At 39.2% G+C, this 516428-nt stretch overlaps 1 protein-coding gene across 2 annotated transcripts; it reads left to right on the forward strand.

Moving 5' to 3' along the window:
- The first annotated feature begins 54426 nt into the window (after positions 1-54426).
- Gpo1 (glycerophosphate oxidase 1) lies at positions 54427-483003 on the forward strand. Of its 2 annotated transcripts, XM_090387948.1 has the most exons (17): positions 54427-54487; positions 85497-85595; positions 95103-95256; positions 108027-108151; positions 141837-141934; positions 164794-164957; positions 198840-199001; positions 227576-227720; positions 260344-260429; positions 317081-317188; positions 348442-348576; positions 366374-366552; positions 409644-409775; positions 433077-433235; positions 450551-450739; positions 472946-473044; positions 482858-483003. In XM_090387948.1, the coding sequence occupies exons 2-17, from the start codon at positions 85506-85508 to the stop codon at positions 482969-482971; spliced, it is 2139 nt and encodes a 712-aa protein (XP_090244074.1). In that variant the 5' UTR covers positions 54427-54487; positions 85497-85505; the 3' UTR covers positions 482972-483003. The 2 variants fall into 2 exon arrangements, with proteins under 2 accessions (XP_090244074.1, XP_090244075.1); XM_090387949.1 differs by lacking the exon at positions 409644-409775.
- Positions 483004-516428: the final 33425 nt, after the last annotated feature.

Raw genomic sequence — 516428 nt, forward strand, 5'->3', positions numbered from 1 at the left:
ACCCCCTGGTCCCTTTCATTCTCTACCACTGTCAGTGTAGTACCACAGAGTTGATACGTTGCTCTGGGGTTGCTGTTTCCCATGTGTAGTACTTTACATTTGTCAATGTAAAGCAATATCCCAGTTTGTCTGAAATGTAAAATAATGAACCAATGTATACTTCCCACCATGAGTTATGGAAGTGAAACTTGGGCACTCACCAAAAGAATGGAAGAGAAGCTGAGAACTACACAGCGAAGAACGGAACGAATCATATTGGGAATCAGACTGTTAGATAAGAAGAGAAACACATGGATTAGGGAGCACACTCAAGTAAAAGACATTCTTATCAAAACTAAAGAACTAAAATGGTCTTGGGCAGGACACATAGCTCGAAGACATGATGACAGATGGACTAAGAAAATAACAGAATGGTACCCAAGAGTAGCTAGAAGAAAACTTGGAAGACAAAGGCGGAGATGGATAGATGAAATTCATGAGTTTGTGGGTAGTAAATGGATGGCCAGTGCTCAAAACAGAAGGAACTGGAAAGTTTCTGGAGAGGCCTTCATCCTGCAGTGGATTGAAAATGGCTGATGATGATGATGATGATTATTAGAATGCAACTTTAACTGTTTTTTTTTTTTAATTATAAGTATTTTTTAACTTTTATTTAACGCATTATTTTGAAATCAATGTGTGGTTTTAATTTTAATTCTTTTTAAAATCAAAGATATTATTTAGTGGTTTTCATTTTTAAACTATTCATAGGTCATAATCAACAAATTATTTGAATGTAATTTCAAGCAACAAGTGCGTGGCATTTTTTGTATTCATGAAATATTCAAAAGTATTCAAACAGATTTTAATGAACGAAGTCTTTTATTTATTGAATACTGTTAACAAAATTAGTTACAAAAGAGGACGCCTCCGTATCCAGGTGGGAAGGAGCAGCAGTGCGTAGCACGCGCTTCTTGATTAGACCGGGGTTCGAGCCTATTACCAGCAAATACGGAGGTTGCGGAAAGGGCAGGGAATGACCACCGCATATCCCCGAAGCAATATGGCCTTAGTTGCTAATTCTCCTAAAAACCAAATAACAAACAAACAAACAATAACAGTTACAAAAGAACCGTTATCCTAAAAAATAGATTACTATTAAATAACAGCCTAATGGGTAACAGAAATATTAAGAATAAATAACAAAAGAATTGTAAAACCTCACCTGGTCCAGAGAAAAGAAAGATCAATGTATTATTTAGTGGTTTTTATTTTTAAATTATTCATGGGCCATAAGCATCAAATTATTTAATGAGAATGTAATTCCAATCAACAACTGTATTTGTCTTTTCATGTTTTTATTGAATGTTATTAATATTATGCGAAATTATAAAGTTTGAAACCCATATCTGAAAATTGTAATTTCCAAGCTGTAATTGTAATGTTCTTATTATTCTGCTTACAATACACATATCTTTACTAATAATTGAAATGTTTACTGTTATTGCAACATAATAATTTTAATTGTGCTTAATCGGAAAATTTATTATTTTTAATTAATGCGGCTTAAAAGACTAACCAATAATCGTGGAAGCCACTAAAAGTTTCATACCTATTAAGAAATATTGTTCAAGGTTTAGGCCAAAATGGTTGTCTTATTTATCGTCCTTCCCGGGTTCCCCTTTCAACTGATGGCGCTTATTGCTCCATTGATAACCTGGAGGATACCTTCGCCTACATCCTCCATATTTCTAGATATACCCTCCTTTCTTGCGTACACTCTGTACTTCCCCGACTCTACCTTTTTTTTTTTTTTTCTTTTGTCTCCGTCCAGGAAGCTCTGGCGACCCTGGCGGAGACAAGCCAAAGAATAATGGGCAGACTGGCTACCTCCTAGTGGTGTGTGCGGGCAACGTGGAGTCCCACTAGGGGCCCTGCGGCCAAATGCCAGGACACACAACAGAACCTAACGCAATATGTCATATACAACACACAACACTTTTCTGGCATTTACAGTAGTTCTGTATTCCTTCACAGCGAACATATGGCGCAAATGTGGGAAACCACAGGTGGCGCCTGACCCTAATACTATGCACACTATGCACACACTATCTATTTAACTGATCAGGCTCGTGGCAGAGAAGAAAAATGCAAGGGATGCATATAAATTATCAGGCGACTCAGAAGCCTATGGCAGATATAAGCTAGTCTGTAATCAGCTGACAAAGGAGGTTAGGCAGGCGAAGGCAGATTACGAGAAATCCTTGGCAAAAGAAGCTAAGAAAAACAGCAAGGATTTCTTTACTTATATAAACTCTAAAATTAGATAGTATGAATCAGAGCTGAAATACTCAATATGTTCTACGTTGATAATAATATTAGTAAATTAATAAGAGGAGTTTACCTCAATATAGTACGTGGAACACTTCCGTATGATACCCTCCAGAAATTAAAACGGAAAAAACGAAAAAATCGACAACTTACCGGTACATTAAAGTAAAATATAAATAATTAAAGTAAAATATAAATAATTGAATAATCAATTTAACACAATTCAAAATCAATTCAAAACAATTAAAATTCAAATTAACGCAATTAAAAGAATCTAACGAAAATATTCAAAACGATTTTCCTTCCTGAAGCTGACAATGCTTTTCGACCGACTGTCGTGATCACAGGAATGAAAATTATCGAATCAGGCTAAACCTGCAACTTAAATAGTGATTGTGTCTTCGCGCATGCGCGTAAAGGTCCACGCATCGGAGATCAAATATGGCCGCCGAACATTAACAGAATTCTCGTGTAATTTAATTTCAACGGTTTCTGCAATTAATAGTCGCGTATAATTACGTTGAACGTTAAGTATTTTGGCCTCGTTAAATAAAAAAGTATGTTTTTCGTTAATGGCATGAAAGGCTAATTCTGACGCTGCTGAACGAGAAGCACGAACTGAGGCTTCGTGTTGATTTACACGGATATTAAGAGAAAACCGCGTCGAACCCTGATAAGACGAGTCGCAATCACCGCAAGAAATATTGTATACCAGATCATTAGTTTGTGTTGCGAACGCCGAAAGAACCGAGCGATTGTTCAGTATAGTGTGTAACTTCCGTATAGGCCTAGCTATAATTTTAAATTCGGTATCTTTAAAGAATCTGTTAAGCTGTTTGTGCCACTGTTCAACATATGGGACAGAAATAAAGTATTTTTTGATATTACTATTGTTGATTGGTGCAGTATTTTGTATCTTATCCTTAGCTTGTACCCTAATTCGATTTATTGTGTTAATGGGATAACCCCTGTTCAAGAATAGTTAATATTTGTATTTCTGAGTCTAAAGCAGAATCCGTCGTTGAATATTTATAGGCATTTAGAAATTGATTAAAGATAATCGATCTTTTGTAGGTGAACGGGTGGTAGCTATTATAATGTAGAAGCATGCCGGTGTTTGTGGGTTTTCGATAGATGCTAAATTGTATTTTGTTCGAGTCCCGGGTAAGCGTGAAATTTAGAAAGTTTAATGACTTAGTATCCGTATCTTCCCTTTCCAATGTAAATTTGAGTCTAGAATGAATATTATTGAACGAATGTAAAATGTTTTGGATAGTACTACTATCGGTAATAACTAGAACATCGTCTAAATACCTCCCATAGTATGTGATACGGGGACGAAAAGGTGTCAAATGTATCTGCTCAATCGTTGAGAGATAGATCTCTGACATTAAGCCACTCAGGCTCAAACCCATTGGTAATCCAAAAATTTGTTTGTACACCTTGTCTCGAAAGGTGATGTAGTTAGCCTCAACTAATAGTTGAGACAAGGTGTACAAACAAATTTTTGGATTACCAATGGGTTTGAGCCTGAGTGGCTTAATGTCACAGATCTATCTCTCAACGATTGAGCAGATACATTTGACACCTTTTCGTCCCCGTATCACATACTATGGGAGGTATTTAGACGATGTTCTAGTTATTACCGATAGTAGTACTATCCAAAACATTTTACATTCGTTCAATAATATTCATTCTAGACTCAAATTTACATTGGAAAGGGAAGATACGGATACTAAGTCATTAAACTTTCTAAATTTCACGCTTACCCGGGACTCGAACAAAATACAATTTAGCATCTATCGAAAACCCACAAACACCGGCATGCTTCTACATTATAATAGCTACCACCCGTTCACCTACAAAAGATCGATTATCTTTAATCAATTTCTAAATGCCTATAAATATTCAACGACAGATTCTGCTTTAGACTCAGAAATACAAATATTAACTATTCTTGAACAGGGGTTATCCCATTAACACAATAAATCGAATTAGGGTACAAGCTAAGGATAAGATACAAAATACTGCACCAATCAACAATAGTAATATCAAAAAATACTTTATTTCTGTCCCATATGTTGAACAGTGGCACAAACAGCTTAACAGATTCTTTAAAGATACCGAATTTAAAATTATAGCTAGGCCTATACGGAAGTTACATACTATACTGAATAATCGCTCGGTTCTTTCCACGTTCGTAACACAAACTAATGATCTGGTATACAACATTTCTTGCGGTGATTGCGACTCGTCTTACCAAGGTTCGACGCGATTTTCTCTTAATATTCGTGTAAATCAACACGAAGCCTCAGTTCGGGCTTCTCGTTCAGCAGCGTCAGAATTAGCCTTTCATGCCATTAACGAAAAACATACTTTTTTATTTAACGAGGCCAAAATACTTAAAGTTCAACGTAAATACGCGACTATTAATTGCAGAAACCGTTGAAATTAAATTACACGAGAATTCTGTTAATGTTCGGCGGCCATATTTGATCTCCGATGCGTGGACCTTTACGCGCATGCGCGAAGACATAATCACTATTTAAGTTGCAGGTTTAACCCGATTCGGTAATTTTCATTCCTGTGATCACGACAGTCGGTCGAAAAGCATTGTCAGCTTCAGGAAGGAAAATCGTTTTGAATATTTTCGTTAGATTCTTTTAATTGCGTTAATTTGAATTTTAATTGTTTTGAATTGATTTTGAATTGTGTTAAATTGATTATTTATATTTTACTTTAATTATTTATATTTTACTTTAATGTACCGGTAAGTTGTCGATTTTTTCGTTTTTTCCGTTTTAATTTCTGGAGGGTATCATACGGAAGTGTTCCACGTACTATATTGAGGTAAACTCCTCTTATTAATTTACTAATAAACTCTAAAAGGAAGGGGATGAATCTGATTGGTCCACTTGACATCGATGGTTCGACTCCTGATGATCCTGCTCAGATAGCAAACAAACTGAATGAGTATTTTGCATCTAAATTCACACATGAGGAATTATTATTATTATTATTATCATCAGTTTATTTCTCTTAGGAGAACATCCGGTTACAGCCACTGGCTAGAGGGTAATCATACATATACAACTATGTTACCAAATATACATCTATGTTACAATTATAAAATACATGGAATACATAATATCTGATTTATAAGTACACTTTATCTGGATTATAGAATATTTGAGTTATCAATTACTCGCAAAGGCTTTTACTACTGTAAACTGGTAAGAACATAATACCGTGACACTTGAAGTATACCTTCTGCTTAAACACACACAAATGGGAGTTTCACCATATTTACATAAACACAAATATTTACAGCCAAACAACGTACAGCATACGAAACAGAAATGACAGCGATACAGCAAAATAAAAATTTGAAAGTTCAGTTTTCCAGCAGTCTTCTTCTTCTGTGGGGATTACAGTTGTGTAGGTAGGTCAATCCTGACACCTATTTCTTGATGAGGTCGGGTTATTAAGGTTTGAAAATGCAGAAGGTTATCAAATTGTAGCAGGGTGCTTAATGATTTTGTAATAATTGAGGGCAAAGTGGAGGAGAAATTGTTGAAGTTAAACATAAGAAAAGCACCTGGGGTGGATGGGATCTAACCAGTTATACTAAAGGAGACGGCAAAGCAACTAAGCAAACCCTTGGCCATAATTATGAGAGCATCCTTGGATAGGGGAGGTCCCGACGGACTGGAGATGTGCAAATGTGTCCCCAATTCACAAAGGTGGATCGAAGGGTGACACGATTACTCGTGTCACCCTACACACCAGTTAGTTTAACTTCTGTTCCGGGTAAAATAATGGAGTCGCTGGTTAAAGATGCATTGCAGGATCATCTAGACAAGACTGCAGCAATAATTCAGACACAGCATGGGTTTGTTAAGGGATAGTCTTGTTTGACAAATTTGATAGGATATTATGATGTGGTTACAAAGGAACTGGATGCAAAAAATAATTTTGATATCATATATTTCGATTTCAGGAAAGCTTTTGACACTGTTGCGCATGGAAGACTATTGTTCAAATTGGAGCAGAATGGTATTAAGGGTAAGTTGCTACAATGCATAAAAGTGGTTAAGTGGTTAAGTGCGAGAAGACAGAGGGTGGTAATCAATGGGTGCTGCTCTTCGTGGACTAATGTTATTAGTGGAGCCCCACAGGGTTCGGTGTTGGGTCCACTGTTGTTTTGTATATTTATCAATGATATTGATGATGGTATATCAGGCTTAATGTCGAAGTTTGCAGATGATACAAAGGTTGGCAGGGTTGTTAATGACAGTAATGGCATTGTGCTAATGCAACAGGATCTAGATAATTTTGGCAGGTGGGCTAAGAAGTGGCAACTGAAGTTTAACCTTGACAAATGGAAAGTACTACATATGGGTAGAAGTAACCCCAGAGAAACGTACCAACTGTGTGGTACTACACTTAAGGTGATAGAAAATGAAAAAGACCTGGGAGTAATTGTGCAGTCAGATATGAAATTTTCTGAACAATGCAGACAGGCTGCCAGGGCAGGTCATGGGGTTTTGTTAATGATATATAGGAATTTTGCTAGCAGGGAAAAAGGAGGTGGTTGTCCCTCTGTATAAGGCAATGGTCAGGCCACGCCTTGAGTACTGTGTTCAGCTCTGGAGGCCTCATTTTAGGAAGGATGTAGATTTGCTTGAGCGTGGGACAACAGAGAAGGGCAACAAGATTATTGAGAGGAATGAAGGGATCCTCTTACCAAGAAAGGCTTAAGTTCTGCAAATTGCACTGGCTGGAGACTAGGCACCTGGGCGGTGATCTGATTGAGGTCTATAAGGCCTTGAATGGGTTGAGCAAGCTGAATTCTGATGGGATCCATCCTTCCACTTGTTCAGATTACAAACCTAAGGGGGCATAAATTCAAATTAAGAAAAAACAGATGTAGAATACATATGCGGAAATTTGCCTTTAGCCAGCGGGTGGTTAATTGCTGGAACAAACTTCCATCTGTCGTTGTGGGAGTTGATAGGTTAAATAAATTTAAGGAGGAACTGGACAGGCATTTGGAGGGAATGGTGTGATTTTTTTTTTTTTTTTTTTTTTTTGTTTTTTTCGGCTGATGCTGCATACGCTCATAACACTTGCTTTCTTGCATCACTTAGCATTATTACTACTACTACTACTTCAACTTCTGTACAATACACACTAATTTTCAGGAAATAACAAAGGAAGGTTTTGGGAGCCCAACCCCAGATATGGGAACAATATTCCATGGCAGGGTGGATTTGCGATTTGTTCAGAGTGAACAGCTTTTAGGAAGAAAAGTAACGCCGAGAGTGAAAGAGAAAACCAAGTTTTTTAGATGCAGATGAAGCAATATTTGTAATGTGCTTGTGCCAAGAGAGATTAGAAGTCAGGGTAATCCCCAAAAGAGATATATCATTTTGCCTAGAAATCGGAGTGTCACCAAAGGTAAGCATAGGAGCAGAAGATTCCTTTTGCGAGATATAAGACAGAACCGAGTTTTAGAAGGATTGAAATCAACTAAGTTGTTTTTGCCCCACTGGAAAAATACATGGAGATCAGCATGTAGAGAATCTGTAGCGGATGTTCGAGAAGTTGAAGCTGATTGAGCAGGATAAGGTTTCTCAAAATGGAAAGTGGAATGTAATGTGCTATCATCAGCAAAACTATGGATAGGATTTTCGTTCAATGAAAGGTCATTAATATACAAGAGGAAAAGAATATAGGGAAAGAACTGAACCTTGGGGGACACCAGCATTAGTAGTGAAGTTAGAAGACTGAAAGCCATCTACCATCACCCTCCGTGAGCGGTCAGAGAGAAAACTGGATAACCAATTACTAAAAACAGTTCGCAAACCATAAGATGGAAGCTTGTTTAGAAGATTTTTATGCCAAACATGATCGAAAGCCCTTGAGATGTCAATAGCAATTGCTTGTGTTTCACCGAACTTTTCCATTGAATTTGTCCATAAATTAGTAACACAGGCCAGAATATCACCTGTGGATCTACACTGACGTAATCCATACTGGCGATGGTTAATCAGACGGAAGGTTTCTAGATAGTTAAAGGGTTGACGGTTAAATGATTTCTCCATCACTTTAGAAAGAGTAGAAGTAATTGGATGGGAGGAATTTGTCACCCTTTTTAGCAACTGGCTGGATATGAGAAAATTTCTTTCTCTTAGAGGAGTAAGTTCAGGAGCGCAGGTTTTGAGAACAAGTGGAGAAATACCATCAGGACTTGGAGCTCCATCGAGAAATACCATCAGGACTTGGAGATCCATCGAGAAATACCATCAGGACTTGGAGCTCCATCGAGAAATACAATCAGGACATAATCTTTATTATGTATTGAGATTGGCGTCAAAAATGTGCTACCAAATTTTGAACAATTGTTTAAAAATATCCAGCTTCAATCATCTCATTAAATGTTAAGTTTTGTCAGGTAAATGTTATGGTGTATTGTACTTAATAAAATTTTCGAATATTTCAATTTTATGTTTACCGTTATATTTATTTATTCACCGAAAAGCTGTGATCCTTTTCAGGTTGTAAATTTTCTAAAATTAGCATTTCAAAGCAAAAGTAAAGTATCTGTTTTTAAAACAGAAGTGAAGTATTTCAAACAGAAACAAAAGTAAAGTATTTAAAAAAACAAACAAAAGTAAGTCATATTTTTATAATTTTAATAAAATCTAAAAAATAAATTACTGACATAGATTTGTTGCACATAAAAGAGCTGGGAATTTGCATTTTTTTATATATAACTTGAAAATAGAAACTTCCTTTTACGGGTAACAAGATATAGAAAATGTGACACAATTTTTTTCTCGAATTATTCTGTGCGCCCCGCGAAACAAATCTAACTTTGAATACGGCCCCCGTATGGGAAAAGGTTGGACACTACTGGTATAGAAGATCCGGCAGGTAAGTTGAACCAGCGAAGATATGCTACAACAATTTTAGATGAAGAACAGTTTGCTGAGTTTCCAAAGATTGAAGCTTATGATGCCCAATAACTGTGAACTATAACATTTTTTCTTCTCTGAATACAGAGAAGAGAAAATTTTATTGTCAGTGATTTTGTTTCTAAACACTGTGTATTTGTTTTTTGTCTTCCTCGTTGTGTGTTGCTCTGGAAATTCTTGCGATTTTATCCCTTTTCTTTAAAATGTTAAGAAATTTATTTGCGATGAACGATCATATTTTCCCTCTAGACTCGATTTTTTCTTTGTCCTGAGCACTGATATAAGGAACAATTTAAGATATTCTTTAAAAAGGAGTTTGTAGTTTAAGGATCATCTGTAGCAAGGACTCCCTCCCACAAAGACACAGGCCATAAAGCATATTCAAAGAGCCTGGGGGTAAGACATCTGAAAGTGTGGATATTATTGGATTTATTTACTTTACTTTAAACTGCCGTTAAAATGGAATAATAAGGAATACCCACAAGAAGTATGGTATATGTGATTTAGCAGCCCCCAAATGCGAAGTTAAGAGCCCTCGTGGGTAGCACAGTTGGTATAATCGCCGTCCTCCACACATACACGCAGTGGAAAAGACCTGAGTTTGAATCCTGTCAATGACGCGAGGAATTTTATGGGTCTTTTTCGTTATGTGGCTAATTTATTGGCCTCAGGCCATGGTATTCGCTCCCGGAAACTCTAGTTTGGTCCATCGACAGAAAATCAACCAGAGAACAGACGGAATTTAAGGGCATACGAGTACATAGGCGCGATACGGCCTTAGTTGCTGATGCACCTGAAAGCTTATAACAACGACAATGAAGTCAAGAAGGGAATTGAGGCAGATTCCCCAATTCTTGTTGGGACATCTTTATCAGTAAGAAGGTATAGCCCATTGGAAGAAGTGATATCCACTCGTATCTGCACGGGTGGCGCACTGGTATCGTCACCGTTCTCCTGACATCGGGTGGGGAAGGCCCGGGTTCGAATGACGGCGATTACGCGAGGAACTTTAATGAGCTTTTTTTTTTTTTTCACTCCGTGGCTGAGTTAGTCGGTCTCAGCCGTAGATAGCAAGTTTTTTCCCCCCCAGATGAATTTAATTATTCGGATGGCCTTAATATAATAGTTTGGTTTTTTGACATCTAGGAGTGAGTGGTCTTTCACATGAGGGAGAGAGCTTTGAAATATGTTAATGTTGCAGTCTCTAATCAGTGCAAGACTAAGGGATTTATTTGCAAAGTAAGTGAAGTGTCAGTGGTTTCAAGAAAGTTGGTTTCAAGAAAAGTTGAAGGAGGACAGTATAGACAACCAACTACAAAATAAGCAAAGCGAATTAAAAATAAAATTAGAAGCTGATTTAAGAAAGAAAAGGCGGAGCAATTCGGATGATTACAAACATAAATAGCGACTCCACCACCTTCTGAAGCACATCTGCAATTGTGACAAAGTGAATAATCGGGAATTTGGGCTGAAACTTCAGGAGAGAACCAGGTTTCTCTAACATCAAGCAGGTCTGGCTGTTATAAATTGAACAAGAATTTCTTGATAATGTTTCATGAAATTCTTGTTCATGACGCTACGAGCACTCGTGTAGAATGCAATAATGGCATCTTTTGATGTAGCATTAACGCATAAGTTGTTTGGGTTAATTTTTGGGCGAAGTGGCAACGATTTTCTCAATACAACTGGCAACCAACAGAAATAGATGTTAACTCTATATTTCACCAAACGCTGAAAACAGCTAGAGATGCGAAATTTGGTTTTCATTTTTTACTTGGGAGCCTATTTGAAAAGTTTCCCGTTAATAATTTTCTGAATTGTTCCGTTATTTTTGGTTTTAATCTGGAAATGCACAGCTTTACTTGGGGGTTTACTTCATAGGTTTAACAAATATAATTTATTTATTACCCTATAAATAAAAAATATATATATTTAATTATTGTAAGTGATGTATGTGGTCCATAATTGTTATAAGAAAGGTGTCTAAAATAAGCTGCAGATAATACAAATTGTTCTCTATTACACTTCTATGACAGTGGTTTTCAACCGGGATGCCGCAACAACATTCCCAGGGTACCATAATTTGGGTTTAAGTTACTTAAACATTATTTTTTGAAAATTTATATATTTATTTCTTTATTATACAGTATCGGAGTAAATACACCATAGTTTACCCATAAACTACGTATGTAGCGTTGAGGACATTGTTTTAATTGTATCTCATAATGTGGTTGCCTTCACAACGAGATAGCTGCTATTGCACTACTTCAAATAAATAACGCTTCTCTAGTAGACGGGACTACTGTTATTTAGTTTCAGCGGTACCACCCAGACGATCGTTTCGAAGCTATTGTGGGGGGTGGAAATGAAAGATGATATTTTATATATTTAGTTATTGTTTTATTGTTCTTATTTTTATTTCGTTTTATTCCCTATTATGTGTTTGTCCACTTTTTTCTTAATTCCCCCACTTACGCATCTGACTTTACTTCCTAGGAGAATTCCAGATTCGAGGGAACTTCTCAATTGTGTATAATTCCCTTCGGAAAGGCTGAGTGTTCAGGAGTAACAACTCAAAAATTAATAAACAACAAAGTTTATTTACATATATATATATATACAACAAAATATACAATTGAATAAAAAAACATGCATTATGCATACAAAGTTAAATATAGGATATCTTGCAAATATTATTCTTATATTAACAATCAATATGCTGTTTTCATCATTATACTCTGTGTTCTCGCCATTCTGTTAGAATAACTGAAGACCAATCTTAATTTTCCTAAAGTCTCTATTTGTTATTAGTCTTTCAGTTGGACCAACAATTCTTCATTAATACGAACACTATATTCAATTATCTGTCCTTAAAACATTCAAAGGTTCTCACTATAAACTTTATTATCCTTCTAACATATTATAATCATTTGAACAACAATTTAATCTAATACTTATCTTTCGTTTCGTTTCTCTTGCATTTTACAATAACCCTTTTGAATTAATTAACTCTGTTAGTATATATATAATTTACTTAAGAGATAATTTATCTATCAATTTACTTCTAGTGCTATCTATGTTTTTCATTAATTAATCACTATACTGTTTCCCTAACAGTCCTTGTTAACTTACAGTACTTACTATTATCCTTTTTCTTTCCTTCCCAGGGAGGTTTCAAACTTCCATTTTTGGCTCACTGAGGATCTCCATCTGCTTTCACCTGAATTTGCTACAGATACTTTTTTTAGGAACTCTTGGCTGCATGGGACTGGAGTTCTTTCTCCACTTTATTCGGGCTACCATCCATTCACTGCTTCCTTCCTTCTGTGGGGGGGGGGTTATTGATTATATTTATATTTAATTTATTATTTCTATTTATATATCCTTTTATAATAAACAACTCCCCTTTAGAATACTCCCCACTTGCGCATCTAACTATTACTTCACAGAAAATTCTAAGTTCAAGGGGAAAGCTCCTTAATGTGTTTAGTTCCCTTTGGATAGGCTTTTACTCAGAACAACAAAAACACACAAATGTTGTATACAAAAAATCAGTTTATTAGACATATTTACATGAGCATAATTAAAACCAAATAATAATTGATTTCATGCATATGACAACATGATTTGGTCTCATCTACATGTGGATATATATATATCATATTCATACATTAGTAAAAATCATTAACAAGCTAATATCAATCCCATTCTATTCTAGAAATACTTAATACTGCATCAATTAAATACCATTATTAAGATATATCAATTCCATTCCATTCCTTTCTACATATACTTAATACAGCCTCAATTAAATACCATCAACAAGAAATATCAATCCCATTCTATCTAGAAATACTTAATACTGCATCAATTAAATACCATTAGTAAAACAATATCCATTCCATTCTATCCCTTTCTACATGTGTAATACTGCATCAGTTAAACAAGAAATATCAATTCCATTCCATTCCTTTCTACATATACTTAGTGCTGCATCAATTAAATACCATTAGTAAAAAATCTCAATTCCATTCTATCCCTTTCTACATATGTTTAATACTACTTCATTTAAATACCATCATAAGAAACAATTACTGATTAACATCAATTCCATTCTATCCCTTTCTACGTTATCATATATCCAACATTCTAAATATCTTATATCTAATAAATTTCCCTCTTTTTAATGTTCTTCCTTCCTGATTCTTCCCTAAACTATCTTTACATTTAGGTATTTCTAAAGTCCTGCTGACCAAATTTACTGGGTTTCTACAGTTCTTGGTGTATGTGAAGGTACTATGTACTACAAACTAGCCACTTACTTGTAGAACTCGGCGGGGCGTCATCTTTCATCCTTCCTATCAGGTACAGCTTATCTTCACTATCTGGGGCGGCGTCTTACTATTCTTAAAGAATTAGGCACTGGTAGTGGTGCTGCCAGGTAGGTTTCGGCTCCATTTTATTGAGCCCGCTTGATGCACCTCTCCTGTCTCGGAATGGCTACTATCATGTCGGTCGGGGTTCCGATTCCATCCGATTCCAGCACTTTGCTTTCCAAGATTTCAGGAATCTTGGTCTTTAATAGCAGATTTGATTTCACCTTTTGCTTGTGAGAGTGTCGTTTATCTTTCACATATTTCTTCCAACTCCTAGACTTTTCCAAAGAGCCAACATTGACTATGTTCCACTCAAAAAGAGCTCTGACTTTCTCAACGACTAACCCATTCTCACTAGCATTGACCAAAATCTAAACTATGTGTCTGACTAAACCATTCTTACTAGCACCGACCAAAATCTAAACTTGTGTCTCACTAAACCATTCTTACTCACACCGCCAAATTCTCAACTTTTTGTCCTTAAACCATTTTCATCCACACCGCCAAAATCTCAACTTTAGTCTCATGCAACTCGTTCACTGCCTATTTTCTTCCTCTTACTGCCGATTTCGCCACGCCCATTTCCCAGTGACTTCTACCAATGTTACATTTACCTTTGGATTCTATCTCATTCCATTTGTTGAAAAACCCCTTATTCCGCCGGCCCAGTAGCACGTGATCAATGCACCCCTATTTCAACCTGGTGGATCTGCGGCCATCCGGTGTGTTCTTTGAAGTAGCCGGTTGTCCAAAAACAACTTTATTCGTCTCATATAACACCTTGTCTCCACAGCGTTCTAAAACCACAAAAAGTGACATTAGTGACCACAGCATCTATTTTTGGAAATTTGTGTGTGCCGTTTAAGAACCGACTTCCGGTCTGCGACTGAAGTAAATTGCCCTGCTATTTTGACCTTGCATAAACATTAACTTGTTTGTTTCGCAACAAACGCCATGCTGTGTTTGCCGTAGTATTCACCGTCTATTCCCTGCTTACAACGGAAGTTATGCTAATGGCTCTGTTTTTCATTACTACTACCCACTAATTTTACAATTCTTACTGAATAATTCTTGTTATTGAAACTGCGGACATTACCATATTATCCTACTAACGGCAAGAATCCAAAAGGAAAACTAACTTCCAAAGTCTAAAAAAAATATTTTATTTTTGTAAGATTTTCAAATCTTACACTTCTCATCGAGCTACTAATTTCGCATTTTCGCTCCTTTCTCTCGAGCTACTGATTCTGCGGATTTCGCTCCCTTGTTCTCCACCTTATTAAAACCAAGGAAAACTATCACAAGGAAAACTCATAGGGCATCTCACACTAACTCCTTCTCCCCTCCACTTTATTAAAACTTATCACAAGGAAAAACTCATAGGGTGCCACCCTCGTTTTTTCGCTCCACCTATTAAGAACTTTTTTTCAGAAGAAAACTTCCCAGGGCACAACCCTGCTCCTTTCCCACCACGACCAAACACTCCACTGTTAACTGACACATATTTCCTACCACAACAGAACCCTCAACTGTCCATGTTACTAACTCATTTTACTTATCTCGACGAAAATCTCGACTGCTGTGTCCGCTGACTATTTCATTTTCCCTAGCACCAACAAAAAAAAAAAAAACTCCACTGAGAATCCCACTAACTCATTTTCCTAAACACCCACAAGATCTCAACTATGGTTCTGTCTATCTCATTTTCCCAAGCACCGACCAGAATCTCAACTTCGTCTCCCTCCTAACTGATTTCCATAAACACCCACACAACTCAACTGGGGGATCTGTGTCTAACTCATCTTCGCAAAACACTCCAAAATTCTCAACTCTGTGTCATCTCTCTCCCTGTTCACTCACTTTTTGTTCATTTCCTTTTCTGTATCGCCTACATATGTCAAATTCGGCCCAGTTTTCTGTTTAACCAATCTTACTCATTTTATCAACTTTCTCTCTCTTCTTATTTGCCCATTTTATTTTCTCAAGCTGATTCCTGGTTGCTCGATTTAACTTCTTATTTTAAGAAATTTGTAAACTTTCTCAGGCTGTCAGTACCTTTGAAGTCATCCGCTAATAGTTACACTGTAGCAGACTAATTTCCCACGATCTAAAAACTTGCCATCACCGACAGACTTCCATCTAATTCCCAGCATTTGTTCCGTTTTTACTGTCCAGTCTTTTGTACAGGTGTCACCGATTAAAGAAATGCCCCGACAACACATGGTCCACCGCGCTATTGTTTACCAGAGTTGACCCTTCTACTAACAGCAGTTGCTACAGGTTTCTATTGTTCTGGTTTGTCTGTGTGAGCTGAGAGTCGAAGTGTCCCTAGGTTGCTAATAGCTTTTCAGTTATCGCTCCCCTTGTATAGACGTTGTCTAATTTAATCCCTTGGCTTGTAAGGTTCGCTCCCCCATATTGCCATATTATAAGTTTTACTTTAAACTAATCTCCCTCCTCCACAAAATATTATATTTGGAAGATTTTACATCTTACACTATGCAGCTTCATCATCAGTGAGTGGGAAGGTACCCAGGCTTCGAAACGATCGTCTGGGTGGTGGCATCCTCAGAAAATAAATAACAGTAGTCTTCTCTACTAGAGAATCGTTATTTGTTTGAAGGAGTGCAATACCAGCTATCTCGTTGTGAAGGCAACCACATTATGAGATACAATTAAAACGATGCCCTCTACGCTACATACGTGGTTCAAGTTTATGGGTTAACTATGGTGTATTTACACCGATACTATATAGTTAATTATCAAAACCCATAAGGATTATGCCCTGTGCATTTCATTTTCAAAATTATTTCTCTATGAAAAGGTGTACGGTATCTATTTAATTTTGTGGTGATCTATAATTGATATTTATTCAGTACAATAAAGAATAAAATTATTATATAATTTGTATTATGAATTGTAATTTTGTTTATAGTTATATTATTGTAATAACTATCATATAACATATATTTTTTTAATATTAGATTGAGTATGGGTGCTACAAAATAAAATAAATTACTTAGGGGTGCCGTTATTAAAATAAGGTCGAAAACCACTGGTCTATCATGATGCTGTCATACAGAACGGTATTTATACTTTTGCTGTCTGGAAGAATGGTCCATTCATCGTTCGAATATACATTAGTAGTTAGAATAACTCTCTAACAAAAGAAGAATAACTCTTTATTGCATACAAAACGCACATGCACTACACAATACCCTTCACGGCTGCAAGCCAGGGGTAATCCCTGACTAGGCTCCTCAATTTAAGTACAGTACGTATTGTATTCGAACCCGTTCCAGTTGAACGCTTCGCTTTGACCTTAATCTCCCCAGTTCAGAGCGTTTATATCGAAGCTCATGAACCACCTTTACATCTTCGGAGGAAAACACTACTTTTGATGTATGCCGCAAAAATTCGCAGTCTTTCCTCCCACCCTAGATGGAAATGTTTGTATATTATGGGAGTCATTTTACAACAGTAAGCCAAATGAAAATCGAGCTGCTGCACTTAGACTTAAAGAACTCACTCAAGCATGGAATATAGACATCAGCAATATATTTCAGGACCTCCTGATCCGCCTTGGACAAATATTTCTGTTAATTACGACAACTATTTTCAACAGTGGGGTAAGAACACCTTTGTCCCCCTCCAATATCGCACAATTACATGAAACTCTCTCTTCTAATTCAGAGGCCCGTAAAATCCATACAGATGGATCAAAAACTGTGACCCAAGTAGGTGCTGCAGCAGTCTTCCCTTCATTCACCATTTCTGTTTCATTACCAACAGAATGCAGTATCTTTACTGCTGAGCTGTATGCTATTAATTTAGCTCTTGATCGGATAACTGAATTTTTAATTACGACTACTTTAATATGCACAGACCCACTCAGTGCTGTCACTGCTGTAATAAGTGGTAACAACCCCTCTCACCCTGTAATAAAACAGATTCGTTCTAAGTTACTTGCCTGTAAGGAATTGAACCAAACTGTAACATTCTGCTGTATCCCAGGACATTCTGGAATAGCCGGCAATGAAAGAGCAGATCATGTAGCCAAACAACCAGAAACCACTATTTCGCAAACTATTCAAGTTCCATAAGCAGATCACAAACACATTATCCGTAAAGCATGTTATAATAGCTGGTCATTAATCTTGAAAGGTTAGGAAATAAACTCTACCGAATAAAACCGGAACAAAAGCTGTGGCCCTCCACCTTCCAGAAAAGCAGACGAGAAGAAACAATTTTAGGAAGGCTCAGGATTGGGCATACTCATCTCATTCACCTCTATCTATTAACTAATGACAGCGCTCCCCAATGTACATCATGTCAAGTACAACTGACCATTCGCCATTTGTTAGTGGACTGTCCCCACTTTCAAAACATCCGCTTAGACACTTTTAAATCAATTACTAATATGCGGACATCAATAAATTTAATGCAGATTCTGGGAGATGATCATAATAAAAAAGAACTGTTTACTTTCCTAAACCGAATAGGAATATATCATGAAATATAGTTATTTCATATTCACCATTAGAAAGACACAATAAACACAATAAATTTAATAAACGGATTTAATAATAATAATAATAATAATATGGCCCAAGTAGCCTATGTGTCGTTAAACCCAACAACAACAACAATTTGACCTTAACGTTCATTTCGTGTGAATATTTGTCATTTCCTCGAGATGCTGGCTATGACTTTCCATGGTTTAGTCAAGGGCAACACAGCGGGCGCAATGACTTGGTGTTATCGTGGGAGGGATCGCGTTGATTTATGGCGTGAGTGGTAACGGTCATCATGAGCTGTCAGCAACTCATCACAGCAGGCGTATTTACATTCCTCGCTCCCCCTCCGGGCTCATTCTCTTCGGACTGCTGAAGTCAGCGGCAGCCATTTGCCCCGCGCTGTAAATAAAGTAACAGCCCAGCCAGGTAGAAAAAGAAACAACATCTGAGTCCTAACTATGGGAGGTCATAAACTTGCAGGGTGTGCTGGAATCTGTATCAAAATACTTTACCCACCTCAAAGCGAGGCATGTCACTGTAGTAGGGGTCTTTCACGTTCTTCCCCGGGATGACCTGCTGCCAGCCCAAGACGATGACGAAATTTTTTTTCTGTCAGAGTACTCCACAAAATACTTGTTATTATTATTATTATTGATATCATTTTATTTCCACATCAGTGGGCACCCCTGGAACAGCCTGGTTCGGCTAGAAGGGTGTACTGTGGGGGAGGTTGAAGGTTAAAACTTTTATTAAATGTATATCTTTATTATTATTATTAATTATAATTTCTGTAATTAATAAATCTCTTTAAACTTTCAGACCTACCTCTCTTAACTTTGTATTTCCCAGTTTATTTTCCCCCTAATTTACCCCCTCCCACATAACACCTGACTTGAATACTGCACAGAAGATCACAGATTCTGGGGGAATAGAAGTTCGTGTATGTCTCCTCTGGACTGGCTGAGTATTCAGAATGACTCATACAACACTTGATAAACATATACAATATTGTTTATTCACAGTATATACATTAAAAGAATATATCGTACATCATCAATTGGGTATAATGTTATTTACTAGCATTATATGTGTGCTAAGATGTACAGATAATCACAACTCACATATCATGTCTCTTCATGTCTTTCTGCCTTTTCTCCTTCTGGTTTAAGATACATCTCATAACATTCTCTTGCCTTCTAACAATTAAACTTCCCAACTGGGATTACAGCAGTGAGCATAACCCCTATATGTGTATTTTCCTAGATTTATAAATCCCCGCTATAATCTTTCTTTAATTATCCCTTCCAAAATAATTACATGAGCACAGAACATAGTCTCAACTTAAAACATACCAGTCTCGAGTACATATATCTAAATCTTCCTTGCTTAATAAACTTATCTTTGTGATGAAGTACATATATCTTATGAACTTTCTCCTTCCCTTTATGCTAAACAATATCAAATCAACTATCAACTAATCTAAAACATTCTCTAGAGTCCTTTCCTTCAACTCAAGGCTTAAAACTATTATCTGCCACTTACATAACAGCTTAGGGGATCACTCTTTACACAACCTTTTTCTCAGGTCAGGGGCGGCCATCATCATCAGCATAGGACATCGTCAGGCTCCTACTGGAATTAATCATCGGCTAGGGAACTGTTGCTCATCTACAGGAATTCTCCTTCGTTCAGGAACTCACTCTTTTCTCCATAAATGGGTTGCTCTGGCCCACTTTGGGCATCTGATCAGTTCGACGATACTGGGGTGCATAATAAAATTATCAAGACTCTCCTTACTGCTTTATCGAGAAGCCAGACTGTATAACTCTTCCTAATCTTTCTATACCGGGACTTTTCGATCCTTATCACTCAGCTCCAGCATATGTGTTTCCATCTTTCATTGGGCATCTCCTTCCTATTTCTACGTTGCGGCTGACCTCTCCAAGAACTTGCCTAACGAATTGTCTTTGCGACAAACTGCTTCAATTCCCACTACCACATTCCAGCGATTCACAAGAACTCCCACCTTCTTCAAAACTTCCTACAACTCCAGAAAACTCTAAAACTCTCTAACTGCCAAAAACTCCCCCAAACTGTCCGCTACTCTCCAGCGATTCTCCCGGCACTTCTTGGGAATTCTTTCCAGCCGCACATCACTCAGGCACACCCACAGGAACTCTCAAACTTCCAAAACCTGCCCAAACTGTCCAAAAAAACTCTGTAACTCCCCTTTTCCTCCTGTTGCATCTTGTTTTGTTTCAGCCATCCCTTCTATTCTGATCCAATCGTAGTTCGTTCTTCATCATCTCTTTATTCTCATTCGCTCTCTCCCACTTCTTCCGTTTTCTTGGCCCTTCCCTTTCCTGGGGAAACATCCGACTTCTCGAAATTCTAGAAGCTTCGATGAACTTCCGGACGTCTAGAAATTTCTAGATATTTCCTTGTGATCATTCCGATGGACTTATCACTTATTAGTCCACTCTGTTTTTTCTCTACCGCTCCTTGAAATCAGTAAGTGCTCAAGGAGTCGGTTTGTTTTATCCAGACGCTAGCCATTTCCACACATTTCCAGGGTCTCCTCCACCCTCTTAGTCTTTAAAATTCTTCCTCTCCACAGGGGAGAGTCGGTTCCCTTGTTCTTTTCTTCCAAAGAGCTGTCCACTTTCTGTTTATACCTACTTGAACTGCCGTTACGGTGCTCCCATTGTACTTTTGTGCCCTGTCCAGCTACCCCCCGTTGTTACACTAATCCTCCCCTACTTAACTGTAGGGTACAGAGCGATCGCAATCTAAGCTGAAAATCATCCTATATAAATAATATTATTTAATATTTTCTTGTTATGTTATAATATTTATTTCCCTAGGATAAGTGTAAGAATTGGGTTCTTACAGTACCTTATGCAAATTCCAGTTGATTACATTGAATGGAATTGCAAGAGATCAAAACAGATTGAAAATACACAACGAAATAAAAATCAATAAATAAAATAATAAAAAATAAAATAAATAAATAACACAACGATGACTCCAGGAAAGCCTTTGCAGGAAATTCTTTTCACATAATGCTTATTGTTCGTGTTTATAGACTTCTTTCAGGATGTCCTGTCTACAGCGCTTCGAGCTGCAGAAGATGAGGCATCAATTCCCAGGGTGTTATACACCGATGAGCCGAAACATTATGACCAGCAGGAGCGGATTAAGGTCGGTTGAGGCCCCGGGCGCAGAAGAAAATATTGGGCCCCTTAAAAAAAGAGAGAGACAGGGAAAATAAAAATACATGTTAACCATTTTTTTAAATAAATAAAAAATATTATGTACTATTAATGTTTTATTTCCAATAAAATTTGAATATAATATATGTATAATATAATAGCATAACAATAATCAAAGTTTTGTAACTAATTTGTTGTTCAACTAATTTGTTGGGGTTTTGCGTGGGCCCTTCAGAAGTCAGGGCCCAGGGCGCGCGCCAGGTGCGCCCGCCGTTAAATCCGCCTCTGATGACCAGCGAGTCGTTATGCCAATCGAAGAAACGGCGGATGAACTACGGCGCGTGCGCGGATCGAGACACGGTATAAAAAACCCTCGATACTGAGCTCCGCTAATCAGTGTCACTCTTGTTCTTCAGATGGGAAAGGCAGCGGACAGACTTTGTCAAACTCGCTTAAGCGGACTTAAGCGAGTTTGACAAAGGCCAAATTGTAAAGGCCAGACAACTGGGTCAGAGCATATCCGAAACGACACGACTGGTAGGATGCTCAAGGTCATCCGTGGTTAGTACCTACCGAAAGTGGTCCGAGGAGGGAAACCCACGAACCAGTGGAGAGGTGTTGGGCGACCACGGTTCATCGATGCTCGAGGTGAGCGAAGGCTCTCCCGCAGGGCCGGCCTTAATCCGATTGGGCCCAATCGGGCCCCGCGCGTGACAGAAAAATTAAAGTTAAATGAAAAAGGGGGGAGGGAAAAAGAGAGATAAATTAATAGGAAAAAAGAGATGGAAAAAGTTTTTTTTCTTTAAAGTTAGAAAGAATTGATTTTGAAATGTCGTGCGGGACTTCTGTGAAACTCGAAACAATGACCTTTTTTTATTATTTTTTATTATTATTATTATTATCTTTATTTTCTCCTAAGAGACACCCGCTTACAGCTATTAACCAGGGGGTGCACATTCATATATACAAATATAATTTATATACATAATTATCTATTTATAATTTATACAAATCAAGTCTTTATAAATTATACAAATTATACAATGTCTAAATTATACATTTTCTAAATCATACATTGTCTAATTAATTATATTATACACATCATTGCCTTATTTTACATGACAGGCAGATAGAAAGAGAGCACAAGCATACTTTACAATTTTACAAGGAATTAGAGAATGTTCACATCTACAAAAGTACAGCACTATTTACAGCGAGTTCACAGAAAGACAAGACGTCCAATATAAAAATAACAGGAGCAAAAACCAGTTCATTTTTCATTTCCTGCATTCTCTTTTGTTTCCCTCAGTCGGCATCTCTCAACATTTATAGGTGGAGTAATGCCTTTTGAAACACTTCGGTCCTGTATCTCTTCTCTGTGCAAAGCCTTTCTGGGTTTGCCTGAAGATCGTTGAACATCTTAATGGTGTTCAAAGGAAAAAATCGCCGAAGGCTTTCCAGCTGTGTGAGCGCGCTACTGATTGGAGGGGATGGTGTTGTTCTATTCGCCCACCTTTGCGTCATGCGGGGCCGAGTCAGCAGGTGGTCAGTTTTCGGCGAGTCGACTCTTCCGGTCAGTAGTTTTGCAAGCGTGAGGACGTTCTTGGTGACAATAATGTGAGACCAAGGCGTGACATCCAAGTTGGCATATAAAATGGTTCTTGAGATTGTAAATGGCTTCGTAGTGATCCTGTTTAACCATCTCAGCATCCAGTACTCTAAACCCAGGAAAGCCTTGATGGTAGCATCTGGGGCAGAAGACCAAATCTGAGATGCGTAGAGAGGGATGGGGATGACGCATCTTAAAATATATTGTTTAACAAGGTCAGGGTTCCTGATACCTACTAGTTCTTGTCTGGAGGTCCATAGCGCTGCGTAAGTTTTCTTCTTTACATGTCCGAAATGGGGTGTGAAGTTTAGGTTTTCGTCCCATTTCAGACCAAGATCAATATGTGTCCTGACTTTTTTGACCACACTGCCATTTACGCGTATTGATATGTGGTTTTTTAATACCTTGTTGGTGAAAACCATTTGGGCTGTCTTGTGTTCATTTAGTCGGAGCCCCATGCAATTAAGGTATTCTTGCAACTCGGCGATTTTGGAGTTTGCTTCGTTGTTGCATTGTAAAGATGTGTTTTGGTCATTCGAGGTGACGAAATATTTCAAGTCGTCTGCATATACGACAAATTGCTTTTGATTTTGGGTCAGGAAGGGATGCAGTGCCGTTGCGAAGAGAGTAGCAGAGAGGACACCACCTTGTGGGACTCCCCTGTTGACTTGGAAGGTCTCTTTGGAAGTTCCATTTATGGCAGTGATGTGTCTCTCCCTCAAAGAACTCGTTATTATAGCTAATACGTGCCCAGTTATATGGAAATATTCCTCCAAGATGATAGTAATAGCCGAGATGGATATTCTGTCGAAAGCGGATGCAACGTCTAAGAAGACAATGTCTAATTGCTGTCTGAAGTTAAGGGCGTGTTGTATTCGGAATAGAGTCTCCATGAGATTGGTGGTAGTAGATCTTTGTGGGATCACTGAATGAAGGTACTCCGGTCTATGCCCGAAGCAGTGATGGTTGATGGTATTTAAAATGGATTTCTCAAATATTTTTTGAAACGAACATCCAATTGCAATAGGCCTGTAGTCTTTGGCGGATTTAGGATTGCTATTTTTGGGAACAGGTTTAACGAAATACGTATTCCATATCTTCGGAAAGTGGTTTTCACTGAAAATTTTGTGGAAAATGTGAAGGAGCAGATCTATGATGTATACACTGCTGATCTTAATCATGAAGAGTGGGAATTTATCAGGCCCAATTGTGGCTTTATTCTTGAGGCTATTCACAGCAGCTTTAATATCATCTCTAGCGATACTGATTTGAGACAGTTCAGCATAGACCTCTGTCTTCAGTTTGCTAATTGCTTCACGGATTTTCTCTGTGTTGACTTCACTTTCAACTTGATTTTCTGCTAGAGGAGTTCCAAAGGTGGCTTGGGTCCATTCTGAGAAGGTGTGCTCGGCCATTATATCCGTACGCCTTTTCTTATTATATATCCTGCTTCCTTTCTTTAAATGTGATCGCACCATGTCATAGTGAGCTTGACGTTTCGATCGAATGAACCGCGCTCTAGCTTCTTTATATCGAATATAATCAGGTGGGTGTTCAGTTTTTTTCCATTTTCTGAAGAGTTTTTGCTTCTTTTTAAAAGCATATTTTACTTGTGGACTAAACCAGGAATTTGCTCGATGGGAAATTTTTATGTGTTTTGATGCGCCCTCAAGAGCAATAAAGTGAAGGGTATCCGAAAGTGCTTCTAAGGCATCGTCTACGGGGAGTTGGAAGAGATTTTGCCAGTTGAAATTCGCGAGCCGTTTCAAAATTACGTCTGGTTTTATATACTTGGTTGAGAAGATAACATCAGCGTTGTTTTCCCTCTTCCAGTTCTCTTTTTGTCTACAAGCTTGACTCCTCAGGTTGACTTGGATTGAGAGAGGGATGTGATCCGAAGCGAAGCGAGTCGTACTGTCAGTTAATGTGATGTCTAGAGCATTATAGTATACCAGGTCAAGGCGCTGTGTGCCTCTTGTGAGGGGCGTTTCAAGTTGTTTCATCGAGAGGGTTTCCATAGTATCATCCAATTCGCTCTTTGCATCTTTGTACTTAGGAAGAGGCATGTTCAAATCTCCCATCACAATAGATTCTACATTTGGGTTCAAGTTTGCAACGAGCCAAGTAAGGAGTTCATTTCTGGCTTCGCTGTCATGGTTGGGTGGAAGGTATATAATACAAATTTGTACATTCTTTGTACCTTCTCTGAAGGTTGCTGAGATGGCTTCAAAATTTTCCGAGTGTGACTCTTGGTTTTTAGTTACAGAGAAATTATTCTTATAGAGTATCATTACTCCTCCTCCTCTTTTGTTTTTTCTTCCTCTTGTAACGCATTTAAAGCCAAAATTCTCGGACAGAGCATCTAGCTGTCTATTATTATGAAGCCAGGTTTCTGTCAGGCAGATGAATTCATATTCGGAGCTTAATAGAAGGTTCTGCAAAGTGTGAAGTTTATTGGCTATGCTGCGCACATTTTGAAGGTAAAGAGAGACTTGCATATTTTCTTTCGAGTCTGATGAGGAATTCCTTAATTGCTACTGAGCAGCCCTGGTTGAGAGCCTCGAAGCACGTTCCCTGAAGCGTTTAACCAGGGTGCCAGTGGGCCAAATGGTTTTGTCTAGTAATCGTGCTTCACAATTAATAGGGCATGAGATAGTGAAGGAGGAATATGCTGGATGTCTTGTTCGTACTTGTCGTACTTCCACGTCAATACCCATTCCCTCTACGCACATTTCTTTAATGACGCTCGGTGTGATACTGGGTTCAATCCGCGAGACAAATAGCTTTCCTCTTGTTTGAACTGAGGTGATGCTGTATCTTTCTGCAAGACAAGGGTGATAATCAGATGGCTGGGATGTTGGAGGATGATCAGTAGAATCGCCATTTGTCCGTATGGCATGTTGTTGCTGATGGGCATTTAGGTGAGGGGGTCCTTTTTAGTGGAATTTTGAGGGGCCGATTTTGTCGGCAGAGAAACAACCTGAGAAAAAGTAGGTTTCTGGTTCATGTTTGGCTCTGATGGAGGGGTTGATTTCTTTTTATTGCGGTCTCGGTTTGCAGAAGAAGTAGAGCTGGGGATAGCGGTCGCTGGACAGTTTTCCGACCTGTGCATTTGTGCATACCTTTTATTGGAGGATTGGTTTTTTGAATTATCAAAATTTTGAGGAGGTGGCTGCTCTTTGCAGGGATCAGCATCTTGCAACTCTGCCCTAAATTTGAGGGTAGTCGTCCGTTGTGATTTAATGTGCGAGTTCTCCATCGGTTTCCCTCTTGCAACTTTCGAGGTGCCAGCTGGGCAAGCCTGTGGGTTTTCGAGTATCGGGATATTTCGTCCGATTGTTCCGTTAATTGCACGTAGTTGAGTTAGGACTGTGTCTAGTTTATCATCAATTAGTTTCTGTTTGGCTATTAAAGTTCTATTCTGTTCATGCAGTTCATGGTTTTCTTCTTTGATTCCTTGCAGAGTTTTGTGGATTGGAAGAAGGAGTTCCTCGAGTAACTCTTTTAGCATTTGAGACTCATGCTTAAAGTAATCCTGACCTGTTTTTCTTTCTTGATCATTCCGAGCCCCACTACAGCCTATTTCTTTAATGTAGTCAAGAGTATCATTTCCATCATCATATGTTTTCTTGTGCGCGCAATCGTCTGGGCATGCGTCACAACCTAAGATATCAATTAATGAGCCACTAAGGTTCCCGTTCAGCTCCGTTACTGCGAGGTTGTCGGAAACCTGTGGGGAAGGTTCCTCAGTTTCTGAGTCATCGTTGTCTATGACGTGAGATTCTGCTGCATTTATTTCTTCCCGTTGTTCTGCCTATTTTTCTCGTTGTGTGACCTGCATTTTGAGCAAAGGAACTTCTTTCGTCTGCTTTGATTTAAGCGCACGATGTCAACTTGAGAACAGCAGCTCCCAATGACGCTGCCACATCGCGAGCATTTAATGGCGTATTTATTTACAACGTTACAAATGCCGCATACTTGCTCCGTCATATCAGATGGTTTCTTTTCCATATTTCTAACGATTGGGACCGTAGAAGCGTTACTTATATGTTTTACTTAAATCTGGAGCGTTGGCCAGATATTTCACTTATTTTTCGATGAAAGGTGCGGTAGTGGGGAGAGCTATACACTCCACACCCAGTTACGGTTTAATTGGAGCCTTTAATGTAAGGAGCGACCTTGAGAGAGGATTAGTGGTGGGGAAAGCTGAGTAGTTGAACTTTCCGCAGACAAGAAAACTTATCTATAGCTGTACCACATATAGCATGCATGAGACCAAAAAACAATAATCATAATTTACCTGACTGTGCATTTCTTCCTTAGTTGGTATATTTAGATAGAGGCACTTCTGAACTTTCGATTAATACTAAATATAGCTAGTACATGACTCATAATTAAACTGAAAATATCAAAAATACGGAGCACGATAATCACACTCATATTTTTACATATTTGTATTTAGAAAAAATTATTAGCATTTTATAAATGAGTAAAAAGGACGCAGACAAAAATAATGTGTTTATTTTTTATTATTGTCTTTTTTTTTTTCAATTCATAATATGTGAAAAGGGAAGTCTGTATAATTTACAAAGTTGTGGAAATTTTGGCCATTATCTAGGGCAGTGGTTCTCAACGGGGGCCGTGCCGTATTTCTGAGGGGCCACAGAGTAAAGGCATAAAATTGAGGGCCATGGAAACTGTTAAGTGGGCCACGAAAAGTTCACTTCTAAAATAAAATTATTACTGATATAAAAAGAAATTAGTGAGGTACTTGCGGAGCTCACTAATGGACAATAATATTACTGTAATATTTTTTGTTAGGAGCATAACTGTATATTGTGAATAAACAAAATATTATATGAGTCATGTATGTGGTCAATAATTGTTATAAAAAAGGTGTCTAAAATAAGCTGCAATTAATGCAAATTGTTATCTATTATAACCTTCTATCACAGTGGGTTTCAACCGGGATGCCGCAACAACGTTCCCGGGGTACACGTAATTTGGGTTTAAGTTACTTAAACATTATTTTTTTCAAAATTTATATACAGTATTTATTTCTTTAAAAATTCTATTATAAATAAATTTTTATAGTTAATAAACCCCTTTTGAAATTTGGAAGACATTTATTTCTCGAGGCAATTGACGAATTTCAAATGAGCAATCAATTTTTTTTTAAATGAAATGTAACAAATTCTATCAACCCAGCGACTGCCTGCCCGAGTGTTGTTTAGCGTTTAGACCGGTGCTTCTCAATGTGGGTGCCACGGCACCCTAAGGCGCCACTTACTCTTTATAGGGGTGCGGCGACGTCAAGTTTAGCATCGGCTTACATCGTTGCCGTCGCTACAAAAGGTCGTTGAATTTGTGTAAATTATAAGTCGAGTCTTCATGAAATAATTTCTGACCTCATCGCTGTGTTTATGTACATTCACCTACATATACGGAACAGCTGAGCCGTCCCTCGCGTACACTGTACAGTATTTGAAACGGCACCACTTTACAAAATATTCTGCCAGTACCCATTGCTGGGGATGCCGGGCATTTTTCATAATGGATTTAGGGTGCCTTCGCATTAAAAAGTTTGAGAACCACTGGTTTAGACCGATGCCCCGCTTACAGAAATACTCTATTAGTAAATAAAAGATAGTCGCGAAATATTCGGCAAAACCAGAGTTTAAATTAAATATAAATATAATCACAATCTGATTTTATTTTAGTGTTCGTAAATTTAATTTACATTTTTGTGGATACTGTATTGATTGTCGTCGTAGGGAAATATGTTTTATTTTTATTTTACAATACACAAATTTGTTGCATAACAGTGTGGCTGCAGACAGTATCGCCCATCGCGCTAATTTCGCTTTCTTTTTCTTTTATTTTTGTTTATCTGAAACGAAAAACTACAAGGACTAGGAATGAGTTATTACTACGCTAACGAGAACACATCCGAATAGGACCTTTGATTCTCGCGTATGGCGTTATGAAAGTGAGCAGTGTATTAACGCCAGACGCGAGAATCAATTAGAGTTTATCCCGTGGTGCTCAGACAGCGGAATAAGAAATGACCAAGCAGAGTGAAGCCTCTTCTTCGGTCACTCTAATTGACGGTCACTCCAAAGCATTAAGTTTCGTTAAGTTTATGGACTTCGGGTTCATTTGCCATTTTCACATCAACGTTCTACCCTTGTCTATTCAATCCAAATCATCCTAAAGTCTTGTCTTTCTGTGGTATGCTGAGGTTTTTTTTTTTTTTTACTTGTTTGACCTCCTGCATTGTTTCTAGTCGGGTTGCCTTTGGTATATTTCTATCATTGTTTTCCTTCTAGAAAATAGATCCTGGGCATATTGACTGAGTGCCTTGTAGTCCTCCTGAGTGTCTAACAGTCTGGGTTCTTGGTTGTCTGAGATATATTGGATTGCCGTTATTAGGCGTAGTCGTAGGTCATCATACAAATCGCACTCAAACATTAAGTGTCTCCATGACTCAGGGTTGCCACAGGGACAGTCCGCGTTATTCATGATGCCAAGTTGGTGAAGTTTAGCTTTAAATGGGCCGTGCCCTGTAAGGAGGAAGGTGGTATTTCGACCAGGGTGAAACCACGCTGGCGCCTTAGGGTACAGCTTGGTGACAGTGGGGAGGAATCTTCTGGTCACTGCACCTTTTTCTGTGTTGCTCCATCTCCTCTGCCAAATCTGGACCAGGTGGTCGGTGATTCTTCTCTTCTCATAGTTGCGGTCATTAGTGATGTCAGTGGTGAGGTCATACATTGTAGCCGATGTGTTTCTGGCAAGATGGTAGAGCAGACCACAGAGGATAGCTTCGAGATCCAGGGGCAGAACTCCTACCAGGACTTGGAGGGCAGCAGTGCTAGTCGTTCTAGTTGCTCTCGATATAGTAAGGAGGATGGTCCTCTGAATGGTTTCGAGGATCCGTTTATTCACTTCTAGTGCCACCCTCGCGTACCAGACAAGTGAGCCATATGTGATGGCAGGGATGAAGAGAGCTTTGTAGTACAGAGACAGGGTAGTACGTCTGAGTCCCCAGTCCCTGCGAGTGACTCTGGCGACGAGGGCCGCGTATTTTCTTATCTTTTGTTTAATATATTCTAGGTGTGGCTTGAAATTTAATTTTCTGTCCAGGATTATTCCTAGGTATTTAATCTGTTCGCACAGCTTAACTGTTTTGTTCTCAATCTTAATTTGTGGTGGTCTCCTTAAGTCTAGCGTACCTTTTAGCAGCACCGATTTTGTCTTGTCGGGTGCTAGTTTGAGTAAGTGTAGCTTCGCCCAATCAAGCAGCTTTTGCAGGGCATCACTTGCTTGCATTTCCAAGGAGGATCTGCTGTCAGCCTCGATGGTCAAGACCAAGTCATCTGCATAGGCCTGGGCCTCCACACCACCCAGATCCATGGCAAGGAACTCGTCTAAGACAAAGTTCCACAGGAGTGGTCCCAGGACAGAACCCTGGGGGCAGCCCCTGCGGACTGGGCGACTGAGGCATTTATATGGTGTGGTAACTTGCACTGCTCTATCAGCCAGGTAATCGAACGCCCCAGCGAAATCCACTGCGATGACGAGGAAGTATTTCCTTTGACAATGGGTGGCTCTAAAGAGCAGGTTCTGTATTGCTTCGATAGTGGATATGTATAAAGCACAGAGTACAGAGTATTTTTTGGGTCTAACGGCACCAGGGATTTACCCCATCTCCGCGTATGTTCTTTGTATCGAGGACAGTACGCTGTCAAGGCCAGAGGTTTAAAAGTGTGTGGATCATGTATTGTGTAATATGTTGTGCCCCTTGTTCCTCTGGTTTGTTAGCCGCCAGGCCCCAGATGGGACTTGTCGTTTACATACTCTGCCAAGTGGAGGCCAGCCAGGTGTTCCCTTATAGTTTGCTCTGGCAGGTCCTACCACCTATTTTCCTGAGATTTCAGTGGCTAGGACCTAAAAAAAAAAAAAAAAAAAGAAAAGAAAAGAAAATAATAATAAAAAAATAAAAAAAATCATTAAAATAATAATTCTTCTTTTCTTTTGGGCACAGATGGTACATTATATGCAACTTAGAGGGGCTATACGGGATAAGCGCTGGAGGTAATAATATTTCCTAATGGGTCGGGCATGAATTTTGGTGTTTTAAATTTGTACGTGTGGGGCAAGCGCTGTTGTAAAGAGAAAGAGATGGGAGGGGAGGTGGAAGACTGGAGGGTTGGAAATTGGAAGTAAGGGGTCTATAGGGAAGATGACCCCTGTTGAAATAGTGGGGCATGCCCATGCCCCACCAGAGGAGAAAGAGGGGTGGCAGGAGGGGGAGGAGACAGCAGGCCGTCCCCTCCCCCCTTGCTAGGGAAAGAGGAGTAAAAAGCAGGCTAGACAGAACCAGGGCACTATATGGCTGTATGGTATCATAAGGTGTAATCTTCAAGGTACAAGTCCAAGTTGCAATCTTCGTCTTTGCATTGGTTCAGTGGTGGTCCAAGTCCAGAAGTCAGGTCCAGTTCGTCACGCTCATGTTTTGTATCTGCCTCAGGTGGTCACTACTTCAGAGTTTCGCAGTCTTTCATAGGTTAGTGATATGTGGCAGGGATCTTTGTCTTTCAAAGAGTTTGCGGGCAAAGACAGTGAAAGCCTGGTAATTATCTTCTTCTTGCAATATTATTTCTTCTCGGTTTTTTAGCAAGGAGTTGATGCGTGTATATAGCTGACATCTGAGGTCCTCGTAGTTGTCACAGTCATGGATAAGATGTTCCCATGTTTCCTCCTGACCGCAGTTACAGCTCAGGTTGTCAGAGATTCCCAGCTCGTGGAGTTTTCCTCTGAAGGAGCCATGTCCTGTAAGAAGGAAGGTGGTGTGCAAGCCAGGGGAAAACCAGGACGGGGAAATAGGATATACCCTGCTGACATCGGGTATACATTTTTTGGTGACTTGCCCTTTTGTGGTAAGATTCCATCTATTTTGCCAGATAGATTGCAGGTGTTCCGTTAACCTCTTATTTTCTGAGGATTTGCTTTTTTGTGGATCTGTTGTGTAACCTAGAGAAGTTGTGGTTCTTCCTTTCGAATGTTGGTGTAGCAGCCCACAGCGCACAATCTCCAGGTCCAAGGGAAGGAAGCCCGCCAGGACCTGGAGCGCATGGGTGCTCACCGTGCAGCAGGCTCTAGTTGTTGTCAAAAGTATGGATCGGTGGATTGACTCCAGCTTTTTCTTGTTGACTGCTGTGTTTGCTTTCTGATACCAGGCACCTGCACCATAGGAAAGGATAGGGATGAAGAGGGCTTTGTATAGAAGAGAGAGGGCCCTCTCTTTAGTCCCCAGTCCCTCCTGGTGATTTTGGTTATCAGGGCCGAGAGCCTTCTTGTTTTCGTTCTGAGATAACAGAGATGAGAAGTAAAGTTCAAGTTTCGGTCTAGTGTTATTCCTAAGTATTTTAGTTCCTGTTTGAGTTTGATGGTCGCTCCATTTATTTTGATTAGTGGAGGTCTACCAGGGTCAAGGGCACCCCTGAGGAGTATTGAGTTTGTTTTTTCGGTTGAGATTGTTAGAAGATTCCTCTTGGCCCAATCCTGTAGCATCTGTGTGGCATGATTGCCTATGGCCTCCAGTTGAGCCCTGCTGTCTGCTTGAAGCATCATAATCAGATCATCAGCGTATGCCTGTGTAATGACATTTGGAACATCCAGGTTTAAAAACTCATCAAGCACCAGGTTCCAGAGGAGCGGCCCCAGGACGGATCCCTGGGGGCAGCCCCTGTAAACCGGTCTGGATACAGAAGTAAAGGGAGTGCTGACAGTGATTCTTCGGTTTTCCAGGTAAGATTTAATGCAGCGAAATAGATTTGATGGGATTTCAGCCTGTCAGAGCCTGGCCAGAACGCTGGGCCACCAGAGGGAGTCAAAGGCTCCAGCGAAGTCAATTGAGATGAGGAGGAAATATTTCCTATTACAGTTTCTGACTGCATCAATGATCCTCTCGAAGGCATCAGTGGTGGAGCATCCTCTCCTGAAACCAAATTGGTTTCTAGACATCAATTGAGCATTCTGGTAACGGTTTTCAATTCTGTGGTAGATGAGTCGCTCAACGAGCTTGCTCAGCATCGACAGCAGAGCGATAGGCCTGTATGAGCCTGGCATGTCATGGGGTTTAGTGGGGTTTTTCAGGATAAGTCTGACTCGGGCTGTCTTCTACGAAGTTGGAAAGAAACCCTCTGTGAGGCATTGATTTGCTAGGTTTAATATAGTATCCGGTATAATTTCCACTGCCTTTTTTAGTATTTCCGGCTCTATTTGATCTTCACCGGGAGTTTTCCTGTTTTGCATTTTGGCTGCAGCTATGTTGAGTTCCGTTATCGTGAAAGGAGGCTCCACTGTCTGGGTGGAGTATTTATCATTCCCCTCGCAGAGAGTTCTCTGTTCATGCGTGTGTGGAATTGTTGAAGTTAGGAGGATATGGTCCAATATATTATTAATAGAAGAGTGCCAGGATCTAGTGTATGTCCCTTGAGGTGTTAAGGTGGCAGCAACGACTTCTCCCCTGGGTAATTTACTGGTGGTGATTTTATATACCAGTCCCCAGGGGTCTGCATTTCCCACTGTGGAGACAAAGTCTTCCCACGAGTGTATAGTATGTAGAGTAGTATGTATATAGTATGCAGAATAGTAATGAAATAATGAAAATAAGCGAATATAAACATACAATCAGGTTTTACCGCCGATTGTAAACTTGTAATTAAAATTTGCATATGAAACCAAACTTGGTGTCATTAGAAAAAGTGTTAAGTTGGGGTTTTGCGGGGCCCTTCAGAAATCGGGGCCCAGGGCGCGTGCCCGGTGCGCCCGCCGTTAAATCCGCCTCTGATTGTAGTACCACAGAACTGATACGTTACTCTGGGGTTACTGCTTCTCATATATAGTACTTTACATTTGTCAATGTTAAACTTAATTTGCCACCTTTCATCAAAACTGCTCACCTTTCCTAGATCCTGTTGCAGCAGAGTACTGTCATTAGTTTAATTAACAGCCCTGCCAACCTTCGTATCGTCTGCAAACTTGGACATTATGCCTGATATACCAGCTTCAATATCATTTATAAATACAGAAAAGAACAATGGACTCAACGCTGAACCCTGAGGGACTCCAATAATAACATCAGGGGTAAAGGGAAGGATTTTTGCTTTCGTAAAGGTGACTACGGTGGTCTGAGACAGTATTTAAATTCTATACCGTGGGAGCAATTGATGATGTTACCAACAGCAAATTCAAAATGGGAAGCATTCAAAGAAATAACCTTGTTTGTTATTTGGTTTTTAGGAGCATTAGCAACTAAGGCCATATTGCTCCGGAATATGCGGTGGTCATTCCCTGACCGTTCAGCATCCTCCGTATTTGGTGGTGATGACGGGCTCGAACCTCAGTCTAATCAAGAAGCGTGTGCTACGCACTGCTGCTCCTTCCCACCTGGCTACGGAGGCGCCAATAATCTTTTAAGCTACTTGGCTTTTCATACCAAGTAAGAAATATTTTTCAACATTTAGGCCTAAATGGATGTCAGATGAACTAAAAGACACGTGGCAGAGAAGAAATGCCTGGGATGCATATCAATTAAACAGGTGACAAAGAAGTTTATGATAGATACAAGTTAGTCTGTAAACAAGTCACAAAGGAAGTTAAGCAGGCAAAGGCAGATTACGAGAAATCTTTGGCAAAGAAAAACAGCAAAGAGTTCTTTACTTACGTAAACTCTAGAAGGAAGGGATGAAACAGATTTGTCCACGTGATATTGATGGTTCAACTGGTGATGATTCTACTCAGGTAACCTAACAAACTAAATGAATATTTTCATTTACATTCACACATGAGGAGTTATTCAGCGAGGGGAATGCCAGAGGTGCATTAAACTCTGGCAGTAAGCTTGATAATCTTGTAATAACTGTGAGTAAAGTGGTTGAGAAATTGACGAAGATAGACATAAGAAAGGCACCTGGGTTGGATGAAATCTATCCAGTTATATTAAAGGAGGCAGCAAAAGAAGTAAGCAAACCCTTAACCATAATTATGAGAGCTTCCTTGGACTCAGGGGAGGTACCATGGACTGGAGTTGTGAAAATGGACCCCAATTCACAAAGGAGGATCAAAGGGCAACACAATTAATTATAGACCTGTTAGTTTAACTTCTGTTCCAGGGAAATTGATGGAGACACTGTTTAGAAAAGCATTGCAGGATTATCTAGACAAGAGTTTAATTATAGCTCGGACACAGCGTGGGTTTGTTAAGAGGAAGTCTTCTCTGACCAATTTGATTGGATTCTATGATCATATGTTACAAAGGAACTGGATGCAAAGAATAATTTTGATATTGGATCTTAGAAAGGCTTTTGAAACTGTTGCACAAGGAAGACTGCTGCACAAATTAGAGCAGTGTTGCATTGGAGGCACATCGCTGCTATGGATAAAGATATGGTTCAGTGGGAGAAGACAGAGAGTGGTAATTAATGGACACTTCTCTTCGTGGACAAAGTGTTGGGTCCATTATTATTTTCTGTATTCATTAATGATATTGATGATGGTATATCAGGCTTAATGTTCAAATTTGCAGACGATACGAAGGACGGCAGAGTTGTTAATGACGCTAATAACAGTATGCTGTTGCAACAGGGTCAATAAAAGTTGAGCAGATATGCTGAGAGGTGGTAACCGAAGTTTAACATTTACAAATCTAGAGTACTGCATATGGGAACAGTAACTCCCAGAGTAACGTATCAACTCTGTGGTACCACACTGACAGTGGTAGAGAATGAAAAGGACCTCGGGGTAATGTGCAGGCAGATATTAAAGTTTCTGAGCAGTGGAAACGGTCTGCAAGGGTAGCTCATGATGTCTAGTCAATTATATACAGGAATTTTTCTAGCAGCGATGAAGAGGTGATTATCCCCTTGTTAAGGTAATGGTCAGGCCACACCTTGAGTACTGTATACAAGTGTGGAGGCCTCATTTTAAAAAGGATGTAGAGCTGTTGGAACGAATACAGAGAAGGGCAACAAATTAGCGAATGGAACAAAGAGTTGCTCTTACGAAGAAAAGCTTAAGTTTTACAAATTACAGTATATGTAGATTAGACACCTGCGAGGTGATCTGATTGAGGTGTATAAATTGTTGAATGGTGAGAACACGCTCAACGCTGATGGGATTCTTCTTCTTGCTCAGAATAATCGCCTCAGAGGGGGAATAATTCAAATTGAGGAAAGACAGTTGTAGGATAGATGTGTGAAGTTTGCCTTTAGCCAGCGGGTGGTTCATTGCTGGAACAAACGTCAATCTGTCGTCTTCAACTTGTAGAAGTTGATAGCTTAAACAGATTCAAGGCATCACTAGACAAACATTTGGAGCGAGTGGATGGGTGAAATGAAAAGGGGGTGTTTTTTTTTCTTTCTGACTGATGCTATATAATCTTGCTTTCTTTCGTCATGTGACCTTGTTAATGGTAATGCTAATGCTAATGGTGCCCAACACAGCAACCCCTAGAACACATACAAGGAAAAGATCAGGAAGCAGTCAGACCTGAAAGACCGTCAAAGATATATGGCCCGTGGAACAAATGATGATCATCTCGATCATCGCATCTACCACCGGCATTGTGCCAATGAACCTCCGTAAGGATCTAGAAGCAATAGGCCTTCCAGAGAACACTTACGTGTAACTGAAGAAACCGCGATCCAGAACGCCTGTAGGAAAATAAGAAAAAAATAAAAGTTACTCGACCAACAGTAACAACAATAATAATTACCAGACACAACTAGCCACTCCATACATCATCATCATCATCATCAGCCATTTTCAATCCACTGCAGGATGAAGGCCTCTCCAGCAACTTTCCAGTTCCTTCTGTTTTGATAACTGGCCATCCATTTACTACTCAAAAACTCATGAATTTCATCTATCCATCTCCGCCTTTGTCTTCCAGGTTTTCTTCTAGCTCCTCTTGGGTACCATTCTGTTATTTTCTTAGTCCATCTGTCATCATGTCTTCGAGCTATGTGTCCTGCCCAAGACCATTTTAGTTCTTTAGTTTTGATAAGAATGTCCTTTACTTGAGTTTGCTGCCTAATCCATGTGTTTCTCTTCTTATCTAACAGTCTGATTCCCAATATAATTCGTTCCATTCTTCGCTGTGTAGTTCTTAGCTTCTCTTCCATTCTTTTGGTGAGTGCCCAAGTTTCACTTCCATAAGTCATGGTGGGGAGTATACATTGATTCATTATTTTACGTTTCAGACAAACTGGGATATTGCTCTTCAGTATGTGACTATATTTCCTGAATGCTATCCATCCAAAATTTATTCTTCTCTTGACTTCCAGCCATTTATCATTATTACAGCTAATAACTTGTCCCAGATAAGTATATGACTCCACCTTTTCAATTACTGCTCCTTCAATCATTATTTTCCTTTCCGTGCCATACTTGTTCATCATTACTTTTGTTTCAGCCATATTCATCTTTAGTCCAAAATCCTTACTAACTGTGCATAACTGATTAAGATTTTCCTCTAATTCTTTGGGATCGTGGCTTATGACCACAATGTCATCTGCAAATCGTAAATGGTTTAGGTACTCTCCGTTCACATTGACTCCTTTCTGCGACCAGTCTAATCTTCTGAAAGCTTCCTCAAGGGCAGCAGTAAACAGCTTCGGAGATATTGTGTCTCCTTGTCGAACTCCTTTCTCGATTTTAAATTTGCTACTGTCTTTGTCTAGTCTAATAAAGGATGTAGCACTCTCATATATTTTCTTCAAAATCATAATATATGGAGTATCTATGCCTTGTCTTTCCAGTGCCCGAAACATTGCCTTATGCTGTATGGAGTCAAATGCCTTTTCATAATCCACAAATGCCAGGCATAATGGTGTTTTATATTCATTTGCTTTCTCCATTAGCTGTGATATTAAGTGAAGGTGATCCATAGTTGAGAATCCTGTCCTAAAGCCAGCTTGCTCTTTCGGTTGATTCTCATCAAGTATTCTTTCTAATCTGTTAGTAATGACCCTTGTGAACAACTTGTAGATGTGGGATAACAAGCTAATTGGTCTATAATTTCCAATTTCTGATTTATCTCCTTTCTTATGCAGCAAAACTATGATTGCATTATTCCACTGCTTAGGTGTCATACCTTTTCTAATGCACTTTGTGAAGAGCCTTGCCAGTTTTTGTGTTATGTCTCTTCCTCCCAATTTTAACAACTCTACAGTAACTTCATCTTCCCCCGAGGCTTTCCGATTCTTCATTTTCTTCAATGCATGTTCTACCTCATCAGGAAGAATATCGGGTATGTCGTATGTGTTGCTACTTTGCAATCCATCTTCCCCACTGCTGGTATCATTCCCTCGCTGCTTGTATAATTCCCTATAGTAGTCTTCTGCTATTTGAATTATGCCTTCTCTGCTATTTATAAGTACGCCATCGCTATTCTTCAGTTTCAGTATCATTTGTCTTTCTGTATTACTGCTCATGGCTGCTGATTTAAATCCTTTGTTTTCCCTTAATGCTTGTTCTACTTTTCTTGTGTTAAATCTTCTTATGTCCTCTCTGAGTCTCTTTCTAATGGCTTTGCATTACTCAGTATACTCAATTTTCTCCCTGTCAGTGTTTTTCTTGCTCTTCATTTGTCGTCTTTGGTTCATCATGACAAGTGTTTCTTGACTAATTTTTTCTTCTTTGGATTTCTGTTTCCCTATAGGTTTCTTGGGCTTTATCACTTTCAGAAAGTTGTAATATTCCTCGTCGATATCTTGGTCCTGAGCAGTCTGCAGAAGCTCAAACTTGTTCTTAAGTTCTAGTACATACTGCTTTTTCTCCTCCTCTGTTATTTCAAAGACCTTTGTATTATTTACTCGAGTCAGTTTTTTCCTTTCCTTTCCTACATCTATATCAAGTGTACATCTTACCATTCTGTGATCACTTCCAACATTTATCTTACTCAGGACGGTAACATCATTCACAATATATCTTCTGTTAGTGAGGATGAAGTCGATTTCATTAGTTGTTAATCCATTTGGACTCTTCCATGTCCACTTTCTGTTCACCCTTTTCTTGAAAAAAGTGTTCATTACTGACATTCCTTGAGATTCTGCAAATTCCACAAGTCTTTCACCTCTTTTATTTTTTTCACCAATTCCAAAATTTCCTATAGTTCCTCTTTCTGCGCTGTTTTGCCTTTTTCCAACCTTAGCATTGAAGTCCCCCATAATAATAGTGTAGTGGGTTTTCTGCTCATCTAGAAGACTCTCAATTTCACTGTACATTTCTTCAACCTCTTCATCATCATGGCTCGATGTTGGTGCATAAATCATTATAATCTTTAGCTTGTACCTCTTAGAAATCTTGAGTATTAGTCTTGACACCCTTGGTGATGTACTTTTGAATTCCAAAATGTTGTTTTTAAAATCTTTATGGACCAGAAACCCAACTCCACCTTCACTCCTTTCACTGTTTCCATTGGTGTACAGCAGATTCTTGTTCTTCTTCTTGTTTCAGCGAAACCGATGATATTCCAATTCACATTTTCTAATTCCTTTTCCAGCTCTAATATCCTGTCTTCACCGATGAGTGATCGTACGTTATAACAGGCCAAGTTCAATTTCCGTGCATGGCAGCCTCGTCGTACCCAGAGATTCTTAGCACCCTCTGCTTCCACTCTGATCCTCTCGCTGCCGTAAGAGGGAGAGTGAAAACTGCTGGAGACTGAGGGCCATTTGTATTGTTGTGCTCTCATTGCTGGAGGGTTTGGTCTTTTCCTCTTCACGCTGACCAGGCGTCTTGCCTGGTCAGCGTGAAGTCCACTCCATACACTTGATGCCAATTACCGTCAGAGGGCGGAAAAATTCCCATAAAGAAGGAAAAGTTTTTTTTATTTTCTTTATAATTATAATTCGGTAATTTCTGACTACAGCAAGTATATTGCAAAATGGCCAGAAACAACTAAACAACATAACAACCAAAAACATAACGCAAAAAAAGAATTTTCCTGAATTTCTGGCCATTTTACAAAAATCTGTATTATCATCTCAGTGTACTATGGTGGATTTGAACTAACAATCCGGAGCCTCCGTGCATCAGCCTAAAAAATAAAGTAAAACATAACTACCCATATCACCTGTCTATCCCCTCTAATATCTTGTCTATTTCTTTTTTTATTGAAACCACTTCTTTATCATTATATGGAACTTCATGCCAGTTATGAATTACCTGCTCGCGGAAGACAACCTTCGGCACATCTATTCTGCAACCAATTTTTCCTCAATTTGAAGTTATATATCCTGATACAGTATGTGTAGTTTTAACAATAGAAAGAATTCAATGAACATTTGTACTTATTCAATTTAACGCCTTAAACATATCAATAAGAGGTCCTTAGTCTCAAGGCACCTCAATTTTCAGAAATGAAATCTTTTGTTGTAAGCACACTTTTTTGCTATTCTGCTCCGCACCCATTCCAACTGATGCTGCATAAGCTTGCTTTCTTGCATCATATGCCTCTACTAATGCTAATGCTAACAATTATTATTATTATTTTAGGGTTACCCGTAATTAAATACATTAACCCGTATTTGTGTCTGTAAATTGCGTATGTTCTATAGTCGATTTGGCTGGTTTGCTGGACGAAAAAACCCCAGTTACTGGGGGAGAAAAACCTTGCTATCTACGCCTGAGACCCACTACCTCAGCCACGGAGTGAAAAAAGCCCATTAAAGTACCTAGCGTCGTCGACGGGATTCGAACCCAGGCCTTTTCCACCCGGTGTCGGGAGGACGGTGACGATACCACTGTGCTACCGCGCAGACTTGCTAATGCTAACAGTTCCACATCCGTCCTAAATTGAGGCTTTCAGACCTGTATGTATACTCAATATGTGGCTATACAAGTGGCAATATAGTCTTAGTCGCTGATGTTCCTAAAATTCTACAAGAGCAGCAACAACAACAACAACAAGATGTGGCCATTTCTTTATACCATATGACAATCGCCTCATATCACTGCTGGGAGAATTCATTGCAAAACCTCATGCACTGCCCTGGTCTGATAATGGAGAATGCATTCTGGACGGATTTGGCTGGGTTTATTTGAACCCTCAAGAATTACCTTTTTAAGTGAAATGAATTTCCAAATAAAAGTCGTATTTGAATCTCTCTGACTCTCACTTACTCGAACCAGTGATTCAGCTAAACTCCTCACTCAGTGATTCATGTACATTCGAAGGCGAATCGAAGATCTTAGTCAATTTTGTGTAATATTTTCGAAATCAGACGAGAGAACGCGATTATTAAAGCTTTGGACATTGTTAGACAAGAAAGACTACCAATCAGAACACTGTGGCATTAGGGCGAGTTATTGCATTAAATAAAGGGTTGGTTGAGTGTCAAAAGGCATGGTTTTAAAAGGGCTCTACCTCTTTTGGGTTAATATAACTTTAGGAGTTCTCCAGGGTTCATTGCTGGGCCATTCCCTTGATATTGTTGAAGGTATATGAAGCTTATTTTCCAAGTTTGCCATATTAAGGTTGGCAGTAATTAATGCTACTGTCAACTTTTGCAAAAGTTTAGAAATAATAGGCAGATGTGCTGAGAATGTTAACCCTAAGATCTTCGTTGCCACTAAGGACACCAGTGGAACTAGGGGTTAAATTAATAAATAAAAGGTGTTGTATATGAACAGTTATACCAAAGTAATTTAAAATTAGGTGATACCACTCTCAAGGCGGTGGAGAACGAAAGTCACCTTAATTGTACAGTACGAAGTGAAGTTTCTTGATGTGCAGAATTACTGGTAGGATACCTGATGAGGCTCTGTCAATAAAATATAGGAATTTTTTTGGCTGCATTTGGAGTACCCCCATGCAGCGCCGTTTCAAGATGGATATCAAAATCTTGAAAGCAGTGCAGAGAACAGCAACCAGATTAGTCAAGGACAAAGAGAACCATTTTAATGAAGGACATCAATTCTGTAAATCGCATTGTTTGGAAATTAGGCACCTGCGAGGAGACATGAGGAAATTATCAAAGTCCTAATTTCCTCAATTTAAATAGATTGGTAATTGACTCTTGATTTTTAAAAAGTCCTTATGTGCTGTAATGTAATAACTAGATCGTATGTATAGCTTAGTTTAATTTTTCAGCACTGACCTCATAGTAATCCGCTTAGTTGGTGGAGAGTTTTACACCATACATAGTGGTTATAAAATTTTAATAGCTTACGGGAATTATGGATTTAAAAACTAAGTTATGGGCTTTAAAAGTTTTGCTAAGAAAGGAAAGTGCACCTTCCATTCTATGGTTGCCTAATTAAAATAAATTAAATTAAATTAATTCTATTTTTCTTAATTTAATTTAATTTAATTTATTTTAATTAGGCAACCATAGAATGGAAGGTGCACTCTTCTTTCTTAGCAAAACTTTAAAGCCCATAACTTAGTTTTTAAATCCATAATCCCCGTAAGCTATTAGAATCTTATAACCACTATGTATGGTGTAAAACTTTCCACCAACTAAGCGGATTACTATGAGGTCAGTGCTGAAAAATTAAGCTAAGCTATATACGATCTAATAGATTGGTAATCTAAATGCTGTTGGATCTTTATTTTTTTTCGAATAATGCACATTGGGGGATATAAATTTAAACTGAGAAAAGATGGTTTCAGGATAGATTTTAGCCAAAGAGAGACAAATTTTTGAACAAACTTCTGTCTGCTGCTGCAAGCATGCCGTTTCAATAAATTTAAGAAAGGTTAGACAAAAATTAGACAAATTGAACAGTTGCGGTATTTTTTTTTTTTTTTTAAATTTTTGACAGATTAGAATTTGCGTTAGTAGAGCCATATAATGAAAGAAAGCAAGCTTATTCAGCGTCAGCAAAAAAAAAAAAAAAAAAAACTCCCATTTCACCCTTCCATTCGTTCCAAATGCCTGTCCAGCTCAGCCTTAGATTTATTTAAGGCTATTAGTACATCTATTCTACAACCATCTTTCCGCAATTTGAAACTGTGCCCTCTCAGGTTCTTAGACTGAGCAAGACGAAGAATCTCACCAGCATTCAGTTTGCCCAACCCATTCAAGGTCTTATACACCTCAATCAGATCACCTCGCAGGTGCTTCAATTTGCAGTACTTAAGCCTTTCTTCGTAAGAGCACTCCTTTGTTCCCCTCACCAATCTTGTTTCCCTTCTTGTTGTACTCGTTCCAGCAATTCTACATCTTTCCTAAAATGAGGTCTCCAGACCTCTACATAGTACTCTACGTGTGGCCTGACCATTGCCTTGTATAACGGGATAATCACCTCCCTGTTCCTGCTAGCAAAATTCCTATGTATCACTGACAAGACTCCATGACCTGCCCTGGTTGCCCGTCTGCACTGCTCAGCGAACTTCATATTTGACTGCACAATTACCCCCAAGTCTTTTTCACTTTCCACGTCCCTAAGTGTAGTACCACACAGTTGGTACGTTTCTCTTCGGCTACCAATATGCAGTACTTTACATTTGTCAATGTATAAAGGGAACACTAGATACCTAAAAAAAAAAAAAAATATATATATATATATATATATATATATAACATAACTGTTTTGGGATATAACTTAAGGATTTAATTTTTGTTTTAAATTTTATTGAATTAAATTGGAATCATGACTCTGACCAGAGCAGCAAAGCAAAAGGCTCAAGCTAATGGGAGTGCTGTGGTTCAGGGGAGAACTGAGGGGGGCAGTTGCCCTCTGAATCACAGTCTATTAAAATGCACTGTTTGCTTGATGTTTGCGGAGCAGTCGGGTACGGGACATGATACTGCCAAGGGGGATGTCTTTGTGTGTGCGCGATGTAAGGAGTGCAAGGAAATCAGGCGACAACTCAGCGTTGTTATGGGCCTTTATGAGACCTTGAAGGACAGGGTGGATGCCCTCGAAGGAAATAAATTGAGGGGCCCATCAAGCTCTCAGCTGCCCACATCAACGCCAGAGCTTGCACTTGGTCATCAGGCAACACAGGGGCAGCCCCCTAGGCAGAATGCGCTGGTCCCACAGGAACTAGTAGTTGTTGGTGACTCTATTGTCAGGGAAACGGGGAACATGCTTTGTAAAAAGGATAGGTGGAATAGGACCAGGGTATGTCTGCCAGGGGCAAAGGTTGATGACGTTGTAGAGCGGATATCATCCTTTAAGGGCACAAAAGGTGATATAGTTGTACACGTTGGCACTAATAATAATATTAAGAGTAGGAGACCGGCGGAATTACTTAGCAAGTACAGGTCACTGTTGAAAAAAAGCCGTGAATTAGGGTTGAACTTGAAAGTGTCTGCAATTCTGCCCAGACACGATAGGAGGGAGTATATGATGAGAGCCTTGTCGATCAATTCGGCCCTGGAGGGATTGTGCAAGGCTCAAGGGGTAGAATTTTTTTCAGCCTGGACTGTACTTGTTAACAGGAGAGATTGCTTCTACAGGGATGGGATACACTTAAATAGAAAGGGTGCAAGAATTTTTGCTGATGCTGTCGAGGCAGTGTTAGGTGGGTCGGAAAACTGCTAGTTGGGGGGGATACAAGGACTAATAGATTAACAGTAGCCACTGGCAGAGGTGGAAGTGATTCTTGCACTGCTTCTATTCAAATGAGCAGAAGTCTGAAAAACAAGATGCAGGATATTTCAGAGACTGCTGGTAGTCATTGCGTTACAAGTAAACACATGGGTTGTGTTAGGATAGCTAAGAATAGAAACAGGTGCATGTATACCTGCGTGTACACCAATGCTAGGAGTTTGGTAAATAAATTTGATGAATTTGAGGTATTGCTCAAAACATCAAAGGCAGATATTGTTGGGATATCAGAGACGTGGTGTCACACAGATATAAGTAATGTGGAACTGGAATTTGGGGAATACAATGTATATAGAAAGGATAGACAGGACAGGAGGGGAGGAGGGGTTATGTTATTAATTAAGAAACACATAAAGTCAAAGGAAGTGAAGCCAGTTGACATCGATGGACAGGGCAGTGTCGAGTCAGTTTGGTGTGACATAAGCATAGGGAAATCAAAATTGAGAGTAGGAGTGTGCTATAGGCCTAACGACTCTGATGAGTATAATAATATATTGTACAGGGAAATAGAGTGGGCCAGTAAATCAGAGAGTCTTATAATGGGGGATTTTAATTTCCCAGATATTGACTGGAATTTGTGGGTTGGTCACTCGCACACTAGCAAGGCTTTTGTGGATTTATTGGATGATTGTTTTCTACATCAGCATGTTCGTGAGGCAACAAGAGGGAGCAATACTCTTGATCTGATTATCAGTAGTGATTCTTCATGCATTAAGAACCTGCAGATAAATGAACCACTAGGTGGCAGTGATCACAGTGTGTTGAAGTGGGATTTACTCAAGGAGGTAACTACCATCAGAGGTAAAGGGAAGGGTTTTTGTTTTCGTAAAGGCGACTATGATGGTCTGAGACAGTATTTAAATTCTATACAGTGGGACCAACTGATGATGTTACCAACAGCAAACTCAAAATGGGAAGCATTCAAGGAACTAATCTTGGAGGCTACCAGGCTTTACATACCAACTAAGAAATATTGTTCAAGGTTTAGGCCTAAATGGTTGTCAGATGGACTAATGAGACATGTGGCAGAGAAGAAAAATGCATGGGATACATACAAATTAATGGGTGACATGGAAGCCTATGATAGATATAAGTTGGTCTGTAACCAAGTCACAAAGGAGATTAGGCAGGCAAAGGCAGACTACGAAAAATACTTGGCAAAGGATGCAAAGAAAAACAGAAAGGAGTTCTTTACATACTTGAACTCGAGAAGGAAAGGGATGAATCAGATTGGTCCACTGGATATTGATGGTTCAACAGTTGAGGATCCTGCTCAGGTGGCTAACAAACTAAACGAGTATTTTGCATCTACATTCACGCATGAGGAGTTATTCAGGAAGGAGAATGATGTAGGTAAAGTAAACATTGGCAGTGAGCTGGATGATTTTGTAATAACTGAGAGGAAAGTGGAGGAGAGATTGTTGAGGATAAACATAAAAAAGGCACCTGGGGTTGATGGGATCTATCCAGTTATATTAAAGGAGGCAGCAAAGGAAGTATGCAAACCCCTAGCCATAATTATGAGAGCTTCTTTGGACTCAGGGGAGGTACCCATAGACTGGAGATATGCAAATGTAACCCCAATTCACAAAGGAGGATCAAAGGCTGACACAAGTAATTATAGACCTGTTAGTTTAACTTCTGTTCCAGGTAAATTAATGGAGGCACTGGTTAAAGAAGCACTGCAGGATCATCTAGACGAGAATTCAGTTATAGCTCAGACGCAGCATGGTTTTGTTAAGGGCAGGTCTTGCCTGACCAATTTGATTGGATACTATGATGTAGTCACAAAAGAACTGGATGCAGGGAATAACTTTGATATTATATATTTGGATCTTAGAAAGGCTTTTGATACTGTTGCACATGGAAGACTGCTGCAAAAATTGGAGCAGTGTGGCATTGGAGGCAAATTCCTGCTATGGATAAGGGGATGGTTGAGTGGCAGAAGACAGAGAGTGGTAATCAATGGACACTGCTCAACGTGGACTAATGTTATTAGTGGAGTTCCTCAGGGTTCAGTGTTGGGTCCGTTGTTGTTTTCGGTGTTTATGAATGATATTGATGATGGGATATCAAGTTTAATGTGTAAGTTTGCAGATGATACAAAGGTTGGCAGGGTCGTTAAGGACACTACTGACGCTATGCTGCTGCAACAGGATCTGGAAAGGTTGAACAGATGGGCTGAGAGGTGGCAAATGAAGTTTAACATTGACAAATGTAAAGTACTACATATGGGTAACAGTAACCCCAGAGCAATGTATCAACTCTGCGGTACTACACTGAAAGTGGTGGAGAATGAAAAGGACCTGGGGGTAATTGTGCAGGCAGATATGAAGTTCTCTGAGCAGTGCAGACGAGCTGCAAGAGTAGCTCATGGTGTCTTGTCAATGATATACAGGAATATTTCTAGCAGGGATAAGGAGGTGATTATTCCCTTGTATAAGGCAATGGTTAGGCCACATCTTGAGTACTGTATACAGGTCTGGAGGCCTCATTTCAAGAAGGATGTAGAGCTGCTGGAACGGGTACAGAGAAGGGCAACAAGATTAGTAAATGGAACAAAGGGTTGCTCTTACGAAGAAAGGCTTAAGTTTTGCAAATTACAGAGTCTGGAGACTAGGCACCGGCGAGGTGATCTGATAGAGGTGTATAAGGCTTTGAATGGTTTGAGCATGCTCAATGCCAATGGGATTCTTCATCTTTCTCAGAATAATCACCTCAGAGGGCATAAATTCAAATTGAGGAAGGACGGATGTCGGATAGATGTGCGGAAATTTGCCTTTGGCCAGCGGGTGGTTGGTTGGTGGAACCGACTTCCATCACTTGTTGTTGAAGTTGATAGCCTAAACAAATTTAAAGCTCAACTGGACAGGTATTTCGAACGAACGGAGGGATGAAATGGGAGAGGGTTTTTTTTTTTTTTTTTGGCTGATGCTGAATAAGCTTGCTTTCTTGCATCATATGCCTCTACTAATGCTAATGCTAATGCTAAAAATGTAAACTTCTCAGCCCATTTTTCCAACTTATCTAGATCCAGTTGGAGTAGCACACCGTCTTTACTGTCGTTAACAATCCTGCCAACCTTTGTATCATCTGCAAACATGGACATTAAACCTGATATACCTTTATCAATATCATTGATAAATAGACAAAACAAATACGGGCCCAACACAGAATCCAGGGGAACACCACTAATAACATTTGTCCATGCAGAGCAGTGCCCATTGATTACCACTCTCTGTCGTCTTCCACTCAACCATCCCTTTATCCATTGTAGCAACTTACCCTTAATGCCATACTTCTCCAATTTGTACAGCAGTCTTCCACGTGCAACAGTATCAAAACCTTTCCTGAAATTCAAGTATATGCTATCAAATTTATTTTTGGCATTCACTTCCTTTGTGGCGACTTCATAGTATCCAATCAAATTAGTCAGACAAGACCTCACTTTAACAAATCCATGTTGTGCCTTAACTATTACTGCAGTCTTGTCTAGATGATCCTGCAATGCTTCTTTAACCAGTGATTCCAATATTTTCCCTACAGATCTGAAACTAACAGATCTGTAGTTACTTTAAACTGTCTAAATTCTGTTTCTAAATTCTGTACAGTGGGATCAACTGACAATGTTACCAACAATAAATTCTAAGTGGGAAGCATTCAAGGAATTAATCGTGGATGCTACTAAAGGTTTCGTACCTATTAAGAAATATTGTCCAAGGTTTAGGCCTAAATGATTATCAAATGAACAAATGAGACTCGTGACAGAGAAATAAATGCATATAAATTATCAAGCGACTCAGAAGCCTATGGCAGATATATGGTAGTCTGTCATCAGGTCACAAAGGAGGTTAGGCAGGCTAAGGCAGATTACGAGAAATCTTTGACAAAAGATGCTAAGAAAAACAGCAAGGATTTCTTTTCTTATATAAACTCTAAAAAGAAGGGGATGAATCTGATTGGTGCACTTGATATCGATGGTTCGACTGTTGATGATCCTGTTGAGATAGCAAAAAAACTGAATGAGTATTTTTTATCTACATTCACACATGAGGAGTTATTAAGGTATGAAAATGGTAGAAGGTTATCAAATTGTAGCAGTGTGCTTAATGTTTTTCTAATAACTGAGAGCAAAGTGGAGGAGAAATTGTTGAAGTTAAACATAAGAAAGGCATCTGGGGAGGATGGGATTTATCCAGTTATATTAAAGGAGGCGGCAAAGCAACTAAGCAAACCCTTAGCCATAATTATGAGGGCATCCTTGGACTCAGGGAAGGTCCCCACGGACTGGAGATGTGCAAATGTATCCCCAATTCAAAAAAGAGGATCGAAGGGTGACACGTGTAATTACACACCAGTTAGTTTAACTTCTGTTCCTGGTAAAATAATGGAGTCACTGGTTAAAGATACATTGCAGGATCATCTAGACAAGACTTCAGTTATAGCTCGGATACAGCATGGGTTTGTTTAGGGGAAGTCATGTCTCACAAATTTGATAGGATATTATGATGTGGTTACAAAGGAACTGGATGCAAAAAATAATTTTGATATCATATATTTGGATTTCAGGAAAGCTTTTGACACTGTTGCACATGGATGACAATATTTATTGTACAAATTACAGCAGAATGGTATTAATGGTAAGTTGCTACAATGGATAAAAGGATGGTTGATTGGTTGAAGACAGAGGGTGGTAATTAATGGGTGCTGCTCTTCGTGATCTAATATTATTAGTGGAGTCCCACAGGGTTCGGTTTTGGGTCCTCTGTTGTTTTGTATAATTATCAATGATATTGATGAAGGTATATCAGGCTTAGTGTCGAAGTTTGCAGATGATACAAAGGTTAGCAGGGTGACAGTAATGGCAGTGTGCTACTGCAACAGGATTTTGATAATTTGGGCAGATGGGCTAAGAAGTGGCAAATGAAGTTTAACCTTGACAAATGCAAAGTACTGCACATGGATACAAATAACCCCAGAGAAACGTACCAACTGTGTGGTACTGCACTTAAAGTGGTAGAAAATGAAAAAGACCTGGGGGTAATTGTGCAGTCAGATATGAAGTTTTCTGAGCAATGCAGACTGGCTGCCAGGGCAGGTCATGGGATTTTGTCAATGATACATAGGAATTCTGCTAGCAGGAGAAGGTGGTGATTGTTCCTCTGTATAAGGCAATGGTCAGGCCACGCCGTGAGTACCGCATACAGGTCTGGAAGCCTCATTTTAAGAAGGATGTAGATTTGCTTGAGCGTGTATAGAGAAGGGCAACAAGATTGGTGAGGGAAATGAAGGGATCCCCTTACCAAGAGAGGCTTAAGCTCTGAAAATTGCAATGGATGTAGACTAGGGACCTGCGCTGTGATCTGATTGACGTGTATAAGGCCTTGAATGGGTTGTGCACGCTGAATTCTGATGGGATCCTTCCAATTGTTCAGATTACGAACCTAAGGGGGCATAAATTCAAATTAAGAAAAGACAGATGTAGAATAGATGTGTGGAAATTTGCCTTTAGCCAGCGGGTGGTTAATTGCTGGAAGAAACTTCCATCTGTCGTTGTGTAAGTTGATAGGTTAAATAAATTTAAGGTGGGACTGGACAGGCATTTGGAGGGAACGGTGTGAATTTTTTTTTTTTTTTTTTGGCTGATGCTGCATAAGCTCGTACACTTGCTTTCTTGCATCATATACCACTACTCAGGGCCGTGCGGTATATTTTCTCAGTATGATGCCATTCTACGAAATGCCGCCCCTTAATGGTTAAATTTTATTTTGATTTCGCTGCTTATGCCACCCCCTTACGGTGAGCACCTTGCCCACAGCTGTGAAATCTACGAGGACTTCAGGAGGATCCTAATAACAAAACTACGCTTCAACTACCAAAATCAAGAACACCTCACCCTACAGAATGAAGAAACTTACCGAGCTCTGACTCAATTTGCAATGGACTTATTTACCAGGCAGAAAGCGCTACCACCACCTTAGTATCCGAATCAATAGGTCATAACAACCATGACTGCCAATTGTTGCTACGCATCATTGAGCCATGGATGCTAACAGCTTGGACCAACTTGCACAAGACTTGACCAGCAGTGCAATAAAAGGCAGGTTCCGCACATACCTTGACAAATTCCTCATCATTGATTTCTGGACAAACTTCTCTCGACCAGATGTGACACATCTCATCAAGATGAGGCCTAGCATCGATCCCTGGACTTGACCATCAATCTTGGACTCCCGATTTTGACCACCCCCACTGTTCGTTCTGATGGACTACTGGACCAGCCTTCAGTTTGGATGCGACACAGACTCACTCACCAAATGGAGTCCCAATGACGGCACCTGAACTAGACCTTACTGAACATGACCCATCCACCATAGCAGCACTCACACTGCTGGATTTCCAGCAAGTTGTCGGCTCCAACTGACTGGCCGTGCTAGCTGTACCTACCCTGAACTTGCGGTGTATATATCTCTCTTTTTTTTTTTTTTGCTTCTTTCTTCTGTTTCCTGCCATCCGTTCTTTTACTCCCCCCCCCCCTATTTTTCTCTTACAGAGTGATTTTTTTTTTTTTTTTTTTTGTGGGGTGGTGGTTTTCGTCCACCCGCCACCCCACTCCTCTCTCTGGTGAGGCACTGGGCATGCCACACTGTCATCAGGGGCCATCTTCCCTATTGGCCCCTTTCTTCTGTTTCCTACCCTCCAGTCTTCTGCCTTCCTCCCATACTTTTCTCTTGCACAACGTTTTTTTTTTTTTTTTTTTATTTAGTTTTTATATATATATATATGTGTGCGTGTGTGTGTATATATATATTTTTATATATACACACACACACGCATGCCCCACAGGTCTAAATCTAAAAACATCAAAATTACTGCCCGACCTATTTGGCCCTAGAACAAGTTATCAGCGAACAACCTACGCTCTGTTAAAATTACAACCGTTGCTCAAGAAACAGCGATCATCTCATTCTCAAATCTGGTCCTAACCACTGAAATCCCAGGAAAGTAGGTGGCAGGACCCGCCAGAGTACTCTAGCTACAGTGATACACCCGGTCAGCCTCCCCGTGGCATGGTGTGGTAACGTCGGGTCCCACTAGGGGCTCGGCGGCTAATAGACCGGAGGAACAAAGGGCACAGCACAATATACAGCACATGACCCCCACACACTTTAAATCCCTGGCCCCGATACAATGTACACCCGCGGAGATGGGAGAAATCCCAGGAGCCGTTAGACACTAACACCTTATACGTTATATATACCCCTTACGGTTCCGACTGACGCGGCCGCTTCTCTGTATCATAGCACGGCACGGCCCTGCCACTACTACTACTACTTGTGTCACCTTTTCAACCCCTTTGTGAATTGGTGATACATTTGCACGCCTCCAGTAGCTGAGTGGGCAGGAGCGGGAGTGCAGTAGCACACTCTCTTTGAGTAGACCGGGGTTCAAGTCCCTGACTGCTGAATACGGTCGATCTGCCAACCCTCACTGGACCAGCGCGGCAGATTATGGTCCATTTTTTTTCCAGCCTGCACAGAAGGAAGGGGATGAATCAGATTGGTCCACTTGATATCGATGGGTCAACTGTTGATGATCCTGCTCAGCGCGGCAGATTATGGTCCATTTTTTTTCCAGCCTGCACAGAAGGAAGGGGATGAATCAGATTGGTCCACTTGATATCGATGGGTCAACTGTTGATGATCCTGCTCAGGTAGCTAACAAACTAAATGAATATTTTGCATCGACATTCACACATGAGGAGTTATTTAGCGAGGGGAAAGCCAGAGGTGTATTCAACTCTGGCAGTAAGCTAGAGAATCTTGTGATAACTGAGAGTAAAGGGGAGGAGAAATTGTTGAAGATAAACACAAGAAAGGCACCCGGGGTGGATGGGATCTATCCAGTTATATTAAAGGAGGCAGTAAGCAAACCCTTAGCCATAATTATGAGAGGTTCCTTCGACTCAGGGGAGGTACCCACAGACTGGAGATGTGCAAATATGACCCCAATTCACAAAGGAGGATCAAAGGCTGACACAAGTAATTATAGACCTGTGAGTTTAACTTCTGTTCCAGGAAAATTAATGGAGGCACTGGTTAAACAAGCACTGCAGGATCATTTAGACAAGACTTCAGCTATAGCTCGGACACAGCATGGTTTTGTTAAGGGGAAGTCTTGCCTGACCAATTTGATTGGATACTATGATGCAGTCACAAAGGAACTGGATGCAGGGAATAACTTTGATATTATATACTTGGATCTTAGAAAGGCTTTTGATACTGTTGCACATGGAAGACTGCTGCACAAATTGGAGCAGTGTGGCATTGGAGGCAAATTGCTGCTGTGGATAAAGGGGTGGCTGAGGGGGAGAAGACAGAGAGTGGTAATCAATGGACACTGCTCGTCGTGGACTAATGTTATTAGTGGAGTCCCTCAGGGCTCAGTGTTGGGTCCATTATTGTTTTCTGTATTCATAAATGATATTGATGAGTATATCAAGCTTAATGTCCAAGTTTGCAGATGATACAAAGGTTGACAGGGTTGTCAAGGACACTACTGACACTATGCTGCTGCAGCAGGATCTGGAAAGGTTGAGCAGATGGGCTGAGAGGTGGCAAATGAAGTTTAACATTGACAAATGTAAAGTACTACACATGGGAAACAGCAACCCCAGAGCAACGTATCAACTCTGTGGTACTACACTGACAGTGGTAGAGAATGAAAGGGACTTGGGGGTGGTTGTGCAGGAAGATATGAAGTTCTCTGAGCAGTGCAGACGGGCTGCAAGAGTAGCTCATGGAGTATTGTCAATGATATACAGGAATTTTTCCAGCAGGGATAAGGAGGTGATTATTCCATTGTATAAGGCAATGGTCAGGCCACACCTAGAGTACTGTATACGGGTCTGGAGGCCTCATTTCAAGAAGGATGCAGAGCTGCTGGAACGAGTACAGAGAAGGGCAACAAGGTTAGTGAATGGAACAAAAGGGTGCTCTTACGAAGAAAGGCTTAAGTTTTACAAATTACGGTGTCTGGAGACTAGGCACCAGCGAGGTGATCTGATAAAGGTGTATAAAGCCTTGAATGGTTTGAGCATGCTCAATGCTGATGGGATTCTTCCTCTCTCTCAGAATAATCACCTGAGAGGGCATAAATTCAAATTGAGGAAAGATAGATGTAGGATAGACGTGCGGAAATTTGCCTTTAGCCAGCGGGTGGTTGGTTGGTGGAACAGACTTCCATCCCTTGTTGTGGAAGTTGATAGCCTAAATAAGTTTAATGCTCAGCTGGACAGGTATTTTGAACGAACAGAGGGGTGAAGTGGAAGTGTTTTTTTTTTTTTTTTTTTGGCTGATGCTGCATAAGCTTGATTACTTGCATCAAATGCCTCTACTAATGCTAATGCTAATTTCCCTCAACATGAATTGTTGAGGAAGCTTCCATCCTGCAGTGGGTTGATAATGGCTGCACTTTATTTATTTATTTATTTGCACACCTCCAATACACGCGGACCTCCACTGAGTCCAAGGACTCTCATACGCCAATGAACGAGGAAAACGGCCTCTATAAGCATGAATCCTTGCCTCATTTACTACTAATTCTAAAACAATTCTAAGAAATCGTTACATTGAATTTTCCGAAGTGTAGGATTGGATGCGTTTAATTTTGTTTCTGAATATTTACACCAGGTGGTTGAAGTTATATTTCTGTTTACAGCTGTCTATGTAATGTGTGGTCACCGGTTAAGTTAATAAATAAGTTATTTTATTTTATTGTTGTTATCGCTTAATAATTTAATTTTACTAAAATAATATAGATATCCCACTTTACATCAGCTGTATAACGAGTGGTGAGTTTTAAACTTTTTTAAAATCAAATTTCAATATGTTCTACTATATAAATAAACGGACAATTTGTTACAAATAGTTTTAGTTTTTGAGAAAGTATTTTAAATGGGCAGATAGTGTGCAAAGGGAAGGTATGTATTAATAATCGGACCCTTGCATTGCTTGGTAACCTTAATTGGTGTGCTGCCAACTTTCCTTGTGTGATGAAACAGCAACTATCACTGAATTAAGAGTTGCTAAAAATATAATCTAATGCACACACATCAAAGGTGGACATACTTTCGAAGAAATTAGCAGTATACCTCCTTTTATGTGTTCTTTTAAATCCTTAAACATTTTTAGTAAACTAATGTTTAAACAAAAAATAGAAAATGTGTAAAAGGAAAATTTACACACGCAAGGAAAACTAATGAATTTCTTTCGGTACAACGATAAGGAAAATGTCTGGAAAATCAGAACTATAACTTAACAGAACTATATTATAATGGAACTATTGCGAGTATGTAAACATGATTTAGTTATAAGATGATACCATAACAAGTTACCCTGAAGTTTCTTGGGCAACACTCAGCAAAATATTTATTTAGTGCTGTTTAAGGCTTGTATTATAATTTTTGTATAGATTATTATTACATGCCCAGACACTAGCTTTTCTATTTATTTTATTTTATTTTATTTATACGAAGCCTTAGATGGAACATTTTAACGGCAGCAAACTGCATACCGCTTTTATAAATTTTCAAGTGCTAGTTTGTCAAAAATGCATTATTGCCATTTTTCAGTTGTTGGAAGCCATTGTAAAGTAGATGGCATGCATTAGTTACTAATTAGCAGGATATACTTATGCTGCGGCTGTTGCATTTGTGGTATTGCTTGTTCAAATTTAGTTTAGAGCAGGTCTCAATGGAATGGAGTACACTGGAATGTTGTTCCACTTCATAATACTCATTGATAATGTTGTGTACATACTTTATTCTTAATATTAAATATTTTGTTAATGAGCATTTCATTTTGTTATATTTTCTATTTCAGCCCTTGATTTTTAGAATAGATTGGTATACCAGTGGTAGAAGGTAATTTTGTTGTTTAAATTCACTTGTAAGGTACACATCAATGCTTAGAAATGAGTGAGTTAATTCATCACATCTTACTAAAATGAGGGTTTAGTGTGCAGGTTTCAGATTCATATGTATTATTAACATGGTAAGTGATGTAGTAGTAGTAGCATGTGATGCAAGAAAGCAAGTGTATGAGCTTATGCAGCATCAGCCAAAAAAAAAAAAAAAAAAATCACACCATTCCCTCCAAATGCCTGTCCAGTTCCTCCTTAAATTTATTTAACCTATCAACGTCCACAACAACAGATGGAAATTTGTTCCAGAAATTAACCACCCGCTGGCTAAATGCAAATTTCCGCACATCTATTCTACATCTGTCTTTTCTTAATTTGAATTTATGCCCCCTTAGGTTCGTAATGTGACCAAGTGGAAGGATCCCATCAGAATTCAGCATGCTCTTGGATAAGAGTAGGATTTTAATTTCATGAAAGGGTAGGATGGTACACGACTCCATCAACTGAGAAGATAGTAACAATAGAGAGAATATAGGCAAAATATGGAATAATTTTCAAGCTGACATAACAGAACTCACATGTGTATGTATGCCTATGCCATTATGAAATTGAAGCCCAGGCAAGAGTATGAAAGGTAGATGAATATGCAACTGGCTAGTTGAATGGAGTGAAAAGATAGTATTGAACACTTAAAGTGATGCAAGGAAACATAAAAGTTATCAGTTGGTCTATAATAGCACCACAGAAATAGTTGGGTTGGCAAAGGCAGGTTATGAGAAATCACTGGCTAAGACAGCAAAGAATGAGGACAAAGAATTTTACATGTATATAAATATGAAGAAGAAAAGAGCTACTTAGTCTAACCCTTTTAGATTGACTGTGGGAAAGTTGCTGATAAGCCAACTGATTGTAGCTGATGAATTGATTGGGTACTTTTTATTGGTCTTTATTATCAATGGACACTGCTCTTCGTGGATTAATGTTATAGTGGAGTACCCCAGGGTTCAGTTTTGGGTGCATTGTTGTTTTCTGTATTTATTAATGATATTGATGAAGGTATATTAGCATTAGCAAGGGCACAATGCAAGAAACCAAGCTTATATAGCATCAGCAAAAAAAAAAAACAAAAAAACATCCCCCTTCTTATTTCACCCATTCACTCGCTCCAAATGTTTGTCCAGTTCTGCCTTGAATCTTATTAAGCTCTCAACTTCTACAATGACAAATGGAAGTTTGTTCCATCTGTCATTGTAGCACAGAAAAAATTCTGTGCCCCTCATTGTGTAGTCAGAGCAAAAGGAAGAATCCCATAAGGGTAGCTCATGGTGTCTTGTCAATGACATACAGGAATATTTTTAGCAGGGAAAAAATGTGATTGATTATTTCCTTGTATAAGACAATGGTCAGGCCACACTTTGATTACTGTATGCAAGTCTGAAGGCCACATTTTAGGAAGGATGTAGAGCTGCTGGAATGAGTACAGAGAAGGGCAACACGATTAATGAATGAAACAAAGGATTGCTGTTATGAAGAAAGGCTTAAGTTTTGCAAATTACAGTATCTGGAGTTTAGGCATCTACGAGGTGATCTAATTGAGGTGTATAAGCCCTTGAATGGTTTGTGCAAGCTCAGTGCTAATGATGTGATACTTCCTCTTGCCCAGATTAATTGCCTGAGGGGACATAAATTCAAATTGAGGAAAGACAGTTGTAGAATAGATGTGCAGAAATTTACCTTTAGACAGTGGGTGGTTGATTGCTGGAACAAACTTCTGTCTGTTGTAGAAGTTAACAGCTTAAATAAATTCAAGGCAAAACTAGACAAACATTTGAATGAATGGAGGGATGAAATGGGAGTTATTTTTTTTTATTTGCTGATGCTGTGTAAGCTTACTTTCTTGCATCATATGCCTGTACTAATGCTAATAAGTATTAAGCTTGCTCAATCTATTCAAAGGCTTAAACACCTCAATCAGATCACTTTGCAGATCCCTAGTCTCTACATGCTGTAGTTTGCAGAACTGAAGACTATCTTGGTAAGAGCACCCTTTTGTTCCACTCACCAATCTCATTTCCCTTCTTTGTACGCATTCCAGAAACTCCTCATTCTTCCTAAAATGAGGCTTTCACACCAGTTTGGTACTCAAGATGTAGCCAGACCATTACCTTATACAATGGGATAATCATTTCCTTATCCTTGTTAGAAAAATTTCTGTATGCCATTGATAAAATCCAATGAGCTGTCCTGCCAGCCTGTTTGCACTGCTCACAGAATTTATATCTGACTGCACAATTATCCCCCTCCCCAAGGCTTTTTCATTTTCAACTTAGCAGAATGTAGTTCTGCACAGTTGGTATGTTAATCTAGGATAACTGCTATATATATATATATTCAGTACCTTGAATTTGTCAATATTAAACTTTAACTGTCATTTCTCAACCTAAATTTTCAAGATGGGCTTGGCACACCTAGGGTCCTGAGCTGGATATCATAATTCTTCTCTTTCTTGGGGATTTCTTTCTACTTTTGTCAATCTCTCTCTGTCTCAGGCTAACTTGAATTTTTTTTTGGCTGGTGCAGCATAAACCTCAGGCTTCATCACACCAAACTGACTCATCATTTATTTGGCCACCCATGTTATCCAGATGCATTGCCTTATATGTTATGTGCTTCTTAACTAAGAACATAAATCATCCAACTCTCCTGTCCTCTGTATCCTTTCTGGGAATATTCATATTCATAATAAATGCACAATCCTATATCAACCGTTATTAAATAAAATAAATAAATAGCATTGTGTTATATTAAAATAATAATGATACAAATAAATGAAATAAATAGAATGATATAATTGCACCGGATAAAACTGATAAAAGGGTAACTGTCTGTACAATAAAATATGAAATTTTAAACTGCAATGAATAAATTACAACAAATAATGTAGACAAAACACAGGATAATAAAACCTATAAAACACCGTAGCTTTCAGAGGCATCTGCCTCCTTTTTCAACGGTGAGGTTTATCATACAGCACATCCTTAAATATCAGCAGGCTCACAGTTCACAGCATGTGTTTCTACAGGAGCATGGGCAGTATTCTCCCCATGTGCACTGGTACTGAAAATGGCTCGGGAGCGTGCCAGGTGACAGTCCAAAACCACTGCCTTGAAGAGGGGATGAATGCGAATTCCCGTCTCTCTATGAATGGTATTGCTCTCAGAGGAGCAAATCCACAAGCTCTTGAGCCACTTGCGGACCCAAAATCTGTGCCTGATCGACGATAACGGCTTTGTCTGGGGAGATTTGATGGTGCTCCTCCCAAAAATGTTCTGCCACAGCAGGCTTCCCATAATCCGTGGTCTTTATCACATTCATATGCTCCCCCAGATGATCTTTAAACCGACGTTTCGTTTCACCTACATAACATTCCCCACAATCCGGGAACCTTATCTCATATATGACTCCACTTGTACATTCACTTGGTATGATGTCCTTGACCTGTGACATGACTGTCTGCAACCTCTGCCCTGGTAGCTGCACACAGCGTGTCTGGGAATCGAGCAGTATCCGAGCTATACATTCAGTTAGGCCTGGATAGTAGGGAATGTATGCGGTGGCAACTGGTGTAAATGGTTCTCTTCGTCCGTGCTCCGCTTCTTGGATATATTTATTTATAATCCTCTGGGAGTAGCCGCATTTTCTGAGATCCACTGTGACACGTTTAATTTCTTCTTTTCTATCCTCGGAGGTGCTGCAATGGGACCCAGCTCTGTTCAACAATACCCTAATAATACTGTTCTTATGATAGTTGGTTTGTGCCGTATTATAATGTGTATATTGGCCCCCGGCACATGGGTTTCCTATACACACTGGTTTTCACCCTAGGGCCTTCCCTGTGTACCAACACATCAAGGAAAGGGAGGGTACCCTCTACTTCCACCTCCGAGGTAAACTGAATAAACGGGGAGAAGCTATTGAGGAAACCAAGCACCTCATCCTCTCTCCTCCCCTCTGAATAATTGTAAACAGATCGTCGACATATCATTTCAATCGGCACATGGGGAGAACTGATCCAGCAAAAATCCTGGCTTCGAGCTCCTTCACATCTAAATTTGCTATGACAGCACTAATAGGGGAACCCATTGCTGCACCGCGAACCTGCTTGTACATACTTGCCCATGTATATACTTGTTTCATGACTCCCAGTAGTCCTTGATATCCCCAGCACCTTTCTTTCCAGGCTGCTGCTCATTCCAATACAGTCCATTCCAGTTATTTGGGACACATCGGGACTACTGCATTTTGGCCCAATTAAGTGGCTGCCCCAATTATCCAAAGTTTTACGTAAATAGTTAAAAATACAATGTAACCCCCCCCCCCTTTACAGTTGGTTCACTGTACAATCAAATCACGTTGCGACGAACTCACCATAGTAAAGTACCGTTCACTATACGATGTGCAGTAAGAGCCGGTCATTGTGATCACGTTTGTGAATTGAATTTTAATTCTATTAAAGAGTGATTCTAATTAGCAAAAATAGGAGGAATATTATCCACAGGCTATAAAAGCAAAGATATATTAAGCACACATTTACCCTTTATTACCTTACCAATTAAAAAATTAAATGATACGTGAAAATCAGAAGAATATATGTGATAATCGGAATAATTCATACTGTAATATGTATATACGAACTAGTTGACATTTCTGTTCACTTACATTTGTGGGTGGGGGTTAAAATTTGAAACAGTAAAAAGATAAGCAATCAATAACAAAGAACACTGCACACACAAATTGCAAGTAACACAATACGCCCAAGTGAGAACGGAGTAACGAGTTACAACGCTTCAAAAATAGGAATGAAGAGAAGATTTTGAAAATTAATTTTTTTATATGATTGAAGATTTCATGGAAGTGTAAATACATTTCGCCATAATAACCCACAGAATTCCAGCTGTCGGTATTATCGCAAATTCAATAAGATCGAGTTTACTGTCCGTTTATGATAGATTTCGCTAACAGAAAAGCCCTATAAACAGGTGACTGCTAACTATTTTATGGTTGTGACCGCCAGAATTTCGATCGAACGACATGGTACCGTCGGAGACAATCATAGGGTAATCTGTAGTGCTGCGGTCTCCTGCCCCAATTAAATGGCATGCTGTCCCATTAAGCGAAGTAAACTCTGGCTATTTTCTCGATTGGTTTCTGTTTTTTAAGATTTGCCCCAAATAAACGGCTGACCTGATTAACCGGAATCCACTGTATAAGCATGGAATAAGCAGAACTTCAACTTATTGCAGGACTCTTCACTAGTGAAAATAAATCCTTACTTGTTCAATCTCAGGTTGTATTTAATGCTCTTAATACATTTGATACATGTGTCTTTGAAAGGAGAGTTGAACTTTGATCAATTAACACCAGCTAGACTGTTGTTCTTGCGACTCTGTACCTCAGGGTTGGTGAACTGAAAAGTTACTTCTGACTAGGATTTCTTACAGTGACTACTTCTATTAGATGGACTTGTATTGTCTGGTGAACTTTTGAAGCCAACTTGGATTTGCTATTAATTGTACATAGTGTATATATTTGTTAATACTGAATCTTGTCGGTGCCCCCGTAGCCAGGTGGGAAGGAGTAGCAGTGCGTAGCACATGCTTCTTGATTATACTGGGTTCTAGCCCATCGCCACCAAATACAGTGGATGCGGAAAGGTCAGGGAATGATCATCGCATATCCCGGAGCAATATGGCCTTAGTTGCTAATACTCCAAAATAACTAATAAGACGAGTATAAGACTGAATCTTGTCCTACTAATGCAGTGTTGTGATGGGGTGAAATTTGGTCCATGATCTTTGGACTCTTTTCTCAAAGAAGGCAGGAATGTCCCTGACAAGCAAGGTCACACATCATAACACCAGAACAGAGCACAATATTTACACACAAAACATGCATATGACCAGATTTGGCGCAAGCCTCACCACAAGAAGTGTAAAGGCGACTAATGGCGGAAACCCTGCAGTCTGCAACAACTACACTTAAATACTTTAAAAAATAACCAGTGAATCACTGCTTATGGATATTTTTAATCGATTATGGGGGATGAAATCGTGAGATGAAAATTGATCTGTGCAAAATGCACAATAAGCAAATAACCAAGAAATACCTTGCAACTTACTTCTGTAGTGTACTCTCCTATGTCGTGGAAGTTTGGTCGACGGCACCATCTTCAGGAAACTATGGGGCCTCGAATTCTGGGTGCTGAAGTGGACCAACTTGTGGTCACACCAGATCTACACAACATCTAAATGTACTCTGCTGCAATCTGCAATATACGCCCATAGTCCACAGAGCCCATGTGCTAAAAATAAAATCATTCCTTCATCTGCGCTCAGCTAAGCAGGATCACATCAACATCTGGAACACGGTTGGTTGGCGTTTGCCAGGCAGACATCTCCATAGTACCCCTTCTGTGTGCTCGAGACTCCAGTGGTTACAGAATTTCAAGAGACACTTCCTTAATGTGACTCTGGACACTCAACTCGCTCAACATCGACCTGTGGACTATAGACAAGGCATATCGCGATGGCATCTTGTCCTATCTTGCTGTTTGTAAAGGACATTTATTTAAGTGCCGATCTTAGTTAGTTAACTGATGTCATTTCATATGAAGTTCTGCTCAACTTGTAGTCCTTTTTCGCTGTAATTACTACTTCATTTTTACATTTTGATTATCATCTTTGCTTTGACCTATTAATTATTATTTAGTTATTATTATTTATTTATTTATTTTTTTTTTTTTATAAAACAAAATCACTTGTATAAACAACAAATTGTAAGATTCTTCTGGCTTTCTGTGTAAGGAATCACTATTGTATAAAATTTACGTTAATAAAGAATCTTATTATTATTATTAGTCTGTGTATCCCAGACTAATCGGAACATTGAAAAGTCACCTTTGCAATGTTCCGATCCACCTAATGTTGCCTCGATAGCATCAGCAAATATTCTTGCTGCCTTTCTATTTAAGTCTCTCTCTATTTAAGTGTATCCTGTCCCTGTAGATGCATTCTCTCCTGCTAACAACCCCAGACCATGCTGTGAAAAATTTTGCCCAATGAGCCTTGCTTATTCTCTTCATGTCCAAATTGATTGAGAAGGCTCTCATCATATACACCCTAAATATCATTGAAATCATCCAAAGATCATTAAGACAAGGTGTAATGGTTTTCTCAAGGGATCTGAGCATAATTTTTTTTTAAGGGTAAAATCTTATTTAACTAACCTGATAAACTATTATGATAGTGTCATTTATGAGTTGGATGCAGGAAATGGCTGCCTCCGTAGCCAGGTGGTCAGGAGCAGCAGTGCGTAGCACACGCTTCTTGATTAGACAGGGGTTTGAGCCCGTGACCACCAAATATGGAGGATGCTGTAAGGTCAGAGAATAAACACCGCATATCCCCAGAGCAATATGGCCTTAATTGCTAATGCTCCTAAAAACCAAATAAACAAACAACAAAGATGCAGGAAATAACTTTGACATTGCCTATTCGAACTTCAGTGAAGCCTTTGAATGTATTCTGCACAAGAGTTTGTGATATAATCTTTTTCATGTTGAGATGACAGGTAAGATTCTTGAGTGAATTATTTGTGTGCTTTGTGACAAGAAAAAAAGAACTGGAACTGACGATTACTCTTTTGAATTCACTGGGGTTAGAGATGAACTTTGGGGTTAGAGATGGCCCTTGGAGATGAGTATTCACATTCCAGATCACTCCTGTTTCTGATTCTCATAAATGACATTCATGAAAGGGTACAGGGCACGAAGTCAAAATTTGCTGATAATGTGAATAATTAGAGTAGCTAATGACAGATTCACTACCTGCAGATCAACTTATATAGGCTTGAGGGGTTATGAATTTTATCTATTATTACAAATTATCACAAATGAATTAGTATTAATAGTAGGAAATGATGAAAGATAAAATGCTTATAGTACATCAGCAAAAAAAAAAAAAAAAAAACTATCTATCTTACCCATCCATCCCTACAAGAATTTTCTTCCTTGAATTTACTCAAAACTACTAACCACTTTCACAACAACAGATGGAAGTTTATTCCAACAAGTGACCACTCCTGGCTGAAGACAAACTTTCACACACATTTGTCCTGCAGCCATCATTCTTCCATTTTGAATTTGTGACCCCCCCCCTTGTATGTATGTGTACTTTCAGCAAGAGAAAGAATTCCATCAACAATGACTCCGTTGAGGGACTTAATCATATCTACTCAGAGGGCACTCAATCAGATCTACTCACCGGTGCTGCTGTTTGCAGAACTGAAGCTTTTCTTGGTAAAAGCATTCTTTTGTTCCTTTCAATTTTGTTGCCCTTCTCTGTACCCGTCCCAGCAGTTCTACATCCTTCCAAAAATGAGGCCTCCAGACCTGTATACAGTACTCAAGATGCAGCCTAACCATGCCCTTGTACAGAGGGATATTCACCTCCTTATTGCTGCTGTAAAGTAGTATTAGTAAAGGCATGTGATGCAAGAAAGCAAGCTTATGTAGCATCAGCCAAAAAAAAAAAAAAAATACAAAAAAACATTTCACATATCCATTTCCTCTAAAAGTTTGTTCAGCTCTTCCTTGAATTTATTTAGGTTATCAACTTCCTCGAAGACAGTTGGAAGTTTGTTCCAACAATTAACTATCTGCTGGCTGAAGCCAAATTTCTGTACATCTATTCTACAACTGTCTTTCTTCAATTTGAGGAAACACGATTGTAGAGTAGATGTGTGAAAAGTTCCTGTATATCATTGACAAAACCAACAAAACCCCATGAGCTGTCCTGGCAGCCTGTTTGCATTTCTCAGAGAACTTTATATATGGCTGCACAATTATCTTCATGTATTTTTCATTAACCACTTAACAAAATGTAGTACCACACTGTTTTTATGTTAATCATGCTCAGGTAGCTGAAAACTGAATGAGTATTTTGCATCTACATTAATGCATGAGAAGTTATTCAAGGTGACGAATGCCAGAAGATAATCAAACTAAAACAGGGTGCTTAATGATTTTGTAATAACTGAGAGCAAAGTTGAGGAGAAATTGTTGAAGAAAATTCACAAAATAAAACTCAATGTAGGGAATAACTTTGATATTATATACTTGGATCCTAGAAAGGCTTTTGATACTGTTGCACATGGAAGACTGCTGCACAAATTGGAGCAGTGTGGCATTGGAGGCAAATTGCTGCTGTGGATAAAGGGGTGGCTGAGGGGGAGAAGACAGAGAGTGGTAATCAATGGACACTGCTCGTCGTGGACTAATGTTATTAGTGGAGTCCCTCAGGGCTCAGTGTTGGGTCCATTATTGTTTTCTGTATTCATAAATGATATTGATGAGTATATCAAGCTTAATGTCCAAGTTTGCAGATGATATAAAGGTTTGCAGGGTTGTCAAGGACACTATGCTGCTGCAACAGGATCTGGAAAGGTTGAGCAGATGGGCTGAGAGGTGGCAAATGAAGTTTAACATTGAGAAATGTAAAGTACTACATATGGGAAACAGCAACCCCAGAGCAACATATCAACTCTGTGGTACTACACTGACAGTAGTAGAGAATGAAAAGGACCTGGGGGTAATTGTGCAGGCAGATAAGAAGTTCTCTGAGCAGTGCAGACGGGCTACAAGAGTAACTCATGGTGTCTTGTCAATGATATACAGGAATTTTTCTAGCAGGGATAAGGAGGTGATTATTCCCTTGTATATATACTTGGATCTTAGAAAGGCTTTTGATACTGTTGCACATGGAAGATTGCTGCACAAATTGGAGCAGTGTGGCATTGGTGGCAAATTGCTGCTATAGATACAGTGCCACACCTAGAGTACTGTATACAGGTCTGGAGGCCTCATTTCAAGAAGGATGTAGAGCTGCTGGAACGAGTACAGAGAAGGGCAACAAGATTAGTGAATGGAACAAAGGGGTGTTCTTACGAAGAAAGGCTTAAGTTTTGCAAATTACAGTGTCTGGAGACTAGGCACCAGTGAGGTGATCTGATAGAGGTGTATAAAGCCTTGAATGGTTTGAGCATGCTCAATGCTGATGGGATTCTTCTTCTTTCTCAGAATAATCACCTGAGAGGACATAAATTCAAATTGAGGAAAGACAGATGTAGGAGAGACGTGCGGAAATTTGCCTTTAGCCAGCGGGTAGTTGGTTGGTGGAACAGACTTCCACCCCTTGTCATGGAAGTTGATAGTCTAAATAAATTTAAGCCTCAGCTGGACAGATATTTCGAGCGAACGGAGGGGTGAAGTGGAAGAGGGTTTTTTTTTTTGTTTTTTTTTTTTGGCTGATGCTGCATAAGCTTGCTTTCTTGCATCATATGCCTCTACTAATGCTAATGCTAAAATGCTAATAAACATAAGAAAGGCACCTGGGGATGGATGAGATCTATCTAGTTATAATAAAGGAGGCGGAAAAGGAACTAAGCAAACCCTTAGCCATAATTACGAGAGCATCCTTGGACTCGGGAGGTCCCCACGGATTGGAGATGTGCAAATATTTCCTTCTCATCTCAATTGACTTCACCCTAGCCTTTGACTCCCTCTGGTGGCCCAGTGTTCTGGCCAAGCTCCGACGTGCTGAAATCCCATCATATCTATTTCACTGCATGAAATCTTACATGAAAACCGAAGAATCACTGTCAGCACTCCCTTTACCTCTGTATCCCGACCGGTTTACAGAGGCTGCCTCCAGGGATCCGTCCTGGGGCCGCTCCTGTGGAACCTGATGCTTGATGAGTTTTTAAATCTGGATGTTCCAAATGTAATTACATAGGCATACGCTGATGATCTGATTATGATGCTTCAAGCAGACAGCAGGGCTCAACTGGAGGCCATAGGCAATCAGGCTACACACATGCTACAGGATTGGGCCAAGAGGAATCTTCTAACGATCTCAACCGAAAAAACAAACTCAATACTCCTCAGGGGTGCTCTTGACTCTGGTAGACCTGCGCTAATCAAAATAAATGGAGCGACCATCAAACTCAAACAGATACTAAAATACTTAGGAATAATACTAGACCGAAACTTGAATTTCACATCTCATCTCTGTTATCTCAGAACGAAAACAAGGAGGCTCTCGGCTCTGATAACCAAAATCACCAGGAGGGACTGGGGACTAAAGAAGAGGGCCCTCTCCCTTCTATACAAAGCTCTCTTCATCCCTATCCTTGCCTATGGTGCAGGCGCCTGGTATCAGAAAGCAAACACAGCAGTCAACAAGAAAAAGCTGGAGTCGATCCACCGATCCATACTATTGACAACAACTAGAGCCTGCTGCACGGTGAGCACCCATGCGCTTCAGGTCCTGGCGGGCTTCCTTCCCCTGGACCTGGAGATTGTGGGCTGCTACACCAACATTCGAAAGGAAGAACCACAACTTATCTAGGTTACACAACAGATCCACAGAAAAGCAAATCCTCAGAAAATAAGAGGTTAACAGAACATCTGCACACCACCTTCCTTCTTACAGGACACGGCTCCTTCAGAGGGAAATTCCACGAGCTGGGAATCTCCGACAACCCGAGCTGTAACTGCGGTCAGGAGGAAACCTGGGAACATCTTATCCATGATTGTGACAACTATGAGGACCTCAGATGTTAGCTTTATACATGCATGAACTCCTTGCTAAAAAACCAAGAAGAAATAATATTGCAAGAAAAAGATAATTACCGGGCTTTCACTGTCTTTGCCCGCAAACTCTTCGAAAGACAAAGATCCCTGCCACATCATAACTAACCTATGAAAACACAGACGTAACTACCTGAGATGACTGCAAAACTCTGAACTAGTGACCACCTGAAGCAGATACAACGCATGAATGTAATAAACTGGACCTGACTTCTGGACTTGGACCTCCACCAGACCAATGCAAAGAAGAAGATTGCAACTTGGGCTCACACCTCGAAGATTGCATCTTATGATGCCATACAGCCACATAGCGACCCGGCTCGGTCTAGCCTGCTTTTTACTCCTCTTTCCCAGAAGGGGGGGAAGGGACGACCTGCTGTCTTCTCCCCCCCGTCACCCCTCTTTCTCCTCTGGTGGGGCATGGGCATGCCCCACTATTTCAACAGGGGTCATCTTCCCTATAGACCCCTTACTTCCAATTTCCAACCCCACCAGTCTTCCACCTCCCCTCCCATCTCTTTCCCCTTACAACAGCGCCTGCCCCACACGTACAAATTTAAAACACCAAAATTCATTCCCGACCTATTAGGAAATCTTATCACCTCCAGCGCTTATCCCTTATAGCCCCTCTAAGCAGCGCATAATGTACCATCTGTGCCCAAAAGAAAAGAATTTTTATTTTAATTATTTTTATTTTTTTATTATTATTATTTTTATTATTATTTTATTTTATTTTTTTATTATTATTATTTTTATTATTATTTTATTTTATTTATTTATTATTATTTTATTTTATTTATTTATTATTTTTTTAATTTTATTTTATTTTTTTTAAGGTCCTATCCACTGAAATCTCAGGAAAATAGGTGGTAGGACCTGCCAGGGCAAACATTAAGGGAACACCTGGCTGGCCTCCACGTGGCGGAGTACGTAAACGACAGGTTCCATCTGGGGCCTGGCGGCTAACAAGCCAGAGGAACAAGGGGCACAACATATTACACAACACATGACCCACACACTTTTAAACCTCTGGCCTTGACAGCGTACTGTCCTCGATACAAATAACATAGCAGAGATGGGTAAATCCCTGGTGCCGTTAGACCCAAAAATACTCTCTCTGTATCTAAGGGTGACATGAGTAATTACAGACCAGTTAGTTTAACTTCTGTTTCGGGGAAATTAATGGAGTCACTGGTTAAAGATCCATTGCAGGATCATCTAGGCAAGACAGCAGTAATAATTCAGATACAGCATGGGTTTGTTAAGGGAAAGTCTTGTCTTATAAATTTGATTAGATACCATGATGTGGTTACAAAGACCATTGAGACAAGATCATTGGAACTGGATGCAAAAAATAATTTTCATATCATATACTTGAATTGCAGGAAAACATCTGACACTTTTTGCACATGGAAGACTACTGTACAAATTGGATCAGTATGGTATTAGGGGTAATTTCCTACAATGGATAAAAGGATGGTTGAATGGGAGAAGACAGAGAGTGGTAATCAATGAATGCTGCTCTTTGTTGACTAACATTATTAGTGGAGTTCCCCCGAGTTCAGTGTTGAGAGCACTGTTTTTTTTATATTTATCAATGATAATGATGAAGGTATATCAGGCTTAATGTTGAAGTTTGCAGATGATACAAAGGTTTGAAGGGTTGTTAATGACAGTATTGGCAGTGTGCTGTAATAGGATCTAGAAAATATGGGAAGTTGGGCAGAGAACTGGCAACTGAAATTTAACATTGACAAATGCAAAGTACTGTACTGCATATGGGTAGAAGTAACCGCAGAGAAATGTACCAACTGTGTGGTACTACACTTAAGGTGGTAGAAAATGAAAAAGATCCGGGAGTAATTGTGCAGTCAGATATGAAGCTTTCTGAGCAATGCAGACAGGCTGTCACAGCAGGCCATGGTGTATTGTCAATGATATACAGAAATTTTGCTAGTTGGGAAAAGGAGTTGATTATCCCTTTGCATAAGGCAATGGTCAGGCAACTTCAGCACACTGTGATCACTGCCACCCAGTGGTTCCTTTATCTGCAGAATCTTAATGCATGCAAAATCACTACTGATAATCAGATCAAGAGTATTACTCCCTCTAGTTGCCTCCTGAACATGTTAATGTAGAACACAGTAATCCAATAAATCCATAAGTCTTGCTAGTGTGTCAGTGACACACTAATCAATCAATCAATCAATCAATCAATCAATCAATCAATCAATCAATCAGTGATTCTTCATGCATTAAGAATCTGCAGATAAATGAACCACTAGGTGGCAGTGATCACAGTGTGCTGAAGTGGGATTTACTGAAAGAGGTAACTACCATTAGGGGTAAAGGGAAGGGTTATTGCTTCCGTAAAGGCGACTACGATGGACTGAGACAGTATTTAAATTCTATACAGTGGGACCAACTGATGATGTTACCAACAGCAAATTCAAAATGGGAAGCATTCAAAGAACTTATCTTGGAAGCTACTAGGCTTTACATACCAACTAAGAAATATTGTTCCAGGTTTAGGCCAAAATGGATGTCAGATGAACTAATGAGGCATATGGCAGAGAAGAAAAATGCATGGGATACTTAAAAATTAACGCATGACACAGAAGCCTATGATAGATACAAGTTGATATGCAACCAAGTTACAAAGGAGGTTAGGCAGGCGAAGGCAGATTACGAGAAATCCTTGGCAAGGGATGCAAAGAAAAACAGCAAAGAGTTCTTTACTTATGTAAACTCTAGAAGGAAGGGGATGAATCCGATTGGTCCACTTGATATTGATGGGTCAACTGTTGATGATCTTGCTCAGGTAGCTAACAAACTAAATGAATATTTTGCATCGACATTCACACATGAGGAGTTATTCAGCAAGGGGAATGCCAGAGGTGTATTCAACTCTAGCAGTAAGCTACAGAAGTCGGTGTCAGGCGTAGATAGCAAGGTTTTTTCTCCAGTAACTGGGGTTTTTTCGTCCAGCAAATCAGACAAATTGACCAGAGAACATACGCAATTTACCGACACAAATACGGGTTTATGTAATCAATTACGGGTAACCCTAAAATAATAATTTGAATTAAAAAAAAAAAAAAAAAAAAAAGAATCTTGAAATAACTGGGAGTAAAGTGGAGGAGAACTGTTGAAGATAAACACAAGAAAGGCACCCGGGGTGGATGGGATCTATCCAGTTATATTAAAGGAGGCAGCAAAGGAAGTAAGCAAACCCTTAGCCATAATTATGAGAGCTTCCTTGGACTCAGGGGAGGTATCCATAGACTGGAAATGTGCAAATGTGACCCCAATTCACAAAGGAGGATCAAAGGCTGACACAAGTAATTATAGACCTGTGACCTTAACTTCTGATCCAGGAAAATTAATGGAGGCACTGGTTAAAGAAGCACTGCAGGATCATTTAGACAAGACGTCAGTTATAGCTCAGACACAGCATGGTTTTGTTAAGGGGAAGTCTTGCCTGACCAACTTGATTGGATACTATGATGCAGTCACAAAAGAACTGGATGCAGGGAATAACTTTGATATTATATATTTGGATCTTAGAGAGGCTTTTGATACTGTTGCACATGGAAGACTGCTACACAAATTGGAGCAGTGTGACATTGGAGGCAAATTGCTGCTATGGATAAAGGGGTGGTTGAGGGGGAGAAGACAGAGAGTGGTAATCAATGGACACTGCTCATCGTGGACTAATGTTATTAGTGGAGTCCCTCAGGGCTCAGTGTTGGGTCCATTATTGTTTTCTGTATTTATAAATGATATTGATGATGGTATATCAAGCTTAATGTCCAAGTTTGCAGATGATACAGAGGTTGGCAGGGTTGTCAAGGACACTACTGACACTATGCTGCTGCAACAGGATCTGGAAAGGTTGAGCAGATGGGCTGAGAGGTGGCAAATGAAGTTTAACATTGACAAATGTAAAGTACTACACATGGGAAACAGCAACCCCAGAGCAACGTATCAACTCTGTGGTACTACACTGACAGTGGTAGAGAATGAAAGGGACTTGGGGGTGATTGTGCAGGCAGATATGAAGTTCTCTGAGCAGTGCAGACGGGCTGCAAGAGTAGCTCATGGAGTATTGTCAATGATATACAGTAATTTTTCCAGCAGGGATAAGGAGGTGATTATTCCATTGTATAAGGCAATGGTCAGGCCACACCTAGAGTACTGTATACAGGTCTGGAGGCCTCATTTCAAGAAGGATGTAGAGCTGCTGGAACGAGTACAGAGAAGGGCAACAAGATTAGTGAATGGAACAAAGGGGTGCTCTTACGAAGAAAGGCTTAAGTTTTGCAAATTACAGTGTCTGGAGACTAGGCACCAGCGAGGTGAACTGATAGAGGTGTAAAAGCCTTGAATAGTTTAAGCATGCTCAATTCTGATGGGATTCTTCCTCTAGCTCAGAAAAATCACCTGAGAGGGCATAAATTCAAATTGAGGAAAGACAGATGTAGGATAGACGTGCGGAAATTTGCCTTTAGCCAGCGGGTGGTTGGTTGGTGGAACAGACTGCCATCCCTTGTGGTGGAGGTTGATAGCCTAAATAAGTTTAAGGCTCAGCTGGACAGGTATTTTGAACGAACAGAGGGGTGAAGTGGAAGTGGGTTTTTTTTTTTTTTTTGGCTGATGCTGCATAAGCTTGCTTTCTTGCATCAAATGCCTATGCTAATGCTAATATCCAGGAAATTTTAAATCTCCCAGTATAAAACTCTGATTTTTTTGGCCTACTTTATTTGTACAGTTTTTTATTATACTCATCAGAATCACTAGTCCTGTAACACACTTCTACTCTCAATTTTGATCTCCCAGTGCTTATGTCACACAAAACTGACTCAACACTGCGCTTGTAAAGTGATGTTGACTGGCTGGACTTGTGTCCTTCGATTTTGTGTTTCTTAACTAATAGCATAACCCCTCCACCCTTCCTATTCTGTCTTTCCTTCCTCTACACATTGTACTCCACAAATTCTAATTCTGCATTCCTAATATCTGTATGACACCACATTTCTGATATCCGAACAATATGTGCCTTTGATGTTTTGACAAACACCTCAAATTCATCAAATTTATTAACTACACTCCTAGCATTGGTCAATACGCAACTATACATGCACCTGTTCCTATTCTTAGCTACCCTAACACAACCCATGTGTTTACTTGTACCGGAATGACTCCCAGCAGTCCCTGAAATACCCGTTTCCATGCTGTTGCTGCTCATTTCAATAGAAGCAGTGCAAGAATCACTTTCACCTCTGCTAACAGCTAATCTATTAGCATTAGTAGAGGCATATGATGCAAGAAAGCAAGTTTATGCAGCATCAGCCAAAAAAAAAAAAAAAAACACTCCTATTTCACCCCTCGGTTCGTTCGAAATACCTGTCCAGCTGAGCCTTAAATTTATTTAGGCTATCAACTTCCACAACAAGGGATGGAAGTCTATTCCACCAACCAAATACCCGCTGGCTAAAGTCAAATTTCCGCACATCTATCCTACTTTTGTCTTTTCTCAATTTGAATTTATTCCCTCTCAGGTGATTATTCTGAGCAAAAGGAAGAATCCCATCAGAATTCAGCATGCTCAAACCATTCAAAGCTTTATACACTTCTATCAGATCACCTCGCTGGCTAGTCTTGGCGCATTATGGCCACAGCTGCCAATGCGCCATAAAAAACCAAACCAATCAATCAATCAATCAACCTCGCTGGTGCCTAGTCTCCAGACACTGTAATTTGCAAAACTTAAGCCTTTCTTCGTAAATAAGGCTTTAGCATTAGCATTAGTAGAGGCATTTGATGCGGCAAGAAAGCATCAGCGAAAAAAAAAAAAAAAAACACTTCCACTTCACCCCTCTGTTCGTTCAAAATACCTGTCCAGCTGAGCCTTAAACTTATTTAGGCTATCAACCTCCATTACAAGGGATGCAAGTCTGTTCCACCAACCAACCACCCGCTGGCTAAACGCAAATTTCCCCACATCTATCCTACATCTGTCTTTCCTCAATTTGAATTTATGCCCTCTCAGGTGATTTTTCTGAGCAAGAGGAAGAATCCCATCAGCATTGAGCATGCTCAAACCATTCAAGGCTTTATACACCTCTATCAGATCACCTCGCTGGTGCCTAGTCTCCAGACACTGTAATTTGCAAAACTTAAGCCTTTCTTCATAAGAGCACCCCTTTGTTCCATTCACTAATCTTGTTGCCCTTCTCTGTACTTGTTCCAGCAGCTCTACATCCTTCTTGAAATGAGGCCTCCAGACCATTGCCTTATACAAGGGAATAATCACCTCCTTATCCCTGCTGGAAAAATTCCTGTATATCATTGACAATACTCCATGAGCTACTCTTGCAGCCCGTCTGCACTGCTCAGAGAACTTCATATCTGCCTGCACAACCACCCCCAAGTCCCTTTCATTCTCTACCACTGTCAGTGTAGTACCACAGAGTTGATACATTGCTCTGGGGTTGCTGTTTCCCATGTGTAGTACTTTACATTTGTCAATGTTAAACTTCATTTGCCACCTCTCAGCCGATCTGCTCAACCTTTCCAGATCCTGTTGCAGTCGCACAGTGTCAGTAGTGTCCTTGACAACCCTGCCAACCTTTGTATTTTCTGCAAACTTGGACATTAAGCTTGATATACCATCATCAATATCATTTATAAATATAGAAAACAATAATGGACGCAACAATGAGCCCTGAGGGACTCCACTAATAACATTAGTCCACGATGAGCAGTGTCCATTGATTACCACTCTCTGTCTTCTCCCCCTCAGCCAACCCTTTATCCATAGCAGCAATTTGCCTCCAATGTCACACTGCTCCAATTTGTGTAGCAGTCTTCCATGTGCAACAGTATCAAAAGCCTTTCTAAGATCCAAGTATATAATATCAAAGCTATTCTCAAAGCTTATGTTCCCTTTATTCCATTGACTAATCTTGTTGCCCTTCTCTGTGCTCATTCCAATAGTTCTACGTAATTCTTGAAATGAGGCCTCCAGACCTGTATATAGCACTCAAGGTGTGGCCTAACCATTGTCTTATACAAGGGAATAATCACCTCCTTATCCCTGCTAGAAAAATTCCTGTATATCATTGACAAGACATCATGAGCTACTCTTGCAGCCCATCTGCACTGCTCAGAAAACCTCATATCTGCCTGCACAATTATCCCCAGGTCCTTTTCATTCTCTATCACTGTCAGTGTAGTACCACAGAAATGATACATTGCTCTGTGGTTACTGTTTCCCATATGTAGTACTTTACATTTGTCAATGTTAAATTTCATTTGCCACATCTCAGCCCATCTGCTCAACCTTTCCAGATCCTGTTGTAGCAGCAGCATACTGTCAGAGTCCTTAACAACCTTGCTGAACTTTGTATCGTCTGCAAACTTGGACATTAAGCTTGATATACCATCATAATTATCATTTATAAATATAAAACACAACAATGGACCCAACACTGAACCCTGAGGGACTCCACTAATAACATTAGTCCACAATGAGCAGTGTCTATTGGTTACCACTCTCTGTCTTCTCTCTCTCAACCATCCCTTATCCATAGCAACAATTTGCCTCCAATGCTACACTGCACCAATTTGTGCAGCAGTCTTCCATGTGCAACAGTATCAAAAGCCTTTCTAAGATCAAAGTAAATGATATCAAATTATTTCCTGCATTCAGTTCCTTTGTGACCACATCATCGTATCCAATCAAATTGGTCAGGCAAGACCTTTCCCTTAACAAAACCTTGCTGTGTCCGAGCTATAACTGAAGTCTTGTCTAGATGATCCCGCAGTGCTTCTTTAACCAGTGCCTCCATTAATTTTCTTGGAACAGAAGTTAAACTCACAGGTCTGTGATTACTTGAGTTGGCCTTTAATCCTCCTTTGTAGTAGTAGTAGTGGCATGTGATGCAAGAAAGCAAATGTATGAGCTTATGCAGCATCAGCCAAAAAAAAAAAAAAAAAAAAAAATCACACCATTCCCTACAAATGCCAGTCCAGTTCCTCCTTAAATTTATTCAACCTATCAACTTCCACAACGACAGATGGAAGTTTGTTCCAGCAATTAACCACCCGCTGGCTAAAGGCAAATTTCCGCACATCTATTCTACATCTGTCCTTTCTTAATTTGAATTTATGCCCCCTTAGGTTCGTAATCTGAACAAGTGGAAGGATCCCATCAGAATTCAGCGTGCTGAACCCATTCGAGGCCTTATACACCTCAATCAGATCACCGCGCGGGTACCTAGTCTTCAGCCACTGCAATTTGCAGAACTTAAGCCTCTCTTGTTAATAGGATCCCATCATTCCCCTCACCAATCTTGTTGCCCTTCTCTGTACACGCTCAAGTAAATCTACATCCTTCCTAAAATGAGTTCTCCAGACCTGTACGCAGTACTCAAGGTGTGGCCTGACCATTGCCTTATACAGAGGGATAATCACATCCTTTTCTCTGCTAGCAAAATTCCTATATATCATTGACAAAACCCCATGACCTGCCCTGGCAGCCTGTCTGCATTGCTCATTAAACTTCATATCTGCCTGCACAATTACTCCCAGGTCTTTTTCATTTTCTACCACCTTAAGTGTAGTACCACACAGTTGGTACGTTTCTGTGGGGTTACTTCTACCCGGCCGACCGGGCTAGCCGAGTGGGTAAAGTACCTGCCTGGCAACCCAAAGGTCGCGGGTTCGATTCCCGCCTCGGGCTTGGATCAAAGTACTGAAAAAACCTTGGGAGGTGCAATATGGCCACAGAAGCCGATGCGCCAACAACTACAAAAAAAAAAAAAAAAAAAACTTCTACCCATATGCAGTACTTTGCATTTGTCAAGGTTAAACTTCAGTTGCCACTTCTTAGACCATCTGCCCAAATTATCTAGATCCTCTTGCAGTAGCACACTGCCATTACTGTCATTAACAACCCTGCCAACCTTTGTATCATCTACAAACTTCGACACTAAGCCTCATATACCTTCATCAATATCATTGTTAAATATTTAGCATTAGCATTTAGCATTAGTACGGCATATGATGCAAGAAAGCAAGCTTATATAGCATCAGCCAAAAAAAAAAAAAAAAAACACAACCTTCTCATTTCACCCATCCATTCACTCCAAATGTTTGTCTAGTTCTACCTTGAACTTATTTAAGCTGCTGACCTCTACTACAACAGATGGAAGTTTGTTCCAACTATCAACCACCCGCTGGCTAAAGGCAAATTTCCGCACATCTATTCTACACAATTGTCTTTCCTCAATTTGAATCAGGTGAGTAATCTGAGCAAGAGGAAGAATCCCATTAGCTCAATCCATTCCAGCCCTTATACACCTCAATTATATCACCTCGCAGGTGCCTGGTCTCCAGAAGCAACAATCTGCAGAACGTAAGCCTTTCTTTGTAACACCAACCCTTTGCCCTTCTCTGTACTCATTCCAACAGCTCTACATCTTTCCTAAAATGAAGCCTCTAGACCTGGATACAGTACTCAAGGTGCGGCCTGTTATCCCAGCTAGCAAAATTCCAGTATATCATTGACAAGACACCATGAGCTACTCTTTCGGCCTTTTTGCACTGCTCAGAAAACTTCATATTTGCCTGCACAATTACCCCCAGGTCCTATTCATTCTCCACCCAGTACCACCTAGTTGATACTTTACCCTGGGATTACTGCTACCCATATGCAGTACTTTACATACATTTGTCAATGTTAAACTTCAGATGTCACCTCTCGGCCCATTTGGTCAACTTTTCCAGATGCTGTTGCAGTAGTGTACTAACGGCACTGCCAACCTTCATATCGTCTGCAAACGTAGACATTAACCCTGATATAGCTTCATCAATATCATTGATAAATACCAAACCCTGGGGGACCCCACTAATAACATTAGTCTAAGAAGAGCGTGTCCATTGATAACCACTCTCTGTCTTCTTCCACTCAAAAATCCTTTTATCCATTGTAGCAACTTGCCCTTAATGCCATACTGCTCCAATTTGTACAGTCGTCTTCCATGTGCCACAGTATCAAAAGCTTTCCTAAAATCCAAGTATATGATATCAAAATTATTCTTTGCATTCAATTCCTTTGTGACCATATCATAGTATCCAATCAAATTTCTGTCTGAACTATAACTGCAGTCTTGTCTAGATGATCCTGCATCACTTCCTTAACCAGTGGCTCGATTATTTTTCCTGGAACAGAAGTTAGACTAACAGGTCTGTAATTACCTACCTGTGTCGCCCTTTGATCCCCCTTTGTGAACTGGGGACACATTTGCACATCTCCAGTCCATGGGGACTCCCCTGAGTCCAAGGAAGCTTTCATAATTATGCTTAAGGGTTTGCTTACTTCCTTTGCTGCCTCTTTTAATATAACTGGATAGGTCGAATCCACCCCAGGTGCCCTCCTTATGTTTAACTTCAAAAATTTCTCCTCCACTTTGCTCTCAGTTATTACAAAATCACTTAGCTCCCTGCTTGAGTTTGATAAACTTCTGGAATTCCCCTCTTTGAATAACTCCTCAGTGTGAATGTAGATGCAAAATACTCATTCAGTTTATCAGCTACCTGAGTATGATCATCAATTGTCAAACCATCTATTTTAAGTGGACCAATCTGATTCATCCCTTTCCTTCTAGAGTTTATATAAGTAAAAAACCCTTTGCTGTCTTTCTTTGCAATCCTTTGCCAAAGATTTCTCGTAATCTGCCTCCGTCTTTCTAATCTTCTTTGTGACTTAATTACAGACTAGCTTATATTGGCAATAGGCTTCTCTGCCACCTGATAATTTTCTCTGATATCCCAACAATATCCACTTTTGATGTCTTGACCAGCACTTCAAATTTATTTACTATTTATTTACTGCTTCGTCAGCATTTTAATCTTTCACTATCGCTGCCTGCAAGTCAATAAGTTCTTCCTTAGATAAGTCCTTCTCTTCTTTCTCTTAACTCCACATCTTTGGCAACAACCTCCAACTGAAGTAGCTCTGCAACCTTTACAATCTTATCTGTAACTTCTTCATGTGATTCATCTTTTTCAAACCCTTTGAAGCTTTTTACCTGCCATGGGCATATTTTCTTCCATGCGCCATTTAAACAACTTTTAGTAATATATGCTCAGGCCTTATTAATGTTTAAGATGGCATGATAACTATTGGAAGATTTCCAAAAGTCTCTTAACATAATTTTTTACCATCTTACTGCAGACAATGCCTGAGCAAATGTTGTGCTTAAATAATGTTTTTTAAATTTGAAATAACACCCCGACCCATCGGTTGGATGAGTGTAGTAGTAGTGTTTGGCGGTAGAAATATGACTCTCACGTTCGAATTGAAATCATCTAGATGTGTAAGATGTCTACAGCATTTAAAGCAATCCTCAAAGAGAGTTATTGTTATCCGTGCTCTCTGGTTCGATCGGAAATGCATGGGTAGGGTGGCTTTATTGATGCCCTTAAACACACGAGGATTTTCAGAATGGTACACAAGCAGTGGTATTAATCTGTAATCTCCCACTGCATTAGCTGCAAGCAAGAGCGTGGCCCTATCTTTTGAAGCCTCGAAACCTGGCATTGTCTTTTTCTCTTTGGCAATGTATGTTCGATCCCTCCTTTTTTTTCCAATACAGAGCAGTCTTGTCAATGTTAAAAATTTGCTGTGTTGAATAGCCGCCTTCATCGATAATTTTTTCCAACACATCACAAAATTTCACTGCAGCTGCGGGATCGGCACCAGCTACTTCACTGCATACTTTTTGGAAACCAGTGTGATGCTTGAACCTATTAAACCACCCGTTGCTTGCCACGAACTTGGCTTGTGGTTCGCCGTACTTATCCTTAATATCTTCTTGTTTGTGCTTGAATGGCCATTGGACTCAGGGGCACTTTCTTCTGAACTGATTTTCCATCCATATAGCTTTATAGCTTTTCGATTAATAGCTTTTCCATCTTCAATATAGTACCTGAATGCTGTTTTGTGATCACTGTTGATCTTAAATGCATCAATCCTTTAACATGTTCTTTTATATGCACACTGTCCCTTAATATAGTATTCACTGTTGAAGCAGTGATACCTAATGACAAACTTTGTCCTGCTTCGTACTTAATCATTTTCATCTTCATTTCTAAATCAATTTTGTTTGTTTTCTAGCACTGCCACCACATACACTCTCTGTTGGTCGCTTTCTCTTCATCATTGTGGGGCCTCCGTGAGCAGGAGCAGCAGTGCCTAGCACACGCTTCTTGATTAGACCTGGGTTTGAGCCCGTGACCACCAAATATGGAGGATGCAGAAAGGTCAGGTAATGACCACCGCATATCCCCGGAGCAATATGGCCTTAGTTACTAATGCTCCTAAAAACCAAATAACAACAACATCTTCATCATTGTAATAAGTAAATAGAAATAAACAGAAGATTCTAAAAATATATTTGTTTTTTATATTACTGAAGATTTCAGTGAAGGGAACTCATTTCACCCTAATACCATAATGTAAAAACACACAAGATTCCAGTTATTGGGATTATCGCAAATGCAATAAGATTGAGTTTACTATCGTTTATGATAGATTGCGCTAAAAGAAAAGCCCAATAAACCGGAAAGTGCAAATTGTTTTTGTTTTTTGGTTGTGACCTCCAGAAACGTGCTTACGGTATACTGATGTTTCTAGATGTGGGCCTACGCATTTTACTAGGATGTCCAGGAATGGGAGAGATTCGTCTACTTATAACTCTAGAGTGAACTGGATGAACACACAGGGAATTGAGATATTCTAGCAATGTTGTTTCATAGCCACGTGGGATGACGGTGAAGATGTCATCAACATATCTGCACCATGTTGTGACAGATACTGGTGGGTTCAGGAATATCTGTTCTTCCAATTCTTCCATGGCGATGTTGGCCACTACAGAACTAACAGGGGTACCCATGGCAGTGCCATGTACCTGCTGATATACGGAATCTTCAAAGGTAAAGATGCTGCTTGACAAGCACATGTTGAGGGCGGTACAGATGTCGTCAGTAGACAGTGATGTGGTGTTTGGAAGATTTGAGTCATTCTCAAGGAGCCTCTTGGTGCTGTGTATGGCATGTTGGACAGGGATTGATGTAAATAGGGACACTACATTAAATGATGCCATAACAGCGTTGTCAGAAATTGAGAGCTCTTTAATAAGGCGAATAAATTCGCCGCTGATAGTGACAATGCGGGTGGTATTTCCTACAAGAGGTGTGAGGAGTCGTGCGATATATTTGGATAGTTCATATGTAGGTGCATTGCAGCAGGACACTAAGGGCCGGAGAGGAACACCTGGCGTATGGATTTTTAGTAACCCATAAAACTGTGGTAGTTGGCACCCGGTGGCATGAAGAAGCTGCCGAGTCGGGGCAGAAATTTTCTTTGCTTTAAACCATGCATAGACAAGTTTATTGACGCATGACTCAAGACGTCCTAAGACTTTAATGGGCAGATCCGTCACAGGTTCATATACGCTGGTGTCTTGCTGGCGGACCAGGGCTTTCTCTCGGTAGGCTCATCGGTCTAATACGACAATGCGCCGTCCCTTGTCAGCGGGAAGCAGATGATGGTGCTGTCCTTTCTTATAGAGGAAAGAGTGGCGTGCTGATGGTGATTAAGGTTTGAGGAGGTGGGCTGTGTGCTTCGGAGGATGGAGGCAGTTTTGAAACGGATTTCATTAGAAGTTTCTTCAGGGATGTTGATAATGCTTGCTTTTACTCCCATAGCCAGTTGTGTGATCGGTGACTTCAACGAAACGACAGCGAACTTTATACTGGCGGTCAAGACGTTGGGCTGTTCGATGGTTAGTTGTTTGCTGCTCAGATTTACAACAAAGGAAGCCACCGATTTTAGAGACACCCGTTTTAGGTTTAGATAAGCGCTGGAGAAAAACTACGCATGTCCATGCAGCAACAATAAACACCAGTTGAATGATTGAATGACCTACCTCGTGCCCTCGCACGCCTCACTGTACGCACGACTGTGTCCGTTAGAATAATTTTATCTCTAAAGTTTCCATTTTCTGTTGAAGAAGAAACACGATTTGTCTAGAAAGCTACAGTATCTATTTATAATTAAAGATATTCAGTATCTATTTATATTAAAGATATTATTTTACTGGCTAAACACCTAATCATCATTTATATCCTATGGATTCCAGTACAACAGGCTCATTTATCCTCATATGTTCTCTTTATGGCCAAAACGTTTACAGTGATTGTGTTCAACTGCAGAAGTCCTTCAATTCGATAGCCCGCAACAGGCAACATTTGCGCTTTGCGCATAGGTGCTAAACCAACCGCATCATCCCTAAAGGATTCCCCTATAAAGCCCCATTTAACAGCACTCGCATGAACCATGCTTGTTTCAACTTTGGCCTACAATCCTTGAAATTGTGGATAACCCATCTCCACTATGAAATCAAGAGAGCTGACTACAATAAATTCAGACTCTTACAGGAACTACAAGGTAGGATCTCACCAATAATATTTAACAACCTTGTTCATACCATCTGTCGCCAAGTTAACTGTATCTGATACTTATCGTTCACGACAACAGCGAAAATTTGTCAATATAGACAGAGAGGCACACTCCTCAAGAAAGAACACCCGTTCAACTAATAGGGCTTCCTTTGTTCTAAATCTGAGCAGCAAACAACTAACCATCGAACAGCTCAACGTCTTGACTGCCATTATGAAGTTCGCCGTCGTTTCGTCAAAGCCACTGATCACAGAACTCTGTATGGGAGTAGAAGCAAGCATTACCAACCTCCCTGAAGAAACTGCTAATGAAATCCGTTTCAAAACTGCCTCCATCCTCCGAAGCACACGGAACCTGTTCGAACCTTAATCACCGTCATCACGCCGCTCTTTCCTCTATAAGAAAGGACAGCACCATCGTTCTGCATCCTGCTGACAAGGGACATCGCACTGCCGTGTTAAACCGATCAGCCCACCGAGAGAAAGCCCTGGTCCTCCTGTAAGAACCTGTGACAGATCTGCCCATTAAAGTCTTACGACGTCTGGAGTCATGCATCAATAAACTTGTCTATGCATGGTTTAATGCAAAGAATTTCAATTTGGGTTACCAAAAATCCATAAGTCAGGTGTTACTCTGTGGCCCATAGTGTCCTCCTACAATGCACCTACATATGAACCATCCAAATATATTGCACGACTCCTCACACCTCTTGTAGGAAATACCACCCACACCGTCACCAACAGCGGCAAATTCATTCGCCTTATTAAAGAGCTCTCAATTTCTGACAACGCTGTTATGGCATCATTTGATGTAGTATCGCCATTTACATCAATCCCTGTCCAACAGGCCGTACACTGTACTAAGAGGCTCCTTGAGAATGACTCAACTCTTCCAAACAGAACACTATCTACTGACGACATCTGTACTGCCCTCAACCTGTGCTTGTCAAGCAGCATCTTTACCTTTGAGGATTCCGTATACCAGCAGGTACATGGCACTGCCATGGGCATCCCTCTGAGTTTCGTAGTGGCCAACATCGCCATGGAAGAATTGGAAGAACAGATATTCCTGAAACCACCAGTATCTATCACAACATGGTGCAGATACGTTGATGACATCTTTACCGTCATCCCACATGGCTCTGAAACAGCATTGCTAGAATATCTCAATTCCTTGTCTGTGTTCATCCAGACAAGGAATTGAGATATTCTAGAGTTAGAAGTAGACAGATTTCTTCCATTCCTGGACGTCCTAGTAAAATGTGTAGGCCCATATCTAGAAACCTCAGTATACCATAAGCCCATGTGGTGCGGACAGTTCACAAACTACAGATCCGGCCATGCTCCTAGTCATCTCAACAGCACTGCCCGCACTCTGTTCTCCAGGGCTTGGAGCCATTCCAGCACAGACGAAGCTAGGCACAACGAGATTTTTAGAATGAGGACAGAGACAGACTTGATCAATTGTGGCTACCCAACACACATATTAGACAAGTGCTTATTGCAAGCACAGGGGTTCACAGTCCACCTGAGACCACCATCAACTCAGGACAATGTATCTACTCCCTACATTCCGTAATAACCAGGCATGTCGGGCTGGATCTCAAAAATCCTCAGAGAATACCGCATAAAATGCGTGCAGTTGCCTGGTAGAAACTTACGTTCTTTAGTTTCCAATGTAAAGACTCCAGTCACCCCTCTCTTACGCAGCAGTGTAATCTACCGCATAGCCAGCAAAGACTGTGACAGCTGGTACATAGGAGAGACTTTGAGACTTCAAGACCACCTTGCAGAACACGACACAGCGATTCGCCTTGCTGAGACCGACCAGTCCACAATCGTGGAATACTTCTGGTCCACCCACTACGACCTCAATCCCAAGCGTGACTATGAAATAATTGACCACTCCTGATACTTTCCCCACCGCCTCTGGTTAGAGTCACTCAATATATTGTGTAATTCGAGAGCCATGAACCGCTGCAAAGGCATGAGACTACACCCCATCTTAGAGACAACTGTTTTAGGTTTAGATAAGTGTTGGAGAAAAACTACGCATGTCCATGCAGCAACAATAAACACCAGTTGAATGATTGAATGGCCTACCTCATGCCCTTGCACGCCTCACTGCACACACAACTGTGTCCGTTAGAATAATTTTATATCTAAAGTTTCCATTTTCTCTTGAAGAGACACGATTTGTCTCGAAAGCTACAGTATCTATTTATATTAAAGATATTATTTTACTGGCTAAACACCTAATCATCATTTGTAAGGTATATCAGGGTTACTTTGTAAGTTTTCCGATGATATGAAGGTTGGCAGATTAGTTATTGAAAGTAATCAGGGTACACTATTGTAACAAGATGTGGAAAGATCAGGCAGATGGGCTGAGAAGTGGCAGTTTGACAATGCAAGGTACTGGATATAGGTATCAGTAATCCCCGAATAACATGCCCACTGTGTGATACCACAGATTGGTGGAGAACAAAAGATCTGGGGGGGGGGGGGTAATTGAGAAGTCAGACATGAAATTCTCTGACAGTGTAGACAAGCTGTGAGGTTTCAATGACAGAAATTTTTAAGCAGAGATAAGGAGGTGATTATCCCATTGTACACGGCAGTGGTTAGGTCATATCTTGGAAACTTTTTACAGGTCTGGAGACCTCATCTTAGGAAGGATGTTAATCTGTTAGAATGGGTGCGAAGAAGAAGAGATTGGTGACGTGAACAAAAAAAATTAGCGCTTACCAGGAAAGAAAGGCTTCAGTTCTGCAAATTGCATGCAACTGGAGGCTAGGTGCCTACAGAGAGAGATTTGAGATATTTTAAGGCTTTAAACGGACTGAGGAAGCTCAAAGCCAATGTCATGCTTCCTCTTGCTCAGATTACATAAAAGGGGATATAAACTGAAAATGAGGCAGAGTGCACAATAGATGTGTGGAAATTTGTCTTCAATATGGGCATATCTGATTTGAACAGACTTCCATCTGACTTGTGTAATTGGGTAGTTTAAATAAATTCGAGGAAAAAGTAGGAAAACTGGTAGATATGATGAATAAGTGATATGGAAAGAACATTATTTGTCACTACTAATGCTAATTAGCATAATTTAGCTAATGAAATGTAAAGCATAAATTATGCTTCGTTTCATTAACTAATTAGTATGCTAAGTAGTTAATTAATTCATAATACCCATTAATTTCAGAATCTCTGAGTTCTGTTTTTAATTCATAATAACTTGGATCTAGCTGAATAGGTAGAATGCTTTGTCCTGTGCAGTTGCTGAGTGTATGCTGTGAAAATGTGTAATATTGAGCATTTTAAATAATGAATTTGCAATTCATGCTGTTAGAATTGCCTGAATTAGAATAAATTTTTGCATCAGTGTTGTGTTCATGTGAATAACGGATATACTGTAGTTAAAAACATTTTGTAAAAATATCCTGCTGTTCCAGATGGATTGGATCCCCTACAAGTAGGAAAAATTAATCATATATGTGGTATTATTTTTACTTACAGGTATAACTTATTTTTCAAATAAGAGTTCATTTTTTAGCAAAAATGTTTAAAAATTTTGGTAGTTCACTACTGCCTGTAATAGTTTCGTTATCAAATCCTGAGAAGATAATAATAACTTAATTTTTGTGTTTAAATTTATAATGACAGATAATTTAATTAATGACTGCTCTCTGAACATCTTCAGATTTCAGTTATGACAACCAGGAAATTGTGGAAAATTCTAGTGGTAGGTGGGAGTGGCTTAGCAGCAGTTTATGGATTGTCACATACTTTCAGCAATCGAGTAAGTAGGAAATACACTTAAATTTTATTAGAAATACATTATGTATTTATTACATTTTAGCATGTTTGGTTATTATTTTATTGTATATCATTAGGCCTGATGTAGCCAAGTGGTCAGGAGCGCAAGTGCATGAGCACACGCTCTTTGAGTGGGCCGGGGTTCAAGCCCGTGACTGCTAAATACAATTAATGTTTGTATTGATTGATTTGTTGTAAACTCCACTGACTTTCTGGTCATGCCAGAGTATAAACAAGAACATTGTTATATTTTATTATAAATATAATAAATTGTATAAATGTAATTTTATTTCTAAAATAAAAAAAATGATAATTGCTTAAAATCATATTGAAAATACTTAATTTTGATGAGTATTAGTTAAAAATGTTATGCAGGTTAGGCTAGGCTAGCCTAGCCTAACTTAACTTAACCATGTTATGCATGGAAAAGACAATATTAGGTATGTTGTCTTTGTCAGGCCTGTCATTTTGCTTATTCATATGCATGTAATAACTTGATTCCTAATGAGTCAATTTTTATAAAATTTGATATTTGCTTCATGTAGAAATTTTTTTGAGCCTCTCAGAATTATTTGGTCCTTGAGGTTGTCACAGACATTCTCTTAAATATGCCAGACAAGCTGTACTTGCTTACCTGGGAGTCTAAAACGCTGATGGAACTGATATTCGGGTGACAGTCAAGTCAAGTGGACCCAATTTTGGCGAAGTCCGGAACGTCTGTGTCAGCCAAATCCTCTGCTTGCACCTTCACGATGGTGGGACTGTTAGTAATCCTGGGTATAACCTCCATGCACAAGAACACGATGGGTGACCACCCAGGTGTGAACCAACGTAAGCAGGGGTCGATGTGTGGTGCACCGGTTGATGAGAGTCAACCGGTGCAATACCAACACTTTGCTTATTGGAAGCTTGAAGTGGTGGAACCCATGTTTAGTCTCCAGAGCTAACTTTCGGTCAACCCTTCCCCGTCTCTTCCATTATGCAGTATGATTGATGACTTTTGAGGTTATGATGAACATCGTGGCGAGATCCAATCTTCCTAACATTTTGAGGGTACAGCTATGAAACAGTGTTCGCAGGCAGGCCGCTAATTAGTACACCGGATCGAACCTATTGGTAACTCTCTAGGAGGCTTCCGGATCAGCTAGTGTTTTTTTTTTTTTTTTTTTTATGAGAACCCAAACACGAGATGTATTATAACCTATAGTACTCAGTACCGTGCTTGGGTTGGAGGTTGAGAAGACGAAAGAAGATATTTGTTGATATTGGACTTGAACTTCTGTAGATTGTAATTTTCACGAAATACGTATGAAGGAAGGTTGTTCCAGAAAACAGCAGTTGAATGAATAAATGAGTAAGATGAAAAGTTGGTTCTGTGGGTTTGAAGTTGGACAGTAAATGGATGTTGGCTGGTGGCGGCACGTGTTCGGACTGTTTTGAAAGAGAGAGCGGGAATTATGGAAGCCAATTCAGAAGAACAGTGCCCATGGAAGTATCTGTAGAAGAGGCATGCAGCAGAAACAGTGCGTCTATGAGAAAGCGAGTGGAGAGACTCTGTTAGAGATGAATCATTAATTAACCTAACTGCCCTCTTCTGAATGGAATCAAGAAGCCTGAGAGAGGTTTTGGGGGCACCACCCCAGATGTGGGAACAATATTCCATGGCAAGGCGGATTTGCGATTTATACAGAGTGAGCAGCTGTTTGGGAGAAAAGTAACGCCGAGAGCGAAAGAGAAAACCAAGTTTTTTAGATGCAGAAGAAGCAATATTTGTAATGTGCTTGTGCCAAGAGAGATTAGAAGTCAGGGTAATCCCCAAAAGAGATATATCATTTTGCCTAGAAATCGGAGTGTCACTAAAGATAAGCATAGGAGCAGAAGAATCCTTTTTGCGAGATATAAGACAAGATTGAGTTTTAGAAGGGTTGAAATCAACTAAGTTGCCTTTGCCCCACTGGAGAATTACCTGAAGATCGGCATTTAAGGAATTGGCAGCAGATGTTCGAGAACTTGAAGCTGATTGAGCTGGACAAGGTTTCTCAAAATGGAAAGTTGAATGCAATGTGCTATCATCGGCAAAACTATGGATAGGATTTCCAGTCAATGGAAGAAGGTCATTGATATACAAGAGGAAAAGAGTGGGGGAAAGAACTGAACCTTGGGGGACACCGGCATTAGTGGAGAAGTTAGAAGACAGAGAGCCATCTACCATCACCCTCAGTGAGCGATCAGAGAGAAAACTGGATAACCAATTACTAAAAACAGTTGGCAAACCATAAGATGGAAGCTTGTTTAGAAGACCTTTATGCCAAACACGATCAAAAGCCTTTGAGATGTCAAGAGCAACTACTTGTGTTTCACTGAACCTTTCCATTGAATTAGCCCATAAATGGGTAACATAAGCCAGAATATCACCAGTGGATCGACACTGACGGAATCCATACTGGCGATCGTTGATCAGACGGAAGGATTCTAGGTAGTTTAAGAGTTGGCGGTTAATTGATTTCTCCATTACTTTAGAAAGAGCAGAAGTAATTGCAATGGGACGATAATTGGATGGGAGGGATTTGTCACCCTTTTTAGGAACTGGCTGGATATGAGCAAATTTCCAAGCAGAAGAAAAAGCACCTTTGGAATAAGAAAGTGAAAAAAGGCGGCAAAGAAAAGGAGTAAGTTCAGGAGCACAGGTTTTGAGAACAAGTGGAGAAATACCATCAGGACCTGGAGCTTTCTTAGCATCAAGGTTCATCAAAATCCTTCTGATATCCTTTTGACGGAAGACCACAGGAGGCATTGAATGCAGCGTGTTAGGAATGGTTGGAGGTGTTTTACCAAGATCATTAATACATGAGCTCAAAGAAAAATGGGATGCTAGCAGGTCAGCTTTATCCTTCGCTGAAGTGACAACAGAACCATCTGGTTTGGACAGAGGTGGGACCAGAGATGGACAAAAGTTTCGGCCAATAGCTTTGGCAAGAGACCAGAATGCTCGGCTACCATTAGGGCAAGAAGCAAGTTTTCTACTCTTAGCCTGTTCAAACTCTAGTTTGGATTGATTAATAACTGCTTTACAATTGTTGCGAGCTTTGGTGTAGGCAGTAAATTAAACTGAAGAATTGGAAACAAGCCAATTACGATATGCAACGTTCTTCTCTTGGACAGCCTTAGCACATTTATTGGAAAACCAAGGTTTAGATAACGGACGAGATTTTAAAGTGGAGTGTGGGATAAAGGATTCCATTCCTGCAAGAATAATTTCACTGACATGATCTGAGCAAACGTTGACATCAGAAGTTTTGAAACAGTAATCCGACCAAGGAAAAGAAGAAAAGAAGTCTCGCAGGTCATCCCATTTTGCATTCTTGTAATGCCAAACAATACGAGGTTGGGAATAGCCATGAGATAAAGGTTCCATTGGAGAAGAGGCAATCACCAAGTTGTGGTCTGAAGTGCCTAAAGGACCTCTCACTTCAACCTTGTACTAAGAAGGGTTGTTTGTGAGAAAAAGATCAAGCGTATTGGCTGTATGATTAGGATTGTCCGGTATTCTTGTAGGTAAATGAACAATCTGTGCTAGGTCATTAGTAATTGCAAAAGCCTCAGCATCTCGACCTGCTGGGTCGGTGTGACTAGAAAACGGAAGCCAGCTGGAGTTGTGAACGTTAAAATCACCAAGGAAAATTACCTCACTGTTAGGAAAGTTGGACTGGAGAAAGTCAAGTTGCAAAGAGAGGAAGTCAAAGAGCTCCAAGTGATTAGTGGAGTTGGGAGAACGGTAGAGACAACAGATGAATTTTACACAATGAGGTAGAGAGATTTTAAGCCAGAGAAGATCAAAGAGAGGAGATTCCAAATTGCCAAGTCTCTGACAGGGAATATCAGAACAGACATATGCACAAGTACCACCTTTGAGGCGAAAGGAATCATACAGCAAATAATTTGGACATCTGAGATGAGCAGTAGTTGAATCAACTGATAACTGAGATTCAGTCAGAAAAAGTACATGGGGTTTGGAAGACTGCAAGTAGTAGTAGTGGTAGTGGCACATGATGCAAGAAAGCAAGTGTAGGAGCTTATGCAGCATCAGCCAAAAAAAAAAAAAAAAAAATCACACCATTCCCTCCAAATGCCTGTCCAGTTCCTCCTTAAATTTATTTAACCTATCAACTTCTACAACGACAGATGGAAGTTTGTTCCAGCATTTAACCACCCGCTGGCTAAAGGCAAATTTCCACACATCTATTCTACATCTGTCCTTTCTTAATTTGAACTTATGTCCCCGTAGGTTGGTAATCTGAACAAGTGGAAGGATCCCATCAGAATTCAGCGTGCTCAACCCATTCAAGGCCTTATAGACCTCAATCAGATCACCGCGCAGGTGCCTAGTCTCCAGCCACTGCAATTTGCAGAACTTAAGCCTCTCTTCGTAAGAGAATCCCTTCATTCCCCTCACCAATCGTGTTGCTCTTCTGTACACGCTCAAGCAAATCTACATCCTTCCTAAAATGAGGCCTCCAGACCTGTACGCAGTACTCAAGGGGTGGCCTGACCATTGCCTTATACAGAGGGACAATCACCTCCTTTTCCCTGCTAGCAAAATTCCTATATATCATTGACAAAACCCCATGACCCGCCCTAGCAGCCTGTCTGCACTGCTCAGAAAACTTCATATCTGACTGCACAATTACTCCCAGGTCTTTTTCATTTTCTACCACCTTAAGTGTAGTACCACACAGTTGGTACGTTTCTCTGGGGTTACTTCTACCCATATGCAGTACTTTGCATTTGTCAAGGTTGAACTTCAGTTGCCACTTCTTAGCCCATCTGCCCAAATTATCTAGATCCTGTTGCAGTAGCACACTGCCATTACTGTCATTAAGAACCCTGCCAACCTTTGTGTCATCTGCAAACTTCGACATTAAGCCTGATATACCTTCATCAATATCATTGATAAATACACAAAACAACAGTGGACCCAACACCGAACCCTGTGGGACTCCACTAATAACATTAGTCCACGAAGAGCAGCACCCATTGATTACCACCCTCTGTCTTCTCCCACTTAACCATCCTTTTATCCATTGTAGCAACTTACCCTTAATACCATTCTGCTCCAATTTGTACAGTAGTCTTCCATGCGCAACAGTGTCAAAAGCTTTCCTGAAATCCAAGTATATGATATCAAAATTATTTTTTGCATCCAGTTCCTTTGTGACCACATCATAATAACCAATCAAATTTGTCAGACAACACTTTCCCTTAACAAACCCATGCTGTGTTTGAATTATTGCTGCAGTTTTGTCTAGATGATCCTGCAATGCATCTTTAACCAGCGACTCCATTATTTTACCCGGAACAGAAGTTAAACTAACTGGTCTGTAATTACTCGTGTCACCCTTCGATCCACCTTTGTGAATTGGGGACACATTTGCACATCTCCAGTCCGTGGGAACCTCCCCTGAGTCCAAGGATGCTCTCATAATTATGGCTAAGGGTTTGCTTAGTTGCTTTGCCGCCTCCTTTAAAATAACTGGATAGATCCCATCCACCCCAGGTGCCTTTCTTATGTTTAACTTCAACAATTTCTCCTCCACTTTGCTCTCAGTTATTACAAAATCATTAAGCACACTGCTACAATTTGATAACCTTCTTCCATTTTCAAATTGTAATAATTCCTCACGTGTGAATGTAGATGCAAAATACTCATTCAGTTTGTTTGCTATCTGAGCAGGATCATCAACAGTCGAACCATCGATGTCAAGTGGACCAATCATATTCAACCCCTTCCTTTTAGAGTTTATATAAGTAAAGAAATCCTTGCTGTTTTTCTTAGCATCTTTTGCCAAAGATTTCTCGTAATCCGCCTTCGCCTGCCGAACCTCCTTTGTGACCTGATTACAGACTAGCTTATAGCTGCCACAGGCTTCTGCGTCACCTGATAATTTATATGCATCCCATGCATTTTTCTTCTCTGTCACGAGTCTCATTAGTTCATTTGATAACCATTTAGGCCTAAACCTTGAACGATATTTCTTAATCGGTATATAAAGTCTAGTAGCTTCCACGATTAATTCTTTGAATGCTTCCCACTTAGAATTTACTGTTTGTAACATCGTCAGTTGATCCCACTGTACAGAATTTAAAAACTGTCTGAGACCACTGTACTCCCCTTTACGGAAGCAAAAACCCTTTCCTTTACCCCTGACGGTAGTTACCTCTTTGAGTAAATCCCACTTCAGCACACTGTGATCACTGCCACCTAGTGGTTCCTTTATCTGCAAATTCTTAATACACGAATGATCACTGCTGATAACCAGATCAAGAGTGTTACTTTCTCTGGTTGCCTCTCGAACATGCTGCTGCAGAAAACAATCATCCAATAACTCCACAAAAGTCTGACTAGTGTGTGAGTGACCAACCCACAAGTTCCAGTCAATATCTGGAAAGTTAAAATCCCCCATTATAAGACATTCTGATTTACTGGCCCACTCTATTTCTCTGTACAATTGTTCATTGTACTCATTCAAGTCATTAGGCCTATAACACACTCCTACTCTTATTTTTCCTTTCGCAGTGCTTATCTCACACCAAACTGACTCAACAGAGCACTGTTCATCTATATTAACTGGGTGCACTTCCTTTGATTTTATGTATTTCTTAATTAACATGCTGGAAATGGACATCGTTGAGATTAGAATTGGGACCACGTATATTTGTGAAATGAATTAGAAAGTCCTTGGGAGGTTTAGATCTTTTCGCAGATAAGCTTGCTCTATTATTTTGACAATTCATGGTGTATTCAATAGTAAGAAAAAGTGGGTTGGACATGCTGTATGAAGTAATGAAATTTTTGGATATGGCGTACATGTGGTAAGAATATACCCAGATCCTTGACATAACGTGGCCTCGACAATGCTCTCCGCATACACACTACTCGGACTCCCTCCAGTCACTATCTGGCAGAGTAGAGGTAGCAAGATTATACACTAGCTGATCCAGAAGCTTCCTAGAGAGTTACCAATAGGTTCAGTCCGGTGTACTAACTAGCGGCCGGCCTGCGAACACCGTTTTAGAGCTGTACCCTCGAAATGTAAGGAATATTGGATCTCGCCACGACATTCATCATAACCTCAAAAATCATCAATCATACTGCATGATGGAAGAGATAGGGAAGGGTTGGCCGGAACTCCGTAGCCGAGTGGGCAGAAGCGGGAGTGCAGTAGCACATGCTCTTTGAGTAGACCGGGGTTCAAGCCCCTGACTGCTGAATACGGTCGATCTGCCAACCCGCACTGGACCAGCGTGGCAGATTATGGTCCATTTCCCTCAACATGAATTGTTGAGGAGGCTTCCATCCTGCAGTGGGTTGATAATGGCTGCACTTTACTTTTTTTTACTTTTGGCCGGAACTTAGCTCTAGAGACTAAACATGGGTTCCACCACTTCAAGCCTCCAATAAGCAAAGTGGTGGTATTTCACTGGTTGATGAGAGTCATCTACCACCTAGTACTGCCTGGTAACATAGAGGGCGGCATTCCTCCATGTGGTGTGGGCGCCACACCTCGACCCCTGCTTACGTTGGTTCACACCTGGGTGGTCACCCACCATGTACTTGTGCATGAAGGTTATACCCAGGATTACTAACAGTCCCACCATCGTGAAGGTGCAAGCAGAGGATTTGGCTGTCATAGACCGTCCGGACTTCGCCGAAATTGGGTCCACTTTGACTTGAGTGTCACCCGAATATCAGTTCCATCAGCGTTTTAGACTCCCAGGTAGCAAGAACAGCTTGTCTGGCATATCTGAGAGAATGTCTGTGACAACCTCAAGGACCAAGTGTATAATCTTTCTACCTCTACTCTGCCTGATAGTGACTGGAGGGAGTCCGAGTAGTGTGTATGCAGAGGGCATTGTCGAGGCCACGTTATGTCAAGGATCTGGGTATATTCTTACCACGTGTACGCATATCCAAAAATTTCATTACTTCATTTTCATTACTCAGCATGTCCCACCCACTTTTTCTTACTATTGAATATACCATGAATTGTCAAACTAATGGAGTAAGCTTATCTGCGAAAAGATCCAAACCTCCCAAACACTTCCTAATTCATTTCACAAATATACGTGGTCTCAATTCTAATCTCAACGATGTCCATTTCCACTTGCAGTCTGCCAAACCCCATGTACTTTTTCTGACAGAATCTCAGTTATCGGTTGATTCAACTACTGCTCATCTCATTTGCCCAATTTATTCGCTTTATGACGTATGCATAAGTACCACGTTTTGCCTCAAAGGTGGTACTTGTGCATATGTCCGTTCCAGTATTCCCTGTCAGAGACTTGGTAATTTGGAATCTCCTCTTTTCAGTCTTCTCTGGCTTAAAATCTCTCTACCTCATTATGTCAAATTCATCTGTTGTCTCTACCGTTCTCCCAACTCCATCAGGCAGGTGAGCAGGAGCAGCAGTGCGTAGCACACGCTTCTTGATTAGACTGGGTTTCGAGCCTGTGACCACCAAATACGGAGGATGCGTAAAGGTCAGGGAATGACCACGGCATATCCCGGGAGCAATATAGCGGTAGTTGCTAATGCTCCTAAAAACCAAATAACAACAACCCAACTCCACTAATCACTTGGAGCTCTTCGACGTCCTCTCTTTGCAACTTGAATTTCTCCAGTCCAACTTTCCTAACAGTAAGGTAATTTTCCTTGGTGATTTTCATGTTTACAACTCCAGCTGGCTTCCATTTTCTAGTCACACCAACCCAGCTGGTCCAAATGCTGGGTCATTTGCAATTACTAATGACTTTGTGCAGATTGTTCATTTAACTACCAGAATACCAGACAATCCTAACTATACAGCCAACACGCTTGATCTTTTTCTCACAAACAACCCTTCTAAGTACACGGTCTAAGTGAGAGGTCCTTTTGGCACCTCAGATCACAACTTGGTGATTATCTCTTCTCTAATGGAGCCTTTATCTCATGGCTATTCCCAACCACATATTGTTTGGCATTACAAGAATGCAAAATGGGATGACTTACAAGATTTCTTTTCTTCTTTTCCTTGGTCGGACTACTGTTTCAAAACTTTTGATGCCAACGTTTGCTCTGGTTGTGTCAGTGAAATTATTTTTGCAGGAATGGAATCCTTTATCCCACACTCCACTTTAAAATCTCGTTCCCTTTAATTTAATATTTTCATAAAGTAATGGTGTCCAATCTTGCACTTGTAGTTCATACTTTTGTTTTTAATATTTTAAAATGGTAATCTCCTTTTGCAGTTTTATTTTTTCTTTCTTTTTTTTTAATAAATCAAGTAGTATTCACACAGAAAAGTGTTTCTTCAAGATTAGTTCATTAGTTAATTAATTAAAACCAATTTATTAAAAAGCAGAAATTTTAAAGAATATATTTGAATCACCTATCAATTCAAGTTGCATGTGTTTAATTTAATTATTCACTGTTATTTTAATATTTCTTTGCTAGAAACCTGTTTTGGCTGCAGAGCTTCAGTTGAAACGTCCATTGCCTACTCGTGAACAGCATTTGCAGTCATTAAAAGGGACAGAAGAATTTGATATACTTATTATTGGGGGTGGAGCTACTGGTGCTGGAATTGCTCTTGATTCTACTACTAGAGGTGAGTGTGATTTATTCTGTAATGGCTTCCTGAATGTTGTTACAAGCAGAATAAATTATTTGTTGATGAGTTTTTTATGATTTTTCATCATGAAAAACAACTAAGAGTAGCAATCTTTTTGATTTGCTACTCTTAGCAATTTCATTTTACCTCCCACCAATTTCATTTTACTTAGTGTCGGAGCGAATTCCTCCCCCACCGCTATTTTAAAATCAGGAACTCTTTTTCTGATATTAAAATAGTCACGGGAATAAACAAACTAACTAAAACAGGTACCATATACTGAAGAGTTGAGAGCTTTCAATCACTAAAAGGAAAGTGTTAGGAGGGGCTAGGCATGTCAATCACTACTACTCTCAACGATCAAGAAATTGGAATGTGTACTATGTTCTAAAGACTAACCGAGATATAAAAAAAAAAAAAAAAAAACAAAAAAAAAAAAAACTGTATGCACGAAAAATGTATTACGTGAAAACATCTTCGAAGAAAATCAGAACCATTTTAAAATCGAAAGATAGAACCCAAGTTATGAATAATTAGTATGAACAATGTAACGTTTTATGCTCACGGCTGCTACTTACTCTACTGAATCAGATTTTGGAAAAGGTTAGCGAAATCCATGCTAATAGCATAATTACCCATTTGATTGTAGCCATTTATACAATTATACTTCCTGCAATTACTACTGCAGGAAGTATTATTATTATCCTTAGCCTGAGGCTTATGCTGCAGCAGCCAAAAAATTTTTTATTTACTCTGAGAGAGAGAGAGAGAGAGAGAGAGAGAGAGAGAGAGAGAGAGAGAGAGAGAGAGAGAGAGAAGTAGAAAGGAATCTCCAAAAAAGAGAAGAATGATGATATCCAGCTCGTAACCCTGGGTGTGCCAAGCCCATAAATACCAGCTGTGATCCTCTGAGGTTAACAAGTATTCATATTTTTGCAATCCAAATATTTGTTACTTTCCATTGTTAGTTGCCGCTATAGATTTTTTCACATCAATAATTTTCTGATTAGTGAAAGGACTGAATGCCACACTACTATAGCCTTTGTGTTCAATGTTGTTGAAGTCAAATTTAGAGCGTTATTGAGAGTATCGAGCAAGCTAACCTAAGTATATAAATACGGAGGTAGCAATGGGTGCACAAGAACAAAGACTATCGAGATTGTAAAAGACAAACAGAAAACCATGCGCTGCATTGGATTTAGCAGTGCCTTCAACCAACAATGTCGCTCTATCTAACAACGATGTAACCAAAGTGAGTACTAATTATATACAACAGAGCAGTTCTCCAATTGTGGAGTAGAGGAGTTAAAATGAAGTTCCTTTTCCTTATACACAGACTACTAATTTCATAAGAATGCACAACATGAGTTTGAAAGGAGATATATGAAAAATTATTTCTGCTCTGTTTGCTACATTTGGGATAGTCTATGGTTTGAAACAAATTGTACGTTTGTACAATTTGTTTCAAATTTTGAAACATTTGTTTCAGTTTTGAAACAATTTGCAATCCAAATTTTGATAGTTTGTTTCAATTTTGATACAAATTGTTGAACAAATGTACACTGAAATTGAAAGACTTCTAGATGAATAGAAAATTTACTGCACCATTATTTTGGGGACTTCAATGCTAAGGTTGGAAAGAGAGAAATTAGCACAGAAATAGAAACTATAGGACATTTTAAAATTGGCGAAAAAAGTGAAAGACTTGTGGAATTTGCAGAATCTTGAGGAGTGTTGGCAATGAACACCTTTTTTTTTTTTTCAAGAAAAGGCTGAAAAGGAACTGGACATGGAATAACCCAAATGGATTAGCAACTAACAGAAGATATATTGTGAATGATGTTACCGTCCTGAAGAAGGTAAATGTTGGAAGTGATCACAGAATAGTCAGATGGATACTTGATATAGATGTAAGAAAAGAAAGAAAAAAAACTGATTCGAGTAAATAATACGAAGGTCTTTGAGATAACAGAAGAGGAGAAAACACAGTATGTACTGGAACTTAAGAACAAGTTTGAGCTTATGCAGACCTTTCGGAACCATAATATCGATGAGGAATACAAGGTTTCTCAGGCTTTATCCCTTTCTGAAAGGGATAAAGCCTGAGAAACCTTTAGGTAAAAAGAAATCTAAAGAAGAAAAAATTAGTCAAGAAACACTTGACTAATTTTTTCGTATGTCTTCTCTCACTCTTTTTTCTAAAAAATATTAAGGGAAAACAAAGCACTTAAATCAGCAGCCATGAGCAGTAATACAGAAAGATAAATGATACTGAAACTGAAGAACATTGATGGTGTACTTATAAATAGCAGAGAAGGCAATTCAGATAACAGACTACTATAAAGTATTATATAAGGAGCAAGAGTATGATGCCAGCAGTGGGGTAGATGGATCACAAATTAGCAACACATATTCGACATACCCGATATCCTTTCTGATGAGGTAAAACTTGCATTGAAGAATCAGAAAGCCCCAGGTAAAGACGAAGTTACTGTAGAGTTGTTAAAATTGGAAGAGTTGTTAAAAGAGGAAACAACATGACCCAGAAACTGGCTATACTTTTCATAAAATACATTAGGAAGGGAGTGACACCTAAGAAGGGGAATAATGCAATCATAATTTTGCTGCATAAGAAAGGAGATAAATTGTAAATTATAGACCAATTAGCTTGTTGACCCACAACAAGTTGTTCACAAACATTATTACTAACAGATTAGAAAGAATACTTGATGACAATCAACCAAAAGAGCAAGCTGGCTTTAGGACAGGATTCTCAACTATGGATCAGTTAATGTAATATCGCAGTTAATGGAGAAAGCAAATGAATATAAAACAACATTATGCTTTGCATTTTTGGATTATGAAAAGGAATTTGACTCAATTCAGCATAAGGCGTTGTTTCAGGCACTGCAAAGACAAGGCATAGATACCCCATATATTATGATATTGAAGAAAATATATGAGAACGCTACCTCCTTTATTAGACTAGAAAAAATAGTAATATATTTAAAATCGAGAAAGGAGTTTGACAAGGAGACAATATCTCCAAAATTGTTTACTGCTACCCTTGAGGAAGCTTTCAGAAGATTAGATTGGTTGCAGAAAGGAGTCAGCGTGAATGGAGAGTATCTAAACCATTTACGATTTACTGATGGCATTGTGATCATAAGCCATGATCCAAAAGAATTATTGTTGTACATGTTGGAACTAATGACATTAAGAGTAAGAGATCTGCAGACTTACAAAAGTACAGGTCAGTGTTGAAAAAAAGTCACGAGTTAGGGTTGAATATGAAAGTGTCTACAATTCTGCCCAGACATGATAGGAGGGAGTATATGGTGAGAGCCTTGTCAATCACTTCGGCCCTGGAGAGATTGTGCAAGGCTCAAGGGGTAGAATTTTTTTCAGCCTGGTCTGTGTTTGTTGACAGGAGAGAGAGTGCTTCTACAGGGAGGGGGTACACTTAAATAGGAAGGGTGCAAAAATATTTGCTGATGCTATCGAGGCAGCGTTAGGTGCGCCGGAAAACTGCTAGCTTGGGGGGGGGGGATACACAGACTAAACGGTTAACAGTGGCCGCAGGCAGAGGCAAAAGTGATTCTTGCACTGCTTCTATTAGAATGAATAGCAGCCTGGAAAGCAACGTAAAGGAAATTTCCAGGACTGCTGGGAGTCATAGTGGAACAAATAAATACAAGGGCTGTATTTATTTTATAAATAACTAAATACATTAGTTAGGGTAACTAAGAGTAGAAACAGGTGCATGTATACTTGCATGTACACCAATGCTAGGAGTATAGTTAATAAATTTGATGAGCTTGAAATGCTAGTCAAGACATCAAAGGCAGATATTGTTGAGATATCAGACACCTGGTGTCACACAGATGTAAGCTGTGCAGAATTGGAATTTGGAGGAGGGGTTATGCTGTTAGTTAAGAAACACATAAAATCAAAGGAAGTGCATCCAGTTCATGTTGGTGGATAATGCAATGTTGAATCTGTTTGGTGTGACAAGCACTGGGAAAGGAAAAATGAAAGTAGGTGTGTGTTATAAGTCTGATGAGTATAATGAGAAATTGTGCAGAGAAATAGTGGGCCAGTAAGTCAAAATATCTTATAATGGGGAATTTTAACTTTCCAGATATTGTCTGGTACTTGTGGTTTGGTCACTTGCACACTAGCAAGACTTATGGATTTATTGGATGACTGTTTTCTACTGCAAAGTGTTCGAGAGGCAACCAGAGGGAGTAATACTCTTGATCTGATTATCAGCAATGATTATTCATGCATTAAGAATTTGCAGGTAAAGGAACCACTTTTTTTTTTATCGTGTGATGTGAGCAATACACGAAGGAAGCAATTTTTATTATGCTTCCTTTGTGTATCGTGGCCGTGAGGGTTCGGCACCATAGTAATATCCAAGCCCAAGGCGGGATTCGAACCCGCGACCTTGTGTTACCTGGCAAGCACTTTACCCATCCGGCTAACCCAGTTGGCAATTAACCACTGAGCGGCAGTGATCACAATGTACTGATGTGAGAATTACGTAAAGATGTAACTACCATCAAGGCTAAAGGGAAGGACTTTTACTTTAGTAAAGGTGACTACAGGGGTCTCAGACAGTTTTTAAATTCTGTATAGTGGGATCAACTGATGATGTTACCAACATTGAATTCTAAATGGGACTTAATTTTGGAGGCTACTAGGTGTTTGATTCCAACTAAGAAATACTGTTCAAGGTTTAGGCTTAAATGAATGTCAGATGAACTAATGAGGCTCATTGCAGAGAAGAAAAATGTATGGGATGCATATAAAGTATCAGGTGACACTGAAGCCTATGACAGATATAAACTAGTCTGTAATCAAGTCAGAAAGGAGGTTAGGCAGGCGAAGGCAGATTACGAGAAATCCTTGGCAAAGGATACAAAGAACAGCAAAGATTGCTTTAATTATGTAAACTCTGGAAGGAAAGGGATGAATCAGATTGGATCACTTAACATAGATGGGTTGACTATTGGCGAATATGCTAAGGTAGCTGATAAACTAAATGAGAAGTTTGCATCGACATTCACACACGAGGAGTTATTCAATGAGGGGAAGGCCACAGGTTTATTAAACTATAACAGGGAGCCAAGTGATTTTGTAATAACTGAGAGCAAAGTGGAGGAGAGATTGATGAAGTTAAACATAGTCTGCTGACGAGGCTAGTGGGAGTGAAACATGTTCAAAGCCGCTAAGTGGATTTTCTTATTTATTGATTTGAAATTATTGTTTTTCTAAAACTTGTGATTTTCTGATTAATCTGGTGTATTTATTCTTTACTCGGCCTTGTAATTGCATAAAAGTATTGGTAAGGGTATCAAATCCACATGTTACAAGTTGCAGCTCTGCTGAACGATACGTTTTTTAGCCATATTTAGCCGCTTTATTGACCATTTGTTACATCAAAATTATTTTCTTTAAGTAGCTTATAGACCTAGTCAGGATCCTTAGTTTATTCTGAGTTGAGACAGCGAGATTTGGAAGTTAATACTTAAGTGTCCGTAGATCCATTCTTAACTTGCCGCCATTGTTATACGACACAACGTGATATCCCGAACTAGATAGCGTAAGCTTAGTATAGTACAGTATATAATATATTGTCAATTAATCAGTAAAATCTATTAATTTTGTTAAACTTCGTTGTCAATTAAATTGTACTTTTAACTAAATACATATAACGACTTACATTACAAACGTAACATAATTAATTAATACATAACTTGATATGGAAGTTATATAAACGGAACTCATAGATAATACTCTATACTGAAAAATATATATAGCGTTATACCTGTTTTGGGATATAAGTTTAGGGTTATAATTTTGTACTAAAATTGAAATTTTATTGAAATTAAATCGAAATCATGACTGAGACCAGAGCAGCAAAGCAAAAGGCTCAAGCTAATGGGAGTGCTGTGGCTCAGGGGAGAACTGAGGTGGGCAGTTGCCCTCTGAATCACAGCCTTTTAAAACGCACTGCTTGCATGATGTTTGTGGACAATCAGGTACAGGACATGATATTGGCATTGGGGATATCTTTGTGTGTGCACGATGCAAGGTGTAACGAAATCAGCCGACAACTCAGCGTTGTTATGAGCCTATATGAGAGCTTGAAGGACAGAGTGGATGCCCTCGAAGGATCTAAATTGAGGGGCCCATCAAGCTCTCAGCTACCCACATCAACTCCAGAGCTTGCACTTGGTCATCATGCAACACAGCGGCAACCCCCAAGGCAGAATTAACCAGTCCCACAGGAACTAGTAGTTGTTGGTGACTATTGTCAGGGAAACGGGGAACATGCTTTGTAAAAAGGATAGGTGGAACAGGACCAGGGTATGTCTGCCAGGGCAACGGTTGATGACGTTGTAGAGCGGATATCATCTTTTAAAGGCACAAAAGATGATATAGTTGTACACGTTGGCACTAATGATATTAAGAGTAGGAGACCGGTAGAATTACTTAACAAGTACAGGTCACTATTGAAAAAAAGCTGTGAATTAGGGTTCAATTTGAAAGTGTCTGCAATTCTGTCCAGACATGATAGGAGGGAGTATATGATGAGAGCCTTGTCGATCAATTTGGCCCTGGAAAGATTGTGCAAGGCTCAAGGGGGGTAGAATTTTTCTCAGCCTGGTCTGTGCTTGTTAAGAGGAGAGAGAGAGAGAGAGAGAGAGAGAGAGAGAGAGAGAGAGAGAGAGAGTCTGCTTCTACAGGGATGGGATGCACTTAAATAGAAAGGATCCAAAAATATTTGCTGATGCTATCGAGGCAGGATGGGTCTGAAAACTGCTAGAATGGGGGGGGGGATAACGGACTAACAGATTAACAGTAGCTGCTGGCAGAGGTGAAAGTGACTCTTGCACTGCTTCTATTGGAATGAGCAGCAGCCTGGAAAACAAGAAGCAGATTTCAGTGACTGCTGGAAGTCATTGTGGTACAAGTAAACACATGGGCTGTGTTAGGGTAGCTAAGTATAGGAGCAGCTGCATGTATATTTGCGTGTACACCAATGCTAGTGGTTTGGTAGATAAATTTGATGAATTTGAGATGTTGGTCAAAACATCAAAGACAGATATTGTTGGGATATCAGAGACATGGTGTCACACAGATATAAGGAATGCAGAAATAGAATTTGTGGAGTACAATATGTACAGGAAGGGTAGACAGGATAGGAAGGGAGAAAGGGTTATGCTATTAGTTAAGAAACACAAAATCCAAGGAAGTGCAGCCAGTTGACATGGCTGGACAGGGCAGTGCAGTGTCGAGTCAGTTTGGTGTTACATAAGCACTGGGAAATAAGGCCTTCATCCTGCAGTGGATTGAAAATGGCTGATGATGATGATGAAGCACTAGAAAAACAAAATTGAGAGTAGGAGTGTGTTATAGGTGTAAAGATTCTGATCAGTATAATAAACAACTTCCACAACGACAGAGAGTCTTGTAATGGGGGATTTTAATTTCCTAGATATTGACTGGAATTAGTGGGTTGGTCACTCTCACACACTAGCAAGACTATTGTGGATTTATTGGATGATCGTTTTCTAGAGCAGCATGTTCAGGAGGCAACTAGTTGCAGTATTACTCTTGATCTGATTATCAGTAGTGATTGTTCATGCATTAAGCATCTACAGATAAAGGAACCACTAGGTTACAGTGATCACAGTGTGCCGAAGTGGGATTTGCCCAAAGAGATAACTACCATCTGGGGTAAAGGAAAGATTTTTGCTTTTGGGCTTAAATGGATGTCAGATGAACTAATGAGACATGTGGCTGAGAAGAAAAATGCATGGGATAAATACACTGTGCTGCCACTTTATTAGGTACCCCACTGCTATGCACACAAATGGTTTGTCCCACAATGTTGAAAGTCACATGACCACAGTTGTGGATATAAATGGAGCAGAAAAACCTTTCTAGTATCAGTTAAGTGTACAAACCTTAGTAAGAATGGGGAAAAGGAGTGATCTAACGGACTTCGAACGTGGCATGGTTGTAGGTACAAGATGTGCTCAACAAAGCTTCTCTGAAGTGTCAGTTCTCCTGAAGTTTTCACGCACCAGTTTCAAGGGTGTATCGAGAATGGTGTAACAAACAGAAAAACATCCTCTTAACAGCACTCCTGTGGAAGAAAATCGCTTGTTGATGAGTGAGGTCAGAGGAGGATGGCTAGAATTGTGCAAGCAAACAGATGGACCACAATGTCGCACATCATGTTAGAATACAACCTTGGTGCGCAAAACAAAATATCGCAATGGACCACTAGTTGCACTTTGTCACGAAGGAGCTACAACAGCCGACGGTGACATCACATACCTTTGTTATCAATGAAGAACAAGAGAGCACATCTCCTGTGGGTACAGCAACACCAGTACTGGACTATCGAGGATTGGAAAACAGTTGCTTAATTTGACGAGTCGAAGTTCCTGGTGGATCATGTTTGATGGAAGGCACATGTTGGGTCCATTGATACCCATAGATTCACATCTAAATGCCATATCGTACCTAAACATTGTTGCTGACCAAATGCATCCGTTCATGTTAACAGTTTATCCTCAGTCAGATAGTTACTTCAGCAGGACAATGCTCTGGTGCACAAATCCCGAATCACTCTGGAATGGTTCCAGGAACATGAAAATGACTTTTCTTTGCTGCAGTGGGCCGCTCAGATCCTATTGAACATCTTTGGGAAGAGCTGGAAAGGGCTGTTTGCTGCAGGCCTACACCTCTGTCAAATTTCAAGGAACTGCGTGACACATTCATGTCTGCATGGTACTCCATTCCTGCCCAACGTTTCAGCATCTTGTTCAATCCATGCCTAGACAAATTCAGGCTGTTCTGAAGGCTAAAGGAGGGCACGCTACTAGGTAGGTGTACCTAATAAAGTGGCAGCACAGTGTATAAATTAATGGGTGACATAGAAGCCTATGACAGATATAAGCTGGTCTGTAACCAAGTCACAAAAGAGGTTAGACAAGCAAAGGCAGATTACAAGAAATCTTTGGCAAAGGATGCAAAGAAAAACAGCAAAGAGTTCTTTACTTATGTAAACTCTAGAAGGAAATTGATGAATCAGTTTGGTCCAATGGATATCGATGGCTCAACTGTTGATAATCCTGCTCAAGTAGCTAACAAACTAAATGAGTATTTTGCAATCTACATTCACATTTCAGGAGTTATTCAGGAAAGGGAATGCCGGAGGTGAATTAAACTCTGGCCGTGAGTTAGATGATTTTGTACTAACTGAGAGGAAAGTGGAGGAAAAAATGAAGATAAACATAAGAAAGGCACCTGGGGTGGAGGGGATCTATCCAGTTATATTAAAGGAGGCAGCAAAGGAAGTAAGCAAACCCTTAGCCATAATTATGTGAGCTTCCTTGGACTCAATGGAGGTACCCATGTACTTGAGATGTGCAAATGTAACTCCAATTCACAAAAGAGGATCAAAGGGCGACACAAGTAATTATAGACCTGTTACTTTAACTTCTGTTCCAGGGAAATTAATGGAGGCACTGGTTAAAGAAGCACTGCAGGACCATCTAGACAAGACTTCAGTTATAGCTCGGACAGGGCATGGTTTTGTTAATTGGAAGTCTTGTCTGACTAGTTTGATTGGATACAATCAAATTGGTGAGACTGATTGGAAAGCAAGAAAGCAAGCTTACGTAGCATCAACCAAAAAAAAAAAAAAAACCCCTTCTCATTTCACCCATCTCCACTCGTGTGCTGCCTTGAATCTATTTAAGCTATCAACTTCTACAACTACAAATGGAATTTTGTTGGAGCAATCAACCACCCACTGGCTAAAGGCAAACTTCCACACATCTATCCTACAACTGTCTTTTCTGAATTTGAATTTATGCACTCTCAGGCGATTATTCATCAAGAGTAAGAATCCATCAGCATTGAGCATGCTCAAACCATTCAAGGCTTTATTATTATTATTATTATTATTATTATTATTATTAGCTATATGGTGCAAGGAAGCCTGAGACTTATGCTGCACCAGCTAAAAAAAAATTCCCGAGTTGCACTGAGAATGAGAGAGAGAGAGAGAGAGAGAGAGAGAGAGAGAGAGAGAGAGAGAGAGAGAATGTCAAAAGTAAAAGGGAATCACCAAGAAAGAGAAGAATGATGATATCCAGCTCACGAACCTGGGTGTGCCAAGCCCATACTCACCAGGTGTAAGCCCCTGGATTTATACACCTCTGTCAGATCACCTTGTGTAGTGCCTAGACTCCAGACACTAATTTGCAAAACTTAAGCCTTTCTTCGTAAGATCAACCCTTCATTCCATTCACTAATCTTGTTGCCCTTCTCTGTACTCGTTCCAACAGCTCGTCATCCTTCTTAAAATGTGTCTTCTCGACCTGTATACAGTACTCAAGGTGTGGCCTGACCATTGCCTTATACAAGGGGATAATCACTTCCTTATCCCTGCTAGAAAAATTCCTGTATATCATTGACAAGACCTCATGAGCTACTCTTGCAGACTGTCTTCACCATCCAGAAAACTTCATATCTACCTGCACCATTACTCCCAGGTCCTTTTCATTCTCTATCACTGTCAGTATAGTACCACACAGTTGGTACGTTTCTCTGGGGTTACTTGTATCCATATGCAGTACTTTGCATTTGTCAAGGTTAAACTTCAGTTGCCACTTCTTAGCCCATCTGCTCAACTTTTCTAGGTCCTGTTGCAGCAGCATACCATCATTAGTGTCATTAACAATTCTGCCAACCTTCGTATCGTCTGCAAACTTGGACATTAAGCCTGAGATGTCATCATCAGTATCATTAATAAATAGAGAAAACAACACTGAGCTCAGTGGGACTCCACTAATAACATTTGTCCATGAAGAGCAGTGTCCATTGATTACCACTCTGTCTTCTCCCACTCAACCATCCCTTTACTCATAGCAGCTATTTGCCTCCAATCTGTCTTTCCTTAATTTCAAATTATAACCCCTCAGGTTTGTAATCTGAGGAAGAATCCCATCAGCATAGAACCTGCTCAATCCATTCAAGGCCTTATACACCACAATCAGATCACCTTGCAGGTACCTAGTCTCTAGATGCTGATTTGCAGAACTTAAGCCTTTCTTCATAACAGCACCCCTTTCTTCCCCTAACCAGTCTTGTTGGCCTTCTCTGTACTCATTCTAGCAACTCTGCATCCTTCCTAAAATGTGGCTTCCAGACCTGTACGCAGTACTCATTGTGTGGCTTGGCCATTGCCTTATAGAAGGAGATAATCACCTCCTTATCCCTGCTAGCAAAATTCCTGTATGTCATTGACACAACCCCCATGACTTGCTCTGGCTGCCTGTCTGCACTTAACTTCATATTTGACTGCAGCATTACCACCAGGTCTCTTTCATTCTCCACTATCCATGAGGGTGACACCACATAGTTGGTCCATTTCACTGGAGTTATTGCTACTCATATGCAATACTTTGCATTGGTCAAGGTTAAACTTCAGTTGCCACTTCTCAGCCCATCTACCTAATATTTCTAGATCCTGTTGTAATATCATTAATAGAGATGCAAAAGGTAATAATAAAATGAGAAATAACTTAAATGGTGAATATATAATAAAGCATGAATTTTTAAGGAAAAAATATATTTATCTTATCAAACGTATGCCAAATTTGTAAAATTCATATTTGACACTTGTTGAATTAGTGAGTATGTCAAAATCATCAAATTTATTAGCTATATTCCCAAGCTGCTTGTTCAGGTCTTTTTTTTTTTAAATTCTATTGACTATTTTAGATATCTCAATGGGTATATATATGTAATATTTAAGAGTGACATCTGGGTATGTATACCTAGATGTCATTTTTCTGTTTATTTTTCTTATTCTTTTGCTAAACTTTAGCATCAGTTAAGTATATATATATTTATATATATATTATTCTTTTGTCTTATCTTTGTGGTTTGTTATTCTTTTGTATTAATTTTGTTAATTACAGGTGTTTTTTACACATAGGTATTTTAGTAAATACATAACTGTTCTTTACGATAGCCTAATCTCGGTTATCTTAATTTACCATGGCCTATACATTTAGGATTTTTCAACTTGTTACGTATTGCTAAAGAAATTGTCATACAATTATTAATGAAAAACTATAGCAATAAGCAAATTATCAATACTACTTTATAATATTATATTAAACATTCTTATACATGTGATGTACGTCATCACATGTACGTCGTAGTAGGGGATTGACGTACATGTGATGTAATACTGAAATGTATAAGAATGTTTAATATAATATTATAAAGTAGTATTGATAATTTGCTTATTGCTATAGTTTTTCATTAATAATTGTATGACAATTTCTTTAGCAATACGTAACAAGTTGAAAAATCCTAAATGTATAGGCCATGGTAAATTAAGATAACCGAGATTAGGCTATCGTAAAGAACAGTTATGTATTTACTAAAATACCTATGTGTAAAAAACACCTGTAATTAACAAAATTAATACAAAAGAATAACAAACCACAAAGATAAGACAAAAGAATAATAATATGTACTCTGTTTGTACCCATGCATTGCTAAAACAGCTACTGGGACAACAGAAAAAGCTAGTAAGAAATTAAATTAAATAAAACTACTATAATTATAAATAAAATACGGCATGAACTATCATATTACAAAAGAATAATATTTATATATATATATATATATATATATATATATATATATTTTTTTTTTTGTAGGATTGAAAACTGCCCTTGTTGAATTAGATGATTTTTCTTCTGGCACAAGTAGTCGAAGTACTAAACTGATTCATGGTGGTGTGCGATATTTGCAAAAAGCAATACTTCATCTAGATAGGGAGCAGGTGGGTGCTTGGAAATTTTTGAGTAAATTAATAACACTTTTTAATATTTTCATTGATAAAACTAAACTCTGTTTGCTCTTACTTTAACCCTGACACAAACAAATATATATATTCAAGTAAAACTCTTGTTGGTTAGTTCCTGAAGTACTACTATATTGTTGAGCAACTGACAGATGAGAGCCTTACTTGGTGGTTATTTGTTAATGCAAGGATTATGGTTAGGATGAGCAGAACTTAATATATGTGATTTTGTGATTACTAAAAGCCAGTTTTATTTTATATAATTATATATAAATATATTTTATAATATATATATAAATATAAAAATATATATATATATATATATATTCTTATAAAATATTATATATATATATAGCAATAAGTTACTAAAGCGTAGAACAGGTATATTATAATATTATATAAACCAATCAGATTAATGCCATCTGAGATAGAACATTACATCCGTCGTTAAGTATATGCAGTAATGAAATAATGTTAATTGTAAGATTGTTAAATGTAAAAATAGAAATGTGGCAGCAGTCCTGAAGTTTGAAGAACCGAAGCAATCCGAGAACAAACCGGACCCAAGGCAACAATGGTTAAACATAAATATAAATTCAATAAAAAACTAAACATAAAATGCCAACATGGGAAAAAATATTTTGCAAGGGACTTTGTCGAGGGCTAAAACCCTACAAAATACCTAACCCAAGCTGGCAGAGCCATCAGTTTCTGTTGTCATCATAAGCCTGTATAACTAGTGCTGAAAGATATCAAAAAGGACAAAATAATATAATAAAATAATTAAATAAAATAGAATTTAAGTAGCTTATTAATATTAATTTATTAATAGTAATTTAACAGAAGACAGGCTGGATGACATTTAGCCCGACCGATAGCTGTAACAAAATAGTATATAAGCAAATTAGTGTATAAGCAAAGCTGAGAACCAAATAAACTGCTAAACATATTAAGCCAAATCAGCTCTAGTTATACAGGCTTATGATGACAACAGAAACTGATGGCTCTGCCAGCTTCGGTTAGGTATTTTGTAGGGGTTTAGCCCTCGACAAAGTCCCTTGCAAAATATTTTTTCCCATGTTGGCATTTTATGTTTAGGTTTTTATTTAATTTATATTTATGTTTAACCATTGTTGCCTCGGGTCTGGTTTGTTCTCGGATTGCTTCGGTTCTTCAAACTTCAGGACTGCTGCCACATTTCTATTTTTACATTTAACAATCTTACAATTAACATTATTTCATTACTGCATATATATATATGTATATAATATTAAAAAAAATATGTTATATGTTAGTTATTACAATAATATAACATTAGCATTAGTAGAGGCATACGATGCAAGAAAGAAAGCTTATGCAGCATCAGCCAAAGGGGGGGGGGGACACTCCCATTTCACCCCTCCATCTGTTCCAAATTGCCTGTCCAGCTCGCCTTAAATTTGTTTAGGCTATTAGCTTCCACAACAAAAGATGGAAGCCTGTTCCACCAATCAATTACCCGCTGGCTAATGGCAAATTTCTGCACATCTATTCTACAACTTATGTTTCCTCAATTTGAAACTGTCCCCCCCCCTCAGGTTCTTAGTCTGAGCAAAAGTAGAATTCCATCAGCATTCAGCTTGCTCAACCCATTCAAGGCCTTATACACCTCAATCAGATCACCTCGCAGGTGCCTACTCTCCAGGCGCTGCAATTTGCAGAACTTAAGCCTTACTTGGTAAGAGCACCCCTTTGTTCCCCTCACCAATCTTCTTGCCCTTCTTTGTACTCGTTCTAGCAACTCTACATCTTTCCTAAAATGAGGCCTCCAGAACGGTACACAGTACTCTAGGTGTGGCCTGACCATTGCCCTGTACAACAGGATAATCACCTCCCTCTCCCTACTAGCAAAATTCCTATATATCATTGACAAGACTCCATTGCCTGCCCTGGCAGCCCATCTGCACTGCTCAGCGAACTTCATATTTGACTGCACAATTACCCCTCCCCCCAAGTCTCTTTCACTTTTCACTTCCCCGAGTGTAGTACCACAGTTGGTACGTTTCTCTTTGGTTATTGCTACCCATATGCAGTACTTTGCATTTGTCAATGTTAAACTTCAGTTGCTACTTCTCAGCCCATTTTCCCAACTTATCTAGATCCAATTGGAGTAGCATACTGTCATTAACAACCCTGCCAACCTTTGTATCATCTGCAAACTTGGACCCTAAACCTGATAACTATAAACAAAATTACAGTTCATAATACTTTTATTTAAATATAAGATTGATATCATACTTTTATTGTAGGAAATCTTGATCCAACACTCACATCAAACTAATCCATTTAATGTAATATAAAATCTTTACTTATTAAAAGTATTAAAATCTTTAAAACCGCAAACATATCCCTATTGAAAGGTTGTTGAATTATATGATATGATATTATATAAAAAAACTAAACTTGTCTTCAATTCACATAGTCTGCCAGCTGCCACCAAAGAAGAGCCAAGTGCACTCAATGTAGATCCACTTACCCCAAACTAAACCCATTAGCATTGATAGACCAGAAAGAGAAGACAATTGTAAAACTGTGTTAAAACTATATTAAATTACAACCATATTAAAATATTCTAAGGTTGAACTTCTTAACACATATTTCGGTCGTAAACCGTGCTCACAAGAAGTAACGAGTTAAAAGCAATATCTACTCTCTTATATTTTAAAATAGGTGCATCGTGACAAGATTATTACCGTTAACCAATGTGAAGCATCCTATTCACACATGCATGTGAGGGTCCCCGAGTCCGAAATAGTATATGGTCTCTGTACATTTATAGAACAACAGTTTAATATCATTTCAAGTGTTTCAGCTATTAACAGTTTTATGTATTCGTTCTGTGAATTAATTACTTTAGCTTCGTTAAACTGAAACGTGGTTCTCCTGAAGATGGCGGGGATCTTCAGTCATAAAAAGAGGTCCTGAGAAAATTGGATGAATGCCCTGTAGTAATCTTCTTCCTGTATGATTAAGTGCTCCTGGTTTTGGAATAGGGAGTGGATCCTTGTGACCAGCTGGCATTGCAGGTTTCATAGATTTCACAGTCGTGTATGAAGTGCTCCCACGAATCCTCTTCCCCACAGGAGCATTGCGGTGTTTCCAAGATTCCAAAGTCGAAGAGTTTTTTTTTTCCTGAAAGAGCCATGTCCAGTCAGGAGATACGTAGTGTGTAGTTCAGGTGAAAACCAGGCCGGAGGATGCAGATATACCAGATTAATCTCAGGGATGATTTTTTTGGTAACTGTGCCTTTTGTCGAGGCTGACCATCTGTCCTGCCAGGTTTGTTTCAGGAAAGTCACGAGTCGTGCCTTTTCCAGGATCTTGTTGCTTGTTGCGTCTATAGTGAAGCCAATGTAATTGGTTGTTCTCCCTTTTGACAGTTGAAAAAGCATCCCACAGCAGACAATTTCTAAGTCCAGGGAAAGAGTACCTGCGAGGACCTGGAGCACATGGGTGCTGATTGTACATGCTCTAGTGATCGTTAACAGAATTGGGCTGTGAATTGTTTCCAGGTTGCATCTATTCACTACCATAGTAGCCTTTTTATACCATGCACCAGCTGCATAGGCTAGTACCGAGACGAAGACGCCCTTTTAAAAGAGAGAGAGAATTTTCCTTTTCAGGCCCCAGTTCCTTCGGATAACCATAGTGATGAGTGCAGAAAATTTTCTTATCTTGGTTCGTAGATAGCAGAGGTACGGTGTATAGAAGATATTTGAGTTCAGTTTTATGTTTGTCCCTCCGACCTTGATTTGTGGGGCCTTTTTAGGTGTATAGAGCCTTTTAGGAGATTTGAGCTTGTCTTCTCTGGCGAGATGTTGAGGAAATTTTGGCTGGCCCATTATTGTAGGGAGAAAATAACTTGGTTTGCCATAGTTTCCATTTAGGAATGCCACACTTCTCCAATTTGTGCAGCAGTCTTCCAAATATATGATATTAAAATTATTTTTTGCATCCAGTTCCTTTGTAACTACATCATAGTATTCAATCAAATTGGTTAGACAAGACTTCACCTTAACAAAACCATGCTTTGTCCGAGCTACAACTGAAGTCTTGTCTAGATGATCCTGCAATGCTTCTTTAACCAGTGCCTCCAATGATTTCCCTGGAACAGAAGTTAAACTAACAGGTTTGTAATTACCTGTGTCTCCCTTTGATCCGCCTTTGTGGATTGGGGTCACATTTGCACATTTCCAGTCCCTGGGTACCTCCCCTGAGTCCAGGGAAGCTCTCATAATTATGGCTACAGGTTTGCTTATTTCCTCTGCTGCCTCCTTTAATATAACTGGATAGATTCCATCCACCCAAGGTGCTTTTCTTATGTTTATCTTCAACAATTTCTCCTCCACTTTACTATCAGTTATTACAGAATTATCTAGGTTACTGCCAGAGTTTAATACAATTCTGGCATTCCCCTCCCTGAATAACTCCTCATGAGTGAATGTAGATGCAAAATATTCATTTAGTTTGTTAGCTACCTGAGCAGGATCATCAACAGTTGAACCATCGATATCAAGTGGACCAATCTGATTCATCCCCTTCGTTCTAGAGTTTACATAAGTAAAGAACACTTTGCTGTTTTTCTTTGCATCCTTTGCCAAAGATTTCTCACAATCTGCCTTTACCTGCCTAACCTATTTTGTCATTTGGTTACAGACCAGTTTATATCTATCATAGGCTTCTGTGTCAACTGTTAATTTATATGTATCCCATGCATTTTTCTTCTCTGCCACATGTCTAATTATTTCATCTAACATCTATTTAGGCCTAAATCTTGAACAGTATTTCTTAGTTGGTATGAAAAGCCTGTTAGCTTCCAAGATTAATTCTTTGAATGCTTTTTATTTTGAATTTGCTGTTGGTAATGTCATCAGTTGGTCCCACCATATAGAATTTAAATACTGTCTTAGACCACCGTAGTCACCTATACGAAAGCAAAAACTCTTTCCTTTACCCCTGATGGTAGTAACTTCTTTGAGTAAATCCCACTTCAGCACACTGTGATCACTGCCACCTAGTGGTTCCTTTATATGCAGATTCTTAATGGATGAAGAATCACTACTGATAATCAGATCAAGAGTAATACTCCAACTAGTTGCCTCCTGAACATGCTGCTCTAGAAAACAATCATCCAATAAATCCACAAATAGTCTTGCTAGTGTGTGGGAGGGACCAACACACTAATTCCAGTCAATCTCTGGGAAATTAAAATCCCCCATTATAAGACACTCTGATTTACTGGCCCACTCTATTTCTCTGCACAATTGCTCATCATACTGTTCAGATTCATTAGACCTATAACACACCTACTCTCATTTTTCCTTTCCCAGTGCTTGTTACACCAAACAGACTCAACATTGCATTGTCCACCAATATCAATTGAATGCACTTCTTAGATTTTGTGTTTCTTAAATAATAGCATAACCCCTCCTTCCTTCCTGGGCTGTCTATCCTTTCTGTACACATTGTACTTGCCAAATTACAATTCTGCCCTGCTTATGTCTGTGTGTCACCATGTCTGTGATATCCCAACAATATCTGCCTTTGATGTCTTGACTAGCACTTCAAGATAATCAAATTTATAAACTATACTCCTAGAATTGGTGTATATGCAAGTATATATGCACCTGTTTCTACTCTTATTTACTTGTTCCACTATGACTCCCAGCAGTCTTGGAAATTCCCATTGCCTTGCTTTCTAGGCTGCTGCTCATTTCAGTAGAAACAAAACAGTGCAAGAATCACTTCCCCCCCTGTTAGTCGGTGTATCCCCCCAGCTAGCAGTTTTCCGACCCACCAAACTCTGCCTCGATAGTATCGGCAAGTATTCTTGCACCCTTTATATTTAACTGTATCCTCTTCCTGTAGAAGCAGTCTCTTCTGTTAACAAGCACAGACCAGGTGAGAAAAATTCTATCCCTTGAGACTTGCACAATCTCTTTAGGGCCCAATTGATCGACAAGGCTCTCGTCATATACTCCCTCTTATCGTGTCTGGGCAGAATTGCAAACACTTTCAAATTCAACCCTAACTCATTCCTTTTTTTCAGCATTGACCTGTACTTGTTAAGTAATTCCGCTGGTCTCCTACTCTTTATATCATTATTATCATTATATCATTATTATTTATATCATACCGTACTAGATAGCGTTAGTTGAACTTCGTTAGCAGTTAAATTGTACGTTTAAATAAATACATATAACAACTTAGATTACAAACGTAATATAATTAATTATATTTGACATAATTAATAACATAACATAATTAATTATAATTAATTAATAAATTAATAGAATCATCACTCAGACCAGAGCAGCAAAGCAAAAGGCTCAAGCTAATGGAAGTGCTGTGGCTCAGAGCAGAACTGAGGGGGGCAGTTGTCCTCTGACTCACAGCCTTATAAAATGCACTGTTTGCTTGATGTTTGCAGAGCAATCGGGTACGGGACATGATACTGCCAAGGGGGATGTCTTTGTGTGTGCGCGATGCAAGGAGTGTATCGATATCAGGCAACAACTCGGCGTTCTTGTGGGCCTATATGAGAGCTTGAAGGACAGGGTGGATGCCCTCGAAGAAACTAAATTGAGGGGCCCATCAAGCTCTCAGCTGCCCACATCAACGCCAGAGCTTGCACTTGGGCATCGCGTGACACAGAGACAACCCCCAAGGCAGAATGCCCTGGTCCCGAAGGAACTAGTAGTTGTTGGTGACTCTATCGTCAGGGAAACGGGGAACATGCTTTGTAAAAAAGATAGGTGGAACAGGACCAGGGTATGTCTGCCAGGGGCAAAGGTTGATAACGTTGTAGAGCGAATATCATCTTTTAAGGGCACAAAAGGTGATATAGTTGTACACGTTGGCACTAATAATATTAAGAGTAGGAGACCGGCAGAATTACTTAACAAGTACAGGTCACTGTTGAACAAAAGCCGAGAATTAGGGTTGAATTTGAAAGTGTCTGCAATTCTGCCCAGACACGATAGGAGGGAGTATATGATGAGAGCCTTGTCGATCAATTCGGCCCTGGAAAGATTGTGCAAGGCTCAAGGGGTAGAATTTTTTTAGCCTGGACTGTACTTGTTAACAGGAGAGATTGCTTCTACAGGGTTGGGATACACTTAAATAGAAAGGGTGCAAGAATATTTGCTGATGCTATCGAGGCAGTGTTAGGTGGGTCGGAAAACTGCTAGCTTGGGGGGAGACAAAGACCAATAGATTGATAGTAGCCACTAGCAGAGGTGAAAGAGATTCTTGCACTGCTTCTATTACAATGAGCAGAAGCCTGAAAAACAAGATGCATGGTATTTCAGAGACTGCTGGGAGCCATTGCGGTACAAGTAAACACATGGGTTGTGTTAGGGTAGCTAAGAATAGAAACAGGTGCAGGTCTACTTGCGTGTACACCAATGCTAGGAGTTTAGTAAATAAATTTGATGAATTTGAGGTATTGCTCAAAACATCAAAGGCAGATATTGTTGGGATATCAGATACGTGGTGTCACACAGATATAAGGGATGCAGAACTGCAATTTGGGGAGTACGTCTACAGAAAGGATAGACAGGATAGGAAGGGGGGGGAGGGGTTATGCTATTAGTTAAGAAACACATAAAAACCAAGGAAGTGAAGCCAGTTGACATCGCCGGACAGTGCAGTGTTGAGTCAGTTTGGTGTGACATAAGCATTGGGAGATCAAAATTGAGAGTAGGAGTGTGCTATAGGCCTAATGACTCTGATGAGTATAATAAGGAACTGTACAGGGAAATAGAGTGGGCCAGTAAATCAGAGAGTCTTATTATGGGAGATTTTAATTTCCCAGATATTGACTGGAATTTGGGGGCTGGTTACTCACACACTAGCAGGGCTTTTGTGGATTTATTGGATGATTATTTTCTACATCAGCATGTTCGGGAGGCAACTAGAGGGAGTAATACTCTTGATTTGATTATCAGCAGTGATTCTTCTTGCATTAAGAATCTGCAGATAAATGAACCGCTAGGTGGCAGTGATCACAGTGTGCTGAAGTGGGATTTACTGAAAGAGGTAACTACCATTAGGGGTAAAGGGAAGGGTTATTGCTTCTGTAAAGGCGACTACGATGGACTGAGACAGTATTTAAATTCTATACAGTGGGACCAACTGATGATGTTACCAACAGCAAATTCAAAATGGGAAGCATTCAAAGAACTTATCTTGGAAGCTACTAGGCTTTACATACCAACTAAGAAATATTGTTCAAGGTTTAGGTCAAAATGGATGTCAGATGAACTAATGAGGCATATGGCAGAGAAGAAAAATGCATGGGATACTTACAAATTAACACATGACACAGAAGCCTATGATAGATACAAGTTGATATACAACCAAGTCACAAAGGAGGTTAGGCAGGCGAAGGCAGATTACGAGAAATCCTTGGCAAGGGATGCGAAGAAAAACAGCAAAGAGTTCTTTACTTATGTAAACTCTAGAAGGAAGGGGATGAATCAGATTGGTCCACTTGATATTGATGGGTCAACTGTTGATGATCCTGCTCAGGTAGCTAACAAACTAAATGAATATTTTGCATCGACATTCACACATGAAGAGTTATTCAGCAAGGGGAATGCCAGAGGTGTATTCAACTCTAGCAGTAAGCTACAGAATCTTGAAATAACTGGGAGTAAAGTGGAGGAGAAACTGTTGAAGATAAACACAAGAAAGGCACCCGGGGTGGATGGGATCTATCCAGTTATATTAAAGGAGGCAGCAAAGGAAGTAAGCAAACCCTTATCCATAATTATGAGAGCTTCCTTGGACTCAGGGGAGGTACCCATAGACTGGAAATGTGCAAATGTGACCCCAATTCACAAAGGAGGATCAAAGGCTGACACAAGTAATTATAGACCTGTGAGCTTAACTTCTGTTCAGGAAAATTAATGGAGGCACTGGTTAAAGAAGCACTGCAGGATCATTTAGACAAGACTTCAGTTATAGCTCAGACACAGCATGGTTTTGTTAAGGGGAAGTCTTGCCTGACCAACTTGATTGGATACTATGATGCAGTCACAAAAGAACTGGATGCAGGGAATAACTTTGATATTATATACTTGGATCTTAGAAAGGCTTTTGATACTGTTGCACATGGAAGACTGCTACACAAATTGGAGCAGTGTGACATTGGAGGCAAATTGCTGCTATGGATAAAGGGGTGGTTGAGGGGGAGAAGACAGAGAGTGGTAATCAATGGACACTGCTCATCGTGGACTAATGTTATTAGTGGAGTCCCTCAGGGCTCAGTGTTGGGTCCATTATTATTGTTTTCTGTATTTATAAATGATATTGATGATGGTATATCAAGCTTAATGTCCAAGTTTGCAGATGATAGAAAGGTTGGCAGGGTTGTCAAGGACACTACTGACACTACGCTGCTGCAACAGGATCTGGAAAGGTTGAGCAGATGGGCTGAGAGGTGGCAAATGAAGTTTAACATTGACAAATGTAAAGTACTACACATGGGAAACAGCAACCCCAGAGCAACGTATCAACTCTGTGGTACTACACTGACAGTGGTAGAGAATGAAAGGGACTTGGGGGTGGTTGTGCAGGCAGATATGAAGTTCTCTGAGCAGTGCAGACGGGCTGCAAGTGTAGCTCATGGAGTATTGTCAATGATATACAGGAATTTTTCCAGCAGGGATAAGGAGGTGATTATTCCATTGTATAAGGCAATGGTCAGGCCACGCCTAGAGTACTGTATACAGGTCTGGAGGCCTCATTTCAAGAAGGATGTAGAGCTGCTGGAACGAGTACAGAGAAGGGCAACAAGATTAGTGAATGGAACGAAGGGGTGCTCTTACGAAGAAAGGCTTAAGTTTTGCAAATTACAGTGTCTGGAGACTAGGCACCAGCGAGGTGATCTGATAGAGGTATATAAAGCCTTGAATGGTTTAAGCATGCCCAATGCTGATGGGATTCTTCCTCTAGCTCAGAAAAATCACCTGAGAGGGCATAAATTCAAATTGAGGAAAGACAGATGTAGGATAGACTTGCGGAAATTTGCCTTTAGCCAGCGGGTGGTTGGTTGGTGGAACAGACTTCCATCCCTTGTGGTGGAGGTTGATAGCCTAAATAAGTTTAAGGCTCAGCTGGACAGGTATTTTGAACGAACAGAGGGGTGAAGTGGAAGTGGGTGTTTTTTTTTTTTTTTTGGCTGATGCTGCATAAGCTTGCTTTCTTGCATCGAATGCCTCTACTAATGCTAATGCTAATTAGTGCCAATGAGTACAACAATATCACCCTTTGTTCCCTTAAAAGATCATATCTGCTCTACAACATCATCAATCTTTGCCCCTGACAGATACACCCTGTCTTGTTCCACCTATCCTTTTTGCACAATATGTTCCCATGTCTGGGATTCAACTAGAGGGAGTAATACTCTTGATCTAATTATCAGTAGTGATTCTTCATGCGTTAAGAATCTGCAGATAAAGGAACCACTAGGTCGCAGTGATCACATTGTGCTGAAGTGGGGTTTACTGATGAGGAGTAAAAGGAAGGGTTTTTGCTTTTGTAAAGGTGACTACGGTGGGCTGAGACGGTATTTAAATTCTATATGGTGGGACCAACTGATGATGTTACCAACAGCAAATTCAAAACGGGAGGCAATTCAAAAAATTAATCATGGAAGCTACTAGGCTTTTCATACTAACTAAGAAATATTTTTCAAGATTTAGGCCTAAATGAATGTTAGATGAACATTTTTGACATGTGGCTAAGAAGAAAAATGTATGGGATACATATAAATTAACAGGTGACATGGAAGCCTATGATAGATATAAGCTGTTCTGTAACCAAGTCACAAAAGAGGTTAGGCAACCAAAGGCAGATTACGAGAAGTCTTTAGCAAAGGATGCAAAGAAAAACAGCAAAGAGTTCTTTACTTATGTAAACTCTAGAAGGAAGGGGATGAATCAGATTGGGCCACTTCATACCGATGGTTCAACTGTTGATGATCCTGCTCAGGTAGCTAACAAACTAAATGCATATTTTGCATTCACACATGAGGAGTTATTCAGGGAGTGAATTCCAGAGGTGTATTAAACTCTGGCAGTATGCTAGATAATCTTGTGATAACTGAGAATAAATTTGAGGAGAAATTGTTGAAGGTAAACATAAAAAAAAAAAAGGCACCTTGTGTGGATGGAATCTATCCATTTATATTAAAGGAGACCTCAAAGGAAGTAAGCAAACCCTTAGTCATAATTATGAGAGCTTCCTTGGACTCATGGGAGGTACCAATGGACTAAGGGTTGCTCTTACCAAGAAAGGCTTAAGTTTTGCAGATTACAGTGTATGGATAGTAGTCACCTGCTAGGTGATCTGATTGAGGTGTATAAAGCTTTGAATGGTTTCAGCATGCTCAATGCTGATGGGATTCTTCTTCTTGCTCAGAATAATCACCTGAGAGGGCATAAATTCAAATTGAGGAAAGACAGTTGTAGGATAGAAGTGCTGAAATTTTGCCTTGAGCTAGCTGGTAGTTGATTGGTGGTACAGATTTCCATCTTTTGTTGTGGAAGTTGATAGCCTAAATAAATTTAAGCCTGGACAGGGATTTGGAACGAACGGAGGGGTGAAATGAGAGCGTTTTTTTTTTAAGCTTGCTTTCTTGCATCATATGCCTCTACTAATGCTAATGGTAAAAGAGTATTTCGAAGATGGCTAAAATTCCAGCTGAGCGAAATCGAGAGAAGTGTACAAGAATAAAAGCTTCATACCCACCCAAAAAGCCTCTAATTTCAACTAAACAACTAGTTCAAAAACACAGAGAATGAAAAAAAATGTAGAATTTAATGAAATCTGCTTCTCAAAGTTTTGATTAACATCAGCCTTCTACATCGACTTCTCATCAAGAAACTGGACCGTCAGCATCGTGATATTATATGCAAAAACTACCTGAACAAATGAATTTCCTGAGGATTTTCAATTGATTCCTAAACTGGCTAGACAGAGTACATTGCAACAACCAGCTTCGACTGCATCATCCAAAAAGAAACAATCCTATTTCAGCTGTATCACCTTTGTAGCTCCAAAGGTTTCACCAGTAGTTGAGCCTGAAATCATTTACAAGAACATCAAACATGACTGCAACTCCTATAAAGAATTTGAATAGTAATTTCTGAAATATGCATTGTGATATCTGCGATCGATTATGGTATGAAAATAATATAAAATTGTGCACTCCATGAAGTTAACCCCACTCTTGCATTTCAGCTTGAATTGCAAGAATGGATGTAGCATTTCTAAGTCCATGTTAAAATTTCTTTTCTCTTCTCTCCATTTGCAGCAGTAATATAAAGATCATTGATATCGGTAACTTGTGATAATGCAACATAAACTAGTTGTTGATCATGACATTTCTCGTATTCATAAACTCCGGAATCAAAAGTACTTCTCCGAGATTTATGGATGGTAATAGCACTAGCTGCTATTAATGGAAAATGAAATCGTTCCTTTATTATTCAATGAAACACTTCTTGGGATTAGTACAGTTTCTCTAGCCATTGCAAACCAACTAGTCTTCGTTCTAGCAAGTTGACCCACAGCAGGTGATTCTGGGCTTAGAGGGGGAACAGGTATCCTGTGTGTTATCAGACACTCAGCCTAAAACACTGATGGATCCAATATCTCTCTATTACAGAAGATTTAGGAGAAGTCCGGTTGGCCTGCCTCCCTAAAATCCACTCATGCACACCTTCTCGATGGTAAGCCCTGTTACGTCACTTAGGTGGCAATGAACGTGTAGAGTGGTTCTCTTCAAGACGCCTGGTCAGCATGAAGAGGAAAAGAGCAAACCCTCCAGCATATGACAGCACAACAATACAAATGGCCCTCAGTCCCCAGCAGCTTTCACTCTCCCTCTTACGGCAGCGAGAGGATCAGAGTGGAAGCAGAGGGTGCTAAGAATCGCTGGGTACGACCAGGCTGCCATGCACGGAAACTGAACTTGGCCTGTTATAATGTACGATCACTCATCGGTGAACACAAGATATTAGAGCTGGAAAAGGAATTAGAAAATGTGAATTGGAATATCATCGGTTTGGCTGAAACAAGAAGAAGAAATGAATCACTTATAAGTTTATCAAGTGGAAATCTGCTGTACACCAATGGAAACAGTGAAAGGAGTGAAGGTAGAGTTGGGTTTCTGGTCCATAAAGATTTTAAAAACAACATTTTGGAATTCAAAAGTATATCACCAAGGGTGTCAAGACTAATACTCAAGATTTCTCAGCGGTACAAGCTAAAGATTATAATGATTTATGCACCAACATCGAGCCATGATGATGAAGAGGTTGAAGAAATGTACACTGAAATTGAGAGTCTTCTAGATGAGCAGAAAACCCACTACACTATTATTATGGGGGACTTCAATGCTAAGGTTGGAAAAAGGCAAAACAGCGCAGAAAGAGGAACTATAGGAAATTTTGGAATTGGTGAAAGAAATAAAAGAGGTGAAAGACTTGTGGAATTTGCAGAATTTCAAGGACTGTCAGTAATGAACCCTTTTCAAGAAAAGGGTGAACAGAAAGTGGACATGGAAGAGTCCAAATGGATTAACAACTAATGAAATTGACTTCATCCTCACTAACAGAAGATATATTGTGAATGATGTTACCGTCCTGAATAAGGTAAATGTTGGAAGTGATCACAGAATGGTAAGATGTACACTTGATATAGATGTAGGAAAGGAAAGGAAAAACTGACTCGAGTAAATAATACAAAGGTCTTTGAGATAACAGAGGAGGAGAAAAAGCAGTATGTACTGGAACTTAAGAACAAGTTTGAGCTTCTGCAGACTGCTCAGGACCAAGATATCGACGAGGAATATTACAACTTTCTGAAAGTGATAAAGCCCAAGAAACCTATAGGAAAAGAAATCCAAAGAAGAAAAAATTAGTCAAGAAACACTTGTCGTGATGAACCGAAGATGACAAATGAAGAGCAAGAAAAACACTGACAGTGAGAAAATTGAGTATACTGAGTTATGCAATGCCATTAGAAAGAGACTCAGAGAGGACATAAGAAGATATAAGATATATTTTGAAGAAATGAACCCCTCGACGTGGGCACCTGTACGTGGTGAGGGGACCTCCCAGTGACGCTGCTGGACTTCCAGACTAGCATCACTGGGATCCAACGCCCACAGCCTAGGTTCCCGGGCTTACATCAATGGAATCCGGCGTGTTTGCCGTGCGCTGCGACCCGTGGAAATTCGGAAAGGGGGATCCTGGTGGTTGAGGGGCCCAGCTTCAATACACCACTTTGGCCCCTGCTTCGACAAGACGGGTGGTCCTGGAAGGCCCGGCTAGGATCAATCGGCTAGTAGGCTCGCCTGCGAGGGTCAACCGTGTCAATGCCACGCCCCTACCCTCATGGTCCGAGGGACAGGATTCAGGCTGGCGGCGGTGCGGGTATAGTGTCTGGGTAGCCCTGGCGTCCCACTCCCGAGCGCATTTATTGCATGCCGGGTAGTGGGCGTCCCTTTGGGTTCCGTGGTGGGTGGGGAGCCCGGGCACTGAACAATTTAAATAACTTCATGAATCCTGATAAACGTATTCCTTCAGGGGCCCCAACCCGGTCCCTATCTGAAAATAACGACGGAGAGGCAGATAGCATTATTGCTACAAAGAGGGCAGCGAACCGAACTACCATCAGGGCCAGTCCCAAGGTTCTTAATAATGCATTCCACCAATGAAACACCGATTGGTAAAATGTCGCCCTTTTTTATACAAAAAGGGTTGGATGGGTTAGCAGGTACACCCAAGTCAGTTAAGAGGCTCCGTTCTGGGGACCTCTTGATTGAAACAAAAAATGACTGGCAGTCTGAACATCTACTCCGAGTAACATCAATCGGAGGTATACCCGTAACAGTGACACCACACAGAACACTAAATTCATCGAGAGGTGTCATTTCGGAGTGGGACCTTCTCGACGTCACCGAGGAGGAAATCTGCTCCGAACTAAAAACCACAGGGAGTTACTGCCGTCAAGAGAATCACTGCGCGAAGGGATGGGAAAATTGTTAAAACCAGGAGTGTTATCCTGACTTTTAACTCTCCCAAACCTCCTGATGAGATCAAAGCTGGATACATCAACTGTCCAGTACGTCCATACATTCCGAACCCTTTACGGTGTTTTTAAATGTCAGAAGTATGGACATTCTCAAATGGCCTGCCGTGGAGTCCTTGCATGCGCCCGGTGCGGTGCAAAGGACCACGAAACAACAGCATGTTCAGCCACCAAACCCACCTGCATTAACTGTGAGGGAGAACATCCGGCCTATTCAAGGGCATGCCAGAGGTGGAAAGAAGAAAAAGAAATCCAACGGCTGAAGGCAGAGCTCAACATATCGTACCCGGAGGCAAGAAAAGCAGTGAAACCTCTTAACATCAAAAACCTACCTACGCCCAGAAGGTAGCAGGGAAATGTTCGATTGGGACTCAGACGGACATGTCCGTCCCCCCAAAAGAATCATTTACTCCCATTGCACGTTATCTTTTAAGCTCCCAAAAACCTGCACAGAAGGACCAATCAGCTGCCACTCCTATATCGGTACCTTCCTAATGCTCCACAAGTAACAAAAGCAAAAGAAAAGAATAAGAAAGGGGAAGTAACACCTAGTACCCAGGAAAACATGGATGTTGAGCAGAAGGAGGTACATGATGAGTCAGTTTTGGAACTCTTCGCGGAGGAAGAAATGGACACAGGACAGCGTCCATACTTCCCCAGGAAGATAAATCCAAGACTGACAAAATTAAGCCCTCAGCACCTCGGAAGCCGCCTGATGGACCCACCAAGTCCAAATAATGGCTAAATTCCTACAGTGGAATTGTCGTGGATTCCGGCAAAATACTGACGACATCAAGGCACTCCTGCAAAAGCACAAACCAGCTTGCTTTTGCATACAGGAGACTTATTTAAAGGCAAAATGATGACCCCACCATGCATAACATTACCATCATTCGTAAGGATAGAATTGTGGATGGTCCTGCCCACGGAGGAGTCGCAATCCTCGTCGGCAACCAGATCCCATTTTCAGCCTTTGCAGCTTACAACTAGCATTGAAGCTGTAGCAATTCACCCTTACAGTGGGGTTCTTATTAACTGTCTGCTCTGTTTATTTGCCACCTGGGATTGATATCCCCCAGAAAGACCTTGATGATCTTATCATGCAATTGCCTTCCCTTGTTTAATTCTTGGGGATTTCAATGGACATAACACTCTGTGGGGTAGTGCTGACATCAATGGAAGGGGACGAGTCATAGAGCATATGCTCACTGACAATGATCTCTCCCTCCTAAATGTGGAACAAACACCTTCTTCCACATGCCTACCCGTACTTTCTCTGCCATTGATCTTTCTATCTGCACCCCTTCTCTCCTTCCTTCACTTGCTTGGGAGGTAGAGGAGAACCCATATGGAAGCGATCACTTCCCCGTGATAATCACATTAACTAGCGGTAGACCGTGTCTTCCATTTAGTTTACCGCGGTGGAAGCTTGATCAGGCTGACTGGAATGCCTTTCAACATCTGGCAAATCTTGACATCGCTACAGTCAGTCAGGTGCCAATCAATGATGCAGTCATGTACGTCACAGAGACAATTGTCCAGGCAGCTGCAATTGCAATCCCAAAATCATCTAGCCGGTTCCCACTATTTCCGAAACCTTGGTGGAATTCCGAATGCACAGCAGCAAAAAAAGCACAAAACAAAGCGTGGGGGATATTCCGCCGATATCCCACCACTGAAAATTTAATATCATTCAAACGTGCACGTGCAAAAGCACGTTATGTACGCCGTCAGAGCCAAAGGAAATCTTGGATTCGTTTTACATCTTCCATAACTCAGGCTGCTAGCTCAAAAGTAGTCTGGGATAAGATCCGGAAAATGAAGGGAAAATATCCACCATGCCCTTCTGTGATCCTCGAGCATAACGGATGTCCAATTGCAGATCGAACTGCAGTAGCAAATACTCTAGGGGAAACATTTGCAAAAATATCTGCAATAACATCTTTTCCCGCAGAGTTTTTGGCCCTGAAAGAGAAAAATGAGAAAAACCCCCTGAACTTCTATTCAAAAGGGCTTGAATCTTATAACAAGCCCTTTTCACAGGAGGAATTAAATGCTGCACTCTTTCTCACGCACGCAAGTGCTGTGGGGCCCGATGACATCCACTATGAAATGGTAAAACACCTCACACCACAATGTAAGGATCACCTGTTAATTCTGTTTAACAGAATTTTTCTTAATAAACAATTTCCGGATTCCTGGCGGAAGGCAATCGTTCTTCCCTTCCCAAAACCAGGAAAGGATCCTAGAAATCCAAGTAACTACCGTCCTATTGCTCTGACAAGCTGTTTGTGCAAGATCCTGGAAAGAATGGTAAATTCTCGCCTGGTATTTAGAAACAAATGGTCTGCTTTCCAGGACACAGTGCGGCTTCCGAAGAAATAGATCTACTCTGGATCATTTAATCCGATTGGAAACGTCCATTCGTGATGCTTTTATTAAATCCGAGCATTTGGTAGCAGTTTTCTTTGATATTGAAAAAGCGTACGACACAGCCTGGCGATTTGGGATTTTAAAAGACCTCTATAACTTTGGTCTTTAGAGGTAATCTTCCTCTTTTTATTAAAAACTTTCTTTCGAATCGCCAGTTTCAAATCCGTTTAGGATCCACCCTCTCTCGAGTTTTCTCTCAGGAAGAGGGAGTCCCACAAGGATCCGTTCTAAGTGTCACGCTTTTCGCAATCAAAATAAACTCTATTGCAGAACAACTTCCACCCACTGTAAACAATGCCCTCTATGTTGATGACTTTGCTATATTTTGTCATTCATGCAATATGAGGGTCATTGAAAGGCAACTGCAGAAAACCATTGACCATCTTACAGCTTGGTCTTTGGCTAATGGGTTCAGATTTTCATCACAGAAGACTGTTTGCATACACTTTTGTCGCAAACGTAATCTTCATCCTGACCCAGAATTAAGGCTAGGGCAAAATAACATCCCAGTTGTAGCAGAATTCAAATTCCTTGGACTTATTTTCGACAAAAAGCTGACATTCTTACAACATATTCGTCAGCTGAGGACAAGATGTGTCAAAGGGCTTAACATCCTTCGTGCCCTTTCGTCAACCTCATGGGGCGCAGATCGTGCTACCCTTCTTCGTCTCTACCGGGCACTTGTCCGTCCCAAACTCGACTATGGGTCTCAGGTCTATGGTTCTGCTAGAGATAGTGCCCTTCGGTGGTTAGATCCAATCCACCATCAAGCCATCCGGACAGCCACTGGAGCATTTCGCACATCTCCTGTCCAAAGCCTTTACGTCGAAGCAAATGAACCATCTCTGTCTCTTCGACGTAAGCAGTTGTCCTTACAGTATGCATTCAAATTAAAATCCCTGCCCGATCATCCCACGTGGCCATCCGTTTTCCAGCCGCGTTGGGAAAATCTCTACAACACCCGTCGGACTGCCAACAAACCATTTGGTATTCGCATTCAAGGGCTGCTGAATGAGCTGAACTTGACGGTAGACAATGTTGCCCAGTCACCAAGGCAATTCTTTCCACCCTGGCATGCTCATTTTCCAACTTGCGACCTCTCCCTTAAGATCTGGGAGAAGGCTACTACACCGCCATCTGTCTACCAGCAACTCTTTGCAGTACATCGACAGCAGTATTCTGACTTTCTGCCAATCTATACAGATGGCTCAAAGTTAGAATGTCATGTGGGATCTGCTGTTGTGTTCCCTCACAAAACAATATCCTATAAGATCCCACAAGAAACTAGCATTTATACTGCAGAGTTGCATGCAATACAAACAGCCCTAGATCACATTAAAAATTGCGACTACCAGAGGTATATGATTTACTGCGATTCATCGAGCGTGTTACAGGCTCTGGTATCGGTGGGTTTTAACCCCCATCCGATCCTGTCCAGGATCCAGCAGATTCTTTTTTCTCTCAAGACATTAGAATTCGATATTCGCTTTTGCTGGATCCCAAGCCACATTGGGATCCGGGGAAATGAATCGGCTGATGCTGCTGCCAAATCAGCCATTTCCCTGGATAATCATTGCCTGTCAGTCCCCTATACAGACTACAGGCAAATAATACGTTCTAAACTGCTTTCCCAATGGCAAGATTCTTGGCACGGACAGACCACAAATAAATTACATCAAATCAAGCCTGTAATTTCGCAATGGCAGTCCAGTCTACACAGGGTCCGAAGAGAGGAAGTTGTTCTTGCTCGGCTCCGCATAGGTCATAGTCATCTAACTCATTCCTACTTGCTGAGGGCGGATGACCCACCTATGTGCGAGATGTGTAATGTTATTTTAACCGTTCGTCATATTTTAATAGACTGTCCTGTTTTTATAGAAGCCCGACGCTTGTATTTTACCGCTTCTAATAATTTGATTGAGCCATTTACACTCAGTCAGATTATAGGTGACAGACACAATACGTCTGACGTCTTTAATTTTTTACAATTTGTTAATTTTTATACAAAGCTCTAAGTTTTATGCTTTTACTATTATACCTTTTTAACACAAATGTTTGACGTGGTAGCCTTGGCTACCAAAATATTTAATAGCATTTTAAAATTTGACTTGGCGCATTATGGCCTTAGCTGCCAATGCGCCATAAAAAACCAAATCAAATCAAATCAAAATCAAATTTTGAAGAAAATGAAGAATCGGAAAGCCCCGGGGGAAGATGGAGTTACTGTAGAGTTGTTAAAATTGGGAGGAAGAGACATAACACAAAAACTGGCAAGGCTCTTCACAAAGTGCATTAGAAAAGGTATGACACCTAAGCAGTGGAATAATGCAATCATAGTTTTGCTGCATAAGAAAGGAGATAAATCAGAAATTGGAAATTATAGACCAATTAGCTTGTTATCCCACATCTACAAGTTGTTTACAAGGGTCATTACTAACAGATTAGAAAGAATACTTGATGAGAATCAACCGAAAGAGCAAGCTGGCTTTAGGACAGGATTCTCAACTATAGATCACCTTCACGTAATATCACAGCTAATGGAGAAAGCAAATTAATATAAAACACCATTATGCCTGGTATTTGTGGATTATGAAAAGGCATTTGACTCCATACAGCATAAGGCAATGTTTCGGGCACTGGAAAGACAAGGCATAGATACCCCATATAAAGTGCTTTAGTGAATGGTGAACATTAAATTCTCCTAATAAACAAAAAGGAGGGGAATCTGTATAAGAAGTTCTTCCAGATCACTGTAAGTAATATTCCTCTTTAATAACAGGTATATTGAAACTACAGTTAATGTGAATCTCAAAAATATTCTTATAGCTACGGCATCTAGTGAGGTCTGCAGGGGAATGTATTTGACAGAAATTATAGAGTTCACTAGAAGAGCTGCACCTCCGTGCACAGTAGTCACATTATTTCTATGTTGTTGGTAGATGGTGTAGTCCTTGATTGTTAGGGTCACCTGTGGAGTAAGGTTGGTTTGTTTGAGAAATGCTTGCCGGACTGTACTGCTTGATTAGATCATGGATATCATCAATATTGTTACATAGACCTCTACAGTTCCATTGCACAATGTGATCCATTATTTTTTTCTAGTGTTTTCTGTTTTTTGAACCAGTCTATTTATATTGGTACAATTGCATTTTATCTTTTTTTGGGAAGGTAGGATGTCCAGTGTCCATATAATCTTCTGCATATAGATTCCAGATATGTTCATCCTGATGTTGTCATCTACATTCGTGTTCAGTATATTCAGCTGAGTCCTCTTTGCTAGATCTGGTGTTTTAATTTTTACAGGTTCCATTGGTGTATGAGTTGCTGATCGGAGTATTGTTAGAATAGTTTATTACAAACTATTCTTTAGAAACTGCTGTGAAGATGACAGTACCGTCCAACCCCAATGTGCAACAGACATGATTGGTGGAACCGAGACTTGTTCTGCTGTTGACTGGTATTTCTTTGTTACTGCTGCATAAGTGCGTTTTTTGTGTATTGAGCATTATTTTATTTGTTTGGCTTCCTGATAGGTGATGACTTTCATTCTACTTTATATTTTTGAATTGCTTTTCCTAATTTCCGCAGTTTGCAGGTTCTAGAGTATTTTGGATGTTGGCCTTTACAGTTTGAATAGTTTGATGTTTCAGCATCACACTCCATTTGAGTATGGGATTTGGACCTGCAGTTAGGACAGATTAATCTCCTCGACCAACCACTTGCAAGTGACCAAATTTTTGGCACTTGTAACATCTTTTTGGATTAGGGGTATAAGGTCTCATTTGACAATTGAGGTAAATTTTGGAGTACCAAATGTAAGTATGATATTTCATGTAGGAACATGATCACCATCTTTTCTGATATGATGCATTTAGCTTGCGTGACTTCTTGTTCATGCAGCTCCAGAACTAGTTCATCCTCTGTTACATTCATCAGGTCCCATTTCTGCAATCATCTTTGCAATTACTCCTCTTGATGTATTTAGCATCAAGAGGAGTAATTGCTTTCTTGATGAACAACAAAGTTTTAAAGTTTAAGCAGGGTGTGTGATTGCTTATGACTCATGGTTTCAATTAATAGTAGTAGTGGAAAATGATACAAGAAAACAAGCTTACATAGCATCAGCCAAAAGAAAAAAAAAACCTACACAATCTACTGATCCATCCCCTCTAAGAATTTGTCTAGTTCTTCCTTGAATTTATTCAGACCACCCACTTCCACAACAACAGATGGAAGCCCAACAATCAACTACATGCTGGCTGAAGGCAAGCTTCTGCATATCTATCCTACAACTATCCATCATCAACTTGAATTTAGCCCCCTCATATGTGTAGTTTCAGAAAGAGGAAGAATGCCATCAACATTTAGCTTACTCAATCCATTCAAGGCCTTAAACACCTCAGTCTGATCCCCTTGCAGGTGCCTAGTCTTCAGACAACATAATTTGCAGAACTTAAGCCTTTCTTGGTAAGAGCACCCTTTTCCCTTCACCAATCTTGTTGCCCTTCTCAAGACCTCTTCCACCAGATCTACATCTTTACTAAACTGAGGTGACCTGTATACAGTACTCAAGATGTGGCCTAACCATGGCCTTGTACAAAGGAATAATCCCTTCTTTATCAGTGCTAGCAAAGTTTCTGTATCTCATTGCCAAAACTCCATGAGCTGTCTTGGCAGACTGTCTGCACTGCTCAGAGAATTTCATATACAACTGCACAGTTACCCCCAGGTATATTTCATTTTCTGCTACCCTGAGTGTAGTACCACACAGTTGATTAGTTACACTGGGTTTACTGCAACCCAATGCTCAGATTCCATTTCTCATCCCGTCGAACTAATATTCCTAGATCTCTTTGCAGTAGCTCACCCTGGTTACTGTTATTAACCACTTTACCAATATTTTTATTATCTGCATACTTAGGCATTAAGCCTGATATACCTTCATCAGTATCATTAATACATGTTGAAAACAACAATGGGCCCAGCACTGAATCCTGGGAGACTCCACTAGTAACATTATTCCATGAAGAGCAGTGGCCATTGTCAACCATTCTCTAGCTTCTCCCACTCAACCATACATTTATCCATAGCAGTAACTTTCCCTTAATGACACATTGCTCCAGTTTGTAAGCAGTTTTTTATGTGCAGCGGTATCAAAGGTCTTCCACAAATCCAAGTATATGATATCAAAATTATTTTTACATCCAGTTCCTTTGTGACCACATCATAATATCCAATTAAATTGTTCAGACAAGGTTTCAGAAGTATAATTGCAGCCTTGTGTAGATTATCTTGCATCATTTCTTTTTACCAGTAACTCCATTATTTTCCCTGGAACAGAAGTTCAACTAACAGGTCTGTAATTACGCATATCATATTTTGATCGCCCTTTATGAACTGAGGATACATTTGCACATTTCCTGTCCATAGGGACCTCTCCTGAATTCAACAATTCTCTCATAATCATGGCAAAAGGTTTGCTTACCTCTTTTGCTGCCTTCCTTAATATAATTGGATAGATTCCATCTACCCCAGGTTTCATTTTTATGTTTAGCTTCAACAATTTCTCTTGCACTTCCCTTTCAGTCATCACAAAATCATTTAGATCCCCTTTAGAGTTTGATAAACCTCTGGCATTCCCTTCCCTAAAGAATTCCTTATTTGTTAATTGTAGATACAAAATACCTGTTCAATTTGTCAAGGTCCTGAACAGGGTCATCAACAGTTAACCCATTGACATCAAGTGGCCCAGTGAGATTCATCCACCTCCTTCTATGTTTATGTAAGCACAGGAGTCATTGCTGCTGTTCTTTAAATTCTTTGCTAGAGACTTCTCATAATCTGCCATTGCTTGCCTAACTTCCTTTGTAACTTGATTACAGACTAATTTATAAATACCATAGACTTCCGTATCACCTGATAATTTATATGCATTCCATGCATTTTAATTTTCTGCAACAGGTCTCAGTAGTTCATCTGACATCCATTTAGGTCTAAGTGTTGAACAGTATTTCATAGTTGGTATGGAACTCTCCTGATTATAAAACAAGGAATCAGATTGATTATATCATTATGCAGCAAAGGTGGCATTCCAGTGTAATCACAGCAAAAACACTTCCTGGAGCAGATTCTGCTACTCCACACATCAGCTACTCCACATCATTCTTGAGCTGAAGCTGAAAAAGATCATAAATAAGGTTTTCCGTAGGCGATTGGATGTAGAAAATATTCCAAACGATTCAATGCTTGAAACACGCAATCGTTTTCAAGCTCTATCAGAACTAGACGACAATATGCTGCTGCCTGAGGAAATGTGCAAAAATACAAAAAGCATTATTAAGGATTCAGCAAATAGACACATTAGAGAAAGGTCAAAGATCAGGAAGCCTTGGATTACAGAAGCCACTTTTAAACTTATTTAACAGAGAAGAACTGCAAACCCCAGGGTGTACAAGGAAACGAAGAGTATCAGGAACTAAGCAAAGTCATCAAGCACTGTTTAAGCCAGGACAAACAGGATTATATCAATTGAAAGTGTAAAAAAATCAAATACCACAACAAACGAAACAACACTAAAAAGATGTATGATGTAATTAAGTCCTTAAGACAAAAGTTCCAACCAAAACTTAATGTAATTAAGGACTCCAAAAGGGAAATTTTAACAAAGGAACACAATTTTGATTTTGAACACAATCAAAGGAAGGTGGAAAGAATACTGTGAGCAGCTCTTCTGAGCACCTGCTGGCACTAATAATCTGCCACCCCTTTTCAAGGGTGTGATCATGAACCAGTTCCATTGAAGGAAGAAGTCGAAAAAGTCAAAAGTATTCTTTGACTTCTTCGACTTCTTCCTTCAGTGGAAGTCACCTGGAATTAATGAAATCCCAGCAGAACTGATTAAAGCTACAGGTGTGAAGGGCGCCGAGATTTTTCATAAAATGATTGTAAAAATTTGGGAAACAGGACAGTGGCCATCAGATCGGAAGAAATTAATTTTCATCCCCTTACCAAAAAAAGATGATCTGAAAATTTTCTCAAATTACAGGACTATTAGCCTAATTTCTCACGTTACCAAGATTATTCTTAAAATCATATTGAACAGAATCTCAAGAAAACTTGAAGAAGAAATGCCAGAAGAGTAAGCAGGTTTCAGAATTGGTAGAGGAACCAGAGATCAGATCTTAAGCCTACGACTGATTATTGAAAAATGCAAAGAATTCACTGTTCCAGTCATTTTGATTGTGTTCAACGTAAGAAACTATGGGAAATGATGACTATTATGGGTTTCCCAATCCACATAATTCAGCTGATTAAGTTACTGTACCAGGAACAGGTAAGAACTATGAGAACAAACATGGGAAACACAGACTTTTTAACAATAGGTAACGGTGTCAGGCAGGGCTGTATTTTGTCACCTCACCTTTTTAATCTTTATATCGAAGATATAATGCATGAAGCTTTGGAAGATTTAGAGACTGGCATCAAAATTGGAGGACTGAAGATAAACAACCTTTGTTATGTAGATGATACTGTTCTAATTTGCAATTCTAAGGATCATCTTAAAGAAACTCTGAGGAGAGTATGTGAAGCAAGTAAGAAAAAAGGATTGTTTCTGAATGTGTGTAAAACTGAAATTATGGTGATTGATGATAATTTCGATTCCAATAAAGTGAAGATTAATGCACAAGATATCGAAGAAGTTGATGAATTTGATTACTTAGGGTCAAGAATAAATAAAAATAGTGACTGCTCAAATGATGTAAAGAGACGACAGGCAATTGCTAAAACATTGGTCACTGCTGTGATAAAATTATGGAGAGATCATGATCTGCCCCTAAAGATGAAACTGAGAATCATTGATTCGTTAATTTTTCCAGTTGCCAATTATGGATGTGAAGGATGGAATCTGAAAAGAGTTGACAGGAAGAAAATTGAGGCATTTGAAAGGTGGTGTTACAGAAGAATACTGCGTATTTCTTACTTGGATCGAAGAACAAATGAATGGGTATTGAATAAAATTGGCAGGCCTAAAAGTCTTCTTCATAGCATCAACAAAAGAAAACTCAAGTTTTTTGGTCATATAGTAAGAAGGGAAAACTTTCTGTTGAAGAATATAATGGAAGGAAAAACCGAGGGGAAGAGGTGCAGAGGAAGACCTGCAACTAGTTGAAAGGATGGGATCAGCGAACTTCTGGGCATGACACTTTGTGATGCTGCTTGTATAGCACACGATTGATGAAGTTGGAAGAATCTCTTGGTGGCCACAACAGTTCCTCAAGGAGCTGTGACTGGAAGATGATATAAAGCCTAGTAGCTTCTGTGATTTCCCTGAATGCTTTCCACTTAGAATTTGTGGTTGGTAACATCATTAGTTGTTCTCACTGTATAGAATTTCAAAACTGTTTGAGACTACTCTGGTTTCCTTTAGGAAAGCAAAAACTCTTCCCTTTACCCTTGATGGTATTTACATCTTTAAGCCAATCCCACATTAATACACATTGATAGCTGCCATCTGGTCGTTCTTTTATTTGCAGATTCTAAATGCATGAAGAGTCACTGCTGATGATCAGATCAATGGTATTGCTCTCTCTTGTTGCTTATCTAACATGCTGCTGTAGAAAACACTCACCCGATAAATCCACAAAAGTATTGCTAGTGTACAAGTGAACAATCCACAAATTCCAGTAAAATCTGGAAAGTTAAAATCCACTATTATATGACATAATTGATTTACTAGCCAACTCTATTTCTTTGTATAGCTGGTTGTTATACTCAACACAGTCATTCAGCCAGCCTATAACACACTCCTACTCTAATTTTTGTTTTCCCAGTGCATATGTCACACAATACTGACTAATCACTGTACTGACCACTTATCTCAAATGTATGCACTGCCTTAGATTTTATGTGCTACTTAGCTACGAGCATAATTATGAGTGCATCTTTGGATTCAGAGAATTCCTATGGAGTGGACATGAGAAAATATATCCCCAAGAAAGGAGACAAGAATAATTACAGAACTGTTAGCTTAACATCTGTTCCAGGAAAAATAATGAAGTCACTGGCTAAAGAGGTTATGCAGGACCATCTACAGAGGAAAGAAATTATAATGCAGTTACAGCATACATCTATTAAGGGGGAGTTTTGTCTGAGAAAAATGATTGGTTACTATGATGCAGTAACAAGGAACTGGATACAAAAAATAATTCTGACAAAATATACTTCGATTTCAGAAGCCTTTTGATACTGTTGGATATAAACACTGTTCAGAAAAAATACCCTTGCATGCAGTAATTTAATAATTTCTTTCTGAGAAGATTAATGTTTTGTAAACCATTATTCAATTTTCTACTGGTTATAGTGAATTCAAAAGTTCCAGTTGAGAATTTTGACTTTTGTGATAAAATTCTTATGTAATAAAGTTATCCGGTTTATTTTCCTACTTCATGCGACCCTTTGAATGAAATTTTCACCACAATTTTCTTTCGTTTCAATTTCACGACTTCTTCTTCCTGGTTCCACACCCCGACAGATTTTTAAAAAGCATTTCATGTGATTTTCTCATTGGTTGCATTCACATCTACAGACACTTTTCTGAATGTTACAGTGAGTGATAATTTGCTTTCCATTAGAAATTTTCTGCAAACTAAACACTGATCCTTCCTATTCATCTGCATTATTTGATCAGTTCCTTATGTTGTGTGAGTGTCATTAGCATTAGCAAAGGCACATTATGCAAGAAAGCAAGCTTATATATATATTTTTTGGATGAAGCTTATAGCATCAGCCAAAAAAAAAAAAAACCCCTTATTTCACCCATCCACTCGCTCCAAATGTTTGTCAAGTTCTGCCTTGAATCTATTTAGGCTATCAACTTCTACAACGATAGATGGAAGTTTGTTCCAGCAATCAACCACCCCCTGGCTAAAGGCAAATTTCTGCATTTCTATCCTACAACCATCTTTCCTCAATTTGAATTTATGCCCTCTCAGGCGATTATTCTGAGCAAGAGTAAGAATCCCATCAGCATTGAGCATGCACAAACCATTCAAGGCTTTATACACCTCAATCAGATCACCTTGCAGGTGCCTAGTCTCCAGAAACTGTAATTTGCAAAATTTAAGCCTTACTTCGTAAGAGCAACCCTTCGTTCCATTCACTAATCTTGTTGCCCTTCTCTGTACTCATTCCAACAGCTCTACATCCTTAAAATGAGGCCTCCAGACCTGTATACAGTACTCAAGGTGTGACCTGACCATTGCCTTATACAAGGGGATAATCACCTCCTTATCCCTGCTAGAAAAATTGCTGTATATCATTGACAAGACACCATGAGCTACTTTTGCAGACCATCTGCACTGCTCAGAAACCTTTATTTCTGCCTGCACAATTACTCCCGGGTCCTTTTCATTCTTTACCACTGTTAGCATAGTACCACACAGTGGTACTACACTGAGAGTGGTAGAGAATGAAAAGGATATGTTATTATTATTAGCCACATAGTACAAGGAAGCCTGAGGCTTATGCTGTACCAGGCAAGAGAGAGAGAGAGAGAGAGTCAAAAATAAAAGGGAATCACCAAGAAAGAGAAGAATGATAATATCCAGCTCAGGACCCTGGGTGCCAAGCCCATACTCACCAGATGTGAGCCCATGGGGTTAAGTTATCCTGGGTATGTAGTACTTTACATTTGGCTATGTTAAACTTCATTTGCCACTTCTCAGCCCATCTGCTCAACTTTTCTAGATACTGTTGCAGCAGTGTACTGTCATTAGTGTCATTAACAACCCTGCCAACCTTTGTATTGTCTGTAAACTTGGACATTAAGTCTGACATACCATCGTCAGTATCATTTATAAATACAGAAAACAAGAATGGACCCAACACTGAATCCTGAGGGACTCCACTAATAACATTAATCCATGAAGAGCAGTGTCCATTGATTACCATTATCTGTCTTCTCCCACTCAACCATCCCTTTATCCATAGCAGCAATTTGCCTCCAGTGCCACACTGCTCCAATTTGTGCAGCAATCTTCCATGTGCAAGAGTATCAAAGGCCTTTCTGAGATCAAATATATGATATCAAAGTTATTCTTTGCATCCAGTTACTTTGTGACTACATCATAGTATCCAATCAGATTGGTCGGACAAGACTTCCCATTAACAAACCCATGCTGGTCCGAGCTATAACTGAAGTCTTGTCTAGATGATCCTGCAATGCTTCTTTAACCAGTGCCTCCATTAATTTCCTGAACAGAAGTTAGACTAACAGGTCTGTAATTACCTGTCTCACTTTGATCCTCCTTTGTGTGTGTGTGTGGGCGCCTCCGTAGCCAGGTGGGAAGGAGCAGCAGTGCGTAGCACACGCTTCTTGATTAGACCGGGGTTCGAGCCCGTCACCACCAAATACGGAGGATGCGGAAAGGTCATTCAGGGAATGACCACCGCATATCCCGGAGCAATATGGCCTTAGTTGCTAATGCTCCTAAAAAAAAAAAACCAAAACCAAATCCTCCTTTGTGGATTGGGGTCACATTTGCACATCTCCAGTCCATGATACCTCCCCCAGTCCAGGGAAGCTCTCATAATTATGGCTATGGGTTTGCTTACTTCCTTTGCCTCCTCCTTTAAAATAACTGGATAGATTCCATCCACCCCAGGTGCCTTTCTTATGATTATCTTCAACAATTTTCCCTCTACTTTACTCTCAGTTATTACAAGATTATCTAGCTTACTACCAGAGTTTCATTCACCTCTGCCATTCCCCTCCCTGAATAATAACTCATGTGTAAATGTAGATGCAAAATATTCATCTGTTAGTTATCTACCTGAGCAGGATCATCAACAGTTGAAACATCGATATCAAGTGGACCAATCTGATTCATCCCCTTCCTTCTAGAGTTTACATAAGTAAAGAACTCTTTGCTGTTTTTGTTTGTATTCTTTGCCAAAGATTTCTCGTAATCTGCCTTTGCCCGCCTAACCTACTTGGTGACTTGGTTATAGACCAGCTTATATCTATTATAGGCTTGTGTGTCACCTGTTAATTTATATGTATCCCATGCATTTTTCTTCTCTGTCACATGTCTAATTAGTTCATCTGACATCGATTTAGGCCTAAATCTTGACCAATATTTCTTAGTTGGTATGAAACGCCTAGTAGCTTCCACAATTAATTCTTTGAATGCCTCCCATTTTGAATTTGCTGTTGATAACGTCATCAGTTGGTCCCAACTTATAGAATTTAAATACTGTCTCAGACCATCGTAGTCACCTTAATGAAAGCAAAAACCCTTCACTTTACCCCTGACTGTAGTTACCTCTTTGAGTAAATCCCACTTCAGCACACTGCGATCATTGCCACCTAGTGGTTCCTTTATCTGCAGATTCTTAATGCATGAAGAATCACTACTGATAATCAAATCTAGAGTATTACTCCCTCTAGTTGCCTCACGAACATGCTGCTGTAGAAAACAATCATCCATTAAATCCCCCAAAGGCTTGCTAGTGTGTGAGTGACCAATGGCAAATTCCTGTCAATATCCGGGATTTTAAAATCCCCCATTATAAAACTCTCTGATTTACTGGCCCACTCTATTTCCCTGTATAGTTTCTTATTATACTCATCAGGGTCACTAGGCCTATAACACACTGCTACTTTCAATTTTGATCTCTCAGTGCTTACGTCACACCAAACTGACTCGACACTGCACTGTGCAGTGAAAGGTCATCCCATTTTGCATTCTGGTAATGCCAAACAATACGAAGTTGGGAATAGACATAAGATAAAGGCTCCATGTTGGGAATAGCTATGAGACAATTACCAAGTTGTGAGCTGAGGTGCCTAAAGAACGACTCACTTCGACTGTGAACTTCGAAGGTTGTTTGTGAGAACAAGATCAAGCATGTTGGCTGTATGGTTAGGATTGTCCAGTATTATTGTAGGTAAATGAACAACCTCTGCAAGGTCATTAGTATTTGCAAAAGCCTCAGCATCCCGGGGGCTCACATCTGGTGAGTATGGGCTTGGCACACCCAGGGTCCTGAGCTGGATATCATCATTCTTCTCTTTCTTGGTGATTCCCTTTTGACACTCTCTCTCTCTCTCTCTCTCTCTCTCTCTCTCTCTCTCTCGGGGTAACTTGGTAATTTTTTTTTTTTTTGGCTGGTGCTGCATAAGCCTCAGGCTTCCTTGCACCAAATAGCTAATAATAATAATAATAATAATAATAATAATAATAATTATGATTTTGAAGAAAATATATGAGAGTGCTACCTCTTTTATTAGACTACCACTTTTATGAGCCTGGGATCACCAAATATGGAGGATGCGTAAAGGTTCAGGGAATGACCACTGCATATTCCCGGAGCAATATGGCCTTAGTTGCTAATGCTCCTAAAAACCAAATAACAAACAAACAAACAAACCTGCATCCACACACACTTCAAGCAATGATCACAAAGCAACTGGAATGACTGGTGAAAGGCCATGATTGGCATACAGTGTTCAATGTTCTAGTCACAGTTCTTTGAATGGTGTTGATGTCATCAAAATAACAGCTGCTCAGTGGTGTCTTGAGCTTCAGGAACAAAAAGAAGTCACAGGCCTAAGTCTAGTGAATACAGTGGTTGCAATAGTATGCAGACTTTTTTGCCAACCAAAAACTCTTGAATAGTGAAAGCCTTGTGACTTGGGATGTTTGCAAGAGGAATCAACTACTGTCTTCTCCATACTGAGGGCAAGCACAACAGATTCTCTGCAGCAAACATTTCGAAACATCCAGATAGCAGGCAGCAGTAACATTGTCCACTGGGTTCGAATTCTTTGTGCATAATTTCCTTGCTATTGTAGAAAGCAAGGGGGAGAGTTTTCCCGACTTCCACTCGGAACTTTGTCTCTTCATTGTGGGGGTCCTACCAAAAACACTACATCTTATCACCTGTAACGATCAAATTCAGGAAGTTGGATTCCTGTCAGTGACCTCAATGAGTTCTCGGCAGTGTTAAACTCATGCATGTTGTTGATCCTCTGTTAATGAATGTGGAACAAACTGTAACTGACCTTCGTTTTCTTCAAATCCTGGATTATTATTTGTCAAATTGTTTCCTTATTAATGTACAGATCTGAAATCATTCAGAGCATTGCATCAGTCATTGGTAATAATTTTCCACACCCTTTCAATCAATTCCGGCATTCAGGCTGTTTTTGTTGGACCTGGATGTTTGTCATTTTCCAGTGATTCTATTCCATGGGTGAAACATTTATGCCACTCGAACATATATGCACAGGACAGACTTTTCATACACTTGCCTCGTAATTTGAAATGTTTGTCGCACATTTGCCCAGACGAATGCAAAATTTGATGTTTGCTCTTTATTTCATTATCCCTCCACAACACAGATGGGAGAGACATGCAGTTCAGCTCACAATTCATTCTGAAGTGTCAGCAATTTCTGCTGACCCTGATTGCAGTACTCAAGAAGCAATCACTCATGTTAGCACCAGCACTCGTCTCATATGTCTGTTTTTTCCAATGCTGCACTGTGTATTTTTCCAATTATCCATACATAATAGGTTTGATTTTGCAGCCAAGAATGCAGAATTAATATTTTTTTTTATACAGAGAACGCCCTGTAAAAAAAGTGATGTTGATCAGTAAAGATGGTAATTTTGTAAACTTATTTTGTAGTAGTATTAGTAGTGGCATGTGATGCAAGAAAGCAAGTGTTATGAGCTTATACAGCATCAGCCAAAAAAAAAAAAAAAAATCACACCATTCCCTCCTTAAATTTATTTAACCTATTAACTTCCACAAGGACAGATGGAAGTTTGTTTCAGCAATTAACTATCCGCTGGCTAAAGGCAAACTTCCGCACATCTATTCTACATCTGTCTTTTCTTAATTTGAATTTATACCACCTTAGGTTCATAATCTGAACAAGTGGAAGGATCCCATCAGAATTCAGCGTGCTCGACCCATTCAAGGCCTTATACACCTCGATCAGATCACTGCACAGGTGCCTAGTCTCCAGCCACTGCAATTTGCAGAACTTAAGCCTCTCTTGGTAAGAGGATCCCTTCATTCCCCTCACCAATCTTGTTGCCCTTCTCTGTACACACTCAAGCAAATCTACATCCTTCCTAAAATGAGGCCTCCAGACCTGTATGCAGTACTCAAGGCGTGGCCTGACCATTGCCTTATACAGAGGGACAATCACCTCCTTTTCCCTGCTAGCAAAATTCCTATATATCATTGACAAAACCCCATGACCTGCCCTGGCAGCCTGTCTGCATTGCTCAGAAAACTTAATATCTGACTGCACAATTACTCCCAGGTCTTTTTCATTTTCTACCACTTTAAGTGTAGTACAACACAGTTGGTACATTTCTCTGGGGTTACTTCTACCCATATGCAGTATTTTGCATTTGTCAAGGTTAAACTTCAGTTGCCACTTCTTAGCCCATCTGCCCAAATTTTCTAGATCCTGTTGCAGTAGCACACTGCCATTACTGTCATTAACAACCCTGCCAACATTTGTATCATCTGCAAACTTTGACACTAAGCCTGATATACCTTCATCAATATCATTGATAAATATACAAAACAACAGTGGACCCATCACCGAACCCTGTGGGACTGCACTAATAACATTAGTCCACGAAGAGCAGCACCCATTGATTACCACCCTCTGTCTTCTCCCACTCAACCATCCTTTCACATGTTCATATTGCATTTTACAATCCTATTAACTGATACTCCTCATTATGTGATCTGTTGTGGTTATCAATCTCTCATGTTGTTTAGAAGAACATGTTTATATCCAATTTTTGCTCGCTCTTTCTATTATGGTGTATGATATCTATTATGATATCCACTTACACCACATTAAAAGGTATTTTTCCACTGAAAAGTATTGTACATTTATCTTTTCATTTGTATATATATTGAATTAATTTTTGGTTGCTCATATTTCAAGGTTTATCATTGCAGGGTGGCATACCAATTGCTGAAAAAATAAAATATTACATATGTAGCTTTCTCTATAGTTTCTTTCATATATGATGTATTTCTCTTTTTTATAGTATCAAATGGTAAAAGAAGCCCTTCACGAACGAGCTAATCTTCTGAATATAGCACCACATCTGTCTTATCCTTTACCAATAATGCTTCCAATCTACAAGTTAGTCACTCATCTCTTTAATAGCTTATTTTTATTGTTAATTTCTAAGTATATATATATATATATATATATATATATATATATATATATGAATATTGTTGAATATGCAGAAATTTTCAAGGATGTAGGATTTCCTTCAGTTGTAATGTTTTAATTGCTGATTAATTTGAATTAATTAATAACATTAATAATTAGAAATTTCTGCCATTTTCAGTAATTAAATTAGGATACTTACAAGGGACAATTCAGAAATAAAGTCTGCTTATTTCTTTTAAGGTTGTTATATACCATAATACTTTGCTGATGTATCCTCCTATTTTTCATAGTCTCTATTTATCTGCACACAGTTCTCATATCCAGGCGCCTCCGTAGCCAGGTGGGCAGGAGCAGCAGTGCATAGCACACGCTTCTTGATTAGACCGGGGTTCGAGTCCGTCACCACTAAATATGGAGGATGCAGAAAGGTCAGGGAATGACCACCGCCATAAATCCGGAGCAATATGGCCTTAGTTGCTAATGCTCTTAAAAACCGAATAACAATAAATGACTCCCAACAGTCCTGTAAATCCCTGTTGCCTTGTTTTCCCTGCTGCTGCTGCTTAATTGCATTTCAATAGAAGTAGTGCATGAATCACTTTCACCTCTGCCAGTGTCTATTGTTAATCTATTAGTCCGTGTTTCCCCCCAAACTAGCAATTTTATGACCTACCTAACTTTGTCTTGTTAGCATCAACAGTGTTGACTGCATATGTAGTTCATTGCAAGTGACTTTCTGTGTTTTGTAACTGCCACACTACTATAAGTTAGGTTTTTTGTTGAGCTTTATTTGCTCTTATATTTTTGAAATCTAAAACTATAAGTTAGAGAAGGATGTGGCCTGTATCTGAAATTTTCACATTGGTTTAGATATTTTTATAGTCTATTTTCATATATATGTACTATTATTACTGTTATATTATAATGTTATTTTAGTTTTATATATTTTAACTTTTCATTTTTAATTTTAATAAATATTTTCAATTTTTTTGAAGACTGCAACAGTTCTTATATGAATTCTCCTAGTTTCTCCAGCTTTTCATAATAAAATATAGTGTGCAACAACATAAATTTATAAATACTAGATTTCAGTAAAGCTTTTGAAACTGTTCCACTTAAATTACTGCTATAATATAAATTGGAACAGTTTGGATTTAGTTTCAGATTACTGCTGTGAATAAAGTTATTATCAACCCTGAGGAACTCCACTAATGTTATTAGTGGAGTTCCTCAGTGTTGGGCCCTTTACTGGCCAAAAGAACTAAGAATGATAGTAAATCATATTGGCCTGAAATTAAGAAATCATAGCCAGTTCAGCCAGAGTTGCAGATGAGTTGAACAGGTATTTTGTATCCGTTTTTACAATTAAAAACCCATTTGAATAAGAGGGAAACAGAAATCATTAGGAAAATTATTGTGGCTGAAAGAGAGCAACCTGTGTGCACTGCTCACAAAACTTCATATCTGACTGCACAACTATCCCCAGTTGTGCAGTCAGATATGAAGTAATGTACCAACTGTGCGGTACTACACTACCTAAGTGTAGTACCGCACAGTTGGTACATTACTCTGAGGTTACTGCTACCCATTTGCAGTACTTTGCATTTGTGAATGTTAAACTTCAGTTGCCACCTCTCAGCCCATATGCCCCACTTTTTCAAGATCCTGTAGCAGCAGCATACCATCATTACTGTCATTAAAAACCCTGCCAACCACTATATCATCTGCAAACCTGGATTTTAAGCCCTATATACCTTCATCAATATCATTGATAAATATAGAAAAGAACAATGGGCCCAACACCGAACCATGCGGACTCCACTAATAACGTTAGTCCATGAAGAGCAGTGTCAATTGATACCACTCTGTATTCTTGCACTAAACCATCACTTTATCCATAGCAACAACTTTCCCTTAATGCAATACTGCTCCAATTTGTACAGCAGTCTTTTATATTAGCATTAGTATGCAGCAGTATCTAAAGCTTTCCTGAAATCCAAGTATATGTTATCAAAATGATTTTTTGCATCCATTTCCTTTGTGATCACGTCATAGTATCCATTTGAATTGGTCAGGCAGGATTTCCCTTTAACAAACCATGCCGTGTCTAAATTATAACTGTAGCCATGTCTAGAGGATCCTACAATGCTTCTTTAACTTGTGACTCCATTATTTTCCCCTTGACGTGGGCACCTGTACGTGGTGAGGGGACCTCCCAGTGACGCTGCTGGACTTCTAGACTAGCATCACTGGGATCCAACGCCCACAGCCTAGGTTCCAGGCTAACATCAATGGAATTCAGCATGTTTGCCGTGCACTGTGACCCATGGAAATTTGGAAAGGGGGATCCCAGTGGTTGAGGAGGCTCAACTTTAATACACCACTTTGGACCCTGCTTCGACAAGATGGGTTGTTCTGGAAGGTCCGACTAGGATCAATCAGCTAGTAGGTTTGCCTGCAAGGGTCAACCGTGTCAATGCCACGCCCCTACCCTCACAGTCCAAGGAACAGGATTCAGACTGGCGGCGGTGTGGGTATGGTGTTTGGGTAGCCCTGGCATCCCACTCCCAAGCACATTTATTGCATGCCGGGTAGTGGGCATCCCTTTGGGCTCTGTGGTGGGTGGGAAGCCCGGGCACCAAACCATTTCAAAACTTCATGAATCCTGATAAACTTACTTCCTTAGGGGGCCCCAACCCAGTCCCTATCTGAAAATATAGACGAAGATACAGATAGCATTATTGCTACAAAGAGGAAGCGAACGTTATCGAGGAGGAAATTTGCCCAGAATTGAAACCACAGGGAGTTATTGTCGTAAAGAGAATTAATGCGCGTAGAAATGGGAAACTTGTTAAAACTAGAAACATAATCCTGACTTAACTCACCTAAGTCTCCTGATGAGATTAAAGCTGGCTACATCAACTGTCCAGTACATCCATAAGTTCCAAACCCTTTACGGTGTTTTAAATGCCAGAAATATGGACATTCTCACTTGACCTGCCATGGAGTCCTTGCATGCACTCGATGTGGTGCAAAGGACCATGAAATAACAGCCTGTTCAGCCACAAAACCCACCTGCATTAACTGCGAGGGAGAACATCCAGCCTACTCACGAGCATGCCAGAGGTGGAAAGAAGAAAAAGAAATCTAATGGCTGAAGGCAGAGCTGAACATATCATACCAGGAGGCAAGGAAAGCAGTGAAACCTCTTAATATCACCAAACCCACCTACACCCAGAAGGTAGCAGGGAGATGTTCCATCGGAACTCAGACAGAAATGACCATTCCTCCAAAAGAGTCATTCACTCCCATCGCATGTTACCTCTTAAGCCCACAAAAACCTGCACAGAAAGACCAATCAGTTGCCACTCCTATATCGGTACCGCCTAATGCTCCACAAGTAACAAAAGTAACTTCCAAAGAAAAGACTAAGAAAGTTAAAGTATTCCCTAGTATCCAAGAAAACATGGACATTGTGGAGAAGGAGATACAAGAAGATTCAGTCTTGGAGCTCTCTGCTGAGGAGGAAATGGACACTGGACAGCATCCATTCTTCCCCAGGAAAGATAAAACCAAGACTGGCAAAAGTAAGCCCTCAGCACCTCGGAAGCCGCCCGATGGATCCACCAAGCCAAAATAATGGTTAAATTCCTACAATGGAACTGTCATGGATTCCGGCGAAACAATGATGACATCAAGGCCATCTTGCAAAAGCATGAGCCAGTTTGTTTTTGCTTACAAGAGACATACCTGAAGGCAAATGAAAACCCTTCCCTTCGTAACGCTACTATCATCCGAAAGGACAGAACAGGGGATGGACCTGCTCATAGAGGTGTTGCTATACTTCTCGGCAACCATATCACATTTCAAACTATTCCACTCTTCACCAACATTGAAGCGGTAGCGTTCGCCTTACTGTTTTTATTAACAGTCTGTTCTGTTTATTTGCCACCTGGTGCTGATATTCCCCAGATAGACCTTGATGATGTCATTGTGCAGCTGCCTACTCCTGTCCTCCTGGGCAATTTAAATGGACATAACACCCTGTGGGGTAGTGCCAACGTTAATGGAAGGGGACGTGTCATAGAGCATATGCTCACTGATAATGACCTTTCCCTTCTAAACGTGGGAACTAACACCTTTTTCCACATGCCTACCCGTACTTTCTCTGCTATTGACCTCTCTATATCACTCACTTGGGAGGTAGAGCAGAACCTTTATGGAAGCGATCACTTCCCCATGATAACAAACTTACCTAAAGGGAGGCCACACCCACCTTTTAGGTTACTGCGATGGAAGATTGATCAGGCTGATTGGAATACCTTTCAATACCTGGTATTTAACATCAGTGCAGTCAGTCAGGAACCTATCAATGATGCAGTGGTGTACATCACAGAAAGCATTGTCCATGCAGCTACAATTCCAAAAACATCAAGCTGGTTTCTGCCATTTCCAAAACCTTGGTGCTGAATGCACAGCAGCAAAAAAGGCATAAAATAAAGCTTGGGATATATTCTGATGATATCCTACCACAGCCAATCTTTTAGCCTTCAAACGTGTACGTGCAAAAGCATGATATGCTCATCGTCAGAGCCAAAAGGAATCGTAGATCCGCTTTACATCTACTATTACCCAGTCTACCAGCAGTAAAGCTGTCTAGGACAAAATCCAAGAAATGAAGGGTAAATGCATCTCACCCTTCATCGGTCCTGGACTGTAATGGATGTGTTATTGCGGACCCAACTGCAATAGCCAATGCACATGGGGAGACCTTTTCTGCCATCTCGTCAACATCTTCTTACTCCCCAGAATTTCTAGTCTGGAAAGACAAACTCAGAAAGCGGCCAATTAACTTTAAATCAAAAAAGTCTTATCCATATAACGGGCTGTTCATCACGGAAGAGTTAAAAATAGTTCTAACTCTTATCAGGCAAGTGCTGCTGGACCAGATCTTATCCATTATGATATGATCAAGCATCTGTCTGCAAAATCCATGGACCAACTGCTCTTTCTATATAACAGAATATTTCAAGAAAAGCAGTTTCCGGATTCCTGGCATAAGGCATTCGTGCTTGCCTTTCCTAAGCCAGGAAAAGATCCTAAAATCCCAATGAACTACCATCCTATTGCTCTGAGGAGGAAATGGACACTGGACAGCATCTGTTCTTCCCCAGGAAAGATAAAGCCAAGATTGACAAAAGTAAGCCCTCAGCACCTCGGAAGCTGCCTGATGGATCCACCAAGCCAAAATAATGGTTAAATTCCTACAATGGAACTGTTGTGGATTCCGGCAAAGCTGTCTGTGCAAAATTATGGAGAGAATGGTCAATGCCCCACCTTATATGGTATTTGGAGGCAAATGGGCTCATCTCCAGATTGCAGTGTGGCTTCCGTAGGAATAGGTCAACTTTAGACTATTTAATCAGGCTTGAAACTTCCATTCGAGATGCTTTTTTAAAATGAGAAAACCTGGTGTCCGTGTTCTTCAATATGGAAAAAGCATATGACACAACTTGGAGATTTGGAATTTTAAAAGATCTCTACAGCATTGGCCTTAGATCATCTCCCAAATTTTATAAAAAACTTTTTATCTCATCATTCTTTCCAAGTCCATGTAGAATCTACTCTCTCTCACTCTCTTTTGCCAAGAGGAGGGAGTACCTCAAGGATCCGTTTTAAGTGTTACGCTTTTTGCCATCAAAGTGAATACCATCACAGAACAACTTCCTCCAACTCTAAATTATGCCTGCTATGTTGACGATTTTAGCATATTCTGTCATTCCTGCAACATGAGGGTAATTGAGAGGAAACTGCAACATGTTGTTGAACTCATGGGCAACGAATAACAGATTCAGGTTCTCTCCACAGAAAACTGTTTGCATGAATTTTTGCAGAAAGTGCAATCTTCACCCCGAACCTGAATTTAGGCTTGGACTTAATGCTATTCCAGTAGCACTTGAGACTAGATTTTTGGAGCTCGTATTTGATAGAAAGTTGACCTTTCTACAACACATTCGTCAACTACGTATGAAGTGCACGAGAGGCTTGAATATCCTACATCCAATCTCCTCACACTCTTCAGGCGCTGACTGATGCACCCTTTTGAGCCTCTATCGGGCACTCCTATTATCTAAGTTAGATTATTAACTTAGATCATAGGAGTGCACGTACTCCGATGGCTGGATCCCATCCACCATCAGGCAATCTGTATCGCTACTGGAGCATTTTGAACATCTCCTGTCCATAGCCTATATGTTGAAGCGAATGAGCCCTCATTATCGCTTTGCAGGAAACAGTTGTCTCTACAGTATGCTTTGAAACTGAAATCCCAGACCATCTGACATGGACACCTGTTTTTGAGCCACATTGGGAAAATCTGTACAACATTCGCCAGACTGCCAGTCAGTCATTTGGTATTCGTATCCAAAGGCTACTCAGTGATTTGAATATCACATTAGACAATGTTGCTCCATCACCAGAGCAACCTTCTCCACCCTGGCATGCTCGTGTCCCAAACTGCAACTTCTCCCTTAACAATTGGAGAAAGGACAGTACTCCATCCATTGTCTACCTGCAGCTGTTTTTAGCACAGTGTTTGTAACATTCTGACTTCTTGCCCGTCTACACAGATGGCTCGAGGTCAGAAATGTCTGTCGGATCTGCAGCTGTCTACCCAGACACCATGGTATCTGAGCATATTTCCCACGAATGCAGTGTATTCACTGCAGAGCTGCATGCAGTTGAGCTAGCCTTAGATTGTATACAACCCACCTACCACAAAAATATATTATATATACCGATTCTCTGAGTTCATTGCAGGCTTTATCATCGATGAGGTTCAACCCTCATCCTGTCCTGACCCAGATACAGCAGAAGCTGCACTTCCTTGCACAATCTGAATTTGATGTTCGTTTCTGCTGGATCCTAGACCACATTGGGATCTCAGGAAATGATTTGGCAGACACTGCAGCCAAATCAGTGAACCTCTTTAGCTCTTGCCTGTTAGTCCCCTATACAGACTACAGGCAAGTAATTCGAAAGAAACTGGTATCCCAATGGCAACACATGGACAGGCTGCAAACAGGTTATATGAGATTAAGCCTGTAATTGAACATTGGCAGTCTAGGCTGCGCACGAACCGAAAAGAGGACATTGTTCTATCTTGGCTCTGCATAGGACATTGTCACTTGAAGGTGATTCTTGCATAACTTCTATTAGAATAAGAAGTGACCTGGGGGGAGGGGTACTGGTGGTTTCAGTGATTGATGGCAGTCATCGTGAAACAGGTGGGTATATGGGATGTGTCAGGGTGAATAGGAATAGGTGCACATATGCTTGTATGCATGTATACCAATGCTAGAATTATAGTAAATAAATTTGATGAATTTGAAGTGTGGGTCAAGACATCAAAGGCTGATATTGTTGGGATATCAGAGAAGTGGTGTCACACTGTTATTAGGAATGCTGAATTGGAATTTGGGGAGTACAATGTGTACAGAAAGGATAGACAGGATAGTCATGTTGTTAATTAAGAAAAACATAAAATCAAAAGAAGTGCATCCAGTTGATATAGATGAACAGTGCACTGTTGAGTCAGTTTTGTGTGGCATAAGCACTGCGAAAGCAAAAAATAAAAGTAGGAGAGTGTGTTATGGGCCTAATGACTTGAATGAGTGCAATGAACAATTGTACAGAGAAATAGAGTGGGCTAGTAAATCAGAATGTCTTATAATGGGGGTTTTTAACTTCCCAGATATTGACTGGAACTTGTGGGTTGGTCACTCACGCACTAGTAAGACTTTTGTGGTTTTTTTGGATGATTGTTTTCTGCAGCAGCATGTTCGACAGGCAACCAAAGAGGGTAAATACTCTTGATCTGGTTATCAGCAGTGATCATTCGTGTAAAGAATTTGCAGATAAAGGAACCACTAGGTAGCAGTGAACACAGTGTACTGATGTGGGATTTACTTAAATATATATTTACAATCAGGGGTGAAGGAAAGGGTTTTTGCTTCCATAAAGGTGAGTACAGTGGTCTCAGACAGTTTTTAAATTCTGTACAGTGGGATCAACTGACGATGTTACCAACAGTAAATTTTAAGTGGGAAGCATTCAAGGAATTAATCGGGGAAGCTACTAAAAGTTTCATACCTATTAAGAAATATTGTTCAAGGTTTAGTCCTAAATGGTTATCAAATGAACTAATGAGACTCGTGACAGAGAAGAAAAATCCATGGGATGCATATAAATTATCAAGTGACTCAGAAGCCTATGGCAGATATAAGCTAGTCTGTAATCAGGTCACAAAGGAGGTTAGGCAGGCAAAGGCAGATTATGAGAAATCTTTGGCAAAGGATGCTAAGAAAAACAGCAAGGATTTCTTTACTTATATAAACTCTAAAAGGAAGGGGATGAATCTGATTAGTTCACTTGATATCAATAGTTCGGCTGTTGATGATCCTGTTCAGATAGCAAACAAACTGAATGAGTATTTTGCGTCTACATTCACACATAAGGAGTTACTAAGGTTTTAAATTGGCAGAAGGTTATCAAATTGTACCAGTGCTTAATGATTATGTAATAACTGAGAGGAAAGTGGAGGAGAAATTGTTGAAGTTAAACATAAGAAAGGCACCTGGGGTGGATGGAATGTATCCAGTTATATTAAAGGAGGCAACAAAGCAACTAAGCAAACCCTTAGCCATAATTATGAGAGCATCCTTGGACTCGGGAGGCCCCCACGGACTGGAGATGTGCAAATGTATCTCCAATTCACAAAGGGGGTAATTGAAGGGTGACACGAGTAATTACAGACCAGTTAGTTTAATTCCTGTTCCGGGTAAAATAATGGAGTCACTGGTTAAAGATGCATTGTAAGATCATCTAGACAAGACTGCAGCAATAATTCAGACACAGCATAGGTTTGTTAAGGGTAATTCTTATCTGACAAATTTGATAGGATATTATGATGTGATTACAAAGGAACTGGATGCAAAAAATAATTTTGATATCATATATTTGGATTTCAGGAAAGCTTTTGACAGTGTTGCGCATGGGGAAGACTATTGTACAAATTGGAACAGAATGGTATTAAGGGTAAGTTGCTACAATGGATAAAAGGATGGCTGAGTGGGAGAAGACAAAGGGTGGTAATCAGTGGGTGCTGCTCTTCGTGGACTAATGTTATTAGTGGAGCTGCACAGGGTTTGTTGTTGGGTCCGCTGTTGTTTTGTTTATTTATCAATGATATTGATGAAGGCTTAGTGTCGAAGTTTGCAGATGATACAAATGTTGGCAGGGTTGTTAATGACAGTAATGGCAGTGTGCTACTGCAACAGGATCTAGAAAATTTGGGCAGATGGGCTAAGAAGTGGCAACTGAAGTTTAACCTTGACAAATGCAAAGTACTGCATGTGGGTAGAAGTAACCCCAGGGAAACTTACCAACTGAGTGGTAAAACACTTAAGGTGGTAGTAAATGAAGAGGACCTGGGAGTAATTGTGCAGTCAGGTATGACGTTTTCTGAGCAATGCAGACAGGCTGCCAGGACAGGTCATGGGTTTTTGTCAATGATATATAGGATTTTTGATAGCAGGGAAAAGGAGGTGACTGTTCCTCTGTATAAGGCAATGGTCAGGCCACACCTTGAGTTCTGTGTACTGGTCTGGAGGCCTCATTTTAGGAAGGATGTAGATTTGCTTGAGCGTGTACAGAGAAGGGCAACAAGATTGATGAGGGGAATGAAGGGATCCTCTTACCAAGAGAGGCTTAAGTTCTGCAAATTGCATTGGCTGGAGACTAGGCACCTGTGCGGTGATCTGATTGAGGTGTATAAGGCCTTGAATGGGTTGAGCATGCTGAATTCTGATCGGATCCTTCCACTTGTTCAGATTACGAACCTAAGGGGGCATAAATTCAAAAGAAAAGACTGATGTAGAATAGATGTGCGGAAATTTGCCTTTAGCCAGAAGGTGGTTAATTGCTGGAACAAACTTCCATCTGTCATTGTGGAAGTTGATAGGTTAAATAAATTTAAGGAGGAACTGGACAGGCATTTGAAGGGAATGGTGTGATATTTATTTTATTTTTTTATTGGCTGATGCTGCATAAGCTCATACACTTGCTTTCTTGCATCATATTCTACTACTACATTGCTATCTGCAGAGGCAGATGATCGTCCTATGTGTAGAAATTGTGACACCATTTTAATAGTCCATCCTATTTTAGTTGAATGTCAGGTTTTTTAAAATGATCGTTTATGTTTTAGCAACATGTCTGAGCCTTATACACTCAGACAGATTTTATCGGACAATGACAATGTGTCAGCTATATTTACGTTTTTACAACTTATTAATCTAAATACCTCTATCTAGAATGCTTTTATTGTTTTATTCTTTATTAACTTTTTATATTGTATACTCTTTCACAATAATATACAATTATATTATTATAGTTTTATATTATAACTTTTTATATTTTAACACCTTTTTGACTTGGCACATTATAGCCTTAGGTGCTAATGCGCCATAAAATCCTAAAACAAACAAACAAAGACTCCATTATTTTACCTGCAACAGAAAAACTAACAGATCTGTAATTACTCATGTCACTCTTTGATAACCCTTTGTGTTCTGTGGATAGATTTGCACATCTGCAATCCACTGGGACCTCTCCTGAATCCAAGGATGCTCTTATAATTATGGCTAAGGGTTTACTTACTTCCTTTGCTGCCTCCCTAAATACAACTGAATAGATCCCATCCACCCCAGGTGCCTTTCTTATGTTTAAGTTCTGCAATTTCCCCTCCACCTACCTGTCAGTTATTGTAAAATCATTTATCCCCCCATTAGAGTTTGATAAACTACTGGCTTCAAATTCCCTAAAGAATTCCTCATGTGTAAATATAGATGCAAAATACACATTCAGTTTGTCAGCTACCTCAGCAGGATCATCAACATTCGAACTATCAATATCAAGTGGACCAATCTGATTCATCCCTTCCTTCTAAACTAAGAAGTATTGTTCAAGGTTTAGGCCTAAATGGATGTCAGATGAACTAATGAGACATGTGGCAGAGAAGAAAAATGCATGGGATACATATAAATTAATTGGTGACACGGAAACCTATGATAGATATAAGCTACTCTGTAACCAAATCACAAAGGAGGTTAGGAAAGCAAAGGCAGATTACGAGAAATCTTTGACAAAGGGTGCAAAGAAAAACAGCAAAGAGTTCTTTACTTATGTAAACTCTAGAAGAAAGGTGTGAATCAGATTGGTCCGCTGGTCGATGGTTCAACTGTTGATGATCCTGCTCAGGTAGCTAACAAACTAAATGAGTATTTTGCATCTATATTCATACATGAGAGTTATTTTATGAGGGTAATGCCAGAAGTTTATCAAACTCCAAGAGCTAAGTGATTTTGTAATAACTGAGAGCAAAGTGGAGGAGAAATTGTTAAAGTTAAACATAAGGAAAGCACTTTCATTGGACGGAATCTATCCAGTTATATTAAAGGAGGCAGCAAAGGAAGTAAGCAAACCCTTAGCCATAATTATGAGAGCTTCCTTGGACTCAGGGAGCTCTAAATGGACTGAAGGTGTGCAAATGTATCACCAATTCACGAAGGGGGTGCAAAAGATGACACAAATTACTATAGACCTGTTAGTTTAACTTGTGTTCCAGGAAAAATAATGGAGTCACTGGTTAAAAAAGCTTTGCAGGATGATCTAGACAAGACTGCAGTAATAGTTAAGACACAGCATGGGGTTGTTAAAGGGAAGTCTTGTCTGACCAATTTGATTGGATACTATGATGTAGTCACAAAGGAATTGAATGTCAAAAATAATTTTGATATCATATAAAAAGCCTCCGTATCCGAGTTGTCAGGAGAGGGAGTGCAGTAGCACACGCTCTTTGATTAGACTGGGGTTCAAGCCCCTGACTGCTGAATACGGTCGAACTGCCAACCCGCACTGGACCACCGTGGCAGATTATGGTCCATTTCCCTCAGCATGAATTGTTGAGGAGACTTCCATCCTGCAGTGGATTGATAATGGCTGCACTTTACCTTTTACTTGGATTTCAGGAAAGTTTTTGATACTGTTGCACCTGGAAGACTGCTGTACAAATTGAAGAGGTATTGCATTAAGGGTAAGTTGCTACATTGGATAAAGAGATGATTGAGTGGTAGACAACAGAGAGTGGTAATCAATGGACACTGCTCTTCATGGATAAATGTTATTAGTGGAGTTCCCCAGGGTTGGGTGCTGGGCTCATCTTTGTTTTGTGTATTCCTCTATGATATTGATGAAGGTATATCAGGATTAATATCCAAGTTTGCAGATCATACAAAGGTTTGCAGGGTTGTTAACGACAGTAAAGACTATACTACTCCAAAATCCGGCATCCCCCTCCCCCCATACTTATCCTTCAACCCATTCACTATGTACTATAGGTTTTGATACCTTTCGTGTTTGGGGTTTTCATAAAAAAAAAAAAAAAAAAAAAAAACTGTATCTAGAAAAGTTGGGCAAATGTGCTGAGAAGTGGCAACTGAAGTTTAACACTGACAAATGCAAAGTTCTGCACATAAGTATCAGTAACTGAAGAGAAATGTATCAACTGTGTTATACTACACTCAAGGAAGTTGAAAGTGAAAAAGACCTGCGGATAATTGTGCAGTCAAATATGAAGTTTGCTGAGCAGTGCAGACGGGCTGCCAGGGCAGGTCATGGAGTCTTGTCAATGATATATAGGAATTTTGCTAGGAGGGATAGGGAGGTGATTAGAGGCTGTATAAGAAGAACTTTTTGGAAGAAGGAATAGTTGTGTTGGAGGATGAAGAAGACACAAGAGGAGCCAAGACACTTTAGAATCTGGAAGCCTATAACATTAAGTCTGCACTCTTTAACTTTGCAGCTGGTGAGATCGGCAAAATGGCGTCCTTACGAAGAAAGACTTCGAATATGTGGGTTGCAGAGTTTGCAAACTAGACACCTTAGAGGAGATTTGATTGAGGTGTTTAAGGAGGTTGATTGAGGTGTCGAATGGGAGAATGAGTGTAGCCTGTGCGGACGTACATTTTTGCCGCTCCTGGAACAGAGAAGTTTTTTCTGATTTATTTTCTGTTTTATTAGCTTAAACTTTGGCAAATGTTTGGAAGAAGTTGTTGTACAATATTGAACGTGATTAGGATTTTGAAAGATTTGAGGAAAATGACTTTTGGTGCACCCTTGTAAATGCTGGCAACTGGGAAACAACTGAAGATGTTCTGAAATGGCTTGAAAATTATGAAGGTGATCCTGGCTACCAAGTCCTCACTATAGAAGAAATTGTTGACGAGGTTCAATAAGGCAAGGCAGGGGAAGAAGAAGAAGACATTGAGGAAAAGAAAATTACACTAGCAAGGTCTACATTGTCTGAAATGAGAAATCTAATGGACATCACCATCCACTACATAGGGACATCTTCTGACCCTGAAATTTTCCCTTACTATGAACAATTTTGGCAGTTCAGGACGATCATTATTAAGAAAATATCAGAGTGGCAAACAACTGAGGCTGGATGCGTTCTTTAAGCAAACTTCATCGACTCCCACTCCTGTTTCACCTCCAACTCCTTTTACATCTCAACTGTCTACAAGCAAACAGATGACACCAGTGCCTCCATTCGTGAACATTTCAGAAGAATCTGAAGCTGAGAATTCCCCTTCACCTCTACCTTCAGATACTGAATAACGATTACTGTACTACCACCACTATGGTCACGGCAAAATACTCTTCAACTACACTGTCAAAAAGGTGAGTAGATATTACATATTCATAATTATAATTTATTAATTTTATATTGTACAGTACTGTATATTGCATTAAAGATTTTTTTTTTTTACATTAAGAACAATAAAAAATGGCTCCCCCAGGTTACATTCGATTTAATGGACCTTCGGCATTAACGGACACCCTTTCTCCCCTATTAGTTCGTTAAATCGAGGGTTTACTGTATTCTATTATTATTTTTTTTAATTATTAATTATGATTTTTCATGGAAAACTTGTTCACAAAAACTGTATTCTGCGGAACACTAGTGTTCCGCAGAATACAGTTTTTGTGAAAAGCTGCTTTAAGGTATCCTCAATAATACTGACAAAAACCATTGCGCACTACCTTTGTTTAAATGTATCAAGTCTCTACAAAACAGATTCCTTCTACCTACAAGTTCTGGCCAAGCTGATAGAATTTTACCCCCAAAAGCCTTGCAGAGTCACCAAATACGGAGGATGTGGAAAGGTCAGGGAATGACCACCGCATATCCCTGAGCAATATGGCCTTAGTTGCTAATGCTCCTAAAAAAAAAAAAAAAAAAACCCAAAGCCTTGCAGAGTCCAAGTCTTGAGTTAATCCACAAAGCTTTCAGCATATAATCCCTCCTGTTGTGCTTGGGCAGAATTGCAGACACATAGACATTGTGACCTAACTCTTAGCATTTCTTCAGCATGGTCCTGTATTTGTCTAATTGTATTTAGAATAACCACTTTGCAACCCAGTCAGCAAAGAGCTACCACTTTTGGTTAGTACAGATATTCCATTTGTGTTTTTGGTAGCATATTTTTTGCTAAAGAACCATGTGAACTGCATCAGGCCAATTGTTGTAGATGGAAACTTATTTCTATTTTGGAGTAAAACTTCCTCCAAACTGACCATGGGTGAATCAACGAAAGCCTCTACTGCTCTAGATGTAACCCTTTCATTAATTCCTAAACATTGTTACAATAAACCAGGGCACCATCCTTGGAGTAATAGGTCATTATGTTAGATTTCCTCTTCCTATAAAAAGACATCTTGACACCCTTTTCAAGAAGATTCCATTGCCAAAGCCACGAACCTAGTAATTGAGCCTTGGTTTTGGAGTGGTCCAAATCATTCAGTTCTGCCTGACTGATTAGATGTGGCTTTGCAGTATCAAGAGTTGTAAAGTCTGGATCTGTACTTTTTCTGGGTTCTGCAACTTCTGCAGACTCCTTTCAGATCCCGAATCAGAGTGAAGTCCATATGTTTCTGGTGGCTTTGTCTCATGCTCTAAGCTTCTGCTCTAAGCTGGCCTTAGAGCAGAAGGTATGTTGGGATTCTGCACTTTATGCATGTTCCCCAGAAAAAAACAGAAATATTAGTCATGCAAAAGTAACAATTTATTTGATCTTGAGGTTCCAGCCTTATCACCAGTTTCTGGAAAGTTCTGGAACTTTCCAGAAACACGTCAACCTTGTTTCCGCATGTAACAATACTTTAGAATGTTTTAGAATCTATCGAGGCAGAGTTAGATGGGTCAGAAAACTGGAAGCTTCGAGGTTACATGGGATAATACATTAACAGTAGCCGGTGGCAGAGGTGAAAGTCATTCTTGCATTGCTTCTATTTAAATGAGCAGCAGCCTGGAAAGGAAGGCAATTGGGATTTCCAGGACTGCTGGGAGTCATAATGGGAAGCATTCAAAGAATTAATCTTGGAAGCTACTAGGCTTTTCATACCAACTAAGAAATATTGTTCAAGATTTAGGCCTAAATGGATGTCAGATGAACTAATTAGACATGTGGCAGAGAAAAAAAATACATGGGATACATATAAATTAACAGGTGACACAGAAGCCTATGATAGATATAAGCTGGTCTGTAACCAAGTCACAAAGGAGGTTAGGCAGATTACGAGAAATATTTGGCAAAGGATGCAAAGAAAAACAGCAAAGAGTTATTTACTTATGTAAACACTCGAAGGAAAGGGATGAATCAGATTGGTCCACTTGATATTGATGGGTCAACTGTTGATGATCCTCCTCAGGTAGATAACAAACTAAATGAATATTTTGCATCTACATTCACACATGAGTTATTCAGGGAGGGGAATGCAAAGAGATGTATTAAATGGGTATTAAAATTGAGACCTCACCGAAAGAAATACATTGAGCTTCTTGAAAGGGTGCAGAGTAACTCGCCTGGTGAGATCGGCAAAATGGCGTCCTTACGAATAAAGACTTCGAATATGTGGGTTGCAGAGTTTGCAAACTAGACACCTTAGAGGAGATTTGATTGAGGTGTTTAAGGAGGTTGATTGAGGTGTCGAATGGGAGAATGAGTGTAGCCTGTGCGGACGTACATTTTTGCCGCACCTGGAACAGAGAAGTTTTTTCTGATTTATTTTCTGTTTTATTAGCTTAAATTGGCATATTAACTTATTTTCTAGAGGCTTTATATTCCTATTTACGATACTTAGTTTAAAGTAACTTAGATAGAGATTTTGTAGGTATTACTTAGTATCGGAAAGGGTATCAAATCCACGTGTTTCCCGTTCGTAAATTGCCGCCATTATTACGCGACAATAGATAGCATAAGCTTAATATAGTATAGTATAGTACATAATATTGTCAATTAATCTTGTTGAACTTCATTGTCAATTAAATTGTACTTTTAACTATATATATATAACGACTTGGGTTATATAACATAAATAATTAGTAAAAAAATAAATAATTAATACTTAACTTGATACGGAAGTTATATAAAGGGATTTTGTAGATAACACTCGATACTGAAACATAAATATAGCATTATAACTGTGTTGGGATATAAGTTTATGGTTTTAATTTTGTACTCAAATTGAAATTTTATTGAAATTAAATCGAAATCATGACTCTGACCAGAGCAGTAAAGCAAAAGGCTCAAGCTAATGGGAGTGCTGTGGCTCAGGGGAGAACTGAGGGGGGGGACAGTTGCCCTCAGAATCACAGCCTATTAAAATGCACTACTTGCTTGATTAGCATTAGCATTAGTAGAGACATATGATGCAAGAAAGCAAGCTTATTCAGCATCAGCCAAAAAAAAAAAAAAAAAAAAACAACTCACCACTCCCATTTCACCCCTCCGTTCGTTCGAAATACCTGTCCAGTTGAGCCTTAAATTTTTTTAGGCTATCAACTTCAACAACAAGTGATGGAAGTCGGTTCCACCAACCAACCACCCGCTGGCCAAAGGCAAATTTCCGCACATCTATCCGACATCCGTCCTTCCTCAATTTGAATTTATGCCCTCTGAGGTGATTATTCTGAGCAAGATGAAGAATCCCATTGGCATTGAGCATGCTCAAACCATACAAAGCCTTATACACCTCTATCAGATCACCTCGCCGGTGCCTAGTCTCCAGACTCTGTAATTTGCAAAACTTAAGCCTTTCTTCGTAAGAGCAACCCTTTATTCCATTCACTAATCTTGTTGCCCTTTTCTGTACCCGTTCTACATCCTTCTTGAAATGAGGCCTCCAGACCTGTATACAGTACTCAAGATGTGGCTTAACCATTGCCTTATACAAGGGAATAATCACCTCCTTATCCCTGCTAGAAAAATTCCTGTATATCATTGACAAGACACCATGAGCTACTCTTGCAGCTCGTCTGCACTGCTCAGAGAACTTCATATCTGCCTGCACAATTACCCCCAGGTCCTTTTCATTCTCCACCACTGTCAGTGTAGTACCGCAGAGTTGATACATTGCTCTGGGGTTACTGTTACCCATATGTAGTACTTTACATTTGTCAATGTTAAACTTCATTTGCCACCTCTCAGCCCATCTGTTCAACCTTTCCAGATCCTGTTGCAGCAGCATAGCGTCAGTAGTGTCCTTAACGACCCTGCCAACCTTTGTATCATCTGCAAACTTAGACATTAAACTTGATATCCCATCATCAATATCATTCATAAACACCGAAAACAACAATGGACCCAACACTGAACCTTGAGGAACTCCACTAATAACATTAGTCCACGTTGAGCAGTGTCCATTGATTACCACTCTCTGTCTTCTGCCACTCAACCATCCCCTTATCCATAGCAGCAATTTGCCTCCAATGCCACACTGCTCCAATTTGTGCAGCAGTCTTCCATGTGCAACAGTATCAAAAGCCTTTCTAAGATCCAAATATATAATATCAAAGTTATTCCCTGCATCCAGTTCTTTTGTGACTACATCATAGTATCCAATCAAATTGGTCAGGCAAGACCTGCCCTTAACAAAACCATGCTGCGTCTGAGCTATAACTGAATTCTTGTCTAGATGATCCTGCAGTGCTTCTTTAACCAGTGCCTCCATTAATTTACCTGGAACAGAAGTTAAACTAACAGGTCTATAATTACTTGTGTCAGCCTTTGATCCTCCTTTGTGAATTGGGGTTACATTTGCACATCTCCAGTCTATGGGTACCTCCCCTGAGTCCAAAGAAGCTCTCATAATTATGGCTAGGGGTTTGCATACTTCCTTTGCTGCCTCCTTTAATATAACTGGATAGATCCCATCCACCCCAGGTGCCTTTTTTATGTTTATCCTCAACAATCTCTCCTCCACTTTCCTCTCAGTTATTACAAAATCATCCAGCTCACTGCCAATGTTTACTTTACCTACATCATTCTCCTTCCTGAATAACTCCTCATGCGTGAATGTAGATGCAAAATACTCGTTTAGATTGTTAGCCACCTGAGCAGGATCCTCAACTGTTGAACCATCAATATCCAGTGGACCAATCTGATTCATCCCTTTCCTTCTCGAGTTCAAGTATGTAAAGAACTCCTTTCTGTTTTTCTTTGCATCCTTTGCCAAGGATTTTTCGTAGTCTGCCTTTGCCTGCCTAATCTCCTTTGTGACTTGGTTACAGACCAACTTATATCTATCATAGGCTTCCATGTCACCCATTAATTTGTATGTATCCCATGCATTTTTCTTCTCTGCCACAAGTCTCATTAGTCCATCTGACAACCATTTAGGCCTAAAACTTGAACAATATTTCTTAGTTGGTATGTAAAGCCTGGTAGCCACCAAGATTAGTTCCTTGAATGCTTCCCATTTTGAGTTTGCTGTTGGTAACATCATCAGTTGGTCCCACTGTATAGAATTTAAATACTGTCTCAGACCATCATAGTCGCCTTTACGAAAACAAAAACCCTTCCCTTTACCTCTGATGGTAGTTACCTCCTTGAGTAAATCCCACTTCAACACACTGTGATCACTGCCACCTAGTGGTTCATTTATCTGCAGGTTCTTAATGCATGAAGAATCACTACTGATAATCAGATCAAGAGTATTGCTCCCTCTTGTTGCCGGACGAACATGCTGATGTAGAAAACAATCATCCAATAAATCCACAAAAGCCTTGCTAGTGTGCGAGTGACCAACCCACAAATTCCAGTCAATATCTGGGAAATTAAAATCCCCCATTATAAGACTCTCTGATTTACTGGCCCACTCTATTTCCCTGTACAATATATTATTATACTCATCAGAGTCATTAGGCCTATAGCACACTCCTACTCTCAATTTTGATTTCCCTATGCTTATGTCACACCAAACTGACTCGACACTGCCCTGTCCATCGATGTCAACTGGCTTCACTTCCTTTGACTTTGTGTTTCTTAATTAATAGCATAACCCCTCCTCCCCTCCTGTCCTGTCTATCCTTTCTATATACATTGTATTCCCCAAATTCCAGTTCCGCATTACTTATAGCTGTGTGACACCACGTCTCTGATATCCCAACAATATCTGCCTTTGATGTTTTGAGCAATACCTCAAATTCATCAAATTTATTTACCAAACTCCTAGCATTGGTGTACACACAGGTATGCATGCACCTGTTTCTATTCTTAGCTACCCTAACACAACCCATGTGTTTACTTGTAACGCAATGACTACCAGCAGTCTCTGAAATATCCTGCATCTTGTTTTTCAGACTTCTGCTCATTTGAATAGAAGCAGTGCAAGAATCACTTCCACCTCTGCCAGTGGCTACTGTTAATCTATTAGTCCTTGTATCCCCCCCAACTAGCAGTTTTCCGACCCACCTAACACTGCCTCGACAGCATCAGCAAAAATTCTTGCACCCTTTCTATTTAAGTGTATCCCATCCCTGTAGAAGCAATCTCTCCTGTTAACAAGTACAGTCCAGGCTGAAAAAAATTCTACCCCTTGAGTCTTGCACAATCCCTCCAGGGCCGAATTGATCGACAAGGCTCTCATCATATACTCCCTCCTATCGTGTCTGGGCAGAATTGCAGACACTTTCAAGTTCAACCCTAATTCACGGCTTTTTTTCAACAGTGACCTCTACTTGCTAAGTAATTCCGCCGGTCTTCTACTCTTAATATCATTAGTGCCAACGTGTACAACTATATCACCCCGTGTACAACGTTGTACACGTCACCAATGTGTACAACTATATCTGCTGAGTATAATAAGAAACTGTACAGGGAAACAGAGTGGGCCAGTAAATCAGAGAGTCTTATAATGGGGGATTTTTTAATTTCCCAGATATTGACTGGAATTTGGGGCCTGGTCACTCACACACTAGCAAGGCTTTTGTGGATTTATCAGCATTAGCATTAGTAGAGGCATTTGATGCAAAAAGCAAGCTTATGCAGCATCAGCCAAAAAAAAAAAAAAAAAAAACCACTTCCACTTCACCCCTCTGTTCGTTCAAAATACCTGTCCAGCTGAGCCTTGAACTTATTTAGCCTATCAACTTCCACGACAAGGGATGGAAGTCTGTTCCACCAGCCAACCACTCGCTGGCTAAAGGCAAATTTCTGCACGTCTATCCTACATCTCTCTTTCCTCAATTTGAATTTATGCCCTCTCAGGTGATTACTCTGAGCGAGAGGAAGAATCCCATCAGCATTGAGCATTCTCAAACCATTCAATGCTTTATACACCTCTATCAGATCACCTCGCTGGTGCCTAGTCTCCAGACACTGTAATTTGCAAAACTTAAGCCTTTCTTCGTAATTGCACCCCTTTGTTCCATGCACTAATCTTGTTGCCCTTCTCTGTACTCATTCCAGCAGCTCTACATCCTTCTTGAAATGAGGCCTCCAGACCTGTATACAATACTCTAGGTGTGGCCTGACCATTGCCTTATACAAGGGAATAATCACCTCCTTATCCCTGATAGAAAAATTTCTATATATCATTGACAATACACCATGAGCTACTCTTGCAGCCCGTCTGCACTGCTCAGAGAACTTCATATCTGCCTGCACAACCACCCCCAGGTCCCTTTCATTCTCTACCACTGTCAGTGTAGTACCACAGATTTGATACGTTGCTCTGGGGTTGCTGTTTCCCATGTGTAGTACTTTACATTTGTCAATGTTAAACTTCATTTGCCACCTCTCAGCCACATCTTTCCTCTTTATTTTATGATTGTTTTCTACATCAGCATGTTCGGGAGGCAACTAGAAGGAGTAATACTCTTGATTTGATTATCAGTAGCGATTCTTCATGCATTAAGAATCTGCAGGTAAATGAACCACTAGGTGGCAGTGATCACAGTGTGCTGAAGTGGGATTTACTCAAAGAGGTAACTGCCATTAGGGGTAAAGGGAAGGATTATTGCTTTCTTAAAGGCGACTACGATGGGCTGAGACGGTATTTAAATTCTATACAGTGGGTGCTACTGTTGATCTTACAAAGAAAGTCTTAGGTTTTGCAAATTACAGTGTCCGGAGACTAGGCACCGGTGAGGTGATTTGATAGAGGTGTATAAAGCTGTGAATGGTTTGAGCATGCTCAAGGCTGATGGGACTCTCCCTCTTGCTTAGAATAATCACCTGAGAGGGCATAAATTCAAATTGAGGAAAGACGGATGTGTGGAAATTTGCCTTTAGCCAGCGGGTATTTGGTTGGTGGAACCGACTTCCATCCCTTGTTGTGGAAGTTGATAGCCTAAATAAATTTAAGGCTCAGCTGGACAGGTATTTCGAACGAACGGAGGAGTGAAATGGGAGTGTGTTTTTTTTTTTTTTTATTCTTCTTCTTCTTGGCTGATGCTGCATAAGATGATGCTTGCTTTCTTGCATCAAATGCCTCTAATAATGATATTGCTAAAATGTTAATGGTAATCCTTGAAAAATGAATGAAGGTGAGATTTTCATAGTGGTAAAGTATTTCAGAATTGGTGTCCATAAATTCAAGTAAGGGGTAAGAGCTTTTAAACTTGTTTGTTGAAATTTTCTTTTAGCCAATGAATTATTGATTACTGGTAGAAGAAGTTCAAACGTGAACAGTATCATCAAAAGATAACGTACATGAGAAGGGACGTGCATTGTTATTCTATTTTCTTATGTACATTGTATATATCTTTTATTTGTTTATATCTTCCTTTATAATTTTATTATTTTTTGATTTATTTATTATGTCATTCTTTTGTTATTTTGTTCATTATTATTATTCCTTTTATTTGTTCATTAATTTTATTTATTTATTATTATTTAATTTTTTTTTTTTTAGCCAGTTCAGCAAAAGCCTGTGGCATCCTTATACTGTATGGCTAATAGTGATACCAATGCTAATACTAGAAAAAAGCTGATTTTCGAAAACTAATTTTTGCTATTAATTTATTAATATAAAAATAAAGAATTATTATTAGTTTTTAATAGTTATAATTCTTAAGTGTATTCTTATATACACTTAATCAAAATCTTATGGTTACGTAAATAAACTCCATTATAAAAAAATTAAGTGTATGTTAAGTGAATGTTCCGTGAGCTGAAAACAATTATTTTTTATATATTATTAATTAGTAATTAATTTCTAAAAAGTAAATTAGTTATTTACTTTTCATTTTTGTTAATCAGAGTATATACAAAACCTTGATTAACTTAAGAAAACACACGGAAAATGTAACGGGAAAATGTAACGTAATGTTTATTTTTTTTTGACATTTAAGAATTATTTTTTGGTTAATGATATATGGTACTACAGTATTATATTTTTATTTTGCTGCCTTTTAGGTGGTGGCAAGTTCCCTATTACTGGGTAGGAATAAAAGCCTATGATTTTGTGGCAGGGAAACAGTGCATCAAGTCAAGTTATTTTTTAACGAAAAAGTCTGCTTTAGAACGGTTTCCCATGTTGAAGAAAGAGAAACTTTGTGGTGCTCTTGTTTACTATGATGGTAACTGTTTCAGTTTTAAAAAATCTAAATGCTATTTTCTACTCCCATTCTGGATTGCAAATAATTTTTGGTAGTTAATTTATTAATAAACTAAATCTTTTAATTAGTCAATACTTATTTTTGGTAATAACTGATTGAGACTTGTTTGGTATACTAGTGAATCATGAAGGACATTTGAAGAGTGATATTAATGCATGAAAGAGCTCTTTCATGACTTTTTATAATCTGCCCATTTCTTAGCTACTGCTACTGCAAGTTTTATAGGTAACATAAAGAGACCACAAAGAGAAATTTTTTTTTTTTAGCTGATGCTATATAAGCTTGCTTTCTTGCATCATTTGCCATTACAAACTTCAACCTCATAAGGTTGAAAACTAGCTGTGCCCAAAATTAGGCGCCTCTATAGCCAGGTGGGAAGGAGCAGCAGTGCGTAGCACAGGCTTCTTGATTAGACCGGGGTTCGAGCCCGTCACCACTAAACACGGAGGATGCGGAAAGGTCAGGGAATGACCACCGCACATCACGGAGCAATATGGCCTTAGTTGCTAATGCTCCTAAAAATAAAAAAAAACCAAACCAAGCCCAAAATTACCAAATTCATTCTTAGTTTTAGGCTGTCAGTATTTTTATAACAGGTCATAGTGTTAATTTCAACAAGGGACCTGTATACATCTCAATATGGACTACCTCATAATGCAAAATAATACTGCACAATATAGTCAGCTATATTCATTATAGCATATCTAGCCTTCCCCCCCATTTCCCATCTCTACTTTTTTCTTACTTTTCTATTTAATTTCATTGTGCCACACCTTCTGTGTTTATTTCACAGCAGGTGTGGCACAATTAGATCCTTAAAATGCTGATTAATTTTCTGAAACCATTTAAAGCAGCTTCAATGCAACTTAAACATGCTTATCCAACATTGCAGCTTGTTTTGCCAATAAGATTTAGCCTGTTGAATCACTTGACAATTTCGTTTTCTGACCATAACAATCTGATTGAACTAAAAAATAAAGCTCGTCAACTTTTAAATGAAAAATGTACAATTCATAAATTACATAGAATCGTATCGTTCCTATGGCCAAATTTCCACCAGTTAAAAGATGTTGTCAGATCAAGAAAAACCAGAAACAATATAAACGTGACGAACATACAAAGAAAGAGAAAATACTAGCCTTTAGTATGTTCCAAGACACTGCTGAAGGGATGATAAGTGAAGGTGACGAAATTGACAAATATATGCATGTTGGTGTCATGGATCACGTTCAACCCAACGACCTATTGGAGTGGTGGAAAAATTACGAAGGTAAATTCAAATATTTGTCCAAAGTGGCTAGGCATGTACTTTGTGTTCCCGCCAGCAATGCAAATTCTGAAAGAAATGTTAGTGCAGCTGGATTAGCAGTGCAAGAGTGTTGAATCAATTTAAGTAGTGGTAATGTTGACTGTTTTATTTCTGCACAACAGTTTGCAATGAATATGATAAATTGAAAATTTATTATTATTTTTTTTATATTTAATATTGATAATTATTTTGGATAATTATTATTGTTATATAATTAATGTAAAGTTAGTGCATTTCCATCATTTCTGTACATAGCCAACTACATAAGTAGTTATAAATTGATTATATATATGATGCCAATTTATAACTACTTATGTAATTGGCTATGTTAGTGCAAATGCACTAACTTGTACATTAGTTAAACTATTTATGTAGCCTGAGGCTTTAGCCCTAAACTATACTGTTATATACAGTGGTACCTTGGATTGCGTGTAACTTCGTCTACGAGTGTTTTGCAAGACGAGCAAAAATTTTTAATAAATTTTAACTTGATAAATGAGTGAGGTCTTGCAATACGAGTACAGTCAGTCCTCCTATAACACATGTTTACACTACACGAATTCGATCATACACGATTTATATAACACAAACTGAATTCGCTTATGCACGATTCGCCTTTGTGTTTACAAGAAATGGCAGTCGAACTCAGAATCACCCCAACCGAATGCAACATGATATGAATGAAGAGAAGATTCTGAAAATGTATTTTTTTTTTTTATATCAGTGAAGGGGGAACACATTTCACCATAATAACGTAAAAACCAACACAATTCCAGCTATCGATATAATCGGAAATGCAATTAGATTGAGTTTACTACCAGTTTATAACAGATTGGTTATTATTGATGGAAGTGCTTATTAATCAAGCAGTGATTGTGCTACACCTGACGGGTTGAAAAGAATCTTAATGCAAAAATTTTTGGTTAAAAGTTAGCATTAGTAGAGGCATTTGATGCAAGAAAGCAAGCTTATGCAGCATCAGCCAAAAAAAAAAAAAAAACCCACTTCACCCCTCTGTTCGTTCAAAATACCTGTCCAGCTGAGCCTTAAATTTATTTAGGCTATCAACCTCCACCACAAGGGATGGAAGCCTGTTCCACCAACCAACCACCCACTGGCTAAAGGCAAATTTCCGCACGTCTATCCTACATCTGTCTTTCCTCAATTTGAATTTATGCCCTCTCAGGTGATTTTTCTGAGCTAGAGGAAGAATCCCATCAGCATTGAGCATGCTTAAACCATTCAAGGCTTTATACACCTCTATCAGATCACCTCCAGACACTGTAATTTGCAAATCGGAAATGCAATTAGATTGAGTTTACTACCAGTTTATAACAGATTCCACTAGCAGGAACGCAACTGGAAATTGTTTTTATTGTTTTATTGTTTCTAGGGGTTCTAGTAACCCCTAGAAATGTGCTTTAGTAAAATGTGAGGTGTTAATAGTGTATCTCTGCCTTTACGGTGTTTATTCAATTGCTACACGCGTGCAGCTTTGTTTATGTGTATCAAGCGTGCCTTCTCATTTTGTAATAGTGCGAGCGATGAATCTGTTTAACAATGCAATGTCATATTTCCGTGAAATCCTCAAGAGGAGGCAAAAGCAAGTATCATTGAAGAGGTTCCTTGTTAAAGTCGCACAAAAAGAAAGCGTCAACAGATAGCCGTGATTCCGTTAGTGACAGTGAAAGTCGTCCTACCATAAATTCGATTGCTTTATGTATATTAAATTTAAATATTAAAAATATGAAAAGGTACAAAGGGTACTAGGAAAGTTTTGCAATATGACGCAACAATGAATCACAGGAAGCTGCTTGTTGCTGCATGTTGAGACATGTTCATACGTGCATAGTAGCCGCTGTGCCAAGTCGATGGGCTCAGTTATTCATTAGTAGTGAGAGTGTAAAGTGCTTGCGATGGCATCGTGGTCACGAAATGAGATAAGGACAGTTTTGCAGTATAATTTCGTGCGTGGTTTAACCATAGACCAGTGCTTAGAAGAAATGACTCTTGCACTAGATGATGATTGTCCACATCGTACAACGATATTCAGGTGGTATAGAGAATTCCAAAGGGGAAATTTCACTCTGGAGGATTCTGAGAGGCCGGGAAGGCCACGAACGTCAGTTACGGAGGAAAACGTTACTGCTGTGAGGAAAATGCTTGACGAAAACAGGCGAGTGACCTACCAACAGATAGAGGATACTTTGGACCTAAATGCACCAGCAATTCGTTCGATTCTGCAAGATCATTTGCACGTGAAGAAACTTTGTTCTCTCTGGGTGCCGCATCAACTGACTGAAGAGCAGATGACACGACGTGTGACTTGGTGCCGGGAGATGTTAAAAAAGTTTGATAAGGGACAATCTCGGTATGTGAACAACATGGTGACGAGACTTGGCTGTACTATGACGATCTGCCGACCAAGGCTCAAAACAAAGTTTGGGTCTTTGATGATGACGACACACCCGTAATTGTCAGAAAATCCCGATCTGTAAAGAAGAAAATGATAGCTGTATTTTTCAAATCGAGTGGAATTGTGGAACGTGTCGTTTTGGACACGCAGAAGACAGTCACAGCTAAGTGGTATACTGAACAATGCCTGCCTAAAGTCATTGGATCTATGAAGAACCTGCGGCCAAAGTCAAGAATGGACACCTGGTACCTCCATCACGATAATGCTCCAGCTCACCGCGCCAAAGCCTGCACCGAATATTTGGCCACGACAGGACTGAAACTTCTCGAGCACCCTCCCTACAGTCCAGACCTTGCTCCCTGCGACTTTGCACTGTTCCTGCATGTGAAAATGAAGCTAAAAGGGAGGCGGTTTTCCAGTGATGAGGACCTTCTACGGGCTTGGGACAACGAGTGTGCTTTACTCCCTAGTGAAACTTGGCAGAACTGGTTTAAAGATTGGTTTCGGAGGATGGAGAGGTGTATTGAATGTAGAGGAAATTACTTTGAAAAAATTAAATAAACAAAGCTGTATTGCAAAACTTTCCTAGTACCCTTTTTATGTATGTATTTTGTATTAATCATTTTTACAGTATATGAATATTTTTGAGTTTTGGAACAAATAATCTGGGTTTCCATGATTTCTTATGAGAAAATTCGCTTTGATATACGAGTGCTTTGGATTACGAGCACGTTTCCGGAACGAATTATGCTCGCAAACCAAGGCACCACTGTAATTATTAATATTGAATTTTGAATCTGAAAGTTTATTTTTTTTTTTATTATTAAGAAAATTCAAAGTAATGCTAACAATTTTATTTATATAAAATGTTACAATCGGGGTGGAACAAAAATTGGTTCAGGGTGAGGTGATATGAATTTTAAAAACAAATTTGGGCTTGGATGAGGCCAAGCTGTATAGACTTCGGGCTCAGCTCAAGCCGGGCCATCTGGACTTCAGGCTGAGCCGGGTATAAATAAAAATTGTACGCCCGTGTAGACCTCTACCACACATATCGACTGGATTTACTGCCTTAGATTTTATATGCTTCTTAACTAAAAGGATAAACCCCCCCTCCCCCGCTCCTAGTCTCTGTCCTTTCTGTGCACATTGTCCTTACCATATTCAAATTCAGAATCCATTATATCTAAGTGACACAATGCTTCTGTTTGGGTTTTCATAAAAAATTATAAAGCCAATTCAGGAGAACAGTGCCCATGGAAGTAGCTATAGAAAAGGCATGCAGCAGAAACAAGACTTCTATGAGACACAGTAGAGAGACATTTCAAGAGATTTTGAATTCTAGACTCATTTTCTTTTGAATGGAATCTAGAAGCTTGAGAGAGGCTATGGGAGCACTGCTCCAGATGTGGATACAATATTTTATGGTAGGACAAATTTGAGATTTGTACAGAGTGAGTAGCTGTTTAGAAGAAAAGTAATGCTGAGAGCAAAAGAGAAAACCCAGTTTTTTTATATGCAGAGGAAGCAATATTTGTGATGTGCTTATCCTAAGAGAGATTATAAGTCAAGGTTAGAGGTGTGATCTTGTATAGAATCTGCATGTCATCAAAGTTAAGTATAGGAGTAGAACAATCTTTTTTGTGTGATATAAGACAGGACTGAGTTTTTTTTTGTTTTTTTTTTAGCATTGAAATTAACTAAATTATTTTTGTCCTATTGGAGAATTTATTCTGAATAAATAAATCCTGAGAATTCTGAATCTAGTCTTTCCTACCACTGAAGTCAGACCAGTTAGTTTGACTTCAGTAGTAAGAAAAATCTTAGAGGCAGTGAATAAAAGTGCAGTCCAGGGACATTTAGATAGAATATTTTTTAGATAGATAGAATTTTTTATTTATTAATTATTATTATTTAGTTATTTATTTTATTTATTTTTTGTTTTAATCATTGTTTTGTTCGGATTTTTTTTTTTTTTTTTTTTGGCTGGTGCAGCATAAGCCATAGGCTTTCTTGCACCATGCGGCCGTTACTAATACTAATATCATTCTGAAGGACACACAACATGGCTTTGATAAAGGTAAATCTTAGTAAGCTGTTTTGACACAATTACTTGTAAGCTGGATTTAGGGAATAATTTTGGCATAGTTTATTTGGATTTTAGCAAAGCATATGACTCAGCCCCTCATGAGAAGTTACTGTATAATCTTGAGCAGGTTGAGATTACTGGTGAGATTCTAAGATAGATTGCTGGGTGGCTCTAGGGCAGAGGGTTGTGATTAATGGATATTCTTCAGATTGGTGTAATGTCAGAAGTGGAGTCCCTCAAGGATCGGTTCTTGGACCACTTTGTTTCTCATTTTCATAAATGACATTGACAAAGGGATAGAACATGTGATGTCAGAATTTGCAGATGACGTAAAGATTGGCGATGACGTAAAGAATCATTAATGATCGGTGCCAGGCTGCACTCGTTCAGGATGTTTTGAACAGACCTCAAAGATTGTCATAGGAATGGCACCTATGGCAGCTACACTTGGAGAATAGTAACCTACAAATAAATTATACAGCTGGTTGGATTGAATTAAAAATAGTGGAGGAGGAAAGGGATCTGGCAGTTACAATACAGGCATTGAAGTTTTGTGAACAATGTAAACAGACATTCAAAAAGCCCATGGTGCCATATCGGTGGTTTATCATATGTTATCCTGTTGAGATCGGGAGGCCATAATCTCAATATATAAGGCAATTGTAAGTCCACATTTCAAATACTGTGTTAAAGTATGGAAATCTCACCTGAAAAACGAATTTGAGCTTCTTGAGAGGGGGGGGAGTCCAAAGACAGGCAACTCGAATGGTCAGATCGGCAGAAAGACAGCCGTATAAGGAAAGACTCAGATTAGACTCAGCAACCAAGTTCCTCAGAGGTGACCTGATTGAGGTTTATAAGGCTCTAAGAATGATTAGTAAAGAGAATGAAGGTGGAATTCTCATTGTTTTTAGCAATTCCAGAAATAGGAGGTTTAGATTAGATTGTAGGAAGTTTTTTTTTTCTTTACCAGAAAGTTGTTGATAGCTGGAACAAGTTGCTCTCATAGGTAGTTGAGGCTGACAGTTTAAATAAATTCAAAGGTCAGCTGGATACTTAAATGTGTGAGGAGGAAGCATATAATTTTTCTTATCTGCTGGATTGTTTTTTTTTTTTTTTTTGCCAATGCAGCAAAATCCTGTGGTTTCCTTGTATTATATGGAAAATACTATCACCATTTATTCTGATATGTTTACTGATATACAATATTCCTAGCATTGGTGTACATACAAGTTTAGCTGCAGATGTCTTTACTCTTAATAACCATAACCATGTGGCCGCACTGGAGCCATTTCTTGCTCAGAATTGCGATTTTATAATGTATGTGGACGATGTGAAATTTTTAATCTCGTCCAAAGACTATGAATCAGCAGATGGTATTTGTCAGGTGGCGAATAGAAAAATCCAAGAATTTGAGAGCTATCTGGACTGTATTGGGCTCAGTATTAATTTACAGAAGTCTGCCCAAATGACTATAACTAACAAGCTGAAGAAAAATGACTTCTCCATCTTTGTGAATAGGTCTAGTGTGGCAAAAGTGCACTCTCACCTGGATCTGAGTCTTAAGTGGGATGACAGATTCACGTTTCCTCAACTCTTTGCATCGCCTCCGTAGCCAGGTGGGCAGGAGCAGCAGTGCATAACACATGCTTCTTGATTATACCGGGGTTTGAACCCGTGACCACTAAATACGGAGGATGCAGAAAGGTCAGGAATGACCACGGCATATCCCCAGAACAATATGGCCTTAGTTGCTAATGCCCCTAAAAAAAAAAAAATAATAACAAAATGAATAAATCAACACTTCGCTCACATGAAGTCAAAAATATATGCTGCATTTTGGGCTACTAAACAGGAACTTGTAGGAATTATGGACCCTTATCTAGCGAACAAGTACATTCTAAAGTGTGTCCTTCCGATTCCAATGTATGCCCCTCAAATTTAGTCCTCAGCTTCTGACTCACATTATAAGTCTGTCCTTGGGATCAAGTACTGGCTCTTGAGATGGCTTAACAGAGTTGCTGGCCACCCTTTTACTATATCAAGGTCCATCCTCTACTCAAACCTCAGCATGGTACCCACAGACTGGAGATGTGCAAATATGACCACAATTCACAAAGGAGGATCAAAGGCTGACACAAGTAATTATAGACCTGTGAGTTTAACTTCTGTTCCAGGAAAATTAATGAAGGCACTAGTTAAAGAAGCACTGCAGGATCATTTAGACAAGACTTCAGTTATAGCTCGGACACAGCATGGTTTTGTTAAGGGGAAGTCTTGCCTTACCAATTTGATTGGATACTATGATGCAGTCACAAAGGAACTGGATGCAGGGAATAACTTTGATATTATATACTTGGATCTTAGAAAGGCTTTTGATACTGTTGCACATGGAAGACTGCTGCACAAATTGGAACAGTGTGACATTGGTGGCAAATTGCTGCTGTGGATAAAGGGGTGGCTGAGGGAGAGAAGCCAGAGAGTGGCAATCAATGGACACTGCTCGTCGTGGACTAATGTTATTAGTAGAGTCCCTCAGGGCTCAGTGTTGGGTCCATTATTGTTTTCTGTATTCATAAATGATATTGATGATGGTATATCAAGCTTAATGTCAAAGTTTGCAGACGATACAAAGGTAGGCAGGGTTGTCAAGGACACTACTGACACTATGCTGCTGCAACAGGATCTGGAAAGGTTGAGCAGATGGGCTGAGAGGTGGCAAATGAAGTTTACATTGACAAATGTAAGGTACTACACATGGGAAACAGCAACCCCAGAGCAACGTATCAACTCTGTGGTACTACACTGACAGTGGTAGAGAATGAAAAGGACCTGGGGGTGGTTGAGCAGGCAGATATGAAGTTCTCTGAGCAGTGCAGACGGGCTGCAAGAGTAGCTCATGGTGTATTGTCAATGATATATAGGAATTTTTCTATCAGGGATAAGGAGGTGATTATTCCCTTGTATAAGGCAATGGTCAGGCCACACCTAGGGTACTGTATACAGGTCTGGCGGCCTCATTTCAAGAAGGATGTAGAGCTGCTGGAACGAGTACAGAGAAGGGCAACAAGATTAGTGAATGGAACAAAGGGGTGCTCTTACGAAGAAAGGCTCAAGTTTTGCAAATTACAGTGTCTGGAGACTAGGCACCAGCGAGGTGATCTGATAGAGGTGTATAAAGCCTTGAATGGTTTGAGCATGCTCAATGCTGATGGGATTCTTCCTTTCGCTCAGAATAATCACATGAGAGGGCATAAAATCAAATTGAGAAAAGACAGATGTAGGATAGACGTGTGCAAATTTGCCTTTAGCCAGCAGGTGATTGGTTGGTGGAACAGACTTTCATCCCTTGTCGTGGAAGTTGATAGCCTAAATAAGTTTAAGGCTCAGCTGGACAGGTATTTTGAACGAACAGAGGGGTGAAGTGGAAGTGGTTTCTTTTTTTTTTTTTTTTTATTTATTTATATATTTTTTTGGCTGATGCTGCATAAGCTTGCTTTCTTGCATCAAATGCCTCTAATAATGCTAATGCATCACACCCTGGAAGCAGCAGACAATGAACAGAAATATACACACTCTCGCACAAATGCTACAGGCAGATTGGATGCACCAGTCCTTGATAGTATTTTAGCTAAACCGCAAGCCACAGCTAGATATTGCGGAGGGGTAAGTCTACCACTTCATCCAATCCTCAACTACCTTAGTAGCCTACAAAGATTCTTCCCGTCAAATACATAAAAAATATTTAACTCTCTGCAGAAGGCCTCTGTAGCCAAGTGGTCAGAAGAGGGAGTGCAGTACCACACGCTCTTTGAGTAGACCGGGGTTCAAGCCCTTGACTGCTGAATACGGTCGATCTACCAACCTGCACTGGACCAGCGTGGCAGATTATGGTCCATTTCCCTCAGCATGAATTGTTGAGGAGGCTTCCATCCTGCAGTGGGTTGATAATTGCTGCAGTTTACCTTTAGATAGATGAAGAAAATCTCTGTCAGGATACAACGTACTGGAAAGAGATCTTCCAGAATTCTTAAAGACTTACCAAAATATGAATCAGCTGTAATGTGACAACATACCAAAGAATTGTGAGTAAAAGAAACTGTGTTTAATGCATTATAAGCAAAACTTTCTTCTTTAAGAAAAATATTAATTTAAGCTATTGACTGGAAACATGCCCTCTTTAGCAATTGTGTAAATACTGTATATAATTTATATATTGAATTACTGACTTGTAAATGTATAATTGCATAATGTATATGCAGAATTATTTATATTCAAATATATACTAAATATAAAATGTATATATAATATTTCAGGATGAGACTAACGTGCTCAGTATATGTAATCCATTCTTCAATTAGGCCTCTGGGGTTGGGAATGTTCATAATGACTGCAACAATGCTACACCAACCATTATAAACTTTTACTGATTTAAATAAAATAAATTAAAATTGTTAATAATAGTAAGATAAAAATAAGTAAAATGAATAGTATAACTAAATTGGATAAAAATGATTAAATAAGATACACTTATTTAATAAGAAGAAAATATGCTTATTTTTTTTAATTGTCTGTACAATAAAATAAAATATATACAATGAAATAAAACAATATAGATCATGGAATAAAAGCAATGAAACACTGAAGCTTTCAGAGGTGTTCGCCTCCTTTAGCAACAGTAAAGCTTAAATATCAGCAAGCTCACAGTTTGCAGCACTTGTTTTTACAGGAGCATAGGCAGTACTCTCCATTTGCATATTGGAACCAGAAATGACATTGGAGTGTGCAAGGTGGAACCGTTCATCGCATCCAAGAACCAAAGCTTCAAAGAGGGGATGAATGCGGACTTCCCTGTGTCTATTAATATTGTTACGCTAAGAGGAGCAAATTTGCCAGATCTTGAGCCATTTGCGGTCCCAAAATCAGTGTGACCAGTCGACGATAACAGCTTCATCAGAAGAGATCTGATGGTTCTCCTCCAAAAAAAGGCTCCGTCACAGCAGACCTCCCATGATCCGCAGTCTTTATCGCACTGCTGTGCGCTTCCCCATGTGGTCTTTAAACCAACGCTTTGTTTTACCAACAGAGCACTCCCTGCAATCCCAGCATTTTATCTCATATATGACCCCCAGTTACACATTCCATGGGTATAGCATCCTTACCCTTTGACACAACTGTACGCAACCTCTGCTGTAATAGCTGCACACAGCATGTCAGGCAGTTGTGCAACACCCAAGTTATACGCTCAGTTAAGCCCAGATAGTAGGGAATGTATATGGTGGCAATGGGTGTAAATGGCTCTCTCTCTCTCTCTCTCTCTCTCTCTCTCTCTCTCTCTCTCTCTCTCTCTCTCTCTCTATGTCTGTGCCCCAATTTTTGGATACATTTACCTATGTCCCTCTGAGGGTAGCCGCATTTCCTGAGATCTGCTGTGACACATTTAATTTCTTCTTTTCTATCCTCGGAGGTGCTGCAATGGAACTCAGCCCTATCCAGCAATGCCCTAACGACACTATTCTTGTGATGGTTGGCTTCTGCCGTATTGTAATGTGTGTATTGGCCCTTGCACATGGGGGTTTCCTATACACACTGGTATTATGAAAACAACAGGAGTTACCTTTATTTTTGATATAGGATGCTTCTTTTCCAACCAACTCTTTTACTCCAACCTGCTAACAATTCTTTGTGAAGGCGATATAAATTTTACAAAAAACATGAAACATCTTCCCCACTGTCAGAACAGTAGTGTTCAGACCCCTCGGTATCAATAGTGAGCACTCAACCCAACTTCTATCTTCAAACACCATAGCTCTGCCAGCAAGGAAAACATTACATAGTTTTAGCATTAAATCAGATCACACACCAACCATAAGAGTAAGTATTTACTGTAACTAAAATATTTACATATTAAAATAAAATAAATAAATATTTACTAAAACTGCTATTATATTAAATTAAATTATATACATATAAAACATTAAAACTGTAATAAAATCCTTGAGATAAAATACACTAAAATAAACCGGATTAAAAGCGATAAAAACGATAAAAATCTCTGTAGCTTTCGGAGGCATCCGCCTCCTTCTTCAGCAGTAACAAAACTTCCTGCAGCACGTCCATATATAACAGGCTCACGGTACCTATACACGTGGTGCAGTCGGCGCATGGTCTGAACTGGAAGCGGAAATAGCTCGGGAACGTGTTAAGCAAAACCGTTCATCCGTACTTAGGATGATAGTTTCAAACAGAGGATGCATACGCATACCTCTGTCCCTATTCATAATATTGTGGTCGGATGAACAGATTCGTAGGCTCTCGAGCCATTTACGGTTCCAGAACCCATGCGCTCGATCCACGATAACGGCATCCTGTGGGGAAATTTGATGCTGCTTCTCCCAAAAATGCTCGGCCACAGCAGACTTATTGTAATCAGCGGTTTTTATAGCATTTGCATGCTCCCCCAGACGATCCTTGAGCCGTCGTTTTGTCTCGCCCACATAACATTCCCCACAATCCGGGCATTTTATCCTGTATACTACTCCACTACTCAGGTCCTTTGCTATTGGGTCTTTTACCTGAGACAACACTGTGTGCAACCTCCGCCCTGGAAGCTGCACACAGCGTGTTTTATAACCCCGCAAAACTCTAGCGAGGTGCTCAGTAACGCCCGGATAGTAAGGAATGTATGCGGTAGCCACAGGAACAAACGGTTCCTGACGGTTAGACTCTATTCCTTTACTAAATCTATCTATGATCCTCTGGGGGTATCCACATTTTCTAAGGTCTGCTGTGACCCGTCTAATTTCACATTCTTTGTCCTCAGAGGTGGTGCAGTGTGACCCTGCTCTATCTAGTAGAGCTTTCACTACACTAATCTTATGCTGCCCAGCTTGTGCAGAGGCCAGTACACCCATTTAGTTCAGCACAAGCTGGGCAGCATAAGATTAGTGTAGTGAAAGCTCTACTAGATAGAGCAGGGTCACACTGCACCACCTCTGAGGACAAAGAATGTGAAATTAGACGGGTCACAGCAGACCTTAGAAAATGCGGATACCCCCAGAGGATCATAGATAGATTTAGTAAAGGAATAGAGTCTAACCGTCAGGAACCGTTTGTTCCTGTGGCTACCGCATACATTCCTTACTATCCGGGCGTTACTGAGCACCTCACTAGAGTTTTGCGGGGTTATAAAACACGCTGTGTGCAGCTTCCAGGGCGGAGGTTGCACACAGTGTTGTCTCAGGTAAAAGACCCAATAGCAAAGGACCTGAGTAGTGGAGTAGTATACAGGATAAAATGCCCGGATTGTGGGGAATGTTATGTGGGCGAGACAAAACGACGGCTCAAGGATCGTCTGGGGGAGCATGCAAATGCTATAAAAACCGCTGATTACAATAAGTCTGCTGTGGCCGAGCATTTTTGGGAGAAGCAGCATCAAATTTCCCCACAGGATGCCGTTATCGTGGATCGAGCGCATGGGTTCTGGAACCGTAAATGGCTCGAGAGCCTACGAATCTGTTCATCCGACCACAATATTATGAATAGGGACAGAGGTATGCGTATGCATCCTCTGTTTGAAACTATCATCCTAAGTACGGATGAACGGTTTTGCTTAACACGTTCCCGAGCTATTTCCGCTTCCAGTTCAGACCATGCGCCGACTGCACCACGTGTATAGGTACCGTGAGCCTGTTATATATGGACGTGCTGCAGGAAGTTTTGTTACTGCTGAAGAAGGAGGCGGATGCCTCCGAAAGCTATGGAGATTTTTATCGTTTTTATCGCTTTTAATCCGGTTTATTTTAGTGTATTTTATCTCAAGGATTTTATTACAGTTTTAATGTTTTATATGTATTTAATTTAATATAATAGCAGTTTTTGTAAATATTTATTTATTTTATTTTAATATGTAAATATTTTAGTTACAGTAAATACTTACTCTTATGGTTGGTGTGTGATCTGATTTAATGCTAAAATATGAATTTTCCCAACCTCAGAGGCCTTTTTCAGGAAAACATTACATAGATTGACATTAAAATTTAATTTTAAAGGTCTAAAAAGCTTAATAAATAAGGAGCGATTATTCTCTTCGTTCTTGCAGATTGACATTAAAATTAAAATTTAGGGGTCTAAAAAGCTTAATAGGCGCCTCCATAGCCATGTGGGAAGGAGCAGCAGTGCCTAGCACGCACTTCTTGATTAGACCGGGGTTCGAGCCCTTTACCACCAAATATGGAGAATGCGGAAAGGTCAGGGAATGACCACCGCATATTCCCGGAGCAATATGGCCTTAGCATTAGCATTAGTAGAGGCATTTGATGCAAGAAAGCAAGCTTATGCAGCATCAGCCAAAAAAAAAAAAAAAAAACCCACTTCACCCCTCTGTTCGTTCAAAATACCTGTCCAGCTGAGCCTTAAACTTATTTAGGCTATCAACCTCCACCACAAGGGATGGCAGTCTGTTCCACCAACCAACCACCCGCTGGCTAAAGACAAATTTCCGCACGTCTATCCTACATCTGTCTTTCCTCAATTTGAATTTATGCCCTCTCAGGTGATATTTCTGAGCTAGAGGAAGAATCCCATCAGCATTGAGCATGCTTAAACCATTCAAGGCTTTATACACCTCTATCAGATCACCTCGCTGGTGCCTAGTCTCCAGACACTGTAATTTGCAAAACCTAAGCCTTTCTTCGTAAGAGCACCCCTTTGTTCCATTCACTAATCTTGTTGCCCTTCTCTGTACTCGTTCCAGCAGCTCTTAGTTGCTAATGCTCCTAAAAACCAAATAACAAACAACAAACAAAAAGCTTAATGAATATTGGGGCGATTATTCTCTTCATTCCTTAAGTCGGACTAGAACTTTTCGAAGCCACATGTTGCTTTGAAGATTTCTTGTCCAACTGAAGGAATGAAGAGAATAATTGTTCCATATTCATTAAGCTTTTTAGACCCCTAAATTTTAATTTTAATGTCAATCTACATAATTTTTTTTTCCTTGCTGGCAGAGGTATGGTGTTTGAAGACAGAAGTTGGGTTGAGCCCTCAATATTGAGACCGCGGGTTCTGAACTTTACTGTTCTGACACTGCGGAAGATGTTTCACATTTTTTGTAAAATTTATATTGCCTTCACAAAAAATTGTTAGTGGGTTGGACTAGGAGAGTTGGTTGGAAAAGAAGCATCCTATATCAAAAATAAAAATAATCCCTGTTGTTTTCATAATATAATAGAATATAGGAATTATCCAGCACTTAATAGCTCTCTATTATAAAATCTATTAAACACACTGGTATTTACTCTAGGGCCTCCCTGTGTGTGAACACATCCAGGAAAGGGGGGTGGGATACCCTCTACTGTTACTTCCAAGGTGAACTCAATAAACGTTGAGAAGCTATTGAGGAAACCAAGCACCTTAACCTTGCACCCCCCCCCTCCAAATAATTGCAAACATATCATTTCCATGCACGCTTGGGGAGAACAGACCCATCAAAAATCTTGGATGCTAGCTCCTCCATAGCTAAATTTGCTGTGACAGCACCAATATAGGTGGTAGATGACTTTCATCAACTGGTGAAATACCACCGCTTTGCTTATTGGAGGCTTGAAGTGGTGAAACCCATGTTTAGTCTCTAGAGCAAAGTTTCCGGCATCACCCTCTCCCCCCCATACTTCTTCAACCCATGCACGGTACTAAGTACTATAGGTTTTGATACCTTTCGTGTTTGGGGTTTTCATAAAAAAAAAAAAAAAATAGGGGAGCCCATCGCTGTGCCATGAACCTGCTTATACATTGTGGTTTGAAATACCATACTGGTACAGGAGAGAGAGAGAGAGAGAGAGACAGCTCCAGCCCGCTACAAATTTCTCCACACTTAAGGGAGTCTTATCTCTTAGGGTATCATCTTTCTCCAATGCCACACGTGCACATTTCACCCCATGGTCGACAGGAATACATGTAAACAAGGATACCACATCAAATTGAGTGATAGAAGACAGAGCAGTAATCAATGGATACTGCCCTCGTGGACTAATGTTATTAGTGGTGTCCCTCTCGGTTCGTGTTGGACCCATTGTTGTTTTGTATATTTATCAAAGATATTGATGGAGGTATATCGGGTTTAATGTCCAAGTTTGCAGATGATACAAAGGTTGGCAGGGTTGTTAATAACAGTAATGAAGTATGCTGCTGCAAGAGGATCTGGAAAAGTTGGGTAGATAGACTGGGAAGTGGCAATTGAAGTTTAACATTGACAAATGCAAAGTTCTGCATATGGATAGCAATAACCCCAGAGAAATGTACCAACTGGGTGGTGTTACACTCAGGGTAGTGGAAAATGAAAGCAACTTGGGGGTAATTAGGCAGTCAGATATGAAGTTCTCTGAGCTGTGCAGACAGGCTGCCAGAGTAGGCAGCCTGTGTAGGTCATAGGGTCTTGTCAATGATATACAGGAATTTTGCGAGCAGGGATAAGGAGGTAATTATTCTTTTGTATAAGGCAGTGGTCAGGCCCTTCCTTTTGTATAGGGAACAATCCCAGTGATGGGATTCTTCCTCTTGCTCAGAATAATCACCTGAGAGGGCATAAATTCAAATTGAGGAAAGACAGATGTAGGATCGATGTGCGGAAATTTGCCTTTAGCCAGCGGGTGGTTGGTAGGTGGAACAGACTTCCATCCCTTGTCGTGGAAGTTGATAGCCTAAATAAGTTTAAGGCTCAGCTGGACAGGTATTTCGAATGAACAGAGGGGTGAAGTGGAAGTGGTTATCTTTTATTTATTTATTTTACTTTATTTTTTTTTTTTGGCTGATGCTGCATAAGCTTGCTTTCTTGCATCAAATGCCTCTATTAATGCTAATGCTATTGTTGTGAAAGTTGATAGCTTAAATAAATTCAAGGCAGAACTAGACAAACATTTGGAATAAATGGATCAGTGAAATGGGAAGGGGGTTTTTTTTTGGCTGATGCTGTGTAAGCTTGCTCTCTTGCATCATGTGCCTCTGCTAATGCAAAAATGACACCATGGTCTCACCCTCTTCTATAACCTGGTCCCTTATAAATCGTACAAAGTCTCTACTATCTCTGGTAATAAAATCGGAACATTCAACAATAGGAGAAATTAGTTTGGCTGAGAACTCGAACAAAGCATGTGTAGGGCTACCAAAAATGACACAGTTGACCTGAGCAAAACTCCCACCTTATGGATCTTTGCTAGGCTGTAGAACCTAGGTAGTTGGCATCCTGTGGCATGCAATGTCCAATAAACATCTTTAAAAATCTTTTCAGACTTCAACCAACCTTGTAAAGTCTTGTTTACCTGCCATTTCAATCCCACTAATGGATTCCTACGAGTAACCCTGTATGTCTTTCTATCATTTAAAAGTTCCAAGGCTTTGTTACAATTCTCCTCTTTGTGAAGGATCACTCAAATTTTAGCCAGAGGAAGGTGCTTAAGGAGCTGAGACATGACAACAGCATCGTGGTTTTGCCTGCGAATAAAGGCAAGTCAATGGTGATCCTTCACAAAGAGAAGTATTGTAACAAAGCCTTGGAACTTTTGAATGATAGAATGACATACCAGGTTACTTGTAGGAATCAGTTGATGCGATTGGAATGACAGGTAAACAAGACTTTAAAAGGTTGGTTGAAGGCTGGGAAGATTTCTAATGATGTTTATTGGACATTGCATGCCACGGGATGCCAACTACCCAGGTTCTACGTCTTACCAAAGACTCATAAGCTAGGGGGTTCCGCTCAGGCCGATTGTGTTGTTTATAGGTAGCCCTACATGTGCTGTTTCCCGATACTTAGCCAGACTGATTTCTCCTATTGTTGAACGTTCCGATTTTACTACCAGAGATAGTAGAGACTTTTATGGTTTGTAAGAGACTAGGTTATAGAAAAGGGTGAGATCATGATGTGGTATCCTTGTTTAAATGTATTCCTATTGCATTGGGGTGAAATGCGCAAGTGTGGCATTGGAGAAAGATGATAACCTAAGCCAGTATTTCTCAACCTTTTCGTTGTTGCGGCACACTTTTAAAGACGCAAAAATTTTGTGCCACACCTCAATTGCTACTATACTCATATATATTATATATATTTGTAATATACTATCACCCAGTTGCTATGTTACACTGGGGTTACTGCTTCCCATATGCAGTACTTTACATTTGTCAATGTTAAACTTCAATTGCCACCACTCAGCCAATCTGCTCAACTTTTCCAGACCTTGTTGCAGTAGTGTACACTCATTACTGGAGTAGTGTACACTCATTACACTAGAGGATTCTTCCTCTAGCTCAGAAAAATCACCTGAGAGGGCATAAATTCAAATTGAGGAAAGACAGATGTAGGATAGACGTGCGGAAATTTGCCTTTAGCCAGCGGGTGGTTGGTTGGTGGAACAGACTTCCATCCCTTGTGGTGGAGGTTGATAGCCTAAATAAGTTTAAGGCTCAGCTGGACAGGTATTTTGAACGAACAGAGGGGTGAAGTGGAAGTGGGTTTTTTTTTTTTTTTTTTTTGTGGCTGATGCTGCATAAGCTTGCTTTCTTGCATCAAATGCCTCTACTAATGCTAATGCTAATACTGTCATTAACAGTCCCGCCAACCTTTGTATCGTCTGCAAATTTAAACATTAATCCTGATATACCTTCATCAATATCATTCATAAATACAAAAAACAACAATGGGCCCCAACGCCGAACCCTGGGGGACTCCGCTCATAACACTAGTTCACAAAGAGCAATATCCATTCATTATCACTCTGTCTTCTTCCACTCAGTCATCCTTTTATCCATTGTAGCAACTTGCCCTTAATGCCATGCCGCTCAAATTTGTCCAGTAGTCTTCAGTGTGCAACAGTATCAAAAGCTTTCCTAAAATCTAAGTACAGTCAAACTTGGTTATAACCAAGCCCAAAAAGTTATAACCAAATCAAACTTTAGCATTAGTAGAGGCATATGATGCAAGAAAGCAAGCTTATGCAGCATCAGTCAAAAAAAAAAATAAATAAATAAAAAAAAAAAAAAAAAAACCCTTCCACTTCACCCCTCCGTTCGTTCAAAATACCTGTCCAGCTGTGCCTTAAATTTATTTAGGTTATCAACTTCCACAACAAGGGATGGAAGTCTGTTCCACCAGTCAACTACCCGCTGACTAAAGGCAAATTTCCGCACATCTATCCTACATCCATCTTTCCTCAATTTGAATTTATGCCCTCTCAGGTGATTATTCTGAGCAAGAGGCAGTATCCCATCAGCATTGAGCATGCTCAAACCATTCAAAGCTTTGTACACCTCTATCAGATCACCTCGCCGGTGCCTAGTCTCGAAACACTGTACTTTTCAAAACTTGGTTATAATGAGCATGAGCTTGGTTATAATGAGATCATGGCTGTAACTAGCAAAAAGCCATAATGATTTTAATTTTTGTGTATTCTTATAGCGTACAACACAGATATACCGAACAAATTTTGGTAACTATGCAGACATTCTTCATTGCTCAGGTTCGATAAAACCCAATTCTTGGAACACAAAAATTAAAAGGTGACTTAGCTTTTATGACTACCTGCATCGTATCGGGATTAGCAGCCGGTTTATGACCTTGTTCTTTCGGTGATGGGGCTATACAATAGTGCATTCTGCTTGTCGCATTACCTTATTTACAGATTGACTTGCATTCGTTGAACCATAAATTTATTTCCAGACTTCTAAGAATTTTGTATGCAGATCACGTTATCGTTTTAAAGTAAAATCAGTTAGAAACAAACCCTTCCTTTGGAAACATATCTACTAACAAAAGAAAGTGTCTCTCGATTCACAAAAAAGTGGAAATTATTTTTGCACCACCAGTTAGAACGTGGTGCGCAAAAAGTTTTCTTTGTCCTCTTCAAGTGTATTGACATTGTGGAAGAATAAAGATGTTTATATATCGGCACTGGAAAAGAACATAACTGAAAAAAAAAAAAAAATTAGAAAGTGCATGGTTATAAACTTTGATGAATCATTGCTTCAATGGTTCAACACACACAAAGAAATGCTGGATTTCCAATAGATGGTCCAATCTTGAAGGCTCAAGTGGAAAAATTTGCTAAACAATTTGGACGCGACGATTTTGTGTGTAATTACAGTTGGCTGGATTGATTTAAAAACTGACATAACATCGTTTATGCAAAAATTAGCTAATACTGTCATTAGCTAATTTTTAATGCAAAATCTCGATCTGCAGATCCAATAATAGCAAAGGAATGGATTGACCATGTTTGGGCAGAAATCAGGAAAGATTTCAATGACGAAGACATCTACAATGCCGACAAAACAGGACTTTTTTTTTATAATTTGACACCTAACAATACATTTAAATTCAAAGATGAAAAATGTGTTGATTCGAAAAAAAATCAAAGGCCCGCTTGACAGTGCTCATATGCGCAAATATGACAGAAACTGATAAAAAAAAAAACTGTTTGTTATTGGAAAATCGTTAAAACCTCAGTGTTTCAAACACGTAAGGAAACTTCCTGTGAATTACACTGCAAACAAGAAAGCTTGGATGACTTCGGATATTTTTCGGCAATAAGTAAATGATTGTAATAAGGAGCTATTCAGAACAAAGAAAAATATTTTTTTGTTAGTTGATAACTGTCCTGCACATCCCCAGATTCAAAATTTGTCCAACATTAAGCTTGTGTTTCTGCCTCGCAATGCAACATCAATTTTACAACCACTGGACATAAGTGTAATCAAGAGTTTGAAAGGATTTGATAAAAGATTTCTAGTTCTACATCTGATCAGTCAAAGAGAAGAGAAACTTAAGAGTCTATATCTATATTGGTTGCTATAAATTTATTGAATGATGCGTGGAACAACGTTACTTCGACAACCATATCAAATTGCTTCAAGAAATAAAAATTAAATTGAAATGAAATTTCAATTGTAGATGAAGAAGATTGTAATGAAGAAAACAACTTACCATTATCTGAACAGTTGCTACTTAACAATGTTGTAGGTTTTAATACAGATAACATCGATGAATTTGTGTGAGTTGATGATAACTTAACTAGTGGTCTTATGATGAAACTAGTACTGTAGATGATGATATGATGAAAATTGAAAGTGAATTAAGATTTTAATTCACTTTCAATTTTAAAATCTTAAATTTTAATTTTGTTTTATATGTTTTATTTGTTCAATCTTAAAATCTTAATTTTGTTTTTTCGATCTATCTTTTTATCAAGTTATTTAGAATTTAAAAAAAAATAGGAGGTAGATTTAACTCATTACTGTTATAAAGTGTTCATTCTTTAACAGCCACAGAGGGTTCCCCATTTCCGCTATCATATAGCAGGTAACGGTTATAACGAGGAAATTGTGTCGGTCCTTTGATGCTTGTTATAACCGAGTTCGACTGTATCTGGTATCAAAGTTATATTTTGCATCCAGTTTTTTTGTGAATGCATCATAGTATTCAATTAAATTTGTCAGACAAGATTTTCCTTAACAAACCCATGCTGTGTCTGAACTATAACTGCAATTATGTGTAGATCCTGCATTGCTTCTTTAATCAGTGACTCCATTATTATCACTGGAACAGAAGTCAAACTAACAGGTCTGTAAATACTCGTGTGACCCTTTGATCTCCCTTTGCAAATTGGGGACACATTTGCACATCTTCCTTGGACTCGGGCACCTCGCCTGTGTCTGAACTATAACGGCAGTTATGTGTAGATGATCCTGCATTGCTTCTTTAATCAGTGACTCCATTATTTAGTAATTATGGCCACATGTTTGCTTACTTCCTCTGCTGCTTCCTTTAATATATATAACTGGATAGATTCCATGCATCCCAGGTGCCTTTTTTTATGTTCAATTTCAATAATTGATCCACCACTTTGCTCTCAGTTATTACAAAATCATTTAGCTCCCTGCCAAAGTTTATAAGCTTCTGGCCTCAACTTCCCTACAGACTTCCTGATTGTGAATGTAGATGCAAAATATTCATTCAGTTTGACAGATACCTCAGTGGACGGTTCATCAACAATTGAACCATCAATGTCAACTGGACCAACCTGATTCATTCCTTTCTTTCTAGAGTTTACATAAGTAAAGAAGTCTTTACTATTTTTCTTTGCATTGTTTGCAAAATTTTCTCATAATCTGCCTTTGCTTGCCTAACAAGTTCATCTGATTAGTTGATATGACATCTAGGACTAAAATTGAACAGTATTTCTTAATTGGTATGAAAAGCCTAGTAACTTCTAAAATTAGTAGATTTCCTCGTGTTCTTCCCATTTAGAATTTGCTGCTGTTGGTAACATCATCAGTTGGTCACACTGTATAGAATTTAAAAACAATCTGAGACTGCTGTAGTCACCTTTATGACAGCAAAAGCCCTTCCCTTTACCCCTGATGTCAAGTACATCTTTAAGTAAATCCCACATTGGTACTCTGTGATCACTGACCTCATGGTTTCTTTATCTGCAGATTCTTAATGCATGAAAAATCACTGCTGATAACCAGATAGAGTATTATTCCCTCCAGTTGCCTCTCAAACTTGCTGCTCTTGAAAACAATTATACAATAAATTCAGAAAAGTCTTGCTAGTATGTGAGTGACCAACCCACAAGTTCCAGTCTATATCTGGTAGGTCGAAATTTCCTATAATAATACAATCTGATTTACTTTCCCAATGTATTTCGCTGTACAGTTGTTCATTGTACTCCTCAGAGTCATTAGGCCTATAATACACTCCCAATCTCATTTTCACTTTCCCAGTGTTTATGTCACACAAAAATGACTCAACACTGCATTGTCCACCCATGTCAACTGGATGCACTTAAATTTTATGTATTTCTTATCTAACAGCATCACCCCTTTTCTCCCTTCTATCCCTTCTGTGTACATTTCTTATCTATGTGTGACACTATGTCTCTGATATCCCAACAACAACATCAAATTTATTTATTATACTATATGCATTGGTGTACATGCATCTGTTCTTATTCTTAGTTACCCTAACACAAATCATGTATTTACTTGTTCCATGATGTCTCCCAGCAGTTTTTGAAATCCCCAATTACTCTTTTTCCAGGCTGCTGCTCATTCAATAGAAGCAGTGCAAGAATCGCTTTCACCTTTGCCTTGGCTAATGTTAATCTATAAGTCTGTGAATCATCCCAAACCAGCATTTTTCGGACCCACCTAACACTGCCTCGATAGCATCAGCAAATATTCTTGCTCCCTTTCTATTTAAGTATATACCCTCCCTGTAGAAACAATCTCTCCTGTAAACAGGCAAAGACCATGCTGAGAAAAATGCTATCTAATGAGCCTTGCACAATCTCTCCAGGGGCGAATTGATTGACAAGGCTCTTGTCATATACTCAGCCCTGGGTGCCAAGCGTTCCGTGGCCAAGTGATTTCTAGTGCATTTCTAAAAGCGATTTCTGCAATGAGCATTTGAGCGAAAAGATTCTGTTTTGTTTCAAAAACCGTTTTCTTGATTTTATTTGTATATCAGAGTAGCACTTTCGCTCTACAAGAAGTAGGCAAAGGCGCAGAAAGGGAATCCACCTTTCTCTTTCTTTTTTCTATAAATACTAATTACTAACTCAGCTGCTTGGTCACCTCATGGCACTGCATCTGCCTCCCCATGACGGGCCGGTAACCTGGGTGGAAAAGATAAACCCCCAGGGCCAAAAGGAGCCATCATGGATTCTACAAATTTTCCACCCTTAGAGCCTTGTGCTTCAAACAGAAGCACACTGTTCAGACATTCCTAATTTTTTGGTGATACACTCTGTCTACCCAGCCTGTGGGTAAGTTATCTCCATTCGTGATTCAAAGGCATCTAGAATCTATTGCAGGATCACCAAAAATGGTAAAGCAACTACAATCTGGAGATCTCCTGATTGAAACAGCCACCACCAAACATTCGGAGTGGCTATTAAAGACAACGACATTTGGTGAGTTGCCAGTATTTGTTGTTACTCCCCACAATACCTTAAATTCATCAAAAGCTGTCATTACAGAATGGGACTTAATTACAGTGTCTGAAGAGGAATTAGTACAAGAACTTAGCAATCAAAAGGTAATCAGTGCTAAAAGAATAATGACAAAAAAAGATGGAAATCTCATTCCAACTCATTCCATCATTTCAACTTTTAGTACTCCTGATTTGCCATCCTCAGTAAAAGCTGGATATTTAAACTGCCAAATTCGTCCATACATCCCAAATCCTCCTCACTGTTTTAAATGCCAGAAATATGGCCATTCACAGCAGGCATGCAGAGCTGACGCCATCTGTCCTATTTGTGGAGCAAAAGGTCATACACAGGCAGATTGTCCAGCCGCAATTCCCATTTGCCTCAACTACAAAGGCAATCACCCCACCTTTTCTAAATCATGTGGAAAACAGGTAGGGAAATCCAAAAATACAAAGTAGAATGTAAAGTCACATATCCTGAGGCACGCAGACAAATAATGTTGACCATGCCAAGTCCATCTTATGCCTCTTGAACCCGAAGTTTTCATACAACTGCAATTCAAACAGATGTGTCAATACCGCCCAACGTCTCGCTAGCTAATTGGGTTAAAGCAATCTTATCAACTACTGGAAAATAAAATTCTAAAACTAAAACCAGCAATGCCACCAACACCCCAATTAGTATCCCAACTGATACTGTGACAGTCTCAAATGACACAGAAAAATTGAAACTTAATAAAGACTGTAAGGAAACTGATTCACCAACCAACACTATGGAAGCGGATATACACCTAAATTATGAAGAACCTATCCTAGAACTCCATGCCAATGACACTATGGATACCAGACGCCCCTTATTCTCAAAAAAAGACTGGAAAAAATGCCCCACATACAAAAAACAGTCAGATGAATCATCCTCAGCCAAACCAAAATAATGCCTAACATCATACAGTGGAATTGTAGAGGACTAAGCAGCCATTCTGATGACTTAAGGGATTTAATCTCTTAGTTTAATCCCATAGGAATATGCCTGCAGGAAACATTCTTGTCACCCCAAGTTTTGCCGAAATTATCAAATTGTATGATATACAGAGGAGATAGAAGCCCAGAGTCTCCTGCCCCTGGAGGAGTAGCCATTCTTGTAAATTCTAACTTACCATCCAGACTGATCCAATTAAGAACTACCCTAGAAGCTGTGGCAGCTTGGATTACAGTTGGTATTTCAGTTAGCATTAGCATTAGTAGAGGCATTTGATGCAAGAAAGCAAGCTTATGCAGCATCAGCCAAAAAAAAAAAAATAAATAAATAAATAAATAAAAAATAACCACTTCCACTTCACCCCTCTGTTCGTTAGAAATACCTGTCCAGCTGAGCCTTAAACTTATTTAGGCTATCAACTTCCACGACAAGGGATGGAAGTCTATTCCAGCAACCAACCACCAGCTGGCTAAAGGCAAATTTCCTCATGCCTATCCTACATCTGTCTTTCCTCGATTTGAATTTATGCCCTCTCAGGTGATTATTCTGAGCAAGAGGAAGAATCCCATCAGCATGCTCAAATCATTCAAGGCTTTGTACACCTCTATCAGATCACCTGGCTGGTGCCTAGTCTCCAGACACTGTAATTTGCAAAACTTAAGCCTTTCTTCGTAAGAGCACCCCTTTGTTCCATTCACTAATCTTGTTTCCCTTCTCTGTACCCGTTCCAGCAGCTCTACATCCTTCTTGAAATGAGGCCTCCAGACCTGTATACAGTACTCTAGGTGTGGCCTGACCATTGCCTTATACAAGGGAATGATCACCTCCTTATCCCTGCTAGAAAAATTCCTATATATCATCGAAGTTTAATATTTACAAATGTAAAGTACTGCATATGGGAAGCAGTAACCCCCAGAGTAACCTATCAACTGTGTGATACTACACTGACAGTGGTAGAGAGTGAAAAGGACCTGGGCGTAATTGTGCAGGCAGATATGAAGTTTTCTAAGCAGTACAGACGGTCTGCAAGAGTAGCTCATAGTGGCTTGTCAATGATGTAGAGGAATTTTTCTAGCAGTGATAAGGAGGTGATTATCCCCCTTGTATAAGGCAATGGTCAGGTCACACCTTCAGTACTGTATACAGTTCTGGAGGCCTCATTTTAAGAAGGATGTAGAGCTGTTGGAATGAGTACAGAGAAGGGCAACGAGATTATGAATGGAATGAAGGGTTGCTCTCATGAAGAAAGGTTTAAGTTTTGCAAATTGCAGTGTCTGGAGAATAGGCACCTGCAAGGTGATCTGATTGAGCTGCATAAAGCCTTGAATGGTTTGAGCATTCTCAATGCTGATGGAATTTTCCCTCTTGCTCAGAATAATCGCCTCAGAGGGCATAAATTCAAATTGAGGAAAGACAGTTGTAGGAAAGATATGCGGAAGTTTGCCTTTAGCCAGCAGGTCGTTCATTGCTGGATCAAACTTCCATGTGTCGTTGAAGAAGTTCATAGCTTATACAGATTCAAGGCAGAACTAGACAAACATTTGTAGTGAGTGGATGGGTGAAATGAGAATGGTCTGTGTTTTTTTTTTTTTTTTGGCTGATGCTATATAAGCTTGCTTTCTTGAATCATGTGCCCTGCTATTACTAAATGCATTAGTAAAGGCCCATGATGCAAGAAAGCCAGCTTATACAGCATCAGTCAAAAAAAAATAAATAAACAATTAAATGAATAACTTTTTCCATTTCACCCAGCAACTATCTCCAAATGTTTGCTAGTTCTGCCTTGAATCTGTTTAAGCTATCTAGTTCGACAACGACAGATGAAAGTTTGTTCCAGCAATCAACCACCAGCTGGCTAAAGATAAACTTCCGCACATCTATCCTACAACTGTCTTTCTTCAATTTCAATTTATATCCTCTCAGGCGATTATTCTGAGCAAGAGGAAGAATCCCATCAGTATTGAGCATGCTCAAACCATTCAAGGCTTTATACACCTCAATCAGATCGCCTCATAGGTGCCTAGTCTCCAGACACTGTAATTTGCAAAACTTAAGCCTTTCTTCATAAGAGCAACCCTTTGTTCCATTCACTAATCTTGTTGCCTTTCTCTGTACTTGTTCCAGCAGCTCTACATCTTTCTTAAAATGAGTTCTCCATACCTGTATAGAGTACTCAAGGTTTGGCCTGACCATAGCCTTATACAACAGGTTAATCACCTTTTTCCTTCAAGAAAAATTCCTGTATATCATTGACAAGACACCATGGGCTACTCTTGCAGCCTGTCTGCACTGCTTAGAAAACTTCATTTCTGACTGCACAATTACAACCCAGATGTTTTTCATTCTCCACTATCATGAGAGTAGTACCACACAGTTGTTACCGTTACTCTGAGGTTACTACTACCCATATATAGTACTTTAAATTTGTCAATGTGGTTCCTTTATCTGCAGATTCTTAATGCATGAAGAATCAGTATTGGTAATCTGATCAAGAGTATTGCTCCCTCTAGTTACCCCCAGAACATGCTGCTATTGAAAACCACCATCCAATAAATCCACAAAAGCCTTGCAAGTATGTGAGTGACCCACCCTCAAATTCCAGTCATTATGTGAGAAATTAAAATCTCCCATTATAAGACAGTCTGAATTACCCATCCACTCTGTTTCTCTGTACTGTTGTTCATTATACTCATCATTAGGCTTATAACACACTCCTGCTCTCAATTTTGCTTTCCCAGTGCTTACGACACACCAGACTTACCCAGCACTACTCTGTCAACTCATGTCGACTGGCTGTACTTTCTTGGATTTTATTTGTTTCTTAACTAATAGCATAACCCCCCTCCCTCTTCCCTTCCTATTCTGTCTATACTTCCTGTACACATTGTACTTCCCAAATTCCATTTCTGATTTCTTTTGTTTGTGTGACACTACAGTTCTGATATCCTAACAATATCTGCCTTTGATGTTTTGACCAACAACTCGAATTCATCAAATTTATTTACCAAACTTCTAGCATTGGTGTACACGCAAGGATACATGCACCTGTTCCTATTCTTAGCTACCCTAACACAGCCCATGTATTTACTTGTTCTGCAATGACTCCCAGGAGTCTCTAAAATCTCCCGCACCTTGTTTTCCAGACTGCTGCTTTTTCCAATAGAAGCAGTGAAAGAATTACTTTCACCTCTGCCAGTGGCTACTCTTAATCTATTAGTCCATGTATCCTCCCAAGCTAGCAGTTTTCCAACCCACCAAACACTGCCTCAATAGCATCAGCAAATATTCTTGTACTCTTTCTGTTTAAGTGTATCCCTGTAGAAGCAGTCTCTCATGTTAACAAGCACAGACCAGGCTGAGAAAAATTCTACCCCTCGAGCCTTGCACAAACTCCAGGACCAAATTGATTGGCAAGGCTCTCATCATATATTCCCTCCTAACGCATCTGGGCAGAATTGCAGACACTTTCTAATTCAACCGTAATTCACGTCTTTTTTTTTTAACATTGATTTGTACTTGTTAAGTAATTCTACCGGTCTCCTACTCTTAATATCATTAGTGCCAACATGTAAAACAATATCACCTTTAGTGGCCTTAAAAGATGATATCTTTTCTACTATATCATCAACCTTTGACTCTGGCAGACATACCCTGGTGTTGTTCCATCTATCCTTTTTGCACAATATATTCCCAGTTTCCCTGACTTTGGAGCAAAGCAAAATTTTTGAGTTTTTGCTGCAGTAGCCTGAGGATGTTAGTCTAAATTTAATTTAAAAACAAAACCAGAGTTCAAAAAATAATACTACGCTAATTTTGCTTATTTAATCACAGTACAAACTTTGCACTCTTATATTATGTTACATGATAAAATCAAATTATTAAAACAAGTTTTAATTTTATGAATTATTGATTTTAAGTCTTTTCTGATACTTATTACACTGCTACAAAATATCATCTATATCACTATTATAACAATGGTCTCAGAATTTGAATATTCTTATTGACACAACATAATGGTGGCAAAAGTTAACTGGCAAAAGCAGTTAAAATTGCCAAATAAGAAAAAAATTCACGTTTTTTTAATCAGAGAATTGCAATTACAGTCTGTTCTGGTTATTTGGGACACATCGGGACTAGTGCATTTTGGCCCGATTAAGCAGTTGCCCCAATTATCCGAAGTTTCCAGGGTTATGCTATTAGTTAAGAAACACATAAAAACCAAGGAAGTGAAGCCAGTCGACATCGCTGGACAGTGCAGTGTTGAGTCAGTTTGGTGTGACATACGCATAGGGAGATCAAAATTGAGAGTAGGAGTGTGCTATAGGCCTAATGACTCTGATGAGTATAATAAGAAACTGTACAGGGAAATAGAGTGGGCCAGTAAATCAGAGAGTCTTATAATGGGAGATTTTAATTTCCCAGATATTGACTGGAATTTTGGGGCTGGTTACTTACACACTAGCAGGGCTTTTGTGGATTTATTGGATGATTGTTTTCTACATCAGCATGTTCGGGAGGCAACTAGAGGGAGTAATACTCTTGATTTGATTATCAGCAGTGATTCTTCATGCATTAAGAATCTGCAGATAAATGAACCACTAGGTGGCAGTGATCATAGTGTGCTGAAGTGGGATTTACTCAAAGAGGTAACTACCATTAGGGGTAAAGGGAAGGGTTATTGCTTCCATAAAGGCGACTACGATGGACTGAGACAGTATTTAAATTCTATACAGTGGGACCAACTGATGATGTTACCAACAGCAAATTCAAAATGGGAAGCATTCAAAGAACTTATCTTGGAAGCTACTAGGCTTTACATACCAACTAAGAAATATTGTTCAAGGTTTAGGCCAAAATGGATGTCAGATGAACTAATGAGGCATATGGCAGAGAAGAAAAATGCATGGGATACTTACAAATTAACACATGACACAGAAGCCTATGATAGATACAAGTTGATATGCAACCAAGTTACAAAGGAGGTTAGGCAGGCGAAGGCAGATTACGAGAAATCCTTGGCAAGGGATGCAAAGAAAAACAGCAAAGAGTTCTTTACATATTTGAACTCGAGAAGGAAAGGGATGAATCAGATTGGTCCACTTGATATTGATGGGTCAACTGTTGATGATCCTGCTCAGGTAGCTAACAAACTAAATGAATATTTTGCATTGACATTCACACATGAGGAGTTATTCAGCAAGGGGAATGCCAGAGGTGCATTCAACTCCAGCAGTAAGCTACAGAATCTTGAAATAACTGGGAGTAAAGTGGAGGAGAAACTGTTGAAGATAAACACAAGAAAGGCACCCGGGCTGGATGGGATCTATCCAGTGATATTAAAGGAGGCAGCAAAGGAAGTAAGCAAACCCTTAGCCATAATTATGAGAGCTTCCTTGGACTCGGGGGAGGTACCCATAGACTGGAAATGTGCAAATGTGACCCCAATTCACAAAGGAGGATCAAAGGCTGACACAAGTAATTATAGACCTGTGAGCTTAACTTCTGTTCCAGGAAAATTAATGGAGGCACTGGTTAAAGAAGCACTGCAGGATCATTTAGACAAGACTTCAGTTATAGCTCAGACACAGCATGGTTTTGTTAAGGGGAAGTCTTGCCTGACCAACTTGATTGGATACTATGATGCAGTCAGAAAAGAACTGGATGCAGGGAATAACTTTGATATTATATACTTGGATCTTAGAAAGTCTTTTGATACCGTTGCACATGGTCGACTGCTACACAAATTGGAGCAGTGTGACATTGGAGGCAAATTGCTGCTATGGATAAAGGGGTGGTTGAGGGGGAGAAAACAGAGAATGGTAATCAATGGACACTGCTCATCGTGGACTAATGTTATTAGTGGAGTCCCTCAGGGCTCAGTGTTGGGTCCATTATTGTTTTCTGTATCAATAAATGATATTGATGATGGCATATCAAGCTTAATGTCCAAGTTTTCAGACGATACAAAGGTTGGCAGGGTTGTCAAGGACACTACTGACACTACGCTGCTGCAACAGGATCTGGAAAGGTTAAGCAGATGGGCTGAGAGGTGGCAAATGAAGTTTAACATTGACAAATGTAAAGTACTACACATGGGAAACAGCAACCCCAGAGCAACGTATCAACTCTGTGGTACTACACTGACAGTTGTAGAGAATGAAAGGGACTTGGGAGTGGTTGTGCAGGCAGATATGAAGTTCTCTGAGCAGTGCAGACGGGCTGCAAGAGTAGCTCATGGAGTATTGTCAATGATATACAGGAATTTTTCCAGCAGGGATAAGGAGGTGATTATTCCATTGTATAAGGCAATGGTCAGGCCACACCTAGAGTACTGTATACAGGTCTGGAGGCCTCATTTCAAGAAGGATGTTGAGCTGCTGGAACGAGTACAGAGAAGGGCAACAAGATTAGTGAATGGAACAAAGGGGTGCTCTTACGAAGAAAGGCTTAAGTGTTGCAAATTACAGTGTCTGGAAACTAGGCACCAGCGAGGTGATCTGATAGAGGTGTATAAAGCCTTGAATGGTTTAAGCATGCTCAATGCTGATGGGATTCTTCCTCTAGCTCAGAAAAATCACCTGAGAGGGCATAAATTCAAATTGAGGAAAGACAGATGTAGGATAGACGTGCGGAAATTTGCCTTTAGCCAGCGGGTGGTTGGTTCGTGGAACAGACTTCCATCCCTTGTGGTGGAGGTTGATAGCCTAAATAAGTTTAAGGCTCAGCTGGACAGGTATTTTGAACGAACAGAGGGGTGAAGTGGAAGTGGGTTTTTTTTTTTTTTTTTTTGGCTGATGCTGCATAAGCTTGCTTTCTTGCTTAAAATGCCTCTGCTAATGCTAATGTTTCACGTAAATAGTTAAAAATACAATAGACCCCCACTTTACATTGGTTCACTATACAATTAAATCAAGTTACAATGGACTCACCACAGTAAAGTACCGTTCACTATATGATGTGTAGTAAGCACCGGTCATTGTGATCATGTTTGTGAATTGAATTTTAATTCTATTAAACAGCGATTCTAATTAGCGAAAACCGGAGGAATATATATCCACAGGCTACAAAAGTAAAGATATATTAAGCACAAATTTACCCTTTATTACCTTACCAATTAAAAAATTAAATGATACGTGAAAATCCGAAGAATATATGTGATAATCGGAATAATTAATACATACCATAATATGTATATACAAACTAGTTGACATTTCTGTTCACTGACATTTGTGGGTGGGTGTTAAAATTTAAAACAGTAAAAAGATAAGCAATCAATAACAAAGAACACGGCACACATAAATTGCAAGTAACACGATATGCGCAAGTCAGGACGGAGTAACAAGTTACAAAGCTTTAAAAATAGGAATAAAGTGAAGATTATGAAAATTAATTTTTTTTATATGATTGAAGTTGTCATGGAAGTGTAAACACATTTCTCTATAATAACCTACAGAATAATCCCAGCTGTTGGTATTATCGCAAATTCAGTAAGATCAAGTTTACTATCCGTTTATGATAGATTGCACTAACAGAAAAGCCCAATAAACAGGTGACTGCCAATTGTTTTTATTGTTTTATGGTTGTGACCGCCAGAAATCCGACCGAACCACGTAGTATGGTCGGAGACAATCGTAGAGTAATCTCCAGTGCTGCGGTCTCCTGCACTGATTAAACGGCATGTTGTCCCAATTAAGTGAAGTAAACCTTGGCTATTTTCTTGATTGGGTTCTGATTTTTAAGATTTGCCCCAAATAAATGGCTGCCCCAATTAATCGGTGGCCCGATTAACCGGAATTCACTGTATTAACTAAGCTGCTAATTTTAAATCAAAACTTAACTCCCAAAAAAAAAAAAAGTTACATTCAACCTGTCCTGGGTCAGTTAATCCGAGTCAGTTAAGAGGGCTTTTACTGAACTGATAAATAGACTCTATAAAATTTACACAAATGAAGTGCTTAAAATTCAAGTATTTAGATAAAAAAAAAATCACATTGTTTCAGTAATTTTCACATTAACTGCAGTGATTAGTTTTTAAATTAGTTGAATGCTTTTTAGGATGGTCCAATTAAGATGGTAATCAGGTTTGCAGTTTAAGGTATCAGGTAATCAGTTTAAAAATAAGATGTAACATTATGTTAGAGCAGCCAATAATATTGTGCCCAACTATTGATTGATTGACAGGTAGTCATTATGATAATTTGAATGATAAGATGGTAACAGATTTTAAGATTTCATGTTAAAGTGATTGATCAACAGGATTCAGGCCATTGAATGTGTAACAGGAAAGTAGTTTATGATAAAATTTTTGTAGACTTCAACCTTTGCTATAATTTTTACTAGTTCTTGAGCTCTCTGCCAAAGAATTGATTTCTCTATTTCACAGTTTATAAGATTACTTTATTCTGAAAGTAAAATCGATAATTATTAATTACTCCCTCTTTCTCTCAGGCGCCTCCATAGCCAGGTGGGCAGGAGCAGCAGTGCGTAGCACACACTTCTTGATTAGACTGGGGTTTGAGCCCATGACCACCGTGTATCACCAGAACAATATGGTTGCTAATGCTCCTAAAAACCAAATAACAAACAAAACATCTCTCACTCACTCACAGAAAGAGAGAGAGATATGAGATAATATATAACACGAAAAGAGAAGATTAATTACAGTGGAATATTCTATCAATGAAATATATGTAGCACAAATGGTTATCAGAATTTAACAAGAAAAATGGGTTGAAAATTATCTTCAAGGGCAAAGCAGCCAAAACGGAAACTAAAGTAGAATTAATATGCCTTTAAAAAACATATTAAAGAAGTGAGTGCTGCATTCATTGTATAAGTTGCCTAGCATGGAATAGTGGGAAGCATGAAAAAATAGAAGGCAACAAAGAATACAGAATTATAATAATGCAAAAATTAGGTTATAATTAAAATACTAAAATTAAAAATTCAAATACTTTGTGTGTGTATATTGTGTCTACTTCAATTATTCTTTGTAATTCATTTGTGTCTCTCAAAGGAAGATTGTCAGTAATGTGTACTTCAGTTTATAATTGATTTATTACAGGTCAACATAATGATTCTCGAATGAATCTTGCCTTAATACTGACAGCAGCCAGACATGGTGCGACAGTTGCAAATCATGTAAAAGTAATTGATGTGTTGAAAAGTGACACTGAAGATAATAGTAAGAAGATCAGTGGTGTTAAAGTAAAAGATATGTTAACAGGTAATTTTTGCTCTTGTTTTATAAAGTCATATTCTGGTATATTCAATATGATTTCATAAATTACGACTGCTCTGTTTTAGCTTTTTTCATAATCTGGCTGCTTCTGATAAATTCAATATATTTATAAATAGATTCAAGTCTGAATACTTTTGCTGCAATGTTCCAGTTCTGAGTTATGGCGATGTCCATATCTGTCTGTATACTGAAGTAGCTTTTTGTTTAGGAACCCCTTGACATGTGGATTATGAAAAGGCATTTGACTCTATACAGCATAAGGCAATGTTTCGGGCACTGGAAAGACAAGGCACAGATACCCTATATATTATGATTTTGAAGAAAATATATGAGAACGCTACCTCCTTTATTAGACTAGACAAAGACAGTAGCAAATTTAGAACTGAGAAAGGAGTTCGACAAGGAGACACTATCTCCGAAGTTGTTTATTGCTTGCTGGGTGGTAGGCATCCCTTTGGGCTCCATGATGGGTGGGGAGTCTGAGCTCTGAAACAAATGAAGTCATCCACAAATCCTTATAATCTAAATCTTTCTTCTGGCCACAATGCAGTCCCTACTAGAAAATTTAGTCATTGATTAGTTAACATCACATCGGCAAAGATGGGGTGAACTCGAAGAAATATGAAACTTTCTTCGAGAGCAAAATGGGAAATATGTTGTGCAAAATGGATGGGTGCAGTAGGACCAGGGTAGGTTTGCCAGAAACAAAAAATAGATGTTATAGAGCACAGATAGCACCTTTTAAGGGCACGTGAAAGGCATTATTGTTGTTGTGCACATTAATGTTATTAAGAGTTGGAGATTTGAGTACTTAACAAGTACAGGGCAATGTTGAGAAAAAGTCACGGGTTAGGATTAAATTTGAAAGTGTCCGCAATCTTCCCCCGACATGTTAAGAGGAAGTGCAACTTAAGAGCCTTGTCAATCAATTCAGCCCTGAAGAGCCTTTTCTAGGCTCATGGGGTAGAATTTTATGTGTGGTCTGTTCTTGTTAACAGGAGAGACTGTTTTTATGTGGATAGGATATGCTTAAATAGAAGGGGAACAAGAATATTTGCTGATGCTATCGAGGCTATGTTAGGAAGGTAATGAAAGTAATGACATCTACAACAGCTACAAGTTGATCTATATACCACAGATAAGGTTAGAGGAGGGCAAGGCAGAGTATGAGAAAGCACTGGCAAAGAGAGCAAAGATGGAGACAAGGACTTTTACATGTAAGTGAATACAAAGGAAAAATCAGATAGGACAGGACCCTTGTGCACTGGATGTGGGAAAATCTTAGATAACCCAGCTGATGTTGCCGATGAATTGAATAGGTATTTTGCATCTGTCTTTACTGAGGAAAGACCATGCAAGTGAGGCTGAGCCATATGAAATTTGTAATTTCAAAATTACAGATGACTGTTTAGAAAAACTTTCGAACATAAAGGCAAGCAAGGCTTCTGAAGTTGATGGTATATACTCTAATTTTTAGGGAGGCTGTCAGGAGAAGTGCCAATGTATCGCCAATACATAAAGGCACTTCTAAGAGTGAAGTTGGTGAATTTGGATTTCAGCAATGCATTTGACTCAGTCCCTCATGACAGGTTATGATATAAGCTGGAACATGTCAGGATTACTCAAAAAATTCTAAGATGGATTGCTGGGTGGCTGCAGGGCAGAAGATAGAAGGGTTGTGATTAATGGATGTTCTTCAGATTGGTGTAATGTTAGGAGTGGGTGCCCCCAAAGATTGGTTCTTGCACCACAGTTGTTTTTGATTTTCTTAAACTATATCGACAAAGGGATAGAAAGTGCGATGTTAAAATTTCCAGATGACGTAAAGATTAGTAGAGTCGTTAATGATCAGTGCCAAGCAACACTCCTTCTGAGTGACTTCAACAGACTTCAGGAGTGGTCAGAAATGTTTGAATGCTACAAAATGCAAGGTCTTACACTTGGGGGATATCAACTCCAAAATAAATTATACACTTCATAGGATTAAATTAAAAACAGTGGAGGAGCAAAGGGATCCAGGAGTTATGGTATGGTAGATATGAAGTTTTTAGAACAGTGTAAATAGGCAATGAGGAAAGCTCATGGTGCCCTATCATTGATTTAACAAATTTTATCCTGTTGGGGAGGTCATAATCCCACTTGTATAAGCAATTGTAAGACCACATTTGGAATTCAGGTGTGGAGACCTCATCTGAAGAAAAGACATTGAGCTTCTCAAAAGGGTCCAAAGATGTGCAACTTGCATGGTGAGATCTGAAAAAGGGCGACTGTATGAGGAAAGACTCCGATTATGTGGGCTTACAGAGCTTGGCAACTGGACTCCTAGAGGGGTGCTGATTGAGGTTTATAAATGTCTGAGTTGGGTAGTAAAATGAATGAAGGTGGAATTTTCACTGTTATAAAAAATTACAGAACTAGGGCCAATCAATTCAAATTATAGGGGAAGAGGTTTAGACTAGACTGTAAGAAGTTTTCTTGCAAATGAGTTGTTGATTGCTGGAAGAATTTTCCTTTGCAAGTAAAATAAAAAAAAAAGTTGAGGCGAACAGTTTGAATAAATTCAAAGGTAAACTGGAAATAGTTAACTTTGTGAGGAGGGAAGCACATAATTTGTATTTTCTTATCTACTATTTTGTAGGGGCAACAGTGCCGCAAATACCCGTGGCTTTCTTGCCACAATTTTCAATCATTATGCAGATGACATTTCACCCAAATCTGTATAACAGAATCTTTTTTGAGGAGCACTTTTAAGATTCCTAGCATAAGGCAATCATCTTTTCCCTTTCCTGTGACAGGAAATGATCCTAATAGCAAGACTAATATCCTATCCTTCTGACTTATTTTACTATTGTTAACTGTACTGTCTAACTGTACTATCAAGATTCTCAAACACTTGAGAATTGCACACACGGATTAGCACTTCATTAAAAATTATTAGATCTTCAAAATTTTTAAAAATAATTAATGCATAATTATACAATTTATTATTACAGTCTTAACTTCAACTGTCCACAAAAAATAAGTTGGACAGTCAGACTTTAAATTGCACCCATGTAAAACTAACTTGGTTCTTTTACAGAACTATGAGATTATCAGATCGGTTTAACTTGGAATTTATGTTAATTTTGATAATTTCAGTTCTCGTCTGTTAAGTAAATGTTTAAAGGAAATGATTTAATGTTTTTAGATTTGTTCTATTGAAGTACAATAGTAAACTTTTTATATATACACACATGAAAAATAACATTGGAAATTACTTTTAATTTAATTTATTTAACTCTGTATATTTGTTTGCATTGTTTCTATAGTTTTTTTTTTTTTTGACTTTTTGTATTTTTATATTTATTGTTCTTTTATTTTTCTCTTTTACCGACTGTAGATTATTTTTGTAAGGTTGAAGTTTTATAATAATGAATAAATAAATAAAATACAAGGGGCATGTGAAGGTTTATTTGGAGGAGTCTGGTAACCTATTACTTTTTGACATAGTCCACTTTGGAGTCAATACACTTTGGCCACCAATGGTTTGATTCTAGCTACAAAGAAAGTTTTCTGTTGAGCCTCCAGGAATGCAACAATGATGTAATTGTCTGTTAAAAAATGGGCGTTAGCCAAGTTTTTTTTTTTTTTTCCAAATTAGGAAATAGATGAAAGTCTGATGGTGCTAGATCTGGTGAATATGGGGATGGTCCAAGATTTCAGATTTGCATTCATTTGCAGTCCAGTATTGTCATTTCAGATTTGTAAATCATGCTAGAATGTGAACTGTACAATAAAGATCTTATCTTATTATTAGATAATCTTCAAAAAGAGCTAAAATTACAATAAACAGCACTAAATAAATCACCAAAAGCAAATTTTTTTTGTCATTATTTTCATAAATTTATATCATACATTATCATTAATAGTGGCATATGATGCAAGAAAGCTTATACAGCATCAGCCAAAAAAAAAAAAAAAAAAAAACCCTTTCCACTTATTCATTTACTCCAAATGTTTGTCCAGTTCTTCCTTGAATTTACTTAAGTTATGAACTTCCACAATGACCGATGGAAGTTTGTTCCAGCAATCAACCACTTGCTGGCTAAAGGAAAATTTATCACTAGTGCACATCTATTCTGCAACTGTCTTTCCTCACTTTGAATTTATGCCCTGTCAGGTGCGGAATCTGAGCAAGAGGAAGAATCCCATTAGCATTGAGCTTGTTAAAACCATTCAAAGCTGCTTATACACCTCAGTCAGATCACCTTGCAGGTGTCTAGTCTCTAGATCAACCTCTTTTTACCCTGGAGAATCCCCTTGAAATAATTTTCAGGTCTCAGTGAACTCCCTGAATCAAAATTATATCTACAGCTCATGGTATGTTAGCATGATCAGTAAGTTGCAGATATAATAATCCAATAATAATTGTCAATGATCTTTTAAGTAGAGAATGATATTTTTCTGTGGATCTTTTTATTTTGTCTATCATATTAGTTACACTCTTTTTGTATGGTTTCCCCTCCCCACAAAAGATATCGACACTAATGCAAGACAGTAGTGCAGATAGAGGAAACTTTAGTTTTTCCTTTTTTTTTTTAATTTTCTACTTGTTTTTTTACCTTATCAATAGACTTTTTACCAATAGACCTAAAAGTCTTATCTCAAATTTCTACCTACGATACAAAATGCTATTGAGGTATGGTATGTGCAAGAGTAGTTTTTCCCCCTATTTAAAACTAAAAATGACTTTTTAGCCAACCTTTCCTGAAAAAAAAGCAGGTAGTTAAGTGTATCTTACCTTTCTTGAAATTAATATTTCTTTCCTTTTCATAAATTTTAAAAACTCAGAAGACAAACATAATAAATTTCTGTTAAATAACTAGATCAAGCCAAAATGGGATTTAATTTTTCTAAAGGTAGGCTCTGTAGATTTAATTTTAAAAAAGTTGTAAATTGATTTTAATTAATGTTATTTACATGAAAATTTATTGACAATGTTGAACAGTAAAGCTACTAAACAGTAGCTGTACTGTTCAACTTTAGCTTTACTGCATCAACTAAACAGTACCTGCAGGCAGAGGCAAAAGTGATTCTTGCACTGCTTCTATTCTAATGAACAACAACCTAGAGAGCAAGTTTCTGGGGATTTCAAAAGCTGCTGGGAGTCATCATGGAACAAGTAAATACATGGGCTGTGTTAGGGTAACTAAGAGTAAGAACAGGTGCATGTATACTTGCATGTACACCAATGCTAGAAGTATAGTTAATAAATTTTATGAATTTGAAGTGTTGATCAAGGCATCAAAGGTAGATATTGTTGGGATATCAGAGACATGGTGTCACACAGGTATAAGCAAAGCAGAATTGGAATATGTATAGTACAATGTGTACAGAAAGGATAGACATGCTAGGAAGGAAGGCAGGGTTATGCTTGCATAAAATCCAAGGAAGTGCATCCAGTTGACATGAGTGGCAGTGAAAGGTTGAGTCAGTTTGGTGTGACATAAACACTGGGAAAGGGAAAATGAGAGTAGGAGTGTGTTATAAGCCTAATGGCTCTGATGACTACAATGAAATTGTGCAGAGAAATAGAGTGGGCCAGTAAATCAATGTCTTGTAATGGGATATTTTAACTTTCCAGATATTCACTGGAACTTGTGGTTTGGTCACTTGCACACTAACAAGACTTTTGTGGATTTATTGGAGGATTGATTTCTACAGCAACATGTTCAAGGGGCAACCAGAGGGAGTAATACACTTGATCGGAATATCAGCAGCGATGATTCATGCATTAAGAATTTGCAGATAAAGGAACCACTAGGTGACAGTGATCACAGTCTATTGATGTGGGATTTACTTAAAGATGTAACTACAATCAAGGGTAAAGGGAAGAGTTTTTGTTTTCGTAAATGTGACTACAGTGGTCTCAGACAATTTTTAAATTCTATACAATCGGATTGAATGATGATGTTAAACCCAGTGAATTCTAAATAGGAAGCGTTCAGGGAATTAACCTTGGAAGTTACTAGACTTTTCATACCAACTAAGATCTGATTATCAGCAGTGATGGTTCGTGCATTGGGAATTTGCAGATAAAGGAACCACCAGGTTAGAGTAATCACAGTCTATTGATGTGGGATTTACTTAAAGATGTAACTACCATCAAGGGTAAAGGGAAGGGTTTTTGTTTTCATAAAGGTGACTACAATGGTCTCGGACAGTTTTTAAATTCTATACAGTGGGTTCAACTGATCATGTTTAGAACAGCAAATTCTAAATGAAGTTATGGCAGAGAAGAACTAATCAACTAATGAGGTTCATGGCAGAGAAGAAAAATGTGTGGGATGTATATAAATTATGAGGTGACACAGAAGCCTATGGCAGATATAAGCTTGTAATCAAGTCACAAAGGAAGTTAGGCAAGCGAAAGCTGATTACGAGAAATCTTTGGCAAAGGATACAAAGAAAAACAACACAGCCTTCTTTACTTATGTGTAAACTCTTGAAGGAAGGGGATGGATCAGATTGGTCTACTTGATGTCGGTGGTTTGACTGTTGATGATCCTGCTCGGATAGCTGACAAACTGAATGAGTATTTTGCATCTACATTCACACATGAGGAATTCTGTAAGGAAGGGGAGGACAGAAGTTTACTAAACTCTAACAGAGATATAAATGATTTTGTAATAACTGAGAGCGAAGTGGAAGAGTTAAATTTTTAAGTGAAACATAAAAAAAAGGCACTTGGGGCAGATGGAACCTAATCAGTTATATTGAAAGAAGCAGCAAGGGAAGTAAGCAAAGCCTTAACCATAATTATAAAAGAATCTTTAGATTCAAGGGAGATCCCAATTGACTGGCAATGTGCAAATGTATCCCCAATTTACAAAGAGGGTTCAAAGGGTGATGCAAATAATTATAGACCTGTTAGTTTAACTTCTGTTCAGGGAAAATAATTAAATCACTGGTTAAAGAAGTGATGCTGGATCACCTAGACAAGACTGAATTAATATTTCAGACAGCATGGGCTTGTTGAGCGGAAGTCTTGTCTGACCAGTTTGATTGGATACTATGATGTGGTAACAAAGGAACTGGATGCAAAAGATAATTTTGATATAGTAGTAGTAGTGGCATGTGATGCAAGAAAGCATGTGTATGAGCTTATGCAGCATCAGCCAAAAAAAAAAAAAAAAAAAAAAAACACATCATTCCCTCCAAATGCCTGTCCAGTTCCTCCTTAAATTTATTCAACCTATCAACTTCCACGACAGATGGAAGTTTGTTCCAGCAATTAACCACCCGCTGGCTAAAGGCAAATTTACGCATATCTATTCTACATCTGTCTTTTCTTAATTTGAATTTATGTCCCCTTAGGTTCGTAATGTGAACAAGTGGAAGGATCCCATCAGAATTCAGCGTGCTCAACCCATTCTAGGCCTTATACACCTCAATCAGATCACCATGCAGGTGCCTAGTCTCCAGCCACTGCAATTTGCAGAAATTAAGCCTCTCTTGGTACCCCTTCATTCCCCTCACCAATCTTGTTGCACTTCTCTGCACACGTTCAAGTAAATCTACATCCTTCCAAAAATCAGGCCTTCACACCTGTATGCAGTACTCAAGACGTGGCCTGACCATTGCCTTATACAGAGGGATAATCACTTCCTTTTCCCTGCTAGCAAAATTCCTATATATCATTGACAAAACCCCATGACCTGCCCTGGCAGCCTGTCTGCATTGCTCAGAAAACTTCATATCTGCCTGCACAATTACTCCCAGGTCTTTTTCATTTTCTACCACCTTAAGTGTAGTACCACACAGTTGGTACGTTTCTCTGGGGTTACTTCTACCCATATGCAGTACTTTGCATTTGTCAAGGTTAAACTTCAGTTGCCACTTCCCAGCCCATCTGCCCAAATTATCTAGATCCTGTTGCAGTAGCACACAGCCATTACTGTCATTAACAACCCTATCATTAACAACCCTGCCAACCTTTGTATCATCTTGCAACTTCGACATTAAGCCTGATATACCTTCATCAATATCATTGATAAATATACAAAACAACAGTGGACCCAACACCGAATCCTGTGGGACTCCACTAATAACATTAGTCCACGAAGAGCAGCACCCATTGATTACCACCCTCTGTCTTCTCCTACTTAACTATCCTTTTATCCATTGTAGCAACTTACCCTTAATACCATTCTGCTCCAATTTGTACAGTAGTCTTCCATGCGCAACAGTGTCAAAATCTTTCCTGAAATCCAAATATATGATATCAAAATTATTTTTTGCATCCAGTTCCTTTGTAACCACATCATAATATCCTATCAAATTTGTCAGCCAAGACTTTCCCTTAACAAACCCATGCTGTGTCTGAATTATTGCTGCAGTCTTGTCTAGATGATCCTGCAATGCATCTTTAACCAGTGACTCCATTATTTTACCCAGAACAGAAGTTAAACTAACTGGTCTGTAATTACTCGTGTCACCCTTCGATTCCCCTTTGTGAATTGGGGATACATTTGCACATCTCCAGTCCGTGGGAACCTCCCCCGAGTCCGAGGATGCTCTCATAATTATGGCTAAGGATTTGCTTAGTTGCTTTGCCGCCTCCTTTAATATAACTGGATTGATCCCATCCACCCCAGGTGCTTTTCTTATGTTTAACTTCAACAATTTCTTCTCCACTTTGCTCTCAGTTATTAGAAAATCATAAATATCCTGCTACAATTTGATAACCTTCTGCCATTTTAAAACCTTAATAATTCCTCATGTGTAAATGTAGATGCAAAATACTCATTCAGTTTGTTTGCTATCTGAGCAGGATCATCAACAGTCGAACCATCGATGTCAAGTGGACCAATCAGATTCATCCCCTTCCTTTTAGAGTTTATATAAGTAAAGAAATCCTTGCTGTTTTTCTTGGCATCTTTTACCAAGGATTCGTAATCTGCCTTTGCCTGCCTAACCTCCTCTGTGACCTGATTACCGACTAGCTTATATCTGCCATAGGCGTCTGAGTCGCTTAATAATTTATATGCATCCCATGCATTTTCTTCCCTGTTACGAGTCTCATTAGTTCATTAGATAACCATTTAGGCCTAAACCTTGAACAATATTTCCTAATAGGTATGAAACTTTTAGTAGCATCCACGATTAATTCCTTGAATGCTTCCCACTTAGAATTTACTGTTGGTAACATCGTCAGTTTATCCCACTGTACAGAATTTAAAAACTTTCTGAGACCACTGTACAGTCTGTCCTCGTATAGCACGATAGTTGCGTTCCTAGAAATCCTCGTGCAATGCAAAATCGTGCAATATAAACAACAGGCCCTATGGGAAAAGTGGGGTTAGGTGCCGACCACCCAAGATTGAACACACATTTGGAACCAAAACATTACCAAACACAATAAATAATCGGGTAATTTTAATCGTTATAAAATACTTACGTATTTTATAACGATTAAAATACGTAATAAAAATAATATTATATTATAATAAAGTATTTTTAGTATTTTTTAATACTAAAAAAGTATTTTTTACGGATAAAATACGTATTTTATTCGTATTAAAAAATTTATTATATTAAATAAAATAGTCGTAATAAAATACTTACGTATTTTATAATACGTAAGTATAAATTATAATACGTAAGTCATAATAAAATATTGCTAATGCTTTTGCTTCTATCGTAAGCAAACTTGCTTTTTGTTTGATTTTTCTATCCAAAGAGATGACAGCCGTTCCATCTCTTCCAATTCTTGTGTCTTAATCTAATGGATTTTAATTACACTTTGAGTTGTTCCCGCTATGAAAGTTGTTTTTATTTTCTCCGCATTCTTTGTAATTCTCGGCGTTGCCTCATTTAGGTCTGTAGCACGTGCAATATCACATGGTCTTTAATTTCGCTCAAAGCGTTTCACAATTTCGTATTTTTTCTCTATCGACAGAAGAGGACTGGCCATAAGCCTTACGGGGGAAACCAAGGTGGGCCGGAGGCGGTGTGATTTTGGCCATAAACCGTAGTATGAGGCCACTACAAATTTTCCCGGGTAAGAATTTTTGACCCAGTCCGCCTCTGTTTATCGATACCATATTGCTTTTCTTTTTCTCTCTGAATCTGTAGTGTTCATCAGGATGCTTCCTTTTCACACCTTTTAAGTATTTTACTCATTTTTAGGGAATAAAGCACAATTACAAACGAGGTGGCACGCTTGATACACAGAAACAAAGCTGCCCGCGTGTAGCAACTGAATAAACAACACCGTAAAGGCCGAGATACACTATTAATTAACACCTCACATTTTACTAAAGCACATTTCTGGGGGTTACTACCATAAAACAATAAAAACAATTTCCAGTTGCGTTTCTGCTAGTGGAATCTGTTATAAACTGGTAGTAAACTCCATCTAATTGCATTTGCGATTATATCGATAGCTGGAATTGTGTTGGTTTTTACGTTATTATGGTGAAATGTGTTTCCCCTTCACTGATATAAAACACATAAATACATTTTCAGAATCTTCTTCGTTCCTATCGTGTTGCGTTCAGTTGGGGTGATTCCGCATTCGACTGCCATTTCTTGTAAACACAAAGGCGAATCGTGTATAAGCGAATTCGGTTCGTGTTATATAAGATAACGTTCCCCTATTTATAAATCGTGCATGATCGAATTCGTGTAATGCAAACACGTGTTATACGAGGACCGACTGTACTCACCTTTACGGAAGCAAAAACCCTTTCCTTTACCCCTGATGGTAATTATGTCTTTAATTAAATCCCACATCAGTACACTGTGATCACTGCCACCTATTGGTTCCTTTATCTGCAAATTCTTAATACACGAATGATCACTGCTGATAACCAGATCAAGAGTATTACTTTCTCTTGTTGCCTCTTGAAGATGCTGCTGCAGAAAACAATCATCCAATAAATCCACAAAAAGTCTGACTAGTATGTGAGTGACCAACCCACAAGTTCCAGTCAATATCTGGGAAGTTAAAGTCCCATATTATAAGACATTCTGATTTACTGGCCCACTCTATTTCTCTGTATAATTGTTCATTGCACTCATTCGAGTCATTAGGCCTATAACACACTCCTACTCTTATTTTTGCTTTCGCAGTGCTTATGTCACACCAAACTGACTCAACAGTGCACTGTTCATCTATATCAACTGGGTGCACTTCTTTTGATTTTATGTTTTTCTTAATTAACAGCATAACACCCCTCCTCCCTTTCTATCCTGTCTATCCTTTCTGTACACATTGTACTCCCTAAATTCTAGTTATGAATTCCTTAAATCTGTGTGACACCACGTCTCTGCTATCCCAACAATATCCGCCTTTGATGTCTTGACCAACACTTCAAATTCATCAAATTTATTTACTATACTTCTAGCATTGGTATACATGCAAGCATACATGCTCCTATTCCTATTCCTAGTTACCCTAACACATCCCATATACCCACCTATTTCAGGATGACTGCCATCCGTCCCTGAAACCCCCAACACCCCCTCGCTCCAGGTAACTATTTATTCTAATAGAAGTTGTGCAAGAATCACCTTCACCTCTGCCTATGGCTGCTGTGAAACTATTAGTCCTTGTATCCCCCCCAAGCTATCAGTTTTCCGACCCATCTAACACTGCCTCGATAGCATCAGCAAATTTTCTTGCACCCTTTCAATTTAAGTGTATCCCATACCTGTAGAAGCAGTCTCTCCTGTTAACAAGTACAGACCAGGCTGAAAAATATTCTACCCCTTGAGCCTTGCACAATCTTTCCAGGGCTGAATTGATCGACAAGGCTCTCATCATATACTCCCTCCAATCGTGTCTGGGCAGAATTGCAGACACTTTCAAATTCAACCCTAATTCTCGGCTTTTGTTCAACAGTGACCTATATTTGTTAAGTAATTCCCGATCTCCTACTCTTAATATCATTAGTGCCCTTAAAAGATGATATCTGCTCTACAACGTCATCAACCTTTGCCCCTGGCAGACATACCCTGGTCCTGTTCCAATTATCCTTTTTACAAAGCATTTTACCCGTTTCCCTGACAATAGAGTTACCAACAACTACTAGTTCCTGTGGGACCAGTGCATTCTGCCTTGGGGGTTGCCGCTGTGTTGCGTGATGACCAAGTTCAAGCTCTGGCGTGGATGTGGGCAGCTGATAGCCTGATGGGCCCCTCGAGGGCATCCACCCTGTTTTTCAAACTCTCATATAGGCCCATAACAACGCTGAGTTGTCGCCTGATTTCCTTACACTCCTTACATTGCGCACACACAAAGACATCCCCCATGGCAATATCATGTTCCGTTCCAGAGAGTTAGGCAAACATTTCACAAGTTGCACATTTTTTTTTAAGGCTGTGATGCGTTGGAGAATCGCCCCCCCCCCTCAGTTTTCCCCCGAGTCACAGCACTCCTGCCTCTTTTTGCCTGTTGCTTTGCTGCTCTAGTTTGGGGCATGTTATTTTAAATTAATTATATCAATAAATTAAGCTAATTAAATGTCAATACGAAGCTATCTAATAGAAACAGTGAAGCATATTACTCTATATAATTATGCGTTAGAGCTACCTAGCTACCTCAGTTAAAAATTTGAATTCCCTACCACTTTATACAAAAAACAATGGCTGCAAGATTCGAACAAAATAATGGTTTTATGTAAATAAAGTAGTAATCCACAAAAACTCTTTATCTAAATTAAAATAAAAATAACCAGCGTAACTATAACTATAAGACTACGTATTAAGTACAATATAAAATAACAATTATGTAAATAAAAAGGCAAACACTTATCGCTTTTTCGGAGCCTGTAACTCACAGTTGTAATTCTTCAAACAGGCCTCTGAAGTTGGGTATATTCATATTGTAGATTTAAATGTTTTTCACCAACCTTGTGTAGAAATAAAACACAACGAAAACGAAAACTGAGATCTTGATAACTATGTGTATTTATAATAAATTATAATTGCCTGTATTTACAATAAATATATTTAATTTTACAACTCAAATATGTGAAATATACATTAAAATTTACTGGGTTAACAACAATAAAATACATTAAAATATACTAAATTAAAAGCGGTAAAACCATAGCTTTCGAAGGCTCCTGCCTTCTTCTTCAGCGGTATTTTCTTTGCTCTGCTGTGCGTCTTTAAATACCAGCAGGTTCACGGTACTCATCATGTGTTTCATTCCCACGTGTTCCGTTCTCTTGTGTTATGGAACAGGAAGTGGCTCGAGAGGGGGTCATACGGAACCGTTCATCCCTTCTGAGGATAGTGGCCTCAAAGAGGGGATGGATCCGCGTTCCTCTATCTCTATTAATGTTCACTGTGGAACAGATCCGCAAACTCTCGAGCCACTTGCGGTCCCAGAACTTATGCGCCCGATCGGTGATGATAGCATCGTCCGGGGAGATCTGGTGCTGCTTCTCCCAAAAATGCTCGGCCACGGCGGACTTACCATATTCCGCATTTCTTATTGCCTTAGTGTGCTCCCCCAGACGATCTTTGAGACGGCGTTTTGTTTCCCCTACATAACACTCCCCACAATCCGGGCATCTAATATTATATACGACCCCACTTGCATTCTCTTTTTGAATGGGGTCCTTTACTTGTGACACGATTGTGTGCAGCCTCCGCCCCGGAAGCTGCACACAACGCGTCTGATAATTTCTTAGTATTCTAGTTATATGATCGGTTAAACCCAGATAGTAGGGAATGTATGCAGTGGATACTGGCGTAAAAGATTCGCCTCTCCTCTGATTTCCTTTAACATATCTTTCTATAATCCTCTGGGGGTAGCCACATTTTGTAAGATCCGTCGTGACGCGTTCATACTCTACCTTCCTATCCTCGGAGGTACTACAGTGTGATTTTGCCCTGTCAACTAATGTTCTAACCACACTGTTCCTATGATGGTTGGTCTGAGCTGAATTGTAGTGCGAATATTGACCTTCACACATCGATTTCCTATAGACCTTAGTCTTTAGCTGTTGGTCTTCTCTACAGACCAACACATCTAGGAACGGCAAGATTCCTCCTTCTTCTGCCTCCGAGGTAAATTGTATGAATGGGGAGAAGCCATTTAAAATATTCAGCACCTGATCTTCACTCCCCTTTCGAATAATTGAAAACGTATCATCTACGTATCTTTTCCAGGGGCGCATAGGGAGAACACTAGCATTAAATATTCTAGCCTCGAGCTCCTCCATAGCTAAATTAGCTATAATTGCGCTAATGGGGGAGCCCATGGCTGTACCGTTAACCTGCTTATACATAGTATTATCAAACACCATAGTGGTGCTTGAGAGGCATAATTCTATACCTTTCTCAATATCCTCTAAATTTAATTGTGTTCTAGTATTTAGGGTGGTATCTCTCCGTAAGGCCATGTGTGCACAACGCACTCCATGGTCAATCGGAATACATGTAAATAGAGATTTCACGTCGAAAGATATCATAATTTCATTCTCTTCTATGCGTTGGCTTCTAATAAAATGCACAAAGTCTTTGCTGTCCTTAATACTAAATTCAGAAAGTCCTACTAATGGAGATAATAGTTTGGCTAAGAAACCAGATAGAGCATATGTCGGACTGCCTATAAATGAGACTATGGGTCTAAGTGGTACACTCATTTTATGAATTTTGGGCAAGCCATAAAATCTTGGTATTTGGCTCCCTGTAGCATGCAGTACCCTATATTGTTCTTTGGAAATTTTGCTAGACTTAAGCCAACTCTGTATCATTCTATTCACTTGTCGTTCCAAGCTAAGCAGTGGACTTTTCTGAATAACCTTATAGGTTGTTTGATCGTTCAATAAATCCAACGCTTTATTTCGATATGTTTCCTTATCAAGAACCACTGTTGCCCTACCTTTGTCTGCGGGTAAGACCACAATGCTATCATCTTGTTTGAGGCTTTTTAGTGCTAATTTTTGCTTCACATTGAGATTAGAGGGGGCATTTTTAGCTTGACTGAGGATGGCTGCTGTTTTAACTCGAATTACATTGGCCATATCTTCGGGAAGTTTATTTATAGCTCTTTCCACGCCCATTGCTATTTCTGCAACGGGTATTCTGGACGGAATCATGGCAAATTTTGGTCCTAAATTTAGAACCTCCAACTGATCTTTAGTTAGTTGTTTACTGCTCATATTCACTATAAAATCCTTGGCAGTACTATCACTATTGCCTCTAAACCTAGTTTGTTCTATAAGTCTGTCAAACTTCCCCATTTGTCTTCGTCTATAGATGTCAGAAATTTGTTTTGTTTTAGTTGCCACCACACTAATCACTTCTGACAAGTGCACCGGAGTCATCTTGTCACTTATCTTACTAAAGCACTGTCTTTTGTCCCTCCTAATGTGGTATAAATTCCTAGGAATTTATACCACATTTAGAGGATATTGAGAAAGGTATAGAAGGTAAATTTAGAGGATATTGAGAAAGGTATAGAATTATGCCTCTCAAGCACCACTATGGTGTTTGATAATACTATGTATAAGCAGGTTAACGGTACAGCCATGGGCTCTCCCATTAGCGCAATTATAGCTAATTTAGCTATGGAGGAGCTCGAGGCTAGAATATTTAATGCTAGTGTTCTCCCTATGCGCCCCCTGGAAAAGATACGTAGATGATACGTTTTCAATTATTCGAAAGGGCAGTGAAGATCAGGTGCTGAATATTTTAAATGGCTTCTCCCCATTCATACAATTTACCTCGGAGGCAGAAGAAGGAGGAATCTTGCCGTTCCTAGATGTGTTGGTCTGTAGAGAAGACCAACAGCTAAAGACTAAGGTCTATAGGAAATCGATGTGTAAAGGTCAATATTCGCACTACAATTCAGCTCAGACCAACCATCATAGGAACAGTGTGGTTAGAACATTAGTTGACAGGGCAAAATCACACTGTAGTACCTCCGAGGATAGGAAGGTAGAGTATGAACGCGTCACGACGGATCTTACAAAATGTGGCTACCCCCAGAGGATTATAGAAAGATATGTTAAAGGAAATCAGAGGATAGGCGAATCTTTTACGCCAGTATCCACTGCATACATTCCCTACTATCCGGGTTTAACCGATCATATAACTAGAATACTAAGAAATTATCAGACGCGTTGTGTGCAGCTTCCGGGGCGGAGGCTGCACACAATCGTGTCACAAGTAAAGGACCCCATTCAAAAAGAGAATGCAAGTGGGGTCGTATATAATATTAGATGCCCGGATTGTGGGGAGTGTTATGTAGGGGAAACAAAACGCCGTCTCAAAGATCGTCTGGGGGAGCACACTAAGGCAATAAGAAATGCGGAATATGGTAAGTCCGCCGTGGCCGAGCATTTTTGGGAGAAGCAGCACCAGATCTCCCCAGACGATGCTATCATCACCGATCGGGCGCATAAGTTCTGGGACCGCAAGTGGCTCGAGAGTTTGCGGATCTGTTCCACAGTGAACATTAATAGAGATAGAGGAACGCGGATCCATCCCCTCTTTGAGGCCACTATCCTCAGAAGGGATGAACGGTTCCGTATGACCCCCTCTCGAGCCACTTCCTGTTCCATAACACAAGAGAATGGAACACGTGGGAATGAAACACATGATGAGTACCGTGAACCTGCTGGTATTTAAAGACGCACAGCAGAGCAAAGAAAATACCGCTGAAGAAGAAGGCAGGAGCCTTCGAAAGCTATGGTTTTACCGCTTTTAATTTAGTATATTTTAATGTATTTTATTGTTGTTAACCCAGTAAATTTTAATGTATATTTCACATATTTGAGTTGTAAAATTAAATATATTTATTGTAAATACAGGCAATTATAATTTATTATAAATACACATAGTTATCAAGATCTCAGTTTTCGTTTTCGTTGTGTTTTATTTCTACACAAGGTTGGTGAAAAACATTTAAATCTACAATATCACAGTTGTAATATTTAAAGAGAGTCAGCACCCTCCTGAAATCCTAATATCATATATTTGGATTTCAGGAAGCTTTTGATACGGTTGTACATGGAAGACTACTGTAGAAATTGGAGCGGTATGGCATTAAGGGCAAGTTGCTGCAATGGATAAGGGGATGGTTGAGTGGGAGATGGCAGATAGTTATAATAAATGGACACTGCTCTACGTGGAAGAATGTTATTAGGTGTGTTCCCCAGGGTTCGGTGCTGGGCCCATTTTGTTTTTTGTATTTATCAATGATATCGATGAAGGTATATCAGGCTTAATGTCCATTTTGCAGATGATACAGAGGCTAGCAGGGTTGTTAATGACAATAAAAACAGTATTCTATTGCAACAGGATATAGAAAAGTTAGGCCGATGGGCTGAGAAGTGGCAACTGAAGTTTAACATTGACAAATGCAAAGTACTGCATATGGGTAGCAATAATCCAAGAGAAATGTACCAACTGGTAGTACTACACTCAAGGAAGTGGAAACTGAAAAAGACCTGGGGGTATTTGTGCAGTCAGATATGAATTTCTCTGAGCAGTGCAGATGGGCTGCCAGAGCATGTCATGGAGTTTTTTCAATGATATATAGGAATTTTGCTAGCAGTGACAAGGAGGTGTTATCCGTTTGTATAAGGTAATGGTCAAGCTACACCTTGAGTACTGGGTACAGATCTGGAGGCTTCGTTTTAGGATGTAGAGTTGCTAGAATGAGTAAAGAAAAGGGCAACAAGATTGGTGAGAGAGGCTTAAGTTCTGCAAGTTGCAGCATCTGGAGACTTCAACTGCGAGGTGATCTGATTGAGGCGTATAAGGACTTGAATGGTTTGATGGGATACTTTAATTTGTTGAGATTTAGAACCTGAGGGGGCATAGATTCAAATTGAGGAATGACTTGTAGAATAGATGTGTGGAAGTCTGCTTCAACCAGTGGGTAGTTTGTTGTTGTGGAAGTTGATAACCTAAATAAATTTAAGGCTGAACTAGACAAACATTTGGTGTGACCGGATGGATGAAATGGGAAGGTTTTTGGTTTTTTTTTTTTTTTTTTTGGCTGATGCTATATATGCTTGCTTTCTTGCATCATATGCCCCAGCTAATAATGGCAGATATCTTAATTAGCTAAAGCCAAGTTAGATATCTGCCAGTAATATCGTACAGTATTTCAGTGGTTAAATTCTATCCACCATCAACCTACTTCTATTGCTACTATGGCATTTTGATTTTCAACCTGTGTAAGCAAATAAACTATATGCGTAAACAAATAAACTGCTCCTATTTCTTTGATAAGGCAGTAGTCACTAAGTTTGCTTTTAAACTTAAATTCCTGCCAGACACATGGACATCCATTTTTGAGCCCTGTTGGATAAATGTATTTAACACCTGACAGACTACCAAGCTTCATTCAACATTCATATCCAATAGCTACTCAGAAAAATATATACAGGGTGTGTCAAAATTATGTATACACACTTTAAAAATATTATACTTAATCAAAAATATATATAGAAATATAATTTTTTTTTGATACTTTGAAGACAAAAAACATTAATTTTTTTGCAACAATAAAACTTTTTAATTGTTTAAAATGGCTTCCATCACAATTAATACATGAGTGGCATCTATCTTGAACAGATCTACATACTGAAGATGCACAAAACAGGTGAATGTTTTCTGCTTCTTGTTGAATTTTCATCCTCGAATGTTTGCAGGTTAGCATTAGGTGGTAGATGACTTTCATCAACCGGTGAAATACCACCACTTTGCTTATTGGAGGCTTGAAGTGGTGAAACCCATGTTTAGTCTCTAGAGCAAAGTTTCCGGTATCCCCCTCCGCCCATACTTCTCCTTCAACCCATGCACGGTACTAAGTACTATAAGTACTATAGGTTTTGATACCTTTCGTGTTTGGGGTTTTCATAAAAAAAAAAAAAAAAAAAAATTAGTTCAGGCATATGATGCAAGAAAGCAAACTTATATAGCATCAGCCAAAAAATCGACGTTGCTCGATGGAGACAAAGGTGAATAATGTCATGTGAAATGAAAATATACGACAAGGATGCTGGCTCTAATTAATCTTGCTTGCGTTTATGCTTACGACTCTTTCTCTCTCTTGCATTCCACTGCTGACTTTGGTGCTTGCTTTTCAATATTAGATTTATGATTTTGTTGAAATCTTTGAGTACGTTGATGTAACTTTTGACATTTTCACAACTTAATTAAATGAAACCCAACTGCACTGCTCGACAAATGCGAAGTAACTGAACGAAGTAGTTACTTTAATGAGTTGTTCAACTCTTGAAAACTAAAAACCCGATTTGAAATCTAGTTATATATCCTTGTAGAGCTCTCAAAGGGCAACAATTTTGTTGCTCAATTGTACAAAACTTGTTGCATACCATTGAGTTTTCTTGGGCGTGTGCATTCTAATTACATCACTGCTATTGAGAGTGAAAGTAACCAAGGCGGCGCAATGGCAAATGACCAAAATGTGAACTTTTTAGTTTTTTCAAAAAAAAAATGATATTAAACATGAAAATGGCTAATTTTTTTTTTTTTTTTTTTTTTTTTTTTTGCGTATTCGTCAATGACATTATATACCTGACAAAATAAGTATAAATTGTTTATACTATTGTTTATTAGTTTTGGAGATATAACAACGGTTAGACGTTTCACTTTTCATGACAGCCTGAGTGCTGTAGGGTACCCCCATCATAGATGTTATTCACGTCAAAAAAAAAAAAAAGCCCTTCCCATTTCACCCATCTGTTAACTCCAAATATTTGTCTAGTTTTGTCTTGAATATATTTAAGCTATCAACTTCTACAAGAACAGATGGAAGTTTGTTGCAGCAATCAACCACCCGCTGGCTAAAGGCAAACTTCCACACATCTATTCTACAACTGTCTCTCCTCAATTTGAATTTGTCCCCTCAGGCAACTAATCTGGGCAAGAAGAATCCCATCAGCATTGAGCTTGCTCAAACCATTCAAGGCTTTATACACCTTAATCAGATCATCCTGCAGTTGCCTAGTCTCTGCAATTTGCAGAACTTAAGCCTTTCTTGGTAAGAGTAACCCTTTATTCCACTCACCAATCTTGTTGCCCTTCTCTGTACTCTTTCCAGCAACTCTACATCCTTCCTAAAATTAGGCCTCCAGACCTGTATACAGTACTCAAGGTGTGGCCTGACCATTACCTTATACAAGGGGATAATCACCTCCTTATCCCTGCTAGAAAAATTCCTGTATATCATTGACAAGACACCATACGCTTCTTTTGCAGACTGTCTGCACTGTTCAGAAAACTTCATATCTGACTGCACAATTACCCCAGGTCTTTTTCATTCTCTGCCACCCTGAAGTAGTAACACACAGTTGATATGCTACTCTGTAGTTATTGCTACCCCCCAGTGACCATTTTTTTCTAGTATCTCCAAGCAAAAAAATGTAAAGAGTTGTGAGATCTGGCAACCTTGGAGGAGATTCAAAAACACTCCTCGACAACCTATCTGTTGATCATGAAATTCATTGTCAAGATAATCTTGTGCAGCTGTATGATAATGTGGAGGTGCACCATCTTGTTGAAAACATACCAATGTATCTGCAAACATGTCTGATTTTTGGTACAGCACAATTGCTCAATGTATCGAGCTAATCTTTTTCCTTTAACAGTGCCATTGAATCAACAGGGACCAGTTATTCAATGTGAAGAGAGCCTCATCCACTCGGTAATATTAGCCCGGTGGAGTGATATCTTTCTGTAGAATTGTGTGTGGATTTTCAGTGCCCCAGTAAACACAGTTGTGATGATTTATATGGCCATTCATTTTAAATGTGGCCTCATCTGACAACACAATTGTATCAAGCATGATTTTTGCTTGATATAATTGTGTTGTATCAAGATTTTTGCCCTTTTTTTTAATGTATTGCTCACAAATTTACAATCTTCAAACTAAATCATCTTCCTGGATTGCATGCATTAATCGAGGTATAAATGACTTAAAGTTTAATTCCTTCATCATTCTAAAAACGCTTGTATGGTTTAAACCTTGTTCTTGTGAACACTGTCTTGTTGATTTTCTTATGGTGCACAAGATTGCATTTCTTACAGCTTCAATGTTTTCATTACTTCTTGATGTCTTCTTCCTGCCACATGCTAAGTTATTGATATTCTCAATGGATCCATGCTCCTCGTATTTATCCTGCAAACAAGTAATTGTTAAATGTGTGGGCACTTTTGTTCCATATTGGGATTTCCAAGCATGCTGAACTTCATTGACATTTTCATATTTCCAATACCATTTTATAATTGCCTTTCTTTTTTAAGCTACAAAATGAGTTTAAGAAAATTAAATTGGTGCATGTTGTTCATTAAATATAAATTTTTTTTTAAGCACACTGTATATCATATTCAGAACTATTCTTGGGATTAGTGTCTGTCTTTTCAGACACTAAGATATCTCACCATATTTCCCCCTGAATGCAGCATATACCCAGTAGAGTTGCACATTATAGGACTAACCTTGGATTGCATACAATCATGCCACTATCAAAAATGTATTATATGTAATAGTTCATTCCAGGACTTATCATTACCTTTTTGAAGCAGAAGCTACATTAATTTTTTTTTATCTTCAGCGGAAGTTTATCTTCAACCAGTGGGTGGTTGATTGTTGGAACAAACTTCCATCTGTTATTATGGAAGTGGGTAGTTTGAATAAATTCAAGGAAGAACTAGATAGACTATTGGAGGGATGGGCAGGTGATGTGGGAAGTTTCTTTTTTTTTTTTTTTTTTTATTATTTAATTTTATATAGTTTTTGCTAATGCTTTATAAGCTTGCTTTCTTGCATCATTTTCCGCTACTAATACTCATATATATATATATATATATATATATATATATATACTATCATTGAATTATATTAAATAAAGTTAAATTATAATGAAATAAATAAATAAATAATTAATTAAGCATTCATTAGAGGCAGCGACATGCAATTCCTCCATATGAAGCTGAAATACATCCAATATGTTAAATTAAATAAAATAAAACATAAGCCAGTAGTATGGCAAAAACTGTAGAGCGAAAATTAATAAAAATAACCCAAATAAACAATCAAACGAAAAGAAAAAATAGATATAAATAGTAGCCCATAAACCCTTATATAATTTCGAACTTTAAATCCAATTAAAACTATACAAAATTTAGACTAATGCCAATTATTTATTAATTTAGCGGTACCCCCCAGAGGTACCAGTTCCAAAAGACGTGAAATATCACCAGAAGAGGGTTAAAGGAACTACCAAACGATAACAAAATCAAAATAGAATAGACTGACCATCATGCCCCATCTCGACAGAGGACCACGAGGCCAATGATGGTCATGGAATCGCTGCATTTCAATTGCTATACAAATCGTCGCCAGGTTTTATGGGCTACTATTTATATCTATTTTTTCTTTTCGTTTGATTGTTTATTTGGATTATTCTTAGGTTAATTTTCGCTCTACAGTTTTTACCATACTACTGGCTTATGTTTTATTTTATTTAATTTAACATATTTTATTTAATTTAACATATTGGACATTCACATTTCTGCAGAAGATCACCTATGTCTGCTAGGAATTACCTTAACTTATAATCTCTTTTGGCATAAGTACCTCAGAAATATTGCTTCCTCTGCATTCAAAAATCGGGGTTTTTTTCTTTTGCTCTCACAATATTTTGTTCTAAACATTGACTCATCTGTACAAATCTGAAATCTACCCAACCGTGGAATATTGTGCCAACATTTGAAGTGGTGCCCCCTAAACCTCTATCAGGCTTCTAAACTCCATTTAAAAGACAAACTTCAGGTTAAGTAACCTTTCTTTTATAAATTTCTGCTGCATGCCTTTTCTGTAGATACTTCCACTGTTCTGAATTCACATCTGTAATTCTCTATCCTCTTCCAAACTAGTCTGAACAGGTCCCACAATTAGTCACATCCATTTATTGCCCAACCCCAAACTCAAAAGGACCAACTTTTTCTCCTCCTATTTTATCCTTTCCACTTGAATGTATTTACTGAAAATTATGATGTCGACAAGTATCTTCTACTTTCTAATCTTCAACCTATATGTGGTGCTGAGTGCTGTGGGTTCTAATATCTTTTTATTAGCATTAGCATTAGTAGAGGCATATGATGCAAGAAAGCAAGCTTATTCAGCATCAGCCAAAAAAAAAAAAAAAAAAACCCCACTCCCATTTCACCCCTCCGTTCGTTCGAAATACCTGTCCAGTTGAGCTTTAAATTTGTTTAGGCTATCAACTTCAACAACAAGTGATGGAAGACGGTTCCACCAACCAACCACCTGCTGGCCAAAGGCAAATTTCCGCACATCTATCCGACATCCGTCCTTCCTCAATTTGAATTTATGCCCTCTGAGGTGATTATTCTGAGCAAGATGAAGAATCCCATTGGCATTGAGCATGCTCAAACCATTCAAAGCCTTATACACCTCTATCAGATCACCTCGCCGGTGCCTAGTCTCCAGACTCTGTAATTTGCAAAACTTAAGCCTTTCTTCGTAAGAGCAACCCTTTGTTCCATTCACTAATCTTGTTGCCCTTCTCTGTACCCATTCCAGCAGCTCTACATCCTTCTTGAAATGAGGCCTCCAGACCTGTATACAGTACTCAAGATGTGGCCTAACCATTGCCTTATACAAGGAAATAATCACCTCCTTATCCCTGCTAGAAAAATTAATGTATATCATTGACAAGACACCATGAACTACTCTTGCAGCTTGTCTGCACTGCTCAGAGAACTTCATATCTGCCTGCACAATTACCCCCAGGTCCTTTTCATTCTCCACCACTGTCAGTGTAGTACCGCAGAGTTGATACGTTGCTCTGGGGTTACTGTTTCCCATATGTAGTACTTTACATTTGTCAATGTTAAACTTCATTTGCCACCTCTCAGCCCATATGTTCATCCTTTCCAGATCTTGTTGCAGCAGCATAGCGTCAGTAGTGTCCTTAACGACCCTGCCAACCTTTGTATCATCTGCAAACTTGGACATTAAACTTGATATCCCATCATCAATATCATTCATAAACACCGAAAACAACAATGGACCCAACACTGAACCCTGAGAAACTCCACTAATAACATTAGTCCACGTTGAGCAGTGTCCATTGATTACCACTCTCTGTCTTCTGCCACTCAACCATCCCCTTATCCACAGCAGCAATTTGCCTCCGATGCCACACTGCTCCAATGTGTGCAGCAGTCTTCCATGTGCAACAGTATCAAAAGCCTTTCTAAGATCCAAATATATAATATCAAAGTTATTCCCTGCATCCAGTTCTTTTGTGACTACATCATAGTATCCAATCAAATTGGTCAGGCAAGACCTGCCCTTAACAAAACCATGCTGCGTCTGAGCTATAACTGAATTCTTGTCTAGATGATCCTGCAGTGCTTCTTTAACCAGTGCCTCCATTAATTTACCTGGAACAGAAGTTAGACTAACAGGTCTATAATTACTTGTGTCAGCCTTTGATCCTCCTTTGTGAATTGGGGTTACATTTGCATATCTCCAGTCTATGGGTATCTCCCGTGAGTCCAAAGAAGCTCTCATAATTATGGCTAGGGGTTTGCATACTTCCTTTGCTGCCTCCTTTAATATAACTGGATAGATCCCATCCACCCCAGGTGCCTTTTTTATGTTTATCCTCAACAATCTCTCCTCCACTTTCCTCTCAGTTATTACAAAATCATCCAGCTCAGTGCCAATGTTTACTTTACCTACATCATTCTCCTTCCTGAATAACTCCTCATGCGTGAATGTAGATGCAAAATACTCGTTTAGATTGTTAGCCACCTGAGCAGGATCCTCAACTGTTGAACCATCAATATCCAGTGGACCAATCTGATTCATCCCTTTCCTTCTCGAGTTCAAATATGTAAAGAACTCTTTTCTGTTTCTCTTTGCATCCTTTGCCAAGGATTTTTCGTAGTCTGCCTTTGCCTGCCTAATCTCCTTTGTGACTTGGTTACAGACCAACTTATATCTATCATAGGCTTCCATGTCACCCATTAATTTGTATGTATCTCATGCATTTTTCTTCTCTGCCACATGTCTCATTAGTTCATCTGACAACCATTTAGGCCTAAACCTTGACAATATTTCTTAGTTGGTATGTAAAGCCTGGTAGCCTCCAAGATTAGTTCCTTGAATGCTTCCCATTTTGAGTTTGCTGTTGGTAACATCATCAGTTGGTCCCACTGTATAGAATTTAAATACTGTCTCAGACCATCATAGTTGCCTTTATGAAAGCAAAAACCCTTCCCTTTACCTCTGATGGTAGTTACCTCCTTGAGTAAATCCCACTTCAACACACTGATCACTGCCACCTAGTGGTTCATTTATCTGCAGATTCTTAATGCATGAAGAATCACTACCGATAATCAGATCAAGAGTATTGCTTCCTCTTGTTGCCTCACGAACATGCTGATGTAGAAAACAATCATCCAATAAATCCACAAAAGCCTTGCTAGTGTGCGAGTGACCAACCCACAAGTTCCAGTCAATATCTGGGAAATTAAAATACCCCATTATAAGACTCTCTGATTTACTGGCCCACTCTATTTCCCTGTACAATATCTTATTATACTCATCAGAGTCATTAGGCCTATAGCACACTCCTACTCTCAATTTTGATTTCCCTATGCTTATGTCACACCAAACTGACTCGACACTGCCCTGTCCATCGATGTCGACTGGCTTCACTTCCTTGGACTTGATGTGTTTCTTAATTAATAGCATAACCCCTCCTCCCCTCCTGTCCTGTCTATCCTTTCTATACACATTGTGTTCCCCAAATTCCAGTTCCGCATTACTTATATCTGTGTGACACCACGTCTCTGATATCCCAACAATATCTGCCTTTGATGTTTTGAGCAATACCTCAAATTCATCAAATTTATTTACCAAACTCCTAGCATTGGTGTACACGCAGGTATACATGCACCTGTTTCTATTCTTAGCTACCCTAACGCAACCCATGTGTTTACTTGTACCGCAATGACTACCAGCAGTCTCTGAAATATCCTGCATCTTGTTTTTCAGGCTTCTGCTCATTTCAAAAGAAGCAGTGCAAGAATCACTTCCACCTCTGCCAGTGGCTACTGTTAATCTATTAGTCCTTGTATCCCCCCCCCAACTAGCAGTTTTCCGACCCACCTAACACTGCCTCGACAGCATCAGCAAAAATTCTTGCACCCTTTCTATTTAAGTGTATCCCATTCCTGTAGAAGCAATCTCTCCTGTTAACAAGTACAGTCCAGGCTGAAAAAAATTCTACCCCTTGAGCCTTGCACAATCCCTCCAGGGCCGAATTGATTGACAAGGCTCTCATCATATACTCCCTCCTATCGTGTCTGGGCAGAATTGCAGACACTTTCAAGTTCAACCCTAATTCACGGCTTTTTTTCAACAGTGACCTGTACTTGCTAAGTAAATCCGCCGGTCTCCTACTCTTAATGTCATTAGTGCCAATGTGTACAACTATATCACCTTTTGTGCCCTTAAAAGATGATATCCGCTCTACAACGTCATCAACCTTTGCCCCTGGCAGACATACCCTGGTCCTATTCCACCTATCCTTTTTTACAAAGCATGTTCCCCGTTTCCCTGACAATAGAGTCACCAACAACTACTAGTTCCTGTGGGACCAGCGCATTCTGCCTAGGGGGCTGCCTCTGTGTTGCCTGATGACCAAGTGCAAGCTCTGGCGTTGATGTGGGCAGCTGAGAGCTTGATGGGCCCTCAATTTATTTCCTTCGAGGGCATCCACCCTGTCCTTCAAGCTCTCATAAAGGCCCATAACAATGCTGAGTTGTCGCCTGATTTCCTTGCACTCCTTAAATCGTGCACACACAAAGACATCCCCCTTGGCAGTATCATGTCCCATACCCGACTGCTCCGCAAACATCAAGCAAACAGTGCATTTTAAAAGACTGTGATTCAGAGGGCAACTGCCCCCCTCAGTTCTCCCCTGAACCACAGCACTCCCATTAGCTTGAGCCTTTTGCTTTGCTGCTCTGGTCTGAGTCATGATTCCGATTTAATTCAATAAAATTTCAAAACAAAATTAAAATCCTTAAGTTATATCCCAAAACAGTTATAACGCTATATTTATTTTTTCGGTATCTAGTGTTTTCTACGAGTTCCCTTTATATAACTTCCGTATCACGTGTACCACTATAGTTATGTATTAATTATTTGTTACGATTAAGTCGTTATATATATATATATATATATATATATATATATATGTAGAGTTAAAAGTACAATTTAATTGACAATAAAGTTTATCAAGATTAATAGATTTACTGATTAATTGACAATATTATATTATGCACTGTACTACACTAAGCTTATGCTATCGTGTAAAAATGGCGGGAATTCACGAACGGTATTTCTACGGACTCGTAAGTATTGATTAGCTTCCAAATCTCGCTATCTCAATTTAGAATAAACTAAGGATCCTGACTAGGTCTATAATCTACTTATAGAAGATAATTTGATATAACAATTGGTTAATAAATCGACTAAATTTGGTTAAAAAAAAAAAAAAAGACCTCTCGTTCAATTTGTGACACGTGGATTTGATACCGTTACCGATACTAAGTAATATCTACAAAATCTCTGTCTAAGTTAAACTTTAAACTAAGTATCTTAACTAGGAATATAAAGCTACTCTAGAAAATAAGTTAATATGACAATTTCAACTAATAAAGCAGAAAATAAATTAGGAAAAACTTCTCTGTTTCAAGAGCTTTAAGGAGCAACGTCTGCACAAGCTAACCTCGCACCCAGACTCGCTGTTTGTTTGGAGTTTTCATAAAAAAAAAATTAATTAAAATAATAGATGATAATAAATAAGAAGCTTGAAATTTTCAACCCATAAGCTTCATAAGAACACCACAGCTCCGTACAGTTCTTTATTTCTGCACTTAGTGGCATCTCCTTATAGGTATCGAATTTAGTGTTTTTATTATTAGCTATTTCCTTCTCTGTCTTCTTAATGGTTACAAAAAGATGAATGCAGATTTTCAGTTTCAGTGGAAGTTTTTATTTATTATTGGAAATTGAATTTTGTAAAAAAAGTGGAAGTAATAACATTACTTCATTTTTTTAAAACTAACAGGCCAGTTTTAAAAAGTGTAGTAAAGCAGCACAGAAATTAAAATTCAGTACATTTTATTTTAATTTATTTAGTTGCTCAGTATATTTGATTTACATTTACCAAATCATTTTTTGCTAACTCATTGAACTAATAATCATCAATATAAGGCAGCATATCGTGTTCATTTAATTTGTCAAAATTTCAGATTTTTTATATGAATCTCCTGTATACTTGTAAACTTGTCTAAACTATATCAATTAAGAGCATTTTTAAAATTATTTACTTAACTTTTACAAAAAAAATATTTCCATAATGCTTTTTTTGGATTCTTGATTAATTTCATATTAGAAATTAAGCTATTAGTTTATTTCAACCTTCTATCTCTAAAATTTTCTTAAACTGTGTTCTTGTTTTTTTTTTCAGGTAATGAATGGGATATTAAAGCTAAATGTGTGATAAATGCAACAGGTCCTTTTACTGATATTATTCGCAAAATGGATGATCCAGATGTGGTAAAGATGTGTCAGCCTAGTGCAGGTGTTCACATTATGCTTCCAGATTACTATAGGTATTATGGATATTAAACAATGTAAATTTCAAACAATTCTTATTAATTTCACAATGTTTCCACTTCCATGAAAACAATATTGCACACTTGTTAACTTTTACAAGTTTCATCTAAAGTTTAAGGAAAACATCGATCTGTTATGGTTTACTGCATACTTTTTTTTTTTTTCTAATTTCAGTTTGGTTTGTTTTTCAAATATTGTGATATGTATTGATACAGACAATTGATAAAGTCATGACTTTGGAAGTAATTTTATATATTGAAATTTGATTTGTTTTATAAGCTGGGAAAATAAATTAAACAAATAAACTCGTTACAGTAGATTGCTATAAAATCAAAATATGCTGTTTTATTTTAGCCAAATTCATGTTTAAAAAGGTTTATATACTGGTCGAGATGCTGAGGCTTTTGTAATTACTAATGACCTTGTACAGATTGTTCATTTACTTACAAGAATACTGGACAATCGTAACCATACAGCCAACACGCTTGATCTTTTTCTCACAAACAACTCTTCTAAGTACACGGTCAAAGTGAGAGGTCCTTTAGTCACCTCAGATCATAACTTGGTGATTGTCTCTTCTCCAGTGGAGCCTTTATCTCGTGTCATTTCCCAACCTCGTATTGTTTGGCATTACAAGAATGCAAAATGGGATGACCTGCGAGATTTCTTTTCTTCTTTTCCTTGTTTGGATTATTGTTTCAAAACTTCTGATGTCAACGTTTTCTCAGATCGTGTCAGTGAAATTATTCTTGGAGGAATGGAATCCTTTATCCCACACTCCACTTTAAAATCTCATCCTTTATTTAAACCTTGATTTTCCAATAAATGTGCTAAGGCTGTTCAAGAGAAGAACATTGCATATCATAATTGACTTGTTTCCAATTCTTCAGTTTCATTTTCTGCCTACACCAAAGCTTGCAACTATAGTAAAGCAGTTATTCATCAGTCCAAACTATATTTTGAACAGGCTATGACTAGAAAACTTGCTTCTTGCCCTAATGGTAGCCGAGTATTCTGGTCTCTTGCCAAAGCTGTTGGTCGCAACTTTTGCCCATCTCTGCTCCCACCTCTGTCCAAACCAGATGGTTCTATTGTCACTACAGCCAAGGATAAAGCTGACCTGCTAGCATCCCATTTTTCTTCCAACTCTTGTCTTAATGATCTTGGTAAAACACCTCCCACCATTCACAACACGCTCCATTCCATGCCTCCTATGGTCTTCCGTCAAAAGGTTGTCAGAAGGATTTTGACGAATCTTGATGCTAAGAAAGCTCCAGGTCCTGATGGTATTTCTCCACTTATTCTCAAAACCTGTGCTCCTGAACTTACTCCTGTTCTTTGCCACCTTTTTTCACTTTTTTATTCCAAAGGTGTTTTTCCTTCTGCTTGAAAATTTGCTCATATCCAGCCAGTTCCTAAAAAGGGTGTCAAATCCCTCCCAATTATCATCCCATTGCAATTACTTCTACTCTTTCTAAAGTAATGGAGAACTCAATTAACCGCCAACTCTTAAACTACCTAGAAACCTTCCATCTGATGAACGATCACCAGTATGGATTCCGTCAGTGTTAATCCACTGGTGATATTCTGGCTTATGTTACTCATTTATGGACTAATTCAGTGGAAAAGTTCTGTGAAACACAAGCAGTTGCTCTTCACATCTCAAAGGCTTTCGATTATGTCTGGCATAAAGGTCTTCTAAACAAGCTTCCATCTTATGGTTTGCCAACTGTTTTTAGTAATTGGTTATCCAGTTTTCTCTCTTATTGTACTGAGAGTGATGATAGATGGCGCTCTGTCTTCTAACTTCTCCGCTAATGCCGGTGTCCCCCAAGATTCAGTTCTTTCCCCCACTCTTTTCCTCTTGTATATTAATGACCTTCTTCCATTGACTGGAAATCCTATCCATAGTTTTGTTGATGATAGCACATTGCATTCCACTTTCCATTTTGAGAAACCTTGTCCTTCTCAATCAGCTTCAACTTCTCGAAAATCTGCTACCAATTCCTTAAATGCTGATCTTCAGGTAATTCTCCAGTGGGGCAAAGACAACTTAGTTGATTTCAACCCTTCTAAAACTCAGTCTTGTCTTATATCTCGCAAAAAGGATTCTTCTGCTCCTATGCTTATCTTTGGTGACTCTCCGATTTCTGGGCAAAATGATATCTCTCTTTTGGGGAATACCATGACTTCTAATCTCTCTTGGCACAAACACATTACAAAATATTTCTTCCTCTGCATCTAAAAAATTAGGTTTTCTCTTTCGCACTCGGCGTTACTTTTCTTCCAAACAACTGTTCACTCTGTACAAATCGCAAATCTGCCCTACCATGGAATATTGTTCCCACATCTGGGGTGGTGCCCGCAAAACCTCTCTTAGGCTTCTTGATTCCGTTCAGAAGAGGGTAGTTAGGTTAATTAACGATTCGTCTCTAACAGAATCTCTCCACTCGCTGTCTCATAGAAATACTGTTTCTGCTCCATGCCTCTTCTGCAGATATTTCCATGGGCATTGTTCTTGTGAATTGGCTTCTATAATTCCTGGTCTCTCTTTCAAAACAGTCCGAACACATGCCTCCACCAGCCAACATCCATTTACTGTCCAACTTCAAACTCAAGGAACCAACTTTTCATCTTCCTCGTTTATTCATTCAACTGCCATTTTCTGGAACAACCTTCCTTCATACGTATTTCCTAAAAATTACAGTCTACAGAAGTTCAAGTTCAATGTCACCAAATATCTTCTTTCGTCTTCTCAACCTCCAACCCAAGCACGGTACTAAGTACTATAGGTTCTAGTACCTCTTGTGTTTAGTGTTTACATAAAAAAAAAAAAAAAAAAACTCTTGCAATAACAATTGTTAATATTAGTATTAATAAATACAGATTGATGCAAGGAAGCTTAGCTTATTCACTGTATGCTTTAAAAAATATATTCAAAGCTTGATCAAACCTTGTATATATTTTTTGAATGATTTCTATCCCTTCCCTTTGATGGTGGCATTAGCAGAAGAACTGGTTATCTAAATTAGAATTAGAAGGGAAAATAATTGAACAATTAATGAAATTTAACGACTTTAAATAGATAGTTCAGGAATAATTCCAGACGAAGTAGAAGAACAAACATTAAAAGTGAGTAGATTATCAGGATGTTTAATAATCCAAACATTAATCAGGATGCTAAAGTTAAAATATATTACTCTATAATAAGTTGCATTTGTCACCCACGATGACAAATGCAACTGAGATAAGAGGTACAACTGCAAAAATAAAATGCCGACAGGGCTAGCCGGGTGAGTAAAGTGCCTGCCTGGCAACCCAAAGGTCGCGGGTTCGAATCCCGCCTCAGTCTTGGATCACAGTACTGCAAAAACCTTGGGAGGTACATTATGGCCACAGAAGCCGATGCGCCAACAACTTACTAAAACAAACAAACAAACAAACAAAGCAAAAATAAAACAAATAGATGAAGCCATAAAAATAAAAATATGAAAGAAAATATTAATAAAATATTAAGAGATAAAGTTAAAAGTGAGAAAATCAGGTAAGAATGTAAAATACAACCTATTAATGAATGGATATACACCGATGAGCCAAAATATTATGACTGGCGAGTCATTATGCATATCAAAGCAACTGCAGGTGAACTACACAATGTGCGTGGGTTAGGACACCATATAAAATACACCAGATACTGAGCTCCATTAATCAGTGTTACGCTTGTTCTTCAGATGGGAAAGGCAGTGGACTTAAGCGAGTTTGACAAAGGCCAAATTGTAATGGCTAGACGACTGGGTCAGAGCACATCCGAAATGGCACAGCTGGTGGGTTGCTCACGGTCAGCCATGGTTGGTATCTACTGAAAGTGGTCCAACGAGGGGAAAACCCACGAACCGCCGGTGAGGTGTTGGACAACCATGGCTCATAAATGCTCGAGGTGAGCGAAGGCTCTTCCAGATGGTACGTGGCAACAGAAGGGCTACTGTGGCACTACTCGCCGGTAATTGGAATACTGGTGATGGGAGTAATGAGTCACAACAAGTACATCGAACCCTACTGAAAATGGTGCTGCGTAGCCACAGACCACTCCAAGTGCTAATGCTAACCACGGTTCACCAGCAACAATGCCTACAATGGGCACGCGAGCATCGAAACTGGACCTTGAGTGATTGGAAGAAGGTCATCTGGTCCGATGAATTAGGTATTGCCCTGGAAGTCTTTCTCATGGCCTTCAAATTCCCTAGATATCAATCTCATTGAGCATCTGTGGTTTGTGCTGGAACAGCAACTCCGATTTGTAACGTCTCAACCACAGACCTTATAGGAGTTAAAGGATCTGCTGGTTACGTGTTAGTACCAGATACCACAAGACACATTTAGAAATCTTGTAGCATTCATGCCTCACTGAGTACGAGCTGTTTTGGCTGCACGTGGAGGACCAACATCATATTAGGTAGGTGGTCATAATGTTATGGCTCATCGGTGTATAACAGAAAAAAAGAATGGAAGAAACATAAAAATAGGATGGATACTGACAGGTAAGCAAAAATATTAAAGAACTGGAGACATATTTCAAACAAAGTAGAGCAAAGCCACGTAGAAGATGGAAGTATGATCTATTCTGACCCAAAAGGCAGCATGCATAATAGGAAAAGAAGAAGCAGCAGCAGTTTTATTCCTTATGTTATATTGTAAACAACATCTTTATGTCAATAACTTATATTCATTTTTTTTTCCAAAATTGAACTTAAACTTTTGCCTATATCATCTCTTTGAACATTCTAGAACACCTTGATCCATAGGCTGTTCAAGATTGTTCCCAGTGGTAAAAATAATGCCTGTTTCCCTGTGCTTAAGTTTCTGATAAGTGGGATGCTTAAAAGCTTCTCAGATAAGCATATTTTCTTGAAGTGCTTCTTTAAGGAAGGTACAAATTTCTAAAAAAAAACTTTCTTTAAACATTCTTTTTATTTTAAATACCTATACGATTAGCTGATTTACCAACAATAAAAATCAGAAATTTGTGAGTTTCAGTTGCATCGTTGCTTTTGTCTACTATGATTTTCTCTTTGGATATTTTGTACCATGGTGATTGATTCATATTGTAGAACTGTCGAGTCAGTTTGGTGTGACATAAGCATTGGGAGATCAAAATTGAGAGTAGGAGTGTGCTATAGGCCTAATGACTCTGATGAGTATAATAAGAAACTGTACAGGGAAATAGAGTGGGCCAGTAAATCAGAGAGTCTTATAATGGGAGATTTTAATTTCCCAGATATTGACTGGAATTTGGGGGCTGGTCACTCACACACTAGCAGGGCTTTTGTGGATTTATTGGATGATTGTTTTCTACATCAGCATGTTCGGGAGGCAACTAGAGGGAGTAATACTCTTGAATTGATTATCAGTAGTGATTCTTCATCCATTAAGAAACTGCAGATAAAGGAACCACTAGGTGGCAGTGATCACAGTGTGCTGAAGTGGGATTTACTCAGAGGTAACTACCATCAGGGTAAAGGGAAGAGTTATTGCTATCATAAAGGCGACTACGATGGTCTGAGAGTGTATTTAAATTCTATATGGTGGGAACAACTGATGATGTTACCAACAGCAAATTAAAAATGGGAAGCATTCAAAGAACTTATCTTGCTAGCTACTGGGCTTTACATACCAACTAAGAAGTATGGTTCAAAGTTCAGGCTTAATGGATGTCAGATGAACTAATGAGACATATGGCAAAGAAGAAAAATGCGTGGGACACATAAATTAACACGTGACACAGAAGCCTATAATAGATATAAGTTGATCTGTAACCAAGTTATAAAGGAGATTAGGCAGGCGAAGGCAGATTACGAGAAATCTTTGGCAAGGGATGCAAAGAAAAACAGCAAAGAGTTCTTTACTTATGTAAACTCTAGAAGAAAGGGGATGAATCAGATTGTTCCACTTGATATCGATGGTTCAACTGTTGATGATCCAGCTCAGGTAGCTAACAAACTAAATGAATATTTTGCATCGACATTCACACATGAGGAGTTATTCAACGAGGGGAATGCCAGGGGTGTATTCAACTCTGGCAGTAAGCTAGATAATCTTGTAATAACTGAGAGTAAAGTGGAGGAGAAGTTGTTGAATATAAACACAAGAAAGGCACCTGGGGGGGGGAGATGGGATCTATCCAGTTATATTAAAGGAGGCAGCAAAGGAAGTAAGCAAACCCTTAGCCATAATTATGAGAGCTTCCTTGGACTCAGGGGAGGTACCCATAGACGGGAGATGTGCAAATGTGACCCCAATTCACAAAGGAGGATCAAAGGCTGACACAAGTAATTATAGACCTGTGAGTTTAACTTCTGTTCCAGGAAAATTAATGGAGGCACTGGTTAAAGAAGCACTTCAGGACCATCTAGACAAGACTTCAGTTATACTCAGACATATCATGGTTTTGTTAAGGGGAAGTCTTGCCTGACCAATTTGATTGGATACTATGCTGCAGTCACAAAAGAACTGGACGCAGGGAATAACTTGGATATTATATACTTGGATCTTAGAAAGGCTTTTGATACTGTTGCACATGGAAGACTGTTACACAAATTGGAGCAGTGTGGCATTGGAGGCAAATTGCTGCTATGGATAAAGGGGTGGTTGAGGGGGAGAAGACAGAGAGTGGTAATCAATAGACACTGCTCATCGTGTACTAATGTTATTAGTGGAGTCCCTCAGGGTTCAGTGTTGAGTCCAATATTGTTTTTTGTATTTATAAATTATATTGATGATGGTATATCAAGCTTAATGTCCAAGTTTGCAGACGATACAAAGGTTGGCAGGGTTGTCAAGGACACTACTGACACTATGGTGCTGCAACAGGATCTGGAAAGGTTGGGCAGATGGGCTGAAAGGTAGCAAATGAAGTTTAACATTGACACATGTAAAGTACTGCATATGGGGAACAGCAACCCCAGAGCAACGTATCAAGTGTGTGGTACTATACTGACAGTGGTAGAGAATGAAAAGGACCTGGGTGTAATTGTGCAGGCAGATATGAAGTTCTCTGAGCAGTGCAGATGGGCTACAAGAGTAACTCATGGTGTCTTGTCAACGATATACAGTGATTTTTCTAGCAGGGATAAGGTGATTATTCCCTTGTATAAGGCAATGGTCAGGCCACTCCTAGAGTACTGTATAAAGGTCTGGAGGACTCATTTCAAGAAGGATGTAGAGCTGCTGGAACGAGTGCACGGAAGGGCAACAAGATTAGTGAATGGAACAAACGGGTGCTCTTACAAAGAAAGGCTAAGTTTTGAAAATTACAATGTCTGGAGACTAGGCACCAGCGAGGTGTATAAAGCCTTGAATGATTTGAGCATGCTGATGGGATTCTTCCTCTTGCTCAGAATAATCACCTGAGAGGGCATAAATTCAAATTGAGGAAAGACAGATGTAGGGTAGACGTGTGGAAATTTGCCTTTAGCCAGCAGGTAGTTGGTTGGTTAGTGGAACAGACTTCCATCCCTTGTTGTGGAAGTTGATTGCCTAAATAAATTTAAGGCTCAGCTGGACAGGTATTTCGAACGAATGGAGGGGTGAAGTGGAAACGGTTTTTTTTTTTTTTTTGTTTTTGGCTGATGCTGCATAAGCTTGCTTTCTTGCATCAAATGCCTCTACTAATGTTAATACTAACTGAAGAGAAACATACCAATTGTATGGTACTACACTCAAGGAAGTGGAAAGTGAAAAAGACCTAGGGTTAATTGTGCAGTCAGATATGAAGTTCTCTGAGCAATGCAGATGGGCTGCCAGAGCAGGTCATAGAGTTTTTTTCAATGATATACAGGAATTTTGCCATCTGGATAAGGAGGTGATTAAGGCAATGGTCAGGCCACACCTTGAGTACTTCGTACAGGTCTGGAAGGCTTATTTTAGGAAATATTTAGAGTTGCTAGGATGAGTTCAGAGAAGGGCAACAAGACTGTTGAGAGGAACAGGAGTGCTCTTACCAAAAGAGGCTTAAGTCCTGCAAATTGCAGCTTCTGGAGACTAGGCACCTGTGAGGGGTTCTGATTGAGGTGTATAAGGCCTTGAGTGGATTGAGCAGGCTCAATGCTGATGGGATTCTTCCTCTTGCTCAGATTACAAACCTGAGGGAGTATAGATTAAAACTGAGTAAAGGCAGTTGTAGAATAGATGTGCAGAAATTTGCATTTAGCCAGTTGGCAGTTGATTGCCGGAAAAAACTTCCATCTGTTTTTGCAGAAGTTGATAGCTTACATAAATTCAAAGCAGATCTAGACAAACATTTGGAATGGATGAATCAGTGAAAAGGGAAGGTTTTTATTTTATTTTTTTTGGCTGATGCTGTATGATCTTGCTTTCTTGCATCTAATGCTAATAGAGACAGGGGAATCAGTATTCATCCCCTCTTCAAAGCTGTGGTTCTTGGACAGGATCAACGGTTCCACCTGGCACGCTCCTGAGCCATTTCCATTTCCGGTACACATATGGAAAATACTGCCCATGCTCTTGTAGTAACACATGCTGTGAACCATGATCCTGCTGATATTTAAGGATGTACAGTATGTTAAACTTTACTGTTGATAAAGAAGACAGACGCCTCTGAGAGCCAATGTTGTGGTTTTATCGCTTTTATTTTGTGATCTACATTGTGTTTTATTTCATTGTATATTCCATATTTTATTTTATTCTGCAGACAGTGTATCTTATTTTATTACTAGTTTAATTTTATCCGGTTTTCATAATACTATTTTATTTTAATAAAAGTTTGTAATGGTTTGTGTAGTGGTTTGTGTCATTGCAGTTTTAATGAAATAAAATCAGTTATTGGCTAGAAACAGTAAAAAGCTATTTTTCACACTTCAGGTACTCAATTAGCCTTACAGGTCCCTCTTCAAAATAACTGCCAGCAAAAATGTTAGCACAATGCTGAATGGTTGAAACATTTTAGTTAAACTTTTATTTCAGTAGTTTTTGAAGTAAACAGCTATTATTTACTGATAATTGGATATGCAAAGAATCTGTCAGATGTCCTGCGAGTGTTTACTATTTTTGCCTTTTGCTTCAATATGTTAGTTTTGGTTTCAGCATACTTAAACAGTACATTTCTGTAAATGAAAACTGTCACAATGGCTGATGTTTTGATGCATCTGCAAATATTAATCTAAATTAAAATTAAAATAATAATAAATTAATCTAAATTAAAAATATTAATCTTTGTTTTATGTTTCAAAAAGGAAGGATTGGTTAATCTGGTGAGTCACTTAAGTGGAGATCAGTTAAGATCACTAGTGCTGTGTATAAAAATTTACTGGGTTCCAACCAGATATCTGTTCAATACCTTAAATTTACATAAGTTTCTAGTTCTAAAGATAAGATGGTAGTATTTCCCCAAAGATAATAACCCATTGACTAAAATAATACACTTTTTAACACGTAACTTTTTCATGCCATCGTTTTTTCTGCTCTATTAAACTGGTTAGTTCATTATTCATTCATCGTAAAATTCACCTTGTGCTCTATTTTCTTGAGTATATTTGCATTGGAGGCTTCTATAAGTATAGCTTTAAAGGTATACCATAATTTTTTATTATTATCAACTGGATAAATAGAGGCCATGTAGCATCTTAAGCTGTCATAATCTTCTTTTTTTTTTTTTTTTTTTTTTTAATTAAAACCTAATCTTTGCCTTTAAAAACTGCTACCACTCTCCTCATTATCCAACACAAAACTCTGTGATCATCCCTGTTAATAATTCTTGTACTGTCAGCCCTGTGATGCCATCTACTACATGAGTGATTAGCATTAGTAAAGGCACATGATGCAAGAAAGCAAGCTTATATAGCATCAGCTAAAAAAAAAAAAAAAAAAAAAAAATATATATATATATATGTAATTTCACCCATCCATTCGCTCCAAATGTCTAGTTCTGCCTTGAATCTATTTAAGCTATGATGATCAGGTCTAGAATATTCTTGTCCCTGGTATTTTTGTGATATGCTGATACAAATAACAGTCATCTCTGTTGATCCTAACATACTGATACAAATAACAATAATCTTTGGTAATTTAAAAATTTTGTTCCTCATGGTGAGTTTCCTTTCCACTTGTTCCAGTCAATTAGGAGAAATTTGAAATCACCCATAATAAGACATTCACATTTGTTTGCCCATTCTTTTTTTGCATATAGAGGTTCTCCTCGCAACCTTCTGTAGATTATTCCCACTCTTGTTATATTTTTACATTCAACTAACTTACACCACACAGATTTTATACTGGCTCGTGCACTTCTGAAGCTTTACCAATTCAGAACAGTGCTCATTGATGTATCTGTAGAAAAGGCATATGCAGAAAAAGAACATTTGGGAGGTAGAGAGTTGTCACCTTTATAGGAATTGGCTGGATATGAGCAAATTTCCAATTAAAAGGAAAAACACTAGTGAAATAAGAAAGTTTAAGAAGGCTACATACATCAGGACCTGGAGCTTTCTTGTCATCAAGGCGCCTCCATAGCCAGGTGGGCAGGAGCAGCAGCAGTGTGTAGCACATGCTTCTTGATTAGACTGGGGTTCGAGCCCGAGACCACCGAATACGGAGGATGCGGAAAGGTCAGAGAATGACCACCGCATATCTCCGGAGCAATATGGCCTTAGTTGCTAATGTTCGTAAAAAAAAATAAATAAATAAATAAATAAATAAATAAATAAAATAACAAAAATAACTTGTCATCAAGATTTTTCAAAATTCTTCTGACATCCTTTTGATGGAAGACCACAGTAGGCATTGATTAGAGCCTACTGGGAATGTTAGGAGGTGGCTTCCAATATTGTAATATAGAGTCAGAAGAAAAGTAGAATGCTAGTAAGTTGGGTTTATCTTTGGCTGCAGAGGCAATAGAACCATTAGATTTTAACAAGGGTGGCAATATAGATGGGAAAAGGTTGTGATACTGATATATTGCTTGGATACTGATATATTGCCTGCTGATTGCAGTGAAGTTTTATACTGCTCTTCTTCAAATAGGCCTCTGGGTTTGTGAATGTTCTGATTCATAATAACAGCAATAATACACCAACTGTATAACTGAAACTATTAAAATAGCAGTAATATAGTACAACAATGGATCAAATTAAAATGATAAAACAAAATAAAATAAAATACATTGATTGTACAATAAAAGCAATAACATAAAATATAAAGAATAGCATTTACAATATATGGAATAAAAGCGATAAAAAAAAAAGCTGTAGCTTTGAGGTGACTGCTTTCTTTATCATCATCAGCCATTTTCAGTCCACTACAGAATGAAGGCCTCTCCAGCAACTTTCCAATTCCTTCTGTTTTGAGCACTAGCCATCCATTTACTGCCCACAAACACATGAATTTCATCTATCCAGCTCCACCTTTCTCTTCCAGGTTTTCTTCTAGCACCTCTTGGATTCTGTTATTTTCTTAGTCCATCTGTCATGTCTTCGAGCTATGTGTCCTGCCCAAGACCATTTTAGTTCTTTAGTTTTGATAATGTCCTTTACTTGAGTTTTCTGCCTAATCCACGTGTTTCTCTTCTTATCTAACAATCTGATTCCCAATATAATCCGTTCCATTCTTCACTGTGTAGTTCTCAGCTTCTTTCCATTCTTTTGGTGAGTGCCCAAATTTCACTTCCATAAGTCATGGTGGGGAGTATACATTGGTTCATTATTTTACGTTTCAGACAAACTGGGATATTGCTCTTCAGTATGTGACTATATTTCCTGAATGCCATCCATCCAAAATTTATTCTTCTCTTGACTTCCAGCCATTTATTATTATTACAGCTAATAACTTGTCCCAGATAAGTATATGACACCACCTTTTCAATTACTGCTCTTTCAATCATTATTTCCCTTTCTGTGGCATACTTGTTCATCATTACTTTTGTTTTAGCCATATTCATCTTTAGTCCAAAATCCTTACTAACTGTGCATAACTGATTAAGATTTTCCTCTAATTCTTTGGGATCGTGGCTTATGACCACAATTTCATCTGCAAATCGTAAATGGTTTAGGTACTCTCCGTTTACATTGACTCCTTTCTGCAACCAGTCTAATCTTCTGAAAGCTTCCTCAAGGGCAGCAGTAAACAGCTTCGGAGATATTGTGTCTCCTTGTTGAACTCCTTTCTCAATTTTAAATTTCCTACTGTCTTTGTCTAGTCTAATAAAGGAGATAGCATTCAAAATCATAATACAGTGGATTCCGGTTATTTGGGCCACCAGTTAATCGGGGCAGCCGTTTATTTGGGGCAAATCTTAAAAAACAGAAACCAATCAAGAAAATAGCCAGGGTTTACTTCGCTTAATTGGGACAGCATGCCATTTAATTGGGACAGGAGACTGCAGAACTGGAGATTACCCTACGATTGTCTCCGACGGTACGACGTGGTTCGGTCGAAATTCTGGAGGTCACAACCATAAAACAATTAGCAGTCATCTGTGTATTGGGCTTTTCTGTTAGTAAAATCAATCATAAACGGACAGTAAACTCGATCTTATTGAATTTGCGGTAATACCGACAGCTGGAATTCTGTGGGTTATTATGGTAAAATGTGTTTACACTTCCATGGAATCTTCAATCATATAAAAAATTAATTTTCAGATCTTCTCTTCATTCCTATTTTTAAAGCTTCGTAATTTGTTACTCCGTTCTCACTTGCGTGTGTTGTGTTACTTGCAATTTGTGTGTGCCGTGTTCTTTGTTATTGATTGCTTATCTTTTTACTGTTTTAAATTTTAAAAGCCACCCACAAATGTCAGTGAACAGAAATGTCAACTAGTTAGTATGTACATATTACAGTACGTATTAATTATTCCGATTATCATATATTCTTCCGATTTTTACGTATTTTTTAATTGGTAAGGTAATAAATGGTAAATTTGTGCTTAATATATCTTTGCTTTTATAGCCTGTGGATAATATTCCTCCTATTTTTGCTAATTAGAATCGCTCTGTAATAGAATTAAAATTCAATTCACAATGACCGGCGCCTTCTGAACATCGTATAGTGAATGGTACTTTACTGTGGTAAGTTCGTCGTAACGTGATTTGATTGTACAGTGAAGTAATTGTAAAGGGGGGGTACATTGTATTTTTAACTATTTACGTGAAACTTCGGATAATTGGGGCAGCCGCTTAATCGGGTCAAAATGCACTAGTCCCAATGTGTCCCAAATAACCGGAATCAACTGTATATGGGGTATCTATGCCTTGTCTTTGCAGTGCCCGAAACATTGCCTTATGCTGTATGGAGTCAAATGCCAGGCATAATGGTGTTTTATATTCATTTGCTTTCTCCATTAGCTGTGATATTACATGAAAGTGATCCATAGTTGAGAATCCTGTCCTAAATCAAGTATTCTTTCTAATCTATTAGTAATGACCCTTGTGAACAACTTGTAGATGTGGGATAACAAGCTAATTGGTCTATAATTTCCAATTTCTGATTTATCTCCTTTCTTATGCAGAAAAACTATGATTGCATTATTTCACTGCTTAGGTGTCACACATTTTCTAATGCATTTTGTGAAGAGCCTTGCTATTTTTTGTGTTATGTCTCTTCCTCCCAATTTTAACAACTCTACAGTAACTTCATCTTCCCCGGGACTTTCTGATTCTTCATTTTCTTCAATGCATGTTCTATCTCATCAGGAAGAATATCGGGTATGTCATATGTGTTGCTACTTTGCAATCCATCTTCCCCACTGCTGGCATCATTCCCCTGCTCCTTGTATAATTCTCTATAGTAGTCTTCTGCTATCTGAATTATGCCTTCTCTGCTGTTTATAAGTACACCATCGCTATTTTTCAGTTTCAATATCATTTGTCTTTCTGTATTACTGCTCATGGCTGCTGATTTAAATCCTTTGTTTTCCCGTAATGCTTGTTCTACTTTTCTTGTGTTAAATCTTCTTATGTCCTCTTCAAGTCTCTTTCTAATGGCTTTGCATTACTCAGTATACTCAATTTTCTCCCTGTCAGTGTTTTTCTTGCTTTTCATCTGTCGTCTTCGGTTCATCATGACAAGTGTTTCATGACTAATTTTTTCTTCTTTGGATTTCTTTTTCCCTATAGGTTTCTTGGGCTTTATCACTTTCAGAAAGTTGTAATATTCCTCGTTGATATCTTGTTCCTGAGCCGTCTGCAGAAGCTCAAACTTGTTCTTAAGTTCCAGTACATACTGCTTTTTCTCCTCCTCTGTTATCTCAAAGACCTTTGTATTATTTACTCGAGTCAGTTATTTCCTTTCCTACATCTATATCAAGTGTACATCTTACCATTCTGTGATCACTTCCAACATTTACCTTATTCAGGACGATAACATCATTCACAATATATCTTCTGTTAGTGAGGATGAAGTCGATTTCATTAGTAGTTAATCCATTTGGACTCTTCCATGTCCACTTTCTGTTCATCCTTTCCTTGAAAAAAGTGTTCATTACTGACAGTCCTTGAGATTCTGCAAATTCCACAAGTCTTTCATCTCTTTCATTTCTTTCACCAATTCCAAAATTTCCTATAGTTCCCCTTTCTGCCCTGTTTTGTCTTTTTCCAACCTTAGCATTGAAGTCACCCATAATAATAGTGTAGTGGGTTTTCTGCTTATCTAGAAGACTCAAGTTCAGTGTACATTTCTTCAACCTCTTCATCTTCGTGGCTCGATGTTGGTGCATAAATCATTATAATCTTTAGCTTGTACCTCTTTATCAACAGTAAGACTTAACTTGTCATGGTATATCCTTAAATAACTGCAGGATCACGGCTCACAGCACGTGTTACTGTAGGAGCATGGTCAGTATCCTCCACATGTGCACTGAAACCAGAAATGGCTGAGGAGTGTGCCAGGCAGAACCGTTCATCTCATCTCAGAATTACAGTTTCAAAGAGGAGATGAATATGGATTCCCCTCTCTTAATGGTATTATGCTCAGAAGAGCAAGTCCACAAACTCTTGAGCCATTTGCGGTTCCAAAATCTGAGTGGACAGTCAAATATAATGGCGTTGCCAGGTGAAATTTGGTGATTCTCCTAAAAATGTTCAGCCACAACAGATTTCCCATAATCTCCTTTCTAATGGATGGTATCCTCCATCCACATTATATATGCATTATAACATGGCACAAGCCAACAATCATAAGAATAGTCTTATTAGGGCCTTGTTGGATAATACTGGGTCCTACTGTAGTGCCTCCGAGGATAGAATGGTAGAGATTAAACATGTCACAACAGATCTCAGGAAATGCGGGTACCCCCAGAAGGTCTTGGATAAATATGTTGGGGAAGCAGACAAAGCAAGCTGTTTGCACCCATTGCCACTGCATTCCTCCCCTACTATCCGGGCTTAACTGAGCAAATCACTCAAGTATTATGTGCTTGTCAGACACGCTGTGTGACTACCAGGGTGAAGATTGTACACAGTCGTGTCAAAGGTTAAAGATCCCATACCCATGGATGGTACAAGTGGGGTCATATATGAGATTAAATGCCCGGATTGTGGGGGGGGGGGAGAATGTTATGTTGGTGAGACAAAAACGGCTTTTTAAAGATCGTTTGGGGGAGCATATTAACACAATAAAGGCCACATATTATGAGAAATCTGCTGTGGCTGAACATTTTTGGGAAGAGAACCACCAAATTTCACCTGGCGATGCCATTATAGTTGACCGTTCGCACTAATTTTGCAACTGCAAATGATGTAAGTTTGTCAATTTGTTCTTGAGCATAATATCATTAATAGAGACAGGCGAATCTATATTCATCCCCTCTTTGAAACCGTAATTCTGGGACAGGATGAACAGTTCTGTCTAGCACACTCCTGAGCCATTTCCAGTTTGTGCACGTGTGGAGTACTGCCATGCTCTGATAGTAACACATACTGTGAGCCATGACCTTGCAATTATTTAAGGATGTACCATGACATTAAGTCTTACTGTTGATAAAGGAGGCAGTCGCCTCTGAAACCTATGGTTGTTTTTATTGCTTTTATTCCATTTTATCGGTATTTAGCATTAGTTGAAGCATCAGCCAAAAAAATTTTATTCCATATAGTGTAATTGCTATTCTTTATATTTTATTTTTATTTCATCTTATTGCTTTTATTGTACAATCAGTTTATTTTATTTTATCATTTTAATTTGATCCATTCTTATACTATATTATTCCTATTTTAATAAAATTTCAGTTATGCGGTTGGTGTTATTATGCAGTTACTATGAATTATTGCAGAAATATGAATCAGAACATTCCCAATCCCCAATGGCCTATTTGAAGAATTTATAATTGTTTATGGCCATTCTGTGTTAGGGTGCATCCAAGAATTTTAAAAACTGTGTTTGTGAAGCCAAACAAAGACAGTATTTGAGGTTTGCTCATCATAGCAAAGCTTTTGGTCTTGCTCCCCGTAGATTTCGTGTCAGTTGCTCTTTGATGATGGTCGTCTATTGCATGCTGCCAAGTTGTACCAGAATAGTATTGAATATCTGGATTGGAAAATTGCATGGTAGTTTTAAATATGTTAGGAGATGCAAAGGTATACTATTTAATAGTTTAAGTAGAAATGTGGCTCCTGCACATTTTTTATTCATTTCCGAGGGTGGTGCTAGCTAAAGTAGCTCGAATCTCAGATGTCTACAGACAAAGACACGTTAATAAGTTTACTCGATTAATGGAGGAGACTGCTGCCTAGTATAACATTAGAAACGAGAATTCTGTTTGCAATTTGAGCAATAAACAGCTAACTAAGGAAAAAGAGGATGTTTCGAACTTGGGTGTAAAGTTTGCATTGGTTGCTCAAAATCCTCCAATAGCAGAAATAGCTATGGGTATTGAAAGAGCGGTGAATAAGTTACTAGCCACCATAGCTAATGAAATCTGTACAGAAACTTCAGTGATTTTGAGCCAGGCTCACGCAGCTCCTTCTAATCTTACCATTATCCAGAGGACGTTGCTTAGGGAGCTAAGACAGGACAACAGCATCGTTGTGTTACTTGCAGACTGTGAGGAAGGTCAACTGTGATCCTCAACAAAGTGGATTACTGCAAAAAAGTGTTGGAACTGTTGAATGATAGGGCAACATATAAGGTTGCCCATTGGAATCCCTTGTTAGGATTGGAACAGCATGTCAACAAAATCCTGAATGTTGGTTGAATGCTGAGAAGATCTCCAAACACATGTATTGGACACTTCATGCAACAAGATGCCAGCTGCCTAGGTTTCATAGCCTACCAAAAATTCATAAGGTGGGGATTCCGCTTAGGCCAATTGTATCATTTGTGGGCAGCCCTATGCTTGCATTAACAATATATCTTGCCAAACTAATATCTCCTATCGTAGGACGTTTGAACTTTACCATCAAAAACAGTGGCAACTTTGTGCAGTTTATACCTGCTCAAGTCATTGAAGAGGGTGAGGTCATGCTGTCATTTGATGTGGTGTCTCTGTTTACATGAATCCCCATTGAGCACGGGGTGAAATGCATGTGCATGACGTTGGAGAGGGATGACACGGGTACAGGATTCCCCTGAACATAGAAGATATTTACAGTGGGGTAGAACTCTCTCTCTCTCTCTCTCTCTCTCTCTCTCTCTCTCTCTCTCTCTCTCTCTCTCTCTCTCTCTCTCTCTCTCTCTCTCTCTCCTGTACCACCATGTTATTTCAAAACACTGTGTATAATCAGGTTCACGGCACATCAATGGGATCTTCGATTAGTGCTGTTATAGCAAACCTAGCCATGGAGCTGCTCGAGTAAGATTTTTGACACGTCTGTTACCCCCATGCACGCATTTAAATGATATGGTGATGGTACATTCGCCATTGTATGGAGGGGAGAAAGAGGATGAGGTTTTCACTTTTCTTAATAGCTTCTCCCCTTTTATTCAGTTTACCTCTTAGGTGGAAATGGATGGCACCCTCCCTTTCCTTGGTGTGTTGGTGTATAGAGATGGCCCCAGAATAAAAACGAGTGTATTTAGAAAACCCATGTCCAGGGACATTGTACTCATTATAACCTGGCACAAGCCAACAATCACAAGAATAGTGTTATTAGGGCCTTGTTGGATAGGGCTGGGTCTCACTGTAGCACATCCAAGGATAGAAAGGAGGAGATTAAATGTGTCACAGCAGACTTCAGGAAATGCCGGTAACCCAGAAGATCATGGACAAAGAGAGCCATTCACACCCATTGCCACCGCATGCATCCCCTAATATCCTGGTTTAGTTGAGCGAATCGCTCGTGCGTTATGTGCTTGTCAAGACACAGTGTGCAGTTACCATGGTGAAGATTGCATACAGTTATGTCAAAGGTAAAAGATCCCATACCCATTGGAAGGAACAACTGGGGTCATATATGAGATTATATGCCGAGATTGTGAGGAGTGTTATGTTCGTGAGACAAAAACGGCTTTTCAAAGATCATATGGGAGCATATTATGGGAAATCTGCTGTGGCTGAACACTTTTGGGTGGAGAACTGCCAAATTTCACCTGGCGATGCAGATATAGTCTACTGTTCACATGGATTTTGGAACCACAGATGGAAGGATGTACCATGACAGGTTAAGTCTAACTGTTGATAAAGGAGGCAGTTACCTCTGCAAGCTATGGTTGTTTTTATCACTTTTATTCCACATAGTGTAATTACTATTCTTTATATTTTATTTTTATTTTATCTTATGTACAATTGGTGTATTCAATTTTATTTTATCATTTTAATTTGATCCATTCTTATTATATTATTCCTATTTTAAGTTTCAGTTATACGGTTGTGTATTAGTGCAGTTATTATGAATTTAAATTGCTCTTGCTGTTTAAAACTTCATTTGTTTGTATCTGGCCATAAAAAAGATATAAAAAAAATTTTTGATTTATTTTATTCACTACTTGCCTTTCGTTAATCACAGAAAATATAAAAATTTGGTTAATTTAGGAAAATAAAAATCAAACATACCCGAAATATAATACAGTGTGTATATTACTTAACTTCTTTTTTTTATATATATTATGGTCCCTAAAACTTTTGGATAGCTTTTTCAATGGTATTCTAAATGTTAAAAGTTTGTAAATGTTTCAAAATTATTAAAGGATAATTTTTAAATTTTTCAATAGATATAACTTTGCACATAACATCCTCTGTAAAATTTGCTTTTCAGATCTCCATATAGCATGGTTTTGATATAGCTTAGTTGATATATATTTTTTTACAAAAACCCCAAACACAAGAGGTATTAGAACCTATAGCACTTATTACCATGCTTAGGTTGGAGGTTGCAAAGACGAAAGATGATATTTGTTGACATTAGACTTGAAATTCTGTAGATTGTAATTTTCAGTTAATATGTATGAAAGAAGGTTGTTCCAGAAAAGGGCAGTTGAATAAATAAATCAGGAAGATGAAAAGTTGGTTCTGTGAGTTTGGAGTTGGACAGTAAATGTATGTTGGCTGGTGGCGGCTCATGTTCAGACTGTTTTGGAAGAGAGAGAGCGGGAATTATAGTAGCCAATTTAGAAGAACAGTGCCCATGGAAGTATCTGTACAAAAGGCATGCAGAAGAAACAGTACGTCTGTGAGTGGAGGGACTCCGTTGGAGATGAGTCATTAATTAATCTAATTGCCCTCTTCTGAATGAAATCTAGACACCTGAGAAAGGTTTTGGGGACACTGCCCCAGATGTGGGAACAATGTTCCATGGTAGGGTGGATTTGCGATTTGTACAGAGTGAACGGCTGTTTGGAAGAAAAGTAACGCCGAGAGCAAAAAAGAAAACAAAGTTTTTTAGATGCAAAGGAAGCGATATTTGTAATGGGCTTGTACAGAGAGAGAGAGAGAGATTAGAAGTCAGGGTAATCCCCAAAAGAGATATATCATCTTGCCTAGAAATCGGAGTGTCAACAAAGATAAGCATAGGAGCAGAAGAATCCTTTTTGCAAGTTATAAGACAAGACTGAGTTTTAGAAGGCTACCATTATGGCAAGAAGCAAGTTTTCTATGCATAGACTGTTCAAAATCTAGTTAGGACAGATTAATAACTGCTTTACAATTGTTGCGAGTTTTGGTAGGCAGAAAATGAAACTGAAGAACTGGAAACAAGCCAATTATGATATGCAACATTGTTCTCTTGAACGGCCTTTGCACATTTATTGGAAAACTAAGGTTTAGGTAAATGACGAGATTTTAAAGTCGAGTGTGAAATACAGGATTCCATTCCTCCAAGAATAATTTCACTGACACAATCTGAGAAAACATTGACATCAGAAGTTTTGAAACAGTAATCTGACCAAGGAAAAGAAGAAAAGAAATCTCGCAGGTCATCCCATTTTGCATTCTTGTAATGCCAAACAACACAAGGTTGGGAATTGCCATGAGATAAAGGCTCCAATGGAAAAGAGACAATCACCAAGTTGTGATCTGAGGTGCCTAAGGACCACTCACTTTGACCGTGTACTTAGAAGGTTGTTTGTGAGAGAAAGATCAAGGTTGTTGGCTGTTTGGTTAGGATTGTCCGGTAATCTTATAGGTAATCTTATATGTTTGGTTAGGATTGTCCGGTAATCTTATAGGTAATCTTATATGTTTGGTTAGGATTGTCCGGTAATCTTATAGGTAAATGAACACTCTGTTCAAGGTCATTAGTAATTGCAAAAGCCTCAGCATCTTGACCAGCTGGGTCGGTGTGACTAGAAAACAGAAGCCAGCTGGAGTTGTGAACATTAAAATCACCAAGGAAAATTACCTCACTGTTAGGAAAGTTGGACTGGAGAAAGTCAAGTTGCAAAGAGAGGAAGTCAAAGAGCTCCAAGATTTCAGCAAAGTCCGGACGGTCTGTGACAGCCAAATCCTTTGCTTGCACCTTCACGATGGTGGGACTGTTAGTAATCCTGGGTATAACCTCCATGCACAAGTACATGGTGGGTGACCACCCAGGTGTGAACCAATGTAAGCAGGGGTTGAGGTGTCGCGCCCACACCACATGGAGGAATGCTGCCCCTCTATGTTACCAGGCAGTACTAGGTGGTAGATGACTCTCATCAACCAGTGAAATACCACCACTTTGCTTATTGGAAGCTTGAAGTGGTGGAACCCATGTTTGGTCTCTACAGATAAGTTCTGGTCAACCCTTCCCTATCTCTTCCATCATACAGTATGATTGATGACTTCTGAGGTTATGATGAACGTCGTGGCGAGATCCAATATTCCTTACATTTCGAGGGTACAATTCTAAAACGGTGTTCGCAGGCCGGCTGATAGTTAGTACACCGGACCGAACCTATTGGTAACTCTCTAGGAGGCTTCTGGATAAGCTAGTGTATAATCTTGTTACCTCTACTCTGCCAGATAGTGACTGGAGGGAGTCCGAGTAGTGTGTATGTGGGGAGCATTTTCGAGGCCACGTTATGGCAAGAATCTCGTTATATTCTTACCACGTGTACACCATATCCAAAAATTTCATTACTTCAAACAGCATATCCCACCCACTTTTTCTTACTATTGAATACACCATGAATTGTCAAACTAATAGAGCAAGCTTATCTGTGAAAAGATCTAAACCTCCCAAGCACTTCCTAATTCATTTCACAAATATACGTGGTCTCAATTCTAATCTCAACGATGTGCATTTCCACTTGCAGTCTGCCAAACCCCATGTGCTTTTTCTGACAGAATCTCAGTTATCGGTTGATTCAAGTACTGCTCATCTCAGATGCCCAAATTATTCTCTATATGATTCCTTTTGCCTCAAACGTGGTACTTGTGCATATGTCCATTCTGATATTCCCAGTCAGAGACTTGGCAATTTTGAATCTCCTTTGGCTTAAAATCTCTCTACCTCATTGTGTCAAATGCATCTGTTGTCTCTACTGTTCTCCCATCTCCACTAATCACTTGAAGCTCTTTGACTTCCTCTCTTTGCAACTTGGCTTTCTCCAGTCCATCTTTCCTAACACTGAGGTAATTTTCCTTGGTGATTTTAATGTTCACAACTCCAGCTGGCTTCGGTTTTCTAGTCACACCGACCCAGCAGGTCGAGATGCTGAGGCTTTTGAAATTACTAATGACCTAGCAGATTGTTCGTTTACCTACAAGAATACCGGACAATCCTAATCATACAGCCAATACGCTTGATCTTTTTCTCACAAACAACTCTTCTAAGTACAAGGTTGAAGTGAGAGGTCCTTTAGGCACTTCAGATCACAACTTGGTGATTGTCTCTTCTCCAATGGAACCTTTATCTCATGGCTATTCCCAACCTCGTGTTGTTTGGCATTACAAGGAAGCAAAATGGGGTGACCTGCGAGACTTCTTTTCCTTGGTCGGATTACTGTTTCAAAACTTCTGATGTCAACGTTTGCTCAGATCGTGTTAGTGAAATTATTCTTGCAGGAATGGAATCCTTTATCCCACACTCCACTTTAAAATCTCATCCTTTATCTAATCCTTGGTTTTCCAATAAATGTGCTTAAGGCTGTTCAAGAGAAGAATGTTGCATATCGTAATTGGCTTGTTTCTAATTCTTCAGCTTCATTTTCTGTCTACACCAAAGCTCGCAACAATTGTAAAGCAATTATTAATCAGTCCAAACTAGAGTTTGAACAGGCTAAGAGTAGAAAACTTGCTTCTTGCCCTATGGTAGCCAAGCATTCTGGTCTCTTGCCAAAGCTATTGGCCGCAACTTTTGCTGCCAATCTCTGCTCCCACCTCTGTCCAAATCAGATGGGTCTGTTGTCAAGGATAAAGCTGACCTTGATAAAGCTTCAGCCAAGGATAAAGCTGACCTGCTAGCATCTCATTTTTCTTCCTGCTCGTGTATTAATGATCTTGGTAAAACACCTCCCACCATTCCCAACACGCTCCATTCAATGCCTCCTGTGGTCTTCCGTCAAAAGGATATCAGAAGTATTTTGATGAATCTTGATGCTAAGGAAGCTCCAGGTCCTGGTGACCTTTCTCCACTTGTTCTCAAAACCTGTGCTCCTGAACTTACTCTTATTCTTTGCAGCCTTTTTTCACTTTCTTATTCCAAAGGTGTTTTTCCTTCTGCTTGGAAATTTGCTCATATCCAGCCAGTTCCTAAAAATGTGACAAATCCCTCCCAATTATCGTCCCATTGCAATTACTTCTACTCTTTCTAAAGTAATGGAGAAATCAATTAACCGCCAACTCTTAAACAACCTTGAAACCTTCCGTCTGATCAACGATCGCCAGTATGGATTCCGTCAATGTCGATCCAACGGTGATATTCTGACTTATGTTACCCATTTATGGACTAATTCAATTGAAAGGTTCGGTGAAACACAAGTAGTTGCTCTTGACATCTCAAAGGCTTTTGATCATGTTTAGCATAAAGGTCTTCTAAACAAGCTTCCATCTTATGGTTTGCCAACTGTTTTTAGTATTTGGTTATCCAGTTTTCTCTGATCACTCACTGAGGGTGATGGTAGATGGCTCTCTGTCTTCTAAATTCTCCAGTAATGCCGGTGTCCCCCAAGGTTCAGTTCTTTCCCCCACTCTTTTCCTCTTGTATATTAATGACCTTCCATTGACTGGAAATCCTATCCATAGTTTTGCCGATGATAGCACATTGCATTCCACTTTCCATTTTGAGAAACCTTGTCCTGCTCAATCAGCTTCAATTTTTCGAAAATTTGCTCCAATTCCTTAAATGCCGATCTTCAGGTAATTCTCCAGTGGGGAAAAGACAACTTAGTTGATTTCAACCCTTCTAAAGCTCAGTCTTGTCTTTTATCTTGCAAAAAGGATTCTTCTGCTCCTATGCTTATCTTTAGTGACACTCCGATTTCTAGGCAAAACGATATATCTCTTTTGGGGATTACCCTGACTTCTAATCTCTCTCTTGACACAAGCACATTATAAATATTGCTTCCTGTGCATCTAAAAAACTTGGTTTTCTCTTTCGCTCTCGTTACTTTTCTTCCAAACAGCTGCTCACTCTGTTTAAATCGCAAATCCCCCCTGCCATGGAATATTGTTCCCACATCTGGGGTGGTGCCCCAAAACTTCTCTCAGGATTCTTGATTCCATTCAGAAGAGGGTAGTTAGGTTAATTAATGATTCATCTCTAACAGAGTCTCTCCACTCGCTTTCTCATAGATGTAATGTTTCTGCTGCATGTCTCTTCTAGAGATACTTCCATGGGCTGGATACTTCTATAGAGATACTTCTTCTGAACTGGCTTCTAGAATTCCTGCTCTCTCTCTTTCAAAACAGTCCGAACACGTGCCGCCACCAGGCAACATCCATATACTGTCCAACTTCAAACCCACATAACCAACTTTTCATCTTCCTCATTTATTCATTCAACTGCCGTTTTCTGGAACAACCTTCCTTCATACATATTTCCTGAAAATTACAGTCTACAGAAGTTCAAGTCCAATGTTAACAAATATCTTTTCTCATCTTAAACTCCAACCCAAGCACGGTACTAAGTACAATAGGTTCTAATACCTCTCGTGTTTGAGGTTCACATAAAAAAAAAAAAAAAAAATGATTAGGTTAGAGAGGAAGTCAAAGAGCTCCAAGTGATTAGTGGAGTTGGGAGAATGGTAGAGGCAACAGATGAATTTGACACAATGAGGTAGAGAGATTTTAAGCCAGAGAAGATCAAAGAGAGGAGATTCCAAATTACCAAGTCTCCGACAGGGAATATCAGAACGGACATATGCACAAGTACCACCTTTGAGGCGAAAGGAATCACACAGCAAATAATTTGGTCATCTGAGATGAGCAGTAATTGAATCAACCGATAACTGAGGTTCTGTCAGAAAAGGTACATGGGGTTTGGAGACTGCAAGTGGAATTGCACATCATTGAGAATAGAATTGAGAAAGTTAAGTAGTGCTTGGGAGGTTTAGATCTTTTCGCAGATAAGCTGGTTCTATTAGTTTGACAATTCATGGTGTATTCAATGATAAGAAAAAGTGGGTGGGACATGCTGTATGAAGTAATGAAATTTTTGGATATGATGTACACATGGTAAGAATATACCCAGATCCTTGACATAACGTGGCTTCGAAAATGACCCTCCGCACACACACACACACTACTCGGAATCCCTCCAATCACTATCTGGCAAAGTAGAGGTAGCAAGATTATACGCTAGCTGATCCGGAATCCTCTTAGAGAGTTATTAATAGGTTTGGTCCACTGTACTAACTAGCGCCCGGCCTGCAAACATCGTTTTTGAGCTGTAGCCTCGAAATGTAAGGAATATTGGATTTTGCCACGATGTTCATCATAACCTCGAAAGTCATCAATCATACTCCATGAATGAAGAGATAGGGAAGGGTTGACCGGAACTTGGCTCTAGAGACTAAACATTGGTTCCACTACTTCAAGCCTCATGATGGTGATGATGATAGGCGTAATGAAAATGATGAGTACTGCGAACAACTGTACAGAGAAATAAATGTGGGCCAGTAAATCGGGTTGTTTTATAGTGTGATATTTTAACTTCCCAGATATAGACTGGAACTTGAGTTGGCCACTCACACACTATCAAGATGATTTTGTATTCATTGAATGGTTGTTTTCTACAGCAGAATATTTAACAGACAACCAGAGGGAGTAATACTCTTGATCTGATTATCAGCAGTGATTCTTCATGCAATAAGAATCTGCAAATAAAAGAACAACAAGGTTGCAGTTATCAAAGTGTACTGATGTGGGATTTACTTAAAAAGATGTAACTACCATCAGGGGTTTATAGGTAAGGGTTTCCGCTTTCGTAAAGGTGACTACAGTGGTCTGATATATTTTTTAAATATATCAGACCACTATGCAGTGAGACCAACTGATGATGTTACCAACAGCAAATTCTAAATGGAAAGCATTCAAGGAATTAATTTTGGAAGCTACTAGGCTTTTCATACCAACCAAGAAATATTGTTCAAGGTTTAGGCCTAAATGGATGTCAGATGAACTAATGAGAGATGTGGCAGAAAATAAAAATGCATGGGACACAAAAATTATCAGGAGACCCAGATGCCTGTGGTAGGTATACGATAATCTGTAATCAAGTCACAAAGTACGTTACGCAGATTACGAGAAATCTTTGGCAAATGATGCAAAGAAAAACATTAAAGACTTCTTTATTTGTGTAGTATCTAGTAGAAAGGGAATGAATCAGATTTGTCTACTTGACATCGATGGTTTGTTTGTTGATGAACCTGTTGAGGTAGTTATCAAACTGAATGAGTATTTTCCTCTCCATTCTCACATGAAGAAGTCTGTCTGGGAAGTAGAAACCAGAAGCTAATCAAACTCTGGCAGGGAGCCAAATGCTTTTGTAATAACTGTGAGAAAAGTGGAGGAGAAATTGTTGAAATAAAATATAAGATAAGCATCTGAGGTGGGTGCGATCTATCCGGTTATGTTAAAGGATGCAGCAAAGCTAGTAAGCAAACCCTTATCCATAATTACGAAAGCTTCCTTGGACCCAGCGGAGGTACTCATGGACTGGAGATGCGAAAATGTTTCCACAATTCACAAAGGGAGATTAGTAGAGGCATTTGATGCAAGAAAGCAAGCTTATGCAGCATCAGCCAAAAAAAAAATAAATAAATAAATAAAAAATGACCACTTCCACTTCACCCCTCTGTTCGTTCGATATACCTGTCCAGCTGAGCCTTAAACTTATTTAGGCTATCAACTTCCACGACAAGGAATGGAAGTCTATTCCAGCAACCAACCACCCGCTGGCTAAAGGCAAATTTCCTCATGTCTTTCCTACATCTGTCTTTTCTCAATTTGAATTTATGCCCTCTCAGGTGATTATTCTGAGCAAGAGGAAGAATCCCATCAGCATGCTCAAATCATTCAAGGCTTTATACACCTCGCTGGTGCCTAGTCTCCAGACACTGTAATTTGCAAAACTTAGCCTTTCTTTGTAAGAGCACCCGTTTGTTCCATTCACTAATCTTGTTGCCCTTCACTGCACTTGTTCAAACAGCCCTACATCCTTCTTGAAATGAGGCCTCCAGACCTTTATACAGTACTCTAGGTGTGGCCTGACCATTGCCTTATACAAGGGAATAATCACCTTATCCCTGCTAGAACAATCACTGTATATCGTTGACGACACCATGAGTTACTCTTGTAGCCCATCTGCACTGCTCAGAGAACTTCATATCTGCCTGCACAATTACACCCAGGTCCTTTTCATTCTCTACCACTGTCAGTATAGTACCACACAGTTGATACGTTGCTCTGGGGTTGCTGTTCCCCATATGTAGTACTTTACATTTGTCAATGTTAAACTTCATTTGCCACCTCTCAGCCCATCTGCCCAACCTTTCCAGATCCTGTTGCAGCACCATAGTGTCAGTAGTGTCCTTGACAACCCTGCCAACCTTTGTATCGTCTGCAAACTTGGACATTAAGCTTGATATACCATCATCAATATCATTTATAAATACAGAAAACAATAATGGACTCAACACTGAACCCTGAGGAACTCCACTAATAACAGTAGTCCATGATGAGCAGTGTCCATTGATTACTACTCTCTGTCTTCTCCCCCTCAACCACCCCTTTATCCATAGCAGCAATTTGCCTCCGATGCCACACTGCTCCAATTTGTGCAGCAGTCTTCCATGTGCAACAGTATCAAAAGGATTTCTTAGATCCAAGTATATAATATCAAAGTTATTCCCTGCATCCAGTTCTTTTGTGACTGCATCATAGTATCCAATGAAATTGGTCAGGTAAGACTTCCCCTTAACAAAACCATGCTGTGTCCGAGCTGTGACTGAAGTCTTGTCTAGATGATCCTGCACTGCTTCTTTAACCAGTGCCTATATTAATTTTCCAGGAACAGAAGTTAAACTAACAGGTCTATAATTATTTGTGTCGCCGTTTCATACTCCTTTGTGAATTGGGGTTACATTTGCACATCTCCAGCCCATGGGTAGTTCCCCTGAGTAAAAAGGAAGCTCTCATAAGTATGGTTAAGGGTTTGCTTACTTCCTTTGCTGCTTCCTTTAATATAACTGGATAGATCCCATCCACTCCAGGTGCCTTTCTTGTATTTCTCTTCAACAATTTCTCCTCCACTTTACTCTCAGTTATTACAAGATTCTCTAGCTTATTGCCAGAGTTGAATACACCTCTGGCATTCTCTTCGCTGAATAATTCTTCATGTGTGAATGTCGATGCAAAATATTCATTCAGTTAGTTAGCTACCTGAGCAGGATCATCAACAGTTGACCCATCGATATCAAGTGGACCAATCTGATTCATCCCCTTCCTTCTAGAGTTTACATAAGTAAAGAACTCTTTGTTGTTTTTCTTTGCATCCCTTGCCAAAGATTTCTCATCTGCCTTCGCCTGCCTAACCTCCTTTGTAAGTTGGTTACAGATCAACTTGTATCTATCATAGGCTTCTGTGTCACGTGTTAATTTGTATGTAACCCATGCATTTTTCTTCTCTGCCATATGTCTCATTAGTTCATCTGACATCCACTTAGGCTTAAACCTTGAACAATATTTCTTAGTTGGTATGTAAAGCCTAGTAGCTTCCAAGATAAGTTTTTGAATGCTTCCCATTTTGAATTTGCTGTTGCTAACATCATCAGTTAGTCCCATTGTATAGAATTTAAATACTGTCTCAGTCCATCATAGTCGCCTTTATGAAAGCAATAACCCTTCCCTTTACCCCTAATGGTAGTTACCTCTTTGAGTAAATCCCACTTCAGCACACTGTGATCACTGCCGCCTAGTGGTTCATTTACCTGCAGATTCTTAATGCATGAAGAATTACTACTGATAATCAAATCAAGAATATTAATCCCTCTAGTTGCCTCCCGAACATGCTGATGTAGAAAACAATCATCCAATAAATCCACAAAAGCCTTGCTAGTGTGTGAGTGACCAGCCCCCAAATTCCAGTCAATATCTGGGAAATTAAAATCCCCCATTATAAGACTCTCTGATTTACTGGCCCACTCTATTTCCCTGTACAGTTTCTTATTATACTCATCAGAGTCATTAGGCCTATAGCACAATCCTACTCTCAATTTTGATCTCCCAATGCTTATATCACACCAAACTGACTCGACACTGCACTGTCTGCCAATGTCGACTGGATTCACTTCCTTGGATTTTATGTATTTCTTAACTAATAGCATAACCCCTTCTCCCTTCCTACCCTGTCTATCCTTTCTGTAGACATTGTACTCCCCAAATTCCAGTTCTGCATTCCTTATATCTGTGTGCACCAAGTCTCAAAAATCCGCACAATATCTGCGTTTGATGTTATGAGCAATACCTCAAATTGATCAAATTTATTTACTAAACTCCTAGCATTGGTGTACACGCAAGTATACATGCACCTGTTCTTTTTCTTAGCTACCCTAACACAACACAACCTATGTGTTTATTTGTACCCCAATGATTCCCAGCAGTCTCTGAACTATCGTGCATCTTATTTTCCAGGCTGCAGCTCATTCCAATAGAAGCAGTGCAAGAATCACTTTCACCTCTGCCAGTGGCTACTGTTAATCTATTAGTCCTTGTATCCCCCCAATCTAGCAGTTTTCCGACCCACCTAACACTGCCTCGATAGCATCAGCAAACATTCTTGCACCCTTTATTTAAGTGTATTCCATCCCTGTAGAAGCAGTCTCTCCTGTTAACAAGTACAGACCAGGCTGAAAAAAATTCTACCCCTTGAGCCTTGCACAATCCTTCCAGGGCCGAATAGATCGACAGGGCTCTCATCATATACTCCCTCCTATCGTGTCTGGGCAGAATTGCAGACACTTTCAAGTTCAACCCTAATTCACAGCTTTTTTTCAAGAGTGACTTGTACTTGTTAAGTAATTCCGCCGGTCTCCTACTCTTAATATCATTAGTGCCAACATGTACAACTATATCACCTTTTGTGCCCTTAAAAGATGATAACCGCTCTACAACGTCATGAACCTTTGCCCCTGGCAGACATACCCTGGTCCTGTTCCACCTATCCTTTTTACAAAGCATGTTTCCCGTTTCCCTGACAATAGAGTCACCAACAACTACTAGTTCCTTTGGGACCAGCGCATTCTGCCTTGGGGGCTGCCGCTGTGTTGCGCGATGACCAAGTGCAAGCTCTGGCATTAGTGTGGGCAGCTGAGAGCCTGATGGGCCCCTCACTTTTAATGCTTCGAGGGCACTCACCCTGTCCTTCAAGCTCTCATATAAACCCATAACAATGCTGAGTTGTCGCCTGATTTCCTTACACTCCTTGCATCGCGCACACAGAAAGACATACCCCATGGCAGTATCATGTCCCGTACCCGACTGCTCCACAAACATCAAGCAATTAGTGCATTTTAATAGGCTGTGATTCAGAGGGCAACTGCCCCCCTCAGTGCTCCCCTGAGCCACAGCGCTCCCATTAGCTTGAGCCTTTTGCTTTGCTGCTCTGGTCAGAGTCATTGTTTCGATTTAATTTCAATAAAATTTCAATTTCAGTACAAAATTAAAATCCTAAACTTATATCTGAACACAGTTATAACTCTATATTTATGTTTCAGTATTGAGTGTTATCTACGAAATGTCTTTATATAACTTCCGTATCAAGTTAAGTATTAATTATTTTTTACTAATTATTTATGTTACGTAACCCAAGTCGTTATATGTATAGTTAAAAGTACAATGTAATTGACAGTGAAGTTCAACAAGATTAATTATCTGATTAATTGACAATATTATGTACTATACTATATTATACTTATGCTATCTATTTCGAGATATTTTGTATCGCGTAGCAATGGTGGCTATTTACGAACGGTAAACACGTGGATTTGATACCCTTCCCGATGCTAAGTAATACCTACAAAATCTCTATCTAAGTTACTTTAATCTAAGTATCTTAAATAAGAATATAAAAGTACTCTAGAAAATAAGTTAATATGCCAATTTAAGCTAATAAAACAGGAAATAAATCAGAAAAAACTTCTCTGTTCCAGGAGCGGTAAAAATGTACGTCTGCACAGGCCATTTTCGTTCTCAAACTCCCAGATCAAAGGGTGACACGAGTAATTACAGACCTGTTTGAATTCTGTTCTAGGGAAAATAATGGAGTCATTGGTTAAAGAAGCAATGCAGGGTCATCTAAACAAGACTGCAGTTATAGTTCAGACACAGCACGGGTCTCTTAACACTAAGTCTTATCTGACAAATTTGATTGGATACTATGATGTGGCCACAAAGGAACTGGATGCAAAAAATAATTTTGATATCATATACTTTAATTTTAGAAAGCTTTTTATAATGTTGCACATGGAGGACTACTGTAGAAATTGGAGCAGTAGGGCATTAAGGCAAGTTGCTACAATAGATAAAAGGATGGTTGAGTGGGAGAAGACAAAGAGTGGTAATCAATGGAAACTGCTCTTCATGGACTAATGTTATTAGTGGAGTTCCCCTGAGTTGAGTGTTTGGCCCTTTGTTGTTTTCGGTATTTGTCAGTGATATTGATGAAGGTGTATCACAGTTAATGCTAAGTTTGCACACAATACAAAGGTTGGTGGGGTTTTTAATAATAGTAATGATAGTACCCTACTGCAACATTATCGGTAAAAGTTGAGGAGATGGGGCTGAGAGGTGGCAACTGAATGTTAACATTGACAAATGTAAAGTACCGCATATGGGTAGCAGTAAGCCCTGATTAATGTATCAGCATAGTAATACTACATTCAGGGTAGTGGAGAATGAAAAGGACTTGGGGATAATTGTGCAGCCAGATATGAAGTTTTCTGAGTAGTGCAGACAGGCTGCAAGAATAGCTCATGGTGTCTTGTCAATGATATACAGGAATTTTGCTAGCAGGAATAAGGAGGTGAATGTCCACTTGTATAAGGCAATGGTCAGGCCACACCTTGAGTACTGCATACAGGTCTTGAGGCTTCATTTTAGAAAGGATGGAGAGCTGCTGAAACAAGAAGAGATGAGAGCAATTAGATTTTTGGGTGGAACAAAGGATTGTTGTTACCAAGAAAGGCTTAAATTCTGCAAATTGCAGTGCCTGGAGACTGGGCACCTGTGAGGTGATCTAATTGAGATGTATAAGGCCTTTAATGGTTTGAGCAAGCTCAATGCTATTGGGATTCTTCCTCTTGCTCAAATTACTCACCTGAGAGGACATAAATTCAAATTGAAGAAAGGCAATTGTAGAATAGATGTGTGGAAATTTTTCAACCACTTGCTTTAGCTGGCAGGTGGTTGATAGTTGGACAAACTTCCATCTGTTGTAGTGGAGGTCAACAACTTAAGTTCAAGGCAGGACTAGACAAACATTTGGAGTCAATGGATGGGTGAAATCTGAAGGTTGTTGTTTTTTAATTTGGCTGATGCTATATAAGCTTGCTTTCCTGCATTATGTGCCTCTATTAATGCTAATGCCGATTTTATATAATGTTTTATTATAATGATGTTATTGGTCTCCACCACTTTTCCCAATGCCTACATTATTATAAGGTGTTATATGTTTGTTTTGAAATTGGTAGTACAGAAACTTGATCTGGCTTAGTTTATTTTACAAGTTAGTCATGTATGACATGTAACAACTTTTTCTTTTCTCTTAGTCCATCAAACATGGGATTATTAGACCCCGCAACAAGTGATGGAAGAGTAATTTTTTTCTTACCTTGGCAGAAGTGCACTATTGCTGGTAAGTATAAAACATTTTTTCTAAAAGTACATGTGTTTATAGTTTTCTATTTCCTAAACTAGTGTAATCCTATTATTAGTATCAACCACATACACTGAAAGTGCAGAATTCGTAGGATACTTAGTTCCTGGGCAATGCAACAGTGTCACCCCTCTTGCTAGTAGACGAATGCACTGCTTGGCAGGTATATAGTTACACTCAGTGCTTTTTTTTTTTTTTTGTAAAAAAAATAGGTACCAGTACTCATTCTTTGCTATCAGGAAAAATTGGAAATTAAAAGGATATGAAAAGTACTTTTTGTCTTTAGCCAGTGGGTAGTTGGTTGTTGGAACGGACTTCCATCCCTTGTTGTGGAAGTTGATAGCCTAAATAAACTTAAGACTCAGCTGGACAGGTATTTCGAACGAACGGAGGGGTGAAATGGAAGTGTTTTTTTTTTTTTTTTTTTGCTGATGCTGCATAAGCTTGCTTTCTTGCATATGTCTCTACTAATGCTAATGCTCTAAAATTTTTTTTTTTTTTCTCTCATATTGTTCTTTAATAGTAACTTTAACTTTAATAGTAATGTTTTTGGAATAAGAACAACAAATTTAGTATATTAATGCAGTTTATTAAGCATAAATTTATTATTCAAGTATATATAAAAAATAAGTAAAATTTGAGTAAAATAAGTAAATAAATCGGTCAACTGCTGGGTGCCGGGCACTCAGGATGAAGGGTCCTTAGTTATGAATGGTTGTTAGTTTAGTATCTCAAATAGAGAACTTTATGGTAACTGAAAAAAGTTTCTAATACCCCAGCTTGGCCAAAAACTGAGGAACTAACGAAAACATTGTCTATTTGAGTCTTTCCATTTGTTGTGAATGACAAGGGTGGTAGAAGCCACTCCGACTTCTTCCTAGAGTGGTGATTAAAGTCTTGGGGAGAAGTGACTGGCATGTTGAGGGCCATGCAACACTCTGCACAGGCACCTCCCCATCACTGCAGCCTCAACACTGGCTCTCTGAGTACCTTGCCTGGACAACTCCAGCTTTAAAAATTGTTAAAGAATACTTTTCGTCGCAAAATTTATAAATGACATTTATAGAATTATTAACTAACTATTTAACAACCTTTTTGTCACAAAGAAGTGACAAAAGTACAGAGAAGCGCACTATTGAAGTGCAATAAAAAATTTGTGTTTTAATTTTAACACAAAAAGTAAATAATAGATTTCAATCGGAATAGTTTTCCCTTGATAAGCATCGAATAATGCTTAGCTAATGTGGTTTTTAAACATTTAGCTCCATTAGCGACCGAAATAGAGGGGGAGGACATGAAAATTACTCAAATTTTCCTGTCTGGCATCACCATTTATAATTTTAAAAATAGTTTAAAATTATATTTTAAACCTACTAGTTGAGTTCTTTCCAATGGTGTATAATAAGCTGTAGGTTGTCGACATTTTGTGCCACCCAACATTTTATCCCCCCATTTCTCACACAAATTTTTCTCAACAACGATCAGTATGGTGTTATGTTAGCCCACATGATGTACAAACCTATGCAAAATTTCAAATCAATAGATTGAGTGGTTCCAGAAATACAATGCTGTGACAGACAGACAGATGGACAGACAGACAGACAGACAGACAATCGAGTGACATTACAAGGATCCTTCATTAGACTACAGACCCTAAAAATAATACGTAAAAATAAATGACATAAGTAAAAATAATTTCACGACGAATTTTAAATGTATATAAAAATATATTAGTCAAAATTAAATATTATCATTATGCACCCCACTGCATATGCTTATTACAAATCGGTTGAACAACATGACTACTCTTGTCGCCGTGCAGCCACTGGGCTTGTCTAGAGAAAATTCACACAGTTACGTTGTGGAGAGCATAGTGTATGTGTCAAATTCTTATTTAGCTTATTTAATATTAATAATTGTACAGTACTTACTGGTAAATTTAATACCCTTTGTTTAAAATGAATACTGCAAAAAGAGTAAAACATATCATTTTCATGAAGAGTGAGAACTAGAATACTTTTTTGTAATTATAAAAGAAAAATGTTGTTTGCTTTGCTATGCTTCGGTGGCTATACCCAAAAAAGGAAATTTAGAAAGGCACTTCAACGCATTCCATGGTAAATACCAACCGGATTTTCCTCCTAATAATAACCTTAGATATTTTAAAAAAACTTAAATCCAAATTATTTGCACAACAAAATATCTTCATGAGACCTAATTTACAATCTAAAGCAGTAGCTGTAGCATCATTTAAAGTGAGTCATCTTCTTGCAAAAAATACAACCCATTTTCTGTTGGTCAGTTGATCAAAGAAGGATTTTTAGAAATAACAGATTCTCTTTTTGAAAATTTTAAGAACAAAAATTAAGTTAAAAGGTCTTCAAGATCTTCAATTATCTCGAAATGCTGTGATGCAAAGCATCGAAAAAATAAGTAAATATGTGAGCGAACAATTGCATGCTCATATTGCTAATTGTGTGTGTCCTTTTCTTCACAACTGGATGAATCTACAAACTGATACAGCTCAATTGCTCATTTTTATTTGTATGGGTTTCGATTATTTTACCACTAGGGAAGAACTGCTGGGCGTGGTTTCATTAAAAGAAAGAACTAGTGGTCTTGATATATTTAACAAATCCAAAATTTTTTTAAAAAATTAAATTATCACTATTTAAGCTCGTATCAATAACAACAGATGGAGCTGAAGCAATGACGGGGCATCTTAACAGATTCATCGCATTTTGCCAAAAGGATGATGAATGCCCAGACTTTTTGAGCTACTATTGTATCATCCATCAACAAGTGTTAGCCAGCTAAGGATTAAACGCTAAAAGTGTTATGGATATAGCTTTCAAAATCGTGAATTCCATCAGAGGACAGTCTCTTCAAAGGAGAATTTTCAAAATGCAACTTGATAAAAATGAACCAGATGTGAGGTGGCTGAGCGGGAGTTAGTTTCTACAGAGATTTCGAAATTTGCTGAATGAAATTTAAAAATATTTAGTGGTTGTGTGATCTGGCTTTTTTTGCCAATTTTACCAGTAAATTAAGTGATTTGTATTTAGAATTACAAGGAAAAATAGAAATGTGGATGACATGGTTAGTAGTATTTCTGCATATAAATATAAATTTTTGGCAATGGCTAAGGATCTCAAAGAAAAAAAAAATTGATCATTTACAAAAATATCCTGTTTTTGAATTTAATAGTGAGAAATATGTTTCTGAAATTGAGAAAGTTGTGGATGATTTTGAAACCAGATTCAGTGATTTTAAAACAATTTGAAGACATTGCTCAATATATTTCTTATCCATTTAATGTCGACTTCAATTCATAAAATAAATTTAAGAAACAAATTGCAAGAAAAAAATCACTGAGTTCTTTTTAATGGAGAAAATATTACTTGAAAATGAAATTATTACATTGCAAAACGATATCTTCCTAAAAGCCAGATAATTAGTATAAGACTTTTGGAAATGTGTTTGCCGAGAAAAGTACCCAAATGTAAAAAAATGCAGTGAACTTCTAAAATTTCTGTTTTGGTTCCACATTATCTATGTGAATCGCCCATTTCGTATTTGAAACAAACAAAGACGAAAATCGCTCTACTCTTAACAGACTTGCATATTATTATTATTATTATTATTATTAGCTATATTGTGCAAGGAAGCCTGAGGCTTATGCTGCACCAGCCAAAAAAAAAAAAAAAAATAGCCGACCGGGCTTAGCCGAGTGGGTAAAGTACCTGCCCGGCAACTCAAAGGTCGCGGGTTCGATTCCCGCCTCGGGCTTGGATCAAAGTACTGCAAAAACCTTGGGAGGTGCAATATGGCCACAGAAGCCGATGCGCCAACAACTACCAAATCAAAAAAAAAAAAAAAAAAAAACCAAAAAAAAATTCCCAAGTTACCCTGAGAGAGAGAGAGAGAGAGAGAGAGAGAGAGAGGGAAGGGAAGGGAATCATCAAGAAAGAGAAGAATGATGACATCCAGCTCAGGACCCTGGGTGTGCCAAGCCCATACTCACCAGATGTGAGCCCCTGGGGTTATATAGAAGATTCTTTACGGTCCGCCTTATCAGAGTATATCCCTGATTTTGAAAGCTTGGCAGATGACATGAAGACAGAAACTTCACATAAATTAAAAACTTAAATATGTATGAATTTAAAATAAGAATTCTGAATTGTATTTAGCTTTAAAATTTATAAACAACATTTTTCAATATATGTTAACCTTTTTAACCACATGTAATGAAATGCTTGGGATAGTAGATCGTGGCACACTTTGAAGGAAAAAAGTAGATCACTTCACAAATTAAGTTGGCCACCCCTGATCTAGACAATACTGCAGTAGTAGTTAAGACATAGCATGGGTTTGTTAAAAGGTGGTCTTGTCTGACTAATTCGATTGGATATTATGATGTACTCACAAAGGAACTGGATGCAAAAAATAATTTTGATATCATATACTTGGATTTCAGGAAAGCTTTTGATACTGTTCCACATGGAAGACTGCTGTACAAATTGGAACGGTATGGCATTATGGGCAAGTTACTGCAATAGATAAAGGGATGGTTAAATGGGAGATGGCAGAGAGTGGTAAGAAATGGACCCTGCTCTATGTGGACTAATGTTATTAGTGATGTCCACAAGGATTTGGTGCTGGGACCATTGTTGTTTTGTTTAGTCATCAGTGATATTGATGAGGGTATATCAGGCTTAATGTCCAAGTTTGCAGATGATACAAAGTTTGGCAGGGTTGTTAATGACAGTAAAGATATGCTGCTGCAACTGGATCTAGATTAGTTGGGCAAATGGTTTAAGAAGTGGCAACTGAAGTTTAAAATTGACAAATGCAAAATACTGCATATGGGTAGCAGTAATCCATGAGAAACATACCAACAACTGTATGGTATTACACTCAGGTAAGTGGAGAGTGAAAATGACGTTCTTTGACAATGCAGATAGACTGCCAGAACAGGTCATGGAGTCTTGTAAAAGATATATAGGAATTTTACTAGTAGGGACAAGCAGGTAATTATCTTCTTGTACAAGGCAGTGGTCATGCCACACCTTGAATATTGTGTACAGGGACCAGGAGGCCATATTTTAGGAAGGATGTAGAGTTGCTAGAATAAGTACAGAGAAGGGCAACAAGAATGGTGAGGGAAGAAAGGGAATGCTCTTACGAAGATAGGCTTAAGTTCTGCAAATTGCAATGTCTGGAGACTAGACACATGGAAGATGATGTGATTGAGGCGTATAAGGCCTTGAATAGGTTGATCAAGCTCAATGCTGATGAGATTCTTCCTCTTGCTCAGATTAAGAACTTGAGGGAGCATAGATTCAAACTGAGGAAAGACAGGTGTTTAATAGATGTGCGAAAATTTGCCTTTAGCCAGCAGATAGTTGATTGCTGGAACAGACTTCTGTCTCTTGTTGTGGAAGTTGATAGCCTTAGCATTAGCATTAGTAAAGGCATTTCATGCAAGAAAGCAAGATTATGCATCATCAGCCAAAAAAAAATAAAAATAAATAAAAAATAACCACTTCCACTTCACCCCTCTGTTCGTTCGAAATACCTGTCCAGCTGAGCCTTAAACTTATTTAGGCTATCAACTTCCACGACAAGGGATGGAAGTCTGTTCCACCAACCAACCACCTGCTAGCTAAAGGCAAATTTCTGCACGTCTATCCTACATCTGTCTTTCCTCAATTTGAATTTATGCCCTCTCAGGCGATTATTCTGAGCAAGAGGAAGAATCCCATCAGCATTGAGCATGCTCAAACCATTCAAGGCTTTATACACCTCTATCAGATCACCTCGCTGGTGCCTAGTCTCCAGACATTGTAATTTGCAAAACTTTAGCCTTTCTTCGTAAGAGCACCCCTTTGTTCCATTCACTAATCTTGTTGCCCTTCTCTGTACTCGTTCCAGCAGCTCTACATCCTTCTTGAAATGAGGCCTCCAGACCTGTATACAGTACTCTAGGTGTGGCCTAACCATTGCCTTATACAAGAGATTAATCGCCTCCTTATCCCCACTAGAAAAATTCCTATATATCATTGACAATACACCATGAGCTACTCTTGCAGCCCGTCTACACTGCTCAGAGAACTTCATATCTGCCTGCACAACCACTCCCAAGTCCCTTTCATTCTCTACAACTGTCAGTGTAGTACCACAGAGTTGATACGTTGCTCTGGGGTTGCTGTTTCCCATGTGTAGTATTTTACATTTGTCAATGTTAAACTTCATTTGCCACCTCTCAGCCCATCTGCTTAACCTTTCCAGATCCTGTTGCAGCAGCGTAGTGTCAGTAGTGTCCTTGACAACCCTGCCAACCTTTGTATCGTCTGAAAACTTGGACATTAAGCTTGGTATACCATCATCAATATCATTTATAAATACAGAAAACAATAATGGACCCAATACTGAACCCTGAGGGACTCCACTAATAACATTAGTCCACGATAAGCAGTGTCCATTGATTACCACTCTCTGTCTTCTTCCCCTCAACCACCCCTTTATCCATAGCAGCAATTTGCCTCCAATGCCACATTGCTCCAATTTGTGCAGCAGACTTCCATGTGCAACAGTATCAAAAGCCTTTCTAAGATCCAAGTATATAATATTAAAGTTATTCCCTGCATCCAGTTCTTTTGTGACTGCAGCATAGTATCCACAAATTGGTCAGGCAAGACTTCCCCTTAACAAAATCATGCTGTGTCCGAGCTATAACTGAAGTCTTGTCTAGATGATCCTGCAGTGCTTCTTTAACCAGTGTCTCCATTAATTTTCCGGGAACAGAAGCTATACTCACAGGTCTATAATTATTTGTGTCAGCCTTTGATCCTCCTTTGTGAATTGGGGTTACATTTGCACATCTCTAGTCCATGGGTACCTCCCCTGAGTCCAAGGAAGCTCTCATAATTATGGCTAAGGGTTTGCTTACTTCCTTTGCTGCCTCTTTTAATATAACTGGATAGATCCCATCCACCCCAGGTGCCTTTCTTGTGTTTATCTTCGACAATTTATCCTCCACTTTACTCTCAGTTATTACACGATTCTCTAGCTTACTGCCAGAGTTGAATACACCTCTGGAAATCCCATCGCTGAATAACTCCTCATGTGTGAATGTCGATGCAAAATATTCATTCAGTTAGTTAGCTACCTGAGCAGGATCATCAACAGTTGACCCATCGATATCAAGTGGACCAATCTGATTCATCCCCTTCCTTCTACAGTTTACATAACTAAAGAACTCTTTGCTGTTTTTCTTTGCATCCCTTGCCAAAGATTTCTCGTAATCTTCCTTCGTCTGCCTAACCTCCTTTGTAACTTGGTTACAGATCAACTTAGATATAAATTGATCTGTAACCAAGGCTTCTGTGTGTCATAGGCTTCTGTGTCACATGTTAATTTATATGTATCCCATGCACTCGTCTTCTCTGCCATATGTCTCACTAGTCCATCTGACATCCATTTAGGCCTGAATCTTGAACAGTATTTCTTAGTTGGTAGGTAAAGCCTAGTAGCTTCCAAGATAAGTTCTTTGAATGCTTCCCATTTTGAGTTTGCTGTTGGTAACATCATCTGTTGGTCCCACTGCATAGAATTTAAATACTGTCTCAGACCATCGTAGTCGCCTTTGCGAAAGCAATAACCCTTCCCTTTACACCTGATGGTAGTTACCTCCTTGAGTAAATCCAATATCAGCACGCTGTGATCACTGCCACCTAGTGGTTCCTGTATCTGCAGATTCTTCATGCATGAAGAATCACTACTGATAATCAAATCAAGAGTATTAATCCCTCTAGTTGCCTCCTGAACATGCTGATTTAGAAAACAATCATCCAATAAATCCACAAAAGCCTTGCTAGTGTGTGTGTGTGACCTACTTAACAAGTACAGGTCGCTGATGAAAAAAAGCCGTGAATTAGGGTTGAATTTGAAAGTGTCTGCAATTCTGCCCAGACACAATAGGAGGGAGTATATGATGAGAGCCCTGTCGATCAATTCGGCTCTGGAAAGATTGTGCAGGGCTCAAAGGGTAGAATTTTTTTCAGCCTGGTCTGTACTTGTTAAGAGAAGAGACTGCTTCTACAGGGATGGGATACATTTAAATAGAAAGTATGCAAGAATGTTTGCTGATGCAATCGAGGCAGTGTTAGGTGGGTCGGAAAACTGCTAGATTGGGGGGATACAAGGACTAATAGATTAACAGTAGCCACTGGCAGAGGTGAAAGTGATTCTTTCACTGCTTCTATTGGAATGAGCAGCAGCCTGGAAAATGAGATGCAGGATATTTCAGAGACTGCTGGGAATCATGGGGGGGCTACAAGTAAACAAATGGGTTGTGTTAGGGTGGCTAAGAGGAAGAGCGGGTGCATATATACTTGCGTGTACACCAATGCTAGGAGTTTAGTAAATAAATTTGATGAATTTGAGGTATTGCTCAAAACATCGAAGGCAGATATTGTTGGGATTTCAGAGATGTGGTGTGACAGAGATATAAGGCATGCAGAACTTTAATTTCGGGAGGACAATGTCTACAGAAAGGATAGACCGGATAGGAAGGGAGGAGAGGTTATGCTATTAGTTAAGAAACACATAAAATCCAAGGAAGTGAAGCCAGTCAACATCGCTGGACAGTGCAGTGTCGAGTCAGTTTGGTGTGACATAAGCATTGGGAGATCAAAATTGAGAGTAGGAGTGTGCTATAGGCCTAATGACACTGATGAGTATAATAAGTACAGAGAAATAGATGTGATGTACAGAGAAATAGAGTGGGCCAGTAAATCAGAGAGTCTTATAATGGGGGATTTTAATTTCCCAGATATTGACTGGAATTTGTGGGCTGGTCACTCACACACTAGCAAGGATTTTGTGGATTTATTGGATGATTGTTTTCTACATCAGCATGTTCGGGAGGCAACTAGAGGGAGTAATATTCTTGATTTGATTATCAGTAGTGATTCTTCATGCATTAAGAATCTGCAGATAAATGAACCACTAGGTGGCAGTGATCACAGTGTTCTGAAGTGGGATTTACTCAAAGAGGTAACTACCATTAGGGTTAAAGGGAAGGGGTATTGCTTTCGTAAAGGAGACTACGATGGACTGAGACTGTTTTTAAATTCTGTACAGTGGGATCAACCGATGATGTTACCAACAGCAAATTCAAAATGGGAAGCATTCAAAGAACTTATCTTGGAAGCTACTAGGCTTTACACACCAAATAAGAAATATTGTTCAAGATTTAGGCCTAAATGGATGTCAAATGAACTAATGAGGCATATGGCAGAGAAGAAAAAGGCATGGAATACATAAAAATTAACATGTGACACAGAAGCCTATGATAGATACAAGTTGATCAGTAACGAAGTTACAAAAGAGGTTAGGCAGGCAAAGGCAGATTACGAGAAATCCTTGGCAAGGGATGCGAAGAAAAACAGCAAAGAGTTCTTTACTTATGTAAACTCTAGAAAGAAGGAGAATGAATCAGATTGGTCCACTTGATACCGATGGGTCAACTGTTGATGATCCTGCTCAGGTAGCTAACAAACTAAATGAATATTATGCATCGACATTCACACGTGAGGAGATATTCAGCAAGGGGAATGCCAGAGGTGTATTCAACTCTGGCAGTAAGATAGAGAATCTTGTAATAACTGAGAGTAAAGTGGAGGAGAAATTGTTGAAGATAAACACAAGAAAGGCACCTGGGGTGGAGGGGATCTATCCAGTTATATTAAAGGAGGCATCAAAGGAAGTAAGCAAACCCTTAGCCATAATTATGAGAGCTTCCTTGGACTCAGGGGAGGTACCTACCCATGGACTGGAGATGTGCAAATGTGACCCCCAATTCACAAAGGAGGATCAAAGGCTGACACAAGTAATTATAGACCTGTGAGTTTAACTTCTGTTCCCGGAAAATTAATGGAGGCACTGGTTAAAGAAGCACTGCAGAATCATCTACAGAAGACTTCAGTTATGGCTCAGACACAGCATGGTTTTGTTAAGGGGAAGTCTTGCCTGACCAATTTGATTGGATACTATGATGCAGTCGCAAAAGAACTGGATGCAGGGAATAACTTTGATATTATATACTTGGATCTTAGAAAGGCTTTTGATACTGTTGCACATGGAAGACTGCTGCATAAATTGGAGCAATGTGGCATTGGAGGCAAATTGCTGCTATGGATAAAGGGGTGGTTGAGGGGGAGAAAACAGAGCGTGGTAATCAATGGACGCTGCTCATCGTGGACTAATGTTATTAGTGGAGTCCCTCAGGGTTCAGTATTGGGTCCTTTATTGTTTTCTGTATTTATAAATGATATTGATGATGGTATATCAAGCTTAATGTCCAAGTTTGCAGACTATACGAAGGTTGGGAGGATTGTCGAGGACACTACTGACACTATACTGCTGCTGCAACAGGATCTGGAAAGGTTGAGCAGATGGGCTGAGAGGTGGCAAATGAAGTTTAACATTGACAAATGTAAAGTACTACACATGGGAAACAGCAACCCCAGAGCAACGTATCAACTCTGTGGTACTACACTGACAGTGGTAGAGAATGAAAGGGACTTGGGGGATGGTTGTGCAGGCAGATATGAAGTTCTCTGAGCAGTGCAGACGGGCTGCAAGGGTAGCTCATGGTGTATTGTCAATGATATGTAGGAATTTTTCTAGCAGCGATATGGAGGTGATTATTCCCTTGTATAAGGCAATGGTCAGGCCACACCTAGAGTACTGTATACAGGCCTGGAGGCCTCATTTCAAGAAGGATGTAGAGCTGCTGGAACGAGTACAGAGAAGGGCAACAAGATTAGTGAATGGAACAAAGGGGTGCTCTTACGAAGAAAGGCTTAAGTTTTGCGAAGTACAGTGTCTGGAGACTAGGCACCAGCCAGGTGATCTGTTAGAGGTGTACAAAGCCTTGAATGGTTTGAGCATGCGCAATGCTGATGGGATTCTTGCTCAGAATAATCAACTGAGATGGTGATATAAATTCAAATTGAGGAAAGACAGATGTAGGATAGATGTGTGGAAATTTGGCTTTAGCCAGCGGATGGTTGGTAGGTGGAAGAGTCTTCCATCCCTTGTTGTGGAAGTTGATAGCCTAAATAAGTTTAAGGCTCAGCTGGACAGGTATTTCGAACGAACAGATGGGTGAAGTGGAAGTGTTTATTTTTTATTTATTTATTTTACTTTATTTTTTTTTTTGGCTGATGCTGCATAAGCTTGCTTTCTTGCATCAAATGCCTCTACTAATGCTAATGTTAACCCACAAATCCCAGTCATTATCTGGGAAATTAAAATCCCCCATTATAAGACTCTGATTTACTGGCCCACTCTATTTCCCTGTACAGTTTCTTATTATACTCATCAGAGTCATTAGGCCTATAGCACACTCCTGCTCTCAATTTTGATCTCCCAATGCTTATGTCACACCAAACTGACTTGACAGTGCACTGTCCAGCGATGTCGGCTGGCTTCACCTCCTTGGATTTTATGTATTTCTTAACTAATAGCATAACCCCTCATCCCTTCCTGTCCTGTCTATCCTTTCTGTAGACATTGTACTCCCCAAATTCCAGTTCTGCATTCCTTATGTCTGTGTGACACCACGTCTCTGGAATCCCAAAAATATCTGCCTTTGATGTTTTGAGCAATACCTCAAATTCATCAAATTTATGTACTAAACTCCTAACATTGGTGTACATGCAAGTATACATGCACCTGTTCTTTTTCGTTGCTACACTAACACAACCCATGTGTTTACTTGTACCCCAATGATTCCCAGCAGTCTCTGAAATATCCTGCATGTTATTTTCCAGGCTGCTGCTCATTCCAATAGAAGCAGTGCCAGAATCACTTTCACCTCTGCCAGTGGCTAGCGTTAATCTATTAGTCCTTGTATCCCTCCCAATCTAGCAGTTTTCCGACCCACCTAACACTGCCTCGATAGCATCAGCAAACATTCTTGCACCCTTTATTTAAGTGTATTCCATCCCTGTAGAAGCAGTCTCTCCTGTTAACAAGTACAGACCAGGCTGAAAAAAAGTCTACCCCTTGAGCCTTGCACAATCGTTCCAGGGCCGAATAGATCAACAGGGCTCTCAACCTATACTCCCTCCTATCTTGTCTGGGCAGAGTTGCAGACACTTTCAAATTCAACCCTAATTCACAGTTTTTTTTCAAGAGTGACTTGTACTTGTTAAGTAATTCCGCTTTTCTCCTACTCTTAATATCATTAGTGCCAACATGTACAACTATATCACCTTTTGTGCCCTTAAAAGATGATATCCGCTATATAGCGTCATGAACCTTTGCCCCTGGCAGACATACCCTGGTCCTGTTCCACCTATCCTTTTTACAAAGCATGTTTCCCGTTTCCCTGACAATAGAGTCACCAACAACTACTAGTTCCTTTGAGACCAGCGCATTCTGCCTTGGGGGCTGCCGATGTGTTGCGCGATGACCAAGTGCAAGCTCTGGCATTAGTGTGGGCAGCTAAGAGCTTATTGGGCCCCTCAATTTTAATGCTTCGAGGGCATCCACCCTGTCCTTCAAGCTCTCATATAAACCCATAACAATGCTGAGTTGTCGCGTGATTTCCTTGCAGTCCTTGCATCGCACACACACACAAAGACATTCCCCATTGCAGTATCATGTCCCGTACCCGACTGCTCCACAAACATCAAGCAAGTAGTGCATTTTAAAAGGCTGTGATTCAGAGGGCAACTGCCCCACCTTAGTTCTCCCCTGAGCCGCAGCTCTCCCATTAGCTTGAGCCTTTTGCTTTGCTGCTCTGGTCTGAGTCATGATTTCGATTTAATTTCAATAAAATTTCAGTTTCAGTACAAAATTAAAACCCTAAACTTGTATCCCAACACAGTTATAACGCTATATTTATGTTTCAGTATCGAGTGTTATCTACGAAATCCCTTTATATAACTTCCATATCAAGTTAAGTATTAATTATTTATTTTTACTAATTTTTTATGTTACGTAACCTAAGTCGTTATATGTATAGTTAAAAGTACAATTTAATTGACAATGAAGTTCAACAAGATTAATAGATTTTACTGATTAATTGACAATATTATGTACTATACTATATTAAGCTTATGCTATCGAGTTAGAGATATTTTGTATTGCGTAACAATGGCGGCAAGTTACGAACGGTAAACACATGGATTCGATACTAAGTAATACCTACAAAATCTCTATCTAAGTTACTTTAAACTAAGTATCGTAAATAGGAATATAAAGCTACTCTAGAAAATAAGTTAATATGCCAATTTAAGCTAAAAAAGCAGAAAATAAATCAAGAAAAAACTTCTCTGTTCCAGGAGCGGCAAAAAGCTAAGCTTGCCTTAGGCTTGCTTTCTTGAATCGTATGCCTTTGCTAATGCTAAAAGTTCAAGGCTTTTGCTGCACCATCCCAAAAATGAAAAGAAATCAACTAATTAATTAAAAATACAGTAATAATAAAATTAACCACATATTTCTCTCTCTCTCTCTCTCTCTCTATTTTATTATTTTTGTATATTTGTATTGTATTATATTATATTACATTAGTGTAGAGTTATGAACATTTTTGGACCCTTGAACGAATACAGCAAGATAAGTGTTTACATCGATTGGACTGTATAGAGTTATAGTTAATGTTAAGATGCCACATAGAAGGATTGAGTAGTCTTCATCTGATTTGCAGGATATACTGGCTATGGATGATGAAGAATTAGAGGAAATGATTTCAGGAACAGCTGAAGAAACTGTGGTATGATTGGAGAGAATTGAAGAGGAGGGAAGAAAGGATAATGGTGATATTGGAAAGGATAGAAGGCCACAGAAAAGGACCGGAGTGGAAAAGGAAATGGATACTATATGTTCAGATCAAATTGAGATAGAGAAAGAATTATGGGATGAATTTTAGGAAATAAGGATGGTTATCATTAGCATTAGTTCAGGCATATGATGCAAGAAAGCAAGCTTATTCAGCATCAGTCAAAAAATAAAAAATAAAAAACCCTACCCATTTCACCCATCCGATTACTCAAAATGTTTCTCTAGTTCAGCGTTAAATTTATTTAAGCTATCAACTTACACAACAACAGATGGAAATCTCCTCCAGCAATCAACTACCTGCTGGCCAAAGGCAAACTTCCACACATCTATTCAACTACAGTCTCTCCCCTGTTTGAATCTATGCCCCCTAAGGTTCTTAATCTGAGCAAGCAGAAGTATCGTGTCAGCATTGGGCCTGCTCAAACCATTCAAGGCCTTATACACCTCAATCAGATCACCTCACACGTGTCTAGTTTCCAGATGTTGTAACTTGCAGGACTTAAGCCTTTCTTCGTAAGCACACCCCCTTTGTTCCCCCAACCAATTTTGTTGCCCTTCTCTGTACTCATTCTAGTAACTAATTCCTTCCTAAAATGAGGCTTCCAAACCTGTATACACTATTCAAGGTGCGGCATGACCATTACCTTATACAAAGGGATAGTAGTAGTAGTAGTGGCATATGATGCACGAAAGCAAGTATATGAGCTTATGCAGCATCAGCCAAAAAAAAAAAAAATCACATCATTTCCTCCAAATGCCTGTCCAGTTTCTCCTTAAATTTATTTAACCTATCAACTTCCACAACAACAGATGGAAGTTTGTTCCAGCAATTAACCACCTGCTGGCTAAACGCAAATTTCCGCACATCTATTCTACATCTGTCTTTTCTTAATTTGAATTTATGCCCCCTTAGGTTCGTAATGTAAACAAGTGGAAGGATCCCATCGGAATTCAGCTTGCTCAACCCATTCAAGGCCTTACACCTCAATCAGATCACCGCGCAGGTGCCTAGTCTCCAGCCACTGCAATTTGCAGAACTTAAGCCTCTCTTGGTAAAAGGATCCCTTCATTCCCCTCACCAATCTTGTTGCCCTTCTCTGTACACGCTCAAGCAAATCTACATCCTTCCTAAAATGAGGCCTCCAAACCGGTACGCAGTACACAAGGCGTGGCCTGACCATTGCCTTATACAGGGGGACAATCACCTCCTTCTCCCTGCTAGCAAAATTCCTATATATCATTGACAAAACCCTATGACCTGGCAGCCTGTCTGCATTGCTCAGAAAACTTCACATCTGACTGCAGAATTACTCCCAGGTCTTTTTCATTTTCTACCACCTTAAGTATAGTATCACATAGTTGGTACGTTTCTCTGGGGTTACTTCTACCCATATGCAGTACTTTGCATTTGTCAAGGTTAAACTTCAGTTGCCACTTCTTAGTCCATCTACCCAAATTATCTAGATCCTGTTGCAGTAGCACACTGCCATTACTGTCATTAACAACCCTGCTAACCTTTGTATAATCTGCAAACTTTGGCACTAAGCCTGATATATCTTCATAAATATCATTGATAAATATACAAAACAACAGTGGACCCAACACCGAACCCTGTGGGTTCGGTGCCGATGCAATAGATTTGCTTAGCGGTGGTCCTTATGCAGTGAAAAATAATAAAACCGAAAACCTAGTACTCGCATGGCCAAACCATACCACTGACAAAACAATAGTTGAACTGAAAATATATAGAAACAAATTAGGCTATATATATATATATATATATATATTATTCTTTTGTCTTATCTTTGTGGTTTGTTATTCTTTTGTATTAATTTTGTTAATTACAGGTGTTTCTTACACATAGGTATTTTAGTAAATACATAACTGTTCTTTACGATAGCCTAATCTCGGTTATCTTAATTTACCATGGCCTATACATTTAGGATTTTTCAACTTGTTACGTATTGCTAAAGAAATTGTCATACAATTATTAATGAAAAACTATAGCAATAAGCAAATTATCAATACTACTTTATAATATTATATTAAACATTCTTATACATTTCAGTATTACATCACATGTACGTCAAACCCCTACTTCATCGGGGGCTTTGAGAGGATTGACAGTCCATTCGATGTAATGCATTTCTTACTTACCCGTTTCTGTTTGTATCTATCACAGCTTTGCTATTTTTTCAGTACTAAATTCTAATTTTTGAACCCTTGTTTATATTATTCCTAATTGTTATTAGTTAAATTCGTTTTTTATAATTAACCAAATTAATTTCCCATCATCTACCCAGCAACTGTGATAGAATACACAAAGCCCAACGGGTAAGTTTTTTAATAAAAATATTGCAATAACTTTACTCACTTGATGTGTTTGAGTGGAGGTCGTAGTGTCGAAAAAGGAAAGTTTCCCATCCTACTTGATGTGTTTCTGTGGAGGTCGTAGAGTCGAAATAAGGAAAATTTCCCACTTTTAACTGGTTTTATGGATGGCCATCCCTATGGCGCTGTTTTTATGGCCCTGTCACGTTAACGTTTCACATATGTGCAGATGGTGTGTTGGCCGAAGTCCCCGATATTAAGGCCAAGGTCTATTATTGTGTTTTGGTGGTTGGTTCAATGAATTTACTTTACTTAACTTAGTTGTGTATTTACATTATTTTTACATTTATTTTATGCCTTACCTCGGACAGTGCCGGTACCCCGCTTTTCTAAGGCGTAAAAGCACTTGTTTGTCCAGAGGTAAAACTATATACATATATACAGCCTCTTACTATGGGAGGGGGGGGGGGTAATTTTGGCAATAGGTCGTAGTGCAGTCAGGCGACGAGCCTCGCCTGGGTGCAATAAACCTAGTAAATAAGGGGTTACTCTTCTGAGTAATTACTATTATATTTTTAGTTGGCTTTTGATAAAAGTATATGGGTCTACATTGGGATGGTGTTTTCTAACATTTGCGTATATGGCAGTTCTTACGTGATATCTACTGTATTTTTTGGGAATTTTGTTTCTATCCAGCGTTATAATGAGTTTTTTAATAGCTATTTTTCCACTTATGTGGAAAAATAGCTATTAAAAATTAAATTTTTAATAGCTATTAATAGCTATTAAAAATAGCTATTAAAAATTAAATTTTTAATAGCTATTTTTCCACTTAAGTGGAAAAATAGCTATTAAAAAACTCATTATAACGCTGGATAGAAACAAAATTCCCAAAAAATACAGTAGATATCACGTAAGAACTGCCATATACGCAAATGTTAGAAAACACCATCCCAATGTAGACCCATATACTTTTATCAAAAGCCAACTAAAAATATAATAGTAATTACTCAGAAGAGTAACCCCTTATTTACTAGGTTTATTGCACCCAGGCGAGGCTCGTCGCCTGACTGCACTACGACCTATTGCCAAAATTAACCCCCCCCCCCTCCCATAGTAAGAGGCTGTATATATGTATATAGTTTTACCTCTGGACAAACAAGTGCTTTTACGCCTTAGAAAAGCGGGTACCGGCACTGTCCGAGGTAAGGCATAAAATAAATGTAAAAATAATGTAAATACACAACTAAGTTAAGTAAAGTAAATTCATTGAACCAACCACCAAAACACAATAATAGACCTTGGCCTTAATATCGGGGACTTCGGCCAACACACCATCTGCACATATGTGAAACGTTAACGCGACAGGGCCATAAAAACAGCGCCATAGGGATGGCCATCCATAAAACCAGTTAAAAGTGGGAAATTTTCCTTATTTCGACTCTACGACCTCCACAGAAACACATCAAGTAGGATGGGAAACTTTCCTTTTTCGACACTACGACCTCCACTTAAACACATCAAGTGAGTAAAGTTATTGCAATATTTTTATTAAAAAACTTACCCGTTGGGCTTTGTGTATTCTATCACAGTTGCTGGGTAGATGATGGGAAATTAATTTGGTTAATTATAAAAAACGAATTTAACTAATAACAATTAGGAATAATATAAACAAGGGTTCAAAAATTAGAATTTAGTACTGAAAAAATAGCAAAGCTGTGATAGATACAAACAGAAATGGGTAAGTAAGAAATGCATTACATCGAATGGACTGTCAATCCTCTCAAAGCCCCCGATGAAGTAGGGGTTTGACGTACATGTGATGTAATACTGAAATGTATAAGAATGTTTAATATAATATTATAAAGTAGTATTGATAATTTGCTTATTGCTATAGTTTTTCATTAATAATTGTATGACAATTTCTTTAGCAATACGTAACAAGTTGAAAAATCCTAAATGTATAGGCCATGGTAAATTAAGATAACCGAGATTAGGTTATCGTAAAGAACAGTTATGTATTTACTAAAATACCTATGTGTAAAAAACACCTGTAATTAACAAAATTAATACAAAAGAATAACAAACCACAAAGATAAGACAAAAGAATAATAATATGTACTCTGTTTGTACCCATGCATTGCTAAAACAGCTACTGGGACAACAGAAAAAGCTAGTAAGAAATTAAATTAAATAAAACTACTATAATTATAAATAAAATACGGCATGAACTATCATATTACAAAAGAATAATATATATATATATATATATATATATAGTGAATAGCTGTTGAGGTGTTGATTGACGTTATGATACATGTGTATCTGCACGAGTGTCTTTAAAAATAAAAGTATAGTAATAAAAAAATAATATTTTGTTAATAAACAATTTATGCACTAGTCTACATGATTCTAAAGAAAAATGGTTCTGTTATCCCATCCATTTCTGGAGGGGTTCAAGCTCCCATGGGATTAAAGTGGAAGTAACCGACCTTTTTTTACCATTAGGGCATATCATTGAACAAGAAAATAAAAATACACTCATAAAAAAGTGTGGGTTATATACTCAAAAATAAGGAAGATTAGTAGAGTAGAATGGGGGGGGGGGGTGAAAGGCAAATCCCTGAATATCCTCTATAAGTGCATCTTTGTGCCCATTGTGACTTATGCATGTGGGACATGGAGACAAAAGGTGACTAAGAGTCATGTAAAAATTAGTCTAATTTCTGCTCAGAGATTTGCCCTTTTGGCTGTGACGCAGTCGTGTAGAACAGTTTCAAGTGATGCATTACAAGTAGTATCAGGAAAAGAACCACTTGATTTGGTTGTGATCAAATGATTAATGGAGTATGCAGTAAAGAAATAAGAGGATAGAAATATTGGGAATTAAATCTTGTATTGAGGAAAATAAGGTATATGGGAAGCAGGATTTAAAGAGAGAGAGAAAACGATTGTTGTAACAAGAAATAGATTGTATTTGGCAAGAAAGGTGGAACCGTTCTGGTAAGTGCCGTGTCACATATGCCTTTCTTCGTGGAGTGATGGTAGTAAGAGAAATGGATGGATTGCTGGGTTTGGATTTCATGGCTACAATGATAGTAACTGGGTGAGGAATGAGGAAAAGGTTGGCGGAACTGGGAGTAGAAAATGATCCGAGATATGTATGTGGACATATCAAAGTTATGGATCATGTATTGGAAAATTGTACAAGGTACACAGAACAGAGAGAAATATTTTTCTCTAAGATTGCCTCTGACTCACATGAGTGAGTCAGAGCCAGTCTGAGAGATTGTTAATTAGATTGTATTAATGGATTGTTAATTAATGGATTGTATATAGGGTAGATATGTACATATGTAAATATAATAACGGTGAAAAAACACCATAGACAACTCTAAAAGGGAAAAAACTACAAAGTAGTGTAAAGGGCATCATTTCAATTGTAAATAGATTTTTAAGAGTTTAATTTGAACTGATGAGTTTCTATTTATATTTTAAGCTATTTTTATATACTTCTTTTTAAATTTATATTTGAGCTATTTTATTTTTATTTACATTTAAGTTATTTTATTTATATTTTTAGCTATTTATATCAGTGCTATTTTGCACTGATGAGTTTTTATTTATATTGGCAATTACTGAGTTGGAAGTTTTATGTGAGTTTACAGTTTGTAAGGAAGAAAGAAGAAAAAAAAGAATTATGAAAGAATTATAAAATTAGAAAATATAAATTTTTAGTTGTGTTTGCTAACAAGAATCACAATCATTTCCAGTTAAATGCTTTTATGTTTGCCATTAAACAAGAGTTTACTGAGAGCTAGTAGAAATCAGCCTCCCCAGGACAGGGGTGGTGACGTGTCCCTGGAACGTGACTTGTCAGGTGGGGGCACAGTAAAGGATCAATTAAGGATAAAATTATAAATTAAAGATTTTAAGTGCGGATGAGCTCAGGTAGCACATTATACAAGTACTGCAGGTGTTAGTGATGATGATGTCTCTTCTCTCTCTCTCTCTCTCTCTCTCTCTCTCTCTCTCTCTCTCTCAACATAGGTATCTGCCCAGCCGACCTTTGAATTTCTCAAAAAAAAACCATCCATGGTGGCAATTTATTCCAGTAATTAACAACTCTCTGGCTAAAAGAAAACTTCCTGCATTGGCTCCTAGTTCTGTTATCATTTATTACAGTGAACAGTTGGCTCATTCATTTTACTTTCATCTCTCATTGCCTTATACGCTCCAATCAGGTCTCCTCTAAGTTATCTAGGTTCAATGCTCTATAGCCCACAGATTCAAAGGCATTCCTCATATGAGAATTTATTACAGTTACACACAGAGCGTACAAATAAAGAAGAAATATATTAGCTTTCGGCTATATGGTAGCCTTCATCAGAATTAAAAAATACACGGATGGCAGTTGGAATGAAGATGTGCACTGCCAGGTGCGTGAGACGCGAGGTTTAATTGTTTGTTGACGTCTGTGGCTGTGACGCATGATGATGTGGCCAGCGCTTGTCCAATGACAGAACTACTGACTCTGTGATCGGGTTGACTTGGCAACCACTGTTCCTGTTCAAGGATTTATCCGAAGATTTTATATTTAACGATTCCAACCAGGTACGTTTTAGGTAATGGTGGGATCTGTCTACCACCACGACATCGCGGTGTGGGTCGATGTCGTGGTGGGTTGTCCAGACATGTTCGGCGATAGCTGAGTGTTCTATATCCGCTAAACGGATCGCTCTTTTGTGCTCCGAGAGACGTTTCTCGAGTCGACGTCCAGTCTCTCCAAAGTAGCAGCTAGTGCAGTCACGGCAAGAGATGCGGTAGACCAAACCGCTCTGCAGAAGGGTGGGGACAGGTATTTTCACGTTGGAAATGAAAGAACGCAGTTTCTTGCCTGGGAGTTGGATGCACTTTATTCCGTGCGTTCTCAGGATTCTACCGATCTGTTGTGACAGGTTGGGGTAGTATGGGATGAATGCCCTCGTGGATGGCTCGTCACTGTTGGTGTTGTAGCTGGTCGTCACGATGTCACGTGTCTGTAGATCACACCTGTCGAGGACGTCAATGGGGTAGCCACACCTCGTAAGGTCTACTTTGACCCTAGTGACCTCTTTGCGTCTTTCATCAGCGGAGCTGGAGTGTGTCCAGGCGCGAGTAAGCAAGGTTCGGGCAGTGGAGAGGAGGTGGCCTCGCGCGTGTGCTGACCGGAAGTTGGTGAACTGGCCAGCACACATGGGCTTACGATAAACTGTAGTCCTCAGGTATGTGCCTTCACGTCGGACAAGTGTGTCTAAATATGGTAAGGAGTTGTTCGACTCCAGCTCAATCGTGAATTTTATGAAGGGCGATAGTGAGTTGAGGTATGATAGAAGTCGCTGACCTGAGTCTCTAGGGATGACCACGAACACATCGTCAACATAGCGACACCAAAAGGCGATGTGATCTGGTGCGTGTGCAAACGCACGTCCCTCTAACTCCTCCATCACGATGTTTGCTGTGACCGAGCTGACAGGGGAACCCATGGCCGTGCCATGTATCTGCTGGTAGACTGAGTCATTAAATATGATCGCACCCCCTGTTAAGCACAGTCTGAGGGCGGCGGAAATGTCATCGGGTGTGAGACCAGTTCTTTCGTTGAGGGTTCTATCATTGTCCAAGAGTTGTTTTGCACAAGAAATGGCAAGTTCCACAGGGATGGAGGTAAAGAGCGATATGACGTCGAACGATGCCATAACTTGATCCTGCGAGATGGATACAGTGCGAATCCTCTTTATGAATTCAACACTGTTGGAGATGGTGTGGGTGGTCTTGCCAACTAGAGGAGAAAGAAGTCTCGAGACAAATTTAGACAGCTCGTAAGTCGGTGATCCACAGCAGGATACAATTGGTCTCAGTGGTGTGTCTTCTTTGTGCACTTTCGGTAGGCCGTAAAACCGTGGGATCTGACATCCGGAGGCACGGAGGTGATTACGGGTTGACTGTGTGATCTTCCCTTGTTTCAGCCAACTGTTGATGAGGATATTCACCTCTGATTCCCATCGTTCTAAAACTCTGTTGGGGTTGATGGTCAGGGGTTTGTATACGGTAGTATCTCGTAAAAGTAGTAGCGCTTTCGCCATGTAATCAGTGTGGTCCATTACAACCGTACGGCGGCCTTTGTCTGCCGGTAGAATGACGATGGACGAATCCTGTTTCAATGCCTTGAGGGCAGAAAACTGTGTACGGTTGAGGTTAGAAGAGACGGGGCGAGCACGGTGTAGAACTGCTGCAGTCTTCAAGCGGATTGTGTTGGCTACATCTTCTGGGAGGCGTGATAAGCTGGCTTCCACACCTAAGGCGATGTCGGTGATCGGCGGGTGCTTAGGAAGAACGGCAAATGTCATGCCAAGAGTCAATAAGTTTATTTGGTCCGCAGATAACTGTTTGCTGCTTAGGTTCAATACGAAGTCCGTGGAATTAGTGAGAGGGGTATTACGTTGGCTGCGAAATTGACGGGATTCATTAATCAAATTACAAAACTTACGTTTCTGTCGGGCACAATAAAGATCTGATTCTCTGACGGCCTGGTGACATAAAGTGTTGACCACATCGGTGTAAACGGGATCGGGAATCAGAGTCTTAAGGTCGGCTAGTAGGGTTGCCTTGCTCGCTGAAGCACGTTGTATGTCATGATGGAGGCAGCCGATCCATATACGTAGGGTTTTGAGGCCGAAGTTCCGACAGGCACGTCTCATGCGCTCATTAGAAAACGGTTGTTTGTAGCGAAACCCTTTCGGTATAATCTCGTTAGCTTTGCACCTATGCGCAAACCTCAGGTGTTGTCTACTACGGGCTATAAAGATAAAATCTTTCTGTAGTCTCACGACCATGTCGTATGCTGGTTGGCCAAGAATAGTACGAACATAACGAAACAGGCCTACGCGCTCTGGATTCATTGAGAATTTATTACAGTTACACACAGAGCGTACAAATAAAGAAGAAATATATTAGCTTTCGGCTATATGGTAGCCTTCATCAGAATTAAAAAATACATAGACACACTTGTCCGACGTGAAGGCACATACCTGAGGACTACAGTTTATCGTAAGCCCATGTGTGCTGGCCAGTTCACCAACTTCCGGTCAGCACACGCGCGAGGCCACCTCCTCTCCACTGCCCGAACCTTGCTTACTCGCGCCTGGACACACTCCAGCTCCGCTGATGAAAGACGCAAAGAGGTCACTAGGGTCAAAGTAGACCTTACGAGGTGTGGCTACCCCATTGACGTCCTCGACAGGTGTGATCTACAGACACGTGACATCGTGACGACCAGCTACAACACCAACAGTGACGAGCCATCCACGAGGGCATTCATCCCATACTACCCCAACCTGTCACAACAGATCGGTAGAATCCTGAGAACGCACGGAATAAAGTGCATCCAACTCCCAGGCAAGAAACTGCGTTCTTTCATTTCCAACGTGAAAACACCTGTCCCCACCCTTCTGCAGAGCGGTTTGGTCTACCGCATCTCTTGCCGTGACTGCACTAGCTGCTACTTTGGAGAGACTGGACGTCGACTCGAGAAACGTCTCTCGGAGCACAAAAGAGCGATCCGTTTAGCGGATATAGAACACTCAGCTATCGCCGAACATGTCTGGACAACCCACCACGACATCGACCCACACCGCGATGTCGTGGTGGTAGACAGATCCCACCATTACCTAAAACGTACCTGGTTGGAATCGTTAAATATAAAATCTTCGGATAAGTCCTTGAACAGGAACAGTGGTTGCCAAGTCAACCCGATCACAGAGTCAGTAGTTCTGTCATTGGACAAGCGCTGGCCACGTCATCATGCGTCACAGCCACAGACGTCAACAAACAATTAAACCTCGCGTCTCATGCACCTGGCAGTGCACATCTTCATTCCAACTGCCATCCATGTATTTTTTAATTCTGATGAAGGCTACCATATAGCCGAAAGCTAATATCTTCTTTATTTGTACGCTCTGTGTGTAACTGTAATAAATTCTCAATGAATCCAGAGCGCGTAGGCCTGTTTCGTTATATTCCTCATATGTATACTTTTTGCTTGGTGAGATTGGCAAAAGGGTGTCCATATGAAAGTATTACCTGCTTTTGCACCATTTCCAAAAAATTCAGTCTTTTTTTTTTTTTTTTAAGGTGTGTACATCTTAAACACAATATGCCGAGTGTTGTCTTACAATTTTAATGTGCCTCATACAGAAGAATGATGACCTCTCTCTCTCTCTCTCTCTCTCTCTCTCTCTCTCTCTCTCTCTCCCCCCAAGCAAATTTTTAATCATTATCAATGAGACACCATGGATCTTCCTTGCCATTTGGAGAACTTCATGTATATGGTAACTCCGAAATTCCTTTTTTTTTTTTCCTACTGTTTTTAATTCAACACACTGAATATATAAGTTATTTCACAGTTGCTATTCCCTAAGTATGAGACTCTGCATTTTGGTGCATTAAAACAGGTTGCTGATCATCACTGAAGTTATCTGAATTACCTTGAAAGAAACCCTTCGTGGTACTGATCATTAACTTCTCTACTGATCCTGACATTATGCCCTTCATTTGTTCATTGATATCATTTAAGAATATCAAATATATTATAGAGCCTGACCCAAAAATATATAAATTTAAACAAATGTATTAATTGATGGTTTTGTAACATTAAGGAACTTTGCTCCTTATCATATTTAAAACAGCTGAAGTTGAATTGTGTGAATTCTTTTAATGATGCATAGTTATGCACAGATTGTGAGGGTGCACAATTCATGAAATGTGTAGTTTCTTGCCCATTTCATGAATTGCTTATATGTATTTCTGAACAATTCATGAATTGTGCATTGTTATACACCACAAATCGGCGCCATTTTCCTGGTCAGATAAAATACATCGTCTCCTTGCAGTTCATAACAATATCGTTACCAAGTTCCTCTGTGACATAGTAAGTATTAGTTCAGTATTGTAATTATATGTTATTATAATGTCATTAGATCTTGCCTCACTTATATTTCCAAATGAAAACGTGTGAACTCCAAATAATTAATATTTTAGTACTACTTCTAGATTACAGAGGTTAGTTGCACATAACGACATCAGTAAATTTAGATTCCAATAATATTTTCTTAGTGGTGTAAATGGTAAAGGCGCGGTTTTCTAAAGTCAATGTCACAGGTTTGCACTACAGTGCAGATAACTATTAACATTTTTTTTTTATTATATTTACTTGTATTTTTATTGTATTGATCATTTTCCCAGACGTTTTATTTTCACCTATTCATTATATATTGTTTTAGATTTTATCTTCAAATGTCGGGTGGGAGGGGTTTACCTCTAAAACTATTCCCTTGTTTTCCTCTTGCTAACCAATAATATAAATGTGCAGTTTCAGCCTTTCGATGCTCCATAAGCCACCATAAAATCTAAAAGTTGAAAAGTAATCTTAAGATGTCCTTCCTTTTTAGCCATATAAGTTTAATCAGAATTACTTTCGTCCCTTCGTAATCATACCAATAAAACATTCAATTAAAAATTTAACTGAGAATTTTATTTATTTTTGTACCTATTCATAAAAGATCCGACATCTATTCGTAAGTTTAAATAAATTATGGTTTTAAAATTTTTAATTTGATTACTTTTCAGATCTACAATAAAATGAGTGATATGCATGAATATCTCAAGAACGTTGTTAGAGAATGTGATACTGTATGGAGCCCGGAATTCGAAAGAAATATAAAAAACATTCTAAATGATAAAAGAGCTGTTATGAAAAGAACTAGACAAGAATATCATATTAGAAGTAAGTATGCCATGTCAAATTTAGCGGGTGTGACGAAAGTAGTGACCAAAAAAGATGGTTGATTCGTGGCAACAAAAGAATCTGCTATTTCAATCATTTGTGATATTCATCTGTCTACTGGCCACAAAGGCGAGACAAATGCTCATAGAAAAGTAATGAACTGCGCCAACACCTCGAGATGAATTGTTTCTCAATTCATAAATAATGCGAAAGATGCACTGAGAAGCTAAAAAGGAAGGAAACTGCGAGTGGTATTGTCATCAGACATATTACCATTAGTGATATGAATCAAAGGGACCAGGTGGATCTTGTTGACTTCCAACGTTTACCTGGGAATTACAGATTCATTATGCACTATCAAGAGCATCTAATGAAGTTTCACTTGCTTTGAGCACTGGTCTGAAAAACTGCAAAGGAAGTGGCTCAGCATTTATTAAGTATTTTTCTAGAGTATGGTGCTCCCATGTCTTGAAATCAGATAATGGGAGGGAATTTACAGCTGAAATAATTTGGGCGGTTTTAGTTTTGGGAATGGAAGACCCAGACACCCGCAGAACCAAGGATCAGTGGAAAGGAGCAATGCAACACTTCAAGATTCTCTGGTTGCATGGATGAGAGATAATAAGTCCTCTGATTGGAGTCTAGGAAAAAGGTTGTACAGTGGAATATGAATACTAAATACCATGAAACTAGATAGTATGAACCAGACCTGTAACTTCTCTTATTATTTTACAAATACCATGAAACTATAAAAATGGAGCCTTATAAAGCTCTGTTTGGAGCTTTATAAGGCTCCATTTTTATAGTACTGGGACATGGTACAAGCCTTCCAATAGAATTCCTGAATAAAATTCAGCCAGGAATTGATGAAGACAGTTTCATGGAGATGTTAAATCACCCTGAGAGTAATATAGTGCAAGTACTAACTCCACAACAGAAGAAGAATTCATATACTGACAGATTGTGAAGAAAAAGAATATGTCAAATTACATCAATTCATAGGACAACATATTATGGTGTCAGAAGAACTTAATACAAATGACAAATACAAATTTTTCTGTTTCAGGAAAATTAATGGAGGGACTGGTTAAAAAAGCACTGCAGGATCATCTAGACAAGACATCAGTTATAGCTTAGACACAGCATGGTTTTTGTTAAGGGAAAATCTTGCCTGACCAATTTGATTGGATACTATGATGTGGTCACAAAGAAACTGGATGCAGGAAATAACTTTGATATCATATATTTGGATCTTAGAAAGGCTTTTGGCACCGTTGCACATGGAAGACTGCTGAACAAATTGTAGCAGTGTGGGCATTGGAGGCAAATTGCTGCTATGGATAAAGGGATGGTTGAGTGGGAGAAGACAGAGTGGTAATCAATGGACACTGCTCATCGTGGACTAATGTTATTAGTGGAGTCCCTCAGATTTCAGTATTGGGTCCATTATTGTTTTCTGTATTTATAAATGATATTGATGATGGTATATCAAGCTTAATATCCAAGTTTGTAGATGATACGAAGGTTGGCAGGGCTGTCAAGGACACTACTGACACTATGCTGCTGCAGCAGGATCTGGAAATGTTGAGCAGATGCGCTGAGAGGTGGCAAATGAAGTTTAACATTGACAAATGTAAAGTACTACATATGGGAAGCAGCAACCGCAGAGTAACATATCAACTGTGTGGTACTACACTGACAGTGGTAGAGAACGAAAAGGACCTGGGGGTAATGGGGATATGAAGTTTTCTCAGCAGTGCAGACGGTCTGCAAGAGTAGCTGATGGTGTCTTGTCAATGATATACAGGAATTTTTCTAGCAGGGATAAGGTGATTATTCCCTTGTATAAGGCAATGGTCAGGCCACACCTTGAGTGCTGTATACAGGTCTGGAGGCCTCATTTTAAGAAGGTTGTAGAGCTGTTTGAACGAGTACAGAGAAGGGCAACAAGATTAGTGAATGGAACAAAGGGTCTCTTACGAAGAAAGGCTTAAGTTTTGCAAATTACAGTGTCTGGAGACTAGGCACCTGCGAGGTGATCTGATTGAGGTGTATAAAGCCTTGTATGGTTTGAGCATACTCATTGCTGATGGGATTCTTCCTCTTTCTCAGAATAATCACCTGAGACGGCATAAATTCAAATTGAGGAAAGACATGTAAGATAGATGTGCGGAAGTTTGCCTTTAGCCAACAGGTAGTTGGTTGGTGGAACAGACTTCCATCCTTTGTTGTGGAAGTTGGTAGCCTAAATAAATTTAAGGCTGAGCTGGACAGGTATTTGGAACGAATGGAGGGGTGAAGTGGGAGCGGGTTTTTTTTTTTTTTTTTTGGCTGATGCTGCATAAGCTTGCTTTCTTGGCTCATGTGCCTCTACTAAGCTAATGACGATGAAATGATGCAAGAAAGTCATGAACTCGCTTTTGAAGAAACAGAAGATGAAGAAACATCCGTTGATGATTCTCTAGGTAATCAACGTCTAGCTCTTTCAGAAACTTTAATAAAGGATGGAGATATTGATCCAGATGACCATCCAGTGATTAAATTAAGGAAGGTTGCAAGTCAAAACATGCAGCATGTTTCTACAAAGATCCTAAGAACAAATAAGAAACTGAAAGAAGTGGAATTTGGAGATTGTGTAAATGTTTTTGTACCCACCTTTGATTGTGGCCGAGGACACCCTGCAAACCCTGGTGTTGTTCTTGACATAAAAGAGGAAAAATACAGAATTGGCACCAAAGGTGGAGTCATTGAAAACTGGCTTCAGAGGAATTGTTTTGAAAGAGTTAGTTATGAGGGATTATTTATAAGTGAGATACCAACTATGGAACTCAGTTATCAGAGCTCTTGTTCACAAACTTTCTGTTGGTAGCAGACAAGTATTCAAAAGATGCTGTTGAAAGGTATGTTGTGCAAGGAGGAAATGCCAGTGTTTTAAAAATAAAGTTCTTGGTAATTCTTCATGCCTTCCAAATAAATCTTATGAAAATCATTGGTTTTCTTTCAAAGAAAGATTAGATAACGATATCAGTAATGTTTGATTATAGGTTCATTATGTTTTTTGTAATTGTCATGAAAATTGACTATATGAATAGACATACACCAATGAGCCAAAACATTATGACCAGCGAGTCATTATGCAAATCGAAGCAACTGTGGGTGAACTACTATGCGTGTGCAGGTCAGGACACTGTATAAAAAACACCTGATACTGAGCTCCGTTAATCAGTGTTACTCTTGTTCATCAGAAGGGAAAGGCAACCAACTTAAGCAAGTTTGACAAAGACCAAATTGTAATGGCTAGATGACTGGGTCAGAGCATATCCGAAATGGCACTCCTGGTGGGATGCTCATGGTCAACCGTGGTTAGCACCTACTGAAAGTGGTCCAAGGAGGGGAATCCCACAAACCGCCGGTGAGGTGTTGGAAGACCATGGCTCACCAATGCTCGAGGTGAGCAAAGGCTCTCCCGGATGGTAAGTGGTAACAGAAGAGCAGCTAGCTGGTAATTAGAATGCTGGTGACGGGAGTAATGTGTCACAACACACCCTACTGAAAATGAGGCTGCATAGCCGCAAGCCACTCCGAGTGCCCGTGCTAACCACGATTCACCGGTTACAGTGCCTACAATGGACACATAAGCATTGAAACTGGACCTTGAGTGATTGGAAGGTTGCCTGCTCTGATGAATCACGTTTTCTATTGCACTACGTGGACAGCTGGTTACATGTGTGTCATTTACATGGGGAAGTGATGCCGCCTGGATGCACCATGGGACGAAAACAAGCCGATGGTGGCGGTGTCATGCTTTGGCTGATGTTCTGCTGGGATACCCAGGGTCCAGTCATCCACATGCCAGGCACTCTGATGTCTACCACCTACCTAAACATCATTGCTGACCAGGTACACCCTTTCATGGCAATGGTCTTCCCCTCTGGCAGTGCTATCTTTCAGCAGGATAATGCGGCATGCCACACTGCCCGGATTGTTTGAGACTGGTTTGCTGAACATGAGGAAGACTTGCAGGTATTGCCCTGGCCTCTAAATTCAATGGACATCAATCCCATCGAGCATCTGTGGTTTGTGTTGGAACAGCAACTCCAATCTGCAGTGTCTCAACCACAGACCTTACAGGAGTTAAAGGATCTGCTGGTTACATTTTGGTACCAGATACCACAAGACATATTTAAAAATCTTGTAGTGTCCATGCCTCGCCAGGTACGAACTGTTTTGGTACACACGGAGGACCAACATCATATTAGGTAGGTGGTCATAATGTTTTGGCTAATCAGTGTATATATCGTCTTAGTTTATGTAATTGTTATGAAAATTGACTATTATGTAAGAATGAATAAAAAATATTGGAATAATAACTATATTATTTCTGCTTCTGTTCAATTCACGAAATGAGCAGAAATCGTTGTGCACAGTTCACGAAATGTGTAGTTTCTTGTCCATTTCATGAATTGCACAATGCCCTTGTACAGTTCATGAAGTGGGCAAGAAACTACATAGCTAGGCACCTGTGAGGTGACCTGTTTTATGCTGTTGAAAGAGAATAATGAAGTGTTTAAAATTGTCCATAATGTCAATGCATTAAAAGATTGGAATGAGGAAGATATATTATCATGCATTAAGAATCTGCAGATAAATGAACCACTAGGTGGCAGTGATCACAGTGTGCTGAAGTGGGATTTACTCAAAGAGGTAACTACCATTAAGTAAAGGGAAGGGTTATTGCTTCCGTAAAGGCGACTACGATGGACTGAGACAGTATTTAAATTCTATACAGTGGGACCAACTGATGATGTTACCAACAGCAAATTCAAAATGGGAAACATTCAAAGAACTTATCTTGGAAGCTACTAGGCTTTACATACCAACTAAGAAATATTGTTCAAGGTTTAGGCCAAAATGGATGTCAGATGAACTAATGAGGCATATGGCAGAGAAGAAAAATGCATGGGATACATACAAATTAACACATGACACAGAAGCCTATGATAGATACAAGTTGATATGCAACCAAGTTACAAAGGAGGTTAGGCAGGCGAAGGCAGATTACGAGAAATCCTTGGCAAGGGATGCAAAGAAAAACAGCAAAGAGTTCTTTACTTATGTAAACTCTAGAAGGAAGGGGATGAATCAGATTGGTCCACTTGATATTGATGGGTCAAGTGTTGATGATCCTGCTCAGGTAGCTAACAAACTAAATGAATATTTTGCATCGACATTCACACATGAGGAGTTATTCAGCGAGGGGAATGCCAGAGTTTATTCAACTCTAGCAGTAAGCTACAGAATCTTGAAATAACTGGGAGTAAAGTGGAGGAGAAACTGTTGAAGATAAACACAAGAAAGGCACCCGGGGTGGATGGGATCTATCCAGTTATATTAAAGGAGGCAGCAAAGGAAGTAAGCAAACCCTTAGCCATAATTATGAGAGCTTCCTTGGACTCAGGGGAGGTACCCATAGACTGGAAATGTGCAAATGTGACCCCAATTCACAAAGGAGGATCAAAGGCTGACACAAGTAATTATAGACCTGTGAGCTTAACTTCTGTTCCAGGAAAATTAATGGAGGCACTGGTTAAAGAAGCACTGCAGGATCATTTAGACAAGACTTCAGTTACAGCTCAGACACAGCATGGTTTTGTTAAGGGGAAGTCTTGCCTGACCAACATGATTGGATATTATGATGCAGTCACAAAAGAACTGGATGCAGGGAATAACTTTGATATTATATACTTGGATCTTAGAAAGGCTTTTGATACTGTTGCACATGGAAGACTGCTACACAAATTGGAGCAGTGTGACATTGGAGGAAAATTGCTGCTATGGATAAAGGGGTGGTTGAGGGGGAGAAGACAGAGAGTGGTAATCAATGGACACTGCTCATCGTGGACTGATGTTATTAGTGGAGTCCCTCAGGGCTGGGTCCATTATTGTTTTCTGTATTTATAAATGATATTGATGATGGTATATCGGGCTTAATGTCCAAGTTTGCAGACGATATAAAGGTTGGCAGGGTTGTCAAGGACACTACTGACACTATGCTGCTGCAACAGGATCTGGAAAGGTTGAGCAGATGGGCTGAGAGGTGGCAAATGAAGTTTAACATTGACAAATGTAAAGTACTACACATGGGAAACAGCAACTCCAGAGCAACGTATCAACTCTGTGGTACAACACTGACAGTGGTAGAGAATGAAAGGGACTTGGGGGTGGTTGTGCAGGCAGATATGAAGTTCTCTGAGCAGTGCAGACGGGCTGCAAGAGTAGCTCATGGAGTATTGTCAATGATATACAGGAATTTTTCCAGCAGGGATAAGGAGGTGATTATTCCATTGTATAAGGCGATGGTCAGGCCACACCTAGAGTACTGTATACAGGTCTGGAGGCCTCATTTCAAGAAGGATGTAGAGCTGCTGGAACGAGTACAGAGAAGGGCAACAAGATTAGTGAATGGAACAAAGGGGTGCTCTTGTGAAGAAAGGCTTAAGTTTTGCAAATTACAGTGTCTGGAGACTAGGCACCAGCGAGGTGATCTGATAGAGGTGTATAAAGCCTTGAATGGTTTAAGCATGCTCAATGCTGATGAGATTCTTCCTCTAGCTTAGAAAAATCACCTGAGAGGGCATAAATTCAAATTGAGGAAAGAAAGATGTAGGATAGATGTGCGGAAATTTGCCTTTAGCCAGCGGGTGGTTGGTTGGTGGAACAGACTTCCATCCCTTGTGGTGGAGGTTGATAGCCTAAATAAGTTTAAGGCTCAGCTGGACAGGTATTTTGAACAGAGGGGTGAAGTGGAAGTGGTTTTTTTTTTTTTTTTTTTGGCTGATGCTGCATAAGCTTGCTTTCTTGCATCAAATGCCTCTGCTAATGCTAATGCTAAAACATTGCAAAGATTTTAACATGAAATTAAGCGACAACAAAAATTTGAATTATCGTAATATTGACGGCATAACTCTTTTTAAGGAAATCAAATCCTTACAATGTTTTATAATAAAAGAAATGTCTCCTTACAATTTACAGCAGGCCCTCGTTATAACATGGTTCGCTTTACGCTGATTCACTATAACACTGTTCTTGATTATAACCCATATCTGACTATAACGCTGTCACAAATCTCACTATAACGCTCTTTTACAGATTGCATTTTTGGCATATTTAAAGAAATCGTTTCATTTGGAGTCAATAACTTGAAAATGAATAGCAAAACAGCATTAAAATTTTTCCCACGCTCAGTGAAATTTTCTTGCATCCTAATTTAATTGCAGTAGGGTGGCTTGTTACGTAGTTCCGATATCAATATTTTTAAAAAAATGATCAAGCATATTGCTTGTAATATTTACATTATTGCATTTATTGCAGAGGCTTTCAGAATTGCAGAGGCTTTCGTTCCAACACAGACATTATTCAATACCTAATTAACCAATATTCTCCGGTTGCCTTTTGTTTACAGGAAACTTACCTAACCTCACAAATTTCTCCTTTGATAAAGAACTATTGCCTTTATTGAAGAGATCGAAATACTGCTAACGCTGCCCATGGTGGTGTGGCAATCCTAGTAAATTCAAAGATCCCAACTAAACATATCCCACTTCAAACTGAAATAGAAGCTGTTGCTGTTCGTATAACTCTCCATAGGGCAATAACACTTGTCTAAATCTACCTACCATCAAACCGTACTTAGTCTTTAAAAGATCTTGAAGACCTCTTTATACAGATACCTCCACCTCTCTGTATATTAGGAGACTTTAACGGGCACCACCCATTATGGGGCTCTCCTAAATTGGATAGACGAGGCCGACTAATTGAAAGCTTTTTGGAGGCACTAAATCTCATCATACTCAATACTGGTGCACCGACACACGTACAGCTCCCAGCAGGACACACCTCAGCAATAGATCTCTCAATTTGTTCACCAGTACTAGTCCCAACCATAGAGTGGTATGTAATAAACAATCCCATGGGCAGTAACCACTTCCCAATAGTATGCAACTTTCTGAAAGCAAAGACTCCTTCAATTCAACCCTGCAGAAAGTGGAAATTTGTCCGAGCAGACTGGGCAAAATTTCAGTCATCAATCGACCTTGATGAGGAAAAAATCAGCCTCCAGCATATTGATAATGTGACAGACTACATCATGTCGCATCTTCTAAATGTGGCTAAAGACATGATACCACTATCAAATCCGCCGGGCCAAAAAGCATTATAATTACTGGTGGAATGACAAATGCACCACAGCAAAGAAAGCAAAAAATAAAGCCTGGAACTTGTTTCGGCAGTGTCCTTAATTTCTTATAATCAATCTCATTGATTACAAGAAATTAAGGGCAAAAGCACGCTTTTGCCCTTAATTTCTTGTAAGGGCAAGCAGCAAAAGCAAGCAAAGAAAGAATCTTGGACCCGTTTTGCATCCAGTTTTCACAGAAATACTGATCCCAAAATAATATGGAAAAAAATTAGACAGCTGTCTGATAAGTTTCCTACCATACCTTCTCCAATCCTCTCCTGGAATGGGAAAGATCTATCTAATCCTGTAGATATAGCCAATGCTTTGGGCAATACTTTTGCAGAAATCTCAGCAACATCAGCCTATACTACCAACGAATTAAAAACACTAAAGAAAAGCATGGTATTAATTTTGAAACTTCCTGCCTTCTCCCATATAACAAACCTCTGCAATATTCTGAACTGTTACATGTCATTAGAACAGCCTGCAGCTGGGCCAGATGGGATTTATTATGTCATGCTACAACATCTTAATGGCAAAGCTTTGTGCCTCCTCCTAGTCTTTTACAATCGCATATTTTTATAAAATGTTTTTCCAGCTTCTTGGCATCACTCTACAGTTTTGGCATTCCTGAAACCTGGAAAAGATCCATCCAACCCCTATAGCTATAGACCCATATCTCTCTCAAGCTGCCTCAGCAAAATCCTTGAGAAAATTATCCACAGAAGACTCGTCTGGATCATTGAGCCAGAATAGCTAATGAGCCATAGTCAATATGGCTTTCGTCAAAACAGGTCATGTTTAGATCTTATGGTCAAAGCTGAATTTGCCATCTGTAATGCTTTTGTCAAACATGAACATCTAGTAATGGTTTCAATAGACATAGAGAAGGCTTTTGATACTACCTGGTGGCATGGTATATTTAGTGATCTTTACTTTTTCGGACTACATGGCAACCTTCCTATATTTATTAAGAACTTTCTACATACTAGATCATTTCAAGTTCGATACCAACATGCCCCCTCTTCAACTTTCATCCAGGAAGAAGGTGTTCCACAGGGATCAGTACTGAGTGCCACTCTTTTTGCTATAAGAATTGATTCCATCACTAAACAGCTTCCAAACACAATTGAAACTTATCTTTATGCAGATGACTTTCCATCTCCTGCCATTCCCAAAACATGAGATGGATTGAAAGACAGCTTCAAATTTCACTAAATAAAATACAACAATGGACCAACCTCAACGGCTACAGACTCTCTCAGCAAAAAACAATTGCAATCCATTTTTGTAGACAACGAAAACTTCATCCAGATCCTGAACTTCAAATTTCCAATGTCTCCATCCCAATCGCTACTAACATCAGATTTCTAGGATTAATCTTTGACCACAAATTGAATTTCCTAGATCATATTAAAAATGTACGGACTTCCTGTCTAGAAAAAGTTAAACATACTCAGAGCTTTATCCGCCCAAACGTGGGGTGCAGATCGTACCTCCCTGCTTCGGTTGAACAAGGCATTAATCAGATCCCGTCTCGATTATGGTGCTCCTGTCTATGACTCTGCCAGAAAGAGTGCATTACGCTGGCTTGATCCCGTTCAACACGGTGCTTTGAGAATTGCAATTTGTGCATTCGGAACATCGGCAGCACATAGTCTCTACATTGATGCTCACGAGCCCCCACTAACTTGATGCAGGAAAACACTGTTACTGAAATATGCTGTCAAGATACAACGTTGTGCCTCTCATCCCGTTCAGTCATACCTTTTAAACTCATCATTAGAAAACCTATACAGAAACACACCCAGCATAGTAAAACCAGCTGGACTTCGCCTTCTTGAACTGGCGCAGGTTTGGAATATTTCCATCCATTCCGTACAGCAGGTAGCAACTTATACTCAACCACCATGGGCTCCTCCTCCTCTTCCACCATGTGACATTTACCTCTGCCAATGGAGAAAGAATATTTTGCAAGCATCAAATGTCAAACAATTTCATGATACTCACACTCAAAGATATATTGATTTTTACCAAATTTATACAGATGGCTCTAAATCTAGCATTAGCATTAGTAGAGGCATTTGATGCAAGAAAGCAAGCTTATGCAGCATCAGCCAAAAAAAAAAAAAAAAACCACTCCCACTTCACCCCTCTGTTCGTTCAAAATGCCTGTCCAGCTGAGCCTTAAACTTATTTAGGCTATCAACTTCCACGACAAGGGATGGAAGTCTGTTCCACCAACCAACCACTCGCCGGCTAAAGGCAAATTTCCGCACGTCTATCCTACATCTGTCTTTCCTCAATTTGAATTTATGCCCTCTCAGGTGATTATTCTGAGCTAGAGGAAGAATCCCATCAGCATTGAGCATGCTCAAACCATTCAATGCTTTATACACCTCTATCAGATCACCTCGCTGGTGCCTAGTCTCCAGACACTGTAATTTGCAAATCTTAAGCCTTTCTTCGTAAGAGCACCCCGTTGTTCCATTCACTAATCTTGTTGCCCTTCTCTGTACTCGTTCCAGCAGCTCTACATCCTTAGAGAGAGAGAGAGAGAGAGAGAGAGATAATCTTTAATGCCCTTCACGGCCAAAAAGCCAGGGGTTTACATTTTTACAACCTCCCGAAACTTCCGGGAAAATAGAACAATTAATTTACAAAAACAGGTAATTTTACAAAAGAAAACATATTTTATACAAAGGAGAGAACTCCTTACGAGAGTTAGGTCTGATTGAGCTGACTTAACATCGAGATAAGAGCACCAGCTCAATCAGACAGGAACAGATGCAAGGTACACATGTCAATGCAGATTAGTCCTACTAGACATAATTTTTTTCCTGTAAGTCCGGTCAATAGCGAATTTGTTCAGGTCGGCGTCAAGTGCCTGGGTTTGCTTGAACATCTGCTGAGGGAGGAACCTGTCCGAGAGATGGAGTCGCGCTGAATGCGAGTAGAGCTCGGGATTGGCCCTAAGGGCAGCAGAGGGGATCCTCCAGCCACAGGTATCCCAGAATGAAGGTGTTGCGATTATGCCTGTTATCATCTTGACTGTTGCTAGGAGGCGTTGGTCTTCGACTAAGGTGGGAAGCCATGGAATCCCGAGAGAGTTGGCAAGCTGCGTGGTGTGAATCAGAGCTGGAAGGTTGTGCTTCCTGTTGGCCCACTTTAGGAGCCAGAATTCTGTGGCAAAGAGTGGTTTCTTTATTGATGGTGCCGCTGACGCCCAAATTTCAGCAGCATAGAGTAAAGGTGGAAAGATGATTGCTCTTATGTACCTCACGGTTGTCTTTTTATCTCTGATATGAAGGAGATGCTGTTTTGCTATCCACCGGAGTCTTGAAGCACGTGTGAGGAGCATGTCTATGTGGGCGTTGAATCGAAGTTTGGAGTCGAATACAACGCCCAGATCACGATGGCTGGATGCAATTGGGATGAGGGTGTTGCCGACCGAAGGCTGGAGAGAAGAAGGAGTTTGCTTCAATGAATACACCATGAATTCGGACTTAGCAGGATTGATCTTGAGCCCGAACTGGCAGAGGTAAGATGTGACTGCAGTGAGAGTGTTGTTAATTTCGGTTTTTACCAGATCAAGGTCTTGACCAGGGATGATGGGAGTCAGTATCTTGATATCATCTGCATAGCTCAGTAGACATCGAGAATGTGCAACCAGTGGGAAGATAATAGATGAGAACAGAAGGCCGGAAAGGATCCCTCCTTGTGGGACTCCTGCGGTGACGGATCTAGTAAGGGTGCGATCTCCTGTATGAAGCTTTATAACTCTGTTATTCAGAAGAGAGGAGAGAAAGCATAATATGTTCCCTGTGATCTGGAAGTGGCATTCCAGGAGAGTGAGTAGTTGGTTTACTTGGACGGCATCAAATGCAGCCTCAATGTCTAAGTAAGTCACAGCTAGTTCGTGCCTTTTCTCGAATGCTGACAAGATAGTATTCGTTGTGGCTAGCAGATTTGTGATCGTTGATCTGTTTGGAAGGGAGTAGTGAATTTGGGCTGGATTACTGGGCATGATCTGCTTGGTGAGGATCGGGAGTAAGGTCTTCTCCAGGAGCTTCAGCAGGCTGGAGGAGTTGGAGATGGGTCGGAAATGTTTAGGTTTCGATGGCGACTGAACTTTGGCTAAAGGTTTGATAAGATAGTTTTCCCATTGCTGTGGGAAAATCTGGTTCGAGAGTAACTGGTTGAAGATAATTAAAAGTGGCTGAATAATGTACGGACTTAGGCATTTGAGCATGAATTGGGGAACTCCATCATCACCAGCGGTTGACGAGGCAGGTAGAGAATTGATGGCGACGATCAGCTGTTGTTTTGTGATCTGAATGGTGCTCAACACTTCTTGCTGGGTGGGCTCTGTTAGTAGAGCCAGATCTGAGTTAGGCATAGGATTACGATTAAATCTTGTGACGAAATCGAGCCACAATTCAGGATCAAATTGCAGAGGAAAATGAAGGTTCACTTTCTTGTATGGAATTTTTCCTTTAGCCAGATCTCGGTTAACGTATAATTTGATTGCCTCAGATTTCATGCGATTAAATTGAGCCCGTGCCCTAGAATAAACGATGCGATCATTGACATTTTGCGACTGTTTCCATGTGCGATGGAGCTGTTGCTTCAGCTGGAAACTCATTTTGAGTTCTGAATTCCACCAAAGTCTTGTATATGGACTGATTGTGATTTTTTTAGAGGCGGCATATTTGGCAACCGTGTTGATCCAGTTTGTGAGAATGTTCACAGCTATTTCTGGGTCACAAGTCTCTAAGGCCACCCAGGGAATGAGAGAGGCGGCTCTGATACACTTATCTACGTCAAGTAAGTTGGAGCTAGTGATGTCAACCTTTTTTGTTGTCCTTCTGGTTTCTAATTTGGGGGCTGGCAGATATGCAGTCACATGTATTGGGACATGATCAGAGTCGAATGACGTTTCTGCAATGTAATCAAGGGTGCAAGGGATAGAGGCTAGAACTAGATCTAAGAGGTTATTCCCCCTGGTTGGAGCTTCATTAATAAGTTGTAGACCAGCACATCTCAAGTGTGCCAGAAGATCCTTTTTCATATTAGATAGCTGAGGAGGTAAATTGAAATCACCACAAACTAAGGGAGAAGCTGTGGGATGCAGCTGATTGATTATCCAGTTGGAAACTTCAAGGATGATTTGCGGGGAAGGCGTTGGAGGTATGTACACCACACAGAGGTCAAACGTCACGAAGTTGTATCTTAACGTAACGAGGATTGCTTCATAGTTAGGGGAGTTACTGGATTTATTATCCAATAGCTTGAAAGTGGATTTCTTGTAAAATATTGCGACGCCTCCACCCTTGCGTGCAATCCGAGATGTGAATACGACCCCATAATCAGCTGGGGCAGCTGCTGCTAGGAATTCTTCATCGTCATTGAGCCAGGTTTCGGTGATGGCGAGCAGGTCAAAATATCCGGGGAGCAGAATTTACTCCATAATGTCAAGCTTGTTCCTAAGACTACGCACATTCTGATAAAATATGGTGCAGGCAGGTACTGTAGGTACTTTGATACGGACGGGTGGTCTCTGACATAGCACGACTCGATTCAGCGGGGTGTGTCTAGGACTGATGAGCACAGGGATCGGCATATTGGTGTTCCGTGTCTGTGGTTCTAGTTGCGGTAACGAGATCTGGGATTGCTATGAATCAGGGTACCATTGGTGGGAGTCCTTTCCATTACTTCTATATCGCTGCCCTTTGTGCCCGAGATATGGCATAACAAGAGCTCCAGCAGGCCAGATTTCAGGATTGAAGAGTGCTTCAAAATCTGCATCAGCCACATCGATCTTAAAGGAGGCGTAGGTGGGATATTTTGTGGATAGCTTGGTGACTCTACCATTCATTTTGAAAGCAGCAAGGTGTTCCACATCATCAGCTGTGGTAGCAGGGGAGAGCCTACTAATGAAGACATTACGGATCCGCTTGCTCATCATTCCAGTGTTCGCAATTTGCATCTTGCTGAAGTGCAAATTGGTTCCAATAACTTTAAGATTGGGGCTCAGTTCCTTAACAGTTGGATTACGGGTCAGTGTTTGTTCTTTTGTTCGTTGGCTTGCAATCATTGCATACGTTGTAGTGTCTCTATGGGTCTTTACATTAGATGCAATCGTAGTCCCTGCATAATGGTTACCTCTCACGTTGTTTGAAGCGGAACTACAATTGCGATGTACTTCAGCAGCCAAAGCATTATCCAGATTTGAGCGCGAGGACCCCATATGTGAGTTTTGTGATCGCGAATAGGTGCGATTTGGCAGATTCTGCTCCTGATGAATTCTTTGGGTCTTCTGTGAGGCAGCATTTCCTGAGTATCCGTTGGCATCTGCTGTGATTTCAATATATACTGGTCTAGTGCTATGTTCAGGGCACACAACTTCAGACTCACATGTTGTAAGAATGGGGGCTGGAGAGGGGTCATGTGGTAATAAAGATGGGGTGGTTTGGGTAGGAGCTCTCGGTTTCGCGTGAAAGTGTTCGTCCGGAGGCTGCTGCTCATGATGGTTAGTTTGAACAGCAAGATCACAAACCGATTGCTTCAGGTCCTCAAAATTTTTCCGCAACACCTCCAATGTTTTGTGTATGCATTCATTGTGTTCTCGTAGTCGCTTGTTTTCTAGCAGTAGGTCTGCGAGGATATTATGAATTGGCGACAGCTTTATACATAGAGTTGTCTCAATATTTGTGAGGAGCGAGACCAGGAGTGGACTGTGTTCGAGTGATGTTTGATTAATTATTGCGGAGATCTCTGTTGATAGGGTGTTATCCTGTTGGGAGCTACTAGACTTTTGCATGATGAGATCTGAATGGTCATTTTGTTCTTCCTGTAATGAGTCGGGTGTCAATTCCACATGTGCATCTGGCGATGTCAATTTTTCCGTGGCTACCTCAGGTTCGGGTTGGGTCCTGTGCTCAGGTGAATCCGAAATTTGGTTAACGTCGTTAAAAGTTTCACCAGTTGTTCCGAGTGAATGCATATAATTTTCTCCCTTACAGGGGGACACTGCCAAACTTTCCGTCGCTGCTTTCCGAGCCTCTTTAGGTCCAACGCGAGACATCCGCTTCCGTATGTCTTGAGACAGGAAGTACATTTTATAGCTACGTCCGGAACAATTCCACAAATTACACAGCTTTCCTTATTTGGGTGATCTTGCTTTAAAGGCATTTTCAGATTTTAGGCGCAGATAAAAGGATTACGAGTAGTGGGCTGGAAAAGAGTTTACAATTGTGTTTAGTAGTTGCCTTAACTACGTATCGTATTCCAAGTGATACGTTTACCGATCAGATACAAAATAAGTCAAAAATTACGGCTTATTTTAGTTGGCTAGACTTGTTACTGTTGGATGTAGAAATCCGCTTGTACGAGGCGTGGATAATTGCTAGGAGGCAGTAAATGACGTGTGTTGTCATGGTCACTTGACCGCAAGTACAAACCCACAGCGCATCTGCCTGACCTTGACCTGTAGCCGGAAGCGATAGGTATCTCTGGTCAGCCGTGAGTAGCAAAAACAGCAAATTTTGCAGTATAAGAAAACTATAAATAATAAATACCTGGATGTCCAGGTCGCCACACAATGGATATCCTCTTGTTCAGCATCAAATTAGGAATACACCAACATAAAAATCATCATATAAACCTGAGCATAATTCTGTTAATTTAACTGATTAACCGGAGCAACAAAGACACACAGCCGTACAACTGAACAACTCTCCTTGTACCTCTTGAAATGAGGCCTCCAGGCCTGTATACAGTACTCTAGGTGTGGCCTGACCATTGCCTTATACAAGGGAATAATCACCTCCTTATCCCTGCTAGAAAAATTCCTATATATCATTGACAATACACCATGAGTTACTCTTGCAGCCCGTCTGCACTGCTCAGAGAACTTCTTATCTGCCTGCACAACCACCCCCAGGTCCCTTTCATTCTCTACCACTGTCAGTGTAGTACCACAGAGTTGATACGTTACTCTGGGGTTGCTGTTTCCCATGTGTAGTACTTTACATTTGTCAATGTTAAACTTCATTTGCCACCTTTCAGCCCATCTGCTCAACCTTTCCAGATCCTGTTGCAGCCGCATAGTGTCAGTAGTGTCCTTGACAACCCTGCCTACCTTTGTATCGTCTGCAAACTTCGACATTAAGCTTGATATACCATCATCAATATCATTTATGAATACAGAAAACAATAATGGACCCAACACTGAGCCCTGAGGGACTCCACTAATAACATTAGTCCACGACGAGCAGTGTCCATTGATTACCACTCTCTGTCTTCTCCCCCTCAACCACCCCCTTTATCCATAGCAGCAATTTGCCTCCAATGTTACACTGCTCCAATTTGTGCAGCAGTCTACCATGTGCAACAGTATCAAAAGCCTTTCTAAGATCCAAGTATATAATATCAAAGTTATTCCCTGCATCCAGTTCCTTTGTGACTGCATCATAGTATCCAATCAAATTGGTCAGGCAAGACTTCCCCTTAACAAAACCATGCTGTGTCCGAGCTATAACTGAAGTCTTGTCTAAATGATCCTGCAGTGCTTCTTTAACTAGTGCCTCCATTAATTTTCCTGGAACAGAAGTTAAACTCACAGGTCTATAATTGCTTGTGTCCGCTTTGGATCCTCCTTTGTGAATTGGGGTCACATTTGCACATCTCCAGTCTATGGGTACCTCCCCTGAGTCCAAGGAAGCTCTCATAATTATGGCTAAGGGTTTGCTTACTTCCTTTGCTGCCTCCTTTAATATAACTGGATAGATCCCATCCACCCCAGGTGCCTTTCTTGTGTTTATCTTCAACAATTTCTCCTCCACTTTACTCTCAGTTATTACAAGATTCTCTAGCTTACTGCTAGAGTTGAATACACCTCTGGCTTTCCCCTCGCTAAATAACTCCTCATGTGTGAATGTCGATGCAAAATATTCATTTAGTTTGTTAGCTACCTGAGCAGGATCATCAACAGTTGACCCAACGATATCAAGTGGACCAATCTGATTCATCCCCTTCCTTCTAGAGTTTACATAAGTACTCTGCTGTTTTTCTTTGCATCCCTTGCCAAGGATTTCTCGTAATCTGCCTTTGCCTGCCTAACCTCCTTTGTAACTTGGTTACAGATCAACTTGTATCTATCATAGGCTTCTGTGTCATGTGTTAATTTGTATGTATCCCATGCATGTTTCTTCTCTGCCATATGCCTCATCAGTTCATCTGACATCCATTTAGGCCTAAACCTTGAACAATATTTCTTAGTTGGTATGTAAAGTCTAGTAGCTTCCAAGATAAGTTCTTTGAATGCTTCCCATTTTGCATTTACTGTTGGTAACATCATCAGTTGGTCCCACTGTATAGAATTTAAATACTGTCTCAGTCCATCGTAGTCGCCTTTACGAAAGCAATAACCCTTCCCTTTACCCCTAATGGTAGTTACCTCTTTGAGTAAATCCCACTTCAGCACACTGTGATCACTGCCACCTAGTGGTTCATTTATCTGCAGATTCTTAATGCATGAAGAATCACTGCTGATAATCAAATTAAGAGTATTCCTCCCTCTAGTTGCCTCCCGAACATGCTGATGTAGAAAACAATCATCCAATAAATCCACAAAAGCCTTGCTAGTGTGTGAGTGACCAGCCCACAAATTCCAGTCAATATCTGGGAAATTAAAATCTCCCATTATAAGACTCTCTGATTTACTGGCCCACTCTATTTCCCTGTACAGTTTCTTATTATACTCATCAGAGTCATTAGGCCTGTAGCACACTCCTACTCTCAATTTTGATCTCCCAATGCTTATGTCACACCAAACTGACTCGACACTGCACTGTCCAGCGATGTCCACTGGCTTCACTTCCTTGGATTTTATGTATTTCTTAACTAATAGCATAACCCCTCCTCCCTTCCTATCCAGTCTATCTTTTCTGTAGACGTTGTACTCCCCAAATTCCAGTTCTGCATTCCTTATATCTCTGTGACACCAAGTCTCTGATATCCCAACAATATCTGCCTTTGATGTTTTGAGCAATACCTCAAATTCATCAAATTTATTTACTAAACTCCTAGCATTGGTGTACACGCAAGTATACATGCACCTATTTCTATTCTTAGCTACCCTAACACAACCCATGTGTCTACTTGTACCGCAATGACTCCCAGCAGTCTCTGAAATATCCTGAATCTTGTTTTTCAGGCTTCTGCTCATTCCAATAGAAGCAGTGCAAGAATCTCTTTCACCTCTGCCAGTGGCTACTGTTAATCTATTTGTCTTTGTATCCCCCCCAAGCTAGCAGTTTTCCGACCCACCTAACACTGCCTCGATAGCATCAGCAAATATTCTTGCACCCTTTCTATTTAAGTGTATCCCATCCCTGTAGAAGCAATCCCTCCTGTTAACAAGTACAGTCCAGGCTGAAAAAAATTCTACCCCTTGAGCCTTGCACAATCTTTCCAGGGCCGAATTGATCGACAAGGCTCTCATCATATACTCCCTCCTATCGTGTCTGGGCAGAATTGCAGACACTTTCAAATTCAACCCTATTTCACAGCTTTTTTTCAACAGTGACCTGTACTTGTTAAGCAATTCTGCCGGTCTCCTACTCTTGATATCGTTAGTGCCAACGTGTACAACTATATCACCTTTTGTGCACTTAAAAGATGATATCTGCTCTACAACGTCATCAACCTTTGCCCCTGGCAGACATACCCTGGTCCTGTTCCACCTATCCTTTTTACAAAGCATGTTCCCCGTTTCCCTGACAATAGAATCACCAACAACTACTAGTTCCTTTGGGACCAGCAAATTCTGCCTTGGGGGTTGCCGCTGTGTTTCACGATGACCAAGTGCAAGCTCTGGCGTTGATGTGGGCAGCTGAGAGCTTGATGGGCCCCTCAATTTAGTTCCTTCGAGGGCATCCACCCTGTCCTTCAAGCTCTCATATAGGCCCATAAGAACGCTGAGTTGTTGCCTGATTTCGATACACTCCTTGCATTGTGCACACACAAAGACATCCCCCATGGCAATATCATGTCCCGTACCTGAATGCTCCACAAACATCATGCAAGCTGTGCATTTTAGAAGGCTGTGACTCAGAAGGCAACTGCCCCCCTCAGTTCTCCTCTGAGCCACAGCACTTCCATTAGCTTGAGCCTTTTGTTTTGCTGCTCTGGTCTGAGTCATGATTACTTTTAATTTAAATAAAATTTCAATTTCAGTTTATAACCCTAACTTATCTCCCAACACAGCTATAACGGGATATATATTTTTAGTGTCAAGTATTAATCAATCAGTCAAGTATTAATTATCTCCGAGTTCCCTTTATATAACTTCCGTATCAGTTATGTATTAATTAATTGTGTTACGTTTGTAATCTAAGTCGGTATATGTATTTAGTTAAAAGTGCAATTTAAATGCCAACGAAGTTGAACAAGTTTAATAGATTTTACCGATCGCTGAAAATATTATAACGTATACTATACTAACGCTATCTAGGTTCGATATATAACGATCGTATGACAAAGACAAAGGCGGAAGTTACGAACGGTAATCTATGGACACTTAAGTATTAATTAACTTTCAAATCTCGCTGTCCCAATTCAGAATAAACCAACGATCCTTACTAGGTCTATAAGCTACTTACAAAAAATAATTTGATGTAAAAGATATTCAATAAGCAGCTAAATTTGGCTAAAAAAACTTCTCATTGAGCGGAGTTGAATCTAATTCAAATGTTGGAGCAGCTGCAGTGTTTCCAAATACAGTTGTATCAGTATCCCTTCCATCAGAATTTAGTATATTTTCTGCTGAATTATATGCAATAAAACTAGCTATAGAAAATCTCTATTCTGACTATGCTTTAAAATCTGTTATTTATACTAATTTTGGCTAAAAAAACTTCTCATTGAGCGGAGTTGAATCTAATTCAAATGTTGGAGCAGCTGCAGTGTTTCCAAATACAGTTGTATCAGTATCCCTTCCATCAGAATTTAGTATATTTTCTGCTGAATTATATGCAATAAAACTAGCTATAGAAAATCTCTATTCTGACTATGCTTTAAAATCTGTTATTTATACTGATTCCCTCGGCTCAATCACGTCGCTATGTAATTCCACAGATAAAGTTCACCCTATTCTAGATGAAATCAGAAGCTTGTCACTACAAATCAAAAAACCCAACTGGTCACTTTTTGTTGGATTCCAGCCCATTCCGGTATTTTAGGCAATGAACTGGCCGATAAAGCTGCAAAAAATCCAACTACTTTAGATTTAACCAGTATCTGTGTTCCAGCATTAGATTATGCATTAACCGTTCATGCTGCTTGCCTATCACAATGGACAGTACTCTGGCACTCTCAGACTAACAATAAACTCTTTCAGTTTAAACAAGATCCGAAAATTTGGCGCTCTAGTGTCCGTACATCAAGACGAGAAGACGTAGTCCTTTCAAGGGCAAGAATAGGTCATACTCATCTGACTCATCTTTATTTACTCACAGGAGACGATCCACTACAGTGCACACATTGCTCTAACAATTTGACTGTTAGACATATTCTCATTGGCTGCCCCTACTGTAAACAACACAGAGCTTCATCCTTGATCTCATTGATAAATCTTCGTAAACCAATAACTCTTGAAAATCTCATTGGTGATAAGGCAAATATTTCTGAATTTTTTGACTTCCTCAAGCAAACTGGACTTTTTAATAATTTTTGATTTCAGATTTTCTTTTGATTTTATGGAAATTCCTCATCTCTTAAAATAAGTGAATAGGCACATTATAGCCATAGCAGCTTATGTGCCATTAAGCCTCCAGAACAACAACAACAAAAAAAAAAAAAAAGTGTAAGCCTATCCTTCATTGGTTTGTGGCCAGGCATTGACTTTTCCTCTTGGGTTATGTAGGTCCTTCTTGGCATTTTTTTTCCAAAAAAGTCCCGTTTCATTGCAATTAACAACTTGATTGATGCGGTATGTAACCTTCAGAGTTGATAAAGTTTGCAAATTCCTCCACATAGGCATCTGCTGCTTTTTTGTCCGAACTAGCTGCCTCTCCAAGCCTCTCCAAAAGTTTTCTAAAACTTTTGATTTAAATTTAGTAGTATAACATTATTTTGTGATTTTCTGATTAATTTGGTGTATTTATTCTTTACTCGGCCTTGTAATTGCATAAAAGTATCGGTAAAGGTTTCCACATGTTTCAACTCCGCTAACCGTTCGTAATTTTCCCGCCTTTGTGATACGATATACCGTACTAGATAGCGTTAGTTGAACTTCGTTAGCAGTTAAATTGTACGTTTAAATAAATACATATAACGACTTAGATTACAAACGTAATATAATTAATTTTATTTAACATAATTAATTATACATATAACCACTTAGGTTACGTAACATAAATAATTAGTAAAAACAAATAATTAATACATAACTTGATACGAAAGTTATATAAAGGGATTTCGCAGATAACACTCGTTACTGAAACGTAAATATTTCGTAGATAACACTCGTTACTGAAACGTAAATATTCCGTAGATAACACTCGTTACTGAAACATAAATATAGCGTTATAACTGTGTTTGGATACAAGTTTAGGATTTAATTTTGTACAGAAATTGAAATTTTATTGAAAGTAAATCTAAATCATGACTCAAACCAGAGCAGCAAAGCAAAGGGCTCAAGCTAATGGGAATGCTGTGGCCCAGGGGAGAACTGAGGGGGGCAGTTGTCCTCTGAATCACAGCCTTGTAAGATGCACTATTTGCTTGATGTTTGCGGAGCAGTCAAGTATGGGACATGATACTGCCATGGGGGATGTCTTTGTGTGTGTGCGATGCAAGGAGTGTAAGGAGATAAGGCGACAACTCAGCGTTGTTATGGGCCTATATGAGAGCTTGAAGGATAGGGTGGATGCCCTCGAAGGATTACAAGTGAGGGGCCCATCAAGCTCTCAGCTGCCCACACCAATGCCAGAGCTTGCACTTGGTCATCGCGGAACACAGCGGCAACCCCCAAGGCAGAATGCGCTGGTCCCAAAGGAACTAGTAGTTGTTGGTGACTCTATTGTCAGGGAAACGGGAAACATGCTTTGTAAAAAGGATAGGTGGAATAGGACCAGGGTATGTCTGCCAGGGGCAAAAGTTGATGACGTTGTAGAGCGGATATCATCTTTTAAGGGCACAAAAGGTGATATAGTTGTACACGTTGGCACTAATGACATTAAGAGTAGGAGACCGGCGGAATTACTTGACAAGTACAGGTCACTGATGAAAAAAAGCCGTGAATTAGGGTTGAAATTGAAAGTGTCTGCAATTCTGCCCAGACACGATAGGAGGGAGTATATGATGAGAGCCCTGTCAATCAATTCGGCCCTGGAAAGATTGTGCAGGGCTCAAGGGGTAGAATTTTTTTCAGCCTGGTCTGTACTTGTTAACAGGAGAGACTGCTTCTACAGGGATGGGATACACTTAAATAGAAAGGGTGCAAGAATGTTTGCTGATGCTATCGAGGCAATGTTAGGTGGGTCGGAAAACTGCTAGATTGGGGGGATACAAGGACTAATAGATTAACAGTAGCCACTGGCAGAGGTGAAAGTGATTCTTGCACTGCTTCTATTGGAATGAGCCGCAGCCTGGAAAATAAGATGCAGGATATTTCAGAGACTGCTGGGAATCATTGGGGTACAAGTAAACACATGGGTTGTGTTAGGGTAGCTAAGAAAAAAAACAGGTGCATGTATACTTGTGTGTACACCAATGCTAGGAGTTTAGTAAATAAATTTGATGAATTTGAGGTATTGCTCATAACATCAAAGGCAGATATTGTGGGGATTTCAGAGACGTGGTGTCACACAGATATAAGAAATGCAGAACTGGAATTTGGGGAGTACAATGTCTACAGAAAGGATAGACAGGATAGGAAGGGAGGAGGGGTTATGCTATTAGTTAAAAAACACATAAAATCCAAGGAAGTGAAGCCAGTCGACATCGCTGGACAGTGCAGTGTCGAGTCAGTTTGGTGTGACATAAGCATTGGGAGATCAAAATTGAGAGTAGGAGTGTGCTATAGGCCTAATGACTCTGATGAGTATAATAAGGAACTGTTCGGAGAAGTAGAGTGGGCCAGTAAATCAGAGAGTCTTATAATGGGGGATTTTAATTTCCCAGATATTGACTGGAATTTGGGGGCTGGTCACTCACACAGTAGCAAGGCTTTTGTGGATTTATTGGATGATTGTTTTCTACATCAGCATGTTCGGGAGGCAACTAGAGGGAGTAATACTCTTGATTTGATTATCAGTAGTGATTCTTCATGCATTAAGAATCTGCAGATAAATGAACCACTTGGTGGCAGTGATCACAGTGTGCTGAAGTGGGAGTTACTCAAAGAGGTAACTACCATTAGGGGTAAAGGGAAGGGGTATTGCTTTCGTAAAGGCGACTACAATGGACTGAGACAGTATTTAAATTCTATACAGTGGGATCAACTGATGATATTGCCAACAGCAAATTCAAAATGGGAAGCATTCAAAGAACTTATCGTGGAAGCTACTAGGCTTTACATACCAACTAAGAAATATTGTTCAAGGTTTAGGCCTAAATGGTTGTCAGATGAACTAATGAGGCATATGGCAGAGAAGAAAAATGCATGGGATACATACAAATTAACACGCGACACGGACGCCTATGATAGATACAAGTTGATCTGTAACCAAGTTACAAAGGAGGTTAGGCAGGTGAAGGCAGATTACGAGAAACTTTTGGCAAAGGATGCGAAGAAAAACAGCAAAGAGTTCTTTACTTATGTAAACTCTAGAAGGAAGGGGATGAATCAGATTGGTCCACTTGAGATCGATGGGTCAACTGTTGATGACCCTGCTCGGGTAGCTAACAAACTAAATGAATATTTTGCATCGACATTCACACATGAGGAGTTATTCAGCGAGGGGAATGCCAGAGGTGTATTCAACTCTAGCAGTAAGCTAGAGAATCTTGTAATAACTGAGAGCAAAGTGGAGGAGAAATTGTTGAAGATAAACACAAGAAAGGTACCTGGGGTGGATGGGATCTATCCAGTTATATTAAAGGAGGTAAGCAAACCCTTAGCCATAATTATGAGAGCTTCCTTGGACTCAGGGGAGGTACCCATTGACTGGAGATGTGCAAATGTGACCCCAATTCACAAAGGGGGATCAAAGGCTGACACAAGTAATTATAGACCTGTGAGTTTAACTTCTGTTCCCGGAAAATTAATGGAGGCACTGGTGAAAGAAGCACTGCAGGATCATCTAGACAAGACTTCAGTTATAGCTAGGACACAGCATGGTTTTGTTAAGGGGAAGTCTTGCCTGACCAATTTGATTGGATACTATGATGCAGTCACAAAAGAACTGGATGCAGGGAATAACTTTGATATTATATACTTGGATCTTAGAAAGGCTTTTGATACTGTTGCACATGGAAGACTGCTGCACAAATTGGAGCAGTGTGGCATTGGAGGCAAGTTGCTGCTATGGATAAAGGGGTGGTTGAGGGGGAGAAGACAGAGAGTGGTAATCAATGGACACTGCTCATCGTGGACTAATGTTATTAGTGGAGTCCCTCAGGGTTCAGTATTGGGGCCTTTATTGTTTTCTGTATTTATAAATGATATTGATGATGGTATATCAGGCTTAATGTCCAAGTTTGCAGACGATACGAAGGTTGGCAGGGTTGTCAAGGACACTACTGACACTATGCTGCTGCAACAGGATTTGGAAAGGTTGAGCAGAATGGCTTCGAGGTGGCAAATGAAGTTTAACATTGACAAATGTAAAGTACTACATATGGGAAACAGCAACCCCAGAGCAACGTATCAACTCTGTGGTACTACACTGACAGTGGTAGAGAATGAAAGGGACCTGGGGGTGGTGGTGCAGGCAGATATGAAGTTCTCTGAGCAGTGCAGACGAGCTGCAAGAGTAGCTCATGGTGTATTGTCAATGATATATAGGAATTTTTCTAGCAGGGATAAGGAGGTGATTATTCCCTTGTATAAGGCAATGGTCAGGCCACACCTAGAGTACTGTATACAGGCCTGGAGGCCTCATTTCAGGAAGGATGTAGAGCTGCTGGAACGAGTACAGAGAAGGGCAACTAGATTGGTGAATGGGACAAAGGGGTTCTCTTACGAAGAAAGGCTTAAGTTTTGCAACTTACAGTGTCTGGAAACTAGGCACCAGCGGGGTGATCTGATAGAGGTGTACAAAGCCTTGAATGGTTTGAGCATGCTCAATGCTGATGGGATTCTTCCTCTAGCTCAGAAAAATCACCTGAGAGGGCATAAATTCAAATTGAGGAAAGACAGATGTAGGATAGATGTGCGGAAATTTGCCTTTAGCCAGCGGGTGGTTGGTGGGTGGAACAGACTTCCATCCCTTGTCGTGGAAGTTGATAGCCTAAACAAGTTTAAGGCTCAGCTGGACAGGTATTTCGAACGAACAGAGGGGTGAAGTGGAAGTGGTTATTTTTATTTATTTATGTTACTTTTTTTTTTTTTTTTTTTGGCTGATGCTGCATAAGCTTGCTTTCTTGCATCAAATGCCTCTACTAATGCTAATGCTAATGCTAACAACACTATGAATTCCAGTTCGTCAACGAAACTTCTCGAACCAGCCTCTACTTGCTTTAAATTCGTCAACACTAGCATCACTTGTATTCGCCACTAAATCACTGTGCAAAAGTAAAGCCTTCTGGCATATTAGGGCCTCACTAACACTATCTCCAGCGCCGACTGGGCTAGCCGGGTGGGTAAAGTGCCTGCCTGGCAACCCAAAGGTCGCGGGTTCGAATCCCGCCTCGGGCTTGGATCAAAGTACTGCAAAAACCTTGGGAGGTGCATTATAGCCACAGGAGCCAATGCGCCAACAACTACAAAAAAAAAAAACACTATCTCCAGCAAGCTGCTTTTCATTAATCCAAACTAACAATTTTTCTGCTTCGTTAACATAGTCACTCCTTTAGCCACATTAGCCGTCTTTAGTGCATCTTTGTTCTTTAAGATAGTACAGATCGTAGATTTAGCCATGTCATACTGCTTGGCGAGATCAGAAACACAAACACCATTCTCATGGTTAGTTATTATTTCCTTCTTCGTTTCTACTGTAATACGCTTAGGCTTCTTTACACCACTATCACTAACACTTTTCACTTTCTTGGGAGCCATAATGAGGATTCATTTAATGCCAAAAAAAAAATTGTATCGAGAACAACGCAACAACAAACAATGTTCACAGCGCTCAAACCTGAGTACAACCAATGCTGTTCGTGAGCCGAAAACATGGCGCTAAAGCCATGTTTGTACATTCGTGTGCCGAGGCATTGTTTGCAGGTAGAGTCAAAATTAGTTCGGAAATTGTGTTCGTGGGCTGATTTGTTTGTGACCTGAGGTACCACTGTAGTTATTACATATTATATAAGATTAGAATATTAGACATATATAAGTAACTATATGTTGCAATACATATATAAGTAACTATATGTAAATCTTTTTGTGCTGCTGAAAAAATATTTTGTTACCTACTTATATATATATATATATATATATATTTTTTTTTTTTATGATATATTGAAAACTGAATGTACTTTGATTAATAAAATATTTAGTCTTTTGTTAGTTCTATATATACAGCAATACCCCACATGCACTGATAATTGGTATCGAAACTGTTTCGTGTCATGTGAAACCGTGCTGATTGAGGTATAATTATAATGGGTTTTAAATGAATGCATACCAGAGAAACAGTCTATAAACAAATTATAATAAATCTATAAACAATTTGTGCTGATAGCCAATTAAATGGATGTGAAATAACAAATACTGCAAAAATTTTATTAATGAAAAGGTAACATCATGAGAGATGAGAAAAAAGCTTTATTGTTTATTTGGGTATTTCAAAAATGAAGTTTGGTGAAGTCATCTCTTTTTCTCGATATACAAGTCTTTCTAGCATTGAATCCCATCCTATATTTGCCATATCTGGATGCTACATCCAACATTTGGATCTCCATTCATAATTGCCTCGCAGACAATGTCAAGACCGGAAATCTTTCTTCAATTCTTCTGTTGAAAATTCTTTTGGTGCCACTTCGATGTTATCCACTTCAGAATTGTTTTCCTCTTCTTTATATGCAATTTTCTTATCAATTTCAAGGAGAGTTGCATCATCTAAGTTATTTGCATGTGAGTCAATGCAGTCATGTACATTGGCAATGTCCAAAGAGGCACCTCCGTAGCCGTGTGGTAGGAGCAGAAGTGTGTAGCACACGCTTCTTGATTAGACCGGGGTTCAAGCCCGTGACCACCAAATACGGAGGATGCGGAAAGGTCAGGGAATGACCACCACATATCCCTGGAGCAATATGGCCTTAGTTGCTAATGCTCCTAAAAACCAAATAACAAACAAACAAACAAAGTGTCCAAAGTTTCAAATCTCAAGTCTTTTCCGATCTTCACAATGTCTTCAGCAATTGTCTGAACTTGTGATTCAAAACCAATGAAATCATTTGCCAAATGGGGCAAAACATGCTGCCAAATATAATGCATGTTGTTGCAATGATTTCTAACCAAGACGCAGATATATTTTTGATCGTATTTAGAGGGGTAAAAAATAAATTGTGAAATGAAAAGTTTGAAAAGCTATCATGTTGTCTCGTCAGGATGGAATTAAGAAAAAGTGGACACTTGCCACTGACTGTTTGAGGGGACATACTGTAATATGTGCAGCATATATGAGACAATACAGTTGGCATTGCAGCATATATGTAGAGTGTCTGTCTAGGCTATTGAATGAGTTTTAATATGTACAGTAAATTTTCAACTTAAATTTAATTGAAAACCATGTTATAGTGAAACCTGTGCTGTTTGAAGCCATACTAAGCGAGGTATTGCTGTGAGTGTGTGTGTATATATATATATATATTTTTTTTTTTTTTTTTAGTGATACTTATTATTAACAAGCTGAACTGATTAATATCATACTATGTAATCTTTTTTTTGTGCCAAAAATTTATTTTGTGACCTATTTTTATTTTTTTCTGTTTTTATGATATATTTAACAATACTTTTAACTGATTGTACTGTGATTAGAATAATAAATATATAATAAAATTTTTAATTATTTTTGTAACCTCTTTCTAATAGAGGGCAGTCTTATTGCGCACTGGTGACTGACACCCACGTAGCGGCCCTGGATGTTGTATTCCTTTGCAATGTCCATTTTGCTTCTTTCAGCCTCTTGTATAATTTTTAGCTTAATTTTCAGGTTTAATTCCATCCATTTAAATTTTATCGCCATAACACTGCTAGATAAGATTTAATATAAACAAATTTTAAATTAATTTAAAGACACAAGTTCCAAAAAAGACATCAGCTCAGATAAAATGACACAACAAATAGATTGCTGTATACGGTAGCAAAAAACTCTTTGAACTGGGGGTAACAATTGCAACTGACCTTATTTCCATGCAGAGTGAGGGCATGCATGTAAACAACTTGGAAAAGCTTTTTATTCTTTTGTTAATTTAACAACTCATCCTTCAGAAAGATGTTTTTCAGAGTGCACTTTATGTAGCTACCATAAACTGCTTTTGTTTATACAAAACTAATTTCTAACAAATCAGTGCCATCCTTCAGGAAGTAGGGAGCCGGGTGGCCAGAGGCAATAATAGGAGCAATAATCGGACAGCTCTGCCAAGATTTGTATTAAACATGCAAAATGACAATATTTATTTTTTTCAGTGGATGAAAAAACTTTGTAATTCATTAACTGAATTTTGTAATGAACGAATATATTTACATAGAAAAGCTTATCCTTTCGCAGATGTGCTTCATATAAATGAGTACTTTGTATAAAACAAGTTTGTATTAGAGATTTTACTGTATATAAAATCCTGAATAAATATATATATATATTTATTTATATATTTTAATACATATACTGCTTTTTACCGTTATATGACTTGTGATGAGGTGACTTTTTTTTTTTTCAAAGGTTACCAGAATTTATTTGTATGTTTTTTTTTTGTTTTTTTTTTTTTTTCAATTGGTATAATTATCTCCTGGTGCATAATAGCCTTAGACGCTAACATGCCAATAAAATCATAATCAATCAGTCATCCTCAGTAGAGAAGAGTAATGTTACTTATTTTCAGGGTGCCTCCGTAGCCAGGTGGGCAGGTGCAGCAGTGCATAGCACATGCTTCTTGATTAGACTGGGATTCGAGCCTGTGAGCCACCAAATACGGAGGATGCGGAAAGGTCAGGGAATGACCATCGCATATCCATGGAGCAATATGGCCTTAATTGCTAATGCTCTTAGAAACCAAATAACAACAACAACTTATTTTCAGCGGATACCACCACCCACATAACACAGTTTCGAAGCTTGTTGGCCTCTCATCAGTGTGCAGCTAGTTACCCTGGTGATACAGTGAGAGACAACCCAGTTATGAAGTTTAACTTCACTATATGAGAGATGCCAGATGAACTGATTAATATTAATATGTGCAATAGTAAAATACTAAAAAGGGGTTACGGCTGAAAACCACAAACAGGAAATTTACCAGACAAACGAGTTAGTGCAAAGCATCGTTTTAGTTCATAGTAAATCATTGAGGTGAAATGGCATAATTTTTGTTACATCTCATCTAACAAAAATGGTCATTTCACCTACTTCAGTGATTTACTACAGGCTAAAATGAAAAGGAAAAAAATAGGAAATAAGAAAGAAAAGGTATATTTATATACCTTTTCTTTCCTATTTTGAATCCTAGAATGTGTTAGGAGTTTTGTGTATTTAATTTTGAAACACCGAGTATAGTTAATAGTAGAGATATGTAAATAGCAATGGTCCTCATTAAAAAATTCATTGTGTAATTATATTTTGATAATTTTATTTGTTTAAGTAAAATTCAGTTCTATAAATTCCTTTTGAATCACAATACAATAAGTTAGAATCCTTTTTGATTCTACCTTGTATTATGATAATTACAATCATGGAATAGTCTTTAATCATTTTGAGGTTGGTGCAGTACTAACTAAATCTACCCTAATATTAAAATGGTTAAAGATTATGCCACTTATAATTATTTATGTAATTGTAAAACCATGAAGATTTGAGAAAATCACTTACTTACAATGTTATAATTGTATAACCAATGGTTAAGTTTTCAGAATACAGTCAGTATATGTGTAGATGCTTTTAAGAATAATCTTATTTATATATCCTAAAAGAGAAGTTTTTTTCCCAAGAAAAACCGATTGAATGCTATAAACTGCAATAAAAAATTGAATTTCAGTTACAACTTTAGTTTATTTTGCAGGAACTACAGATAGGCCATGTGATATTACTCTAAATCCTGCTCCTACAGAACAAGAAATTCAGTTTATTCTTGATGAAATTAGGCATTATTTAAATCCTGACATTGAAGGTAAGTAGTGATGTTTTGGGATCATTTGAATGTGCTCTCATTCTCATGGTCTTTAAGTCCCTTTCTACGTCATTCATCCATTTTTTCATGGTCTTCCTCTCACCCTCCTCCCTGTAGGTTTCCATTTCAGTACACTTTTAGTTGGCTGTTGTCCATTCTCATAACATGTTGCAACCAGGCAAATCTCTGGATCTTTACAAATCTGACTGTGTACATCCTGAATAAGATGGTCAAATTCATGGTTCATACTGATCCTCAAGAATCCATCAACATAACTTGTATGGGCCCAAAAATTTTTCGTGAAATTCTATGCTTGAATATTCTTTCTGAATAACTGCTCATCTTTTCTCGTTAATGTCCAAAATGTGCTCCATAATGTTCATAATGACTGCAGTGATACTATACCAACCATTATAAACTTTTATTGAAATAAAATGAAATAAATTAAAATGGTTAATAATAATAATAAGATAAAATAAGTAAAATGAATAGTATAATTTAGCTGGATAAAACTGATAAAATAAGATACACTGACACTGTCCGTACAATAAAATAAAAATAAAATATATATAAAATTAAATAAAACAATGTAGATCACAGGATAAAAGCGATAAAACACTGAGGCTTTCAGAGGCATCTACCTCCTTTATCAACAGGAAAGCTTAACATACAGTACATCCTTAAATATCAGCAGGCTCATGGTTCACAACACATTTCCACGGGGCAGGCAGTACTCTCCGTATGTGCACTGGAACTGGCTTGGGAGTGTGCCAAGTGGAACCATTCACCCTGTCCAAGGACCACAGCTTTGAAGAAGGGATGAATGTAGACTCCCATCTCTATTAATAGTGTTATACTCAGAGGAGCAAGCTCGATGGACTATATCAGTGTAATAAAGACCACGGATTATGGGAGGTCTGCTGTGGCAGAGCATTTTTGGGAGGAGAACCATCAAATCTCTTCTGATGAAGCGGTTATCGTCAACTGGTCACACAGATTTTGGGACCGCAAGTGGCTCAAAAGCTTGCGAATTTGCTCCTCCGAGCGTAACACTGTTACATGCATGTATGGTGAAGGGCTATGGCTGGTGAGTTATAGCGAAGAGATAGAAGGAGGGTTATCATTCTTAGGCCAAAATGTTGTTATACTCGATGTGGAAGGGTGTGATTCACAGTCCTGCTTTTCTTTCTTCTGTACTGGTTTAAAATAGCTATCTAGCTTTTGTTGCTTTCCTGCTTCTTTTCATACAAGAGCTGCCTGTATGGTTCCAAATGGATTCGAATGCCACCAAGCACTATCCTACTACGTTCAGCATTATAATCATTATCTTCAATCCACTGCAGGTGCTTTTCAATTCCACTTAAAACAGCTGATAACTCTGCTGTTTTAAGTTCTCGTTGGGCAGACTTCGTCTGCCCAACGAGACTTCATCATCCTCATCTTGACTGTCTGCAACAAGTTGTTGCAAGTTTTCAGTAGATAGAACCTCATTGTGAGACTCTAGAAACTCTTCTACATCTTCATTTTCTACTTCCTCGAAACCAACTTCTTTTGCAAGAGCAACACAACCTGCTTTGATTTGTTTTAGTTGTTCTGAAGGTTCAAAGCCTTTAAAAATAGGAAATTAAATGAGGTAAGTTTCCACCACATATGATTTAAGCAGTCTTGTTACATCGTTTCAGGTATCTAAATCATATCAATGGCAACTTTAATGTTAAATTTCTTTCAAAATTTTATAACAGTTTGTGCCTTGTCACCTTCAGTACAACAATTAACATCTTGAATGTTTGCATCAAATAGTAAGCCTTAAATGCTGCTGCTGTCACACTCTGGTCAAGGGGCTGTATTAGAGAAGTTGTGTTCAGAAGTAAAAAGATGAATTTGAAATAAGGAGAGAGTTCAGCAACCATCTGAGGATGGCTTGGTGCATTATCAAGGATTATTAGAATTTTAAAATCTAAGTTCTTCTTCTTGCAATAATTCTTGAAAGCGTCATGGTAAAAATATCAGTGAATATTTGTACAGTCGTCTAACCTTTAGTCAACACCAAGGCTGGATTTCACGATTCCTTTTAAAGCTTGCAGATTGGTAGAGTGATAAACCACTACTGATTTTAACTTCAAGTCTTCGCTGGTGTTGATGGCAAACATCACAATTAAGTGATTTTTTGCAGCCTTTAATCCTGAGGCATGTGCTTCTGCCTTAGAGATGTAGGTCCTTGAAGGCATACATTTCCAATAGAGGCCTGTTTCATCCAAATTGAAAATCTGATCCAATATGTAGCCACGGCTTTCATTTATTTTCTGTGCCACAGGTGGAAATGCCTTTGCGGCTTCCTCATCTGCACTTGAAACTTCTCCAGACAGCTTAACAGTGTGAAAAGAGTAGTGGGGTTTGAAGCCACTAAACTAACCACTACTAGCATTAAAAGGAGCCACTTCTGCATGATTTGGTGATTTCTTTTTAATGTCTTCATATATAGTTTGTGCTTTCTCTTTCACTGTGAGAAAGCTTCCTCCTGATTTTTTTTTTTTTTTATGCTTAGTAGCCTTTTCATTTCTTCTATATTTTTAAGCCTTGTTCTAATCGACTTCATGGCACTTGAAGTTGTTCCAGCTATACACATAGCTTTTAGTTTCGCGGCATTGTCTCTGATGGTGCACAATGTGGATTCCCTTAAGCCTGTTGCTTTCAAGAAATCACGTTCTCTCATTTCTTTCAAAACGTTTTATTATTTCAAGTTTCTCTTCTATACTTAAATCTTTCCTTTTGCACTCACTGCTTGGCTTCTTTGAACCAGGACACTTATCCATGTCTGGGATGCTGTATTGAATATACTTTTTATAAAGAAAAGTTAACAAATGCGGGAGAACAGTCCAAGACACACTTGTAGGATAACACATGCGGGTGAACTTCATGTAAGATATACATGAAGTTTGTGTGTGTAAGGTGAGAATATGTAGTGTGTTTCTTACTTTAAGGCAGCAACACACTATTATCACTTCATACATTGATCTCACATGTAAACATGTCAAACTTCAAATGTGTGAGAGCGGTATTTCCCATTTAGTTGTATTTGTCGGAGACTGTGTATGCTTACATACATTGCTTAATTATTACTGTAATATATACGTACTAATTGATACTTCTGTTCAGACTTTTTTTTTTTTTTTTTGTGGATTGTAAACGTTAAAACAGTAAAAAAGATAAGCAATCAATAACGACGAACATGGCACACACAAAAGAGAAGATTCTGAAAATTTATTTATATGTTTTATATGATTGAAAAGGAAAGGGAAACACATCTTACCATAGTGTGAAAACCCACAGAATTCCAGCTGTTATTACAAATGCAGTAAGTCGAAGAAAGACAGTTGAAGTATAGATTTGTGGAAATTTGCCTTTAGCCAGCAGGTAGTTGATTGTTGGAACAAACTTTCATCTGTCAATGTGGAAGTTGATAGTTTAAATTAATTCAAGGAAGAAGTGGACAAATGTTGGGAGCGAATGGATGGGTGAAATGGGAAGGTTTTTTTTTTTTTTTTGTGGCTGATGCTGTATAAGCTTGCTTTCTTGAATCATATGCCTCTGCTAATGCTAATTTCATCCTCATTCATTTTACTTTTGCCTCTCAGAGCCTTAAACACTTCAGTCAAGTCTCCTCTAAGGTGCCTAGTTTCCAAGTGCAACCTTTCTAAGTCTTTCCTTATATGGATGCCCTTTTGCCGATATCACCAGGCAATTTACTTGTCTTTGGACCTTTGAAAGAGCTTCTTTTTTTTTTTTTTTAGGTGTGGTCTCCATACCTGAACACAGTATTCCAAGTGAGGTCTAACAATAACCTTATATAAAATGGGATTATAATATCCTACCTCTACTAGCAAATGTTCAATAAATCATTGATAGGACACCGTGAGTCTTCCTTGTGACCTGTCTACAAGGCTTGGGGAACTTAATGTCTGACGTATTATAACACCCAAGTTCCTTTATTCCACTACAAATCACCCATAACAAGATAATAGTAATAGAGGCATGTAATGCAAGAAAGCAGGCTTATCAGCTTATGTAGCATCAGCCAAAAAAGGGGAAAAAAAAATTCACACAATCATTCCCTCTAAATGTTTGTCCAGTTCTTCCTTGAATTTATTTAAGCTATCAACTTCCACAACGACAGTAGGAAGTTTGTTCCAGCAATTAACCAACCACTGGCTAAAGGAAAATTTTTGCACATCTATTCTACAATTGTCTTTCCTCAATTTCAATTTATGCTCCCTTAGGTTCGTAATCTGAGCAAGTGGATGAATCTCATCAGAATTCAGAGTGCTCAACCCATTCAAGGACTTATACATCTCAATCAGACACTCGCAGGTCCCTAGTCTCCAGCCACTGCAATTTGCAGAACTTATGCCTCTCTTGGTAAAAGGATCCCTTCATTCTCCTCACCAACCTTGTTGCCCTTCTCTGTACACGCTCAAGCAAATCTACATCCTTCCTAAAATGAGGCCACCAGACCTGTTATGCAGTACTCAAGTCGTGGCCTGACCATTGCCTTATACAAAGGGATAATCACCTCCTTTTTCCTGCTAGCAAAATTCCTGTATATCATTGACAAAACACCACAACCTGCTTTTGCGCCTGTCTGCACTGCTCAGAAAACTTCATATCTCACTGTGCAATTACTCCCAGGTCTTTTTCATTTTCTACCACCCCTAAGTGTAGTACCACCCGATTGGTACATTCCTCTGGGGTTACTTCTACCCATATGCAGTACTTTACATTTGTCATTGTTAAACTTCAGTTGCCACTTCTCAGCCCATCTGCCCAAATTTTCTAGATGTTGCAGTAGCACACTTTCATTGCTGTCATTAACAACCCTGCCAACCTTTGTATCATCTGCAAACTTCGACACTAAGCCTGATATGCCTTTATCAATAACATTGATAAATATTCAAAACAACAGCAGGCCCGACACCGAACCCTGTGGAACTCCGCTAATAACATTTGTCCATGAAGAGCAGCACCCATTGATTACCACCCTCTGTCTTCTCCCACTCAACCACCCTTTTATCCAGTGCAGCAACTTATCCTTAATACCCTTCTGCTCCAATTTGTACAGTAGTCTTCCATGCACAACAGTGTCAAAAGCTTTCCTGAAATCCAAGTATATTATATGATAAAGAAGGGTGACAAGTGCAATTATAGACCTGTTAGTTTAACTTCTGTTCCAGGGAAATTAATGGAGGGATCATCTAGGCAAAACTTCAGTTATAGCTCAGACACAGCATGGTTTGTTAAGGGGAAGTCTTGTCTGACCAGTTTGATTGGATGCTATGATGTGGTCACAAAGCAACTGGATGCAGGGAATAACTTTGTTATCATATATTTGGATCTTAGAAAGACTTTTGATACTGTTGCACGTGGAAGACTGCTGCAGAAATTGGAGCAGTGCGGCATTGGAGGCAAATTGCCAATGGATAAATGGATGGTTGAGTGGGAGAAGACAGAGTGGTAATCAGTGGACACTGCTCTTTGTCCACTAATGTTATTAGTGGAGAGCCCCAGGGTTCAGTTTTGGTTCCATTGTTGTTTTCCGTATTTATTAATGATATTGATGATGGTATATCGGGCTTAATATCCAAGTTTGCAGATGATACGAAGGTTGGCAGGGTTGTTAATGACACTAGTGACAGTATGCTGCTGCTGCAACAGGATCTAGAAAAGTTGAGCAGATGGGCTTGAGAGGTCTGGAGGCCTCATTTTAAGAATGATGTAGAGCTGCTGGAACAAGTACAGAGAAGTGCAACAAGATTAGTGAGTGGAACAAAGGCTTGCTCTTACGAAGAAAGACTTAAGTTTTGCAAATTGCAGTGTTTGGAGACTAGGCACCTACGAGTTGATCTGATTGAGGTGTATAAAGCCGTGAATGGTTTGAGCATGCTCAATGCTGATGGTATTCTTACTCTTTCTCAGAATAAACACCTGAGGTCACATAAATTAAAATTGTGGAAAGAGAGTTGTATGATAGATTGTGTGGAACTTTGCCTTTAGCCAGCAGGTGGTTGATTGCTGGAACAAACCTCCGTCTGTCATAAAAGTGGATAGCTTAAATAGATTCAAGGCAGAACTAGACGAATATTTGGAGCGAATGGATGGGTGAAATGAGAAGGGATTTTTTTTTTTTTTTTTATTGGCTGATACTATATAATCTTGCTTTCTTGCATCATGTGCCTGTGCTAATTCTAAACAATCTCTTTGACATTACTATATAAACAATTAAGACTTGGTGTTTTTGTACAGTTAACTACTCTGACACACCCCTTGAAATTATTTGAGCTTGCTTCTCTGGCATTAGCTACCTGCTCATTTGAACCGTTTCTGCCTTCAGAATATATTGCTAATATGATCTGTTGCAGTAACAAACTAGAACTCTTAAGTAAAATAAGGCATAAATTAAAATAATGCCAGCATTATTTTATTTTATTGTGTTTATTTATTGATGTGAAACATCTTTGGCGGCACCTACTAAATTTTCATACTGAAGTAAAACCAATTGGTAACGAAAATGTGAGACAGAAACGCTTATTATTCCCAACTACTCTCTGATGCTGAACTGGCTTATCTGCTACTTCTCCTATATCAGTCACTAAAGTTGATTCAGTAAATTAGCAGGTGTAAGCATAAAACGTTACATTGTTCCATAACTTCGATTCTAGCTGTTCGATTTTAAAAATTTAAATGGTTTTGATTTTCGTGCATCTAATACAACAAAACAAATATTTTACTTCCTGCAGTAGTTTTTGATTATGATATCATACTATTCTACAAATGGATTTTGCTAAGTTTATTAGCTAAGCTTTATCATGAAAAGTTAAAAGATGTGAACACATCTCTGACGGCACCTACTAAATTTTTCAAACTTCAGTAAAACTGATTGGTAATGAAAACGCAAGACAAAAAAAGCTTACGTCATAATCAAAAACATATTGTGCAACAACAACCCAAGGATGTTTTCAGATATAATAAAACATTTTTTGTGTGTAACAGGGTACACAAACAGTTTTTTTTTTTTTTTTTTTTTACAAAGACTCCAAACACAAAGTATTAGAACATATAGTACTATGCACCATATGTGAGATGAAGGTTAGAATATGAAAGAAGATACTTGTTAACATTAGAGTTGAATATCTGTAGATCATAATTTTCAGGAAATTTGTGAAGGGAGGTTGTTGTGGTAAACAGAAATTGAAGAAATAAATGGTAAACAAAAGTTGGTTCAATGAGTTTGAAGTTGGAAACTAAAATGATGCTGACTGGTTGTGGCATGTCTTTGGACTGGTTTGGAAGAGACAAGGTTATTATAGAAATCAATTCAGAAAAACAGTGACCATGGAAGTGTCTATAGAAAAGGCATGAAGCAAAAACAGAACATTTATGAGACAGAGTGGAGAAACTTTGTAAGAGATGGGTCATTAATTAACCTAACAATTCTCTTTTGAATAGTCTAAACGTGTGAGAGAGAGGAGGTTATTAGAGAACTGCCCCAGATGTGAGAATAATATTCCTTAGAAGGGTGGATTTGAAATATGACAGAGTGAGTAGCATTAGTACAGGCATATGATGCAAGAAAGCAAGCTTATATAGAGAGGAAAAAAAAAAAAAAAAAAACCTTCCCAGTTTACCCATTCATTTGTTCCAAATGTTTGTCTAGTTCTGCCTTGAATTTATTTAAGCTATCAACTTCCACAATGATAGATGGAAGTTTTGTTCCAGCAAACTACCCACTGGCTAAAGGCAAACTTCTGCACAGCTATTCGACAGATGTCTTTCCTCAATTTCAGTCTATGCCCCTCAGGTTTGTAATTTGAGCAAGCGAAGAATTTCATTCGAAGCCTTATACACCTCAGTCAGATCACCTCACATGTGCCTACTCTCCAAGCACTGCGGTTTGCAGAACTTGAGCATTTCTTCGTAAGAGCATCCCTTTGTTCCTCTCACCAATCTTATAGCCTTCTCCTGTACTCGTTCTAATAACTCTACATCCTTCATAAAATAAGAGTCCCCAGACCTGTATGCAGTATTCATGGTGTGGCCTGACCATTGAATTATAGAAGGGGATAATCACCTCCTTGTCTCTGCTAACAAAATTCCTGTATATCATTGACAAAACTCCATGATCTGCTCTGGCAGCCCATCTGCACTGCTCGGAGAACTTCATATCTGACTGCACAATTACCCACTGGTCTTTTTCATTCTCATGTCCCTGAGTGTAGTACCACACAGTTGGTATGTTTTTTTTTTTTGGGTTACTGCTACCCATATGTAGCATTAGCATTAGTAGAGGCATTTGATGCAAGAAAGCAAGCTTATGCAGCATCAGCCAAAAAAAAAAAAAAAAAACCCACTTCCACTTCACCCCTCTGTTCGTTCAAAATACCTGTCCAGCTGAGCCTTAAACATATTTAGGCTATCAACCTCCACTACAAGGGATGGAAGTCTGTTCCACCAACCAACCACCCGTTGGCTAAAGGCAAATTTCTGCACGTCTATCCTACATCTGTCTTTCCTCAATTTGAATTTATGCCCTCTCAGGTGATTATTCTGAGCTAGAGGAAGAATCCCATCAGCATTGAGCATGCTCAAACCATTCAAGGCTTTATACACCTCTATCAGATCACCTCGCTGGTGCCTAGTCTCCAGACACTGTAATTTGCAAAACCTAAGCCTTTCTTCGTAAGAGCACCCCTTTGTTCCATTCACTAATCTTGTTGCCCTTCTCTGTACTCATTCCAGCAGCTCTACATCCTTCTTGAAATGAGGCTTCCAGACCTGTATACAGTACTCTAGGTGTGGCCTGACCATTGCCTTATACAAGGGAATAATCAATTCCTTATTGCTGCTGGAAAAATTCCTGTATATCATTGACAATACTCCATGAGCTACTCTTGCAGCTCGTCTGCACTGCTCAGAGAACTTCATATCTGTCTGCACAACCACCTCCAGGTCCCTTTCATTCTCTACCACTGTCAGTGTAGTACCACAGAGTTGATACGTTGCTCTGGGGTTGCTGTTTCCCATGTGTAGTACTTTACATTTCTCAATGTTAAACTTCATTTGCCACCTCTCAGCCCATCTGCTCAACCTTTCCAGATCCTGTTCCAGCAGCATAGTGTCAGTAGTGTCCTTGACAACCCTGCCAACCTTTGTATCGTCTGCAAACTTGGACATTAAGCTTGATATACCATCATCAATATCATTTATAAATACAGAAAACAATAATGGACCCAACACCGAGCCCTGATGGACTCCACTAATAACATTAGTCCATGATGAGCAGTGTCCATTGATTACCACTCTCTGTCTCTGCCATATGCCTCATTAGTTCATCTGACATCCATTTTGGCCTAAACCTTGGACAATATTTCTTAGTTGGTATGTAAAGCCTAGTAGCTTCCAAGATAAGTTCTTTGAATGCTTCCCATTTTGAATTTGCTATTGGTAACATCATCAGTTGGTCCCACTGTATAGAATTTAAATACTGTCTCAGTCCATCGTAGTCGCCTTTACGGAAGCAATAACCCTTCCCTTTACCCCTAATGGTAGTTACCTCTTTGAGTAAATCCTACTTCAGCACACTGTGATCACTGCCACCTAGTGGTTCATTTACCTGCAGATTCTTAATGCATGAAGAATCACTACTGATAATCAAATCAAGAGTATTACTCCCTCTAGTTGCCTCCTGAACATGCTGATTTAGAAAACAATCACCCAATAAATCCACAAAAGCCTTGCTAGTGTTTAAGTGACCAGCCCCCAAATTCCAGTCAGTATCTGGGAAATTAAAATCCCCCATTATAAGACTCTCTAATTTACTGGCCCACTCTATTTCCCCGTACAGTTTCGTATTACACTCATCAGAGTCATTAGGCCTATAGCACACTCCTACTCTCAATTTTGATCTCCCAATGCTTATGTCAGACCAAACTGACTCGACAGTGCACTGTCCAGCGATGTCGACTGGCTTCACTTCCTTGGTTTTTATGTATTTCTTAACTAATAGCATAACCCCTCCCCCCTTCATATTCTGTCTATCCTTTCTGTAGACGTTGTACTCCCCAAATTCCAGTTCTGCACCCCTTATATCTGTGTGACACCACGTCTCTGATATCCCAACATTATCTGCCTTTGATGTTTTGAGCAATACCTCAAATTCATCAAATTTATTTACTAAACTCCTAGCATTGGTGTACACGCAAGTGTACCTGCACCTGTTTCTATTCTTAGCTACCCTAACACAACCCATGTGTTTACTTGTACCGCAATGGCTCCCAGCAGTCTCTGAAATATCATGCATCTTGTTTTTCAGGCTTCTGCTCATTCTAATAGAAGCAGTGCAAGAATCTCTTTCACCTCTGCCAGTGGCTACTATCAATCTATTGGTCTTTGTCTCCCCCCAAGCTAGCAGTTTTCCGACCCACCTAACACTGCCTCGATAGCATCAGCAAATATTCTTGCACCCTTTCTATTTAAGTGTATCCCATCCCTGTAAAAGCAATCTCTCCTGTTAACAAGTACAGTCCAGGCTGAAAAAAATTCAACCCCTTGAGCCTTGCACAATCTTTCCAGGGCCGAATTGATCGACAAGGCTGTCATCATATACTCCCTCCTATCGTGTCTGGGCAGAATTGCAGACCCTTTCAAATTCAACCCTAATTCTCGGCTTTTGTTCAACAGTGACCTGTACTTGTTAAGTAATTCTGCCGGTCCCCTACATTAATATCATTAGTGGCAACATGTACAACTATATCACCTTTTGTGCCCTTAAAAGATGGTATTCGCTCTACAACGTCATCAACCTTTGCCCCTGGCAGACATACCCTGGTCCTGTTCCACCTATCCTTTTTACAAAGCATGTTCCCCGTTTCCCTGACAATAGAGTCACCAACAACTACTAGTTCCTTCTGGACCAGCGCATTCTGCCTTGGGGGTTGCCTCTGTGTCACATGATGCCCAAGTGCAAGCTCTGGCGTTGATGTGGGCAGCTGAGACCTTGATGGGCCCCTCAATTTAGTTTCTTCGAGGGCATCCACCCTGTCCTTCAAGCTCTCATATAGGCCCACAAGAACGCTGAGTTGTTGCCTGATATCGATACACTCCTTGCATCGCGCACACACAAAGACATCCCCCATGGCAGTATCATGTCCCGTACCCGATTGCTCTGCAAACATCAAGCAAACAGTGCATTTTATAACGCTGTGAGTCACAGGACAACTGCCCCCCTCAGTTCTGCTCTGAGCCACAGCACTTCCATTAGCTTGAGCCTTTTGCTTTGCTGCTCTGGTCTGAGTCATGATTCTATTAATTTATTAATTAATTATAATTAATTATATTATGTTATTAATTATGTTAAATATAATTAATTATATTACGTTTTAATCTAAGTCGTTATATGTATTTATTTAAAAGTACAGTTTAACTGCTAACGAAGTTCAACTAACGCTATCTAGTACGGTATATAACTATCGTATCACAAAGGCGGGAAAGTTACGAACGGTAAATCTTCGGACACTTAAGTATTAATTAACTTTCAAATCTCGCTGTCTCAATTCAGAATAAACTAACGATCCTTACTAGGTCTATAAGCTACTTACAGAAATAATTCGATGTAAAAAATATTCATTCAAGCGGCTAAATATGGCTAAAGAACTTCTCGTTCAGCGGAGTTGCAAACACGTGGATACCCTTACCGATACGTCTATGCAATTACAAGGGCGAGTAAAGAATAAATACACCAAATTAATCAGAAAGTCACAAAATAATGTTATACTACTAAATTTAAATCAAAAGTTTTAGTAAAACAATAATTTCAAATCAATAAATAAGAAAAATCCACTTAGCGGCTTTGAACACGACCGTCTCCTAGTAGCCTCGTCAGCAGAAAAAAGTACTTTGCATTTGTCAATGTTAAACTTCAGTTCCCACTTCTCAGCCCAGCTGCCTAAATTTTCTAGATCCAGTTGCAATAGCATACTGTCTTTAGTGTCATTAACAACCCTGCCAGCCTTTGTATCATCTGCAAACTTGGACATTAAGCCTGATATATCTTCATCGATATCATTGATAAATGCACAAAACAACAATGGGCTCAGCACCGAACCATGAGGGACTCCACTAATAATATTACTCCACATAGAACAGTGGCCATTTATTACGACTCTCTGCGGTCTCCCACTCAACCATCCCTTTATTCATTGCAGCAACTTGCCCTTAATGCCATACCGCTCCAATTTCTACAGCAGGCTTCCATGTGCAACTGTAATAAAAACTTTCCTGAAATTGAAGTAAAGTAGACTCGATTTTCCAGGATAGATGGTAAAAAAAAATCCTGGATAATCGATTTCCTGGTTAATCCAAAAATACAGACTTCCCCGACATACGTAAGAGATACGTTCCAGGACTTCTTACTTAGTCAAGTTTTACATAACTCGGGAATGACTAGTAACATATTGCTGCTATATTATTATTATTGACAAATCTGAATTCAGCACAATACTTGTTAATGTTTGGCCATTTTCATACATCCCTATTATTTTAATTTTCTGATTCAAATTGATTGCTTTTCTTTTCTTGATAGCCGGCACCATGATAACAGTCAAAATTTAATTTTCTGAAAAGAACGGCACAGGGTTAATGCGAAAACTCACTATTATCACCCCACGCGAGTTCACATTTTACTAAAGCACATTTCTGGAGGCCAACAAAAACAATTTGCACTTTCTGTTTTGTTGAACTTTTCTGTTAGTGCAATCTGTTATAAACAGGTAGTAAACTCGATCTTATTGCATTTGCGATGATACCAATAGCTGGAATTCTGTTGGTTTTTACGTTATTATGGTGAAGTGTGTGTCCCCTTCACTGAAATCTTCAGTCATATAAAAATAAAAACATAAATAATTGTAAGAATCTTCTCTTCTCTCCTATTTTTTTTCATGTTACTCCAATCTCACTTGTGCAATTTGTGCATGCCGTAATCGTAGTCATTGATTGCTTATTATTTTGTTGTTGGTGTTTTAAATTTTGCAATCCTAAAAAAAAAAAAATAATAAAATTAAAAAGTTGTGTGAAAACAAATTTACGTAAATCCGTAGTTGCATAAGTTGGGGACTTACTGTATCAAAAAATGTTCTGCAACCTACCTAAAAAATATCGCGATAGATAAAAAACTTGACACGTACTACTTGTGTCTCCAATACAATGCTTCCCTTTATTTTTTAGAATGTCGCGTACGGTTTGGTCACCAATATTATAATGGTTCATTAGAGATTTAACAAATGCACCGTTTTCAAACTTTTGAATAATTTCGTGTCTTTGTTTAACTAAAAGCACAACTCTTTTGCGTTTATATTTACTATAAAAAAAAAATTTCGACATCCCTGACGTAAATAACGAAACAAAATTTCTTTTTGCGGTGCAACGAACTAAAACGAACTAAACATTTGGTCTCTTTTTTTTTTTTTTTTGAGCGTCGGATGTGAAGAAAGCGGGGGTTGCAAGATAATAGGCACATTTACCTCCCAATGATGACTTATAACGCCGCTTCTAGTTATTACTTGAATTTTATGATTTCTGGTTGACTTTTTTTTTTTTTTTTTTTTTTTTTATAATTTGGAGTCTTGAAGTGTCCCGGTTAATCCGATCCCAGTAAATCGGGAGTGTGCTGTATGTGTTATCAAAATTATTTTTGCATCCAATTCCTTTGTGACCACATTTTACTAACCAATCAGATTGGTCAGACAAGACTTCCCCTTAACAAACCCATGTTGCGTCTGAACTATTACTGCAGTCTTGTCTAGGTGATCCCGCATCACTTCTTTAACTAGTAACTCCTGTAATACATATTAAACTAACAAGTCTATAATTATTTCTTTCACCCTCTTACACCCCACCCTTTCAATTGGGGATACATTTGCACATCTCCAATCCATGGAAGCCTTCCCCTGAATCTAAGGATGCTCTCATAATTATGGCTAAGGGTTTTCTAACTTCCCTTGCTGCCTCCTTCAATATAACTGGGTAGATTTCATCCACCCCAGGTGCCTTTTTTTTATGTTTAACTTCAACAATTTCTCCTCCACTTTGCTCTCTGTTATTACAAAATCATTTAGCTCCCTCTTAGAGTATAGTAAACTTCTGTCTTCTTCTTTACACAATTTTTCATGTCTGAATGTAGATGCAAAATACTCCTTCAGTTTGCAGCTTTCTGAGCAGGATCATCAACATACAAACCACCAACATCAAGTGGACCAATCTGATTCATCCCCTTTCTTCTAGAGTTTACACAAGTAAAGATATCTTTGTTGTTTTTCTTTGCATCCTTTGCCAAGGATTTCTTGTAATCTTCCTTTGCTTACCTGACCTCCTTTACGACTTGATTACAGACTAGCTTATATCTGCCTTCTGTGTCACCAGATAAATTTATATGCATCCCACACATTTTTCTTCTCTGCTACGAGCCTTATTGGCGCCTCCGTAGCCAGGTGAGAAGGAGCAGCAGTGTGTAGCACACGCTTCTTGATTAGACTGGGGTTCGAGCCCGTCACCACCCAATACGGAGGATGCGGAAAGGTCAGGGAATGACCATGGCATATTCCCGGAGCAATATGGCCTTAGTTGCTAATGCTCCTAAAAACCAAATAACAACGAGCCTCATTAGTTCATCTGACATCCTTTAGGTCTAAATCTTGAACAGCATTTCTTAGTTGGTATGAAAAGCCTAGTAGTTTCCAAGATTAATTCCTTGAAGTCTTCCTATTTAGAATTTGCTGTTTTAAACATGATCAGTTGATCCCACTGTATAGAATTTAAAAACTGTGTGAGACCATTGCAGTCACCTTTACGAAAGCAAAAACCCTTCCATTTACCCTTGATGGTAGTTACATATTTAGTCAATCCCACATCAGTATGCTGTGATCACCATCACCTAGAGGTTCCTTTATCTGCAAATTCTTAATGCATAAATAATTACTGCTGATAATCAGATCAAGAATATTACTCCCTCTGGTTGCCCCTCGAACATGTTTCTGTAGAAACCAATTCTCCAATAAATCTACAAAATCTTGCTAGCATGCTAGTGACCAACCCACAAGTTCCAGTCAATATCTGGAAAGTTAAAATCCCCCATTACAAAACATTCTGATTTACTGTTCCACTCTATTTCTCTGCGCTGCACAATTGTTCATTGTACTCATCAGAGTCATTAGGCCTATAACTCACTCCTGCTCTGATTTTCCCTTTCCAGTGCTCATGTCACACCAAACTGACGTCACATTGCACTGCGCCCATATCAATTGGATGCACTTCTTTAGATTTTGTGTTTCTTAACTAGCAGCATAACCCTTCCTCCTTTCCTGCCCTGTCTATCCTCTCCATACACTTTTTACTCTCCAAATTCCAATTATGCACTGCTTATAACTGTGTGTGACACCATATCTCTTATATCCAAACAATATCTGCCTTTGATGTCTTGATCAGCACTTCAAGTTCATCAAATTTATTTAATATCGTTCTAGCATTGGTGTACATGCACGTATACATGCACCTGTTCCTACTCTTAGTTACCCCTAAGACAGCCCATGTAATTACTTGTTCCATGATGACTCCCAGCAGCTGTTGAAATCCTCAGCAACCTGCTCTGCAGGATGCTGCTCATTACAATAGCAGTATAAGAATCAATTTCACCTCTGCTTGCAGCAACTGTTAATCTTTTGGTCTGTGAATCCTCTCAAGCTAGCAGTTTTCCAACCCACCTAACACTGCCTCGATAGCATCAGCAGATATTCTTGCACCCTTTCTATTTAAGTATATCCCCTCCATGTAGAAGCAGTCTCTCCTGTTAGCAAGCATAGACCCCGCTAAAAAAAATTCTACCCCATAAGCCTTGCACAATCTCTCCAGGGCCGAATTCATTGACAAAGCTGTCATTATATACTCCCTCCTGTCGTGTCTGGGCAGAATTGAAGACACTTTCAAATTTAACCTCAACTCGCAACTTTTTTTAACATCGACCTGTACTTGTCAAGTAAATCTGCAGATCTCTTACTCTTAAGGTTCTTAATGCCAACAGAAGGTGATATTGTACAACAATATCACCTTTTGTGTCCTTAAAAGATATCTGCTCCACAACGTCATCAACTTTTTCCCTGGCAAAACATACCCTGGTCCTGTTCCACCTATCCTCTTTGCATAATATATTTCTCATCTCCCTAACAATAGAGTCACCAAAAATGATTAGCTCCCATGAGACCAGCGCATTTCTGCCTTGGAGATTGCTGCTGTGTTGCTTGATGCACAGGAGTGAGCTCTGGCATTGAGTTGGGCAGCCGAGAGCTTGATGGGCACCTAATTTTAATTTTTTTGGTGGCATCTACCTTACACCCCAAACTCTCATAGATGCCCATCATAATGCTGAGACGTCATACCTAGCACATACAAAGACATCCTCCTTGGCTAAATCATGCCCTGTTCTAGACAGGTCTGCAAACATTTCACATTTCGCCCATTTTTTTTAGACTGTGATGCGTTGGAGAATAGACCCCCTTCGGTTCTACCCCAAGCCACAGTAATACAGCTACTTTGTGCTCATTGCTTTGCTCCTCTAGTCTGGTTTATGATTCCATTTAAGTACAATTTAATTAACAATTAAATTTAATATGATTAATAAATTTTCAATTGATTAATTGATAATATTAAACTAAGCTAACAGATTTCTATTACAGTGCTACGTAGTCAGTCCTCGTATAACATGTGTTTATACTATACGAATTCGATCATACATGATTTATAAATAGGGGAACGATATCGTGTATAACACAAACCTAATTCGCTTATACACGATTCCCTTTGTGTTTACAAGAAATGGCAGTTGAAAAAATATTTTGTTTTTTATATCAGTGAAGGGGAAACACATTTCGCCATAACGTAAAAACCCACACAATTCCAGCGATAGGTATTATCGCAAATGCAATTAGATCGAGTTTACTGCAGTTTGGTAACAGATTCCACCAGCAGAAACACAACTGGAAATTGTTTTTATTGTTTTTTGGTAGTAACCCCTACAAATATGCTTTAGTAAAATGTGAGCTAGTGAGGTATTAATGGTGTGTCTCTGCCTTTATGGTGTTGTTTATTCAGTTGCTACACGCGCAAAGTTTTGTTTATGTGTATCAAGCGTGCCTGCCTCATCATTTTGTAATTGTGCTTTATTCCCTACAAATGAGTAAAATACTTAAAAGGTGTGAAAAAGAAGCATCCTGGTGAAGACACTACAGTTTCAGAGAGAAAAAGAAAAGCAATATCAATAGACAGAGGTGGACGGGGGTCAAAAATTCTTGAAACATTTAGCATTAGTAGAGGCATTTGATGCAAGAAAGCAAGCTTATGCAGCATCAGCCAAAAAAAAAACCCACTTCCACTTCACCCCTCTGTTCGTTCAAAATACCTGTCCAGCTGAGCCTTAAACTTATTTAAGCTATCAACCTCCACCACAAGGGATGGAAGTCTGTTCCACCAACCAACCACCCGCTGGCTAAAGGCAAATTTCCGCACGTCTATCCTACATCTGTCTTTCCTCAATTTGAATTTATGCCCTCTCAGGTGATTATTCTGAGCTAGAGGAAGAATCCCATCAGCATTGAGCATGCTCAAACCATTCAAGGCTTTATACACCTCTATCAGATCACCTCCACTGGTGCCTAGTCTCCAGACACTGTAATTTGCAAAACTTAAGCCTTTCTTCGTAAGAGCACCCCTTTGTTCCATTCACTAATCTTGTTGCCCTTCTCTGTACTCGTTCCAGCAGCTCTACATCCTTCTTGAAATGAGGCCTCCAGACCTGTATACAGTACTCTAGGTGTGGCCTGACCATTGCTTTATACAATGGAATAATCACCTCCTTATCCGTGCTAGAAAAATTCCTGTATATCATTGACAGTACTCCATGAGCTACTCTTGCAGCCCGTCTGCACTGCTCAGAGAACTTCATATCTGCCTGCACAACCACTCCCAAGTCCCTTTCATTCTCTACCACTGTCAGTGTAGTACCACAGAGTTGATACGTTGCTCTGGGGTTGCTGTTTCCCATGTGTAGTACTTTACATTTGTCAATGTTAAACTTCATTTGCCACCTCTCAGCCCATCTGCTCAACCTTTCCAGATCCTGTTGCAGCAGCATAGTGTCAGTAGTGTCCTTGACAACCCTGCCAACCTTTGTATCGTCTGCAAACTTGGACATTAACCTTGATATACCATCATCAATATCATTTATAAATACAGAAAACAATAAAGGACCCAACACTGAGCCCTGAGGGACTCCACTAATAACATTAGTCCATGATGAGCAGTGTCCATTGATTACCACTCTCTGTCTTCTCCGCCTCAACCACCCCTTTATCCATAGCAGCAATTTGCCTCCAATGTCATACTGCTCCAATTTGTGTAGCAGTCTTCCATGTGCAACAGTATCAAAAGCCTTTCTAAGATCCAAGTATATAATATCAAAGCTATTCCCTGCATCCAGTTCTTTTGTGACTGCATCATAGTATCCAATCAAATTGGTCAGGCAAGACTTCCCCTTAACAAAGCCATGCTGTGTCCGAGCTATAACTGAAGTCTTGTCTAAATGATCCTGCAGTGCTTCTTTAACCAGTGCCTCCATTAATTTTCCTGGAACAGAAGTTAAGCTCACAGGTCTATAATTACTTGTGTCAGCCTTTCATCCTCCTTTGTGAATTGGGGTCACATTTGCACATTTACAGTCTATGGATACCTCCCCTGAGTCCAAGGAAGCTCTCGTAATTATGGCTAAGGGTTTGCTTACTTCCTTTGCTGCCTCCTTTAATATAACTGGATAGATCCCATCCACCCCGTGTGCCTTTCTTGTGTTTATCTTCAACAGTTTCTCCTCCACTTTACTCTCAGTTATTTCAAAATTCTGTAGCTTACTGCTAGAGTTGAATACACCTCTGGCACTCCCCTCGCTGAATAACTCCTCATGTGTGAATGTCGATGCAAAATATTCATTTAGTTTGTTAGCTACCTGAGCAGGATCATCAACAGTTGACCCATCAATATCAAGTGGACCAATCTGATTCATCCCCTTCCTTCTAGAGTTTACATAAGTAAAGAACTCTTTGCTGTTTTTCTTTGCATCCCTTGCCAAGGATTTCTCGTAATCTGCCTTCGCCTGCCTAACCTCCTTTGTAACTTGGTTGCATATCAACTTGTATCTATCATAGGCTTCTGTGTCATGTGTTAATTTGTAAGTATCCCATGCATTTTTCTTCTCTGCCATATGCCTCATTAGTTCATCTGACATCCATTTTGGCCTAAACCTTGAAAAATATTTCTTAGTTGGTATGTAAAGCCTAGTATCTTCCAAGATAAGGATTGAGGCACTGGTTAAAGAAGCACTGCAGGATCATTTAGACAAGACTTCAGTTATAGCTCAGACACAGCATGGTTTTGTTAATGGGAAGTCTTGCCTGACCAACTTGATTGGATACTATGATGCAGTCACAAAACAACTGGATGCAGCGAATAACTTTGATATTATATACTTGGATCTTAGAAAGGCTTTTGATACTGTTGCTCATGGAAGACTGCTACACAAATTGGAGCAGTGTGACATTTGGAGGCAAATTGCTGCTATGGATAAAGGGGTGGTTGAGGGGGAGAAGACAGAGAGTGGTAATCAATGGACACTGCTCATCGTGGACTGATGTTATTAGTGGAGTCCCTCAGGGCTCAGTGTTGGGTCCATTATTGTTTTCTGTATTTATAAATGATATTCATGATGGTATATCGGTCTTAATGTCCAAGTTTGCAGACGATACAAAGGTTGGCAGGGTTGTCAAGGACACTACTGACACTATGCTGCTGCAACAGGATCTGGAAAGGTTGAGCAGATGGGCTGAGAGGTGGCAAATGAAGTTTAACATTGACAAATATAAAGTACTACACATGGGAAACAGCAACCCCAGAGCAACGTATCAACTCTGTGGTACTACACTGACAGTGGTCGAGAATGAAAGGGACTTGGGGGTGGTTGTGCAGGCAGATATGAAGTTCTCTGAGCAGTGCAGACGGGCTGCAAGAGTAGCTCATGGAGTATTGTCAATGATATACAGGAATTTTTCCAGCAGGCATAAGGAGGTGATTATTCCATTGTATAAGGCAATGGTCAGGCCACACCTAGAGTACTGTATACAGGTCTGGAGGCCTCATTTCAAGAAGGATGTAGAGCATCTGGAACGAGTACAGAGTAGGGCAACAAGATTAGTGAATGGAACAAAGGGGTGCTCTTACGAAGAAAGGCTTAAGTTTTGCAAATTACAGTGTCTGGAGACTAGTCACCAGCGAGGTGATCTGATAGAGGTGTATAAAGCCTTGAATGGTTTAAGCATGCTCAATGCTGATGGGATTCTTCCTCTAGCTGAGAAAAATCACCTGAGAGGGCATAAATTCAAATTGAGGAAAGACAGATGTAGGATAGACGTGTGGAAATTTGCCTTTAGCCAGTGGGTGGTTGGTTGGTGGAACAGACTTCCACCCTTGCGGTGGAGGTTGATAGCCTAAATAAGTTTAAGGCTCAGCTGGACAGGTATTTTGAACGAACAGAGGGGTGAAGTGGAAGTGGGTTTTTTTTTTTTTTTTTTGGCTGATGCTGTATAAGCTTGCTTTCTTGCATCAAATGCCTCTACTAATGCTAATATGTTCTTTGAATGCTTCCCATTTTGAATTTGCTGTTGGTAACATCATCAGTTGGTCCCACTGTATAGAATGTAAATACTGTCTCAGTGCATCGTAGTCGCCTTTACGGAAGCAATAACCCTTCCCTTTACCCCTAATGGTAGTTACCTCTTTGAGTAAATCCCACTTCAGCACACTGTGATCACTGCCACCTAGTGGTTCATTTATCTGCAGATTCTTAATGCATGAAGAATCACTGCTGATAATAAAATCAAGAGTATTACTCCCTCTAGTTGCCTCCCGAACATGCTGATGTAGAAAACAGTCATCCAATAAATCCACAAAAGCCCTGCTAGTGTGTGAATGACCAGCCCCCAAATTCCAGTCAATATCTGGGAAATTAAAATCTCCCATTATAAGACTCTGTGATTTACTGGCCCACTCTATTTCCCTGTACAGTTTCTTATTATACTCATCAGAGTCATTAGGCCTATAGCACACTTCTACTCTCAATTTTGAATTAGCATTAGCATTAGCATTAGTAGAGGCATTTGATGCAAGAAAGCAAGCTTATGCAGCATCAGCCAAAAAAAAAAAAAATAACCACTTCCACTTCACCCCTCTGTTCGTTCGAAATACCTGTCCAGCTGAGCCTTAAACTTATTTAGGCTATCAACTTCCACGACAAGGGATGGAAGTCTGTTCCACCCACCAACCACCCGCTGGCTAAAGGCAAATTTCCGCACATCTATCCTACATCTGTCTTTCCTCAATTTGAATTTATGCCCTCTCAGGTGATTTTTCTGAGCTAGAGGAAGAATCCCATCAGCATTGAGCATGCTCAAACCATTCAAGGCTTTGTACACCTCTATCAGATCACCCCGCTGGTGCCTAGTTTCCAGACACTGTAATTTGCAAAACTTAAGCCTTTCTTCGTAAGAGAACCCCTTTGTCCCATTCACCAATCTAGTTGCCCTTCTCTGTACTCGTTCCAGCAGCTCTACATCCTTCCTGAAATGAGGCCTCCAGGCCTGTATACAGTACTCTAGGTGTGGCCTGACCATTGCCTTATACAAGGGAATAATCACCTCCTTATCCCTGCTAGAAAAATTCCTATATATCATTGACAATACACCATGAGCTACTCTTGCAGCTCGTCTGCACTGCTCAGAGAACTTCATATCTGCCTGCACCACCACCCCCAGGTCCCTTTCATTCTCTACCACTGTCAGTGTAGTACCACAGAGTTGATACGCTGCTCTGGGGTTGCTGTTTCCCATATGTAGTACTTTACATTTGTCAATGTTAAACTTCATTTGCCACCTCGAAGCCCATCTGCTCAACCTTTCCAAATCCTGTTGCAGCAGCATAGTGTCAGTAGTGTCCTTGACAACCCTGCCAACCTTCGTATCGTCTGCAAACTTGGACATTAAGCCTGATATACCATCATCAATATCATTTATAAATACAGAAAACAATAAAGGCCCCAATACTGAACCCTGAGGGACTCCACTAATAACATTAGTCCACGATGAGCAGTGTCCATTGATTACCACTCTCTGTCTTCTCCCCCTCAACCACCCCTTTATCCATAGCAGCAACTTGCCTCCAATGCCACACTGCTCCAATTTGTGCAGCAGTCTTCCATGTGCAACAGTATCAAAAGCCTTTCTAAGATCCAAGTATATAATATCAAAGCTATTCCCTGCATCCAGTTCTTTTGTGACTGCATCATAGTATCCAATCAAATTGGTCAGGCAAGACTTCCCCTTAACAAAGCCATGCTGTGTCCGAGCTATAACTGAAGTCTTGTCTAAATGATCCTGCAGTGCTTCTTTAACCAGTGCCTCCATTAATTTTCCTGGAACAGAAGTTAAGCTCACAGGTCTATAATTACTTGTGTCAGCCTTTCATCCTCCTTTGTGAATTGGGGTCACATTTGCACATTTACAGTCTATGGATACCTCCCCTGAGTCCAAGGAAGCTCTCGTAATTATGGCTAAGGGTTTGCTTACTTCCTTTGCTGCCTCCTTTAATATAACTGGATAGATCCCATCCACCCCGTGTGCCTTTCTTGTGTTTATCTTCAACAGTTTCTCCTCCACTTTACTCTCAGTTATTACAAGATTCTCTAGCTTACTGCTAGAATTGAATACACCTCTGGCATTCCCCTCGCTGAATAACTCCTCATGTGTGAATGTCGATGCAAAATATTCATTTAGTTTGTTAGCTACCCGAGCAGGGTCATCAACAGTTGACCCATCGATCTCAAGTGGACCAATCTGATTCATCCCCTTCCTTCTAGAGTTTACATAAGTAAAGAACTCTTTGCTGTTTTTCTTCGCATCCCTTGCCAAGGATCTCTCGTAATCTGCCTTCGCCTGCCTAAACTCCTTTGTAACTTGGTTACAGATCAACTTGTATCTATCATAGGCGTCCGTGTCACGTGTTAATTTGTATGTATCCCATGCATTTTTCTTCTCTGCCATATGCCTCATTAGTTCATCTGACAACCATTTAGGCCTAAACCTTGAACAATATTTCTTAGTTGGTATGTAAAGCCTAGTAGCTTCCACGATAAGTTCTTTGAATGCTTCCCATTTTGAATTTGCTGTTGGCAATATCATCAGTTGATCCCACTGTATAGAATTTAAATACTGTCTCAGTCCATTGTAGTTGCCTTTACGAAAGCAATACCCCTTCCCTTTACCCCTAATGGTAGTTACCTCTTTGAGTAACTCCCACTTCAGCACACTGTGATCACTGCCAACAAGTGGTTCATTTATCTGCAGATTCTTAATGCATGAAGAATCACTACTGATAATCAAATCAAGAGTATTACTCCCTCTAGTTGCCTCCCGAACATGCTGATGTAGAAAACAATCATCCAATAAATCCACAAAAGCCTTGCTACTGTGTGAGTGACCAGCCCCCAAATTCCAGTCAATATCTGGGAAATTAAAATCCCCCATTATAAGACTCTCTGATTTACTGGCCCACTCTATTTCTCCGAACAGTTTCTTATTATACTCATCAGAGTCATTAGGCCTATAGCACACTCCTACTCTCAATTTTGATCTCCCAATGCTTATGTCACACCAAACTGACTCGACACTGCACTGTCCAGCGATGTCGACTGGCTTCACTTCCTTGGATTTTATGTGTTTTTTAACTAATAGCATAACCCCTCCTCCCTTCCTATCCTGTCTATCCTTTCTGTAGACATTGTACTCCCCAAATTCCAGTTCTGCATTTCTTATATCTGTGTGACACCACGTGTCTGAAATCCCCACAATATCTGCCTTTGATGTTTTGAGCAATACCTCAAATTCATCAAATTTATTTACTAAACTCCTAGCATTGGTGTACACACAAGTATACATGCACCTGTTCTTTTTCTTAGCTACCCTAACACAACCCATGTGTTTACTTGTACCCCAATGATACCCAGCAGTCTCTGAAATATCCTGCATCTTATTTTCCAGGCTGCGGCTCATTCCAATAGAAGCAGTGCAAGAATCACTTTCACCTCTGCCAGTGGCTACTGTTAATCTATTAGTCCTTGTATCCCCCCAATCTAGAATTTCCAATGCTTATGTCACACCAAACTGACTCAACACTGCACTGTCCAGCGATGTCGACTGGCTTCACTTCCTTGGTTTTTATGTGTTTCTTAACTAATAGCATAACCCCTCCCCCCTTCCTATCCTGTCTATCCTTTCTGTAGACGTTGTACTCCCCAAATTGCAGTTCTGCATCCCTTATATCTGTGTGACACCACGTCTCTGATATCCCAACAATATCTGCCTTTGATGTTTTGAACAATACCTCAAATTCATCAAATTTATTTACTAAACTCCTAGCATTGGTGTACACACAAGTATACCTGCACCTGTTTCTATTCTTAGCTACCCTAACACAACCCATGTGTTTACTTGTACCGCAATGGCTCCAAGCAGTCTCTGAAATATCATGCATCTTGTTTTTCAGGTTTCTGCTCATTCTAATAGAAGCAGTGCAAGAATCTCTTTCACCTCTGCCAGTGGCTACTGTCAATCTATTGGTCTTTGTCTCCCCCCAAAGCTAGTAGTTTTCCGACCCACCTAACACTGCCTCGATAGCATCAGCAAATATTCTTGCACCCTTTCTATTTAAGTGTATCCCATCCCTGTAGAAGCAATCTCTCCTGTTAACAAGTACAGTCCAGGCTGAAAAAAATTCTAACCCTTGAGCCTTGCACAATCTTTCCAGGGCCAAATTTTTTTTTTTTTTTTTTTTTTTTTTTTTTATGAGAACCCCGAACAAGAGAGGTATTATAACCTATAGTACTTAGTACCGTGCTTGGGTTGGAGGTTGAGAAGACAAAAGAAGATATTTGTTGATATTGGACTTGAACTTCTGTAGATTGGAATTTTCAGGAAATACGTATGAAGGAAGGTTGTTCCAGAAAACGGCAGTTGAATGAATAAATGAGGAAGATGAAAAGTTGGTTCTGTGTGTTTGAAGTTGGACAGTAAATGGATGTTGGCTGGTGGCCGCACGTGTTCGGACTGTTTTGAAATTGAGAGCGGGAATTATAGAAGCCAATTCAGAAGAACAGTGCCCATGGAAGTATCTGTAGAAGAGGCATGCAGCAGAAACAGTACGTCTATGAGACAACGAGTGGAGAGACTCTGTTAGAGATGGATCATTAATTAACCTAACTGCCCTCTTCTGAATGGAATCAAGAAGCATGAGAGAGGTTTTGGGGGCACCACCCCAGATGTGGGAACAATATTCCATGGCAGGGCGGATTTGCGATTTATACAGAGTGAGCAGCTGTTTGGGAGAAAAGTAACGCCGAGAGCGAAAGAGAAAACCAAGTTTTTTAGATGCAGAGGAAGCAATATTTGTAATGTGCTTGTGCCAAGAGAGATTAGAAGTCAGGGTAACCCCCAAAAGAGATATATCATTTTGCCTAGAAATCGGAGTGTCACTAAAGATAAGCATAGGAGCAGAAGAATCCTTTTTGCGAGATATAAGACAAGATTGAGTTTTAGAAGGGTTGAAATCAACTAAGTTGTCTTTGCCCCACTGGAGAATTACCTGAAGATCGGCATTTAAGGAATTGGCAGCAGATTTTCGAGAATTTGAAGCTGATTGAGCTGGACAAGATTTCTCAAAATGGAAAGTTGAATGCAATGTGCTATCATCGGCAAAACTATGTATAGGATTTCCAGTCAATGGAAGAAGGTCATTGATATACAAGAGGAAAAGAGTGGGGGAAAGAACTGAACCTTGGGGGACACCGGCATTAGTGGAGAAGTTAGAAGACAGAGAGCCATCTACCATCACCCTCAGTGAGCGATCAGAGAGAAAACTGGATAACCAATTACTAAAAACAGTTGGCAAACCATAAGATGGAAGCTTGTTTAGAAGACCTTTATGCCAAACACGATCAAAAGCCTTTGAGATGTCAAGAGCAACTACTTGTGTTTCACCGAACCTTTCCATTGAATTAGTCCATAAATGGGTAACATAAGCCAGAATATCACCAGTGGATCGACACTGACGGAATCCATACTGGCGATCGTTGATCAGACGGAAGGTTTCTAGGTAGTTTAAGAGTTGGCGGTTAATTGATTTCTCCATTACTTTAGAAAGAGTAGAAGTAATTGCAATGGGACGATAATTGGATGGGAGGGATTTGTCACCCTTTTTAGGAACTGGCTGGATATGAGCAAATTTCCAAGCAGAAGGAAAAACACCTTTGGAATAAGAAAGTGAAAAAAGGCAGCAAAGAATAGGAGTAAGTTCAGGAGCACAGGTTTTGAGAACAAGTGGAGAATTACCATCAGGACCTGGAGCTTTCTTAGCATCAAGATTCATCAAAATCCTTCTGATATCCTTTTGACGGAAGACCACAGGAGGCATTGAATGGAGCGTGTTAGGAATGGTGGGAGGTGTTTTACCAAGATCATTAATACATGAGCTCAAAGAAAAATGGGATGCTAGCAGGTCAGCTTTATCCTTGGCTGAAGTGACAACAGAACCATCTGGTTTGGACAGAGGTGGGAGCAGAGATGGGCAAAAGTTGCGGCCAATAGCTTTGGCAAGAGACCAGAATGCTCGGCTACCATTAGGGCAAGAAGCAAGTTTTCTACTCTTAGCCTGTTCAAACTCTAGTTTGGACTGATTAATAACTGCTTTACAATTGTTGCGAGCTTTGGTGTAGGCAGATAATGAAACTGAAGAATTAGAAACAAGCCAATTAAGATATGCAACGTTCTTCTCTTGGACAGCCTTAGCACATTTATTGGAAAACCAAGGTTTAGATAAAGGACGTGATTTTAAAGTGGAGTGTGGGATAAAGGATTCCATTCCTGCAAGAATAATTTCACTGACACGATCTGAGCAAACGTTGACATCAGAAGTTTTGAAACAGTAATCAGACCAAGGAAAAGAAGAAAAGAAGTCTCGCAGGTCATCCCATTTTGCATTCTTGTAATGCCAAACAATACGAGGTTGGGAATAGCCATGAGATAAAGGTTCCATTGGAGAAGAGGCAATCACCAAGTTGTGATCTGAAGTGCCTAAAGGACCTCTCACTTCAACCTTGTACTTAGAAGGGTTGTTTGTGAGAAAAAGATCAAGCGTATTGGCTGTATGATTAGGATTGTCCGGTATTCTTGTAGGTAAATGAACAATCTGTGCTAGGTCATTAGTAATTGCAAAAGCCTCAGCATCTCGACCTGCTGCGTCAGTGTGACTAGAAAACGGAAGCCAGCTGGAGTTGTGAAAGTTAAAATCACCAAGGAAAATTACCTCACTGTTAGGAAAGTTGGACTGGAGAAAGTCAAGTTGCAAAGAGAGGAAGTCAAAGAGCTCCAAGTGATTAGTGGAGTTGGGAGAATGGTAGAGACAACAGATGAATTTTACACAATGAGGTAGAGAGATTTTAAGCCAGAGAAGATGAAAGAGAGGAGATTCCAAATTGCCAAATCTCTGACAGGGAATATCAGAACGGACATATGCACGAGTACCACCTTTGAGGCGAAAGGAATCATACAGCAAATAATTTGGACATCGGAGATGAGCAGTAGTTGAATCAACTGATAACTGAGATTCAGTCAGAAAAAGTACGTGGGGTTTGGAAGACTGCAAGTGGAAATGGACATCGTTGAGATTAGAATTGTGACCACGTATATTTGTGAAATGAATTAGGAAGTCCTTGGGAGGTTTAGTTCTTTTCGCAGATAAGCTTGCTCTATTATTTTGACAATTCATGGTGTATTTGATAGTAAGAAAAAGTGGGTGGGACATGCTGTATGAAGTAATGAAATTTTTGGATATGGCGTACATGTGGTAAGAATATACCCAGATCCTTGACATAACGTGGCCTCGACAATGCTCCCCGCATACACACTACTCGGACTCCCTCCAGTCACTATCTGGCAGAGTAGAGGTAGCAAGATTATACACTAGCTGATCCGGAAGCTTCCTAGAGAGTTACCAATAGGTTCAGTCCGGTGTACTAACTAGCGGCCAGCCTGCGAACACTGTTTTAGAGCCGTACCCTCGAAATGTAAGGAATATTGGATCTCGCCACGACATTCATCATAACCACAAAAATCATCAATCATACTGCATGATGGAAGAGATAGGGAAGGGTTGGCCGGAACTTAGCTCTAGAGACTAAACATGGGTTCCACCACTTCAAGCCTCCAATAAGCAAAGTGGTGGTATTTCACCGGTTGATGAGAGTCATCTACCACCTAGTACTGCCTGGTAACATAGAGGGCCGGCGTTCCTCCATGTGGTGTGGGCGCCACACCTCGACCCCTGCTTACGTTGGTTCACACCTGGGTGGTCACCCACCATTTACTTGTGCATGAAGGTTATACCCAGGATTACTAACAGTCCCACCATCGTGAAGGTGCAAGCAGAGGATTTGGCTGTCATAGACCGTCCGGGCTTCGCCGAAATTGGATCCACTTTGACTTGAGTGTCACCCAAATATCAGTTCCATCAGCGTTTTAGACGCACAGGTAGCAAGAACAGCATGTCTGGCATATCTGAGAGAATGTCTGTGACAGCCTCAAGTACTGATCCTCAAGAATTGATCGACAAGGCTCTCATCATATACTCCCTCCTATCGTGTCTGGGCAGAATTGCAGACACTTACAAATTCAACCCTAATTCTCGGCTTTTGTTCAACAGTGACCTGTACTTGTTAAGTAATTCTGCTGGTCTCCTACTCTTAATATCATTAGTGCCAACGTGTACAACTATATCACCTTTTGTGCACTTAAAAGATGATATTCGCTCTACAACATCATCAACCTTTGCCCCTGGCAGACATACCCTGGTCTTGTTCCACCTATCCTTTTTACAAAGCGTGTTCCCCATTTCCCTGACAATAGAGTCACCAACAACTACTAGTTCCTTCTGGACCAGCGCATTCTGCCTTCGGGGTTGTCTCTGTGTCACGTGATGCCCAAGTGCAAGCTCTGGCATTGATGTGGGCTGCTGAGAGCTTGATGGGCCCCTCAATTTAGTTTCTTCGAGGGCATCCACCCTGTCCTTCAAGCTCTCATATAGGCCCACAAGAACGCTGAGTTGTTGCCTGATATCGATACACTCCTTGTATCGCGCACACACAAAGACATCCCCCATGGCAGTATCATGTCCCGTACCTGATTGCTCTGCAAACATCAAGAAAACAGTGCATTTTATAAGGCTGTGAGTCAGAGGACAACTGCCTCCCTCAGTTCTTCTGTGAGCCACAGCACTTCCATTTGCTTGAGCCTTTTGCTTTGCTGCTCTGGTTTGAGTCATGATTCTATTAATTTATTAATTAATTATAATTAAATATCTTATGTTATTAATTATGTTAAATGTAATTAATTATATTACGTTTGTAATCTAAGTCGTTATATGTATTTATTTAAAAGTACAATTTAACTGCTAACGAAGTTCAACTAACGCTATCTAGTACGGTATATAATTATCGTATCACAAAGGCGGGAAAGTTTCGAACGGTAAATTTACTGACACTTAAGTATTAATTAACTTTCAAATCTCGCTGTCTCAATTCAGAATAAACTAACGATCCTTACTAGGAACCTAACGATTCTTACCCGGAAAAATTTGTAGCGGCCTCATACTAGCGTTATGGCCAAAATCACACTTCTGGTCTCTGGCCCACCGGGGTTTCCCCTCTAAAACTTTGAGCAAAATGAAAGAACATGTGATATTGCAAGTGCTACAGGCCTGAATGAGGCAACGTCGAGAATTAGAAAGAATGCAGAGGGAAAAAAAACAACTTTCATAGCAAGAACAACTCAAAGCGTAATAAAATCCATTAGATCAAGACACAAAGAATTGGAAGAGATGGAACTACTGTCATCTGTTTGGATAGAAAATCAAACAAAGAAGTTTGCTTTGGATAGAAGAAAAAGAATTAGCAATATTTTATTACATAATAGTTGTAATAAAATACTTGCGTATTTTATAACGATTATTTATTGTGTTTGATAACAATTTGGTTACCAATGTGTGTTCAACCTTGGGTGGTCGGCACCTAACCCTTTTTTTTCCATAGGGCCTATTATTTATATTGCACGAGGGTTTATAGGAACACAGCTATCGTGCTACATGAGGACTGACTATTTCACTCTCCAGTTTTACGTTAATTCTTACGCTATCAAGTTTGGGATATATGTTACACTATTCCGTATCATATAACAACGTGGCAAGTTACGAACAGTAAAATCTATGGACACTAAATATTAACTTTCAATTTAATTTAATATAATTTAATTTATTAATTAAATTATATTAAAATTAATTTATAACAATTAAGTCAATAAAAAGGCTAAATATAAATAAAAAAACTTAGCATTTGCCTGAGCTGAAAAATCTTGTCCAATTCGTGGCGACCTTCGTACCCAGGTTTTTTGTTATTATTAATATTATTTTTAATAAAATTATATTATTATTAATGAGAAATTATACAGTTGAATCTTCCAAATCTGGCAACCAGTTATTAGCACTACCCATATTCTGTCTATTTTCAGTAAAATGGTTTAACAGAATATTATAGTGTAATGGAATATTGTATATCAGAATATTTTTGATTATCCAACCATCATAAAGTCTAATATGAGTTGAATAAGCAGAAGGTTACTTCATTCTTGGCTAATAAATTAATTTCATTATAAATGAGGAATATATCTAGTAGACTAATAATAATAATAACAGAAATAGCTTTTCATATGCTGTTGTTCTAACCTTATTTAGCAAAGTTATATGAAGCAGTGGGATATTTCAGTCTGTTTAAAATATAGATCTATATGGTAAGTTTTAAAGAAAAATTTTGGTTAGGTTATATTTTAGGTCGTGTATAGGTAGGACTAACTAAGACTTATGTCTATAGTTTAAGGCTGTATTTCAATTTTGTCTACTGTGTTATGGTTTTATCTTCCACTCCTCTGTTTTGATGATTTTCTTCCATTTACTCTTGGTATTAGTGAGAAGAGGAGATGTCATGTCTGCATGGAGTGGCATTCGACCACTGGTTTTAAATCCAGCTAAAGCAAATACAGAATCAATAGCTCGCAATCACGTTATTCATGTTAGTAATAATGGCTTAATCACTATTGCTGGTAAGTATCACCTGTATTTAATTTCTCTGTCATTAGTATTAGATTTCATAGTGTCAAATAATGCAAAGAAGCAAGGTTATAATGCATCAACCATAAAAAACTACTACCCACTTCACCTGTCCGTCTTTTCTTAACCATTTGTCTTATTCTTCCTTAGATTTATTCATACTACCTACTTCCACAATACAAGATGGAATTCTGTTCCATCAGCTACTCTCTGGCTAAAAGCAAATTTTCACACATCCATCTTATAACCATCTTCTTTCCTTTTGTAACCACTTATATATGCTGTCTGAGAAAGAGTAAGGTTAAATTTACTCTTTAAAGCCTTGAAACATTTGTCAGGTCTCCTTGCAAGTGCCTATTATCCAAGTGCTGCTTTTGCAGAAGTGAGGGTTTTTAATGGTTAGAATACCCCTTTTGTGTCATTGACCAACCCTTCTGCTCTTCTTTGCATCCATTTCAACAGTTCCACATCCTTTTTAAAATGAGACTTCCAGACTTGTATGCAGCACTCAAGATGTGGCCTAACTGTACTTTATACAATGGGAAAATCTCATACCTGGTGGCAGAATTTCATTATATCATTGACAGAAACCCATGAGCTGTCATAGCAGCCTGTCTGCACTGCTAAGAGAACTTAATTTCAGACTGTACAATTACTCCTAGTCCCCTTTCGTTCTCCACAACCTTAAGTGTGACACCATTCAATTTTTATGTTATTCTAGGATTTGTGCTGTCCATATGCAGTATCTTACACTTATTAATGTTAAACCTTAACTGCCACCTCTGTCCAGCCAACTAATTTTTCTTGGTTTTGTTGCTGTTGTATGTGCCTTGATTTTCCTGTCATTAACCACCCTGCCAAACTTTGTATCATCTGCAAACCTAGACAATATAATTAATATTTCCTCATCAGTATTGTTAATAAATATCCAAAACAGTGGGGGGGGGTAGCACTGAACCCTGAGGAATTCCACCAATAACATCAGTTTCAGAAGTTGTTGTTATTATTTTTTATTTACTGTTATTATTTATTCATTTTAATTTACATTTATTTCATATATTATAACTGTTAATCTCAGGCCTGTTGTTTTATCTATTATTATTGCAGTAAAGATTTCTGCAATAATAATAGATAAAATGCAGTGGAATTAACACAGTGTAATCAAGTAGTGATAATAATATTAATATATATAGTGTGTGTGTGTGTGTGTGTGTGTGTACATATATATTTATATATATATATACACACACACATATACGCAAGCAACAATACTGGAATGACTTGATAAATATTTGCATCTTCAACAGTTGCATCTACAATGGTACCAATATATACAAGCAAAAAACTGGGATTGCAATGGGTGCTTGTAGTTCCAGTCTGGTTGCCAATTTTTACCTACACTACTTCGAAACAAATATTATCAAGGACATAACTTTGTACAGATACATTGACGATTTAATCGTTTTTAATCATCCCAACTTTCTCACCAAATTTGGCAATAATTACCCATCGGAATTAGAAATAGTTGCTACCAATAAAGATAGCACAAAAACAGCCACTTACCTGGATATTAACATACAGGTGCACAATAACAAAATAGATACCAACGTTTATGACAAACGTTATGCGTTTGGATTTAAAACTATTGGCCTCACCAACTGGCATTCAAATATCTCATTAAGAATTCATAAAAATATAATCGTGTCACAGAGCATTAGAATAATTAAAATATGTAATAACGCTGAATATATAATCAGCACATTTATCGATTTTAAACACAAGTTATCTGAGAACGGATTCCCGGAACGTTTCATTAATATAAAACTACATACAGCTATGTTGATAGCCTTAAATAAATACCATAATCACTTTGACCACTATTATATTATACCTAAAGTTTTGCGGAACTAACTCTTTACCCACTGGATTATCTATGGTTGACGGTTTCTACAGAGCCTGTACATATGTAAATAATTAGGCACTGCCTCAGAAGCATATTTAATACAGCTTACGCTCATTGAAAAAGTTGTACCTGTATTTGCTTCTGAAGTAGTGTAGTAATTAATTCTTGGCTTCCCCCTTAGCCATTTTCTTCTTTCGCTTCTTATGAGAACCTCTTATCCTATTTCATTTCTAAATTTCGCCGCTAAATATTATTAATACCCCTTATTGCTATGCGCTAAGAATACTAGAGGGCGTGTGTGCTCAACTGTTTTAAACTAATTATTTCTCAGCTAACTACATGTCAGTACGAGGGCGCTGGCACCCGCTATCTACGTATATAAATCAACACGTGCTCTACAACATGGTTTTTTTCTTGTGTTTCTTCTTCGAGGTATGTCTGCTTCTCTCGCTATACCACGCTGTAAGTATCTAGGAACTAGCCTTTCCTGTCCACTTCATTTCCATAATATATCTTATTTTATTTTATTGTATACATTATCCAAATTTTGCTGCATTATACTATTGATATACCAGGATCTCTTGCTATAAGGGACGGGAAGTTACGCCCCCGGTATTATCCGACGTACAATTGCATTATTACTTTTCCTTTACTTTAACTATTTGCTATCTCCTTCTACTGTTCTTACCTCATGAACTATTAGAGTAATTCGAGGGGGGTTGAGGTACTATTGCTCTTCTTACACCCTATATCCGTTCTCCTTTTTTAGCTGTTGCTACTTTGTCATCCACTAACATGATATTATTTAAAAACTATTGGTTCTCAACTACCACTATTATTCGTCTTTCTGCTTGATTTATTGTCTTGGCTATATGTCGGGCTAAAGTCATCCAGCCTGTTAACCACCTCAAATTCGTCTAACTACCACAAAATTCGTCTAACTTTAACTTAGTTACCATTATTATAGCTATCCTTCTTTTTGATATCTTTTATTACCATTCGGCATGGATTAACAGGCAGATGATATCAGAAACTGATAGCTCCCTAATTGTAGGAGGACACATTGAAGGGGTTAGCCCTTGATAAAGTCCCTTTCAATGTGTCACCTTTTTCCTATAATTGGCATGACATATGTATTTAGTTATTATTTTCTACATTTATGCTTTATTGATTATTTTGTTTTTTCAATATTTGTTATTTCCATTATTTATGCGTATCCTTACCCAGTTAGAACCATGGACTAGTTATAACTATTATAGCGTTTAGTTGCCACCAGCTTATATATACTTGCCTTTAATAAATTGCACGTTTAATAACTGCTCAAACTATGCTCAAACATAATAAGACTGATGTAATGTTCTATCTAGACATTCATTGATGGCATTAATCAGTTCTTCTCCTCCTTTCAGTTTTTAGTTCTTTTTATTGTATAATTTGCTATAATAATTGTTTATCTTGCCATAATAATTGTTAATTTATTTGCTATATTCATTATATATATATAAAATTATTTTTATGTGTAGAATATAGTAAGTATACATATAAGTATCGAATATAACTAATGCTACTAATGAAAATACGGTGTACCCTGGGAGCGATACATGTGTTGAACAAAGGGTGGAAGAAAGGAAAAGAAAAAGTGTAACGAAATAAAATGAAAAGAAAAGAACAAAATGCAAATTTTGAAAAAACAACGACCAAGGTAGAAATAGCATTGCAGTATCTTTCATAATTTTTGTGTCTTCTTCAGAGGTCATCCACCAAAATTATGAAAAAGAACAGCAATACTCTTACTTCTGTTTCTGACATGTTCTGTATGTCAAAGATCACGTGTAAGAAACCACGTGGTAAAATCTTAGCCTAGCGCAGCTCCACTGCTTACGTAAATTCATTACATAATATACAGACACCAAAATTCATCTAACGCTAGGCGCCGCTAGCGTATCTACGCATATATACACGGGTTAGCTTCTGGCACAGTCTTTTCTGTCAACACCACCATTAGTGGTAAGTCCTTGTCATTCGGTTACTCTTTTCCTTTGTCTTCGCCTATTTCACTTTCATAGCGGTCTACTTACTTCTGTAAGGTCATCCATGTTCTGTATGTAATACTTTAGTAACACATAATAGTTTTGCATAACTTGACTTTAATTATTTATTCTAAATTTGTATTCAAAATTCCTTTTAGATTTTACCCGTGGTTTCTTACACGTGATCTTTGACATACAGAACATGTCAGAAACAGAAGTAAGAGTATTGCTGTTCTTTTTCATAATTTTGGTGGATGACCTCTGAAGAAGACACAAAAATTATGAAAGATACTGCAATGCTATTTCTACCTTGGTCGTTGTTTTTTCAAAATTTGCATTTTGTTCTTTTCTTTTCATTTTATTTCGTTACACTTTTTCTTTTCCTTTCTTCCACCCTTTGTTCAACACATGTATCGCTCCCAGGGTACACCGTATTTTCATTAGTAGCATTAGTTATATTCAATACTTATATGTATACTTACTATATTCTACACATAAAAATAATTTTATGTATACATTATGGTTGTAGGGTACCTTTGCGCTTGCAGTGTCCCTGATCCATAATTCATATTATTGCAATTCTAATCCATCTAAATCTTAAATTTCTTCCCCCACACATACCCTACAGCTTCTCTTATTTTTATTTTTTATTATTTAATTATTTATATATATATATTTATATATTTATTTATTTATTTATTTATTTAAGCCCCTTCCAAAATATTAAAATAACAAAAATTACTTGACTTCTGTATGGACAACATAGTTTTGCAAAAAAAAAAAAAAAAAAAGAAAGAAAAAATTAATTAAAAAATAAAACCTTTACTAAGAATATAAAAATAAGTAAGTAATAATACAAATTTCAAGTAAAAACTAAAAATAAAATAAAAGAAAAGCTGCTAAGCAATAATACTGAGCTTTGAAAATGATGGATAGCAAGAATATTAGCATTAGTAGTGGCATATGATGCAAGAAAGCTTATACAGCATTGGAGAAAAATAAAGAAAAAAACTTCCCATTTCACCTGTCCACACCCTCCAATAGCTTGCCTAATTCTTCCTTGAATTTATTTAAGCTATCAACTTCCACAACAACAGATGGAAGTTGTTCATAGTCTGAGCAAGAGGAAGAATCACATCAGCATTATTGTTTTGCCAAGTGCAAGTCAACAAAATATTATGACTGGGATCCTATAATTTTACTTTAGCATTAGTAGAGGCATATGATACAAGAAAGCAAGCTTATGCAGTATCAGCTTTAAAAAAAAAAAAAAAAAAAAAAAAGTTTTCTGTATTCCCTCCCCCCCCCACTTATTCAAATTTTCCGCGACTGACTTTCAACTCCTCCCGTTTCTTGCCCCAAATTGACACACAAACTTGTGCTTCATCGCATGCATCCTGCAGCTGTTGTGGAGGACTTTACACCATATAGCTTGCATCCCGCTAAACCAGAGAGCCCCGCAAATCCGAAATCGTAGGGAAATGGAGAATGGAATGGAAGAGACAGAGCTTGGTGCTTCAAGCACAATTGAGGTCACACCACCAACACAGGGGACACAACCAAACTCAACCGAAAGAACAGAGGAGACCAAGGATCCAAAATCGGTCACGAAGAGGGAAAATACAAAATTGACATTACTGAAATTTGATCAGGAAACCCAGAGTACAAGTGAGGCCAAGCAACCAAGTGATCAGGTGGGAAGACTTGAAGAACAGCATAAAATGCCAGAGGAAACCATCCTAGACCCGACACTCCCAAAGGGAACTGTGCCAGAGCAGACACTCCTACTGCGTATGACCCTCGAAAATATAATGAAGAAGAATAGTAATAGGATTTCTTCATCCATCCGTGCAGAAATAATCCTGCAATGGAATAAGCTGGAGACCATACTAATGAAAACACATACAAATTACCAGAGAACAATGACAACCCTGGAAGCACTACGTGTAGATGGCGGCAATCAAATGCCACAGCGCACCCCATCATATGCTCAAGCGCTGAGGAACACACCCACAGAAACACTGAGAATGGGCAAGGCCACAGAAGCTAAAAAGAAAACACTTCTGCCAACGCCCAATATAATCATTTTAAGACCAACAGGGGAAGAAACCAGTACAAGTGAGGAAATCAAGAAAAAAGTAATCCAAAACCTCAGAGAAGAATTCGGAGCAACCAGAATAAAAGCCATAAGAAAGACCAGAAATCCAGGGATAGTAATAGAAACGGAGAGTAAGGAAGAAGCAGAAGTAATTATAACAAACCCCAAGATCCCTACACTGGGCTCACAGTGGAGGCCCCCGAAGAGAAAAAGGCCCTCAGTGGTTATCTTCAACATGGACCAGGATTTGACCCCTGAACTTCTGGCAGAGGAGATCTACAGGAAGAATCTAAAAAGTGCACTCCCAGACCGGGATGGGAAAGTGCTGGTTTTCCCAAAATACAAAACCAGAGTAAATAACAGTGGCAACTGTAATTGGGTCATAGAACTTGCCCCTGAGGCTTGGCGAATCCTACGAACACAGAGTACCATCTATGTGGAGTGGAGCAGTCATAAGTGTAGGGAGCATGTGGCAGTAATAAAGTGCTATAGGTGCTGCAAGTATGGCCACACCTCCCAAACCTGCAACCAGAAAGAAGCTATGTGCAGCCACTGCTCAGAGAAAGGGCATGAATTTAAAAATTGCCCAAACAAGGAGAAAGATCCCATATGCATCAATTGCAAATCTCTGAGGCTGGACCACACACACACTCCGTACGGGATGCAAAATGCCCAACGTACCAAAAAGTAAAGAGTGTATTCCAACAACGAATTGATTATGGGGACACACCATAAGAAATATAACTACGGAGTTCTGAAGATACACCAGATCAATGGGCATCGTGCCAGGGCAGTGGTTGACCAGGTGTGATACAAAGCCGATGAAGAAAATGCCGACATCATCCTTATCCAGGAGCCCTATACAGACACACAAAGCAGGTCAGGGGATTCCCAATGAGTTATAAAATTATCCAGAGTGATGAGGATACCCCATGGGCAGCAGTGGTAGTGAGGAATCCGGAAATAGCGGCAACAAAATTACCACAGCTCTGTACGCCCTGGGCCGCCTGTGCCCATATAATCAGCTCAATTGGGAATTTCTACGCAATTTCATTGTACTGCAGACCTGGTGTGGAAATCGACTTTGCTATCACATATCTCCAATCTGTCCAGACAACCCTAGCAGGACAAAGAATAATTGTAGGAGCAGATGTAAACTGCCTCTCCCCTGTTTTGGCACAATGCCACACCAGACCGCCGCGGAACCAGAAATGGACAAAGGCTGGACGAATTCCTGGCAAATTCAATCCTTGCAGTCAAAAACCAACCCTTTAACCTGCCAACATTCTGCAATACCTTGTGGGAAGCCACGATTGATATCACCCTGACCACAAGGAATATTGAAGCCCACGTGACCGATTGGACAGTGCAAAATGCCTGGACCACATCGGATCACCGTACAATAACCTACCAAATCAGAAGATTAATGACAAAAATAACTACAAACAGACAATTGGCAAACAGAGTCGCAATCCAAAAGGTAGACTGAGAACTCTTCAGAGTACAACTCACCAGCAAGGCGCAAAAAACGCTGGAGGAACTGGCCAGACAGGCGGTGGACAGTGAGATTAAAAACCCAGATACACTCCAAGAGAAAATCACCAGTATCATAACTGAAGCAGCAGAGACAGCGATGAAGAGGAACCCCCCCCCCCAGTCGGGGACTCCAGAATTGCAAAGATTGAGAAAACAGGTCCAGACAAAACAGAAGGAATTCCAAAGAGCACGGAGTACATGGCCACCAACAGAGGTAGCAGTACTACGGCAACAATAGAAAGAGGTGCGAAGCACCTATACAGAAAAAATTAAAAAGAACAAGCGAGCCTCTTGGGAAAACCTGGTCTCCAAGGCAGGGAACGAGAACCCCTGGGGCGTAGTGTATAAAATCACCACAAACAAACTCCCCAGGGGAAAAGCATCCACTGTAACGAGGATACCCAATGGAAGCCTGACTAAAACGTGGGAGGAATCGATTACCAATATCCTTAGTGCTATCATCCATGAACCACCAGATATCCTTAATGAACAACAAAAGGTAATATGCCAGTCAAACCAAATGTATAGAACCCAAGGAATAGAACCGCCCTTCACAGTCGATGAATTACAGGGTGCGGCCTTGCAAATGCGCAACAGGAAATGTCCCAGCCCGGATCTCATAGAACCAGAGATGGTCAAAAAAACCGTGGAATATATACCGAACCTGATACTTAATCTCCTCAACCGATGCCTGGAAACTGGGAAATTCCCGACAAGTTGGAAGACTGCACACCTAAAACTTACCTTAAAACACCCAACAAAACCTGCGGACCAACCGGCCTCATATCGCCCCATAGCCCTACTCTCTACCCTAAGCAAACTCTGTGAAAGGCTGCTCCACAAAAGGATCATAAACCATTACAAAACCGCCAACCTGGAATCATCCAGGAAATATGGATTCAAACCAGGCTTCTCGACCATTGAAGCAGTCCAAAACCTCATAACCAAGGCAACCCAAAGTAACAAGAAGTATTTTCTGGTAATAGCAGTGGATTTTGCTGGGGCCTTCGACACCGTCTGGTGGCCCAGCGTCCTTGGCAGACTCCGGAAAGCAGCACTCCCAGAAAACTTGTATAACAGTGTCCGGGCATATCTGTCAGATAGGAAAATTGAGGTCGTCACAACTTTCCGAAGAGTTGTTAAAAGCGTCCGAAGGGGCTGCCCACAGGGATCTATCCTGGGGCCACTAATGTGGAACATGGTTTTTGATGACTTCTTGGCTCTAGACCTGGGAAATGTGGCCAATCAGGCCTTTGCTGATGATCTCATTTTAATGGTGGAAGCGGACTCCAGAACGGGACTTGAAACACAGGCAAACCAAACACTACAAACCTTACAGAATTGGGCGAAAACACATGTTAATGATTTCATCAACCAAGACAAACTCAGTATTACTAAAAGGCTGTCTAAATATCAGACGACCACCGCAAATAAAGATAGCAGGATCCACCATTAAACTAGCAAAGCAAGTAAAGTATCTAGGTATTATCCTGGATGGAAACCTGTCCTTTACACCTCACCTACTTGAGAGAGAAACTAAGGAACTATGCAGCACTTGTAGCAAGAGTATCTCGCAGGGACTGGGGACTCAACAGGAAGACCCTGTCCCTGTATTATAAAACAATATTCATCCCAGCGATCACCTACGGATCGCCAATCTGGTTCAGGAAGGCCGGAACTGCGGTCAACAGAAGACTGCTGGACACTTTACAAAGAAACACTTCTAACTATAACTAGGGCATGCAAAACGGTGAGCACCCACACTCTGCAGGTCCTGGCAGGAGCTCTTCCACTGGACCTCGAGGTGACTAGATGTGGACTCATATTTACTGTCCAAGGATATACCTGCCTCCATCTATGACTTTACCTTGGACCCAACCAACAGCCGGACAGCAGAGAAACAACGAATAGTGGCTCACATGTTGAAGATTTGGCAGCACAGATGGGAGATGTCGCCAAAGGGTCAAGTTACAAGAAGCTTCATACCGATGATCGCAAATATGTACCCAAAAGCCCCCTCGTGGTTCTATCCTGGGCTAAATACAACCTTCCTCCTGATGGGCCACGGCCCATTTAAAGCAAAACTGAACGCACTCAGAATAATAGAAGAGTCCATATGCACCTGTGGAGAACCTGAAACCTGGCAGCATATTATGCACGACTGTGAATGCTACGAAGAACACAGAAGTAGACTTATAACTGAGATTCAATACTTGCCGAAAAATCAAGAGTACCATCTACTGGATTCAGAACATGAATACAAAGCCCTCAGCCGATTTGCACTTGATGTCTTCAATAGACGACGAACAGAAATAGCCATCCACAATGAATAGATGACCACAAATAATAAATAAAGGCAAACTGATAAAACATCAACACAGAGGAAAGGATAGCAAAATACTAAGGACAAACGGCATAATATGCAGCAGAATAAATGAAACAGCATCAACCTAGGAACCAATGGGAGTGGCTCCAGCCAAGATGTCGTCGCTCCCAGGATGAAACCACACACCTAGAAAAGGACCAAGCCCCACCAACGAGTCATCATCAGAGTGCTCTTGCTGGAGGGCACTGCAAATTGCCGCTATGGCGAACTGGGCGGGGCTCCCTTGCCCAGTCCATTTTCTCTCCCTATCCCTGGTGGGGTGAGGGGAAGGTCTTTCTGCCCCCTCCCCACCCCACCACCCCTCTTTCCCTCTGGTGGGGCAAGGGCATGCTCCACTGATATACCTGGGGTTGCCTTCTCTATTGACCCCATATTTCTGTTTTTTTTTCTCCCAGCCTTCCGTCTCCATCTACCTGTATCGCCAGCGAAAAGCGAATGACCCACACAACGTAAAATTTTAAATGCCAAACTCGACACACTTGCAACCTCTTTCAGCCTAATTAGATTCAAGCATTTATCCCTCTCCGCCCCCCCCCCTTTTTTATACCTATATATATATATATAGGTCCTAGCCACTGAAATCTCAGGAAATTAGGTGGCAGGACCTGCCAGAGTACTTATCTAAAAATACTGGTGTACCTGGTCTGCCTCCACGGAGCCAAGTGTGGCCAACGTTGGGCCTCAGTAGGGGTCCAGCGGCTAAACGGCCGGATGAACAACAGAACACAACACTATACATGCACAATATCCATACACTTTTAAATCTCTGGCCTTCCCAGTGAACTGGTACACCCACAATGAAAGCAACACGGAGATGGGGGCAACCCCTGGTGCCGTTAGACACTAAATACACTTTACACTTTACTTGGCAATGGTCAGGCCACACATTGAGTACTGTGTACAGGTCTGGAGACCTCATTTTAGGAAGGATGTAGAGTTGCTAGCATGTACAAAGAAGGACAACAAGATTTGTGAAGGGAACAAAGGTTGTTCCCCTCACAAAGAAAAACTTAAGTTCTGCAAATTGCAGCACCTGGAAAGTTAAGCACCTGCAAGGTGATCTGATTGAAGTGTATAAGGCCTTGAATGGGTTGAGCAAACTGAATGCTGATGGGATTCTTTCTCTTGCTCAGACTAAGAACCTGAGGGGGCACAGTTTCAAATTGAGGAAAGATAGTTGTAGAATAGATGCCTGGAAATTTGCCTTTAACCAGCAGGTAGTTCATCATTGGAACAGACTTCCATCTTTTGTTGTGGAAGCTAATAGCCTAAATAAATTTAAGGCAGAGCTGTACAGGCATTTGGAACGAATGGAAGTGTGAAATGTTTTTTTTTTTTTTTTTTTTGGCTGATGCTGCTTAAGCTTGCTTTCTTGCATCGTATGCCTCTACTAATGCTAATACTAATCTGTGCAACTTCATTAGTAATTACAAAGGCCACAGTATCTTAACTAGCTGGGTCCATATGACAAAAATAGAAGCCAGCTAGAGTTGTGAACATAAAAAAAATCGCCAAGGAAAATTACCTCACTCTTAGGAAGTTGGGTTAGAGAAAGTAAAGTTTTAAAGAAAGGAAGGCAGAGAGCTTAAAGAAAGGAAGCCAAGTGATTAGTGGAAATGCACAGACAAAATAAGAGAAGATTAAAAAAAGGTGATTCCAAATTACTAAATCTCTCGCAGAAAATATTACAGCAGACACATGCACAAGTACCATATTTGAAGCGAAAGGAACTGTGCTGCAAGGGAATTTTGAAGTGTGTTAGTTGTCTGACAGCACCAGAGGTTACTTCCATCTCATGGTGTCTTGGCAATGATATACAGGAATTTTTATAGCAAGGATAAGGAGGTGATTATCTCCTTGTATAAGGCAATGGTCAGGCCACACCTGAGAGCTGTATACAGGTCTGGAGCTTCATTTTAGGAAGGATGTAGATCTGTTGGAGCGCGTGCAGAGAAGGGCAACACGATTAGTGAATGGAACAAAGGGTTCCTCTTACGAAGAAAGGCTTAAGTTTTGCAAATTAGTGTCTGGAGACTAGGCACCGGCAAGGTGATCTGATAGAGGTGTATAAAGCCTTGAATGGTTTGAGCATCTCAATACTGATGGAATTCTTCCTCTTGATCAGAATAATTGCCTGAGAGGACATAAATTCAAATTGAGGAAAAACAGTTGTAGGATAGATGTGTGGAAGTTTGTCTTTAGCCAGTGGGTGGTTGATTGCTGGAACAAACTTCCATCTGTCGTTGTAGAAAAGGCAGAACTAGACAAACATATTGAGCGAGTGGATGGGTGAAATTAGAATTTTTTTTTTTTTTTTTTTTTTTTTGGCTGATGCTATATAAGCTTGCTTTCTTGTATCATGTGCCTTTACTAATGGTAATTCAGTCAGGTTTCATTGCAGATGTCTGGTTTCCTGATGTTACAATTTACAGAACCCAACTCAATGGTTTAAAGCACAAAAGGGTACACATATTAAGAACTTTCTTGATAATTGCACCATTTGTACAATTATTCTTGTTGCTGTTTTCTTCTCTCTATTCTTTCCTTTCCAACATGTGTGTTTTTCCTAAAATGAGACTTCCAAAATTCTATGCAATATTCCTTTGGTTTATAGAATGAGATAATCACCTCTTTATCTCTGCTGGCAAAGAGGTGAACAACTCATGTCAGAAATCCATGAGCACTGCTTAGAGAAAACTTCATGTGCACATATATAGAATTACTACTAGATCTTTTTCCTTATCACCTAACTTTAGTTTCATTCTAACATAATAATTGTTATTCTAGGATTACTTCCAAACATTAAACCTCGTTTGCCATTTTACAGCCCAGCTACTTAGTTTTTTTTAGATATAGGTTAATTGTTTCATGTCATTAATTCTGATTAATATCATTAACCAATCTGTCTGTCTTTGTATCATAAACTAACTTACACATCAAACTTGTAATTCTTACAATCATTATTAAATATTAAGGAGCCCAACACCAAACCCTGTGGTATCCCACTCATAATTATTTATTAATTATTTGCTGATGCTATTGAGGCAGAGTTAGGTGGGTCGGAAAACTGCTAGCTTGGAGGGATACAAGGACTAATAGATTAACAGTAGCCATTGGCAGAGGTTAAAGTGATTCTTGCACTGCTTCTATTGGAATGAGCAAAAGCCTGGAAAACAAGATGCAGGATATTTCAGAAACTGCTGGGAGTCATTGTGGTACAAGTAAACACATGGGTTGTGTTAGGGTAGCTAAGAAAAAGAACAGGTGCATGTATACTTGCGTGTACACCAATGCTAGGAGTTTGGTAAATAAATTTGATGAATTTCAGTTGTTGGTCAAAACATCAAAGGTAGATATTGTTGGGATATCACAGACGTGGTATCACACAGATATAAGGAATGCAGAACTGGAATTTGGGGAGTCTACAGAAAGGATAGACAGGATAGGAAGGGAACAGGAGTTATGCTATTAGTTAAGAAACCCATAAAATCCACTCAAGTGAAGCCAGTCGACATCGCTGGACAGTGCAGTGTCGAGTCAGTTTGGTGTGACATAAGCATTGGGAGATCAAAATTGAGAGTAGGAGTGTGCTATAGGCCTAATGACTCTGATGAGTATAATAAGAAACTGTACAGCGAAATAGAGTGGGCCAGTAAATCAGAGAGTCTTATAATGGGGGATTTTAATTTCCCAGATATTGACCGGAATTTGTGAGTTGGTCACTCGCACACCAGCAAGGCTTTTGTGGATTTATTGGATGATTGTTTTCTAAATCAGCATGTTCGGGAGGCAACTAGAGGGAGCAATACTCTTGATTTGATTATCAGTAGTGATTCTTCATGCATTAAAAATCTGCAGATACAGGAACCACTAAGTGGCAGTGATCACAGTGTGCTGAAGTGGGATTTACTCAAGGAGGTAACTACCATCAGGGGTAAAGGGAAGGGTTATTGCTTTTGTAAAGGCGACTATGGTGGTCTGAGACAGTATTTAAATTCTATACAATGGGACCAACTGATGATGTTAGCAACAGCAAATTCAAAATGGGAAGCATTCAAAGAACTTATCTTGGAAGCTACTAGGCTTTACATACCAACTAAGAAATATTGTTCAAGGTTTAGGCCTAAATGGATATCAGATGAACTAATGAGACATATGACATAGAAGAAAAATGCTTGGGATACATATAAATTAACACGTGACACAGAAACCTATGATAGATATAAGTTGATCTGCAACCGAGTTACAAAGGAGGTTAGGCAGGCGAAGGCAGATTACAAGAAATCTTTGGCAAGGGATGCAAAGAAAAACAGCAAGGAGTTCTTTACTTATGTAAACTCTAGAAGGAAGGGGATGAATCAGAATGGTCCACTTGATATGTTGATGATCCTGCTCAGGTAGCTAACAAACTAAATCAATATTTTGCATTGACATTCACACATGAGGAGTTATTCAGCGAAGGGAATGCCAGGGGTGTATTCAACTCTGGCAGTAAGCTAGATAACCTTGTAATAACTGAGAGAAAAATGGAGGAGAAATTGTTGAAGATGAACACAAGAAAGGCCCCCGGGGTGGATGGGATCTATCCAGTTATATTAAAGGAGGCAGCAAAGGAAGTAAGCAAACCCTTAGCCATAATTATGAGAGCTTTCTTGGACTCAGGGGAGGTACCCTTAGACTGGAGTTGTGCAAATGTTAACCCAATTCACAAAGGAGGATCAAAGGCTGACACAAATAATTATACACCTGTGAGTTTAACTTCTGTTCCAAGAAAATTAATGTAGGCACTCGTTAAAGAAGCACTGCAGGATCATCTAGACAAGACTTCAGTTATAGCTCGGACACAGCATGGTTTTGTTAAGGGAAAGTCTTGCTTGACCAATTTGATTGGATACTATGATGCAGCCACAAAAGAACTGGATGCAGGGAATAACTTTGATATTATATACTTGGATCTTAGAAAGGCTTTTGATACTGTTGCACATGGAAGACTGCTGCACAAATTGGAGCAGTGTGGCTTGGAGGCAAATTGCTGTTATGGATAAAGGGGTGGTTGAGGGGGAGAAGACAGAGAGTGGTAATCAATGGACACTGCTCATCGTGGACTAATGTTATTAGTGGAGTCCCTCTGGGTTCAGTGTTGTGTCCATTATTGTTTTCTGTATTTATAAATGATATTGGTGATGGTATATAAAGCTTAATGTCCAAGTTTGCAGACAATACAAAGGTTGGCAGGGTTGTTAAGGACGTATCAACTCTGTGGTACTACACTGACAGTGGTAGAGAATGAAAAGGACCTGGGGGTAATTGTGCAAGCAGATATGAAGTTCTCTGAGCAGTGCAGATGGGCTGCAAGAGTAGCTCATGGTGTCTTATCAATGATATATAGGAATTTTTCTAGCAGGGATAAGGAAGTGATTATTCCCTTGTATAAGGCAATGGTCAGGCCACACCTTGAGTGCTGTATTCATGTCCGGAGACCTCATTTCAGGAAGGATGTAGAGCTGCTGGAATGAGTACAGAGAAGGGCAACAAGATGGAACAAAGGGTTGTCCTTACGAAGAAAGGCTTAAGTTTTGCAAATTACAGTGTCTGGAGACTAAGCACCAGCGAGGTGATCTGATAGAGGTGTATAAAGCCTTGAATGGTTTGAGCATGCTCAATGCCGATGGGATTCTTCCTCTTATTCAGAATAATCACCTTCCTCTTATTCAGAATAATCATGCTGGTTCTGCATTAGCTTGCTTTCTTGCATCATATGCCTGTACTAATGCTAATGCCAGTCTGTCTGTCTTTGTATCATCAACTAACTTACACATCAAACTTGTAATTCTTTCAATCGGTATTAAATATTAAGGAGCCCAGCACCGAACCCTGTGGTATCCCACTCATAATTATTCCACTCAAACTGAAAGCACAATGGTCTGAAAGTTTGGGGGTAAAGCAAATTGCAGTATAGCTTGTTTGGGAAAGGGAACTGTTGGGAATAAATTTCCTGGTTACTTCACCTTTTTGGGAAGGTGATCCAGATCCATGTTTTCTGATGACGGACTTTCCCCGTGTCATTCTGTTTGCAGTTTTCAAAGTGGTCAGCTACTTTGTTTATCTTGATGAAGTGGGCAAATCCACAGTATGCCTGATGAAGGTTGGAGGTGGGAGAACTTTTCTGTGAGTACCTGGAGATCTAGAGGAGGATTAAGCATTGCATTCTGATTAGTTGTTTTCTGAATATATTTTGCCTATACTGTGGAGCACACTGCTGCTCCCATAGGACACAATGGGGATGAACATAGCTTTGTAAATTAGATGCAGGAGCTTGAAGCCAAAGGTAAACTTAATCTTCTCCCTTAGGTGTTGAATATATAGGAAAAACAATTGCTGAATTACACCAAGGTATTCCCCAAGTATAAGACTTGTGTTAAAACATAGCTGCCACTTTTTTCACCTTTCATGAAGCCTGTCCAAATCATCCTGAAGAGCACTGCTTGGCACTGATCATTAACGACTCTCTGTCTTTACATCTTCTGGAAATTTTGACTTGGTCTCTGTCCTTTCATCAATGTTGTTTATGAAAATCAGAAACAGCAGTGGTCCAAGAACTGATCCATGGGACCTGTCAATTAACCTTCTTTTTTATCTAGTTTAGTAACTTGCCCCTAATGCCACATTGCTCCACTTTATACAACAGTTGTTCATGTATTTCAGAGACCATACTGATATCTAAGTCTGTGATATCAGAATTATTGTTTGTATCCAGCTCCTTCATGATGACCTTATAGTAATGACTAATCATCATTATTAGTCACGATTCCCCGTTTAAGTAATCAGTGCTATTCTGTGATTGCTCTCCTGGGATCTGGATAATCCTGCATTACTTCTTTGACTGTCGACTTCGTTATTCTCCCTGCCTCAAACTACAGGTCTGTGGCTTCTCACTTTACCCTTTGAACTAGCTTTGTGATTAGAAGGTGCACTTGCACATCTCCAATCTGTAGCAACTTTCCCTGAATTCAAAGGTGCTGTCATAATGGAAACTGATATGTCACATTATGACTTGCACGGTATGCTTGTGTTAATCAGACCATGTGCAGATATTAGCTTACTGTAGTGTCTACACACAGTATTATTAAAGTGGTGTCTATAATTGTAGTAAAAGTGTTACTTGATTTTTATGTGATTCCAGTTGTATTAAAGTTTGTATTGAAGAAGAAAGTCATGCCATACAGCATTTTCATTTTCTTATTTGGAAGAAATTCTCATTTCTTCCATATCCAAAAAGAAATGCATCATGTAATTTTTTTTCTTTTTCCCCAATTTAACTCTTTCTGGTAACTATTTTTATGCAAATCCTTAGAGGTTTTGAAGTTGAGTATTAAAATTAATTATCTGTGATCTGTTTGGGTATTAAATTATTAAATATATTTGTTAATTAGATAATACTTGAGAAGTGAAACAGATAGGAAACAGAATTTAGATGGCATGTTTAACCAAATAAGCCAACAGTTTAATTGAATTAATCAATCTTAAAACATGTGATATTAATAGTGCTGAAACTACAGAATGTTACATATTTAGGCAACTACTGCTACCATATAATTTTTTCCTATATGGTTACATCAATAGTAACCTAGATATGTGATGTGCTATACTTCCAGTATTACTTTTACATTTTTAAGAATGATTAATTGAAAATAGATTTTTGAAGCAACCAACATGCATCAGAATAAGTAGCTTTATTCTTTTTTCCTACCAAATCAAGCTGGCAGTTCCATTTAGTGATTTTACTAAATAAATAACCTTAAGATTTCTATACTCATAATAACTACTTTTGTAATAGGTGGTAAATGGACAACTTATCGAGTGATGGCTAAGGAAACAGTAGATAAGGCCATCACAGTTGCCAAACTGCAACCAAAATCAGGATGCCAAACAGATGGATTCTTATTAGAAGGGGCACATGGCTGGTCTCCAACAATGTTTATACGCATAGTTCAAGACTTTGGATTTGAAAGTGAGGTAAGTTTTATATTTAAAACCAAACATTCAATATGCCCATATTTTCCTATATGGTTATTCAACTCTATATATATATATATATATATATATATATATATATATATATATATATTTATAATTATTGATAAAAAAGTAAAGAAAGAAAGTGAAAACGACAATAACTGTAACTAATATGTAAATAATATGAGTCAATGCAGTTGTAAGCAATCATGTAATACACCCATAATGTTTATAATATTAAGGATAATATAAAGAACCATTAGAATAAGAAAATCAATCCAATAATAATACCATCAGGGACCTAAGAAAACGCAAAAAAATAAATAAATAAATATTATTTATTTATTTATTTACTTTTTACCGACAATCTAGATGACTTCAACTGGGGCCAAATATCCAGAATTTTTTTTTTTTTTTATGTGAACCCCAAACACGAGAGGTATTAGAACCTATAGTACTTAGGACCGTGCTTGGGTTTGAGGTTAAGAAGACGAAAGAAGATATTTGTTGACATTGGACTTGAACTTCTGTAGATTGTAATTTTCAGGAAATACGTATGAAGGAAGGTTGTTCCAGAAAACGGCAGTTGAATGAATAAATGAGGAAGATGAAAAGTTGGTTCTGTGGGTTTGAAGTTGGACATTAAATGGATGTTGGCTGGTGGCGACACGTGTTCGGACTGTTTTGAAAGAGAGAGCAGGAATTATAGAAGCCAATTCAGAAGAACAGTGCCCATGGAAGTATCTGTAGAAGAGGCATGCAGCAGAAACAGTGCGTCTATGAGAAAGTGAGTGGAGAGACTCTGTTAGAGATGAATCATTAATTAACCTAACTGCCCTCTTCTGAATGGAATCAAGAAGCTGGAGAGAGGTTTTGGGGGCACCACCCCAGATATGGGAACAATATTCCATGGCAGGGCGAATTTGCGATTTATACAGAGTGAGCAGCTGTTTGAAAGAAAAGTAACGCCAAGAGCGAAAGAGAAAACCAAGTTTTTTAGATGCAGAGGAAGCAATATTTGTAATGTGCTTGTGCCAAGAGAGGTTAGAAGTCAGGGTAATCCCCAAAAGAGATATATCATTTTGCCTAGAAATCGGAGTGTCACTAAAGATAAGTATAGGAGCAGAAGAATCCTTTTTGCGAGATATAAGACAAGACTGAGTTTTAGAAGGGTTGAAATCAACTAAGTTGTCTTTGCCCCACTGGAGAATTACCTGAAGATCGGCATTTAAGGAATTGGTAGCAGATTTTCGAGAAGTTGAAGCTGATTGAGCAGGACAAGGTTTCACAAAATGGAAAGTTGAATGCAATGTGCTATCATCGGCAAAACTATGGATAGGATTTTCAGTCAATGGAAGAAGGTCATTGATATACAAGAGGAAAAGAGTGGGGGAAAGAACTGAACCTTGGGGTACACCGGCATTAGTGGAGAAGTTAGAAGACAGAGAGCCATCTACCATCACCCTCAGTGAGCGATCAGAGAGAAAACTGGATAACCAATTACTAAAAACAGTTGGCAAACCATAAGATGGAAGCTTGTTTAGAAGACCTTTATGCCAAACATGATCAAAAGCCTTTGAGATGTCAAGAGCAACTACTTGTGTTTCACCGAACCTTTCCATTGAATTAGTCCATAAATGGGTAACATAAGCCAGAATATCTCCAGTGGATCGAGACTGACGGAATCCATACTGGTGATCGTTGATCAGACGGAAGGTTTCTAGGTAGTTTAAGAGTTGGCGGTTAATTGATTTCTCCATTACTTTAGAAAGAGTAGAAGTAATTGCAATGGGACGATAATTGTATGGGAGGGATTTGTCACCCTTTTTAGGAACTGGCTGGATATGAGCAAATTTCTAAGCAGAAGGAAAAACACCTTTGGAATAAGAAAGTGAAAAAAGGCGGCAAAGAATAGGAGTAAGTTCAGGAGCACAGGTTTTGAGAACAAGTGGAGAAATACCATCAGGACCTGGAGCTTTCTTAGCATCAAGATTCATTAAAATCCTTCTGATATCCTTTTGACGGAAGACCACAGGAGGCATTGAATGGAGCGTGTTGGGAATGGTGGGAGGTGTTTTACCAAGATCATTAATACATGAGCTGGAAGAAAAATGGGATGCTAGCAGGTCAGCTTTATCCTTGGCTGAAGTGGCAACAGAACCATCTGGTTTGGACAGAGGTGGGAGCAAAGATGGGCAAAAGTTGCGGCCAATAGCTTTTGGCAAGAGACCAGAATGCTCCGCTACCATTAGGGCAAGAAGCAAGTTTTCTACTCTTAGCCTGTTCAAACTCTAGTTTGGACTGGTTAATAACTGCTTTACAACTGTTGCGAGCTTTGGTGTAGGCAGAAAATGAAACTGAAGAATTAGAAACAAGCCAATTACGATATGCAACATTCTTCTCTTGGACAGCCTTAGCACATTTATTGGAAAACCAAGGTTTAGATAAAGGACGAGATTTTAAAGTGGAGTGTGGGATAAAGGATTCCATTCCTGCAAGAATAATTTCACTGACACGTTCTGAGCAAACGTTGACATCAGAAGTTTTGAAACAGTAATCCGACCAAGGAAAAGAAGAAAAGAAGTCTCGCAGGTCATCCCATTTTGCATTCTTGTAATGGCAAACAACACGTGGTTGGGAATAGCCATGAGATAAAGGTTCCATTGGAGAAGAGACAATCACCAAGTTGTGATCTGAAGTGCCTAAAGGACCTCTCACTTCGACCGTGTACTTAGAAGGGTTGTTTGTGAGAAAAAGATCAAGCGTATTGGCTGTATGATTAGGATTGTCCGGTATTCTTGTAGGTAAATGAACAATCTGTGCTAGGTCATTAGTAATTGCAAAAGCCTCAGCATCTCGACCTGCTGGGTCGGTGTGACTAGAAAACGAAAGCCAGCTGGAGTTGTGAAAGTTAAAATCACCAAGGAAAATTACTTCACTGTTAGGAAAGTTGGACTGGAGAAAGTCAAGTTGCAAAGAGAGGAAGTCAAAGAGCTCCAAGTGATTAGTGGAGTTGGGAGAACGGTAGAGACAACAGATGAATTTGACACAATGAGGTAGAGAGATTTTAAGCCAGAGAAGATCAAAGAGGGAGATTCCAAATTGCCAAGTCTCTGACAGGGAATATCAGAACGGACATATGCACAAGTACCACCTTTGAGGCGAAAGGAATCACACAGCGAATAATTTGGGCATCTGAGATGAGCAGTAGATGAATCAACCGATAACTGAGATTCTGTCAGAAAAAGTACATGGGGTTTGGCAGACTGCAAGTGGAAATGGACATCGTTGAGATTAGAATTGAGACCACGTATATTTGTGAAATGAATTAGGAAGTCCATGGGAGGTTTAGATCTTTTCGCAGATAAGCTTGCTCTATTAGTTTGACAATTCATGGTGTATTCAATAGTAAGAAAAAGTAGGTGGGACATGCTGTATGAAGTAATGAAATTTTTGGATATGGCATACATGTGGTAAGAATATACCCAGATCCTTGACATAACATGGCCTCGACAATGCTCCCCGCATACACACTACTCGGACTCCCTCCAGTCACTATCTGGCAGAGTAGAGGCAGCAAGATTATACACTAGCTGATCCGGAAGCTTCCTAGAGAGTTACCAATAGGTTCAGTCCGGTGTACTAACTAGTGGCCGGCCTGCGAACCCCGTTTTAGAGCTGTATCCTCGAAATGTAAGGAATATTGGATCTCGCCACGACGTTCATCATAACCTCAAAAGTCATCAATCATACTGCATGATGGAAGAGATAGGGAAAGGTTGACCGGAATTTAGCTCTAGAGACTAAACATGGGTTCCACCATTTCAAGCCTCCAATAAGCAAAGTGGTGGTATTTCACCGGTTGATGACAGTCATCTACCACCTAGTACTGCCTGGTAACATAGACGGGCGGCGTTCCTCCATGTGGTGTGGGCGCCACACCTCAACCCCTGCTTACGTTGGTTCACACCTGGGTGGTCACCCACCATATACTTCTGCATGGAGGTTATACCCAGGATTACTAACAGTCCCACCATCGTGAAGGTGCAAGCAGAGGATTTGGCTGTCACAGACCGTCCGGACTTCGCCGAAATTGGGTCCACTTGACTTGAGTTTCACCCGAGTATCAGTTCCATCAGCGTTTTAGACTCCCAGATAGCAAGTACAGCTTGTCTGGCATATCTGAGAGAATGTCTGTGACAACCTCAAGGACCTAAGAATGAAGGCAAAAAATGACAAGAGGTTCTCTGTTTCTGTGATGATCAATATATGCTAAGTAATTTAAATCTAAACCAAATATAAACCAGTATAGGCCGAATGTAAATTGAATATAAATAAATCGAAAGATGATAATAAAAGTTAAGAAAATTTAGAAATATTAGAATCAAAGGTAAGAAATATAAGTAAAATATAAGTAAAATGTAAATGTAAGCATATATTAATCATCGTTCACCCGACAGAGAACGTAATTTAATGATTAAAATAAGATTAAATATATAATACATACTACTTATTGACCGTATCTAGGACATAATGTAATAGTCGTCAAAATAATATGTGGTGCCCCCTATGTGATGGATACGGTAAAAATAAATAATTAAATTAACACATAGAGAAACATGCAGATAGAAAGAAGAAAAACTAAAGGAGTAGGAATAATAGAACCTGAACTCCACAAAGGCGAAAAATAGTGGTATAGATAAGAAATAGTTTCTCCTGCATCCTCAGATTGCCCTAATAATTTCGGAGAAATAAAAATAAAGAGTGTAGGACAGTTTAAAGACATTACGAGATATAAGTTGTGGCTCGGGTATGCCTGGGATCGCAAACCCGTTCCTATAGTAGGACCCTGAGCTGAATTTGCATGTTATCTCAGCATGAACTTAAGTAAATTTAAATGAATTTAACTATATTTTAACTATATATTAACTATATATTAAAAAAAAAAAAAAAAAAATGATACACTGTAATTTGCAAGCCGGTGTTATATCTAGATAAATTGTTATATCTAGATTTACTTAAATACTGCATAAGATCAGCATACAACCATAACATACTGGTTGAAGCATACCACATGCGGCTATTTACAATGCTTAATATCATATCTAGCAAATATAATCAATTGAAATTCATACAGGATAATCTATATAATACCAAATTAATAAATAGGCAGCTCAAAGATATACATGAACACTTTGTAATTACTCCCGTTGACAAAGCTGCTTGTAATTATGCAATCATATGTAAATCATATTATATAGAAATTTTAAAAAATGAACTACAGTCTAGCCATACATACAAACAGATAACATCTTCCTCTAATATCATAATCAAAAAATTAATTGCATTGCATAAAAAATTAAAGTATAATAACCTAAAATATCCATTTATATATGGCATACCCAAATTTCATAAAACACCGATTGCTTTTAGATTCATAACATCATGTAGAGATAGTTATGCTAAATTTCCCAGAAAAACGTTAGAAAAGTTACTTAAAATTATATTAAATAACTTAAATTAAACTATTATAATAAATAATAACTTACCTATTATAAATGCTCTAAAAAATAACAATATTCATCAAATACAAACATTTGACTTTAACAGTCTATTTACTAGCATTAATCTTGATAACTTAAAAGTCATCCTCCAGAAACTATATTTAGAAAATAAAAATGCTATAAAGGTTGATTTAACCTATTGGGATTCTCTAATAAAATTATGCATCTTTAATAATTATGTATAAATGCTCTAAAAAATAACAATATTCATCAAATACAAATACGGCAGAATATCGTTATACCTACAAGTGACTGGCACCCCTGTGGGGAGTCCAGCATCAAGCATAATCGCAAACCTTTATCTACATTATACAGAAAGAGAATTCCAAGATAACCTACTTATATATACATATGTAGATGATATGTGTTTTTAATTGTCCACATTTTCTCCAGGATTACAGTAAATTATATCCAGTAGAACTTGTATTGGAAAAAACTAATAGTTCCGATACTATAGCAAATTATCTGGATCTTCATATAGAAATATTCCATAATAATAATATAGACGTAAACATATATAATAAAAGAGATGCATTTAATTTTAACATAATCAGCCTTACAAATTGGAAATCTAATATATCAAAATCAGTGCATGCTAATATAATTTTATCGCAATGTCTAAGGATTGCTTATATCTGCAATAGTAATAAAAATTGTTCAGTGGGCTTAACAGCATTGTACGGCAGGTTGATCAATAATAATTTCCCTATCGCTTACCTGAAATATAATTTCAGGAAAGCGATAAACATAATTAATTTCAAAAATTTGTTTTCTGAACCTATTGTTTTAATATAATCGTTATATTTAGTGCCATGTATATATGTACATAGGATACACTTTGCATTCTTGGTGTCTTACGGCGTAGAAAGCTTGTACCCACCGGCTTGCAAATATACAGTCTGTCCTCGTATAACACGATAGTTGCGTTCCTAGAAACTCTCGTGCAATGCAAAATCGTGCAATATAAACAACAGGCCCTATGGGAAAAGTAGGGTTAGGTGCCGACCACCCAAGATTGAACACACATTTGGAACCAAAACATTACCAAACTCAATAATAATCGGGTAATTTTAATCTTTATAAAATACTTACATATTTCGCTCAAAGCGTTTCAAAATTTCACATTTTTGCTCTATCGACAGAAGCGGACTGGCCATAAGCCTTACGGGGGAAACCACGGTGGGCCGGATTCCAGTGTGATTTTGGCCATAAACCGTAGTATGAGGCCACTACAAATTTTCCCGGGTAAGAATTTTTGACCCAGTCCGCCTCTGATTATCGATATTGCTTCTTTTTTTTTCTCTCTGAATCTGCAGTGTCTTAGCCAGGATGCTTCCTTTTCACACCTTTTAAGTATTTTACTAATTTTTAGGGAATAAAGCACAATTACAAACGAGGTGGCACGCTTGATACACAGAAACAAAGCTGCGCGCGTGTAGCAACTGAATAAACAACACGGTAAAAGCCGAGATACGCTATTAACACCTCACATTTTACTAAAGCACATTTCTGGGGGTTCATCATCATCATCATCATCATCATGATGTGCTACGCACTGCTGCTCCTTCCCACCTGGATACGGAGGCGTCCTCTTTTGTAACTAATTTTGTTAACAGTATTCAATAAATAAAAGACTTCGTTCATTAAAATCTGTTTGAATACTTTTGAATATTTCATGAATACAAAAAATGCCACGCACTTGTTGCTTGAAATTACATTCAAATAATTTGTTGATTATGACCTATGAATAGTTTAAAAATGAAAACCACTAAATAATATCTTTGATTTTAAAAAGAATTAAAATTAAAACCACACATTGATTTCAAAATAATGCGTTAAATAAAAGTTAAAAAATACTTATAATTAAAAAAAAAAAACAGTTAAAGTTGCATTCTAATAATCATCATCATCATCCATTTTCAATCCACTGCAGGATGAAGGCCTCTCCAGCAACTTTCCAGTTCCTTCTGTTTTGAGCACTGGACATCCATTTACTACCCACAAACTCATGAATTTCATCTATCCATCTCCGCCTTTGTCTTCCAGGTTTTCTTCTAGCTCCTCTTGGATTCTGTTATTTTCTTAGTCCATCTGTCATTTCTTTGAGCTATGTGTCCTGCCCAAGACCATTTTAGTTCTTTAGTTTTGATAAGAATGTCCTTTACTTGAGTTTGTTGCCTAATCCATGTGTTTCTCTCCGGCCTCTCCAGCAACTTTCCAGTTCCTTCTGTTTTGAGCACTGGACATCCATTTACTACCCACAAACTCATGAATTTCATCTATCCATCTCCGCCTTTGTCTTCCAGGTTTTCTTCTAGCTCCTCTTGGATTCTGTTATTTTCTTAGTCCATCTGTCATGTCTTCGAGCTATGTGTCCTGCCCAAGACCATTTTAGTTCTTTAGTTTTGATAAGAATGTCCTTTACTTGAGTTTGTTGCCTAATCCATGTGTTTCTCTTCTTATCTAACAGTCTTATTCCCAATATGATTCGTTCCATTCTCTGCTGTGTAGTTCTCAGCTTCTCTTCCATTCTTTTGGTGAGTGCCCAAGTTTCACTTCCATAAGTCATGATGGGGAGTATACATTGGTCCATTATTTTACGTTTCAGACAAACTGGGATATTGCTCTTCAGTGTGTGACTATATTTCCTGAATGCTATCCATCCAAAATTTATTCTTCTCTTGACTTCCAGCCATTTATCATTATTACAGCTAATAACTTGTCCCAGATAAGTATATGACTCCACCTTTTCAATTACTGCTCCTTCAATCATTATTTCCCTTTCTGTGGCATACTTGTTCATCATTACTTTTGTTTTAGCCATATTCATCTTTAGTCCAAAATCCTTACTAGCTGTGCATAACTGATTAAGATTTTCCTCTAATTCTTTGGGATCATGGCTTATGACCACAATGTCATCTGCAAATCGTAAATGGTTTAGGTACTCTCCATTCACATTAACTCCTTTCTGCGACCAGTCTAATCTTCTGAAAGCTACCTCAAGGGCAGCAGTAAACAGCTTCGGAGATATTGTGTCTCCTTGTCGAACTCCTTTCTCAATTTTAAATTTCCTACTGTCTTTGTCTAGTCTAATAAAGGAGGTAGCACTCTCGTATATTTTCTTCAAAATCATAATATATGGAGTATCAATGCCTTGTCTTTCCAGTGCCCGAAACATTGCCTTACGCTGTATGGAGTCAAATGCCTTTTCATAATCCACAAATGCCAGGCATAATGGTGTTTTATATTCATTTGCTTTCTCCATTAGCTGTGATATTAAGTGAAGGTGATCCATAGTTGAGAATCCTGTCCTAAAGCCAGCTTGCTCTTAGCATTAGCATTAGCATAGGCATATGATGCAAGAAAGCAAGCTTATTCAGCATCAGCCAAAAAAAAAAAAAAAAAAAAAAAAAAAAACCCACTCCCATTTCACCCCTCCGTTCGTTCGAAATACCTGTCCAGTTGAGCTTTAAATTTGTTTAGGCTATCAACTTCAACAACAAGTGATGGAAGTCGGTTCCACCAACCAACCACCCGCTGGCCAAAGGCAAATTTCCGCACATCTATCCGACATCCGTCCTTCTTCAATTTGAATTTATGCCCTCTGAGGTGATTATTCTGAGCAAGATGAAGAATCCCATTGGCATTGAGCATGCTCAAACCATTCAAAGCCTTATACACCTCTATCAGATCACCTCGCCGGTGCCTAGTCTCCAGACTCTGTAATTTGCAAAACTTAAGCCTTTCTTCGTAAGAGCAACCCTTTGTTCCATTTACTAATCTTGTTGCCCTTCTCTGTACCCGTTCCAGCAGCTCTACATCCTTCTTGAAATGAGGCCTCCAGACCTGTATACAGTACTCAAGATGTGGCCTAACCATTGCCTTATACAAGGGAATAATCACCTCCTTATCCCTGCTAGAAAAATTCCTGTATATCATTGACAAGACACCATGAGCTACTCTTGCAGCTCGTCTGCACTGCTCAGAGAACTTCATATCTGCCTGCACAATTACCCCCAGGTCCTTTTCATTCTCCACCACTGTCAGTGTAGTACCGCAGAGTTGATACATTGCTCTGGGGTTACTGTATCCCATATGTAGTACTTTACATTTGTCAATGTTAAACTTCATTTGCCACCTCTCAGCCCATCTGTTCAACCTTTCCAGATCCTGTTGCAGCAGCATAGCATCAGTAGTGTCCTTAACGACCCTGCCAACCTTTGTATCATCTGCAAACTTGGACATTAAACTTGATATCCCATCATCAATATCATTCATAAACACCGAAAACAACAACGGACCCAACACTGAACCTTGAGGAACTCCACTAATAACATTAGTCCACGTTGAGCAGTGTCCATTGATTACCACTCTCTGTCTTCTGCCACTCAACCATCCCCTTATCCATAGCAGCAATTTGCCTCCAATGCCACACTGCTCCAATTTGTGCAGCAGTCTTCCATGTGCAACAGTATCGAAAGCCTTTCTAAGATCCAAATATATAATATCAAAGTTATTCCCTGCATCCAGTTCTTTTGTGACTACATCATAGTATCCAATCAAATTGGTCAGGCAAGACCTGCCCTTAACAAAACCATGCTGCGTCTGAGCTATAACGGAATTCTTGTCTAGATGATCCTGCAGTGCTTCTTTAACCAGTGCCTCCATTAATGTACCTGGAACAGAAGTTAAACTAACAGGTCTATAATTACTTGTGTCAGTCTTTGATCCTCCTTTGTGAATTGGGGTTACATTTGCACATCTCCAGTCTATGGGTACCTCCCCTGAGTCCAAAGAAGCTCTCATAATTATGGCTAGGGGTTTGCATACTTCCTTTGCTGCCTCCTTTAATATAACTGGATAGATCCCATCCACCCCAGGTGCCTTTTTTATGTTTATCCTCAACAATCTCTCCTCCACTTTCCTCTCAGTTATTACAAAATCATCCAGCTCACTGCCAATGTTTACTTTACCTACATCATTCTCCTTCCTGAATAACTCCTCATGCGTGAATGTAGATGCAAAATACTCGTTTAGATTGTTAGCCACCTGAGCAGGATCCTCAACTGTTGAACCATCAATATCCAGTGGACCAATCTGATTCATCTCTTTCCTTCTCAAGTTCAAGTATGTAAAGAACTCTTTTCTGTTTTTCTTTGCATCCTTTGCCAATGATTTTTCGTAGTCTGCCTTTGCCTGCCTAATCTCCTTTGTGACTTGGTTACAGACCAACTTATATCTATCATAGGCTTCCATGTCACCCATTAATTTGTATGTATCCCATGCATTTTTCTTCTCTGCCACATGTCTCATTAGTTCATCTGACAACCATTTAGGCCTAAACCTTGAACAATATTTCTTAGTTGGTATGTAGAGCCTGGTAGCTTCCAAGATAAGTTCTATGAATGCTTCCCATTTTGAGTTTGCTGTTGGTAACATCATCAGTTGGTCCCACTGCACAGAATTTAAATACTGTCTCAGACCATCATAGTCTCCTTTACGAAAACAAAAACCCTTCCCTTTACCTCTGATGGTAGTTACCTCCTTGAGTAAATCCCACTTCAACACACTGTGATCACTGCCACCTAGTGGTTCATTTATCTGCAGGTTCTTAATGCATGAAGAATCACTACTGATAATCAGATCAAGAGTATTGCTCCCTCTTGTTGCCTCACGAACATGCTGATGTAGAAAACAATCATCCAATAAATCCACAAAAGCCTTGCTAGTGTGCGAGTGACCAACCCACAAATTCCAGTCAATATCTGGGAAATTAAAATCCCCCATTATAAGACTCTCTGATTTACTGGCCCACTCTATTTCCCTGTACAATATCTTATTATACTCATCAGAGTCATTAGGCCTATAACACACTCCTACTCTCAATTTTGATTTCCCTATGCTTATGTCACACCAAACTGACTCGACACTGCCCTGTCCATCGATGTCGACTGGCTTCACTTCCTTGGACTTTATGTGTTTCTTAATTAATAGCATAACCCCTCCTCCCCTCCTGTTCTGTCTATCCTTTCTATACACATTGTATTCTCCAGAGGACTCTTTCGGTTGATTCTCATCCAGTATTCTTTCTAATCTGTTATCTGGGGGTTACTACCATAAAACAATAAAAACAATTTCCAGTTTCGTTTCTGCTAGTGGAATCTGTTATAAACTGGTAGTAAACTCCATCTAATTGCATTTGCAATTATATCGATAGCTGGAATTGTCGGTTTTTACGTTATTATGGTGAAATGTGTTTCCCCTTCACTGATATAAAACACATAAATACATTTTCAGAATCTTCTTCGTTCCTATCGTGTTGCGTTCAGTTGGGGTGATTCCGCGTTCGACTGCCATTTCTTGTAAACACAAAGGCGAATCGTGTATAAGCGAATTCGGTTCGTGTTATATAAGATAACGTTCCCCTATTTATAAATCGTGTATGATCGAATTCGTGTAATGCAAACACGTGTTAAACGAGGACTGACTGTATAGTTAAATTCATTTAAATTTACTTAAGTTCACGCTGAGATAACATGCAAATTCAGCTCAGGGTCGTACTATAGGAACAGGTTTGCGATCCCGGGCATACCCGAGCCACAACTTATATCTTGTAATGTCTTTAAACTGTCCTACACTCTTTATTTTTATTTCTCCGAAATTATTAGGGCAATCCGAGGATGCAGGAGAAACTATTTCTTATCTATACCACTATTTTTCGCCTTTGTGGAGTTCAGGTTCTATTATTCCTACTGCTTTAGTTTTTCTTCTTGCTATCTGCATGTTTCTCTATGCGTTAATTTAATTATTTATTTTTACCGTATCCATCACATAGGGGGCACCACATATTATTTTGACGACTATTACATTATGTCCTAGATACGGTCAATAAGTAGTATGTATTATATATTTAATCTTATTTTAATCATTAAATTACGTTCTCTGTCGGGTCAACGATGATTAATATATGCTTACATTTACATTTTACTTATATTTTACTTATATTTCTTACCTTTGATTCTAATATTTCTAAATTTTCTTAACTTTTATTAGCATCTTTCGATTTATTTATATTCGATTTACATTCGGCCTATACTGGTTTATATTTGGTTTAGATTTAAATTACTTAGCATATATTGATCATCACAGAAACAGAGAGCCTCTTGTCGTTTTTTGCCTTCATTCTGGGCGGTTGGCCCCAGTTGAAGTCATCTAGATTATCGGTAAAAAGCGATAATATTTATTTATTTACTATTTTTTTTTTTTTGCATTTTCTTAGGCCCCTGATGGTATTATTATTGGATTGATTTGCTTATTCTAATGGTTCTTTATATTATCCTTAATATTATATATGCTGAGCACTTCATACGAGTAAAGAAATTTTGGAATTGAATCTGAAAGTTTTAACTAAGAATGAAAAATACATAAACATTTGGCAGAAGTATATTTCCCAAGCAATGATTCCAGTTTAGAATCTGAAATAGAAACAACAACAACAACATTAATATTATAGCTGACATTATTTACATTTTGATGGTAGGCTTAATATGCAAGGCTCAAGGGGTAGAATTTTTTTCAGCCTGGTCTGTACTTGTTAACAGGAGAGACTGCTTCTACAGGGATGGGATACACTTAAATAGAAAGGGTGCAAGAATGTTTGCTTATGCTATCGAGGCAGTGTTAGGTGGGTCGGAAAACTGCTAGATTGGGGGGATACAAGGACTAATAGATTAACAGTAGCCACTGGCAGAGGTGAAAGAGATTCTTGCACTGCTTCTATTGGAATGAGCCGCAGCCTGGAAAATAAGATGCAGGATATTTCAGAGACTGCTGGGAATCATTGGGGTACAAATAAACACATAGGTTGTGTTAGGGTAGCTAAGAAAAAGAACAGGTGCATGTATACTTGCGTGTACACCAATGCTAGGAGTTTAGTAAATAAATTTGATGAATGATTAATTGAGGTATTGCTCAAAACATCAAAGGCAGATATTGTGGGAATTTCAGAGACGTGGTGTCACACAGATATAAGGAATGCAGAACTGGAATTTGTCGAGTACGATGTCTACAGAAAGGATAGACAGGATAGGAAGGGAGGCGGGGTTATGCTATTAGTTAAGAAATACATAAAATCTAAGGAAGTGAAGACAGTAGACATTGCTGGACAGTGCAGTGTCAAGTCAGTTTGGTGTGACATAAGCATTGGGAGATCAAAATTGAGAGTAGGAGTGTGCTATAGGCCTAATGACTCTGATGAGTGTAATAAGAAACTGTACGGGGAAATAGAGTGGGCCAGTAAATTAGAGAGTCTTATAATGGGGGATTTTAATTTCCCAGATATTGACTGGAATTTGGGGACTGGTCACTCACACACTAGCAAGGCTTTTGTGGATTTATTGGATGATTGTTTTCTAAATCAGCATGTTCAGGAGGCAACTAGAGGGAGTAATACTCTTGACTTGATTATCAGTAGTGATTCTTCATGCATTAAAAATCTGCAGGTAAATGAACCACTAGGTGGCAGTGATCACAGTGTGCTGAAGTGGGATTTACTCAAAGAGGTAACTACCATTAGGGGTAAAGGGAAGGGTTATTGCTTTCGTAAAGGCGACTATGATGGACTGAGACAGTATTTAAATTCTATACAGTGGGACCAACTGATGATGTTACCAACAGCAAATTCAAAATGGGAAGCATTCATAGAACTTATCTTGGAAGCTACTAGGCTTTACATACCAACTAAGAAATATTGTTCAAGGTTTAGGCCTAAGTGGATGTCAGATGAACTAATGAGACATATGGCAGAGAAGAAAAATGCATGGGATACATACAAATTAACACGTGACACAGAAGCCTATGATAGATACAAGTTGATCTGTAACCAAGTTACAAAGGAGGTTAGGCAGGCGAAGGCAGGTTATGAGAAATCTTTGGCAAGGGATGCAAAGAAAAACAGCAAAGAGTTCTTTATTTATGTAAACTCTAGAAGGAAGGGGATGAATCAGATTGGTCCACTTGATATCGATGGGTCAACTGTTGATGATCCTGATCAGGTAGCTAACAAACTGAATGAATATTTTGCATCGACATTCACACATGAGGAGTTATACAGCGAGGGGAATGCTAGAGGTGTATTCAACTCTGGCAGTAAGCTAGAGAATCTTGTAATAACTGAGAGTAAAGTGCAGGAGAAATTGTTGAAGATAAATACAAGAAAGGCACCTGGGGTGGATGGGATATATCCAGTTATATTAAAGGAAGCAGCAAAGGAAGTAAGCAAACCCTTAGCCATAATTATGAGAGCTTCCTTGGACTCAGGGGAAGTACCCATGGACTGGAGATGTGCAAATGTGACCCCAATTCACAAAGGAGGATCAAAGGCTGGCACAAGTAATTATAGACCTGTTAGTTTAACTTCTGTTCCTGGAAAATTAATAGAGGCACTGGTTATAGAAGCACTGCAGGATCATCTAGACAAGACTTTAGTTATAGCTCAGACACAGCATGGTTTTGTTAAGGGGAAGTCTTGCTTGACCAGTTTGATTGGATACTATGATGCAGTCACAAAAGAACTGGATGCAGGGAATAACTTTGATATTATATACTTGGATCTTAGAAAGGCTTTTGATACTGTTGCACATGGAAGACTGCTGCACAAATTGGAGCAGTGTGGCATTGGAGGCAAATTGCTGCTATGGATAAAGGGGTGGTTGAGGGGGAGAAGACAGCGAGTGGTAATCAATGGACACTGCTCATCGTGGCCTGATGTTATTAATGGAGTCCCTCAGGGTTCAGTATTGGGTCCATTATTGTGTTCTGTATTTAGAAATGATATTGATGATGGTATATCAAGCTTAATGTCCAAGTTTGCAGACGGTACTAAGGTTGGCAGATTTGTCAAGGACACTACTGACACTATGCTACTGCAACAGGATCTGGAAAGGCGGAGCAGATGGGCTGAGAGGTGGCAAATGAAGTTTAACATTGACAAATGTAAAGTACAACATATGGGAAACAGCAACCCCAGAGCAGCGTATCAACTCTGTGGTACTACACTGACAGTGGTAGAGAATGAAAGGGACCTGGGGGTGGTTGTGCAGGCAGATATGAAGTTTTCTGAGCAGTGCAGATGGGCTGCAAGAGTAGCTCATGGTGTATTGTCAATGATATATAGGAATTTTTCTAGCAGGGATAAGGAGGTGATTATTCCCTTGTATAAGGCAATGGTCAGACTGCACCTGGAGTACTGTATACAGGTCTGGAGGCCTTATTTCAAGAAGGATGTAGAGATGCTGGAACAAGTGCAGAGAATGGCAACAAGATTAGTGAGTGGAACAAAGGGGTACTCTTATGAAGAAACGCTTACGTTTTGCAAATTGCAGTGTCTGGAGACTAGGCATCGGCAAGGTGATCTGATAGAGGTGTACAAGGCCTTGAATGGTTTGATCATGCTCTCGGGATTCTTCCTCTTGCTCAGAATAATCACCTGAGAGGGCATAAATTCAAATTGAGGAAAGACAAATGTAGGATAGACGTGAGGAAATTTGCCTTTAGCCAGTGGTTGGTTTGTTACTGGAATAGACTTCCATCCCTTGTCGTGGAATTTGATAGCCTAAATAAGTTTAAGGCTCAGCTGGACAGGTATTTTGAACGAACAGAGGGGTGAAGTGGAAGTGGGTTTTTTTTTTTTTTTTTGGCTGATGCATAAGCTTGCTTTCTTGCATCAAATGCCTCTACTGATGATAATGGTTACTGATCTAAGTGTAGTCCTTTATTAGATTCATTATAATTGCCATTTCTGATGAGAAAAATTGTCACAGAATGAATGTTCTTTAGCTCTACCTTTATTTACACTTGGGTAAAATGCCCCAAATCATTTTCACCTTGATTTATTGATGCACAATCTGATGTTTCCTGATTCATACATAAGATAATGCAGATAATCTTCCTCATTTCAGAAGAACAGTGACCATAGAAGTATATATAGAAAAGCATGCCGTAAAAACTGATCTATGAGACGGAGTGGAGAGAATTTAGCATTAGTAGAGGCATACGATGCAAGAAAGCAAGCTTATTCCACATCAGCCAAAAAAAAAAAAAACCTCTCCCATTTCACCCCTCCATTCATTCCAAATGCCTATTAAGCTCAGTGTTAAATTTATTTAGGCTATCAGCTTCCACAACAAGATTATAATTTTTTTTAAGTGTTTCTCACCAACCATGTATTAAAATAAAACACGGAAACTGGAATGATAAAAACTGTATGTTTACTACTATATATTTACAATTAAAATACATAAAATATTTAAAATATATATACACATCAAATAAAATATATTAAAATACCGGGTTAAAAGCAATAAAACCAACCGTAGCTTTCGAAGGCTCCTGTCTTCTTCTTCAGCGGTAGCTTCCTTGTACTGCGGTGCATCCTAAATACCAGCAGGTTAATGGTCTAAATCACATGTTTCATCGCCACATGTTCTATTCTCCTGTGTGCTGGGACCGGAAGCGGCTCGGTTGCGTGTCATATAAAATTGTTCATCCCTTCTGAGGATCGTAGCCTCAAAGAGGGGATGAATCCGCAAGCCTTTGTCTCTATCCGCAAGCCTATGTCTCTCCACGATAGGAGGGAGTATATGATGAGAGCCCTGTCAATCAATTCGGCCCTGGAAAGATTGTGCAGGGCTCAAGGGGTAGAATTTTTTTCAGCCTGGTCTGTACTTGTTAACAGGAGAGACTGCTTCTACAGGGATGGGATACACTTAAATAGAAAGGGTGCAAGAATGTTTGCTGATGCTATCGAGGCAATGTTAGGTGGGTCGGAAAACTGCTAGATTGGGGGGATACAAGGACTAATAGATTAACAGTAGCCACTGGCAGAGGTGAAAGTGATTCTTGCACTGCTTCTATTGGAATGAGCCGCAGCCTGGAAAATAAGATGCAGGATATTTCAGAGACTGCTGGGAATCATTGGGGTACAAGTAAACACATGGGTTGTGTTAGGGTAGCTAAGAAAAAGAACAGGTGCATGTATACTTGTGTGTACACCAATGCTAGGAGTTTAGTAAATAAATTTGATGAATTTGAGGTATTGCTCAAAACATCAAAGGCAGATATTGTGGGGATTTCAGAGACGTGGTGTCACACAGATATAAGAAATGCAGAACTGGAATTTGGGGAGTACAATGTCTACAGAAAGGATAGACAGGATAGGAAGGGAGGAGGGGTTATGCTATTAGTTAAAAAACACATAAAATCCAAGGAAGTGAAGCCAGTCGACATCTCTGGACAGTGCAGTGTCGAGTCAGTTTGGTGTGACATAAGCATTGGGAGATCAAAATTGAGAGTAGGAGTGTGCTATAGGCCTAATGACTCTGATGAGTATAATAAGAAACTGTTCGGAGAAATAGAGTGGGCCAGTAAATCAGAGAGTCTTATAATGGGGGATTTTAATTTCCCAGATATTGACTGGAATTTGGGGGCTGGTCACTCACACAGTAGCAAGGCTTTTGTGGATTTATTGGATGATTGTTTTCTACATCAGCATGTTCGGGAGGCAACTAGAGGGAGTAATACTCTTGATTTGATTATCAGTAGTGATTCTTCATGCATTAAGAATCTGCAGATAAATGAACCACTTGGTGGCAGTGATCACAGTGTGCTGAAGTGGGAGTTACTCAAAGAGGTAACTACCATTAGGGGTAAAGGGAAGGGATATTGCTTTCGTAAAGGCGACTACAATGGACTGAGACAGTATTTAAATTCTATACAGTGGGATCAACTGATGATATTGCCAACAGCAAATTCAAAATGGGAAGCATTCAAAGAACTTATCGTGGAAGCTACTAGGCTTTACATACCAACTAAGAAATATTGTTCAAGGTTTAGGCCTAAATGGTTGTCAGATGAACTAATGAGGCATATGGCAGAGAAGAAAAATGCATGGGATACATACAAATTAACACGTGACACGGACGCCTATGATAGATACAAGTTGATCTGTAACCAAGTTACAAAGGAGGTTAGGCAGGCGAAGGCAGATTACGAGAGATCCTTGGCAAGGCATGCGAAGAAAAACAGCAAAGAGTTCTTTACTTATGTAAACTCTAGAAGGAAGGGGATGAATCAGATTGGTCCACTTGAGATCGATGGGTCAACTGTTGATGACCCTGCTCGGGTAGCTAACAAACTAAATGAATATTTTGCATCGACATTCACACATGAGGAGTTATTCAGCGAGGGGAATGCCAGAGGTGTATTCAACTCTAGCAGTAAGCTAGAGAATCTTGTAATAACTGAGAGCAAAGTGGAGGAGAAATTGTTGAAGATAAACACAAGAAAGGCACCTGGGGTGGATGGGATCTATCCAGTTATATTAAAGGAGGCAGCAAAGGAGGTAAGCAAACCCTTAGCCATAATTATGAGAGCTTCCTTGGACTCAGGGGAGGTACCCATTGACTGGAGATGTGCAAATGTGACCCCAATTCACAAAGGGGGATCAAAGGCTGACACAAGTAATTATAGACCTGTGAGTTTAACTTCTGTTCCCGGAAAATTAATGGAGGCACTGGTGAAAGAAGCACTGCAGGATCATCTAGACAAGACTTCAGTTATAGCTAGGACACAGCATGGTTTTGTTAAGGGGAAGTCTTGCCTGACCAATTTGATTGGATACTATGATGCAGTCACAAAAGAACTGGATGCAGGGAATAACTTTGATATTATATACTTGGATCTTAGAAAGGCTTTTGATACTGTTGCACATGGAAGACTGCTGCACAAATTGGAGCAGTGTGGCATTGGAGGCAAGTTGCTGCTATGGATAAAGGGGTGGTTGAGGGGGAGAAGACAGAGAGTGGTAATCAATGGACACTGCTCATCGTGGACTAATGTTATTAGTGGAGTCCCTCAGGGTTCAGTATTGGGGCCTTTATTGTTTTCTGTATTTATAAATGATATTGATGATGGTATATCAGGCTTAATGTCCAAGTTTGCAGACGATACGAAGGTTGGCAGGGTTGTCAAGGACACTACTGACACTATGCTGCTGCAACAGGATTTGGAAAGGTTGAGCAGATGGGCTTCGAGGTGGCAAATGAAGTTTAACATTGACAAATGTAAAGTACTACATATGGGAAACAGCAACCCCAGAGCAACGTATCAACTCTGTGGTACTACACTGACAGTGGTAGAGAATGAAAGGGACCTGGGGGTGGTGGTGCAGGCAGATATGAAGTTCTCTGAGCAGTGCAGACGAGCTGCAAGAGTAGCTCATGGTGTATTGTCAATGATATATAGGAATTTTTCTAGCAGGGATAAGGAGGTGATTATTCCCTTGTATAAGGCAATGGTCAGGCCACACCTAGAGTACTGTATACAGGCCTGGAGGCCTCATTTCAGGAAGGATGTAGAGCTGCTGGAACGAGTACAGAGAAGGGCAACTAGATTGGTGAATGGGACAAAGGGGTTCTCTTACGAAGAAAGGCTTAAGTTTTGCAAATTACAGTGTCTGGAAACTAGGCACCAGCGGGGTGATCTGATAGAGGTGTACAAAGCCTTGAATGATTTGAGCATGCTCAATGCTGATGGGATTCTTCCTCTAGCTCAGAAAAATCACCTGAGAGGGCATAAATTCAAATTGAGGAAAGACAGATGTAGGATAGATGTGCGGAAATTTGCCTTTAGCCAGCGGGTGGTTGGTGGGTGGAACAGACTTCCATCCCTTGTCGTGGAAGTTGATAGCCTAAATAAGTTTAAGGCTCAGCTGGACAGGTATTTCGAACGAACAGAGGGGTGAAGTGGAAGTGGTTATTTTTATTTATTTATGTTACTTTTTTTTTTTTTTTTTTTTTTGGCTGATGCTGCATAAGCTTGCTTTCTTGCATCAAATGCCTCTACTAATGCTAATGCTCTTAATGTTCTCTGTCGAATTAATCCGTAAACTCTCGAGCCATTTGCAGTCCCAGAACCTATGCGCCCAATCAGTGATGGTAGCTTCGTCTGGGGAGATCTGGTGTTGCTTCTCCCAAAAATGCTCGGCCATTGTGGACTTACTGTAATCTGCATTCCTTATTGCCTTAGTGTGCCCCCCCCCCTCAGACGTTCTTTGAGACGGCGCTTTGTTTCCCCTACATAACATTCCTCACAATCCAGGCACTTAATACTATACACGACCCCACTAACATTCTCTTTTTGAATGGGGTCTTTTACTTGTGACACAATTGTGTGCAGTTTCCGACCTGGGATCTGCACGCAACGCGTCTGATAATTTCTTAGTATCCTAGTTATATGCTCAATTAAGCCCGGATAGTAGGGAATGTATGCAGTAGCTATTGGCGTGAAGAGTTCGCCTGTCCTCTGATTTTCTCCAATATACTTTTGTATAATCCTCTGGGCGTAGCCACACTTTGCAAGATCCACCGTGACACGTTCATATTCTTCTTTCCTATCCTCTGAGGTACTACAATGCGATTTTGCCCTGTCTATTAAGGCTCTGACCACACTGTTCCTATGATGATTGGTCTGAGCAGAATTATAGTGAGAGTACTGGCCTTTACACATCGGTTTCCTATAGAGTTTAGTTTTTAGTTGTTGGCCTTCTCTACAGACCAATACATCTAGGAACAGCAAAATTTCTTCTTCTTCTACCTCCGAGGTAAATTGTATGAATGGGGAGAAGTCATTTAAAAAATTCCACATTTCATTTTCACTCCCCCTTTGAATAATTGAGAATGTATCATAAACATATCTCTTCCATGGGCGCATAGGGAGATCTTGACCATTAAATATTCTTGCCTCGAGCTCCCATAGCTAGATTAGCTATAATCACGCTATTGGGGGAGCCCATGGCTGTACCGTTAACCTGTCTATACAAAATATTTCCAAAGATCATGGTAATACTTGGGAGGCATAGTTCTATACCTTCACAAATATCTTCTAAGTTTAATTGCGTTCTACTACTCTATGTGGTGTTCTTGTGTAAGGCTATGTGTGCACAAAGCATTCCATGGTTGATAGGAATACAACTATATAGGAATAGGAATACAAGATATCATAGTTTCATTTTCTTCTATGTGCTGACTTTGTATGAAGCGCATCTTTGATGCTGAATTCAGAAGTTCCTACTAATGGTGGTTTCCTGGCCAAAATACTGTCTCCATTAGTAGGAACGTCCGAATTCAGCATCAAAGATAGCAAAGGTTTTGTGCACTTCATAAGAAGTCAGCACATAGAAGAAAATGAAACTATTATATCTTTCATTGTGACATCACTTTTTACGTGTATTCCTATCGACCATAGAGTGCTTTGTGCACACATGGCCTTGCACAAGGACACCACCTTGAGTAGTAGAACGCAATTAAACTTAGAAGATATTTGTAAAGGTATAGAACTATGCCTCTCAAGCACCACCATGATCTCCGGAAATATTTTGTATAGACAGGTTAACGGTACAGCCATGGGCTCTCCCATTAGCACGATTATAGCTAATCTAGTTAGGGAGGAGCTCGAGGCTAGAATATTTAATGGTCGAGATCTCCCTATGCGTCCATGGAAGAGATATGTTGATGATACATTCTCAATTATTCAAAAGGGAATGAAAATGAAGTGTTGAATTTTTTAAATGACTTCTACCCATTCATTCAATTTACCTTGGAGGTAGAGGAAGAAGGAATTTTGCCGTTCCTAGATGTATTGGTCTGTAGAGAAGGCTAACAACTAAAAACTAAAGTCTATAGGAAACCGTATATGTAAAGGCCAGTACTAGCACTATAATTCTGCTCAGACCAATCATCATAGGGAACAGTGTGGTCAGAGCGTTAATAGACAGGGCAAAATTGCATTGTAGTACCTCCGAGGATAGGAAAGAAGAATATGAACGTATCACGGTGGATCTTGCAAAGTGTGGCTACCCCCAGAGGATTATACAAAAGTATATTGGAGAAAATCAGAGAAGAGGCGAACCCTTCACGCCAATAGCTACTGCATACATTCCCTACTATCCGGGCTTAACTGAGCATATAGCTAGGATACTAAGAAATTATCAGGCGCGTTGTGTGCAGATCCCAGGTCGGAAACTGCACACAATCGTGTCACAAGTAAAAGATCCCATTCAAAAAGAGAGTGTTAGTGGGGTCGTGTATAGTATTAAGTGCCCGGATTGTGGCGAATGTTATGTAGGGGAAACAAAGCGCCATCTCAAAGAACGTCTGGGGGGGGAGCACACTAAGGCAATAAGGAATGCAGATTACGGTAAGTCCGCCGTGGCCGAGCATTTTTGGGAGAAGCAACACCAGATCTCCCCAGACGAAGCTATCATCACTGATTGGGCGCATAGGTTCTGGGACCGCAAGTGGCTCGAGAGTTTGCAGATTAATTCGACAGAGAACATTAGAGACAAAGGCATGCGGATTCATCCCCTCTTTGAGGCTACGATCCTCAGAATGGATGAACGATTTATCCTTTTATCCTTTCATTTATCCTTTCCCCAGTGCTTATTTTTCAACAAACATGTCTGTGACAACCTCAAGGATGTGGTTGAGGTTGTCACAGACAACCTCAACCACATCCTTGAGTCTGTGACACAACATGTCTGTGACAGACAAACATGTCTGTCACAGACATGTTTGTTATTTTTCAACAAACATGTCTGTGACAACCTCATTCTCTCAGATATGCCAGACAAGCTGTACTTGCTACCCGTGAGTCTAAAACGCTGATGGAACGGATATTCGGGTGACACTCAAGTCAAGTGGACCCAATTTCGGCGAAGTCCGAACGGTCTGTGACAGCCAAATCCTCTGCTTGCACCTTCACGATGGTGGGACTGTTAGTAATCCTGGGTATAACCCCCATGCACAAGTACATGGTGGGTGATCACCCAGTATACAGGGGTCGTAAGCAGGGGTCGAGGTGTGGCGCCCACACCACATGGAGGAATGCCACCCCTCTACGTTACCAGGCAGTACTAGGTGGAAGATGACTCTCATCAACTGGTGAAATACCACCACTTTGCTTATTGATGTTTAGTCTCTAGAGCTAAGTTCCGGTCAACCCTTTCCTATCTCTTCCATCATGCAGTATGATTGATGACTTTTGAGGTTATGATCAACGTCGGGGCGAGATCCAATATTCCTTACATTTCGAGAGTACAGCTCTAAAACGGTTTTCGCAGGCCGGCCGCTAGTTAGTACACCGGACCGGACCTATTGGTAACTCTCTAGGAGGCTTCCAGATCACCTAGTGTATAATCTTACTACCTCTACTCTGCCAGATAGTGACTGGAGGGAGTCCGAGTAGTGTGTATGCGGGGAGCATTGTCGAGGCTACGTTATGTCAAGGATCTGGGTATATTCTTACCACATGTACGCCATATTCAAAAATTTCATTACTTCATACAGCATGCCCCACCCACTTTTTCTTACTATTGAATACACCATGAATTGTCAAACTAATAGAGCAAGCTTATCTGCAAAAAGATCTAAACCTCCCAAGGACTTCCTAATTCATTTCACAAATATACGTGGTCTCAATTCTAATCTCAATGATGTCCATATCCACTTGCAGTCTACCAAACCTCATGTACTTTTTCTGACAGAATCTCAGTTATCGGTTGATTCAACTACTGCTCATCTCAGGTGCCCAAATTATTCGCTGTATGATTCCTTTCGCCTCAAAGGTGGTACTTGTGCATATGTCCATTCTGATATTCCATGTCAGGACTTGGCAATTTACAATCTCCTCTCTTTGATCTTCTCTGGCTTAAAATCTCTCTACCTCATTGTGTCAAATTCATCTGTTGTCTCTACCGTTCTCCCAACTCGACTAATCACTTCGAGCTCTTTGACTTCCTCTCATAGCAACTTGACATTCTCCAGTCCAACTCTCCTAACAGTGAGGTAATTTTCCTTGGTGATTCTAATGTTCACAACCCCAGCTGGCTTCCATTTTCTAGTCACACCGACCCAGCAGGTCAAGATGCTGAGGCTTTTGCAATTACTAATGACCTAGCACAGATTGTTCATTTACCTACAAGAATACCGGACAATCCTAATCATACAGCCAATACGCTTGATCTTTTTCTCACAAACAACCCTTCTAAGTACACGGTCGAAGTGAGAGGTCCTTTAGGCACTTCAGATCACAACTTGGTGATTGTCTCTTCTCCAATGGAACCTTTATCTCATGGCTATTCCCAACCTCGTGTTGTTTGGCATTACAAGAATGCAAAATGGGATGATCTGCGAGACTTCTTTTCTTCTTTTCCTTGGTCGGATTACTGTTTCAAAAGTTCTGATGTCAACGTTTGCTCAGATTGTGTCAGTGAAATTATTCTTGCAGGAACGGAATCCTTTATCCCACACTCCACTTTAAAATCTTGTCCTTTATTTAAACCTTGGTTTTCTAATAAATGTGCTAAGGCTGTCCAAGAGAAGAATGTTCCATATCTTAATTGGCTTGTTTCTAATTCTTCAGTTTCATTTTCTGCCTACACCAAAGCTCGCAACAATTGTAAAGCAGTTATTAATCAGTCCAAACTAGAGTTTGAACAGGCTAAGAGTAGAAAACTTGCTTCTTGCCCTAATGGTAGCTGAGCATTCTGGTCTCTTGCCAAAGCTATTGGCCGCAACTTTTGCCCATCTCTGCTCGCACCTCTGTCCAAACCAGATGGTTCTATTGTCACTTCAGCCAATGATAAAGCTGACCTGCTAGCATCCCATTTTTCTTCGAGCTCATGTATTAATGATCTTGGTAAAACACCTCCCAGCATTCCCAACACACTCCATTCAATGCCTCCTGTGGTCTTCCATCAAAAGGATATCAGAAGGATTTTGATGAATCTCGATGCTAAGAAACTCCAGGTCCTGATGGTATTTCTCCACTTGTTCTCAAAACCTGTGCTCCTGAACTTACTTCTATTCTTTGTCGCCTTTTTTCACTTTCTTATTCTAAAGGTGTTTTTCCTTCTGCTTGGAAATTTGCTCATATCCAGCCAGTTCCTAAAAAAGGGTGACAAATCTCTCCCATCCAATTATCGTCCCATTGTAGTTACTTCTACTCTTTCTGAAGTACTGGAGAAATCAATTAACCGCCAACTCTTAAACTACCTAGAAACCTTCCATCTGATCAATGATCACCAGTATGGATTCCGTCAGTGTCGATCCACTGGTGATATTCTGGCTTATGTTACCCATTTATGGACTAATTCAATGGAAAGGTTCGGTGAAACACAAGTAGTTGCTCTTGACATCTCAAAGGCTTTTGATCGTGTTAGGCATAAAGGTCTTCTAAACAAGCTTCCATCTTATGGTTTGCCAACTGTTTTTAGTAATTGGTTATCCAGTTTTCTCTCTGATCGCTCACTGAGGGTGATGGGTGATGGCTCTCTGTCTTCTAAATTCTCCAGTAATGCCGGTGTCTCCCAAAGTTCAGATCTTTCCCCCACTCTTTTCCTCTTGTATATCAATGACCTTCTTCCATTGACTGGAAATCCTATCCATAGTTTTGCCGATGATAGCACATTGCATTCAACTTTCCATTTTGAGAAACCTTGTCCTGCTCAATCAACTTCAACTTCTCGAAAATCTGCTGCCAATTCCTTAAATGCCGATCTTCAGGTAATTCTCCAGTGGGGCAAAGACAACTTAGTTGATTTCAACCCTTCTAAAACTCAGTCTTGTCTTATATCTCGCAAAAAGGATTCTTCTGCTCCTATGCTTATCTTTAGTGACACTCCAATTTCTAGGCAAAAGGATATATCTCTTTTGGGGATTACCCTGACTTCTAATCTCTCTTGGCACAAGCACATTTCAAATATTGCTTCCTCTGCATCTAAAAAACTTGGTTTTCTCTTTCACTCTCGGCGTTACTTTTCTTCCAAACAGCTGCTCACTCTGTATAAATCACTCTGTATTATAAATCACAAATCCGCCCTGCCATGGAATATTGTTCCCACATCTGGGGTGGTGCCCCCAAAACCTCTCTCAGGCTTCTTGATTCCATTCAGAAGAGGGCAGTTAGGTTAATTAATGATTTATCTCTAACAGAGTCTCTCCCCTCGCTGTCTCATAGACGCACTGTGTCTGCTGCATGCCTCTTCTACAGATACTTCCATGGTCACTGTTCTTCTGAATTAGCTTCTATAATTCCCGCTCTCTCTTTCAAAACAGTCCGAACACGTGCCGCCACCAGCCAACATCCATTTACTGTCCAACTTCAAACCCACAAAACCAACTTTTCATCTTCCTCATTTATTCATTCAACTGCCGTTTTCTGGAACAACCTTCCTTCATACGTATTTCCTGAAAATTACAATCTACAGAAGTTCAAGTCCAATGTCAACAAATATCTTCTTTCGTCTTCTCAATCTCCAACCCAAGCACGGTACTAAGTACTATAGGTTCTAATACCTCTCGTGTTTGGGGTTCTCATAAAAAAAAAAAAAAAAAAACAGACTCAACGCTGCATTGTCCACCAGCATCAATTGGATGCACTTCCTTAGATTGTGTTTCTTAACTAACATCTTATCGCCTCCTCCCTTCCTATACATATTGTACTCCCCAAATTCCAACTCTGCACTGCCTATATCTGTGTGACACCACATCTCTGATATCCCAACAATATCTGCCTTTGCTGTCTTGACTAGCACTTCAAGCTCATCAAATTTATTAACTATACTCCTAGCATTGGTGTACATGCAAGTATACATGTATCTGTTCCTGCCCTATCCACCCTAGCACAGCCCATGTATTTACTTGTTCCCCTATGACTCCCAGCAGTCCTGGAAATCTCCATTACCTTGCTTTCCAGTCTACTGCCCATTCTAATAGAAGCAGTGCAAGAATCACTTTTGCCTCTTCCTGTGGCCACTGTTAACCTTTTAGTCTGTGTATTCTCCCCCTCCCCACACTAGCAGTTTACCGACCCACCTAACACTGCCTCAATAGCATCAGCAAATATTCTTGGACCCTTTCTATTTTTGTGTATCCCATCCCTGTAGAAATATTCTCTCCTGTCAACAAGCACAGACCAGGCTGAAAAAAATTCTACCCCTTGAGCCTTGCACAATCTCTTCAGGGCCGAATTGATTGACAAGGCTCTCATCCTATACTCCCTGCTATCGTGTCTGGGCAGAATTGCAGACACTTTCACATTCAACCCTAACTCACAACTTTTTTTCAACATTGACATGTACTTGTTGAGTAAATCTGCAGATCTCTTACTCTTAATGTCATTAGTTCCAACGTGTGCAACAATATCACCTTTTGTGCCCTGAAAAGATGATATCTACTCTACAATGTCATCAACTTTTGCCCCCCGACAGACATACTCTGGTCCTGTTCCACCTATCCTTTTTGCATAATATATGCCACGTCTCCATGACAATAGAATCACAGACAATAACTAGTGCCTTTGGGACCAGTGCATTCTGCCTTGGAGATTTCCTCTGTGTTGCTTTATGCACAGGAGTGAGCTCTGTCGTTGAGCTGGGCAGCTGAGAGCCTGATGGGGCCCTTATATTAATTTCTTCGAGGTCATTTACCCTACACCTCAAGCTCTCATAGATGCCCATCAGAATGCTGAGTTGGCACCTAATTTGTTGACACTCCAGACACCTAGCATACACGAGGGCATCTACCTTGGCTAGATCATGTCCTGTTTTAGAAAGGTTGGGAAAAATTTCACATTTCGCACATTTTTTGAGACTGTGATGCGTTGGAGAATCGTCTCCTTCGTTTCTCCCCGCAGCCACAGCACTCTCACTTGTCTGTGATTTTTGCTTCGCAGCTCTAGTCTGGGTCCGTTTAAATACAATTTAATTAACAATGAAATTTAATAATATTAATAATATTTTTGATTAATTGATAATAAGCTAACAGAGTTCTAATACAGTGCTTCGTATTACGCTATCTGGTTTTACTTTAAACCTTTGCTATCAGTTCGAAATATATATATATATATATATATATACACGTTAAGCTATTTCTTATCGACTACAATATGTCGGTAGTTCAACAATACTGGCTCCAACCCGAGAGCCGTGACTTCTAAAAATCGCTGGTTAAATTCAAAATCAGAGGCTAATGAATGCTACTAAACCTATTTAATATCTCCGTAAAACACAATGTACTATGTTAAATAACGAAGTTAAAAATTAAAAATACTTATCTCTTTACAGCAGCCAAAAATCAACCGTCCGTACCGTACCGTTTTGCGATCCCAGCCTCCTCTCTCTCAAAATTTGGTCATCTGCATCTCCCTCTACCACTAAACCAGTTTTCTCATCCGAGTATTGGCTTCTTAAGTGGGTGGGCCGCAAACTTAGCCTGCCTCCCCGGCTCCAGACCACTGCTTTGGCCAATGCACTTAACATCGTAAGGCTCATGTCGCTCATTAAAGAAAGGAGGCTCATCACAAACTCATGACCGATCTCATTCCCCCCCCCCCCCTTTCTGGGACAACTGTGCATGGAGGATTCCAGTGGCACATCTATGAGTAATTCCTCAGCTATGATCTCTGCAAAGATGGGTTCATCTGTCAACCGGCTTCTTCCTCAGCAAATGCTATCTTGAGTCCAGGATTTAGAGTTGACTTCAAAGAGTTCTGTCGAAATCGACAATATAGGAAAAGAATACGTGGTGGGGTGGCCAAGGCTACTACTATTATAATATGAGTCTTGAGCAATGTATATTCTTAACCCAATCAACTATATACATATTTATGCACATCAGTGTATATCCTTATAGTACGTATTTTGAAACAAATGGTTGTACACTTACTTAATGTTCTATGTATATATAGTATACTCAAGTCATTTGTCCCTTTTCCTGTACTTTATTTCACTTATTTATTATTCTATTTATGTATTTTTGGCTTTTTGAGGCAGTAATGTCGCTGTAGTACATTTGTAACCCCTGGCCACTGTGCCATGACGGGCTGTTGCAACTACTATTATGTAAATTATCATTCTAAGCATTGCAATAAAGATTCTTCTCCTTCTTGATAGGATAATTTGTGGAGGTGGTTGATGAGCCATTTGATCAGCCCATCTATCACCTGTAGATTTGGGACAGGTGGCACAGAGATTGAAGCAATGTTCTGCAGGGAATGATGGCATTACTCCCATTCTCATTATATCTTTGCTTCCAGCTATTTGACACCACACAGGTTTTGTACTAGCATGTCTGACTTCTGAATCTGGAGAGCTTTTGTAGCGCCCACGTTGCTTTTGATAAGAAGCATGATTTCACCACCCCTTGTATTTTCTGTATCCTTCCTAAATGCATTGTACATAATGTGGTAAAATTCATTTCTGGATGTCTCAACACCTCCATTAGCCTTATAATCATCATAGCCAAGTATTTGAATTTGCCTGTTTTATTGATGACACTCCTGACATTGCTGTATACACATTTATGACTGTGTTTTTGTTGAGTTTACTACCGTGATGCATTTCCCTACCTTCCCACTCATTTGAAACATGCTATATAAGCTTGCTTTCTTGCATCACATGCCTTTACTAATGCTAATGATAACATCAGTGATAACAACAAACAAAAGTTTGTTGCAAGAAATGGTTGCAAGCATTACTTTGACCCATATCATCAGATAACCCTGTCCCCCAACTAATAGTTCCCCTGAACTCTTAAGGTATCCCATAACACTGGCAAAAACCCTTGCACCACCTTTGTTCAAGTGTATCCTGTCTCCACAAAATAGGTTCCTTCTGTCTACAAGGTTGGATCCCACACAAACTGTGCAGAGTCCCTCAAGTCTTGAATTAATCAACAAAACTTTCGATACATAGCTCCGCTTATTGTGCCCGGACAGAATCACACACACACACACACACACACACACACACACACACACACACACACACACACACACACACACACACTCTCTCTCTCTCTCTCTCTCTCTCTCTCTCTCTCTCTCGCAAAGATATTGGTGAGAGGAACAAAGGGGTACTCTGACCAAGAAAGGTTTATTTCTGCAAATTGCAGCATCTGAAGTCTAGGCACCTGTGAGGTGATCTGATTTGACGTGTTAAGGCTTTAAATGGATTGAGCAAGCTCAATGCTGATGGGATTCTTCCTCTTGCCTTTGCATTTGTATTCAGGGATCCCAATGGATTGGAGATGTACGAATGTACTCCTATTTCACAAAGGGTGACATGAGTAATTACAGACCTGTTAGTTGAGCTTCTGTTCCAGGGAAAATAATGTAGTCACTTGTAAAAGAAGTAATGCAGGATCATCTAGACGAGGCTGCAATTATATTTCAGACACTTTTTTTAAGGGTAAGTCTTGTCTGACCAATTTCATTGGAAACTATGATGTGGCCACAAAGGAACTGTAAGGAAAAAAATTATTTTAGTATCATATGCTTGGACTCCAGAAAATCTTCTGAAACCATTGCACGTAAAAGACAGCAGTGTGGCCTTAATGCAGCAGTGTGGCATTAAGGACAAGTTGTTACTATGGATACAGGGCCGCTGTGACCCTATGTACCGCCAGTAAGAGAACTCAAATTTGACGCCCCAAAATAATTTGAATTAAAAAATAAAACAAGGTGTAAATAATTATTATTCATTTATTTATTTAAAAGAAAAGAATTACAACATATCTCACATATGAAAATTTGGACTGCACACAAACAGCAAACAAAATTAACAAAATCATTCTCAAAATAATTTAATTCTAAATCACTGTAATTGTGCAATAATAAAATAAAAGGAAAATTATACAAATTTATGTTTCCTTGCTTTAAGAGATGTGAATTTATTAATTATTTCATTTGTTTATTTGTTCTCAAAGATCATTTTCTACCTTTTTTTTTTTTTTTTTTTATGTAAACCCAAACACGAGAGGTATTAGAACTTATAGTACTTAGTACTGTGCTTGGGTTAAAGGTTGGGAAGATGAAAGAAGATATTTGTTGACATTGGACTTAACTTCTGTTAACTGTAATTTTCAGGAAATACGTATGAAGGAAGGTTGATCCAGAAAATGGCAGTTGAATGAATAAACGAGGAAGATGAAAAGTTGGTTCTGTGAGTTTGAAGTTGGACAACAAATGGATGTTGGCTGGTGGCAGCAGGTGTTCGGACTGTCTTGAAAGAGAGAGAGAGGGGGGGAATTATAGAAGCCAATTCAGAAGAACAGTGCCCATGGAAGTATCTGTAGAAGAGGCATGCAGCAGAAACAGTACGTATATGAGACAGCGAGTGGAGAGACTGTTAGAGATGAATCATTAATTAACCTAACTGCCCTCTTCTGATTGAAATCAAGAAACCTGAGAGAGGTTTTGGGGGCACCACCCCAGATCTGGGAACAATATTCCATGGCAAGGCGGATTTGCAATTTATACAGAGTGAGAAGCTGTTTGGAAGAAAAGTAACGCTGAGAGCGAAAGAGAAAACCAAGTTTTTTTTAGATGCAGAGGAAGCAATATTTGTAATGTACTTGTGCCAAGAGAGATTAGATGTCAGGGTAATCCCCAAAAGAGATATATCATTTTGCCTAGAAATCGGAGTGTCACTAAAGATAACCATAGGAGCAGAAGAATCCTTTTTGCGAGATATAAGACAAGACTGAGTTTTAGAAGGGTTGAAATCAACTAAGTTGTCTTTGCCCCACTGGAGAATTACCTGAAGATCGGCATTTAAAGAATTGGTAGCAGATTTTCGAGAAGTTGAAGCTGATTGAACAGGACAAGTTTTCTCAAAATTGAAAGTGGAATGCAATGTGCTATCATCGGCAAAACTATGGAGAGGATTTCCAGTCAATGGAAGAAGGTCATTAATATACAAAGAGGAAAAGAGTTCATGGAAAGAACTGAACCTTGGGGGACACCGGCATTAGTGGAGATGTTAGAAGACAGAGAACCATCTATCATCACTCTCAGTAAACAATAAGAGAGAAAACTGGATAACCAATTACTAAAAACAGTTGGCAAACCATAAAATGGAAGCTTGTTTAGAAGACCTTTATGCCAAACACGATTGAAAGCCTTTTAGATGTCTAGAGCAACTACTTGTGTTTCACCGAACCTTTCCATTGAATTAGTCCATAAATGGCATTAGTCCATAAGCCAGAATATCACCTGTGGATCGACACTGATGGAATCCATATTGGCGATCGTTGATCAGATGGAAGGTTTCTAGGTAGTTTAAGAGTTGGCGGTTAATTGATTTCACCATTACTTTAGAAAGAGTAGAAGTAATTGCAATGGGACGATAATTGGATGGGAGGGATTTGTCACCCTTTTTTAGGAACTGGCTGGATATGAGCAAATTTTCAAGCAGAAGGCAAAAAACACCTTTGGAATAAGAAAGTGAAAAAAGGCAGCAAAGAACTGGAATAAGTTTTGGAGCACAGGTTTTGAGAACAAGTGGAGAAAAACCATCGGGACCTGGAGCTTTCTTAGCATCAAGATTCGTCAAAATCATTCTGACATCCTTTTGACGGAAGACCACAGGAGACATTGAATGGAGCGTGTTGGAAATGGTGGGAGGTGTTTTACCAAGATCATTAATACATGAGTTGGAAGAAAACTGGGATGCTAGCATGTCAGCTTTATCCTTGGCTGAAGTGACGACAGAACCATCTGGTTTGGACAGAGGTGGAAGCTGAGATGGGCAAAAGTTGCGGCCAATAGCTTTGGCATGAGACCAGAATTCTCGGCTACCATTAGGGCAAGAAGCAAGTTTTGTACTCTTAGCCTTCAAACTCTAGTTTGAAATGATTAATAACTGCTTTACAATTGTTGCGAACTTTGGTGTAGGCAGAAAATGAAACTGAAGAATTAGAAGCAAGCCAATTACGATATGCAACGTTCTTCTCTTGAACAGCCTTAGCACATTTATTGGAAAACCAAGGTTAAGATAAAGGACAAGATTTTAAAGTGGAGTGTGGGATAAAGGATTCCATTCCTGCAAGAATAATTTCACTGACATGATCTGAGCAAACGTTGACATCAGAAGTTTTGAAACAATAATCTGACCAAGGAAAAGAAGAAAAGAAGTCTCGCAGGTCATCCCATTTTGCATTCTTGTAATGCCAAACAACACTAGGTTGGGAATAGCCATGAGATAAAGGTTCCATTGGAGAAGAGACAATCACCAAGTTGTGATCTGAAGTGGCTAAAGGATCTCTCACTTCAACCATGTACTTAGAAGGATTGTTTGTGAGAAAAAGTTCAAGCGTATTGGCTGTATGATTAGGATTGTCCAGTATTCTTGTAGGTAAATGAACAATCTGTGCTAGGTCATTAGTAGTTGCAAAAGTCTCAGCATCTCGACCTGCAGGGTCGGTGTGACAAGAAAACAGAAGCCAGCTGGAGTTGTGAACATTAAAATCACCAAGGAAAATTACTTCACTGTTAGGAAAGTTGGACTGGAGAAAGTCAAGTTGCAAAGAGAGGAAGTCAAAGAGCTCCAAGTGATTAGTGGAGTTGGGAGAACTCCACTAATCACTGCTTACATTGGTTCACGGTAGAGACAACAGATGAATTTTACACAATGAGGTAGAGAGATTTTAAGCCAGAGAAGATCAAATAGAGGAGACTCCAAATTGCCAAGTCTCTGACAGGGAATATCAGAACGGACATATGCACATGTACCACCTTTGAGGCAAAAGGAATCATAGTGCGAATAATTTGGGCATCTGAGATGAGCAGTAGTTGAATCAACTGATAACTGAGATTCTGTCAGAAAAAGTACATGGGGTTTGGCAGACTGCAAGTGGAAATGGACATCATTGAGATTAGAATTGAGACCACGTATATTTGTGAAATGAATTAGGAAGTGCTTGGGAGGTTTCGATCTTTTCACAGATAAGTTTGCTCTGTTAGTTTGACAATTCATGGTGTATTCAATAGTAAGAAAAAGTGGGCGGGACATGCTGTATGAAGTAATGAAATTTTTGGATATGACGTAGACAGGGTAAGAATATACCCAGATCCTTGACATAACGTGGCCTCGACAATGCCCCCCGCACACACATTACTCGGAAGCCTCCTAGAGAGTTACTAATAGATTCGGTCCAGTGTACTAACTAGCGGCTGACCTGCGAACACCGTTTTAGAGCTGTACCCTCAATGTAAGGAATATTGGATCTCGCCATGATGTTCATCATAACCTCAAAAGTCATCAATCATACTGCATGATGGAAGAGATAGGGAAGGTTTGGCCGGAAATTAGCTCTAGAGACTAAACATGGGTTCCACCACTTCAAACCTCCAATCAGCAAAGTGGTGGTATTGCACCTGTTGACGAGAGTCATCTACCACCTAGTACTGCCTGGTAACATAGAGGGGCGGCGTTCCTCCATGTGGCATTGGCGCCACACCTCAACCCCTGCTTACGTTGGTTCACACCTGGGTGGTCACCCACCACGTACTTGTGCATGGAGTTTATACCCAGTATTACTAACAGTCCCACCATCGTGAAGGTGCAAGCAGAGGATTTGGCTGTCACAGACCGTCCGGACTTCGCGAAATTGGGTCCTTCCTATCGTGTATGGGCAGAATTGCAGACACTTTCAAATTCAACCCTAATTCACAGCTTTTTTTTTCAACAAAATTCTACAGGAATGAATTGATGAAGCAGTGAAGTATATCACAGAGTTTATTATCCACACAGCGGCAATTGCAATTCCAAAAACATCCTCCCGCTTTCCGCGTTTTCCAAAACCATGGTGGAACCAAGATTGTAAAGAAGCAAGAAAGTTACAAAATCGGGCATGGGGAAAATTCCGACGTTAACCCACCACTCCAAATCTTATAACCTTTAAACATTCCCACGCCAAAGCACGATTTATGTGCTGATAGAGTCAAAATGAATGCTGGGTCAAGTTTACATCCTCAATTAACCAGATGACTAGTGCCAAAGTCGTCTAAGATGGAACAGACTTCCATCCCTTGTGGTGGAGGTTGATAGCCTAAATACGTTTAAGGCTCAGCTGGACAGGTATTTTGAACGAACAGAGGGGTGAAGTGGAAGTGGGTTTTTTTTTTTTTTTGGCTGATGCTGCATAAGCTTGCTTTCTTGCATCAAATGCCTCTACTAATGCTAATGCTAAAGATAAAATTCGGAAGATGAAGGGTAAATACACATCAGTTGTCTCATCTGTGTTACAACATAATGGTTGTACATTAGCAGACCCAACTGCTATTGCCAACGCTCTAGGAGAAATATTCTCCACTATATCTGCTGAAACTTCATACTCTGCTGAGTTCCTAGTTTTAAAGAAGAAAGCAGAGAAACAAAAACTCAACTTCCCTTCAAGCAAAGCTGAGTCTTATAACCTGCCTTTTAGTCAAGTGGAATTAACCATTGCACTTGCTACCTCGAAAGTGAGTGCTGCAGGGCCAGATGAAATTCAGTATGAGATGATAAAACATCTTCCATCTCACTCTCTAGAGCTGTTGCTACATCTCTACAACCGAATTTATTTAGAGGATCAATTTCCCGTTTCTTGGCGTAGGTCAACTGTTCTCGCTTTCCCAAAGCCAGGAAAAGACCCCAAAATTCCTAGCAACTATCGTCCAATTGCTCTGACCAGTTGCTTAGGTAAGGTTTTGGAAAAAATGGTGAATGCCTCCCTTATATATTACCTTGAGGCAAACGACCATTTGAACAAGATTCAGTGCGGCTTCCGAAAGAATCGGTCCACTTTGGACCATTTAATCCGACTGGAACCAGCATTTGCAATGTGTTTATAAAGCGTGAGCACTTGGTATCAGTTTTCTTTGACATGGAAAAAGCTTATGACACAACCTGGAGGTATGGTGTTTTAAAAGACCTCTATTGTTTTGGTCTGAGAGGCCACCTTCCTATTTTTATCAGAAATTTTTTATCTAAACGACTCTTCCAGGTTCGTGTTAAATCCAGTGTATCCCGCTTTTTTTGTCAAGACGAAGGAGTTCCCCAAGGCTCTGTCCTCAGTGTTTTGCTGTTTGCAGTCAAAGTTAACTCCATTACAAAACAGCTTTCTCCTTCAGTAAATAGTGCCTTGTACATTGATGGTTTTAGTATTTTTTGTCACTCCCATAACATGAGAGTTATTGAACGACAATTGCAACAAGCAGTTGTTCACCTGTTTAGGTTTTCTGCCCAAAAGACCGTTTGTGTGCACTTCTGCCGCAAACGGAATCGCATCCTGACCCGGAACTCAGACTTGGACAAAATCCAATTCCTGTGGTAACAGAAACAAAATTTTTGGGACTTATCTTTGATCAAAAGCTGACATTCCTACACCATATCCATCAACTTGGAGCAAAATGCATGAGGGGTTTGAACGTGCTCAGTGCTATCTCTTCCAACTTTTGGGGAGCAGATAGAAGCACATTATTGCATCTATACCGAGCACTTGTTCGCTCTAAACTTATGGTTCCCAAGCTTATTCTTCTGCTAGAAATTCTGTACTCCGATGGCTTAACCCAATCCACCATAAAGCCATTCGGATTGCCACGGGGGCATTCCATACTTCACCTGTCCAAAGTTGAAGCCAATGAACCACCATTGATGCTTCGACGTCAGCAATTGTCATTACAATATGCCATAAAAATAAAATCCCTGCCTGACCATCCTAAGTGGACATCTATCTATATGCCATGGTGGAAAAATCTATATAATACGCGTAAAACTGCCAGTCGGCCTTTTGGTATCAGGATTCAAGAGCTGGTTTGTGATATTAACTTCACATTGGATAATATATCTACATCAGTGAAGCAAGTTCTTCCCCCTTGGAATATACGATCTCCGTCTTGTGACTTCACTCTTAGCAGTTGGCTGAAAGCTAACACGTCACCATGTATATATTGGCAACTCTTTGCAGCACACCTTGCTGAATACCCTGAATTCTTGCCGGTTTATGCAGATGGCTCAAATTCTGAAGAGATTGCAGGATCTGCATGTGTCTTTCCAAGCAAAACAATCTGCAGTCGCATTCCAAGTGAATGTAGCATATACACTGCAGAGCTACACGCAATAGAACTGGCCTTGGATCATATAAAAACCCACCAGTACCAAAGGTGCATGTTATATACTGACTCCCTAAGTGTATTACAGGCGTTATCCAACATGAGAAGCACTCTCCCAGTATTGTATCGGGTGCTGCAAATATTGTACTCCCTTTCAGAGTTAAACTTTGATATCCGCTTTTGCTGGATCCCTAGCCATGTTGGTACCAGCAATGACTTGGCTGATGCAGCAGCAAAATCAGCAATGTCACATCCGCTTGTCAGTCCCCTATACAGACTGCAAGCAACTAATCTACAAAAATTTATCCATGCGTTGGCAAGAATCTTGGAATGGGTGCCCTGCCAACAAGCTAAATGAAATTAAGCCTGTAATAATGCATTGGCTTTCTAGTCAGCGCAGGGTTCAATGGGAGGAAGTAATTCTTGCTTGACTATGCATAGGACATTCTCACCTGATGCATTCGCATTTGCTGAGGGCTGATGATAATCCCGTGTGTAGACATTGTAAAGCAAATTTAATTATCCATCATATTTTAGTAATGAACGCCGTTTATGTTTTAACCATCTGTCTGAGCCTTATACACTCAGGCAGATTTTATCCGACGATGACAATGTGTCAGATGCATTCAGGTTTTTACAACTGATTAATCTATATAGTTTTATTTAGATTGCTCTAATGTTTAATATATTATAAATGTTTTATGCCATATTTTTGTTTATAATATATTAACTAGATATGCTATTTTATATTTTTACATATTTCTTATATATTTATATTTTATTACCTTAGACTTGGCACACAATAGCCTTAGATGCTGATGCACCATTAAACTCCCAATAACCAACCAACCAACCAACCAACCCAACAAGTGATTAAAAAACCCTTCAGACTACTAATTTATCACAATGATGATTTCAATGCCAAAACACCAACAATAGTGGCACAAGTGGCACAAGTAGTGACTTGTAACTTACAAAAATCACTAGTTAAATTTAAAAATAAGCTAATGCACACTACTAAGCCTATTTAATATCTTTGTAAAACACAATTTAAGATATTTAATCAAGAATATGGTAAAAATATCCCAAATACTTGTCTGTTTTCAGCTCAAAAAGCTCCGTCTTGGTGCTAATACTCTCTTTCACATATACAGCATCAGCCAAAAAAAAAAAAAAACCTTCCCATTTCTGCCTCTGCCATCTATTCTCTGTAAAAGGTTAAGGTTGTCCATCTCTTCCTTTGATTAGATTAGGTTAGCCTAAACCTAAACTGACAAATGGAAGTTTGTTCCGGCAATCAACTACCTGCTGGCTAAAGGCAAATTTCCACACATCTATTCGACAACTGTCTTTCTTCAATTTCAGTTTGTCTCCCCTCCTCCCCCAGGTTTGTAATCTGAGTAAGAAGATAAATCCCATACGCATTGTGCCTGTTCAATGCCTTATATACCTCAATTAGATCATCTCACAGGTGCCTAGTCTCCGGATGCTGCAATTTCCAGAACTGAAGCCTTTCTTGGTAAGAGCACCCCTTTGTTCCCCTCACCAATGTTATTGCCTTTCTCTGTACTCGTTCTAACAACTCTACATCCTTCCTAACATGAGGCCATCAGACCTGTATGCAGTACTCAAGGTGTGGCCTAACCATTGCCTTATACAATGGAATAATCATTTCCTTATCCCTGCAAGCAAAATTTTTGTATATCATTACAAGAACCCATGACCTGCACTGAAGCCTGTCTGCACTGTCAGAAAACTTCATATCTGACTGCAGAGTTACCCCCAGGTCTTTTTCATTCTCCGTAGTACCACACAGCTGGTTCATTTCTCTGGAGTTACTGCTACCCATATGCATCACTTTGCATTTGTCAGTGTTAGACTTCAGTTGCAACTTTTCAGCCCATCTGTCCAAATTTTCTAGATCCTGTTGCAGTAGCATACTCTCATTAACAAATGTTGTCATTAACAACTCTGCCATCCTTTGTGTCATCTGCAAACTTTGACATTAATCCTGATATACCTTCATCAATATCACTGATAAATATACAAAACAATGGGCCCAACACCAAACCCTGGGGGGATTCCACTAGTAACATTAGTCCACGTAGAGCAGTGTCCATTTATTACCACTCTCTGCTGTCTCCCACTCAACTGTCCCTTTATCCATTGCAGCAACTTGCCCTTAATGCCATACCACTCCAATTTGTACAGCAGTCTTCCATGTGCAACAGTATCAAAAGCTTTCCTGAAATCCAAGTATATGATATCAAAATTATTTTTTGCATCTAGTTCCTTTTTGACCACATCACAAAATTCAATCAAATTGGTCAGACAAGACTTTCCCTTAAAAAACTCATGCTGTGTCTGAATTATTACTGCAGTCTAGTCTAGATGATCTTGCCGTTCTTCTTTAACCAGTGACTGCATTATTTTCCCCAGAACAGAACTTAAACTAACAGGTCTATAATTATTCTTGTCTCTCTTTTATCCCATTTTGTGAATACATTTGCACATCTCAGTCCCCCTCATGGGAGGTCTCTCATAATTATGGCTAAGCACTTGCTTTCTTCCTTTGCCACCTTCTTTAATATAACTGGATAGATCCCATCCACACCAGGTGCCTTTTTTATGTTTAACTTCAAGAATTTGTCTTCCACTTTGCTCTCAGTTATTACAAAATAATTTAGCTCCCTTTTAGAGTTTAATAAGCTTCTGTTCTCCACTTCTTTACAGAATTCCTCATGTTTGAATGTAGGTGCAAAATACTCATTCAGTTTGTCAGCAACCTGAGCTGGATCATCAACAGTTGAACCATCGATATCAAGTGGACCAATCTGATTAATTTCTTTCCTTCTAGAGTTTATTTAAGTAAAGCAGTGTTTGCTTCCTTTGCTAAAAATTTTTCATAATCTGCATGTCTACTTACCTTTGTGATGTGATTACATACTAGCTTATATCTACCATAGGCTTCTATGTAACCTGATAATTTATATGCATTTTTCTTCTCTGCCATGAATCTCATTAGTTCATCTGTACATTAATTTACACCTAAACCTTGAACAGTTTTTAAATCTTGACATTAATACTACATAGTTGAATTTTTAACAAACGAAATTTGTACCTTGGCATCATCGTTATTGTAACATCTCATATTGTGAAATAGTTCACAATGAGTTGCCCTCCTTGTATTTCAAATAAGTAACACTTCCACATTTGAGAAGACTACTGTTACTTATTTTCAATTGAGTCATTAGTGAGTGGGTAGGTACCCACAGTCCTATCTGAGAGGTGGTACTCAACTGAAAATAAGTAACAGTAGTTTCTCTAATATGGAAGAATTACTTATTTGAAATATAAGGGGGGCAACTCGTGAAGGATTTCATAATAAGAGATGTTGGAATAATAATAATGCCAACATACACATGTTGGTTTGTCTAAAAAATTCAACTGTGTATTAATTATGCAAATGCACTAACTATTGTCATGCTTGTATCATGCATACCTATTTAGAAATTCCAGTTATACAATTTTAGTTATACAAGTATATATCTTTGTTTCATTGGCTAAGTGTAGGAAATAATTCTGACATTATTTATTCAGTCTTTAGCAAAGTCCACTTGATCCTGACTTGCAATGGAGGATGCTCTATAAACTAGAACATGTTGATATCAAAGGTAAGAGTTGAGAGTCCTAAGTGGGTCCATTGCTGTTGACCCACTCCCACATCAGTAACTGGAACAACACCAGAACCTGGCCTGCATTGTTTCTATACACAAAACAAAAACAAAGAAAGGACACATTAAAAAAAAATATTGTTTTAAATTTTTTACACATCAATAATAATGCAAAAATCAATTATCAACAGTATTAGAGTAAGCAAATATAATGAAAATATATTCATAACATAAATCTTTATTGTATTGGAAACACGACCTTTTACTGCCAATAGCCAGTGGTTTTACATTTAGAAAGCTGAATTAAGGATAGAGGGCTCACATCAAAATCTTGAGTCTTTAGGCTTCTGGTATAGATTTTTCAAATATTATGTATAAAAGTTAAGGGTACAAGTTAAAAGTATATGAGTAAGGAATATTTTTGCATATAATTAATTTTACACATTTCTGCTATCCAAAAAGAGAACATCATCAACACTAGCTGGGTTCAACTGTATTCTTTTTCATAGATTTGAAATCCAGCTGCAGAAAAATCTCATTCACTGGGTGTACTGTTAGTTAGTAGAAATGACAGAATGAAACAAGCCATAGCTGCAATATTAGCATATATATACATATATATATATTTTTTTTTTTTTTTTTTTTTTCCAATTCACCAGTTGAAAATCTTCATCAAAAATTAGTATTTGAAAGTCATTGTGATATAATTTTGGATTTCATGTGGTGGAAGTTCAACATTTTCATTGCTTGAATCTTCCACATCAAATAAATTGACTTCCCTCCACCTTCCTTTTTCTTTCTGCCGAACCTTTTAATTCCAGCATTTCACTGTCATGTGGCAATGAATTATTTATAAAAACTGGAACTGCACCTGATCCACAAACTGCAAAATACCTCAGAATTTATTCACAACCAAACTTGCATTATGGGTAACCTGCAGTACCTGACCCAATGCAGGATTCCATTTTAGATGGATTGTGGGGTTGCTGCAGGACAAGAGAAAGAAAGTTGCATAATAGTTACTCTTCAGATGTTAAAAAGTGCAATCCCTCAAGGATCAGTTCTATGGCCACTCTTGTACCTGATTTCTTAAATGGAAAAGAATACAGAGAATGATGTTGAAGTTTGCAGATAATGTCAAAGTAAAAAAGAACCAGTGCTTAACTTGTGTACGCTTCAGGGGTTGTCCGGAAAGTGGCAGCTGTGTTTTTAATTCTGTAGAATGTAAGATAAGATTTTTTTTCACTTAGGGAATAGCAACATGTCTCTTTCCCCATGATTTATACACTAGAAGGAGTTAAAGATAGTAGTTGGGGGGAAGGAAAGAGAGTGACGTGGGGATTAGTATCCTACTGTATCAGAAATTGTAAGACTGCACTAGGAATACTGTATTCAAATAGGAAGACCACACCTAAAAAAGACATCAAACTTCTTGAAAAGTTCCAAAGATGGGCAACACTCTTTGCAAAATTGGCAGAAGGGTGCCCATAGGAGGAAAGACTGTGATAATATACAAACTACAGAGCTGGATAACTAGGCACCTTGCATGGGATTTTTTGAGGTTTATAAGGCTCTGAGAAGAAACAGCAAAATTAATCAGTGTGAAATTTTTATTTTTAACTAGAGACAAATTCAAATTATGAGGAAGAGATGCTTCCGAATAAAACATAACAGTTGGTTTTATTTTTTTTTTATATATATTGTTTTGCTGATGCAGAAAAAGCCTATGACTTCCCTTCCCATGTGAAAATTACTAATATTGGTATATTTGGTAAGTGGTAAGCATTTAAGCTTCTTGCATATGAAATTCACAATTTATTTTTTTAAAGGCATGGTTTGCATATTTTTATTCTCTTGTTTTCAGGTGGCCAAGCACCTTTCTAACACATATGGAGATCGAGCCTTCTCTGTCGCAAAACTAGCAACTATTACTGGAAAGCGATGGCCAGTGGTTGGTCGTCGTTTACATGAAGAATTTCCATATATTGAAGCTGAGGTGACTTCCAGACTTGATTTTTTTTGCCATAAAAATCGTGTGTGTGTGTGTGTGTGTGTGTGTGTGTGTGTGTGCGCGCGCGCAGTGGAACCCGGCTTTATGATTGGTTCACTGTACAAGCAGATCGCTTTATTATGGAGAGTCCATAAGCCTCAGCTTATGGACTCTCCATAATAAAATATCGTTCACTTATACGATACTTTATACTTGGTCCTTGAGGTTGTTATAGACATTCTATCAGATATGCCAGACAAGCTGTACTTGCTACTTGGTAGTCTAAAACGCTGATGGAACTGATATATGGGTGACATTCAAATCAACCCAATGAACCCAATTTCAGTGGCACACTATGGCCATAGATGCTGATGTGGCAAATAAATCCCAAATCAACTAACCAACCCAATTTCGGCGAAGTCCGGAAGGTCTGTGACAGCCAAATACTCTACTTGCACCTTCACGATGGTGGGACTGTTAGTAATTCTGGGTATAACCTCCATGCACAAGCATGCTGTGGGTGACCACCCAAGTGCAAACCGATGTAAGCAGGGGTCGAGGTGTGGCGCCCACACCACATGGAGGAATGCCATTACCAGGTAACAGCATTAGTATTGCCTGTTACCAGGCAATACTTGGTGGTAGATGACTCTCATCAACTGGTGCAATACCACCACTTTGCTTATTGGGGGCTTGAAGTGGTGGATCCCATGTTTAGTCTCCAGAGCTAAGTTCCAGTCAACACTGCCATCTCTTCCATCATGCAGTATGACTGATGACTTTTGAGGTTATGATGAACATCATAGCGAGATCCAATCTTCCTTACATTTCGAGGGTACAGCTCTAAAACGGTTTTCGCATGTCGGCCACTAGTTAGCACACCGGACCGAACGGCACCTCCGTTGCCAGGTGGGAAGGAGCAGCAGTGCGTAACACGCTTCTTGATTAGACCGGGGTTCGAGCCCATGACCACCAAATACGAAGGATGCGGAAAGGTCAGGGAATGACCACCGCATATCCTGGAGCAATATGGCCTTAGTTGCTAATGCTCCTAAAAACCAAATAACAACAACCGGACCGAACCTATTAGTAACTCTTTTGAAGGCTTCCGGATCATCTAGATAGTATAATCTAGCTACCTCTACTCTGCCAGATAGTGACTGGATGGAGTCCGAGTAGTGTGTATGGGGGAACATTGTCAAGGTCACGTTATGTCAAGGATCTGGGTATATTCTTACCATGTGTATGCCATATCCAAAAATTCATTACTTCATGCAGCATGTCTCCCCCCACTTTCTCTTACTATTGAATACACCATGAATTGTCAAACTAATAGAGTAAACATATCTGCAAAAAGATGTAAACCTCCAAAACACTTCCTAGTTCATTTCACAAATATATGTGGTCTCGATTCTAATTTAAATGATGTCCATTTCCACTTGCAGGCTGCCAAGACCCATGTGCTTTTTCTGACAGAATCTCAGTTATCGATTGATTCAACTACTGCTCATCTCAGTTAAAATCTCCGAGTAGTGTGTATGGGGGGGGGGGCATTGTCGAGGCCACATTATTTCAAGGATCTGGGTATATTCTTACCATATGTATGCCATATCCAAAAATTTCATTACTTCATACAGCATGTCTCCCCCCACTTTCTTTTACTATTGATTACACAATGAATTGTCAAACTAATAGAGTAAACTTATCTGCAAAAAGATGTAAACCTCCCAAACCACAACATAAATCTGTTTAGGATTTATGACATCTTCATAACATACTGGATTCTAGTATCACTGGAACTATTCCTTCAGTAGACTTGTTCGCCTCTGGTTTAACAAGCTACAACATTCACAAAACATTTCAATTCACAAAGACTTCAACATAGAACAGAATAACAGATGAACCTTAGGCAAAGTGCTTTTGGTGTTCTCATTACTTTACACTATCTTACATCTGTTCTAATGTGAACAGGCTCACTCCCTCCCGTTTCTTATTCCAACAGCACCTTGCTGTAAGAACCCTGTGTACCATATGCAATCCTGTGAGAAATTCCCTTTCATTGTTAAATTAACAAAGATTAAATATTTAGGAAGGAAGCATTAAAATGGTATCTGTTCATGTTGTGCTCAAGGTTTATATTCACACAAATGAGATAATGGCTTACCAGTTAAATCTTTTGCTTCAGGACAGGTTGTGAGACCTTTCCTCTGGTGGAAACTAGGGTGCGCTCTTCTGAGCCACGTTTCCTTTGTCTCAGCTCCTCCCTGGCCGTTCTTAAGGCTGGAGCAACGCTGACTGCATAACCTTCCCTTCACATTAGGACCCTGGATGTTCGACGATGAGACGTTCCACCCTCTTGCCAGTCTCTGTTACAAAAGCAAAAGGTCTCCCCTCAGTGCCTCACAGAACCCCTTATATACTAACATTATCTCGTTTTACGTCACAAACAGAGTCATCTAAGAATGTCCATTTACAGTGACACTACCATTTTTGGTAATCATCCCACACAAACAACTGAACATTCCGCTTCTGCCGTAGCAATAAATCCCTTTTTTTGTAGCATTGTGGGCGTAGGAACTGAGATGCTCTCCTCTCCTTCTGCTCTGTTGGTGACATGCAACAACAGAGAACTAGGGCAAGGGATTGTGCAATATCTGACCATACACTTCCTCTCTCCCTTATTGTATTAGATGTAAGTTCCAAATGAATAGTTTTATAATATTATCCTACAGATTCCCAAGATACAATCCTAACAATAGAATAGTTGATTTTGAGTAGACCAAAGAGTTTTAAAGAAGCATGGTTTTAATAATTTAAATATCCTAAGACATTGTATTAGCTATTTACTAGTTATTTAATTCCACCTGATTATTGAGAGATATGAAACTCTGTCTAACATCCCTTCTAGCACAATTCCTCTATATCATTGATAAAACGCCATGAGCTTCTCTGGCAGCCTGTCTGCAGTGCTTAGAAACTTCATAACTGAATGCACAATTACCTACCATGTCTTTTTCATTATCCGCTACCCTGAGTGTTTTACCACACTGTTGGTACATTACTCTGGGGTGACTGCTACCCATATGCAATACTTAGCATTTGCCAATATTAAACTTTAGTTGCCAACTCTGCCAACCTGCCCAACTTTTCTATATCCTGTGCATTATTGTACTGTAATTAACAACCCTGCCAACCATCGTATCATCTGCAAACCTAAATACTAAGCCTGATATACCTTCATCAATTTAATTGATAAATATAGAACACAACAATGCACACAACACCGAACCCTGGGCACTCTACTGTTAACATTAGCCCACGAAGGCAGTGTCCATTGTTTTTTTTATTAAAATCCCAAACGTGAGAAGTATTAGAACCTATAGTACTTGGTACTGCTTGGGTTGGAGGTTGAGAAGATGAGAGAAGATATTTGTTCACATTAGACTTAAACATTTGTAGAGAGTAATCAGGAAAGCATTAGCAAAGGCATATGATGCAAGAAAGCAAGCTTATAAAGCATCAGCCAAAAGAAAAAAAAAAAAAAAACCCCTTATTTCACCCATCCACTCACTCCAAATGTTTGTCAAGTTCTGCCTTGAATCTATTTAAGCTATCAACTTCTACAACAACAGATGTAAGTTTGTTCCAGCAATCAACCACCCACTGGCTAAAGGCAAACTTCCACACATCTATCCTACAACAGTCTTTCCTCAAATTTAATTTATGCCCTCTCAGGCGATTATTCTGAGCAAGAGGAAAAGCCATCAGCATTGACCATGCTCAAACCATTCAAGGCTTTATACACCTCGCAGGTGCCTAGTCTCCAGACACTAATTTGTAAAACTTAAGCTTTTCTTTGTAAAAGCAACCCATTGTTCCATTCACTAAACTTGTTTCCCTTCTTTATACTTGTTCCAACAGCTCTACAACCTTATTAAAATGAGGCCTCCAGACCTGTATACAGTACTCAAGGTGTGGCCTGACCATTGCCTTATACAAGGGGATAATCACCTCCTTATCCCTGCTAGAAAAATTCCTGTATATCATTGACAAGACACCATGAGCTACTCTTGCAGACCGTCTGCACTGCTCAGAAAACTTCATATCTGCCTGCACAATTATCCCCAAGTCCTTTTCATTCTCTACCACTGTCAGTGTTGTACCACAGAGTTGATATGTTACTCTGGGGTTACTGCTTCCCTATGTAGTATTTTATATTTGCCAATGTTAAACTTCATTTGACACCTCTCAGCCCATCTGCTCAACTTTTCTAGATCCTCTTGCAGCAGTGTACTGTCATTAGTGTCATTAACAACCCTGGAAACCTTCGTATCGTCTGCAAACTTGGACATTAAGCCTTATAATCCATCATCAATATCATTTATAAATACAGAAAACAACAATGGACCCAACACTGAACCCTGAGAGACTCCACTAATAACATTGATCCACAAAGAGCAGTGTCCATTGATTACCATTCTCTGTCTTCTCCCACTCAACCATCACTTTATCCATAGCAGCAATTTGCCTCCAATGCCACACTGCTCCAATTTGTGCAGCAGTCTTCCATGTGCAACAGTATCAAAGGCTTTTCTAAGATCCAAATATATGATATCAAAGTCATTCTTTGCATCCTGTTCCTTTGTGACTACGTCATAGTATCCAATGAAATTAGTCAGACAAGACTTCCCCTTAACAAACCCATGCTGTGTCCGAGCTGTAACTGAAGTCTTTTCTAGATGATCCTGCAATGCTTCTTTATCCAGTGCCTCCGTTAATTTCCCTGGAATAGAAGTTAAACTGACGGTCTGTAATTACCTGTGTCTCCCTTTGAGCCTCCTTTGTGGATTGGGGTCACATTTGCACATCTCCAGTACATGGGTACCTCTGCTGAGTCCAGGGAAGCTCCATAATTATGGCTAAGGGTTTGCTTACTTCCTTTGCTGCCTCCTTTAATATAACTGTATAGATTCCATCCACCCCAGGTGCCTTTCTTGTGTTTATCTTCAATAATTTCTCCTCCACTTTACTCTCAGTTATTACAAGATTATCTAGCTTACTGCCAGAGTTGAATACACCTCTGGCATTCCCCTCCCTGAATAACTCCTCATGTGTGAATGTGGATGCAAAATATTCATTTAGTTTGTTAGCTACCTGAGTAGGATCATCAACAGTTGAACCATCGATATCAAGTGGACCAATCTGATTCATCCGCTTCCTTCTAGAGTTTACATAAGTAAAGAACACTTACATAAGTAAAGAACACCAATTCTTTGCCAAAGATTTCTTGTAATCTGTCTTCAGCACACTGTGATCACTGCCATCTAGTGGTTCCTTTATCTGCAGATTCTTAATGCATGAAGAATCCACAAAAGCCTTTCTAGTGTGTGAGGACCAACCCACAAATTCCAGTCAATATCCTTGAAATTGAAATCACCCATTATAAGACACTCTAATTTACTGGCCCACTCCATTTCGCTGTACAATTGCTCATTATACTCATCAGATTCATTAGACCTATAACACACACCTACTCTCATTTTTCCTTTCCCAGTGTTTATGTCACACCAAACAGACTCAGATTGCAGTGTCCACCCACATCAACTGAATGCACTTCCTTAGATTTTATGTTTCTTAACTAACAGCATAACCTCTCCTCCCTTCCTGTCCTGTCTATCCTTTCTGTACACATTGTACTCCCCAAATTACAGTTCTTCACTGCTTATGTCTGTGTGACACCTTGTTTCTGATATCCCACCAATATGCCTTTTAATGTCTTGACTAGCACTTGAAGCTCATCGAATTTATTAACTATACTCCTAGCATTGGTGTACATGCAAGTATACATGCACCTGTTTCTACTCTTAGTTATCCTAACAGAGCCCATACTATGACTCCCAGCATTCCTGGAAATTCCCATTGCCTTGGTTTCTAGGCTGCTACTCAATTGCATTTCAATAGAAGTAGTGCAAGAATCACTTTTACCTCTGCCAGCGGCTATCCCCCCCCCAAGCCAGCAGTTTTCCGACCCACCTAACACTGCCTCGATAGCATCAGCAAATATTTTTGCACCCTTTCTATTTAAGTGTATCCCATCCTTGTAGAAGCAATCTCTCCTGTTAACAAGCACAGACCAAGCTGAGAAAATTCTACTCCTTGAGCCTTGCACAATCTCTCCAGGGCCGAATTGATGGACGAGGGTCTCATCATATACTCCCGCCTATCATGTCTGGGCAGAATTGCAGACATTTTTCAAATTCAGTCCTAACTCGTTGCTTTTTTTCAGCATTGTGAAAAAGTCATATGAAGGAAGGTTGTTCCAGAAAATGGCAGTTGAATGAATAAATCAGCATGATGAAAAGTTGGTTCTGTGAGTTGGTTCTAAATGGATGTTGGCTGGTGACGGCACATGTTTGGATGTTTTGAAAGAGAGTGGGAATTATAGAAGCCAATTCAGAAGAACAGTGCCCATGGAAGTATCTGTAGAAAAGGCAATGAAGCAGAAACGGTACATTGAGACAGCAAGTGGAGAAACTCCGTTACAATTGAGTCATTAATTAACCTGACTGCCCTCTTCTGAATGGAACCTAGAAGCCTGAGAGAGGTTTTGGGGGCACTGCCCCAGATGTAGGAACAATATTCCATGATAGGGCAGATTTGTGATTTCTACAGAGTGAACAGCTGTTTAGAAAAAAAAAGTAAAGGCGAGAGCAAAAAGGAAAACCAAGCTTTTTAGATGCAGAGGAAGCAGTATTTGTATGTGCCAAGAGAGATTAGAAGTCAGGGTAATCCCCAAAAGAGATATATCAATTTGCCTAGAAATCGGAGTGTCACTAAAGATAAGCAAAAGAGCAGAAGAGTCCTATTTGTGAGATATAAGACAAGACTGAGTTTTAGAAGGATTGAAATCAACTAAGTTGTCTTTGCCCCACTGAAGAATTACCTGGAGATCAGCATTTAAGGAATTGGTAGCCGATATTTGAGAAGTTGAAGCTGATTGAGCAGGGCAAGATTTCTCAAAATGAAAAGTAGAATGCAATGTGATAGGATTTCCAGTCAATGGAAGGAGGTCATTAATATACAAGAGAAAAAGAGTGGGGAAAGAACTGAACCTTGACACCAGCATTAGTGGAGAAGATAAGACAGAGAGCCATCTACCATCACCCTCAGTGAGTGATCAGAGAGGAAACTGGAAAAACCAATTACAAAAAACCAGCTGGCAAACCATAAGATGGAAGCTTGTTTAGAAGACCTTTATGCCAAACACGATTGAAAGCCTTTTAGATGGCAAGAGCAACTTCTAGTGCTTCAAACTTTTCCATTGAATTTGTCCATAAATGGGTAACATAAATCAGAATATCATCAGTGGATCGACAGTGACGGAATCCATACTGGTGATTGTTGATCAGGCGGAATGTTTCTAGGTAGTTTTAAGAGTTGGCAGTTAATTGATTTCTCCATTACTTAGAAAGAGTAGAAGTAATTGCAATGGGGCAATAAGTGGATGGGAGGGAGTTGCCACCCTTTTTAGGAACTGGCTGGATATGAGCAAATTTCCAAGCTGAAGGAAAAACACCTTTGCAATAAGAAAGTGAAAAGAGGTGGCAAAGAACAGGAGTATCAGGAGCACAGGTTTTTTTCAGAACATGTGGAGAAATACCATCATGACCTGGAGCTTTCTTAGCATCAAGATTTGTCAAAATCCTTCTGACTTCCTTTTAATGTAAGACCATAGAAAGCATTGAATGGAGCATGTTGGGAATGGTGGGAGGTGTTTTACCAAGATCATTAATACATGAGTTGGAAGAAAAATGGTATGCTAGCAGGTCAGCTTTATCCTTGGCCGAAGTGACAACAGAACATCTGGTTTTGACAGAGGTGGGAGGAGAGATGGGCAAAAGTTGTGGCCAATAGCTTTGGTAAGTGGCCAGAATGATTCGCTACAATTAGGTCAAGAAGCAAGTTTTCTACTTGTAGCCAGTTCAAAATCTAGTTTGGACTGATTAATAACTGCTTTACAATTGTTGCGAGATTTGGTGTAGGCAGAAAATGAAACTGAAGAATTGGAAACAAGTCAATTACGATATGCAACATTCTTCTTCTGAATGGCCTTAGCACATTTATTGGAAAACCAAGGTTTAGATAAAGTATGAAATTTTAAAGTAGAGTGTGGGATAAAGGATTCCATTCCTGCAAGAATAATTACACTGACACGATCGAAGCAAACGTTGACATCAGATGTTTTGAAATAGTAGTCTGACCAAGTAAAAGAAGAAAAGATATCTCCCAGGTCATCCCATTTTGCATCCCTGTAATTCCAAAAAACATGAGGTTGGGAATAGCCATGAGATAAAGGCTCCATTTGAGAAGAGACAATCACCAGGTTTTGATCTGAGGTGCCTAAAAGACCACTCTCTTCGACCCTGTACTTAGATGGGTTGTTTGTGAGAAAAAGATTGAGCATGTTGGCTGTATGGATTGTCCCGTATTCTTGTTGGCGAATGAACAATCTGTCCAAGGTCATTAGTAATTACAAAGGCCTGAGCATCTCAACCAGCTGGGTCGGTGTCACTAGAAAAACAGAAGCCAGCTGGAGTTGTGAACATTGAAAACACCAAAGAAAATTACCTCACTGTTAGGAAAGTTGGACTGGAGAAAGTCAAGTTGCAAAGAGAAGTTGAAGAGCTCCAAGTGATTAGTGAAGTTGGGAGAATGGTAAAGACAACAAATGAATTTGACACAATGAAGTAGAGAGATTTTAAGCCAGAGTAGATCGAAAAGAGGAGATTCCAAATTACCAAGTCTCTGACAGGGTATATCGGAATGGACATATGCAACAGTACCAGCATTGAGGCAAAAGTAATCATACAGCGAATAATTTGGGCAACTGAGATGAGCAATAGTTGAATCAACCGATAACTGAGATTCTATCAGAAAAAGTACATCTGGTTTGGCAGACTGCGAGTCAAAATGGACATTTTTGAGATTAGAATTTAGACCATGTATATTTGTGAAATGAACTAGGAAGTGTTTGGACGTCTAGATCTTTTCGCGAATAAGCTTGCTCTGTTAGTTTGACAATTCATGGTGAATTCAATAGTAAGAAAAAGTGGAGGGGGACATGCTGTATGAAGTAATATTAGTAATAAGAGGAGTTTACCTCAATAAAGTGCGTAGAACACTTCCGTATGATAGCCTCCAGAAATTAAAACGGAAAAATCGAAAAAATCGACAACTTACTGGTACATTAGAGTAAAATATAAATAATTTAAAATTAAAAAAATCAATTTAACACAATTCAAATCAATTTAAAACAATCAAAAATCAAATTAACGCAATAAAAGAATCTAATGAAAATATTCAAAACGATTTTCCTTCCTGATGCTGACAACGCTTTTCGACCGTATGTCGTGATCACAGGAATGAAAATTACTGAATCGGTTTAAACCTGATACTTAAATAGAGATTATTTGTCTTCGCGCATGCGCGTAAAGGTCCACGCATCGGAGATCAGATATGGCCGCCGAACATTAACAGAATTCTCGTGTAATTTAATTTCAACGGTTTCTGCAATTAATAGTCGCGTATAATTACGTTGAACGTTAAGTATTTTGGCTTCATTAAATAAAAAAGTATGTTTTTCGTTAATAGCATGAAAGGCTAATTCTGACGCTGCTGAACAAGAAGCACGAACTGAGGCTTCATGTTGATTTACACGAATATTAAGAGAAAAACGGGTCGAACCCTGATAAGACGAGTCGCAATCACCGCAAGAAATGTTGTATACCAGATCATTAATTTGTGTTGCGAACGCTGAAAGAACCGAGCGATTGTTCAGCATAGTGTGTAACTTCCGTATTGGCCTAGCTACAATTTTAAATTCGGTATCTTTAAAGAATCTGTTAAGCTGTTTGTGCCACTGTTCAACATATGGGACAGAAATAAAGTATTTTTTGATATTACTATTGTTGATTGCTGTAGTATTTTGTATCCTATCCTTAGCTTGTACCCTAATTCAGTTTATTGTGGTAATGGAATAACCCCTGTTTAAGAATCTGCTAGTTAATATTTGTATTTCTGAGTCCAAAGCAGATTCCGTCATTGAATATTTATAGGCATTAAGAAATTGATTAAAGATAATCGATCTTTTGTAGGTGAACGGGTGATAGCTATTATAATGTAGAAGCAATATTTTATTCGAGTCCCGGGTAAGCGTGACATAATAGCTATCACCCGTTCACCTACAAAAGATCGATTATCTTTAATCAATTTCTTAATGCCTATAAATATTCAACGACGGAATCTGCTTTGGACTCAGAAATACAAATATTAACTAGCAGATTCTTAAACAGGGGTATTCCATTACCACAATAAACCGAATTAGGGTACAAGCTAAGGATAGGATACAAAATACTACACCAATCAACAATAGTAATATCAAAAAATACTTTATTTCTGTCCCATTTGTTGAACAGTGGCACAAACAGCTTAACAGATTCTTTAAAGATACCGAATTTAAAATTGTAGCTAGGCCAATACGGAAGTTACACACTATACTGAACAATCGCTCGGTTCTTTCAGCATTCGCAACACAAATTAATGATCTCGTATACATTTATTGCGGTGATTGCGACTCGTGTTATCAGGGTTCGACCCGTTTTTCTCTTAATATTCGTGTAAATGAACATGAAGCCTCAGTTCGTGCTTCTCATTCAGCAGCGTCAGAATTAGCCTTTCATGCCATTGACGAAAAACATACTTTTTTATTTAACGAAGCTAAAATACTTAACGTTCAACGTAATTATACGCAACTATTAATTGCAGAAACCGTTGAAATTAAATTACACGAGAATTCTGTTAATGTTCGGCGGCCATATTTGATCTCCGATGCATGGACCTTTACGCGCATGCGTGAAGACAAATAATCTCTATTTAAGTATCAGGTTTAACCCGATTCGGTAATTTTCATTCCTGTGATCACGACATACGGTCGAAAAGCGTTGTCAGCTTCGTGAAGGAAAATCGTTTTGAATATTTTCATTAGATTCTTTTATTGCGTTAATTTGATTTTTAATTGTTTTAAATTGATTTGAATTGATTTTTTTAATTTTTAATTATTTATATTTTGCTCTAATGTACCAGTAAGTTGTCGATTTTTTTCGTTTATTCCGTTTTAATTTCTGGAGGGTATCATACGGAAGTGTTCTACGCACTTTATTGAGGTAAACTCCTCTTATTACTAATATTATCATCAACGTAAAACATATTGAGTAGTACAGCTCTGATTCATACTATGTATGAAGTAATGAAATTTTTGGATATGGCGTACACATGGTAAGAATATACCCAGATCCTTGACATAATGTGGCCTCTTTGATTACTGCTCTCTGTATTCTCCTACTGAACCATTACTTTATTCATGGCAGCAACTTGTCCTTAATGTCATATTGCTGTAATTTGTACAGCAGTCTTCCATTGCAACAGTATCAACAGTTTTTCTGAAGAGATTGTGCAATGTTCACAAGGTAGAATTTTTCTCAGCATAGTTTATGATTATTAACAGGAGAATTTGTTTCTTCAGCGATGGGATACACTTAAATAGAAAGAGTGCAAGAATATTTGCTGATGCTATCAAGGCAGTTGTAGGTGAGTCAGAAAACTGCTAGCTTGGGCGGATTAACTGTAGCCACAGACAGAAGTGTTACTCACACACTAGCAAGGCTTTTGTGGATTTATTGGATGATTGTTTTCTATATCAGCATGTTCGGGAGGCAACTAGAGGGATTAATACTCTTGATCTGATTATCAGTAGTGATTCTTCTTGCATTAAGAATCTGCAGATAAAGGAACCACTAGGTGGCAGTGATCACGCTGAAGTTGGATTTACTCAAAGAGGTAATTGCTATCAGGAGTAAAGGGAATGGTTTTTGCTTTCGTAAAGGCGACTAAGATGGCCTGAGACAGCATTTAAATTCTATACAGTGGGACCAACTGATGATGTTACCAACAGCAAATTCAAAATGGGAAGCATTCAAAGAATTTATCTTGGAAGCTACTAGGCTTTACATACAACCAAGAAATATTGTTCAAGGTTTAGGCCTAAATGGATGTCAGATGAACTAATCAGACATATGGAAAAGAAGAAAAATGCATGGGATACATATAAATTAATAGGTGACATGGAAGCCTGTGATAGATATAAGCTGGTCTGTAACTAATTCACAAAGGAGATTAGGCAGGCAAACAAAGATTATGAGAAATCCTTGGCAAAGGATGCAAAGAAAAACAGAAAATAATTCTTTACCTATGTAAACTCTAGAAGGAAAGGGACGAATCAGATTGGTCCACTGGATATTGATGGGTCAACTGTTGATTATCCTGTTCAGGTGGCTAACAAACTAAACGAGTATTTTGAATCTACATTCACACATGAGGAGTTATTCAGAAAGGGGAATGCCACAGGTGAAGTGAACTAGAACTCTGGCAGTGAACTAGATGATTTTGTAATAACTGAGAGCAAAGTGGAGGAGGAATTGTTGAGGATAAACATAAAAAAGGCACCCGGGGTGGATGGGATCTATCCAGTTATATTAAAGGAGGCAGCAAAGGAAGTAAACAAACCCTTAGCCATAATTATGAGAGCTTCTTTGGACTCAGGGGAGGTACCTATAGACTGGAGATGTGCAAATGTGATGCCCATTCACAAAGGAGAATCAAAGGCTGACACAAGTAATTATAGACCTGTGAGTTAAACTTCTATTCCAGGAAAATTAATGGAGGCACTGGTTAAAGAAGCACTGCAGGATCATCTAACAAGACTTCAGTTATAGCAGACACAGCATGGTTTTGTTAACGGAAAGTCTTGCCAGACCAATTTTATTGGATACTATGATGCAGTCACAAAAGAACTGGATGCAGGGAATAACTTTGATATTATATATTTAGATCTTAGAAAGGCTTTTGATACTGTTGTACATGGAAGACTGCTACACGAATTGGAGCAATGTGGCATTGGAGGCAAATTGCTGCTATGGATAAAATGATGGCTGAAGGGAGGGACAGAGTAGTAATCAATTGACACTACTCATCGTGGACTATTGTTATTAGTGGAGTCCCCTCAGAGTTCAGTGTTTTGTCCATCGTTGTTTTCTGTATTTATAAATGATATTGATGATGGTATATCAAGCTTGCAGTCCACGTTCCCAATGATACAATGGTTGGCAGGGTTAAGGACATTACTGACAGTATGCTGCTGCAACAGGATCTGCAAAGGTTGAGGAGATGGGCTGAGGGAGGCAAATGAAGTGTAACATTAACAAATGTAAAGTACTTCATATGGGAAACAGTAATCCCAGAGCAACGTATCAACTCTGTGGTACTACACTGACAGTGGTAGAGAATGAAAAGGATCCTGTGCATAATTGTGCAGGCAGATATAAAGTTTTCTGAGCAGTGCAGACGGGCTGCAAGAGTAGCTCATGGTGTCTTGTCAATGATATACAGGATTTTTTCCAACAAATTGATTATTCCCTTGTACAAGGCAATGGTCAGGCCACACCTTGAGTACTGTATACTGTTTTGGAAACCTCATTTCAAGAAGGATGTAGGGCTGCTGGAACGAGTACAGAGAAGGGCAACAAGATTAGTAAATTGAACAAAGGGTTGCTCTTACGAAGAAAATCTTAAGTTTTGTAAATTACAGTGTCTGGAGACTAGGCACCGGCGAGGTGGTCTGATAGAGGTGTATAAAGGCATGAATGATTTTGAGCATGCTCGATGCTCAAACCACCATTTGATGGGCTTGCTCAGAATAATCACCTGAGAGGGCATAAATTCAAATTGAGGAAAGACAGATGTAGGATAGATGTGCGGAAATTTGCCTTTAGCCAGCGGGTAGTTGGTTGGTGGAACAGACTTCCATCCCTTGTGGAAGTTTGCCTAAATAAATTTAAGGCTCAGCTGGACAGGTATTTCGAATGAACTGAGGGGTGAAATGGGAGTGGGTTTTTTTTTTTGGCTGATGCTGCATAAGCTTGCTTTCTTGCATCATAAGCCTCTACTAATGCTAATACCATCAGGACCTGGAGCTTTCTTAGAATCAAGATTTGTCAAAATCCTTCTGACATCCTTTTGAATGTATCGTGCTGGGAATGGTGGGAGGTGTTTTTTACCAAGATCATTAATACATGAATCGGAAGAAATATGGGATGCTAGCTGGTCAGCTTTATCCTTGGCTGAAGTGACAACAGAACCATCTGGTTTTGACAGAGGTGGGAGCAGAGATGGGCAAAGGTTGTGCCCAATATCTTTTGCAAGAGACCAGAATGCTCAGATACCATTGTGGCATGAAACAAGTTTTCTGCTCTTAGTCTGTTCAAAATCCAGTTTGGACTGATTAATAACTGCTTTACAATGGTTGTGTGCATTGGTGTAGGCAGAAAATGAACCTGTAGGTTTGGATGCAAGTCGATTCTGATATGCAACATTCTTATCTTGAACAGCCCTTGCACATTTATTGGAAAACCAATGTTTAGATAAAGGACGAGATTTGATAGTGGAGTGTGGAATAAAGGATTCCGTTTGTACAAGAATAATTTCATTGACACGATCTGAGAAAATGTTGACATCAGAAGTTTTGAAACAGTAATCGGACCAAGGAAAAGAAGAAAGGAAGTCTCGCAGGTCATCCCATTTTGCATTCTTGTAAGGCCAAACAACACAAGGTTGCGAATAGCCAAGAGATTTTTTTTTTTTTATGAGAACCCCAAACACGAGGTATCAGACCCTACAGTACTTAGTACCGTGCTTCGGTTGGAGGTTGAGAAGGCAAAAGAAAATATTTGTTGACATTGGACTTGAACTTCTGTAGATTGTAATTTTCAGGAAATACGTATGAAGGAAGGTTGTTCCAGAAAACGGCAGTTGAATGAATAAATGAGGAAGATGAAAAGTTGGCTCTGTGGGTTTGAAGTTTGACAGTAAATGGATGTTGGCTGGTGGCGGCATGTGTTCGGACTGTTTTGAAAGAGAGCGGGAATTATAGAAGCCAATTCAGAAGAACAGTGCCCATGGAAGTATCTGTAGAAGAGGCATGGAGCAGAAACAGTGCGTCTATGAGAAAGCGAGTGGAGAGACTCTGTTAGAGATGAATCATTAATTAACCTAACTGCCCTCTTCTGAATGGAATCCAGAAGCCTGAGAGAGGTTTTGGGGGCACCACCCGAGATGTGGAAACAATATTCCATGGCAGGGCGGATTTGCGATTTATACAGAGTGAGCAGCTGTTTGGAAGAAAAGTAACGCCGAGAGCGAAAGAGAAAACCAAGTTTTTTAGATGCAGAGGAAGCAATATTTGTAATGTGCTTGTTCCAAGAGAGATTAGAAGTCAGGGTAATCCCCAAAAGAGATATATCATTTTGCCTAAAAATCGGAGTGTCACTAAAGATAAGCATAGGAACAGAAGAATCCTTTTTGCGAGATATAAGACAAGATTGAGTTTTCATCATCATCATCAGCCATTTTCAATCCACTGCAGGATGAAGGCCTCTCCAGCAACTTTCCAGTTCTTTCTGTTTTGAGCACTGGCCATCCATTTACTACTCAAAAACTCATGAATTTCATCTATCCATCTCCGCCTTTGTCTTCCAGGTGTTCTTCTAGCTCCTCTTGGGTACCATTCTGTTATTTTCTTAGTCCATCTGTCATCATGTCTTCGAGCTATGTGTCCTGCCCAAGACCATTTTAGTTCTTTAGTTTTGATAAGAATGTCCTTTACTTGAGTTTGCTGCCTAATCCATGTGTTTCTCTTCTTATCTAACAGTCTGATTCCCAATATAATTTGTTCCATTCTTCGCTGTGTAGTTCTTAGCTTCTCTTCCATTCTTTTGGTGAGTGCCCAAGTTTCACTTCCATAAGTCATGGTGGGGAGTATACATTGATTCATTATTTTACGTTTCAGACAAACTGGGATATTGCTCTTCAGTATGTGACTATATTTCCTGAATGCTATCCATCCAAAATTTATTCTTCTCTTGACTTCCAGCCATTTATCATTATTCCAGCTAATAACTTGTCCCAGATAAGTATATGACTCCACCTTTTCAATTACTGCTCCTTCAATCATTATTTCCCTTTCCGTGGCATACTTGTTCATCATTACTTTTGTTTTAGCCATATTCATCTTTAGTCCAAAATCCTTACTAACTGTGCATAACTGATTAAGATTTTCCTCTAATTCTTTGGGATCGTGGCTTATGACCACAATGTCATCTGCAAATCGTAAATGGTTTAGGTACTCTCCGTTCACATTGACTCCTTTCTGCGACCAGTCTAATCTTCTGAAAGCTTCCTCAAGGGCAGCAGTAAACAGCTTCGGAGATATTGTGTCTCCTTGTCGAACTCCTTTCTCGATTTTAAATTTGCTACTGTCTTTGTCTAGTCTAATAAAGGATGTAGCACTCTCATATATTTTTTTCAAAATCATAATATATGGAGTATCTATGCCTTGTCTTTCCAGTGCCCGAAACATTGCCTTATGCTGTACGCAGTCAAATGCCTTTTCATAATCCACAAATGCCAGTTTTATATTCATTTGCTTTCTCTATTAGCTGTGATATTACGTGAAGGTGATCCATAGTTGAGAATCCTGTCCTAAAGCCAGCTTGCTCTTTCGGTTGATTCTCATCAAGTATTCTTTCTAATCTGTTAGTAATGACCCTTGTGAACAACTTGTAGATATGGGATAACAAGCTAATTGGTCTATAATTTCCAATTTCTGATTTATCTCCTTTCTTATGCAGCAAAACTATGATTGCATTATTCCACTGCTTAGGCATCACACCTTTTCTAATGCACTTTGTGAAGAGCCTTGCCAGTTTTTGTGTTATGTCTCTTCCTCCCAATTTTAACAACTCTACAGTAACTTCATCTTCCCCCGGGGCTTTCCGATTCTTCATTTTCTTCAATGCATGTTCTACCTCATCAGGAAGAATATCGGGTATGTCGCATGTGTTGCTACTTTGCAATCCATCTTCCCCACTGCTGGTATCATTCCCTCGCTCCTTGTATAATTCTCTATAGTAGTCTTCTGCTATTTGAATTATGCCTTCTCTGCTATTTATAAGTACACCATCGCTATTCTTCAGTTTCAGTATCATTTGTCTTTCTGTATTACTGCTCATGGCTGCTGATTTAAATCCTTTGTTTTCCCTTAATGCTTGTTCTACTTTTCTTGTGTTAAATCTTCTTATGTCCTCTCTGAGTCTCCTTCTAATGGCTTTGCATAACTCAGTATACTCAATTTTCTCCCTGTCAGTGTTTTTCTTGCTCTTCATTTGTCGTCTTTGGTTCATCATGACAAGTGTTTCTTGACTAATTTTTTCTTCTTTGGATTTCTGTTTCCCTATAGGTTTCTTGGGCTTTATCACTTTCAGAAAGTTGTAATATTCCTCGTCGATATCTTGGTCCTGAGCAGTCTGCAGAAGCTCAAACTTGTTCTTAAGTTCCAGTACATACTGCTTTTTCTCCTCTTCTGTTATTTCAAAGACCTTTGTATTATTTACTCGAGTCAGTTTTTTCCTTTCATTTCCTACATCTATATCAAGTGTACATCTTACCATTCTGTGATCACTTCCAACATTTACCTTATTCAGGATAGTAACATCATTCACAATATATCTTCTGTTAGTGAGGATGAAGTCGATTTCATTAGTTGTTAATCCATTTGGACTCTTCCATGTCCACTTTCTGTTCACCCTTTTCTTGAAAAAAGTGTTCATTACTGACATTCCTTGAGATTCTGCAAATTCCACAAGTCTTTCACCTCTTTTATTTCTTTCACCAATTCCAAAATTTCCTATAGTTCCTCTTTCTGCGCTGTTTTGCCTTTTTCCAACCTTAGCATTGTAGTCCCCCATAATAATAGTGTAGTGGGTTTTCTGCTCATCTAGAAGACACTCAATTTCAGTGTACATTTCTTCAACCTCTTCATCATCATGGCTCGATGTTGGTGCATAAATCATTATAATCTTTAGCTTGTACCTCTTAGAAATCTTGAGTATTAGTCTTGACACCCTTGGTGATGTACTTTTGAATTCCAAAATGTTGTTTTTAAAATCTTTATGGACCAGAAACCCAACTCCACCTTCACTCCTTTCACTGTTTCCATTAGTGTACAGGAGATTTCCACTTGATAAACTTATAAGTGATTCATTTCTTCTTCTTGTTTCAGCCAAACCAATGATATTCCAATTCACATTTTCTAATTCCTTTTCCAGCTCTAATATCCTGTCTTCACCGATGAGTGATCGTACGTTATAACATGCCAGGTTCAATTTCCGTGCATGGCAGCCTGGTCATACCCAGAGATTCTTAGCACCCTCTGCTTCCACTCTGATCCTCTCGCTGCCGTAAGAGGGAGAGTGAAAGCTGCTGGGGACTGAGGGCCATTTGTATTGTTGTGCTCTCATTGCTGGAGGGTTTGGGCTTTTCCTCTTCACGCTGACCAGGCGTCTTGAAGAGAACCACTCTACACGTTCGTTGCCACCTAAGTGACGTAACAGGGCTTACCATCGAGAAGGTGTGCATGAGTGGATTTTAGGGAGGCAGGCCAACCTGACTTCTCCTAAATCTTCTGTAATAGAGAGATATTGGATCCATCAGTGTTTTAGGCTGAGTGTCTGATAACACACAGGATACCTGTTCCCCTCTAAGATTGAGTTTTAGAAGGGTTGAAATCAACTAAATTGTCTTTGCCCCACTGGAGAATTACCTGAAGATCGGCATTTAAGGAATTGGCAGCGGATTTTCGATAACTTGAAGCTGATTAAGCTGGACAAGGTTTCGCAAAATGGAAAGTTGAATGCAATGTGCTATCATCGGCAAAACTATGGATAGGATTTCCAGCCAATGGAAGAAGGTCATTGATATACAAGGGAAAAAGAGTGGGGGAAAGAACTGAACCTTGGGGGACACCGGCATTAGTGTAGAAGTTAGAAGACAGAGAGCCATCAACCATCACCCTCAGTGAGCGATCAGAGAGAAAACTGGATAACCAATTACTAAAAACAGTTGGCAAACCATAAGATGGAAGCTTGTTTAGAAGACCTGTATGCCAAACACGAACAAAAGCCTTTGAGATGTCAAGAGCAACTACTTGTGTTTCACCGAACCTTTCCATTGATTTAGTCCATAAATGGGTAACATAAGCCAGAATATCACCAGTGGATCGACACTGACGGAATCCATACTGGCGATCGTTGATCAGACAGAAGGTTTCTAGGTAGTTTAAGAGTTGGCGGTTAATTGATTTCTCCATTACTTTAGAAAGAGTAGAAGTAATTGCAATGGGACGATAATTGGATGGGAGGGATTTGTCACCCTTTTTAGGAACTGGCTGGATATGAGCAAATTTCCAAGCAGAAGAAAAAGCACCTTTGGAATAAGAAAGTGAAAAAAGGCGGCAAAGAAAAGGAGTAAGTTCAGGAGCACAGGTTTTGAGAACAAGTGGAGAAATACCATCAGGACCTGGAGCTTTCTTAGCATCAAGATTCATCAAAATCCTTCTGATATCCTTTTGATGGAAGACCACAGGAGGCATTGCATGGAACGTGTTAGGAATGGTGGGAGGTGTTTTACCAAGGTCATTAATACATGAGCTCGAAGAAAAATGGGATGCTAGCAGGTCAGCTTTATCCTTGGCTGAAGTGACAATAGAACCATCTGGTTTGGACAGAGGTGGGAGCAGAGATGGGCAAAAGTTGTGGCCAATAGCTTTGGGAAGAGACCACAATGCTCGGCTACCATTAGGGCAAGAAGCAAGTTTTTTACTCTTAGCCTGTTCAAACTCTAGTTTGGACTGATTAATAACTGCTTTACAATTGTTGCGAGCTTTGGTGTTGGCAGAAAATGAAACTGAAGAATTAGAAACAAGCTAATTATGATATGCAACATTCTTCTCTTGGACAGCCTTAGCACATTTATTGGAAAACCAAGGTTTAGATAAAGGACGAGATTTTAAAGTGGATTGTGGGATAAAGGATTCCATTCCTGCAAGAATAATTTCACTGACACGATCTGAGCACACGTTGACAACAGAAGTTTTGAAACAGTAATGAGACCAAGGAAAAGAAGAAAAGAAGTCTCCCAGGTCACCCCATTTTGCATTCTTGTAATGCCAAACAACACGAGGTTGGGAATAGCCATGAGATAAAGGTTCCATTGGAGAAGAGACAATCACCAAGTTGTGATCTGAAGTGCCTAAAGGACCTCTCACTTCAACCTTGTACTTAGAAGGGTTGTTTGTGAGAAAAAGATCAAGCGTATTGGCTGTATGATTAGGATTGTCCGGTATTCTTGTAGGTAAATGAACAATCTGTGCTAGGTCATTAGTAATTGCAAAAGCCTCAGCATCTAGACCTGCTGGGTCGGTGTGACTAGAAAACGGAAGCCAGCTGGAGTTGTGAACAATAAAATCACCAAGGAAAATTACCTCACTGTTAGGAAAGCTGGACTGGAGAAAGTCAAGTTGCAAAGAGAGGAAGTCAAAAGCTCCAAGTGATTAGTGGAGTTGGGAGAACGGTAGAGACAACAGATGAATTTTACACAATGAGGTAGAGAGATTTTAAGCCAGAGAAGATCAAAGAGAGGAGATTCCAAATTGCCAAGTCTCTGACAGGGAATATCAGAACGGACATATGCACAAGTACCACCTTTGAGGCGAAAGGAATCATACAGCAAATAATTGGGACATCTGAGATGAGCAGTAGTTGAATCAACTGATAACTGAGATTCAGTCAGAAAAAGTACATGGGGTTTGGAAGACTGCAAGTGGGAATGGACATCGTTGAGATTGGAATTGAGACCACGTATATTTGTGAAATGAATTAGGAAGTCCTTGGGAGGTTTACATCTTTTCGCAGATAAGCTTGCTCTATTATTTTGACAATTCATGGTGTATTCAATAGTATGAAAAAGTGGGTGGGGCATGCTGTATGACGTAATGAAATTTTTGGATATGGCGTACATGTGGTAAGAATATACCCAGATCCTTGACATAACGTGGCCTCGACAATGCTCCCCGCATACACACTACTCGGACTCCCTCCAGTCACTATCTGGCAGAGTAGAGGTAGCAAGATTATACACTAGCTGATCCGGAACCCTCCTAGAGAGTTACCAATAGGTTTCGTTGGTGTACTATCTAGCAGCCGGCCTGCGAACACCGTTTTAGAGCTGTACCCTTGAAAAGTAAGGAATATTGGATCTTGCCACGACATTCATCATAACCTCAAAAATCATCAATCATACTGCATGATGGAAGAGATATGGAAGGGTTGGCTGGAACTTAGCTCTAGAGACTAAACATGGGTTCCACCACTTCAAGCCTCCAATAAGCAAAGTGGTGATATTTCACCGGTTGATTAGAGTCATCCTACCACCTAGTACTGCCTGGTAACATAGAGGGGCGGCGTTCCTCCATGTGGTGTGGGCGCCACACCTCGACCCCTGCTTACGTTGGTTCACACCTGGGTGGTCACCCACCATGTTCTTGTGCATGAAGGTTATACCCAGGTATAACCTGGGTATAATCTAGATAAAGGCTCCATTGGAGAAGAGACAAATGCCAGGTTGTAATCTGAGTTGTCTAAAGTACAAATCACTTCGTCCCTGTACTTAGATGGGTTGTTTGCGAGAAAAAGATCAAGTGTGTTGGCTATGTGGTTAGGATTGTCTGGTATTCTGGTAGATAAATAAACAATCTGTGTTTCGTTAGTAATTGCAAAAGCCTCAACATCTTGACCAGCTGTGTCGAAGTGACTAGAAAATGGAAGCTAGCTGGAGTTGTGAACATTAAAATCACAAAGGAAAATTACCTCACTGTTAGCAAAGTTGGATTGGAGAAAGTCAAGTTGCAAAGAAAGGAAGTCAAAATGCTCTTAAGTGACTGGTGGAGTTAGGAGAACAGTAGAGACAGCAGATGAATTTGTCAGAATGAGGCAGAGAGATTTTAAGCCAGAGATGATCGAAAAGAGGAGATTCCAAATTACCAAGTTTTTGACAGGGAATATCAGAATGGACATATACACAAATACCACCTTTGAAGCGATAGGAATCATACATCGAATAATGTTGGCACCTGAGATGAGCAGTGGTTTAATCACCGGATAACTGAGATTCTGTTAGAAAAAGTACATGAGGTTTGGCAGAGTGTCAGTGGAAATGAAAATCATTCAGATTAGAACTAAGACCACATATATTTGTGAAGTGAAATAGGAAGTGTTTGATAGGTTTAGATCATTTCACGGATAAATTTGCTCTTTAAGTTTGACAATTCTTGGTGTACTGAACTGAATAGAAGAAAAAGTTGGGGCTGGGGGGGGACATGCTGTATGAAGTAATGAAATTTTTATATATGGCATACATTAGTATCATTATTAGCCATATAGTGCAAGAAGCTTGAGGCTTCTGCTGCATCAAGCAAAAAAAAAAAATTCTGAGTTTCCCTTAGAGAGAGAGAGAGAGAGAGAGAGAGAGAGAGAGAGAGAGAGAGAGAGAGAGAGAGAGAGAGAAGGAAGGAAATCACCAAGAAAGAATAGAATGAGGATATCTAGCTGAGGACCCTGGGTGTGCCAAGCCCATACTCACCAGATGTGAGCCTCTACATGGTAAGAATATACCCAGTTCCTTGACCTAACGTGGCCTCGATAATGCCCACGCATACACACTACTCGGACTCCCTCCACTCACTATCTGGCAGAGTAGAGGTAGCAAGATTATACACTAGCTGATCCAGAAGCCTCCTAGAGCATTACCAATAGGTTCAGTCCTGTGTAATAAGCAACGGCCAGCCTGCGAACACTGTTTTAGAGCTGTACCCTCAAAATGTAAGGAAGTTTGGATCTCCCCGTGATGTTCATCATAACCTCAAAAGACATCAATCATAGTGCATGATGGATATTAACTTATAATGCACTATTTTCTTTCAAATTAAAATATATTTATGCAATCCTAATTGTAATATACATCCCATTATTGTAATGTAGATTTATTTTATTTATTATTGTCAGATGAGATCTTGAAATGTAGTTTTGATGTTAAGTACCTATATTGTTGTAGTTATTTAATTCTCTTGTAACTATTCCAAGAAATGTAATTGACATTTGTACATTGTTTATTAGTGTCTTTATATGTGTTAATATCATTTGCTATGTTATGCTATATCAAATTAATGAAAACGTTCCTCTGATCTCTGTGATTTCGCAAAAAAAAATATATTCTTTGATACTGGTTTAATTTTTAAAAATATAGATACGTTATGCTGTTCGTGAATATGCCTGTACTGCAGTGGATGTCATTGCTCGTCGGCTTCGTCTGGCATTTCTGAATGTCCAAGCAGCCCACGAAACCCTACCATCTGTAATATCTATCATGGCAGATGAATTACAATGGAATAAGCAGGAACAAAAGGTACATGAAAATTACACTCATTGTGTTGTCTTTGATGAATTTAAATTGATTGGACAATGGTTTAAAAGGATTTGCATTAAATATAGAGAATACCAACTGTTAAATTTCTATAGTTCCTACCAAACTGCTCACTGCTCACTTTGTGTAATTGGAAAAATTGCTATGTCAAAATCTAAAAAGGAATGAAATGTACATTTTCCTTGAAATTATAAAAAAAATTCTCTTTAATTTCAGCATTGTTTTGTTTTGCATAAAAAGGATAATGGCTAAATATGATAAAAAGAAGAGATTTTTTTTATTAATAGTTCTGATCCAGATTGAAGTCCACTTTTTTAAAATCTGGATAAAGTTTTAACAAATATGTTAATAAAACCTGTTTATTTTCCTTGATTTTATTTTACTATACATACATGACATCATCAGACAGTCTTTAGTTAATATAGTAATGTTATTGGGTATAAACTCATTGTACCAAATAACATTACACTAATGGTTAAAGTTTTGTTAATAATCTAATTTCTGTAAAAGTTTGTTAATTTAAATCCTGTAATATATTTTAAATTAAAATTTTCTAAAGTATTCAAAAAAGCTAGAGATTAATATTCAGATAGCCCTTGTTATAATTATTATGTCGGGAGCTTCTTAACTTTCATTCAGTAGCTTAAATTTAACTTAAACTTATGGTTAAAATTTTTTCAACAGTTTTATGTCTGTATTATTTTGATAATTTAAATTCTATAATATATTGTAAATTTAAATTCTATAATATATTGTAAATTTAAATTCTATAATCTTTCTGAAGTTCAAATTTTATGTTAATAATGGTTGCTACAAGATCCAAGGATATTTATGACCCAGACAGAACTGCCTGTGGTCATTTCCAGTCCAAGTCATGAGTTTTTCATTTGTATAGCCTGTGACATGTATTCTAAGGTTGGTCTATTGTCCAGACTAGCTCAACTCATGATTCTTTTCTTTGTGCCCAATGTAAGGAGTGCACTGATCTCGAATTAGAATTTTGTGCATTATGAGAAGAGTTTGTCACTGAAAAAATGCCCTAGAAACAAATGTAACTGGGAGCACATCAGGGACTCAAGTATCTCATGACCTGTCAAGTGCATACTGCTCTGGTTGAAGGTGATCTAATTTTATTAGGTAATGGTGTTTGTAATAAAGATAGGTGGACCAGAACTAGGGTGTGCTTGCCGGGAGCAACAACTGATGATGCCAACAGATTGTCAGATTTTAAGGGGGTAGAGAGAACATTATTCATGTGGGGGGGAACTAATGATATTAAACAAATATGACCTGATCATTCGTTGGATAAATATAGGACCCTGCTGAAAAAATGCTGCGATTTAAGTCAGAATGTGTATATGTCTGCATTTCTACCTAGGCATGATAGTAGGGATTATATGCTTGAAAGCCTTGTGGATTAACTCAAGATTCGAGAGAATCTTCAAGACTCTGGGGGAAAATTTTTATCAGCTTGGCCTGCACTTTTAGGTAGAAGAAATCTGTGTTTTAGAGATGATATTCATTTGAACAAAGGTGTTGCAAGGATTTTTGCCAGTGTCATTGAAGATACCTCACGGGTTCAGGGAAACTGCTAGTTAGGGGGAGAGGGGTAATATAGATCCACTTTTATCTGATGATATGGATCAAAGTAATGCTTGCATTCACCTCAAGAATTCTTGCTCGTTGCTACAACACCTGACATTCGCAAAGATATTTTGAGGGTAGCAACAGTTAAAATTAGCAGGATGAGAAATATAGGAAAACAAGCCTAAATAACGTCAAGGGGTGTGTCAGGATAGTAAACTACAGAAGAATACTTAGTCCTAACTGTGTCTATAGTAATATCATAGTGGACATAGTATTGGGGGTCAGGCTGCACTGGTGATTGCCCACAACTCTGCTATCAGTTCTCTTATGTTGAGATACAGTTTCCTGTAAATTCCAGAAAGCATGAGTGATGTGTTGTTAATGTCATGTAATGTTGGTTTCTGTTGTTCTTCTGTCCTCTCAGCTTAGGCATCTGGGTAGCACCACAGATACCTTTACCTTCCATGGCACAAGGAGCCAGGCCAGGGAATCTGGAATCATTGCCCACTAAAAAAAATGAATAAAATAAAAAAAACAGTTAATAATAAAATAAAATAAAAAATACATAAAAGAAAAAAAGTAAAATAAAACAAATGTAAATTTAAAAAAATAATAAATGAAATGAAATTATTATTTTTTAAATGGAAATAAATAAAAATTTTGGCTAGTGCAGGGGTTTGCTGGCTATTGAAAATTCTGCTCTGCTGGAAATTGCCATCCTTCAGGTAAGGAGCAGGTATTCATCAGTTCTTTTGTAGCCGACCGGGCTAGCTGAGTGGGTAAAGTGCCTGCCTGGCAACCCAAAGGTCGCGGGTTCGAATCCCGCTTTGGGCTTGGATCAAAGTAATGTAAAAACCTTGGGAGGTGCATTATGGCCACAGAAACCGATGTGCCAACAACTACCAAAAAAAAATTCTTTTGTAGTCTTGCTAGGTAGCTGGAAGTGGCTGAGTTTATACATTTCGTCTTAGTCTGTTGTTTCTTGTAGTTAGTACTTCTTGAACCTAGCATTAGCAAAGGCACATGATGCAAGAAAGCAAGCTTATATAGCATCAGCCAAAAAAAACACAATATTTGTAATGTGCTTGTGCCAAGAGAGATTAGAAGTCAGGCTAATCCCCAAAAGAGATATATCATTTTGCCTAGAAATCGGAGTGTCACTAAAGATAAGCATAGGAGCAGAAGAATCCTTTTTGCGAGATATAAGACAAGACTGAGTTTTAGAAGGGTTGAAATCAACTAAGTTGTCTTTGCCCCACTGGAGAATTACCTGAAGATCAGCATTTAAGGAATTGGTAGCAGATATTCGAGAAGTTGAAGCTGATTGAGAAAGACAAGGTTTCTCAAAATGGAAAGTGGACTGCAATGTGCTATCATCAACAAAACTATGGATAGGATTTCCAGTCAATGGAAGAAGGTCATTGATATACAAGAGGAAAAGAGTGGGGGAAAGAACTGAACCTTGGGGTACACCGGCATTAATGGAGAAGTTAGAAGACAGAGAGCCATCTACCATCACCCTCAGTGAGCGATCAGAGAGAAAACTGGATAACCAATTACTAAAAACAGTTGGCAAACCATAAGATGGAAGCTTGTTTAGAAGACCTTTATGCCAAACACGATCAAAAGCCTTTGAGATGTCAAGAGCAACTACTTGTGTTTCACTGAACCTTTCCATTGAATTAGTCCATAAATGAGTAACATAAGCCAGAATATCACCAGTGGATCGACACTGACGGAATCCATACTGGCGATCATTGATCAGACCGAAGGTTTCTAGGCAGTTTCAGAGTTGGTGGTTAATTGATTTCCCCATTATTTTAGAAAGAGTAGAAGTAATTGCAATAGGACGATAATTCGATGGGAGGGATTTGTCACCCATTTTAGGAACTGGCTGGATATGAGCAAATTTCCAAGCAGAAGGAAAAACACCTTTGGAATAAGAAAGTGAAAAAAGGCGGCAAAGAATAGGAGTAAGTTCAGGAGCACAGGTTTTGAGAACAAGTGGAGAAATACCATCGGGACCTGGAGCTTTCTAGCATCGAGATTCATCAAAATCCTTCTGATATCCTTTTGACGGAAGACCACAGGAGGCATTGAATGGAGCGTGTTGGGAATGGTGGGATGTGTTTTACCAAGATCATTAATACATGAGCTGGAAGAAAAATGGGATGCTAGCAGGTCAGCTTCATCCTTGGCTGAAGTGAAAACAGAACCATCTGGTTTGGACAGAGGTGAGAGCAGAGATGGGCAAAAGTTGCGGCCAATAGCTTTGGCAAGAGACCAGAATGCTTGGCTACCATTAGGGCAAGAAGCAAGTTTTCTACTCTTAGCCTGTTCAAACTCTAGTTTGGACTAATTAATAACTGCTTTACAATTGTTGCGAGCTTTGGTGTAGGCAGAAAATGAAACTGAAGAATTAGAAACAAGCCAATTAAGATATGGAACATTCTTCTCTTGGACAGCCTTAGCACATTTATTGGAAAACCAAGGTTTAGATAAAGGACGAGATTTTAAAGTGGAGTGTGGGATAAAGGATTCCATTCCTGCAAGAATAATTTCACTGACACGATCTGAGCAAACGTTGACATCAGAAGTTTTGAAACAGTAATCCGACCAAGGAAAAGAAGTCTCGCAGGTCATCCCATTTTGCATTCTTGTAATGCCAAACAACATGAGGTTGGGAATAGCCATGAGATAAAGGTTTCATTGGAGAAGAAACAATCACCAAGTTGTGATCTGAAACTCAAAATGGGAAGCATTCAAGGAACTAATCTTGGTGGCTACCAGGCTTTACATAGAAACTAAGAAATATTGTTCAAGGTTTAGGCCTAAATGGTTGTCAGATGGACTAATGAGACATGTGGCAGAGAAGAAAAATGCATGGGATACATACAAATTAATGGGTGACATGGAAGCCTATGATAGATATAAGTTGGTCTGTAACCAAGTCAGAAAGGAGATTAGGCAGGCAAAGGCAGACTACGAAAAATCCTTGGCAAAGGATGCAAAGAAAAACAGAAAGGAGTTCTTTACATACTTGAACTCGAGAAGGAAAGGGATGAATCAGATTGGTCCACTGGATATTGATGGTTCAACAATTGAGGATCCTGCTCAGGTGGCTAACAATCTAAACGAGTATTTTGCATCTACATTCACGCATGAGGAGTTATTCAGGAAGGAGAATGATGTAGGTAAAGTAAACATTGGCAGTGAGCTGGATGATTTTGTAATAACTGAGAGGAAAGTGGAGGAGAGATTGTTGAGGATAAACATAAAAAAGGCACCTGGGGTGGATGGGATCTATCCAGTTATATTAAAGGAGGCAGCAAAGGAAGTATGCAAACCCCTAGCCATAATTATGAGAGCTTCTTTGGACTCAGGGGAGGTACCCATAGACTGGAGATGTGCAAATGTAACCCCAATTCACAAAGGAGGATCAAAGGCTGACACAAGTAATTATAGACCTGTTAGTTTAACTTCTGTTCCAGGTAAATTAATGGAGGCACTGGTTAAAGAAGCACTGCAGGATCATCTAGACAAGAATTCAGTTATAGCTCAGACGCAGCATGGTTTTGTTAAGGGCAGGTCTTGCCTGACCAATTTGATTGGATACTATGATGTAGTCACAAAAGAACTGGATGCAGGGAATAACTTTGATATTATATATTTGGATCTTAGAAAGGCTTTTGATACTGTTGCACATGGAAGACTGCTGCACAAATTGGAGCAGTGTGGCATTGGAGGCAAATTGCTGCTATGGATAAGGGGATGGTTGAGTGGCAGAAGACAGAGAGTGGTAATCAATGGACACTGCTCAACGTGGACTAATGTTATTAGTGGAGTTCCTCAAGGTTCAGTGTTGGGTCCATTGTTGTTTTCGGTGTTTATGAATGATATTGATGATGGGATATCAAGTTTAATGTCTAAGTTTGCAGATGATACAAAGGTTGGCAGGGTCGTTAAGGACACTACTGACACTATGCTGCTGCAACAGGATCTGGAAAGGTTGAACAGATGGGCTGAGAGGTGGCAAATGAAGTTTAACATTGACAAATGTAAAGTACTACATATGGGTAACAGTAACCCCAGAGCAATGTATCAACTCTGCGGTACTACACTGACAGTGGTGGAGAATGAAAAGGACCTGGGGGTAATTGTGCAGGCAGATATGAAGTTCTCTGAGCAGTGCAGACGAGCTGCAAGAGTAGCTCATGGTGTCTTGTCAATTTTTCTAGCAGGGATAAGGAGGTGATTATTCCCTTGTATAAGGCAATGGTTAGGCCACATCTTGAGTACTGTATACAGGTCTGGAGGCCTCATTTCAAGAAGGATGTAGAGCTGCTGGAACGGGTACAGAGAAGGGCAACAAGATTAGTAAATGGAACAAAGGGTTGCTCTTACGAAGAAAGGCTTAAGTTTTGCAAATTACAGAGTCTGGAGACTAGGCACCGGCGAGGTGATCTGATAGAGGTGTATAAGGCTTTGAATGGTTTGAGCATGCTCAATGCCAATGGGATTCTTCATCTTTCTCAGAATAATCACCTCAGAGGGCATAAATTCAAATTGAGGAAGGACGGATGTCGGATAGATGTGCGGAAATTTGCCTTTGGCCAGCGGGTGGTTGGTTGGTGGAACCGACTTCCATCACTTGTTGTTGAAGTTGATAGCCTAAACAAATTTAAAGCTCAACTGGACAGGTATTTCGAACGAACGGACTGGTGAAATGGGAGAGTGTTTTTTTTTTTTTTTTTTGGCTGATGCTGAATAAGCTTGCTTTCTTGCATCATATGCCTCTACTAATGCTAATGCCTAAAGGAGCTGTCACTCCGACCGTGTACTTAGAAGGGTTGTTTGTGAGAAAAGATCAAGCGTATTGGCTGTATGATTAGGATTGTCCGGTATTCTTGTATTTAAATGAACAATCTGTGCAAGGTCATTAGTAAGTTCAAGGTCAAGGCCAGTTCGAATTGTGAACATTAAAATCACCAAGGAAAATTACCTCACTGTTAGGAAAATTGGACTGGAGAAAGTCAAGTTGCAAAGAGAGGAAGTCAAAGAGCTCCAAGTGATTAGTGGAGTTGGGAGAATGGTAGAGACAACAGATGAATTTTTCACAATGAGGTAGAGAGATTTTAAGCCAGAGAAGATCAAAGAGAGGAGATTCCAAATTGCCAAGTCTCTGACAGGGAATATCAGAACGGGGATATGCACAAGTACCACCTTTGAGGCGAATGGAATCATACAGCAAATAATTTGGGCATCTGAGATGAGCAGTAGTTGAATCAACCGATAAGTGAGATTCTGTCAGAAAAAGTACATGGGGTTTGGCACCATATCCAAAAATTCCATTACTTCATAGAGCATGTCCCACCCTCTTTTCGCAGATAAGCTTGCTCTATTAGTTTGACAATTCATAGTGTATTCAATAGTAAGAAAAAGTGGGTGGGACATGCTCTATGAAGTAATGAAATTTTTGGATATGGTGTACACGTGGTAAGAATATACCCAGATCCTTGACATAATGTGGCCTCGACAATGCTCCCCGTATACACACTACTCAGATCCTCCAGTCACTATCTGGCAGAGTAGGGGTAGCAAGATTATACACTAGCTGATCCGGAAGCCTCCTAGAGAGTTACCAATAGGTTCGGTCCAGTGTACTTACTAGTGGCTGGCCTGCGAACACTGTTTTCGAGCTGTACCCTCGAAATGTAAGGAATATTGGATCTCGCCACGACGTTCATCATAACCTCAAAGGTCATCAATCATACTACATGATGGAAGAGATAGGGAAGGGTTGACCGGAACTTAGCTCTAGAGACTAAACATGGATTCCACCACTTCAAGCCTCCAATAAGCAAAGTGGTGGTATTTTACCGGTTGATGAGAGTCATCTACCACCTAGTACTGCCTGATAACATAGAGGGGTGGCGTTCCTCCATGTGGTGTGGGCGCCATACCTCGGCCCCTGCTTACGTTGGTTCACACCTGGGTGGTCACCTACCATGTACTTTTGCATGGAGGTTATACCCAGGATTACTAACAGTCCAACCATCATGAAGGTGCAAGCAGAGGATTTGGCTGTCACAGACCGTCCAGACTTCGCTGAAATTGGGTCCCGAATATTAGTTCCATCAGCGTTTGAGACTCCCATGTAGCAAGTACAGCTTGTCTGGCATATCTGATACAATGTCTGTGACAACCTCAAGGACCTATATTTATTACTAGATTATCTAGCTTACTGCCACATTTTAATACACCTCTGGTATTCCCCTCTCTGAATAACTCCTCATATGTGAATGTAGCACAGGCAATCATCACATTTGCGTAATTTTGTTCTACCAACACCAGACTCGTAATGCATGGTCATACTCAGCTGACTTTTGCCATTATAACCAACAATATGCAGCTGCTCCCTGGCTTATGTAACACTCAAAATAAAGAAATTCGACTTCATGTAAGATTTTTGCCTCCTATAGGAATAAATGGAAGTACCGTGAAAATATAATGTGAACCCAATAACACGTTTTTTTTTTCATAATTCATTCCAACACCTGTTGAAATTTTTGCTAAATAACTACTATTTATTTTTCTAAAAGGTCCTTTTTTAAAAATACATTACACTACACTTTTATTGTTATTTTTCTAAAACACATTTCTGGAGATCAAGACCGTAAAACAATAAGAATGATTTGCACTTTTCGGCTTATTTGGCTTTTCTCTTAATGCCATCTGTTATACACATTTAGTAAACTCTATCTTATTATTGTTGTTTTCTGTATTTATAAATGATATTGATGATGGTATATCAGGCTTAATGTTCAAGTTTGCAGGTGATACGAAGGTTGGCAGGGTTGTTAAGGATACTAATGACAGTATGCTGCTGCAACAGGATCTAGAAAAGTTAAACAGATGGTCTGAGAGGTGGCAAATAAAGTTTAACATTGACAAATGACAAATGTATACATATGGGAAACACTAACCCCAGAATAATGTATCAACTCTGTGGTACTATACTGACAATGGTAGAGAATGAAAAGGACCTGGGGGTAATTGTGCAGTTAGATATGAAGTTTTCTGAGCCGTGAAAACGGTCTGCAAGAGTAGCTCATCGTGTCTTGTCAATTATATACAGGATTTTTCTAGCAGGGATAAGGCAAGGTGATTATCCACTTGTATAAGGCAATGGTTGGGCCATACTTTGAGTACTGTATACAGGTCTGGAGGCCTCATTTTAAGAAGGGTGTAGAGCTGTTGGAACGAGTACAGAGAAGGGCAGCAAGATTAGTGAAGGGAATGGAGGGTTGTTCTTAAGAAGAAAGGCTTAAGTTTTGCAGATTACAGTATCTGGAGGCACCTGTGAGGTGATCTGATTGAGGTGTATAAAGTCTTGAATGGTTTGAGCATGCTTAATGCTGATGGGATTCTTCCTCTTGCTCAAAATAATCACCTGATGGGGCATAAATTCAAATTGAGGAAAGCAGTTGTAGGATAGATGTGTGGAGGTTTGCCTTTAGCCAGCGGGTAGTTGGTTAGTGGAACAGAGTTCCATCCTTTGTTGTGGAAGTTGATAGCCTAAATAAATTTAAAGCTGAGCCAGACAGATATTTGGAATAAACAGAGTGGTGAAATGGGAGCGAAAATTGTGTGATTGAAAGAGTCCAAAGTTGGGCAAATTTGCATGGTTGAGATTGGCAAAGGTGCAAACATATGAGGAAAGACTCTGTCATATGTGGGCAACAGACCTTGACAACCAGCCATCTCAGAGATGGCCTGATTGAGGTTTATAAGGCTGTTAAACGGATTAGTAAAATAAACAAAGGCAGAATTTTCACTGTTAAAAATGATTCCAGAACTCAGAGGCATAAATTCAAATTACGAAGGATGAGGTTTAGAGTATATTATAGGAAGTTTTCTTTTAGCCAGGAGTCATTGTTTGCTGGAATAGGTTGCCTTTACAAATAGTAGTAGTAGTGGCATGTGATGCAAGAAAGCAAGTGTATGAGTTTATGCATCATCAGCCAAAAAAAAAAAAAAATCACAACATTCCCTCCAAATGCTTGTCCAGTTCCTCGTTAAATTTTTTTAAATTATCAACTTCCACAACGACAGATGGAAGTTTGTTCCAGCAATTAACCACCCGCTGGCTAAAGGCAAATTTCCACACATCTATTCTACATCTGTCTTTTTCTTAATTTTAATTTATGCCCCCTTAGGTTCGTAATCTGAACAAGTGGAAGGATCCCATCAGAATTCATCGTGCTCAATCCATTCAAGGCCTTATACACCTCAATCCGATCACCGCACATGTGCCTAGTCTCCAGTACTGCAATTTGCAGAACTAAATCCTCTCTAGGTAAGAGGATCTCTTCATTCACCTCACCAAGAACTGGGTACGAGAGTAGCCTGTGCGGACGAAGCTCTTTTACGCTCTTGGAACAGAGAGGTTTTTCCTGATTTATTTTCTGATTTATTAGCTTAAATTGTCATATTAACTTATTTCTAGAGTAGCTTTATATTCCTAGTTACGATACTTAGTTTAAAGTTTAACTTAGACAGAGATTTTGTAGGTATTACTTAGTATCGGTAACGGTATCAAATCCACGTGTTACAAATTGAACGAGAAGTCTTTTTTTTTAACCAAATTTAGTCGATTTATTAATCAATTGTTATATTAAATTATCTTCTATAAGTAGATTATAGACCTAGGCAGGATCCTTAGTTTATTCTAAATTGAGATAGCGAGATTTGGAAGCTAATCAATACTTACGAGTCCGTAGAAGTACCGTTCGTGAATTCCCGCCATTTTTACACGATAGCATAAGCTTAGTGTAGTATAGTGCATAATATAATATTGTCAATTAATCAGTAAATCTATTAATCTTGATAAACTTTATTGTCAATTAAATTGTACTTTTAACTCTATATATATATATATATATATATATATATATAAAACGACTTAATCGTAACAAATAATTAATACATAACTATAGTGGTACACGTGATACGGAAGTTATATAAAGGGAACTCGTAGAAAACACTAGATACCGAAAAAATAAATATAGCGTTATAACTGTTTTGGGATATAACTAAAGGATTTTAATTTTGTTTTGAAATTTTATTGAATTAAATCTGAATCATGACTCAGACCAGAGCAGCAAAGCAAAAGGCTCAAGCTAATGGGAGTGCTGTGGTTCAGGGGAGAACTGAGGGGGGCAGTTGCCCTCTGAATCACAGTCTTTAAAATGCACTGTTTGCTTGATGTTTGCGGAGCAGTCGGGTACGGGACATGATACTGCCAAGGGGGATGTCTTTGTGTGTGCACGATGTAAGGAGTGCAAGGAAATCAGGCGACAACTCAGCGTTGTTATGGGCCTTTATGAGAGCTTGAAGGACAGGGTGGATGCCCTCGAAGGAAATAAATTGAGAGGCCCATTAAGCTCTCATCCGCCCACATCAACGCCAGAGCTTCCACTTGGTCATCAGGCAACACAGAGGCAGCCCCCTAGGCAGAATGCGCTGGTCCCACAGGAACTAGTAGTTGTTGGTGACTCTATTGTCAGGGAAGTGGGGAACATGCTTTGTAAAAAGGATAGGTGGAATAGGACCAGGGTATGTCTTCCAGGGGCAAAGGTTGATGACGTTGTAGAGCGGATATCATCTTTTAAGGGCACAAAAGGTGATATAGTTGTACACGTTGGCACAAATGATATTAAGAGTAGGAGACCAGCGGAATTACTTAGCAAGTACAGGTCACTGTTGAAAAAAAGCCGTGAATTAGGGTTGAATTTGAAAGTGTCTGCAATTCTGCCCAGACACGATAGGAGTGAGTATATGATGAGAGCCTTGTCGATCAATTCGGCCCTGGAGGGATTGTGCAAAGCTCAAGGGGTAGAATTTTTTTAGCCTGGACTGTACTTGTTAACAGGAGAGATTGCTTCTACAGAGATGGGATACACTTAAATAGAAAGGGTGCAAGACTTTTTGCTGATGCTGTCGAGGCAGAGTTAGGTGGGTCGGAAAACTGCTAGTTGGGGGGGATACAAGGACTAATAGATTAACAGTAGCCACTGGCAGAGGTGGAAGTGATTCTTGCACTGCTTCTATTGAAATGAGCAGAAGCCTGAAAAACAAGATGCAGGATATTTCAGAGACTGCTGGGAGTCATTGCGGTACAAGAAAACACATGGGTTGTGTTAGGGTAGCCAAGAATAGAAACAGGTGCATGTATACCTGCGTGTACACCAATGCTAGGAGTTTGGTAAATAAATTTGATGAATTTGAGGTATTGCTCAAAACATCAAAGGCAGATATTGTTGGGATATCAGAGACGTGGTGTCACACAGATATAAGTAATGCGGAACTGGAATTTGGGGAATACAATGTGTATAGAAAGGATAGACAGGACAGGAGGGGAGGAGGGGTTATGCTATTAGGTAAGAAATACATAAAATCCAAGGAAGTGAAGCCAGTCGACATTGCTGGACAGTGCAGTGTCGAGTCAGTTTGGTGTGACTTAAGCATTGGGAGATCAAAATTGATAGTAGGAGTGTACTATAGGCCTAATGACTCTGATGAGTATAATAAGATATTGTACAGGGAAATAGTGGGCCAGTAAATCAGAGAGTCTTATAATGGGGGATTTTAATTTCCCAGATATTGGCTGGAATTTGTGGGTTGGTCACTTGCACACTAGCAAGGCTTTTGTGGATTTATTGGATGATTGTTTTCTACATCAGCATGTTCGTGAGGCAAAAAGAGGGAGTAGTGATTCTTCATGCATTAAGAATCTGCAGATAAATGAACCACTAGGTGGCAGTGATGACAGTGTGTTGAAGATATTGACTGGAAATACATAAAATCCAAGGAGGTAACTACCATCAGAGGTAAAGGGAAGGGTTTTTGTTTTCGTAAAGGCAACTATGATGGTCTGAGACAGTATTTAAATTCTATACAGTGGGACCAACTGATGATGTTACCAACAGCAAACTCAAAATGGGAAGCATTCAAGGAACTAATCTTGGAGGCTACCAGGCTTTACATACCAACTAAGAAATATTGTTCAAGGTTTAGGCCTAAATGGTTGTCAGATGAACTAATGAGACATGTAGCAGAGAAGAAAAATGCATGGGATACATACAAATTAATGGGTAACATGGAAGCCTATGATAGATATAAGTTGGTCTGTAACCAAGTCACAAAGAGATTAGGCAGGCAAAGGCAGACTACGAAAAATCCTTGGCAAAGGATGCAAAGAAAAACAGAAAAGAGTTCTTTACCTATTTAAACTCAAGAAGGAAAGGGATGAATCAGATTGGTCCACTGGATATTGATGGTTCAACAGTTGAGGATCCTGCTCAGGTGGCTAACAACCTAAACGAGTATTTTGCATCTACATTCACGCATGAGGAGTTATTCAGGAAGGAGAATGATGTAGGTAAAGTAAACATTGGCAGTGAGCTGGATGATTTTGTAATAACTGAGAGGAAAGTGGAGGAGAGATTGTTGAGGATAAATATAAAAAAGGCACCTGGGGTGGATGGGATCTATCCAGTTATATTAAAGGAGGCAGCAAAGGAAGTAAGCAAACCCCTAGCCATAATTATGAGAGCTTCTTTGGCCTCAGGGGAGGTACCCATAGACAGGAGATGTGCAAATGTAACCCCAATTCACAAAGGAGGATCAAAGGCTGACACAAGTAATTATAGACCTGTTAGTTTAACTTCTGTTCCAGGTAAATTAATGGAGGCACTGATTAAAGAAGCACTGCAGGATCATCTAGACAAGAATTCAGTTATAGCTCAGACGCAGCATGGTTTTGTTAAGGGCAGGTCTTGCCTGACCAATTTGATTGGATGCTATGATGTAGTCACAAAAGAACTGGATGCAGGGAATAACTTTGATATTATATATTTGGATCTTAGAAAGGCTTTCGATACTGTTGCACATGGAAGACTGCTGCACAAATTGGAGCAGTGTGGCATTGGAGGCAAATTGCTGCTATGGATAAGGGGATGGTTGAGTGGCAGAAGACAGAGAGTGGTAATCAATGGACACTGCTCAACGTGGACTAATGTTATTAGTGGAGTTCCTCAAGGTTCAGTGTTGGGTCCGTTGTTGTTTTCGGTGTTTATGAATGATATTGATGATGGGATATCAAGTTTAATGTCCAAGTTTGCAGATGATACAAAGGGTGGCAGGGTTGTTAAGGACACCACTGACGCTATGCTGCTGCAACAGGATCTGGAAAGGTTGAACAGATGGGCTGAGAGGTGGCAAATTAAGTTTAACATTGACAAATGTAAAGTACTACATATGGGAAACAGTAACCCCAGAGCAATGTATCAACTCTGCGGTACTACACTGACAGTGGTGGAGAATGAAAAGGACCTGGGGGTAATTGTGCAGGTAGATATGAAGTTCTCTGAGCAGTGCAGATGAGCTGCAAGAGTGCCTCATGGTGTCTTGTCAATGATATACAGGAATTTTTCTAGCAGGGATAAGGAGGTGATTATTCCCTTGTATAGGGCAATGGTTAGGCCACATCTTGAGTACTGTGTACAGGTCTGGAGGTCTCATTTCAAGAAGGATGTAGAGCTGCTGGAACGGGTACAGAGAAGGGCAACAAGATTAGTGAATGGAACAAAGGGTTGCTCTTACGAAGAAAGGCTTAAGTTTTGCAAATTACAAAGTCTGGAGACTAGGCACCGGCGAGGTGATCTGATAGAGGTGTATAAGGCTTTGAATGGTTTGAGCATGCTCAATGCCAGTGGGATTCTTCATCTTGCTCAGAATAATCAGCTCAGTGGGCATAAATTCAAATTGAGGATGGACGGATGTCGGATAGATGTGCGGAAATTTGCCTTTGGCCAGCGGGTGGTTGGTTGGTGGAACCAACTTCCATCACTTGTTGTTGAAGTTGATAGCCTAAACATATTTAAGGCTCAACTGGATAGGTATTTCGAACGAACGGACGGGTGAAATGGGAGTGGTGTTTTTTTTTTTTTTTTTGGCTGATGCTGAATAAGCTTGCTTTCTTGCATCATATGCCTCTACTAATGCTAATGCAATCTTGTTGCCCTTCTCTGTACCTGCTCAAGCAAATCGACATCCTTTCTAAAATGAGGCCTCCAGACCTGTACGCAGTACTCAAGGCGTGGCCTGACCATTGCCTGATACAGAGGGACCTGACCATTGCCTGATACAGAGGTTCCTCCTTTTCCCTGCTAGCAAAATTCCTATATATCATTGACAAAACTCCATGACCTGCCTTGGCAGCCTGTCTGCATTGCTCAGAAAACTTCATATCTGACTGCACAATTACTCCCAGGTCTTTTTCATTTTTTACCAGCTTAAGTGTAGTTGGTACATTGGTACACACAGTTGGTACATTTCTCTGGGGTTACTTCTACCCATATGCAGTACTTTGCATTTGTCAAGGTTAAGTTTCAGTTGCCACTTCTTAGCCCATTTTCCCAAATTTTCTAGATCCTGTTGCAGTAGCACACTGCGTTTACTGTCATTAATAATGCTGCCAACCTTTGTATCATATGCAAATTTCGACACTAAGCCTGATATACCTTCATCAATATCATTGATAAATATACAAAACAACAGTGGATCCAACACCAAACCCTGTGGGACTCCACTAATAACATTAGTCCACGAAGAGCAGCACCCATTGATTACCACCCTCTGTCTTCTCCCACTCAACCATCCTTTTATCCATTGTAGCAAGTTACCCTTAATACCATTCTGCTCCAATTTGTACAATAGTCTTCCATGCGCAACAGTGTCAAAAGCTTTCCTGAAATCCAAATACAGTCGATTCCGGTTATTTGGGACACATCGGGACTAGTGCATTTTGGCCCGATTAAGTGGCTGCCCCAATTATCCTAAGTTTCACGTAAATAGTTAAAAATAGAACGTAACTCCCCCCCTTACAATTAGTTCACCGTACAATCAAATCACGTTACGACGAACTCGCCATAGTAAAGTACCGTTCACTATACGATGTGTAGTAAGCGCCGGTCATTGTAATCACATTCGTGAATTGAATTTTAATTCAATTAAACAGCGATTCTAATTAGCGAAAATAGGATATTAAGCACAAATTTACTCTTTATTACCTTACCAATTAAAAAATTAAATGATACGTGAAATTCGGAAGAATATACATGAAAATCGGAATAATTAATACGCGCTGTAATATGTACATACTAACTAAACTAGTTGACATTTCTGTTCACTGACATTTGTGGGTGGGTAGGGGTTAAAATTTAAAACAGTAAAAAGATAAGCAATCAATAACAAAAAACACGGCACACAAATTGCAAGTAACACAATATGCGCAAGCCAGAACGGAGTAACGAGTTACAAAGCTTTAAAAATAGAAATGAAGAGAAGATTCTGAAAATTATTTTTTTTATATGATTGAAGATTTCATGGAAGTGTAAACACATTTCACCATAATAACCCACAGAATTCCAGCTGTCGGTATTATCACAAATTCAATAAGATCGAGTTTACTATCCATTTTTGATAGATTGCACCAACAGAAAAGCCCAATAAACAGGTGACTGCTAATTGTTTTTATTGTTTTATGGTTGTGACCTCCAGAAATTCGACCGAACTACGTGGTACGGTCGGAGACAATCGCAGGGTGATCTCCAGTGCTGAGGTCTCCTGCCCCGATTAAACGGCATTTTGTCCCAATTAAGCGAAGTAAACCCCGGCTATTTTCTCGATTGGTTTCTGTTTTTTAAGATTTGCCCCAAATAAACGGCTGCCCCGATTAACCGGTGGCCCAAATAACCGGAATGCACTGTATATCAAAATTGTTTTTTGCATCCAGTTCCTTTGTAACCACATCATAATATCCTATCAAATTTGTCACACAAGACTTTCCCTTCACAAACCCATGCTGTGTCTGAATTATTGCTGCAGTCTTGTCTAGATGATCCTGCAATGCATCTTTAACCAGTGACTCCATTATTTTACCCGGAACAGAAGTTAAACTAACTGGTCTGTAATTACTCATGTCAGCCTTCAATCCCCCTTTGTGAATTGGGGATACATTTGCACATCTCCAGTCCTTGGGGACCTTCCCTGAGTCCAAGGATGCTCACATAATTATGGCTAAGGGTTTGCTTAGTTGCTTTTCCACCTCCTTTAATATAACTGGATAGATCCTATCCATCCCAGGTGGCTTTCTTATGTTTAACTTCAACATTTTTTTTTTTTTTTTTTTGATGCTGTATAAGCTTGCTTTCTTGCATCATATATCTCTGCTAATGCTAATTATTGCTGAATTATTGAGCATCCTTGGACTCAGGGGAGGTTCAAGGATGCTCAATAATTGCACATCCCCATGGACTGGAGATGTGCAAATGTATCCCTAATTCACAAAGAAGGAACAGACCGGGTAATTACAGACCAGTTAGTTTAACTTCTGTTTCCGGTAAAGTAATGGAGTCACTGGTTAAAGATGCATTGCAGGATCATCTAGACAAGACTGCAGCAATAATTGTATTTGAGGCTAACAGTTTGATTAAATTCAATGGTCAATTGGGTAGTTATGTGTGAGGATGGAAGCAAATGATTTGTATTTTTATCTACTTTTTTTTTTTCTTTTTATTTTTTTCTTGCCTGTGGCCTCCTTTCATTATATGGCTGTTACTATTTTATTTTAATTTTTTCTCCAGGTCCAATTGGAGAATGCTGTGGAATTTCTGCAAACTGAAATGGGGCAGAATGTAAATAGGGCTTCTAGAGTACAGGATAGTTTTAACTTTACTAAAAAGGAAATGAATGTATATATTCAGAAATTTCAGAGCATGGACAAGGACAAGAAAGGCTATATTACATTTAATGAAATGAGATCCTGTCTAAAGGTAAGGTTATATTATTGTTTATAACTTGTTGCACATTCAATTATTCATCACTTATATTAGTTAATATTTTATAAGCAATATTTTTGTCATTTTCATGCTTTACTAATTACTTTTCTAAAATGATAATTTTCACATCAAAGGACCCCCTCCCACAAGCGATCTCTATAACTGTGCAGTAGGAAACTTTGATGCAAAGATCTGACAATGCTCTGTCCACAGACTTTTTTTTATTATTATTATTAGCTGAACTGAAATTAAACCATCATTTCAAATTTCCTTAAATTGCTGAATTGGGAATGAAAATAATATTTTTTTTAGAAGAAACATATTTTTGGAAAGTGTATTTAAATTCCACCCCCAACCTATCGCCAATCAGTTAAAAATCACCTAGGACATTGGTATATGGTAAATTTCTGTTACAATGAATTTCACAGGGATGTAGGAATAATTTTTTTTGTACTGAAATTTCATTCTAATGAATACTGCTGCAAGGAAGATTTGGGAAATGAGGTTAAGCATGTGTGAGAAAATAATTTTCAGCTCCAGCAAACGGATAAGTTTTACATAATTTTTTTTTTTGTTTTATTGACTTCATTGTCATATTAATTTATTTTTTATAGTAGCTTTATAGTCCTAGTCACGCTCAGTTTATTTTCAATATAGCTAGTGATTTTGTAGGTTACTACTTAATATAAGTAGAACCTTTATCCGTTCGAAACTTGCGCTACCATTGTTATCGTATATCAGATTGTACAGTATAGCATAGTATATATCTTGAACTTGATAGCGTAAGGTAAACATAACTTGGTAGCAAAATACGTATCACAGCATTTAAGAATCTGTTAGCTTAGCTTAGTGTAGTGTTGTCAATTGATCAATTCATCATCATCACCATAAACTTTGTCCGGCTTAGATCTTTTAAGACCTATTCTGTTGTATATCCTGGAGGTTGTCATGATCTCGCTATCGTTGTCTTGGTCGATCCACATCTCTCTCTCTCTCTTGCCTATAGGTTTGTAGTTAAAGGCTAATTTTTGGTCTGGTCTGGGTTCATTCTTTCTATATGGCTGATTTGTGTGCATCTTTCTTATTTATGACCCAAGTCTCACAGCTGTAGAAGAGGGCTGATTTTGAAGTGATGTTGTGCATTCGCAATTTTGTTTGTTGTCATTTGTTTTCCAAAGTGGCACTTAATCGTTCCGTTCATTTTATGATATTTTTGTAGTTTAGTGTGTATGTCTTTCCCTTCATTTGATATTAAATTTCCCAAATAGGTTAAATCAGATATTTGTTCTATTATTTTGTCAACAATAACAATTTTGACTCTTTGTATGTGTTTTCCACATAATCCCATTGATTTTGTTTTGAGGTGAAGTTTTTCATCTCGTACTTGTTACTTATTTTATTCAGTTCATTTGCTGCTATCTGTAATTCATCTTCGGATTTCGCAATTATAACTTGATCATCAGCATATAATATAGTTTGGATTTTATTCCTGTTATTCAACTGTATCCCTTTGTTAATTCTTTATTTCCATTCTTTAATAATTTTATTGATGTAGATTGATGTAGATATTAAATAAATATCTACATCAATAAAATTATTAAAGAATAGAATATTACATCCAGACCTCTGTATATAGGTCTGGAGGCCTCATTTCAAGAAGGATGTAGAGCTGCTGGAACGAGTACAGAGAAGGGCAACAAGATTAGTGAATGAAACAAAGGGTTGCTCTTACAAAGAAAGGCTAAAGGTTTGCAAGTTACAGTGTCTGGAGACTAGGCACAGGCGAGGTGATCTGATAGAGGTGTACAAGGCCTTGAATGGTTTGAGCATGCTCTCGGGATTCTTCCTCTTGCTCAGAATAATCACTTGAGAGGGTATAAATTCAAATTGAGGAAAGACAGATGTAGGATAGATGTACGGAAATTAGCCTTTAGCCAGCGGGTAGTTGGTTAGTGTAACAGACTTCCATCACTTGTTGTGGAAGTTGATAGCCTAAACAAATTTAAAGCTCAGCTGGACAGGTATTTCGAACGAACGGAGGGGTGAAATGGGAGTGGTGTGTTTTTTTTTTTTTTTTGGCTGATGTTGAATAAGCTTACTTTCTTGCATCATATGCCTCTACTAATGCTAATGCTAAATTTGGTGATAGTCCACATCCTTGTTTGACTCCTTTATTGGTGTTAATTAGGTCTGATAGTTGGCCATTAGAATATTTTATGCAGACTTTTGAGTTTTTATATAGGCTTTGCATTGCTTTCCGGAGTTGGGTCGGGATATTTTCTTCGTGTAGAATCTGCCAAAGTTTTTCCCAGTTTACATTGTCATATGCTTTTTCATGATCAATAAACAGCAGAAATGTTGGTAGGTTGAACTCTATTCTTTTCTCAAAAATTTGTTGTAATGAGAAAATGGCATCTATTTTGCTTCTCCCTTTTCTGAACCTGCATTGTTCTTCTTCTAAGAATAGTTCACTGTATTTATTAAGTTTATTCTTTAGTATATTAGAGTATAGCTGTGAAGCAGTTTTTCCCAATCTTTGGATATCTGTTGCTTATGCCATATGATGTTAAATTATTTTAGTAGTGTGTTTTTTAATAAGGTGTCACCATATTTAAATAGTTCTACATTCAAATTGTCTATGCCTGGGCTTTTTTGGTTTTTTGATTTTGATCATTTAAATTTATTAATCCTATAAATTTTTATTGTCAATCAATTAAATTGACTTTAAATGGAAATCATTCCCCAAAACTTTGGTCCTTGAGGTTGTCACAGACATTCTCTCAGATATGCCAGACAAGCTGTACTTGCTATCTGGGAGTCTAAAACGCTGATGGAACTGATATTCGGGTGACACTCAAGTCAAGTGGACCCAATTTCGGCGAAGTCCGGACGGTCTGTGACAGCCAAATCCTCTGCTTATGGTGGGACTGTTAGTAATCCTGGGTATAACCTCCATGCACAAGTACATGGTGGGTGACCACCCAGGTGTGAACCAACATAAGCAGGGGTCGAGGTGTGGCGCCCATACCACATGGAGGAACGCCGCCCCTCTATGTTACCAGGCAGTACTAGGTGGTAGATGACTCTCATCAACCGCTGAAATACCACCACTTTGCTTATTGGAGGCTTGAAATGGTGGAACCCATGTTTAGTCTCTAGAGCTAAGTTCCGGTCAACCTTTCCCTGTCTCTTCCATCATGCAGTATGATTGATGACTTTTGAGGTTATGATGAACGTCGTGGCGAGATCCAATATTCCTTACATTTCGAGGGTACAGCTCTAAAACGGTGTTCGCAGGCCGGCCGCTAGTTAGTACACCGGACTGAACCTATTGGTAACTCTCTAGGAAGCTTCCGGATCAGCTAGTGTATAATCTTGCTGCCTCTACTCTGCCAGATGGTGACTGGAGGGAGTCCGAGTAGTGTGTATGCGGGGAGCATTGTCGAGGCCACGTTATGTCAAGGATCTGGGTATATTCTTACCACATGTACGCCATATCCAAAAATTTCATTACTTCATACAGCATGTCCCACCTACTTTTTCTTACTATTGAATACACCATGAATTGTCAAACTAATAGAGCAAGCTTATATGCGAAAAGATCTAAACCTCCCAAGGACTTCCTAATTCATTTCACAAATATACGTGGTCTCAATTCTAATCTCAACGATGTCCATTTCCACTTGCAGGCTGCCAAACCCCATGTACTTTTTCTGACAGAATCTCAGATATCGGTTGATTCATCTACTGCTCATCTCAGATGCCCAAATTATTCGCTGTATGATTCCTTTCGCCTCAAAGGTGGTACTTGTGCATATGTCCGTTCTGATATTCCCTGTCAGAGACTTGGCAATTTGGAATCTCCTCTCTTTGATCTTCTCTGGTTTAAAATCTCTCTACCTCATTGTGTCAAATTCATCTGTTGTCTCTACTGTTCTCCCAACTCCACTAATCACTTGGAGCTCTTTGACTTCCTCTCTTTGCAACTTGACTTTCTCCAGTCCAACTTTCCTAACAGTGAAGTAATTTTCCTTGGTGATTCTAATGTTCACAACTCCAGCTAGCTTCCGTTTTCTAGTCACACCGACCCAGCAGGTCGAGATGCGGAGGCTTTTGCAATTACTAATGACCTAGCACAGATTGTTCAGATGACCTAGCACAGATTGTTCATTTACCTACAAGAATACTGGACAATCCTAATCATACAGCCAATACGCTTGATCTTTTTCTCACAGACAACCCTTCTAAGTACACGGTCGAAGTGATAGGTCCTTTAGACACTTCAGATCATAACTTGGTGATTGTCTCTTCTCCAATGGAACCTTTATCTCATGGCTATTCCCAACCACGTGTTGTTTGGCATTACAAGAATGCAAAATGGGATGACCTGCGAGACTTCTTTTCTTCTTTTCCTTGGTCGGATTACTGTTTCAAAACTTCTGATGTCAACGTTTGCTCAGATCGTGTCAGTGAAATTATTCTTGCAGGAATGGAATCCTTTATCCCACACTCCACTTTAAAATCTCGTCCTTTATCTAAACCTTGGTTTTCCAAAAAAATGTGCTAAGGCTGTCCAAGAGAAGAATGTTGCATATCGTAATTGGCTTGTTTCTAATTGTTCAGTTTCATTTTCTGCCTACACCAAAGCTCGCAACAGTTGTAAAGCAGTTATTAACCAGTCTAAACTAGAGTTTGAACAGGCTAAGAGTAGAAAACTTGCTTATTGCCCTAATGGTAGCCGAGCATTCTGGTCTCTTGCCAAAGCTATTGGCCGCAACTTTTGCCCATATTTGCCCCCACCTCTGTCCAAACCAGATGGTTCTGTTGCCACTTCAGCCAAGGATAAAGCTGACCTGCTGGCATCCCATTTTTCTTCCAGCTCATGTATTACTGATCTTGGTAAAACACCTCCCACCATTCCCAACACACTCCATTCAATGCCTCCTGTGGTCTTCCGTCAAAAGGATATCAGAAGGATTTTGATGAATCTTGATGCTAAGAAAGCTCCAGGTCCTGATGGTATTTCTCCACTTGTTCTCAAAACCTGTGCTCCTGAACTTACTCCTATTCTTTGCCACCTTTTTTCACTTTCTTATTCCAAAGGTGTTTTTCCTTCTGCTTGGAAATTTGCTCATATCCAGCCAGTTCCTAAAAAGGGTGACAAATCCCTCCCATCCAATTATCGTCCCATTGCAATTACTTCTACTCTTTCTAAAGTAATGGAGAAATCAATTAACCGCCAACTCTTAAACTACCTAGAAACCTTACGTCTGATCAACGATCACCAGTATGGATTCCGTCAGTGTCGATCCACTGGAGATATTCTGGCTTATGTTACCCATTTATGGACTAATTCAGTGGAAAGGTTCGGTGAAACACAAGTAGTTGCTCTTGACATCTCAAAGGCTTTTGATCGTGTTTGGCATAAACGTCTTCTAAACAAGCTTCCATCTTATGGTTTGCCAACTGTTTTTAGTAATTGGTTATCCAGTTTTCTCTCTGATCGCTCACTGAGGGTGATGGTAGATGGCTCTCTGTCTTCTAACTTCTCCATTAATGCCGGTGTATCCCAAGGTTCAGTTCTTTCCCCCACTCTTTTCCTCTTGTATATCAATGACCTTCTTCCATTGACTGGAAATCCTATCCATAGTTTTGCCGATGATAGCACATTGCATTCCACTTTCCATTTTGAGAAACCTTGTCCTGCTCAATCAGCTTCAACTTCTCGAAAATCTGCTACCAATTCCTTAAATGCTGATCTTCAGGTAATTCGCCAGTGAGGCAAAGACAACTTAGTCTTGTTCTAAAACTCAGTCTTGTCTTATATCTCGCAAAAAGGATTCTTCTACTCCTATGCTTATGTTTAGTGACACTCCGATTTCTAGGCAAAATGATATATCTCTTTTGGGGATTACCCTGACTTCTAATCTCTCTTGGCACAAGCACATTACAAATATTGCTTCCTCTGCATCTAAAAAACTTGGTTTTCTCTTTCGCTCTCGGCATTACTTTTCTTCCAAACAGCTTCTCACTCTGTATAAATCGCAAATTCGTCCTGCCATGGAATATTGTTCCCATATCTGGGGTGGTGCCCCGAAAACCTCTCTCCGGCTTCTTGATTCCATTCAGAAGAGGGCAGTTAGGTTAATTAATGATTCATCTCTAACAGAGTCTCTCCACTCGCTTTCTCATAGACGCACTGTTTCTGCTACATGCCTCTTCTACAGATACTTCCATGGGCACTGTTCTTCTGAATTGGCTTCTATAATTCCTGCTCTCTCTTTCAAAACAGTCCGAACACGTGCCGCCACCAGCCAACGTCCATTTACTGTCCAACTTCAAACCCACAGAACCAACTTTTCATCTTCCTCATTTATTCATTCAACTGCCGTTTTCTGGAACAACCTTCCTTCATACGTATTTCTTGAAAATTACAATCTACAGAAGTTCAAGTCCAGTGTCAACAAATATCTTCTTTCGTCTTCTTAACCTCAAACCCAAGCACGGTACTAAGTACTATAGGTTCTAATACCTCTCGTGTTTGGGGTTCTCATAAAAAAAAAAAAAAAAAAAAAAACCAGAGCAGAAAAGCAACGGGCACAAAGTTGCGGGAGTGCTGTAGCTTGGAGGGAGAACTAAAGAGGGCAATTCTCCACTGCATCACAGTCTAAAAAAATGTGCAACTTGTGAACTTTATGTGGACTTTTTTGGAACATGATCTAGCCAAGGAGAACGTCTTTGTGTGTGTGTGTGTGTGTGTGTGTGTGTGTGTGTGTGTGTGTGTGTGTGTGTGTGTGTGTGTGTGTGTGTTAAGTGCAGAGAGTGTGAAAGAATTAGGTACCAACTAAGCATCCTGGTGGGCATCTACGAGAGTTCGAGGAATAGGGTAGATGTCCTTGAAGGAATTAAAATGGGGACCCATCAAGCTCACTTATACATCAGGCAACGCAGCGGCAGTCTTCAAGGCAGAATGCACTGGTCCAACACAAACTAGTTATTGTCGGTGACTGAATTGTCAGGGGAATGGGAAATATATTATGCAAAAAAGGATAGGGGGAATATCAGCAGGGTATCTCTCTCAGGGGGCAAATATTGATGACACTGTAGAGCAGATATCATCTTTTAAGGGCATTAAAGGTGATACTGTTGTAATGTTGGCACAAATGACATTAAGAGTAGAAGATCTGCAAACTTCTCAAATAGGCCTCTGAGGTTGGGTATATTCATATTACGTTCTTAGCGTTTTTTCACCAACCTTTCATGGAGTAGAATAAAATGAAAATAAAATAAAACAAAATAAAACAAATCTTGATAACTATTTACAATAACCTGTATTTACAAAATTAATATACGTATTGCAAGATGTGATGCCTACCATTACTCTGCTGATATTTAAAGGTGTACTGAATAATAGAGAGTACTGCTGAAGAAGAAGGCTGAAGCCTTTGAAAGCTATGGGATTTTATCGCTTTTAACTTAGTATATTTTAATGCATTTTAATCTTGTGTTTTAATCTTTTAATATTGTAATACGTATATTAATTTTGTAAATACAGGTTATTGTAAATAGTTATCAAGATTTGTTTTATTTTGTTTTATTTTATTTTCATTTTATTCTACTCCATGAAAGGTTGGTGAAAAAACGCTAAGAACGTAATATGATCTGCAAACTTACTGAACAAGTACAGGTCAATGTTGAAAAAAAAAATTTGTGAGTTAGAGTTGAAATTGAAAGTGTCTGCAATTCTGCCCACACAGAATTGTAGAAGATAAGAGGGAGTATATGAAGAGAGCCTTGTTAATCAATTTGGCTCGGAGAGATTATACAAGGCTCGTGGGGTAGAATTTTTCTCAGTGTGGTCTGTACTTGTTAATAGGAAAGATTGTTTTTACAGGGATACACTTAAATAGAAAAGGCCCTAGAATATTTGCTGATGCTATCAAGGCAGTGTTAGGTGTGTCGGAAAACTGTTAGCTTGGTGGGATTCAAAGACTAATAGATTAACAGTGGCCGCACGCAGAGGTGAAAGTGATTCTTGCACTGCTCTATTGGAATGAGTGGCAGCCTGGCGAGCAAGTTGCTAGATATTTCAAGAACTGCTTGTATACTTGTATGTAGACCAATGCTAAGAGTATAGTAAATAAATTTGAAGTGCTGGTCAACACGTCAAAGATGGATACTGTTGGGATATCAGAGATGTGATGTCACACAGATATAAGTAATGCAGTATTAGAATATGGAGAGACAATGTTTTATAGGCCTAATGATTCTGATGAGTAAAATGAACAACTGTGCAGAGAAATAGAGGCGCCTCTGTTGCCAAGTGGGCAGGAGCTGCAGTGCGTAGCACACTCTTCTTGATTAGACTAGGGTTCGAGCCTGTGACCACCAAATACGGAGGATGCAGAATGCTCAGGGAATGACCACCGCATATCCCCAGAGCAATATGGCCTTAGTTGCTAATATTCCTGAAAAACCTAAATAACAATAATAATAACAACAGAGAAATAGAGTAGGCCAGTAAATTAGATTATCTTATAATATATAAGAGATTTTAACTTCTCAGATATAGACAGGAACTTGTGGGTTGGTCACTAAAAGATGTTTGTGGATTTATTGGATGGTTGTTTTCTATAGCAGCATGTTTGAGAGGCAGCCGGAGGGAGTAATACTCTTGATTTGATTATCAGCAGTGATTATTCATGCATGTTCCCTTTATCTGCAAATTCTGAATTTGCAGATAAAGGAACCACTAGTTGGCAGTGATCACAGTATAAATGTGGGATATACTTAAAGGTGTAACTACAGGAGTAAAGTTTTCTCTTTCCTGTTAACAAATACATACCACGCTGAGAAAAATTCTACCCCAAGAACCTTGCACAAAATCTCCGGGCCAAACTGATTGATAAGGCTCTCATCATATACTCCCTTCTTTCATGTCTGGCAAGAATTGCACACACTCAATTTCAACCCTACCATCAGGGGTGAAGTGTTTTTGCTTTGGTAAAGATGACTACAGTGGTCTCAGACAGTTTTTAAATTATGTACGGTGGGACCAACTGATGATGTTACCAACAGCAAATTCTAAATTAAAAGCATTCAAGGAATCAATCTTGGAAGATACGAGGTTTTTCATATCATCTGAGACAGTGTCCAAGGTTAGGCCTAAATGGATGTCAGATGAACTACTCAGACTTGTGGCAGAGAATTAAAACACATGGGACTCATAAATTATCAGCAGACGCAGATGCCTACAGTAGATAGAAGATAGTCTGTAATCAAGTCACAAAGGACGTTAAGCAAGCAAAGGCAGATTATGAGAAATTTTTGGCAAGGGATGCAAAGAAAAAGAGTAAAGACTTCTTTACTTACGTAAACTCCGTAAGTTAGGGGATGAATCAAATTGGTCCACTTGACATTGACAGTTCAATTGTCGATGAACCTGCTGAGGTAGCTGACAAACTGAATGAATATTTTGAATCTACGTTCACACATGAGGAATTCTGTAGGGAAATGGAGGATACAAGCTTATTAAGCTCTAACAGGGAGCTAAACAATTTTGTAATATCTGAGAGCAAAGTGGAGGAGAAATTGTTGAAATTGAATGTAAAAAAGGCACCGGGGATGGATGGGATCTATCAAATTATGTTAAAGGAGGTGGCAAAAGAAGTAAGCAAACTCTTGGCCATAATAATGAAAGGATCCTTGGACTGAGGGGAGGATGTGCAAATATATTACCAATTCACAAAGGGGATCAAAAATGACATGAGTAATTACATAACTGTTAGTTTAATTTCTGTTCTGGGGAAACTAATGGAGTCACTGGTTAAAGAAGCATTGCAGGATCATCTAGACAAGGCTGCAATAATAATTTAGACAGAGAATGGGTTCGTCAAGCAGTAGTCATGTCTGACTAATTTTATTGGATAGTATGTTGTGGTCACAAAGGAACTGGATGTAAAATATTAGTTTAATATCACGTATTTGGATTTCAGCAAAGCTTTTGATACTTGCACATGGAACAGTACAAATTGGAGCAGTATTGCATTAAGGGCAATTTCCTACAATGGATAAAGGGGGTGCGCAGTGGTAATCAATGGACACTTCTCTTCGTGGATTAATGTTATTAATAGGATCCCTCAGGGTGTGGTGTTCGTCCATTTGTTGTTTTGTAAAGCATTAGTATTGGTATATAAGGCAAGAAAGCAAGCTTATGCAGCATCAGCCAAAAAAATTAAAGTAATATTAATAAATAAAAAATAACCACTTCCACTTCACCCCTCTGTTCGTTCGAAATACCTGTCCAGCCGAGCCTTAAACTTATTTAGGCTATCAACTTAGACGACAAGGGATGGACGTCTGTTCCACCTACCAACCACCCGCTGGCTAAAGGCAAATTTCCGCACATCTATCCTACATCTGTCTTTCCTCAATTTGAATTTATGCCCTCTCAGGTGATTATTCTGAGCAAGAGGAAGAATCCCATCAGCATTGAGCATGCTCAAACCATTCAAGGCTTTATACACCTCTATCAGATCACCTCGCTGCTACCTAGTCGACAGACACTGTAATTCGCAAAACTTAAGCCTTTCTTCGTAAGAGCACCCCTTTGTTCCATTCACTAATCTTGTTGCCCTTCTCTGTACTTGTTCCAGCAGTTCTACATCCTTCTTGAAATGAGGTCTCCAGGCCTGTATACAGGTGTGGCCTGACCATTGCCTTATACAAGGGAATAATCACCTCCTTATCCCTGCTAGAAAAATTCCTATATATTATTGACAATACACCATGAGCTACGCTTGCAGTTTGTCTGCACTGCTCAGAGAACTTCATATCTGCCTGCACAACCACCCCCAGATCCCTTTCATTCTCTACCACTGTCAGTGTAGTACCACAGAGTTGATACGTTGCTCTGGGGTTGCTGTTTCCCATATGTAGTACTTTACATTTGTCAATGTTAAACTTCATTTGCCACCTCTCAGCCCATCTGCTCAACCTTTCCAGATCCTGTTGCAGCAGCATAGTGTCAGTAGTGTCCTTGACAACCCTGCCAACCTTCATATCGTCTGCAAACTTGGACATTAAGCTTGATATACCATCATCAATATCATTTATAAATACAGAAAACAATAAAGGACCCAATACTGAACCCTGAGAGACTCCACTAATAACATTAGTCCACGATGAGCAGTGTCCATTGATTACCACTCTCTGTCTTCTCCCCCTCAACCACCCCCTTTATCCTTAGCAGCAATTTGCCTCCAATGCCACACTGCTCCAATTTGTGCAGCAGTCTTCCATGTGCAACAGTATCAAAAGCCTTTCTAAGATCCAAGTATATAATATCAAAGTTATTCCTGCATCCAGTTCTTTTGTGACTGCATCATAGTATCCAATCAAAATGGTCAGGCAAGACTTCCCCTTAACAAAACCATCCTGTGTCTGAGCTATAACTGAAGTCTTGTCTAGATGATCCTGCAGTGCTTCTTTAACCAGTGCCTCCATTAATTTTCCGAGAACAGAAGTTAAACTCACAGGTCTATAATTACTTGTGTCAGCCTTTGATCCTCCTTTGTGAATTGGCATCACATTTGCACAATCTCCAGTCCATGGGTACCTCCCCTGAGTCCAAGGAAGCTCTCATAATTATGGCTAAGGGTTTGCTTACTTCCATTGCTAGGCGCCTCCGTAGCCAGGTGGGAAGGAGCAGCAGTGCGTAGCACACGCTTCTTGATTAGACCGGGGTTCGAGCCCGTCACCACCAAATACGGAGGATGCGGAAAGGTCATTCAGGGAATGACCACCGCATATCCCGGAGCAATATGGCCTTAGTTGCTAATGCTCCTAAAAACCAAATAACAACAACAACAACAACTTCCATTGCTGCCTCCTTTAATATAACTGTATAGATTCCATCCACCCCAGGTGCCTTTCTTGTGTTTGTTTATCTACAACAATTTCTCCTCCACTTTACTCTCAGTTATTACAAGATTCTCTAGCTTACTGCCAGAGTTGAATACACCTCTGGCATTCCCCTTGCTGAATAACTCCTCATGTGTGAATGTCGATGCAAAATATTCATTTAGTTTGTTAGCTACCTGAGCAGGATCATCAACAGTTGACCCATCGATATCAAGTGGACCAATCTGATTCATCCCCTTCCTTCTAGAGTTTACATAAGTAAAGAACTCTATGCTGATTTTCTTCGCATCTTTTGCCAAGGATTTCTCGTAATCTGCCTTCGCATGCCTAACCTCCTTTGTAACTTGGTTACAGATCAACTTGTATCTATCATAGGCTTCTGTGTCACGTGTTAATTTGTATGTATCCCATGCATTTTTCTTCTATGCCATATGTCTCATTAGTTCATCTGACATCCATTTAGGCCTAAACATTGAACAATATTTCTTAGTTGGTATGTAAAGCCTAGTAGCTTCCAAGATAAGTTCTTTGAATGCTTCCCATTTTGAATTTGCTGTTGGTAACATCATCAGTTGATCCCACTGTATAGAATTTAAATACTGTCTCAGTCCACCGTAGTCGCCTTACGAAAACAATACCCCTTCCCTTTATCCCTAATGGTAGTTACCTCTTTGAGTAAATCCCACTTCAGAACACTGTGATCACTGCCACCTAGTGGTTCATTTATCTGCAGATTCTTAATACATGAAGAATCACTACTGATAATCAAATCAAGAGTATTACTCCCTCTAGTTGCCTCCCGAACATGCTGATGTAGAAAACAATCATCCTATAAATCCACAAAAGCCTTGCTAGTGTGTGAGTGACCAGCCCCCAAATTCCAGTCAATATCTGGGAAATTAAAATCCCCCATAATAAGACTCTCTGATTTACTGGCCCACTCTATTTCTCTGTACAGTTTCTTATTATACTCATCAGAGTCATTAGGCCTATAGCACACTCCTACTCTCAATTTTGATCTCCCAATGCTTATGTCACACCAAACTGACTCGACACTGCACTGTCCAGCGATGTCGACTGGCTTCACTTCCTTGGATTTTGTGTTTCTTAACTAATAGCATAACCCCTCCTCCCTTCCTATCCTGTCTATCCTTTCTGTAGACATTGTACTCCCCAAATTCCAGTTCTGCATTCCTTATATCTGTGTGACACCACGTCTCTGAAATCCCAACCATATCCGCCTTTGATGTTTTGAGCAATACCTCAAATTCATCAAATTTATTTACTAGACTCCTAGCATTGGTGTACATGCAAGTATACATGCACCTGCTCTTCCTCTTAGCCACCCTAACACAACCCATGTGTTTACTTGTACCCCAATGATTCCCAGCAGTCTCTGAAATATCCTGCATCTTTTTTTCCAGACTGCTGCTCATTCCAATAGAAGCAGTGCAAGAATCACTTTCTCCTCTGCCAGTTGCTACTGTTAATCTATTAGTCCTTATACTTAATTACTTAATAGTTAATCTATTAGCTTATACAGCATCAGCCAAAAAAAAAAAAAGATTAAAAGGAAAAAAAAACCCTGTTTGCTTCAAATTTTTGTCTAGTTCTGCCTTGAATGTATTTAAGCTGTCCACTTCTGCAATGTTTGTTCCAGAAATCAACCACCCACTTTCTAAAGGCAAGTTTCCATACACTATTCTACAGCTTCATTCCTCAATTTGAATTTATATCCCTCTCAGGCTATTAATCTGGGCTAGAGGTAGAATCCCATCAGCATTGAGCTTGCTCAAACCATTCAATGCCTTATACACCTCAATCAGATCACCTCGCAGATGCCTAGTATCAAGACACTGTAAGTTGCATAACTTAAGCTTTTCTTTGTAACAGCAACCCTTTGTTCCATTTTCTAATCTTTTTTACCTTCTCTGTACTCGTTCCAGCAGCTCTACATCCTTCCTAAAATGAGGCTCCAGACCTGTATACAGTACTCAAGGTGTGGTCTAACCTTGCATTATTTTATTATTTTTTTTTTATTTATTTTTTTATTTTTTTATGAAAGCCCCGGACATGAGAGGTATTACAACCTATAGTCCCTAGTACCGTGCTTGGGTTGGAGATTGAGAAGATGAAAGAAGATATTTGTTGACATTAGACTTGAACTTCTGTAGACTGTAATTTTCAGGAAATATGTATGAAGAAAGGTTGTTCCAGAAAATGGCAGTTGAAAGAATAAACAAGAAAGATGAAAAGTTGATTCTGTGAGTTTGAAGTCGGACAGTAAATGGTCAATGGTTGGTGGTGGCATGTGTTCGGACCGTTTTGAAAGAGAGATGGTGGAAATTATAGAAGCCAGTTCAGAAGAACAGTGCTCACGGAAGTATCTGTACAAAAGGCATGCAGAAGAAACAGTATGTTTATGAGACAAGAGTGGAGAGACTCTGTTAGACATGAGTCATTAATTAACGTAACTGCCATCTTCTGAATGGAATTCAGAAGCCTAAGACAGGTTTTGGAGGCACCGCCCCAGATGTTGAAACAATATTCCATGGTCGTGCGAAAGACAAAATCAAGTTTTTTAGATGCAGAGGAAATAATATTTGTAATGTACTTGTGTCAAGAGAGACTAGAAGTCAGGGTAATCCCCAAAAAAAAAGATATATCATCTTGCCTGGAAATCTGAGTGTCACCAAACATAAGCAGTGGATGACTGAATCCTGGCGATCGTTCATCAGACAGACAGGTTCTAGGTAATTTAAGAGTTGGCATTTAATTAAACTCTCCATTACTTTAGAAAGAGTAGAAGTAATTGCAATGGGATGATAATTGGATGGGAGGGATTTTTCACCCTTTTTTAGAAACTGGCTGGATATGAGCAAATTGCCAAGCAGGCTGAAAAACAGCTTTGAAATAAGAAAGTTTAAAAGGTGGCAAAGAACAGGAGTAAGTTCGGGAGCAGACGTTTTTGAGAACAAGTGGAAAAATATCATCAGGACCTGGACCTTTCTTAGCAGCAAGATTCGTCAAAATCCTTCTGACATCCTTTTGACGGAAGACCGCAGGAGGAATTGAATGGAGCATGTTGGGGATGGTGGGAGGTGTTTTACAAAGATCATTAATACATGATTTTGAAGAAAAATGGAATGCAAGCAGGTGAGCTTTATCCTTGGCTGAAGTGACAATAGAACCATCTGGTTTTGACAGAGGTGGGAGCAGAGATGGGCAAAAGTTGCAGCCAATAGCTTTGGCAAGAGACTAGAATGCACAGCTACCATTAGAGGAAGAAGCAAGTTTTCTACACTTAGCACGTTCAAAATCTAGCTTGGACTGATTAATAACTGCTTTAAAATTGTTCCGAGCTTGGGTGTAGGCAGGAAATGAAACTGAAGAATTGGAAACAAGCCAATTACGATATGCAACGTTCTTCTTTTGAACAGCCTTGGCACATTTATTGGAAAACCAAGGTTTCAGAGAAAGGACGAGGTTTTAAAGTGGAGTGTGGGATAATGAATTCCATTCCTAGAAGAATAATTTCACTGACATGATCTGGGCAAACGTTGACATCGCAAGTTTTGAAACAGTAATCCGACCAAGGAAAAGAAGAAAAGAAATCTCTCAGTTCATCCCATTTTGCATTCTTGTAATGCAAAACAATATGAGGTTGGGAATAGCCAAGAGATAAAGGCTCCATTTAAGAAGAGACAATCACCAAGTTGTGATCTGAGGTGCCTAAAGGACCACTCACTTTGACTGTGTACTTAGAAGGGTTATTTGTGAGAAAAAGATCAAGCATGTTGGCTGTATGGTTAGAATTTTCCCCTATTCTTGTAGGTAAATGAACAATCTGTGCTAGGTCATAGTAATTGCAAAAGCCTCAGCATCTCGACCTGCTGGGTCGGTGTGACTAGAAAACGGAAGCCAGCTGGAGTTGTGAAAATTGAAATCACCAAGGAAAATTACCTTGCTGTTAGGAAAGATGGACTGGAGAAAGTCAAGTTGCAATGAGAGGTAGTGAAAGAACTCTGAATGATTAAAGTAGTTGGGAAAACAGTAGAGACAACAGATGAATTTGACAGAATGAGGTAGAGCGATTTTAAACTAGAGAAGATCGAAGAGTGGAGACACCAAATTACCAAGTATCTGATATGGGATATCGGAATGGACATATGCACCAGTACCACCTTTGAAACAAAAGGAATCATGCAGCGAATAATTTGGGCAACTGAGATGAGAAGTGGTTGAATCAACGGATAACTGAGATTCTGTCAGAAAAAGTACATGGGGTTTGGCAGACTGTAAGTGGAAATGAATATCATTGAGATTAGAACTGAGACCACATATTTGTGAAACGAACTAAGAAATGTTTGGGAGGTTTAAATCTTTTCGGAGATAAGCTTACTCTATTAGCCTGGCAATTCATGGTGTATTCAATGGTAAGAAAAAGAAATTTTAGTATATGGTGTACACGTATCCAAAGAGATATGTGTACATCGGAGAGGGTGCTGACTCTCTTTAAAAATTGCAGCTATGAATTACAGGCTCCGAAAAAGTGATAAGTGTTTGCCATTTTATTTACCTAATTGTTATTTGATGTTGTACTTTATAATTAGCCTTATAGTTCTAGTTATGCTGGTTATTTTTATTTTAGATAAAGAGTTTTTGTAGATTACAACTTAATATACGTAAAACCATTGTTTCGTTCGAATCTTGCAGCCATTGTTTTTGTATAGAGAGTGGTAGGCAATTTAAAATTTTGAACTGTAGTAACTAGGTAGCTCTAATGTAAAAATATATAGCGTAATTCGCACATCACTGCATGTAGGATTCTATTAGGTAGTGTAGTATTGACATTGAATTAATTAAATTTATTGATCTTATTAATTTAAAATATCATGCCCCAAAATTAGAGCAGCAAAGCAATGGGCACAAAGTGGAAGGAGTGCTGTGACTCGGGGAGGGGGGTGATTCTCCAATGCATCACAGCCTAAAAAAATGTGCAACTTGTGAATTTTATTTTTATTTTATTCATAACAAGATACACAACAGGTAACCATTAACAGTGTATCTGAGATCAGAACAATAATAAGAGATCCTACAGGAAGATAAACATTGATATAGATTCAAACATTAAAATCATATGTACAAAAGAGGATCGCATTAAGTTAACTCACCAGTAAAACAAGTAAAAAATTAATTAGAGAATAGAAAAATAATAAAACACAATAATAATAAACTACAATAATTAGATCAGAGCTAATCACTTTGCAGTTTAAGAGAAGAGGCAAACTTGTGGATGGAGTTCATCAGTGGTTGGGAGTTGTCAAAGAAGTCAATGAGAGAGTCATTTGCTGATTTTGTTCAGTGGACTGAACTTCATAAAGTCCGTGGTGGCAGAGTCAAGGTGAAACGGTGTACAGTTCCTGACTTGTCTACAAGGGGCATTGAAGTTGATTTTGCTAAGGATATCAGATGCTTTATAAGTTCCAGTGAGTACTTTGGAACCTTCAGGGCAGAATGTGCTAGTCCCCTTCATTAACCAACTGCTGTGGGACTAGCACATTCTGCCCTGAAGGTTGCTGTCTGTTGCCTGATGCATAAGAGTGTGCTCTGGCATTGAGTTGGATCACTGAGATTTTGATGGGCACCTCATTTCAATTCCTTCGAGGCTATCTGACCTACTCTTCAATCTCTCATAGCGCCCATCAGAATGCTGAGCTGGCACCTAATTTCATGACACTCTCTGTACCTGACACACACAAAGACATCCTCCTTGGCTAGATCATGTGATGTACGAGAAAGGCCCACAAACATTATACAAGTTGCACATTTTTTTTTTTTTTTTTGGCTGTGATGCATTGGAGAACTACCCGCTCAGTTCTCCCCCCGAGCCACAGCACTCCTGCTGCTTTGTGCACGTTGCTTTGTGTTTAAATACAATGTAATTAATTTATAATGAAAGTTAATAAGGTTAGTAAATTTAATTGATTAATTTACTCTACTGTACTTGACTATTCAATACTATTCTAAGTTAATGCAGTAATATGTATTCCATTATATAGTTTTAGGTTATACTTGAGCTATCAATTTCAAGACCTACATTATCAAGTTACGTTATACTGTAACGATCACATTGTTAAATTAGTTGTATCCTTAGCTAAATACAAAAGATATATGCCGAAAAAGTGATTAAAACCTTCAAAATGCTTATTTATTACAATTAAACCATACTATTCTTCTGGGCGCCTCCATAGCCAGGTGGGAAGGAGCAGCGGTGCGTAGCACACGTTTCTTGATTAGACCGGGGTTCGAGCCGGTCACCAACAAATACGGAGGATGCGGAAAGGTCAAGGGAATGACTACCATATATTCCAGGAGCAATATGGCCTTAGTTGCTAATGCTCCTAAAAACCAAACAAACAACAACATACTATTCTTCTGCGCTACTGGTTACACTACGATATTCCCGCCAAAACACCAGTACAGTAGTGTAAGTAGCGAGTTGTCATCTACAAAATCACTAGCTAAATAAAAAAAAAATAAGCTAATGAAGCTACTAAGCCTATTTAATCTATTTTTAAAACACAAATTGATACGTTAGCTAATCAAAAATACAATAAAAATATCAAAGAAAACTTATCCATTTGCAGCAGTTCCAGAAGTCCACATCTTTACACCTAAAGTTTCATTCCCACCAAGATGTTGCAAAATTCTTTTGCTACATCTTTTTACAACTGTAATTTTTTGTTAATTCAAGCAAATCCTCCTATAGTCATATTTACAACATGAGTACACTGTGTAATTCATAATTTGCACACACAAATTTTATTTTATAGTAAAACAGTATATAGGGTGATTCAGGAAGAATAGTAAATATTTTAGGAAATTATAGTATCAATTATTCTGAGTAAAAAGAAGTTCATATATACCTGTGTCCAATTCACAATGGATATGGAGATGCAGCAGTTTGAAACTAACGTGCACAGCTCCCCGAATCACATGTAACCAAGAAGCAGTTATAACCTTGGTGCTCTTTGGCGTTAGAAGTGTTGTTAAGAATGCCGCACATTTTCACACATGCTGAATATGCCAATATAGTGTTCATCTACGGTTTTGTGGTGAGAGTGCTAGTGCTGCTTGTAGAGAATACTGTCAACTGTTTCCGAATCACAGAATGCTGGATTCGAGAGCATTTATTAGTGTTTCCACAAAACTGCACGAGACTTGTACAGTTCCCAGCACTCATAATTCTTCCGAATGTGCAAATGAACAAAATGTGAATGAAATAGAACACATTCTTCAGTCAGTAGAACATAGTCCTACTATTAGCACAAAGGATTTCTATGCATATTGGTGTTCCACAGACAAGAGGTGTATTCAACTCTGGCAGTAAGCTAGAGAATCTTGTAATAACTGAGAGTGAAGTGGAGGAGAAATTGTTGAAGATAAATACAAGAAAGGCACCTGGGGTGGATGGTATCTATCCAGTTATATTAAAGGAATCAGCAAAGGGAGTAAGCAAACCCTTAGCCATAATTATGAGAGCTTCCTCAGATGCTCAGGGGAAGTACCCATGGACTGGAGATGTGCAAATGTGACCCCAATTCACAAAATTCACGGAAAATTAATAGAGGCACTGGTTAAAGAAGCACTGCAGGATCATCTAGACAAGACTTCAGTTATAGCTCAGACACAGCATGGTTTTGTTAAGGAGAAGTCTTGCCTGACCAATTTGATTGGATACTATGATGCAGTCACAAAAGAACTGGATGCAGGGAATAACTTTGATATTATATACTTGGATCTTAGAAAGGCTTTTGATACTGCTGCACATGGAAGACTGCTGTACAAATTGGAGAAGTGTGGCATTGGAGGCAAATTGCTGCTATGGATAAAGGGGTGGTTGAGGGGGAGAAGACAGAGAGTGGTAATCAATGGACACTGCTCATCGTGGACTAATGTTATTAGTGGAGTCCCTCAGGGTTCAGTATTGGGTCCATTATTGTTTTCTGTATTTATAAATGATATTGATGATGGTATATCAAGCTTAATGTCCCAGTTTGCAGACGATACGAAGGTTGTCAGGGTTGCCAAGGACACTACTGTGATACTATGCTACTGCAACAGGATCTGGAAAGGTTGAGCAGATGGGCTGAGAGGTGGCAAATGAAGTTTAACATTGACAAATGTAAAGTACTACATATGGGAAACAGCAACCCCAGAGCAATGTATCAACTCTGTGGTACTACACTGACAGTGGTAGAGAATGAAAGGGACCTGGGGGTGGTTGTGCAGGCAGATATGAAGTTTTCTGAGCAGTGCAGACAGGCTGCAAGAGTAGCTCATGGTGTTATTGTTGATGATATATAGGAATATTTCTAACAGGGATAAGGAGGTGATTATTCCCTTTTATAAGGCAATGGTCAGACCACACCTTGAGTACTGTATACAGGTCTGGAGGCCTCATTTTAAGAAGGATGTAGAACTGTTGGAATGAGTACAGGGAAGGGCAACAAGATTAGTGAATGAAACAAAGGGGTGCTCTTACGAAGAAAGGCTTAAGTTTTGCAAATTACAGTGTCTGGGGACTAGGCACCAGCGAGGTGATCTGATAGAGGTGTATAAAGCCTTGAATGGTTTGAGCATGCTCAATGCTGATGGGATTCTTCCTCTTGCTCAGAATAATCACCTGAGAGGGCATAAATTCAAATTGAGAAAAGACAGATGTAGGATAGACGTGAGGAAATTTGCCTTTAGCCAGTGGGTGGTTGGTTGGTGGAATAGACTTCCATCCCTTGTCGTGGAAGTTGATAGCCTAAATAAGTTTAAGGCTCAGCTGGACAGGTATTTCGAACGAACAGAGGGCTGAAGTGGAAATGGTTATTTTTTATTTATTTATTTATTTATTTTTTTTTTTTTTGGCTGATGCTGCATAAGCTTGCTTTCTTGCATCAAATGCCTCTACTAATGCTAATGCTAAGAATATGGTGAACATTATGTGAGCACAGCTTGTATCCATTTCATGTACAGAGGGTGCAATGCCTTCAACCAAGAGATGATGCCCAGTGAGTAAATGCTAATCTCTGATTAATTCCATTACTACTGTTCAGCAATGAAGCTATTTTCACCCATGACAGTATCAATAACACCTGTAACTCTCATAGGTGGTCAGACGAAAATTCACATGCCACTGTAGAAACAAATTTTCAACATTGCTTCTCTGTAAACATGTGGTGCAGTATCATCGACAATCAATTGATTGGGCCTGTTGTGTTACAAAATTGGCTTACAGGACCCATTTATGTAGAATTTCTGCAAAACAAACTTTCACTACTATTGGAGGATGTTCCCTTGGCTACAAGGATTGGTATGTACTTTCAGCATGATGCAGCTCCTGCATTATGCCCATTTAGTGATACAATATCTAAATCGAACTTTCCCTGAACAGTGAATCGGCCAGAGTGGTCACATTCATTGGGCACCATGGTCTCCAGACCTGACTCCATTATATTTTTGTTTGTGAGGTTGGATGAAAAGTGCAGTATACAAAGTAAAGGTGAATGCAAGAGACAAATTGCTCGCGCGCATTTTGGATACTACTGCCCTCATAAAGGAACACCAAAGTGACCTCAGAAGAACAGCACATTATATTACCACAAGAGTTGCAAAGTGCATTGGGATTGGTTGTGGGATTTTCGAACATTTATTGTGAACTATAAAAAATTTGTTTTGTGTCATTCAAAAAGTCAGTAAATACCAACAATAAGTCATTTATTGTTCTTTAATACCTCTTATAATGGTATTCTGAAACAAAATGAGTTTCAAAACAGCTGTATCTCCGTATCAATTGAGAATTGGACACATGTTTATATGAACTTTTTAACTCAGAATAATCAATACTATAACCTCCAAAAATATTTACTATTCCTCCTGAATCACCCTGTATATTTTAAGAATAGGTGGACTTTGAATTTAATTCATTGTACTAAATTTTTCATAGACTTTTTAGGAGCCTTGTTTCATTCAAACAAGCAATTGGATAAAATTCATCCAAGACTTGAAAATATTAGTGGAATTTCATTAAAAAGCTGTTTTGTAAAAGGATTTCACTGTAATAATGTTTCATGATCCTAGTTCTGTGCTTTCCTTAAATAATACTCGTGACTCTGCATTTAGCAGAGGATTTAAGGAAAGTTGTTTTTTTTTTTTTTTTTTTCCCCCCATAATAAATACATGGTGTTTTATTCTAGTTAAGTAGTAAAGTTTTAATATTTGCAGAACTTGGGAGAAAAAATCTCTGATAAGCAGCTTCATGAGATGATTAGTGAAGTTGATCTCAATCAGAATGGGCAACTTGAGCTTGGAGAATACCTTGAGGTAAGAATTGAAATTAGTTTTTAATAAGATTTTATTTTTAATTGTTTTCGTAGTTTTTCTTTTATTTTTTTTTTTCTATTTTCCATAATTCTTTATTCTTAAATTTTAATTTTTATTTATCAGAAAAAAGCTGGCTCATCCACCAAAATATGAAAACCAACAAAATATGAATTTTATAAAATTTTATTTTTCATTATCTTATTTTGTTTATTTATTTTTGATGGACTGTACTGTAATGTTGAATCACCATTGCACAGTATGAGATTCCAAATAAGAGCAGTTATTTCCAGCCTATTTTTGATACAACCCGTAGTCATAATTAATTAAAAATATAGCATGATCACTATAATTCTATGAATGATTTTAACTTCTTTTATTGTAAAAGACTGACATAATAATGACCATTCCTATGTTGTGATATTGTTAATTATGCAAAGTTGTTCTGATACTACTATAGCACCAAACCAGCTTTTTTTTTATATAGAAAAACCTCAAACATGAAATGTATTGTTGAATGTTAAGAAGACAGAAGGAGATACTTGTTGACCTTAGACTTGAATTTCTATAAATTGTAATTTTCATTAAATTCATGTTGTTCCAGAAAGCCGAAGGGATACATGAGGAGACAGAAAGTTTGGTTCTATGAAATCAAAGTTGGATGGTGAATGAATTTCATTGGTTGTGGCACATCTTCAGAATGCTTTGGAAGAGAAAGGGAGAGAGAGAGAGAGAGAGAGAGAGAGAGAGAGAGAGAGAGAGTTCTGAAAAATAGTGCCCATGGAAGTATCTATAGAAGAGGCATGCAGCAGAAACAGAATGTCTTTGAGACAGAGCAGAGAGACTTTGTAAAAGATGCATCATTAATTAACTTAACTGCCCTCTTTTGATTTTCTGGTGCATTATAACCTTAGTCACTTTTATGCCATTAAAATCAAAAATCAATCAAGCACTAATTTAAATGGAGTTAGCAGAACAAGAAAGCAAGCTTATACAGCATCAGCAAAAAAAAAAAAAAAAAACCCTTCCCATTTCACTGATCTTTTCATTCCAAATGTTTGTCTAGTTCTACCTTGAATTTATTTAAGCTATCAACTTCCACAACAACAGATGAAAGTTTGTTCCAGCAATCAACTACCCGCTGGCTAAAGGCAAACTTCCACACATCTGTTCTATAACTGTCTTTCTTCAATTTGATTCTATGCTCCTCTGGTTCTTAGTCTGAGCAAGCAGAAGTATCCCAACAGCATTGAGCCTGCTCAAACTATTCAAGGCCTTATACACCTCAATCAGATAATCCTACAGGTGCCTAGTCTCCAGAAGATGCAATTTGCAGAACTTAAGCTAAGAACTTAAGTTCATCTGACATCCATCTTCAAATGGATGTCAGATGAACTAATGAGACATATGGCAGAGAAGAAAAATGCATGGGAAACATATAAATTAATGGGTGACGTGGAAGCCTATGATAGATATAAGCTGGTCTGTAACCAAGTCACAAAGGAGATTAGGCGGGCAAAGGCAGATTATGAGAAATCCTTGGCAAAGGATGCAAAGAAAGACAACAAAGAGTTCTTTACCTATGTAAAATCTAGAAGGAAAGGGATCAATCAGATTGGTCCACTGGATATTGATGGTTCAACTGTTGATGATCTGCTCAGGTGGCTAACAAACTAGAAGAGTATTTTGTATCTGCATTCACCCATGAGGGTGAATGCAGATACAAAATAGCTCACTGCCAGAGTTTATCTGGCAGGTGAATGCAGATACCTGCATTCACTGCCAGATAAACTCTGGCAGTGAGCTAGATGATTTTGTAATAACTGAGAGGAAACTGGAGGAGAAATTGTTGAAGATAAACATAAAAAAAAAGGCACCTGGGATGGATTGGGATCTATCCAGTTATATTAAAGGAAGTAAGCAAACCCTTAGCCATAATTATGAGAGCTTCTTTTGGACTCAGGGTAAGTATCCATGAACTGGAGATGTACAAATGTGACCGCAATTCACAAAGGAGGATCAAAGGGCGACACAAGTAATTATAGACCTGTTAGTTTAACTTCTGTTCCAGGAAAATTAATGGGGACACTGGTTAAAGAAGCACTGCAGGATCATCTAGACAAGACTTCAGTTATAGCTCGGACACAGCATGGTTTTCTTAAGGGAAAGTCTCGCCTGACCAATTTGATTAAATACTATGATGTGGTCACAAAGGAACTGGATGCAGGGAATAACTTTGATATCATATATTTGAATCTTAGAAAGGCTTTTGATACTGTTGTACATGGAAGAGTGCTGAGCAGATTGGAGCAGTGTGGCATTGGAGGCAAATTGCTACTATGGATAAAGGGATGGTTGAGTGAGAGAAGACAGAGAGTGGTAATCAATGGACACTGCTCATCATGGACTAATGTTATTAGTGGAGTCCCTCAGGATTCAGTGTTGGTTCCATTGTTGTTTTCTGTATTTATAAATGATATTGATGGTGGTATATCAAGCTTAATGTCCAAGTTTTCAGATGATACAAAGTTGGCAGGGTTGGTAAGGACACTAATGATAGTACCCTGCTGAAACAGGATCTAGAAGCGTTTGAGCAGATCAGCTGAGAGGTGGCTGAAGTTTAACATTGATAAATGTAAAGTACTCCATATGGGAAGCAGTAACCGCAGAGTGACATATCAACTCTGTGTTTCTACACTGACAGTGATAGAGAACGAAAATGACCTGTGTGTAATTGTGCAGGCAGATATGAAGTTTTCTGAGCAGTGCAGACAGTCTGCAAGAGTAGCTCAGTGTCTTGTCAATGACATACAGGAATTTTTCTAGAAGGGATAAGCAAGTGATTATCCCCTTGTATAAGACAATGGTCAGGCCACACCTTGAGTACTGTATACAGGTCTGGAGGCCTCATTTTAAGAAGGATATAGTGCTGTTGGAATGAGTACAGAGAAGGGCAACAAGATTAGTGAATGGAACAAAGGGTTGCTCTTATGAAGAAAGGTTTAAATTTTGCAAATTACAGTGTCTGGAGACTAGGCACCTGCGATGTGATTTGATTGAGGTGTATAAAACCTTGAATGGCTTGAACATGCTCAATGCTGACGAGATTCTTCCTCTTGCTCTGAATAATCACCTGAGAGGGCATACATTCAAATTGAGGAAAGACTTATGTTGGATAGATGTGCGAAAGTTTGCCTTTAGCCAGCGGATAGTTGGTTGGTGGAACAGACTTCCATCCTTTGTTGTGGAAGTTGATAGCCTAAATAAATTTAAATCTCAGCTGGATAGGTATTTGGATAAGAAAGGAGGAGGGGTGAATTGGGAGTGGGTTTTTTTTTTTTTTTTTGCTGATACTGCATAAGCTTGCTTTCTTACATCATATGACTAATGCTTCATAACAGCACCCTTTGTTCCCTTCACTAGTCTTGTTGCCCTTCTCTATACTCATTCTAGCAACTCTACATCCTTCCTAAAATGAGTCTTCCAGACCTGTACGCAGTACTCAAGGTGTGGCTTGACCATTGCTTTATACAAGGGGATAATCACTTCCTTATCCCTGCTCACAAAGTTCCTGTATATCTTTGACAAGACCCCATGACCTACTCTAGCAGCCTCTCTGCACTGCTCAGAAAACTTCATATCTGACTGCACAATTACCCCCAGGTCTCTTTCATTCTCCACTACCCCAAGTGTAACACCTCTCAGTTGGTACATTTCTCTGGGGTTACTGCTACCAATATGCAGTACTTTTACTGCATATTGGCGATCGTTGCATTTGTCAATGTTAAATTTCAATTGCCACTTCTCGACCAATCTGCCCAACTTTTCGAGATCCTGTTGCATAATCTGGAAATTTTGTTGAATTTGTATATGTAGGGCAAACTGGAAAGTGGAATGTAATGTGCTATCATCAGAAGAAACTTATTGACAACCTTGCCAACCTTTGTATCATCTGCATACTTGGACATTAAAACTGATATACCTTCATCAATATCATTGATAAATATACAAAACAACAATGGACCTAACATCGAACCCTGAGGGACGCCACTAATAACATTAGTTCGTGTAGAGCAGTATCCATTGATCACCACTCTCTGTCTTCTCCCACTCAACCATCTTTTTATCCATTGTAGCAACTTACCCTTAATGCCATATTGCTCCAATTTGTATCATAGTTTTCCATGTGCAACAGTATCAAAAGCTTTCCTGAAATCCAAGTATATGATATCAAAATTGCCCATGACATCCAGTTCTTTTTTGACCATATCATAGTATCCAATCAAATTGGTCAGACAAGACTTCCCCTTGACAAACCCATGCTGTGTATGAATTATTATTGCTTTCTTGTCTAGATGATCCTGCAATGCTTCTTTAACCAGTCTCTCCATTATTTTCCCCCCAGAACACAAGTTAAACTATCAGGTCTGTAATTACTCTTGTCATCTTTTGTCAACTGGAGATACATTTGCACATCTCCAGTCTGTGGGGGGGTGTCTTTCTAGCCAGTTGGGCAGGAACAGGAATGCGTAGCACACTCTTCTTGATTAGACCAGGGTTCGAGCCCATGACCACCAAATACGGAGGATGCGGAAAGGATATATTAAAGGAGGCAGCAAAGGAAATAAGCAAACCCTTAGCCATAATTATGAAAGCTTTCTTGGACACAGGGGAAGTACCCATGGACTGGAGATGTGCAAATGTGACCCCAATTAACAAAGGAGGATCAAAGGGCGACACAAATAATTATAGACCTGTTAGTTTAACTTCTGTTCCTGGAAAATTAATGGAGGCACTGGTTAAAGAAGCACTGCAGGATCATCTAGACAAGACTTCAGTCACAGCTCAGACACAGCATGGTTTTATTAAGGGGAAGTCTTGCCTGACCAATTTGATTGGATACTATGATGCAGTCACAAAAGAACTGGATGCAGGGAATAACTTTGATATTATATACTTGGATCTTAGAAAGGCTTTTGATACTGTTGCACATGGAAGACTGCTGCACAAATTGGAGCAGTGTGGCATTGGAGGCAAATTGCTGCTATGGATAAAGGGGTGGTTGAGGGGGAGAAGACAGAGAGTGGTAATCAATGGACACTGCTCATCGTGACTAATGTTATTAGTGGAGTCCCTCAGGGTTCAGTATTGGGTCCATTATTGTTTTCTGTATTTATAAATGATGATGGTATATCAAGCTTAATGTCCAAGTTTGCAGACGATACAAAGGTTGGCAGGGTTGTCAAGGACACTACTGACACTATGCTGCTGCAACAGGATCTGGAAAGGTTGAGCAGATGGGCTGAGAGGTGGCAAATGAAGTTTAACATTGACAAATGTAAAGTACTACATATGAGAAACAGCAACCCCAGAGCAATGTATCAACTCTGTGGTACTACACTGACAGTGGTAGAGAATGAAAGGGACCTGGGGGTGGTTGTGCAGGCAGATATGAAGTTTTCTGGAGCAGTGCAGACGGGCTGCAAGAGTAGCTCATGGTGTATTGTCGATGATATATAGGAATTTTTCTAGCAGGGTTAAGGAGGTGATTATTCCCTTGTATAAGGCAATGGTCAGGCCACACCTAGAGTACTGTATACAGGTCTGGAGGCCTCATTTCAAGAAGGATGTAGAGATGCTGGAACGAGTACAGAGAAGGGCAACAAGATTAGTGAATGGAACAAAGGGGTGCTCTTACGAAGAAAAGCTTAAGTTTTGCAAATTACAGTGTCTTGAGACTAGGCACCGGCGAGGTGATCTGATAGAGGTGTATAAAGCCTTGAATGGTTTGAGCATGCTCTTTGCTGATGGGAGTCTTCCTCTTGCTCAGAATAATCACCTGAGAGGGCATAAATTCAAATTGAGAAAAGACAGATGTAGGATAGACGTGAGGAAATTTGCCTTTATCCAGCGGGTGGTTGGTTGGTGGAATAGACTTCCATCCCTTGTCGTGGAGTTTGATAGCCTGAATAAGTTTAAGGCTCGGGTGGACAGGTATTTCGAACGAACAGAGGGGTGAAGTGGAAGTGGTTATTTTTTTATTTATTTATTTATTTTATTTTTTTTTTGGCTGATGCTGCATAAGCTTGCTTTCTTGCATCAAATGCCTCTACTAATGCTAATGCTAAAACACATGGATTCTGCAGCAAACTCAAGTAAAGGACATTCTTCTCAAAACTAAAGAACTAAAATGGTCTTGGGCAGGACACATAGCTCAAAGACATGATGACAGATGGACTAAGAAAATAACAGAATGGTACCCAAGAGGTGTTAGAAGAAAACCTAGAAGACAAAGGTGGAGATGGGTAGATGAAATTTGTGAGTTTGTGGGTAGTAAATGGATGTCCAGTGCTCAAAACAAGGAACTGGAAAGTTGCTGGAGAGGCCTTCATCCTGCAGTGGATTGAAAATGGCTGATGATGAAGAGGAGGAAAGGTTATTTAGACCTTCATACCGAACACAATCAGAATCCTTTGATATGTCATGAGCAATTGCTTGAGTTTCAGAAACTTGTCCAGAGATGTATAACATCAGCAAAGAGTATCACCAGTGGATCAACACTGGTTTAATGGTGACACTGGTGATCGACTGTGGCAGAATTCATATTGGCGATCTTTGATCAGATTTAAGGTTTCAAGATAGTTTAGGAGTTAGCAGTCAAATGGATTTCTCATTACTTTAGAGAAAGGTAAGGTAAGTACAATGGGAAGATAATTGGATAGGATGGATTGTCACCCTTTTTAGGAACTGGCTGAATATGAGCAAATTTACAAGTAGAAGGAAACACACCAGTGGAATAACAAAATGTAAAAAGGCAACACAAAACAGGAATGAGCATAGGTTTGAGAAGAAGTATAGAAATAGCATTAGAACCTGGAGCTTTCTTGGCATGAAGAAAGCTCCAGGTTCTAATGACTATTCAAAATTCAAACTTTTTCTGACATCCCTTTGACAAAAGACCACAGGAGGCATTGACTGGAGTGTACTTAGAATGATAGGAGGTGAGTTACGAAGATCATCAATGTAAGAGTTAAAAGATAAAGCTGACCTACTAGGATGCTAGTAGGTCAGCTTTATCTTTGGCTGAAGTTGCAATAGAACCATTGGTTTTGATATAGATGGGAATATTGACATCACACAGATTGTTCATTTGTTCAGATGGCCAATAGCTTTGGCAAGAGACCAGAATGCTCGATTACCATTTAGAGAAGAAGCAAGTTTTCTACTCTTAGAAAACTTCATATCTGATTGCACAATTATCCCCAAGTATTTTTCATTCTCCACTACCCTGAGTGTAGTACCACACAGTTGGTATTTTACTCTGGGGTTACTGCTACCCATATACATTTGTCAGTGTTAAACTTCAGTTGCCACCTCTCAACCCATCTTCCCAACTTTTCTAGATCGTGTTGCAGTAGTGTACTATCATTAACAACCCTGCCAACCTTCTTATCATCTGCAAACTTGGACATTAAGCTCTATTTTCCTTCATCAGTATCATTGATAAATATAGAAAACTACAATGGGCTGAACACCGAACCTGGGGGTCTCCACTAATAACATTATTCCACGAAGAGCAGTGTCCATTGATTACCACTCTCTGTCTTCTCCCACTCAACCATCCCTTTATCCACAGCCGCAACTTGCCTTTAATGTCATACTGCTCCAATTTATACAGTAATCTTCCATGTGCAACAGTAAATCCAAGTATATGATATCAAAATTATTTTTTGCATCCAGTTCCTTTGTGACCACATCATAGTATCCAATCAAATTGGTCAGGCAAGACCTTAACAAACCCATGCTGTGTCTGAAGTATAACTACAGCCTTGCTTAGATGATCCTGCATTGCTTCTTTAACCAATGACTTCATTATTTTCTTGGAACAGAAGTTAAACTAACAGGTCTGTAATTACTTGTGTTACCCTTTGATCCCCTTTGTGAATTGGGGATACATTTACGCTCCTGCAATCCTTGGAGACATCTCCTGAATCCAAGGATGCTCTCATAATTATGGCTAAGGGTTTGCTTACTTACTTTGCTGCCTCCTTTTATATAACTGAATAGATCACATCCATCCCAGGTGCCTTTCTTATGTTTAACTTTTGGCACCTCCGTAGCCAGGTGGTCAGGAGCGGCACACGCGCTTCTTAGCATTAGCATTAGTAGAGGGCATATGATGCAAGAAAGCAAGCTTATGCAGCATCAGCCAAAAAAAAAAAAAAAAAAAAAAAAAACCTTCCACTTCACCCCTTCGTTTGTTCGAAATACCTGTCCAGCTGAGCCTTAAATTTATTTAGGCTATCACCTTCCACAACAAGGGATGGAAGTCTGTTCTACCAACCAACCAACTACCCGTTGGCTAAAGGCAAATTTCCGCACATCTATCCTATATCTGTCTTTCCTCAATTTGAATTTATGCCCTCTCAGGTGATTATTCTGAGCAAGAGGCAGTATCCCATCGGCATTGAGCATGCTCAAACCATTCAAGGCTTTATACACCTCTATGAGATCACCTCGCCGGTGCCTAGTCACCAGACTCTGTAATTTGCAAAACTTAAGCCTTTCTTCGTAAGAGCAACCCTTTGTTCCATTCACTAATCTTGTTGCCCTTGTCTGTACTCGTTCCAGCAGCTCTACATCCTTCTTGAAATGAGGCCTCCAGACCTGTATACAGTACTCTAGGTGTGGCCTGACCATTGCCTTATACAAGGGAATAATCACCTCCCTATCCCTGCTAGAAAAATTCCTGTATATAATTGACAAGACACCAGGAGCTACTCTTGCAGCTCGTCTGCTGCTCAGAGAACTTCATATCTGCCTGCACAATTACCCCCAGGTCCTTTTCATTCTCTACCACTGTCAGTGTAGTACTGCAGAGTTGATACGTTGCTCTGTGGTTGCTGTTTCCCATATGTTGTACTTTACATTTGTCAATGTTAAACTTCATTTGCCACCTCCAGATCCTGTTGCAGCAGCATAGCATCAGTAGTGGCCTTAACAACCCTGCAAACCTTTGTATTGTCTGCAAACTTGGACATTAAGCTTAATATACCATCATCAATATCATTTATAAATACAGAAAACAATAATGCACCCAACACTGAACCCTGAGGAACTCCACTAATAAAATTAGTCCACATTGAGCAGTGTCCATTGATTACCACTCGCTGTCTTCTGCCACTCAACCATCCCTTTATCTATAGCAGCAATTTGCCTCCAATGCCACACTACTCAAATTTGTGCAGCAGTCTTCCATGTGCAACAGTATCAAAAGCCTTTCTAAGAACTTGCTATAATATTGTATATGATTAAACACTCAGAAATTCCGCATGTATAACTTAGTAAATAATTAACTTAGTAAATTAAATATCAGGGCACTGTAAACATTAGTTTATACTTCCCAGTGAGGGCCTGCATATAATCACAATGCCCAAAAGGTTGTAAGTGTGACATATACAGGCCTTCTTGACTTTTCTGTCATTTCTGGAAATATATTCATAACCCTTCTTGAGATGATGTCATGGTGCCAGATAAATTTCATATAATAATATTATTATTGTTATTATTACAGGTATTATATACATTTAAATTTAGAAAGATAATATACATAAAAAAGGTTTCAGAATAATGTCAGAATAATAACATAAATTTTCCACTAGGGAAAAATCTGTATAATCAAGGTGAAAGTCTGGAATTTTTCTGTACGGCTGGTCATAATTGTTCATATAGGTTGTAGAATGTATTATCTTCATAAAATTAACTTAATTTATACCGCAAGAAGCTTAATTTTTGTCATATGTTTTTATTTTTTAGTTAATGAATGCTATCAAAACAGGAACTATTAGTCAGAGTCGCCTAGCAAGAGCAGTAGAACGACAGTATGAGCGCAGTATCATTTCAGTAGAAAGAAGTGGAGGTGGCTTATAAAGTTCTGGAACAGATGTATTTATTTATATAGCCTTGGGGTGTTTTTTTTTTTTTTTTTTTTGTCCCTTCCAGATTCCAATTTGGGCCATTCTGTAGATATTCATTCTGTAAATTTTTTGTTCAAGTTTATATGCATTTATGAGAATATGAATTATTTTACTTCACTATTTTTATTGCTTAAATGATCTGAAATATTTCTAGTCTTCAGCTTTTTTTTTTTTTTTTTTTTTTTGTACCTCTTTAATCAAAGATCTATATATGTATATATTTTCCTACACTGATAAGTATAAATTTTGTAATGAAAAATGGAATATATGCATTTATAGTAAATAATTTATTAATTAATCTCATATATAATTTTTTTTATATATACTTATAACATTACACCTGTGTTATTTAACATACATTGTATTTCAAATACTTGTGCTTTATCCAGAGAAGAATTAATTTAGTCAAATTTTGTTTGTTGATTAAAATTTTGTATAGTATCGTTAAGTTTAATATTTGGTTTAATAGGTTTAAATGTTTCAATAATACCTGTTCTATCAACCCCCCCCCCCCACACACACACAACTGTTAACATGTAGGTTCTACAGTGCTTGGATTGAATTGGAAAGCACATTCATGTTCTGGACTTCATTTGATATGAATAGGCAGCTGCTTGTCAAATAATTTATTTTTGTGATATTTATGAGTTCAAATCAGTAAAATTTTTCATAGTTTTTGGAATAATCTTAATTTTTAAAATTTATATTAGAAGTTATCCAACATATACCATATGCAAGTAGTGTACTGTTTCACAGAACTTCACTAATATTACAAACTGTATACAAAAATCCAGGTAACCCTCGTATAACACAGTAGTTTGGTTCCTACAAAATCTCGTGTAATGTGAAACCATGTTATACGGGACTAAGAACCAGTACAGAAAGTGGGTGGTTACATTCCAAAAGCTAATAAAAATACACCTTTCTTTTTATATGTAACTATCTTAAACTTAATTTTTATAGTAGTAATAACTTAATATTTTAACTTTATTTTTATAATAGTAGTAACTTAAATAGTAATAACCCCACAAACGTCTTACCTTACAAACTGTGATACTTACGTGTCAGATAATGTATGTTCATTTAATTTTCTTCCTCTTCATCGCTGCTAAGCACAATCTCTTCTACAGCATCTAGATTTCATGTACCTTCTGCTCTCTTTAAAAGTCATGAACTGCACGCTTGGAAGTCGCAATTTTTTATGGTCTCAAACAAGCACAAGTTCAATAGCACAGAACCTAACAAAATGCAGTGCATCCCCGCTTAGATATAAAGCACAAATTTAACTTTATTGCCTTACCAATTAACAAAGTTAAATGATACATGAAAATCAGAAGAATATTTTCCTGTTAGAAAAATAAAAATAAGTTTACGCTTACGTACATAGCTTAATTAATACGTACTGTAATATGTGTATACTAACTAATTGATATTTCTATTCGCTGACTTTTTTTTTTTTTTAGTAAAATTTATAACTTTAAAACAGTAAAAATGATAAGCAATTAATAACAAAGAACAGGGCATGCACAAGTGAGATACGGAGTAATGAGTTTCTCAAAAATTATTTGTTTTTTATATAAGTGAATATTTCATAGAAGGGGAAACACATTTCACCATAATAATGTGAAAACCCACAGAATTCCAGTTATTGGTTAATATAGCAAATGCAAGAAGATAGAGTTTACTACCTGTTTATAATTGATTACACTAACAGAAAAGACCAATAAACCAGAAACTGCAAATTGTTATTATTGTTTTATGGTAGTGACCTCCAGAAATGTGCTTTAGAAAAATATCACAAAGGCGATAACAACTGGTGAGTCAACAGCGGGGATTCACAAAAAGGAATGGAAAAGTTGAAAAATTACATCTAACATAATAGTAGGGTTTTCCCAGCACAAAACCTCAAAATTTTCCCAGCAAGACTGTGTTATATAAGTACCGTGTTGTAGTAGTAATAGTGGCATGTGATGAGCTTATGCAGCATCAGCCAAAAAAAAAAAAAATTCAGAAAACAATTCCCTCTAAATGTTTGTTCAGTTCCTCCTTAAATTTAACCTATCAATTTCCATAACGACAGATGGAAGTTTGTTCCAGAAATTAACCACCCGGTGGCTAAAGGCAAATTTCCACACATCTATCCTATATCTGTCTTTCATCAATTTGAATTTATGCCCCCTTAGGTTAGTAATCTGAACAGGTGGAAGAATCCCATCAGAATTCAGCATGCTCAACCCATAAAAGGGTTGTGCGAGGATTGCTGCAATTCCCAAACCGTGTTAGAGCAAAACCATGTTGTAGAAGTACCATGTTATATGGGGGTTGCCTGCATTTAAAATTCTGATTTTAAAATTTAAATATCCGAAGTTTTGTTAAAAAAATACAAGCAAAAATCATGAATCTGAAACATCGGCTATTGCTGTTGACAGAATGCTATATCTTTAGTTGTGTACTATGCTGTTGTATATAGGGCTTCTCTGTAATAAACTGCATATCTAGAATTTCTTAAAATGTAATTGAAAAGTTAACATTGAGTTGAAACACATGTAAACAAATATTTGCGACATACAAAAATACAGAAACACAACAAACAAAAAAGAAACTGTTCTTATTTACTGCATAATGCTTAGCAAAAATATTTAAATTTTCAAGTGTTTCAATATTATTCCCATAATTCAACTTAATTATACTGGGGCAGTCCTCTATTATCCAACTAAGTGGTCACCTAAGACACCAAAAAACCTCATCTACCCTTGTAGTTTTGGGGCTGTTAGGGATATTGATTACATGGTCTGCCTAGGATGCCAAATACTGGATACTGGCAGGTAGTGTAGGGCCACTTCTATACTTACGTGCATATGTCATGAAAGTTTAAACATTTCTTAATGTATTACCCAGTTTAGTAATCCCATGAACGGCATGATTTTCAAGAAAGAAATCATTATTATGCCATATATATCACTGCCTTGTGAATCCTCTTAGTGACATTTTTAAGGAGCAAAGAGAGCTAATAGTTATTATTATATATAAATTTATGAAATAAGTGTAAATTACAATTAGAGGTGTAATTTGTACTTACGATTGAATCCAATGTATTTTATTGTTATTATTCATTAAAGTTTCTTTGAAAGTTTATATAAATGATCATGGGGACCATACATTGTGCATCTCAGATGGATAACAGCCCACACAAACATATATATGCTTCCGGTGCTAAAGATTTTATCTAATTTTTCATCCGAGTATTTTTTTTAATAATAATATAATTCATATATATATTTGGAAAAATTTTAACAAACACATTCTTTTATTATTTCTCAGATGATTAATTACATTTCCTAATCAGTATTGGTTGGTTTTACATGTAGTATGAGAAATGTCCATTAATAAATGGAATTAGTTAGTGTGTACTGTCATGATTTACTTCAATTGTAAAAACATGTAAAATCTTTCAAAAATATAATGTTTTCAGTTTTAGAAATGTTTATACAGCTGTATGAAAGGATAAAATAAAAATTTTTTTCCTATTCTGTATTTTTAAATCAAATATTCAAAACTGTGAACAAATTTTCAGGAATTGCAGCCCACTTATGTAACACTGCACTCCATGGAAATAAAAAGAAAATTTATTATTTATTCCATCATATATTTTAATCATTTTTTTGCCATTTTAGTACATGAATCCATCAGCTTGAAAGTACATACAGCACAGCAGACAAAGTCATCTCAGCAAGCTGTGTACTTTTGTAGGTGATTTCAGAAATCATTTCAATGCAGTACTATGAAATGGTCATCAGTTGGTCCCACTGTATAGAATTTAAATACTGTCTCAGTCCATCGTAGTCGCCTTTACGAAAGCAATAACCCTTCCCTTTACCCCTAATGGTAGTTACCTCTTTGAGTAAATCCCACTTCAGCACACTGTGATCACTGCCACCTAGTGGTTCATTTACCTGCAGATTCTTAATGCATGAAGAATCACTACTGATAATCAAATCAAGAGTATTACTCCCTCTAGTTGCCTCCTGAACATGCTGATATAGAAAACAATCATCCAATAAATCCACAAAAGCCTTGCTAGTGTGTGAGTGACCAGCCCCCAAATTCCAGTCAATATCTGGGAAATTAAAATCCCCCATTATAAGACTCTGATTTACTGGCCCACTCTATTTCCCCGTACAGTTTCTTATTATACTCATCAGAGTCATTAGGCCTATAGCACACTCCTACTATCAATTTTGATCTCCCAATGCTTAAGTTACACCAAACTGACTCGACACTGCACTGTCCAGCAATGTCGACTGGCTTCACTTCCTTGGATTTTATGTATTTCTTAACTAATAGCATAACCCCTCCTCACTTCCTATCCTGTCTATCCTTTCTGTAGACATTGTACTCCCCAAATTCCAGTTCTGCATTCCTTATATCTGTGTGACACCACGTCTCTGAAATCCCCACAATATCTGCCTTTGATGTTTTGAGCAATACCTCAAATTCATCAAATTTATTTACTAAACTCCTAGCATTGGTGTACACACAAGTATACATGCACCTGTTCTTTTTCTTAGCTACCCTAACACAACCGATGTGTTTATTTGTACTCCAATGATTCCCAGCAGTCTCTGAAACATCCTGCATCTTATTTTCCAGGCTGCGGCTCATTCCAATAGAAGCAGTGCAAGAATCACTTTCACCTCTGCCAGTGGCTACTGTTAATCTATTAGTCCTTTTATCCCCCCAATCTAGAAGTTTTCTGACCCACCTAACACTGCCTCGATAGCATCAGCAAACATTCTTGCACCCTTTCTATTTAAGTGTATCCCATCCCTGTAGAAGCAGTCTCTCCTGTTAACAAGTACAGACCAGGCTGAAAAAAATTCTACTCCTTGAACCTTGCACAATCCTTCCAGGGCCGAATTGATCGACAGGGCTCTCATCATATACTCCCTCCTATCGTGTCTGGGCAGAATTGCAGACACTTTCAAATTCAACCCTAATTCTCGGCTTTTGTTCAACTAGACACCTTAGAGGAGATTTGATTGAGGTGCTTAAGGCTCTGAGAGGCATCAGTAAAATGAATGAGGACGAAATTTTCAAGATTATAAATGCTAGAACTAGGGGACATAAATTCAAGTTTCGGGGGAAAATGTTTAGATTGGACTGCAGGAAGTTTTATTTTAGCCAGCGAGTTATAAATTACTGGAATAAGTTGCCTTCATGGGTGGTAGAGGCCGACAGTTTGGGGAAATTCAAAGGTCATCTGGATAGTACTTTCAGGTAAGGGAAGCGCATAGGATGATAGGTTTAATTTCCTTTTTTTTTTTTTTTTATTAATTATTATTATTTAGTTATTTTTATTTTTTTTTTTTATCATTGTTTTGTTCGGATTTTTTTTTTTTTTTTTTTTTTTTTTTTTGCTGTTGCAGCAAAATAAGCCATAGGCTTTCTTGCACCATGCGGCCGTTACTAATACAAATAAACTCCTCTTGGGTAGCTTCTTTTGGAATATCATAAATGAGTATAGCTGGATTGTTTAGTCTTGGTATATCACATTTAATTCCCTTAGCAACTAGAGTTTGAGTGTTTAATTTTCTCTAAATCAACATCACTAAAATACCCTTATTCCATATACTTCTTAAGTTCTTGATCTTAATATCACTGAACTCCTGTTTAAATGTATTGACTACAGTGCCTTTTATTTCCTGACTTAATTTTGCTTCAGATCCATCTCCTGGCCTCAGTATAATCTTATGCTGCTTTTTATTTCTAAGAGTTTTTAATATAATATAAAATGATTTAGCATTAGCAGTGGCAAATGATGCAAGAAGGCAAGCTTATACAGCATCAACAAAAAAAAACACAACAATTCCCTTTTCACCTATTCATCCCCTCCAATAGTTTGTCTAATTCTTCCTTAAATTTACTTAAGCCATCAACTTCCACAACAACAGATGGAAGTTTGACTCTGTGCCCTCTCAATGTGTAGTCTGAGCAAAAGGAAGAATCCTATCAGCACTGGGCTTGCTCAATCCATTCAAAGACTTAATCCATCCATTCAAATTACTCATGTCACCATTTGATCCCCCTTTGTGAATTGGAGATACATTTGTACATCAACAGTCTGCAGGGACCTCCCCCGAATCCAAGAGTGCTCTCCTAATTATGGTTAAGGGTTTGCTTACTTCCTTTGCAGGCTCCCTAAATATAATTGTATAGATCACATCCACCTCAGGTGCCTTTCTTATGTTTAACTTCAACAATTTCTTTTCCACTTTCCTCTCAGTCATTAACACCTGAATGAGATCACCTCACAGGAGCCTAGTCTCCAGATGCTGCAAATTTCAGAACTGAAGCCTTTCTTGGTACAAGCACCCCCTTCATTCCCCTCACTAATCTTGTTCCTCTTCTCTGCACTCATTCCAGCAACTCTACATCCTACTTAAAATGAGGCCTCTAAACCTGTATGCAGTACCCAAGATGTAGACCCTGCCTTATACAACTGGATAATCACTCCCTCATCCCTGCTGGCAAAAATGCTGTACATCATTGACAAAATCCCATGAGCTGTCCTGGCAGCTTCTCTGCACTGCTCAGAGAACTTCATATCTGACTGCACAATTACACCCAGGTCTTTTTCATTTACCACTACCCTGAGTGTTACACCACACAGTTGGTATGTTACTCTGGGGTTACTGCTACCCATGTGCAGTACTTTGTATTTGTCAATGTTAAACTTCAGTTGCCACCTCTCAGCCAATCTGCTCAACTTTTCTAGATCCTGTTGCAATAGCATACTTTCATTAACCAAATAACACTAGTCCACAAAGAGCAGTGTCCACTGATCACCACTCTCTGTCTTCTCCCAGTCAACCATCCCTTCATCTATCCATAGCAGCAACTTAACGTTAATGCCGCACTGCTCCAATTTGTACTTCTATGTGTAACAGTATCAAAAGTTTTCCTGAAACCCAAGTATTCTTCTCTTTCTTGGTGATTCCCTTCTACTTTTGACTCTCTCTCTCTCTCTCCCTCTCCTCCCCCCAGGATAACTCGGGAATTTTTTTTTTTTTTCTTTTTTTTTCTTTGGCTGGTGCATCCCACCTCCTTACATTTCCTGTCAATGTTAACTTCAGCATCCCCGCCACCTATATACCTATCATTATAAATACACTGTTCATAATCAATTGGCTTTTGTACTTGGACTTTGTCCGCATAAGTTTCATTTCCATACAAAGGGAGGGAATGGCCTTTCGTAATCTCATCAAACAAGTTTGCTCTTGTTTAAATTTTTTCTAACTTAGCTTTTAGCCTCTCATTGTCTATAAGCAACGCTGTTGTAATGACTTCTATGTCTACCCATTTGTCAAGTGTAAAGTTTTACGCTGCCTTTGTCACTTTATTAACCTCAAGAGTAGAATAATCCACTACTTGCTTCTTCAATCTGGTAAGTAACTCATAAATGGTAGAGACGTCTCCATATCTTTCACGCTGCTCATGTATACTGCTTACAATAATATCAGATTCCCTCACATTTGTCTCAGTACTTTTCCTTCCACACCCCTCAAAGAAACTGTACATATCCAATGCAAGATCATCCCCTCAATAATGGCGTATTTTCTATACCAATATCATCCACCTGTGCACCGTACTCACACATCCTCCAGTAAAATTTTATCACTACTCGAAAGCTGTCTCCTATTCGAACTTACTCCATCCTTTTGTGAAGCCTCAGTGGGTTGATCCGCAACTTTAATTATTTCATTTACTACAACTTGCCTACCACTCTGAGTAGCATTGTTAGTCACTGAAGCAGTATTTTGAGAACTAGCTCCAGCTAAGCTAGGACATATAGTTTTACCCCTCAGTGTCTTAGGGTCAACACTCTTCCTAGACTCATTCTCATCCATATGCAGTTTTGGAAAACGAGAGGAAAGGGGCAATATGGCCTTAGTTGCTAATACTGCTAAAAACCAAAATAATAGAGGAAAGGGGAACACTCCAATCTCGTCCTCTTCCCCTTCACAGCCTTCCTGCTATGAGACCTATCCATAATTCTGCAAAAAAGCAATACTCAGCAACGGCCAGATTTTCCTAATCATTTGCTTCGGAATAATAGATATTTTATCTCCGTTTATCCAGAAATCATGCAATTTCACTACAATCAAAACTTACAGTACCATATCAATCAATAATAATTGACTTGAACTAGATAGTAAGACTAAAGAAATCACAACTTCATTAGCAGAAACTGTAGGAACACAAAATTAAAAGAAAAAAAATCACTGGTGTGCGAACATAACAAACCACAACCACCTTAACACTCCGGTTAGCAGTTATGTCTGTGGGCAAATAATAACAAGTTGAGTATTCCAACAGAAAAAACAACGATTATGCTGTTAAAAGGAAGGCTGAGTGCCAATAGACATCTCGCCGAGAGATTGAGGGGGCGTCCTCTGAAGTATCAAACGCAAGTTACCGTAAGTATCTACGCGTTGTTTTAAATGCAAGTCTTAGCTTTGTACCTCATTACCATTAGCATTAGTAGAGGCATTTGATGCAAGAAAGCAAGCTTATGCAGCATCAGCCAAAAAAAAAAAAACCCACTTCCACCTCACCCCTCTGTTCGTTCCAAATACCTGTCCAGCTGAGCCTTAAACTTATTTAGGCTATCAACCTCCACCACAAGGGATGGAAGTCTGTTCCACCAACCAACCACCCGCTGGCTAAAGGCAACTTTCCTCACGTCTATCCTACATCTGTCTTTCCTCAATTTGAATTTATGCCCTCTCAGGTGATTTTTCTGAGCTAGAGGAAGAATCCCATCAGCATTGAGCATGCTTAAACCATTCAAGGCTTTATACACCTCTATCAGATCACCTCGCTGGTGCCTAGTCTCCAGACACTGTAATTTGCAAAACTTAAGCCTTTCTTCTTAAGAGCACCCCTTTGTTCCATAAATATTGACAATACTCCATGAGCTACTCTTGCAGCCCGTCTGCACTGCTCAGAGAACTTCATATCTGCCTGCACAACCACCCCCAAGTCCCTTTCATTCTCTACCACTGTCAGTGTAGTACCACAGAGTTGATACGTTGCTCTGGGGTTGCTGTTTCCCATGTGTAGTACTTTACATGCAAAGCACGAGGATGAACTAATTAGACAAGTTACAGAGAAGAAAAATGCGTGGGATACATATAAATTAATTGGTGACACGGAAGCCTATGATAGATATAAGCTGGTCTGTAACCAAGTTACAAAGGAGATTAGGCAGGCAAAGGCAGATTATGAAAAATCTTTGGCAAAGAATGCAAAGAAAAACAGCAAAGAGTTCTCTACTTAGTAAACCCTAGAAGGAAGGGAATGAATCAGATTGGTCCACTTCATATCGATGGTTCAACTGTTGACGTCCTGCTCAGGTAGTAGTAGTAGTGGCATGTGATGCAAGAAAGCACGTGTATGAGCTTATGCAGTATCAGCCAAAAAAAAAAAACACACCATTCCCTCCAAATGCTTGTCCAGTTCCTCTTTAAATTTATTCAACCTATCAACTTCCACAACGACAGATGGAAGTTTGTTCCAGCAATTAACCACCCACTGGCTAAAGGCCAATTTCCGCACATCTATTCTACATCTGTCTTTTCTTAATTTGAATTTATGCCACCTTAGGTTCATAATCTGAACAAGTGGAAGGATGCCATCAGAATTCAGCGTACTCAACCCATTCAAGTCTTTATACATCTCAATCAGATCACCGCGCAGGTGCCTAGTCTCCAGCCACTGCAATTTGCAGAACTTTAGCCTCTCTTGGTAAGAGGATCCCTTCATTCCCCTCACCAATCTTGTTGCCCTTCTCGGTACACGCTCAAACAAATCTACATCCTTCCTAAAATGAGGCCTCCAGTGTATGCAGTACTCAAGGCGTGGCCTGAGTACTTGGGAAAAGGAGGTGATTGAGTACAATCAATCACCTCCTTTTCCCTGCTAACAAAATTCCTATATATCATTGACAAAACCCCATGACCTGACCTGGCAGCCTGTCTGCATTGCTCAGAAATCATCATATCTGACTGCACAATTACTCCCAGGTCTTTTTCATTTTCTACCACCTTAAGTGTAGTACCACACAGTTGGTACTTTTCTCTCGGGTTACTTCTACCCATATGTAGTACTTTGCATTTGTCAAGGTTAAACTTCAGTTGCCACTTCTTAGCCCATCTGTCCAAATTATCTAGATCCTGTTGCAGTAGCACACTGTCATTACTATCATTAACAACCCTGCCAACCTTTGTATCATCTGAAAACTTCGACGCTAAGCCTGATATACCTTCATCAATATCATTGATAAATATACAAAACAACAGTGGACACAACAACGACTCCTGTGGGACTCCAATAATAACATTAGTCTACGAAGAGCAGCACCCATTGATTTCAACCCTCTGTCTTCCCCCACTTAAACACCCTTTTATCGTTATAGCAACTAACCCTTAATACCAATTCTGCGCCAATTTGTACAATAGTCTTCCATGCGCAACAGTGTCAAAAGCTTTCCTAAATCCAAATATATGGTATCAAAATTATTTTTTTGCATCAAGTTCCTTTGTAACCACATCATAATAACCAATCAAATTTGTCAGACAAGACCTTCCCTTAACAAACCCATGCTGTGTCTGAATTATTGCTGCAGTCTTGTCTAGATGATCCTGCAATGCATCTTTAACCAGTATTTCCATTATTATACCCGGAACAGAAGTTAAACTAACTGGTCTGTAATTACTGAGAGGGCGCTAACTCTCTTTAAACATTACAGCTGTCAGTTGCAGGCACCGAACAAAACGATAAGTGTTTGCCTTTTTATTTACATAATTGTTGTTTTATATTGTACTTAATACGTAGTCTTATACTTATAGTTACGCTGGTTATTTTAATTTAGATAAACAGTTTTTGTAGATATATGTAATAATAACCGTTATTTCGTTCGATTGCAACCATTGTTTTTGTATATAGTGGTAGGGAATTCAAATTTTTAATTGATGTAGTTAGGTAGCTCTAACGTATAATTTATAGAGTATTACGCGTCACTGTTTCTATTAGATAGCATAGTATTGACATTTAATTTATTGATTTTATTAATTTAAAGTATCATGCCCCAAACTAGAGCAGCAAAGCAACGGGCACAAAGTGGCAAGAGTGCTGTGACTCGGGGGAGAACTGAGGGGGCCGATTCTCCAACGCATCACAGCCTAAAAAAATGTGCAACTTGTGAAATGTTTGCCGACTCTCTGGAACGGAACATGACATTGCCATGGGGGATGTCTTTGTGTGTGCGCGATGTAAGGAATTCAGGCGACAACTCAGCGTTGTTATGGGCCTATATGAGACTTTGAAGGACAGGGTGGATGCCCTCGAAAGATCTAAATTGAGGGGCCCATCAAGCTCTCAGCTACCGACATCAACGCCAGAGCTTGCACTTGGTCATCGCGCAACACAGCGGCAACCCCCAAGGCAGAATGCGCTGGTCCCACAAGAACTAGAAGTTGTTGGAGACTATTATCAGGGAAACGGGAAACATGCTTTGTAAAAAGGATAGGTGGAACAGGACCAGGGTATGTCTGTCAGGGGCAAAGGTTGATTACATTGTAGAGCGGATATCTTTTAAGGGCACAAAAGGTGATATAGTTGTACACGTTGGCACTAATGATATTAAGAGTAGGGGACCGGCGGAATTACTTAATTAGGGTTGAATTTGAAAGTGTTTGCAATTCTGCCCAGACACGATAGAAGCGAGTATATGATGACAGCCATGTCGATCAATTCGGCCCTGTAAAGACTGTGCAAGGCTCAAGGGGTAGAACGTTTTTCAGCCTGGACTGTACTTGTTAACAGGAGAGACTGCTTCTATAGGGAATGGGATACACCTAAATAGAAAGGGTGCAAGAATATTTGCTGATGCTATCGAGGCAGTGTTAGGTGGGTCGGAAAACTGCTAGCTTGGGGGGATACAAGGACTAATAGTTTAACAATAGCCGTAGGCAGAGGTGAAGGTGATTCTTGCATAACTTCTATTAGAATAAGTAGCGACCTGGAGCGTGAGTGTTGGGGGTTTCAGGGACGGATGGCAGTCATCCTGAAATAGGTGGGTATATGGGATGTGTTAGGGTGACTAAGAATAGGAGCAGGAGCATGTATACCAATGCTAGAAGTATAGTAAATAAATTTGATGAATTTGAAGTGTTGGTCAAGACATCAAAGGCGGATATTGTTGGGATAGCAGAGACGTAGTGTCACACAGATATAAGGAATGCAGAACTGGAATTTGGGGAGTACAATGTGTACAGAAAGGATAGAAAGGGAGGAGGTGTTATGCTGTTAATTAAGAAAAACATAAAAGTGAAAAGAAGTGCATCCAGTTCATATAGATAAACAGTGCACTGTTGAGTCTGTTTGGTGTGACTTAAGCACTGCGAAAGCAAAAATAAGGGTAGGAGTGTATTATAGGCCTAATGACTCGAATGAGTACAATGAACAATTGTACAGAGAAATAAAGTGGGCTAGTAAATCGGAATGTCTTATAATGGGCGATTTTAACTTCCCAGATGTTGACTGGAACTTGTGGTTGGTCACTCACACACTAGTCAGACTTTTGTGGATTTATTGGATGATTATTTTCTGCAGCAGCATGTTCGAGAGGCAACGAGAGAGGGTAATACTCTTGATCTAGTTATCAGCAGTAATCACTCGTGTATTAAGAATTTGCAGATAAAGGAACCACTAGGTGGCAGTGATCAGAGTGTACTGATGTGGGATTTACTTAAAGATATAATTACCATCACAGGTAAAGGAAAGGGTTTTTGCTTCCGTAAAGGTGAGTAGAGTGGTCTCAGAAAGTTTTTAAATTCTGTACAGTGGGATCAACTGCCGATGTTATCAACAGTAAATTCTGAGTGGGAAGCATTCAAGGAATTAATCGTGGATGCTACTAAAAGTTTCATACCTATTAAGAAATATTGTTCAAGGTTTAGGCCTAAATGGTTGTCAAATGAACTAATGAGTCTCGTAACAGAGAAGAAAAATGCATGGGATGCATATAAATTATCAGGCGACTCAGAAGCCTAGGGCAGATATAAGATAGTCTGTAATCAGGTCACAAAGGAGGTTCGGCAGGCGAAGGCAGATTACGAGAAATCCTTGGCAAAAGATGCTAAGAAAAACAGCAAGGATTTCTTTACTTATATAAACTCTAAAAGGAAGATGATGAATCGGATTGGTCCACTTGACATCGAGGGTTCGACTCTTGATGATCCTGCCCATATAGCAAACAAATTGAATGAGTATTTTGCATCTACATTCACACGTGAGGAATTAAGGTTTGAAAACGGCAGAAGGTTATCAAATTGTAGCAAGATACTTAATGATTTTGTAGTAACTGAAAGCAAAGTGGAGGAGAAATTGTTGAAGTTAAACATAAGAAAAGCACCTGGGGTGGATGGGATCTATCCAGTTATATTAAAGGAGGCGGCAAAGCAACTAAACAAACCCTTAGCCATAATTAGGAGAGCATCCTTGGACTCAAGAGAGGTTCCCACGGATTGGAGATGTGCAAATGTATCCCCAATTCACAAAGGGAGATCGAAGGGTGACAAGAGTAATTAACTTCTGTTCCGGGTAAAATAATGGAGTCACTGGTTAAAGATGCATTGCAGGATCAAGGGGAAATCTTGTCTGACAAATTTGATAGTTTATTATCATGTGGTTACAAAGGAACTGGATGCAAAAAATAATTTTGATATCATATTTGGATTTCCGGAAAGCTTTTGACACTGTTGCGCATGGAAGACTATTGTACAAATTGGAGCAGAATGGTATTAAGGTTAAGTTGCTACAATGGATAAAAGGATAATTAAGTGGGAGAAGACAGAGGGTGGTAATCAATGGGTGCTGCTCTTCTTCGACTAATGTTATTATTGGAGTCCCACAGGGTTCGGTGTTAGGTCCACTGTTGTTTTGTATATTTAACAATGATATTCATGAAGGTATATGAGGCTTAATGTCGAGGTTTGCAGATGATACAAAGGTTCGCAGGTTTGTTAATGACAGTAATGGCAGTGTGCTACTGCAATAGGATCTAGATAATTTGGGGAGATGGGCTAAGAAGTGGCAACTGAAGTTTAACCTTGACAAATGCAAAGTACTGCATAGAAATAACCCCAGAGAAACGTACCAACTGTGTGGTACTACACTTAAGGTGGTAGAAAATGAAAAAGACCTGGAAGTAATTGTGCAGTCAGATATGAAGTTTTCTGAGCAATGCAGACAGGCTGCCAAGGCAGGTCATGGGTTTTATCAATGATATATAGGAATTTTGCTAGCAGGGAAAAGGAGGTGATTATCCCTCTGTATAAAACAATGGCCAGGCCACGCCTTGAGTACTGCGTACAGGTCTGGAGGCCTCATTTTAGGAAGGATGTAGATTTGCTTGAGCGTGTACAGAGAAGGGCAACAAGATTGGTGAGGGGAATCAAGGGATCCTCTTACCACGAGAGGCTTAAGTTCTGCAAATTGCAGTGACTGGAGAGTAGGCAACCATGCGGTGATCTGATTGAGGTGTATAAGGCCTTGAATGGGTTGAGCACGCTGAGACAGTATTTAAATTCTATATAGTGGGACCAACTGATGATGTTACCAACAGCAAACTCAAAATGGGAAGCATTCAAGGAACTAATCTTGTAGGCTACCAGGCTTTACATACCAACTAAGAAATATTGTTCAAGGTTTAGGCCTAAATGGTTGACAGATGAACTATGAGACATGGGGCAGAGAAGAAAAATGCATGGGATACATTCAAGTTAATGGGTGAAATGGAAGCCTATGATAGATATAAGTTGGTCTGTAACCAAGTCACAAAGGAGATTAGGCAGGCAAAGGCAGACTACGAAAAATCCTTGGCAAAGGATGCAAAGAAAAACAGAAAACAGTTCCTTACATATTTAAACTCAAGAAAGAAAGCGATGAATCAGATTGGTCCACTGGATATTGATGGTTCAACAGCTGAGGATCCTGATCAGGTGGCTAACAATTTAAACGAGTATTTTGCATCTACATTCACACATGAGTAGTTATTCAGGAAGGAGAATGATGTAGGTAAAGGAAACATTGGCAGTAAGCTGGATGATTTTGTAATAACTGAGAGGAAAGTGGAGGAGAGATTGTTGAGGATAAACATAAAAAAGGCACCTGGAGTGGATGGGATCTATCCAGTTATATTAAAGGAGGCAGCAAAGGAAGTAAGCAAACCCCAAGCCATAATTATGAGAGCTTCTTTGGACACAGGGGAGGTACCCATAGACTGGAGATGTGCAAATGTAACCCCAATTCACAAAGGAGGATCAAAGGCTGACACAAGCAATTATAGACCTGTTAGTTTAACTTCTGTTCCAGGTAAATTAATGGAGGCACTGGTGAAAGAAGCACTGCAGGATCATCTAGACAAGAATTCAGTTATAGCTCAGACGCAGCATCGTTTTCTTAAGGGCAGGTCTTGCCTGACCTATTTGATTGGATACTATGATGCAGTCACAAAAGAACTAGATGCAGGGAATAACTTTGATATTATATATTTGGATCTAGAAATTCTTTTGATACTGTTGCACATGGAAGACTGCTGTTCAAATTGGAGCAGTGTGGCATTGGAGGCAAATTGCTGCTATGGATAAAGGGGTGGTTGAGAGGGAGAAGACAGACAGTGGTAATCAATGGACACTGCTCAACGTGGACTAATGTTGTTAGGGGAGTTCCTCAGGGTTCAGTGTTGGGTCCGTTGTTGTTTTCGATGTTTATGAATGATATTGATGATGGGATATAAAGTTTAATGTCCAAGTTTGCAGATGATACAAAGGTTGGCAGGGTTGTTAAGGACACTACTGACGCTATGCTGCTGCAACAGGATCTGGAAAGGTTGAACAGATGGGCTGAGAGGTGGCAAATGAAGTTTAACATTGACAAATGTAAAGTACTACATATGGGAAACAGTAACCCCAGAGCCACGTATCAACTCTGCGGTACTACACTGACAGTGGTGGAGAATGAAAAGGAACTGGGGGTAATTGTGCAGGCAGATATGAAGTTCTCTGAGCAGTGCAGACGAGCTGCAAGAGTAGCTCATGGTGTCTTGTCAATGATATAGAGGAATTTTTCTAGCAGGGATAAGGATGTGATTATTCCCTTGTATAAGGCATTGGTCAGGCCACACCTTGAGTACTGTATACAGGTCTGGAGGCCTCAATTTAAGAATGATGTAGAGCTGCTCGAACGAGTACAGAGAAGGGCAACAAGATTAGTGAATGGAACAAAGGGTTGCTCTTACGAAGAAAGGCTTAAGTTTTGCAAATTACAGAGTCTGGAGACTAGGCACCGGCGAGGTGATCTGATAGAGGTGTATAAGGCTTTGAATGGTTTCAGCATGCTCAATGCCAATGGGATTCTTCCTCTTGCTCAGAATAATCACCTCAGAGGGCATAAATTCAAATTGAGGAAGGACGGATGTCGGATAGATGTGCGGAAATTTGCCTTTAGCCAGCGGGTGTTTGGTTGGTGGAACCGACTTCCATCACTTTTCTGTTCCAGGAAAATTAATGGAGGCACTGGTTAAAGAAGCACTGCAGGACCATTTAGACAAGACTTCAGTTATAGCTCAGACACAGCATGGTTTTGTTAAGGGGAAGTCTTGCCTGACCAACTTGATTGGATACTATGATGCAGTCAGAAAAGAACTGGATGCAGGGAATAACTTTGATATTATATAATTGGATCTTAGAAAGGCTTTTGATACTGTTGCACATGGAAGACTGCTACACAAATTGGAGCAGTGTGACATTGGAGGCAAATTGCTGCTATGGATAAAGGGGTGGTTGAGGGGGAGAAGACAGAGAGTGGTAATCAATAACACTGCTCATCGTGGACTAATGTTATTAGTGGAGTCCCTCAGGGCTCAGTGTTGTGTCCATTATTGTTTTCTGTATTTATAAATGATATTCATGATGGTATATCAAGCTTAATGTCCACGTTTGCAGATGATACAAGGGTTGTCAAGGACACTACTGACACTATGCTGCTGCAACAGGATCTGGAAAGGTTGAGCAGATGGGCTGAGAGGTGGCAAATGAAGTTTAACATTGACAAATGTAAAGTACTACACATGGGAAATAGCAACCCCAGAGCAACGTATCAACTCTGTGGTACTAAACTGACAGTGGTAGAGAATGAAAGGGACCTGGAGGTGGTTGTGCAGGCAGATATGAAGTTCTCTGAGCAGTGCAGACGGGCTGCAAGAGTAGCTCATGGAGTATTGTCAATGATATACAGGAATTTTTCCAGCAGTAATAAGGAAGTGATTATTCCCTTGTATAAGGCAATGGTCAGGCCACACCTATAGTACTGTATACAGGTCTGGAAGCCTCATTTCAAGAAGGATGTAGAGCTGCTGGAACGAGTACAGAGAAGGGCAACAAGATTAGTGAATGGAACAAAGGGGTGCTCTTACGAAGAAAGGCTTAAATTTTGTGAATTACAGTGTCTGGAGACTAGGCACCAGCGAGGTGATCTGATAGAGGTGTATAAAGCCTTGAATGGTTTAAGCATGCTCAATGCTGATGGGATTCTTCCTCTAGCTCAGAAAAATCACCTGAGAGGGCATAAATTCAAATTGAGGAAAGACAGATGTAGGATAGACGTGCGGCAATTTGCCTTTAGCCAGCGGGTGGTTGGTTGGTGGAACAGACTTCCATCCCTTGTGGTGGAGGTAGATAGCCTAAATAAGTTTAAGCCTCAGCTGGACAGGTATTTTGTACGAACAGAAGTGGGTGAAGTGGAAGTGGGTTTTTTTTTTTTTTTTTTTTTTTTTGGCTGATGCTGCATAAGCTTGCTTTCTTGCATCAAATGCCTCTACTAATGCTAATGCTTGTTGTTGAAGTTGATAGCCTAAACAAATTTAAAGCTCAACTGGACAGGTATTTCGAACGAACGGAGGGGTGAAATGGGAGTGGTGTGTGTTTTTTTTTTTTTTTTGGCTGATGCTGAATAAGCTTGCTTTCTTGCATCATATGCCTCTACTAATGCTAATGCTAATTCTGATGGGATCTTTCCACTTGTTCAGATTACGAACCTAAGGAGGCATAAATTGAAATTAAGAAAGGACAGATGTAGAATAGATGTGTGGAAATTTGCCTTTAGCCAGCGGGTGATTTTATTGCTGGAACAAACTTCCATCTGTCGTTGTGGAAGTTGATGGGTTGAATAAATTTATGGAGGAACTGGACAGGCATTTGGAGGGAATGGTGTGATTTTTTTTTTTTTTTTTTTTGGCTGATGCTGCATAAGCTCAAACACTTGCTTTCTTGCATCAAATGCCACTGCCACTACTACTACTACTACTACTATTACTACTTCTGTCACCCTTTGATCTCCCTTTGTATACTGGGGATACATTTGCACATCTCCAGTCCGTGGGGACGTCCCCCTGAGTCCAAGGATACTGTCATAACTATGGCTAAGGGTTTGCTTAGTTGCTTTGCTGCCTCCTTTAATATAACTGAATAGATCACATCCACCTCAGGTGTCTTTCTTATGTTTAATTTCAACAATTTCTCCTACTCTTTGCTCTCAGTTATTACGAAATCATTAAGCACCCTGTTACAATTTGATAACCTTCTGCCATTTACAAACTTTAATAACTCCTCTTGTGTGAATGTAGATGCAAAATACTCTCAAATTTTCCTTTCTTAGGGCTTATGTCACACCAAACTGACTGAACTTTGCATTGTTCACCAACATCAATTGGATGCACTTTTCAGATTTTTATGTGTTTCTTAATTAACAGCAAAACCCTCCTCCCTTCCTGTCCTGTCTATCCTTCCTGTACACATTGTACGCCCCTAATTCCAATTCTGCACTACTTATATGTGTATGACACTATGTCTCTGATATCCCAACATTATCTGCCTTTGATGTTTTGACCAACACCTGAAATTTATATGCCAAACTCCTAGCATTGGTTTATACGCAAGTAAACATGTTCCTATTCTTAACACAGTCCACGTGTTTACTTGCGCCGCTATGATTCCGAGCAATCTCTGAAATCCCCCTGCACCTTGTTTTCCATGGTGCTGCTTATTCCAATAGCAGTGCAAGAATCACTTTCACCTCTGCCAGCAGCTACTGTTAATCTATTAATCCGTGTATCCCCCCAAGCTATCAGTTTTGCGACCCATCCAACGCTGCCTCGATTGCACGAGAAAATATTCTTGCCCCCTTTCTATTTAAGTGCATCCCATCCCCGTAGAAGCAGTCTCTCCCGTTAAGAAGCACAGACCAAGCTCAGAAAAATTCTAAATTCTACCTCTTGAGCCTTACACAATTTCTTCAGGGCCAATTGGAAAAAAACAATGTCTTCATCATATACTCCCTCCTATCGAGTCTGGACAGAATTGCAGACACTTTGAAATTCAACCCTAATTCACGGTTTTTTTTTTTTAAGAGTGACCTGTACTTGTTAATTTCGCCGGTCTCCTGCTCTTAATATCGTAAAACTCTAGACAAATCAGTCTGGCTCCAACACAAGTCGGGGCCAGACTGTATTGTCTATTGTAAAGGATGCTATTTGTTATAGTATCTACCTACTTATATATTTTTTAACACCATGGAAACTTTTTTCCCTTCTCTGGAATGAGTCCCCAGAGGAATCTCGCCCACCTTTTGCCAACATTAGGTGGGGCAGAGTCTGCCCCACCACCACCTGCTTTTGGGTAGCCAAGAAGCCAGAACGCACACAAACGTACATTACCCAGATACCTGGCTTTTTTGCAGTGGTAGTTCTTCACAGAGATACGAGACAGAGTTGAACTGACGTTTTACATACAACCCTTTGGAAAAATAAATGTCCATATGTAGAGGCTAACAGCGGAGGATGATTGAAAGGTCAATTGGAGAGTCGTGTTTAAATTTACATTGATATATATATATTATACATATTTATATATATATACCCATGTTGGGTTGCCGTTCCGACAAATCTGATCATAGAACAAAACAGACAAAATATACACAGCACGGCAGATGAATTTAATTATTCGGATGGCCAAAAAATATTAGTTCGGTTTAGTTTTGGTTTTGTTGGTTTGTCGTTCGCATGGATGATAGCTGCTATTCCCATTGTCTTCACTCCACTAGACGTCTGAAGACGTAGTAATAAGAGGCATGTGATGCAAGAAAGCAAGTGTATGAGCTTATGTAGCCTCAGCCAAAAAAAAAAAAAAAACATTCTTAAGGTTTGTGCAGTTCCTCCTTGAATTTATTTAAGCTGTCAACTTCAACGACAGATGGCAATTTGTTCCAGCAATTAACTGCTCGCTGGCTAAAGGCATATTTCCACACATCTACTTCACAACTGTCTTTCCTCAATTTGAATGTATGCTCCCTCAGGTTCGTATTCTGAGCAAGCAGAAGAATCTTAAGAATTCGGCGTGCTCAACCCATTCAAGATCAGTTTCAATCAGATCACCTTGCAAGTGCCTAGTCTCCAGTCACTGCAATTTGTAGAACTTAAACCTTTCTTGGTAAGAGAACTCCTTCGTTCCCCTCACCAATCTTGTTGCCTTTCTCTGTACACACTCAGGCAACTCTACATCCTTCCTAAAATGAGGCTTCCAGACCTGTACACAGTACTCAAGGCGTGGCCTGACCATTGTCTTATAAAAAGGGATAATCATCTCATCTCTGCTAGCAAAATTCCTGTATATCATTGACAAAACCCCATGACCTGATTTTGCAGCCTGTCTGCATTGCTCAGAAAATTTCATATCTGCAGAAGCACCCTCAGTCTTTTTCATTTTCTACCACGCTAAGTGTAGTACGACGCAGTTGGTACGTTCCTCTGGGGTTACTTATAGACACGCAATACTTTGCATTTCTCAATGTTAAACTTCTTTTGCCACAGCCCATCTATCAAAATTTTCTAGATCCTGTTGCTGTAGCACACTGCCATTAACAACCTTCCAACTCTTTTATCATCTGCAAACTTTGACACTAAGTTTGATATACCTACATCGATATAGGTATATCAGTCCTAACACTGAACCCTGTGGGACTCCACCAACATTAGTCCTCGAACCACTCGTGCAGTGCAGGTCCAATGACATGCCGCATTGTTTTGAGGTTCCATTTCTGTCCGAGAAAAAATGCAGCATGGCAGAGTGCCCATGATCTAAGAGCTCACTCCAGTCTGATCTTGAAATTCTGACGATGACTTATGATCAAAACTTTACTAAGGCTATTGTCAGAATTTCAAGATCAGACTGGGGATGTTTTGTGAAATAATGCAGTATGTGGCTTATGCCGCTGGTGCATACTATTAAATTTAAATCAAAACTGGCCTCTATACAGAGAATTATGCTTCTGGTGGTGTCTGTCAGACATTACCATGGTTTTGTAAGTTTTTAGCAGAAACCCTTACCTCTGGATTTATCCATCTTCAGAGGGTTATGTTATAGGATCAAGATGGAAATTCTAACAGAATTTTTAGGAATTGAAATAGTATTCTGGCATGTTAAAAACGAAAGACCTCAGTGTTGGAATGAACTTGTGAATGCGTGGCATATTCACTGGGCACTTCCTCCATGAGCTCAACCACTAGGACTTTCTTTACAGATGTTACCCTTCTTCAAAAAAAGAAAATTAAGTGGTTTACAACGAGCTTCCAAAATCTTTCATCTTGACTTGACATGGCTTGCACAATGAAAAACTATAGATGTTTGTCAAACTCAATTTTGTTTGGCAATATCGAAACCTGGAATGTAACTGTCAAGTGTATGACCATTGAAATTCGCTAAATTTTCACTTTGGATATCCTACCCCATGTCAAGAGCCCTCCCTGTTCAAAATTATAACACATTTCAAACTCTAAAACTTATGCTCAGGAAGTTAATGACCTTAGAAATTCAAATATTGGATATTTTACTCCACATCGATCCCCCTGCTTGTTCAAAATTGTCACACATCAAACTCATGCTCAGGAAATTTTTGCTCAAAAATCAAAACTGCAATACTTACCATCAGAAACCCCTTCTACAGTATCCTCACTTTCCTTTGCAGTCCTAGTCAGCATTACTTTTTACTCCACATTACCTGTTTTCATAATCTTATCTTTTGTTTCTGCTTTTGAAGCTGATGTACATAACGTCCTTTATAAATACTATATTATGGTGCATTAGTGCCCTATCGCAGTCGTCAGACAGGTTTCACGTGATACTACTTCTTCGTTCAAATCTCTACTCGTTCTCATGAACTATTTCATCTGATTCATTGGTTACCACCATAAACGTAACTCCAATCAGAATTCTTTAGTGGCTACATTTAATGTTACTGGTCTCTTTGTTGGACTGCTGCTTCTATGGAATTACTCTCAAATAAAATCTTGTCATCTACATGGCAGGGGCAAAGGTTGATGACGTTGTAGAGCAGATATCATCTTTTAAGGGCACAAAAGGTGATATAATTGTACACGTTGGCACTAATAATATTAAGAGTAGGAGACCGGCAGAATTACTTAACAAGTACAAGTCACTGTTGAAAAAAAAAAAAAAAAACCGTAAAATAGAGTTGAATTTGAAAGTGTCTGCAATTCTGCCAGGCACGGTAGGAGGGGTTATATGATGAGGGCCTTGTCGATCAATTCGGCCCTAGAAAGATTGTGCAAGGCTCAAGGGGTAGAATTTTTTTCAGCCTGGACTGTACTCGTTAACAGGAGAGATTGCTTCTACAGGGATGGGATACACTTAAATAGAAAGGGTGCAAGAATATTTGCTGATGCTATCGAGGCAGTGTTAGGTGGGTCGGAAAACTGCTAGCTTGGGGGGAGACAAAGACGAATAGATTAACAGTAGTTACTGGCAGAGGTGAAAGAGATTCTTGACTGCTTCTATTGGAATGAGCAGAAGCCTGAAAAACATGATGCAGGATATTTCAGAGACTGCCGGGAGTCATTGCGGTACAAGTAAACACATGGGTTGTGTTAGGGTAGCTAAGAATAGAAATAGATGCATGTATACTTGCGTGTACACCAATGCCACGAGTTTAGTAAATAAATTTGATGAATTTGAGGTATTACTCAAAACATCAAAGGCAAATATTGTTGGGATATCAGAGACGTGGTGTCACACAGATATAAGGAATGCAGAACTGGAATTTGGGGAGTACAACGTCAACAGAAAGAATAGACTGGATAGGAATGGAGGAGGAGTTATGCTATTAGTTAAGAAATACATAAAATCCAAGGAAGTGAAGCCAGTGAACATCGCTGGACAGTGCAGTGTCGAGTCAGTTTGGTGTGACATAAGCATTGGGAGATCAAAATTGAGAGTAGGATTGTGCTATAGGCCTAATGACTCTGATGAGTATAATAAGAAACTGTACAGGGAAATAGTGGGCCAGTAAATCAGAGAGCCTTATAATGGGAGATTTTAATTCCCCAGATATTGACTGGAATTTGTGGGTTGGTCACTCACACAGTAGCAAGGCTTTTGTGGATTTATTGGATGATTGTTTTCTACATCAGCATGTTCGTGAGGCAAAAAGAGGGAGCAATACTCTTGATCTGATTATCAGTAGTGATTCTTCATGCATTAAGAATCTGCAGATAAATGAACCACTAGGTGGCAGTGATCACAGTGTGTTAAAGTGGGATTTACTCAAGGAGGTAACTACCATCAGAGGTAAAGGGAAGGGTTTTTGTTTTCGTAAAGGCGACTATGATGGACTGAGACAGTATTTAAATTCTATACAGTGCGACCAACTGATGATGTTACCAACAGCAAATGCAAAATGGGAAGCATTCAAAGAACGTATCTTGGAAACTACTAGGCTTTACATACCAACTAAGTAATATTGTTCAAGGTTTAGGCCTAAATGGATGTCAGATGAACTGATGAGGAATATGGCAGAGAAGAAACATGCATGGGATACATACAAATTAACACGACACAGAAGCCTATGATAGATACAAGTTGATCTGTAACCAAGTTACAAAGGAGGTTAGGCAGGCGAAGGCAGATTACGAGAAATCTTTGGCAAGGAATGCAAAGAAAAACAGCAAAGAGTTCTTTACTTATGTAAACTCTAGAATGAAGGGGATGAATCAGATTGGTCCACTTGATATCGATGGGTCAACTGTTGATGATCCTGCTCAGGTAGCTAACAAACTAAATGAATATTTTGAATCCACATTCACACATGAGGAGTTCTTTAGCGAGGGGAAAGTCAGAGGTGTATTCAACTCTAGCAGTAAGATAGAGAATCTTGTAATAACTGAGAGTAAACTGGAGGAGAAATTGTTGAAGATAAACACAAGGCACCCGGGGTGGATGGGATCTATCCAGTTATATCAAAGGAAGTAAGCAAACCCTTAGCCATAATTATGAGAGCTTCCTTGGACTCAGGGGAAGTATCCACACAATAGAGATGTGCAAATGTGACCCCAATTCACAAAGGAGGATCAAAGGCTGACACAAGTAATTATAGACCTGTGAGCTTAACTTCTGTTCCAGGAAAATTAATGGAGGCACTAGTTAAAGAAGCACTGCAGGATCATTTAGACAAGAATTCAGTTATAGCTCGGACACAGCATGGTTTTGTTAAGGGGAAGTCTTGCCTGACCAATTTGATTGGATACTATGATGCAGTCACAAAGGAACTGGATGCAGGGAATAACTTTGATATTATATACTTGGAAAGGCTTTTGATACTGTTGCACATGGAAGACTGCTGCACAAATTGGAGCAGTGTGACATTGGAGGCAAATTGCTGCTGTGGATAAAGGGGTGGCTGAGGGGGAGAAGACAGAGAGTGGTACTCAATGGACACTGCTCGTCGTGGACTAATGTTATTAGTGGAGTCCCTCAGGGCTCAGTGTTGGGTCCATTATTGTTTTCTGTATTCATAAATGATATTGATGATGGTATATCAAGCTTAATGTCCAAGTTTGCAGATGATACAAGGGTTGTCAAGGACACTACTGACACTATGCTGCTGCAACAGGATCTGGAAAGGTTGAGCAGATGGGCTGAGAGGTGGCAAATGAAGTTTAACATTGACAAATGTAAAGTACTACACATGGGAAACAGCAACCCCAGAGCAACGTATCAACTGTGTGGTACTACACTGACAGTGGTAGAGAATGAAAGGGACCTGGGGGTGGTTGTGCAGGCAGATATGAAGTTCTCTGAGGAGTGCAGACGGGCTGCAAGAGTAGATCATGGTGCATTGTCAATGATATATAGGAGTTTTTCTAGCAGGGATAAGGAGGTGATTATTCGCTTGTATAAGGCAATGGTCATGCCACACCTAGAGTACTGTATACAGGTCTGGAGGCCTCATTTCAAGAAGGATGTAGAGCTGCTGGAACGAGTACAGAGAAGGGCAACAAGATTAGTGAATGGAACAAAGGGGTGCTCTTACGAAGAAAGGCTTAAGTTTTGCAAATTACAGTGTCTGGGGACTAGGCACCAGCAAGGTGATCTGATAGAGGTGTATAAAGCCTTGAATGGTTTGAGCCTGCTTAATGCTGATGGGATTCTTCCTCTCGCTCAGAATAATCACCTGCGAGGGCATAAATTCAAATTGAGGAAAGACAGATGTAGGATAGACGTGCGGAAATTTGCCTTTAGCCAGCGAGTGGTTGGTTGGTGGAACAGACTTCCATCCCTTGTCATGGAGGTTGATAGCCTAAATAAGTTTAAGGCTCAGCTGGACAGGTATTTTGAACGAACAGAGGGGTGAAGTGGAAGTGGGTTTTTTTTTTTTTTTTTTTTGCTGATGCTGCATAAGCTTGCTTTCTTGCATCAAATGCCTCTACTAATGCTAATGCTAAATATCAACCTTAATTTCAAACACAGGGATTCTACATTAAATGTAGTTTCTTGTGTTTCTATCTGTACAACAAATTGTTTGACTGAAGTGGAGTTGAAATTCACTTTAGTGGTTACCAAATTTTTCATCTACATGTATATGTGCATTGTTTTCTAAAATTTAGGTATGTGAATTTTCTCCATCATAGATTTTTTTTATCCCTCTTCCTCGCACTTGGCCACCATTATTAACAGGAGACTGCTTCTACACTGAGGGGGTACACTTAAATAGAAAGGGTGCAAGAATATTTGCTGCTATCAAGGCAATGTTAGGTGGGTTGAAAAACTGCTAGCTTGGTGGGGGGGGGATACACAGACCAAAAGGTTAACAGTCGCTGCAGCAAAGGCAAAAGTGATTCTTGCACTGCTTCTATTAGAATGAGCAGCAGCCTGGAAAGCAAGGTAATGGAGATTTCCAGGACTGCTGGGAGTCATAGTGGAAGAAGTAAATACATGGGCTGTGTTAGGGTAACTAAAAGTAGGAACAGATGCGTGTATACCAATGCTAGGAGTATAGTTAATAAATTTGATGAGCTTGAAGTGCTAGTCAAGACATCAAAGGCAGATATTGTTGGGACATCAGAGACGTGGCGTCACACAGATATAAGCAGTGCAGAATTGGAATTTGGGGAGTACGTGTACAGAAAGGATAGACAGAACAGGAAGTGAGGAGAGATTATGCTATTAGTTAAGAAACACATAAAATATAAGGAAGTGCATCCAATTATTGGTGGTGGACAATACAGTGTTGAGGCTGTTTGGTGTGACAAGCACTGGGAAAGTAAAAATGAGTGTGTGATAGGCCTAATGAATCTGATGATGAGTATAATGAGCAATTGTGCAGAGAAATAGTGTGCCAGTAAATCAGAATGTTTTATAATGGGGGGATTTTAACTTTCCAGATATTGACTGGAACTTGTGGTTGGTCACTCGCACACTAACAAGACTTTTGTGGATTAATTGGATGACTGTGTTCTATAGCAACCTGTGCAAGAGGCAACCAGAGGGATTAATACTCTTGATCTAATTATCAGCAGTGATTATTCATGCATTAAGAATTTGCAGATAAAGGAACCACTGGGTGACAGTGATCACAATGTATTGATGTGGGAATTACTTAAAGATGTAATTACCATCAGGGCTAAAGGGAAGGGTTTTTGCTTTCGTAAAGATGACTAGAGGTCCCAGACAGTTTTTAAATTCTGTAGTGGTATCAACTGATAATGTTACCCACGTTGAATTCTAAATGGGAAGCATCCAGGGACTTAATTTTAGCGGCTACTAGGCTTTTCGTTCCAACTAAGAAATATTGTTCAAAGTTTAGGCCTAAATGGTTGTCAGATGAATTAATGAGGCTCGTGGCAGACAAGAATGTATGGGATGCATATAAAGTATCAGGTGATATAGAAGCCTATGGCAGGTATAAACAAGCCTGTAATCAAGTCACAAAGGAGGTTAGGCAGGTGAAGGCAGATTACAAGAAATCTTTGGCAAAGCATGCAAAGAAGAACAGCAAAGAGTTCTTTACCTATGTAAACTCTACAAGGAAAGGGATGAATCAGATTGGACCACTTAACATAGATGGATTGACTATTGATGATCATGCTCAGCTGGCTGATAAACTGAATGAGTATTTTGCATCTACATTCACACGAGGAATTATTCAATGAGCGTAGTGCCAGAAGTTTATCAAATGCCGACAGCGAGCTAAGTAATTTTGTAATAACAGAGCAAAGTGGAGGAGAAATTGATGAAGTTAAACACCTGGGGTGGATGGGATCTATCCAGTTATATTAAAGGAGGTAGCAAAGGAAGTAAGCAAACCCTTAGCCTTATGAGAGCTTCCTTGGACTCAAGATACCCATGGACTGGAGATATGCAAATGTGTCACCAATTCACAAAGGTGGTTCAAAAAGTGACAAGTAACTACAGACCTGTTAGTTTAACTTGTGTTCAGGGGAAAATAATAATGGAGTCACTGGTTAAACAAGCATTGCAGGATCTAGACAAGACTGCAGTAATAGTTAAGACACAGCATAGGTTTGTTAAAGGGAGGTCTTGTTTGACCAATTTGATTGGATACTATGTGGTCACAAAGGAGCTGAATGCCAAAAATAATTTTGATATCATATACAGGTACTTGGATTTCAGGAAAGCTTTTGATACTGTTGACAGGGAAGACTGCTGTACAAAGTGGAGAGGTATGGCATTAAGGGCAAGTTGCTACAATGGATAAAGGGATGGTTGAGTGGGAGATGACAGTGTGGTAATCACTGCACACTGCTCTTCATGGAGAAATGTTATAAGTGGAGTTCTCCAGGGTTTGGTGTTAGGCCCATTGTTGTTTTGTATATTTATCAATGATATTGATATCAGGTTTAATGTCGAAGTTTGCAGATGTTACACACATTGGCAGGTCTGTTGACAGTAAATGCAGTATGCTACTCCAGCTGGATCTAGATAAGTTGGGAAAATTTGCTGAAAAGTGGCAACTGAAGTTTAACACTGACAAATGCAAAGTACTGCATATGGGTTACAATAACCGAAGAGAAACGTACCAACTGTGTGGCACTACACTCAGGGAAGTGGAAAAGACCTGGGAGTTATTGTGCAGTCAAATATGAAGTTCGCTGAGAGTGCAGACGGCTACCAGGGCAGGTCATGGAGTCTTGTCAATGATATATAGGAATTTTGATAGCAGGGACAGGGAGATGATTAACCAATTATACAAGCCAATGGTCAGGCCACACTTAGAGTACTGTGTACAGGTCTGGATGCCTCATTTTAGGAAGGATGTAAAGTTGCTAGAACGAGTACAAAGAAGAGCAACAAGATTGTTGAAAGGAACAAATGGGTGCTCTTACCAAGAACGGCTTAAATTTTTCAAATTGCAACGCCTGGAGAGTAGGCACCTGCGAGGTGATCTGATTGAGGTGTATAAAGCCTTGAATATGTTGAGCGAGCTGAATGCTGATGGGATTCTTTCTCCTGCTCAGAGTAAGAACCTGAAGGGGCACAGTTTCAAATTGAGGAAAGATAGTTGCAGAATAGATATACAGAAATTTGCCTTTAGCTAGCAGGTAGTTGATGATTGGTGGAACAGGCTTCCATCTTTTGTTGTAGAAGCTAATATCCTAAATAAATTTAAGGCTGAGCTGGACAGGCATTTGGAACAAATGGAGGGGTGAAATGGGAGGTTTTTTTTTTTTTTTTTGGCCGATGCTATATAAGCTTGCGTTCTTGCATCGTATGCCTCTAATGCGAATGGATTCTCCTGCATCACCTAGTTATTGCACTTCCACTGGTGGGTGTGAACTCCCATCTCTTTTGGGACTCAATGTGTAAACAGTGGACTTGGCGTACCATCCCATGGTTGTGGATGTGTACTCAGAAATGGCCATGCTGGTGATTGCGACTTATGAGTAGACAAACGGCCAGAACATAAAAAAAACATACACTACTCTCTTTCACACACATCTAGCCTATTTACAAAGCACTGTTATCTTCACCGTGAAATGATGCAGAGTTAAACTAAAGGTGCTACCCAAACATACATGTGTATATGAAAATGACAGCTCTTAGAACAAATGTTCATTCAAACCCACCTAGTGTCTGTGAAGAACAGTAGCACTGCAAAAGGGCCAGATATGTGATTAGTGTGTGTGTGTGTGTCTGAATTGTGTATGTTGTGTTGTTCTGGCCACCTGACTACCTAGATGCATCAATCACCAGGGGAGAGATGATTCTGGGTACTCATCCATGCAACAGGAAGGTGGGCCAGTCCCAGTAAAACATGTACTGTTTCAATATGAGATTGACCCACCTGATGTCAAAGGTGGGCCAGATTCCCAAGGACCTCAAACATACACCTGAGCAGTGAAACATTAGTCCATACATACCAGGAGTTTTAGTTTTTGCCAGAAAAAAATGTCCAATATTAAGCAACCACCACCTGCTTGGATAGACACCATGCATGATGGGTCCATGGACTTGTGTTGCTTGTGCTACACACAAGGGTGTCTGTCAACATATTGCAGAAGGTATTTGGACTCAACACGTTTCGTCGAACCAACATGTTAACACCACAGCATTTGCCGTCGACGATGACCAACAGGGAGAATGGGCATCTTGTGGGTTATCTGCTATTGAACCATGTGTCTGAATTGCAATGCATCATTTAAAATACTGTTCTTGCATTCCTCATGTACTGCAATATCAACTGTTGCACAGCAACCAGCTGTTGAGCCTGTACAACCATGTTATACCCTTCTCTTACCACAAAGATCCGCCTTGCATGACCCTTTAGTTTTGTTGGCGGAAGGTAGTTTGACCCATTACACACCATTCTTTGTACACCTTAACCAGTGGTCCACGCACAATTGAAAAGGTATGCTGTTTCCAATATGAATATATATATATATCCAGTCTGCCTTCGAATGCATTGACGTCCAGCCCCTCCTTCAGCTATGTGAGGAGGGAGACCAAATTAAAGGAAATATCCTTGAATTCTTAAAGTCGCTTCTTACCTGACGGTGAATAAAAAATCCTTCACTAGGAAAGGCCTTTTAGTTCCCCAGGGCAAAGTTCTTTCTGGGCTCCTCTTTATTGTTGCTATCCACCCATTCCTGTGCCAGGAAACGAATTTTCTCAGCTACACAGATGATTTGAAGCTCCTCTATCGGATCCATGGGACCAACCAACCCGAGACTGCTTCTGACATCATCAACAACAGCCTATAAACTCTTATGTACTTAGCACAGTTCTCTCCAGATTAACCCAAAAAAATCTGCGCAAATGGTGTTCTCACTCTATTCACACCCAACTCAAGTAAACTTGAAAATCCATGGAGCCTCCATCCCTCTGGTAACCAAGCACAGAGATCTCAGGGTCATCTTTGACCCTAATCTCAGCTTTAAACACCATGTTGCAGATATTCACAAGGTCTGCTGATGCTTGCCAAAAACACCTCTTTCATGTCAGAGTCTCAGTTCACCCTTCAATATATTTACTGGTTTCTTCAGCCAGTCATTACCTACAGATCTGAAATCTGGGCGTCGGCAGCAAAAACCATGCTCCCTCGGGACTCTTCGCCCTCCGCTTCCTCGTCACCATTAAAATGATAGTGGGTGAAATCAATACCCAAGTTTTTGGCAGATTTGTAATTGGAGAATCCCCCACTGAAACCTTTAAGGGCCCTCCCCTCCCCTCTTTAGAGTCTGCGGCATGGAGGCCCATGAAGGCCACAGATTCCTGCCAAAGGAGATGCATCAAAACGTCCAAGATACGAATGCTGACTACAAGAAATTCACCGAGGACAAAGCCTACAGAAGACGTATCATTAGGGAGCAGCTCTCATCTTCAACTGAGTGACTGTCACTGTTTTTCATAGATCGTTTTGTGGATATTGAAAAAAAACCCTGTTTTCATGTGTTTACAACTTATTTTTTCGTTTTTAGAATTTTAGTTAGTTTCTATGTTAAACCCCTAGCATTCTTGCTGTTATGGGTATTGCATCAGGCATCCATGTAAAATTTATTTTCGCTGATTGCAATAAAGATATTAGCACCCAATGCATGAGCCCCACAATCATTCCTTCTGAAACTCAGTGATATCTTTACTATGTCCCATAATTGCTACTTTATCACTTTGACTTGCACGACCAGCTGTAAATTATCACTGCTCTTGCATGTGATGCTGTTCAGCTTATTATACTGCAAGCTACATGGCATAACCCCTGGCATGGTGCCGTGAAGGGTATTGTATGGTCGTGGTACCTGCGTGTACCGGTGAACTGTACAATAAAGATCTTATTTATAGTCCAGTATGGATGAAGTGGTCATAACTCAGCAATTGCTGGGTGTAGATTCAGTGCATTTATGTGCAGTTTTCTGGGGTGAGTGGAGTCTACAGCTTGTAGAGATAGTAAGACAGCAACCCCACATCTACAATCTACAAAATATGCAAATATTTGAGTGCAAGCCCTGCTGTTTTCAGACAAATTCTGAATCAACATCACAACTATTAGTCAATGATACAAATTTGCAATAATTGCAAATTTGTATCATTGACTAATAGTTGATGGAAATAGTGCTGCTCAGTTGCCTTATATACTGTATTCAGGAAAGGGATTAAGCACACTACACTTGATTATAATTTGGAAGGTCCATGTGAATACATACATATATATATACAGGCATACCTCGGTTAACGTTACCTCTGATAACGAAGCCTCGATATAACGAAGTCCGCAATTTCAAGCCCCATTTAACATAAAAAAATATTCCAATTTAAGGCCAAAGCCCGACAATCATCCGATTGGTGACTGACGGCGACTCGTTACGTATTCCCGAGTGCTCCCGAGCTGCGGGCATGTCTGTTATAACAGTTTTGCGTGTCAATCGCGTAATTTAGTTGTTGTTTACATGATTGACGTTGTTTCAGTGTGGCGCATTGCAATAATCGACGTAGGTTCTTTATAGCATTACATAACGTAGATTTTGTAAATTTTAATAGAAATATTTTTGTTTTAGTTAATTAAAATGTCAGAATCAAAGAAAAGAAAAGCAATTTCTTTGGAAACTAAACTAAATATCGTACGACGTGTTAAAAGCGGCGAAAGAAAATCCGATGTGGCACATTCTTTAGGATTAGCGCAATCAACTTTAACAACCATACTAAGTCAATCAGAAAAAATAAAACAGTCTGCTCAGAATTGTACAGATGTTACAGCGGCAAAATTAACTCGCTTAAGGAATCCAATTTTAGAAAAAAATGGAGAAAATGTTAAGTTTGTGGATAGATGATATGTCACAACGTCATATGCCTTTAAGTCAAATGGTGATTCAAGAAAAAGCATTACATATTTTTGTTTAATCACCTGAAATCTAAACAAACTGAAGAAATTACGGAAACCTTTGGGGCTTCTCGTGGTTGGTTCGAGAAATTTAAAAAACGGGCCAGGATTCATAGTGTAAAATTAACAGGAGATTTAAAAAAGGTGCTTAAATGACATTGAAAACGTTTTAAATTTTTTTAGTGAAAATGATCCCGATTTAGGAAGAAGTGTTATAGTTAAGCGATCAGTGTTAAATGCAATAACTCCGTATAGGCAATTGTTAAATGAAAGAGAAAAAAAGCATAAACAATCAACTTTAACCTCATATTTTAAAATGTGATTTCACTTTGTATGTAAGTTGACTGTTTATTTAATAAAACTTTTCTTTGTTCGAAAAAAAGCTTTTCATTTTCTTTACGTAGGAACGTATCCCTATTCTGGCCATAGTATTTTTACCTCTGAAAACGAAGTTTCGCTTAACGAAGTAATTTCGTGGAACGCATCCTATTCGTTAATCGAGGTATGCCTGTATATACAAATCTCTCTCTCTCTCTCTCTCTCTCTCTGGTCAGCATGCAACATTTTTATTCTGAAGAAACTGCATAAAATTCATATTATGGCAG

This window comes from Mastigoproctus giganteus, chromosome 13 (genome assembly GCF_048544385.1).
Source record: "Mastigoproctus giganteus isolate SK-2022 chromosome 13, ASM4854438v1, whole genome shotgun sequence".
In the NCBI taxonomy this organism is placed as follows: Eukaryota; Metazoa; Arthropoda; class Arachnida; order Uropygi; family Thelyphonidae; genus Mastigoproctus; species Mastigoproctus giganteus.

What these genes read in the sequence shown, in the direction of transcription:
- Gpo1 (XM_090387948.1), top strand. Translation starts at nt 85,506, where the DNA reads ATGACAACCAGGAAATTGTGGAAAATTCTAGTGGTAGGTGGGAGTGGC. An exon ending in TGCTCTTGTTTACTATGATG is followed by an intron (nt 164,958 to 198,839) that starts GTAACTGTTTCA and finishes GATTTATTACAG; the next exon opens with GTCAACATAATGATTCTCGA. An exon ending in AGTAAAAGATATGTTAACAG is followed by an intron (nt 199,002 to 227,575) that starts GTAATTTTTGCT and finishes TTTTTTTTTCAG; the next exon opens with GTAATGAATGGGATATTAAA.